Here is a 576,716-nt window from a genome sequence, read left to right as displayed (position 1 = left end):
TTTGTGTAAAGGATGGAACTGGCTGTGGTAAACACGCACCTTAAGAATAGGCAGGAACATAAGGTATCCTATAATCTTATGCAGATGGATTGTAGTCTGTAGAATGACTTTGGACATCATGAAGAGGAAGCAAGTGAAACAGATGCAAGGATTAAATGGTAGAAATGGAAGAAGGAAGACTTTTGCGCAGGGTTCATAGAGGAGGAGATGACACAGACTCCAGGTGGTAGGGAAGTGTTACCTGATGACCACGGGAGTGCAGCTGAAGTTCTGAGGAAAACCAAGAAGGTGTTTGGTGCATCCTCCAGAGGGGGAAAACAGGCCAAGGAGACTTGATGGTGGAATGAGAAAGTGCTGGAAAGTATTCAAAGGAAAAGGTTAGCAAAGAAAATGTGGGACAGCCTGGGAGAACATAGACAAGAAGCTATAGGTGTACGGCTAATAGAGGTGGCAAAGGGAAAGGAAAAGGCCTGTAGGGAGTTGTATGTGAGACTGAATACTAATGGGTGAGAAAAGGAGCGATTGGTTAGGCATATAGAGATCGAGCTGGAAAGGATGTGCAACAGGTTAGAATAATTCAGGACAGAGATGGAAATGTGCTAACAAGTGAGGAGAGTGTGTTGAGAACACTAAAGAGTACTGTGAGGAGCAGATGAATGAAGAAAATGAGGGAGAGAGGAGAATGAATGGAAGACAGTTAGTGAATCAGGAAGTGCTGCGGATTAGTAAGGAGGAAGACAGGGCAGATATGAAGATGATGAAGATTGGCAATGCGGTTGGTTCAGATGACATTACAAACAAGGGTGATGCGCTGGGCTGGAGTAACTACAGAGGGATAAACTTTATAAGCAATATCCATGAAGTTGTGGGAAAGAGTTGGCAAAGCTAGGTTAAGAGAGGTGACAATCAGCGAGAAGCTTCATACAGAGAAAGAACACTTCAGATATGATGTTTAAAAGGTCAGAAGGAACTCCACTGTGTCTTTGTGAATGTAGAGAAAATATATACCAAGAGAGGAATTGCAGTACTGTGTGAGGAAGTCAGGACTGGCAGACAAGTATGTGAGGGTGGTGCAGGACATGTATGAGGACAGTGAGACAGTGGTGAGGTGTGCAGTATGAGTGAAAGATTGGTTCAAGGCGGGGTGAGATTACCTCAGAGATCTCCTCGGAGCCCCTTCTTTCAGTGACAATGGAAAGGCGGGCCCATAAGATCAGACAGGAGTCTCTGTGGACGACACTGTGTTATGTAGTGAGAGTAGGGAGTAGGTGGAGGAGAGTGTTCACTGGAGAGACGACGAATGAAAGTCGGTAGAAGCAAAACAATAAAAATGACAAATCTGACAACAGGCTAAAAGAAAGATAAATCCAATATGAATAAATAAGTAATTTCAAATAAATGTCCTTCATAATGTGAGTAGCTCTGTGGTGTATTGGTTAACACTGGCTCCCTGGTTCAAGACCAGGAGGAGTAACAAATCCAATAACAAGTTAGTGTATGCCAAGTACTGGGATAAATGGGATGGTATAAAATCTATGCCAAATCAAATATGTGGCTCCATCAGCTAAGATAATCTCTCGGGAAGCAAGGGAGCAGCTGGAAGTGACACATTTTATTCTTGGTTAATATCTTTTAACCAAGGACAGAAATGCTTAGCAGGGTGTGTCCCTCTGTCTCTTTCTCACACACACAATAGGAATCAATGTTGAGAAGGACTTCTCCGGCTCTGGTTACTCTGTCCCAATCTTCCAGTTAAGCACTTGAGTTAATTAAGTCTATAATTAAACAGGCTTGTGTTTGTTTACTTGTCCAAATACCAGAATTAGACAAGTCATTTGAGTGGTGCTTTCTAAAATGTCATGTAATGAAAAGGGCAGCAGACATTTGGGTATTAAAGGTTGTTTTGTTTGGCTTGACAATTGCTCGTAGTATCATTTGACCATGAAAATGATTTTTTTTCTTGTTGTTTTTCTTCTTTGGTTTTTCTTATCAGTGCATTTTTGAGTATTTAGAGTTGTACTTTTACAAACATGTATACAGTTTTTAGATTGAAATGGTTAAAAACGTACTTTTCCTAGATATATCACAATCCAGTCGGTGTGTGACATAGCGATCATTTGAAAAGTGAAGGAATGCTGTGGTGAGATGCATCATTAGCCAAAGTTCCATCAAAATCCAATCAACAAAGTCTTGGATTTGTATGTGACACATTTGACAAATAGAAGTGTGAGTCATGGGGGGTGTTTGCTCATTTGTTCCCTTTGATTTTTGTGGTATTTTCCTATGGATTGTATGCCAGTCTTTCATTATTTTGTTCCTCTATCATCGGGGCTTCACTGCGGGGGAGAAAAGATGACAGTTTTTCGCAGAAAGAACGTCAGAACATTAGACTGAAATGTGTGTTTGAAGTGTGAGAAAACACTGCCTGACTCCTGCAATGTGAACTCCATTGTTTAAAAGTCTTCTGTTTAATAAAAGCACTGAGTTTCTCTTTATTTCCATGGGAACAATTTGCACTTGACAGAGAGCAAAGGCGCTGCAGTGGAGGAGGGCAGCGAGGGAGGCAGTGTGCCGGCAGGCAGCAGGTGATGTGTCTGCCTCCTGAATGCCTCCACATGCTCTGTGTCCATGGATTTATGGCTGTGCCGCCATCGGCCCGGATCCCCCACCGGTTGGGGGTCAGAGGCCACCATGGTGCCCTGTACAGCTGGCCAGCTGGTCCTGCTCAGGCTTGCCACCCACCAGCTGAAACGGAGAGCTACACACACACGCATATAGTGAACATACACTCGCACACCATCATATGCACACTCCTGGCAAGCCAGCCAGTTTATATGTCTGTGCAGGACAACCACTTCGGCATTGATGCATCCTTGAGCAAGTGTGAAAAGCACAACAGTAGAAGTAGTAGGAGCAGGCTGGTAGCGCACTTAGCAAACAAAGGGGTTCTTAAAAACATGTCACAATGAAAATTTTAAAAAAAAATTGAATTAATTTCTTAATAAGAATAGAGTCCTGTGTTCAGTGTTTTGCAGTCCTAATTGAAGGTTGCAGTTCATCTTCATTGGAGCAGCTGAAAGATACGACAGACACAACATGTCCTGGTTGCAATATGAGTGATAAAGAAATATCAAATAATGGAGCTTGATGCTATACCTGTGTCATACCTGTGACAATCTTTCAGAAACAACTACTAAGAAACTCTAAGAAGCTTTCACAAGGGTGGTGGTGGGGGGGGGGGTCTACTATATTCGGGACTTGGCGTATAATAAAATAAAGGTGTCGGCAAAGGTAGACAAAAATGAATTCCAGTATAAATGGTATATACAATAACCAGTGAAATAACACTATTGTCCTTGAAAGTTGATTTAATTCTCTTCAGCAGGGGGAAAAACGAGCTAAAGGATGCTAATCAAGTGGCTTTGTTTATGCATACTTTTTTAGTCCTTGCAAACCAGACACTTAATGAACGCAATCCATTCAAACTAACACTGTTAGAAATTGTTTGAAACCCTAATTAAGGAATCCTTCAATATGACTTACATTTCAGTTATTAAGTTAGATTACTATATGCTTTTCTCTCACTTTTTCAGTGTATGCCTCAGCAAGAACTTTTTGTGTAACATTATTTGGAGAAAACTAGACAAAGCCTCATGTTATTGTAGTATAACATCAAGAAACATAAATTACTCCAACTAACCAAATATCACGTAGGCAGTAAACTTACTACCAGCTTAGCTTTGCCAATCGATTTATCATATAACTATCATGTGGATCATTACCAAAGTCTCTCTTTAGTCTCATTGAAATTTCTATCTCTAAGTGGCACATCGCAGCAACAGAGCCTCAGACACACAGAATTTGTAGTGGTTGGAACCATCTTCAAAATTAAAATGGAAAAACATACGAAGAAGCTCCATATTTTTATTCTTGGAATCTGCTATATTAGCTTTAAAGTTTAAAGTAATCCATATTTATCCTGTACTGGGCCTTGGTGCAGTCCCACCAGTTCATCCAGTGTTTTCTACCAGCTGTGCCCAATAGATCCGGCTATGTCTCTTTTTCCAAGTCTTTGTTCTGTATTAAGTGTTGACTTGAATAAAATTCTGCCATAGTTACAAATTTTGGTGACTGTTAATGTCACGGTATGGCATGGCACACCGTGGAAGGAGTGGGGAAGGAGGACCCAGGCGCGGTGCTCTATGTACAAACAGTGTTTATTTACAGAGTGAAAACAACGTAACAATAAATCCCCGTGTTCTCCCAGACTCCCGTGTCGTGTCTCCCGTGAATAGTCCGTGTGCTCTCTGCTCCCGTGTCAGCACCCCCCGGTGCTCGCTGCTCTCCGTGCCTTCCACGCCCTTCCTGCGGGAAACAATAGCGCAGCTGTCAGGACACTCAGAAATGGCAGGCATACACTTTCTGACTAAACTTAGACAGTGTGACTAACGTGGAGTCTCATGCAATGATCCCGCGTCGGTGGGAGCTCCAAGACTCTCTTAAGTAGCTCCCCCGACGAGGCCTGATCAGCAGCAGGTGTGTGGCTTCGGGTGTGGCCAGTCCCCTTGCAGGGCCACACCCTCCAGGCCTGACGCCGCCTATAAACAAGTGCTCAGCCACCCACACACACATATACACAAGCACAGGGAAGGGGGAGCAACACCAAAATACACAACAATAATAATAATAATAATATAATACATGACTGCTCAGGGATCCTGGGTCGCCCAGTCCCAGGGCCCTGACAGTTAATCAGAGATGGGCAGTAACGCATTACTGTAATCTGATTACTTTTTTCAGGTAACGAGTAAAGTAAGGGATTACTATTGCAAAAACGGTAATTAAGATTACCGTTACTTTCCCGTAGGAACGCTGCGTTACTGCGTAATCGGTAATTAGTTACTGATTACTTTTTTCAAGTAACTTGACCAACACTGCTGTTAATGCTCACATACTTTCAGCATGACACATCAAACAGATAATGTAACGTTGGGTTCCCAGGGGGAAATGGACATAATATATACAAAAAACCCAAAGAACTATAATAGAATAATAGAATAGAATAGTGCATAATAATTGATGTGATGAAATCTATGCATTCAGATTGACCCACCTGTTATGGAGGAGACAGGGTACATACAGACATATATTTATATATACATATGGTACAATCATTATAGTACTATAATTATGGGGGAAACATTTTAATATAACATGATTTAGTTCTTTTCATTGCTATGAAAGTGTCATTTTTTTAAATACTGTACATTTGATAAATAAAAGACAATCATAATGTTTTTAGGGTTAGAGCAAATTGCACAATGGATTGAAACACAGTGCCTATTTGTTAGCCTGTATTTGCTTACGTTTTGAAAAATATCCTTAGACATATTGAGTAGTGTCACTAAACCCCTTAGTAATTTTTGAAGAAATTTACATTTGAAGCACTCCTGCCTTGTTAATCTGCAGCTAAGCATTACAATTATAAGATCAGGATCTCATCAGGATTTCCTTTCCCCTCAAGAATCGCTTGCAAAAGAGAGAGACAAATAATAAAATGGCTGTTCAGAAATAAGAGGTGAACATTAGAAATGTGATACTTCAGCGTTGTGGAGGTGCTTCTGACAGCGCAGATCCCTGCCAAGAAGTGAGTCACCGCAGAAAGACACTGAGCTAGCGTTACAAACACACAGCACAGACAAAATGTGTGTGAGCCCAATTCTAGCTCAGGTCAGCTCTGTGTGCGCTGAATAATAAATGAGTCTCAAGTGATCAATCCACTCAGGTGTTGTGTGTTTTTGTATGTGTATGAATTTGTATATATGAACCCCCATCAACACCCACACTCCCACAGGTCAGCTTCTAAAACCTAGCATAATAAACAGTGGCTGTATGTATCCCCTTTATAACATGACACTCTCCATTCACAGCGCTGTCATCATGGAGCCAGTTACCGCCTCCCATAGCGTTTTGCTGACAGACATTTTAAATTAGACTAATAAATTGCCTAACGCTCTGCTTCGTGCTTTCTAAAAGCCTTGTTACCCAGAGACAAATTAGCATGCTGCAGGTATAAAGGCTGGATCCTGCACAAAAGGCCAAGTTGTTTTTACGAGCTGAGGCCCAACTATCCAAATGTAGATGCGCGGGTCATCTGAGGAGGTCGTATGAACAGAAAGGACGAATGATAAGAAACAGGAAAACAGACTTTTAGACATTAAAGAAGCATCACAGTGCAATAACTAGAATGGAAGCTGAGGAAAGGGGGTTTATGGTTCCTGGGAATATTCCTAAGAAAACTGTAACAGTAAGATATAAAACCTAGCCCTGATGCTTTAAGGATGATTACTGATAAATGTCACTGACTTTGCATACAACTGGAAAGGTAATACTTCACTTAAAGCCAGCTTACATGAATAAAATCAACCGAATTTCCCTCTAGTCTAAGGCTACAATTACTGCTATACTGCAAAGCTATAGGCTGGTTAGCATGTAGCACCACTACTTTATGTAGTTTTTTTTTTTTTCTGTAATAGGATCCAAGCTAGCTACTGCATTATTTGTGTCATATAAAATTTAGTTTCTATCTGAAACTTTGAAAACTCTTTTTTTTTAGTACAACAAACTGAAAAGTGTGGAAATTTTTATTCAGAAATATGTAACAAGTTTAAAAACTGATACAAACTGTACACCCATAAACTTTAAGCTCATTCGCAGCTCTACACTTACAGCAGATTTATTATGCAAAAGTGAAGCTGCATAAGAATTTAAACACAACATTGTGACCAGCATTGTTTTGCAAAGTGGAAAAAAAGTATTCAGATTTTTTTAACTACTTTAATTTTTAACTACTAATTTGAACTACTTTAACTACTTACTACTATCAGTAGCTTGAGCTATAATAATGCCATTATTTTGGCAAATAACTAAAGCTTCCAAATAAATAGAGTATCATGGAGTATGAAGTGCAATAATTGCATTCAGAATATAGTGGACTAAAATCAGAAAGCAGCATTGTACAAGGATCAGCAAATGTACTCAGTTACATTCTTACTGGTCCTATCCATGCTCTCATCCAATGGTGTTGGGGACTGTACGATGAATGGTACTCTACTTCAATGATTTTGGTGGGGCGGCACCAGGGATTGTCCAATCACATTTCACGGGGGTCCGGTGCCACTCCATGCCCCCCTTATGAGCACGTCCCTGTGCCGATATAAACATGCATCTCTTTGACAAAACTAGTTATAGCATAAGAAAAGTCTGCTGTTTACATACACTTTGATGCTTGGCTCATCCTCTGACTAAGATTCCCTCTCTGCCATAACAATTTTCTAATATAGTATAGTGAACACTTACAAATTATGACTGTAAAATGGAAAAACAAGATTCTTCTATATAGTAGAAACGTGCTTGTCATACCGATCAAGAAACATTAGGTCCTGTGGAAGATTTGCAAACTCCTAGCATTTTTAACACAGAAGGGCCTGGAACACAGAGGGACTCAGCATAAATGCACTGAGCATAAATATCATAGGAATGGGATGTTAATACACCTAACATAACCTTGTGACCAACAGTTGAGTGAGTTTGGACACTATGTGTTTTTCCTTATGCTCTTTTTATTTCAAGAGGAATAATTCTGTTTTTGTTTTTGTTACTTTCTTTTATTTTACTCTTTTATACACACAACCATATAAACAGTTGAAATTTCTGGTTTGACTGTATTACAACTCTAAGACCCAGTCATATCAAAAATGAAGCCTTTTCTGCTGATAACTGGAGCACAGGTGCTGCACTTTAAATATGATAAAAGGTAGAGTTCTGACAGGGACTTGAAAGAGAGATCACATTTCTCCCATGTTAGCTTCTCTTCATTGAGTCCCTAATAGATCCTTCTCCTTACATATACATTCTAAAATAATCGCACCACATCATATCTTAAAGACCTCATACTATCCTAATGTCCTAGTAGAGTACATTCCTCTCAGACTGTTGGCTTACTTGTGGTTTCTATGTAGAGTTTTTAAAAAGTAGAATAGGTGAGAGAGCCTGACGCTTTCAGGACCTCATATGTGGAACCAGAACCAGACACCCTTTCTGTTTTTAAGATTAGGATTAAAAACTTGCCTTGATAAGTTTGATAAAGCTTATAGTTGGGCCCACCCTGAACCCTCCCCAAGTTATGCTGCTATAGCCTTAGGGTGCTGGGGACGAGTACTTACAGAGCATCTAATACATTCAAAGCTGAGCCTGTTTGTTTCTTCCTGTTAAAAGGGAGGTTTTCCTTCCCACTGTCACCAAGTGCCTGCTCATATGGGGTTGTCTAATTTCTGGGGTTTTCCTTCTGATATTGTAGGGCCTTTATTTTATAATATAAAGCACCTTGAGGCAACCGTTGTTGTGATTTGCTGCTATATAAATAAAGTGCAATTTATTTCATTTGAATTTAGATTAAGAGAAAACATTCTGGACCTCACTGATTTCTAAATCTTGTTTACAATGCTAGTCTTTTAGATCAGTAATTGTTTGGCTGGGTGTACCCGCCAAATGACTCAATTAGCTTTGAAAAAAAAAAAAGATTTAGATTAAAATAAAACCTTTTATGTTCACATGGTTGTTAGAAGTCAACCACCTGCAACAAGTTTCTTAATTTCAGTTTCACCTCTGGTTACCATAGTGATAAGTCTAGTCCCAGGTAATGATAGCGACACCGCTACATTATTATTCACATGAAAAAAAACTAATAATTGGTCATTTTTTGGATGACTTCAAGGAGATTTTTGCATTTGAAATAGCAGCCAATATGTATACAGTATATTTTTCTTATCCCCTTATGTCTGATCTATTTCTTTAAAAAAAAAAACATTTCTATAGCATGATAATGTTTATGTGCTAAGTTAAACACAAAATTGTCAAATTTAGGTAGGAACCCAGTTTTGACACAGAAATCAGTTACAGGCTTTCAGTTCCTAAAAGCGTACTGAGGTGTGTGTCAGTATAATGCATCCTGCTCTGATAGGACGGATGTGACATTTCAAAGAAAGTCAGAGCAAAAGAAAAATGCTTTGGCTTGATATGTGATCTGAAGTGGGGGAACAGGATATGTGTGAGCGTATTGGCTATCACCCAGTCAAAGCAATAAAAAGTGAGAAACAGTTTGAAGTCTCTTTCTATAGAGCAGGTTGCGTTTCTTTGTCTGTACTCATTTAGTAGTATTCTTTCAACTTTCAGAGCAAGCCTTAACATCCTCCTCAGATGAATTGAGCTGCACTTAAGTAGAGAGTGGATGGAAATTAAGCTCCTGCACAATGCGTGGGCAGCGCTGCCAACCACATGACAAAGTGGAAAGTGTTGTATTTCAAACCATATAATGTTTCTCAAAGTCAGGCGATGCAGTCAAAGCGAAAAGAGAAAGTGGGAGAAAGGAGAGGAAGAAGAAAGGAGAAGAGAGGGGGGGAAAGCAGAGTGAGCCATATAGGCAGCATGATAATTGACGCTCTCAGAAAACAAGCCACCACTTCTCCTCTTCCTCTCGTCGTCTGAGTGCCGTGCTGTTGCTGAAGTTATTGTGCCCATTGTAAGTCACAAAGCAGGGAGGAATGTTTGGCCGGCTCTCTGGGAAACGCCACTTCAGGGCCCACAGCTGTCACAGCCTGTGGACTTGAATTCTGCCACAGAGGGTTCAATGGTAAGGAGCTGGCAGAGGGAGATATGCTTTTTACTTAAGGATAGCAAGCTGTGAGGGAACCTGATGTGAAACCAAAACGGGCTGTTCTGATATTCCCTCGCTCACACTCTCTCTTAGCTTCTTCATCACTCACTATCGCTATCGTTCCCCTCTCCATCACTCTTACTCTTAACCTCTCCAAACTTTTCCTCATTCTCACCTTTCTTCCGCCTGCTTTATATCGCTCCCCGCTCTGCTTAAAGTTGAATAAACAATGTCTCTCTGTGGCAAAAGCTTCCCATCCCGCCAAAGGAATGCTGCTTCCCATCCTCTATCTCACCATGGTTACTGGGAATGTGCTAGGATCATATTTTAAGCAGAGGTGCATATAGGCAGAGATGCTCGACGGGCTTATCTGTGTGCCGTTTTTAATCCACTGCTTTCACTCAATTTAATTCTGCCTTTGATTGAATAAGTAAAATAATGCTGTTGTTGTTTTAATGGCAGGAAAAATTCGTAGAAAGGACAAATTGCAGGTGCGGAGTTAATCCGCCATCAATTCAGTGACATAATTGCCACCAGTGAAAGTGAATTAAATTAATCACTTTTATGAGTCTGCCACATTAATAATCATTTTTAAACATCCGCCTTTTAAAAATAAAGCGATTAGAATTCTGCTAGGAAATGTTTAAACCTGTTGGAATAAACATAATAAAAAATGCATTTGTTCAGACTCGGCACTCTTGCTATTATCCCGTGACTATTTATTTTTATGATGAATGAGTCAGAAAGTCAGTTTAAAAGGCTTTCATTCTGCCTGGGTATAATTGTGGGCTAAAAAAAATCTGCACCCTTCAAAATTTCCCAAAAGAATAGCAGTTTTTTTCTCCCCTTTTCACACAGATTTTGGAGTGCCTCAAATTGCCCTTTAGTCGTCATGACTATTCGAGGAGCAGTTTTTGTCCAAAACAAGCGCCTGAGGCTGTAATCGCAGCAATTCAACATCCTGCTTGTTGTTGAAATAAAATAGTCCCTTTCTTCCAACAGCCTTGAAATCAAATCATTTGAAAACGTTTACTCTGCCATTGTGTTCTGGTAATTCCAACACTGAACCCTGCTCTAGACCACACGTGCTTTGGTTGCAGTTCATGTTGCACAGCTCCGTCTCTCCCGCCGTCTTATTATGATAATGACCAAACCCTCGCATTCCGCAGGAGTGATCTCATTTTGTTGCACAATGCAGAAGGAGACCAGTAATATACTGGCAACCAGAAGGCCTTGGAGGACTACAAAGTCTCATCCCGCAGGGAGGTTCTCAAACCTCGGGGAAGATGATGGAATTGTAGGGCACGGAAACAATGCGGCACGTAGTTTTCATCTATCTGTCTCTGAGTAGCCTTGCTCTGTTCTTCTGAAGTGACATTGTCTTTCACAGCTTTAATAGCTTGCTTCCCTGCAGTGCCCTCCACCTACCAACAATTACAGCACGCTGCTGTATGTCAGGCATTGCACAGCGTATCGCATGTGTTAGTGAGTGATAGAACTAATAATTAGGCTTGAGCTACGTGTCAGAGTATGCTGGGGGAAAATGCACATAATCCTTTCTCAATACGTTTTAAAGACTGTTTTATTTTATTGAGGGCTGTACTGTTGGTGGTGGCAGCAGAGGGCAGAGTCAAATCACTATTTTATCTACCCTAAAGTTCCTAATAAAGCAGCAGTGATCCTATTGATCATATAGCCTTTCCCTCAGTTACTGTTTGCTAATTTCCCCCTCACCCACTCATATTCTAAACTGCATTACAATGACCCGTCTTTATTTAAATGGGTTGAATGGTTGCTAGAAAAGATTACAGCTACCTAGATTACGAGCAATAACAATAATCAGTCATTTTATTTTTGAGTTTAGATCAATCACAGCTTATGTGTTACTACAACAACGAACCAACAATGTGCAGACGTACATGAGAGAAAAGCTTTGTTTCAGTATAATTCAGGAAAAGCTGAGAATTTTTTTCCACACAATTTAGAAATTTAAATTATGTACACCCACATATTTTTCAGCACAGCCTGAACTCTCTTAGGCAAAGTTTCATGGAATAGTTCCTCAGGCTTCTTGAAGGACATTCAAAGCTCCACATTTTTGATGCTGGCTGTATCCCACACTGCTTCATTATGCTGAAAAACGAAGCTGTTGCCTACCTAAAAACTCAAAATTGACCATAAACTTATATGTCCATTACTTGGCCTTTTGAAAGGAGACTCTTTTTGATACACCATGTATTGCTCAAGACCGCTTTAAAAAATCACAATAAAATCCAGCTCATCTGAAGCAAAATGAGAAGAGGCTTTAAGACTTTTTTTAAATAGCTAAATGTGGCTTGTAAGCTGCAACACGAAAATGGAGAATGACACGCATTTTTAGAAACGTGAGTATATTTAAGGAAAAAGAAATCAATCTGAAGAATAAAGTCTAGCCAATAGAAGTCGTGGCTGATCTAAAGATAATGCATTTTTGAAATCCTTCTAAATTTCAGTAGTTGTTTAGTGTTATTATAGATTGTTCAGTATATTCATTTTTCTGAAGTCAAGCATTTAGAGTGATGTGAAATACAAAAGCACCAAAGCACGCCCAAAGGAACTACACAGTCATTCGAAATATGAACTCTCCCTTCCTGGCGCACACACGTGCATATTTCTCTAACAAAAATGCTAATCTAATTTTGTCCACTCCAATCTTTCCTCTCTCCTCCTTTACACTCCCACCTCCCCAACCACCCAAACACACACACACACATACACTACAGCACCACTACTTCCCTGCCTTCCCCCAGCTCTACTGTAGCTTTGCCATTAGAGCTATTTGCATCTGACTGAGAGGCCATTAGAATAATAATTAGCCCGACCCACCAGCAAGGAAAGGCCTTCGTCAGCTCCAAACCAGGCTCAGCCTGAAGGCACAGATTCAGTTTCCCAGTCGACACACCGAGAGAGAGAGGCCAATGTATACGTGTAATTCCATTAACCAAATACGTCTCCGTAATCAATCTGTGCAAACAAGTTTTCTGGGTTTTTCCATTTATGCCCAGGCTGGCTTCAGCGTTTTTGCTTGAGTATTGTTTCTTTTTCTTGTGTGTGTGTTGCTAAAACAAAACAAAAAAAGCACATGAAGCGTGAAACACTCTGGCAATGCTGCAGTTTAAAAAGGGTCTGAAGAGAAATATAAGAAAATGTAGCATGACTTGTCAGAAAATCACCCTGAAATTACTCTGAAATTACTGTGCATGATTTTTTTTTCTCTTCTCTCTCTATATTTTTTTTTCTCCATAAAATCGCTGAACTAATAGTACTCCATACTGGCAGAATACACTTCTGGCAAATGGGATGAAAAATGGGTATCACACGCTTTTAGCAGATATGTGCTAATGTGCCCAATTTCCAGGCTCATTATGGCATTAATGTACAAATCTCTGGCCTGGGTGGTGATTTTTCACGATGAAGGCAAACATAATCACCGATAATTAGCTGTGTTTGAGTAGAGAGTAGAACCCTGTTTGTATTGCAAGAACAACAGCAGGCTCAAGCTACACCTTTGTCACAGAGAACCGTTAAGTCTTTACCTTAATCTAAAAAAAACCTTTTGAGCTCCAGCAACCAGTATTCACCTGGTGCTTTCATTCAAGCAACGCAGAAACCTCCACAGAAATGTGTAGTTGCCAGTTTTTAGTATCGTCTCAGGTTGTCTGACTACATGCACATTAATCATGTAGACATACTTGTGCTACATGTAAGAAAGGGAATCACTGGAGAATGTCCAGATTTGAGCCAATACTAGAGTTTATGTGTGCAATAAAGATGAAAGCTTTCCTGTTGTAGTAGTACCACAGTATATATTAATTTTTTTCTACTACAAAAATACTGAGAAAAAGCTAACAATCATATGACCTGCTGAGGGACAACTATCTCCCACAACCAGTTTTGAGGTAAAGGGAGACAGGACAAAAGACACACTGTGTTACACTGCTCAGGTCGAGAAGCATCAATACCCCAAATTCACTCCTGTTTAAGCCTCTTTTTTGCACTAGATCGGTTTTATGGCAGTCACAGCTCACATGAACTTCATTTCAGACAGAGCCCTAAAACATTCATAGCTCCCAGAGAGTACAGTACTGTTAAGGTACCTGAAAAAAAGCCAGATAGTTCCATTCCTGCAGTGGATTTTTTTTTAGTTCACCACTCTCAGTGCTGAAGTATCACTTTATTGGGATAGTTGTTTTAAAAAAAGGGTCTGGCCAAGTGAAGTACAATGACCACACTGGTCAGCATAATTTCTCATGCACTAGCGAAGGCCTCACGAGCTGCCTAGCTGCTTGATGATAGTGCATAAGTTCACTGTCTTCTTATTCAGTTTAAAGAAAAACGTCTCTGCTATTTTTATTGAGTAGTAAATCCAGGAATTTTCGAGGATAGAAGGACTAACCAGTATAACCCAGTACAATGATCAAGCAGCCAATGTGATAAAGCTTCCAGTATAAATAGGCCAACAGTGATCAGCTTAACTTCAACCAGGTGTGTAATCAGGTATGCCTTTCAGGTGTACTATATTATAGAAGAAAAGTGTCTTAAAGCTTATTTTTTCTAGTGGAGTGACTCCTCTGGTTGCAAAAAGAGGTTTAATAAAAAAATCTATGGAAGAACATGGTTTCCATTTCTATGACCACAGTAAACATTTTCATAATGAACATCAGTCATAGTTTTAGGTTTTACTGAATATAGCATGAACTTTATTTTGTAAGTCATGGTCACTGTTACAGTTAAAAACTATATGAAAGCAGGGAATGTGTTTGAATGGGACTGCCATGTGACTCGCAGCTCTGATACGTGATTTTCAGTGTCCCTCAATTTCTCAGTCAGATCTGATTTCAGAACTCCATCATGGTGAGGGTGACAACGTTAAGCTCAAGGGTTCACCACAAAACACTTGACTCACAGTCTTGTAGAAATTCAGATCTTAATAGATATAAAGTTTTTACTGCAGCCTGCTCATGCTTGCTGTGATGACAAATTAGACCAACCTTTTTAACTTAACCTTAAGTTTTTAGTTTAGTTTTAGTCAAACTATAATGGACTACAACTGTAATATGTATTTTATTACAGCAATTGGAGCACACTGTAGGCATTCAAATATGAATCATATCTATCTAATAGACTCTAGTTTGTTTGTGTAAATGGAGAGTCCTCTTCACATACTAAGGTTAATTATGGAGTTCCACAGGGTTCCATGCTAGGACCAATTCTGTTTACATTATACAGGCTTCCCTTAGGTAGTGTCATTAGAAGGTATGACATAGATTTTCACTGCTATGCAGATGACACCCAACTACACAACAATCTATCCATGAAGCCAGATAACACACACCAATTATTCAAACTGCAGGAATGTCTTAAAGACGTAAAGACCTGGATGACCTCTAATAAGATAAAACTGATACAGATAAAACAGCTAAAACTGAGGTTACTTGCCCCTTAGAAATATGGTGTCTAACCAGATACTTATTCTGGATGGCATTACCTTGGCCTCCAGTAAGGAGTTGTTAACCACGATATGTACTTCAAAAAACAAATATGTAGGGCAGGTTTCTTCCATTTACGTAATATCTCTAAAATTAGAAACTTCCTGTCTAAGACTAATGATAGAAAAAGTAGTTCATGCATTTATTACTTCGAGTCTGGACTACTGTAATTCATTATTACTACGATGTCCTAAAAACTCACTGAGTTTTTAGGACTGAGACAAAGCCTTCAGTTGATCCAAAGTACTGACAGGGACTAGACTTCTCTTCATTGGCTTCGTGTTAAATCCAGAATCAAAGTTAAAATCCTGCTCCTCACATACAAGGTCGTAAATACCTTTAAAGACCTTAAAGTCCCGTATCACCCTATTACAGCACTTCACTCTTAGACTGCAGGCTTACTTGTTGTTCCTAGAGTATTTAAAAATAGAGTGGGAGGCAGAATATTTACACTGCATTAGGTCTAGGCTACTGCGGGATTCCCATGATCCATTGAGAGTTTCTTCTTTAGCCACCTTTTTCACTACACTCTGCATTCAGTTATTAGTTATCACTCGCTCTTTTCCACAGCATGACTTTGTCCTGTATTCCTCCCATCACCCAAACCAGTGGGGGCTGATGTTTCTGCTGGAGCTTTCTTCCTGTTAAATGGGAGGTTATCCTTTCCACTGTCACCAAAGCACTTGCTCATAGGGGTCATACGATTGTTGGGGTTTTCTCTGTTTTCTTTGTTTTGTTGTAGACGCTTTATAAATCTCCTTGAAGCAACTGATATTGTGATTTGAGCTATATAAATAAAATTCAAATGAATTACGTGGTTACGGCCATCATTTGTATACACTGTGTGCAGATTACTAATGAACGTAACACGCTTGTCATTGGACTGTGGGAGGAAACCACAACACCAACAGAAACCCCACGCAGGCAACGGAGAACACAGCAACGCCACACAGACACGTTCTTCTTGCTGTGTAGCAACACGGCTAACCACTATACTTCACAGTTATTTGCATTAAAGGAAATTCAAAATTTTCTGCTAAGTTACTGTACACATATTGCAGCTATTGAGGGAAATGTACAACTGAACTGAACTGAACCCCTAAACCTAACCCTCTGTACTGGGAGGTGAGTTTGTGCAGTGGGTTTGCTCCATCCTGGTGTTTTTATTGAAGCTGCAGACAGAAACAGATTTGGGCTTAGGCTTTCATTTCACTGACTAAAAGTGATATTTGGTAGGGCAACCATTTGCATGATTTAAATAACTGGAAAGCAGAACTGACACTCACAAACTATTTGCTTTTACTTTACATATTTCCAGTGGGAGGCGAGTGGTCAGTTACCATTAGTGTCTCTTTGTATGAAAAAACCCCCAGCAAGACAGAGACACCTTTATATCCAAATGGAAAACTTTGGTGTAAAAAGAAAATCCCCAATTATCAACTTCATATCAAAGATATTTCAAATGATGGCTGATGGCCAGCTACCTTTTTTTTTTTTTTTTGCCGATGACTTCATCTTTAAAAAGGACTACAGGACGTAGCTGAAACACAAAGTTTAGCTCCTGCACAGATGCACTGACCTCTGTGGCTGTGTTGGATAGGAGGACTGTGCAAAAAGACCTTCAGAGAAGTCTGTCTAGCATTGCAGGGACCAATCAGAGCATCTCTAATAGGCCCACTCTAGAGACGTGCTTTGTGTGTGTGGATGTGTGTGGGAGTATGTGTGTGTGTGTGTGTGTGTGTGTGTTTGCCATGAGAGTCTCCGTCTGTCTGCTCAGTCGCAACAGTGTATATAGTATGCATGCATGAATCCTCGCATATGTTTTTGAGCGTACAGGTAACTTGGCGCGCCTGCTGGTTGTGTTTTCTCATGCACAAATAGAAGCATGAATTATTGTACACATGTGGGCAAATGTCTGCACCAGCACGTGCGCGTATTTAATATGTACATGTGCAAACATCTAGTTAGTATCACTTCTAGTATATACACACGCTTGCCTCTGTGTAGCAGATTGCCGTGTGTGTGCGTGTGTGTATTTGTTTATTTGTGCGCGTGTGCGGTTGCTGCAGGCAGGTTGAAGATTGTCTCCCCCCTGAGGGCCTCTCTCTCCCTGCAGCATGTGGGAACCATGGCGCGTTGCCAGGATACAAGCCCCTCGTCTGTACTGACAAGAAGACATGAAGAGCAAAGATTAATTATTTACAAGCAGACCCCTGTACACCACGTCTGGCTTGGCACTTCTCCTGCATTAAATGTCACTATCTATGAAGCCATCCGTTTTATTGCTTATTCTATTTAAGTGCCATGGAAAATCTGTTGCATCGCGTGTGCCACCCTTATATCTAAGGCCAGTCATACCCCCCGCCCCATCTTTTTAATAAAGCTCGTTTAATCTTTAAATAACAAGCCACAATGGTGCATTTTTAGACATCTTTGTACAAAAGCACATTTTAAACATCAGCCGTGAAACGGACAAGAATGCTCCCTGCACCCTTGTAGCTATCATTTAAGTGTGCTGGCAAGCTGAGATCACCGGTGTCCTCTGAGCTGCCACTCCCCTTACATCATCATCCAATATTTATGGGGTCTATATACCACTGACTGACTGGCAGATCTGCTTTCTGGGAGCAGCAGATATTTACAAAACATATTGGAATGATTCATTTAGCACCTCATTCGTCTTCTTTGTCCGCTTTGCCTTCCTTCAGCCTCTGTCTTGCTCTAAATGACTAGATACCCAAAAACTGGGCGGGGGTGGCAGTTGATTGAGTGAGTAGTGAGTTCATGGCTCTGTTTTTTTTTTTAATTATTATTATTCTTAATATTATGGACAAAAATGGGAAAACAACACACAGACTTAACATATACTACACTGTATTAAAAGCTCTAATAATGTCGAGCACACTCAGGCTCTTAATGCAGTGATATAAAGGCATTTATTGTGGCAGATTATCCAGACATGAGCTCTGTGGTTCTGGCTGTGACAAAGCTGGAAGTGAAGGCATCCGTGCAGCTTCAACCTGGGCTGCTCCTTTGTTCTCGTTTCCTACAACCTCTTTGTTGTGCTGCTGACTGTCTGTCTGCCAGTCTGTCTGTCCGTTCATCTCTCTGTCTGTCTGTCTGAAGCCAGCCCGGGTTTATTTGCATTTCTCCAGCACATCCATATTCATGATGGAAGCGGGTCACTCCACGTGGAGATGTGTGTGTGTATGTGTGTGCGCGCAGGACTTAATTGGGCTGTGGTCAGAGGGGATCCTCCATACTGAGTCCCAGGTGGAGAGGGAGCAGGGATCCCACTGTTCGGAGTGTTATGCATTTTCTATTGTTTCCCTCCTCCTCCTCCTGTACACGCGGACGCTCCTGTGGCGATGGCACAGGACGCCTTTTCATTAAGCTAAATTCGGTCTGATCCAGCGCTAATTCTGCTCATATCTGACGAATTGATTTCAAGGACCACAGGCTGAGTAAGATACATCTTGCTGTGTTTTTCAAAGAAAAGAAAAAAAAGGTGTGGGGGGAAAAAAAGCAAAATATATTTGATATGGCAAACAAGTGCTTTCTGTTTAGTACCCTGTTGACTTCGGATTTTGCTTTTCTAAAATAGTTCATATGATTGGTACGTACAGGATCACATACAAATATAGGTAAAAAGAGTTGAATCTTAGTTTAGATCTTACGCTTAATTTGCTGGGTTGCAGAAAATAACATATTTTTTAAATGACACTGATTTGAAAGTGAAAAAACAAAGCTACCGTTCCCTACAGCAGACATTTGGCTTCGTGCAGGGGCTTTTATTATCATCAGAAATGTAATTGCACTGTTGTTGTTGAAGGACAGAGGACGGGGAGAAAGAAAGGATCAGGCTCTAGATATAAAGTACGTGCCAGGCATTAATGCAGAGCCCACTTCTCTCCTTTATATTTCCCAGCCAGTCACTGTGACTTCCTTACATGATGGAGCTATTGTATCCCCTTAACCCCCTGTATGTCACATGTCAGGGAACACAATCACCGTTGCAGCCTACTTCACCCTAAAGTGGAAATGAGCATTAACACCAAGCTGCAATTGTATGGCAGAACAAGGCTTGTTAGAGAGGTCAGTGGCTCGGGATAACACAGTTTCAATGTGCATTATCGGTGGTTCGTGGAATGGCGGCAGGACAGGGCCTGCTTTGTTTTTTAGTGAGCTAGTTTCAAATTAAAAATGTGTGAGGCCATTTCTATTCAGTTCTACAGATTTTTGATAATTGAGGAGAGTTTTTAAAACATTCAGCATAATGTGTTTTTGTAACACTGAAAAATAACCAGTGCTTAAATGAGTAGGGGGACAGAAAGGAAGAAGGGCGGTTTTTCTATATGGAATTTTTGAAGACAATATAGGTCTTTTTTTTCATCGCCAAGCAGAGCAAAATACAAATGCAAATACAATTGAATTCCATCCATCCATTCGCTTCCGCTTATCCTTTTCAGGGTCGCGGGGGGTGCTGGAGCCTATCCCAGCTGTCATAGGGCGAGAGGCAGGGTACACCCTGAACAGGTCGCCAGTCTTTCGCAGGGCTAACACACAGGGACAGACAACCACAGACAACAGTCATCCCGAGATGCTTTATATTGTAAGGTAATGACTCTACAACAATACAAAGAAAATCAGATGAGCAGGCACTTGCACTTGTTTTAACACAATCTTGAGTCTGCATTAAAACCCATCCAAGCAGTTTTGGTATCTAAACCTAGTTATGCAGCGAGGTCACATTTTGCACATTTCTGAGATACCAGTGGCTTCTGGCAAAAGAGCAGAGTTTGAAAACCCTGTGAGTTATTACAGAATGGAAAATCACAGTAAAACTTAATGCTTGGGGAGTCTCTAAAATATCAACTGCTGTAATGAGGATGAATAAATAGTTGATCATATTATGCTGTTAATGTAGTTGGACAAATGTCAAGCTGACACTAAATAATTTTGCATTTTTCACCACACAAAGAGATGGCCCCAAGACGGCATGGTTTTAATTTAAATTCCAATATAGCATTTACAAATGCATTACAAAGACTTCAAAGGTATGTGTTTCTAACTCTGAAATTGTTTTTAATTTTGGTTTGCATCTCTCTGGAACAAACGTTTACCTCTTCCTCACCCAAATAATTTTCATCCGGTCCCCAGTAACTCTAATTTTTCCACGTTCAAATTTTCTTTGTGTAAATACAAAAAAACCATAGGAAACACCAAAAATCTGTCTTGTTTCTATCCTGCCAAACCCTCAAGCTGTGCATATTATGACACAGACTCTAGGTAATTTCACATGAAACACTCACAGTCGGTCTTAAAACAATTAGCGTCTTTGTTTGATGGGAGAGAGAAAAGAGTCTATGAGAACTGATTATTGCGATGGGATTTTATATTGCTTTTTAAAAACCAATTAACTCCTGAGAGCTTAGTGGCTTTTCAACAAACGGCGCATCGTTAAAGTATTGTTGAGGAACATTGTTGGGTGTGATAATTGGCATCTATTCAGATCTGCGCTGGCAAGCTCTTAGAAAGGGGTCTTGCTAAACAATCAGATGCTCGGAGACAGAAGCCTGAGTTGGCATTTCTCTGGCCTTCTTTCCTCGTTCCAGATTCTCACTCTCATTCTTTTCGCAATCCTTATCTGTCTAACGCACTGCAACGGTCACATTTAACAGGAAACTGAGAAAATACTTTCACTGTAGGCATTTGAGTGCAGTGGACATTAAGTGCCATCTATTGTCCGTTTCTTCTCGACAATTAATTTATTAAAGCAATTTGAATCAGTCTGCTGTTTCACACGTTCCTTAACAAGATGTGCAGATAATGTCATTGTCTGCCTGGAGGACTACAAATGTCAGCATTCTTTTCCTTTTGATCAAAATTCCTGATATAATCTCATGTCCTGAATTAAACTTTCTAATTTCAAACTGGGATTTAATGAAACAGTTTGTTTGAAAAGAGTTTAAAGCATACTAAAGCCACATATTATATTATATTTAGTAGTATGGTATTACCGCACATGCATCAGGAAGAGCCTGGGGTGGATATGTGGGTCAACAAAACACTGACATATAAGACAGTTTGTTTCCATACTCCACACCTTTTCATTTTTGTGAATGTTATGCCAAACAGAAAAAACAGAGAAAAAATATATATATTTGCAAATATTTAGAACTCTGCTTGAATCGACTCAGTTTTTAGGGTTTCCGTTAGATTGTAGTGCCTCGTACCAGGCACTCGGTTGGTGTTTCAAGTGATCTAAGCTAATCCAAAAATGTGCCATCAGCTGAAGTCAGTCAGTGGCATAACTTGATAAGTCATGAGAGCTACTCCGTCATAAAAATGAAAACTGCCATTTTTGAAATGGGAAATGGTACTGGTGGACAGGACGTTTTTTATACTTCTCCTTTTCAACCATTCTGTTGTAGATTTGCTGCTGTGCTCTGGATTGTTGTCCTCCCACATATCATAGTTTTTAACATACAGATAGCCTTGCATTTGACACTGGAATACTTTGGTGTACAGGGTAGTGAATGGTCAGCTCAAAAACTCCAAGGTGCTAAAGGCATGTGGCTGCTAAACAAGCTCAAATCATCACCCCTCCACCACATGCTTGATAGTTGGTATGAATATTCAGCAATTAATTTTCAAATATTTTCATTTCGAAATATAATAAATGTACCCAATGCACTAAGAAGAATGTCTTCCTGTTGTTTGTTATTTTTGGGGGTGGGGTTTTTTCCACTGGCTGCCTTCAATAATAACAAAACTGAAGGTAAAATCTAACACAACAACATGGACTGACACTAGTTAGTTAGTGTCTTCTTTAACCGTATTGTATCTAGTACCCCTACATAGAGGCACCTTTTTCTTTTGAGTTTTAGCTCTAAACTGGGCTTATTCAAATCTACAGTAAGAGGCATTGTATGCCATTACACCAAATGTTCTAGGATTACTAGACGCCATGACAAAGACAGTTCTGACAAAGCAGTTTGTCAGAACTGTCTAACCCTTTTTGTACAATATCTTGTGGAATGATCACCAGTTGTTGTTCTTTTCTCTCAATGAAGTGCACTTATTTGCATTGTGTTTTAGCCCTTTTGTGTTGTGTTGGAAACCAGAGGGTTTTGCTTTTTGAAGGACAAAAAGATTCACTGACTGACTGGCTCTTCACAGTCATTTGTGGAGAAAAAAGGACAGACCTGTTGTTTCTAACCAATCCAGTCACTATTAGTTTCCCTTCAAGAAGCACTTTTTCCAGTACGAATGTTAAAAAAAAAAAAAAGTTGTGATGACGGAGGCTGTACATCATCTACATCATTAACAGTCAGTTTGTAGACTAAATGTCACAAAGCTAAATTAGAGCACCAAACTGCAGCGACTAAGTCAGGCCACCATTAAACTTCAGACAAAACAGTGAGTCATGCAGAGAGCAAAGTGGGACATTTTAATGGGGCAGCTAGGGTTAGCTCAAACATTTGGAAAGGAGAGAAAAGCAGGAGGCAGCAGCAAGAGCAGACAGCAAGGTGATGATTAAATGAAGATACCACTGATGTCCTTTCCGATCCAATACCAAGTAATATTCAGGGTGGTATCGACGATACTGATCCGATACCGATACTTTGTACAAAAACTTATTTTATTTGTTGTATCTCAAATTATAGTGTCATAATGATTACAGGACATCAGATTACTTGTTCTTATCACTTAATAATGCAGTTCATCATATAGAAATTAAAAAAACTGAAGTTGTGTACTATTTGAACACCTTGCCTGCCTGCAGCACTAAAGGACTCCGTGAGAGACATCTGTCTCGCCCTAGCAGCACCTGTCCCTCTCCTCCTCTTCAATTCGCCTCAACATACGCTCGTCATATTCTGAGATATGATTTACTCTGAGGTGTTTGACAAGGTTAGTGATGTTGCCACAACACCTCACTTTTATGTATCGCACATGTATTGCAAACCATGTCTCAGCTGTTTGTGGAGGTAAAATACGTCCGCACATGACTTCAATTACACTCAGCCATTGTTGCGAGTGCTCACGCCAAGGGGCTGCGAGACATTAGCAGTATTTCGCACATGACTTTGAAAGACGGAAGAGGAAGTAGTTCCTTCGAATGTAACAATCCGAATGTTATAGTTTCTTTCCACTGTGTTCCTGTTAATGATAAACTACAAATTTACCCTAAATTACTAAAATATCGATATTTTAATGTGAGAATCGATTCTAGAACATAAATGATTGGTATCGGAGGAATCGATATTTCAGGATCAATTCAGCAGTGGTTGGATATGTTCGTAATGGGCAAGAGGAGGAGTGGTCTGGGAGAAATCATCTACTTGTGAAAGTGAATAAGACCAGAGAGAGGGTGACGGAGTTCAGATTGAAGAGGACATCTCTATCCGGGGACAAGGTGTTGAAGGAGGAGTACAAGTACCTGGGTATCCACACTGACAACCGTCTCAACTGGAGGACCAAAGCTGAGGCTGTCCACAAGAAGAGGATGAGTAGGTTCTGTTTCCTGAGGAAGCTTAGATCCTTTATAGCCACAAAATAAAGTGAATCTGTAAGCAAGACTTCACGCTGCTAGATTGCTTATGATAATATCTAATGCTTGTTTTGCCCGAAATGATTTTTTCATTATTATGTATCATGTTTAATACTGGTAAATCAGGACATCCCTGTAACATACACAAGACAAACATCCACTCCATGTCAGTTAGCTTTCATCATAGTAGCTATCTACCTACTGAATTGGAACTCACTTGTAAATCCCCCAAAAAACATCAGTACCCAGGTGGAGCATCTTTTAAGGATGTAAAAGATGCTCCACCTACTTTTCTTTGGTAAGTTGGAGTCATTCGTCCAACTTCTCCCTTTGGTGTAGAACAACTGTTCTTTCCAGCTCATCAAAACTGATTAGCCTTGCAAGTGTGTAGAAGGTCTGCAACAGTATTGTCAACAGACTCAGCATTCCACACAGTCCATTAGATACCGATTTCATATGTAGATTCCTACAAGGATTCAAAGGACGAGGATTCAAATGGCAGCTATTTTTGTCAGTGTCTTTCCAGTTTTCAAACAAAAAACTTTGACAATTCAAGGCTTGTCTTATATGAAATTACTCTTTCAGCTGAGTTGGACATCCCAGTTGCTTGATGAAGCTTTGGGTCATTGACATCACCGACATTTGTGCGGGTCCAGTTAGCAGCTAAGAGGAGCTGACGACTATTTGACCTGCCTGTTCTTTTGTTTGTGTGTTTTCAGTTTAGTTTGGCTTTTTTTTCTTTTGTTTGTTTGCTTTAGGTGCACACAGCACACATCCACGGTAAATCTGGCATCAAAGGAAGGGTTTTTTCTCTTTTTGATTCTTTTTTGTGAACCCGGTGAGGTACAGTCGCGTAATATAGCCACAACAAACAAATGCAGAGCAGGGATAACAGTTTAACTGTAATCACTTTATCTGCCTTATAGGTTTCTGAAATTGCGCTTAGCGAATAAAACCATCAGAATCCATCAGACTACCATAAGGGTTAGACCCCAAATGGGGTCTAACATGATCCCATTTGGGGTCATGTTAGATGCAGCACGGTTCACACAGACACTGAGATCTGTAACTAATCAATAGGAGCTGCTTCAGTGGGCTGAAGCTGAATGTCTGGTCAAATCCCTCCCTGCCTCTGACTGGGCGGATGGAAACTATATACCTCCACTTACACACAGACACAAACCTGCTGGGCTCCACCGACAGGCAGTCACATGGGAATTCTAAAACATGCCATTGTAAGAGACATAAAAACCCACTTTTTCTCTGATCTTGTTCCGTGTTTTACTTCACATCCTTCTTAATCAGACCTGACATCTGGGTAAATCATGCCAGTTTTCTCTCATTTTGGATTATAATTTCATTCATTTTTCGATACATACAGCAAGCTGCCATGTGGTGCACAATGAAAAGAGATACTTATATGCTGTTTTACAATATTGCTATGCCTTACTATTTGGTGAGGCTGGACTCTTTTCAATAGTCTCTAATAAATCGTTAAAAACATGACTCTAAAATCTAAACATGCAAAAAAGAGGATTTATGAATATCTTACATGCAATTTTAGATATACAGTGTCTACACAAAGCCACTTTTCACCTGAAGGTCTTTCATCATCTCTTTTTGCATTAGACTGAAATGTAAATGTTTTCTTTTTGCTGTTCTGAAACATGCTTTGTTGGCATTCAGTAAATTAGTCATTTTTCTATCTGTGGTAATAATATGGTAAATGGCCTGTATTTATATAGCGCTTTACTAGTCCCTAAGGACCCCAAAGCGCTTTACATATCCAGTCATCCACCCATTCACACACACATTCACACACTGGTGATGGCAAGCTACATTGTAGCCACAGCCACCCTGGGGCGCACTGACAGAGGCGAGGCTGCCGGACACTGGCGCCACCGGGCCCTCTGACCACCACCAGTAGGCAACGGGTGAAGTGTCTTGCCCAAGGACACAACAACCGACACTGTCCAAGCCAGGGCTCGAACCGGCAACCTTCCGATTACAAGGCGAACTCCTAACTCTTGAGCCACGATCGCCCCCAATATGCGTGCACTTAGTCCGCTGCAGGAGAATTATGGAGGAGATGCATGATAATCACACAGGATTTGAAGTACGATGATGCAAGTTATTTGGGACAAAAATTAGCTATTCAAAAACACCTTTAGATCAAAGCTAATTTTAAATTAAAAAAGGCTTATAATGGATAGTATTTCACAGATTTCATATAACTTCCTCCTCGAGTCTTTAGGAGCAAAGAAAACAGCATTCCTTTGTGCTGCTACCACTGTGTAATGAACCCAAATGTTTTTGCTAGTGGCTGAATCTACTGAGAGAAAAGAGATGAATAAAATATGAAGAAATAATATCACAGCGGAAAGAAAAAAAAAAACTTTGTACACACCAAAAGTTTGCTTTAAAGAGTGCTGCATTAAATAGACATGAAAAATTCTCTTGTTTACTTGAAGAATTGGGCTTCTCTTTTCATCACGGCTTTGATCTGAGTGACACAAACACATCCAGAGAGAGAAAAATAGACAAAAAAGAAAAAGAAATACTGAGATCCTTGATTGACAGCTTTAATTAACAAAAGCAGCACAGCCTTTGTGCATTTCCTCTGACAGCCTCTGGGGGCCCGAGACGTGATAACAGAGAAATGCCAGAAAACAATACTCGACTTTTTAAACAAATGATCTATTCTCTTAGCTGTTGCATTCATGTATGTATGTGCAGGTCTTTCTTTTTTAATGAGCAATTTCAATTTGCTGAGGTAAACCAAGCTGACTGTATGCAGACACTGCTTAAGGAAATTAGCATCATACCATATGTTCTCACAGTAAAGTGTTCACAGTTACCACAGTGTCTATGTTCAACATTTAAGTGATGTGATAGTATTTTTATTCTGATAAATACAATATGTGTAATTAAGATATCAGCAATCCTTACCTGTAAATTATGGAGAATATGATAACAAATCGGTGGAACAATAAAGGGATTACTGAGGACTGCAGTTTTGAACAACTTGAAGAAAATGCTAAATTTCCTGATTTATATAATAAACACAAGCACATTAATGATATTTAGGGCAAATAAAGGCATTAGAGGTAGGATACCTGATTTTACACAGAATGATCAGGTTGTGATATCATCATATAAAATGAGTTACAAAACAGAGGTTTGGAGCTTTAATATAAATACATTAAGCTGAAACTGTATGCATCATCAGATATCTATGTTCCTTTCTTAATGTGGCTTGAATAAGGTGAAATATTAAAGCAAAAGAAAACAATAAATGTAGTAGGGCATTTCTCATCCTGTCAATCATGTGACCCTGTAGATGTTTTCTGCATTTTGTGCAAACAGACTTAAATAAATTACCTCAGTATTCCTAAAATTGTGACTTGACTTCACATACATTGATTTTTTTTCCATTCACAAAATCATAAATCCTTTATCCCAATTAATCTGAGGCACACTAACACTGACTGACCTGGCCCTATTCAATACCCCATATTACATTCTCTTTTTCCTGTGCTTGCAGAGGTCTTTTCATTAGCTTCATTAGAGCAAACAAGTAAGAACCAGTTAATTCCGTAATGTGCACATATGCATTCCTTATACAAGCAATGAAACACTTCTTGTCTAAATGCAAAAGAACTCTGTGAATGTGATGAAATAGCAGGTGAAATCAAAAATACAGTAACAATAAACTCTCCATTACTGCATGTACTTACAGTGCAGCATTCCCTGCATCTGAATCATTATGTGCAGGGAGGGAAAGTCACTGATTACGGTGTAGGGGAGCGGAAATGGCAAGCAGGCATTAGCACACAGCAACATTAGCGTTGTCCCAGACAGCCTGTTAGCTGAAGTGGGTTTTAATTAGCTATTTTCCAGTTAGTAAATGGAAGAATTATCAACGGCCCAAAAACAAGAGTGAAACCGGGCATGCAACTGGCACACGCACAAAACACCCACATACACAACCTGACAAACACTCACATCTACTGTCAAGTACAAAGACAAACACTTCAAGTAAATGCCAGATATATGCATATCATATTAGCATAATGTGTGGTTCCTAAATGGAAAAAGACATTATCTAGGTTTAGGGACATAAAGTTTTCTTTTCTTTTTTTTCCCAAACAAATCAGAATCTCCTCACACAGTGCCATGCTTACGATAAGTGGTTGTCAATGCAAGGTTGCTCTCACTTTCGGTCCATTCATCCTGTGACAGGGCACTCCTGCTGGCTTACTGTTCTTCTGCTACAGACCTACAGCAGAGACTGTCACATTAGGTCGATAACAGAATGCTGAAGTTATTACGCAGCTTTTTAATTAGATTTGCCCCATTCACACATGTCCACTCTTGGTTTTTTGCTTTTTATATTTGTTGATGCACCGGTAAGGCATTATTAATATTTAGATGAGAAACCCATGCTCTTGCCTCAGAGGCTGTTGGTTAAAAAATAGCCTCCCCCTAATGCGGCAGGATGGATAAATGGATGGATGAATTCCCCTGATGGCCCTTCATCTCTGCTGCTGCCACATCCATGCAGCCTCTCTAATAAGGGGAGAGGAGGATTCAGGCTGTTTGGAGTGCAGTTACAACACGTTGTGCTGTGCAGGGTTTCTTAAAGGTCTACATTATTAAAGGCACTTGCGTTTGCAGGTTCACTTTTCAGTGTGTGGGTTTTGTGGTTGTTGCTGGGGGAGGGATTCTTCTGCTTAATTGGCCCAAAGCAGCTGACGTGACACCAGGATGAGATACTTCTAACATAGCAAAGTTTTTGATTGGAGCGAAAAAAAAGAAAAAAAAACATTCATTTTGAGATTTGCATCATCAAAAGCCTGAGGGATATCGTGTGATATATTATTATAATGTATTCCACTACCTAGCCCAGTCTGTGTTAGAGATGGCACGATACCACTTTTTTATGTCCAATACCGATACCGATATCATAAATTTGGATATCTGCCGATACCGATATGAATCCGATATAGTGTTTTTTAATCAACAAAACTGTTTTTTAAAATATCTTGCTGCATTTTGCAAGTCTGCAAGTTCATATTCAAGTTTAAAACAACAACTACACTAAAGCTATTCTGTTATACCTGTATACAAAAAAAATATTTCATAGTTCAGCAATACTGATCAATCTAATAAACTTAGACCTACACCATCCTCCCTATTCTGGTATTTTAAAGAGTACTTAGCGTAAATATTAAGCAACCTAACTAATAGGGTTCCAACTCCCAGCAACAACAAAAATAAATAAATAAAAAATAGGGAACCACCCCTCACGCTCCACCTCATGATGCTTAATCGACGTAATCAACCTTAATTTGATGCAGTGTGAAAAAAAAATGCACAGAAATCAATTCTTTTTCAAGAAATATTAAATAGATTCAACATCTTTCTTCAACAAAATTGCAGACTGCACAGATGGTACCTTCCCAAAGTAAAAAGTACTATAGCTTACTAGGGTATATATATTAGACTTAATAGTCACTATATACAGTAATTGACTTCTATTCATTTTACATCAAATTAAAACTTTGGGTGTCAGATAATTATTTATTAAAAGCTCGACATTTTAAATGAGAATAAGAAAGAAAAGTATGTCTTTGTGCCCCCTTTTCCCAGTTAATGCCCTGTCGGCCCCCCTGGCTAAACTTTGCTAGATCCGCCCCTGCACAGTTACCAGCCGTCAGCTACGTAGAAAAAGACCCTGGAGTAGAAAGTAATATTAAATAAATTGTAACAACAGCTTATCAAGCTTAAACGTGCTGCTGTTGTTCAGCCGCTGGTTTCCGCTTTCTGGTGCAAAGTGGACCAAAAACAAACAAGAGAGACGGACTCGCGACAGAAAAGCCGATCAGCTGATCATTTAAGCAGTTTCACGATTGAAGTAGCAGCCGGAGAGCGAGAGGCAGTCGCTCGTTAAGCTTAACGTGGGAATGCTTTACAAACATTCAGAGATGGACTTACACACGTGCTTTACTTCTCTCGGGGATAACTTTGTCGGAGATGAAATGCCAGGTTGCTAGCGAAGCTCCAAATGCTATCCAGACCACCGACAGGTCCCGCATGCCACAGCCGCTCTATCATGTGACGCATACTGCTCCGACTGCTAACGTTCTGAGGTGAGTTACGGCGTGTTGCAAGTTTTGTGAGGTGCTTTCGTGATATTTAATGGATCGGATTACATTTTTTATTTTTCTCCGATATCCGATCCAGTAATTTAGGTCAGTATCGGACCGATACCGATACGTAATATCGGATCGGTCCATCTCTAGTCTGTGTGTATATTCAAATTATTTACACCTAATAAACAGTAAATAAATACATAAAGACATACAGACAAATTAATACAATAAATGGTTCTTGCTATCCATTTTTATTACCATGACCATTATAAACATCTAGTTGATTAAGGTGGAGCTCTAACTGTTTTGTGTGGATAAAAGTTTAATATTTGATTTTAACGTGGGAGTAGGATGTCATGGCTGCATTAACCTGAGAACTTTCACCCAGTGCCATGAAAAGGCAAATGAATGGTGGCTTCTTTGCTTGACTGTTTGTAGTATAGTATCCAGAGCTCTTGCATATGCTCCGCTCAGAGGAGGAATTTTCAACGTAGAGCACAGAGCTGCAGAAGGAGGCTGTCATTTCACTTTCACCCATTTTTTCTTTCTCCTTCAGATCCTCCTATTGGCATTTTAAGTAATCATTGTTCTGTTTTGACTTTTTATAAAGTAATAATAATAATAATAATAAATTTTTTTTTTTTTTTCAAATCACCCAAGGACACTTTACAATAGGATAAAACACTTAGTAAAACAATGGCAGAATAAGAACAATAAAACAAAAGCACAAGATAAAATTAACAAACAGTGGATTCACAGTGAATATGCAGATTTGAACAGATGAGTTTTGAGTTGGGATTTAAACTGGGGGAGAGAACCAGTGTTTCTTATTTCTGGGGGCAGAGAGCTCTACAGCCTGGGAGCAGAGCAGCTGAAAGCTCTGCTTCCCATGGTGGTGAGGCGGAAGGAAGGTACAGCAAGCTGGATGGAAGAAGAAGAACGAAGTGAACGGGCAGAACAAGTGGTGGTTAACAGGTCAGAAAGGTAAGAAGGAGCGAGGTTATGAATGGCCTTGAAGGTGAGCAGAAGAAGTTTGAAAATTATCGGGAATTTCACAGGGAGCCAGTGAAGTTCCTGAAGAACAGGGGTGATGTGCTGGTAGGAGGGGGTTCTGGTGATAATGCAAGCAGCGGAGTTCTGAACCAGTTGAAGCTTATGGAGGGATTTTTGGGGGAGACCATGCAGAAGAGAATTGCAGTAGTCAATACGGGAGGTAACAAGACTGTGGACAAAAATGGACGTAGACTGGGTGGAAAGAGAAGGAAGCAATCTGTTAATGTTACGTAGATGGAAGTAGGCAGAACGGGTGAGATTACTGATGTGAGATTTATAGGAAAGTGAACTGTCTAGGATGACACCAAGGCTCTTAACCCGAGGAGAAGGGAAAACTGTGGAGTTATCGATGGTGAGTGAGAAATGGTTTGCCTTCAAAAGGTTGGATTTGGTGCCAATAAGGAGGATCTCAGTTTTATCCTCATTGAGCTTTAGAAAATTAGAGGTAAACCAGTACTATGTATCTAGTATCAGATTTACTCGAGTAGATGTGCATTATGTTCAATGGGTGTACTCTGGTGGCACCGATAACACATTTGAATTCTAAAATTGAATATATTTCCTAATGCACCCCCCCCCCCCTCCACACACACACACACACACACACACACACACCTTTGCATAGCATTACCTTAAACTGCTTTATTTCGTGTTTTCAGTTGCAACCAATGTCTATGATTGAATCATGAATGATCACCACAGGAACTTCAGATTTCAACACTCTGGAAATAGCATTAAGGTGATGAATATATAATACATATATATATAATTTTACTTATGACAGTGCAGATTTCTGACTTTTTGTGTAAATGTAGGCATATAACAAACTTTTGAATATATTTCTAATAAACAATGAATGTGAACCTTTGGATTTTTATTTTGAATTGAGCCACCTCCTTTTATACTTATTAGGCTTTATGTTTATTTCTTATATAGGCTTTTTCTGTAACTGAAATGTTTAATAATTGGGCTAATGACATTAAGACTACGTTTATATGAAATGTGTATACTTACTGCATTGTATGTGTTTTAACCATATATGGTAGACATTAGAGAATGTAACACCTGAAAAGTGTCAAGAAATTATTTTTGATTTTGCCACCCTAAGAGAATTTTCCTAGATCCACCATTTGATCCGTATGTAAGTTAATTTCCTCTGAAACTTAGGTTTTGGTAATTAATCAGATGATCAGTGCAGTTAATTGGTGTTTCTCAAAGTTTTTTGCATCACAAAAAATGTATAAGATATGTAAAATAGCAGTTTCAGTTATGCATTTTTTTGTTTTATATTACTTATGTGCATTTCATATTTGAATAACTGAATAGTTAAAACACAATGTATGATTTTCTGGCAACTCATACACAATAGAATTAATTTATTCCATCATCCCTGTGACCCAAGGGCAGGTGTGACTGTCAAACAGAAGTTTACTAATGAAGTCAGTACAGACAGTGGTTTCCCCGTGTGACTTTAATGCTATGTAAATTCAAAGGAGAGAGTTTGCCACAGGCCTTGTCAAACAGTGTTGAGTCGACTTTTTGGAGTGAAGGTGGTTTAAGTGAATTGAAGCTGAGCAAACATCTGAAGCTGTTCTAAAATGAATAACAATTAGGTGATTTAAAACTTAAAAAAAGAAGAAAAAGAAGAAGAAGAAGAAGTGGCTCACTCCAAATGGTTTGTAGGAGAGACATCTGTTCCTGCAGGTGAGCTGAGGTGAATAGAGGCTAGAGACTCTAGTTCTTGAGACAACAGTGTAGCTGTAGACATTATTGTTTCACAACTTCCCCAGGGCCATACACTGTTCTCAATTTCAATTTTAATCCATTTTGAGCATGATGGCTCTTTACAGGCAAAATACAAACTATCAGTCCTGTTTTAATACAAAGTTTGACTGTCTTTGAACATCCATGATTTTTCAGTGATGATGATTCTAGAGTGCAACCAGTTTTTTAAATCTTCTTTAGTTAAAAACACCTCTGTTTGATGACGCAGTCTAGCACATATCACCTATCAACTGTGGAACGCAATAAATTAACAGCTACATACTGCAACATCATGTTTGCAGAACGGTTATTTTCCTGACAACCATGCAGGAGAAATGATAGCCAGAGGCCTTTTGATAGCTCTTGATCTAATGCCACATTAATTAATTTTTGTTTATTTAATTTAAATTTAAAAAAAGAAATGTGGTGGAAATACTTTCCATGTGGTGATTATATAAACAATTCACTGAATTTACGGAAATGCACTATATTGTGATATATTGTTATGGCGATAAGAAATGACTTATATTGGACCTTGGTCATATCACACAGTCCTAGTGGAAAGCATAATGGGTGGAGCACTAAGCTTTAAAAAGCATATTTACAGTCGAGTACACAAAAACGTTTTGGCCTCCATGGATAGCTTCCCCCTTCATAAAAACACAGAGTGGGGTGATTTTTTTTAACTCATCCAGATAACTGAATTATGACTGTGGTGATTTTGACTGACACATGCCCTGACACAGGTAGCTGTAGCCTCACTGACTACTTCGAGTAATTAAACTGGACATCTTCACTGTGGATGTGCTGTTGAAGACATATGCAGAGTTTTAATGGATTTTCTGATGAATATTATAGCTTGATATATGACCGTCTAGAAAGTTTGTACTTCAAATTTGGTGAGCGAAGTTCTTGCATAAGTCTGCTACTTAGCACTAATTACCTGATGTCTGTGTCTGCATGTTCTACCCAGTGACTGTATAAAAGAGGGACCACGTGGCTCAATTTCCTCCCATTGCACAAAAATGAAGCTAAACTTTCCTGCTTGTGGCCTTCATCAGGGTCATGATGAAGGCCACAAGTCGAAACGCATTGGTCAATTATTAAAGTTGTTCATCTTCCCTCAAGTGTTGCTGTGAATTCTTTCATCCTCTCCATGCACCTTGGAAGCAGGTGAAGTTGTACCAGAAAACTTTTGCTGCAATTTATCTTGCATTTTTATTGCCAGAGTCTGCGCAGTAGTGATTTGGGGTGTAAGTTGGCGACAATCTCTCGCCAACACACCTCCAGGACGTGACAGCAAACACACACTCCTAAACTTTTGACATAGTCCAGTTGCTTCATTTTTAATAATCACTGTTGATGGTTTTACTGAAGCTGACAACTTGTTAAATGAAGTCAGTATATTTAAAAAGGAACACATCTATGACTACACTCAGTGGTTCCATCCAGACAGTTTGTGAATGCAGCTTGCAAACCATGCTAGTTAGCTTTAGCTGATAAATTAGAACTTCAGCTTCTCATCCATATAAAGTAACTTCTGACTTTAACAAAAAAAACAAAAAAAAACAGTGCTTCTGTGAATTTTTATTACTGTCTATGCTTACAGATGTAACTCTGTTGGCTAAGTGTCTTAAATAGCATGCTGTATACAGGACAGGTGAGCAGTGGAGGCAGAAAGAGCTAAACATTCTGTTTCTGTTTTTTATATTTTGCTTTGTTTTCAAAGATTAGTTGGCTAAGAAGCTAAGAAATAGTTCCTTTCTTAGCTTGAATGGCTAAGAAAGAAACCATACATACCTTGTCTGCACTGTATGTAGGCCCACATACAGTGTTTGCATGGAGGTCAGCAGATCTGATTGGACTGCGCTTAGCTTCACTTTCTGGCCTTTATGCTCAGTTTTTGTCTAAATGTACTACACAGAGTTTTAGGTCACTTCAAGCTCATGTTCTTTGTACTGTTTGCTGGAACAGCAGTCTGGAGGAAAATGTGCAGTTCCTTGTGAACGATTTAACGTTACATTTCTTGCTGACAATACTTTTGGAGCCAAAAGGAGAGGAAGAAATAAAGAATTTACTACCCAGAATTGGATTCCTGGCAACATGGCTAGATTAAACTTTTTAGGGGCCACCAGGTGAAAATTTACTGTAGATCCCCATTATTCCACAAGTGCTGCCTTCTAGCCACTATAATATTTTGCAGCCAAACCTTCTCTGATGAAACAATACCTAATCTGCTTTAACAACTCTACATAGGAAGGGCTCAGTAATTACCTAACCTTACTTTAGACTGTACTTAAAGGGTGGATATCTCCTATTTAACTAAAAACATTAATAATTAATGAAAAAGCTAAAATGGTGATGGTAGTTGCCTGGTTGAAATATATATATATATATATATATATATATATATATATATATATATATATATATATATATATATATATATTTGTAGCAAAAGCCTTCTTGCATTAGCAAAAAGATTATTTGAAGATGGTCTAATTAATAGTTTTATTAACAGTACCAGCTAAATGAAATGTAAAAGTTGCCTTCATTACTATTCTGTGACTGTTCCATTCTGTTCTAATTCCCTTCCACTTATCTCTGGGAAAACAACACATAAGCAACAAAGTTAGAGACAAGTAGTACCTATGAAACTAACACTTTTTCCCAGGAGATGTTGGAAAGCAAAACAGAAGTAAAAGATGTAACAAGGCTAATATGTACACTACCGTCCGAAGTTTTAGAACACCCCAGTCTTTCCAGGTTTTTTTTTATTGGAAATCATGCAGTTTAATGTCTCATTGCACTCTGTTGCACAACTCTGTTGCTTGTGAAGCTCGCACACAAGAATTTCACTCACATGTGCTGTACCAATGTACCTGCACATGTGATGTGACAATAAAAGTGATTTGATTTGATTTGATTTGATTTGAAATGAAAGCATAGTACAAATAAGCAATTGGAGTTAAAAAAAAAAAAAAAAAAAAGAAATCATGGAATTAAGTTATAGACCAAAACGTATTCTAAACTTCTGAGTTGTCAAAGTAGCCACCTTTGGCAGATATAACAGCTGAAGTCACGCGTGGCATTCTTTCTACAATAAAAATCAAATATTGTTCAGGAGGTTCTTCCCATATCTGTTCCCAGAAGTTCCCATAAATGTGCGGCACTTGTGGGTTGCTTTGCTTTCACTCTTCTGTCCAGTTCATTCCAAACCAGCTCGATGGAGTTTCAGTCTGGAGACTGTGCTGGCCACTCCATGTTTTCAAACTCACCATTTTGTTGTTTTTTCTTGAGGTAGTTCTGGCATAGCTTGGACTTATGTTCTGGGTCATTATTAGGCCTGGGTATCGTCACTGATTTCTATAATTGATTTGATTCGACTCAATTTTGGCTCAGTCAGAAATATTATAATTCTGATCATTTATCAGTACTGACACTTGTAAGACGTCATCAGCGGTGTAAGCATCACAGCAGATGCCTTTGTGTCAAAGGATAAAACAGAACAACATGACGGAGATTTTCCTGGCCTGGCTTTTTATAGCAGATAACCTTAAAAATATTCTGCAGTAGATCAAAAACTGAAGAAAACCATGAATCAACATGTGAACATTACCTGATGCTGCTGAAGTGAAGCAGAGCAAAGTTATAGAGGTTTTATTGGAGACACAGATAAGTGTTTTGCAATTTGGCATAATTTAAACATTTCTTTGGTATTGAACAGCAGAAATGAGGCTTTCTGATCAGAAGTCATTTAAAAAAAAAAAACAACAGAGGCCCACAGTTCTGTAAACAACGGTAGACTGGTGGGTAAGCATGTTTTTTGAGATGGGAAACTGTTCTTACAGAGAGAGAAAGAGTTGTGTAGGAAGTGTAATTTTATCATGGTGGAAGCAAAATAGCAAAAGTAAAAGCAAATTCATACGATGTTTATGTGAATTGAAATGTAAGGCATAGTTTGGATCTTCTTTTCAGAATCAGAAAGACATTATTTATCCCCAAGGGGTAATTAAGATACAACAGAGCAGCATCTGGTTCAGTCGGATAGTGACAAAACCTACAGATTCTGATGCATCGGGTCCACGCTTTGTGTTTACATCTTTGTGTGGAATTCGTTCACTTGCTCTCATTTACTGTTTTAGCTGTTTCGTAAGGTTTAACCTGAGATTCTGTCGTTTCTGGCAAAATACATTTCTATTTAAAAATTGATTGAGGATTTAATGAAGCAGTATTGCTTCATTTAAGCTAAAATTTATTTTAATTGGAAAATCAGTCATTGAAACCCACCCCTAGTCATTATCTTGCTGTAGGATAAACCCCTGACCAACTAGGTGCATACCAGAGGGTATTGCATGGTGCTGCAGAATGCTGTGGTCGTCGTTTTGGTTCAGGGTGCCTCTCATTCTGTACAAGTCACCTGGATCCAGCAAAACAGCCCCAGACCATCACACTTCCTCCTTTATGTATGGCAGTTGACACTGTGGAACCATCCTTTTGCCTACTCAGAGGCATACAAAGATACTGCTTTATTTAGCAGTGGCTTTCTTGCTGCAACTCGTCCTTTCAAACCTGCAGCTCAGTCTTCCCTCCAGAGTTGAAACTGAGACTTGCTTGCGACAACCACTATTCTGTACCTGTAGCTCAGGTGGTATAGCGGGTCATCTACTCACTGGAAGGTTGGTGGTTCAATCCCAGTCTGCTCTAGTCTGCATGCTAAATATCCTTGGGCAAGATACTAACCCCATGTTGCCCTCTGATACATCCATCGGAGAGTGAATGTTAGATAGAAGCACTAAAAAAACCTTAGATAAAGTGCTTGTGTGAATGGGTATGATTGGGTGAATGCATGAGTGGTATAAAGCGCTTTGAGTGCTCAGTGAGAGTAGAAAAGCGCTATATAAGAAGCAGTCCTTTTATTACTATTAAGCTGTGCTTGAAGCAGTTGTTTTGTGTGCCGCCTACCGTACAGGCAGTTAACTCTCAGAAACTTGTCCTCAGATTCAGTTGTGGTTTTGGGTCTGCCAGACCACTTCCTGTCAGAGTTGCTCCAGTGTCTGAAGGTTGGTGGCTCTTTTGATGGTGAAGGAAACTGCACTCACTGACACCTTGACTTTCTTTGCAATTTCTCTGTAGTAAAGACCTACCTCTTTAAGGTCTCTCCTCCATTGTTAATTGCCTTTTTCTCACCATTTTTGTAGCAACACACTACTTTCTGCAATACAATACTGTTCAACTCATGCTCACGAGGGTACGGTACCACAGTGTGTTCCAACACTGCTTTTATGCAGACAGAGGGGGTTGTAAGTAATGCAGAAAAGTTGGAACAGATGTAGGAATTAGTAGCACCAGCTTTTAAAGCTTGATCAACCTCCATTGCTGCAGAACAGCTTTAAGTTGTTAGCACATTTTGTGTTCCCTGAAAAAGGCCTTTATGTATAATTCTGAAATGTACATTATTTTTCAGTTTTGGGTACATTTTCTTTTTTTTTCTTTTTTTTTTACTTCTGGAAGTTCACCACTTACCTTTGTTCCATTTCAAGCTATTCATTGGACTTAAACGACTTAAATTGCAATAAATAACTGGAAAAATTGGGGTGTTCTAAATCCTTTGGTTGGTAGTGTATTTTATATAGAAGATATTTGTAAGTGGCAAGAAATCACATATATGGAATTCAAAGTGTGTTCTGTTACTTACATGAATGTTAACAATTTAAAAATCCAAGTGATCACCAAGTAATGCTCACTCTTATTTTCAATATCAACCATGAATCTGTTGAAATGTTGTTTTTATGGAAAAAAGTGCAAAAGGACCCTCATGGAAGAAACAGCATCAATTTGCAAGTCCTGATCTACAGATTTTAAAAGTTTCAAAGCTCTGCTCCTTAAATTAAACAGAATCCTGCTACATAAATTAGAGCGCTCCCTCATGAGCAGATGCCATGTCAACACTCTCCGTCTTTCCCCAGCATTGAAAAAGTCATGCTTGGAGTCATGGTGAATTCTCATTGCTTGTGACATCTCTGTGATTTAAATGGAAGAGCTGTGTACCTCTGAAGTTTACCAGCATCAAATATAAAACAAAACAAAATCTCCTCATTGCAGCGAGGCCACGTCGCTATTAAATATTTCAAAAACCTTCTCCCCCTTTTCCTCTTGCCGGCAATCAGGAAACAATCTTTCCTTGTCTCTCCCCAGTATCTTCAGGGACTCTGGGTACGGACTGTGAGGGAAGACGTCTGAATGCGAGATGACTGCTCCAGATCCGATGGCGGATGGGTGTGCCGGTGGAGGGCGGTTTAATTGGAGATGTGGCTGGCTTCTCCAGCGGTGGGAGAAGAGGAATATGAGGGGGGGGGGGAGGCTCCCAGTGGCTCAGCGCATCGCATAACCGGTGACCTAGAAAAGGAACACTGATCACTCCCTGGAGCTGATGGCTGAAGAGCCTCACTCTTAATGAACGCACTCGGCCGAGCTCTGCTGTGGATCATAGAAACTATAGCTATTGTGGGTATTATGCATGACAAACAGGAGCAGCGAATATGACCCTGAAAGAACAGAAAAGGAATGGATGCATGAGTCTGTGAGCCAAAGATCAATTCCTAGATGGAAAACTTCATGCCACTGTGGTGTCATCAATTATACTCAACACACAACACTCAAGGGACAAATAAAATGTAGCTTCTGAAAACATAGCTTCAGATCATACCTGGACTCTTTCCTCTCTGTAATGATTATAACAGAACCACAGTTAATGGCTTCAAGTCAGTGAGACACTTGCACTATTAAATCTATAAGCCTATCTTGATGCTATCATTATCACAGTAATTTAAATGACATTAATGGCATGGAAGATATATGAACAGCGCCATTTCTGATTTGAAATAATGCATTTGCCTAATCACAAGGGGGGAATTGCAAAATTAGAAAATTAAGTTTTATATTTTGGAGTTTATAAATGTTGTCTTTGCTTTTATTGTATTGTTTTTTTATTGTTTTCATGGGAAGAATCATAAATTGTTAGAAATACATTAAAAAATATCTGGATCCTTTTAGTACACAGCCATGTAGTACAGTGTAGTGGAACTTTGTTCTGGTGAAACAAGAAAATCCAAACGTCTGTTGCTCCAAACCCGACAGTAGTTTAGCATTAATGGTGCCTGCACAGATGTTTATCTGTGTCATGTGCAATATCATTGTTCATTTTTATTTTTGTCCCTCACATAGATAATTTTCTAAATCTTTTAGTAATCTAATGTACTGTAGATGATTACATCTACAAATTCTTCTTTGATAAATTTCAACTTTTAGCAATTTTATTATCAGATCATTAAATTGTTTACAAAGCTTTACTTTTCAGATGCTCTTTTTATAACGAGCAGTGTCACTGAATATGCTAATTAGTTGTGAGATATTCAACTAGGTGATTTGTTTGTGCATTGTGTGAGCTTCTTAAATGAAATACTTTAATTGAAAAATAGACTTGATATGGGGTTTTTTTTTTTTACTATTTTAATAAAACACGGGCCTTAAATGATTTGCAAATGAGTGCATTCTGTTTTTATTCATAGTTATATTGTGTCCCAACATTAATGGAAACTGGCTTGTATTTCAGCGTCCTGCAGCTCTTACTTTTATTAGTAGTAGTATTACAGTGGCCAGAACTGTTTCTACAATCGTACAATTTAAAAATATTCATTTCTGCTTCAGCAATAGTTTTCTGACTAATTAATTTACACTTGCACTGCTCCCAGCCACAGAATCCATGTGAAGCATTAATACTCTTGGCTGCATCCAGGATTTGCTTAATCCATAGCTTTGCATCTTTTTTCTTCCCTGCATTTTGTGTATATAGGACTCAGAATTCAGCAGGATATTCTCTGTCTCATAACAGGTCAGGTCAAGGTGGGGCTGTATCGCTTTATTCTCCTGCTGCAGACATGATTACAGCCTGATCGGTGTGCGTGTTTGAATGCAAAAACTGCCTGAAACTGTCAGCACAGACCACTGCATCCAGCCGTGTTAGTTTACATTACCAGCCACATGAGGAGGTTTCTCAGTCCTGCCAGTTTCCACCATGCCACTGGGATCCAGTAACAGCATGGGCTAATCCGAACCTGCACAGCGTCTGTCATTTCCATGCAACCTACGAGACACAATTTGCTGTAAAAATGCTACATTTGAAGCACTTGTTCCCCACTGAGAAGCGATACTGAGGCAACAGTAGATCCTGTGCAACACTTCCCCTGACCTTCCCACATTCTGTGCTCTTTAATGAGGCGACTCAGACAGAGAAAGAGTGAACCATCTATTAGTGCTGGGGGCGAGGACTCCTGCGTTTCCTCCATCAATTAGTACAGCAGCCGAACCAGAGGAGCGCTGCTGATTGCTGGAGGAGCTGCAGCCAAACCAGCCAGTTGTTCAGTCAGTCGATACAGCAGCTCGGTAACTGGATGACTTTGGAAATTAAGCAAAAATCAGCTCTCTCACTTCCCTCATCAAGGCACTTAGAGTCATTAAGTATTCAACTGGTCATCGGCAGAACGGCCAATGACCAGCCTGGCTTGGTAACCACTTAGCAGCAAGTCCTCTGATGCAGCGTGCAACAAACACAGTTTTTAACAGCCTTCTCTGCATGCTCTGACTGTTTCCACAGACAGTGTGACAGCTGTGAAGTACAAGCGTGAATCAAACAGGCCCAGGATAATTCAGTCTTTTATATATTGTGTTATATATGTATTTTATCTTACTCACAGTGCTATTCTTCTTTTTACTTTTGTATAATGTGATGCATTCTAAATTAAACTGTTCAACAGTAAATACAGGTAGAAATACAATAATTACTCTATGCACTCATAATATTTTGGAGGTTGAAATATTAGTTTAACAAAACCAGCTGTGATTTGCTCTACCTTAGCAGGTACGGCACTACTGCAGTAAAATCTAGTGTGGACACAGAGAAAAAGTATAGGCTCATTTATATTATTATTAGTAGTAGTATTTTTTTAAATTGTATTTTTCATTTGCAAAATTTAAAATAATGTATATTTTACACATAGCATAGAGTTTTTACTTTAAACGTTGCTCTCATCTTTTGCTTTCACACTGATTAATTACTAGAGATTTTCAGGCTTTCCAAGATTACGGCAATTAGAGCAGAAATAAATCATAAACATATTTGACCATAGGGTCACTACAAACTGTAAACTAAAAACAATCGTCCTTATGGCAAACATGAAAATATACCTAGTGATGCGAGCCTAATATCAGTGATAGCAGAATGTTGTGTATGAATCTAACTGTGCTTAAGAGGCTCAAATGTTACTACACTGCATCGTCTTTTCCCTTTCAAAGAAAAGCTCTCCCCATCCTTTCATTTGTCTCCCCGCTGACGTGCATCACAGCCTTCACATTAATCACCAGTCTGTCGCTCCTTTCTCTCCTCCTCCTGGTCTCAATTTATTCACATTCCTCTCTTTCCCCTTCCTTTACCGTGAATCACGCCTAATTAGGCGCTCTCTAGATCTGATTTTCATAAAAGGCTCGGGGGAAGGAGGAAGGGGGGGGTTTGGTTATGACAATTATTTTTTCATAGGGCTATATGGAACGGGGACAAAGGATAAATGGTTATTAGTATTCCACACCTTAAAGAAAATCACCAAAAAAATTCCACTTTGATTCTGGAATTACAAAGAGACGCTGCTTTTGTTGAATACGCGGACAGTGGCAGAGTGTGGCCGCATTATCGCATGGTTGATTGTGCCACTTGGGAAAATTGAACATCAGATTTGATAAGGAAATTAGTATGAAATACCTTCTGTTATCCTATTCTGGGAAAAATTACGAAAGGCAGTTTTAACAATATAAAACTTGCCAAATCTGCTTAAATACACTACAGAGAGCGATGTATATTTACAGGTTGTTTTTCCATGTAGAACTGATTGAGTCTGCATCTGGCTCGCTTCTGTGCTGGTCTTTTGCAGCAGTAGGCTGCTTTTGTTCCAATTAGTGGCTACCATGGTTGCAAGTGCAGCACTCTTGAGCGAGTCCTTTTTTATATTTTGAAAAAGAGAAAAAAAAAAAGCAAAACAGGCAAACAAACTGACATAGAAAGGAGACATAAACAGAATGTGGCTTGGTTTTAGAAAAAACGAGAACTCGTTAACTGAAAAAAGTTAACTGAATAAACAGCAGATGCTCCAAACACGTAGAGACATGGTCCATCTTTTAAGTACTGAATAAATGAGGTTTTACATTATTCAGAATGTACGGGCCCATCGCCCCATGGATAGTGGCAGCACCTAACAGCCTCAGGGTGGATGCAGGGGGTGAGAAAACACTGGTTTAGGTGGGGAAGATCCCGTCATTTCCCCAGTTCTTTTAACAACACATACGCGCGCATACATTCGTGTACGCTGATGATGTCTTGTGCCATATTGAGTGGCCTCTATTGTTTACGTCTCCCTGGACGGGGTCTCCAGATGGCAGGGTGCCTATTACTGCGGCCCCTACTGTGAGGGCCCCATTGCGTATGTGTGCGTTGTTCTCTGTGAATGTGTACAGATGCAAATACACAGAGGGAGAGAGAGTAAGATGTTCCTCTTTGTATTTGTCTGTATTTCTGCAGGGCAGGCCATGTGTGTGTGCTCGTGTTTGAGGATGGGGTTAGGGCTAACCAGAGGCAACATGAACTGAGGCACCAGTGTGACATTCCTTCAAAGCCATCATCAGAGCTTTCTCCTTACAAATGAGACTGCAGCGCGCGCCCCTCCGGGGGATTTGCTCGGCCTCGGTCATTAGGCCTCAGCCAAATGGCCCTGAGGAGATGCTGGCTGGATCTATAGCATGAAACCCATACAACACTTTCACAGCCGTATGGCAGGCCCAGCTCATGAATATCATTACATAGTAATGACTACCCTGGGATAAGGCCTACCATAACACAATATGTTTTGTTGTGCAGTTGGGTGCTTTCAGCGCTGATTGTTTGGACAGTGGATTAAAGTCTCCATATTTAAAAATTCCTCTCCTCTCCTTTCCAGACAAATCTGCAAAGTTACAGTTATAAAGCAGATTTGGGGGGACCTATTGTGCTTTTATGTTCTGTCATATGTCCGCTGGTGCAGTGGTTGATGCTTACTATTAAACGTGGACAAAGTTTTAAATAATTGAGGTCAGATTAAGCGAGAGTAATTCCTGTGAACTAAAGACTCGTGCATCTTAGACTTAACAGCTCTGGCTATGAGCATCACCCAAAAATTCTCTTCATGAAGGGCAGCCAATCAGGCAAGCATTAACATAACGGAAAGAAAAAGGAGCTACAGTAGTTTTTTTGTTTGTTTTTCAGAAAGCGAACAGAACTCAAAGGCTGCACCAAGGCCAGTTTAAAATAAAAAGAATTTGTTAAAATAAAGGATTTTTCTAAACCTCAAATCGTGCAAATATGGAGCTGGAAGTGAGCACAATAGCACATGTTTGTAATGAAAATAGAGTTTTGTGAGGAACCTTGAAACATGGAGGAAAGAAGAGAAAAGAATAGGAAAAAGGAAAATTATGGAGGAAAAGCAAAGAGAAATATATTTTTTTCATTTCTATCAGCTCTAACTGATGCCTGCGTTCCACCCCTGTCCTTTACCACCAATGGATCCTGTGGATCAACATCACAACACATTGATCAGTAGAGGAAGGGTCACGTCGATACTGCAATCAATCCCCATAGGTCACTGAGGTCAGGTGCAAACAGAGTACATATAACATCGTTAAAATGACTGCAGCAGTGATAACTTATTACTAAAATCAAGCAGTAATGGAACACCAAGTGCTTTAATTATTAGAAAAGACAGGTTTAAAAAAAATACACAAAAATTATGGTTGTATATTTGACCTGGAAGTTTCTTTAAGTCTTTTCTTGTATCATGCACAATGAGGTGGGATTTTTCCTAAATATATATTTTCTTGTATTTGTATGTTATTTAAAACCCTTTTCTTTTTCATTTTAAAAAGATGTCTTCCCCATCAAAAATAAAGAGAAATTTGATGTGTTCAAGCCTAACAGATAGTATTTCTTGCAGCAATACGCGAGCAGTAGGACGTCTAATGTTTCTGCTACAAAAATATTTTTAAATAGGGATCCTAAATCCCTTCCTTGACTTCAAAGTGTAATCTGCTGTCTGCTAAAGACATGTAGGTGCACACAATAATGACAGAAACTAAAAACAAATGCATATATACAGCATTTTCTGCACATCAGTGTGACATATCTGAACTGTTGAGCCAATTCATTACCTGCAGGATAGCTGACAGGGCATGCTGTGATCCTGCCTTTGTACAGCACAGAGGCATGCTGACATTTCAACATAATGGTGCCAATAATACATACATCTGTTCACGGTTTCTGGACCAGCAGTTAGGATTGATATCATGATATGTACCTCAAGCTGCTGCAGCTGATGGGAAGCATCTGACTTTCAACATGTGGATGAACACAAAAATGAAAGTACAAATTGCTGGATTTATGTTTCCGTTGGCCTTTTTACTAATGGATGTAAGTTCATCAGTACAATAATATTGGCATAAGTTATGTTTAGTGAGGTTATTGCAACTTTAATGAAGTTTATTATAACTCGTAGTAATTTGCTTCCTTCCTTCGCCATTGTCATCATCATTCTTTTCACAGCACTGCTCTTCCTCTCGTTCCCCTTTTCAGCCAGTAATAAATTATTTACACAGAGTATAGATCTACAAGCTCTCAGTGCGTTGCAGTTGCTTAGCTGCATCGCCCAGAGGCGGAGGAAGAGGATGGGGGTGAGACGGGTGGCCGGGCATTTTACGAAAGAGCAAGCAAGCGAGGCGAAAACGCAGTGCTCTCCAAAGGTCATCACCACCCACCGGGTCTCCTGTGATATTTTCATTATTGAGGTGAGAGGGAACAAAAACGGAAGAAAAAAAACCCCCGCTCTGCTGCACTCAGCTCTTTGTGTACGTGCACCACCTTCAGGCCTGCTTCAGTAATCCCCCGTGGTAATATTATGTGGTAGTGTCACGCATGATGGAGGGGAAAGGAAGTGGGAAGGTTTTCCATGTGTGCAGACGTGCACTGGTTAAAGAAAACGTGAGGAAAGGAGACAGTAACGAAGGAGAAGTCTGAGAAGAATGAGAATCAGAGTGAGGAAAGCTACCAAATGAAAGCAGAAGAAATGACAGAGAGTAATACAAAATAAAGGAGGATTCAGATGAAGGTAGGGGGATAAAGGAAGATGAAGAGAGATAGAAAAGACAATGAGGAGAAATGAGAGACTTTATTACAGAGATGTGTCTCCTGATAGAGACGGGAATCAGATAGGCGCTGATTGTTTTTCCTTAGATACACTGTAATCTCACTGATCTCCAAACAGTGCTGTAATTGGAATCTTCTGGGATGATCAGAAAAAAAGTCCTATTAACTGCTTTCTTTTTTCTCCAAACACAGGGCCGAGAAAAAGATAACCTAAAAGATAGTGAAAGGTTTGGATTCTTGCAAGGATATATGAGGAAAAAATGTGATTATTTTGGAATGATTAGATAGAGTCCAACATTCTGTTGCTAATAAGCCTTTATTGAGTCATGGTCAGACTTCCTCATGTAGGCCCAACACCCACAAGTGGAGCCGTTGGGGATGCAGCCAGGAGCAGAGATCTGGGACCGATCCCCAGCTACCGAGACTAACGACTGGGACATGGTGGGCAAGAAACCTGAGTTAGACTTTTGGACTGCCTTGAAGAGATTCTGGCAAAATGTCAGGCAACTCAGGAGGGGGAAGAGGTGCTCTACCTGCACTGTGTATAGTGTGGGTGGAGTGCTGATGTCTTCGGACGAGGATATTTTTGGAAGAAATACTTGTGGAAGGAATACTTCAAAGACCTCCTTAATCCCACTGACACTTCTTCCGTAGAGGGGTCTGGGAAAGAGTGGTTATGACTCGTCCATCAGCGGGGTGAGGTCACTGAAGCAGTTAAACAACTCCTTGGTGCAGGGCCACTGGGGTGGATGAGGTTTGCCTTGAGTTAGTGAAGACTCTGGATGTTGTATGTCTTGGCTGACACACCTCTACAATGTTGCTAGAGGTCAGGGGCAGTACCTCTGGATTGGTGGTGGTTCCCATCTTCCAGAAGGGGCACCAGAGGGTCTGCTCCAACTATAGGGGCATCACACTCCTCAGCTTTCCTGCAAAAGTCTGGCTGTGTCCTTCAGGTTTTTCTATGGGAGGTGCTTTCAGGCTGTAAGGCCCGATACCTCATACTCCCAAAGCAGCTGTTAAATATACATATATACAACCGTTGAAAGAGCTTGGTCTGCATAGCCGACAATCAGCCAGACTCATTCCCGGTGGGTGTTGGACTCCACCAAGAACTTATCCAAGAAGTTAACTGCCAAGAAATTATCCATAAGTGGAAAATATTCAAGGTGAGGGTATGGTAGGTAGCACTGTCACCTAATAGCAAGAAGGTCCTTGAGTTGAATGCAGTCTGGGGCCTTTCTGTGTGGCGCTTGCATTGTCTTCCCTTGTCTGCGTGGGTTCTTGCCAAGTACTCCAGCTTCCTCCCATGCAGTTAGTAAGGTGAAGTTAACTGCTAGTTCTAATTCAGCTGTAGTTGAGTCTTGTGTAGTTAGTGCGTAGTGTTGTGGTTGGTTTTGTACAGTGTGTCAGAACAATGAGGTGACTGCTGTCTCCAGGTAGAAACAGGAGTGACACACCTGCTGCTGTCAGGCCTGCAGGTATCATGCTGTGATGTTCTCCTTTATAGTGGACAGAAATATTTGCAGGTGTTTGTGTGGCATCTTACTGAATGCAGAACAGCTTATTGTTATGTAAATAGTTATGAAGTTATGAAATATGATTCACTAAACATGTTTGTGGTTGTTACAGTAAAAAATATAACTTTTTCTACTCGAATTTTATGTTTTTTGTCTGATTTTAGATCAATTGTGTTAATACAGTGTGTCAAAATGAAAACATAACTGTAAACTCAGACGCGTGAGATTGTGCTGAAAAGGATGATACCAAACAAGGCAAAGTAAATAGTTTTTAAAGGTGAAATGTACAGGGAAAATCAAAAGTAGTTAAAATGGCCAATTATACCCTGGACCCTAGAAGGTTAAACATTTTTTTAAAAGTAACGCAATAGTTACTTTTCAAGTAATTAACTACTTTTAGAATCTTGTAACTCAGTTACTTTTTTTTGAGGAAGTAACTAGTAACTATAATTAATTACTTTTTCAAAATAACTTGCCCAAAAATGGCTGTGCCCTACAACTTACTCTGTGACAGCTAGCCTATTCTAGGTGTCACAGGGGGATCCAGACCCCACCATAACCCTGACATGAATGGATGGATGTAAGGAAAACACTAAAGACAGTTATCCATGTTCTCTGGACTTTCCAGTTAATTCATCTCAAGACCAGAAACTGCAAAGCTCAGAGAAACTCCAAAAACCCAATAGCTCTATCTCAGCCTCTACAGGCCTCAGTTAGCATGTTAAAATTCATACAAGGATAATTAGAAAAAGGCGAAACAGCTAGGCACACCAGGGGAAACCCTCTTCTCATTAAAATACAAAAAAAAAAGAAAAAAAGAAGCATGCCAGCATAGCTTGGGTGTGCTTTAGGTTTTGTTGTCTGCTGACTAGGGATGGGTATCGTTTTATCCAATACCAGTATCAAACCGGTACTTTTGAAACTGTGCCGGTGCTTAAACGGTGCTCGAACCGGTGCTTAAAGAATGGAGAACACACACTTTGTCCAAAAACCTCTCATGTTTAGCTGTTTTTGTGTAAAAAGATAACAATGTTAGCCTTTTCTGCAGCTATAGGGGGTTTATGGTATCACTCTTGGCTGGAAGCAGTGCTTAAACAATGGAAAAAACACTAACTTTGTACAAAAACCTCTCATGTTTAGCTGTTTCCCACTTTTTCTTTGGTCATTTGCCTTTTTTGGCCAGGGTGCAGGGAGTATCTGCCATCAAACAAGAAGACAGCCGCATGTAACTACGACCGTGTTTGCTAGTTCACCTTACATGCATTAATTTAATAACGTGGTTAGCCTACTCAACGTGAATTACAGACGAACAACATTAAGCTACTCACACAGAGAAGAACGGCTGCTGCTGCCATCATCATCCGTCATCATTTCTGCTACACTGGCAGGGCTGCGGGCCAGCACTCTAATCTTCGGGTTCTTGGGGGATGTTGCTAACTCTGGGTCCAATAACAGGCAATCCACCCGCAGTAGATGTACCGGTGTGAGGTCTTGCTTCAAGCTATCGAATACGGCGCATTTCTCGGCTTTTAACAAAATGCTATACGTCACCAGGTTCGTTGTCAGATTCGAGGTGTTGCCTCCTTTGCACAGTTTCAGCTTGAAGCACTTGTTGCAGGCTGCTGAGTTTGCATCTTTTGCTGTGAAGTACAGCCAGACTTTTGACCGCTTCGCCTTGGGCATTTTTAATCTGTAGCTCTGCTCTAAAAGAACGTACTACCTGGGCCCGCCTACGACGCTTGCAAAGGTAAAATGATTGGCTAGAATCCAAAGTGTATGACATCTCAGGGGAAAAAAAGCACCGAAATAAAGCACCGAAATGTGCGCTGCTTTTCGGTCTGGTTACTACCCGTTTATGTCAGAACCGGTGCCGGTACCCATCCCTACTGCTGACCTTTTATGTAGAAATGTATGGAAAGTCATAGGTAATTCAATCCTCCCATTCAATCCTCCTGATTCTATTAGGGTGATATTTTGTTTTCATAGATCATGCTAACTTTGTACAATATGCTTCCACTGCATTCACAGAACAAATTATTTTACATTAACAGATTCGATCGGGCCAACTAGAAAAAGCAAACTACAATGTTTTACATACATTTTAAATGTTCGTTTTCAAGTCAGATATAGAATATGAAATATGGATATTGTTATCACCTTGTTTTTCAGAACCTCCTATGATTTTTTTTTATGTTTTCTGGGAATCCAATCTATACGGTTAACCTCTTTGTGAAAAGGTTCCTAGCATGAACGATAAGAACTACAGCTTTTAGCTCGACACATAACATATTTTATGTGTCTAAATTCTGAAGCTAGTGATGGAAATATATTGTGTGTTACTTAACAAATCGTGGACCTCTTTTTATTCTAACTGAAGAGGAGCTCAGACAGCCTGTCTTAACAGATAAATCATATTCATAGTTGAGAGATGGGTGAAAAGCATTAGACCAGTCAAAAACCCTGAAAACGTTCAATTTAGTCACAGCTGAATTTACAACAAGTCATGATCATTCTGTACATTCCATCTTTTCCATAATGTCACATTTATGGTAAGAAAACAATGCTGATATAGTGCAGGTATCACTGATGATACATTCATTAGTTTATTTGAGGAGATACAAGAAATGGGTTTAATTTTTCCTAGTGATCAGTTATCACATGTCAGTTTCCCAAGATATATTTGTATGAACAACACACACACACACACTTATAAAGAAACACAGCAAAACAAACATCTGTCCAAAAGAAATATTTCCATACACACCCAAATAGATTCATTTTTAATTAGGACAAGATACTGCACTTTGAACATTTCTCATATAACCCTAAAGCAATTACTGTCACTGAAGGTGTGTGAAATTGGTGTAAAAACGCTAAAGCTGACTGCTAATTAATTCTTCCTTTGAAATGGCATTAAAACTCCCTTGAAAATATAAATCCCTTATTGCCATAGTAAACTCTTACAGGGACGGTGAAGAGGATATAAACCGGGCCAAGCATAACAACTTTTCTGTAACAGGTTCATTGGAAAGCTTTCATCCGTTAACGTTTTTCCATTTCTCCACTTCTGCCACGGGGCGGGGAAGAGGGCGAGCGGAGGGCTGGCGGATGGTGCCGAGTGCTTTTAAATTCCACTTTCCCCAACAATCCCACTTCTTTCCTCCTCTTTCTCTTAACTCAGCTGCTCCTTTCCATCTATTTCTCCTGTCTCTCTGCCTCCCCGTGTTCCTTTATTCTTCAGCCAATCCTTTTAAGGCTTCCATTAGAGCTTCAAATCAACTGATGTTCCTCTGATGCCAGCGCCTGTTAGAACTTCTTTCAGGATATCTATTGATCCTTTTGGCCTGACCATCTCTCTCTCGCTCTCTTTCTGAGTCCCTCTCTAGCTTAGTAAACAGGACCACAGGGAGTTCTTCTATCCCTGCTGGTTTGTTCCTTTGTTGAGGCTGGCACATCTCTGGCTCAGAACAGGCAGTGTCACCTGCTATCAGCCTAGTGCCATCACACTTTCCATTTTTGTCCACATACATCCATCACCGTGCTTTCTTCATCACGTTAAAGAGTCTCTGAAAATGGATTTGTACTGTCCTGGTTGCCCATTTTATTTGTTGTTTATGGACAAAAATGCAATCAACATTTTGTAAAATTATAGAAGATGTGACAGAGAAAGAAAAGTAGAACAGAAGAGGTGAGTGGGATACTAATAAGCCTCATCAGCTGAATTCAAATTGAGAATGTTACCTTGGACCTAACCGAACAGTGACCGCGGGTAACACAGCCGGGGATGCAATGGGCCAAAATAATCTCTGTTGGTTAAACATATTTTATTCTGAAGTTAAATGTCTTCATTTTCTTTAAATATAAGTACACCTTAAAACATTTTAAACATATTTGTCAGTTACTGTAAACCATGAGTACTTCAAAATAACTACTTCTGGTAGCTGCAGTATTACACCATTTAAAAATATGTTTTTATGAGTTCAGTGTGTGGTTAAAGGTACAACATCCATGAAAACATAATGTGGAAAATTGCCTCATTTTAAAACAGTATGCTGGACTGTATAGTCACAGATTTTATGTTATGTTGTGTTCCTCATCCTCACATTCTCCTATTTAAGTCCAAACTTTAATGTACATAATCTTCCTTATGGCAGAAAGTACATTATAAGTATAATAGCCAGCAAGAAAGAAGGTTGCTGAAACTTGTGTTGAGCTCTGAGACTTGACATTTTGCAGTTAACTGATGTCCATGAACATGAACCCACCATAGGGAAGGAATAAGAACAGAAAAGGCTGCGTGTGGAGGCATGTGAAGAGTGGCAGCTGATTAGTCAGTATATTAGTTTGTGACAGGCTCCATGATATCAGTTTGAAGTAATGCCAGGCTACAGAATCTTAATGCCTCATCAACTTTCATAACACTCGTGCTTTTGACACAAGGCATTTTAATTTTCCTTCTTAATAATAACAATAATAATACATTTTATTTAAGAAAGCGCTTTTCAAAACACTCAAGGACACCGTACACAAGCAATAACAACAACAAATATAAAAATTTACAAAATAATAATTTTTGTAGCAAATAAATGTTAAATGCTATCAGTGTAAGACATTTGCTCCACTATCTTTTTATGATGCATAAACTAGGCTTAATATTTTTAAATAACAAAGTAGAATCTGTGCAAGAAACATGGAGGTTAGTTCGACTGTTAGGACTGTTCATATGATGTTCAATTTTTTAACCAATTCACTCTCATTAACACCTGTTTGAAAATTATAATAGCTAATGGAGAAAACAAGGCCAGAGCAATGCAAATGTTTAAAAATGTGTTGTAGAGTCCACATAAAATGGGCATGAACTGAGTTAAAGGGATCTTGTGAAAAGTTTTTCTGGCTTGAATTGTCAAAAAAAAAAATGAAACAAAACATTTTCAGTTTTTAACAGTTGTGATATTGTCTTTTTCATATTTTCAGTTAAATGTATATTTGAAATGATTTACATCACTGTGGTGTTGGATTGTGGCTAATTTGTGTACTACCTTAAATAAATCTATTGTAAAATATGTCCACAGTGAAGAGATCGCAGTAACCAGTCATTGTTCATTGTTAAAGACCAAGAGTTTTTTGGAGACTGACATTTGAAAACGTGTCCAATCTATCTACCGCAGGTGGATTCTAGCGCCTTACTATTATGCATTTGGTGAACACCTTAAGTTAGCTACAGAGTGAACATGCAGTTAACTTTTAAATTGTGAGGGGACTGATTTGCTTTGGAGAGATAACTAAAAAGTAGATTTCTTGTTTTTATTATTCTTTTTTTCCATTTAGCTTCACATGTAAATACTTTTTTTGTATTCACAGAAAGCCCCTGGAATCCCCATCTATTCTGTTCTCTTAACCTTAATTTGATTTTTATTTCTTTAAAATATTTTAGTCATATCACCTTTTTCTTTGCCTTAACCTTTTCACTCATTTTCTATTTATTTCACCTTCACCTTTTCCCTTTTTTATTACCATCTAACTTTGCTGTACTTTATTTCTCATTCACCATCACATTTGCCCCTCTCTGCTGCTTCACGGCTTTCTCTTCCCTCTGATCTCTTTCCTTTTCTCTTGATTGACCACCATTTCAATAGCAGCAGCCAAGGTTATTTGGCAGACGCCACAGAGCACATTTGTTTGTCCCTCTCTGCAACTGAAGAAGACATTCTGCTATTCTAACAGACTCCAGAAGAGAGTCCTTTGAATTGGTTTATAAAGAAGGCCAGCAGAGTCCCTCTTTCTCTCTTTCCTCTCTCCTTCTCTGCCTTTGTAGACGCTGACAAAGGAGATTCTCTGTGTTTGCCATGGGACCAGATGTACCCAGGCAGTAGACAGGATGCTAACCCCTGGAAGCCCTTATGTTCCTACTGCTATAGGACATTAAAGCTACACTTAGCAGCTTTCCATATTGGCAGCAGAATGCAGAAAGTCTCTGCAAACACTGAAAATGCATCAAAATTTCACTTCAGATTCTTAGCACAATTGTATCACTTTGTACTTTATGGCCCTGCGCTCTGACTAAATTCAGGAATAAATCTTTATCACTGCTGTGTGTAGCAGGAAGACTTGTGAGTTGTATGCAGATAACATGGGTGTAATTTTACAGAAAAAAAAACTGATTTCTGAAAAACTGAAACTGAAAGAAATGATTCCCAGTGAGAGGTGAGCACCCCTGGTGACCCAAAAGTTTTACGTTTGGTAATTAAGTTTGAAATCTCCATAAAATATTAGCCACTTTAAAAAGCATCCATAACCAACACTATCCTGCCATGAGGTTGAAGCTAAGTGTTACTTTTCACATATCTGATGCATTTTTGATCTGAAAGTATCTCATTACTGGGAAAAACAGGGTCAAAACAGACTAGCAAGAATCATGTCGTTAATGGAGAATCAATTTCACTGATGAAATAAATCCATGACAACTCTATGAAGGAAATCTTAGTACTGTTGAACTAACCACTGAAATTTCTGCAGTGGACTGACATCGACCACTGAAGAACTTTCCAGGTACTCATGAAATTTTCAGATATCAATCCATATCTGGAAACATCCAGCCATTCATCATCTATCTGTCCATCCGTCCATCCATTCTTCAGTTCATCCATCCATCTATCCGTCCATTCGTCCATCCATTCATCCATCCATCCATTTGTACGTCCATCTATCCATGCATCCATCCATCCAACCATCCAGCCATCCATCCAGGAGCCTATCCCTCCTGTAGTCCTGTGTTCCTCCAAATCACCAGAGAAACCATAAAAACTGAATGCTCTGAACACTTGCAATTCAAAGTCTAATCTACTGTATTATGTTATGACAAAACTACCGAGTATCTGCCTCCTTAAAAATTACACACCAAAAACACTCACTTTAAATCAAACTACAACAATAGACCATGTTTTGAGGAGTCTCAAAAGTGGCAAGCATAACACATTGTTGTTCATGATGGATCATGCCTCATCTATTCAAAATACATGCTTCAGCCAACCTAGTTGTCCTTCATGTGATGTGGTCACCATTCTGGAAATCCATAAATTCTCATTAGTCTCCTCAATCAGTTCCACTTTTTTATACTCACACAGTGTTTTCAAAGTGTAACAGTATCCATCCCTATTCAAAGCACATAATCAGCTGCAAATGCTGAATGAGTCATGCAAAGATAAAAGACAAAGAATAGCCCCACATTTTTAAGGCATCATCATTGCTCCTATTAGGAATCACTTCCCTCCTCAGTTCTTACATGCAGTGTAATCCTGCTCAGTATTAAAGGCTTGACTCCTGCCACTGGCACACAGTGCAGCCCAGTTTCCCCGCTGCTTGAGACACACAATAGAAAACAATCCAGGAGTTAGATTGAAGTCATGCAGAGGTCAGCGGCTCCCTTGTGAGGAGCAGGAATGTTTTCACTGATGTGCTGCCTCTGCTGGCCAATAGGGAGCAGAAAATGATGATGGTTCTTTGTGAAATGAGATGCTGTAACAATATACACGTGTAATGGTAATACTGTTTCTGCGCAGAGATGGTCCTACAGGCATATATAAGATGAGTAAATCACACCAAGGGGAAATTTCCACTTTGCCTCTATTCAGTCAGGAGCATTTTGCTCCGAGTGGTTCATTATTTATTTCATTCATTAGATCAGAGTCTCTTTTTTGTGGTTTCCCATTAGCTACATGGTTTCAATAAGATAGAATTTAAAGAGTGATGATTTATGTATACATGTAGTTTAACTTTTCTTCTAATGCTAATACTGTTGATGGCAATCATTGGGAATTAAGAAAGAAAATTACTCTTAATTTCTTTCTTTGATAGTATTTCACAGCCACTAATATTGCCTTGTGGCTTTTTGATTATTTCAGTAAGACAAAATCTGAGGGGTTTGAAGGTCTCTGCTTGAAATGACTGAAATATGTCACCCCTGTACTGCAAAGCAAGATCAACAAAATTTTTATTTCCTTTCGTTGTCTATCTTCTTATCATATGGCAACAGCAATCCCAAGCAGTTTAAGAAGGAAACCACCTTTCTGAAAACCCATGTTTAACCTTAAAAGCATAAAAGACTGACCCACAATAGAAATGCACATCAAAAATGAAAATATACTCTCCCCAAGGAAAGACAAAGATTAAAGTATATGGTTGATGTAAAAGGAAGGGGAAAAAATCTATTATCCTTTGATTTACATTTACCTTGGACATGGAGTGCATTTCGGTATTTATAGGCACTGGCCTTTACTAGTAACTGGTGATCAAAAGCTACTGTGGACTTCTACTGCAGAATCTCTGCAGCAGAGACGTGGTGCATGCAACAGTACCCATGTGAAAGCGCAGCCTTGTTCTTCCACCTGCTTTATTTGCCAGATTTACCTCCCTGTGTCTTTTCTCCATTTCCTGAAAATGAAAATCAAGGCTTGCCTTTTTGACACAATAAAAGAAACCACCGCAGACTTCACAAATACAACGGGTCATAACAGAACTGAAATCCCATCTTGAACAGAAGATCTACTACATTTAAATCAGGTAAAGAGTTTGTTTTTACAGTCCAAGAAGATGTTGATATCTGGAATTACTAAATATTTTTTAAGCACAACTCATTTCAGCAGCACAGTTTTACAAGTTAACACTCAACAAGCTCCTCTCATAGCTCGAGGAGGTTGGGGTGGTGGGGGGTTGGGATCTTGCTTCTGCATCTCCTGTTGCTCTTTTCGCTGTGCTTTCTTATCCTGCATCCAACAACAAGCTCATTAAACTGCAAGCAAACTGACATTTCACCCTAACTTCTCCCTCTCTCTCTGGTTTCACATCATTAAGTGGCAGCGTCAGGCTCAAAGGTAGCCGGGCAAACTCTTTGAGAGAAATGGCTCGCCTGGCAAGCGGGCTTTTTTGATGAGCTTGTCACTCCCTCACCCAAAACATGCCTCATTAGTAGTTCACTCGAAACACCTATACGCACCCCCTACGCCTCTTCCCTATTACACGCACACACACACACACACACACACACACACACACACACACACACACACACGCACTTTCTCCCATCTCCCTCTCTGGCCCCCCTCCTGTTTTTCAGCACTAATTAGCTGGCTTCTCCCTCTTCTGTGCTTCCCCAGTCACATCTCAAAGGGAGACGGATATGATTTTTCTTTAACCCAAAGGCTAACTTAATCAGCTGAATTAATGACTTTATTACTCGTTAGGCTCCAGGCCATGCATTGCATTTCTCTCCAATGCCCAGTGCTCCCCTCTCTCTCTCTCTCTCCCCAGTCTCTCTTCTTCTTTTACCCCCTGCAGGAATTTTTACATTTCAAAAATAGAAATAAGACAAGAGAAAGGGAGGCACTGGGTGGCAGGAAGATATAAGAAATGTACTTGAATAGATATAAAGTTACAGGTATACCCTAATGACTATGTTAATAATCAGTTTTGAGTCATTCGTGTATAAGCAGAGTGAGTGTGGGCGTCTCCAAAAAAGGAAACACATAAGTGCACATAATATAAATGTAATTTTTTAATAAGCATATAATCACCATAACTGGAGGTAAAGCATGGAATAGCTGGATATTACAGTTCTTGACACAAAGGTAACATCCTTTCATTCATTTCAATAATTTTTAATTAATCAGCACCAGCGTCTGTCAAAGATGGCATCAGGAAATGCACACGCAGAGACACAGACACCAGAAAATTACTACAGAGCCCAATGTCTAAACACTCCTTTTTAATGGCTACAATACGGTAATTAGTTGATACATCAGTGTCTGTCAGCAGATATATTACCACAATACAAAAACACAACTGATAAGGAGATGCGCCATTAGTCTTCTCATTTACTTGACAAAGTCGAACAGAGCCCAAGGCCTATACATTGAATTAAGTTCATTCAATGACAACAAAATAATGAGGTGGTTGTGCAGCTAGGAGACCAGCAACGGGAACTCACTTCTTATTGCTATGACCGGAGGAAACGGCGGCGCTTAGATACACCTGCGCTTTGTGAGCACAGACGGGCTTTTCTGTGCAGATGAGTAACGGTCGATCCATCCCTCTTTGTTATAATGTTGCGTTTTAGTGTGTGATGGACTTTGGGATCTAGATTACAATTAACAAAGTGAGTTGGCGAGAGTGAAGCAGATCCCCTGGAGCAGGACGGGGAAACATAAGGCCTGCGGGCCAGAATCGGCCCAGCAAAGATTGAAGCAAAGACTGAATGGCTTTGAACAATGTGAAGGAAATTTTGAACTAAACTTTAAATTTATGTTTTACCGCTTTTCCTACCGATAAAGACCTCTCCCATGTCCATCCATACTACACCAGAGTAATTAAATAATAGATAATCAAGAAAAGCTCTTCTTTGCTTTTGCGTAGGGTATTTTTTTGCAATTGTAATAATAATTTTCAATTCAATTTTCAATTTCAATTTTATTTCTATAGCACATTTAAAAGTCACAGGTACAACAAAGTGCTTCACAGACGAGCCATACTTGCAGGTTTACAGCAAAAAGAAAACAATCAACAACAAAAAAATACAGTTATAGGATGGTACTATTGCAACAAGCATGAACCGGGAAGAAATTAAGCTAAGTAGTTTGAAAGGCAAGCTTAAACAAATGGGTTTTTAACCGAGATTTAAAAGATTGAATAGTTTCCGACGCACGGACATCAACCGGCAGGCTGTTCCACAGTTTTGGTGCAGCAAAAGCAAAGGCACGATCCCCCTTCGTCTTTAGTCGAGACATTGGTTGCATTAGGAGCCCCTGATTAGAGGATCTGAGTGCCCTTGTAGGGATATATAAATTAAGAAGGTCAATCAAATAACTGGGTGCCAAGTTATTTAAGATTTTAAAAGTGTATAGAAGAATTTTAAAAACAATACGGTACTTGACAGGAAGCCAATGGAGGTTAGCTAGAATAGGGGTGATATGATCCTGTCTTCTAATATTAATAACTAAAATTATTTTTAAAAATCTGACATTTCCTTTGAATTAGCAAAGATTATGGGACAATCTCTAAAACGGATTATCAAAATCTTTTCTGTAATTTTACATATTTACTTTTCACGATTTAAGCCCAAAGACTTGTGTTGACAAACTGCTCACATTTACAACAGCAGCATTTTTACCATGAAGAAAAACTGAGACATACTGTTGGGTTTTTTGTTCTATTAAGATATAGGAAGGAATAAATGCGGATATATAAATAGTGAAATGTAAAAATGGACTGTATGTGTCCAGAAATGTAAAATGAGTTTGACATCCACGCTCTGATGTTATCATTTGTTGTTGAATTCCCCCAAGACCGTTATCCATTCAGTAATCCTGAAACCAGTTCTCTCTTCAAGTTACGGTCAGAAATCAGTCAGCAAGTTCCAAAGCTTGATGACTGATTCATGACACAAATTTGGAGTTTTTGTCAGTTGGAGTATAAATATTTTCAGGTTTGTGCATATTAGCATAAAGTTTGGTGCTTTTGTGGCCACTGTGCGCGGCTGGCAGTCCTTAACATTTGTATATAACATTTGAGAGAAAAATGAACACATTCTGCCTGTTACAGCAAAAACAGTATTTTAAAGCTTAAAGAACATATAACATCAGCAGCATTAAACAGGCTGACCACACGTACAAGCAACCTGAACAGAAGGATTTTTTTTATTTGTGTTACTTATATTAAGGATTCAAGGATTCAAGGAGCTTTATTTGTCATTCGCATCACATGTTAACATGAGGTGGAACAAAATTATGTACACACGGTCCCAGAGTGAAAGGAAACAAAAATAATTAGGAAACAGAATTTTTTTCAATGACGTTGAATAGAAATGCACAAACAAAAATGAAAATATATTCTTGATGTCTGCTGTAACCTGAAAATTTGTTGGCGCAATGTTGTGTTTTAGCACATTTTCACATTTATACCTGAGAGTGTTTCACTCATAAAGCCAAATAATGGAGCTATTCTAGATAGGCACACATTATTACAGCTCTTTGAGGACACACACACACACACACACACACACACACACACACACACACACACACACACACACACACACACACACACACACACACACACAGGAGATATAACACCAAATTAAAGACAATTTAATTTGGTGTTTAAGAAACGTGTAAGTCAGTGGTTCACTTTTCATGATCCAGCCAACTGATCTGTTTAATTAATTAAAATAGCATTTTTTAAAAAGGCATTAAGTTCAATTCGATTGCAGAAAATAAATGTATAATGTAATTACATATACAACACTGGGGATTCAGAACCAGTGAGGAAGTCTGAGTTATGCCCAATGGGCCCCAGGAATGGAGACTTCCTGAGTTATGCATCTGCACTGGAGATTTCAGTAAAGGGACAAAATATTTACTGACAGCTCTATAGCTGCATACATTTCTTCTTTATTTCTTAAAAAATGTGCGATGTGCTAGCAGTATAATTAAATGTGGTAAACCACTGTGGTACTTGATGTGTTCAAAAACGTTCAAAAATTCCTGTTTGACTGCCAGGCGCACTAAACAGTAATGTGTTAAAGATGTCTCTGGGAGAAATATACCGTAGCTCAATCAACACCATTATAGTGCCTGATGATGTTATTGACAATACTTGTTAAGTCTAGGTGAAATGTCTGAGAAAGGAAAAGCACTCGTTATTGGCTTGTGCCATCTGAGAAGAGGAAGAGGAATTCGTGTGGGTGAAAACCAGTTCGTGCACGACAACGCGAGACTTTTTCACCCATATCAGGTTTCTTCTTTATAACTACAAAACCTCCTGTAAGGCTACTTATGCCATCCTCGTTTCACATAATCAATTTTTCTTATTCATGAGCCAAATTTACATTGTGTTTCCACTTACACGCATGGTTTGGTGCAAAATGCATCTGAACGTCTCACTTGAATGCAAACATTGCTCACCAGATCTAAGGTGAAACCAGTCTCCCACCGCTTCCCTTCCTGTTTTTAATGGAGCAGCTCCTTTCCCACAGGACCTATTAGTCAATTACACCTGAGCGTTCCTGTTTAATATGGGCTGAAAACATACCTGAGTTCCCAGCATCAAACACTTCCTTTGCTGCAGTCTTCCTGTGGTACACAGTAACGCGCGGAGTGGAGGTGTGTGTGTGTGTGTGTGTGTGTGTGTGTGTGTGTGTGTGTGTGTGTGTGTGTGTGTGTGACATTCAGAAAAAAAGCAGGAATTATTCATTAGCTTTCTATTTTGCTCTTCCAGCCTCCCTCCTGATCCTTGTGTTGAACAACTCTGGGGCTAATGCAGAATTGCAAATTAGCTCCCGGAAAAATCGAATTAATTGGCCATCCTCACAGGCTTCTTGTCAAAGTTTGGGCTGATGTGTCAACGATTCCCCTCCACGATTCATCTCCAGAACAGCTCTGCACAGTAGAGGAACACAGCAGGGAGGAGGGGGGCGACCAAAAAAAGAGAAAAACAAATGAGCAAAGCAAAGTACTCCATAACAACAAAACTACCCTCTGCGCATCAATTAATAAAGCACTTCAATTATGGCAAAACTTTCCCGAGTTGACTTCTCCTAACCACACAATAATTCACTCAACCAGGCGCCTGTCACTTCGTCCTCGCTCCAATTTCATAATCAGCTAGTGTCAAACTGAAGGACAGTGTTCGCCTGTGGCTTTTCAACGGCGAACAAGCTGAAATAATGATGTTATTGTGGCTTCTGCTTTTCACAGACGGTATGATTTTGGACATAAATTCAATCAAGTCATTCTTTAAAGTTTTTCTAACAACGTAACCTTTTTTTCTACAGTTATATTTTGTGTCTTTCAACCCCCATATTTTAACTCATAATCTACTCTTATGCATGATCAATGAGACATTTAAACCCGTCTTATTTCTATTCAAAAAACCTACAAAGCATTATGCGTGCAGGGCTGCTGTGGCGGACAGAGAGCTGCAGCTGCTTCCAGTTTGCCAATATTTGTCTTAACGCGCCATCTAGTGCTGATCACAGTTATTACAAGTGCAATACAACAACTTTAATACAAGTTTAAATTTGCCCGTACACTTCTCGCAAAAAGACAAACTGACAGCTTAATTATGTCAGTTTGATTTAATTTAATGACCTTTAACACGAGGTGCTCTCCTTACATACTCGCCTTTAAAACCAGGGCTGTCAAACGTATTTTACTTTGTGGGGCATAAAACCCCAATTTAAACTCAAGTGGACAGGACCAGTAACGCTGCTGCCTAACAACCCATAAAAACAACAACTTTCTTTTATTGTAACAAAGTTTAATTATTAAGCACAGTCAAAATAATAGACCGTCCACTTATAATACTGATGATGAGCAGCCCTGTGATGATTTCAATAAAAATTGCTCAATTTTCCCAGAAAAATGATCATGTACAGCAGTAAATTTTAAGTTTAGCTTTAAGAAATATATTCAGATTACAGATAAAAGTACTGACAGGTATTACCCAGATTTTTAATACATTAATACTTTTTTACAGAAAAAGATCTGCTTATACAGAGAAGATAGAAAATAGTGAAGAAAGGAAATATTATTTTATTTAATGAGGTACTAACAATAAAAAAGCCTCAATTTTTATCATTTAACGCTCTACCTTTTACTGACTTTGGGGTAAAATGCCAGCTCATAGGTAATGTCTGTGTCACTAGGGATACTCTAGGCCACAGTGGACACTCTGGCAGGCTGGTTCTGGCCCCCCAGCCACGTGTTTGGCACCGCTAGACTAGACTAAATCAATAAATTTCTTTCACACCATGGCCATAAATTTCAAACTTTTGACAGTGCTGGATTTTTGTGTTGCTTAAAGATTTTTGGTTTGTTCCAGCAGCGTGGTTTAATCACATACTTTCACATGTAGTCAATATTTTCTATTATCGATATATGACATTGTGTGACAGGTCTATATTAAATGGTGGCAAAACCTTTTTAAACTCAAAGACATGATTTTCTTACATTCATTTGCATCTTTATAATATACTGTACTGTTTCATTTAGTTTAGTTCTTACAATCTTGGAGCAACTGTGGTCATATCATTTCCTCAGTATCTCATTATTTTTGATTAAATGAGATTGGCAGAGCCTTCATTTACAGCAAAGCAGGTAATTCTGTATTATTTAAATCCTTCATGCAACTGCAGTAAAACGAGCCTGTTCGTGTTTGTGACACAGGTTTAAATGTCTTTAATAAAGCATGTAAAAAATGCACAGCAGGATAAACAAAGGTGGGTTTATTTGCAAAAATAAATAATGTAAATGTCTGTACAAATGAGTCCACTACAAAATAAAGGCCCAACCATCAAAGCAGAGCCACAAACATGTCTGTGCAATAGTAGAGCTTAATATCAATTTAGTCTCATTGTGAGTCCCGGTGTGTCCCTGTGGTGTCCTAAAACCCAGTGTGAGGTCAAAGTGCAACACAGGCCGGGGTTTCCTGGGCGCCATCCATCTGCTGGTCAGAGTACAGAACGGTATTTACAGGCAAACATGATCCACACTGCGCACGCGTTCTCGGGATAAACGAACACCCGAACGCGGACAGCCAGCCTCACGTGATCGCCACGACAACACACTATCTCCTCACAGAAGGGGGACCTGCATGAAAAATAAGACATTCAGAGCATGGAACGCAAAATAATGTGTGAGAAAAATATTCAGGGAATAAAACCAGTTTAATATTCTGGATTGTTTGTGACAAAGGGACAAAACTGAAGGCTGAGTGTTTGTGAATGTGCGCAGGTTATCTAGAAACCTGTCTATGACAGAGGCAGGAAGTAACTGCATGACTTTTGAGTCTATTATTTTCGTGATCATATTCGTGTTCTCAGCTCTGGCAGGAGGTATAACATGTGAAACTGTTACAGTATATGTTGTGGAAAAGACAGGGTCTTACAGGGTCACTTTTTATTTCGAGGCTATTTCCCATCATGCTTTAGAGTAGATGGTGTGCGCATCATTTATTACTCAATACTGACACTATTAGAACATAGACATGTGTGCAGCACTTCAGTCTCTTACACCCTCTACAGGAAAGCCACAGGTAAAGATGAGCCTGAAGTACTGTGCAAAAGTTTGGGCTTCGAGGCCACATAATCACTGGCAACCTTTCAAAAGTCATTGAAGTTTTCATACAGCTTTGTTCTCTAGTTGTGATATTTTAACATTTAGTTTAGTTGTATATTACCTGAGGCAGGTGGCAAAGGCCCGACGAGCGTTACAGTGAAGAAAGTGTATAGGGAAGCCTTTGAAAGTGTGCCCGTCTGGCACGGCCCTCCTCACGGCGTCCTGGAACTCCTCGTTGCCGCAGGAGACACCGGTGCAGCGTTCCAGCTCATAGGCTGACAGAGCTGAGGACAGCAGGTAGGACAGGTGGTCGTCCCACACTGTCGCAAGATCCAGGTCCTGGAGGAGAGCACCCCACAGAGTGGATACATTCCTCAGTAACTGTTACATGTTATGCCACTACAGTCAACTACACAGCAAAGGTATGGTTCACTTATATACCAAAGGTGAAATAAGGTTATAATGGTCATCTGGCATTTTTGTTTTCATCTCTTCAACGTAAATATAAGTGATGTTTAAATAACATACATCATGACTTATTCATATTTTGATGTTTCAAAGAATTATCAGTGTTCTCATCTGTCTCAGTGCTCTGATCAGGCCTCTTTCTAGAGTGCAGGTGAGTTTACCACCATCCAACAACTCCATCACTGTGTTTTACCTTCCTATGCTCAGATACCAGGTAGCGCATCTCCAACTCCAGCTGGTTGCTGGCTGCAGCTGGATCCAGAGACGGGGAGCAGAGCGGAGGCAGAGGGGGCAGAGAGGTGGTGGAGCCTGGAGCACAAACAGACTTAAGGGCCTCTTCACTCATTGCTTTCCACCGTGACTGATTCTGAAGAAAATCAGGTAGGGGGAAGAAAAAGAGGCATTTAGCTGATAATCTCATTCACACAGACCCACTACATTGTCCACTGGGTGCTTTGCTTTAGGCCAGCGTGACAGAATGGGAGTTGCTGATGAATGAAACTGTTACAGATTCAATTTCCTTCCCCGCAAACTGGCTCCTGTTCTGTTGATTGAAGATGGCAATCTTCCAGCGAGCTCTGTGCCCACAGGACCCTGCTCCAGGCTACCTTTGCCCTCTGTCTGCCTAAAAATCACCAGTACTTATTTGATTAGGTTTTCTACGTTGGCCAATCTGATATTGCGGCAGGATTTTCATATTGAGGCTCATTTGCCAAATGTGAACCGTTAAGACAACACCTGCCAACGAAACAAATGTGAATAGCGTAATGATATTTCTCTGGCACTCTTTAATCGCTACAGTAATTTTCTTATTAATAAATACAACAATGGAGCATGGAAAGCAATATAATATGGCTATCCTCCAGCCATACCTCCAAAACGGATGTGCATTATATTACCTGGAAGTCAAATACACAGAGCTCCACAGCATCAGAGGGCTGACAGTTGGCAAGGAAGGTCTGGTGGTTGAAGACACATCCCACAGTTTGGTACGGGTAGGAAGGTTTAGGCTGGGGAGCCAGAGGTGGAGCATCTGGATCTATAGGACGGTGGAGGTATCTGATCACACACAAGAAATGCAAAGAAAAGTATTACGAAATGAAACAAAACACTAATATTACTCAGTGAGAAATGTCTATGGTCTGTTCTCTTTTTTTAATTTTAGGCAGCTTCCTTGACCTTCTCATATTTAAGATGTACATGATTCTTAAATAACGTAAAATAAATGTGACAAATTGTTCATATGTCCTTGTCCTTCATATATCCTTTAATTCACATCATATTAAGCTCAGATATTCAAACTAATGAAAAACATGCTCCATTAGGCCAGTGCTTCATGGTGAGGAAGAGCTTAAGAAACACTAAAATGTAATCAATTGTTCCTTGGCTCAAAGGCTGGCCCCCAACTTTCATAGAAATCCACTCATGGGATTCCAAGAGATCCTGCTGACTAACGCACAAAGACCGTTTAATGAAGTAAGTGAGGCAAACACAAAAAGCTCACTGTAACTCAGACTGTGTCTGGTTTTAGTTAAAGGGGATACCGAGAAGAGAAGATAACCTTTTCCTTTTTTATAACAGAGTGGTATCCTCTCCAAAGTAACTAATTTCATTTCCTGATAATTAATTATGCTGTACTTCCTTTGAGAAAAGTCCTGTTTAAATCTGACCCTCAAAGGTCTCGTGAAAGGGGGTGAGTTACTTTACTTATTTGTTAACTATATTAACAAAAAAACAGACCTGTGCGCTGTCAGGCTTTCCCAGAAAGTGATGCTCCCGTCAGTACCACGGGTCAGGACCCAGGCATGTGGCACTCCTTTGGCTTTGGTGCCCACACACACGTATGCATCCATGCCAAAACCCAGCTGGAGGCTGCACAGCAGGGTGGCGTGATCCTCACAGTCCCCCTGTGGAGGACAGAGGGTTATGCTGGGATCTGTTGGGTAGTTTAAAGTGAACTAAATATCTTCATCACATTAGTGCGTTGTTTGTTGTGTTTTAAGAGAAATGTTCATTTTTGTCTTCTGGTTCAGTTAGGTCATATGTTAATCCTGATGTGACTTCTCAAAACAGAGAGCCTCCAGCACGCTCCCCTCTCAGAAGATCATGAGATGTAGTTGAAATCACAGAAAGCTAGTGAGTGGCTGGAGAATGAACTGCCATGTTCAACAGGGCCTCTGTTTCTATCTCTAAGGCTGCACGACACACAAGTTGAATCTGGAAAGATTTAAGCTTTAATCTCGAAGTATTAAGAACAACATTTTACTGCTTCAAATCTGAGATGTTACAACTGTTTTCTCAGAATATCGTAACATTAATTTTATTCCCAAAAATGTACCTTTACTCTTAAAATATTAAAACCTTTCCCTTTAAAACCTTGCAACCTTTCAGCTTTATTCTCAACATGTTTTAACTATTTTGTCAAACAACCTTAAGACTTGATTTTAAAACATTAAAGCTATAAAAATATTGTGGCTTTAAACCCAAACAATACAAATTTAATTCCAAATCATTGAAGCTTTGATTCCAACATATTATAATATCTAATTCTTCTTAAATAATTCTTCTTGAATCTTTTTGTTTTTATAGAAGAAGAAAATAAATATAGCTCATTTTCTTAAGATTTTTCTGTTTTTGTATTTGTTGCCATTTAAATTTCCCACATGATGCGAGCAGCTGCAGGGAATTTATTGCCATGCAATTTCCTGCTTCGATTTAACGACAAATTCAGCGCCTCTTGTAGTTCCTGTTTCAGGTTAACAGCACATCATGAATCCCTAAGTGATGATGTCAGGATCCACTGACAGAATACTTCAGATTTTTGGGAGATAACTTAGAGAAGAAAAAACAAAGAGGTGGAGCATGTTGGGCATATAGGAGTTGGTAAAAAGGATCATGAAATGCATTTTTGTTTATTTTATTAATCTAAAAGACGTTTCAAATAATTATCTTTTTTATTTAATCCAATCCAAGTCCCACAAACTCCCGTTCATTGAAGCTAATCTCACGAGTGTCTCTGGCAGCCATCTTGATTACAGCCTTGTAAAGTCCTTGTTATGCATTTAAATTCAACTCAGTGACAGCTTGGTTTCTTCATTCCCACCAGCATTTACACTCTGCTGGAATCTCCTACAGCAGAACAAGTGTAGGTGTGGCCTAAACTCACATTGGCTGCATGTGGCTAATTTCATGCTGATATTTAAGCAGACAGAATTCTGTTTTCACACCGACCTTGCCTAATTCCTCATGTCAGTACAAGAGTCTCTTTAAACAAAACACAATATCTTGTTCTCGCTACACTGTTAGCCTTTCTCAGAAGTACCCAATTCAAAGAAGAAGCCTCCTGGAGAGGAAATAAGCTCTGGAGTCATTAAATTGTCCATGACAGTAAGCAACTCTTGTTTCATTCGTACAAGTTTTCCTGTAAAGAAGCCTGGGTTGAGCTGGGGACTGTTGCTGCTGCGTGCTGGCTCGGGCTACGGGCAAGTCAGAATGATAGATGTTCCCCAGAAGTGCTAATATGGACGGCAGCATCGGAACAGGCTGAGCAGGACTGATGAGGCTAAATTAATTTTCCCTCAAATGAAACTCATAAATCACAGCTGACAAGGGCCACTTTGTGAGAGTTGTGTTGTGTCTGTCTTGCCAGCCGCTCACACAGAGAAGAGGCAGGGAACATTTATCCCGTGGTGGTCTGGGAAATTCCCCGCTATCTAGTCGAGAAATGAGAATGCAGCAGTCAGTCAACTGTGCACAAATCCTTCTTTCTCAGAAACCACACAGTCAGCCTTACTCGGAAATGCGGCTAGCGTAAACGTGGCCAAATCAAGCTCTGTGATTGTGGAACAAAACTTTACTTTTAGGGGCCAACGCAACGCAAACCTGTGACTTCACTGAAAATGTACAGTGTAGCCAGAGGAAAATGACTGAGATCACGTGAGGCTAGGTTGTTTGTGTGTGTGTGCGTGTATGTGTGCATGCAACTGTGTTAATTCTATTCACTTGAAAGTGCTCAATCCAGCTCCTTATTTTAATACTTGTATTTTACTTAACTAGCTTCAAATGCCACAAGGTGAAAGTGTCAAAAACATTTGGAACAACACAAATGTTTGTTTGGTTTGGTACTTTTGCTGTCCTTTAGCTTAGCCCACAAGTCCATTAATCTTTTTCCACTTATCATGTCGCCAGTCTAACCCAGAGACAACCACCCAAACAATCACCAATTACCCTAACACCACTAACTAGAAGCCCGAGTCCCCACATAGTTGCAGGGAGAAAATGCAAACTGCACACAGAAAGGATCCATTGATCGTGGATTCAAACTCAGAACTGTCTTGCTGTGGGGCAACAGTGCTAACCACCATACCAAACTCCTAATATACCAAGATATTTTGTAGTGAAGTGAAAAAGTGTGAAAAACAGTGCAAAATTATCCAAGACAATGTCTATGTGCCTTTTTTTTTATCACTGATCATCTCCTTTACTAGAATTTATGCTTCAGTGGGAAATCTAAGCAGCAGCTATGTCGTATCGCCATAACCTGACATCAACTTTCCTAGAAACGCAACTACACATCGGGCTGTCGCAGCCTGACAACTATGATTGGCCTGCTCAGTACTGTTAAATTCTCCTGTACATTTCAAGCTACTTTTTCACTGCACCTCTTGGATTTGTCAGTGAGAAAAATAAAGATCATCACTTCAGTATAAGGACTAATAATCATAGCATCAACAAAGGAACCCACAAATGTCAGCAAATTCCTAAAGGGACGCTGTTGAAACTATGGAAGGGGACGTGAGGGAATAACATGAGGGGCAAATAGATTTACACCAACTACACTGACAACAAAAAAGAGTGAGGACTTGAGAGTGAGATTTGTTTCTACTGGCTGGGACTGCATATGAAATACAGCGAGAGGACAACGCATATAAAACACATAATGCACCTGCACAACATCATCCACTTTGTGGGTTACGTAGAGGTTCCTCGCACAAGCCTAAAATCAGGCCAGTGAGCTCCACTGTTGTTCCCCTTCCTTTTCAGCCAATTGCTTTCTACCTAACATCGTCACAGCAGAGCTATACTGTTTGTTTTTTTAGAGGTCTCAATTTAACAGACAAATGCAGGACATTATCAGCTGGTATATTGTGGATAAAAACCTATGTCCTGCCAAAGATATATGAACTCGTGATTTGCTTCACTGTGCTGAAAAAGAAGTCTGACATTTTGATGCAGAGTTTCTTTCTTTTAACGCATCAGTATGTGATTTACATGAAACAATGCATCCCCTTTTGAAGCATTCATTTGTCATTTTTATCAGCTGAAACACAGTCTGTGTTTGCATCAGCAAGCTCTTGAATAGCAGCCGAGTGATACCATCGTTTGCATGGTGGCGCACTGTTTTTAGATCTAGACTTTGCCTTGGACTTGCTTGAAGATAACTTGGAGTAAACATTAACTAAAGCCCAAAACATAATAGTACAGCTAGAACTTTAGGAACTGTCTCGCTTGACTTGTCGCATCGCATCCCAGGATTTATTTAGTGTTTAATGGCTTTTCTGCTTCATGAGATCTGAGTACAGTCCCAGTGAGTGGCAGATAAATGACAAATTTAATTTAGAAGAAAAAAGTAACATATCAGTTTACTAGAACTTTGGTAACAGATGTAATTATCTGCCATTGTTTTGATCTGTGACAATAAGAGATCTAACAGTACAGAGGATGCACTGTCTTGGAAAATGAATCATTCCTACTTTGAGGCTGCCAAGTGGCCGGGAACCTCTCCTTACCTTCCCTCGACACAGGAAAGCCATTAATGTGCACCACTGCTCCTGCTTGCCTCCTCCTCCCACCACCGGAGCCTTCTCGTGGGCTAGAAGGCTGACGAAGCGGGCCGCCTGCCGAGGGCTCTCCAGGAGGCGGCCCGCCCGGAGGACACGTACATAGGAGCAGACTGGCCTGTTGACGCCATTCTCATCCTGCAGAGTGTGCAGACACACACCCAGAGGAAAGGAAAGGCCAAGAAGGTGACATGAAATATTTGGTGAACTGGTTTTGATGTTAATAGAATGAGCACAGATGCTTCCTTTTAAAAACACAAATCAACCAATAAAGTGATGAAATGCGCGGGGTGGGGGTGTCAATACGATAGACAAACCTGTGCAAAAATCTTGACCAGCTTGGTCTGATTTGACGGACGGATCTCCAGGAACTCCCTCCACCACTGTTTGGCATAAACCAAGAAGAGCCTCTCCTTCTCGGCCGCCCTCTGCCTCTCCAGTGATTGCTAAATGAAAAACACAGTGACATCACTCCCTCACAACGAAGGCTGTGATGTTTCTTTTACAGCCTCTTTATCTCCACTCTGAGGACGACTGATTCTTAAAAAGCATTAATGGGATTCTGTTGTAATGAGTCACTGGTAGTTCACGGAGATTGATTTATGAATAATGAAACAGAGGAATAAATAGATGCTGACCTGTGTGCTGATGATGTCAGCACTCAGAATCTCTGGGAGAGGAGGGTAGAGCTCCAGGCTGACTGTCAAAACACCAGCTGGGACTTTGGATTCACTTCCTGGTGACAAACACACTGTTTACTTAAAGATGTTGCCAGAAAAACAAGCAAAAAGCAAAATTGCCAGGTTTGTAATTTGTAAAGTCAAAGTTTTATCATTAAATGTAAGATTAAACGACCCGTACGTTTCTAAGTACTTATAATTATCCCAGTAGGGAGCAAGATTTCTGTAAAAAAAAAAAAATCAATCAAATTAAATGTTTTAAGAAAAGTAAACTTATGGTGAATATGGTTGCATTATTTCTTGACCTATTGTTTAAATTCTGTTAATGAGTAGAGAGTGTCACTCGGGAGGGGGCTTCAATGGATGAAGAAAGGTGAAGAAAACAGATGTACAAAGAGGAGTTGGGTCTGTAAGGTTTTAAGTTGTATGTGAGACTGAATACTCATGGATGACAAAATGACCGATTGGCTAGGCAGAGAGATCGAGCTGGGAAGCATGTGTAGCAGGTTAGAGTGATTCAAGACAGATTTAGAAATATGCTAACAAGTGAAGAAATGGAGTTGAGAAGACTGAAGGAGTACTTTGAGGAGCAGATGAATGAAGAAAATGAGAGAGAAAGGAGGATGGATGGAGGACAGTGAATCAGGAAGAGCCAAGGATTGGTAAGGAGGATGGGAGGGCAGCTATAAGGGGATGCAGAGTGGAAAGGCAGTTGGTCCAGACACCATACCTGTGGAGGTATGGAGATGTCTAGGAGAAAGTGGACTTTTTAACCAGATTGTTTGACACAAGAACACGGGTGGGGAAGAACAAGGGTGATGTGCAGAGCTGTAGTAACTACAGAGGGATAAAGCTGATGGGGCCATTACCATGAAGATATGGGAAAGAGTTGCTGAAGCTAAGTTAATATAGGTGATGATAGAATGATAGAATAGAATAGAATTCAACTTTATTGTCATTGCACATGCACAGGTACAGGGCAACGAAATGCCCTGTACCTGTGATGATCAGGTGATGATCAGCGAGCATCAGTATGGCCTCATGCAGGGAAAGAGCACTACAGATGTGATGTTATGTTTAAGAGTATCAGACATTACCAATCAAATTTTCTTCAAGTTTTCCAAAGATTTTTGTGTTTCCAGACCTTTCTTCCAGCATGAGTGGTAAACAAATTACACTGGCTTACACATTAGGACAGTACTAATTCTGGAGGGCTTGTGTTCCTGCACAGCAGAGACCTAGTCATAAAATCCATCTAAAGACTCAAATCTTGAAGCATGATTAAATAAATGCAGCATTCAGTTAAAAACACTGTCTTAAAAAGTTACTAAGTGGCAATAGTAACATCAGATTATTATTACTGGAAAACACGGATATCATTACATGAATGCACAACAGACCACGCTTATTCTGTGCAACTGTGCCCCATGAGACGCAGGAATAGGGGGCAGTTTCTAAGTCCCTTTTAAATATTGACCCCATGTAAATCGTGTTTCTGTAGGTGTACCACCACCATTATTCAATTTTAAAATGTGTCATTGTATTGATTTAGCTCTCTGCCACTTTTACACTGTATTATTCTTTTTCCACATCATAGCTCCACCACAGCGAGCCATGAAGTAGTGACTCTGAGAAGTCAGACTGGCAGATCAGTAATTGGGGTGTCTGCAGACATTGAATTTTGAGTCCAAGTCTAAGGGTAATGTATCACAGGAGGAACAACAGAATGTTACCATACTGATATTATGTCCCACCCTTACTATATCCCATGTAATTGGAATTATATAACCTACACTCCATTATAAACTACTCATAAAATTACAAGAACGTTTTAATTAGTATAGCATCAAGTGAGTTCAACCTTCAGGATATTGATGTTGTCAGTTAAGTAGCAGAGGTGATTGTTCATCCGTTTCAGCTGCTTTGATGCTACTGAAATTAACAGGTGCACTGGAGGGGCAGCAGTGAGACAACCCCCAAAATAGGAATCATTTTACAGGTATAATCCACTGACATGTTTTCCCTCCTCATCTTTTTTTGACTGTTTTTCACTGGTTTTGCTTTGGTTAGTGTCAGTGTCACTGCTGATAGCATGAGGTGATACCTGGACCCTACAGAGGTCGCAGTTAGTCCAACTCCTCCACATCAATAACCCCTGCCAGGATTTCTGTGTCTCCCAGCATAGTCTCAAGAGCATGGAGGACATTCCAGGACACAGGCAGTTACTCTAAGACAGCTGGACATCCTTAGATCCTTAACCCATCAGCATGACGGTATCTGCTCCTTTATGCAAGGAGGAACAGGATGAGCACTCCAGAACTACAAAATTATCTTTAGCAGGTCACTAATGGCCCCTGTGTTTTTCACAGATGACAGCAGGTTCACCCTGAGTACATGTGACAGATGCAAAGGGGTTTGGAGAATGATACTACCTGTAACATAATTCGGCACGACTGGTTTGGTGGTCAGTGAGTGACGGTCAGGGGAGGCATATCTTCACAGACCTCTACAGGCTAGGCAACGGAACCCTGAATGCCATCAGATATCAGGATGAAATCACTGGACCCAGTGTCAGACCCCACACTGATACAGTGGGTCATGGATTCCGCCTGGTGCAACACAATGCCCAGCCTCATGGGGTGAGAGTATGGAGGCTGGAGGACGAAGGAATTTATACCACTGACTGGCCCCTCTGCTCAACTAAATCCAATAGAGCACCTCACCCCAGAGCACTGCCGCATCATTTTTTCACTTTTACTGTGGGAGTGTCTTTGAATTCAGCACTTTGTAGGTTGATAATTTTCATTTCCAACCAACACATTAACAGGTCTATACAGCTAGATATCCAGCATGATTTTTTGACTTCTGCTTGTGTTTTTCAAAAATAAAATCAAAAGAACCCTTCATAAGAAACTCTTTGTGCAGAGAGTTTGTTGCTCACCAACTCCCATCAGCTCTACAGCAAAGCAGGTCTTGCTACTGGGCGAGCTTAGAACAGTCCTCCAGTCCAGGAAGTAGGATGAGACAAGCATTGTTTCACTGGAGGTGTCTGTTTTTATCAGCACAAAGTGCACTGGGTCACACATTGACAGCATGGAGGTCGCATCTGCCATCTTACCACTTTCCCCTGGAATACAAAAATTGTAAAATGATACTCTGTACATAGATGGTTTATTAAGTAATACAATAAGAACAGTATTTGTGAGTGACACAAACAGTGGGGGTTAACACACACCTATACCGTCTCTGTGGATTTCTAACAGGAAGCCCTCCTTGAGGTCAGGTTCACAGGCACAGGGCACTGGCTTTGATCGAAACCTCTGGTTGCGGAAGTGCAGGTAGAGTGTGAAGGTAGAACACACCTGACCAGGTAAGGGATCCGGCTCCTGGAGATGCTCCAAAAAGGCTTTGCCTCCAAGCACCTGGAGATACAGACATCGCCTTGATGGGTCGATATTGGCTGAGAAGAGAAAAGCAGAAGAGGAATAATATTATACAAAACAGTCTATGCATCACATTATTATTTGCTTGGTTTGCAAATAATGTTTCTTACTTTTTTTCAGATGAGTGATATCTTTATCGACAAAGTGAGCAGCAGGTTTTGTAGGCGATCCTGTTTCTGCTTCTGTGCCGGCTTCCTACCACGCCAAAACGACATGACAGAACAGTCAGAAAAGATGGGACAGAACTGACACACTGTATTACAGATATGTTTAATCCATACTGAAGGCAAACTTTGAAAGTAAAACGTAGCTATCAAGGGGATCAATACATTGTAAATGTTCGATTTTTGAATGGATGGAATGAAAAATACTTCTAAAATAAAAACCAATCTGGAAAATAGGTCTGAAACTGCATCCAAAAAGCTGGGCAACCTGAGTAAAGTGAAGATCTTTCATCATATCATCTATGATGCCTCTGCGCTGCAGAGCACGCAGGAAATCTGCCTCAGACAGAGACCGACGTGCAGGACCTTGATCATCCCTCACAGTCTCAGCCAGCACCTCTCGGATCTTCCCATGGATATCCATCTGACAAACAGAAGAACAAAATTCCTTCACCTACTTAAAAAATGTGTTTGTGCTTTCTCAACATCCTCTAAAAACAGTCCTTTCCATTTAAACTCTGACTTTGGGAAGTGTGAATATGAAGGCAAACCCATCAGGAAATGTTTTATATCAGTAGACCTATAAGTACCGTCTATTCCGTGCATTATTGATGCGAAATCTTTTCTCATTCATTACTTTTTTCCATTTACTTTTTTAAAATCAATTTTTCAATCAAATTAGCAATAAATGTACGATCGAAAATATAGGATCGAAATTGGTCTTGTGTGCTGTGTGAATTTGTACTTTATCTGCTTATAGAGGCTTGACAGGTAGCTCATATTGGCTGGAAAACAGCAGCAGTTCCCTACGGTGCTTCAAATAATGCTGTCTAAAGAGATGGTGCAGCCAATCTTACCAACTAGGTGATAATATGAGATTTCTCTGTGATGTGCAAATGCAAGGAAATAGCCATTTGTGACATTAAAAAAATATATATATTTGCCCACTATAAACAGCTAGCTTCCCCCGTTCATGAAAAATACCCGTGTATTTGTATGCTGCTTAAGGACTTCAGCATTCAACTGTACATTGTGTACAACACGAATTGCCATAAAATCTATATAGTTTTCTCACCTTGAGCAGATGGTTGTGAATGATTTGCTTCAGCTCGGAAGCTTTCTCTGGAGGCAGCGACATTATTGCTATTATTTGTGCTTTTTAGGCTAAGCTAACTAGCCAGGCTTAGACATGGGTAGTGGTAGAAACATTAAATAACGCCGTTTCTTCTTATATGAGCTATAATGGAACCTTGTATGCATTCGCCATTTTTCGCAGAAATTTTCTTTTCTGACAGCAACAACTACCAGTTTAAACAGTGGCGGAAAAGCGAGCGGGAAGGTTTCTCCGCTGATGCCCGACACCATACTCCGGAAAAAATCAATACCTCGACAATTTTGCTCTAAAGTTACAGGATTTGTAAGAATCGACATATAAACCACGATATAAGTATTTTTGGTGGTATATTTATTGTAGTTTTAGTTCATTTTTGCTCACCAATTATTCCCAATTTTATTCAGGGATATTTTTACGTACCCCAATCGCATCACGAATTGCGACGACATGAGAAAGACCCTTGAATTGTAGTTTAAATTATAGCTACTATTTCTTATGTGTAGCTTTTTTGTATGTGGTATCGCTTTCTTACCAAGACAAGACATAAATGGATCAAAGTATGTATATCGTGTATATTCGGTGTGCATAACCTGCTTTGGACAAAGGAATAAACATTTAAATGCAACTTTGTAAGATTAAACGACCCGTACGTTTCTAAGTACTTATAATTATCCCAGTAGGGAGCAAAATCTCTGTAAAAAAAAAAAATCAATCAAATTAAATGTTTTAAGAAAAGTAAACTTATGGTGAATATGGTTGCATTATTTCTTGACCTATTGTTTAAATTCTGTTAATGAGTAGAGAGTGTCACTCGGGAGGGGGCTTCAATGGATGAAGAAAGGTGAAGAAAACAGATGTACAAAGAGGAGTTGGGTCTGTAAGGTTTTAAGTTGTATGTGAGACTGAATACTCATGGATGACAAAACGACTGACTGGCTAGGCAGAGAGATCGAGCTGGGAAGCATGTATAGCAGGTTAGAGTGATTCAAGACAGATTTAGAAATATGCTAACAAGTGAAGAAATGGAGTTGAGAAGACTGAAGGAGTACTTTGAGGAACAGGTGAATGAAGAAAATGAGAGAGAAAGGAGGATGGATGGAGGACAGTGAATCAGGAAGAGCCAAGGATTGGTAAGGAGGATGGGAGGGCAGCTATAAGGGGATGCAGAGTGGAAAGGCAGTTGGTCCAGACACCATACCTGTGGAGGTATGGAGATGTCTAGGAGAAAGTGGACTTTTTAACCAGATTGTTTGACACAAGAACACGGGTGGGGAAGAACAAGGGTGATGTGCAGAGCTGTAGTAACTACAGAGGGATAAAGCTGATGGGGCCATTACCATGAAGATATGGGAAAGAGTTGCTGAAGCTAAGTTAATATAGGTGATGATCAGTGAGCATCAGTATGGCCTCATGCAGGGAAAGAGCACTATAGATGTGATGAATGATTACTCTTAAACGTAATTAAGAGTAATCATTGAGAAGTATAGAGGTCAGGAGCTTCACTGTGCCTTTGTGGATCCAGAGAAACAGCGTCAAGAGAGGAACTGTGGTACTGTATGAGGAAGTCAAGAGGGCCAGAGAAGTGTGTGTGTAGTGCAGGACATGTATGAGGACAATGAGACAGTGGTGATGCATGCAGTAGGAGTTACAAACGATCAAGGATCTGCTCTGTGCCCCTTCTTGTTTGCAGTAGCGATAGGCATATATTGACAGTTGAGGTCAGGCAGGAGTCTACACGGATTATGTTTGCAGATGACACTGATCTGTAGTGTGATTGGGAAGCAGGTGGACCAGAGCCCATAGAGGTAGTGGTATGCACTGTAGAGGATTAAAGTCAGCAAGAGTAACACAAAATACAAGTGTGAATGAGAGGGAAACAGGTGGAAAGATGACCGTACCGTAGTAGAGAGTGAAAATACAGTGCAGAAGAGAGGTGAGGAACAGAGTGCAGGCAGGGTAGAAGATAAATGTCATCAGGGGTGAAAGGACAGCAACAAAACTGAAAGTGAGGTTTACATATCGTCTCTTTGAGATGGTGACACAGACAAAAAGGAAGCTAGAGCGGAAGATCTCCGAGGAGGTTCATGGGTGTACGGAAGGAGGCGATGCAGAGGATTGGTGTGACAGAGCAGGATGCTAGACGGTGTGAGACGGACGCAGATGATTCGCTGTGGCGACCTCTAAAACGCCCAGAATTAGGAGGAGCTGTACGATATAACGACAAAAGAGATCAAGCCAACATCATATAGACAAGCTGAAATAAGTGCAAAGGCACAAAATACATTCAACACAAACCACACACAGTCCCAGACAAGAGAAAATGAAATTACTACAGCAGTCAATGTGAGCATGGCCTCTTCTTGAAATATTGAATCAATTCCTGGAATCCACAGTGAGAGGTCTCCAGTCTGTCTGCATTGATTTAGCTCATGGTCAGAATGAAATTATGAGTAACAGCACAGAAAGTGGGTGGGGTGGGAAGAGCTGTGGGTAAGCTGCTTTACGGATACAGAATTAAAGAACAGGCAAGCAAATTTTTGTTTATAAAAAAAAGAAAAAGAAAAAAAAAAGAATATTTTATTTTTTATGAAGTATTTAATGTTTTTGTTGTGGTTTTGTCATTTTTCTCATCAAAAGTCTTCTGTCATGTTCCACACTGCAGCTCAACAGTGTACAAAACTCCCCTGAAAACTGTACACAGAAAATAAATGAATGGAATGTTACACTATATTATTGTTAAATAAGAAAATAACAATAATAATAAAATAAAAGCCATGTTCTACTGTAGCCAATCAAAAATTTCACTTCAGGAGTCGATACATGCAAATGACACATTCAATGTTCAATCAACTCAGACGCATGTTACTGTACACCACCTCTAATCTGGTCATTGCAGTGCAAACATGTTACTCACATTACGTGCGACACGACAATTTTCTGTACTGATCGCACATACCAAAAAAAAAAAAAAAACATTCTGGGAGCGCACTTTTTTTTCCTCCTTTCCGTATTTAACACATTTCAAGGCACATTAAAAGCTTTTTCAACCACCCCACAAGGACATCGCTCTCTTCTAAATTTAATCCAAGGTGCTCTCCTTCAGCTTCTAAATTGCACTATTGTAGCTTTGGATTGGTCCCAGTCAATTGAAAACCGAATCGGCAATCATGTGGGTTCAAAACACGGACAGAATGTAGAACGGTACTAGCATCATTTTGTAATACAGGTGTCAGTTATGACAGAGAGATTCAACAGAATATACATTTGACATGAGGGGAGTATGCGAGGGTTCATCATCAGGAGCTTGTCTGACTGTTATCTTCCTAAAAACAGGCTTTGGTTTCTTAAAATAAACAACAACAAAAAACAAAAACAGCGTGATCACCTGAACAAACACAGACCAACCCATCCAGTGGGTAAATAACTTGCTAAGGGGCAACGTTTATGATCCATGTGGCAGCTAACAAAGGCAGGCAAAAAAAAAAAAAAAAAAAAAAAAAAGTGTGCACATAACAGAAAATAACCACTCTAGCAGAGTCTGAAACATTGGCAAGGAAGTGTCCACTCACACAAAAATATTCTTCTGGCCGTGTTGAGATGCCCTGCTAAATGTGAATGGAAGAACAAGTGGTGGTCTGGAAAACCGCAGAATGCATGCATTTCATTATATTACATTAAAACTAAAGAAAAGTAAAATCCTACAGCTGAATCTTGGCTCTGGAGTTTTCCTACAAGTCTACAGTAGGATGAACAAGTCAACACAAGTCATTCTGAAATGCAAAATGTAAAACGTGTTGATCGACACATATCTGACTATTACAAATAAAGAATGTAAAAATAAACCTGTCACTATATATTTCTCTTTGTACTGCACCTTTAGTAAGTTTCTGCAAAGCCATTTTTGCTATGATACAGTACATTCATGAGCAGTGACAAGAAGGAAAGGAAATTAAATCATCGTGCTGGCACCGAGATCCTGAGATGTTACTATTTTTTTGTTTCGATCTTACATGAAAAATATACAGACGCTTGTTTGATCTAGCGCTCCCGCATTTTGACCTTGAGAAATAAATACCCTCAATTCTGCACATATTACTGTCTAAGTCTACGTCGAGAAGAAGTACCTAATCTCAGGTACCGGTGCAAAATAAGAGTCCGTTTTAAGTGACCCGCAGTGCTTCACTGGGAATACATCCAGTACAGCAGGCTTATGGCCAAGACAGCCCCGGCGCCGGCGCCGACATTGAACAGGATGGGTCTCCAGTACTGCCACTTCTCCTGTTTCCTCTCAGACTCTGTCAGTCTCTGTTTCATTTGTTGGACCCTCTGTGCTGTGCTGGCAATCCTTTCCTCACGGTGTCGCTTTCGGACCCTGAAATAAGACAGAGAGTACAGCAGTCCAACAATAAACAACAGGGTAATACTCACTTTAATCCCCACAAATTGTGTCACTGCTGTACCAAAGCTTTACTACAAAGATGAACAAATAAAAGGGTGAAACCTGATTTCTTTCTTTTCTATGTGCTCAAAAAGATAAACTGAATCTCAGCGCATGGATGGGAACAAGTCAGCAGATTTCAACGCTTAATTTTTAATCTGCCAAACTTCAGTTCTGTTACTTACTGCCCAGAATTGTCTGCCTTATTGTGATCTTGGGCATCTGGCTCTCCTGCAAGCCTGTCTCCTGAGGGGGCCTGAGACTCTAGGTGGGGTCCGTTGGGTCTGCTGTCGTTAAGGTGAGGTCTAGGTGGAGGTGGTGGAGGGGGTAGATCTGGCTCCAGGTCATCTCTGGACAGCTGTGTCAGCTTGTTCTAACAAAGAGGATGACATGCAGAGACAACCAAGAAGGAAAATTTCAGTGTACTGTCAGCTTATGACAGAGAGGAAGAGAATAGTGATCCTTTTCCAAAATAAAAGCTTAAATTCCTGATTTTTAAATATGTTGGCTCACATTCTCATCATTTAGTTTGCAAGTGGCAAAACTAAAATTCTGGTAAAGAAAGGGCACCTGCAAGACGCAAATGATCAAAGAGCGTCTGTATAGTCATTACATAACAAGTGTGAGGATCTAGTTAGTTTGTCAAGTGAGTCGGCCATTATTTTGACAGTTACCTTATAAATTAAAGAGGCCCTATTCATTGTTATGGGAAAGCACCCACACACACACCACTTTAATTAGACACTTTCTGATGGCTCTGAAGAAAAACTCCAAAAAAATGAAATGGAATTAGGAAGTTTGTAACATTTAAAATTACTGCTGGCAGGGCTTGAAACTCTGGTAATCACTTCATTTTATTGTGAGGTTGTGTTTTATACGGTCTGCGTCAAAGGCAATTTTGTGTTGATGCAGCAAGAGAACATTTAGACAGGATTTTTGCAGGTTTCAGCATGTACAGTTGAAAACTTAAGACTTTAATGCCTTAAAGAATGCAATTCAAGACCCGTTTCCAAGCTAACCAGACCGTGAAAGGATGGTAGAAAACCAAGAGAGCCCACATGTCACCTTAAACTTTACTATTATGTTTATTTTCACTTCTCTGGAGTAAAACAGAATGATTCTAATATACTTGTATACAAGCCAATGTTTCTCAACGTAAGTGCTGCATATCATTTAAAATTTCTCATTTCCCTTTAATGCTTTCAAATGATTAGCTTCACTTTCCCAGAAAATGTCAAAGAAACATTCAAAAATCAGTCATCGCCACCTCTTTTAGCGTCTGATGCCGGCTTTTGAGCGAAACTGAAAGCAAAACTTGAAACCACAACAATGCCTCCGTCTTTTATTGGAGTAACACTGCTCTTCGGGTGGTTACTGAAAGTCAGATAACAAATTACAAAAGCTTATTTAGAACCAGACTTACAAGCTTTCAATCATTCTTGTGACTACCTGTGTTTCTGAGTTGTCTGTCAGGATGAGCTTGGCTCCCTCAATGACAGCCATGTATGAAAAGCGGAGCTGGTCAGGGGTCTGGATCAGGCCCATGCGGTATTCCCTCATGCCAAGTAGCACCTTTTGTATGTCCATTGATGACCGGTTTTTCCTCTTCTCCATCTGCAAAAACAGATTTTCCCATTTATGGAATAACCGCTTAATAGAGAATCACATCAGGTGCACAGGATATCACACCTTTGTTTTCCTTTAGGAAGTCATGAGCTGTAATATTGAGAAGTTTCAAAAGATGTATTACATTTGAGAAAAATCGAGGTAATCTGTGAGAGAGTGGTTTGATTTAAGGTGCATGTCCAAACAACTTACCAACCTGTCTCAGAGTCTAATGCTGCTTAAGATGTGAGTGCTGGGAAGAAATATGTTTTAGCTGTTCCAAATCGTAACTCATAAACTGCGTATTTAACAGGTGAGTTAAATACACAGCAGAGCAAAACTATGTGTACAAAATCTGTTTTTATTTATGGGAGCTTTTACCACGTACATTAACTAGCAGAAATTTCAGGCTCTTTAAACCTGTGCTTTCCAGCTGACTAGGAAGTGAGAACAGAAAGAGTTCCCACTAGAATTCACTTGTTTTTTTTGTGCGTTGTGTCTCCTACATTGTAACAGCTTTACACTTTAGGGTTTCTAATTAATATCTGACATAGAATAAATGTGATAATTTCCTAACATACAATGGGTATATAAAAAGCCTGTATAGAATGGTCAATTTGACCAGTAAAAATATCGCAAGCAGGGACAGATTCACTTTCCTCTGGCATGATTCTATCCGCAGTATGAAGGTGTTGATGGTAACATGGCACTGAGGTGTGCACAGGTCACCCATACTTTCTAAATGTTCAGGAACCTTTGAGGTGGGGCTCGGAGCATTGAAAGCTGATTGATGTTTTCTTACAGCACCATTGTTGTACAACTTTTAAAAGCCACAAGAGCAAAGAGGCTGTTTTTGCTTGTTGCTTTATTAGGAAGGAGCGGGACAAAACATCTGACAGATAGCCTTGTTTGTTTATGCACAGGGTGACATTCAAAGGTTATTTGAGGTGATGGGCCAGAAGACTAATTTTTTTTAAAATTTTCTATTTGGGGTTTAAAAAGCAGTGCAAGGCTCTGAAGGAATTCTTGCTCAAGTTTCCAAAACCTATCCCAAAACCAGCCCCCATAAAACTTTTCTCCAGAAGGCTGAAGGTGTTGAATTTGAAGCAGGAGCTACTTTCATGAGCAGCATCCTCTTAGTCCATGATTCCTTAAACTGACTTCACTGTGGATAGTGATGCTGGTGTTCCAGCAATTTCCAGTTCATGGCAGTTCTTGGAAAAGTTGTGACAAATCCAAGCAACTTGATCTTACATATAACTGTTTGAACCGATAATCTTAAAATTGGCAATTTTTTGGCTCAAAAGGACCTTCCCAATTTGTCTAAATCTACAATTCTCCTTCTTAGAGCTTTACTGAGTTCCCCTAAATTTCCCATTGTTCTGGTCAGTCCAATGAGTGCTGCCAAACAATTAATTTTAATCACCCCAAAGAGAAACTGCCAGTTGTCTGCAATCCTGATCACTAAGAAGAAGTCTATAACCCTTGGCCTTGTAGAGTTTAAACATATTACAGAATCTTTAGGACTAGTAGATTTGTGCGTATGAATACCTTTGACCCTATGCAGATTAGAGAATTCTTCCATGTCTTAATACAATACTGTAATCCTGGTAACTCTATGTGCATTCTAGCCACCTTTCTTTCTCCTTGCTCCTTTTAGGCTAGACTTTATTAATATAGCACTTATCCAGTCTTACTGACCAAAGCACTTAAAAGTGCATATACATTCATGCAGCACTTTTAATATTGCACTACTGCACAGGGCTTTTCCTATCACACTCACACATCACGGATTTGTAGTGGTGTTGCTTTCTGCCTGTGTTAGTTTATCATTCTGGGCTGACTTATGAAGGTGATAATGCCCTGCAGGTGATAACCTGCTTGTCCATCTTTAGGTAATTGAAATCAGATAATGGACAGACATCCTGCATATGCTGAGTTTGATTCATAGAAGACGCTGAAGATCTCCTTCTGATCAACCCACTACTTACTTTTGGTGTAGTGTTGAACAATAATGAAAGACCTACAGCACTTAAGGTCTGGTTAACCTAACAGCTGGCCAAAAAAAAAAAAAATAAATCATTTTAACAAGGCCGACAGACAAGTCAAACAGCCACAGGAAATTTGCAAAACTTTCTAGTGAAATAAGATTCATCTTTTTTTTTGCTTTTAGAGCTTTAAAACTCATCAAGACATGATAAGAATTGGGAATTTAGTTCCATATAGTTGCAGACACATGTGGAATTGTGGTAATTTAGGAGTTATTCCTGAGAAACCTGATTTCCCAAGAAATAATCAGTTAAGGGCCTCTTCTCTGCTCCAGTTAAAATATTCCAGACTTTACACACTCACGCTGAATACCTACACGTCAACACTGCTCTGTAAGCACGTTATCAGCACACAAGTACAATCAGAGCATGAACGCCTCATCTTACCATCATCAGACTGTAGTCATTGTAATGAGAACCTCTTGCGAAAGAATTCTCTTTAACAGTGGCAGACTTTCAGTGACATTTCCCCACTCCCCTTCTCACCAAAACTAGACAGGTATCCACCAAGGCAAAGGTCCCTGAGCGACCAATCCCAGCGCTGCAGTGCACCACTGAGGGCCCATGCTCCGGGTCCAGCGAGCCAGACTCCCGAACCTTGAAGAGGAAGTTGAGGAAGGAGGCAGGGGATTCTGGAACACCGAAGTCAGGCCATGTGGTGTAGTGAAAGTGATAGATCTCTCTCGACTCCTCTGTCTGTGGTAGGCATAATGTTTGGTCAAGACTGGAGCATTGTATAGACACAGTTCTGCATGACTTAGCTGATTTGTCACTAGGAAAACATTACACACTCTGAAATCACAGTCTTTTTTCAGCTACATGCTATTATACTTAAATGGTAAGAGACTGGTTAAGCAGTGCTTAAAACCATGCTGAAACTCAAGAGAGATGCTATTAACCAATAGGCACCCTTGCATACTCACCTTTGTATTTTGTAGTTCCAGCAATCTGATTGTGAAATAGGATTGGTCCTCCTCTGACAGTAGCCTCACAACAAACCCTGTGTCTGTGAAAGACATCTGTAGCTCCTCGGTGGTAGGCCAGTATTGCGCGCACTTTTCCTGTTGAGACAAATACATTCAGTTACTCATGGATAGGCTGTCATGTGCCTCGAGCCATTTGAAGAACTTCTGACTTAAATACTGAGAACAGTTGCACATATGTACACCATTCCTCGGATTCGGAAAATCAACCGTGTGCAAAGAGAACAACTAATTACGTTCTTGTACACCGAAGTACCTGACAGCTTGTTTCCAGTTTCCATTGGTTGTTCTTGGCACCAAGGCCATGATAGTTAGCTACACTAAACTCAACTAAAAACCAAAGTGTGGAGAGAGAGAGAGAGAGAGAAAACAACTCTTTACTGAAACTTTAAAAAAAAAAAAAAAAAAAAAAAAAAAAAAAAAGGACAATGAAACACACAACAATAAAACCTCACTGAAAATGAAACCTTTTTAGAGAGTAAAACCTAAACTGAAATATGAAAACCAAATACAAGTGAAACGAAAAATCAAAAAACACATTCAAAACTAAATGCAAAAAGAAACTAAGTAATCATTAACTTTCCTGGAACTGTGGTTAAAGTTTCAAATAAATGGAAACAACAGAACTGAAACTTTACATACAGTACAACTTAAAACATGACCACAGAGCTTAAGACAATCTTGTGAAACACAGAGTTCTGATGAAGTATAACACCACAAAGGAAGAAAAAGACATTTTAAACTAGACTTTTTTTTTTTTAATGTAAGGAAATTCATTTTTTCCATTGTCAAGTAAAGGAATTTGAGTCATGATAGCTGCCCAAAATATCTCAATTAGGCTTTGATCCATAACGAATTTAAACATGTGCAGCTCTTCAGTATCTCAATTCATTTTTTCAAAATTGTGGCATTCTTTGCATCTCAATCTGTCTGTCAGCATGGTTACACCTACCACGGTGAATTTCATGAAACGTGGTGAAGAGATGGCACATGCATGAAAAACAAGCCAATTAAATTTTATAGTAGATCTGATCATCTTTTTGAAAACTCCAAAACAGGGCTGAAATCCTTTCTAGTCTACCAGATAAAAGTGGGTACACTAGAAAGAAAACACAATAAAACGTATCTTGGATTCTATTTCATCTTGTAAAATGCACAGAATTTTAGCATCAGTGGAAATAGGAATGACAAAGACAATTGATCTCAAACCTTTTGGGATGAGCAAATGTATCTACATCTATTAATAAAGATATGTCTCCTCAAACTTTCAAACCTAAACAGCAGGGGGACTTCAGAACATAATAATTAGAAGGTGTTGCAGTGTACTCACAGATCCTTTTTCAATCACTCTGTTGAGCATTATAACAGCTTTGCAACTCTGTTCCCAAATCATCAGCCAGAAATGGCCGCATGTATTCCTCAAGGGGCCCTGTCAAAGCAAAAGTAGAAAATCCACATAAACAAATAACATCCAGAGATCATGAACAACTACCAAAATGCCAAACTCAAATCCTGTGTATTTTCCTTTGAGTGGCACGCAGATGTGTTCAACAGATATCCGTGCAGACAGTTCAGTGTACACTGCTTGTCCTACAATCTACATACCTGAGAAAGAATGTAAGCTCTTTGGGCTTCTTCCACATCGACTAAACTTGCATTGATGTAGTCATTTTCAGAGTTTTCAAGTTTTACCCGACTGTGATCGTCTGAAACCAAGCAAGAGATCACAGAGCAATTATGACGACGTCATTCTCGGCAGCACATATCGTCACTGAGAGCCTTAACTGTCGTAACACTCACATGGGCTGACATCTCTGTAGCGGTTCAGATTCCGATTCACTGGAAGCTTTGCCACTTTGTAGGAATATTCACTGGCTTGGTTACGGATCTCCTGTTGCAGATGAGAAACCAAACAGGAACTCAGAAGGATCGCTTTGACAGCGACAGGAAACTGTGACACAACCTGTTCAATTCATGTGCATCCAGTTTTACTGGAGTGGTGACCAGCAATGACATTAAAAGAAAAACCATACAGAGATCAAAGGTCCTCAATCCTTTGTACTCAATTAATCACAACTGGTCTGCTTTGTTTTCATTGTCATTTGTCAAACTTAATCTACTGCAATGCCTCAGGCTGTTGTTTTCCTTTTACAACACAGTCTGCATGGGCAAGGCCAAAGGGCGAGCACAGTTCTATTATTATTTCATTCTGGGGAACAGAAGCAGTTTTACTGGAGACAAGAAAAGAATAAAAGAGAATAAAAATTATTTTTGACACTCCCAAGAATACTGTCGTGAGCAGGGGCGTGTCCCCTCACTGCCACTGAGCTACAGCACCATGGATAAGACTAGTGGCAAAAGTAATTTTTAGTGGTACACAAAGTACAGTTTCAGTGCATAGATGTACTAAGACATGATGCTGTATTCTTGGTCTGCATATTTGACTTCCTTAAACCTCCCCATTTATTCAAGCTTGGGACTTGTATTAGAAATGAACTGAGAGATAAACCAATAACATATGGAACTGAAAAGCACCATTATGTACAATGAGCACTATTGGTTTAAATATATTATCATGCTAACGACATTATCCTTAAAATGGGTAAGAAATTAAATTAAGTATTAGTATTCTCATTTCTGTTTAATCCCACTTTAATTCTCAGTAGGACTGGGAGCCTGACGTTAGCATGGAAGAAATTTGATCTTTTATGAAATTACTTATCATGCACTTTTTATATATACCCCCCCCCCCCCCCGCTCCCTGTCAAAAAAAGTTTTAAAAGGGTTTTTTAAAAACATTTTCTAAAAATGTATAAAGTGTGCACGTTCATTTCTTCTTAATTTATTAACACTGATGTGTAAAAACAAAACAAAAACAGTTCTAGTTACATGGTATCTTTGTAGTTCGCAGCTGCACATTACAGGGTCATAGCCAAAGTTTAACCGGAACAGAGATATTATAAACGAAATGCTGTGCTGCGTGGTAAAACACAACACGCTTTTCTGTGGAAGTCCTGATGAGTTCTCAGAAACTGCGGCTGACGTCTGCTAGCGTCAGCCAGCATTAGCTAACCGAAGTGAAGATCGAGCCGATGCACGTTTTCCAGCTACGGAAGTCAGCTAGCGCGAAATGCTAGTTACTCATTCGTCTTTACCAATTGCACTCCAATATGTATAAAGAACCTGGAAGTCATGTCGCGAAGTGTAGAAATTTACACAATTAAAAGCGTGGACGAAAAGTGACCAAAATCTCTAAGTGGTGTCTAACTTGATAGCTATCAAATTAGCTAGCTAAGTTAGTTAGCAACCGATCGTCATAGAAACAAGAGAGGCCCGGTCAGTGTCCCGACTTACATTGTAAAGGTTTTGCCATCTCCCCGACGAATCAATGTCTTGAAATTCTTGCTCCATTGTGTTGTAGTTAGTGAACCCAGACACTTGCCGGAATAATCTCAGAGTGTTTTCAGCACCGTTCACCAACTTACTCCTTTCTGTCAGCCATCTAAACAGCGGTGTGTGTAACCCTAGGAATCCCTGCGGGGAGTCTGCTGCTCCGGCACAATACTGCTTGCTTGCTGCCTGCCTGCACGTTGACTGACCCGGGTTGCCAGATATGCGTTCATCACAGCCTTCCGCAAACACACACACACACACACACACACACACACACACACACACACACACACACACACACACACACACAAACAAATCCTCTGGACACTAAACTACAAAAATCTGATATTAACATTAATATAAAATAAAAAACACAAGAAAGGATACTGACACTTAGCTCAGTGTTCTATTCAGCAAATAAACAAAACAAAAAAACAAGGTATATTGCAGTATTTCAATGAATGCATTAATTTAATTAATTAATGCAATAATCTTATTGAACGCATAAAAGTTCTTTCACAATAAATCTACTGAATGTTTTAAGTACTATTATTTTTTGCCTTTACAAAATTCATTTGCACAAATCTGTTTAAATATTGTTACTTGAAATTAACTTTTAGTAATAAAGTTAGCGAAGAAAAAAAACTGTCAGTTGGATCAAACCTGGCAACCGCGCAAGAGGTAACTTTGACAGTATATTACATACTATATTTATTTTGGCAGTTGTGTATTAATAAACCTATTAATCTGTCTGTTCAAAGTAACTCTGGCTGTAGCACTTTTTCACCGAATAACTTTCGTTATATTTTATCTTCTTATAAAGAACCCCAAAGTCGCATTGAGCTGCTTAAAATTTGTGTGCATGCGCCGCCATGTGGTCAATAGCTTGTACTACACACAATCACATTACCGCCAAATAAACAGCACAAGTAGACACATGACAGGCCTGCCAGCTAATCGTCCCAGCTAGAGCTGCCGGTACATAGTTGTCATCATGTTTGTTGCGCGTAGTATCGCGGCAGATCATAAAGATCTAATTCATGACGTATCGTATGATTTTCACGGCCGGAGGATGGCGACTTGCTCCAGCGACCAAAGTGTCAAGGTGAGCTGTACATCATAGTTTGCTAATGTTAGCATTAGCCGTTATAGCTAGCAGGATAGCCTTGCCCACATTACCGACACTCTCACCTTACATACTGAAATTACTGACTCGTTTTCCTGCAGTCGTTGACAGACGATGAGGTTGTTTGAGAAATCTTCCGCTGGTTCTTACACTCGAAGGAAATTATCTCAGTTTAATATGCTAGTCTGTTAGCTCTGGTGCTTGTAGCACACGAGCTAGGCTGGCCACAGATAAGCTCTATAGCATAGTAGTGTAGTTAAGCACTGCAGTTTTCCGACAGAGCTATCGATGTAGTGTTTATTATGTGACGACATAATAAAGGACGTACATACAAATGTCAGTGCAAAACCGGTGATAATTGTGCACAGACACGTGAGGAGTATTCAAGGTTGTGATTTTATTCCACTCAGGTCTGGGACAAAAGTGAGAACGGAGAGTGGCACTGCACAGCCAGCTGGAAGGTAAACCACCATAATTTCCTTTTCTTTTTTATTTATTACTTTATGTTTGTGTTTTTGAGTATGAACACAGCATGAAATTCAAAGTATCGATGGAGTTAATAGATGAATGCTGTTATGTGCAGACACACAGTGGATCAGTGTGGCGAGTGACCTGGGCGCATCCAGAGTTTGGACAGGTTCTAGCTTCTTGCTCCTTTGACAGAACAGCTGCTGTTTGGGAGGAGATCGTAGGAGAGTCCAATGACAAGCAGAGAGGACTGAGCCACTGGGTTAGTACACTTGCATTACATTTCCCATTTAACATAACTGTTTGTTAGATTTCACCTGAGTGTTTCATGTTGGGCTTTTTTAGATTAAGAGAACCACGCTAGTGGACAGTAGAACGTCAGTGACCGATGTGAAGTTTGCTCCTAAACACATGGGTCTTATGCTGACCACCTGCTCTGCGGATGGGGTGGTGAGGATCTACGAGGCTCCCGATGTGATGAACCTGAGTCAGTGGTCCCTGCAGCATGAGATCTCCTGCAAGCTCAGCTGCAGCTGCATCTCGTGGAACCCCTCCAGGTTAGACTGCCGGTTTACTTTGTGTAAGGAACCAAGATGAGATTCAAATGTAGAGAGCAGCTGTAGTGCTTTTATATTATTTGCTTGCATATGTTAGAACAGCGGTACCCTCGGACCAGTACCAGTCCGTGAGTCGTTTGGTAACGGGCCGTGAGAGTTGAGGCTCAGGTGTTAAATGTATGGTTTTCAGGGTTTTTATCGGTTTTCAGCGTTATTTTGTTATCGTTTTTATCGTTAACTCGGTTTTCCTGGGTCTTTTCGAGTGTGTTATGAATAAATCTTCTTTTTTTCGGTACCGGTACTAGTTTTATTTTGTTGTATTTATCTGCGACACCTTAAAGGCCGGTCCGTGAAAATAATGTTGGGCATAAACCGGTCCGTCGTGCAAAAAAGGTTGGGGACCGCTGTGTTAGAACACATTTTCAGTTATTGTGCTTATGAAATAACACAATTACTACCGCTAATTCTTTCAATAAAACAGCTTACAGCTAAACTTAATGTGACTTATAGACATGCAGGTATGACAACATCATGAATAATGCTATGCAAGTATCACTTGACTTTTTCATGTGTATGTAACACCATGCTGATAACAGTCTGCTGGTGTAACCACGCGTTGTTTCCTACAAACAGCTCACGTGCCCATCCTCCCATGTTTGCTGTGGGGAGTGACGACAGCAACGTAACATACGGTGGGAAGGTTCAGATCTACGAGTACAACGAAAACACACGGTGGGTATTCATTATGAGGTTTCAAGAAGAAAATAAAAGACAGATCTGAATGTTTGAAAATGTTTTGGAAAAATTCTGTAAAGATGAGATGAAAAATACTCAAAGGATAAATTCAAATGGTTTATTATTTAGATAAGTTGAACAAAAAGTTAAGCAAGCAAGTAAATGAAGAAACAAGGTAGAGGAGAGAAAACCCCAACAATCGCCTCTGAGCAAGCACTTGGCGACAGTGGGGAGGAAAAACTGCCTTTAAATGGGCAGAAACCTCCGGCAGAACCAGGCTCAGGAGGGGACAGTCAACTGCCGGGACTGGTTGGGGGGGGTTAACAGAGGTGGAGCAAGACGAGGCTACATCAGGTGAGGAAGCAGTAGCGTCTCTCCTCCGGAACAAGTGGAATCATTTTTTCTTTTTTTTCAGGCACTTTTCCACGAGCGCTTTTTTTCTCCAGGATGAGATTTCTCAACTCATCAATTGTTTCTGTGTTTTGCTTTTCAAGTCTCTCACATCTTTGTTCCACCTCTTCTAATGTTGCTTGTTGTTCTTCAAGCTTGTCTTGGAGTTGTTTGGATGTTGCCTCCTGTATCAGCTTGTCCTTGTGCATGTCTGCATTTCTCTGTTGCACTTCTTTGTGCTTGTCTTCTAACTGCTCGTTTCTTTTCTGGATTTCTTGGAGGGTGAGCTGCAGGTCTTCATGTATTTTGTCTTGTTGTTGTTTTTGTGCCTGCATTTGAGTGTTTTCACGCTTCAAGTTATTATATTCCACCAAAATCACCTTAACGAGCTCTGAGTTGTTTCTCGCATTTTGCTCGATCCTTTGCTGCATCTGTGAGCAGCGTTTCTCCAGTTTGTCCTTTTCTTCTTCCACTTTAGTTGCTTTGTCCTCCAGCTGATTACAAAACTCTTGCAGTTTTAGATTTTTAGACTCAAAGTCTTGGACGATACGCTTTCCTTCTTTCAGTCTTTCTTGTTGTTGCTCTTTCTGTTGTAGAAGGTCTTTATTTTGGCGCAGTGTTTCATCCAGGCTTTCTTTCAGCATTCGGTATTTTTCCTGCATGCTCTTCAGTTTGTGCTGCATGTCTCTTTGCTTTTTGTCATGCTCTTCCTTCTGTTGGAGGAATTCTTTCTTTTCTTCCACAGCTTCATGGAGCTGTCTTTGGAGGAGCTGATTGCTTCGGTCCATGTATTGGAGATCCCATTGGATGATGCAATGATCGGGGACCATTCTTAATTTCGTTGTTCTCATGACAATGACAATAAAGATTCTGATTCTGATTGTATCTTATCAGTCATCGTTTTCTTGTCTTGGAGCTGGTTGGTCATTTCTTTTAGTTCTGCACTCTTTTGCCTGTTTTCTTTAATGAGGTGCACAATCTGCTCTCGGGTTTGAGCAAACTTGATTCCCCAGCCCTCATTAATAATTTTTATGTCCGGCTGGCGCTGTTGTCTGTCTTCCAGCTCTTTACTTTGGGCTTCCATTCGTCTACACTTGTTCTCCAGTTGAAGTTTCTCTTCTTCAATTTGTTGCATTTTTTTCTGGAGAAGGTAGTTTTCATTCCTACTCTCCTCTAACGCCCTTTGGAAGGATGACACGCCATTTGGGGAAATTGGCCGGCCACGCCAGGAAGGAGGGGCGGCGTAATCTTTTTGAATTGGTTGTTCTTTTTCTTGGAAACATGTTGGAGTTTCAATACGATGATTTTGAAAAGCTTTCCAAATGTTTCTGTGGTGAACGTTTGTAGGCTGCAAACACAGATGCTGCTGAAATGAACTAAAACTTGCTGTTTCTCACCCCCTACTTAAGGAAAAAGGGGTGCTTAACTAGTTAAAAAGAACAAAAAAACAAACAAACATTTGGTGCAGTTTTCTTGTTTTCTGGGTTGTTGTTTATTTACAGTGGAGATGAAGATCTCTAACAAGTTGATTTGTTCACATTTGCACATCTTAATTTTTAAGAGGAATGTGTTTTTTGAGTTTGTGCACTATATGCATGTAAGGCAACCGTTTCCTTTTTCACTATTTTTGTGTGCTGCATTTTTCTCTTTTAACAAAAGGGGGACAAAAGACATTTAAGTCGACCTAAGATGATTTGTTTACATTTTTGCAAGGTCTTACTGAGGTGATGCAAAGTGAAACATGCTTTCTTCTATTTTGGTAATGTGCTGGAAAAGCTTGAAAATTGACCTTGAATTTGACCCTGAAAAATGTGTATGAACCCTGTTATTAGTGATGCACTAACCATTGAATTATGAAGACATACCAAAATAAATGACAGATTTTAATATTTATCTGTTTAAAAGGAAATATGCCAAAGCAGAGACACTCATGACGGTCACTGATGCGGTTCATGACATCGCGTTTGCTCCAAACCTGGGAAGATCTTTCCACGTGCTCGCCATTGCAACAAAAGATGTTCGAATATTTAAGCTAGTTCCGATGAGGTGAGTGTTTGCACTCTGTCTTATAGAAGGCCACAATGCACAGAAACTGGTGGAGTCATACAAATACTGCACTGAAGCCCTGCATGCAGTTCCTGAGCAGATGTTCTCTTTTTAAGATAATGCAAAATAAATATTCAATTTCCTGTTTCTTGTGTGCTCCTGACAGGAAGGAGAGCACGTCCACAGGACCCACCAAATTTGAGGTGCAGATTGTGGCTCAGTTTGACAACCATAACTCCCAGGTGTGGCGTGTGAGCTGGAATATCACCAGCACCCTGCTGGCCTCCTCTGGGGATGATGGCTGTGTGCGCCTCTGGAAAGGTGAGGGGGCTCTTAACAACTGCTTGTTTGTCTTCCTTTTACTTCAGTGACAACTTTAATAAAAGCTGTTTAATGTGGCTGTTCAGTGAATAGTACTTTTCACTGGGCATTGAATGACTTTTGTTCACTCATAGTTGGCATTGGTCATTTCCAGAATAAAGGATTTGTTGGTTCAACTGTGTAAAGAAAGCTGACATTTTTGCACAGGTTCTCATCAAACCACAACAACTTTTTTTATTCTCTACTGTCCGAGGTGCAAATACCTACTTGTGAATACATGTTGTAATCAGGTTAACCACTGTGTCTGTTTTCAGAGTATTGATTCCAGTAATCAAGCAGACTGATACTGGCAACCATTATGTCCTCCAGTTAGGAAACCTTTGCCCTCCTACCAAGCTTCAGGCTTTGTAGCTGTGTAGCAGCAGTTGCTGCTATTAATACTAGGAATATTGATTTAGTCATAGGTTAAATTGTGCAGTTATTCAAGTCATTCCACACCAGATCATTTGGAAGTGGTCCATAAGTTTATATGAAGTTGCTTCTTGTTTGAAAAATATTGGATAGATGGGATGCTGTAGTGTCTGTAACTTTGGGCGTTACCTGGATGTTTGATCTACCTTGATCCATAGTTGGGTCTTATTCAGGTGTGTCTATATACTGGTAAATGGACTGATACTTGTATAGCATCTTTCTACTTGGTTTATAATTCAAAGTGCTTCACCAAAACACACATTCATACAGTGCTTCTATCTTTTTTTCCAACATCTGCATACACACTCACACTCCCGAGTATTCAGCCTGGTGGAGTCAGGGAACGATTATTTTATTTTTTATTTGGTTTTAAAAACCAATTTTAAAAGATCTTAACAGTTTGTTTGCGCTCTAGCAGACTTTGTTTCTATACTCATAACCAAGCATCCTGACCGAGCTTACCTCTTTGTTTGTGTGATGCAGTTTGTATCAGCAGCAGGAAAAACCATAGCTTCTCTTTTCCAGGTTAAAAAATTTCATTTTATTTTGTTATGAAATGCATGTCTTAAAAGTTGGGCTAAATAGCAGTGTCAATTTTTACAAACTCCGTGCATATAGTACATCTGTTGATACGCAAGTATAGTCACAGAGTTAGCAGTCTGTCAGCATTAAAGAATTTACCTCTGCTTTGTTCTCCACATCCTGCTCTCCTTTTCTGAGAAATATGTTTTTGAAGCTGTTAAGTGCTACCTCCGAGTCCATGTCTGTTAAATGGTGTTTGTTGCTGAGCCAGCATTACACACTGGTTTTGTGATAGTTTTTACACTGACACAGATATGGGAGGGCTTCAAAAATCTGAAAGGAATGAGAGAAAGGCGTTCAGAAGCGGAGACAGGGACTGCTACAGAGAGGCCAAGTACAGGTTCACTAAAGAAGTGGACATTGCTAAACATCAGCACTCTGAGAAGATGCAGCAGCAGATCTCAGAGAATGACTCGGCCTCTGTGTGGAAAGGTTTTAGGAATATCACAAACTACAAGCCTAAAACCCCCCACTCCACTGATGACTTGCTCTTAGCCAACACCCTTAACGACTTTTACTGCCGTTTTGACGAGCCATCAGGCAGCCTTCACACCTCCAACGGCCCCAACAATAGAGGCACTTTGGACACTAATTCCCCCACCTCTCCCCCCTACATAGAGCCATCACCACCTTCAAACTGTTCACCTACAACACCCCCCTCCTCACCCCACACAAAAGAGGATTTCACACCACCTCCTCCCACCACAACTCTTCATATTCATGAAGCAGATGTGAGGAAGCAGTTTAAGAACCTGAATGCTCGGAAAGCTCCCGGCCCAGACGGTGTGTCTCCTGCCACCCTCAGACACTGTGCAAACGAGCTGGCCCCAGTGTTTTCTGGCATTTTCAACTCCTCACTGCAGGCATGTCATGTGCCTGCCTGCTTCAAGTCCTCCACCATAATCCCTGTCCCCAAGAAACCTAGGATCACTGGACTAAATGACTACAGACCCGTGGCTCTGACATCTGTGGTCATGAAGTCTTTTGAGCGCCTAGTTCTCTCCCATCTCAGGACCCTCACGGCCCCCCTCCTGGACCCCCTGCAGTTTGCATATAGAGCCAACAGGTCTGTAGACGACGCCATCAACATGGCCCTACACTTCATCCTGCAGCATCTGGACTCCCCAGGAACCTACGCCAGGATCCTGTTTGTGGACTTCAGCTCTGCCTTCAACACCATCCTTCCAGACCATCTCCGAGACAAGCTTTCCCAGATGAATGTGCCTGACCCCATCTGCCGGTGGATCACTGACTTCCTGACGGACAGGAAGCAGCATGTGAGGCTGGGAAAGAATGTCTCGGACTCCCGGACCATCAGCACCGGCTCCCCTCAGGGCTGTGTTCTTTCTCCTCTGCTCTTCTCCCTGTACACCAACTGCTGCACCTCCACCCACCAGTCTGTCAAGCTAATCAAGTTTGCAGATGACACCACCGTTATTGGACTCATCTCGGACGGGGATGAGTCTGCCTACAGGAGGGAGGTTGAACGTCTGGTGTCCTGGTGCAGCCACAACAACCTGGTGCTGAATGCCCAGAAGACAGTGGAGATTATTGTGGACTTCAGGAAGCACACAGCCCCACTCCCCCCCATCATCCTGACTGACACCCCCATCACCTCTGTGGACTCATTCCGCTTCCTGGGTACCACCATCACCCAGGACCTGAAGTGGGAGCCCACCATCACCTCCGTCATTAAGAAAGCCCAGCAGAGGATGTACTTCCTGAGGCAGCTGAAGAAATTCAACCTGCCAACACGGACGATGATGCAGTTCTACACTGCAATCATCGAGTCCATCCTCACCACCTCCATCACCGTGTGGTACGCTGGAGCCACTATCAGGGACAAACAGAGACTGCAGCGTGTTGTGCGCTCTGCTGAGAAGGTGATTGGCTGCAGACTCCCATCTTTGCAGGATCTATACACCTCCAGGACATTGCGGCGTGCAGCTCGGATCTCAGCTGACCCTTCTCACCCTGGACACAGTCTGTTTGACCTGCTCCCCTCAGGCAGGAGGCTCCGGTCCATTCGCACCAGAACCTCTCGCCATAAGAACAGTTTCTTCCCCTCTGCTGTTGGACACATGAACAATAACCATATGACTGTTCCCGCTACTAACACATGACCCTACGCTGTGTCACTGCATCATTCTATGTTTGGCACTGATCACCACCTGCACTCATGTATATATCTTTCTACGTAGCACTCTTAATTCTTATTCTCATGTATATATCTCATGTATAGCTCATGCACATATCTTTCTACGTAGCACTTTTAATTCTTATCCCTACTTTTATTTTTTCATGTCTATTTAAGTGCTATTTATGACACTATGTTTGCACTGAAGCACCGCAGCAATTTCCTAATGTTGTAAACCTGCTCAACATTTGGCAATAAACCCCTTTCTGATTCTGATTCTGATTCTCAAAGTGCTAAAGCTGATAAATCCCTTCACAATAAATGGTTGTGCAGTAACTGTGTTCATAGCAACAAGTAGATTATCAAATGATTTGTGTGCTTCAGCAAAATGCACTGGTCTGGAGGAACACCAGATATTCAAGTGGAGAAAAGAGCCCCACTTGAATATCCTATGACGGTGAAAAGTTCAGCTGTCAGATTGTCCCCCTTCTCCTTTGTGTACGAAATAAATGCCGACTTTTCCTTCTGTCTCTGTGCAGCTAACTACATGGACAACTGGAAGTGCACCGGCATCCTGAAGGGAGATGGAAGCCCACTTACAGGTTCATCCGGTCAGCCCTCAGCCATGAGTACTGTGCTGGGTTCCTCTGTTCAGTCTTCCCAGAATGCGCTGAACGGGATGTCTGCAGGAAGGTAGGTGGCGTGGCGCGTCTGACGCCACTCACCCAGCCCTGCCCAAGCCAGTCAGAACTGACAACTTTGGTTTTTTTTAACGCCTCACCCTGACTGGGAGTACAGCTGCTTACTGACAAGCGTGTTGGACTCGCACTGATCCCGTGCTGCACTCATGCAAAGAGCTTGGCTTCTGGTTTTCACCACACAGGTTATCTACATTGTACCTGTGGAGCCAGATGTGTTGTGGTGGTGACTTCCTCTCAATTTATACTGATGCATGTAATAAGAATGGTTCCACTTTGCACCGTGAGTGCAAGGACTAACTGTTTTCTTAATATATAAAAGGAAAATAAATGTGTTTATATGAGTTTGATACGTGGCCGTTCTTTCAATTTCTAGAGCTATTTTGGGATACAGAACAGAAACATTGTGCTATTAGGTTGTATTCTGTAAATGAATTTGATCAGCTTCAGTCAAAAGTCTCAACATTTGACATCATGATTAAACTGAAGTGGAGCAGGAATTTTGTGATCATTAGGTTCTGAGCCGATAGCAAATGTCAGTCTTTTGACTGTTTTTGTTATTTATTCCTCCCATTAGTTCTGCCTGGACTTTTTAACCAACACAAAACGAATATCAGCTGCTGATGTTGATAAGTACCATCTTATATTAACAGACATGCTGATATCACCTGATACAGGCATTTGGCCAATATATGAATGCATCCTGAATATTTTCTCCTTATTTTTCTCTTTTGGATTTGAATGTATCCTTGAACAAGTAGTGCCAAACTCTTTGCTGAGCAGAAAGGACAGCTTGAATGAGCCGTATTAACAGAGTGTAAACACACACACAGAACGAGTGTGAATACAGCCACTGCGAGCCTTGAATGGAGTGATAACACATTCCTCTTTTTATACAAATGAAATGTATCCACACCTGTTATTACTTCCTATTGAAACCATATTTGGTCTGCTGGCTCAGCAGCTGTTCTTGTTTTTAGCCTTCATTGTTCCCCCCTCATTCGCACATGAAGCACCAGGAAAATTTGAACGATAAATAAATTGTGTCTAAGCTCAGAGTGTGGCTGTATTTATGTTCAACTCCACCATAACCTCAGACCTAACAAAAATTTGTACGTACGTGTTTTTGACTCAACTTGTGATTCCCCTCTAACCCGAGTAACACAATATCTGTGTATTGTAAGCCAGTTAACTCAGTTCAGTTGAATATAGGCGTTTGCAGAGCGGCGTGTGGAATTTTTCATGTATCAGAAACAAGTGTGAAGTGAGCTTTGTTTGAAGTAATGTGCTGTTGTACTGCTTATTGCATGCAGGATTGGCAAGAGAGCTCCCTTTGCTCCTCCCCTGCGGCAGCTGACCTCTCCAAAGATATACCAGCCACCCGCATATTACTAATGTGTCTTGTGCATCAGCTCCCACTTGCCCATATTTAAAATGTAAGACTCTGTAACACATTTCACAAATGGATACTTGGGTATTACTGATTGAAACTTTAATTTTTTGCAACAAATCTGGCATGAACCTTGCAAAACATTGATTCCTTTCTTTTTGTGCTTAAACCTTTTTTTTTTCTTTCTTTTTTTTAAAATGTCACTGTCTTCCCTCTTACCTTTTTAGTGTCTGGACCAAACATGCATCCTTCTCCTTTTAATTTCTCTTTTTTTTGCTTCCTTTTATTTGTTCACCCTCTGTGTATTCCCTTTGTTGTCTTTTCTTTCCGTCCACGTATTTGCCGTCTTTGTCTCCTCCTTCTTTTTCTTACTTCAGGTATTTCTTTCCTCCTCTGGACCCCCCTAGAGCGGGTATTGTGTATGGTCACCTGCTGCCTCCTTCTTCCCTAATAGAGCACTGTGATACTGAGCCCATTCAGCCTCAGCAGCAGCCTCTTCCCCACAGGCTGTCCTCCAGGGCACTGCTGCCCTTACCAGAAGCTGAAGGGCAATGATTTTTTTTTCTCTTCCCCTGTGTGTTTTAGTTAAATAAGACAGGGTATCATTTTTGAAATAGTTTTGGATGAAAAAGAAAATTTCCTTTCATTTCTAATAAAGATTTTTTTTCACTTTTCTAAAGGTTTATGTTTTTTTTCCCTCTGCATATTATTAAAGAAAACCTTTGGAAGATCTAATGCGTTGGTACAGAGAGTCATTTAAATAATGTATATGGTATTGTGTGAATAATAAACTCAGCATTTTTAAACTAAGCTGATTTTTTGTTGTTGTTGGGAGGGGGGCGTGCAATCATCGGGTATTGTTGGCTGGTAAATTGGAAAACTTCTGTCAGTTGTGTCTGAAAGGGGGACATGTTTGTCTTTCTGCTTATGGAAGTCTATAATTAGAATGGGTGGAAGTAAGACTCAGAAATAAATGATATAAAGGGGGTGTTATTTTTGACTGCTTCTCCTTTACAATCAAAGAAGAAGAAAGGCATAGTCATTCCACATGATTGACTGGAAATAATATGATGGTCATCTTGGGCCAGGAAGTTTTAAAAAAATCTTTTTAAAAGCTCTTGAATCTATGTTTGTCCTAGCCATTTATAAAACTTGGTGATACCTGGTAGCTCTTGGACACTGATGTGTTTCTTTAGGGCCTAACCATTAGTTGCATATTGCGTTATATAACCTTTTCCTTTTTAGTGTGAACAGCTGTCTTTTGGCTGTGCTATACATTTCCTTGGCGTTATTTGTGAAGGATCACATGTCAGCAAGGGGCTATTCTCCTGCCAATATCGCTCCAAAATTAGGCAAAACTGACAATATATGCCATTAGTATTTTCACAGAGGGTTAACATTGACAGGGAGGACAACATTTCATATCGTGGCACTCCTAATAAACGGAACGCATGGGATGTGGGATGACAACTCTTTCAGCAGTCAGCTGTTTGCGACCCTCGGTACTCTTGCAGCTGTTTGGCAGGACATACGATACAAGAAAATCCTCACTTGGCCATTAACGACTTGTGTGACACGCTTTGCTTAATAACTGGGCGCTAATTCATAATAAATATAACAACCTATCAACTATTGCAGATAATTTAGTGGTATACGTATTATTAGATAAGTTATGGCTGGAGTTCAAAAGAGCACATTCCGTCTTTCATTCATCTGAGGACAAGCGCTTTACTGATAAATGAATAAGCACTTTTCTTAACCGCCCCAAGCATACAGTCATTGGCCCCAAGCTGCCAAATCCATTGGAATGACATAGATAGTAACCAATCATCATTGGCAATTTCCTCCCTCATAGGTTTTCTGTCCAATCCGCGTCGTCTAAAATTGATTAAGTCCCGCCTTTGTGATATGACGCTCACGCGGGCTTCCTGTGACTTCTGGGCGCTGTTTGGTCCTACGAACTATTGTACGGTTTGTTTGATATGTCAGATTTTAAGTAATAATGATGAGTCTAAGTTATTTCGAAGTTACATTTGGCATTTGAACCGTTTATAAGGACAAAGTTCGAGTTGGAGAAAAACTATTTATCCCTGGGCCCGCTTACTTCTGGAGTGTTGAATGTGAGTTGAAGTCCGACAAACGTTTATAATTGAATTCCCTTGCTGGAGTATAACAGTCTAAGAAGAAATAATTAGCGAGCAGGTGAAGCTTGTTCACTTATATGTGCTGTCTGCAAAATGTCTTCTTACACACTCTAACTTAAAGAACCAAAAACAATGGGGTAGCTTAAATCTGCAACGTGCTGGCGAGTTCCACAGACCCTTTTGTTTTTAGCAAGTAGCCTGTTAGCTTAGAAGTTAGCCCACCTAGTGTAGTTGGCTAGTTAAGTTCTCTTAATTTGTTTATTCAATAGACTTGAACCGTATACCTGCGAAACAACATGTATGATGACGTTCCCCAAAGAAAATACTTAAGTCAATAGTTTTCACGATTGAAAGGTGGTATTAAGAAGCTGATGTTTGCTAAATAAGCACACGAGTGGGCACAAGATGTGTTTTACCTGGTCCTTTATTGCTACCGTTCATTTTTCTAGACATTACAGATGGTCATCACCTGAACGGAACCTAAGCCACATTTGGCACTCACCCTGCTCCCTTCAAAAGCAATGGCAGACAGTTTTTACAAACTGGAAGATGAAGCCTTCCCAAGTTTCCTCTGCAAGTCTCTGGACAGCGCCAGTGGCCGCCCCACACTGGGAAATGTGACATTGGGTTCAGGCCCAGGACTGCCGGTGGCTGCCTCTACTGTGGCTAAAATTAGACGCGAATCTGACAACAGGTGGGAGTATGCTGTTGGCTTTGGGCTGATGTGACTTGTTTTAGAAATGCTCTGAGGCTAAAAATAGATCTCAGGTTCTTTGTTTGCAATACAAGGATGGCAGTATTTCAAAAATGCCTGCTAAAAAACAAACAAACAACTGTGTATATTTGTTAATGAAAAAGGAAAAGCAGCTCTTTGTGGTCTCTGACATGTTTAACAAAGTTTATAGGTAATATATTAATTCTGGGTGAGCATATAGGTGCTAAATGTAATTAAGGGTGCTGATAATTATTTACAGTTGATTTTTGTGTTAACAAGCTGCTTTTTGCACTATTTGCTCATTTTATAGAGACGATCCCATTGAGGTTTCATACCTGGATAGCAGAGTGCTGCAGCATTCTGGTCTACAGTCATCTGAAGTAGAACAGCCCAAGTTTGCCCTCAGCTTCAAAGATGACATGTGAGTATAGAAATACATGTAATTCACGCTGCTCATTGTTGCCTGTAAAATCTCTGGTTAAAAAACAAACAAACAAAAAACTGTAGTGTGTAATACTGCAGCCAACTTCCAATTGTTGGATCAATAGTCAGGATAGATGTTTTGTAGTTTGAAGGATGAGAAACCAAATACTGAAATGTAGTAACTCTAATCTTTAGTGTCGATTTTACTTGAGGTGTGTACCGTTGTCATCTCTGTGAAAATAAATGCCCTTTTAAAAAAAAAAATGTTTCAAATGCAGTGAAGTGGATACACAGCGGTTGTTGTTAGTATGAATTTAATGTTTTACACACACACACACACACACACACACACACACACACACACACACAGTATAAACCTGACTAATAGATAAGTAATTACTTTAACTCTCCTTTGGTGTGTTTTACTAATGTGTTCTTCTGAATTATTTACATCCCTGTCATTGTTACAGGGATAATGCAGATGACTTCATTGCAGCCCATCGTCTTTCAGACAAGCTTTTGAAGATTAATCTGGATGAGAGTGCATCCAGAAATCAAGGCTCCATGCTGGGCCTTGGTACTACACAGGCAGGCTCAGTATGTGGCCATCCCACAGAACTTGGAACAGGTAAATTCTTGTGCCCCTGGCTCTATTGACTTTTTCAGGCACACGTTAAGTAATATTTCTGGCTTCATCAGTCTATTCAAGTGACTCCGTTCTCCATTCAGACTTAGCACACAATTTAAAAGTGAGCTATGTACTACTTGAATGTGTACTATGGTTCTTTCTGTTGCTGTTGTGGTAATGCAAAGAACCATGGTACACGTGAGTTACGGCCCTTAAATGTAGTTAATAACTGAGTGTTGCTTGTTCTTATAAATCAACCGCTTCATACTGATCTGTTATGTAAGAGTGTTTGCCTAAAGTTGTTTTGTTTTTTGTTTGCTTGAGGCTTTTGGGGGGCAATGTGTACATGCTCATTTGATCCACCTGTATGAAAGTGTTACTGATGAACTTTGTGTCTCTTCTAACAGATCTGTCAACAGGGCTTCTGACATTTGCTCATTTTGGACATAAAGATGTCACAGACAAAAAGGTACCACCTTTCCATACATGCTGATCAGTTTCCTGTTGATTTATATCTGTATGATGTGTCATGAGACTGCTGTCCAAAGATTTGGACTATTTCTTTCCCTACTCATTTTCTGTGTTCTATATTTTCTGTCGTGATGTGCAAAAATACAGAGTTTGAGTCACTGTTTAAAAGCCACCATTTCACTTCTTCTAAACTTTTGAATGTCTTGATATCTAGCTCTTTCTACAATGCAGTATTTTTGTTACAAGTTTTTTTTTTAAATCAAACTCACCTTTTTTTATTTGCTAACAAAATTTCTGTAAAGTTGCTTTCATTGCATTCCTCTGTTGTTCAGTCCATACAGGTTCAGGCCTTACCATCTAGAGTTGAAAACAACCAGGTACTGAGGGAAGGAGTGGGCAGTGACCATTTTAGTGACAGCAACTCAAGCTTCCTGGCCAATGAGAAGCTCATGTCTGTGGATAGTATGAATAGCGACCTAACAGGTAAGTCAGACCTTTAAGTCCTTAGAGTCACGCTTTGTACATCGTTCCTATTTCAGTTGGATGAATTTAACACCGAGCAGGTGTGATATTTGTGATTCAGTCACACACATACTTGGTGTTTGGTCACCAGATGATGACATTGATGTAAACAACCTGCCTGATGATGAGCTGGAGCTGTACTTCAATAAGCTGGTCCCTCCTGCTATGCAGAGAGGCAGAGTGGAGGGCCAGGAGATTCCTGCAACTGTAAGGCTCTTTCCGCTCTACTTTGCTGACTTTGCTGACTTTACTGACTTATACATTTTACTAGCACCACTTTTAAAAGAATGCAAGCTAAAATCTTTGTTTCAGAGTTCTCGCTAACACAGTATATCTTTCATAGGGAGTGCCAGGTGCTGCTGATGTCCTGTCCAACCCAAGTTCTACAGAGCCTGAACAGTACAGAGATCAATTCCTTGATCAGTCTGATCAGGTGAGCATGTTGATACATTGCTTTGTGACTGTGTACTGATTTCAGCTCAGGCAGAGAATGGTAACTTGTGTTTGAAACTACAGGTCAGTTTAGACAGCTGACCCCAAAAATAAGGGTTTAGCAAGAACCTCGTTTGCTTGACTTTTGGTTTGCTTGTACTTTTCTTAATCATATTTGGGCCAGATATTAAAAGCTGTATGTTTTACTTTCTCTCAATTAAAAAAAATAAATAAATAAATCAGGAGGATTTCCAGATGCCCGATGTGCGCCTGGCTGCCACAGGTATGGACTCCTGTCCAGCCAGTGATGAGGACACAGAGGATGAGCTGGAATCTGCAAGAAGGAGCAGTGATGCTGCCAGGACTCGGCTGCTGCCAAGCACATCCAGACAGCTGGTCAGAAATACAAAAAGAAATATTATCGGATATTTTTACATTTACATGTTTTGGTCACCAGTAGATCCACTGTTTTATTTTCAATCAAAGTGAACTGCATTCTCAATATTGTTTTACTTATTGCATGTGTTTTTCTCTGTGTGAATCGACAGGTTGGACAAAGCAACCGTCCCACTTTCAGGCCAGGTCTAGAAGGAGGCAGTTCTGAGGATGAGGCTTCCAGTGGTCGGGGTGGTGCATCCTCATCTGGGATTGGACACAGGCGATCCGCTGAAGGTCAAGTCATCAACCCTCCTGTCACAGGTATAACACCCATCTTTAATGTTTGCTGTGTGTGTCTGTAGTAGTAGTAGTGACAAAACTGTCATACCACAATCCCGTCATATCGTTAAACCAGCAGTAGATTATGTGAAAATGAGAAACAAATTTCCCGAGCGTCTTGTATAACCCACAGTTTTTTGTTTGGTGCTGTGTAACATCAGGAGATGGAGGAGGTGGGGATGGGAGCAGTGGCAGCGAAGAAAGTGGAAACGATGGAGGAGTGTCGACCATGCCTCTTCCAGCAGCAACTAATGTCCAGACCACCTACGATGCCCTGCGTGGGTTGGGGATTGTGGGTAGCAGTGCTGTTGGTGAAGATGAGGACGATAATCTGAACGGTCTTCCAGTACATGGAAGAATCAGCCTTCCCAGACATACAAAGGTACGAATGGGCTCTGTACTCGGTAGTTGGTGGCAAATAATTATTTCTATGTCATGGTTAACATGACTGTGGTTTTAAGACATGAAATGTTTAAGCCCTTAAAAATTTCTGTCATTCCTAAATGTTTGTGTTTTCTTTTTTTTAGTTGTCCTTGAAGTAAAAGTGAAAGTTAACACTTAAAACATATCTTGATTGCTTGATTTCAAATTCATATAGTGTTAAGAATGATTCCCTTATACAGATCTTTATGAACCTGGCTTTCTGAAAACAACAGGTTAATTGAATTAAGCTTGTGATAGTTATTACTCCTTAGCTATAAAAGGTTGATGGGGTATTAGTGTCACCCCATCAGGGTGACCTCAAGATCAGAGGTCAAGTTTTCTGAAACTCTTGTGAATAAGATGACTCGATAACGAGGCTATGTTGGACTTTCAAATTGATACCATAGGTGTGTCTACTAGAAATCTCACTGAATCCCACTGACCTTGACCTCAAGGTTAGAGGTCAAGTTTTCTGAAAGGCACCTAGGATTTTCAAATTGATACCATAGGTGCATCTATTAGGAAGCATTGGGGTAGTAGTGGTAAACACCAATATTTTTCTTTTTGTTGTAGAAGTTGTGAAATCTATTTATCAATGCCAAATGTAAGTCTTACCTTTTTGATTGACCATAAAAGCCTTTGCAAAAGCTATGACCAAAAAAAAAAAACACATTCATTTGTTCATGAAGTTTACAATTAAGTGTTTCACCGTTTGGACCCCTGATAGATGGAAAATATAACTCGGCCTTGACTGTGTGTGTTTGTTTTTTGTCTTTTTGCTTTAATTTTAAGTAAAAATGTTACTTTTTAATTTTCAGATGGGTGACCGTGTGGGTCCTGTTGGAACAGGAGAGACCAGCTCCTCTCTGGGGATCTCTGGGGCATCTCAGAGGCTTTCTCATGTCAGCTGGAGCAAGGCCCTGGACAGACAGGAGGCACTGGTAAGTACAAGTGCTATATGTAACTGCAGTTGACCAGCTCGTGGTCATTTCAGTCATGCATGGCTATACTTATTATATATTGTGCATACTATGCTGTTGCCACTGTAATAGTGTTTTGCACATTTTATCTTATTGTTGAACTGAATTGTTGGTGCTTTCTCCTTGAGTACTTGACACTATATGTCAAGTACTGACAAAGCAAGGATGTTATTTATTAAAATGTACTTGTTTGGTAATTGGAGTAACAGTATTAATATTGCAATATCATGGGACCAGTTTGTATTTGGCTTCTATTTTAGGAAAAAGTAACAAAAGTAGAACATAAGGAAACCTAACAGTAAATTTTAGGTGATTTAATAATCAAAAGATGGGTAACTCCAACAACTGAAATAACAATATTCAACAGAGCTTTCATTCAGTGTTTGGTTTGAGCTCATGCTCAGGATGCTCGGGTATTCAAAAAGTTATGTGTCATCTGATTCTCAAGAACATTAAATTGCTGTTATGAATCTTGTATTTTTACTTCACTTATGACATTTAAATATTGTTTTTTCCGTACACATAACAGATAGTGCTTCACACTAAATGGAATGATTTAGTAATCAATCAAAACGTTGGAGGTACCAGTAGTTGTAATGAGCTTTAAAGGCTATATTTGCTCATGTTTTTTGTAATTCTGAATGTCAGGATGCCATGGAGAGCACAGACTCTGGGCCTGCAGTTGACAGACTGTTGGACTCTGTCTACCTGAGGAGTGGAGCTGCACTGAGAAGACCTCAAGATTCAACAAACCTTACTGTGTCTCACCTTCAAGGAACCCAAGGGAGCTTCCACCTCTCCCAGGTAAATGGAGGTTAGGGGGTGAAAATCTCTTGTAGACCTGAGTGCCTGTTTAAAGCCAACTGTGCTAGTCCTATTTTTGAGCATTTATATATTTATAACCCTGCAACGTTAACACATTTTGAAATAAAATTACATACAATACATTTTTTTCAATACCTATGCCTCAGGTGCTGGTTCCAGATTGTGATGACAAGAATGACGATGATGATGGAATAGATGAGCTTGATGGTGCCAGGCCCTCCTTGGGCTTAAGAGGAGGACCCTGTGGTGATGTTACTGCTGCTGAAGTTTCAGACAGTACCAGCGAGGATGACAACAATCCCCTCTCCACATCCCTGGAAGCTAAGTATTTCTCCCAGAGCTTCCACCGGGAGCAGGATGATTCAGATGATGGCTGGAACCATTGCCCAGACAACCTAGAGCAGGAATTTCAACGAGGTAGGTGGTTGTTATTCTTGAATAAATACCGAGGCTCAATTATGATGTAAAAAATCTGAGACTGATGTAACATGTTAACAACACTGCTGCTCCCCTCAGGTGCCAGTGCCACTCATAATGTAGTGTATCAGAATGAAGAGGGGCAGTGGGTGACAGACCTGGCATATTACTCGTCCTTTGAAAAAGAGATTGCCGGAAAGGCCTCAGAGAGTGCTGCCCAGTTTGAGACAGAGGATTTTGTTCCTGCAAGTATGGTCCACAACTCTATTATAATATTAGATTTATATACTACACTGTTTCATTTGTATGTAATATACATTGATTGAGTTTTTGGATTATGTTTCCTTTTCTTGCAGGTGACGCTATGGACAAGATAGTGAAGGATCAAGAAGAATTTGAAAAGGAGCACCAGTTCATGCAGGTACATATCACTGCCTCACCAGAGTTTTTGCTGGCATATTATTTAGAGCGGTTTGCTGCCGCCATACAATAAAAGAAGGTATTGGCAGGTAACTTGAAGTTTCTGCTGCACTGTTATGAGGTTTCAAGAAGAAAATAAAAGACAGATCTGAATGTTTGAAAATGTTTTGGAAAAATTCTGTAAAGATTAGATGAAAAATACTCAAAGGATAAATTCAAATGGTTTATTTAGATAAGTTGAAAAAAAAGTTAAACAAGCAAGTAAATGAAGAAACAAGGTAGAGGAGAGAAAACCCCAACAATCCCCTCTGAGCAAGCACTTGGCGACAGTGGGGAGGAAAAACTGCCTTTAAACGGGCAGGAACCAGGAGTGGACAGTCAACTGCTGGGACTGGTTGGGGGGGGTTAACAGAGGTGGAGCAAGACGAGGCTACATCAGGTGAGGAAGCAGTAGCGTCTCTCCTCCGGAACAAGTGGAACCATTTTTTCTTTTTTTTCAGGCACTTTTCCACGAGCGCTTTTTTTCTCCAGGATGAGATTTCTCAACTCATCAATTGTTTCTGTGTTTTGCTTTTCAAGTCTCTCACATCTTTGTTCCACCTCTTCTAATGTTGCTTGTTGTTCTTCAAGCTTGTCTTGGAGTTGTTTGGATGTTGCCTCCTGTATCAGCTTGTCCTTGTGCATGTCTGCATTTCTCTGTTGCACTTCTTTGTGCTTGTCTTCTAACTGCTCGTTTCTTTTCTGGATTTCTTGGAGGGTGAGCTGCAGGTCTTCATGTATTTTGTCTTGTTGTTCTTTTTGTGCCTGCATTTGAGTGTTTTCACGCTTCAAGTTATTATATTCCACCAAAATCACCTTAACGAGCTCTGAGTTGTTTCTCGCATTTTGCTCGATCCTTTGCTGCATCTGTGAGCAGCGTTTCTCCAGTTTGTCCTTTTCTTCTTCCACTTTAGTTGCTTTATCCTCCAGCTGATTACAAAACTCTTGCAGTTTTAGATTTTTAGACTCAAAGTCTTGGACGATACGCTTTCCTTCTTTCAGTCTTTCTTGTTGTTGCTCTTTCTGTTGTAGAAGGTCTTTATTTTGGCGCAGTGTTTCATCCAGGCTTTCTTTCAGCATTCGGTATTTTTCCTGCATGCTCTTCAGTTTGTGCTGCATGTCTCTTTGCTTTTTGTCATGCTCTTCCTTCTGTTGGAGGAATTCTTTCTTTTCTTCCACAGCTTCATGGAGCTGTCTTTGGAGGAGCTGATTGCTTCGGTCCATGTATTGGAGATCCCATTGTATCTTATCAGTCATCGTTTTCTTGTCTTGGAGCTGGTTGGTCATTTCTTTTAGTTCTGCACTCTTTTGCCTGTTTTCTTTAATGAGGTGCACAATCTGCTCTCGGGTTTGAGCAAACTTGATTCCCCAGCCCTCATTAATAATTTTTATGTCCGGCTGGCGCTGTTGTCTGTCTTCCAGCTCTTTACTTTGGGCTTCCATTCGTCTACACTTGTTCTCCAGTTGAAGTTTCTCTACTTCAATTTGTTGCATTTTTTTCTGGAGAAGGTAGTTTTCATTCCTACTCTCCTCTAACGCCCTTTGGAAGGATGACACGCCATTTGGGGAAATTGGCCGGCCACGCCAGGAAGGAGAGGCGGCGTAATCTTTTTGAATTGGTTGTTCTTTTTTTCTTGGAAACATGTTGGAGTTTCAATACGATGACTTTGTTTCTGTGGTGAACATTTGTAGGCTGCAAACACAGATGCTGCTAAAACGAACTAAAACTTGCTGTTTCTCACCCCTACATAAGGAAACTCATCAAAGGACCTAAGATTCTTAAGATCTCCCTGTGACATCATCACTCCCTAAGCCAATGAGATTGTCACAAGACATTTTGGAATGGCTCCAGAGCCGTAGGTTGCCGACCCCTGATCTAAAGGGTATAACAAAAAGGGGGAGCTTCCTGCTCGAAAATGAAATGTCCCCACTGGGCGATCGTGGCTCACGAGTTAGCCTTGTAATCGGAAGGTTGCCGATTCGAGTCCCGGCTTGGACAGTCTCTGTCATTGTGTCCTTGGGCAAGACATTTCACCCGTTGCCTACTGGTGGTGGTCAGAGGGCCCGGTGGCGCCAGTGTCCGGCAGCCTCGCCTCTGTCAGTGCGCCCCAGGGTGGCTGTGGCTACAATGTAGCTTGCCATCACCAGTGTGTGAATGGGTGCGTGAATGGGTGGATGACTGAACGTGTAAAGCACTTTGGGGCTCTTAGGGACTGAGTAAAGCACTATACAAATACAGGCCATTTACCATTTTTCTGGGCGTGGGTGCTTAACTAGTTAAAAAGAACAAAAAAACAAACAAACATCTGTCTCCTATTTTTTTTATGTCACACAGGAAAGAAGCTTCAATATCTGATGAGAAGACATTAATTTGTTGGTGTTTGTGGTGTTTGGTGCAGTTTTCTTGTTTTCTGGGTTGTTGTTTATTTACAGTGAAGATGAAGATCTCTAACAAGTTGATTTGTTCACATTTGCACATCTTAATTTTTAAGAGGAATGTGTTTTTTGAGTTTGTGCACTATATGCATGTAAGGCAACCGTTTCCTTTTTCACTATTTTTGTGTGCTGCATTTTTCTCTTTTAACAAAAGGGGGACAAAAGACATTTTAAGTCGACCTAAGATGATTTGTTAAAATTTTTACAAGGTCTTACTGAGGTGATGCAAAGTGAAACATGCTTTCTTCTTTTTTGGTAATGTGCTGGAAAAGCTTGAAAATTCACCTTGAATGTGCTTAACCCTTAGACGCACACGTGGGGTCAAAAATGACTCCACGGGTTGTTTTTCTTCAAAATCTTTAAAATGAAAAGTTGTAATATATTCATATTCCAGGTATTCCTCATAAAATATGTTTGTAAAATGAGGCCATTTACATTTTTATTTATTTTTTCATTAATTTAAAAAAAAAAAAATGCAGTTTTTGTATCACTACCCCACTCTTCCACAAGTGGGTCAAAAATGACCCCAGGCAGTTCCTATGGAGTCTTCTATGAAACTTTCATTCTTAACAACTCTGACTGTCCCACTTATACTTCTGATGAATCAGGAATTAATTTTTACACAGTAACATACATGATTTGTAGTCAGGGCTGCACATAAGTGGTCTGCAGGTGCGCATTCGCTGTCAAAATAAAAGTATTTCCAGAAATTCCGAGAATATGCACTTCTTTTGCGGTGGAGGAACACCAAAGTAATTGCTTACGGAGCTTGCTTTTCCGACATCTTTCCGAGTTCTGAACAAATGTCTGTCCTCCTCCAGAACATTTTATGTATGCAAACGCGCGTTCCAACTTCTTATCTGGTCTTTTATTTTGACAGCGAATGCGCACCTGCGGACCATTTATGCGCAGCCCTGTTTATAGTTTTCTGTGCATTTCAAACATTGTACTTTCTGATGTTTTTTTTTTTTTTTTTTTTTTTTTAAATATCTAAAGTACCATGGCTGCTATGAGGCCAGCTAGGATCCCTGTGGACCTTGCCCTACAAATGATTCAGGACGGAGGGCATGAAGAGCCCATCAGAGGCATTGACTCAGAATCTGACATCTCAGATATAGAGGACCCAGACTATTGTCCCCCCCCACTGAACAAGGCCAGTCGGACACAGAGGAGTCCTCTTAAGAGTCCTCTGAAGAGGAAATGGATATCTAACTGAATGAGCCCCTCTTACTGCTCTAGCCACAATATTCTGAATTAGACGGCCAGGGCTTGCACCTGGGTTTAGTACTGTCTCCCCAATAGATGCATGGAAGATGTTCATGTCTGATAATATAACAGAAGAAGTGATGACATGCACAAACATGGACACGAAGAGTAGCCACAGAAAGGGGAAAAGAGTGGGGAAAAATGTAATCAAACATAAGCTCCTGGCCTTCATTTGATTGACCATTCTTGCAGGAAGTGAGAAGAACGGGGACGTACCAGTCGGTGTGCTTTTTGGGAGTCCTCTGCATAACCACTACAAGGCCACTATGTCAATTCAAAGATTTGAAGATATTCGCCCGTCTTGCACTTTGATGACAAGAGGACCAGAGCCTACCGACTGAAAACAAACCACATGGCAGCTTTCCGCTACAAAAATGCAAAGGGCCTCATGTCACAAACATGTTTTATGAGGAATACCTCAAATATGAGAATGTTACAACTCTTCGTTTTAAAGATTTTGAAGAATAACAGCCGAGTTTATAGCAAAATGCACTGATTTTATTTGGGGTCATTTTTGACCCCACTCGTGGAAGAGTGTAGGTATTGGTAGGTTGTGCATCCAAGGGTTAAAAAGTGCTTGAATTTGACCCTGAAAAATGTGTATGAACCCTGTGTTTTGGTGTAAAGAATGGTCTCTGGTGGTGTAATGTATCATTCAGGAGGAACAGATCGAACCAGCCAGCAGCAACGGCACCTTTCACAGCGACTCGTCCTGGAAATTGCCCTTCAACAGCCACGTCCTAATGAGGGCCTCCCAGGTCTCATCAGAATTTTTGCAAGGAGATGAAAGCTATCTGCGACTTTCTTTTGGGCAGTTTTTTGGACAGCGTTCTGAAGCTCTCGGCTGTTTGGGAAGCTCCAGTGATTTAGTTAAAAGGGTCAGTAAAAGCTACTTTGAAATTTAAAATTGTTCTTTTCTCCAACTCAACAAAGTTGGGTGACTACTAAGACTGCATAAAGGTGGGCATGGCAGGACAGATGCAGCTGCCAAAGAGTTTTTTGTTTGTTTGAACAAATTCTGATAGGAAGAGAAGAAATTGCAAAAAGTGTGAAATTATTAAAAAGCTGTTTTGTTTTTTTTTTTTTTGGTTTTTTTTTGTTTTTTGTTCCTCTAGCCATCCTTTGGCTACATCATTACCTCTCCAGAAAAAAGGGAGCCATTTGCCTTGATTCACCCTTCAGAGTTGTCAAATAGAGATGGCTCTCCTTCCAGTGACACCATGGATCTCAGTGAAGCAGACAAAACTCTCAACCCAGGTGTGTTTGTAGCATCGCTGTTGCTGGAGCATTATTTTAAAAGCTTATAGAATAGAACAGAATCTTTTGTGTGTTTTGTTCATTTTTGTGCTTCTCTGCTTACACTCATCTTCTTGCAGAGGAACTAGATAAAACTCTTGAAGCTCCAGGTGAAAGGATGTCACCAAAAGGGACCACTGATGTAGACTCTTGTAAAAAGGAGGTATGTAGATTCCCCCCCCCCCCTTTTTTTTTTTTTTTAATGATATTTTGAATATTTTAAAGATTACATGGACAGTTTTATGACATAAAATCACTTTCCTCTTTAGGAAAATGGCATTAGAGCTGCACATCCAGACAGCAGTGATGGCCCCAGTTCTGATTCAAACTTGGCTAATCAGAGCTATGCGCTCCCTGACAATAACAGCAGTCCACTGATGCTTAGTATCAGTACAATTGCTTCAGCCATTGCGGATGCATCCATCAGTAACGACCCATCACAGCTGGCTGCCATGATCATGGAGCTGTCCAAGAAGAGTAGGGCGAGGAATCGTGCAGAGTCTGCAAAAGCGGGACCTGCTGGCAGCAGCACTGAGGAACCTACCTCAGCTCTGCATGTAAGCATTGAGTGTTTATTTAACAATATGTTTAAGGGTCTTAGTTATATCTATGACTTGTAGTTCAGATTAAGGAATGGTTAAGGTTCTAAACATGTTTTTTCAGTGTTTAACTTAAAAAAAGAAAATGGAAACATTGAAACACTGTTTTGGTCTCCATCTAGATCCTCCCTGAGCCCGATCAGAGTGGCATTCTAGACACACTGCAGAGAAGCACGTGTGTAGGAGAGATGAGTGGCTTTGATATGGAGAAATACTTGAAAAGGGTTGATGTTTCTGGCAGCAGTGATTCCTTGGGGGCTCACACCACCCTTGAATTGAGCAGCTGGGCTAACAATCTCAGCAGCTCTCAGAGGAACCCTCAGGCAGGACATCCTGAAAAATGGGGGATGGAGAAAGACATCAGGAGAGAGTCAACGATAGCGCCTGCCAGCTCTATCCCTCAACCGTCACTGAGCTCTGCCAGGAGATCTGTGGGCTCTTCCACACACAAACCTCCTACAGACACAGTGTTATCTCATGCTGCTTCCTCAGCCACTACCTGTGCTTCATTAGGTGGAATGAAGCCAGCAGAAGCGAACATACAAGCATCCAACGGTAGCCCTTCTAAAACCCCACACAAAACTAATAAAAGCTCTGCTGCTTCACCTGGCTTGCCCAGAACCTCCCCTGGCTGGATGAAAGGGCAGTCAGTCCTCCCTTGCCATAAAGGTTCCTCTCCCGTGACGCAGAAGCATGTGGACACATCCAGAAATTGTGAGAGACCACCACCCAGGAATATCGCTGCTGCTTCGGCCTCACTGGAGAAGCATGTTGGAAATGTTCAGTCTTCTGTAGACCCTACATCTGGTGCGTGTAATCCACAAAAACAAACATGACTAATGTACTTGGTACCATAAAAGCATTGGTCTCCACCATAATGTTGATTATTGGTAAGGATTGCTGCAGTTGGAATATTTACAAGATTTTTTTTTTTTCTGCTTCTGGCCGAAAAGGTTTTTCTGAGCAGTGTATGGAGGAGACTCAGTGTAACTTCAGACCATCCACTTCTCCTCTTACCCACTCCTCTCCAAGTCAGACCTCTGTTCCCAGTGCAGATGGGTATTGTGTCACACATTGTTTCTATAAAATGAATGCTTTTAATGTTTGTTGTTGTTTGGTAATGCTGTTAGCATGACCTCATTTTAAATTTAGCTCAAGTCTTCAAATGTCTACCCTGTTCTCTTGTATGTCATTCATCTTTTTATTATTTAGTCAAAACTCATCACTACTGACACTTAATAGATGTCTTTATTACTAGCCATTATTCATTTGTTACTTTATCCATGTTGTCTTGCCTTCCCAGTATGTTGTCACCACCTTCATCTGCCGGACGTCTGGCAAACAGACATCCTGGTTACGACCTTTCTCCTCAGGGTAACTGCTCCAGCCCTAGTCTCAGCAGACTCACCTACATCTCACTGAATGATGGCACTGTTGTACCTACACCCGAGAAACCAAAGGTACACCATGAAAAAGTCAACTGTGCCTGACTTGGGTTGTAACAGCATTGAAAATTTGATCCAGCTTAAATACATGAAATGATTCATTTAGATTTTTGTTCCCGGTTGTGCTTTTGGTGAAAAGAGTGTAGTACTGTATTTATCTTAATTTTTGTGTATTTTTATTTTTATTTTTATTTTTTCCCCCCGTGCTGGGCTGTTTGCGCTCAACAGAATAATTCTAGCATGGCACTGAGCACCACCATCATCAGATTCAGTCCTACCCCACCTGTGGATCCAGATGCACAGTCTTGTATGGAGATTCCAGGCCTTTCCAAAAGCCTCGATCAGGTGCAGACACAGCATTCCAGAAGTCTAGACCCACTCCCACCCCGGCCACATAAAAGCCCAGACCCCTCACGTAGTGGTTCTGCTTTGAGCTGCACCCGCAGCCAGAGTGAATGTAACTACCACTGTCCTGGGAACAGAAGCGGTGACATTTCCACCAGCTGCAGGAACCACAAGCACCTCTCTGAGTCTAATGTAAAGCAGCTCACTAAAGTGGACTCAGGATATTGTAGCAATCTGAACATTCAACAGACTAGCAGCTCCACAGCTCCTCAGAGCTCCCAGCAGTGGGGTACTGCAAGCTCAGTTTCATCGTCAGTGTACACCAGAGGCCTCGGTATGCCTCCAACCTTTTCATCGGACGGACTTCACTATGTGCCCATCCCCAGCTTTAAGCCTCAGTGTCCTGGCACGATTGACCTTCCCCACCAAGGAGATGTGCAGTCTCTCCTCACTGGACGTGCTCTCTTCAACTCTCAGCTGGGTCAGCAGTATCTGGGACCTGAAGCTCCACTACATCCAGCTGCTTATGTGGGAGCAACAGAAAGCGGTCTCTATACCGTTGCCTCAGCAGGTCTGCCATCGTTCACTTCCTAAGTAAACATGCTGAGGTGTTGGTACTTCATGACGGTTAAACCCAGACAATATAAGCTTTAAATAGTCCTTCCTCCTTTTTGACAGGCATACCAAACAGTGATCTACCGGTCAGACACATCCACACAACATCTGGTCCTCTGGGGATTTCTGGTGCTGCTGGATCCCATCTCCTTCCCAGACCACATCAGAGCCAGCAGGACATTGGAATGATGGGGAAACCCTTCAGTCAGTATACTGCAGATCCTCTGGTGACAAGCGGTCTTGAAGAACTGCGAGGTAGCAGTTGTTTGTTTTTTTTGTTTTTTTAGCTTCATTATCAGTGATCAATAATAGTAGAAGAAATATCAGTACACACTCTAGAATTTATAAAAACTTGCATAACTCAATTTTTTAAAATTAATTAATTTGTATATTTTTTTAGATGAGGCTATTAATGCACTTCATAGAGTTCATTGTCTGTACTTGTAATAAGTATATGCCTTTTCCTGCAATGAGGACTGGTGTTTCTCTGTCATGTATTACTGTTCCACTGTCATCTTCAGGCCAAGTGGTGGTGCCAGAGGAGTTGCGGTTCTCTCATGCCTGCTGTGTAGGCATAGCCTCACAGACCTCCCTCAGCCTTTTCAACCCGTCTGAGAGATGGCAACAAGTTTCAATTACCGTTAATAGTCTGGCCATTGATGGGGAAAAGGTGAATATCATATGTCACAGGATGTATGTTTAAAGTACACCATCTCTTTTTTTTTTCTTTTTCTTTTTTAATCTCTTGAGTTGCCATGACTCCGTATTTTATTTTATTTTTTACATGTGCTTCATTCTTTCCCTAAAGGTGGACAGCTTGCCTTACCAGTGGCTGATGGTGAAGAACAAGACAATCATTGGCCCAAAGAGTACTGAGGAGCAGAAGGTGTTGTTCATACCTCCCCATGCTGGTGTCTACCAGTGTGTCCTCAGTGTTAGCTCCTGGCCAGCATCTGCTGAGACAGAGGTGGCTGCCAGGGCTAACATATTTGCTAAAAGGGTGGTGCTTGTTGCCATAGCGGAGAACCCTGCTCTGGAGGTGAGGTTCCCCAGTGTTTTGTTAAAAGAAAATTCATGAAAATGAAAATCAAGGGGAAGAAAAAGGCTAAAAGTATTAGCTGAGCTAATATTCTTAGACACTCTTCTTTTTTTTCTCTTCTTTGGTGACTCGTTATGAAATGCATTTCACAGGATTTAACTAGACTCAAATTCATTTTGGTTCTCAGGTTGAAGTGGGCAAATCTGGCTGTTTGGATTTTGGAGACCTGCCTGGAGGCGGTGCTAAATCTCTTCCTCTGAAATTGCTCAACAGGACACATGCCACAGTACCCGTCCGACTGGTCATCAGTGCAGTAAGTCACTGTACTATAATGACACTATAAAAATGATTATGTATCTTTTTAAATCACTCAAAAACACACGTGCTGATCCATAGTAGTTTTGCAATGACCATGCTTGGTAGCTGTCCAGTTTCAAGATGATGTATTTGTGTAAAGAATCAAACCAGAGGGTCGAGGTTCAAATGATGGGTTAAAACACAAAATAACGTAATCTAAAGTTAATATCACATCAAAGCTAATGATCAAGCAAAAGCCAGAGAATGTTTCTATATTATAAAAAGACAGTGTCTGCACTGGAGCATAGATAACTAATAACAACCAGTTCTTGCATTGCTTTGTTCAGCAGAAACACAGTTGGTATAATGAAACGTATCTGAGTGGTTTACATTCTAAACTTTATTCCAACAGAATGCCACAGCATGGAGATGCTTCACCTTTTCCAAGCACCCTGTTACCATGACATCTGAGGGAACACAGCCGACTGGACACATGACCCCCGTTTCCTCTCCTTCTGTGATGAATCATGTGATGCATGCCAACTATGGAGAGGTTTGAGTTGCCAAAATGATTAGAATCCTTGTCAGAGTCTGCCATTTAAAATATTTCACGGCTGCACGTGTTTGTGTCACAGTTACTCAAAGGCTTGCTTAAACACTTGTGGTATTCAAGCAGAGCATTTCAACATGGTTATTTCAGTTTGAGAGATCCTGTCTGACCTAAAGTCCACCTAATGATGTATCATAATAAATGAAACTTGTTTTCCAGAATCCAGAAAGCTTCATGGTCTGGGTTCATTTCAAGGCCCCTCAGAAGTATACAGCTTCTTCTGGTAACCAGTCTGGACACAATAATTATACTTAAAGCTTTTTTTTTTTTTGAATATATTTAACAAATCACTTAACCCATGATATTCTTAGAGTGAGTAGTAGAAGTAGAAATAATAAAACAGAAGTTGTTTCCTACTAAAGGTAAGTGTGTGTTGTTATCCTTTTTAGGAGAACTAGGTCCAGCTGATGAGTACAGTGCCCGTGTGGACATTGAAGTGGACTCCCCTGGTCCCAGTTGTGTGATCAGGAGCATTCCCCTCAGGGCCAGGTCTGGAACTGCAAGGGTCCATGCTCCTAAAGATCTGCAGGTAACTAAGCTGCTGTGTGGCTGTTCTTAAACTAATGGCAACTGGCTTAACATCATTTAGCATTTCTTCCTGAATATGACAATGAAATATGTACAGCTCTTGTTAATATGGTTTTTGCAACTATCAATTATAGTACGCACTAAGAAATAATATTCCCCCCTTTTTGAGGGTAAAGCAGAACAAACTCAAGTAGATTTAACTGAGAAAACGTATAAATTCACCAGGGAATTGAAAAATGCTTTCCCCCACTGCATGATGGCGGTGTTTGTACGGTCTTATGCCTTTAATCATGTTTGTGGCATCTTCAGAAATAAGGAAACACTTTCAAGTATCGTTTAGTAAGTAGTGTCAGCAATGGGGTATCTGTTGTTAGTGGATGAGTGTATGTGCTGTGCACTTAACCGGTTTAAGAATACATACTTTAAACCAAAGACGCTTTTTTTTCTTTTCTTTTTTTTTTCTTTTTTTTATGGTTTTGTTTTGGGTTTTTTTGTTTTTTTGTTTTTTTATGAAGGTTAATGAAGAGGAGATGAGCACATAATTTCCCTAAGGAGTAATAAAGTATTCTGATTCAGAAATTTGTAAAATAATTTTGTCATTGTGGAAGAATGAAAAGAGGCTAGTCTCGGAGAGGCGAGAGCTGCTCCTTTATTCAGAAAGCTTTTTATTTATGCTGAACAGCATGTAAACAGCACATCTGTAAATAGGAAAAAAGGCTGTTTTCATAAAATGACTCATTCATTTAAGAGTGGACACATTCATTTATTTTATTATAAAAAATCAAAACTTTTTGTTAACGTGTATAAGTTATCACTCTGTCAACGTACACTGGCCTTTTGAGTTGGTAGCGAACTGTTTTTCCTTTCTTGTGCTTCTTTGTCTAGACTGTCAGCTTGTCTGCTCCACTGGGTAAATCTAGTCAACAGACGCTGCCATTAAAGAATGCAGGAAACATTGATGTGCAGCTGAAACTCAAGGTAATTCTGACCTTTACTTTTCTTATTGGATCTGGGGTTTGGGTAAGCCTCTGTGACATTTTGGGCTCAGATTGTGGCAAACACAGCAGGGATCCATTGATATTTTGCCTTTTTTTTTTTTTTTTTTTTCTTTGCTTTCTCAACTTCCACCTTCAATTTTTCCCTTTCTTTCTCACCTTCTTTATTTCTTTGTGCTCCTGTTTTTTTTTTTCTTTTCCCTTCCACTGTACATTTCTTCCTTTTTGTTGCTCATTCAACTGGAATCACTTTTCCTTTGCCGTTTGCCTTCATTCCTGTTTACAGTGCAGTGACAACGAGGACAGTTTTTCTGTCACACCCAATGAACTGACCCTGAGAGTGGGAGAGGAACACGCCATTGTTGTGTCTTTCAAAGCACAGGGCAACCGAAAATGTAGAGACAGGTATATAACTTTTTCATGATTGTAAGAGGTTATTTTTTGTAGCAACCAGATTTAAACACAAAACCACAATTTCATTCTGAAAAGGATTTTAACAACTGTGATAATACAAATGTGACTGCTAGTAAATGACATTTGGCTACGTGTAACATCTGTATGCTTACCCCGGTTTCTAGACTTAAAATGGAAAAAACGACTGTGACAGCAGTCCTGATTGATAGGAGGCGTGCATTGAAATGACTTATAACCCTGTATCTTTTGTATTGATGTAATTTAATCCAGTCTGACTCTGAAATTACCAGCAAATGTATATAATGGTGCCTTTTAGGACTCTAAATATATCTTTGTTTTAATGACTCTTCATTTTTAATGAACTATACTCATACAGCAGTCCTGGATTGTAACTTTGAAACCCCTCCAAAGTGTTGTAATATATTGTAAACTCAATTCTTACAATTAACTTTATATTCCAGCCTTCTCACCATTTTGGTGCTACTGTCCGGCCCTCAGTATGAGGTATCACTGAAAGGAGAAGTAACCCCTGAGGACTCTGGAAAGCATGCACTCCCCTCTGCAGCAGTGTGCGGCCCTGGTCTGACCAATAACGTCCCACCAATCCTCTCTAACAAGCAGTTTGTAGCCTGGGGAGGAGTCACCCTGGGACGTGCCGTGTAAGCAGTTTTCTTTTTTTTCTTCAGTTTTTCATTAATTTCACAGCTACACACTTGCAGAAAAAGAAAACATGTTATAGGTATCAATTATTCATTGGAAAGTAATCAATAAAAATCTCAAGGCCCAGTGGTCCATCTTATTCTATTAAGACTTGTATAATGTTATTCATGAGAAGGGACAGTGGGCATCTACCAGGAGTGTTATTCCTCAGAAGCTATTTCAACATAATGCACAATTTATTTATACTCGCTGAAGGGCAGCATAGAAGAGACAGCAGTAAGCAGGCTAAATCCCCCTCAACAAGTATTCTTTAAAGTTTTAGCTAGATCCAGATTTGACCCAGCTACTCGTACATGAAGTAGGAAAATGATTGTCAGTGTTCAAAGTCTGTCAAAGGTCCAGTTAGACGGAGAGCACTGTGTACACTGACTGTTGTCACGTAACCAAGAGCGCTTGTTTTTTTTAGCCAACAGAAGCTGGTCCTTAGGAACAACTCGACTGACGCCACACAGCAGCTGCGCCTGCTTATTCGAGGCCAAGACCAAGATTGTTTTCAGGTGCACATCATCTCTATTCTTGTTGTGTGTTGTTGTGAGTAGCGCATACTGTTTGTTTGGTTGGGTTTTTCTTTTCTTTTCCTGATGTACTGGTTGGAACTGTGTTTTTCTTTTTTTACTACTTTTCTTGTGTATTGGGAATCTGGCACAGTGGAATCTACACTGATCAGGAATAACATTCTGACCACTGACTGCAGTGAATAACACTGATTATCTTTTCATCATGGCACCTGTTAGTGGGTGCGATATATTAGGGAGGAAGTGAACATTTTGTCCTCAAAGTTGATGTATTAGAAACTGGAAAAATGGGCAAGTGTAACAATTTGAGTGAGTTGGGGTGTCTTGTTGGGTCTGCAGTGGTCAGTATGTATCCGAAGTGGTCCAAGGAAGGAGTGGTGGCGATCCAGCGACAGGGTCGTGCGTAGCTGAGGCTCATTGAGGCACATGGAGAGCAAAGTTTTAGCTTTGAACCAGCTTGAACCTGGCCCATGTGGTCAAGTTCAAGCTGGTTCTGATTGAAAGTTGTCAGGATACAGAGTTCCTCACTGTTTGTTGCGTATAATCAGAATCAGAATACTTTATTAATCCCGAAGGAAATTAGGCTGCATAGCCACAGACCACATACACCTTTTCATGGAAACTGTACGCCCTGATGGTTGTGGTCTCTTTCAACAGGATAGCGCACCCTGCCACAAAGCAAAAATGATTCAGCAATGTTTGGTTTGGTTTGAGGAGTGCAAGAACGAGTTGACTTGGCCTCCAAATTCCCTAGATACTAATCGAGTCGAGCATCTGTGAGATGTGCTGAACAAACAAGTGTGATTCTTGGAGGCCCAAGAATCCTTTAAGATCCTTTAAGTCCACTTTACAGGACTTAAATCTGTTGCTAACATCTTGGTGCAGATACCACAGCACAACTTTAGGGGTCTGTTGGAGTCGATATGGGACCAACACAATATTAGGCAGATGGTTGTAATGTTATGACTGATGGGTGTAGTTAACATGTGTTGAATTTCCTTAATTTGGTCTTCCATTTCTTCTTCAGCTCCAGAGTTTGTTCAGTCCCGAAGAACGTCTAACCCGACATGGAGAGCTGTCCATCCGTCCCAGAGAGGATGTGACCGTCCACCTTCTTTTTGCTCCCACTCGAGTGGCCTGCATGTTGGCCAAGCTGGAGATCAAACAATCTGGAGTTCGACCTTCACAGCCCGGAGTCAAATTCACTGTGAGGATGTGACCGTTAAAACCAAAATCATCAAACGCATTATAGTTTCTCCTATCACAGTTTTACTCCTCTTTTGTCACGCTCTTTTCACTTTCTGCATCTGTGATTAATTTCATTCCCGTGTCTCTGATCCTTAGATTCCACTGTCGGGTTATGGCGGCACCAGCAACATCATTCTAGAAGACCAGAGGAAACGTGCAGATGGCTACGTGGCAACACTGACCGACATCGCTGTTGGCTGCGTGAGCAAAGTGTGTCTGTGTGTGAGGAACACAGGCTCCAGAGCTGCTTTCATCAAAGCTGTGGCCTTCTCTGACGTGCAAACACGATCACTTATGGAGCCCTCAGTCATCAGCCTCGCGCCTTCACAGTTTGTACTAAAGGAAAGAACCCAAGAGGTAAGAGTTTTTGTTTTTGTGTTGATTTTTCTCTGTGTATACTTGAACTTGTTATCAATCTGAATTTTCAGGTGATCACTGTGCTAATGAAGTCCACCCAAAGAGAACAGAACCTCTGTCAGTTAGACAGTGCACTGCTGGCTACAATCTACCTATTCTGTGGAGATGAGGTCTCCAGACAGCAGTACAGGAGGTGAGACCTTCCAGCATTTAGTTTTCTAGTTGGACTGTTGAAGTGTTAATGGTAATAGTTCACAGGATTCAAATTGATAGTGATTTAATTAAATCTAAACGATTATTAGGAGAAGTTAAAGCTCTCTTGTAGTAAAGATGGCTTCAAATAATATGGATCTCTGTGGAAGGAAGGGATTTTTTCTGTGTCGCTTTACATCAGCATTAAAATGGCCTTCTGTTCTGTTCGGTAATGGCCAGAGCAGTACTTAAATAGATTAACTTTATCACTGTATGAGTTTGTATTAGGTTCAGAAAAAAATTATGTGGCCCTGTAAACTGATTTTACAAATGCTGCAATAAGAACAATGAAGAGTAACTGAAATTGTTGCATCAGTAATTCCTTAAAGTTTTTATTTTCTACCGTAAAGTCCAAAGGGGGCCAATTAAAGTTATTTTTTTTTAAGTGTCCATCTTTCTTTCTTCTTGTCTTATATCCTTATAGTAATGATGACGCTTGTGCACAAACAAAGCCGTAAATCGTTTCTGAATCATTAAAATGTTTACAGAGCCTTTTCCAGATGCTTTTGGCAGGACTTTTTCAGTCCTATGCATCTCTTTATTTTTTTCTGTCAGGTTGCTTCAGAGCAAGCCAGAAGTTGCACGGAAGGCCCTGTCTGACAACAGTCTGCTGAAAAACATTGATTTTAATGAGAAGTTCTTGGGAGAAGAATATGTTGCAGAGGGTAAGATACCATGCTGGGAGGGGAATTCCTTTCTGATCTCAAGGTTAAAGCAGTTGAAAACTTTCCATAGATGATGGTAATAACCTGCACATTTCATGTTCCATTTTACTGCGTTGTTAACCTAAAACTTAATTTAACTTAAGTGTCTCACATAGAAATAAACAGCCTTTTCCCTTTTTATTAAAAAAAACTAAAACTACTATTTTGGATGTAGTAGAATATCTACATATTGACATTAGGAAAAATTGCACAAAACGACATCCTTGTTACCAGCTTTTAAAAGACTGCGGGATGTTGGGCAGCTGGCATGGACACCCAAGTTTGTGAATGCGATAACTGGAACGAGCAGATGCAGGAGCTTCAAATCATACCATAAGTGTATCTACTAGGAGGCTGAAGGGTACCACTGGTGTTTTTTCTTTTTTAGCAGTGATGAGAAAGTATTAAAAGGTAACAACTTAATCCCAGATATGCTTTGGAAATGTCAGATTTTGTTCTGAAGCTTTGGGACAAGTTGAGCAAAGACTGTTTAGCAGAAATCACTCAGCCGAGGACAAAGTTGCATGGCTGAATAAAGCCTAAGAGAACATGAACATAAAATTTAAGGCAGCAGAGATTCATATTTTGATTCTGAACATCTTTACATCTGATTCACTGCTTAAAATTTGACGAATGATTTCCCTCCCGTGTAGCCTGTGACCTGCCCCAGCGGCCCAATGAAGCCCACATCTTCTACGGCAACATGAGTAAGGTGGTGGTGTCGTTGCTTGGAAGTACTAAGAATACAGACTTTGAGGAGAGCGAGCATGCTCTGCTGCTACCGTCTGCAAAGTCCAGCTCAGAGACAGACAGGTAACCTGCTGGAATATACACGGGTCTGTTCCATCTTAATAGCAGTGCGATCACCAATATGGGGATCCAAGTACATGTCAGAAAACAAAAGACCGTTGCTCAACGTACAGCATATTCATTTTATTGGGTTTTAGATTAGTAAACACATTCAAAATTATGATGCAACATTATCAATTGTCTTTGTGTATTCCTGCTCTTTGATAACTCTGCATTGATAAGAATGCACAGTTTAATGGTCTTGTGTGATTCCCAGTGGGTCTTCAAATGGCAATGTGTCTCTGGATGTGCTGCCAGTGAAAGGTCCCCAGGGTCCAGCACTGAGAGTGGCAGAGCCTTCCTTAAAGGTACTGTAAGCCCTTCTTAATCAACTTTAATGGTTTCTTTCAATGACTATTGATTACTTTGGGGCTTTTTAAACTGACTGAGATTTAGATCTTTGCTTCACTCTATTTCATGTGAAAAATGTATCATTTTTGAATGTAGATTATCTTCTTTTTACCCTCTTCAGGCTTCAGAGCAATTACACAAACAGTCCGAGTCCTGGACTATTCACCCAGAACAGCTCGTCCTTGCAGCTCCCACCATCAGTGAGTTGAATACAGATTTCAAGAGTACTAAGCAAGCTTGGTTGTTAGTTTGGCTGGAGCAACCAGTGAATTTTTGTTGTTGTTGTTTTTAGATGGTGCATCCACCACCAGTCAAGTTCAGATCCGAAACAATACTTCGAGAGAGCTGAGCTTTGATTTGTCCTGGCCTGCCCACTGCCTCACGATCACCCCACAGCATGGAGTTATCGAGCCACAGTAAGAATACCCTTGAGTCAAGAGTTTTTGGTTACAAATTCTCTGTATTCTCTTTTTTTTTTCTGCATTTCTCACACTTGATGTGATTGCATCACGTTACGCATCAACTGAATATTTGGAACACTTTAGCATGAGGTCCAGTGGATTTTTTTCACAGATGTAATATGAGGTGTAATCAAAATATTCCACGATCTTTTTCTACAAGATCATCTTCCCAACAATGTCTGGCTTCATTCACTCCTGTTCTGAAGCATTTCCCTCTGTGTGACATAAGGTTGGTGTGTAGAGTAAAAAGGCAATATTGACTTCTCTTTGAAACCATCCTGAATGATCATGGGAGCTGCTTCTCAGGATATGACCTTCAGCATTTTCTGTTAGCATGCACCTTGATTTCATCCCTCAGGGCAGATGGTCTCTGCAGAACTGTGGCTTGTGTCATCCTGTTTCACTATAGAGCACATTGAAAATACTGGAGTTTTTTCCTGGGGAAAAAAAAAAACAGAAAACATGCACACCTCCTGCACTATCACTAGATTTTCCTCCTTGCAACCGAAAATCAAGCTGAAGGATTACTGTGTTCATACACTTGAGGAAATTATTTTTTTATTTTTAAAGGGAGATGTGCCAGATTTGAATGCGGTAACCCTTTTACATGTCTGATTCCATAACTTTTGCCATTACAGTGGCTCTAGAAGGACAACAGACAAGCGAATCCTAATTTAATGTGTGCATAAATCTGCTGAATGTTATGTTTGCGTCTAATTTTGTCATTATCATAAACCAAGGTGCCACCTGCAGATCTTGATCAGCCCCAACCCGTCATTGGCAACTAAATCTTCCCTGCTTCCCTGGAGTGGACAGATTTATGTCCAGTGTGATGGTCAACAGAAGGTATGGGATATTAGCAACTTTTCTTTTTCCAAACAACACTGACAGACTGTGAGAAACTGACATGAGCTAAATCTGAGCTGGTTTCAGTTTATTAAGGTTCAGATCCGTCGAGACCTTGCTCTGGATGTGTCTACAGCCCCAGCAGATACAAGTTTGTCAGCCCTGCCTCCTCAGGCTGCTACCCCCTTGTTGCCTGTGGGCAGGCTCACCACAAGGCCATCACTTACCCCACAGATGCCTCAGGCCATGGTAGAGATCAACAACAAGACCATAGTCTTCCCCACCACACCCTCAGGGGAGACATCAGGTAGGAACATGGCTTACCGCTGGAAGTAACTTGCTCTGACCAACATTAAAGCTCTACATTGTGCTCGTGTCTGAACAGTTTTACAACAATTATCTTTCAGTTTAAACATGAAATACTTTCCAGGCTGTCAGTTTTTAGTCGTGGTCTGTAGGTAGCACGTGATGCATCTATTCCTGTGGGAGACTGAACGTCTCTATGTTGCTCCTGTACTTCAGAGGCCCAGCTGGAGGTGCAGAATGGGAACGTGGAAGTGAGGTGGTACCTGTCATCATTTGCTCCTCCATATGTCAAGGTGCTTTTTTTTTCTCCTCCCTCCTTTCTTCTATTAGCTGTTTTCTCCTGCTCCTCTTGAATATCTCTTGGGAGATCTCTGCTTTTATGGCTTTGTAGTTTATTTTGAAGTTACTTTTGTATGTGAGTGTTGTGAGATTCGTTTTGTTTCATGAACTACCTTAGTAATTACTTTGTACTTGTTCGCACCCTCGATTTATGTATTATGTTTCTAATACATAAATGTTATTGGCTGCTTTGATCCAAGCTTATGTTGTTACAAACTGTGGTCCTTTCTCACTCCCTCACTCTCTCTTCAGGGGGTTGACAACAGCGGAGACGTTTACCGGGCCACCTACACGACTTTCAGATGCTCCAGGGTTTCTGGAACCCTGGGAGCCCATGAGAAGATGCAGGTAGGTACTCGCAGTAGACTTGCCAGTAATATTTAAAGTAGGTCATTATAAAGGGACAAAGATTTCCAGCAAATGCTTTTTCACAGGGAAAAGGATCCTTTTTAATTAAAAAAAAAAAAAAATCTAATGGCCAATCATAAAACCTATAAAATCTAGTTTTATTGTTTTTGCATTTTTAAATTGGTGTTCTATTAAAACTTTCATTAATTTTATTGTTCCTTTCACGAAATACGGTTTTCATGTGCAATTAGTTTTACTGTTAACATTGGAATTCTCTTTTTAGTCAAGTGACACATTCAAAATGATGTTTCTATGTTACTCTGTTATGTATCACATCTGTGAGTTTTAAATGTTTGGTTAAATCAAACACTGAGGTGAATTTAAGTTTATACTTTCCATCTAGAAGCATAACTCTGTAGTAAGATGTTTTTATGAGGTTAAATAAAATCCAGTTGCATCTTACAATGTTTTTTTTTGTTTTTTGTTTTTGTTTTTTTGTTATCTTTTTAGGTGCCCATCACTTTTCTGCCCAGGGACAGAGGGGACTATGCCCAATTCTGGGACTTGGAGTGCCACCCTGTGTCTGAGCCCCAGCAGAAAACCCGAATCCGCCTCCAGCTCTGTGGCACTGTGAGGACTTTTTTTCCCCCCCTTCCCCTTAAACCAGGAAGTAGACTCCTCAAAATATAGAATCTATTCTCTGAAAGAGTTTTTCCCAGCTTATTTTTCAGTCATTCAGAAAACCCCCCACAGAAACCACACACAGAAGGGCCTCTCCCAGGACCCTCCCAGGACCCTCTTCCTGTGTAGCAACACTAATCATGCAGGTTTTCAACACCATAATGAGGGAAAATAAAAGTTGTTCTTCTGTAGTACATAAGAGGCACTGGAATCCTGGTACACCTTCAGCTTTCTTAAAAAATGGCATTTAAAAACAAAACTGAGTTCAAGTTTGTTTTCTATAGCACAAACTGTACTTTCAGACAAATTTTAATCTACTTTGCTTTAGATATTTGATATTCAGTCAAAAAAATATGGATATGGCCAGTGCTTTCACTACAGAGGCACATTGTGATGTTAACTTTCAGTTACTTTAAAATAAGCTGCACATACAGTGGGGCAAAAAAGTATTTAGTCAGCCACCGATTGTGCAAGTTCCCCCACCTAAAATGATGACAGAGGTCAGTAATTTGCACCAGAGGTACACTTCAACTGTGAGAGACAGAATGTGAAAAAAAAATCCATGAATTCACATGGTAGGATTTGTAAAGAATTTATTCGTAAATTAGGGTGGAAAATAAGTATTTGGTCACCTCAAACAAGGAAAATCTCTGGCTCTCACAGACCTGTAACGTCTTCTGTAAGAAGCTTTTCTGTCCCCCACTCGTTACCTGTATGAATGGCACCTGTTTGAACTCATCATCTGTATAAAAGACACCTGTCTACAGCCTCAAACAGTCAGACTCCAAACTCCGCCATGGCCAAGACCAAAGAGCTTTCGAAGGACACCAGGAAAAGTATTGTAGACCTGCACCAGACTGGGAAGAGTGAATCTACAATAGGCAAGCAGCTTGGTGTGAAAAAATCAACTGTGGGAGCAATCATCAGAAAATGGAAGACATACAAGACCACTGATAATCTCCCTCGATCTGGGGCTCCACGCAAGATCTCATCCCGTGGGGTCAAAATGATCATGAGAACGGTGAGCAAAGATCCCAGAACCACACGGGGGGACCTGGTGAATGACCTGCAGAGAGCTGGGACCAAAGTAACAAAGGTCACCATCAGTAACACACTACAACGGCAGGGAATCAAATCCCGCAGTGCCAGACGTGTTCCGCTGCTGAAGCCAGTGCATGTCCAGGCCCGTCTGAAGTTTGCCAGAGAGCACATGGATGATACAGCAGAGGATTGGGAGAATGTCATGTGGTCAGATGAAACCAAAGTAGAACTTTTTGGTATAAACTCAACTCGTCGTGTTTGGAGGAAGAAGAATACTGAGTTGCATCCCAAGAACACCATACCTACTGTGAAGCATGGGGGTGGAAACATCATGCTATGGGGCTGTTTTTCTGCCAAGGGGACAGGACGACTGATCCGTGTTAAGGACAGAATGAATGGGGCCATGTATCGTGAGATTTTGAGCCAAAACCTCCTTCCATCAGTGAGAACTTTGAAGATGAAACGAGGCTGGGTCTTCCAACATGACAATGATCCAAAACACACCGCCCGGGCAACAAAGGAGTGGCTCCGTAAGAAGCATTTGAAAGTCCTGGAGTGGCCTAGCCAGTCTCCAGACCTCAACCCCATAGAAAATCTGTGGCGGGAGTTGAAAGTCCGTGTTGCTCGGCGACAGCCCCAAAACATCACTGCTCTTGAGAAGATCTGCATGGAGGAATGGGCCAAAATACCAGCTACTGTGTGTGCAAACCTGGTAAAGACCGATAGTAAACATTTGACCTCTGTTATTGCCAACAAAGGTTATGTTACAAAGTATTGAGTTGTATTTTTGTTATTGACCAAATACTTATTTTCCACCCTGATTTACGAATAAATTCTTTACAAATCCTACCATGTGGATTCATGGATTTTTTTTTTTTTCACATTCTGTCTCTCACAGTTGAAGTGTACCTCTGGTGCAAATTACTGACCTCTGTCATCATTTTAGGTGGGGGAACTTGCACAATCGGTGGCTGACTAAATACTTTTTTGCCCCACTGTATTAGCAGTACCTTGACTGTGGCTTTGTAGTGTAAGTGACAGAATTAACAAATGAGACAAGTGGGTTGTGGGATGGGAAGGAGAGCCACCCTGCTGAGAAGGGCCTGCGGGCTTCTTGTGTGTAACACTTTAAAGTGAAGTGTTATGACAGAATCAGTTAACTTAAGAGCATACATGCACAGCAAGTGGGATGTCAGAGAGATGGCTCCACATGAGTAGGTTAAGTGGCTGTGATGCTAGTGCTTTTCTTGTTGTTGCTTTGTCTTTTAGATGCAGTGTTTAAAGTGGAATGCAGAGTCTTTGAGTAGAGTTAAATACCAATCTGTGACTCTAGTTTGTAAAACTTTGGAAAACCAAAATGCAAAACATAACACTCATATTTAGCTCTACAGCTAACTGTCTAAGTCAAAGTCTCTGCATATAATTTAGTAAGCCAGCACGTAGCTGTATGTCTCCCAGGGATAAATGGTGTTAGATTCAGGTGTTTTTGTATTTTTTTTTTTTTTTTAGTGAGCAGCAGTTTTTAAGTTGCACTGAAAGCTAACAGGCTGAATCTTAAATGTCTGTGTCCAAAGGGAACAAAATCTGGACCAGTGGGAGGACCACAGGAAGGAGACTGCTCTCTAGTGAAGACAGAGGCCACAGTCAAGACCAAGAAGAGACCCGAGTCCTCATCTAGCAAAATCAGGTAACTCCACCTAAATCTAATCATGGAGGGAGATCCCATTCAGAAAAAACACAAGAATATTATGCCCCCCGTTTAAAGTGGCACATTTTGTAATCCTTAGCCAGGAGGAGGTCGTGCGGAGGGGTGTGTATTCACCACAGGACCTGTACACCTTCCCTGCCACACGGGTGGGTGAGTCCAGCTCTCTAAAGGTCAACGTCCGCAACAACTCGTCCGACATGCATGAGGTGGGGCATAATTTATTCTCATGAAGGTGTAAGGTTTTTTTTTTCTTGCCTACTGCAGCAGAAACTGAAGTTCACTTACATGCAAATGCAGTAAGATCATGTCAGAAAAGTGAAGTTGTCACAGGGTTAACACAAGCAAGGAAGTAAGATATGAGAGTGTTTTAAAAGAAGTCATTCTTTAAGTGTGAGTTGCCCCTGGAGATGACATAATGTGTTAAGGAAGCAGAAGTAGAGATACCTTGACTATATTTGTGATTCTCTGTACCACTAAAAGAAATTGCATGCCTGAGTTGATGTAATTATACTGAGTGAAAAATACAGTAACACCCCTAACACTTGTCACTGTGCTTTGCATGGATTTGATATGTGATGTGTGGCTTCTCTAATTGACTTGCAGCTGACATTTGTAAACCCTAGTGAGCCTTTCTACATCAAGCATTCCAGATATTCTCTGAGGTGAGTCTGATGTTTATTACAACAAACACAAACCTTTTGATTGCTGCTTTTAGACTTGGTTTAGGCTTATTTGGAGCTCTTGAAGTTTTCTGGTATTGTTATCATACAACTGAGTAGTTGGTTAGATCACGTTTAATCAAAAAGATGTTCTGTGGTCTAACTTGGAGACTGCATAATGTCATTTTCCCATTGTGAATGCTCACTGTGGGGAGGTCCTGTGAGAAGCTGGGACCAGGAGGATGATCTAACTTTCTAGAGTATATACTTGAGGCCTGAGTACGAGTGATGTTTTTGCCTGACAAAGGCGTTTGGAGGGGCGGCCCGGTCACAGGTACCAGTTGTGTTGTGTTGTGCTGTGCTGGTGAGGAACGGTGTTCAGAATGTGCACATTATTTGTTGTTTTGTAGTGGCTAAAATGATGCCTAGTATGGAAATGAAATACTGAAATGTATTTGCTTCACCAATAAAATGAAAGTACTGTGACACATTCCATAGTGAAGCATGACAGTTATGTGAAACAGTGTCACAACCTGAACCTCCCCCAGCTTTGCGATAGGTGTGCTGTGAGCACTGCTGTGTGTGGATTTGTGATTGTGGTGTTCCCAGCATGTTGTGGATCTCATTACGATGACCACAGGTTTAAAGAAATGCTTCTCCAGTTTCCCTTGTATGGGTCTTAGTATAAGCTAGAGCTGGGCGATAGAACGATAACGATATGTATCGCGATATAACTTTTACTCGATAGAGAAATTAAGCTATCGCGATAGACTTCGCCGCTCTTGTCCTCTTAAAATAAAAAACATTTTTTAAAAAAGGTCAGCCAATCCAAACTAAGTAGCGCAGAGCCGAACCAATCACAGCCGCAGCGTCACGTCGCGTGACTTGTTACATACAGCACAAGTGCCAAGCCGCACGTGTGTTTGTTTGGGAAGCAGGCAGTGGGTAATGGAGCCAGCGCGTAATGGAGGAAATGAGTGTGCCGACTAGAAAAATCAACCGAGCGTGACCGAAGAGAAAACAGATGACGGTTCCAATGCCGGAGAGATTGTCGAATGGAAGAGCCATAGAAGTTCCGTAGTGTGAAGGTATTTCGGCTATTTCAAGTCTGACAAAAAACCGAGTAGCTGCACTGTAAATTGCACGCTACTCGGCACGAAAGCAAGTCTGGAAATACAATAAACTGGTGCATGCGTCACACTGTGCGCCACGTTATTGTTTCGGTGAAATGAATTTCTACAATACTGTTACTGTTAATTCTACTCTGCAGTGTTTAAATGCTTACATATACACACAGTTACTGTCCCTCCACACATACGACTCGGTTCTGCTTCTATGCCCCAGCTTTGTTTACTTTTTCCCACCGAGGCTTCTAGACTTCTGATTGGCCAACATTTCTGCACGGTTAGGAATCTAGCTCCACCTGCTGCTTTGGCATGTTCATAGCAGCGTTTTCCTTCATTTCTGCCTTTGTGTGTGGACGGGATTATTTTTTAAAACGAAAACGGAAAATCTCCGTTTTCAAAAACACCCGTGTACGTGTGGACGTAGCCTCAGTCTCTGACTGGAAGCGCTAATTCGTCATTCGGCTTTTGTCAGACTAAAGTAACTGTTAAAACTGTTTGAAAAGCTAAGCTATACAACAAGGAGAGATTGAGAATTTCCTTTTAGTTCTCAGTTTATTTGATACTGACAAAAGTTAGTTTTGTCTGTTCTTCTGTAAAACAAACTAAGATTTATTTTTAGAATTAATATTTTGTTTCTAAGTGGAATTGACAATTTAGTCTGTTTTGTTTGTTCTATTTTGAAACTTAAACGCTTTAGCGGCTGCCTTTTGTGTAGTTTGCAATATTTGCCTTTATTTATCTGAAAAAGTCTCATGTTCCTTAAGTACATCTACCCTGTTGAACTTATTATGGGAAATAAATATTTAAATCAAAACAAGCTGCTGATTATTTCACATTTTACTTGTGAGCAACGGCACATTTAAATCTTACAAATATAGTTATTTGGCTTATATCGTGATAGATATCGTTATCGCCTGAAATGAAAAAAACATATCGTGATATGAAAAAATCTCATATCGCCCAGCTCTAGTATAAGCATTTGGTTCTGAAATACCTCTGTATCTAAAGCTGACCAAAAGCCAACTTGAATATATAACCAGTATAGTTGAAGTAGTTCTCTAACCTCTAACCATCTAAAATTTAAACTGGACCTTAAATTGCTGTAGTTAATCCCTGCATTCATTTTCTGCTAGTTATGAATGGATTATTAGTGCTAGTCATTGATATGGGGGGCGATCGTGGCTCAAGAGTTGGGTGTTCGCCTTGTAATCGGAAGGTTGCCGGTTCGAGCCCCAACTTGGACAGTCTCGGTCATTGTGTCGTTGGGCAAGACACTTCACCCGTTGCCTACTGGTGGTGGTCAGAGGGCCCGGTGGCGCCAGTGTCCGGCAGCCTCGCCTCTGTCAGTGCGCCCCAGGGTGGCTGTGGCTACAATGTAGCTTGCCATCACCAGTGTGTGAATGTGTGTGTGAATGGGTGGATGACTGGATATGTAAAGCGCTTTGGGGTCCTTAGGGACTAGTAAAAGCGCTATATAAATACAGGCCATTTACCATTTACCATATATGGCTGCATCATGTGATTGTTTTCACCATTGATTCATTATTTGTTCTGTACAACATTAGAAAACAGTAATTAATCCACAAATAAAATACTTTTTAAAGCTTTGTTGTAGAATGGCTAAAAGATGCATTAATAGTAGACGGACTGTTCATTTCAGGTTCAAGTGTTCCATCACTGTGCAAAGTGGTTGTGACTGATATCAATTATACTTGAAACAATATGAAACGGTGACAGTGTAGGATTTTATTTATTTTTAGATGAGTGCAGTGCATATTTGAATGCATTTTGAATCTATATTTGTGCTTCTTCACATTATGTATACACACACATTTCAAATTGTTCCAGCCGTTCAGTAACCGCCTTTGTTCTTCCTCGACCTTTAGATCCCAGCACTATCTGAAGCTACCCGTCCAGTTCAAGCCCAGTACCGCAGGCGGACACAGCGGCTTGCTGCTCATCCAGTCAGAAACAAGCGGAAGTCTTGTTATTCAGCTGACTGGTGAGGCATTGCCTTGAATCCACCGTTTTTAACCATCCCACGCCACCTCGTCGTGCCGCCTGGCTTTGGGTGGTGCTCCTCTCTGTTCTCTTCACCGTGGGAGAGATGTGAGTGACAGAATAAGAGGCATAAGGTCTAAGGATCAAATAATGTCAGCCTCTGGATTTAAATCCTTCCTTGTCGTCATGTTTGGAGATGCACGCTATAGCTGATTGAGGGGGACTGACTGAGACTCCTGCCAACACAGCCCCAGCTGCCTGTGGATAAGGCACAGGTGTCCTCAGCTGGCCGATGAAAAATGATTGCGCCTGTTTGTGCCTGAAGCTGAGTAGTTTGAATCTGTCCAGCTCACAATTAGTCTGCACGGCCCCGGCGTTCCAGAGAGCTAATGCATTTTGTCACTTGACTCTGGATCTGGTGTTTCGCTTTCTCTCTGAGTCATGTCACAAAGTAGCATTGCTGTTGCCATGGTCTGTCGGACAGTAGCGGCACCAGCTGAGATACTTTGGAATTAATTGGAGCTGGGCATGCAGGAATGCCTTTGTTTGCTGTTTGGTAACATCACTTCAGGGATTTTGTTTTTGGAAAAGCCACATTTTTGCCTGTTTGTTGTGTTACACAGTGGATACATACCTTTTTGTCTGAGAACTCTGTGGAGTCATCTCTGCCATTACCTCCTAACTGAAACAAGGACCCGAATAGATTTAAAGCTTCAGTTTTGCTGGAGTACATTTTAAAACTGCTATTCTAGCTCTGTCTGCATCTCACAACATTTTCCTAATCTTCTGTACTCGTGTTTGTTTCTATGGAGATGGCTCTTCATCTTGCAGGGCCCACCTGCGCAGTAGCCTTTGTCAGCACCATGTGTTGACTTCCCCACAACCTCCAAGGCTCATTCCAAACAGCCCAGATGTACTTAATTTAGTCATGTTCAGGGCAGCTCACAGCAACATTAGGATGGTTAATGATTGTTATTACATGCTAAAAGAGTTTCCTCTGGTGGGGTTTTCATTCGGCAGCTTGCCAGGTCTGTTCAGTATGGTTGCCATGGCAAAACTGGTGTTAATCACTGTTCCACTCACAGAAAATTATCTCCTTGTTTCCTCTTTTGGCTCTGGGGCAAATGGCAAAAATTGCTCGGGGGGTTTTGGATTTGCTTCCATAATCAGTTTTGATATTGAAGGGGATGGAAATGGGGAAACTTTATCAAGGGGGTGTTGTTAACCTGCTAGTGCCACACATTGTGACAACACGCTGAAGAACACTATTCTTTTGTACAGTTTTTCCTACTTGTGTAGTGGGTTTTAACATGAAGGCAGTATACTGTTAAACATCCCAACATGTTTTGATTTACAATTTGCACATGCTTTGAATAGCAATTATGTAATATATTGTATGTAATATATGTTTAAATAAAGTTTCGTGACAATTGAAGGTGCAGTGTCTTTTGTTTTTTTCCTTTAGCCCACATTGCTGTCAGAAAGGTATCAAAGTGGACAAATATGATTTATGAAATATATTCTTGAACACTAGCTTTATATTCATGTTCACTTTTTTTGTTTGTTTGTTTGTCCATTCAATCAGACTTTCTGTACAATAAGGCTTTCACTTAATGCTACAACTTGTTAAAGAATCTAACAAAAGTCCAGTTATTTTATAAGAAGGCGATGTGTTTTCAGAAATCCAAGTTCTGTTAAGTGGTTTGGATAAATGACATAACTAGCCTCCACATGATGGAAGCACTACTCTGTATAAATTCAGATTGGCTGCCATGTAATGAGCTTTAGTAAGTGGATTTCTGGACATCGTGTTCGTTAACAATAACAAGTGAACAGTGAAAATGTTTCTTACTCTAAAGTCATGCGTTAGTTGTTCAGTTAGCTTTATTTAAATCCCAGATTTGACTTTTAATCAGATTTATTTTAGCAGATTTCTTCAAGCAAACTTCCTGAAATTAAAGTCTGACTTAGCTGGAATAAAAATGGTAACAATTAAGCCATTAAATCCTTAAAAATTCAAATGAGAATAAAGGAAAGCTGAATAACAGTACATTCCAGTACCAGGAAAGCAGCAGGACCAGACGGCATCCCAGGTCGTATCCTAAGAGACTGCGCATACCAGCTAGCTCCTGTGTTCACTGAGATATTCAACATCTCTTTATCTCAGTCGGTGATCCCCACATGCTTCAAAGAGTCCATCATTGTTCCTGTCCCGAAGAAACCCCACCCTGCTTCTCTCAATGACTATCGCCCTGTAGCCCTCACCTCAGTAGTGATGAAGTGCTTTGAACGCCTGGTCAGAGACTTCATCATTTCTTCACTACCAGACACACTGGACCCACTACAGTTCGCTTACCGTCCAAATCGTTCCACAGACGATGCCATCTCTCATCTCCTCCACACATCACTCACTCACTTGGACACTAGAAGGGGGAATTATGTTAAAATGCTCTTCATAGACTACAGCTCTGCATTTAACACCATAATTCCCTCCACACTCACCACCAAGCTGGAGCATCTGGGACTCAGCTCATCTATGTGTCAGTGGATCTCCAACTTCCTAACTGGCAGACCACAGGCAGTAAGGATGGGCGGACATGTCTCAGCCTCCACCACTCTCAGCACTGGAGCCCCCCAGGGGTGTGTTCTGAGCCCCCTGCTGTACTCTTTGTACACATATGACTGTGTGGCCACTACCAGCTCCACCACCATCATCAAGTTTGCTGACGACACCGTCGTGGTGGGCCTGATCTCTGATAACAACGAGACGGCCTACCTGAAGGAGATTAGGAATCTGGAGAACTGGTGCCAGAGGAACAACCTCCTTCTAAACGTCAGTAAGACAAAGGAGCTGATAGTGGACTTCAGCACTAAGCAGGAGAGGAACTACCAGACCCCCGTCATCAACGAGTGCCCAGTGGAGAGAGTGGACAGCTTCAAATACCTCGGAGTTCACATCACGCAGGACCTGTCATGGTCCTGTCACATCAACACCGTGGTGAAAAAGGCCCGACAGCGTCTCTACCACCTCAGACGCTTGAGAGACTTCCAACTGCCCTCCAAGGTGCTCAGGAACTTTTACTCGTGCACCATAGAGAGCATCCTGGCGGGAAACATCTTAACCTGGTTCGGGAACAGCACCATGCAGGACAGACGAGCTCTACAGAGGGTTGTGCGGTCAGCTGAGCGCACCATCCGCTCCGAGCTCCCTGACCTGCACTCAATCTACAGCAGGCGGTGCTGGACCAAGGCCAGGAAGATCGTGAAGGACCTCAGCCATCCCAACAACAGACTGTTCTCTCTGTTGAGGTCAGGAAAGCGATTCCGCTCCCTGAAGACCAACACAGAGAGACTGAGGAGGAGCTTCTTCCCGCAGGCGATACGGTCTCTCAATCACACCACCACACAGTACTGACCCACACATATGGTTCTTACACACACACTGGACTTTCTGGACTTTGGTTTTGCACAACACTGGTCACTATATTCTTCATTTCCGGTTAATACTTGTACAGCTGCTGTTATTGTGTATATATTTATTTATATTTAGATTCCTTCATACATTCTTATATAGTTCTATATTGTGTATTGTGTATTTTGTTGTACAGTTATTTTATTTTCAACTTTAATTTATATATTTATCTTTATCTTATTCTTCCCAGTTAAATTTACCCTTCATTCTAATTTGTGTTGTACAGTTATTTCATTTTTAACCTTAATTTATATTTTATTCCTTCCTAGTTAAATTTACCCTTTTTAATTTTTCATATTTATTTCCTATCTTATTCATAGCCTTTTCCTTTTTTGTTCTCTTTAGGTCACGAGCAGTTGTCCAAGCATTTCACTACATATCGTACTGTGTATGACTGTGTACGTGACAAATAAAATTTGAATTTGATTTGAATTTCTTGTATTCAGTTTGATCAGTCATGCTGGCATTGTATCAGCTCCTTTTAAAGCACTGCATGGTCTAGCTCTTTTAAATTCTGCAAGATTTCACATCACTGTGAAATGTCCCTGAGTGAAGCGGTGAACTGGGAATGTTGCTGCAAATCTGCTCCTGACCCGTGTGACCTCTGGAACAGCGAGTTATCAAACTTTTACTACTTTGCCTGTTAAATGCCGTGTGCCCGGCAGGTGTCGCCAAAGCGTTGTGTAGAGCCCGGCTGTCAGCAGCATGTACTGTACAGTAGGACAGCTGGGCTTTATTTTGCTTCCCAGACTGGAAACCACTGTAGTGCAGTTGGACTTGACGTCTAGCAACACAACACCAGACTTTAAACAAGCAGACCCGGTGGCTTTGCAAGTTAGCGGCTGCATTCACAGGTAGGAAGCCTGAGACCTTTTCTGAGTAATTTATATGTGGGGTTTTTTTTGTTTTGTTTTTTTGGTAAATGCACAGTGTGTGATCGTAGGCGGCTGCAGGAATGTTCTGGTTATGCTAGCTGATGTGGCTAAAAACGCTAGCGAGGCTGTGCCGGCGTGAGGGGCGGCTGACTTTGAGCCAGACTGTTTAAGTTGCTGGTTAGAGTTGGAGCCGCTTTTCCAAGCTGCGCCAGACAGCACAGCTAGGCTAAATTAGCAGCGAGCAGGCTAGCTCTGGCAGCCGTCCATCCTGCCGGGGCCACAGCAACAGTCCGCTATGCCTCTGTCCCTGCGGGGCATCGCCGCCTCCCCACTGACCGTGACCTCCGCACTTGCTCTTATCATTTATCGCCCTGAATACATACACACACACACACACACACACACACACACACACACACACACACACACTGAGAGGTGTGCTTTCCCCCCTGCCTGCATCCTGTGTCGTTAGCTGTCATGTTCTGTGTGATTTGATGAACAAGCTAGCCGGGAAGCTAGATTAGGAAGGTGATCACCTGAGCTGTCACTCATATCTCAGACCACAGGCTCTCCAACTTTTTCCCTATGCAAATGAAGCGCGCGGTGCACGTAAGCTGGTCCCACTCACGAGAAGCTCCATCAGGCAAGAGTTGCTCCACAGTTGTGCAACAGAGTAGGGTGATAAGGGAGCACAGAAACATCTTCCCCATCATTCCCAGTTTGAGACCGATACCTATTTAAGGAACCCCATGACTCCCTCCCACGCTTCATATAGTGCACCCTGCCTTCCTGGCTGGAGGTTTAAGAAGGTGATGATGAAGCTTAAACTAAAAGCACCCGTCATGCATGTGATCCACAGTGTTCCCGAAGTGACCCATACTCTCTGCATGGTCATGTTTTATCTTAACCCAGGCTCTGCTAAACCTAAACCTCTGCTGCAGAGATTTGCAGAAATGGTCCAGTAGCAAAAAACAAAAAAAACAAAACAGTGTCTGCTACATCTTAGAAAGCCATGGATCCAAATTTCAACAGAATACAGTCTTTAAACATGCTGATCTATATGTGATGCTGTGCAGGAGCAGAGCACTGCTCTGTGCCTTTACTGTATTCCAGCCCACTGATCGGGTTTACATTAATTCTATTACAGAGCTCTGTTCTCGGGTGAGCTGCATTAAGGGCAGGGGTGTGTTTCCCCCCCCCCCCCCCCTGTCTGGTAGAGTCTGCATGTGCTTGAATTCTCTCTACCAATCTTTTTTGTTCCTTGCCTGCATGGCTGATCGTACATAAAGCAGTCAGAGATGATTCAAATCAACCACAGCTCTCCTTGTCCTGAAGGTCTCGGTGCAAGACCTGCAGAAGAGCTTTGAAGCATTATTTAGTGCTGCTAGTGCTGTTTTTGGCTCTGCCCTCTCCCTCTCTGCTTACCTGTCTGTGACCCCACCCTCCCCACTACGCACACTCTCAAGTTCCAGCTCCTTTCTGTTTCCCTCATGTACAAACCTTACAAAGTGCTGACACACACACACACTCAGCCCAGCGCTTACCTTCTTGGGATGCCGTGTCAGAGTCCTGGGCTGTGGCAGCAGTATGCAGCAGTGTGGAGTGGGTGCTCTCGTGTCTTTATCCTTTTGTCGCAGCAGTGATGAAGCGAGGTGTTGATGTAAAGCTTGTTGAGCAGGGGTGCTGAACAATATCCCAGCTCTCATAGGGTGAGAGGCATGCACACAATACTGTTTAAACATTGGTTTTATTGGTTTGCTGTCTAAACTTCTCACAGCTGTGGCTGGATGCATGTTGGTACACTGGTTAGTACTGTCACCAGCACAGGAAGAATGGGGCCTTTCTGTAAAGAGTTTGCTTCTTCTCCATGTGCTTGTGTAGGTTCTCTTTGGGTAGTCCAGCCTATCCAATACTGTATCCCACATCTCGGGCAGTGTTAGTTGGAATAGGGTCTATTCCACTAGTCTCTCGAGGTCCTGTGCATGATGTGGGTGAGTGGTTTAGAAGACTGACAGATGCCTTGGTAAAGAGAGAGCTGAGCATGAAAGCTGTGTTTCACCAGTTGATCTGTGTGCTACTCTTACCTATGACAACAGTCTGTTGGGTAGTGACCAAAACAATAAGATCATGGATACAAGCAGCAGAAACGAGCTTCTCTCATAGTGCCTGTACTCAGTCTTAGAGAGACGGGAAGAAGCCAGAACATTGCAATATACGGTGGGACGACTGGATAAATATATCAGCCATCAGAGGTTTGCTAATTAGATTACCAGATTGTTATTTTTAGGTGACATTTTTTGTAATTTGGTTGTAGTTGTAGTATTTTCCTGGCTTCGTGGTTTGAATGGCCCACTAGTGGCTGGATGGAAGGTTTTACCATTCTGCCCAACTCTCATTGCTGTTCCCTGCATGGTTATGAAGTAACTTAAATCATTTTAAATGTGAAGGATCAAAGTTGTTGGCAACACAATGTCATTCATTATAGTTTCCCAGTTTGTTCTGAGACTTTAGATGTTCAAATTTTCCATCGATGTACGCAACAGCGGCTCCTAAAACTGTGCAGTTTATGTTGCAAGTGACAAAAAGCAACTTGGAAAAATACATTTGTCTATTATTAGTCCCGTTTAATATGACCCATTTTAATGACATGTCTGTATAAATCTCATAAAAACGGTTTCTAAAGAGTTGATTTCATGGGCAGCTGAGGTTTAATTGAGCTTTGTTTGAAAACCAAAGAGCAGAGGACGAGCATTCCCTCTTTTAAGGTCAGCTCTGTGCGCAGGCTCAACTCAAAGAGTCTATTAATATATAAGTGACTAAAAACCATCAAGTCATGCAATAATAACTAAGTGAGAAAGTTGAGGAGAAAGTCAGCAGGCAGACAGCGTGTATTATTAGCTACAGTAATGTGCGCGCGTCTATCAGGTCGAGCTGTGCGCAGCAGACACAAACTGTAGTGTTGCCTCTCAGAGCCAGACTTGTGTGTGTGTGTGTCCATCTGTCTCTTTGTATTTCTGTCTCTTTGTTCGTACTATTCTGTGTACGACTGTAGCTGACCGTCAGTCCGTGTGTGTGTGTGTAGTGTTAAAGCAAGTGTGTGTGTGTGTCTGTGTGTGTGTTTCGCCCTTTGCCAATTAGCGGCTTCTCACCTCCTGAGGCGAGAGGCTGAGTGCGTGTTAGACAGAGGAGGGAGACTTGATGGGGCTTGTCTGCCGCTGACGGCTCAGCCTTAACCTGAACTCTAACACTCTTTCTCACTCTCACGCACACACTTGAGCTCTGATACACACACACACACACGCGCGCACACACATCCCCAGCCAGTTGTTGATAATGCAGCCTTGTCTGTCTCCGAGTCCATGTGACACGCCAAAATGTGACAGTATTGTGTTGGTGGAGCGAAAGGCGCGAGACGGGCAAAGACGAGTGCCAGCCTGCTTTGGAGCGTGTGTTTGTGTGTGTGTGTCTTTGTCTGGGTTGTGCTCATTCAACTGTGCGCCTTTGTACATACAAATGTCTGCAGCGAGTGTTGTGCGTGTGACTTTATCCAGTGGAAATAATGTAAATAGCACAAATCAGACGTTCAACCTTTTCCTTCTTTGTGGAACTGTTCTTTTAAAAGAAAAGAAAAGATTTTTCATGCTGCTGCAGAATTAATCAAGAAGAGTTCATTCTTTTTATGCTACAAGCTCATTTTTTTCCTTCAGTCTGATCGCCTCTACAACAACTTGAGAAGGATTGAAAAACAGCGTGATACCAACGATTTTCTTTTAAAGTTATTTGGCATCTCCTTAAAAAAAAAAAAAGGAATCCGTGCTGGAGATGTAGCATATCCTTTGAAATGGATCACAAACAAGATTTTCATATTCTCGCCAAAGAAAGGAAAACATTTTTAACAGCTCTATCCCAATTTCTGTATTTTTAAAGATATCCTCTTGGCCAGAACTGTACATCTCGCTGAGTTCTGACTGAATACATCCAAAAATGTTGTGCTAGTCAAACGGGAGATCAAAGTGCTGCGTGAAGCCGCCTGAGAAAAGCTGTGGTTTTATTTTTAACCCCAGTTGGCACACAGTGATAAGTTGATCAAAGAACTTATTTGCCAAAACATGGTATATTCTTCCGTGCTAGCCTGCAGAAATCACAGCATTAAGGTGCGTGAGCTGTGTGAAAGTTAATCTCAGCCATTCAGCGAACACAGAGCAGCCTTACAGAGATATTTCTGTTCGGCTTTGACACCACAATCCTCCTCTTCATCTCCTTTGGAGATTTCATGGATTGTGTAAACAGTTTGCTAGATTTAAACATATGTGCATAGCCGGAGAGACGTTTTTTTCTGTTATAGAAACGAGTGAAAACTGGTCATCGAGACGAGGTGCACCACAGCTGCAAAAAACAGGAGCTTTTTTTAAGTTTTGAGTTTAAAAAAATTTAATGTTTTTGAAATTTACTTGGGCAAAACAACACATCTAAAGTGTCACCTGAGTTTATAACTAATTATAAAACAGATTTTTTTTACTTTTTAATCTTTGTTTTATTTATTTAAGAGATCACTTAAATGCCAGTATAAAATCTGTAGGAAAAAAAACCTGAATTAAATTTGTTTTTATCTGAATAAGTAACTATTTTGAAATTCAGATTAGACGATGCTTGTTAAATCCTGAAATAAATGCAAAAAAATAAAATAAAATAGTGAACAACACCCAAACCAAGGATAGAGCTGTCAACGTGGTCCAAAAATAATGTTTGGTTATGCATTAAAAAAAAAAGCTGTGAAAAACATGGGGGGAAAAAGATGTTTTTCTCAAAATGTTTGTCTTGAGCATCGGGGAATTATATATTTAACACGTTCGGCAGCCTGAAAGTAGAAAGAAAGAAGTTCTAACTGTGATGAAGAACCAAGCAAATGTGATTTACCACAGTTTACCTTCAGCGGCTCTGATATCTGTTCCACTAATTACATTAGGCTAAACCATTCACCGCTCTCTCTTCACACCGGCAGCAGGGTGTGTGAAACCTGCAGCCACGCCAGGCAGCTGTTTCACCTTTGCCACACAGTATGCAGCATTGCAGGTGGGTAGCACGCTGTTAACCCCCTCACCGAGGGTTACTGGGTCTAACAAGTCCTCCAGTGGAAATCCAGCTCTGTTCTGTGCAACTCAGGAAACAATACACAATTGAGTTTTCAATAACTGAATGTAGAATATTAGTCCTAAACCGGAATATGTTGAATGCCTGTGTGATACTGTCAGTTTAAGCAGCAGAGTCAGTCACACAGCTGATGAATGACTCCATCCCATCGCACATCTCGAGGGCTGCCAGGTGTCTTCGCGTTTGGCTGATGAGTAGACCTCTGCTCGGGGTGAAAGTGGGGGAAGCTATGTCTGGAATTCTGTCAGGTCACTGGACTTCCCTGTGTGATTAACAGTGAACAAATTACACCTTTAGACGTGTAATTTGTTCCCCCCTAACACGGCCGACGGAGCTAACAAAAGGGCGGCGAAGGTGTCAGTAAAACAGCGCCTGTACACGCCCACACGCAGTCCTCAGAAGTCTAATCAGCCAGAGTAAGTCGAATAAGCTGTGCAGGTGTACCGTGGATGGGAAAGCCTTTAAGAAAACCGTTATCAGGGCGAACATGAATGGAGTAGTTGGTAAAAGCATTTATATGTAATAGCACACTCCCCTGAGTTGAATTTTAGTGAAGTTAAAGTGAGCACAAGAGCTTATTTCAGCTACATAAGTTATATTTTTCAGTTTAAATTTTGTCCGGTGGTCATCATGTTTCTGTAAACTGCGTAGCGAAAAAAGTACTTTCCTCAACTATTTTATTGTATGCAGATAAAATATACGTTAATACACAAAATATTGTGTAACTGATGTTTGAAAACAAATGAAAACAGCCATTGGTGTGCTGTGTTTTTGATAATCAGACATAATTTGAACGTTGTTGTTTTTTCCTACTGGTAAAATTCCAGCTCTGAACGAATCCTTCACTTTTCCAGACTCTGATTTGTTTCTCAGCGACACTTTACATGCAGGTTATATTTGGATTACATCCAGGTGAGACCGATTCATCGTAGCTATGTGTGTTTTTTTTGTTCCGTGATAGATTAACTGGCCTGCGTGTGGCGCTACACCGTTTAATCTGATATGCAGTATCTCAGATTCCAGTAATTGGATTTTGACAAAAGACGGCTATATTATACATTCCATCTCACTGTGGCACTTTTCAAATCACAAAAAGAGAAGGTGGCAGACTTGTTTAATATTTGGAGGCGCGCATAAGTAAGCCGTCACGAAAGCGCGTATTGTGAATAAACATGCTTTCCTCTCCACCTGGAGCCGTTCCCACCTCTCTTCATTTATCTTGCCTTTTGCTTCTTTGGGTGCCCAGATCTCTTCAGCCCCTCAAGCTTTAGAGGAGAGAAACTCCTCAGCATTTGGCTAATGGCTCCACAGTTCCCACACTGATTAGGAGCAGTCCAGAAGCGGCGGTATTAAGTCGATGATTAAGTAGTTAAGGAGCCCCAGAAACAACCAGAAAGTGCTGGAGACAGCGATTTGATATTGTTTTACTCTTTAAGTGTGTTTCACAGACTACGTTGAAACAGTTTTGCCAAACGATGCGTTCACTAACTGCTAGAGTGTTTTTAATACAGTTCGTCCTTGTTTGCATAGCTTCATTTAACCACAAAGCCTAAGTAGTGATTTAATAATTCAGTAAAGTCCCTGCATGCAAGAAAAGACCAGAGAATGACACACACGCATACACGCGTTTCACATCGACGCTGGCACCCTGAAAACCTGCACTTCTGAGCTTCATTCCATTTTACTTGAATTAAAGATTTACAGGCTCTTTTATGCAAAGCGTTCGGCAGCGCTGGCGACTATGAATCTAATTGAAAATGTGAGGAAAAAGAGTCGTTTCAACAATAACATCTCAGTCAGCGGGGAAACGGACCAGCGTTGTCCTCGATTCATGAATAGTTTGAGATGTTTTTAATGTGACAGCTGGAGATGTTTCCCAGCACATTGATGGTGAGATGCAGCGGGGTGTGTATTCTCCATTTAGTGTGTGTATTTGAGTGAGGTGGGCATACCCTTGCTGAGGAACGCTGTACTGAGTCCTGCTCAGTAGACTGACTACACGAACCACACACTCCTGATTATGTCTTGGTGCTAAGAGGGTGTTATACAGCTACAGAGAGAATTCATGTCTTCAGTGTACTTGTGTGTCTGCTCTGTTTGCGTGTGTGTCCTTTAAACAGCATAGGTGCTCCTTCCCTCGTGGCTGAGATAGTCTGAGACGTCTTCAGCCTGCCTTTGTTTGAGCGCCGTGTTGTCGAGCAGACCTCTTGCTTAAGGCTGAGATGTTAGCAGTCTGTGGTCTTTGCATTATTGATGCAGACTGTGACTGGGTTCCTCGGGCCATAGGCTACAACTTAAAAAAATCACAAGGTGGAGTGAACTCCAGATGAACTCGCAGGGAAGTTAGCAGGAGAGCTCAGAGACAGTGAGGAAGCTGAAGGTGGCTCTCTGGCTTCGGTCTAAAACGGAGGTGTCTTAAGAGGGGGGGAGCAGAGAGACGACCTGATTCCGGTGACACGACAAGTTTACCGGTACATTTTAATGAGCCCGGGTCCCAGGGCGAGACTCAGATGATTAAATTTGGCTTATGGGCCGGAAAAGTTTAAGACAGCATGCCTTAGATAGGAGCTGCACTGTGGATACAAGGGCCACATAAAAAGCTTTCAGAACGCTGTGAAAGGAAATTAAACAGGCTACCTTGCTTCCTACTACCAACCTAGTAGGCTCATTTCCTGCTCTATTTTTTAAATTCTTGGATTTCGCTCGAGTAGCTCATAATCATCATAAGATCTGTTGTCTAAAACTAGCTATCTTAGTCTTTTTCCCCTCACCTTTTTTTAGCTATTTGTCTTTGATTGGCTACTCCTTGTAAACAAAACATTTGAATCATGCCTTAAATGACTTTATAAATAATTCAGGAGACAGACACCCTCTTTCTACACCTTGATAAAGCTTATAGTTGGAGCTGAATCAGGTGATCTTACTTTGCAGTAGGCCTAGGCTGCTGGGAGCTTCCCATAATGCACCTCAATGATTTGCACACCTCTCTGCATTTAATCGTTGTTATTATTCTTGTTATTATTAATCTCTGATTCTCTTCCTCAGCATGTCTTTTGTCCAGTCTCCCTCCCCTCGCCCTCCCTGAGCCTGGTTCCTCTTAAAAGTTACGTTTTTCCTTCCCACTTTCACCAAGTACTTGCTCATAGGGGGTTGTATCAGTGTTGGCATTTTCTCTGTATACCAACACATTGTTGTGATATCATGCTGTGGCGGGGCGTGGTCTGCGGTGCTGTGCAGGGAAGATGTATGCACCTGCACGGCACCGCAATCATGCCCCGTCGACTTAAAATCTGTACTGGGAACTGTCTGGGGTGTTGTTGTTGGTATGTTGAGCTTGCAGCGGGAGAGCTGTAGCTGTGTATGTGTGTTCAGCAATTGGGTGTATCAATAAAGTATGCTGCAAAGCATGTTCACATCGGGTCTGCCGTGCTCATTTACACACGCATATCTATAAAAGTGAGAAATGTAACTGAATTGAATAGCTTTGTGTGGAGACATGTGACAGTATTTCCCCGTTTGCATCATGAGGGCTGTTTGTTAAACCAGTGGAGCTTTCCCTTTGAGAGCCATCTCTGGTATTATACAGATAACACTTTACTTGTCATCGTGGTGAGTCGATTGAACTTAATTTATAATTAAGTGTCACTATTCAAGGAACACATTTCACACTGATTGCATTCTATGTAAGGATGATGTGAATCCATTATACACCTGAACTGATCCTATTTACATGCTTTTATGCTTATTCCGCAGCTAACGTAATAGCCATGGTAGAGATACGTTTCAGCAAGAATAAGACAGAACTACCAAGCTGTATTTAATGAGACAGGGGAGCATGGTCAGAGGATGAATGGAGGAAATTTTCACTTTCTTTAAAACTGGGAAACGTTGACATTAGCTGTAGCCTTGGTTCAGGGCCGTGTTGTGTGTGCCGTGATGGAAAGGTCTGATCATATTATTTACTACTGAAAAAGTGGCTAATCTGTACAGTTTGATTGCACCCAACTGAGGTACTCACATTTCTATTATTTCACATAACTGGTGACTGTCCCACCCATATTTACTTTTGTTCTTTTGTTTTTTCATAAGAGACATATGTCGGATTCGACAGTACCTCCTGCAGAGCTGCAGAACCTCGACACCAAACCTCTGCGAGACATCCTCGTGCACATGTGGCTCATGCTGAGCTGCAGGAAACAAACCAATGGCCGACCCACGTTCTCAGATACTGTTTTCCTCACCTGTACCTGGTATTTTTACTCCTTGCTGTGAGCTTGACTGCAGCAGCATGGGGAGGGGGGGAGGCACAGCTGGAAGTGTGTGTGAAATATGTGTTTTCAGGTGAATAGTATAAAAATAATACACAAAGACAAAATAGCATCTCTGTAGCTGCTGCCATGCTACATGTCCAGCTTCATCTGATGCCATTAAACCTGATTATCTGTGATTGTTATATTTAAGCTGATGTATTCTAATGCACTGGACCTCACTATATTTCTTCCAGTGAACTTTGTTTAAAACTTACTACAAATATGTCACAAAATATTAAAGAAGAATTAAACAAATGTGATTTTGTTGGGTGATTGTCAGTCATTGCCATAGCAATCAGCTCCGTCTCACGTTGCGTAGCAGGTTCACTGCACACTCGGGCCACAGGACGCCCTCATGTGAGCTGGCGTGGCTTGTGTGTTCACCGTGACTTAGCTTAGCACAGAACATTACATAATTTATGTATTCAGCCATTATTTATTTATACATGCAAGCTCTTGAGCAGTGTTTAATATAGCCTCTTAGTCCTCAGTTAGAACTCTCAGATATCTTACTTTATGTAATTGGTACACACAGTTTGGGCATCAGAACTCAGGAATCACGCAAACGAGAACTCTGGTAAGGCGTGGCTTTTAGTAATTTGAAGAGAAATGTTGTTTAATTGACTCTAGCTGGCATCAAGAAGCTCTTACCCCAAGAAACCCGCAGACCTTCTCAAACTATTACTGCTGATGCCACAGAAATGCAAATGAGCAGATGACGTCACTGTGCCCTTGGACATTTTTACATTTTAAAGCTGCTAGTTGGCATTCTGAATTGAATCCTACACTTTAATGAGGGATGGAGTTAAGAGGGGGAGCTGGTAAAATGACATGGGGAAACTTACATATGTGAAAAATGGCATCCTCCTACAGGTGTTTCTGCTGGGTTTTTTTAATATATATGCTGGGAGGTTGAAATATTGTGACGTCCAGCTAGATTTAGAAAAAACTAACTTGCCTTTTCCCTGAAAAGGGAATGGTTCTGAGGATAATATGAAACTGAGGCAGGTTGCCAGGTCCCTACTGCTTTGTACCTTGTTGAGATATTTCCTTGCTGGTTTCTGTTATTTTCTCAGGTCCTGTTTAAAGTTTAGTGGTGGTTAGACTTATCTGGGTTCGTTTCCTGTTTCCTGTTTTCTACGTATCGAGTCTGCATTTCTGTGTCCTGAGTTCAGTTACTTCCTGTCTTATTTTGGTAACTCGGTTAATTTTACGCATTTCATGTCGCATAAAAAATTTGCTTCAGCTGTTTCTCCCAGGCATCTCCCCTCTGCTCCCGTCTCCTCTTGTGTATTTAAACCCTCAGTTTGCTTGTGTTCTTTGTTGTTACCTCCATCATACCGCGTGCTCCGTCGGTCTGCGGTTTCCCTGTGACTGATTTTTTGCATTCCTGGCGCCAGCTCTGTCTCGTATTTTGCTTAAAGGACTTCAGCATTAAAGCTGCTTTTTGAGTTTAAAGTCTCCTGAGTCCTGCATTTGGGTCCTAATCCTGCCTGCCGCACACCGCTTCCTGGCACCCACATCAAATTTTGTGTTGTTTATTGAAATTAATTAGTTTAACCATTAAATGATCTCTGCAAGGTGTAGAAACAACTCTGAACGATTGTTTTAAAATGAACATGTTACCCTATTTCCCGGACTACAGAGCGCACCTGAATATTAGCCGCACAAGCTAAAAGCAGGGGAAAATCCTGTTTTGTACATACATTAGCCGCACCTGACTAAAAGCCGCAGGTGTTTCAATGTTGACTTATCATATGTAAGAGAATATGCACAAATCGAATTGTCAGGAAAGAGATGGCTGTTTGGAGACACACCACTTTTATTAATATTTTGAAAAAAAAGTTATGGGTACATATTTGCATAACCTTTTAGGGTATGTGTACAAGTAGTGGTAATTACAAGTACAAAACATGTACTGTGCTTCATAAATGAGTAACAAATGTAGTACATAACAATAACCTACAGCACACCAGAAAAATAGATTCAGACTACCTTTTAGGCTCAGGTGCAGTGACACGGCTTTAACAAGAAGAAAAGTCAGTCATTCACCACCATCTTTCTCTTCTTCCTGCGCACTAAAACCACCAAAGTCCTCTCCTCCAGTGTCGGAAACGAACAGGCTCAGGGTGGCTTCATCATCCACTCTCAGCTCCTTTCTTTCGTTGTCACTTTCAAAACCAAAGAAATCCTCATTGTCAGTGTCAGAGTCGAACACCTTCTGAAGAGCCTCCTCTCCATCAGGCAGCAGTCCAGCCCTTCGAAATCCGTTGGTGATCGTGGATGTTTTCACACTTTCCCACGCTGTCAGAATCCAGTGGTGGAGTTGGGCATAACTTGCTTTTTGCAAGTTTATCGCCGCTCATCATCCACGCCTCCAGCTGAACGCGTAGTGCTACTTTGAAGTTTGTTTTTCGCGCTACTTCGTACGGCACTACGTTGCCTGGCGGATGGACATGTGACTAACATACCACTCTTGAACTCCGATCCTTCCGCCAGGCAACGTAGTGCCGTACAACAGCGGAACAAACAAAACAAATCCGCTCATGGACAATCCATAGAAAAGCCGCACCTGACTAAAAGCCGCAGGGTTCAAAGCTTGTGCAAAAAGTAGCGGCTTATAGCCCGACAATTACGGTAACTTCACAGCACAATATAAAGAGGGAACCTTCAGGAAAGAAATGCATGGGATGCACTTTTTCCAACATGCTAGAGCAGCCAGAACCATTGCAAGAGACTGCAACACATGCTTCAAATATTTAGTGAAATAAAGATGAAGAGACAGGGCCTGTTTGTCTTGTGCCTTGCATGTTGTTAATTTCTTATTAGAAGCTGAGTGGTTGCATAATAAAAGAAATGTCCTTGAGTCTGCTCCCGCAAGGTGCTGCTGCCTTTTCCACTCGAAAACGTTTGAATTGTGTGTGTCTGTGTCGCACACGGTCTTGTGTCGCTTCAATCTCACAATAGAGCACGTAAGAAAATAAAAAACGAAATAAATAAAATCAAGGAGTGTGTATGTATTCTATGGAAGCCCGTTTCCGCCACTAAAAAAAAAAAAAAAAGGATCCATAACTCAAAATTTCGAGTTATTTTCTCGAAATTTCGAGTTATTATCTCGAAATTTCGACATATTAACTCAAAATTTTGAGAAAAGCAACTCGAAATTTCGAGTTAGCGCTGCCAATCAGTAATCTACGTGAATGACGTCATTTCCATGTTACCCGGAAGCTGAAGCCCTCAGCTACAAATGCTACAGCTAAGCTACCGGTATTACATCCAGTCGTGAATGCACAGATTGCTGAGTGTTTTCAGCCTGGCTTCACAAATGATGAAATCCCTGTGTTATTAGCTGAATCACATGGTGTTACTATCAGCAAACATACTTTAATTTGTTGGGATCCGTTTTTGAGTGCGCGGTCCTGCGCCATATGCTTCCGGGTAACAAGAAAGCGACCTGCATGGGATATTCACGTATATTTTTGATTGGCAGAGCTAACTCGAAATTTTGAGAAAAGTAACTCGAAATTTCGAGTTATATTTCTCAAAATTTCGAGATAATAACTCGAAATTTCGAGAAAATAACTCGAAATTTCGAGTTATGGATACTAGCTTTTTTTTTTTTTTTAGTGGCGGAAACGGGCTTCCATAGTATTCTGCTACTTAGCAGATATTATTGATGTCCAGACTAGGCTAAATAAGAAGTTACTATTCCAGATGAAATCTTTAGCAGATCTTTGAAGGGGCAGAAATGCAGAATTCACTGAATGTTCTGCAGGAGAGCCAGAGTCTGCAGACAGCGACTGATGGCACAGATAGAAAAAATGTGCCTTTTTAAATAATAGTGCAGCAGGTAACATTACAGGGAAATGTTAGCATCGCTGTTGGGCAGAGGAGCCTACTATTATAGTAGTATTATGCACCCTTGTAGCATACAAGGAGTTTATTTCACACTCCCAGCATGAAGACTTCTTTGGACACTGGCATATGCTGACTGATTTAGTCAGCTGTAACAAGGGTGGTTGGATATCAGCTAAACAGATTTAACCGTATTAAGTCACAACATAAGTTAGTAAAAACTAAAACAGCCAGTTTGAGTTTGGTCAGTCTAGGTTGTTTTATTTGTGCAAAATAACTTACCAAACAACAAAACAAACAAAAACAAAAAAAAAAACAGACGAGATAAACGAGCGTCTCTGCAGTTCTGAGCACATTAATGCTGTGATTTTAAAAATCAGTTCAACTGTCAGAAATGTGCTCCTGTGTTCTCTCACTTGATGATTGTGATGTCTCAGTGTATCACCTCAACACACACAGACACACACGGTAATTTCAAATTTAAGAGAATTGGGTGCCACACTATGAGACATAGTAAGTAAGTACATATTAAGTTGTTTGGTATCAGAGTTTTAGCAGCCTTGTTAACTGAGGAACATATTTTACCTTTTCAGTAACTTTTATTCTACAATTTGTTAGGTGATGATGAAAAAAGAAAAAGTGATCACAGATAAAGAGGAGCTCTGTTTCATCAGTTAGCCTGCCAGCTACAACAGTTCTTCTGCATGTAATCATTCTCAGCCATAGTCAATGGTCTGTTTAAGTTTGCAGCTTCAATAGACTGTACTTAACATGATGTTAAGAAAGTGAGGCATGTGTATGGCACAGTGCACCTCGAGTTCTCTGAACAAGCTTTCAAGCTTTGCCTCATTTCATAAATAAACTTCTGCTGATGTGATAGCTTCCCTTGCCGATGCTAACACGACAGTGGGTAGTCCACTAGTAGTAATTAACTATGGCAACCATGAAGCACTTGACTTATTCATCACTCACAAAAACTAAGATCTACATAAGTCGATGAGGAAATTGTGAAAGTCATTTTTGTGGCCTGCATGTTGACCTATGATTTTTAAATCTATATCTACTATGTAATCTGATGTGGAGCATTAAAACCTCTAGTTTGTCTTTAACCATCTCTGTATATTCATCTAACACAAGTGGATAAAATAAACACATCTCAGTATCCAGAAGTTCAGCTGTCACAACACTTGGATAGACGCCGATTGTCTCCAAAGAGCTCATCACAATGAAGTTTGTCGATAACAGGGATTGTGGTCCTAATATTACCTAAAATTTAAGTAACTACCATATAGCCAACTATTAAATAAAGCACAGTGCACGTGCTGTACAATACAATATTGCTATTAGTCTCCAAAGAGATTTCGTTGTCAGTTAATATCACCTTAAACATGAAATATCTACATATACTAATGCCATTTTCCTATCTCAAGGTTGAGCCCAGGGATATTCAGTGCCTTATTGTGGACCGTACCAGTAAATAATTGAGAAAATTGAAATAATATGTCACGAATTAAATTGAAAGTGCTTTTTTTTCAAAGCACTTTGACTGTGATATTAAATTAAGACTCCTAAAAAATCCATTTCTCACAGACTTTTCTAAAGGTAAAAATATCCTACCTGTTACTAGGCAGCTGCACTAGATTAAGTGTGTGTGTGTGTGTGTGTGTGTGTGTGTGTGTGTGTGTGTGTGTGTGTGTGTGTGTGTGTGTGTCTCCTAATGCTGTGTATTGAGTCAGTCAGTGTGGGTTGGTGTAGGCTGATGTAGGCTCGGGTAGGATTGTTCTGTGCATGTTAATGTGTGATAAGGTGGGTTGCTGTGGGCCGATGGAGGCTGCTGGAGGTCAGTTCAGGTTACTGATCAGTGTGTGTGTGTGTGTGTGTGTGTGTGTGTGTGTGTGTGTGTGTGTGTGTGTGTGTGTGTGTGTGTGTGTGTGTGTGTGTGTGTGTGTGTGTGTTGGAGTGGAGGAGGAATAGCCTTAGAGCCACTGCCAAGACCTTCAAGGAAGTTTCCCTGGCTCTGAATCCACAGCTTTAATTGCTGGAAGTTTGTGAATACCAAGGGACAGCACTAACTCACTCCCTTTCTTCCATTCTCTCACTCTTTTTCTCCTCCTCTCTTTCTTTTCATGCCCCCTTCTTTTTTCTTACCCTATCAAAGAGTCTGGGTGTGTTTACATCCTTAACTTGGCGGTGGCAGGTGGGTGGTGCGGTTAGCATCGCTCTGAAGTCATTATGACAGCGAACTGGAAGAGATTCACATTTCCAGGGAGGCTTTTGTGTTGTTGGCAGAATTATTCTTTTGCCTCATCAACCAGCAGTTCATTCACTCAAGTCCTCAGAGTGGTATACTTCATGTGTGTGAAAAAGCGACGGGGTCAAATGATTTAGTGCACTGAATGCATAGACCTGTTTTTTGTGCTCGCTGAGGCTAAAGTTGCTGAGCAGCTGCTGAATGCAGAGTGAACCACGGTAGAACAACCTGCCATTGTTACAATGCCATGGCTCACTTTAATATTTCTACCCTGATAAAATGACAGTGTGTGATTCTGTGGCATCTAAGTACCAGAGACTTCCCACGCACCTCTGCAGCTTCTCTCAGGTCAACGTGTTGGTGTCCTTCAGCTCATTGTTGGTACCATGTCATTTTTGTTATTAGCTGCTAAAGAGTTTGGTTCTGCCAAAAGGCCAACCATTACTGGTCTTAAAGTGTCCTCTATGACCTACAAGGCACGCAGAGGGCACCTCGTGGGGCTGAGGGTTTGCCCTTCATGGCCTTTAGGTCTGTTTACTGTCCCTCAGCTCTCGTGGTGCTTTGCATGTCTCTGGCTCACCGCACTAGCACGCTAATATCCACTGCAGCTTAATCTTAATCGTTAGTTTCGGCGACTTGGGGTGCCTGAGCTCAAATGGTTTCTCATCACTGCTTTGCGCCTTTGATCTTTATCCTCTGGTGACTCGGGAGACTTTAAAGGTCACTTTGATCTTCACAATTTGACCTTAAAAGTTAAAATTTTTGCTTGTTTTTTCATCCTTATTTGCATGTTTCGTTGGTGGGGTTCATTGTGGTGTACTGTATTTTGCTAATTTGAGTCATTACTAACCAGCTCACCATTTCAAGCGTCACGCCTACCCACATGCTGGACAGGTCTTCTGTGGGGCCAGTTAAAGTGCCAGTTAAAATATAAAATAATGCAGCATGTTATGTATGGTATTATTTAATTATTATTCTTATAAAAACACAAGTGTGCCATTGACTACATGCATATACTCCCATCAGCCAGTCCCCCAACCAACCATTAACATCACAAATGAACTCTAACTGAGCTTTGTATTTAACACACATGTAAATTTTCTCACCATCAGAAAACAAGTGCATTTCTCAAAATATGGAGCTGTTCCTATTAAGGAACACATTCTGATACATTTGAAGCGCGCTCTATGAAAGTCAAAGATTAACTGACTACTTAAAAGTAGGTTTCAAAATATTAGGCTAACTGAAATACAAGCAACATAGAACTTGAACTAAAACATCCTAGTATAGAGGTAGATCTGTAAGTATATGGACACTGTTACAATGCCCACTGTGCCAGTGGAGAGTGGGCTTTAAGTCAAGTGATTAAAGTGCAGACTTTCAGCTTTGAATCAAAGGGTCTGTGTAAAATTTGCATTATCTGTTTAGCAGTTAAAGCCATTTTTATACAGCCTGCAATGTGTTTTATAGATGACTGTAGCTAAAAATGCCTAATTTGGATTCATCAGTGCATCAGCCTGTTAGCACTGATTTGCCGTCTGGTTCATTTGTAATGTGGCATACTGCGGCCTTTTGTCACAGTTCCCCTTGTCGTCAAGAGTGGCTTCTTGACAGCCACACGAACCCTTCTGATGAGGCTTTGTCTAATAGCATCATGTCATACTGTCTGATCATGCTCGAATGATTTAGAAGTCACTGTTAAGCGGCTTAACAAACAAACCATTCCTCTGAAAATGATGAGAAATGAGTGAAAAAGCAGCCAATGTTCAAAGAAAATAAACCTTGAAAACTATTGAGTTATTAGGACAGCCTGACTTCTTAGAAGCTGAATAGAAAGAAATAAGTGGTTTGAGACTTGCGCACAGTATTACAGCAATAGCTATTCAGTTACATACCTGCAGATTATTATGATAATAATAACAGTAATAGTAAACAGTACTTAAACCTATAAAAACTCTGCTCTCAGCCTTGAGCAGTGACTCAGTGTATTGTAGCTGAAAATAATGGCACATTCTTACTACAGTATGGTGGTAAATCTATTCTTTAGCAAGAATCGCATCACCTCTGCATTGTGTGTGTCACTGGTTTGTGCAGAGCACCGCAGTCTTGTCTTGCCAACTGTTCGGAAGCGGGCACCTGGCCAACTGTGACCGTATTTTCTGGGGCGTCAAGTCGAACAGTACACGCGTACACACACACACACACACACACACACACACACACACACACACACACACACACACATGGACAAACTTTCATTCAGACACATGAGGTGATGGAAATGCCATAAATCTGTCAGTGAGGCTGAAATGAGCTTAGTGCCAGTAGGGGGGAGTGTGCTCTTCAGGGATGCGTGCACGATAAAATCCCATGGACTATAAAAGCCGATCTGTCGCACGCACGTGTGCATGTGTGTGTGCACGCACGCATAGTTTTTCTGCACATGCAACGTGTTCTGGAAATATTCCCCCACCCAAAAACAACACACAGACACACACAGACACACACACTCCATCTGACTGTCTCTCTCTGTCTTTGTTTTACAGCTACTTTTTCCCCCGTCTTGTCTTCCTCAGTCTGTTTCTCTCTGTCTGTGTAGCTCGGCCATCCAAGTATTATTATGTAAATCATGTTATATCAAATTGTAACAGCTGATGGGAAATGGCAAACTTCCTTGGAGGTTTATATGTTTGAGTCATAGAAGGTTTCACTGATGAAGGAGTTAGATTCACTTCTAAAAAGTTTGTCCAGAAATGTCCACCTTACACAGGGGACCTGCCGAGGTGGCACGTCCATTAGGTGGTGCATATTGTTACGGATATTTAGTTGTTTTATTCCAGCAGATGGAAGCTAATTCTTATTAACCTCTCCACAGTGTCAGGATTAGGTTGTGTTTGTCCCTCCATCTGTCTCACATCTCTCTTCGTGCTCTTGACTAAATTTAAGGGAACAATCTAAAGCTGCTGCATCGTGCCAGGTACTGCTGCATTTGTGACTGCATTTTGCACCCAGCTACATCAAAAGCAGACACAAAAAATACATTAAGTACAATACAGTTAATAACCTCACTATGGGATTATAGGATGTTACTGAGTGGAGTGTCATTGTAGGTCACAAACACAGATGTGGAACCGAGCATTTAATCCTTACCTTTCAATATCTGGAGCACAAAATGGCATTTACTCTCTCTCACACACTCTCTCTCTGTTACGGGAAGTTGTAATTGAGCAAGGTGAAAGTAAGCAGATGACATCAGCACAAAGCAGCGCAGTTCGACAGGTGGACGCTAACCCGCAGGAAAAGAAGGCTGCTGGTGCTACTAATGTTAGATCCATCCAACTAACAGGACTTTGCATGTGTGCAGATTATACAAGCAAAATGTCACACATTTTAGTGACACTGAAACCCAACTCAAATTGATTTATTAAGCACATTTAAAAAGATGCTGTACAGCAGACCGAGTGGACACAAATAAATAAAGCAGCAGACCAGAATAAAGTCAAACAGACACAGAGAACGCACAGTCTCGTCTGAGTTTAAATCTGGCACCGGGGACAGTCAGAGGCATCCAGCGATTTGTCTAAGGTGTACCCCACCTCTTGCCCTATGGCTCCACCCCCCTCCCTAACCCTGAATTAAACAAGCAGAGGATGGGTGGATGTTGTTGCGTAGTTTGTCCTGCAGAGCAGTTCTGACTCCAGTGTTTAGCGTCCGGTCAGCACTTTCTTCTACATGATGTTGCAGAATTTGGTGGTTAAGTTGCTAATATTTTTCCTTTATCAGTGTTTTTGTATTTCACTGCATATTAATGGAAGAGGGATCCCTCCTCTAATGCTCTTCCAGGCCCATGTTTTTCCCTGTTTCTTCACCTTCCTAAGGAAAATGTTTGATTACTCTGGGTTACATAACTGTTAGAATACAATAAAAACCATCAGGTTTGTGGTTTCACCTTACCTGGATATCTGTACTTGGACATGCAGTGTAGCTGAGGTTACAGTGAAGCATGCTGGCATTAGGAAGATGAAAAAAAAGAAAGTGGGGAGGGTTGTTATTGATGCTGTTTTCCGTTTCTGAGCTCCAGAGCAGTAAAGCGGCAGTCTTCCCGTCTCATACTGCGTGTGACGTCTGCAGATCATAAGACCTAACAGTCTGGTTACCTGGCACTCACCTCCCTTTATCTGTTTGTTTGTCTATCTGCCTCCAAAACTCTCCCTCTAGTCTAGCTGTCTGTACGTCCATCTGTCCCTCCGTATCTGTTTACCCTGCTTTCTCTCATCCCTCTCTGTTAGCCGTCTGCCCTCCTGTCTGCGTGTCTAACTCTGTCTGCTTTCCTCACCTGCCCACCTGCACGCTCAGTCGGATCTACTTCTTTGCATAAGCACAGGTTCATATGTCAGACAGGCTTTCACTTTTCATCTTAAACATCAGTTTCACTGTTACATTATGCTTAGGAGAGAGCTGAGCTGAGCTGAGTCTGCTGGCCAGCGTCTTTGTTGGTGCCATCGTGCCTAAAGCTAAATGTTGTCCATGCGTGGTTTGGTACATGTTTTCCCTCAAGGATCTCTGTGTCTTTGGCTCTGTTCGAGTGTCCCTCAGCTGCAGCCGGTCTGCCCGTCTCTTCTGCTGAGAAGCATCCCCATACAGTGGCACGATGCTGCCATGCTTCACTGTATGCATATGTGGCATCTAGGTGATGGATCTGGTGGGAACCAGATTTAGTGCAAAAAGTACTGCTTTTGACATCTGCCTCTGATTTATTTTTTAAATCAACAGTCATAAAAAGGAAGAAATCAAATGATGCACTGCTGCCCTTGAGCCTTGAGCATGCTGCATTTCAGCCACACCCCAGTCGATGGTATTGAAAATACTTCTTTTCTCTTTTACAGCCTTTTCTGTTTTTGTTTTCCTCTTTCAGAACCCTCAAAGCTTCAGATGAGTAAAGCTCGGATAGCTTTAGTCCAAGGAGCGCTCTTTTGTTTTCCGTAAATTATGAATTGCTCATTAAACTTTGGAATATATAACACTGTAAGCTTTTCAGTTCTGTTAGCCCTCAAAGGCATGGATCATTTTTCTGGTACTATTACCCATCTCTTACTTACTGTATGAGCTATATTAAAGCTATATTAAATTCATATTCCTCAGACTTTAAAATAATTTACAGATGTCAGAAACTAAAGTGATATTTCATGTTACTGCTGTCTGAGTCAGCACAGCCATCATTAATAGACCCTTTTCATGGCCGACATTAGGACTTGTCACAAGGGAAAGAAAGCACAGCTAGTGATAATGAAAGCTCGGGTCCATTAGGGATGCTGCGATATGACAGTGGACCATACTGCTCAAGAGCAGGACCTCCCTGAAGTCGATTGTATCCATTAATAATACACCTGTCTTTGTGGTTGCGTGTGGATGGACAGTAGTGATATTTCTAGCATTTTTGTGGGAGTTGTTCATCTAAAGTGGTTCTGATTGTGGACGTGCTAGCTCTTCTTCTTTTCCCCAGCAGTTAAAGATTGTGCTCGATTGGTCTGATTGGTCCTTTGATTTTGACGTCAGAGCCATGACTTGATTTTGTTGGATTCACTCTTTGATTTTGCTCAGCCCTCCTCTGGTGCGTTATCACCGAAGGCCTCAAATAATAAAAGCTTCTCTAAACAGAACCTTTAACCATCCACTGGGCCACCGTGTGACTGAGACAGCAACTCAAAGCCACAGTTCACCCTTCAACTGATCTTTAACATAAACTGATCTTGAGTCATTTTAGGAACATTGCTAAGCTGTTTTTCAACTCCCATTGTACAATTAGTATGTACACACATGCTGTGTAGAGAAATGGTAAAACAAATGCTCAGTTAAACTGAATAATTAACTTGGCTCATATACCAGTAGTGTCCTTGCAGTTAGCTGAATCAGTGAGGCACTCTCTTTTCTCTGTTTGGACTGTCACATTAACCTTCTGCTTTGTCTGTTTTTACATTCACCCACTGAGTTGTTGCACTTTTAACCTTTACAAGGTCTCCGGGTCTTGTTGGCTCCATTAAAAGTTCAATAAAAGCTCAGTGGCTCATTCAGAGCTAAAAAACTGAAGCACAGTTCAGGTGAGGTAGGGCTGAGGGTGTGTGCTATTGTAACATTATAGGATACAAATGCAGTAACGTATTTGTTTCTTTACCAGTGTCAGTGTCTCTAGGGTTACACATTGTATCATTGTAAAGCTTTGCCATCACTTTATAACCAGTTGAAATATTCACATTTTATTTTGCATCTGAGCACGTTACAAAGAAAATGATACAAAAAATGACAAAATGCAAATTTGTCCTCTAATGCAGCGGTCCCCAACCCCCGGGCCACGGACCGGTACCCATCCGTGAGGCCGCGAGAGGTGAGGCTGGGGTGTGAAATTTATGGTTTTCAGGGTTTTTAACGTTAACTCGGTTTCCCTGAGTCTTTTCCCGTGTGTTATGAATAAATCTTCTTTTTTTTTTGGCACTGGTACTGCTTTTATTTTGTTGTATTTATCCGCGACCCCTTAAAGGCCGGTCCCTGAAAATATTGTCAGACATAAACTGGTCCGTGGTGCAAAAAAGGTTGGGGACCACTGCTTCAATGTATCCAGGAGTTGAGGCTGTATCACAACTGCTTTCATGCACATTTCAGGATGTCAGCTGGGTAGTTTGAGCTCTTGTTGACAGAGGTGAGCCACACCTGACGAGGCAGGGAACTCATTTAAGAGAGAGAGCTGATTGACCCAGAGCAGTGTGCAGCTCTGTGTCTGAGATAGAATAGTATAATTTTACTATTTTCATAGCATTGTATTTTCAATACCGCTGCACGTTTTGAGTTATGAGCACATCTGTTGCCAAATGTTTTGGTCCAATTGGTGAGATCTGTTTATTCACATGCAAAAAATTGGAAAATTAAACATGTTTTCAACGTGAACAGCGACATAAAGAATAGGTGAGTTTGAAATATTTGAACTACTTTTACGTGTCCGGTGTGTGAAGGTCTTAAGAGTGGACACAGTACACTACCTACTGTTATCACTAGCAAGGTCACCAGAACCAATACTCCTGATACCTTTTTAGTACCAAAACTCAATGCAGCTGTAGTACCATACAAATGATGTATGTACCAAGACTGCAATTCTCTTGGAACTGCAAACAACTAAAAGTGTTCGAGTGTGATGTTACATGAAGAAGAAGGATGCCCACGAGCATGGCAAAACTACACGTGGACGCATGACTTTTCTATGTTTCATGGTAAAAGCCTTGTTAAGAAATTAGGGGCTTTCGTGAAGCAAAGCACCAACACCACAGAGCTTTTAATTTGAAATGGATACAGGAAGCCTTGAGTTGAAGTTAACTGCAGTACAGTAACTGTAGCAGAGGTGGGAGTGGTTTGTATGGTAATTTCATGTGTTTACTAATCAAACAGAAGGAACTGGAAATAAAGAACTGCTTGTAGTTAAAGCCTGCTCAAATAAAGTGCTGCTATCTACTATAATTAGTAAATTAATTATCCTGATGAGTTTTTTGAAGAAACAAAAGAAGAAAACTACATCAACTATCCCCATCGATCAGCCAGTTTCCGTGATGTAATCGGGTCCAGATTTGCAAACAAATGCAAGGGTTAATATTTTTCAGTCAAGGGCCACACATGACTGCAGCAGTCAAGTCAGTGTTAATACAAATCTGCAGCATGTGGATCAAATGAGTGGCATTTTCTGTCATGCAAATCAGACCACAGCAGATAAGGTTATCTCAGATTGGTGCAGGCCAGACCATACCATCCAGTGCCATTCTCAGCCGTGCCAGTTCACGCGTGTACATGCTCCAGCAGCATATGGCGGTAACATGCTGTCAGGGGAGCTTGTCTCCTGGCCTGGCCTCCCCGGCCCCGGGACAGATGGCAACTCACTGGGCCCCGAAGACCAACTGTGGAGCTCAAGATACTCAGCCCGCACCGCTCCTCTTACCTTGGCTCTTTCTGACTGCCTGGTAGCCTCTTTTTCTTACGGCTCCTCCTCACATGCCAGCACTCCTCTGTATGTCGGTGGACTCTGATTTAATTGGGTTTCCATCTGAGCCGAAAGAGAAAAGGTAAAATTCAAGAGAATAACCCCAAAATCACAACATTTACACATGCTCTCATTTTAATCGTTCACCTGAGGCTGCGGCGATGCTGCTAATAATAAAGTGATTCCATATTTTTAAAAAAAAGAAGAAAAAAAAAAGATGGCACATGTTAAAATGTTAAAAGGTAGCCAAATTGTAGAGTACAGAGTGCACAGTGAAACACTGAAACTCAACAAATTTCACTGGCTAAACGTTGGATTTGAAAGCATTTGAAATGTCTGTTATTAGTCTATGAAAATAAACAGTCCTTAGTTAAAACACGATCATTAATTTGAGCCGTGTCTTTCATCCCTGCTGGCAGTTCATTTGGTTTGATATAACACCACAGCAAACACGTTATTTGTGAGCCTGTGTGTTTTTGTTTACAATCCCTGCTTTTCCTGGGAATGGGCCAACCTGAACCTCCTGCTGTGATCACACCCTCGGTATCTTCAGAGCATAGACAAGGCCGCCTGCGTAGCTCATGTATTTAAATCTGCCTTCTCAGACTGTTTGTAATAGCTCTGCTCTAAAGGCTACAAATGCTTTCTGAGAAACACCATCCAACTAACATGGTTGGTTTTGGTTCAACCGTTTTAAAATGATAAATAACCACCTGGCAGCGGGTTCCGCTTCAGCTGGAACAGCAAATCTTTGGCAGATTAGGACACGCCTCGTGAGTTTTGGTAGGTTGGCATCCAAGCTCACAGGAAGGTGCTGTACAGTATAGAAAAGGCTATTTTTAAAGTATTTAATAACTGCTGTTTGAATGTTCCCAAACCTCTATGTTTATCTAGAATTATTACTAACATTTTGATGCTAGCATGGTTAAAAGCCGATTACACAGTCTATAGTTTGTTTGTTTTTGTCTATCACAATTGCCCATCCTTCAGCCAGAACCTGCCACCCTCCAGAAAAAGTGAAACACAAAAGCTGCTGAATGATATCGAGAACACATGAGCAACCTGGTCAGCGACCCATCCAGCAGGCAAGCATGAGACAGAAATGGACAGGGACTCCTGAATATCACTACATCTAGGAAATCTGTCAAGGATGGCATCACTCTCACAGACAAGTGAAAAACAAAAATGCTAAAATGAATGATGAAATAGATTCGGGCGCGTCTTAATATGCTTGGTTGGCCCAACCAAATAAAGGCTTTGTGAGGTAGCAGTGCATTACATCTCTGACGTCATAGTAGTTGCAATCGTGTTCCCATGTCTCTCACTCTTGTATCAGTGGTGTATCGGTCAACCTTTACACTACTGAATATTAATATTATATGAGCATAGTGATATAATTAAAAGTGTAGCTGACTAGCCCAAGTACTCTGGCTCCCACATTTAAAAGCCTGGGGTCCAAATACAGTTTGCTTCTTGACACAGAGCTGAGGACAGCAGCAGCACAAATTCAGTCTTTTCAGCTAGTTTGGATACATGGTGCAGCCTACAGATGAGCTCAAGTTCAAGGACTCCTCTACTGTAAAAAGACCTGAGCGAATCCTCTGCACTGCGTTGTTGGGCTGCAACACAAAGACTTCGTCTCTGCACTTGACGGAGAAACAGAATCGGTCTTAAAGTTTGACACTTTCTAAAGAACACACATTGTACAGATGTGCCGCACACCGTCACGCACACATTTCTTTACAGCTGCTGAACTCTGGCTCGTACAGAGGTGTTTTTTCCCCCACCCTGTAGCAGATCTGAGCCGTTCAATTTATGCGATTCAGCAGTGTAGCCTGTCTCTCCCGCTCCGTCTTGACCTCCTGCCCTCTATAACAAATGTAATGTTTTCTCTGCCTCACTCTTTCCGCTTCCTTTTTGTCCTCGTGCTTTGCTTTTTCTCTCATACAGCTTTATGACTGTTTACTCACTTTTCCTCTTTCTTGCTGGCATGGGGTAAATGAGCATATCGATAGCCGCCCGCTCTGTCTAGTGTTTCAATTCAGTCCGAAGCGAGTGAAATTTCTTTTTCTGTTGAGAATAATTTCTGAATGTATGAGCAGAATCTCAATGCGTTTATGTGGCACAGAGAATTAAAATTCAGATGGACTCCAGTCAGCTCTGCTGCCCGTCATCGAGACTCGCACACATGCACGCTTGGTGTACACACACAGGGCTCCCTGCTCATTACCCTATCTCCATTGCTACCCATCAGTAGCGCCACTCCTAGAAGCATACATACATCACTGGCATACAGCACACTCTGTCATGTGTGAAATGGGCTATGGTTGATCCCTGCCCTGGGAGAGAAGAAACGAGTGTTTCAGCAGGCGAGATGAGAGTGGCTTTCTGAAGAGGAGAGGAGAGAAAAAGGTGGTTTGGTTGTGTAGGGGGAGCAAGGGGGAGGGTGTAATAGGGACATGAGGTGGGGGAAAGGGGGAATGGCAAGACGAGGCGAGTGAAAGGACAGAATAACAGAGTACGAGAGGCAAGCGGGCAAATGGGGAGTTTTTCAGCAGAATAAATGTGGAGAAGAGTGAGAGGGTGGAGGACAGATGAGATGAAAAGTAATGTGGAAAGAAGAGGGAGGAGTTTTGAGTAGAGGGAAGGGGAAGATGATGGGATAAAAGAGTGAGAGAAGGTCGTAGAAGAATGGAGTTCAACAAAAAGAGGAGAGACACAATGACAGGCCAGAGACAAAAGAGGGCAGAAAAGACAGCCTGCTTCTACAAGTCTCAATCACGGAGCACCTCCACAGTGACTCAGAAGGAATATCAATTTGAACAGAATATTAAAGTTAAACAGTTTTGACAGTCGCTTAACGTTTTTTCTTTTGTCCAAATAGTGTCTGGTTTGTATTTCGTCAGTCTGCCTCTTTGTCTGCTTAACCGCGCTGGACCCTGACTGTCTTTGGGTTTTGGACTGTTAAAAACACCCAACATTGGTAATTTAAGGAAGTAACCTTGGACTCTTAGAAACTGTGATGGACATTCTACATTGTACAGTTTTTCTTATAACAGAACTTAAGATTCTTGAGGGGTGTCCCATTGGAGAGAAGGCCGCTCCTCCAAGGCACCGGCAGGGAAAACAATGAGCTCTATTTGATAAGTCTTACAAAGAAAGTGAGGATGTTCAAACAATATATCTGAAGGACATGTGCTTCTTCTACTCATCCACACTGTTGTTGTCTGTGTTTTCAGAAAATATTGCTCTCTTGTTTTAACTGTTGTGTAACAAGAATGATGACTTTTTATGAACACATGGGTCCATAAGGAACCCTATAATGTATCGGAATAATTTATCAATAAAGCAGACCTACTTATTGAGAGAATCCTTTGTTTATTTAAGACTAGAACTGCTGCACCTTCACGAAAAGAAAGAAACCAGGTGACATGGCTCAGCAGACTAGACTAGGATGACTCCTGGAAACCTCTTAGGGATGTTCAGCTGGGAGGCGGTGTCAGAGTACACCCTGACACTGTCCTCTCAAACCTGGCATTGGAATGCTTAGGAAAGAGGGAATTGTGGACATCTCTGCAAACACTGCTCCTCACTGTGACCTGTACACAGATAATGGGGGAGAAGATGGTTGGACGGGTGAACAGATGTATGGATCGAGAACACATGCTTCTTAATTGCCCCTTGGGGATAAATAAAGTCTTTCTGATTCTGATTCTGATGCTGACACATACAGACCACTATATGGCTTGTAAAGTTGTGCTTGGATGACGATATAATTACCAGAAAATAGTCTGGCCCAGTGTTCATGACACAAACCACATTTTGATTTAATCTTAGTCACAATTTAGGCATCTAATTTATTTTAATTTAACCTAGTTTTAGTTGGCTAAATATCATTAAACCATAGTATACTCAATCTAAAGTGGATTCAGTTGACTAAAATATAAAGTTTATGTTTAAGTTTAAAGAAAATGTGTTCATACGCCTGCTCTTCTCTTTCTCCCAAGTGTTTTGTCACATTTTCATGAGATGAAGGAAGCATGAGAGCTAGATGTACCATCTAACCTTACTGCACAAGGAGATTATTTCTGATTGGAACTTAATTAGTTGATATTGGATCTCGTTTTATTAATTGTTGTGGGTTTTAATACATTTGGTCCCAGTTTTTGTCCTTCTATGTTAGTTTTCATTTAGTTATTGTCATGTTTACATCAGAGAAAAGGGCCTTAAAAAACAAACGTGACAAAAATGATTGGTCAGCAAAATTAACATTGTTTTTGCTGAGAGTGGTTTTGCTAAATGAACCTAGGAAACATACTGTCTTCAGAAACAGTCAGAATCACAAAGACAGATGTAGTATTGTCTATTTTTTTCTATCACATTTGCTTATGTTTTATGCTAACAGTCAAGTTAACTTCCAGGAGCAGCTCCACCTCGATTAGCTTCTCCGGTTTGCAACTCGATGCCAACACCAGAAAAATTACGACACAGAAATTGCCACAAGAACAGAGAAGGGGGGGGGGGAAGAAAAAAAAAAGAAATCTTAATTGATTATAAGGTTACATCAAAGAGACGTAGGAGGTGTAGGAAAAGAGTGGAAGTGGAAGCAAGAAGATTCGACGTGAGGAGATGAGGAGTTTTGACGAGGACTGGGAAGAGGACAAGGACAGAATAGCAATGAAGAAAATGAGGAGAAACTGTTTGGTAGGGATGATGAAAGATCTGCAGAGAAAAGGAGGAGTGAAAGTGTGGAAAAAAGGGTGGAGAAGCAGCAGTGGGGATGTTAGGGAGATGGGTGGGAGGGGGAGGTATATGAATATGGGAGGATGGAAATGTAAAAGTACCATGGATGGGAGTTTTAAGATGGTGCGACGGCATGAGAGGAGTTGGGACGGAGGATAGGCGGCCAGAGAGGAGAGACGGACGACGAGGAGAGGAAAGGGAAAGCGAGCATTAAGACAACAGCACAGACAGAGAGAGAGGCAGAGAGAGAGTGTGGCACTGCGCCACTCTGCAGCAGCAACTGACTGACAGCCATAGCCTGACTACTGACTGACTGACTGTCTGTCTGTTTGTGTTGGCTGGCTGGATGATTGGCTGGCTGGATGCAGCAGTGTCCCCACAGCTTTGCCCTTCTCTCCATCTCCCTCTCTGTCTGTCTCCCTCCCTCCGTCCGTCTCACAGCAATGCAGCATTAAGTTGGTCTAGATTAGAGAGAATACTTATGATTTGACTTCTTTAAAAAAAAAAAAAAAAACTGTTAGTGATGCTTTTTTGTCCCAGGCCACGTGGTGGTAAACAGCATCTCCCTGCTGCATATCTCAGCGGTGCATCAGGAGAAAAAGAGCAGTGTTTGTCCAAACTGAGTCTTAGTATGTTTTCTGTCAGCCTCTAGGATGACATGTTGTAACATAAAATCGTCTGTCTGTGTTTCTTCCTTCTGTTTTCTTCTTTACTCGTCTAACCTTGAGTCCGTGTCCTTTGTCGGGTTTCTCTCTCTCTCTCTTTCTCTTCTGGCAGTCTGTAAACTTTGTTTGTCGAAGAGACGCGATACAAATAAAGTTACCATTATCACCTCCAACGCTCAAATCGCCCCTGACGAGATTAAAACACATTTCATCGCCGGCGAAAGCAAACGGGGACGCTCGCAGCGACAGATAGCCCATAAAGCACATAAATGCTACGTCGTATCCCCCCCTCCCCTTTCTGCCCATGCATTATTATCCTCAGGAGTAGAAGGGAAAGATAAATGACACTGAGATACGACGACAGACTTATAGGCTGATAAAGGGGCCATAATGTGTCTGACCAAGTGTCCTTCTTCCTCCACTGGGTCATACATGATTATCTTCAGAGGGAAGGGGACCTTTTTAAAAAAAAAAATTTTTTTTAAGATAACTCTTAGATAAGATCGTCACAGCAAAACAGGGCCCCGGCTTCGCAAACTACTAACATTTGTTGGCTCTGCAACTGCAATGCAGCACTGTGTCGTCCTCTCTGCTCCCTCTCCCTCCCTCTGTCTGTCTCTCACCCTTATCTGCCTCCCATAACACACTACTACAGCTTCATTTTCCTTGCTTGAGGGGAGTTAGATGTAGAAACGACTTTAATGTTAACCACAACCAGAACCTGTTGTGGTGTTTCATGTAAATAGGAGTGTAATGATACGTATGCACGGGGTGGTGGATGTCGGGAGAGATGCAGAGCCCGCAGAGATAAGCTGGGTTAAATTGTGCATACAAGCTATAAGCTGGCTTTAGTTTGGGAGCGAGTGCACTTTCCTCCTCCTCTTTCTCTTTTGGCATATTCTCCCTAGCAGTCTGTCACCTTCAGTCAATGGACTCCCATCAACTGCTCAACTTTCTTTCTTTCTGCGCAAGTTTATTAGCAGCGGCGCAATTGCTCCCAGGCAGCGGCTGCATTGAGACTGAATCACAGAAAAGGCTCACGTAGCCCTACAGATGACTACAAACGCCGTATCTGCTTAATCACTCTGACACCATGGTTACACTGCTCTTCAGTGGGGGTGAAGCTGTCATATCAATGTGTACTAAATGTCAAAATGTTTGTCTGATTGAGCGAATATCTCCCACTCTACATATCTCAGTGTCAGGCGGTCTGTGTTTGGCGGGTTCTCTGTCTGGCTGAGCAGAAGCCAACCTGCAGAAACAGGCGGTAAAGGAAGAGATCGGCTTTGTCACCGTCTCTGTAACAGGAAGACATGATTTTTTTTTCATTTTTATTGAACTTTTTTGTGTTGTCAATTGTGTTTGCCCCTTTGCCTGCACACCTTAAAGAAAACGTTGTGGTGTACGCCCAACACAATGTGTTTATATGTACCTCTTACTCCTTTTGTGCATAACGTGCATGCAACTACTGTGTTTTAGGAAAATGGGCTCTCACTGATAGTCTTCTTTGAACATTTTTCAGTTGTGAGCTCGTCTCGGTGCAATCTACAAAGAGCATGTTTGGGAGTATGAGAGAAAGTACGGCCATGAAAACAACATCATGGACAACAGCGGTCTCACAGCGCTTTATAGAACAACACTGATTACATATATACAGCATAGGGGTGGGCAATATAGCCTCAAAAGTAGGGCTGCTCAATTAATCGAATTTTAATCTCGATTACGATCTGGGCTTTCAACGATCATTAAAAATGACTGAGCCGATTATTAGCCCCTCCCTCGTGCTTTACTCTCACGCTGCTCTGTGTGGCAAATCGAGCGCACCTCTCTGCATTTCGAACACGTGTCACAACAATTAAGAGCAGCGGTCCCCAACCTTTTTTGTGCCACGGACCGGTTTATGCCCGACAATATTTTCATGGACCGGCCTTTAAGGTGTCGCGGATAAATACAACAAAATAAAACTTGTACCGGTACCGAAAATTTTTTTTTTATTCATAACACACATGAAAAGACCAAGGAAAACCGAGTAAACGATAAAAACGATAACAAAAATAACGCTGAAAACCGATAAAAACCCTGAAAACTATACATTTCACACCTGAGCCTCAACTCTCGCGGCCCGGTACCAAACGACTCACGGACCGGTACCGGTCCGAGGCCCGGGGGTTGGGGACCGCTGATTAAGAGGACCCGAGGGAAGCTCGGAAAGCTAAGCAGAAGTTATTTGGAGAGGAGAGTGACTGCCGTTGGTTGAAAAGAGAGGTAAAAAAAACTTCAGTGGTGTGGAAACATTATGGGTTCGCGGAGTCAGACATGGATCAAGTAGACAGTGTGTAAACTTTGCTACAGTGTCGTAGCTGCACCACAGAGCAACACTGCAAAGTTCACTAAACATAGATGTTTACATTTTTCATTTATTTTTTATATTGCAATCAGTATTTGCACACTATTTTATATAATTTTTTGACAATCTTTAAAGTCATTATTCAATACATTGTTATTGTTAAATAAATATCGTCAAATAATCGAGATCTCAATTTCAGTGAAAATAATCGTGATTATCATTTTTGCCATAATCGAGCAGCCCTACTCAAAAGTATAGAATGATAACATTTGTGATGTTATTCTGATGGCATGCAAAAAGCATAGTTTTATCAGTGATTGCAGTTTAAAGGAAGCAGCATTTATCAGCTGAAAAAAAATGAAGGGTATTTACCATCCTTCCTTTCCACTGAGACGACACTACCTAATTTGAAGTGTGAATACATTGAAACCAGGTGGCAGCTGCAGCATTATAATGCAATAGTAGTGACACAGCATAAGTCAAATATAAGCTCATAAGTAGACCAGGCACAGTGTTAGAATTTCAGTAAAAGTACAGCAAAACTGTTTCGTACTGTTTTGTACAAAAAAGTAAGTCAGCCTTGTAACCCCTCAGCAGCCTGCGCAGTACGGTCGTGTAGTAAAATTCCACAAAAACAATCAAATGTAAATCCCGCTCACTGCCTCGCTTCCCACTAGTGCATCTATTGACCTTCATCAGGTGCCTGATTCTAAAGTAGTGAATGTATTAGTCAAAGCCAGCACGGCTGTGAAGTGAGACGGTGAACAACGGGAGTCACATTTCATTGTTCTTGAGGATTTTTTTCTTCCGATGCACCTGTTTTGAATTAGTGGTTTGTCACATAATTAAATAGAAACTGAAAAATATTATCTCCCTGGGATGTTGTAACTTGGGTCAAGCTTTTCAACTAGCTTTCTGTTTTCCACCATGTAACATCGGTCATTTCCTGTCGTTCACATTCTAAGGAGTGCTGCAGTCATGCTCACTGGAGTCGTTCTTTTACTTTTGAGGGTCGCACATTACCAGCTGCTGTCGCACAATGATTCTTGCCATGCTGATTAGCAAAGTTTGGTAGATCTTTGAAATGACTCCCTATTGCAGGGCTCGATAAAGTATTTGTGTTTAATTTCAATTGGTGTGGTGACCAACACAGTTTTAGTCCCTTTATATTAGTGCGTGTTGGAGGATGTCTTTAAAATTCCCGGACTGTGTGTTAGTCTGGATGGTAGGAAATCAGTAATGGTTGGTGATCATATCCATGTTTGTGTAGTGAGTCTAATTAGTAACACAAAAGAAGCCAAACGTTCTAGTAGCTGTGTGATGTGGAACGACAGGTTCTTAAACATGTTTTGTCATCGTCATTGTCTTCTTTTGTGTTTGCCTTGTTTTGCCCCTTTTCCTCTTTGTGAATAATCTCGATTGCTGTGATTCTGTTTGCTGTTCCGGCCAGCTTTTCAACCAATCAACACTGGACGTGCTGGACAAGCAGTCTACTGGTTACAGTAAGTTCAAAGTAAGATGAAAGCGGGAATTTTAAACTCAGCCTTTCAGGAGGTTAAAATTTTCATCATTGCTGCTAAATGTCTTTTTCTGCCACAGACAAGCAAGCGGAAAGACAAATGTTACATCATTAGGCGTAATGGAACAAAGAAAAGTACTCCATATACTCTCCCACTCTCTGCTGACAGCCCCACGCTGCAATGTGTCATTCATTTGATTAGTGCCACGCTAAAGCTGTCGGTAAATCATTGATAACTGTTTGAAAATGTCACTGTAGAGTAAACCAGAGAGCGTCTGTTAACTGTGCAGACATGAATGAGGACTGCTCAAGTGTTTTGTTGCCTCAGTATAGAGTGCTATGCAAAATGTGGATGTTTTCAGAGAAGGAGCATGGAGTAATTCCTATTTATGAGTTAATGTCAGACAGAGTCAGAAAATTGGGGAAACCAGCAGCTAGACAGACACAGTCTAATCATAACTAACATGATCCAGAGTAGGGCTGAACGATATATCGCATTTGCGATAATATCGCGACATGATCAAGTGCAATTTTCTAACCGCAAAGGCTGCGATTATACTGCGATTATATTATACAATTCATGGGCTGCATCCTCCTGAGGCCGCATTTGTAGACCGATTACTTCACAGCGACGCGCCGAAGGCTGTCCAAATTACTACCATATCCCAGAATTCATAGCGCGGCCCAGCCAAACTCCAGTTTCCAGCAATGGCGGCCGCTACTAAGTTTTAAAATTACTCATACTAATCTTTCTGGGTCACAAAATAAACTTTTAACATATTTTCAGGCGAGAAAGTAGTTGTGTAAACATCAAATATCTGCTCGGTTTATCAAGATATCCCATATTTGCAAAAGTGCTTCGACGTTTTCAGAGGCGTCTGCTACCCACCAGCTCGACAGCTAGCCGGGAGCTCGAGGGTTACTGATGCGGCCGAGAACGGCACAACTCCCGGCACATCATTTTCAGATCACCGCGGAGTTTCGCTGCTCGGGTTAAACGTAATATATAAGTCACTTAGACAACCTAAAAATGTTATTGTTGGGCTTTTTTCAGTGTTTTGTTTGTTCGTGAGTAAATCGGTTTGGCTGAGATTAAAGTTATTAGATTAGATAAAATAAAACTTTATTAATCCCCCGGGTGGGTTCCTCCTTGGTTTTCACACAGCTGACTAAACGTCAAACAGAAAACTTATTAAACAGAAGTATGAGACAGTCGAGAATTTACACCAGTGTCTGGTTATATTTTAGATAGCAAGAAGCAGACGGCCGAGTTTATTAAACTCCACCGAGACAGCGGTGACGCTAATCAGAACTAGACCGTCCAATTTCACGCCTTTAAACTTTAAAGGCGTGTTTGTGTGTGTGTTTATACAATTGCTATTATGTTTGCACTTTATGTGTAATGTTACTGACTGCAGAGATCAGTAAGATGTGTGTGTTTTTTATTTATTAGTTTTATTTATTTAATATTATTTTTTAATTGAATGACTGTCTAGTAGTTCACAGATGTCGAAAAACTGAGTGTGGTAAAGCCACTGATTTTTTTTATGTATATTTCTGCAATCTGCACATTGTACTGACTTTCATTTTAATGTTTACACCAGGGTTCCTTGTCAGCACTTTATGCTCAGATGTTTGTAAGCTAAAAATAAACTATTGTGTATGTTCAAATATACTGTTGTGATTGAAGAAGTTAAATAAAAATGTCAGTCATCAATTCATGCATCACCTCATGTCATCATAACAGAGGTCTGTCTTCCAGGAAAGAACAGTTTAAAATTAATGTAATATAGTATTGGCCATACTATATGATGTATTGCTTGTCTTTGTTTAATAATACAGAAGACAAATACCTTAAAAAATAATCGCATATCGCATCGCAATCGCAATATTGGGGCAAAAAATCGCAATTAGATTATTTTCCATAATCGTTCAGCCCTAATCCAGAGGTGCACTAGAAGCTGCTTTGAACCGGAGATCAGCCAAATTAAAACCAGGGAGGACGTCTGATTTTTTTATAGGCCCATTTCCTCAACTCGCATTTAAAATGACATTTATAGGGACAAAAAAAAAAGACTAAAATAAGAGAGAAAAGAAATGCTAGCATGATTTTGAACTTTTAGGGTTATTAATAATTTTATACTTACCAGTTAATCTTTGTGATAAAGTTGTTCTGACGTCCACAGCTCTGCACACACCTGTTCAGTATTTTCCTTACCAACAGCCGCGGGTCAGACAGGCTGTGAGACATCACCTTGCACCCTATCTGTCCATTCCCACCCACCTCTGTCTGCTCACCCCTCCCTCCCTGTTTGACACTGTCTCACTCGTTTTTTTACTCTCATTATCTCTCACTCTGTTCCAGTCCCTCTTTTTCCCACTCTGTCACTTTCCCTCTGCATTCCTCTGTCATTATTCTGCCCACATGTCTAGACTGAAGAGAGAACTTTTGCTGCTTGCGTGTGTGAAACCTGTATGTGGCAGCGTACGTCTGACACTTTGTGTCTGTGTGTCTCCTTTATTGAGTGCTTTAGGTCTGATTTCAGTCTTCACTTTGATAGAGGAATTATAGTCATTCTGTATGGAGCAAAGAGAGATGTGGAGAATGTAAAGAATCCTTCATACAGATCTGCTTCAGCATACACATAATATATTGCAGGGTTGTGTCTGTTTATAGCACTGATTTTTAAAAATGTATTTAAATAAATCCATGTCTCCTAAACACCAGTGTAATAGTAGGGGATTACTTGATGTATGATCTGAAAATCTATTGACCATGGCCAAATTCTGAAGTATTGTATGCCATCGGTACGATACGAAGGTGCTGATTATTGAATTGATGAGTAAAAGCTAGGGTAAACTGCTATAAGCTGCAGTTCCTGGAGTGACCACCTGGGGTTGAATTCAAATTCAAATCAATTCCCATAAGCTGCTTTTCCTTAAATAACAGTTTAAAACAGGTTTTAAAGCAGGATTCAAAAACAGCTTCATGTACTCTAAAGCTAATTTCCCTTCATGCTACAGTCACACTGTGGTTTAAGACTTTTGTTTAAGCCGTGAGACCAGTTTTCCCGTGATTCACTCGCGTACGTCAGTTTGAAGAGGAAAAAGAACTCCACGGGACTCCGATGTGAAAAGATGTAACAAAAAATTTATTCCACAGTTTTTGCATCTTACAGGAGTGGTCAGGTTTAACTTGTCCTCAACAAAATAACCTACTACGGTAGGAAAACCGTGTGGCTCTGTTCTACCCTGCTGCCCCGTATATCTTATGCCGTGTTAACTCTTTTTCTCTCTCTCCCCCCTCCCGCACCGCATGCACTAATTTGCATACATCCGTGATGCCCGGATTTTACCATAAACACGAGTCTTTAAGGCACATGTATACATGGTACTACATAACCTAGTTCCACCATAAACATGCATCTATTTCCTAAAATTATTAATTACACAAACAAGCTTAACAACAGCGAAATATAAATACTAAACATATGAACTATCTTAACTTGGCTCCCACAACTTTGGACTCGGTCTGCTGTTCTCATTTGCTTCCTACATACTCAGAAATTTACATGAACTACTTACATTCAGAACCTCATAGATTTCAAACAGAATTTCAGAAATTGTCAAGTTCAGTATTTCCCTGTTGCTTTCATCAGTGCAGATTGATTTATTGCAACATGTTTGGGAGTCTGCCTGCATTTGTAAATCAGATTCTGATTGTTTGCAAACCTTTGCCAAATTTGGATGAGGATGTTGTACCTCTTGGTGACCAGTTGGGTACCACAACTGTGTGCGGTTTGCCACCATATGGGGAAAAAATTTAAAGTAATGACCAGACCGCTGACCAGACCAGATCTTTTTGTAGTCACAAGGAAATTGCCATTGTATTTTTACTTTAGGAAACACAGAGCCATTGATGATAAAACTACTAATTTTACCCACCAGTTAAAAATTGTATCAACCCTCAAAATTCCGCATGCTAATCCGGTCTGTAAGTCTGACATCATTAGCCGTTTCCGGGTCTAAACTCCCAAAGTCAAACGAACACTATGACATTTACAAACTGTGTAAATTCTTTCATCTGCTCTATGTGGCTGCTCTATCAGGTGTAACAAGTATAACATCCAGGCATCCATGAGAAATAGGATTTATGAAATTTAACAGAGTTCGAAGCAGGAAGTTAGCTCGCTAGTTTCCATCTAAACACAATGCACCATGTTCTGACTGAGGAATTTCTGGAAAAAAATAAAACATACAGCTCTGCTATCACGTAAATGAAGACAGAAAACTAAACAGCAGTGATGTTTGTAGGGTTACTGAAGCTGGGCTAGCTGGTATATAGTGATGTGCTACGTGGTGGCTAGCTACAGAGCTAGGGTTAGCATGATATAAACACATTAGCGCAGTGAAGCTGTAGGATGAACACTTACTTTTTTTCCACTCGATAAAAGTTAACATAAGGGTTCCCGATGGTTAGGGACAAATGTGGCATGGCAGGATGCTCTAAACAGACCAAACTTCAGTAGGAGAACAACTGAAATAATCCACCCACAATGTGAGGTTAGTCATTAATATACTGCTGCATGGGCTGAGCTGTGGTTACATTGTAAGGTTTTAAAAACTGAGCTTAAAAACGTCCATACAGTAATGGTAATAAAAATCAAGAGAGGCCGACAGTGATCACTGCCTTTTTTAAGGGGCTTGTTCAGATTAAGTACGACAAGATACAAAGCATTAAAACATGTTAAAAACACAACAGCCTTAATAAACACAGAGCAGTTTGGACCCAGAAACAGGCATTAAATTATTACTTAAAGACCAGATTAAAACTACATCTGATTGAAGTGACCAGCCTGTGCTGTTTTGTGTTGTTTAGCATTCAGTCGTAGTACAAGAATGCAGTGGAGTCAAAGCTGCTTGGCAGAATTAGCATCCCATTTATTATCTAACTTGACTAGATAATGAAGAACAGCTGCTTAGGAGGTGTCTTGTTTTGTAAAGCTTTTGAGTTATTTAGACATTCATAGGTTCTCCCAAACCTCAGGAAAAGCCTCAGGACATGCATACAGTAGCATGTACAGAGCAGTGCAGAGGGAAAATGTATCTCATGTTAAGCTCATCAATGCCTTGCAGCTCAAATTTCAGGTTGTAGGTTGTCAGGCACATCAGCTGGTCCCACATTAAACAGCATGGCACATATGTTTAGTGCCTGCTGTTTACTTTTCATGTACTGAATCCTTTCATAAATGCCTGAGGGAATCTTGCACATTCACAGCATATTTAGATGCAGTAGCGGACTGGTTTTTTTTAAACAGCATGAGCTGTATATTGACTCCATTGTAAAGAATACAATGGAGCCGCCTGTTGTCGTGTCATGCAGTGCTGTATATGGCTTTGCGTCTATGTGTGTGTGTTCCTGAGATTGTTGCAGGTGTGATAATACAACAGGTGAGTCACCTCTGTTGCTCACAGGAAAAAGCATTTTGAGGTAATGGATTGTTGTTGGTAATAACATATTCCCATCCTCTGGAGGGAGGCCTGTATTTCCTCCAGCATCACACGGTCCAGGCTGCGTGACCAAGCGTAATCTCAGTATAATGTTGAACGCTGGTATTTTTCAAACCTGAATAAAATGAGGGGTATTGCAATAAGCGAACAGGGTACTAATGCACAGGGTCCCAACAACAGAACAAAGGGTTAGCCATTAAACTAATTTAGACTGGCTCAGATTTCACTGCCACCAAATGCAATCTCATATGGTGAGCTGTTGTTATGGGTAAATTACATTGTATCTGCTTGTTAACAGGAAGCGTTTAATCCCTGTCTAACTGAACAGATAAGTGCGTAACAGATGTTGCATAAGTCTGTTTTAGTCATATCATCTACAGAACTGCAGGTAAGTGTGTTGAGCTTTGACTGCTGTCTGAACATGGATGTTTAAACTGCTCAGCTAATAATGTTGCTCATGCTACAGCATATTTGTGAATATGGTGTATCGTGATCACCATATCTCTAGTGTTTGCCTAACAAATATCATGGCTACATTTATAATATTCCCTTAGTGATGACTTCCCTGTCTCAAAATCCTTCTTAATAACTCAAACTGCTACGGATCATCTTGGTGTCTCACCTTTAAAGACATATCTGCAACTCTACCTCCTGGATGCTCTAAACAGACCAAACTGCAGTCCTGGCAGATGAGCTGATTTCACGCTCAGCTGATACCTTTTACACATATATCCTTTATACTACCTTTTACATACAGGCAAACTAATGCCCACACTTGATGTTCATCTGAAAGCTGCTTTGTAAACCACCACCAATCCAATCTCCTACTTTCAAGCTTCATCTGGAATACTAATTTTCATATCTGCTGTCATTGTGTCCTCTTTAGTTCGGAGCTCTGGTCTTGCTGCCCTTCTAAAGCTTCCCATGCGCACGCATGTTAAAGGTGGGAAGGCCCCAGAACAGAGTGAAACCACCGAATATTCTTTACAGCAGATGGAACTATCAGTTTCCCTTTTGATTATAGTAAGATTGTCACAAAAATTGATACTTAGATATGAACTGATACAAAATTATTGAATTAAGATAAATCTTAAAAGTTGCTAAATTTAATGAGAAAGTTGATAAGTTGGCAACACTGCTTGAAACACTAGTCAGAATCAATCACCTCTGATTTTTCTTTAGTTTTTCTCCATAGTGTCGTCTCAGTTTTCTCAGCACAGTTTCATATAAAAATTAAAAACTTCACACACGTCAAAAATGACTCTGACACAACCTGATTATCATCTTAAGCTCAGCTTGGTTTTGAAATTCAAATCGAATCTCATTGTTACTTTGCAAAAAAAAAAAATTGATGTTGGTGTTTTTAAGTGGGGGGTGATAAGTTCAAAGTTCAAAACTCGTACAGTATTAACTGCCACACACAGCTAGCAGAGAGGACAGAAATTGTTCTAAACAACAGAGCACATGATCAGGTCCATTAGAGTGTAATTGGCTGATGTCACAATACAGATGCTGTTAATAAAAAAAAAGTTTGGAAAACAGTAAAGTTAAAAGTTAGTAGTGTTTCTGAAATTTAGATGTGACATTTTTCAGTGCTGTTTTAAGTGTAGTGCCAAGTTCAGCAGGCATTGTGTTGCTGATTATAGGCTTTGAGTGACATTTGCAAGCAGACGCTCATTTGGGGTTTGTTATTTTGCTGACATTTTTTTTGCTTGAAGGAATGCAGTGACATTTTGGATTTTTAGCTTGTTTCTTTCTCTTTTTTTCCTGACACCCCCCACCGCCCCCACCCAAACATGTACACCTGTGTGGAGAAAAAAAAGGAAAGGTTTTACACATGACTTTAGGTCTTTACATCTGCTACCTTGCTGCTAACATCACTCGTCATTGTCAGTGAGAATTCCATGAGAGAAAAATTTAGCATTTCCAGAGGATGCTCAAACAAGCCAGCTGGGGTTTAGAGGTTGTTGTGTTTTTCAAATAGATTCACTGTAAGTTGATCTAAAGGCCATTCAAAGTTAACCTCATAACCATTTAAACAATTGTTCAGCATCTTCTTTGGTTGGACCACACACAATTTAACCTACAAGTCCAAAGATTGCCAGTGATGACTCTTGTGTGTCACAGAGTAAAAAGGCTGGTTTTAACATGTTGGGGTCAATAATTTTAGAACCCATTTGAAGAAGTAAGTACTGTTTATTTACACGGTGAACAAAATTCATAAAATGCTTTACAACACAGAATAAGATACAAAAATTTAAATTAAGCAATTGAAATAGTGTAATTAGATAAAACTAAATAAAAGCAAGCCTGAACAGGTGGGTCTTAAGTTTCTTTTTAAAGGTATAGTGAGTGTCCACAAATTTATAGGTACAGTGGAAGGAAGTTCCACAACTTGGGGGCCACAACCTCAAAAGCACAGTTTTACCTTTGGCTGTACGTAGATCCAGGTCAGTGTAACCAGGTCATAATTTACATATTGTCATAATTACACAAAATGTGTTCTAAACCCCAAACTGTTCCTGGTATACCTGACTGTTAGGACCTCCAAGCCTGTAGTTATCCTCATTATCAGTTAGTGCCCCTCCTCATCCTTTTCTTCTTCTTTGGTGTAACCCTATAAATTTGGGGTACCCCTTTGGTCTCTCCCCTTTTCTACAACTCCCCTGTGGAAGAGGAGCTGTAGTAGACAAGTTATTTACTTGGAGGTCTTTCTTTTTACCTTTCATTGTCAGACACAACGCAGGAACAAACCGGTTACACCAACAAGCTTTAACCAGCAGAGATCTAGTCATTAGCGTAGCCGTGTTTTGGTTACGTATCTCCTAACCAATTTCTATAAGGCTGATATTGGGATCTGATTTATGGTTTTGTTTAAGAAGTAAAAGTAAAAATAGTATTTTTTTGCATCAGATTTTCATACCTATTGGTCTGATTGGTAAAGAAAAGAAATCATCTCATCTTCATTCTGAATTTACTGCTGTGTATGTGATACTGATTGAATCCAGCTGTTTTTTTACAGGTGGAAATTTAAAGCATTATGACTTGAGCAGTTAAATGATTAAAGAAAAGAACAAGTGCTCATTTTAAAAAACAGAAGTTGAGATTATCAAATTTAATGGTGCTCTTATCAAACCATTTATAAATCCGTACTGTCATTTATTAGCAAAAGCCAATGTCCGAAAAACATTAGAGTAGCTTCTCTCATTTTATCCAATACTGCCTGCTGCGTCACATGCATAAAACCTCCTGGCAGCAGATCATATCATGCATAAGTGATTAGCATTAATTATGTTTATTTGTGGCTAAAATGAAGGTTTTGGCTGCTGTTGTCAAAGTGCTCAGCTAACGACCGTCTGTGAAGGAAAGGAGACACAACTCCCTCGACAGCACTGAGCGAAATGTGCGTTTTGGATGACGGGCTGTTGATTGCAGCACACTAGTTTAGCACAATCGAATCAACTGGATTTTAATCTATCAATATCAATATCAATATTTGAATCTTGCCAGATTTGCGCTTGGAACAAGTAGTAAAAATCTAAAAACAAAGTATTATTCTAATGTGTGTATAATTTAAGGATTTTTTTAATACCCGCATTTAATTGTGAATACGATTAGCACAGCTCATACAGTTTGTGGTGCTGGAGAACTGTAATCGATAGGTTGTTCTAAAAAAATACCGTATTTAAAACACCTCTCATTATAATGCTGTTCAACTCCGCTGCAGACTTCGGGTTGATGTAGGCGATCAGCATCCTGTACTATTCTGCGGATCTGTCGGTGCAGTCTACACTAAAATCCAACGCTTCTGCAAATATTTTACATGTGTGTATTTTGTCATTCCGTCAGTATAATGCTGTCACTGCTGGTCCTTCCTTTCCCGCTGACAGCCTGCTTCCCTGCAGTGACATTGGCGAGCTCTGCTGCCCCTCCAGCTGTACAGACAGGACAGCGTGTCCATGCTGTGTGGTTTTCACTGTGGTCTACACACTCAGACAGGACACTGACGAGAAACCTGACCTTCACTAGGTGGTGTGTGTGTGTGTCTGAGTGTGCGTGCAAAGCCTGTGTGCTTATTGCAGGGGTGTCGGCGAAAGGATGGCAGCGCAGTGTGTTATAGTCCTTACTTGTCAGATATAGGGTGAGGGTGGGAATGGACTTATAATAAGTCTGCACACGGGGAGGGGATAAGGTGTGTGTGTGTGTGTGTGTGTGTGTGTGTGTGTGTGTGTGTGTGTGTGTGTGTGTGTGTGTGTGTGTGTGTGGTATAGCAGCAGCTGACAGGACAGTGTTAGACTCCTGCAGTTGCTTTTGCATCTCTTCCTTTTGCTCATCTCAACACCCTGTGGCTGGCTTCCTGTTTGGCGCTGTCTGCATACTGTATGCGTGCACTTGCCTTTACATCTGTTCTCTGTTTTAGGTCTGTCTCCAATACCCTGCACTTTACTCCCCTTTAAAAAAATAGACCATCTAATAATCATTTATTTAAAGCTCTCAAAAACACAAATTTGTTTTGCATCTTTGTGTGTGTGTGTGTGTGTGTGTGTGTGTGTGTGTGTGTGTGTGTGTGTGTGTGTGTGTGTGTGTGTGTGTGTGTGTGTGTGTGTGCTTGTGTAAGCTTGGGGTACACATTTTAAATGATCACTTCAGCTATTAAATTCCTCCACGCACTCATAGTTATGGCTTGTAAAATAATTCTGTACTATCAAAACAGAATGACTGAAAAATTGTTCGGTGGCAAATAACTTCAATATTAATATGACACTGCATCCACCATATATCCAAATAGGCTGCTTAAAAAGTCAGTATGAACTAACCATCTGCTGCACAGATAGTTGTGGGGTTTTTGCTATTGCTATTTCTTCTTGCTTTTTGGAAATCACCTTGTTAGTGCAAACATTCAAACACAATAATAACATATAATAACCTTTTACGCAATAAAACATTATCCTTTTACATTATCCTTTTACGCAATAAAACATTATCATCTTGCGATATCAAGAAACTTCCAACAAAGTCCAGTATTTGGCAAGAAAATTGTTCCCGGGATGACAAACTTTTTTCTGCTTGATGCAAAAAACCCATTACGTCCCTCCAGTGTCACGGCGGGGTACACCAGTGTTTTTGTGAAGCAGACCCAAAAGCAGACACTAGAGAGAGGAACTCCAGTTTTAAGCAAAAAGCAAGCCGTTTATTATAGGCTGGTTGAACATGGATACAGAATAAAGCAAAGGAAACAGGGCGTAAACTAAACTAAAACCTACACTGGGAAAACTAAACAATCAGAACTATGACGAAACTGTGATAACTGACATGAACATGATTCAGACTAGGAACGAGTGCAAAACTACGAAGAAACAAGAAATGAGACATGAACACGACCTGAGCCGAATCATGAAGAACGAGTAACTAGATGTAATATGGTGGGAAGACAGAGGACTTAAATACACGCAGGAGGTGATCAGGGGAAGTGGAAACACATGGGGAAACAGCTGACACAAATGAACATAATGACATCACAGGAGAAGAGTAAAACTAAACACATTGAACAAAGAAACACAAGACTTTCAAAATAAATCAGGAAACATGGAGAGACGTAGACAACACAGGCTTTACAAAATGAAACACGCAGACAACAAATACATGAGGCCAATACAGATGACCTAGCTGAAACATCCTATACTAAACTCAAGGCAATCCTATAACTCAACATTATCTCAAGAATTAACATAAGATCTCAAAACAGACTGAAACGGACCCAAACCCTGACATCCAGGCTATGATACTGGGTGAGAAGGAGATGCCAGCAGCTGGTGACGGATGACCGTCCTTCACCAGCTGCCAGTTAAAGTTATTTCTTTGTTAAAGTGTCAGATACTTAAAATTTACAGGGTAAACACTACCTTAGCTACTTTTGTACTTAAATTTGACTATGCTGGTCCACTATGTCACTACTATTGCTGTTACTATTATAATGCTGCTGCTTCTGACACCTTGTAGCGATACATTCACATTTTGAATCAGGTAGTCTGTCATCATTTCTTTTCTTTTTTTCCTTTTTTTGCTACCATATCCATATACAGCTTTAACAAATATAATTTTGAGGCTGTATCATCCATGCCTGGTACATGGTCTGGAACAATAGGTAGGAGGTACATGTCAGTAACAACTACATGACAGCAGATTTCCCAGTAGAACATTTCCCATCACACTGACTACACCAGTATTCAATTACATGTTACTTAGCTGTGGTAGCACACATCAGTACACTGACTGTGTCGCTGGCGAGGGATCTCATTACGACCAAGGACCAGCCAGGGATTGTCCGCAGATCAGCCACGGATGTGTCACTGACCAGCTGCTTATTTTAAGTGTAGTGCATCCTGCTGCTCACATCACATACAAGCATCCATCCCCATGGTAAAGGAAAACACTATTCAACCAGACACCTGGGCAGGCGTCAGACGAGTAAGTGGCAGGCTGTGCTACTCTGAGCGTTCTGACATCTTTCTGCAATAACTTCTTGCCATAGCGTTTTTCAGGTTTTTCATCTTCTGTGGGATCACACCACACAGCCCAGCTTTTGCTTTCCACACATATCATTGAGCTTTGGTCTGCCGGCCTGTCACCTGTTGTCTTCCCTTAGCTAAGCTACCTTAGTAATTGCTATTGCACCAAGATAGTTGGTGGTATGTCATTAAATGCATACATACTGTACATACCTTGTATATGTTACCCTGTTTCTCATTGGTATGTTCCCATATTTCATGAAAGGCTGTGTATTTCAAACATCAGAGGCCTGTGTTTTAAGAAGGCATACATACTGTCCTCTTCAGGGATTGTATGTATCTATTATTATTAGTCTATGAAGCTGTTATTAAACAAACACAGTCTACAGTGCAGGAGTGTGTCTCAGTGATGTATTTTTAATAACTTTCAACAACAGTTTGCACAGAGGAATAAGATACATCAGGCTCTCAATACCCAGACAATACGTGTTAGTCAAATCACTTCATTGTTGATTTTGGTCTTTACAAGAGATTTGTTGGCAACTAGAAAACTCCTGAAAATCACAAACCATTCCCACGCCCCCTGCAATCCCTTCTCCCTCTGATCAAACTACTAAGTAAATCAGAAATCAGTGAATCAGTACAAATAATCCTGACTTCTTCCTCCTAAAAAATAAAACAAACCAACAAAAAAAACCCCACCTGTTTTTTTTTTTTTTTTTTTTTTTTGTGGGTTTTATTTTTGCTCTATAAATCTCCGCTGGTGGAGACGGGTTGTCTGGCCAGGGTCCTTTCGCTGCTTCATGCTGCTGACAGACAGACAGACAAACAGCTCGTTCTGAGCCAGTGTGGACCGAACAGAACAGACGTTTGAGCAGCGAGTACATGCCGCTCACGTCTCGCTTTTATTGTGAATTCCCAGTGAGCGTATTCTGAAACAACATTTATATGCCTACCTGCACTGCCGCTCCATTATTTTGTTCTCGCACTGAAATATTGTGTCAAGGCCAGAGCTGTACACCTTGCTCCGCTCCTACCAATTCACGGGAACACGTTCCAAGAAAAATCTATATGTGTGCAGTTAAATTACAGGCAGCTACTTTTTTTCACCCACCCAAAATGGTAAAACCCACTGTGATTGCACAAAATTTTTTGTGATTAACGCTTTGCAAAGCAACACTTATCGTACTTTACTGTTGCAGGAAGATTTGTCACAGATACTGTCAATCCTGGAGTGCTAGAATAGACACACACTTCATCACGTCATAAATATTATAATTTCCTGCGAGTCACTTTGATTTATAGTTCTGCCCCGTAGCTACGTCTCCCAGCTTTGTAATGCAGGGCTTGTTAACGCTGAGATTTGAGAAAGTTGTAACACAGACCTGCGAACATATGCCGAGCAACTGTCTGCTGTCTCTTTGTTGTGTGGTAGATGAGAAAAAGAAGAGCAGACACTGACCTGGTTTTGATTCTTCTTTATGATATTTGAAGAAGAGACAGAAGTAACACCGCCCTCTGTTTTTCATGGAAATTGTTTTTGACAGTACAGAAGAACAACATAAATATATTTATGCTGATAACCACAAGTTAAATATCTGCTCTAAACTTCCTTTTACTTCCTTTAACATGTTCATAAACACACTATAGACTGAGCCACTAGTTTCCTCCTGGATTCCCATCCTTTGATGTCAGACCGCCCTTTGCACACATACAAATCCTAAACCCTGATTTTATTTCTTTTTTTGTATTATCTTTTTTTGTATTATACTTAAATAATACCTTTTTTCATCTTACCTTGTATTATTTTTGTGTTATCTTTCCTTCAATCTTTCTGAAGGTCTTTTAATTTTTTTCTTTAGAATGACTTTGGATGACTTTTCACTCGTTTTCAGTCAAGTCAATGTGCTTGGTCATATTCAGAGGAATACTCTATTTGTTAAACCCTGAACATTGACTTATGAATCATTCAAGCTTAAAAAAGGCTCAAGGGATGAACCAGTGTTGCATCTACACATAACAGACAACTTAGCAAAGAACCAATTTTAAATTGTATCTGTAGGCACTTTGCTACTAGCAGTCGGCTGCAAAAACACTTAATGTGGTCAGATATTTTAGTTGAATCAATGAATGTGGCAGTAAAGATGGACTCGACCATGTATTCGCTCTTTACACACTTTATAGTGGCATTGTAAAGCGCCTTGAAAAGCGCTATATAAATCCAATCCATTATTATTATTATTATTATTCCCGGTCGTCATTCTACAGCTCACGGCCACACCTTTTCAGCTGCATCCTACACACCAAAACAACAACAAAACTCCTCAGGTCCTGGCACGTTTAATAGGGGAGGCACGATGAGCTGATCGAACTCAGGTGTGTCCGCCTCTCCTGCAGCCATGCCACGCCCCGCCACAATGAAAAATGCCAAAGATAACACAGTCCGACAGACTTAAAATAATATTTTTCCACCAACAAGGTAATTCCCAAAGAGGTATTATTGAAACTCTCGGGATGATGTGCAGTGTGTCCTTAAAAAAAAGAGAAAGTGGTAGGTATAAGAAAACATCTACATTGGATGAACAGTATCTGGAGGTCATGTCCTTGAGAAATTGGGGAAAAAAACAGCAGTTGCTCCATCTACTGTTATGGAAGCCTAATGGCCAATGTCGCTGTCAAGAAGGTTCCTAAAGCAGGAAAGCAAGGGAAAAAAAGGCTGACGTACGCCAAGTTACACAAGAACTGGCCTGGAAATAGAGGGATGAATCCAAATTTGAATTTTTTGGTTCCAATCATTGTCATTATATATGGAGGAGGTCAGGAGAGAGAGGTACAGTGAGTGTCTACGGCCATCTGTAGACGACCTATTAATTTCCTCCACTCACTCATAGTTATAGCTTGTAAAATAATGTTATACTGTCAACACATGGTGATTGAAAATTGTTTCATTGTTTCAACTTCAATTTAATTTGAAATAAAAAAATAAAAATGAATGATATTGCTGTTTCACTGCACCCACAGCCTATTGGAGTACCATATATCCAGCTCTTAGTAAGGTAGTGTGGATAGCATGGGGGCAGTGTAAGACATACATCGTTAATAGAATTGAAACTGACATCTAACATGTAGTGAATTCATAGTGATGTTCACAAGCCATCTTTAATTTTGAATATTAACCTCCTAAGACCCGAACTCTTTCATGGCATGCATTTTTTATTTCTCTTTGATATTTGGGCACGTTGGGACCTGATGAATGTAAAAACAAAGAATTTCCAGATTTTTTTTTTTTACCTGATTTTTGTTTCTGAGAGAAATGAGATCCACATAGGAGGACATTCGTTTTAAATTTCAGTAGAACAGTGGCAGTATAATGTTCTCGTAACTGGATATCAGGCCCTTGTGGAGCAAAATGTATTATTTTGGTCTAGACATCCCAAAATGTGATGTCCACATATGTGGACGCCAGGTCCTAGGAGGTTAAATAGATTTCTTAAAAAGTCAGTATGAAATAAAGAACGGTATGAATATGCCATGTAAGACGTTTGCTATGACCACCTTTCTTTATTAACACAGTTTGAACACTCTGAGGCAGCGTTCTTTAAGTAGTCCTCGGAAATAGTTCTCCAGACTTCTTGAAGGAAGTTGTTGTCTCCAAACCAATCAACCTGACCTTTTCCCTCTAATATACTCATTTCTGATCTAGTCCATTCCGGTGACTCCCAATAAAAGCTTAGCATCTTCAACTCTGCGCCTCCACCTCTTTTTTTTTTGTTCATGCAACCATCTCAAAACCATCATGTAAATCTTAAAACCCATACTGCTCCCCACTAATCCTCACCTCTTTAACAACTCTTTCTCATATCTTCATGGTATGACTTGTCAGCTTTATCCCTCTGTAGTTACTAAAGCTCAGCACATCACCCTTGTTCTTGAAAATCCATACAAGTACACGTCTCCTTCATTCCTCTGGGATCTTCTCACTTACCAAAAATCACAGTCTGGTCAAAAAGTCCTCTGCTTACTGCTTTCTCTCCTAGACATCTCCATACCTCCACAGGTGTGCCATCTGGACCAATTGCCTTTCCACTCTTCATCCTTTTCATAGCTGCTCTCACTTGTATTGGCTGTCAAACCCACAGAACAACAGAAAGACCTGGAAGAGAACAGACGCCAGGTTGAATTTAGTCATTGTTATCCTTGTTCTTTTCTCTTTTGGCGAAGTTGACAGGAGTTACTATCAGTCGGCAATCAAACCCTCAGTAGTGGTTTACTTGTACATGCACACACTTACATATATTCACCTACTCAAATGCAACCTCAGTATATTGCATATTGGATGTATTATTGTAGTGGGCGTGCCTGGGTTGTCAGGTGTGCGCAGCAAGCAAAACACAACATAGTTCACACATGCATAGAAACACACACAGTCCAAATAATACAAATAATACAGAGCTGATGTCATGATCAGCTTTTCAGATGTCCATGTTTGTCCATGCATGTAAATTAGGAAATGCCGCCATATTCCTCTTTTATTATTATTATTTTTTCTGTCTTCTTTCCCAAATGCAGACCCTCCCTGTTCTCTGGCTCGCTCTGAAAAGACTAAGAGAGAGTGGATGGTAAGAAAATAGACTGAATAGACAAGGGGAAAGTAGAAGGAGGGAAAAGAAAGAAAAAACCACACAGTGAGAAAACAGACCGAGTTATTAGATATAGTGGGAGAGGGCTAGAGATTGGAAGATAAACAGTGTCAGTGAGAGAAAGACACAAAGGAGGAGGTAGGTGGGGAGACAGAGTTCTCTTTGGTGTCCAACAGATGGTTGGTGTTATTAGTGCAGGCAGTTCCTCTCTCTGCTCTCTCCCCGCACACAGACAGCACTGAGAAAACACTTGATGGGCTCACAGCATGCTGCCAAATTTCGTTGTAGATGTACAATGACGATAAAGGGCTATTCTGTTCTATTTGATTCTATTCTATAGTGGTTTCTCGAAAATTAAGAATTGTAAGTATTAGAATGTAATTAATTTAAGAAGCAGGCATTATTAGAATGCTTTATTTACTATTTGAAAATTTAGTGGCATAAAAGAATCAACCAGTAACAACAAAATCAAGTTTCATTCGTAAACAAATGTTCAGATTGCAGATTACCACAAATGAATGACACAAAACCACTCTTGGTTTAGCGATATCTGTTTATTTAAATGAAAACAAGCCAAAAAAATCATCCACAGTTTAGTCCGAGTTGATGAGCTAAGTTTGAAACCAACAAAGTAGTTAAACTCGTGAGTCACAGCTGCACGTGTGCTTTCCAGCTAGTGCTATTTGTATGCCCATAATAGCATGTATGTACTGGAGCTAATCGCTGTTGGAACATCAACTAATTTTATATACTGACGTGTGTCACCTTTTGTATTTTTAGCAGTTGGGCTTTCATCCAAATGGACCAATCTGGAGCAGATGTATTCAAACATACCCATTACATTAATTTCCATCCAATTCTGCTTTTAAAAAAGTAGGGAAAAAAGAAAGAAATGATGGCATTACAATTAGGGTCTTTGTTTTTATTTATTTAACAAATCACAAATGTGCATAAAATAGGTGGTTGGAAACCCACGTATGGGGCCACTCAAGTACATAACAATTTGCTTTGTGTTTTTGGTTTTTAAAAGAATTTGCATATCATCTGGCAGGTCAAAATGAGAAGTGGCTTCTCTGCTGTATATGTGGTATTTGGGACTCTTTGAGCTTTTTTATGCATTTACCTGATTCTTCTACTTACTAATATGAACTTGGACTATTTAACGGATATTTATATATCCAAGCCAGGTATAACAAAGTTTCCTAGCCTTAGCTAATAACTTAGCACTCCACCCTGTAGTACAGATATGGTCACTTCTGGCTCAAAAAAAAAATCATTTGATGGGGGTTATGTCCATCTTTAAATTAAAGTCTATGATAGCAGCACATCTCCTTATTTCTACTACTCACTAATTATACAGTTACACTAGAGGAAACACAGGTTGGAGACCACAGCATGAGCAGCATAATAGTGTAGCAAGTGGTTGTTAAAAACCAGCACAAAACACATCTGTTGATGCCTAAATCAATTGCAGTCCAGCCAGAACCTCATAGATCCGAAACAGAAATTCCTCCAAAAATAGTGACGTACTTGCTGCAAGACCGTCATTTAACTTTGATTTAAATGACATATGTGCATGGTGTTTATATAAGATAAGACCTTTGCCAATCTAAGTGTGATTGGAGTTGGTCTGAGTTGGACGGTGACTGTTTGGAGATTGTGTCACAGTCAGGTGTGTGGAGAATGGAGAAAGGGGACCCAAATGCAGAACTCATGGATTTATTAATAGGTTGGATGAATTGAACATAATCGACTGAATGAACTGTGAACACGCATGATGAGTTGACAGTGACGGGACAAGGAACTGGGAGAAACTGAGGGCTTAAATAGACTGGATAATGAGATGAACAGCTGGGATGAATCGAATTAATGGAACAGAGGAATCAAAAGTAAACATAATGCACATGGGCAAGAGACTAACACAATAAAACGGGAAACAACAACAATGAAAAAAGGTCCAAAACTGAAAACACTGGGTCAATGACACAGGTACCCTGACAGATTGTATCCCACCAGGTGACCTGTGCAGGCGCCTTCTGATTGAAGGCGATTGTGGTCACCCAGAGGTTGGAACCAGTGAACATTTAAATTCTGTCTGGTCCTTAAAGTCAGTCGCTGAATGCGAAAAGATTCAGTGCAATAACTAGGCAACCACCAGTTTTTCCTCGATTTTGGCAACTGCTAACTTACATTTAGAACAATATCTGTCTTCATCTCACAACCACTGTGAGCCCTTCCTAATCCTGAGCACCACAAGCTACATCTTTGTGCATCATCGTGTCTCTCTCTGTGGCTGTTAGTTAGGTGACATGTGCTCTGTTCATTGCTATGTTTTAAAACGATTCTCATTTTAGTATTCTGTCTGGATCAGTGTCTCCGTTAGTTACTAAATGTTCTCATTCACTAAGCTTAAATTAGTTTTGGAAGTTTCCATCTCTCAAGGAGAGAATTGGTATGAACTCTCCAAGGTCATGTGGATAACATCCACGAACTGCGTTCTTTCACATTCTTGTGGTTTCACCTTTTCTCATCAGGGAGGTTTTGTTAAATAGACCATTCATCGCTCTTTCGGATTCTGTTAAACACACAAAGGCTGGAAACAAGAGTTCGGCCCTTGAGATCGCCAGAAGTAAAATAGCTGTTTGGCCCCCGCCCAACAGAACTAATCAGTTTCATTCTTTCTGTTAGAATCTCTCCTTCAGGCTGCGCTCCATGCCTTCCTCATGCACCGCATTGTCGGAGCGCACCTGGGACTGAATGCATGTGGAAAGCCTCCATGTCTGTTTTCCAGGCAACTGGAAGACTTTAATGCAGTGGGACTGAATGCATATGAAGTGTCATAGCTTAAACTGTCTGCGATGCTTTTAATAATGGTATAGCTGCAGGGCATCATACACAACCCACCCCATGTGCTTCTTTTTCCTAATACAGTATATTGTACTTAACTAGATGAAAACAACGTGCTAGACTGAATTTTAGAGACCTAGAAATGCTCAAGAGGTACACACTGTGGCATATAGATGAAAGCAGCTAAGTCTAAAATCTATAGATTAGATATGGACAGTTAATTTATCTAATAAATTAACTAGGAACCATCAAAATTAGGGTCTGTCTGCGAACATCCCTTTGTCTGCACAGCATTTGGGATGGAAAACTAACCTTTTTGTCCAACTCACTCTAGTCTGTACATTTTTTTTGTGGCTCTCTAAGGCAGTCTACAGGGTCGCATCTTTGTTAGAAAAGTGCTGCAAAGTCCTTTGGTGTAATTTTGTATCTTCATTCACTCTTATTTGCAGTATCCAGATATCCACTATGCTTTACTTCCAAAGTTTTCTTCTTCTTGAGTTTGCTTTGGAGGGCAGTGACCCACTAATACCGCTGTTTTCCAAGGTATATGTTTCTTCTCTTTCTGGTCCCAAACGTAATCATTTCAAGTGATTAAGCTGTGTTTACTAAAGCTCAAGTTCAGTACATATGGTCAACCATGAAATGGAAATGCCTTATACCCTTCTTTATATTAATTTGCATGATAATCCGCAACTGCACTCGGTTTTAATCTGCCTTTGAAAACATTCTCTCAGTACTTGTTTCCATCTATGGCTGTTTACACGTGACTGCTTTTTTCTCCCTCTTCGGGTTGTGTTTAAGGATGAGATTCTGAAATCATACTCTTGGCCAAGTATCCATGTTTTTTTGCAAGTCTTTGTTTTCTAGAATGGAGAAGCTGCATTGCCCACAGAGCATCAAAAGCTGCATTCATGAACAATACAGTAGTTTGGAATAAACTTTAACAATACTTCATACAGAGAAACAAAGAAAAGGAAATCTCCCATTAGAACAACTGGTAGCAGGTGGCCGTTTGCAGCTATCTCATGTTGTATAGGAGGAAACAGTATTTGAAGATTTCCTACAAAGTTTACGGTCCCTGCTGTGTGATTCCAGTGAAATTCGGCAGAATGACAGTCCACTAAGAAACTTGTTCCCAGGCATCCTCTGGTGGAACAAACAAATGGTGGAAGTCCTGTTGGGCAGTCTTGATGCGCATTGGAAAGCACTTCCTGTTTCTGTTCAGTCAGGTGGCTCATTGTTTGGTGTGTGCAGATGTGACCTTTTACAGGTGGCATAATCTAAATGTAACTTAAACAGCAGGAAACCTTCAGTGCCTTTCGTAGCACATGGTGCATTTTAACATATCACAATTTAGCTTGTGTGTCTGAAGAGCTGGAGCCAGCTGGGGACACAGGTTTTGAATTAGATGGGTGCACACAACACCTCAACCACCCAAACATGAATATTTAAAAATATGCTTCTTGATATTGCAACACTACCACTTTAAATCTACAGTTGCACAGATAGATTTGCAAAATTTCACTGCATTTATGAAGCCTTGCTGCATAAATAAGTGTTCAGATTAGAGGAAAGATTGTTTCTCTCAGCTATCTTGGGAATGACTCCTCTCTGATGATGTAGTTGGGGGTGGCTGAACTTGCCCATGCAACCTGAACCCAGATAAGTGGTAGACGATGGATGGATGGATGACACTCCCATTAGCTTCAGCTGTACCAGTATTAGTAGAATTGGTGGTTTGAATGTGTTAACCAAGCATTAGCGCATTGCATTTTAGCTTTGCAGTACTTAACTGGCAAACATTGCCTGCTATAGCCCTGGTTATTGTAATGCCATTGATGGTTTGCAAGGGCACAAACAGAACCTGTTTTCAAATGCAATGGCTGAAAAAATGCACAACATCCTTTTAAAGAGTTCTTTATTGTATCTTAACAGAACACACAGACACACACACACACACACACACACACACACACACACACACACACAAACTCACTCTAAAAGTGTGTCTGCTTTCTACCCCAGCCACGTTCTCCTGTGCTGCAGATCTGCCTGCCTGACAACTCTGATAACGCCAGGCTGCAAAACCTAGAGCAGCAAAAATCTTTCCACTACTCACACACACACACACACACACACACACACACACACACACACACACACACACACACACACACACACACACGTACAGGATTACTGTATGTAGGCTGTCTCCGTGTGTGCGTCTGGGTGTATCTGTGTGTGCGTGTCTCATGATGACACTGATTGGTAAAAGCATCTCTGTGCTCCAGCTTCCTGTCTGGGCCTATCAGATCTACACTTGAACCTGCCTGCAGTCGATGTGAATAACTTCTAGAGAATGAAACTGAAAGTGTGATAGCAAACCTTCTCTCCTCTTGTGCTGTATGGTTATCTTTCATAAATGCGATGCATTTCCATGCGGGAAGGAGCAGATCAACTCGCCTGCGGAGATTGCTTCAGAGTATTCCTCTGTCCTAACCATTATCGTTTTTAAAAAGCTGATTTATTCAGTTGCTCAGAAGGCGGCAGCCGTCAAGTTGAGTTGTGGGTAGAAGAGGTTTTCCAGGGCTTGGCTACTGATTTGAGCCAAGTCCTGTTCTCAAGTCCCTTGATGTGAGACCACAGGATTGTTAGGGAGAGGTTGGAAAAGAATGCAAAAAAGAGATTTACAGAACTTGTAGACAGCATCAATAGGCAGATGTTACAAGATCATTTATTTATCAAGAACGACTTTTATTTTAACAACTATGCACGCTAGCATCCAAATGCTCTCTGACAAACCTCACTGAGGATCAAAGCTATTGCTGCGAGCCCAAGGCTATATTAAACATTTTAATATCATAGTTCAGAGAAAAACAGATACTGAGACCAAAGCCTATGATTCATCTGTCCATCATGAATGAGAACTGGGATTTAAGTAGGGACACCAGTGTGTTTGTGTGTCTGTGTCTGTGCGCATTTAGAGGTCATGCAGCTTTCTATCTCTGCATGGCTGCACACACACACACCACAGCACTCACTGGAAAGGTCAGTGGAACCTAGTGCTTTGTTACGCTCCGTTAGTGTTTTGGAGGTTACATACAAACACGCACTCTCACGCAAGGTAGTCTTTAATGAACTCAAAAAATCTGAGTCACTGAGCACCCTTTAAAGGGGCCCTTTGGAAGTTTTTAGATCCATGAAGAGAAAGAGATTTTTATTTTATCTTTTAACGTAAGAGGTGAAAAATGAACAAGGAGGTTGAGGTGAGGTGAAAGGTTCGGCGAGGTCAGTGAGGCTCGTCTGAATCAGAGCAGGATGCGTTAGCTGTTCAGTAGAGAAAATATTTGGCTGGGAGTCCAGAAGAGGAGGAGAGCATCCAGACAGTACTGCAGAGTGAAGCTTTGAAAGGCAAGAGGAAGGTGGGGAGCAGAGAAAGACTGAGAGGCGGTGGTGGAGAAAATGAAGAAAGCAGAGGTGGATGCAAGTATGAAAACATGGCAAGGAATGAGGCGGAATAGGAGGAGAAAGGTTAGAATTCAGGAATAAGGTAAGCCTCATATTTCACTGCTCATTTAGCTTTATTTTGACATTGTTTCTGTTTTTTTTTCTCTTCCTGTCTCATCTGATAATCAGAGATACTTCACCGGTATAATTTCCATCCAACTGCTTATACACAGTTTTAATGTATTGCCAGCAGACATAATGAGGTTCTGGTATTCCTGTCCCCGGCAATCTTTTCAGCTCCTCTGGGGGGAACCCCAAGGCAGCCCCAGGCTGGATGGGATATATTAGTACCAGCTGACCTATGTGGAAAAACTATATATATGCACGCACACACACTTTGGATTTTACACAAAAGGGACGTTTGCTTGCATACACAAGCAAAAGTAAACAAAAACAACCCTTTAATTTCAGAGTTCAAACTAATACAACTTTAAACTAAGGCAAGCTGACTAAACTACAGGCACACGAGGAAGTAAATGGATGCAAAGACAGCCAAGACGGAAACTGAGGGGAAGGGCAGGACTCTATACACATGAGAAGGTAATCAAGGAAGTGGAAACAGGAGGGTAATGAGACATAACTGTGAGCAATCAAGACAGTGAGACAGGAGGAGAGAGGTAAAACTAGACACAGGAGATGATAATCTAAATAAAACAGGGAGTGAGGAAAAAAAAACCAAACATTTAACAGACACATGAATAAAGTTCAAATGAAGAGAACAACAAAAGATGGTCATTACCAACAAAAAAGTATTATGCAGTACTTGTCCGTTAAGAATGTATTTCATCATGTTAGTTAGTCTCTAGAGAAGTTAATTTGTTACACTCCCCTGACTAAACTTTTGTTTTACTTTGTAACATGACCTGAGATACATTGTTACATAATTATTAGCTAACTTATAAAACTTTGTCTACAGTCTGTTACACAAGTGTTAATCAAAGCCTACGTCAAAGCAAAAACCAACCCAATAAACACTTGACAGCAATCACCACAGTAGATTGTATCATAGAAGTGGTGGCTGCAATGCTACAAGCCTGCTAGCTTTTTGTTAGCATGCTGTCTGTGTAGATATTTGGAGATGAATTTTGCAGCCACTAAATGGTTTCTGTCCTGGGTGCGGTTTGTACTTTACCATCATCTTCTTGTTTTTTTGCACAGTAGAAATAAAAGCAGTTTTGCCATTATTTTGTGAAAATACATTCTTAAATACCATTGAGTCCTGATTTGAGCGAGTGAGCTCGACTTATGCTTGCCTTAATTGTTATTGTAACAAATGAAGCTACAGCCATATTGTAGGAAAGTGTTGCAGAACCGCTCAGATAGCCATGAACCAGATGCTCAATGCCAGATCTGAGGAAAATGTTGATGAATGTTTAACTCAATTCTCAGGTTAATTGAATTTATCAGGAAAGGCTGAGAATTTCTCCTCCAGTCATGTTTTTCTAGGTTTAGCTCAAGGATCTTTGATCTGCTGTAAAAATCTAGGGAGCGTTGCTGTCCTTGCAGATCAATAGCAATTAAATAGAACAAAAAAAAGACCCTACTGAAGGTGACTTTTAGTTCACTTAAACACAGATCACACCCTCGTACTCCACCACACTGTTGAATAAACTAGACTCAGTCAAATGTAGACTCATCCTCAGGAGGCAAAGTCATTTTTCATCTCGCCCACCCAGGGATGAAACCATCTCTGATCTAAAGCCGTGCTGCGTGCTGCGTGTTTTTGTGTGTGCGTGTGTGTAGGGGGCTGAATCAGTTGTGTCTCTGGCAGACAACAGTGTGTCAGGTAGCAGGATTCAATATCGGACACCTGTCGGAAGCAGTGACGCACACACAAACACACAAACATATGCACACACTGATGACAGGGTCATTGGCAGGGCAAAACCACAGTGAAGTGTGAAAGAGCTCCCCAGTTGCTCCATTACACCCCCCTCTGCTCTCCTCGTCTACCTTCTGCTCATCTGCTCCTTTCTGCTCCCATTTCCTGCACATCCACTCTCATGGATTGTTTTTTTTTTATTTGCGTCACCCCTCTGCGCTCCCTCTCTTTACCCGCTTGCTGTATCCAGCTTGCTGCAGTCTGTGTTAGGCTGATAAAGCCCGGTTAGGTTATAGGAAGAGTCAGCGGGGCAGAAACAAAATGCCGCTGCTAGGTTTTAAATCTGAGCGCTGTCACCCGAGCACCGCTGGGCAACTGCTGCTCTGGGATACATAGCGTCTGGTTGGCTGGGTGTTGGACAGGATGGCTGTCTGGGTGACTGGCAGGCATGCTGAATGGGAGGCTGGCTGGTTGGGTGAATAGCTTACCTGCAGCATTCTCACAGGAAAATCCTCTGCCCTTAGTAAAAAGAACATGAGCATTATGGTGATATATAAACGGAGGCTAAAACTGAACACTCTGGAGCTGTTTTATACTGTCCGTCTTCTTTTTGTGGAGGAAAGTGTGTTTGTATTGTTGCATGTCCTGTTCAGTTTCCATGGACACAACAGATTTCTGTGTTTTTGACAGTGCAGATCCAAAAGAAGGTTAATAGAAGATCAGTATTTTTAGAGTTGCAATTAATCATTATTAACAGTGTTTTTCTAGTTTTTTTCCGCTTTAATTATGTAATAGAGAAAATTACTTTTATAATGAAAGTGCTTTGGATGCTAAAATAAGACTGGAAACATTAAAGATCAGGACACATACTGATCTTGAACATGCACGTATATGGCTACATGCTGCATGTTTTATAAAGAGAAAGGTCTCGCTCACACTAACAAGCCTTCATCTCTAAGCAACACAACAGTTTTTAGCTATTTGCGGCTGAAATCTTTATTGCTTTTGTTCACTCCCAGTGCTTTTACTGTACTACCTGCGCCCAAAAACGTTTTCATAAACATCTAATATTTAACTGCAAATACAGCAAAGCCAGCCCATACCGTTGAACAGTCTACACCCTGTTCTCTCTTTATGACTTAGTGCAGCGGCCCCCAAATTTTTTTGTGCCACGGACCGATTTAATGTCAGACAATATTTTGGACCAGCCTTTAAGGTGTCGCGGCTAAATACAAGCAAATAAAATGATACGACCAAGACAAAAACTGTGGTATTTTGTAAATATAATAATAATAAACGTTAGTTCACTGTGTAATTGTGTAACTTTATTAGCACCGTCCTCCTGAAATGCACCAACAACATTGAGAGTAACATCCTCCTCTCTACCCCTTAATGCTCTCTGGTCGCTATTTCAAAATAAGACACACAACTACAACGCGGGAAAAGACCCAGGGAAACCGAGTTACCGATAAAAACCCTGAAAATCATAAATTTCACACCTGAGCCTCAACTCTCGCGGCCCGGTACCAAAACGCTGACTTTGTGCATAACTGTGTCATTATCTAGCAAATGTAACTGCCTGAAATTGACAATTTTGTCATTATACTGGAAATATGAAACCATTTGTCTTCCATCAAAGTTTAAATTGATTAAATTTGCATAAACACAAAGTTGCTTATCAGCAGGTTGGTACTGACCTGTCTGAAACTGGCACAGCTCTTTGATACTCGTCCTTATAGAGCACAGTTTAGAACAGGGGTCACCAACACGGTGCCCGCGGGCACCAGGTCGCCCGCAAGGACCACATGAGTCGCCCGCGGGCCTGTTCTAAAAATAGCTCACCATAACAACTTACCAGTAAGCTGCATCTATTTTTATTTTTTCTTGCTATTTTTTTTTAATCACAATTGCATTGGCGTTAATTTGTTAGAGATAATATATAAAAAAAATGTTTATTATTAAATATTAGATCATGATCTAATATTTAGTGCTAGCTGGTCTCCACGGAAACAGTTGCCGTGAAGACCAGCAAAGGCAAAGGTGAGGAGATGAGGAAAACATGGCGGAAAAAAGGAAGAAAACATCTATAACGCGGTGAAGGAGTTTTTCGCGAAGAAAAAGGTACCGTTGGAAAAGCTGGTATCAGTGACTACCGACGGGGCTCCTGCTATGATCGGCCGACATACAGGATTCATCGCTCACTGTAAAGGTGACACAGAGTTCCCAAACTTCATGCATTACCACTGCATCATTCACCAGCAGGCGTTATGTGCAAAGGTGATCGGCTTCGAGCACGTCATGACTCCCGTCGTGAAGATCATAAACAGCATCCGCTCCAGAGCTAAACAGCACAGAACATTCAAGGTGCTATTGGAGGAGCTGTCAGCTGAATATGGTGACCTGCTACTACATACGGAAATCCGATGGCTCAGCAGGGGACGGATTTTGCTTCGTTTTTTGTCACTTTTGGGTGAAATCAAGGAGTTCATGCAATCCAAAGGGGAAGACACATCTCTGCTGGAGGACACCGAGTGGACACTTGACCTTGCGTTTTTAACAGACATTACTGGGAAACTGAACCATTTGAACTGTGAGCTGCAAGGCAAAGGTAAGACTGTTGCTGACATGATTAGTGCTTTAAATGGATTTAAAGCCCAGATGAACATTTTCTCTGTGCATTTACAGAGAAAAAAGGTGCTGCACTTTCCCTCTGTGCAGATGGTGCTGAAAGACAATGCTTCTGCATCTGAGACTTTTGACAAAGTTGCAGAAAAGTACACTCAAGTCATAAACCGACTTGGTCAAGAGTTTGAGAACAGGTTTTGTGACCTTGATCAGCTTGAGCCATGTGTCTCATTTGTTTCCAATCCTTTCATGAATGTGGACACAACATGCATTGCTGAGCAACTAAGTTCAATGTTCAGCTTGGATGCTGGACAGGTGGAAATCGAAATTGTAACATTGCAAAATGACGTCCACCTCAAAGCCTATCTGGGTGCACCAAACTTTTGGTGCCTTGTTGACACAGAAAAGTACAGTGGTGTGTGCACAGCAGCTATGAAGGTTGCCAGCCTGTTTGGTTCAACCTATCTTTGTGAATCAGCCTTTTCTGACATGAACTTCATCAAGAACAAACACAGAACACGCCTCTCCGATGCACATCTGCAAGACTCACTCAGAGTTGCAGTGTCAAGTTATACCCCAGATTACAACACACTGGTGAACAGCATGCAATGCCAGGTTTCCCACTAACAGACAAAGAAAGCCATATTAGATGTTCTCAGTGGCAACATTACAGTGTCATGTCAAAGTTTAATTTAATTATTGAAAAACAAATGTGTTTGTTAAGTGTAACATGTGACAATTTGCTTTAAAATGCTGCCAATTTGGTGAAAAGTTTTGTAAAATTTGAAAGTTGATTTTTTGTATGTTACATACATACAAAAATAATGTATGTAACAGTGCATGATTTGTTAAAATTTGTTAGTGGTAAGTGAAAATGTTGTAGAAGTGATCACTTCAAAATGTAAATACTTGCAGAGATATATAGAAATAAAGCGTTGCATATTGATATTTATGTTTCCTACCTTGTTTCCTAATTGCATTCTTTATAATTATGGTGAAAAATAATTATAATAATAATGTCCGTACATAGATGAATATCATTAATTATTAATGATAACACATAATTAAGTTAAACTGAGGAAATTTGTTATTTGAGAAGTGTGTGTCAAACTGGTAGCCCTTCACATTAATCGGTACCCAAGAAGTAGCTCTCACTTTCAAAAAGGTTAGTGACCCCTGGTTTAGAAGATTTAGAACCATATGTTCTTGTTGTTAAAGATCATTGTTAGTCTAAACTGGCCCGAGTAGTCTAGGAAGATTTCAGTTGTTGATGTAGCAATGCCTGTGTTTACTAGTGATAAGAATTTATTTATACTGATTACAGCTTTTTGTAATCATGGAATGATAAAGAAGGCAGTCGACAGTTTCGGTCTCTTAGAGTAGCAAAAGCATTAGCATGATTTTTTATTTTTTTACCAATGTAAGTCCAGTACTTCCTCTCCTTTGTTTTTGGTCTCCACCAACTCCAGATGAAACATTTAGCTGAGAAATGTTCCATAATGCTCAATGACTGGCCTCCACCTGCTTGTAGAGATTATTTTCAGACATCCATTTTATTCTTTTTTTTTAACACACTTAACATCAAACTAAAACAAATCATTCTCAATGACACATAAGTTCTAATTAAAGACTTTATTAATTGTATAATATAAGAAGACAGATCCCAAACACAAAGCTAGCTCCCTGTTTTGTCCAGTCAACATTTATGTAATGACAATGATATAAATCAGCACACTTGAGAAGCTAGAAACATGATCACCTTTTTGTGTGATTACCTTATTATCCAAAGTGGTGTCAGTTGCTTTTGCTAGGAAGACGAGCCCACGTAGACAGACAAATTTACCATATGGTGGCCTAGACAGGACAAGAATGACAGGAAGCTATGATAGCTGCACAGGATGGCTTCCGCGATGCGATTTCTTTTGTCTGTGAGGAAAATGAGGAGAGAAGAATTTTTAAAAAACAAAGGAAATGGCGGGTAGAAAATACATAAAAATACAGTGCCATAAAGAAAGGGACACCGTGTTGTAACAGGAGGCCATGCAGAAAATTACAGAGAAACTCAGACTACCTTCCCTGTTCCCCTGACCTCTCCCTCCCCATCGTCTCTCCATGTGTCTGCTCCCTCTTTCGTAAATGTTAACTTGCTAAAGAGAACACAGAAACGCTCAACCAGACAGTGTGTGTAAGTGTGTGTGTATATATATGTGTGTGTGTGTGTATATATATATATATATATATATATATATATATATATATATGTATTTCTGTGCATGGCAGGAAGCATCATATTTACACACATACACACAAGCACAGACACAAACAGGAGCCAGACAGTGTGTATGAAGTGCAGCTTCAGTGAGTCCATCAAGTGTAATGATTGCCATAAATTCCCTCCTGGCTGCTTCTCTCAGCATCCTCTCCTTTCCTCCCTCTGCATCCCTTCATCACACTCTCCCCTCTTCCCTACATCAAACACTCCTCTCCCTCCCTTCTGCCCACCCATCCCGCCTCTATCCATCAAGCCCTCCTTCCCTCCATCATCAAACCCTCCCTTCTTCCATCCCGCCTTTTCCCGTCTCTTTGCTTAGGTTTCCTGGGTGACATCTGGTGCGTCTGGCCGGGCGGGCTGCTCCTCTCATCCTTCCTTTCCCCTTTTTTAACTCTTCTCTTATTTCATTTTCTTTCTTAAACTGTCTGCCCTCCTCTTCCTTTCTGTTCCCCCCTCTCGCCCTCCTACTTTAAACACGACTGCTGTTACAAAGACATTAGTAACAGCAGATGTTTGATATGCGGAGCTCTGGTGAAAGTTGGTCGCTTTGACAACGACACATCCTCTTAAAAAGTGAAGAAAACGCAAACAAAGCCTAGCCACAGGTGCCAGGTAGAGAGAAAGCAAAATCAAAATGGTGGAAAATGAGGTCTGATGTGTGTTTCGAACATTCCTCTGGAAACATCGAGTTTTCTTTGATGAATTAAATATTCTTCAGGAGCATTTTTCCTGACAGTCAACAGCCTCTGTTTTCCTCCAGCCGAACGCGTATGATGCCAGCGGGCTGGCTCTGCCTCTCCCCCGGCCTCCCCTTACACCTTCTATCCTCGCTCCTCTCCCTTCATCTTTCACTCATTTTTCTTTAATGCCCCCACCCCGTTCTCCCAACTTCCACACGCACATACGCACACCTCCATCATTCCCTTCCCTGCTTCGTTGTGGGCAGATAAATCATTTGCGGAGTGGCAAAAGCTGCAGTGACTCATCTACCATCTAGACCACCTCGGCGAGCGAGAGAGACACAGAGAGAAACAGTAGGTGAGAGAAAAAGGGGGCGCCCGAAAGGAAATTAATAGAGTGAGAGAGGAGAAGTCAAATGAGCAAGAGAGGCTGTGAATACTAAAGTCAGCCAGCAAGAGACGGGGAGAGAAAGGAGAGGGGAACAACAAGAATGAGGGAGAGAAAGTGAGGAAAAAAGAAATGAGATTCGCGGTCAGCGTGTGACAGATGAGGTGCTGAATGAAAAGGAGGAAAGGTGGAGAAAGGATGGAGAATAGCAAATGCCCACAGAGAAAATATAATGTGTGAGTGTGTGTGTGTAAAGGCGCTGAGGGGGGACAGTAGATGGATAAGGAGGAGGGGGTTACAGGGGTCACCTCAGAGACAGAGAAAGGCAGGGCTGATTGACAGATCTGCTTCTGGCAGACTTTGAGCACACAGCCGTCTCCTGATGCCTCGCCTGAGTGCTGCAGTTTGTGCACGGCTGACATGCAGCACACCTCAGTGGACTTCCAACTTTATGAGGACCAGTTCAGAGGCTGCACTCTGAACCCCTGACTGACAGGTGGTCCTACCCAAGCACCAGTACTCATTGCCAGGTTGTGTCACTTGTTACGTTTGTTTGTCTGTAGGATTATTTTAAAAGTGTAAAAAGATGGATTTTCATGATTTTTCCTGAGGAAAAAGAAAAGTGGCTTTGCACAACTTTGGAATTGTTGAAGTTGATGCAGATCTTTGGCTATGTTCAAATCGCTGCAAATATCAAACTGAAAGTTTCATTTCCATATCAAGCAAAAATGTTGAGGCATAATATTTATATTATTGAGAAAAAAATATCTGGATCAAAGGACTCGATCCATGCAGGCTTTAGATCTCTTAAGTTTGTTTAAAGTCATTTCAAGGTAATTTAGACTGACTGAGAGAAAGTTCAACAAGTTCATACTGGACACATTAAGCTGTTTGGGGGAGAAACAAGTGTAATCAAGTGAATATGTAAAATTATTAACATACCAGACTCCAACAAAGTGAATCTATAGTGTAGAACTTGATGAAACGGCCTCAATAAAGTGGAGATATTGAGGCTTGAATTGGCTGATACACTAACAGAAAGATTTGCTCTCCTTATACATCGCACTTTAATGAATCACACCTTTATTTCACATCAGGAGTCCTCAGCTGCATAGCAGAGTCAAAGATAACATGCGAGGCTGTGCTAGGCTAAAAATACGTTATCAAGGGCAGGGACTGAATGTATTCATTATATTAAATTATATATATATTGTATTGTTACCTCTGCTTTTATAATAAAAAAATTTTTTTAAAACCATGTTGTGAAATCCATAAACTTGAAATTTTAGGTTCTTATTTATATCATTCAGTTCAATTCATATCTATTCATTTCTATAGCCTCATATCACAACAATAGTCACCTAAAGACGCTTTATGTTATAAAGGAAAGATCCTACAATAATGCCGCAAAACCCCAGCAATTGGACGACCTCCTGTGAGCAAGCACTTGGCGAAAGTGGGAGTGAGAAACGCCCTTTCAACAGGAAGAAACCAGACTCAGGGAGGGGCAGCTATCTGCAACACAAGACATAAGAACAACGTAAAACTTCTTATTTACATGAAATTAATCAGTTAACCAAGTCATTTTTATTTAAAAAGGTGATTTCAGCAGATTAGTCACAGGAACAGTTTGGGAACAGTGAAGTTCCCAGATGCTTCAATAAAACCAAATGCCTGGCAGAGTAAGCATTTTTGGTGCTTCTGAGGGTGCTCCTTCTACTCTTTACAGAAACATGGGCAATTGTGTTTCTCTTCATGGCCTGCAAAGGTCATTACTAGTGTTGGACGCCATAAGCACTTCTTTAATAGAGCGTCCTGGATACTGCTTAAACCAGCCAAGACATATTATCTACCCAGCATGTCCTGGGTCTACTCCATAGCCTGCTCCTGGTAGGAGATACCCAGAACAACTCACCAGGGAGTAAACACCTCCTGAGTGATCAGACTTCTCCCCTGTCTCTAAGGGACAGCCCAGCCAACCTTTGGAAGATCCTCTTTGTCACCATTTGTGTCTATGATCTCATGTTCTTGGTCAATACCCAGTGCTTGTGGCCATAGCTGAGGATCGCAATGTCGATCTTTCTTTCTTTCAGGATCCTCAGCAATGCTGACGCTGCACTAATCTGTGCATGAGTCTCCTGCTCCAATCTCTTCTCAGTCATTAACAAGACCCCAAGATACTCCAGCTCCGCTGCTTGGGGGAACAGCTCACTCATAAACAGGACCGGACACTCCTCCCTTTTCCAGCTGTGCGTATTTTTGATCTTTTTTTAGTGTAGAAAGAATGCTAATGTAAGGACAACTAAAAGGTTGCAGGGTGTCCAAATAATGCAACTCACAGCCTGGTGATTGTAAATGAGATGCCAGGTGGATCTCTTCCCTGTCACTACATGATATCATCGCTCCTGAATTCAAGGAATTCACTCGCCTGTCTTGGAAACCCACTGTACATCTAACTGACAATGTTTGTCTCTTGCATTCTGAGGCTATCAGTTAGCAATCCAAAGCCAGACAATAGAATAGACAAACACCTAAGTGTTTGAAAAATTCTGAAACAAACATTAGCCACTCAGTGTCAGTGCATACCAAGATAAAATAATTTCAGCTGTGAGGGTAGAAACTTAGGTTACTAAGACAGTGTTGACTGGCACACTCTTAGTAAAATAACCCCACAGCCCTCATATATGAATGTAACCTAACCAAGCAGTGTGAGCTGCACAGTGATAGGTGATCAGTGAATTATATTATTTACATCTGAGCTACGCTTCATAGTGGAAGTTTGTAGAAACTCACATGGTAAGGGTTCAGTGTGTGTTTAGAGAGATGTGGCATAAATGGGTCGTTGCTAATTACCCTAATAGCTGCTTCTAATGTCGCTGTTTGGTTACCAGCTCACTTATTTGCACATTTAAAAATCAATGTATCAAGAGAACAATGAGGCCTGCTGTGGATGCGTGCGTGCAGCAGAGGAGATTTTTGTGCTACACTCACTAGCAAAAAAAAATGACCCGTCTGTCTAATAAACATCCTCCACTCCAAAGGTATAACACTCAAGGAGGATAAAACTATAACAAGCTCACCCTGAGAATATATGTTTGTGTGCGAGAGAGAGAGCGAAGGAGAGAGAGTGAAAGTGGGGGTGTATCGACTCGTGAAAGTTGTGGAGAAGATGAAAAAGCGACGCAGCCGCCTCGGCTATTGCTCTGGAAGACATTTTTAGTCTGTTTTTCAATTTACAGTTAATGAGATTTTCAGCAGCCTCTCTCTATTCTGTTGTTAGTGTTTATCCTATCCTGTCTCCATAGCCCCATCTTTTATACCGCTGCAGTTCACCCTGTCTGAGCCGGATTGGCTTGTTTGTATAAATAGCTTACCGTGCGCTTGTGTGTGTGCGCGTGTGTGTATGTGCACGCACCTCACTGTGAATACATTTCGTGGAAATGCTTGTCCATACATGTGTGCAAATGCATATGCATTATGTGTACCAAAGGCAATGCGGTCGCACTTTTGAGTGCGTGTTTGTGTCTTGGAGCAGCATGCACTGAGGCGTTTTCCTGTGTCCTCCTGTTCTGCGCTGCTCTTCTGCTGCCTGACATCTAAAATACATTTGTTTTCATTTATCAGCCAACCAGACCCCCATATAGCAGCTTCTGCTCAGTGCCACAGACTGAAGAGGAAAATTCTACATTTAAGCCGCCCCTGTCCTCTGATTTGTCTCTCTTACCACAACTCAATGTTACCCTTTAAGCTCGAACTAGCAGGGAAGACAAAGGGATTGTGTTGTGGTTTCTGTGCGCGACAAATCATAATCAAGTGAAATACGCATCAGAACATCACACTCAGTGTAAAAGCTTCAAGTTAGACTTAAGAAAAAAACCCAATTGCAATTAAAACTGATGAGAAAAAAAATAAAGAAGTTGTGAATATGTGTTAAACATTATAATTAGGTAATCAGGTGCTCAAATTCTTGCCTCTGAGATGGCACTTTAATCATTCACACAGAACTAAGTGCACATTAGAAGTAGCTCATTATTCTGATGTTTACTTGAGGAAGGATTTTAACTTTCCCGAGGGAGGCGTCAGCAGGGAGTAAGGAGTCATATGATTGGATTTTTGTAGTATCCTGTTGATGCGCATGTTAATCTATCCTTATTTGAGAGATACGCGACTGATGGAAGCCGAGTAATGCTGATGAGGAAGTGAAACTGTGTCACGTAATGTGGAGTTTGAATAGCATTTGACACGTTTGTCTTCCATTACTGGTGATGAGGCAGTGACACCGGGCCAGCAGACTGTGTTAAGATGTTTCCAGGCGGCCATAAATCAAAGTGGCTCGTGTGCAAATGTGTATGTTCCTGCGTCTGCACAGAGAGGATGGAGACTAACGGGGGATGCACAGGCAGCAGATAAAGATCAGACACCAGGGGGATGTTGCAATCATGCATATCAGTGAATTTAAAATACATAGATAACCCTATCGAGCAGGCTTAGAGGCCAGTCTGGCAGCCAGTCAGTTTTCACACAAATGGGGTCCTCAGTGGGGGGGCTGCCTTGCAGGAGTCTGATTATGGTGTGATGGTTGTGTAAACCACAAAATCAGTCAGCTCGACACCACAATTTATAATGTGTTATCTATAAAAACGGATCAACTTTTATTGATGCCTGATCAGACTTGTGCCGTCGAAAGAATCTGACAATATAAACCCAACGACAATCATCTTCAGGTGCTTTATATCATAAGGTAAAGACCCTGCAGTAAGAAAGAGGAAGATCCGACAGTCCTCTATAAGCAAGCATTTGATGACAGAGCAAGTCTGATGTAAAACTGAAACTTAGAACATAAGCTAAGACGATCAGATATGCTTTATTTATGCAAAAGCTGGGAAATGTCTTTATTACAGCAGTTCAAAATAAAATTAAACATATAACAAATAGCTTAAGTCAGTAGGATAGTTTCCAGCTCGCTAAATTGTAACACAATAGGATAAAAAAAAATGTTAATGCAGTAAAAAAAAGTAAACAGGCAAACTTTCTTCAAAAACTGACATAAAAGAAAACAAAAATTCAAAAATAAATCTTTAAACTAATGAAAAATACAAAGTTATCAGTGCTGATGTGTGTGCACGTAGTTTCAGTCTCATCAGAATTAGTAGCAGTGAGTCCAACATAATGACTGTAAGAAAGTAAAAGCAAACAAGAATAACAGTTACTTTGTGTTGAAAGAACTCTGCAACTACACATTTACACATAACATCAACCTGTCCAGGCAGATCAAAGAAAACTAGCCAGTATTAGCTTGTTGATGTATTTTCATATATACTTCATATTCCAAAAAACATGTTAAATTGATTTTCTGCATTCATAGTTTGAGAAACATTCAGCAAACCACTTAAGCCCCATTAGGACTGGCTAACATTCCAGGTGGAGATGGGAGGATATAAAGTGTCTCTGCAGTCCCAGGTGATGTAATCTTATTTCTTTCTTTATTTTTTCACTTCAGAGCTTACAAGACAATATGTATTTGTATTTATTCTTTGTCTGAGTAATCCAGTCCTAATTGTCAGTACATCCGTGAGCATGTTACAAACAAACTATTTTTAATGGCATTAAGATACAAGCACGCAGCTCCTGATAAGACTTAAATTACAGGAGTGATTGGCTTGAAAACAGGAGATGCATTTAGCTGTGATTATTACTAGGAAAGGGCTGAAAATCTGCTCACATAAAGTAATTTCTAGACTAGATGAAAGCCAGTGACCTGAGCTCCCACCTCCCCTAGAATTCATCTTTGCTCCTGCAGATGATGTGTTATACAGTATTTTATGGTGTGCCCTTAAAAGCAGACTTCTGGGGTTGCGTCACCTCATACCTATCTATAATTGTATGTCTTCCTGTGTACTTTGCACTCTTCAATCTCATATTCTTCCTTTAGACTGCGTTGTGCGGCGTGTTATCTCACAAAGCAGAAACGGCTCGAAAAATAACCGTATAAACATCTATAGATACACTCAGTGATGCCGTAGCCTGCAGATACAAGATCACTGTGGGAATTTCTCTATGTAGGTACACATTATCACTAATAACACATCTCTGAACCTTTGTTATGGGCAAAGACTGGCTAGAGTTGGTAGGAGTCTAATGACACTCTTTGGATAGACACTGTGAATGTATATGTGTGTCAGAGTGAGTGAGAGAGCAGGGGGAGATGCGCGTTTTAAAGATTATGTTTGCTTGAGGTAAAGAAGCCCTGTTTATGTTTGTAAGATGAGTCGTATGCTTCAGACTGCTGGGAACAACCTGCGAGTTTGTATGCAAGTGTGTAAATGTAGCCTTCCACCGCCAGCATACATATTCACACACGCCGCCTCAGTCCCTGTGAGGTATTTGTTACAGGACAAACATACTGTATCATTACTGGGGTCGTGAGAAGGTAATGGGAAACAGAATGAGTCATCATATAGGATGTGTTAGCTGTGTGATATGGTATGAGTAGAGCCTCAGGGAAAGTGGCATCTGTACCTCATCTCCTTGTGCTTCCTTCCATCTTTCCTTCCCTTTTCATAAAAAGGATTCTTGTTGTGGTTGTGGTACTGGCATATTTGTTACATCAAAATTATCTTTGCGACAAAAAGCATGCTAGTCAGTGTTGTAATTCAAATGACAGGATGTAATAGTGAGGTTCCAAGACACATGGCTATGGGTTTTGACCGATGACTGTAGAAAATACAGTCAAGAAAAATGCTAGAATAATAGTCTTGTGTATATGAGACTTACTGAAAATGTTTACAATTTCAGCTTAAAGTCAAACATTAAAAAAGTCCCATTGTTACAATATTTGTTTCCAGCAATAATTAAAAATAAGCTTTGAAGAAGCTGCTAAATAGCTTAGCAAGCAATGCTCTTTAGCATTCAGTCAGAAAGTGGAAGGTAATGAACCTTGCTTGTTAATGTTAGCTATTGTTACCAATAGATGTTATTTAAATTTATCGTTATTATTAGTTTTTGCTAATACTAGATGCTGGTAATTACTCTATATTATGTTTTGTGACTTATGGTAAGAAGAGCTAGCTAACTCTTAGCTAGTTTGGGAGGAAGCTAATTAGCCTTGCCTAGCTTAAAGATGATTTTGTCAACCCATTTCATTATTTTGGATACATATTGTTATAGTATCCATTCTGCAAACATTCACCAGGCCTCTGACACTTTTTCAGATTCTTCATTCCATATTTAGTAGGGACTTGGAATAAAATTATCACGTAGATACAAATTCGGGTGACCATTAAGTTACATGTACATGAATGTGAGACTTAAAAGGAAACATAATGAACCAAATATAGAATTGGGATTTAAAAGAAATTAATTTTAAAAAGATATAGATATTAATAACTGTTGAATGCAAGATGATGTTTGTACAAACGTTTGATCTGATTGGCCCATGTGTTAAAATGGAGATTGGGTACATACAGACATTTACATACAAGCTACAGTCATTAAAGTAAGAGGAATTTGTGTGTAGCTATAGGCTCAGTGTAGAGACCAGTCAGGTTTCCCGTTTATTAGCATTCGATAATATTCTAAGTTTTGAACCAATAAGCAAACTTCTAAAAGAGCAAAATAAAACTTTGCTATTATTTGTGCCTTTGTTCGAGTTGATAGGAAAAAGCACTTCAGCGTATCACTGCTGCCTATACTCACATTGTTTATGAGTTAAAAGATGCATCACTTTCTAATACCATTGTGCAGTCCTAAAATATGGTCTTCTTGAGTAATAAATCCCACTTGAAATTTTATTCATTTTGCTTCAGTTTGATTTTATTTTCAGGCTCTCTGGAACAGAGTACCACGGAAAACGTTTTCACTCTAAAGAAGTCCACGGTAGGCCCTGAAACCCTCTGTAAAGAAATAAAATACACAGTAGTCGTTATAATGTTCATTAAATTAACTTTTACATGGACTGATTCTCATATAGCGCTTTTCTACTCTCCCAGATCACTCACAGCGCTTTATACAACATGCCTCATTCACCTATTCAACCACCAACCTTCCGATCGGTAGAAAACCCACTCTGCGTCCTGAGCTACAGCCACCACACAGGATCTGTGAGGGAATCTAAAGTTTTAAAGAAAGAGATTATAATAAACTGACTAAAAAATTAAAATAAGTAACAAACTGATATCTATCCTAAAGAACAAACTGAGAGAAGCTGCATGAGGACTGACTGTTACAAAATCAAGCCAAGGCAAGTATGTACAATTAACTAGCGTGATTAGATTGCTGCACAAGCACAAGCACACATAAAGCACTAGAATTACTTTTGAAGCATGTAAAGTAATCCAGACTTAAGTGATTGTGCGGTCATCACCACAGACAGACAGGTTGTCTACATAGCTGTCAGCTGCGTATTGTCTCTGCATGATGACAACAGTGAACTGCGGTCGATCGAGACACTGATGTTCAACAATAATCACCCTCATTAGTCATCCGTGTGTGTTGTTGTCCTAGATTAAACAATGAAATAAACTCAAATCCCTGTTCAGAAAAGTCCCCTCAAATAAAGAAAGCATGAATAGCAAATTCTTCTAAAGCTTAGTTGCTATGTTTCAATTAGCAACTGATTTTTTAAAAAAAAAAAAACAGGCTTGAGAAAGCCAGTGATGATATATGGACCATCATACGTGTTGTCCTACTGTGCAAGCTAGAGTCCACGCTCTGGGTTTTTGACTTGTGATCAGTGGTTTGGAATTAGTGTGAGAAAATGTTAAACCTTGTCCTGTCCCCTGTGATGTGGTGCTCATGTCAACATATGGTCAAAAGTGTTAATGTGCTTAATTAGGCCGGCACTCTGAGCAGCAGAGAACATCCCTGCTCATTAAGTCTGATAAGGAGAAAAAAAGAAAGTTGCTCCTAATGTATAGGAACAGCGACCTTTGCCTGATTAATGCAGAGTGGGACTGGCGCGCAGTGACCGGGAAGCTCCAAAAGGACTCGGAGCTGCAGCACTTTAACTGCATTATTATCACACTCATTTTCCTTAGTCAGCTTCTGGTCTCACTACAGTTTTATGGCTGCTCAGAGACTCAGCTGAGAGATTAAGGACTCATAACAAGTTGTTTCATGTAGAGTGTCACCTCTAATGTCCGCTTACAGCAGAATGAAATGAGCCATTAGGCCTGACCTATCTACCCCGGTTTCTGTTGAGATTCTGAGAGAAATGTCACTGTGGCTCGTGCACTTTGTGGCGTGCAGCAGGGCTCTCCCAGGATAAGATCCAGGAGGAGGGGGGTGCACGGTACAATGAGGAATATTTACAGTAATTTGTGGCGCGTTCTTCCTTCACACATTTAAAATGCATTAGAAGCCACCGATAGCCCATGACCACTGACACTCCCGCCCACGCACAGCCTGTGCCAGGCGTTTAGGTTTGTTTGTGGAAGTAGGTCCATCCACATTAAAATGCAGACATAAGTCAACTCTCCTGCTGGATATAGAGGATAAAAGCTGTAGAAATCCACAGCAAAAGAAACTGTTCCCGTCCACAGTAGCTTTCCTGCCATTTAGAATAATTTGTTTGTAAAAGGAAAAAGGCTAATTTGGATTTATGATTTAGTGAAAAGTTTACATTTTTTTGTAGAAAAAAAGTTTGATTTGAATCAAAGTTTTTCTCTGTTCTAAGCAATTCACTTCTACATACTTTTATAAGTGACCCAGCTGCCTGGAACAGGGATGTGTCAGAATCAGCCAACTCCAATCTGGCCCACTAAACGGCCTTGGAAAATGTGAAGGAGGGGAATCGATTTTGAGCTTTTATCTGTATTTTCACAAGTTTTACAGCTTTTCCTACTATAATAAAGACCTCCCCAATGGCCACTCATGATGTGTCACACCTGGCAGCAGATCACACCTGTCCTGCTTTGTCTTCGCTGCCTCCCTGAACATTTTAGGAGGGATTTCACTGCTAAACTTTTAATGAATGTTTGGATCTGGTCCTGAGCGCCTCGGCAGAAGTGTCGACCCTGTACGACCGAGTTCACAGGCTTGATCCTAAAGTGGGGCCTTTCTGGCTGTTCGGAAATTGAGGTTTAAATCTAAAGGTGACAGCGCTTTTTCCATCAGGGCCACTCAGCTTTGGAACAACCTGCCTGAGGAGATAAGGCTTGAAAATCTGTGACTTCCTTTAAGCGACTTGGAAGAAATACTTTTTTTAATCAACTTACTTATATGTGATGTCACCTTTTCTAACAGTTTTGTTGTTTATGTGTCTGTTTTCTGTTTTTTATGTTGCTTTTGCAGTTAATATGGATTTTATTCTTTTGTCGGAGGTTATTTTTTACACTGTGTTTTGTATTTTTGCTTTCCTTTCTGTTTTTTTTTTTTTAAAGCTCTGTCCTAACTCTGGATCTACTGTTATTGTGGTGGTGGTGGGGGGGGGAGGTTGCTTTGTTTTGGGGGTTTTGGGTTGGGGGGAATATTGGAATAGAGGTAAATGAGCAAAACTTGTGCTATTACAGTAGATTTACTGTAGCAGTTTTACCTTATAAACATTTCTACTTCAGAAGTACAATTTCTAGTTAGAGACATGTTTATCAACTATAAGCCAATTTGCATAGCCATGGGCACACTGGAGCAGAGCTGGTTGACTGTAAATACACAATTTACTAACTCAAAGAGGCATAAAATGTTAAGTAACTCTTAATTAATTGTGGCATTTGTTGACCTTATCCTTCCTTCCTGTCACTCATAAGTGAACATAATCGAATTATGCACTCTTAAGGCTGTATGTAACACAAACACGCCGTTGAAAACAAACGGTGATGTATTTTTGATCTAGTGTGGCAATTGTGTGCTATAATTGAACAGCCATATCACAATATTTTAAAAGGAGACATCAGGTGTTTTTCCAACAACCTGTTTTTGTGCACATTTCAATGGAAATTCTGAACGTTCTTGAGGAGTTTTTACATTGTTTGATGTGCAAATGTTTGTACGAGTACAAACACGGAGACATGCCAGGTGAATAAATGATTGTATAAATGATGCATGTGACCTCCACTTTGCTAGGCTTACATAGGGGCAGATGAAAAACATCAGATCTGTTTGCAATGATGAAACTGAAACCCTAATAATATCAGATCAAAGTAACAGCAGTGCTTTATATCTATTCTTCCTAATTTCATGTATAACTGATCAGAATCAGAATCAGAATCAGAATCAGAATCAGAATACTTTATTGATCCCTGGGGGAAATTATTTTTTGTTACAGTGCTCCATTTTAAACCAACATTAAGACAAGACAGACAATACGCTAACTAAGAATAGTACAATATATACATATATATACATACATACATACATAAGTCACTTATAAATAAATATTTGGAAAAGAAACATGTGTAGTTGTAGCAGCAAACAGTGTGTTAAGTGGATGCGTTGTACAGGGAGATGGCCACAGGCAGGAATGATTTCCTGTGTCGTTCAGTGGTGCTTTTCGGTAATCTCAGTCTCTCACTGAACGTGCTCCTGTGACTGACCAACATGTCATGGAGTGGGTGGGAGGTGTTATCCAACATTGTCTTTATCTTGGACAGCATCCGCCTCTCCGACACCACCTTGAGGGAGTCCAGCTCCATCCCCACAACATTGCTGGCCTTACGGATTAGTTTATTAAGTCTGTTGGCATCTGCGACCCTCAGCCTGCTCCCCCAGCATGCAACAGCATAGAGGATCGCACTGGCCACAACAAACTGCATTCTTTTCTCAATATGGCTTTTGGAAAAAATACTGGAATGCGTTATTACTTAGATGTACTGGTCAAATCATATTAGTACCACATTCAGTCAGTTGTAAGGTTGTTAAATAACCAACACAAACATCATCACAAACCCAAAGAACATAATAAAATGTTATTTATTATAATATTATATAACATTTTGAAAAATGTTGAAAAACTTTAGCTTATAGAAATAAAACTGAATTTAATTAGAATTTCTCAAATTAAAGCCATGTGCCCACATAAGTAGGCAAGAAGTAAGTGTTGAGTATCTCCTCCAGGACACCACAGGTTCACGTCCCATTTAGGAGCTTTGTGTTCTGTGCTTTGTTTCTTTCTTTTTTTTTATGCCCTGATTTGTTTTCATTTTGCTGGCTTTGCACTTTCACTTGCTCCTTGGCTAGGTGACTTAGAAAAGATGCAAGGCTCACTGATCGTGCTGCCCTGTATGTCACACGCTGACGTCAGTAGCCTGCGTGCACGGCACACATACGATTCATCGTTTCAAACTGCACCATACTTCAAACCATAACCCTACTGCTCTTTATTGTTGATGACTGCATGTGTGAACAAACACATGGGCATTGTTTTTTTTTGCAGTGCATCATTTTTGGTAGCATAATTTAACCCACATGCAACACACGAGCCTGCGTGCCTGAGGAATTCATCTCCTCCTCAGACAGTTAGTCAGAGCTCTCTCGGGGGAGGTGGGTCGCTCCGTTTGCCTGGGCTGTGCTGTCTGATTTTCTTGATACTTTGTCTTTTTTTTTTCTTTTTTATCTTCCTCAGTCAGAGGGAATGAGAAGGATTTTTGCTGCATGACTGCAGCCTGTAATGTCTCTGCTGCCTCTAGCTCCTGCATTTGCTCATGCTGTGCCTCTTTGTGTCATCTTTTTTTTTCTGTGTGTCTGAACTTAAATATACCTGCATATTTTCATGTTTACATACTCTTTTGAATGGCCTGTAAAATTGTCTGTATTTATGTCTGCATTGTAGGAGATTTGTTCTTTTCAAAGATGGCTTGGAAGCACTAAGGCTTTACTGGATGTAAATCATTTTATCAAACAAAGCTAAATGTCTTTTTAAAAAAAAATCTTGCTCTCAGCTTCTTCAAAGAACAGTAGTTTCACTCTGTGGGACTCTTTTATTTATTTTCTGCATTGCTAAGTGTTTCATGTCTCTGTTGTCTGGTACTTTCAATACAGTCTTTACTTTCTGTCTTATTTTCAGATTGGATGGAATGGGTAAAATGGCAGTGGTTGAAAAAGCTTGTTTCTACCGTAGACAAGTCAAAAAGTTCAAAAGTTTTGACCCGACATGGGTTTTCTTATACCACTTTGCAGAATCTACCTGTCAAGCATTTGATTCTGTGATAAATATTGCCTGTAGCTGTAGTATTAGTCGCAGAGTGGAGGTTTTCTGTGCCTTTTGGAAGTGATTTTTCAGTTAAAAAAAAGTCCAGGAAATGTTGAGAGAGTATATAAAACGGAAAGAAACAATTAAAAAAAACAACAAAGAAAATGCATTCTTGTGTTGGCACCATGCTGTGTGTAAAAATGTTTGGAATTCAGTGTTCAGTTATCACATAAGAGTACATAAACTGCACTCAACATGTTCAACCCATCTGCTCTGTGTCATTTTATATCAAAGAAATGAAAGTTAACACCCTAACCACTTCGTCTCCAGTCATGCACGACCATCAGATTTGGCTTTAACTCAGAAAAAGATTCAGGTTAACAGGTGACCTGCTGTTTACGTTTAGTATTGTAAGTTAAATAAAAGTTGCGTCTGTGAAGTCAAATAAAAAATACAAATAAATTACACAATCTGGCTGAAATGTCTAATCTGTCAGTATTTGTACATGGTAGTACTGTACTTGTGTTCTGTCACGAATTCCTGGTAATATTGGATTTAAACGCAGCGCTCACTCACTGCTGCTAATAAAGCTTCATATTCACGCCAGGTTGACTTCATTTCTTTCCTCGTTGTTGCAAAGACTTCATTCCACCAATCACAGACAACCCCAGAACTCAAATACAGTCAAATCACAGCAACACGGAAGGCTCCTTTGCGGTCTTATTGTCAGAAGGAAGGCCCTTGCGGCTCATCCGCTTTACATTCGTTCTGTAGCTCAATAAAATCATATGTATGAGCCCAGTGTTTACGCCTACAGTCAATCTCTGTTTTTCTCTGTTCCTTATTTCTCGTCTAATCCGTCCAGTCTGTTCCCATCTTTTTGTCTTAGTTTGATGATTGGGACAGCTAGCTAATCAGCTGCACTACTACTGCACATCAGGAGACATTTTAAGTAAATCCTTTGAGAGCCCTTGAGGGAAAGGCTTTTGATCAGTTGTCTCTTTATGGAAGTGTAGGCTAATTTTGCCCGATGGCTCTTGCCTCTTTATAGTCTTTGTGTGGAGCTCTTGTGTCGGTATGGATTGTCAGATTAGGTCTATATTTGTTCTTTGTTTGTTTGTTGTTGTTGTTTTAAACACATCTGCATGACTTAACTGAACTGCACACACACACACAAAAGCCAACAGTATAAGTATTTCTATACCATCTATCACAGAGTGGCTAGCTTCCGTGTTAATGGCATCCACTTCCTGTCTGTCGTTTGCCAGCATTTCTGTGCCTTATGCGTCCGTCGGTATGCGTCTGTCAGTCCGGCCTCTTGACACTACAGTTGATGCATGGCCAGATTAAGCCTGTCAGATTTATCACACTCGACTGGCAGTCAGCGCGACGCAGAGCCAGATCAGACAAGGATTTGACGAATGACGCCTTCAGCCTACCTTTGTTTGCTTCTTGCTTTGCCAGTCATTTTGTGCACCATTACACACTTTAAGATAATTTATTTATCTGTTTTTTTGGCCTGCGGTGAATGATATATTAGATAATTCCCCTGAAAGGGGGTTTAAAAAAGGAGGTTTAGAGGTTATGTTTTTAGATGTTTCTGCTTTATTGCCCGAGAAAGGTAAAGGATAACGTGCACTTGTTGTGTTATTAGTGTGTGACAGCTCAGTAAGTACGGATTAAAAAGGAATGTTTTTGGACTGAAACCAACTAAAATTACCCACTAAGAGCTGTGTTTAATGCGGTCTTTATTCGCAAGTCCAGGAAGACTGGAGTGACGCCTCTGAAATACTAAAAAGCAAAAGAAAAATATGGGATCTATATTTTTCTTGAGAAATCAAGCATTAACTGTCTATGACACAAGCCTGTGTTTCTCACTGTCCGTCACAATACATTATAGCACAGTGTGATACCATGTTATACAATAGAAGACATACTGTAAGATAAAATAGGATGTGGTGTATGCATGAATGTGGACTAAAGGAGGAAAATAAACCTGCAGGTAAGTTGGATGCTTCTGGGATAGGTAGCTACGTGTTGTTTAGCTCTCTGCTGCTTTTGCTACCTGTACTTAAAAAGTGCTGGATTATCTTCTTCTCAAAATGATTTTTGGAATGATATGAATATACAAACACATGCTCTCCACAGTATATTGTTACAAAGCTTTTGCTTTAATTTGACACATTGTTTCCGTCCAGTAAAAAAATGGCAATTGTTGGGTGTTGGTGTCCTTGTAAGACTAACAGTATGGTTTAAAGCCCTTACTGAGCTGTACGGCACTCTGCACTGTGCTCGACCTTAAGAGCCCATAAGCTCTGGCCGCAAGCCAAGCTCATCAAACTGGAATACAGTATGGATGAGACTAATGAAGCGGACTAAAGTAGATCTTCCATTAATCAGCTGTGAACTTGTGTAATCTTTGTCCATGTGTGTCAGAGTGTCGGTGTCCTTAAACTACTTGTCATTTGCACATTAGGAGAATGTTTTATTAAGACAAAGAGTCGATATTATTAAAGAAATGTGGAAAAGTATATGATTATATTTAATATACTTTAAACAGGGCTAACAAAGCCACACCCCCACCCATCTGTGGCTGGTTGTCTCTGTAGTAAAGACTAAGTTTTGTATGGTTAATGGATCTAACACAGTGCTTTATTATGTGTCTTATCACATATTTACTGTGATGGTCTTGCCTAAGAACACTTTGATGTCTATGTTAGAGGAGCTGGGGATCAATCCACTGGCTTTGAACTAACGTCATCGTAATGTTTTTTTTAAGACAGATACTGATATCAGTATTTGGTCATTTAAAATTCTGGTATTCTGATATATTGGCTGATATAATGTCCCTAACATTTCTTGTTTATTTCTTTTCTTGTTCTGCTCGACTTTTCTCAGTTGGTTGTTGTTTTGTGGCATTCCAGACATTTTTCAGCCATTATAAATGGTGATAAATTATCAAATGGCTTATATTAGCCAATAATATCAGCCCGTCAATAACAATTATATTGACTGTTGCATCTTTCAGAGAGAATAGTAGTTGTCCGTAAATGCATCAAGTAGTTATACCTGCCTGTGCTCTCTATAACAGTGCTATCTATAGGTATGTAGTAGATATGTTTGCGTATGCTTTAAAATCACAGAGGGCCAGTTGAAGTACTTTTCTTAGCCCTAAGTAACGTGTGCATGTTGCATGTAACCTAAGAAATCTGGTGATGGGATGTTAGAGTGGGCTGTAGGTTGTCAGAAAGGCAAATAATTTGAGACAACCCAAATGAACTTTAGGATCAAACAGAATCTCAGGCGCTTATCTGCAGCTGGAGGTGGAAAAAATGTTCAATTATTGTTAAAACATTCAGGGAAAATGGCCTCCAGTTTTCACATACTAGGAGTGTCGAGTTCATCAGTTACTTTGTCTTTTTTCCACACTTAGTTTGAATGTTTGAGTGTGCACACTGTGTCCACTACTCATTGTTTAATCCAAAGAAAGAACAGTGAATATATGAGCTAACCCGTCATAATCTCCAGGAGATCCACATTGTTTTATTGTCCAGCAGCAGAACATTTTGTATTTCCTTCGGCTGCCGCTGTCAGATACACATAAACAGTCCGTGAAAGCTTTTCTTTTTCTTTCTTTCTTTTTTTAATGAGTCGTTTTTTCGCCACGTCTGTTGCGGCAGAACTCTGAATCACCTCGGTAGCCCCAGTTCTTTATTTGTTATGCAATCACATTCTTAGCATGCTTGAATTTTCAGCATAACAGATGCGACCAGCCCCGTGGTTAAATAGTCTGTTCCCCAGTCCATGCTTGTCTGTCTGACTGCTGTCTCACTGATAAGCACATGTCCCTGTGTGACCCAGCGGAGGAGTCAGAGCTGGCTGTTAAAACTGCTAGTTGTCCCCATATGTTACAATGACAGACAGATAGTAGACACAGAAACACGCTCCCGTACTAATAATGCTCTGACGGAAACACTCCTCACTTTACCCACTTCACGGAGGCTAGAGGCCACACGCAGTCTTAACAGTTTAAGAACCCTGGAACAAAGCTTATAATTGTCATTATAAAGGTCTGCATAGGACTCTTTGCTCAAGTACAGTCTCTCAAGGCTACAATGCAGGCTGTCTTATTGGAGTTTATTTTATGACTGACAGATGGCAGCACGAATGCACTGCTGACTAAAAAGCTACTGAACCAGGGATCTTTTTGTGCTTGTTAGGCAAATATGTAAACCACTACATTATGGCGCTGCTAAGTACAGGGGTAGATTTTTGAAAATTTCACCCTTATGTAGGCAGTTTTCTTTAAAATGGCGAGATGGATTCAGCATAGTAATTCAAAAAGAAGAGCATAGCTTTCCTTACTGGAGGTCCACTCGTGAAGAGGCTGGAGACCGTAGACTACTTGCAGACTAAAATCTGTGAGTGATCAAAAGAAGATGGGCTCCAAGTTAAATTAATGTCAGCGTTTAGGTGACACATGCAGAGTGACTGCTGACAGCCATATAACAGTTCAACTGAGATTACATGTTTCCAGAGAGACCTGGCCAAGAGAGCAGCACAGAGTGTAACAGATAGAAACAAATATAGCCGACACACCGAACTCAACATCCAGATTGTACGAAATAATGTATCCAGAAGATGCGTAAAATCTAAGAGTCCAGGGCCTTCGCCATCTGCCTGCAGCCATCTGAGGTTGCAGTTTCTTTTTACATCATCCTCAGGTTCAAAGGTGATTCAGGCTGTTTGTCAGTTTGCTCAAATGTTCCAGGGACAAGCTGGATTGATTAAAATAGGCATATATGTTCTTTCAGAGGCACGTGAGAAAAACACGGTTAATGTCAGGGATCAACTGTGACTTATGCTCTAATGCCCGATGTAAATGATGCAGTAGCTGTTGTTATTATCAGGGATTTGGCACAATCTGACATTTCACTGAAAAAACAAAGAACAGATTGACTACATTGTCAGTGAACACTGATACTGTCAGTCGCTATAAAGTGAAAATGAATCCGCAGCTGAATTATTCATTAGTTTGATCGTTCAAGTTCAAACCCAACACACCTTTCCTGCCTACAGAAAAGTCTGTTATAATGAATGTACAGTAGTATTGGACTGAGCTGAAAGCATACATCCCTGGTGGCTAACATCACTGACTAAACAGTAATACCCTACTTTGTATTGCTAATGATTTTGGCTTTCTGCGTGTACATTTGTACATTTGGTTTGAACTCCCTTTTTTGAACTAAGGCACAGGCATAAAGCATAAGGAGTGAACTAGGGCAATAATTGAACAGACGTTTCCTTTCAGCCATCAGCTCTGAACTTTTCTAGACCCAGTGCAGCGTTACTGGACGGTGAAGGCTTTTTAATCTGCCAGCTCCCCGACGCAGAGCGGATGGTACTAGATCGCCGCAGTGCGAGACCAGCGCAATTAATTGTGCAACGAATTCACAGCGAGCAAGGGGGCGTTATCTGCACCGCCTCTTGCGTACTCTATCGAGGCAGCACCCCCACCTACGCCAAACAGAGGTTCGCTACTTGCGAGAAGTAGTCGAAACCTCGCGTGTGAAAAAACGTGTTTATTAGCAAAGTGTTTGGCAGCGAAGTTCATAAGGTGGACCCAGTTACAGGAGAACGGGCATGAAGGTAACGAGAAAAGTTTAATGACTCCACGCACCGCCACGAAGAAGAGAAAACAACAAAAAACACTAAAACTCAATCTGCAAGAATGAGAAAAACTAAGTGTGCATACCACAGAGACTGGGGTAATGCACTAAAGAACTACAGCTTCCAGTCTCTGGTCCAGAGTTTCGTGATAGTATAAGACAAAGATCGGCGCTGGTACATTAAAGCCGAAACCTGATAGAAGCCTGTACCGGAGACAACAGCTACAAATAAGGTGCTATTTGTGTGTGTGTGTGTGTTTCTTTGGGTATTTTTCAGTAACAAACACTTGGTTTCCTGTGTCCCGTGGTGTTTGCCAGACCTCTGTTCTCTGCTCTGACTTGGAAGTCCTACAGCTGGATAAATCCAAAGATAAGACAGGAGACCAGGAGTTGTCCTTAAATGACCAGAGAACAAACATCCACCTGGAGCCATATTTTCCACTGCCTGCCAGGACAGCCTGTTGTCCTCAGATGACCCAGCAAACAAACAAACAGACAGACAGACAGATAACGATTCTACTCCTGGTTGTAGTAGTACAGACAGACAGACAGTCAGTGGGGTCAGGCTGCACTGACTTTCACATGTTTTCAGGAGCTGTCTGGAAAAAAGAAGAAAACTTTAATAAAAAGAACTTTCTTCAGTCCTGCTGAAAACCCATTAAGGGTTTATACAATACAATTACTTTATATGCCATAAAATACTCTATAGATTCTGCTCCTGGACTTTTGAATAGGCCGCATGCTATTGTAATTCCTCCATCAGAATATGATGGTACAGTCTATCCACAACGCTATACAATAATGCCCCTATTACTACTGGAAGAGGCGCACATTGTGGAAAAACCCACTTTCTAATTTCTGTTTCCTTTCATTGGTTCAGCTCACAGAAGAATAACTTTGGAAACAGTCTGCCTTTAGAAAAAGCAAATAAATTCAGACTTTTTTTCTTGTTGAATATAATAAATAAATCAGTTTTGCTGAACTCATAGGGTAGCTGGGTTACTGTTACACGAGTATGTCAGATGATATTTATCACTTAGGTCATTTTTTAAACATCGAGGTCTTAGGGCCAGGACGGGTCCTCGGTGTTTATTAAGAGAGGTCCGACAGTCAAAAGGGTCTTCTGATTGTTGAAAATACGTCCTTTAAGCCTAAATTTAGTTATTTTTGTTCCTTTTAACTTTAGTCTTGGTGTAGCGGTTTACACTCTCACCTAAAAAGTTAGAAAATGTTTGATCCCAGGACACAAATCCCACTGGGATCCCATCAGAGCTACCAGCTGTGGCGACCCATGGGTCATTTCATTTTCGGTCCTCTCAATCAGAGGAGCTCTTTGATTGGCTGACCACTCTGAAAATAAGGATGGCTAACTTCGACCCTCTGGAATTTTTTCAAACTGTTACTCAGGCAAGAAATCGTCTCCTAGAATCACATGTTTTTCTGCGGGAGCCTGGAGAGACTCGGGACACTGGTGTTGTTTAGTCACCAGGAGGCAAAGTGATGAGTCACCTACAAGGCACATAATGAAGTATTTAAACCCCCCCCCCCCCACCCCCCCTTACGTCACAGTGGCCCCGTTCTCGCCTCCACTTTTCCATTCGCCAGCCTACAAGCTGTTTGTGTACCCTGACCGTGATAAGGCTTGGTAAGAACAGGCGAATGGAGCTGAGATAAGACTGAGATCTGTCATATCTTTCCAAAACCTCAGACAGGGCGTGTGTTTGTTTACCGTCTGTCTGCTTTTTTTTCACCATCAAATTCCTTCCCTCCTTCTCTGGTCCCATGTCATTTCTTCTCTTGAACTTCTTTAAACCTGCGTCTCTTCATCTTATGTTTGATTTCTTCCTCCTTTGTATCTCCCCCTCCCGTCTCATCTTTCCTTTGTCATTTTCACCGCTTTTTCCTAGCTCAACTTCCTGTGGATTGCCTCCCTCCTTTATGTTTTGAGCATAGCTTTTCCTCCTCTGCGATTTCCCCTTTTCCTTCGCCCATCGTGCCCCTTCCCCGTGTGCGCTGCATCACTCCCGCACCCTCATTTTACTGTCTGAACGAGGAGAAAATGGCTCGATCGGTTTTACACTGTTTTTCCCTTTTCTCCAGTCGTCCCTACCCCACCTTCCTCCTCCTCCTCCTCTCTCCCTCTCCTCTTTTCTGGGTTTTTATTCCGTTCCCAGACACAAAAAAGCAGCACTTGGCACTTTTGAAATGTAAATAAAGTTTTGTTGTTCCCTCAGCCGTAGCCTCCTCCAGCCCTGTTTATCAGGCAGACTTCAAAGTGGCACACTGACATGTGGCTCTATCTCTCCCTTGCTCTGTGAAATAGGGTCACAGGCGGCGCTTGGCTTTCACAAAAACTTTTCCCTTTCATGTCAGAACCTAGTGGGTGAGAGGAACTAAAGGGGGCCATGCCAGCCAGCCACCCACCCGCTATCCAAACTGAGACACACATCGCACCTCATCCACTGCGATGTGTGTGTGTGTGAATGTGGATGAGAAGTCTGTGTTCGCTTTTCTCAGCTGGTCATTGCAGCAGTTAGCCCTGCCCATGTTTTGCTTGGGTGTATCCGTTTCGCTCGTTGTTTCTGGTATCTCATGAATTTAGTCACTTAGCTGCTCACTCTCTGTCTCCCTCTTTCTCTCTCGTCTCTTTTAGCCGTGGTGCCAGTGTGAGAGCGCCCGAGTAGCCCCTGCTGAGCTTGGGACTGCAGCAACAGGACAAAACACATAAGAGGAAGAAAAATACAAAGGGGGAGTAAGCCGGCAAAGGAGCAAGGAGAATCAGAGGAGACGGCATGTTAGTTAAAGTTGAGTTTAAAAGGCAAGCCCGACTCTAGAGGAGAGACATATTGATTCAGCCTCTCAGCTCACAGAAGGTAAAGAGGCAGAGTTGCTCATCCGTAGGTTGAAAGATTGACAGACAGCCAAGAATTCAGGGTATTGGTCATGACTGCGGGCCTGCTGCTGGGAGGATAGAGATCAGATTAATAGCATCTACAACGCAGCCTCCATCCTGATCTAACCCCATCTCTAAACAACCCGTCGATCTCTCCCCCTCAGCCATCACTGTAGTCCACAAAGTCCACTGTGACAAGAGAGCTGAACCCTCATACGGGCTAGTTTACCAGGCTGCAGCGTCCTGTGAGAACAAAGAGTGACCTCACGAGCTGTCGCTGGAGCAGGGAAGAGACACTCACCCGCCGCGGGGCTTTAGAGACGGCGGCCTTTTAACCAAGCACATGGGCTGTTGATGAAGAAAGATGGCAGTGAGACTGACAGGCGCCACCCCTTCCTCTCGGCCACCCTCCCTCCCCCCAGCGGCCGTGGCTCGGACGGGTTAAGGTTGGTCTGTTGGCATCCATCGCAGCATCTGCAGCAGCTGGCAGAGCGTGGGAAGGAGCAGTATGCAGGAAACTGATGTACCGGCCACGAATGCCTTCAAAGGTAAACACATACAATGGACAGTGGTCTGTGTGTGTGTGTGTGTGTGTGTGTGTGTGCGTGTGTGTGTGTGCGTGCGTGCGTGCGTGTGTGTGTGTCAGCCTGCATTAAAGAAATTACTGACAGTGCCCTGTCAGGTCAGAAACACTGTCAGTACAGCTGGAATCTTTAACACAAAACGGACTTTGGTTGTGAATCACAATATTTTTCAACAATCAGGTTCAAAGTAAAGTTTTCTATAACAAGCATAATGATTTTCAATCATTTTTAAATCTGCTAGATACTCGATAGTACAGTGGGGCAAAAAAGTATTTAGTCAGCCACCGATTGTGCAAGTTCCCCCACTTAAAATGATGACAGAGGTCAGTAATTTGCACCAGAGGTACACTTCAACTGTGAGAGACAGAATGTGGAAAAAAAATCCATGAATCCACATGGTAGGATTTGTAAAGAATTTATTCGTAAATCAGGGTGGAAAATAAGTATTTGGTCAATAACAAAAATACAACTCAATACTTTGTAACATAACCTTTGTTGGCAATAACAGAGGTCAAACGTTTACTATAGGTCTTTACCAGGTTTGCACACACAGTAGCTGGTATTTTGGCCCATTCCTCCATGCAGATCTTCTCGAGAGCAGTGACGTTTTGGGGCTGTCGCCGAGCAACACGGACTTTCAACTCCCGCCACAGATTTTCTATGGGGTTGAGGTCTGGAGACTGGCTAGGCCACTCCAGGACTTTCAAATGCTTCTTACGGAGCCACTCCTTTGTTGCCCGGGCGGTGTGTTTTGGATCATTGTCATGTTGGAAGACCCAGCCTTGTTTCATCTTCAAAGTTCTCACTGATGGAAGGAGGTTTTGGCTCAAAATCTCACGATACATGGCCCCATTCATTCTGTCCTTAACACGGATCAGTCGTCCTGTCCCCTTGGCAGAAAAACAGCCCCATAGCATGATGTTTCCACCCCCATGCTTCACAGTAGGTATGGTGTTCTTGGGATGCAACTCAGTATTCTTCTTCCTCCAAACACGACGAGTTGAGTTTATACCAAAAAGTTCTACTTTGGTTTCATCTGACCACATGACATTCTCCCAATCCTCTGCTGTATCATCCATGTGCTCTCTGGCAAACTTCAGACGGGCCTGGACATGCACTGGCTTCAGCAGCAGAACACGTCTGGCACTGCGGGATTTGATTCCCTGCCGTTGTAGTGTGTTACTGATGGTGACCTTTGTTACTTTGGTCCCAGCTCTCTGCAGGTCATTCACCAGGTCCCCCCGTGTGGTTCTGGGATCTTTGCTCACCGTTCTCATGATCATTTTGACCCCACGGGATGAGATCTTGCGTGGAGCCCCAGATCGAGGGAGATTATCAGTGGTCTTGTATGTCTTCCATTTTCTGATGATTGCTCCCACAGTTGATTTTTTCACACCAAGCTGCTTGCCTATTGTAGATTCACTCTTCCCAGTCTGGTGCAGGTCTACAATACTTTTCCTGGTGTCCTTCGAAAGCTCTTTGGTCTTGGCCATGGCGGCGTTTGGAGTCTGACTGTTTGAGGCTGTGGACAGGTGTCTTTTGTACAGATGATGAGTTCAAACAGGTGCCATTCATACAGGTAACGAGTGGGGGACAGAAAAGCTTCTTACAGAAGACGTTACAGGTCTGTGAGAGCCAGAGATTTTCCTTGTTCGAGGTGACCAAATACTTATTTTCCACCCTAATTTACGAATAAATTCTTTACAAATCCTACCATGTGAATTCATGGATTTTTTTTTCACATTCTGTCTCTCACAGTTGAAGTGTACCTCTGGTGCAAATTACTGACCTCTGTCATCATTTTAAGTGGGGAACTTGCACAATCGGTGGCTGACTAAATACTTTTTTGCCCCACTGTACATACTACTTGTAAGAGGAGGATGTAGAGGATATGCTGTTTATAGAAAAATTCATTGTGTGACTACATGCAGTGTTCAAATCTTAAGAGCTCCACTTTTAATTAGGGATCAGTCTGGTTTCTTGAAATAGGATTTTTAGTTGGTGGTAGTTAAGTTCTGAGGTGGTGAAAGATCAGCTGTTGTGTCTACACGCATGGCCATCCTGAACCCAAACAGGTTCCAGAGGTAATCCCATGTAATCATGTTACATTAAAAAAAATCAGCTTCCATGTGTTTAAATGTATTAGATACCATCTGCTGTTTCATGTTGCAACTGATTGGTCACAAGCAGCATCTATAAAAGTTCAGCTTCTTCTTATAACACAGTGGAGCAACCAAAATTTTGCATGAGATGTCGATGAGATGGCAAAATTACATAAAAGGATTTTGATCATATTAAACTGCATGTATTAAATCGTATTAAATTTGCCCAATTTTTAGAGATTTTTACTAAGTCCGGTGCTCGGAGATCTTGAGGTTCTGTTCGGGGTTTTAGGCTCACTAACTGTAAGGATAAATGCTCTCCTGCTCTCCAAACAACACGTGGAACTCTGAACTTACATCCTGAATGGCATCATTTCAAACAGTTTTTAAAGAAGGGTCAGTCATGGATGCTTCTCGTGTTACACTGCTTTGCAAATCAGCTTAGGCTATCCATGCTGATATTTATTCCTTTACAAATAAAACATTAACTCTAGTTCTATAATTTGGCAAAACCTCAAAAGAATAAGTCTTGTGTGATTAATGTTTTCTGTGCATAAGTGTTTGTGTTATTTCTTAAGAAGGAAACCCCACTGAATTTGAAATTCTGAATAGAAACCCCACTGATTTGAAACCTTGCACAGACTGAGAGGGGTCTGAGTTATTTTGCTGTTGAAAAGGGCCGGCCAATTGTTGAGGATGATAAGACTGCACCACCAACTGTCAGCACCACACTTTGTAGTCTGATTTTGTGGTATTGCTAAATGCAGTGATAAATCATACTGCATTGATACATGTTTCATGTCCAAAAAGACAACATTGTTTCTGTGCATCCACTTGACTCAATCTCCCAAAGCTGGTAGATCATGTGACAGAAAGAAAGAACAAACTGGCTCTTGGATGGAAGAGGCAAAACAGGATCATGAAGTGAAGATCTGTCATCTTTACAGCTTTACAGTCTATACAATGAAAGTTGAATGAAGAAAATAAGGATACACGACTGAAATGAGGAGTAGTGTCTGGGATGATCAGGATACAAATTCAAATTAAATTCAGTTCAATTCAGTTTTATTTATATATCACCAAATCACAACAACCATGCACTATATTGTATGGCAAACACCCTAAAATAATACAGAACTTGCACTTGGAGACAGTGGGGAGGAAAAACGTCCCTTTAACAGGAAATAAACTCGATTGAACCAGCCTCAGCTGTCAGCTATCTTTTCAGCAAAAGAGGACACGCAGACAGATGTTGCAGTTTATTCCAGCTGATTGGCCATCTGCTGAGGTTGAAGCTGGATGGAGCTATGTTGAAAGTACACATTTTATGAACCACTTCATGAGGTCGTCACCTGAAATGGTTTCCCAACACTCTTGGAGGAGTTCCCAGAGATGCTGAGCACTTGTTGGCCTTTTGCTTCACTCTGAGGTCCATCTCATCCCAAACCATCTTGATTGGTTTTAGGTCAGATGACTGTGGAGGCCAGGTCATCTGGCTCAGCACTCCATCACTCTCCTTCTTGGTTAAATAGCCCTTACACCGCCTGGAGGTGTGTTTGGGGTCATTGTCCTGTTGAAAAATAAATGATGCTCCAACTAAACACAAACTGAATGGGATGGCATGTTGCTGCAAGATGCTGTGGTAGCCACAGTTGTTGTTAACTTGCGATTTCTGAGGCTGGTGACTTGGATGAATTTATCCAGCACAGGATAAATTCATCAAATTCATCAGACTGTCCTGGCAGCAGCAGAGGTGACTCTTGGTCTTCCTTTCCTGGGGTGGTCCTCATGTGAGCCAGTTTGATGGTTTTTGTGACTGCACTTGGGGACGCATTCAAAGTTTTTGCAATTTTCTGGACTGACTGATCATCAGTTCTTAAAGTAATGATGGACTGTCATTTCTCTTTACTTAGCTGATTGGTTCTTGCCATAATATGAATTCCAACAGTTGCCAAATAGGGCTGTCAGCTGTGTACCAACCTGACTTCTGCACAACCCAACTCCACAAATGAACCCTGAAAAGGTACACCTGTGATGTGAAAACCATTTCAGGTGACCACATCATGAAGCTCATTAAGAGAAGGCCAAGGGTTTGCAGCGCTGTCAACAAAGCAAAGGGCGGCTACTTTGAGGAACCTAAAATCTAAAGCATTTTGTTCTTTGCTACATATTTCCATATATCTTGCTTCATACATTTAGTTTGTATCTACAATGTAAAAAGTAGTAAAAATAAAGAAAAACCATGAAATGAGAGCGTCCAAACTGACAAACTGTATATAAATTGTCGCGAGTTCAAATATTGAAGGAGGGCACAAAACAACACTGGTCCAGAAGAGTTAAGTCAAACAATGATTTATTGAGCACACATATGGGAAGATGTATACTGCAACACCAGCATTGATCTTCTCCGAAGAGCTCAATTCAGAATGGTTTCATTCATCAGGGTTACGCCCCCTCATGCGTCACAAATGAACATAATATGCATCAGTTACAGTAAATGGTCAATCTTAAGCCCCTAAAATTAGACAGAGAAGTTCCTCTTTCTATCACACCTTCCATACAAGGCAATAAACTTCAAGCCCTATGGGTCTCTGAGGGCTGGTTGTTGACTCCGGTCATCTGTTACCAAGTAGACTAAAATGCAGTTAGAAGCTAAATGAGTTAAGGCCTCAGGCCTGGCACATTTCTAGATTATATGTGTATTGTAAGCATGTATGCTGTTATCCTTCTATGCTCTAGTCTCTAACACAATAGATTGTGAAGACGTCGCGCTTCACAAAGCTTAAGACCCTCTGTAGACTAAGCAACAACTCTTAATGAGCACAAATACTATGCAATGTGTATGAAATACTTCTGGCCGTACCTGTAATAAAAGTTAACATAGTGGAAGGATCCTTAAATGAACATCTTCAATAAACAACTCTTAATGCAATATCAATACTGTAAGAAATATTATTAATAGAATAATGCTATAAAGAATGTTATTAATGCAATTGTAATAATGCAGGTTATATTGTAGCAATAAAATAATTTCCTCTATTTCCACAAAATATAATATGAAAGAATACATCACTTCTGTACTCTCGCACTCCAAGCGCTTTAAACAGCATCTCAGCCATTTTTTCTACATCTAAGTGCTTTCTGTCTACCACTCACACTCTAGTGAACCCATTGGGAACAACTCGAGGTTAATATCTTGCCCAAGGATACTTTGGCATGCTGAGTGGAGCAGTTGGGGAATCGAACCACCAACCTTTCTCCAACCACAACCACCCCGATTGATCTGAGTGATTTGAGTCTGATTTAATGATGATTCAGTTAACATTTTCTTTCAGCAACCATCCTGTCACATTATGAACAACTAAAGAGAATTATTTGTAGGTGAGGTTATGAATAATATTGAAAATTTCATACATGGTTCAAATCAAGGTCAAGGTCAAGGTAACTTTATTTATACCCATAGGCAAGGTAAATGCCTATGGGTATAAATGCACCTGACCGCAGTGGAGTCACAGCCTGGAGAGATTTCAGACACAACACACTTACACGCATTACCCTCTTTGCAATTAAACAATTGTCTATTGTAGCCCAGATGAAAAATATCATACTTATTCTCTTTATATTAACTGTCCACATCAACAAGCGTCGTATTTCCTATGACCATTGAATGCACCTCTCAGTTCACCCCACGTGAGGGCACCTAGCTCAGCAACCAATCAGAGCCTACCCAGGCCGCATTGACCCTGTCAGCCAGGAAGTGAGGTGGAGGTGCATGGTGTCCCGGGTTTTTCTTATCTCAGCAAGAGGAGTGGAGGCATCTGCTACTCAAACCGAGAAATCCACGGACAAAAGAGAGGAAAACTCAGGATTGAGAGGAAGGAAAACCAGCCTACTTACCTGCTGGAAGTCCGGAGTCGAGTGGCTGGATGAAGGAGAGAGGCAACGTCGGCTAACCACTCACCTTTCATCCGGAGAGCTGCTGCAATTCCAACGCCAGTGTGTGTTGGGCTTTTGTGAAACAGAGCAACGGTCAGGTTTTTTGGAGAGGACGGAAAAGTCCAAGGACCAGGACGATATTCTGGTTGTGATAGATGGCGAGCCAACCACTTTGAGGACGATCTACCCCAAAGAAGATACACACCACACACTCATACATTCCAGTTACATTCACAAGGACCTTTGAAGTTGGCTATCGCCAGCTTAACTCTAAATTCTTAAAGGGCCCCAACGAGTACTTTTATTTTGTTGAGTGTGCACACTATTTATTTTATTTTATACTTTATCTGTACAAATTGGACAAATACCTGTTATACTTTGTAACAATACAAGAGTGGCTACTCAAAAGTTAACATTGTGTCCAGGTCATTATTGCTGCTCAATACTTTGGCTCCATACGAATTTGGTGTCTTCTGATTCTGGCCAGGGTCTTATTACGAGCCCAAGTAATTATTGCGCTGTAATTCACCTTTATACCTTAAAGTTGGTTACAGAAGTGGCGAGCCAGCCAGGAGCCAATTGATTTGAGCATCAATATTGAGGCAATGACCAGCATGGATTTCATACAAAAGTCTGGTGTCAAAATACCTAATGCGGTTGTTGTCGCTGGGATAACACAGGTATCTGAGAAAGATGAACAGGTCATTGACTTTCTGAAACAGTATGGTAAAATCACAAGAGTCCTTTTTGTTGATGATTCACTGTCCAACTTCTACCAAAACCTGATCGTAGAATACTCTAGCAGTTCAGCCTTAGAAGGTTTAGAACCTCGTTTACCATACACATACACAGCACAAGCTGATCCCAGCGTTGTCTATGAAATTAAAACACTCAGTAGCATGTACACTACCACGGTTGGGAGTAATGTTACAAAAACCTACTTGGCGGAACTCAAGGAACTAGCCAAGCTGAGTGGCAAAGACTACGGTGAGGTGCTGAAGGAGATGATGTGTCAGATTGGGGAGGATGTTGAAGCCATGCGACCCACCACTGAAGAACCTTCTCCCACGTATGTCGAGACCACTGTTGTATCTCCGCCCGCTTCTAAAGAGCGACAGTGTCACACCTCACATTCAGATGTTACACCAAGTGATACTGGTGCCACTGATGATGTTCCCCTCACTAATGGAAGGAGAGCAGCGTCCCTCTCAGTAAGTGACTTGAACCCACCTGACATTCAGAAGGTTGTGGTAGAGCATATCGTACGAAGGCAAGATGTTGTCCCACACATCCAGTCCCAGGTGAGACTCCGTTCCTTCTCCGGTAAGGTTCCCAGACCTAACAATGAAACTGATTATGACACATGGCGCACACAAATTGAACTGCTCCAAAATGATCCCAGCATGTCCCCCCTGCAAATATCCAGAAAGATCCATGAGAGCCTGCTCCCACCAGCAGCTGATATAGTTAAGAGTTTGCGGCCTGAGTCACCACCTGTGACTTATTTGCAGCTTCTAGATTCAGCCTTTGGCACTGTAGAAGATGGTGAGGAACTTTTCGCTCAATTCCTGAACACCCTTCAAGATCCAGGTGAGAAGTCATCCACTTACCTTCACCGGCTACAGCTAGCATTAAACAGAGCCACGAAGAGGGGGGGAGTCGCATGTGAAGAAGTGGACAAACATCTACTTAAACAGTTCTGCAGGGGATGTTGGGACAACGACCTACTCAGCGCCCTGCAACTTGAGCAAAAGAAGAGCAGCCCACCCCAATTCTCAGACCTGTTGTTAATGATTCGCTCTGAGGAAGATCGACAGCAAGCAAAAACTAACCGTATGAGAAAACACATTGGCACCACAAAGCAGAGAACTCAGTTACAGTTCCAGGGTGCACATGTTTGTGAACCAGAGGAGAAACATGGGAGTAGCATTGCTGCTATTGAGGATCTGCGAAAGCAGGTGGCGAGTCTGCAAAGTCAACTAACTACATTCATGTCACAGAAAAAAACAAAGTTTGCAAACAGCAAGGACCCTGCAGGGAAGCCGCAGAGTAAGATGTCAAAGCCACATGGTGTAGATGGACGTATGCAAAGACAGACTTCAAAGAGGCAAAGGGGCAGACCCAAGCCCTGGTATTGTTTCAACTGCGGTGAAGATGGACATATCGCTCCATGCTGTGTTGACCCCGCTAACCCCAACCTAGTAGCAGAAAAAAAGAAGCAGTTGGAGGAGAAACAACGCCAGTGGGAAGCGCAAGATTGTACAGATTCACCTTTAAACATCTAACAGTTCCTGTTGTGGGACAAACAGGAGCTGAGGAGAGTCAACAACGTCCCTCAGACGTAAACAATGGTGACAAAATCACAGCTGAGGTTAACAAAGTAAGTACCCCAGCAAAGACTGTCAAAGCACAAACATGTTCTGGCTTAAACCATTCAGAGCAGAACCAATCTTTCCAACTCCCTAAACAGTTGATTGGTACCAGAAGTACAGCTCAAGTGACTGTGAGAGGTGAAGAAGTCAACTGTCTTCTTGACTCAGGCTCCCAAGTTACCACTGTTCCTGAGTCATTTTACCAGCAGCACCTTTCAGAGCAAAAGATCAAGCCACTACATGACCTCTTAGAAGTGGAAGGTGCTAATGGCCAGCTAGTGCCTTACTTTGGCTATATAGAAATGACCATAACTTTTCCAAAGGACTTTATAGGTGTTCCAGTAGATGTAAACACACTTGCTTTAATCGTCCCTGACACTTCACAATCCCTCATGCTCATAGGCACAAACACCCTAGATGTACTGTTCGACATCTACTCAGAGACTGACTTAGCCAATCGTCAACCCCTCCCACATGGCTACAAAGTAGTCTTCAAAATCATTGAGTTGAGACGGAAGCAGACAAGTGACACCCATCAGGGGGTAGTGAAGCTACTTGGCAAGATGCCTCAAGTCATTCCAGCTGGTTCAACTGTAGTGGTGGAGGGAGTCGCCCTTGGCGAGGGCCTTCAGGATGAAAAATCAGTTGTAATTGAGTACCCATCATCGTCCCCCTTGCCCGGTGGCCTGCTACTTAAAGCCGGTCTGGTGGACTTTCCCCAGCGGCGGCCCCACAAGTTGCCAGTTGTTATAAGCAACGAGTCTGACCACGACATTGTCATCCCTGCCAAGTGTACTATTGCAGAGGTTAGTGCTTATCAGACCATCCTATTAAAGGAACACAACAAGACCAAACAGTCAGAACTATCCCAGAGAACTCCAGACACTCCGTCTTTCCAAGAGCCCACCATAACCTTCAATTTTGGTGACTCCCCAGTTCCATTGGAATGGAAACAGCGCATCACTCAGCAGCTCAGCGGCATGCCTGAGGTGTTTGCACAGCACGACCTGGATTTTGGCCGGACGGACCAGGTGCGACATCATATAAAACTTTCGGATGGCACGCCTTTCAAACTACGTGCCCGGCCAATCCACCCACGGGACATTGAGGCTGTCCGGAAGCACATTCAGGAACTCCTTGATGCAGGAGTTATTAGAGAGTCAGAGTCCCCATTTGCGTCACCCATAGTGGTAGTTCGGAAAAAGAACGGCCAAGTCCGGTTGTGCATCGATTATAGGCGTCTAAACCTTCAGACTATAAAAGATGCGTACAGCCTTCCGAAGCTAGAGGACACATTCTCAGCCCTCAATGGTTCACAGTGGTTCTCTGTTCTTGATCTAAAATCAGGGTACTACCAGATCGAGGTCGAAGAAGCAGACAAACCGAAGACGGCCTTTGTGTGCCCTCTCGGCTTCTGGGAGTTCAACAGAATGCCTCAGGGTGTAACGAACGCCCCCAGCACGTTCCAGCGGTTAATGGAGCGGTGCATGGGGGATATGCATTTGAAGGATGCATTGGTCTTTCTTGATGACGTGATAGTATTCTCCCGAACCCTTGAGGAACACGAAGAAAGACTCATGAAAGTGCTCACTCGTCTAAAAGAGTTTGGGTTAAAGCTGTCACCAGAGAAATGTGTCTTCTTCCAGACTTCAGTCCGTTATCTGGGACATGTGGTCTCCAGAAATGGAGTTCGGACTGACCCTGAGAAGATTTCGGCCCTTAAAACATGGCCTGTCCCACAGACCCTGCGAGAGTTAAAGTCGTTCCTTGGTTTTGCTGGGTATTATAGAAGGTTCGTTAAGGGGTATTCCAGCATTGTGAAACCTCTCCACAACTTAACTTCGGGGTACCCACCTAGCCACAAGAAATCAAAAGTAAACGCAAGACAAAGTGCACATCAGTACCATGACCCAAAAGACCCTTTCGGAGGTCGCTGGACGCCAGCTTGCCAGGAAGCCTTCGAGTCAGTCATCCAAAGTCTCACCACTGCCCCTGTACTTGCCTTCGCTGACCCCCAGAAACCCTATATACTGCACACCGACGCCAGTACCACCGGGCTTGGTGCTGTATTGTATCAGGAGCAAGAGGGACAACTTAGAGTCATAGGCTATGCAAGTAGAGGGCTGTCACGGAGCGAAAATCGCTATCCAGCGCACAAGTTGGAGTTTCTGGCGCTCAAGTGGTCAGTTACAGAAAAGTTCAGCGACTATCTCTACGGCAACCACTTCACTGTTGTAACGGATAGTAATCCGCTGACTTACATTCTGACTTCAGCAAAACTTGACGCAACTAGCTATAGGTGGCTAGCAGCACTGTCCACATTCTCTTTCAAACTCCTCTATCGTCCAGGGAAGCAGAATGGAGATGCGGATGGATTATCACGCAGACCACACGGAGGGCTAGCGGACGACCTGAAATCACAAAAAGAGATTGAACGCATACAACAGTTCACTCAAGATCACCTTTGTGATCCAGACAACATCAATGCTGTAAATCAGTCTGTGGTGAAAGCAATCTGTGAGAGGCAGTTCACCTACAGCGTCAGTCCTGACAATGAAAGAGAGGCAGATGCAGATTGTGTTGCCTTGGTGGAGGTGCTTGCTGTGTCTCCTAGTGCTGTACCTGATAGCTATGGGCAAGAGGAACAGTTTGGAGGTCTGCCAACCATTCCCCATCTAACTGAGGCAGAGCTGGCAGACGAGCAAAGAGCCGATCAGTGTATAAAGCATGTTATTTCTCAGATCGAATATGGGGACACACCACCTCCAACCGTGCGCACACAGCTCCCTGAGCTTCCACTGCTCCTCCGAGAGCTTAACCGTCTTGAGCTCCGCAACAATGTCTTGTACCGGCGACGCCAAGAGGGGTCCCAGAAAACCTACCAGCTTGTACTTCCAGCTGAGCTTCGCAACACAGTTCTCACCAGCCTGCATGACCATATGGGTCACATGGGAGTCGACCGTACACTGGACCTTGTAAGGTCAAGATTTTATTGGCCAAGGATGGCTTTGGACGTGGAAAGGAAAGTGAAGACGTGTGGCAGGTGCGTGCGGAGGAAGGCACGGCCTGAAAGAGCGGCCCCCTTGGTCAACATTAATACGACACGACCTCTTGAACTCTTGTGCATGGACTTCTTGTCCCTGGAAGCTGACAGGAGTGGAACCAAAGATATATTGGTGATCACGGACCACTTCACTAAATTTGCAGTTGCTATCCCAACACCTAATCAAAAGGCCCGCACAGTGGCAAGGTGTCTGTGGGAGAACTTTATGGTACACTATGGCATCCCAGAAAAATTGCATAGTGACCAGGGTCCAGATTTCGAGTCCCGCACAATCAAGGAGCTCTGTCAGGTGGCTGGTATCCACAAGGTGAGGACAACCCCATACCATCCTAGGGGCAATCCTGTGGAACGATTTAATCGTACCTTGCTTGATATGTTGGGAACTCTCCGTGATCAAGATAAGTCCTGTTGGCGTGACCATGTAAGACCCCTGGTCCACGCTTATAACTGCACCAGGAATGAGGTGACTGGTTTCTCCCCGTACGAACTGATGTTCGGACGCCAACCTCGGTTGCCAGTTGACCTTGCATTCAACCTGCCAGTGCAAGAGGAACAACACTCATCTCACTCTGAATATGTGCAAAAACTCAAGTCACGTCTCAAAGAAAGCTACAAGTTAGCTATGGACAAGGCTGCAAAGATGGCTCACAAGAACAAAATGAGGTTTGACAGACATGTAACTGCATCAGACTTGGAAGCTGGAGATCGGGTATTGGTCAGGAATGTCCGTATCCGGGGCAAACATAAGATTTCAGACAAGTGGGAACACACTGTGCATGTAGTGGTGAGAAGGGCAGGCAACCTCCCAGTATATACAGTTAAACCTGAAAACAAAGATGGTCCCCTAAGAACACTACACCGGGATCTGTTGCTACCATGTGGCTACCTACCTGTGGAGGAAAGCAGTGAGCATGTACAGAAGCCAGTGTCACGCAGGCCAAGAACCCGTGCAAATCCAGCGCTAGAGGAAGAGAACTCCTCAGACGAAGAAGATGATTTGCTCATTCCTGTTTGGTTGAGTTCCCCTGTCCACACAGTGAGTGAGAGTCCTGTAAATGTTCCTGATATTGACAACCCACCTGTTTTTGACAGCCAATCTGATTTTGGCAACATACCTGATATGCCTAACAGTACTACAGATGATACTGAGTACTTATCTACCAATGGAGTCACACCGACCGAACAAGTGGATGAAATAACCTTAACTGAAACTGACTCACCTGTTGATGACCCAGACGTCCAAGAAAGGCAACTTCCATTTCAGGAGGCTTGCACCAGAGGTGCGAATTCTGAGGAGAGAGTGGAGGAGATAGTCCCAGTGGATACAAGGGAAAACATGGATACAAATGATTCTGTAAGGAGATCTGAGAGAAACCGTCGTCTGCCACGACGGCTTGACTATACGGAGCTAGGCAATCCTCTGATCACTGCAGCAAAATCATTCTTGCAAGGACTGTCTTCAGCTTGGGCCGATGTCATCAGTGATGGTGAAGAGCCTGCTTCGCCCTCTTCCTTGACCCGTCAAATAATCATCATTTAACCGTCTACCATGCACAGGGACGTGCATGAGTTCAGGAGGGGAGGGTGTAGCCCAGATGAAAAATATCATACTTATTCTCTTTATATTAACTGTCCACATCAACAAGCGTCGTATTTCCTATGACCATTGAATGCACCTCTCAGTTCACCCCACGTGAGGGCACCTAGCTCAGCAACCAATCAGAGCCTACCCAGGCCGCATTGACCCTGTCAGCCAGGAAGTGAGGTGGAGGTGCATGGTGTCCCGGGTTTTTCTTATCTCAGCAAGAGGAGTGGAGGCATCTGCTACTCAAACCGAGAAATCCACGGACAAAAGAGAGGAAAACTCAGGATTGAGAGGAAGGAAAACCAGCCTACTTACCTGCTGGAAGTCCGGAGTCGAGTGGCTGGATGAAGGAGAGAGGCAACGTCGGCTAACCACTCACCTTTCATCCGGAGAGCTGCTGCAATTCCAACGCCAGTGTGTGTTGGGCTTTTGTGAAACAGAGCAACGGTCAGGTTTTTTGGAGAGGACGGAAAAGTCCAAGGACCAGGACGATATTCTGGTTGTGATAGATGGCGAGCCAACCACTTTGAGGACGATCTACCCCAAAGAAGATACACACCACACACTCATACATTCCAGTTACATTCACAAGGACCTTTGAAGTTGGCTATCGCCAGCTTAACTCTAAATTCTTAAAGGGCCCCAACGAGTACTTTTATTTTGTTGAGTGTGCACACTATTTATTTTATTTTATACTTTATCTGTACAAATTGGACAAATACCTGTTATACTTTGTAACAATACAAGAGTGGCTACTCAAAAGTTAACATTGTGTCCAGGTCATTATTGCTGCTCAATACTTTGGCTCCATACGAATTTGGTGTCTTCTGATTCTGGCCAGGGTCTTATTACGAGCCCAAGTAATTATTGCGCTGTAATTCACCTTTATACCTTAAAGTTGGTTACACTATTCTTTGCTGACTTATCTCTTCATGCCCGTGTATGCAAGTGTGTTTATGTGAGCATCTATTACTTCTATGACATTTATGAGAGAAATCAGACAGGTCATATTCTTTGAGGTGAAGACTTTAGTGTGCTGCAGAGGGAAAAGCAGTGGTCTGTGGAAATAATAGGCACTGCGCTGCCCACATCATTCACCTCTGTCGACTTGAGCTGAACGCCTTCTCATTAAAACGCAATCACTGGCTCCAGTTATTATTGTTGTAACTGAAGTTGTATGCAGGCCTGCAGGACACGAGCAGTTTTTCCCAAATTCAGGTTCAGGTGATTGAAAACCGACAAACACTGGTGGTGTGAGTGGTTCTGAACACGTGACATCCCGACTCCCTATAGTGAGATCACAAGAGGAGTCTAAAACACAGTAAAATGGTATGATCCAGAACCATATACAATTTAAAAGAATAAGGCTCTATTTCTTTTAATGAAATCTACCAGAGCAACAGTTTTAGCAGAATTATCACAGTCAATGGATGAAAAAAAGAATGAAGAATGGAGAAGTGTAGCACTGAGTCACACACTCGCTTCATTTTCTTTGTTCCTCCCATATGGTGAGTTTTACAGTATCATCATAAGTTTTAATCCTCTCCTTTCTCATTGTTTTTAAGCACTTCATGTTATTGCTGCACACCTGTCCTTTTCTGCTATGAGACAACTCACTGCCATTTGCCAGTCTTTTTGTGCTGCTGCTTCTCACTCATTACTGGAGGCTTCAGCTCTCACAAAGACAAAAACGAAAACAGATGTGAGCCTCAGTCATAGTTTTTCAAAGAATATTAAGCGAGCGATTGAATTGGCTTCTATAGAGGAGTGTAGTGCGTGCTTATGTTACAGGTGTAGTGTTGCCGGGCAGACTGCAGAGCTGAACTTGTGAGGCTCTTTAAAATGCAGTGGCGTATTGATTTCATTTCATTGTTTAATTAGCTGTAGTTGCAGACTTTGGCTTCACTGTGTGGACAGGAACACTGTTAACAAGTGAAAAACTTAATTTCAAATACAATATTTGTTACTTTTTATGCTTTATATTATTAGCAGGGGGGATAATCAAAACACAGCAAATGTTTGCAATAATGAGGTTAGCAAGTAACTCAAAAGCTGACCTAAACACAAAATTTCAAACAGCTACTTCTGATGTTGGTGGATATTATTATTATGGTAATCTCAGCAACATTGCTATGAGGACAGAAGCTCCGCTCAGATGTTGTTCAAACCCTCTATTTGCAAGGGACAGCCAATCAGAAGAAAGTTGTCTTAAAGGGAGCCCTCAGCTGAATGCTTCCATTCTGCTTATGCAGCGAGCTAAACATAAATGGCTTCAGTGACCACTCAGGAGACCGTGTCACAGAACTTTTCCTGATTGTACCATTTGTAATATTTTCATTCTTGTAAAACTGTAATACCAGAAACAGAGTAAGGTGCACTTAGTATCCATACAGATACATAAATGTTACATTCAATATTGTTATCATATGTAAACAACCAATACAATATCACAACATCAACAATAAACGGACATAGAATGCCAAATAGTGTAGCGAATGCCATACACCGCTATGTTTTTTCATGCTAACGGGCAAAACAAAGCATCAACAGCTATCTTACACCAGTAGTGTAACAAACTCTATAAACACAAAGAAAGGTCATCACTTGATTGGACAAGGTACTAATTCATTCCACCAAACTTACAGGTTATGCATTCCCAAACGCATTAGAAACAGGAATTGTCAGAGACACAAAACACCTGGTCAACCCTGCTGAGTGCTAGGAGCAAAAACTCCTACTCACCCCTTACCAGGAGCTTCTGCTGTTGACCCACTAGATGCCAGGCTTTTGCCACGAGCAGGCCAGGAATAAACATATTTGGTGACACATCTATTTAATTACTTACAGCACGGATGACTATGACCCGCCCCATAACAAATTTATAACATACTTGAGAAATAATCTGAGGGGCAGAATAGAGCTCAAATGGCCTGTTTCATTCAATAGTGGTTAATGTAATAACCTTAGTTAATATACCAGCATTGCGTATAAGATGCATAAGAATTTTTTTTTTATTTAGGACTCATTCAAAATTATTTCATTAGAGGCAAAGAATAAATAAGAGCACTTAGAGTGCAGCTTTCTCGGAAGGGTAAAGGCTGCACTAAAACTTTGATGTTTTATGAAGTTTTTATTATAACATGCTGATGTTGGACCTTTGACCTTTTAAAATTATATGTCTAAGCCATATGATTGGAGTAGATTTAGATGAAATCTTCTGTAAGCTTACAAAAACTTGAGATTTTAAGATATATTTATGCAGTTTTTGATTTTGCAAAACTTTAATGTTGAACAGCGCTCTCCCTTTCATATTATATATATTACACTTGTTGTAGTTTTTAAAAAAATTTTCTAGGTCAACTTTGCCCTTGGGCACTAACAATGAAGGTCAAAGTCATATATTAGGTACTCCTGTTCCCAGAGGCCTAGGCTATTGTTGTGAGGTTTGAATATAATCCATAAAATATTGTAGGTAATAGAAAGTTTTTACAGATTTTGCCATTTACTCTGAACTTGACCGTGAGCCAATTTTCACTAAAATTAAATCAGCTCGAGCTGTTATTGGTATCTACCATCGCACAAAATTTGAGCGTGATACCTTGAAAACTGTCGACATTAGACTGCTAACAGACAGATTACATACTCTGTCCCTTTGGAGGGGAGGAAAATGTGGTACTGGAAGTGAATATAACAGGATTAGATCTCAGTTCTGTGCTCTCTGGTTAAATAAGGATGTTCTTTGATAAACAGAACATAGACCAAGTCACATGGCAGCAACTCACCGCATTTAGACATTGAGAAGATGATCTGCTGCTGCAGTTCAAGCTATTTGAGAAAGAAAGGGGATTTAAGGGACTTTGAATGTGGAATAGTTGGTGGTGCCAGATGGGTTGATTTCAGCATTTCAGAAAAACTCCTCAAATCTGCAGCAACTGTGTGATGCTATCATGTCAATTTGGACAAAAAACCTCTGAGGAATGTTTCCAGCCTCCTGTTGAATCTGTGCTATGAAGAATTAGAACAGTTCTGAAGACAAAACGGGTCCAATCTGTATTAGCAAGGTTTGCCTAATAAAGTGGACGGTATGTGGCTTTTGAGATTTTTTTTTTTAACCACTGGTTCATTATGACTCATATCTTTATTATCATGTGTTGTCATATGTTCAAATCCTCTTTTTATGAGGTCAGCCAATCAGAAGGAAGTTGGCTCAAAGGGAGGAGTCAGGGAGCTAAAGTAGTAGGTTTCAGAGAGTGATGAAGTGGGCCGAGGAGATGCAGGGGGGCCAGTGCAAGATTAAAAATAATTATTTTCAACTTTACATTATGTGCAGAAATTCTAGCAGAGGCGCTGACTAAAATAAGGCATTAGGAAGGAGCAGAACAGGTCCCTCTTAAAATAAAATCAATCTGTTGTTAATATTCCCATCAGGATCAAATCTGATTAAGTTTTCACCTACTGGCAAAATCAGGTTCATTAGTCAGTGTCAGCATGTTAGGGTGCGCATGCTGACCATCACAAACTAAGGTGGCTAGCATAATAAACCCTAACATGAGGCAGAAATGATCAGGAGCATCGTTCAAGCTCCTTAGGATTTGGCAGGTCTAAGTGCAGTTGTGTCTAAGTGAAGCAGTCCTCTGCGTAGTTTGTACAGTACATACGAACAAACAGCTTGTTCAGACATACTTATGCAGAGAACACACCTGTGAAGGTGACTGATGACATTTCCAAGAGAACTGTGTCTTTTCTTTTTTGTCTTCTCCTAGTTTTGGGTTTTAAAGCAGCTGCATCGAATTTCACATTCTGCCGCTTTCTCTTTGATTGCTGGGCTTTTTTTTTTTTTTTTTTTTTGGTGGTGTCCCGCTATGTTTCTGTCGGCAATGTTAACCGGAGCACACACGGGACTGTGCCTCCTCCACTCACCACTGATTTGTCAAAGCAATTTGATTTGCAGCTGAAGTCGGCTCGCTGGCTTAAACAACCGAGAACACGGAGCGACTGACAGAACCTTTATTTCCAGGAAGATGGCATCTCCGGGACAGACATCCCACTCTGTGAGCTTATAGAAAACCCCAGTGAAGGACTGACTGAGTCACTGACAGATTGACTTATAACTCAGCTGGCTGTTCTCCGTTCTTCCCCACGAGTTAATTAAACTGAACACAGAGCCTAGCGGGGTTGGCATGCAGTGTGTGTGCTGTGTAGTTAAGATTTTGATTAATGCACTGGCCTCAAATCTACACACACAACCTCACACTAGCTTGTCCACACATATGTGCGCGCTCTTTTTGCTCCTGTTGTTAGAGTAGTCAAGTGCTGCATATACAGAGCGATCGCTCCAGAGCCGAGCCTTCTCTCTGTGCTCAAAGCACATGTATTACATAATTCATCAGCTGTGTGTATGGGTGTGCTTGTCTGGGTTTGTTCTGGTCAGTCTCCGCCAAGGCCCTGAGGGGGTGAAGAGGGGAATGAAGTCATCGAGCGGTAGTAAACAAACGCGCCAACATTCAGATGCAGGCAGACACCGGTGGTCGATAGCTGCAAGGCTAACGTAAGGTTTTGTTTACCACCGAGGGTTCGTGTCAGGTAAAACACACACAAACACACAGGCAGGTTTGTGCTTCTGTCTTTCTGAGGACACTCACTGACATAATGCGTCCCTTGTCTCTTCGCCCTAACCTTAAACATCACAGCTCAGTGTCTGACCTCGGTATTCACTCTAATTACCCTTTAAAGCCGTGTCTCAGTGTCAGAACGTGGCAGGAGATCTAGAAACGTCCTCGCTCCGAGCATCTGGAGCCCACGTCGGTTATAACAGATATTACACGTACAAGTACACACTTAAATCTTCTGCTCGATTTCCACATTGAGTTTCTTACTCTGTGTGTTGCAGTCTGCGTGAAATAAGGAGAGTGCTGCTCGGGCAGATGCAGACCAAGGCCATGTTACCAACACTGGGAAATAATTTTTTAATCGCTTCTCACTATTACCGTTCACCTGGTTTCCCCTTGGTTGTTTCATCTTTGAGCCTATCTGTCAGTGTTTATATTCCTTCTGTCTACAGTACTTTTATTTTTTAAAATCTTCTTGCTGTCTGCTCTCTGCTTCAGCCAAGACAATCCGTTGATAGCTGACTTAAATTTTTTAATTAGGGTGCATGTACATTTACCCATGTCTTCCTCAACTGCTTCTATCTATCCCTATCTGATATCCGATTGGTGGACAGAGAAGGAGTTGACATTAAATGTTTAAAACTTTAGCCATCTATACTTTTATGTTCACATTGTGTGGAAGGAAACTGTCCTCCTATAAAAACAATCTGATTGGTTGTTTAGGTGAGCAGCTTTTTATAAGTAACCTCCAGGGCCATGTGAGACGGTAGTTGGCAGATGTCCCAAAGCAACTTACAGTATACATTTAGTGTGACTGTCTTTTGTCCTGTTAGCAATTAAAATGTAAAAAAGGAAATGAAGCATAATTATTATAGTCACCCGTGGAGGAGGTTGGGGTCGATGGTTAGGTTGACAAAACACTGGATGTGGGAGCCAGAGATGGACTACAAACATTTACGATGAACTGATTCATACATGGAAATTCTACATTATATTCCCATGTACAAATGATAAAAATCTACCTTTACCTTTGTTGCACTGATTCTTCTGCACTCCATACAGTCAGTCACAAACGTGCTCAAGCTGACCGAGGCCTTCCCGTTCTTCTTACACCTTTTGCATCTAGCGAACAGAAAGAAATTCTTTACAGGAAACAAATAAGATGACATCTTTTGTAAACTCAGGTGGTGTCGACTCCGGGATGGACTTGCTTGTAATTCTGCTAGGACGCAATGTGAGTGCAACTTTCATGCTTCTAAAAACCTGGGGGGGCGGGAATGACGTCTCTATTCATCTTCCTCAGAAAAGAGGGAGAAGAGAAGCAATGTCCCCTCAGAGGAACCAAAAGATAACCGTAATGGTGCCTTCCAAAAGTGGGAAAATCCCACTAAAACTAACCTATGTCATTTTTTTTCCCACCTACATTTTCTAACACTCCTTTTGCGTCTGTCAGTATAAAGAGGGGCAATACTGCAGAGTCACTCTGAGTCCCGACCGCCCTCTCTCTAATTCATCCTCGCTGTAATCTGCCTTTCTGCATTTGACACATTTTCTCACTCTCTCTCCCTCAGTGGTCACCTTCTTCTGTCCATCTCCATTTATCTCACTCTGGCTGTCATCTCCACCCTCCTCCCTCCTCTGCTCCGTTTCTTGCTGTGTGGTCTCAAACCACAAGAATCACTGATATGTTATTGACCCTGAAAAACAACGACATCACAGAGCTTGTCCAATCAGTGAGTGTTTCAAGACTTGAAATAAAAACGTTTCTCCCCACTACAAAAATTCAGCAAATCTCCCATTTCAACAACATGAATAAATGTTAGTATACACAGTAATGTTAGCCACTTAACTATTAGCAGCACTATTACCCCAAATACCTTATTAGCGTAGCATTACTAACTGTGTTGTAATTGTGAGCAGAAAAATGCCCTTTTTATTTCTAATAGTTTCAGACTGTTCAAGCTAAAACATGATGTTAACAGCTGAAAGCTAATCAATGAATTGATAGTAAGACAGATCCGCACAGGAAGAGGATAAGAGAGCAGGAAATATAAGCGTTTTAAAGTGTTCTGGTCCTGAGTTGAAGTTCTCTCAGCTTTGATGTGAGGCATTAAACTGCCTACCCAATGAAGCAAAGTGTGTCTTTGACTGACATATGACATGGTAGTAAACACATTAGAGGTTTACTGGAGCCTGGGAAGTCCTGTACGCCACCAGCTCTCAGTTATAAAGCATGTGGGGGAGGTTTTAAGCTCACAAACGTTCTGAATTTCTGTAGTTGTGTTGTTACATTATTATGAGACATTTGTGACATAGTCAAAGAAAATAAAGGCCATAATTAAGTCAGCATACATGATGCATTAAAGCCCTGTTTTTTAACTTTGATGATATGTTCTGGGGTGCTGACTGGAAACACTGGTCTGCTGCTACCAGTTGATACAGTCTTCATATCAGAATTTTTCTGGTTTTCTTGTATGTTGTCTTCTAATGACCAACCAAGGCTTGGATGATAAGGTGAAATGTTCCTTCAGCTTTCTAAGCACTACTTCTGAGGCAACTTAAGTCAAACTGGAGCTGAATACTTATTCAACAGTTTATCTGTTTCTTTGAAAAAGCAAATTTCCCAGAGACAATTATCAACGTCTTTAGGCTTCGTACAGTTTAGCTCGCCAGTTTGAAGGTTTAATTTCATCTCTGTAAAGAGAGCTCGTTACAGAGAAGTAAAGAGGAAAAGAAATGGACCCTGTGGGACCCCACAGGTGACTTGGAGCCGTTAATAAAAACGCCTGTTTAGAGATGAGTATTGTAGCGCTGTGGAGTAAAGGATTTAGCCTGCGTCTCCTCTAACCCTGTGTGCAGTGGTCAGAGAACTCGTTATAATAGATACAACAGTAGAATGTGCCTCAAAGATGTCTTTGAGTACTGCTGAACAAGTGGAGCACCACATATGGGAGACAGTTTGTGGTAAAAGCAACAGGGAAATGAGTTCAGAGTAGCAGAGCAGAGTTTTCTGACATCACAGATGAGTCCCAGTTAGGAGCTTTTGTTTTGGCAGTGAGGAATGGCCAGAAAGAAAAAGAAAACCTTCTTCACGTTGTCAGCATGGCTGTTTTATGCTGTGGTAATATCTACTGGAAACCACAGGCAGCGACAGTATATTCAAACTCGAGTTTGTAACCACCCTGATTGAGGCTACTGACTCACAATTAAGTGATAAGGTGATTAAGTTTTAATTAGTTTCTCGTTTTTCATCCCTAACACTGTGATTAGTTTTTTTCCCCCTTTGCTCAAACGCCTCACTTTGTCCTCCTTGGTAGTTGTGGTTGTCAGTGTCACTTGTTGCGTCCAAATGTACAATGAAATCAGAGAAGAGCTGTTCCATGACAGTCGTAAAGAAGGAATATTTGAACTTGTAAAATATTGACCATGACTATATTATTAGGTAGCAGTCAGGTGTCAAGATGGGCCAGAGGCCTGTACCAGAACTGGGCTCAAAAACCAGGCTGGGATGAAGTGCGGAGGCAGAATAATTGAACTAAAGAAGCATTTATTTAAAATGACACAAGATAGACAAGGAGAGACAAAACCTAGAACCTTAGTGTGGTGAGATACACAATATAATGCTTTGTAGGGGAACTCTACCAAAACCTAGAAAATGTCTTGGTACATAATGTGCTACAAGGGTGAGAATCCTAGCATGGCAGTCCGTGGTACATTACATAAACAGTGACTGGTGTCGTGGTGCTCGCGGAGCGCACTAGAGGGGGAAAAAGGTGTTGTGGGTGCATGGGTTGGGCCAGAGGTTACAGTGGACACTGAAATGGAGCAGCTTCCTTGGGCAGGAGGAGGCTGAAGTTTAGAGGGGGAGGCAGAGGAGTGTTTAGGAGGTCTGACATGAGTTTTCCAGGACCCTGTGTGGGGCGGTGATGGCAGGAGCACAGGCAGGTAGTGCCGTTTGTGATGCTCCCTAGAGTGTGGCTGAAAATCCTGAGAGGGTTTGTGTCCTGAATCCAAAAGGTAAATCTTAAGGGTGGTGTCGTGGCGTAGCGGGCTGGCGGAGCTGGGAGAGAAGACGACAAAGTAAGCATACAAGAACTTGGATCTTAAACTAGAGTTTGAGCCTGTTACTACCTTAGGTGTGTTGATGAACAGGCCACACCCAGCTGCTCATATAGACCATGACAGTCAGATAGGAAAACAGTCACGGAGATCTCACTCTACACGGGCATGCTGTATGGACCACGTGCAAATATCATATCTATTGAACAAAAACAATTTGCAAGGGGCCATTCGGTGAGATGATTTTTTCCCCATTACATTAACAGTATAATAACAAGATGCAGGATACAAGAATGATAACTTTATAATAAAATTATTCATTAACTTAAACTTTTTGGTTTTTGTTTTCATTTTCCAAGTAGCTGACTTCAGTATCTTACAGTATATACAGTCAGCTCCCAGAAGACACAAAGTGCTTTTTCTTTCTGGAGCCCTCTGTGTCGGCACCCGTCTCATTGAAATGAATGTGGGGGCTGTGCTTTTTTTATGCAGTGGTAATGATGCTCTGAACATGACCTAATGTTCTCCGTGAACACATGTGCATCAGACATAGGCTTATAGACTATATGCATAATCTATGCCTACATAATTACCATGCCTCTACCAGCACTTCTCTTTCAGTGCTGTGATGTGTTGAACAGCAGAGACCTGGCTCATTATGAGTGGGCTAAACTCTGCTCTGCTCTTTATGGCACAAGTCAAATAGCTGAAGTTAATGCAGATGCGCTGCTGCTCTGGTGTTTGTGCCCCATCTTTAGCAGGACAGTATAACAGGTGTGTGTGTGTGTGTGTGTGTGTCTGTGTATCTGTGTGTGTGTTGGGGGGGGGGATCTTGTCTCCATATTAGTTTGATATAATTACCAGATGTATGACAAGATAATTGCACGTGTGTCCAAGGCTGTGTATCAGTTCATGTGTATTTATGTGCACATAATTACAAGATTTGTGACATGGTTATTGTGCACATATGTGTCTATGGATGTGTGTGCATATGTGTGTTCATAATTAGAAAGAAGTTGGAAAAAAATACTGTGTGTTTGTGTGTGTGCATGCATATGTGTGTGTGATGGTGTCCATTGCAGACGCAGACTAAATGACACAGACACAGTGAGTCACCATGCTCGCCTAATTTGTTTTTCAGTGTGTGTGTGTGTGTCTAAGTATGCCAATGTTTATCCCATGTTTCAAGTTTATAAGGCAAAAGTGTGTGCATGTGCACGTTGTGCACTCTTGTGTGTGTGTGTGTGTGTGTATGCGTGTCTGTGTGTGTGTGCGTTTACCTAGCCTCACTGTGCATGACTGCCTGCTGTCTGATTTTGTCTGCTTTATTTACTTTCCATCCAGCTTATTTACTAGTCAGTCAGACATCCACCCAGCCCACGTTTACACTGACCTAAATACACACGTCATCTGTGTGTGTGTGTGTGTGCGGTCATCTGTGACCATGTCTGTGTGTTTGAGGTCCGCGGCCGTTTGTATTCGTGTCTACAAGTGTGCGCGGTGCGGGTCAGAGTGCGGGTGGTTACTGCCCATTTTGTTCTGTGTCTGGGATTGTTTGCGTGTGTGTGTGTGTGTGTGTGAGTGTGTAAGTGCTGCGGCTCATTGTGTTCCATAGCTGTATTGAGACTGCCTTCACGTTGGTGCTTCAGTCTCCACTCCCTAAATTCTGCTGATTCCTCAGATAGCAACACGCCTCCATCCAGCTGCACTCAGCCTCCTCACTCACGCTGTCTCCTTTTTGCTTCAGTTTGAATCGTGACAGGAGTTCCAATATATAAAGCCGTGAGTCAGCAAATATGTTGAATTAACTGGATTTTCTTAATGCTAGGCTTTTGCATTATGCGATAAATGGCTAACAAGGAAAACATCAGCACTAGCACTACTATAATGTTAACTGACATCTTTTCTTTGGAGACTCCCCCAAGTGTGAGATTTGCGAGCCAAACAAGCCTGAATAAATGGAAGCAGAGGCTGATGATGAATGAGTGAGGGAGGGTCATTGTGCATTCATTGTGAAATGATGGGCCAGTACCAACACTTGTTTTTTGGTATTGGTAGTGCAGTTTGGCTCATCTGGATATTTTTGGTCCCTCCTTTTTTGCCAATGAAACAAATAATTCTTCAGTAACTAAACTAGTAACTATCAGCTCTTCTTCACACTATCTCTGAACATTTAGCCAGTGCAAAATTGATGAGACGCAACAGATAAGTTTTGACCTCTCTTAGTGGTGAATTTCATCTTATTTGCTGATAGGCTGATTGGAGTCAGCCGATACCGATGTAGAGATATTGGTACATATTACTGAAGTGGTATGAAAATAGTTTAGTGTTCCAAATGCAGATTTACTAATGCATTGTGACAAACTGACTTTTGGTGTAAAAAAAAGGTACTGTTAGTATTTTTTTGGAACTGAAACCGTTATATATGACTTTCTGCAAGTTTCTTTCTCAAATTTGAATTTAAAATCTTTCTCCTCTCATTCAAAGTCTTGAATAATCAGACCAGATCTTATCTTAAAGACCTCGTTGTAGCATAGCACCAACAGAGCAGCACAAGAAGTTCCTTCCTGTTAAAAAGGAGTTTTTCCTTCCCCCTGTCGCCAAGAACTTGGTCATAGGGAGTCGTCTGATTATTGGGGTTTTCTTTGTGTTATTGTATGGTCTTTACCTTTGAGGCAACCGTCGTTCTGATTTGGTGCTAAATAAATAAAAACCAAACTGATTTGAAATCAAGGTGCAAAACACAGCACGGAAAATATTTAAATGAATTGTGTTTACCACATGTGATTTGCTGATAATTGTGCCGATATTTAACACTGAAAGAAAAGCATGTCTTGTTTTTTGCACTTGATATTCAAATTAGTCTTTGTTTAGAAAACTGAGTTTTCACAGAAATGAATTTTGTGGGCAGCGGTTTAGCTCAGTGGGATGAGCAGGCTGAGAGCGGCCCGCCCAGGTTTGAGTCCGACCCGTGGCCCTTTGCTGCATGTCTCCCCCTCTCTCCCTCCGCTTTCCTGTCAGTCTTCACTGTACCTCTCCAATAAAGCCAGAAGAAGAAAGTGTCATGATCCTGGGTCCTTTTGACCCAGCGTTTTGTGTTTTCTCTTCGTGATTTTGGTTCTGTTCTTCCTCTGGTTAGTGTTTACTCTGTTCTGCCCGTGTGTTCCTGTATCTAGTCTGCGTTTCTTAGTTTGTGTCCTTTCATGTGTAAGTTCCTGTTTTATTGTGCAGGTCTGCGTCTTATGTGAGTGTTTTCAGTTTGCCTCCCTAGTCTCGTCATGTTAATCACTCCCAGCTGTGTTCCCACCGGTGTGTAACCTCCCTGTGTTCTCTGAGTGTATTTAAGTTGTGTCTTCTGTCATAGTAGTTGCTGGTTCGTCTGTGTTGTTTCCCCTCGGTCTCCCTGCGTCTCTTCATGTGTATTTTCCCGGATCTCCCTGCACCGTCATTCCTGGTTTGTGTTGTTAGTTTACCCAGTTTAGGTTTTCGGTTTCATGTTCACACACCGTTGCTGTTTGTACCCACTGCTGTAAATAAACACTCACCTGCACCAGAGCTGACGCCTTTTGGGTCCTTTCTCCACCTCCACACGGCTTGCAAACCGTGACAGAAAGCAAGTTTTGTAACTCACCCCTAAACCCAACCACACCTATCAGAGCTGTTTGGGGATCGTCATCACATTTAGTAAATCTGGCCCTAAGTGCTTTGCAAAGTTTGTGAGGACAAAAACAACTGCAAACAGTCAGCCTGGATTGCCACGTTATTCTGCTGCTGTTTTGCATCTGCTCATAGGAGACATAGTACGTGCGATGATAATGTCCCTGGTGGTTGCATTTTTCTGTGGAGTTGGAGAAAGATTATAGATTATAGAATTGTCCTTAAGACTTGTCAAGCATCCAGACAGTGCAGAAACAGAAGCCAAGACTAGTTTTATTAGCCGGTATTATGCCTTCCACAGATGGAACCCACACTATTGGTTTGTTCAGTTATGAAAAGAAAAGGTGGGTGGGAGTGGGGGGTGGCAGTCACATCAGTGACTGCTGAGGACAGGCTTTAAGTAGTAGACTTAAACACTTTTGTATGCGTGTGTGGTTTTCACATCCAAGAGGACATTGTGTATAAAGAAACAAAAAGTAGTCAAATTTGATGCAGGAGCAGTTTTTTTCTTTGTTTTTTACTTGATGTTCAGTTTGTGACTGCATATGAGTTTTGATGGCATCCCGGGTGGAAAAAGGTTCCATTTGTAAGAGCTGTGATGTGACTGGTGCAGTGTAGCTCAGCAAAAGCTGGACCTCCTGCAGTGAAGCTTCAGCAGAGACGTAAAACATCACAGTTTAATCAGGCCATTGTGAACTGGATGGCTGAACTGGATCTGATGGTCTCACAAGTGCAGGGTATCATACTGATTTTCTAACCCATGAGTTCTAGTCGTTACTGCACGATTACATGAATATTCAGCACTCGTGGGCTGGACCATGCCCAGCTTTACACTTGGCTTACGTTTTCGTCCTGTGACTTTTATGATAGTGCCTTATACGCCGGTGACAAAAACCATCCACAGACATATAAACCTGTCACATTAACCCATCAAAATAACCAGACTCACCAGTTACAGTAATTGTCTGTTGGATAACATTTTGCAATCCCGTGTCTTAGAAAACCTCTAACATCTGCACACAAAGACCTATTTTCAATTTGTCTCTGTAATCTGTGAGTGACAGAACAGACACTTTTTAAAATCGATTAAGCATTTTACTGGAATTACATGCTTAAAATCTGCTTTCATACATTTTATGTAACTCAAATAATAGCATAAAATGCATTCTGAGGATTGCCAAACCTGGTGTGACCAACAACTCAATACTTTGTCTGAAAACTTCCTGTGTAGACACAGACCCTCAGGAAAGCTGCTGGGCTTGAGTTCAACACATGACGCACACATTGGCCCAAAAAAGCTTTTATCCTCTTTACAATCACTGGAAAGAGACACACTCTTAATTTTGAATACATTTTGGTATAGAGCTTTAAAAAAAATCAGCAAAAAGGTTTTTTTTCTTTTAAATCATTCATAACATTAAATGTGTCAAGAAACGCTGTATTGTGTATTCCCACCTCGCTCGTGGTTAAATATCAACAAGTCAGTCAAGTCAGCTGTGCAGCAGGCATCTCTGTCATTGTTGCTGTCTACCAGCTCGACTCAGAAGAATGCAAGACAGAAAAAGCTAACCAAACAAAACATTTTTGTCATTTGTACCACTGAGCAGCTTTTATTCGAATGAATGAATAACGTTCCATGTTGTAATGAAATATCCAGTTTTCCTCGAAACATACATGCAGATGATAGATGAGAGCTGCCCACTTGCTGCCTCGGCTGCTCCTCCTGTTTTGACAGCCCGTATGCTTCTTTTTTATGGCCAGCAGAGGGCGACTCCTGTGGGCACATAAAGAGAGTAAATACACTGATCACTCATAACATCATGAGCACTGACAGGTGGAGTAAGTGATACTGATGATCTCTTCATCATTGCACCTGTTAGTGGGCGGGTTTTATTAGGGAGCAAGTGAACATTTTGACCTTAAACCTGATGTGTTAGAAGCAGGAAAAATGGACAAGCGTGAGGATTTGAGCGAGTTGACAGTTTGGGTCAGACCATCTACAAAACTGTAGTTCTTCTGGGGTGTTACTGGTCTGCAGTGGTCAACATCTGTCAAAGTTCTCCTGGGAAGGAACAGTGGCTGGCTCGCGTGGTCTGATCCAACAAACGAGCTACTGTAGCTCAAAATGCTGAAAAACTGAATGCTGGTTCTGATAGAAAGGTGTCAGAATACACAGTTCATTACAGTTTGTTGTGTATGGGGCTGGACAGCTGCAGACCAGTCAGGGTACCCATGCTAACCCTTTTACACCACTGAAAGCACAAAAAATACGCACATGAGCATCAGAGCTGGACCAAGGAGCAATCGAAGAAGGTGGCCTGGTCTGATAAAAATTACAAGCTATTGGAGGCAGTGTTCAACTGGGAATCCTTGGGTCCTTCCATCCATGTGGATGTTACTTTGACACGTACCACCTAACTAAGCATTGTTGCAGACCATGTACACGTTTACTTTACCCAAATTCCCCAGATCTCCCTCAAATCCAGCATCTGTAAGACAAACAAGTCTGATCCATAGAGGCCCCACCTCGCATCTTAGAGGATCTTGGTGTCAGATACCACAGCTCATCTTCAGGGGTCTAGAGGAGTCCAGGCCTGACTGGTCAGAGCTGTTTTTGGCAACTAAACAATATTAGAAAGGTGGTCATGATATTGAGCCTGATTGGTATAAATAGCACTGGGTCCCTGTCTGTGACTTCACTAAACATGTTCCTGATGTGTTTATGGCCTGAATTGCTAGTTTGAAGACCTACTGAATACAAGATAATTTATATCTAGTAAATTACGAGTCTCATTAGAGTGAAAAGTAAACAGAAAACAGGATGCATTTTACTGTGTGACTCACAAGTTGCTGAGACGGACTAAGAAAACTTAGACTTTTCTTACTAATTAATAATGTCATGATGGCCAGTTTCATCTGGTCTATACAGTCTATATGTCTTAATGTGCCCCACATTAAGATTTTGAAGATTGTGAATTACATGACTGCACACGATTGAGTAAAGTTATTAGAAAATAGATAACACGACCTTTAAGTCGTGTTATGTCCCTAGGCACCCTGACGGGCTTTTCTAAGGCAATGCACACTTTCCATGTTCAAAAAGGTGATGATGGAAAAGCATGCGTGCTTCCATGGTCCACACTCACTTGCTGCTTTGCCTGATTTTAACTTCAAGTATTTACCTATTGAAATGAAACACTGGCAATTCATAAACTCTGCTGCTGGGCTCCACCTTATTTTATAGCCTACATGCTGGTTTATGACATTTGTAGTATAGATTACACTGAGATGAACTATCAAGTCAAGCTACTTTGCATAGGAAGCTCAGACATATTTCCCATTGAAACAATCATGATGATAATCACAGATGTACCTCCAAGACTGCACTGCAGGCCCATTATAATGAACAAATGTTGGATTTTACTGGGAGTTATCTGGATCTCTGAATGAACCCTTAAAATGTATCCAGTCACTGCTGGTCATTGGATTTCTGTAAATAGAATTTTGTTCCATGCAGTTCTTCTAGCATTTCTCCTCGTTCTCTTTAAACAAACTGGATGATGCTGGTCAGCGGCGTCAGAACAATTTACAAGCAGTTCTGGACGCTTTCTGCTCGAAACGCAGACTCCTCTGCAGGGCAAGCGTGCGTCTTTTTCATTGCATGTTCATTTAACCAGGCTTGATTTGTTTAGCTGAACAGCCAGCCAGCCAGACTGTCTATCTACTCTTATTCAGTTGTTGATATGATGACTGAGGTTACTGAGTTTAAGACGTTATTTTGGCTCAGCCTGTCGGCGCTGCCCGCCTGCTGAGAACCCGGCTAGGTAGCGCGTGGGCGTGTGTACGAGCATGTGTGCGTGGCCACGTCTTTGTGTGTGACTTTGCACGAGTGCGTGCGTGTCTCACCAGTATTTGTCTGCGTCGCGTGCACGTTCCTTATTCGTGTGTGTGGGCGTATGCGTGGGCAGAGCGTTAAAGCTGACAGGGAGCAGGCAACCTGAGGACATATTTATAAGGTTTCTCTCTGTCGACGCTAACCACTGAATATTAACCTGGTGCTCTCTCAGCACCTTAAGCGGCAAAACACACAGAGCCCACATTTTCAAATTTTCCTTCTCATCTGAGTAATGCACTGATAAGTCTGTTATAAAGGAGGATTGCAGAAAGAAAATGGGAGGAGGGCGAGGTCAGACTGCGCTATTATTGCTGTCAGGTGATTTCATCATGATAAAGATATCATCCATCTTGTATCTAAATGGATGTAGATCCATGTAAGCCCTAATATGCGTTAGCTCAAGGCTTCATAATGTGCTGCACAAGGCTATAAACTCAGCAGTGCTCGGCCTGTCAACTAATTCCCATCTAATTCCATCTGATGTGTGTCAAAACGTACTCGCGCTAAATGATTACACAGTAAAAAGTGACGTTTTTGAACACTGACTGACACAGGTCAGTCATTTGGGAAACTAAAAGGAAAAAACACACGTTTTCAGCCTCCTTAGAGGAAAAGAGCAGATGAGGAATTAGGTATACAAAGGGAAATTTGCGATGCCTGGACGCAGCACGTAGTGTTGAGTGAACACGGGTTATGTTGCTACTTTGTAATTCTCAGCAGAGACGGGGAGGAAAGAAATGACAGATTGCACCTGCATGCTGGTTAGGCATTAGTGAAACGGTTGAAAAAGACAAAATTGAAGGTTTGGCTTGTGTAACATTTTCCCTCCAAAGGGATCCTGTTCTTATGCTCCATTTACTGCCAGCCTGAGAAAACGAATACAAACCAGCTCTAACGCTGCCAGGAAAACGCTTCGACTTCAGTCTCAAGTCTAAGCAATGCATACTATAATTATCAAGGTGCTAACACAACTTTGTGCTGCGATCAGTCTGATTCAACTCTCATATCACAGCTTGCGTTCATCTTTAACAACAAAGGGTTCAGATAAATGGATGTGTGTGTCACATTGTTTGTCTCAGAATGAAAAAGTCTGCTTAACTAGGTAGGCCTTTTCATGGCAAACAGACTGTTTTCTTTCCGTTCGTCAGTTCTAATCCAATCATAAACCAGCACCATGCTTCACTGTCCCTTTGTCCTGAATTTATGGAACCTGTAATTATAACTGGGACTTCACTACCTTTCAGAGGAAATAGCTGTAATATTCATACGAAGGAACAATTTGTAAGACATTCTTTATGAGAAGATATGTCTTCAGCAAATTTCTAAAATATGACTCTGCATGTAAAACAAGAACATGGACATATACAGATGGGGACAGAATTAGTTGTCTTCCCATTTGCTGTTTATCAGAGAAAAGAAGTTTTAACACAGCTTTTATTCTGGATGCTTGCATTATTTTACAAAAAGCAAAAACTACCAGGGTCAAAATTGTTAGTGCCCTGATGCTTACCATCAGTTGTGTGTTGTTTCTGCTGGATGAAAGCCTGCAGTTGTTTGTTGAAGTTTGCAGCAAGTCTCACACACGTCTCCTGAGAAATCTCAGCACATTCTTCTTTGGAGAATCTCTCAAGCTCCTCCATATTTGATGGTCTTCTGGTGTGGTCCATGGTCTTTAGTTCACCCCACGGGTTTTCAATGGAATTCAAGTCGGGGCTTTATCTGACTTTTCACAATTCCTTTCACCTTGACAAGTTGTGCATGGACATCAGCCCACTTTAACAAGAGGGCATTTGGCTCAACTCACTTTGCTTTTTCATTAAAAAAGTACATTTATGTTACCACTTATGTGCAGAGTTACACTTGAAGTCACACATAGTGTGTCCAGAAGACAGGCAATAAACTGAGCTGGACGGTTTACCACAAGGCTAAATGTATATTTAAAACAGCACTGCAAGAGGCAATCTTGTATAATCACACAACAAATTAATGCAGCGCCTGCTTTAAACCACATCATGAACCAATATGCATAATTATTTGAGTGAGATCATGCTTTTAAAACGTGCTGCACAAATTGATGTCTTCCTAATTCTGAAGAGAATATGAGGGTTGCTTCCCAAAATTTCGTACACCTATCTTCTTCTAAATTAGCGTCTTCTATTAGCCGAATAATTCATGTAAGCTTGGTTGTTATGGCAATGACTTATCACCAATTTGGGTGATCTTTCTTTTTCATTACCAAAGTGTTTGATTTAATTTTACTTACAATTATAAAAATGTGTGAGGACAATTCAGCTGAAGGGGCACAGTGACCTTGTCTTACTGGCCTGGACCTGTCACTGAGCTAACAGTCATGGCACCTTGGATGTGAATGTTTCTTTCACCTTAGGAAGACTCCACAGAGCTGGAATTTCTTAAACAATATAAAACACAGTATAACAATTAAAAACGATGATGTTCGCTGAATGTAACATCATTAGACAGACAGTTGCTGTCCTGTGGGGTAGACACCGTTTACACTTAAGCCGAATGCAGTCTTACAGGTTTTTTTGTTGACCTTCAAAGAGCACCTGACGCATCATTTGCTAAGAGTACAATGGAAGGAGCATGACACATGCTTTCTGCACTGTTTACTAAGAGGCAAAGATCTGTTCCAGCACTCCTTTTTTCACGTTTGGACGCTCACGTAAAGTCTCCCCCCAGCCAGGCCAGCAGGAGGCCCCGAGACAAAGTGGTAGAGAGAGTTAAAAACATACTGTAACTTGGATCCCATACAATGTGACTGCATCTCCCCGAGGTGCACACACCTCAAAACACACACACACACACACACACACACACACACACACACACACACACACACACACACACACACACACACACACACACACACACACACACGAGCAGTAGTGATGCACTGTCTGGACTGCAGAAAGGAGACAGCCTGAAGGTCTCTCTCTACATCTCTCCCTCTGTCACCGTTTCTGTCTCTCTCCTTCACTATGACTGTCAATTGTGCCAAGTCAGCACATCTTAGACGTGCTTAATTATCCTGGTAGAGCCAGCGAAGTGAGGAGATGGTGAGAGAGAGATGGGAGGTGGTGGAAACAGTGAGGGAAAAGAAAGAGAGGAGAAGGTGAGACGAGAGGAGCAGGAGTCAAATGGAGGCTATGGGACAAAAGGAGGGATGGGGTGGGGGGTAAAGCAGAGTGATGGCAGGTACGAAAGATGCCCCGATCCTTCACGACTCGCAGATGCATCTGCAACACATTTATTACCTTACTGCCCTGCAAAGCTACTGCTTGGCTCACACCAAGGATGCGGCCTGGAGGGGAGAGAGAGGGCAAAAAAAGACTGAAATACGGAGAGTGATGGAGGTCGAGGGGACATTAAACAGTCTGACACAGACAATTTGCAGTTACCATGGAGAATGCAGAGCCCAGTACCTGACTAATCTGCAGTGTGTAGCAGTATTTTGATGAGCAGTGTCCATTACGCTCAAAGTTATAAAAAAAAAAAAAAAACTTAAACATTAAAGACACGAAAAGCACAATAACATTATCTGCAAATCAGTTTCCACTTACAGTAATGTGCACAAAAATCTTTAGTGGCTCCAGGTATGAGACCAGCATTAGGTTTGGTGTCTGTATGTTTGTGTATGTATGACATAAATGGAAATTTGCAATGTAACTGAAGGTACAGAGTTTTAAGACCGGGGTTCATGAATATCTGTTGGATTATGTTTAGTGTTGGAGCAAAGGGAAGTATGATAACCATGTACTAAAAATGTCTTTGATATGAAGACAGTACACATGTTAATATCATAAATAACTGTGTAATTGTTCTTTTTGTATGCTTTTGTTCTTGTATGCTTGCAGATTTTCTTGACAGGTCAGTGCATTTGTAGTTTCCGATGAATTACCAACAAAGTTCTGTGTTAATATTAGTGATGTGCGATACCACTGATTTCCTTTCCGATCCGATACCAAGTAATATTCAGGGTGGTATCGACGATACTGATCCGATACCGATACTTTGTACAAAAACTTATTTTATTTATTGTATCTCAAATTATAGCGTCATAATGATTACAGGACATCAGAGTACTTGTTTCCAACAATGACGGCAGCTGCTTAGTTTTAATATTACTCTTATTTCTCTTTCTGGGTCGCAAAAACTTTTAACATATTTTCAGGTGAGAATGTAGCCGTGCAAACTTCAAACATCTGAGCCGATCGACCAAGGGCGTAGATTTGGCATGGACGGAGGGGACATGTCCCCACCAATATCCAGCGATTATTGAATTGTCCCCACCAATAATTTGATCTCTTCGAGAAAAGAAAAACAAACCCAATAGTAAGACAAAAAACGATCTGTCAGCGTCTCATTCAGCGAGCGGTGCAGAAAGAGTTAAATTACGTTCTCTACTGGAGTCCTACCTCATGTGACAAATATGGCCAATGTGATTGGCTGAGCCTTTCAGGGAGCTCTGTTTAGTTTCAGCAGCGGCAAACCTGCGCTGCCAGTAGGAGAGGAGGACGGCAGCAAAACGGAAGAACCTGGATATAAGAAATTGTTTTTCAAAGAAACCTGTAAATCACTTAAAGTCAAGTTCACTCATATAATGTGTCCGTCACAATAACGTTACAGGCTATGCTAGGACATACATCCCTTCACTCCCGATTTTTCCGGGGAATCCCGAATTTCAGTGCCCCTCCCGAAAGTCTCCCGGGGCGACCATTCTCCCCAATTTCTCCCGATTTTCCACCTGGACAACAAAACTGAAAACCATATCCCAGACTGGCCCAGCCAATTCCAGTTTCCAACAATGGCCACTATTACTGCAGCTACTTAGTTTTAATACTACTCTTATTACTCTTTCTGGGTCGCAAAATAAACTTTTAACACATTTTCAGGCGAGAATGTAGCTGTGTAAACGTCAAATAACTTAAACATGTTATTGTTTGGCCTTTTTCAGTGCTTTAGTTGTGTTTTATTTGTTGGTGAGTAAATCGGTTTGGCTGAGATTAAAGTTATTAGATTAAATTAGATTAAATAAAACTTTATTAATCCCTCGGGATGATTCCTCCGGGTTCTCACACAGCTGAATAAACTGCTGTGTGAAAACAGCAGTTTATTCGACCATCTACGCCAGCGTCCGGTTATATTTTAGACAGCAAGGAGCAGACGGCAGGTGACGTAATTCTGAAGGCTAGACCGTCCAATTTCACAGTCGCTCATTTCCGGTCTACCCGGCTTTCAAAGGACCCGGCCCACCCGGGTCCTCAGGTGGATGCAGCCTCTGAATTTGGACACCCCCGGCCTGTTTACGGTCGGACAATAATAACGGTGACATTTATCTTATTTTATCCGATAAATGAACACTGTAAAATTCAAGTTTTTTTGTATATACATGTACATGTATACCTCCCCCCAGCCCCTTTGAATGTCTCCCTAATTCTGAGGTCTCAAGGTTGGCAAGTAGGTGCTAGGCTTGGTCCACATCAGTCTAAAATTGTATGTAACCATGAATAATGTGATGCCATGTCCACCAGGAGAGATTGGACAGTATAGATGTAAAACAAATATGCCAGCAGTTCATTTCAGCTAACGAGAGGAGCAGGCATGTGTTTGTTGTGTGGGACATGTAGTCCATGTCTGTTGCTGTAACAGTAGTTCATGTTTAGAATAAAAAAATCTCAGCTCACTGATCTGATGGGGGCAATAGTGCCTAAAATGTTGCATAATGTTGCTGAGAGATCTTTTACTTTGTGGTAATCTTAGACGAGTAGTTTTATGGACAAAACCCACCAGGTCATTCAGTGTTCCCTTAGTGCTAATGTGTCAGAGATGTTGGTGTACTATAACTGAAGTAATGTTGTTAAGTCCTGAAAGTCATATTCTTTTATTGTCATGACTGTATTTGAAGCTGTTTTTATTTTTGTATGATACCTGATGTATATGGAATATGACTGAAGTAAACTAAAGTCTAAAATACTTAGTAGTTTGTTTAATAGTAATTTAACATTATATAATTCACATATAAACCTATGAATTGTAATTTTAAATGGTTTAAAAGCATGTAGAATAGCATATGTAGGCAAGTATATTTCCCCTTTTATCAAGAAGCAAAAACAAAAAGGAAAAAATAAGAAACGGGGCGGGGTTCAGTGGTTGAATCATCCGTCCCCACCAATGCCACAATCAAATCTACACCCTTGCGATCGACACATCGTTTTCAAACCCCCGCGGTCTTTCGCTACTTGGGTTAAACATGATATATAAGTCACTTAGATAAGTTAAAAATGTTATTGTTTGGCTTTTTCAGTGTTTTATTTGTTCGTGAGTAAATCAGTTTGGCTGAGATTAAAGTTATTAGATTAGATTAAATAAAATTTAACTTAATTTATTAATCCCTCAGGAGGGTTCCTCGGGGTTTTCACACAGCTGAATAAACGTCAAACAGAAAACTGATTAAACAGAAGTGTGAGACGGTCGAGAGTTTACGCCAGCGTCCGGTTATATTTTAGATAGCAAAGAGCAGACGGCAGTTTCACTCCATCGAGGGAGCTCGTGCCGTATACCCGTCTTTCTTTAGACCGCGAAGGCCCGGGTCCTCGGGTGGAAGCAGCCTCTGAATTTGGATACCCCCGCTGTATCCGGACATTTAACATATTTTATCCGATAAATAAACACTGTAAAATGTATTTATCCCCACCCCCAACAGCATTTTTGAATGTCTCCCTAGTGTGGCCACAACACCTCACCTTTTTTCCACATGTATGGCAAACCACGTCTCAGTTTTTGTGGAGGTAAAATAGGTTCACACATGACTCCAATTACGCTCAGTCATTGTTGTGAGTGCGCACGCCAAGGGGCTGCGAGACAGACAGCCTATTTCGCAAATGACTATGAAAGGCGGAAGAGGAAGTAGTTCCTTTGAATGTAGACAATCCGAATGTTATAGTTTCTTTCCACTGTGTTCCTGTTAATGATAAACTACAAATTTACCCTAAATTACTAAAATATCGATATTTTAATGTGAGAATCGATTCTAGAACATAAATGATTGGTATCGGAGGAATCGATATTTCAGGATCGATCCGCACATCACTAGTTAATATGACTAATAGCTAGAGCAGGGCAATATGGCCAAAAAGATTTATCACGCTATAGATTTGAAAATTTGCGATAACGATATAACTGACGATATAATTGATGCGAGACCAAATGCAACTCCACAACTTTGCTAGCGCAAAAAAACCCCATCCATTTATTTTCACTTAAACAAGCAGCTGTTTTATGTGCATTAAACCTATATAAAAATTTAACAGTGGAAATGGAAATTCCTTGCTGAAAGTTTAACCAAAAGGCATTTCCAGTAGAAATGGGCTGACATATCCTGAGCATAACCATGTATAATATCCACTGAAGTTAAAAAGAGGTGCTTTGCAACATGAAACCACAGTGTGACAAATAAAAAAGTCAAACACTATTTTTCAGACCATAAGGTGCACGGGATTATAAGACACATTAAGCGAAACAAAGCAGTCAGATAAATCAAACTTTATTCAACTCATTTTTCTTGCTTCTTCCACTTCTGTACCATTGATTCATTAATGCTGTATTCTATCACAGCTGCTCTATTCCCATGTTGTTGCAGTATATTAATGACTAACCTCGTATAGTGGATGGATTATCTCAGTTGTTCTCCTGACTGAAGTTTGGTCCGTTTACAGCATCCTGCCATGCGATTGCATTTGTCTCTAACCATCAGGAACCCTCACGTTAACTTTTATAGAGTGGAAAAGTGTTAGCGTTCATCCTCCAGCTTCACTGTTTATGTTATGCTAACATAGCTGTGTCTAGGGTTGCCAACTCCCTGAAAAATAAATAAGGGACACCTCGTGGCCTGGGCCGGGCAACCCAGTTGTCTTCACCCTTCCCAGTGTGGTAGCTCTTTTTTTGTGTGTGTGAAATTATTTTTTAACCATTTGACTTGAATTTGATTTAAGCAGATGCATATTCTTTGTGATATGACCATATGGGAAACAAATGATCATTTAGCCATTTATTTTTAGCTCAAAATGACAACATTAACACAGTAAAACAGGTCTCTTTCTTAAACAGAAGCCTGTCATGCTTAACTTTTGAGAATATAAGTAAATCTTTCTTTAAAAGAACTCTGTCCTGCTTAACTTAAAATTATATAAATTAATAGAAAGCAATAGAACGAAAAATATTCTTGTAACAGTGCACATATAGTGCATTTAGTACAATTGGCTTCAGTTGAGGTATTATTTCAGCTTTTCTAATGCTAATCAGCTGCTCCTGTTTGTAAACCCGCTTGTTCCCATGATTACGCACCTTAACTCATCATCATTATTCATCTATGTATTACTTTTATGTATTATTCATCTATTTGTTGTAATCATCCATCCTTGCAGTTGTTTATTACACAAAATAAATGATATTATCACACTTCTGGCCACATAGCGCTGATATTCACCGCACATGCCCATATTAACCTTAACCAGAGGGTTTAAACAACAAACCAGTGTTTACATACCATATCTGCTTCTGCCGTGGCCTGGTGGACAAAAAATTGGTTAAGGGTTCCCCGAGCTTTCACGCCCCTCATGTTCTTCTTGTGCCCACCACTAGAAGCATGCCTATGGAAAAAGTGCGCCGGCACACAGTGCAGTGCGCTTTATAGGTGTTATCGTGCACTTTCCCAGCCAGGTGTTTTCCTTTTCCCAGTCCTCCCTGTACTTTTGCAGCCTTTTTTCTTTTCTTTCTCTGAGGGGAACAAACATTGCTGCTCTAACGCTGGGCTTACACTGTGCGATTTTTGGCCCATTTTGAGCCGATTTTTGAGTCGTGCGACCGATTTGGTGATCGGCCCGATTTTGGCCTTCATCGTGCATCGTGTAGTATACGTGGGGTAACGAGAAGCGATTAACACCTCACGACCAGCTCCCGATCATCAATCGCTCGTGAGGGTGTCACCACAGCCGCTCACACTGCTCATGCGCAAACACGTAAACATCGGTGAAAAAGACGGCGCAGCACGGCTGTGCAGCGTGTGATTTATGGGGCAGGGATAGCTCAGTAGGTAAAGTGGTCGCCCCATGATCGGAAGGTCGGCGGTTCGAATCCACTTAATGGCTACCCTGAGGTACCCCTGAGCAAGGTACCGTCCCTACACACTGCTCCCCGGGCACCTGCTTAGTGGGCTGCCCACTGCTTCACTGAGTGAATGGGTCAAATGCAGAGAAAAACAAGTAATTTCCCCATGGGGATCAATAAAGTATCCATTATTATTATTATTATTATTATTATTATTATTATTATTATTATTATTATTATTATCTGGACACAAGTGATGGAGGCACTTGTAGAACTTTGGAAAGCTCATCCGAGCCTTTTCGATGTGGCATCACAAAATTATCACGACCACAACAACCGTGAAAATAGTTGGATTTACACTGCTGCTCAATCACAGCTGCCTGATCATGTTTTTCATTAGCAATTTAGCAAAGTTGATGGTGGTGGTGTGTCTGTGTGAGTGAAAGACAGAGAGAGCGAGCGACAGATTTTCTGTTATAACCTTCATGTTATGTTGGCACAGTGTGAGCACTCAGGTCGCATCAGAGCATCGGGCCGTATAGTGTGAGACCCTGCATCGTGACCTGCAAACTTCTAATCCCTGCGAGTCAATCGTGCAGTTTGAGCAAGAGCTGAATAACGTGACTGAAAAAAATCGCAGTGTCTGCCCAGCTTTAGGTGTACTGTCATCCGAGACGTGCACCGCAGTGTCGGCGTTTGTTTCCCTGTTGGCCATGCTTCTTGTTGTGGTCATCTGTTGTCTTCCGGTATTTTCTCCGCAAGCGACCTTTCCTCGACCAATGAGATAATCTGAATTGTCATACTCGAATTGTCATAAGTGTGCTGTCAGCTCATTGGTCACAAAGCAGGAGAGGGGCTGGGAATTATGTTTTCAAACAAAGTGTTAATTCCATTAACATTTATAGACTACTTTTGATTCTCACTGTATTACGGGACAAAGTGCGTCCCTTATTAGCTCAATACGGGACGTGTACTTTTGTTTCTAAATACGGGACGATTCCGTTTTTTAAGGGACGGTTGGCAACCCTAGCTGTGTCGCTAGCGATCACATAGCACATCATTATAAACCAACTAGCCCAACTTCAGTAACTTTACAAACGTCAGTGCTGTTTAGTTTCCTGTCTTCATTTATGGTGGAAGTGATAGCAGAGCTGTACGTTTGAATTTTTTCAGAAATCTTTCAGTCAGAACAAGTGAAACTAGCGAGCTAACTTCCTCTAGCTTCCTGCTAACTTCTAACTCCATTAATTAAATGTAATAAATTCTGTTTTCATGGATGCCTGGATGTTAAACTTCATAGTTACACCTGGTAAAGCAGCAATGCTGATCGTTTTATTAAAGAGGAAAGAATTTAGACAGTTTTTAACTCTCAGTGACGCTGCGGTGTTCGTTTGACTTTGGGACCTAAACGATCTGACGGACAAACAACAAACCAGTTCCACATCACTGAAGTGGCACCATTTTTACAAACCTATTCTGGTTCATCCGCTTCACTCAACGATCCGCTTTCTCCATTCTCAATCTCCGTTGCCGCCATGCTTTTTCAGCCATGTGCGTATGAAAACAAAGGCACTGCGCATGTGCGTTTTACCCATATTCTATCGCGATATTTCATTTTCTTATCGTTGCCTAACTTTGTACCGGTATTACCGTGAACGGTATAATATGGCCCAGCCCTACTAATAGCAATATCGCTATTATTGTTTTTGTAACCTTTTACAGCTATGGTACTAATGTCCATCCAAGCGAGCCAGTGCGTTGGACTTTTGTGGGCTTTAGGATTTGTCTCAGCTTTTTGCAGATGATGTGGTTCTGTTGGCTAGCTATGCAGATGACACACAAATATATATCACAATGTCACCAGGAGACCGAGGCCCTGTACAGGCTCTTGGTAAATGCATTGAGGAAATTAATGACTGGTTGTGCCACAATTTTCTCCAACTAAACAAAAACAAAACTGAAGTAATAGTCTTTGGCGCCAAAGAAAAACGATTACAGGTCACCAGAGAACTTCAATCTATACATCTAAAAACCACAAACCAGGCGAGAAATTTGGGTGTAGTGATGGATGCAGACCTAAACTTAGAAAAACACATTAAGACAATAACAAAGTCAACTTACTATCACCTCAAGAATATTTCAAGGATAAAAGATCTGATGTCTCAACAGGACCTGGAAAAACTAGTCCATGCATTCATTTTTAGTAGGCTTGATTACTGTAACAGCATCTTTACAGGTCTACCTAAAAAATCAGTCAGACAACTACAGCTCATTCAGAACTCTGCTGCTCGAGTCCTCACTAAGACCAAAAAAGTGGACCACATCAGTCCAGCTCTGAGGTCTTTACACTGGCTGCCTGTCCGTCAGAGGATAGACTTTAAAGTTCTGATGCTGGTCTATAAAGCTCTGAATGGTTTAGGACCAAAATACATCAGTGACCTCCTGACCCAGTATGAACCTTCCAGATCCCTCAGGTCATCTGGATCCAGTCTTTTATCAGTTCCCAGAGTCAGAACCAGACACGGAGAAGCTGCATTCAGCTTTTATGCTCCTTATATCTGGAACAAACTCCCAGAAAGCCTCAGATCAGCTGAAACACTCAGTTTATTTAAATCCAGGTTGAAGACTCACCTATTCTCAGCTGCATTTGAATAAAGCACCAAATCCACACTTTTAAGCTTAAATTTCAAAACTTACACTAACTACTGATCTTATCTATTTCTGATTTTATCTGTTTTGATTTTATATACTGTTTTGTTTGTTTGTTAAGCTTAAATTTCAAAACTTACATTAACTACTGATTTTATCTACTGTTCTGATTTTATCTGTTTTGATTTTATATACTGTTTTGTTTGTTTGTTTGTTTGTTTGTTTGTTTGTTTGTTTGTTAAGTGGGTTTAGAGCTCTGGGTAGCTCCCCAACTGGGTCTAGACTGGGTCTAGAGAGTATTTTAAATTCAGGGAATTTAAAATAGAAAGTAGCTCGTCCACAGAAGGACTGGTAGCTCCCCTTACGATAAGGGTTCAGATCGTGCGAACAGGTGTGGGATTAGAGCTCTGGGTAGCTCCCCAACTGGGTCTAGACTGGGTCTAGAGAGTATTTTAAATTCAGGGAATTTAAAATAGAAAGTAGCTCGTCCACAGAAGGACTGGTAGCTCCCCTTACGATAAGGGTTCAGATCGCGCGAACAGGTGTGAAATGTGTGTGTTTAGTTAGTTTGTTTGTTTGCTTGTTTTAATCAATTTTAAATCATGCTTTTTATTTGTTTTTGTTTCTAATGTCTCTGTAAAGCACTTTGAATCACCTTGTTGTTGAATTGTGCTATACAAATAAATTTGCCTTGCCTTGCCTTGCCTTTATCAGGTGGTGACCTCAAACTTGCGCTGGAGCAGTTTATGGCTGAGTGTGAAGAGGCCAAAATGAAAACTTGGCACCTCCAAGTCCGAGACTGGAAAAGGGTGTTGTTAGGTTTGTAGCTTGAACCCATCCGCTGGAACGTTGAAGACAATATAATTACACTGCTAAGCAAGACACAAGTAGGCAAACTTCTTCATGGTACTCGTGCACGGGAGAGAACCGGACAAACGCCGTTCCTTCGCTTGACCCCAGTAGCTCTCGTCCGTTCTCCCATACACTGTCCTTTTATTGAGGTTACATGAATATGCATAGGTTCATTAACATACGACGTCTACATACAAACAAAGAGTACCTTGCCTGTGTGTGTGTGTGTGTGTGTGTGTGTGTGTGTGTGGGGACTGCTGATCAAAGGGTCAAACATTCTTGGTCAGGAAGAGGGTAGCCTCCCCCTCACCCTAGATGGTTCATCCTAGATAACACGGTGAGGAAGTCCTGCAGTTCATCTAAACAAAGAGCACTTAGACTAGAACAGACGCAACTACGTTAATCCTACCATAAAATAATAAGACACGGTATGACCTCTCATGCTCCCAAAGTGCTGTCTAATACACACAAAGTTTGCAGACTATCAAGGATCAAAACCTCTACCAATCTACAACTAATTACAAAACTCTAAGCATATATAAGTAAATATTTCTAAGCATAAATGACAATCAACAATACAAATCTAACAGGTGTAGTCCCCACACTGAGTCTAAAACAAATTACTGCCCTAAGTTTAGGAGTTTAAGTATCTTGGGGTCTTGTTCACAAGTGAGGGAAGAGCAGACGGTGAGATTAATTCAGTTCAGTTTTGTGTATATGGCGCCAAATCACAACAACGGTTGCCTCAAGGTGCTTTATATCCCAAGTTAAAGTCCCTACAATCATAGAAGCAGATTGGGGCAGAATCTATATTCATCCTTTGTGGTGAAGAGTGAAGCTGTCCATTTATCGGTCATTCTACCTTCCTACCCTCACCTATGTAGAGAGAGTTCAGTCAACCAAGAGAGGATCAAAAAGACGATCCACAGTGAAAGGAGCCAGCTGACGTGGTTCGGGCATCTTACATCCCTTTCGGGCATCTTGCATCCCTCATGAAAACTTCTTAGGCAAGATGTTTCAGGTATTTTCTACCAAGAAGAAGCCTCCAGGACTCACTGAAGGTGTTTATCTCAGCTGGCTTAGGAATGACTCAGTGTCCCACCAGATTAGCTGAGGGAATTGTAGGTTTCTCTGCTTAGACAGCTGCCCCCATGACCCTCACTTAGTGACTTTGGCTACGTTCACACTGCAGGCGAAAGCGCATCAATCCGATTTTTTTGACCCTATGCGACCCATATCCGATCATGGTATGACAGTGTGAACGGCACAAATCTGATATTTTCAAATCCAATCTGGGTCACCTTCGTATGTGGTACTGAATCCGATACATATCTGATGTTTTAGAAAGCGACTGCTGTTTGAACGGTCATGTCGCATTAAATCCGTCTTTTACGTCACTGACACAAGACAGATGCCAATTATCAGCGCCGGAGAAGCGCCCGATAAGACATCGCAAACGCTTCCTGGCCATCCAGTGTAGATGTCAGTGAAACTGTTGGGAAGACAACGTTGGAGAAACGTGAACATTTTATTTGTACTGTATAATCTGCAGATTCTGACAGAAATCTGCAACTATCCTTTGAAGCAAACACAGCGAGTTGTGTGTGACGTCTTCTTTTGCGCATGCGGGCTGCTTTGAGGGTTCACAAAGGAGCGCGTTTGCTGTCACATTTTATTTGTAGTGTGAACAAGCAGACAAAAAAATCGGATTTGATCAAAAAATCGGAATCGAGCATTAAGACCTGCAGTGTGAACATAGCATTTGTTCCCTGGTAATCCTGTAACGCCCTGTCATGATGACTCTGTTACTCTTTGATTATTCTCCAGATGAGGACAGAACTATTAGCCTCCCTAATGCTAATGTGTCCTTTTTGCTGTTTAACAACCTGAAGTCGTTTGTTGTAGTTTTTAACAAGATTTTCAGTTGGATTTAAATCAGGGCTTTGTCCCCTGTCTTCCTGTGCAAGCTGGAAGATCCTGTTGTGTTGATCCTGATAATTTTTTGTTATTTATGAAATAATTCAGTTATTGTGTGCAAATAGAAATAATGTATTCTTTCTAAAGAAAACTAGTATGTTTAGAAATGCTATTGTAAAAATCCCTTGCTTTGTAAATTTTGACAAAAACTTTAAATTTCATAGAGGGCTAATAATTCTGTCCTGATATGTGTGTATATCAGTGTTAAATCTTATACCAGTGTATCCCAACATTTGTCAAGCCAGCAAGTCTAGACTGTAGGTGTGGGCTGAGTGATAGTCCCTCTTTGAGCTCCTTTGAAACCTTTAGGATCACGTTTAATTGACTCCAGGCCGATGTGACATGATAAAAGACACAGAACGAGTCCTGGCGAGAGTGGGGTAATGTAAAAATGTTCTTGTTCCACTTCCACTGAAATATCATTTTACCGTACCAACATTAATGTCAGCACTTCATTGGAATGATAAAATGGCTCTATATAATCAGTTTTCCCCACATAGAAAATCAATAATGGGAGACTTGCAGCCAGTCTGGGGAGATGGTGAAAGACTTGAGCATTAAAAGTGGAGAACATTGAAGGGCCCATGCTTCCTTTAATGGCCCCGCTTACTGCCTTCATACAATCTGTACTGCATTAGTGTAACACAGCGTTTCAGTCTATAAACATGTTTTTTAATGCTTTACAATGTTGCTGATCTGAGTGAAGCGACTGTGGGTACAGCAGCCCACTGACTGTAGTTTACTGCGACACGTAGCAACACGCGCATCCAAACAGACGCCCATGGACACTATAGTCACGCGTAGAAATGCAAAGAGACACACTGACACTGCTAAAAACGGATATCCGGCCCCCAGTCTGTCACCTGCAAGCAGCGACTACAACGCTTTGTTATATCACAGGCACAGACACACACACACACACGCAGACACACTCGTCAAAGTGCAATTCACAGCACACATTTTCAGTCAGAGTTTGCATGAGCAGTTTTCTTCCCCACTGCGGGATTTGGTTTCTGCTTGTTAGAGAACAGTGCGGGAGTTGAAAGTTACAGGAAATAGTCTGACACAAAACAGAAAAGAAAGCTTCTTGCTCTCAGCCATAATTTCTTCCAACAGAAAGATTCCCTTTCAGACCTTTCGATGGGAAACGTTAAAGTTGCGCGGAGACTCAACCAGCTGGAAGTCAATATCACACGTCCTGTAATACTCTGCTGGTGTCATAATAGAGAGGTCGGATTAGTTTGCCATTTGTTGTATTTTTACTCTTCCTCTCATACCACCTGATAATCCTCCTCTTCCTCTTCCTACCTTTCCATCTCCTACTCCTGATGATGCCATTATTATCACCTTCCTCCTCGAGGCTCTCATTGCCCACAATCTTTTCATCATCTTCACCATCCTCCTTTGTATCTTCGTCCTCATCCTCGCTACGCTACTTCCCTTTTTTTCCCCCTTCTTGTGTATCGTTGCTCTTACCATCTGTCCTGTTTTCTTACTTTGGCCTCACTCACTTCCTCCTCTTCGTCACTACGGAAAAAGACCGTTTTCATGTTTGCCCTCTGTCGAGACAGACAGGCAGACAGATCAGCGGACCGACGGACATCACAGGAGTTGATGACGGTTGTGCCTGTACTTCACCGACACAGGTGTTCTCTGTCATCAAGCCTTCCTTATTTAAAGAAAAAAAAAGATTGTTGCTGTAATAGTGTAACGTGCTTATTCTTTTCAACAAAGAGCAGAGGGACATGCATTCACTCCAACCATGAATCTGGTTCAGCCTCAGTAGCGTGTAATATCACAAGCTTCTCTCTCCCTGACATTCCCTTGTTCACCTAATGATTAAGAAGAAAAACGGCTCCATATATTTATTTAATATTTGAGTTGCAAGAGAGACAATGAAATAATTAAATCAGTTATAAAAAAAGTAACAAAGGATTTGTACAGTCGTGAAAAAGAAAGTTTTCACAGAGCTGCCTGTGAAAGTACACCCTTCCATAGAGATAACGAGGGTAACTAGCAGCCAGGTGCTGTTAATCAGATACACTTAATAATTGATCATCAGCAACTGTGTGTTTGCTGCTTTGGAGCTTTCAGGTGTGTGTTAACACAGTGCCTGTGAACGATGTCCTGTGGACAGAGAAGACCAAAGTTGAGGTGTTTAGCTATGATGTACAGCACCATATTTGGCTATAACTAAACAGCATATCAGCACGAAAACCTCATATCAACTGTCAAGCACGGTGGAGGAAGTGTGATGATTTGGGCTTGTTTTGCAGTATAAGGACTAGGGATGGGTATCGTTTAGGTTTTATCCGATATCAGTACCAAACCGGTACTTTTGAAAAGGTGCCGGTGCTTAAAGAATCAAGAACACAAACTTTGTCCAAAAACCTCTCATGTTTAGCTGTTTTTTGTAAAAAGATAACAATGTTAGCCTTTTCTGCAGCTATTGGGGATATATGGTATCACTCTTGGTTGGAAGCAGTGCTTAATCAATGGGGAAAAAACACCAACTTTATCCAAAAACCTCTCATGTTTAGCTATTTCCCACTTTTTCTTTGGTCATTTTAGCCTTTTTGGCCAGGGTGAAGGGAGTATCTGCCATCAAACAAGAAGACAGCTGCATGTAACTACGACGGTGTTTGCTAGTTCACCTTACATGCATTAATTTAATAACGTGGTTAGCCTACTCAACGTAAATTACACATGAACAACATTAAGCTACTCACGCAGAGAAGAACGGCTGCTGCTGCTACACTGGCAGGGCTAGGGGCCAGGACTCTCCTCTTCGGGTTCATGTTGCTAACTCCGGGTCGATAACAGGCACCACACCCGCAGTAGATGTGCTCGGCGTGAGGTCCTGCAGCAAGCAAATACGGTGCGTTTCTCGGCTTTTAAAAAAACGCTATGCATCGACGCATAGCGTTTTTTTAAAAGCCGAGGTGATCACCAGCTGTTTCATCAGATTCGAGGTGTTACCTCCTTTACACAGTATCACAGTATCAGCATAATAGCATAATAGCACTTGTTGCAGGCTGCTGAGTTTGCATCTTTTGCTGTGAACTTTTGACCGTTTCGTCTTGAGCATTTTTAATCTGTAGCTCTGCTCTAAAAGAACGTACGTACCTGGGCCCGCCTACTACGCTTGCAAAGGTAAAATGATTGGCTAGAATCCAAAGCGTATGACATCTCAGTAAAAAAAAAAAAAGCACCGAAATGTGCGCTGCTTTTCGGTCTGGTTACTACCATTTATGTCAGAACCGGATACCGGTACCCATCCCTAATAAGGACCAGAGCACCTGTTAACCAACGTATTCTAGAGGTAAATCTGAGGCTATTTGTCCAACAGTGAAGTCTTGGCTGAAAGTGTGTCTTATCACAGGACAATGATCCAAAAGAACCATGAAGAAAAGAATCGTGCTGATGCAATAGTCCAGACCTCAATCTAACTGAAATCCTATGGAGCTGTACATAAACAAATGCCCACAAACATCGATGAAATGAAGCAACGCTTTAAGGTAGTCCTGTGAAAGCTTCCTTTTTTGCATGACTGTACATTTGACAGCTTATGATTTGCAACAGTGATTTGCTACAGCTCAGAAAGCAAAGCTTCGCTGCTGTCCCGTCTGCTGCGGCAGACGGTGGAGAGTGGGTGTGGACCCCAATGCAGACTGCGAAGACTGAACAGAACTTTGATTAAAGAGATTGAACTCAATACCCAGCCCTACGACTAAATACACAAAGGATAACGAGGGAAACAGGAGGGAAATACAGCTGGAACTAATCTAACACACGAAAATGGGGAAGAAGCAAAACTGAACACTTAACACCGGACAAGGGACTATCAAAATAAAACAGGAAACATGAGACACACGCTATGACGCAGGGACCGGGGAAGAAACCAACATGGGAACATAACTGACTGGGGAGAGAGAAGGGAAACACAGAAAACAGACACAGGAGATAAACGAACATGAAGACAAGGGAGACGTGGAATACAGGGGAGGCCCAGCACCAAAACCTAAAGACTAGAAACTACAAAATATAACAAGAGAATTACTGAAGAAATTAGAAACATAAATGACTACACCATGAGAAACACATAAACACTGGGTCCTCAAGCCATAGTCATTGTCAGGTAAACAGTAAAAATAAAACATTAATATAAATCTAGGAGGTTGGGTAATGCTCCAATGTGTTGTAGCACGAGGTGAGTCAGGTTTCAGCTCCTTTACCACATGAAGCTGAGTTGGTTTGCCTCATATACTTTGCACAAACATGCTGACCCCATTCAAAGCAGGTGCATGTCTGTCTGTCTGACCCTGAACTTTGCTCTCGTTTCGCAGCTCCTCAAATCAAATCAAAATCAAATCAAATCACTTTTATTGTCACATCACATGTGCAGGCACACTGGCACAGCACATGCGAGTGAAATTCTTGTGTGCGAGCCCCACAAGCAACAGATGTGCAAACACAACAACACAAACGAGCAAAATACAAGAATGGCCAACCTGAAACTAATAAATATATGTACAATATATAATAGTGTATGCATTTCTGGATGTGTATACTAAATATTTTCCTACGTGTGTGTGTGTGTGTGATCCCCAATTTCAGATACTTACAAGTAATAATAAAAAAAACAAACATGTATGGGGATCGTTTTTAAAACTAGAATAAAAATATCGTGGAGTTGGTGACTGCCTGAAGTCTAGAACCCATGGGCATCGCCGCATGCTGTGCTTCCTCCCTTTACTGCAGCTACCTCCAGTTGCTCCTTTTTGCACTTCTAGGCTGAGATCAGCTGGACTGACTTGGCCACTAAAGAATATCACATTTCTTGCCTTGAGGAGTGAGATTCAGATTGATTTATTTTATTGCTTTCCTTTATTTCTGGACTAATCTCTGTCAGGCTCAGGAGGGACTCGGAGGCAGACCGTCACTTAAGTTCGTGATTTATTTACACACACAGACACCAGGTGCGAATATATACAGGTGAGGGGGCACAGGAAGAGGGTCTCCGGGAAGCACAGGCACGGGAAGAAGAGGGCTATGTACAAAATCCACTGAAGCTCAGGTAGCTCGGACTCCGGCTTTAGCTCACCAACGGCGGTCCTCAGGCTGGCGAGAATCCTGGCACAGAGAGGAAAGGCAGGTAAGTAGTGGCACGACAGAAACTCGAAAAACGGCTCAGATAGGTGATGACACTGACGAGTGTTACACAATAATCCAGCGAGGAAGCACTCTCAGCAGCCGCCTTAAGAAGTGAGTGAGATGATTGCTTGCAGGTGTCCGAGCCAGGGGCTGGAGCCGTCATGACTCCGCCCCGGTAGAGCGCAGTGCAGGGGAGAGAGAGAGATGCAGCACAACAAAAACACTTGTAGCCATACAGAGTCAGCCGAGAAGGCACAGGGTCATGACAGTACCCCCCCCCCTCAACGGGAGCCCCTCGGCGACCCACCCGGCTTACCCGGATGCCGCCGGTGAAACTCGCGGAGCAGACCAGGAGCCAGAACCGCTGACCGGGGCACCCAGGAACGTTCCTCTGGCCCGTAGCCCTCCCAGTCCACCAGGTACTGGACGCCCCGCCCCCGCCGCCGAGAGTCCATAATGCGGGTGATGTTAAACACTTCCTGCCCATCCACGAGCCGGGCGGGCGGAGGGGGCCCGGAAGGCGGGCACAACGGGCTGGAGAGCACGGGCTTGACCTGGGAGACATGGAAAACATTATGGATACGCATATTGCGAGGCAGCTTCAGACGGACGGATACCGGATTGACCAGGGCCTCAATCTCGAACGGACCGATGAAAGCCGGGGAAAGTTTCTTCGACTCTGCACGAAGGGGAACAAAGCGTGAGGAGAGCCATACCTGTTGCCCAACTGTATAGGCAGGCGCAGGGATCCGGTGGCGGTCAGCGATCTCTTTATTGCGCTCCGCCGTCCGCAGCAGAGCGGCTCGGGTGGACCGCCAGGCCCGGCGGCACCTGCGGAAATGATGTTGTACCGATGGGACGGCATGCTCACCCTCCACGGCCGGGAACAGGGGTGGTTGGTAGCCCAATGAGGCTTCGAACGGCGACAGTCCAGTGGCTGAAGAGGTCAGGCAGTTGTGGGCGTACTCAATCCAGGGGAGCTGCTCACTCCAAGTGGCCTGGTTGAGAGAGACGACACAGCGGAGTGCCGCTTCGAGCTCTTGGTTGGTACGCTCGGCCTGTCCATTGCTCTGAGGGTGGAAGCCCGGGCGGTCTCCAGGGCTGTAGGGAGCTTGGGGAGGGCGATGAAATGAGCAGACTTAGAAAAACGTTCAACAATAGTGAGGATGGTGGTGTTACCGGATGACTGTGGGAGCCCCGTAACGAAGTCCAGCGCTATGTGAGACCATGGCCGTCCTGGCGTGGGGAGTGGTTGAAGAAGCCCGGCGGGTGGTCGGTTGGGACGTTTGTTCCGGGCACACGTGGTGCACGCCATAACGTACTCCCTGGCGTCCTTGTCCAAGGTGGGCCACCAGAAAAACCGCTGGAGGAAGGTGATGGTGCGGCGGGCTCCTGGATGACAGGTGAACCGGGCAGTGTGGCCCCAGTGGAGTACCTGAGGTCGGACAGCAGCAGGGACAAACAACTGACCAGGGGGGCCCGTCCCCGGGTCGGGGTCAGTATCCTGGGCCTCGTGCACGAGAGCTTCGATCTCCCATGTGACAGCTCCAATAACACAGGTAGCTGGAAGAATCGGTTCTGGATCGGAGTCTCCTTCCGTACTGGAAAACTGACGGGAGAGTGCATCGGGCTTCACGTTGCGCGACCCTGGTCTGTAAGTGATGGTGAAATTGAATCTTGTGAAGAAGAGGGCCCACCTGGCTTGTCGTGAATTTAGGCGTTTGGCGGACCGGATGTACTCAAGGTTCTTATGGTCGGTCCACACGATGAATGGGTGTTCCGCGCCCTCAAGCCAGTGCCTCCACTCCTCCAGGGCCAGTTTGACCGCTAGCAGCTCCCGATCACTGATGCCGTAGTTCTGTTCTGCGGGTGAGAGACGACGAGAAAAGAATGCACAGGGATGGAGCGTACCTTCAAATCGTTGAGACAGAACTGCTCCCACTCCAGAGTCCGAAGCATCCACCTCCACCACGAACGGTTGCCTGAGGTTGGGCTGACGGAGGATGGGGGCGGTAGTGAACTTCTCCTTTAGTAGGGAAAAGGCCTCCTGAGCAGAGAGGTCCCACTGAAAAGGAACTTTGGGAGAGGTAAGCGCAGTGAGAGGTGAGGCGATCTTACTGTAGTCCTTTATGAAGCGTCGGTGGAAGTTGGCGAATCCTAGGAACCGTCGGAGTTGCTGGCGGTTCGGCGGTTGAGGCCAGTCCACCACGGCCCGGACCTTCTCGGGGTCAGGTTTGAGATCCCCCTGAGAGATGATATAGCCAAGGAAGGCCACCGTGTCAACGTGAAATTCACATTTCTCCGCTTTCACGAACAACCGGTTCTCCAGGAGGCGCTGCAGGACCTGCCTCACGTGACTCTCGTGCTCCGCCTGGGACTTAGAGAAAATGAGAATATCATCAAGGTACACAAAAGCACATCGATTAATAAAATCCCTCAGAACATCGTTAACAAGGGCCTGGAAGACCGCGGGCGCATTGGTTAAGCCAAAGGGCATGACGAGATACTCATAGTGTCCGATATGAGTGTTGAAAGCGGTCTTCCACTCATCTCCCTCCCGGATCCTCACCAGGTGGTAAGCGTTTCGCAGGTCCAGTTTGCTGAACACCGTGGCCCCCTGGAGTAGTTCGAAAGCAGAATTAAGGAGGGGAAGAGGGTACTTGTTCTTTACTGTGATCTTGTTGAGGCCGCGGTAATCAATACATGGCCGGAGCGTCTTGTCTTTCTTTGCAACAAAGAAGAAACCTGCCCCCACGGGGGAGGATGACGGGCGAATTAACCCAGCAGCCAGAGAGTCGTTGACGTATCTCTCCATGGTTTCCCTTTCGGGCTGTGTGAGGCTGTAGAGGCGGCCAGAGGGGAGAGGCGCCCCAGGGAGAAGATCAATGGCACAGTCATAGGGCCGGTGTGGTGGAAGCGAGCCCGCCTCATCCTTACTAAAAACTGCTGCGAGGTCATGATAGACGGAAGGAACCGAAGACAGCTCTGGTGACTTTGAAGGCTTCCCGGGGGGGGGAGAGGGAGCAGATGGCGTGGCGGCCCGAAGGCAGGTCATGTGGCAGCCCACACCCCACCCCATAACTTGCTCCTTCTTCCAGTCGATGTGTGGGTTGTGTTGTGAAAGCCATGGATAACCTAGTACAAGCGGGGTTACTGGAGCCTTAAACACACAGAAACAAACGTTCTCAACGTGGTTACCGGAGAGAGTGAGTGTGACAGGTAGGGTGACGTGCGTTATGTCAGGCAACCGGTGACCAGACAGGGCGGACACGCGGAGAGGATGAGGCAGTGGTCGTTTGCCAATGCTGAGCTTGGAGACTAGCGACGCATCAATGAAATTCTGTTCTGCACCAGAGTCAATTAACACAGAGAGGGAATGGGACAACGACCGGAGGGTGAGTTTAGCAGGCAGCAAGAGACGGGGAAGAGGCTTGTTGCTGGACAGGTCGCCCACCAGTACCCTCTCAATTACTGGCGGGCGCCTCCTTTTGCCAGCGCCGGGCAGGCAGAGATGTAATGCCCCTTGCGACCGCAATACAGACACTCACCCGCGGAAAACCGGCGTTGTCGCTCCGCAGGGGTGAGTCGAGAACGTCCCAGCTGCATGGGTACCTCCTCCTCAGTTCCAAAAGCTCTAGCCTCCCGTGCGTCGGGTTGGGGCTCCCGAAAAGCCAGGGGCTCGCGAAACTGCTGTCTTCGTGAGCTCTGGCGCGCCCGCAGGCGATCATCCACCTGAATACACAGGGACATCAAAGCATTTAGAGAAGCAGGAAGCTCACGCATCATTATCTCATCCTTGAGCTCTTCGCGGATATTATTTAACAGAGTGGTCTTCAGGGCCTCAGGTCCCCATTTGGTCTGTGCAGCTAGAGTCCAGAAATCAACAGAAAAGTCAGCCATGCTTCGCCTACCTTGCTTCAGATTAATCAAACGATAGCCAGCTGCCTCCGTACTAGAGCCTTTATCAAACACCGACTTGAAGCGCGACAGGAAGTCGTCATAAGACATTCCGGGGCAAGCCTGCAGCTGGGCCTGGGCCCAGGCCAGGGCTCGATCACGTAGTAGCTGGGTGACGTAAGCGATCTTAACCCCGTCAGAAACAAACACATGGGGCAGTAATTGAAAGTGCATAGAACACTGCAACAAAAATCCCGCACATTTTCCCATCTCCCCAGAAAAAGCCTCAGGTGAAGGCAAAAGCTTATCCAGCGAAACCGCGGAGGCTACTGACGCTACCGCGCTAGCAGCCTGGGTAGCTGTGGCTGTTGTAGTGACGGCAGGAGCGTGCGTTACCTGGGGAGGGGCCGCGGGAGGCTGGTCCTCGGCCAGCGGAATCCGTTGGGCGAAGGCCTGCGTTAGAGACGCCACGTCTCCGCTGAGCTTCACCAGCATTTGTTCGTGTCGGTGCAGAAGCTCCTCCAGAGACATAGGGGCTGTCGCTGCCGAGGCTGGGCCTGCTGAGTCCATAGCGGTGGCTGGATTATTCTGTCAGGCTCAGGAGGGACTCGGAGGCAGACCGTCACTTAAGTTCATGATTTATTTACACACACAGACACCAGGTGCGAATATATACAGGTGAGGGGGCACAGGCACGGGAAGAAGAGGGCTATGTACAAAATCCACTGAAGCTCAGGTAGCTCGGACTCCGGCTTTAGCTCACCAACGGCGGTCCTCAGGCTGGCGAGAATCCTGGCACAGAGAGGAAAGGCAGGTAAGTAGTGGCACGACAGAAACTCGAAAAACGGCTCAGATAGGTGATGACACTGACGAGTGTTACACAATAATCCAGCGAGGAAGCACTCTCAGCAGCCGCCTTAAGAAGTGAGTGAGATGATTGCTTGCAGGTGTCCGAGCCAGGGGCTGGAGCCGTCATGACTCCGCCCCGGTAGAGCGCAGTGCAGGGGAGAGAGAGAGATGCAGCACAACAAAAACACTTGTAGCCATACAGAGTCAGCCGAGAAGGCACAGGGTCATGACAGTACCCCCCCCCCTCAACGGGAGCCCCTCGGCGACCCACCCGGCTTACCCGGATGCCGCCGGTGAAACTCGCGGAGCAGACCAGGAGCCAGAACCGCTGACCGGGGCACCCAGGAACGTTCCTCTGGCCCGTAGCCCTCCCAGTCCACCAGGTACTGGACGCCCCGCCCCCGCCGCCGAGAGTCCATAATGCGGGTGATGTTAAACACTTCCTGCCCATCCACGAGCCGGGCGGGCGGAGGGGGCCCGGAAGGCGGGCACAACGGGCTGGAGAGCACGGGCTTGACCTGGGAGACATGGAAAACATTATGGATACGCATATTGCGAGGCAGCTTCAGACGGACGGATACCGGATTGACCAGGGCCTCAATCTCGAACGGACCGATGAAAGCCGGGGAAAGTTTCTTCGACTCTGCACGAAGGGGAACAAAGCGTGAGGAGAGCCATACCTGTTGCCCAACTGTATAGGCAGGCGCAGGGATCCGGTGGCGGTCAGCGATCTCTTTATTGCGCTCCGCCGTCCGCAGCAGAGCGGCTCGGGTGGACCGCCAGGCCCGGCGGCACCTGCGGAAATGATGTTGTACCGATGGGACGGCATGCTCACCCTCCACGGCCGGGAACAGGGGTGGTTGGTAGCCCAATGAGGCTTCGAACGGCGACAGTCCAGTGGCTGAAGAGGTCAGGCAGTTGTGGGCGTACTCAATCCAGGGGAGCTGCTCACTCCAAGTGGCCTGGTTGAGAGAGACGACACAGCGGAGTGCCGCTTCGAGCTCTTGGTTGGTACGCTCGGCCTGTCCATTGCTCTGAGGGTGGAAGCCCGAAGAGAGACTGACCGCGGCGCCGATCTGCATGCAGAACTCCTTCCAAACCCGAGAGGTAAATTGGGGTCCCCGGTCGGAAACGATGTCCATCGGAATGCCATGAAGCCGGAAGACGTGGGTGGTGAGCAGCTGGGCGGTCTCCAGGGCTGTAGGGAGCTTGGGGAGGGCGATGAAATGAGCAGACTTAGAAAAACGTTCAACAATAGTGAGGATGGTGGTGTTACCGGATGACTGTGGGAGCCCCGTAACGAAGTCCAGCGCTATGTGAGACCATGGCCGTCCTGGCGTGGGGAGTGGTTGAAGAAGCCCGGCGGGTGGTCGGTTGGGACGTTTGTTCCGGGCACACGTGGTGCACGCCATAACGTACTCCCTGGCGTCCTTGTCCAAGGTGGGCCACCAGAAAAACCGCTGGAGGAAGGTGATGGTGCGGCGGGCTCCTGGATGACAGGTGAACCGGGCAGTGTGGCCCCAGTGGAGTACCTGAGGTCGGACAGCAGCAGGGACAAACAACTGACCAGGGGGGCCCGTCCCCGGGTCGGGGTCAGTATCCTGGGCCTCGCGCACGAGAGCTTCGATCTCCCATGTGACAGCTCCAATAACACAGGTAGCTGGAAGAATCGGTTCTGGATCGGAGTCTCCTTCCGTACTGGAAAACTGACGGGAGAGTGCATCGGGCTTCACGTTGCGCGACCCTGGTCTGTAAGTGATGGTGAAATTGAATCTTGTGAAGAAGAGGGCCCACCTGGCTTGTCGTGAATTTAGGCGTTTGGCGGACCGGATGTACTCAAGGTTCTTATGGTCGGTCCACACGATGAATGGGTGTTCCGCGCCCTCAAGCCAGTGCCTCCACTCCTCCAGGGCCAGTTTGACCGCTAGCAGCTCCCGATCACTGATGCCGTAGTTCTGTTCTGCGGGTGAGAGACGACGAGAAAAGAATGCACAGCGTGCGTTACCTGGGGAGGGGCCGCGGGAGGCTGGTCCTCGGCCAGCGGAATCCGTTGGGCGAAGGCCTGCGTTAGAGACGCCACGTCTCCGCTGAGCTTCACCAGCATTTGTTCGTGTCGGTGCAGAAGCTCCTCCAGAGACATAGGGGCTGTCGCTGCCGAGGCTGGGCCTGCTGAGTCCATAGCGGTGGCTGGATTATTCTGTCAGGCTCAGGAGGGACTCGGAGGCAGACCGTCACTTAAGTTCATGATTTATTTACACACACAGACACCAGGTGCGAATATATACAGGTGAGGGGGCACAGGCACGGGAAGAAGAGGGCTATGTACAAAATCCACTGAAGCTCAGGTAGCTCGGACTCCGGCTTTAGCTCACCAACGGCGGTCCTCAGGCTGGCGAGAATCCTGGCACAGAGAGGAAAGGCAGGTAAGTAGTGGCACGACAGAAACTCGAAAAACGGCTCAGATAGGTGATGACACTGACGAGTGTTACACAATAATCCAGCGAGGAAGCACTCTCAGCAGCCGCCTTAAGAAGTGAGTGAGATGATTGCTTGCAGGTGTCCGAGCCAGGGGCTGGAGCCGTCATGACTCCGCCCCGGTAGAGCGCAGTGCAGGGGAGAGAGAGAGATGCAGCACAACAAAAACACTTGTAGCCATACAGAGTCAGCCGAGAAGGCACAGGGTCATGACAATCTCAGTGCTGAAGTGTCGAGAAAATTGTAGCTTTCTGTGAGCGAAGCAAGCCCATGACCTTCTGTATTTTTCACTGACGTCCCATCCAGGGACAGAAAAAAACAAACCTCAGTCTGGACCCTTACTTTTGTTGCCTCTGGGCTTAGTTACAGCCAGCCTTGAAATCGTTTCATATAAATCATGGAAAAGTATAAAGGCTGCAAATGTCACAGAAACAGTGATAAATAAGTCTTTATAAATATAAAGACAAACTGATTATTAATGTGCAGATAAATAAATAATAAAATAATATAATTAATTATATAATTAGAAATAAATTATTGACTTTATTTATTTTTATATACCATTTATTATTTATATTTACTACAGACAGTGACCAAATAATAGAATTTTAAAATCTATCTTAAATGCATGATCGAAACCTATATTCTCATTGCCGTTTGTTAGTTTTTATTTTAAAATTTCAGTGTCTTTATGATTGCATTATCTGTTTTCCAACAGATGACTAAAGTTACTAGCTGATTAATTTTCACTATTTATGAACAGAATATTTGATTTGTTTTTATAATTCCTCTGTTTACTTAATGGAGAGGAAATGATAAGCTGTTCATTATCAATGAATGAGATGATTTATGGTTAATACACCTGAATATTGCACTCTGAGTACAGCTTTGAACTGTGAACTGAGCCACATAGAGCTGAAGCACTGAACACAGCAGTCTTGACAGTGCTAACCTCTGAGAGAACAGAGAGCCACGCGGCCAAGAACAAAGGATGCTTTCATGTTAACTGTGTGACATCCAGGCTTGCCAACTTTCAACACCCAGCTGAAGTGAGATTCTGATCTTTTTTCTTCTATTATTTGTAGACTCATTTCAGTGCCGAAAAGTGGAGAAAATTGTAGTGTTCTGTGAGCGGGGAAGGGCTATGACCTTTACTGTATTTTTCCATCGAGGACTGGTATCTTCTTATTTGTCAACCCTCGATGTAGGCCAGCTGAGATTTTTAATAATTGCTGGAACCACAGAAACACCTGCAATGAAAGTGGCATTACAGGTCATCCTCCTTTTTAGCCTGTTTGTTTATTGTGGGTGAACTATTAGCACTAGTAAGCTAACATTTGCTTTTTACCTCTAATCATCCATGTCATTACAGTTCCTCAAGGGGTAACTTGAATGCATATAATTCCTGGAGAATCTACTTCATAGCATAGAATTAATAATCTCCTGTTAAAAGGGAGTTTTTCCTTCCCACTGTCGCCAAAGTGCTTGCTCATAGGGGGCCATATGATTTTGGGGTTTTTCTCTGTATGCATTATTCTAGGGTCTACCTTAAAATATAAACCACCTTGAGGCGACCGTTGTTGTGATTTGGCGCTGTTTAAATAAAATTTTATTTAATTGAATAAAGCAACCTCGAGGAGAGAACAGTCAATTTCATTTTTCAGGGCTGCCAAATCAAATTCAAGACCTCCTGAAAGTGATTTTTAAAAGATACTGACCCAGCATTGACATCCAATGATATGAACTTTATTGTATTTGCTCTAAGAATTGTCACTGAAAACTAAAACGTAACTTTACTTTGTCTGATTTGGATCAACTTTAGACCGAGGTTTAGGTCTGTTTTGGAACACATAACCCTATTACAGCCATGAAAATAGCGTTACAACCCATCCAAAGAAACTCTTTGAAAAGACTTTGAAAATGCAACTTTTAGCAGCATTGAGATTTGGGTGAAAAGTGAAAGGTAAAAATTTGCCGTTCCTTGACATCAAAAGTCATCTAGAGAAAGATGTCTTTTATGTCTGAGAACGGTGAGAAGTTACCTTTTCAGATTGTTGAAAAGGTGACTTTAAAAAGATGTTCCCTTCCCTGCTCAAAGCGCTTTGAGTGGACAGTAATACTAAGAATGGGCTGTTTGAATGCGACTCCTTTACATTTGAATTTGGTTGACAAATGAAATGTGAATAAATGGGGTTTTTTTGTATTATGAAAAGAACTTGAATTCAGCCAAATTTCTGATTACTTACTGAGCAGTTTTTCGTTAATGTGACGTGTGGAAGACACAATGGTGCTTAATTGGTACATAACCATCGAGGCAGCAAAGCTTTAAATTTAGGAGGTGTCTAGGTCAAACCTAGCTTTTTCCCCCGATTTACTCATAAGAAGAAGGTGCAGAGTTGCTCTTGGCTTCTTCCCACAGTCTCTATGTCTTTAAATTATCTATAGTTGGAGTGTGAATGTTTGCGTTGGCCCTGTGATAGACTGGTACTGTAGTACCAGTTAGTGCTCACTAACCCTAGCACAATGACAGCTGGAGTAGATTCCAGACCTTGGGTTATTAAAAGGAGACATTTTTACTCTTTTTAGTTGTGAAGTTTGTTTGTAATGTAGCTGATTTAGCAAATTTTCAAGATGGCGCCGGTGTGTGTGGCTGCTCATCTGTCACTCCCAACTTTGTGTGTGTTTATATTATTTCTGACCCATGTCGTTCACAAAACAAGGCTGAGGTGTGATCACCAGACACTACTGGACCTCCAACCTCTGGTACAAAATATTGTGTCATTTGGCGCTGATAGGCAGCAACCCTTGCTCCCAGTTCTACTGGAAATCCTGGGTTACCTGTACTGGGTTCCCACGCTGCCTTCCAGGTGAAAGCATCATTGTCGCCGGGGCAAACAAAGCGGTCGGCTGGTGAAGCTGAAGGTTTCCCTGAGGAATCTACTGTTTTCCGACCAGCGCATGGGTTGTTCCCAAGATTGTTGGGGAAGCCAAGATGAGCAATACCAGGACACGAAACTGAGGCTCTCTAGGTACTCTACAACCACCAGATGCTTTTATAAATGGAAATATAGAGAGTTTACAACAAGGAGCAAACCACTGGTTTGAACAAGATTAAACAGAAAACATTTAAAAGAACTGCACAGGTTTGAAAAACCACGATTAAATTATACCAGAATAATGAGAAAAGTAAAATATGGGAGAGAAAGAAACGTTTCAGTACCTGAAGCATACCACATCATCTGTCAAACATAGTTGAGGCAGTTCTATGACATGGACATGTTTGGCTGCCAGTGGAATGAGGCCACTGGTGTTTATTGATGACATGACTGCGGATAGTCAGGATCATTTGTAAAGTGTGCAAAGCTGTGGTCTCTGCTCAGAGTCAGGAAAACACTGCAAAACTAATCACACAGTTCTTCACAGTGCAAATGGATAATGACCCAAAGATAATGGTAAAAGCAACAAAGAGCTCCTCAAGGCAAGAAATGTGATATTCTTTAGTGGCCAAGTCAGTCCAGCTGATCTCAGCCTAGAAGTGCAAAAAGGAGCAACTGGAGGTAGCTGCAGTAAAGGGAGGAAGCACAGCATGCGGCGATGCCCATGGGTTCTAGACTTCAGGCAGTCACCAACTCCACGATATTTTTATTCTAGTTTTAAAAACGATCCCCATACATGTTCGTTTTTTTTTATTATTACTTGTAAGTATCTGAAATTGGGGACTGTGTATAAAAAAGCCTAATCAGTTACTGCAAAACTTCAGTCAACTGGGGGTCTATGCATAAAAGGGGTCTTAATGTGCTCTTAAACAGTTTCTGAACCATGCAGACTTTTTATAAAACTCCATGACTTAAAGCTGAAATTCTGCACTTTAATCACGTATTATTTAGGGCTGAACGATATATCGCATTTGCGATAATATCGCGACATGATCAAGTGCAATTTTCTAACCGCAAAGGCTGCGATTATACTCTGGACATGTCCAAATTCATGGGCTGCATCCTCCTGAGGCCGCATTTGTAGACCGATTACGTCACAGCGACGCGCCGAAGGCTGTCCAAATTACTACCATATCCCAGAATTCATAGTGCGGCCCAGCCAAACTCCAGTTTCCAGCAATGGCGGCCGCTACTAAGTTTTAAAATTACTCATACTAATCTTTCTGGGTCACAAAATAAACTTTTAACATATTTTCAGGCGAGAAAGTAGTTGTGTAAACATCAAATATCTGCTCGGTTTATCAAGATATCCCATATTTGCAAAAGTGCTTCGACGTTTTCAGAGGCGTCTGCTACCCACCAGCTCGACAGCTAGCCGGGAGCTCGAGGGTTACTGATGCGGCCGAGAACGGCACAACTCCCGGCACATCATTTTCAGATCACCGCGGAGTTTCGCTGCTCGGGTTAAACGTAATATATAAGTCACTTAGACAACCTAAAAATGTTATTGTTGGGCTTTTTTCAGTGTTTTGTTTGTTCGTGAGTAAATCGGTTTGGCTGAGATTAAAGTTATTAGATTAGATAAAATAAAACTTTATTAATCCCCTGGGTGGGTTCCTCCTTGGTTTTCACACAGCTGACTAAACGTCAAACAGAAAACTTATTAAACAGAAGTATGAGACAGTCGAGAATTTACACCAGTGTCTGGTTATATTTTAGATAGCAAGAAGCAGACGGCCGAGTTTATTAAACTCCACCGAGACAGCGGTGACGCTAATCAGAAGGCTAGACCGTCCAATTTCACGCCTTTAAACTTTAAAGGCGTGTTTGTGTGTGTGTTTATACAATTGCTATTATGTTTGCACTTTATGTGTAATGTTACTGACTGCAGAGATCAGTAAGATGTGTGTATTTTTTATTTATTAGTTTTATTTATTTAATATTATTTTTTAATTGAATGACTGTCTAGTAGTTCACAGATGTCGAAAAACTGAGTGTGGTAAAGCCACAGATTTTTTTTATGTATATTTCTGCAATCTGCACATTGTACTGACTTTCATTTTAATGTTTACACCAGGGTTCCTTGTCAGCACTTTATGCTCAGATGTTTGTAAGCTAAAAATAAACTATTGTGTATGTTCAAATATACTGTTGTGATTGAAGAAGTTAAATAAAAATGTCAGTCATCAATTCATGCATCACCTCATGTCATCATAACAGAGGTCTGTCTTCCAGGAAAGAACAGTTTAAAATTAATGTAATATAGTATTGGCCATACTATATGATGTATTGCTTGTCTTTGTTTAATAATACAGAAGACAAATACCTTAAAAAATAATCGCATATCGCATCGCAATCGCAATATTGGGGCAAAAAATCGCAATTAGATTATTTTCCATAATCGTTCAGCCCTAGTATTATTGTCTAATCTAATCTACTGAGGTGATGTGTTTTCTTGTTTGAACAAAGTCTGGCTGCGTAGCACAGAGGTTTAAGATTATAATGGGGTTCAAGAGGTTAAACAATAGTTTGTCGTAGCAGCAGGTGGCTGTGTGTTCTCATTTCACTTTAAATTCCCTTGACATTTAGCTGAAAACACAGACCGTTAGAGCTGAAGAAAGCACAGGCAGACGACGGTAAGTTAATGAAGTGAACACTGAAAGCATCTTTTTGCTGCACTGTTTTATTACAGAGTTTACAAAATTCACTGTTTTTATTGCTCAAAAGAGTATTTTTTGTAATAAAGTACACCTTGTTGCTTGTTGTGCAGCCTTTTGATCTGTATCGCTGTCTAAAAAGCGCTCTAAAGATGCACAAGTGCTCTTTGAGAGTTATTATGCCAAATATAATGAGCAAAATAAAAAAGCTTAAACAGAAAAGATGCGTTTCAAAAGATTTCCAGAATTGCCTGCGCAGTTTCGAAATTGTCAAGGTTTTATATTGTCATGAAGAAATAGCATCACCTGTAATGTAAGCGTGTTTTTCGAACAAACAGCGCTCCTCTCGACCGTGACCTCTCGTATACTTTCACTTACACTATCATATAGTAGACGGTCTTCTTGTTTAACCGAGCCCTCGCGAGTGCTTTTGTTTGCCTCCTGCTCATTTTTTTCCCTTTATTCTTCAGGTAAACGCATATGCTGATCAGATCTTGACAGAACTTGAACCTCTGTGTCGAACATATTCATATCACGCTAATTAACTTGTGTGTGTGTGTCTGGGGAGGGGTTAATTGTTGTCTCACTTCAGTATTTCAGTAAAGCCTTTTCTTCAAATTCACGTGACACTTTTGAGTGTTGCTTGAGAGCAAGAAAGAGAAGAGCAGTGGAGGAGAAAGATGCTGGCTGGTAGATGGGAGAAGTAAAAGCAAAACCACAAAGTGAGAAGATGGACAAAGTGAGGAAGGAAGACAAGATGAGAGAGTAATAGGGAGTAATAGAGCTGGAGAGCCGAGGATAGACGGAAGAGGAGACGAGACTGAAAAAGAGTGGGGCTAGACGGACGATCAGGGTAATAGTTGAGACAAAATGAAAGACAGAGCGAGGAGAGGAGAGGCTGGGCAAGTCACCGAGGCTTCACTAATTGCCACTCAGAAGGAGGGGACAGGGCTCTTTCCAAAGAACGGTCATGCTGGTCTGTTCTTTGAATCGGATCTGTGTTCCTGCCCCTCCTCCCTCTGCCAGCGTCTAGACAAGAGCAGAACAAGCTGTTCTTGTTATGGGAGGAAGAGGATAAAATGTGCAGTGTCATTAGGTCGCTCACTGCCAGCCGGGCAAATCGGAAGAACTCGCACCAGAAGCGGGCCTGCAAGGTGTTTGCTCGGAACCGTTCTGTACGTGCACGTACAAGCCTGGGCGCCTGCGTTCGCGTGTGTTGATTAACCGCAGCAAAACACAGCAGCTCCCCACCTCCCCAACCACTGTAATGAATTTGATTAAAATGCTTCCTTCTACTTTTCCTCTGAAGGTTTTCTCTTTTTTTTTTCAACCTTCCATCTTCCATTTATTACCACACCAAGGACAAATAGTCTCACAGAAAAAAGGAAGAATCCAAACCAGAAGTGTGGAGAATCTGGCTGAGACTTGATTAGAGCCGTCGATTAGACCTGCGTAATCGCATTAAGTAATGAGTTTGGCACGCAGGAGTCAAAGCTGATTTGTTACTATGGCGAAGGCATCATTTAGCTGAACATTTCAGCAGGAGTCGTGTAAATAAGTCCAATTTTATCCGCCTCACGTACCGTCCACAAATCAAGCAGGACCATTTGCGAGACTGAACATGTGCAACTTTTCTGTTCTTGTTTCCATTTGTGTTTTCAAAGTAAAACGCAGAACTAAGCATGTTGATTCTGATTACCTTAATTAACGTGTTAAGGGAGTCACACAGATGGATCATAACTGTCTCGTTTCTTGTTCAGTCTGGTTCTGATGGGTCCCTGTGACATCTGTGCTATTACTGTGTTGGACACAGTTTTTATGTTTTTATAACAGGACCTGGGGTTTGGCTATGTGCAAATAAGTCATTATCTTCAGTTCATATCAGTTTATGCTCACATGATCACATGCATATGACATGTTGGAGTGTCCTAGCAGTGCATCAAGTAAGACAGGACAACTGAGGAAAACTGTAACTGAGCAAAAACACTGAGAGACAATGCTCCAACCCAACTATCCACACTTGGAGTCATGAACACAAGTGCACATTCACACTCCTTCACGACCAACAACTTATTATTATTCACGTCCAGACTTTACAAAATTACAGCAGGACACCCACACACACACTTATCACACGATACAAGGGTTAGTTTTAGTTAATGACAGACAAAAATATAGTGTTTCTTTCTTGAAGACAGGAATCACCAAAAATTAACCATTATTTCAGGCAGACTAAGGTCCCATCCGCCAGCAACCACTCACCAGCTGGTTAGGCATTTCCCCCTAACAACCAGAGGTCACTGACTGGTCTGTAAGCGTGTAAGATTAAGGCCTAATAAGTCAAACTCACTTGTCCTGCTGATATATCCGCTGATCTCTGTGACAACTTATATCAGCTGAAACCCTTCTTCATATCCAATTAGATGTCCAGTATAGGGCCATAGTTGTTACATTTGCAACCCACCTCAGCGCCCCGTTTTCACAGTATGTCTGACCTAATCAGTGTCATATCTGTATATGAAGATATTTGATAGTTCAAGGTAAAAAGACTGCATGAGAGGGGAAGAGTGAGGAATGATGCACAATAAAGGATAATCATTGTTTGGAAGATACATGAGCTTCATAACATGTATGTGTGAGTTATGAGAGGTCCTTCTTAATCTGGTTTGACTCTGGCCATCATGTCCTGTGTTTAAACGCTACAATATTGGCATAAAAGTAGGCTGACCCATCGGGACAGAAGACAGCCATTTAACCGATGATTGACCCGACACCATATAAACAGACTAACACGACTTGTTCAGCTTTCTTTCCCGTTATGTTACTTTTTCTATAACATGCACATGACACTGACCAGTGGCAGCTTAAGATGTTCTTGTGCGTAGAATATAAAAGTACTATATTGACTACTTTGACCCAAAATCTTTCGAAGGTGTTTGCTTGGGTTGAGATATAGTGACTCCGAATAACCCCTTTGAACAGCCTTTGGATGAATGGTTTCATTGAAAGGCTGTCCAGTTAGACTCCACTTCAATACAGATAGAAAATGTTTCATCATAGAATAAATATGACAACTGCAAACCCTGTTTTTTAATCGTTTGCGATGGGCCTTGAATCTAACCGAACAAACAAATTAAAACCATGTCAGCTAAATGTCCCCCGATATAACAGAGCCACCAGATCCTGTCACTGTAAGGGTCAAGGGTTAAGGTTTGTCTTTTCATTCGTCACAAGTCTGCATCTGTGAACGCTACGTTAACAGTAGGGGTTAAATTCTTCAAGAATTCAGCTAGTTTCATAAGATGGCAGTTCATTCAATACATTAAGATCACGAGAATACCCACAATCCTTTTGGGCAACACCAGGCTGAATGTAAAATTGTGTTTCTTTGTTTTAAAAAAACAAAACAAAAACTCCATCAAGCACCTTTGATTTGGGAATATACAGAATATAAGCACGAAATGTTGCCTTCAGTTATTTAATTTAGTCTCCTACGAGTCCTCCAACATGGAAGTGTAATTATTCCTGTCAGCTGATTGCGCGCTTTAGTGGAGAGTATTCCCAGGCAAAGTTTTAATGAAATAAAAGCAAACCAAACCACTCTAGACCTGCTCACTTTGCCCAGCTCTGTCTGTGGTTCACATTACATGTTAGTGTTCACTAACATGTTCACAGTACGTGTCACAGGTTTTGTGTTTCATAAGTGATGTTTGTTGCAAGCAGGAACATTTTTTGAAATTTCTCTCTAAATTATCCATCTGAGGAAAAACAACTTTTGTCTGTCTGAGTTCAAAAACATATCCATGGAGATGACATGCAGGTGAACACGCCTCCACATCTCAATTACTATTTGCTAAAGTTTGTGTGAGTTTTAATTACAGTAATAATGATGTTGGCTGTGGTGAACCAGAGACCATTTTTACCAGTGAAACTGTGCATCTTTACTTCAAAATGAGCTGTGTTTGTTCACTCGATATTCAGGAGCCCCGGTGAATGATCAAGTATTAGAGTAAATACACGGTACAGCTAATGGGTTGCTGTTCAGGCTACAGTATAATTGGTAATTCAGGCACAGTTCACACACTTAATTATTAAACGGTGCTCAGTCTGACTAGTGTGCACTTGCTCTGTCTAATGTAGAAAAATGAAATGTGAAAAATTCACATAGTGTCTCTCCCTGAAATGATGATGCAGTTACTTTGAATAATCCACAAACTGGGTTCTGGTCTTTATACAGAAGAGGAAACAGTGTCAATTGTTGACTTTCTGGATGATGTTGAATAAGAAAAGGGATAAAAACACTTACAAGTGTTTTTCTGCAGAAAACTAAAAGAAGAATTTCAATAACTTCCAAACGTCTCTGTAGAAGATATTTCAGAATTTCTGCTAGCAGCCTGGTCTTTACTCTTACGTAGGTATTTACTTGTTGCAACTATATCCATCACGGACCATGGACCATGACGGTGATAAGACTGATTGCATGGCTCTATTCTAGGAGCTCTTGGCACTCCCATGTGCATGAAAATCCCAAGGCAGACAAGGCTCTAACGGCATAAAGCAGAACAGGCATCAACAACAATTTAACACTGATTCCAGCTTGAAAGTAACAGCTGGGTTGGAGGTGTGTTGTAAAGCAGCTTGTATATTTACAGCGACTGTAGACAAGTTAAAGCAACTTAGGCCTTAGTTACACAGGCCTAAAGACCAGCCAGCACCCTGCCCCCGGCAATCTACATTCGCTAGGGAAACATTTGTATTCTTCAACCTGTTGGTAAGTGCAGGCTGGCTGTCACTGGGTAAAACCAGTTTCAAAGACTGTACTGGCCCCATTTTGTCGCTATCAGGTTGTCACAGTTGCATGTAGTTTGTGTGGAAGATGCTCTCTTGTCTGCAAATTTTAATTAGCCATTGAAAAAAGTTGATGTAACTAGATGCAAACTAGAAATAGAGAAAGTTACCTTTCAAAGTAAAACTTCTTTATTACTGCTGAAATGAACCCATTTCAAAAGGTGCAGCTTTTATTTTGAATGTTCAGAGTTTATGGCTTGCGTTGCACTCTTCAGTTTTACTACCATAAAGTGATTAATTGTTCAGTATCTACAATTAAGTCTGTGAAGGACATCAGCTGTGCCCTGCTGAGCTTATCCTTGAGTTTCATTTTATAGTTAGCCACATGGCAAGTGATTGACTTGAGTAGTTATGGTTTTATTGTGGTACCTTTTCTTGAAAACGCTTAAAAGAAACTAAATTTTGCCCTTGGTTTTACCTTTTGGGGTGAATTGGTCATCATCATTCAATTTTAGTTTTGTTTTTATCATTAATGTTTTTTTGTGGGGAAAACAAAAAAGAAGAATCTGCTTTTGTAGTTGACCTTGTGAAAAGATGCAAGAATTAAAAACTCTATATCATGTGTAAAAGCACAAGATATTGCCCGAAGCATTTTGCATATCTCTCTTTGTAGTTCAGAGATGTTACATTTTTTAATCCAAAAACTGTTCCAATTTGTCAGAAGCCTAGTGCCTACTAGCACTTGCAATGTAACTTGACCGGTGACACAGAGATTCTGGTGTTTTATTAGTATCAAGTAGAGAGGGGTTTCTTTTATTTAACTTCACACTGCCAGTAGCATACCTTAAGGACATTTATTAGACTTCAAACAGCCAACCTGTACTGGAAACAAATGTCTTCTTTCCTTTATAAGGTACAGTTCCCAAAAGGAGGTCGTGTCTTGAAGAACAAGGCGAGCTCCACAAATTTTACACCACCAAAGTCTGCTTACCAGTACTGGGGAATACAACTGCATATGTGATTTAAGTTTTATGCAGCCTTTGATGCCTGTAGTGTGAAGTCTGATAAATGTGATGTCACTTGAATAAAAAACAGGTGGGTCAGAGAAAATAAAATCTTGAGGTGTGGAGACAGAGAAAGTGATCTCTGCAGCCCCTCGTCTTTGCTGCAGGCTAGCAGCTCCAGGCTGTATCAGCTAATAACAGCATAACCAAGAGGACTGGATAGAGCACTCAGAGAATTGCTTGCCTAGTGCATAAGCCAAAAAGGTTTTCTACTTTCTAACTTTGCTTTCTTGATGATCAGAACAGGTGCTAATTAGTAAGTAAGTAAAACTTTGTGGATTGATGATTCATAACATAGTGAAGACCCGCCTTGTTGGCGTTATATATGTCACACCACGGAAAAAAGTGCCCAGAGAATCCCGCGTGACCAAAATTATAACAACTTACTGATGAGTCTTTTGAAGTGGTTGCTTGGACAAGGCCCTCAAACATTTGGTAGCCTATTCCACTCTTCAAAGTGACTTTGGCGCATCAGAACAATGATAAATCTGCAATAAGATGAGTCAGTCTGCCCCTGGTCTGCTATCAGTTTGTGAGTGAATGGGGTTGATTTGGTGATTACATCCAATCTGTTTGTGATAATAAAAATAAATATTTACTGTGATAAACTGACAAAAATCACAAGTCTGTAGTCTGGTGCAAATCTACTGCTTACATTCAGAGTCCAGCCTGAACCTCAAAGATGTGAAACAGAAATTCCTCAACAAATAGTTACGCAGTAATTAATTACTTTAACCGCATTACATTTTTCTGTCATGCAGTAACTTAAGTAAGTTAATACATAACAGCTGCAATTATGTTGTTATTTGTGTTACAAACACCAGATTTCAGTAAGTGTGCCTGGATGAAGGAAATGGTGGAGCATTCTACAGCGTTTGAGGAGTGAGAGTATGGACATGTGTGTGAGGGCAAAGTGCAAGCTGGGTTTAAGACAGAAACAACTGTATTATATTGATGGTGCACCTTGTGCTGTCGGCAAGCATCTGCACAGATGGCATGTTAACACAAAGCTAGCCAAGAACCCAGCGTAATGCTAAAGCTGAGTGTATGCAGACCCCAGTTCAGCTGCCAGAGCCTGAACTTCAGCAGTTAACAAAAGCAGTGATAAGCAGTCAAGCTTGTAGCCTCTGTTTCTACCTGTTTGTGTTTCTACGGTTGACTCATTATGGCGATTTCAAGTCTCTTTTGGCTAGTTTTCAGGTGTTGTGTTGTCAGTTTTGTGTTCATACATTAAAACTAAAAGAAATATTGTGTGTGTGTGTGTGTGTGTGTGTGTGTGTGTGTGTGTGTGTGTGTGTGTGTGTGTGTGTGTGTGTGTGTGTGTGTGTGTGTGTTGTCATTACGATAGGGATTCTTCATTGTTGTTGGTTAGGCATTTGTAACCTGAGGTTAGCCTGATAGTTATGTGACAAGCTATTTCAGATCATTTTACGGATTGAAGCACATTAACATGTAACTGCATGTAACAAGTAGTGTTAAGTAATGAACTGCATTACTTTTAGGAGAAGAAACGAGTAATCTGTAACACATGACTTTTTTTGTTACCATCCCAAAAACTGGGATCTTCTATTTAAAGCATCACTTTTACAGGTGGTGGTCATGATGGATTGTGGGTAGTCTACGCACCAGATGTTGATAACCCATAGTGCAAGGAACTAAAAAGAAAAGACTGCATCTACACTAAGAGCTGTTGTCACAGTGCTGGCATAGAGTGCATAGAGTTTTTTCTTCCTTAGAGTAAAAACTAGCGACAATTTAAGGAAATTTTTACTATATTTTTTTTCTTGATTTTTTAAAATACTCGTTTCCATTCAGCATAAATGCATTTTTCCTCCACGTATAATCGAAAAACATATCAATCATAATGTGTCACAGGAAAAACCATCACAGTCTGTACGAGTGCACATCAACACTGTCATTCATGTCTCGCTGTTCTTGCAGTCGGTGAAGTTCTGGCGAACTCGGTGTGAGTGCAGCTCTCACGTATCGGCTTCACTAAAAACACACAAATAACACTCTGAGCCACACTAACATGGCCTTGCTTTGTGGTGCATCAAACACTTTGTTGTTATTATTCTTATTTGTTACGATTAAAGCTCTACATGATTACACACACACACACACACACACACATATATATATACTTTCCCATTTACAGTTTGGAGGGTTTTTATGTTTTTTTCAAACCAGATAGCGCTAATCAGGCGTATTAATATTTAGAGGGAGAGAAGCATTTTGGTAATAGCCGTGACGGGACCACATTACGGTTCAGGGCTGCGGCACATCAAAGGGCCGTTTGAAAGAGCTGTTTATTTATTTGTTGTTTTGAACGGGAGACCACTTTTTTGTCTGACCTTGTTTCTGTGTGAACTCAGCACATTAACTCTGCTTTGTATTTGAGCTTACAGGTAAAAAAAAAAACCTCATTCCACGCGACCTTGCACATTCTGAAGCGTAGATAACGGGGAGGATTTCACATAACAGTCCAGCATTTGAACATTTTGTTGTCTGTGCGGTTTATCAATGCTTTTACACATTTTAGAGCTCGCCTGAATGCACTACTACTGCAGTGACACTGGTGTATGTGTGTGGGCGGACTTTTTTTTTTTCAACTTGTGTTTTTCTCTCTCTTTCCCTCTTTTGTAACATGTATTTTTACCAAAAGGCATTTTTATATATATATTTTAATTTTCCACTATGGTTTGATTGTGATTGTTTCTAAATGTTTTTTTTTTTTAATTATAGATCTTTCCAGAGCAGAGAAGAAGCAGACTAATTCTTTAAAAGATGATTATGACTCTGGGATCTTGAATGAATAGAACATTTTGTTCTGATAGGAAACAAAATGTGGTATTAACATCAGGCTTTGCCTCATTTCAATGTACAGCTTCAGACAACTAAATGTTTGTTATTCTTGCTAAGAAATGTAACATGTCTTTTATTCCCTCACCGTACAGAGTGCAAATTCCACTGCACCAATGGGAATTGCTTGCGTCTGGGCTCGCTGATCTGCAACCAGCTGAATAACTGTGGGGACAACAGCGATGAGGAGAACTGCCCTGTGGTCACCCAACACCCTCCGCCGGGCATCTTCAACTGTGAGTGTTGCAGGATGCTGTTACACATCTGTGTCTCTATCTGTCTACCTCAACCCATCAAACCACACCAACGCATCCTCTCTCTGCTTTGCCTCACTTCTGATTTTGCCCCACCGGGGACAAGGGTTTGGGGTTTTGAGCTTTTCTCATGGGTGTTGCAAACTTTCTGACTTCTGACTTCACATTCAAAGTTTTTAAATGGTGCAATAGTTAACTTCACACTTACTTTTATCATTCATCAAAGTACTTTTGGCATGTTGTTGTTTTACATTGATCCATCACTTCAGTGTAATCCTAATGAAGCCGTATAACCTGAAAACCCATGTTTCCTTTGCTACTTATCTGGAGCGGTATATTAGTTTCTTCTGTGGACTAAACTACCTGTCCGGTGCAATAGCATGTGTTCGGTCAATAGCAAACCGAGATGGGTTAAGACTCTGTGACAAATGACGAAATGACCCCTGAGCTCTATGTGTGCAATGCCCAAGCTGACACAAACTGACCTGAGACCTGCTTCCTAGTATACTTAGTCTAATTTCAGAGAAACGTGAGTTTACTCAAATGCAAAACTAATCATCTGGAAATTGTGTTGAGGGCTGAAAGCACATGAAATTAATGGCAGGGTAACTGTCACTGCTTGAGAACTTGATTTCAGTTGCATGTTGTATTGTTTTGTGACGTCATCCTTGCTTATCAGTATAAGGGAACAAAGTGTACAGGCATTATACCAAATCTATATACCGCACCCTCTCATCCCTACCGCCAGCACCAGCCACCTGCTTCTAGCTCCTGCTGAGCACCACTGTCCAGGGAACAAGATGAGAGTGTTCCCTTGACTCGTCACAATCAATGAAAACACAGAAGGGGAGTGAGAGAGAGAGAGATGTTGAGAGGGGGAGATGGAAAGAGAGGTGCAGAGAGAGGGAGAGAGAGACAGACAGAGAGAGAGAGAGAGGGTGAAGGACACCACTGGGCTTCAATGGCTGTCTGCCAGGCCACTTTGATGTGCTGCGGCGCTCTCTTTCAACAACTTTTAGGAGGAGAGGGAAAACTTTTTACAGCAGCACTTTCATCCTTGGCTCCATGTGAGAGAGAGAGAGAGAGAGAGAGAGAGAGAGTGTGTGTGTGTGTGTGTGTGTGTGTGTGTGTGTGTGTGTGTGTGTGTGTGTGTGTGTGTGTGTGTGTGTGTGTGTGTGTGTGTGTGCGCGCGCGCGCGCGTCTGGCAGGTTTCTTACCTTCCTCTCCATCTCTTTCTCTCATCTCACCCACCCTCATTCACTCCCCCGCCCTCTACCTTCCTCCCTCAAATGTGTTTCACCTCTCCAACCCCTCCAACCTTGTTGTTTTTTGAATCTATCTCACTTTTTTTTCTGCTGCTGTCTATCTAAATTTCTGCAGCTCTACAAGGCACAGCAAATGAACATTTTTTATATTTATTTAAATTTTAGGGTGATTTAAATGGGTGGGGGTGGGGGGATAATTTCCAATGGATAGAATCCTCCTGAGCTGGGTGCTTAAAATATTTAGCTATCTAGAGCGGATGTTAATGTAAGAGTCTGCAGCTTGCATTACGGGAAAGCTGCTCAATGAGTGTAATTTTCTGAGCTGGTGCACATTTTCTGTTGATGCCATAGAGACACAAGAAGGGCAGAGAGATGGTTGCAGGGAAAAGAAGGTGAGAGAAAGGAGAAAAACGGAATAGGACGATTACAAAAAAATAAGAAAAAGAGTGCAAGCAGTCTCAGGGGGAGACAAGAGACAAAGAGGGGCTTGAAGTGAGATGGAAGACCAGACAGAGACACAGCCATGGATGGAAAGAGAGGGGGATTAAGAGGAGGAAAGGAGGAAGGGAGAGGGACATAGAAAACGTTTCTGTGTTAATGGAGTTTGCCATCTTGTTGCAGCCGCTGGCTGTTGTCGTGGCGGTGGCAGACAGATGGATCATGAATACTGTCTAGACACACTGCAGCCTGATGCCTGCATCTCACTCCCTGCACCTCCTCTGCTCTCCTCTCCTCTCTAGGTTCCTCACATCTGCTGCCAGCTGCAGTTTAGCACAACAGTGAGAAACAAGAAACCAAGTGTTGTGTTAGACATAGGTAATTTACATTTAAATCAGATCTAATAAAAATGGCATTAAAGAGCATCCAAAGTTTGCTTAGTACCTGTGCTTTTGTGGCAGCCAATTTGATTCATTAAAGTGTGTCTTATAATGCCCCAGAGCTTGCTTCCCTAGATTTAATGCATTTGTTAATAATGTTTTTAATTATGCTCGTGCATCTCCTGTACAGGCTGCTAAAGCTACTGTGAAGAGGAGTAAAGTCAACAGAAGGACAGTTAGCATCGTCTACAATGTTTTTTCATTGAAAAAAGTTCCTTTTAAAGTGAGACAGTGTAGCCTTTAAAAATAATGTCATTCTTTCAAAGGGACCTCAAAGCTCAGTTTAGTGCGTTCAAAATACTAAGGCATTTTGTTGGTACGGGCTCAGTGTGGCCAGTAGCTTATAGTGACTGATGTTAGCTCAGGGGTGGGCAATCTCAGTCCACAAGGGCCGGTGTCCCTGCAGGCTTTAGATCTCTCCTTGGGTCAACACACCTGAATCACATGATTAGTTTGTTACCAGGCCTCTGGAGAACTTCAGGACATGTTGAGGAGCTAATTTAGCCATTTAAATCAGCTGTGTTGGTTCGAGGACACATCTAAAACCTGCAGGGACACCGGCCCTCATGAACTGAGATTGCCCACCCCTGTTTTAGCTAGTGTTAATAAAGTCATAGTCATTGAAGACTTCTGTCTCTATGCTAGTTATACAAGAGAGCAAACTACACTGACAAAATAACAAAGCAACAGTCAGACAGCTCGTGTAAGAAATGATTATTATTATTACAGCAGTAGAGTATACGTAAGGGTTGCTAGGCTCTGAGCTCACTTCTCAAAATAGTGTTCCATACAGAAATTAGAGCGTGATGACTAAAGAGTATGCTGGGATGGTGGAGGGGTTGAAACAGTAGTTTAAAGGAAGTGAGAGCAAGTTATTCAGCTTATCGCCACAACTAAATTTGGAGGGTGTGTTAGGGTATATGATGTGAGGAATGTGAGGCATGTTGGTGTGTATGACACACTGTATCTTGAGTTCCCTGCCTGAATTAGTGTCTAGGCTTTGCTTCATACTGCTACCTCTCTTTACCTCTTAGCTATAATAGTTGAATTATAGTTAAATTCACATTAGACTAATTACTGATTCAAATTTGGCCAATGTAGGTCCGGTTCTCACTGTTTGGATTGATCAGCTTCATGCATGTGAAGGATTATCATTACCGAGTAGTTTTCAGTTCAGTCCACAGTTTCTAAGCCCAAATGCAGTGCGTCAGGTGAGAGACATGCTCGTCATTAGTTCTTGCTGTTCGCTGGGTTGTGTACCGCAACTTCATTCTACAATGTGAGACAATATCGAGTTCTACTCTACCTTTGAAAGAGAAGCTATCTGGACTGTAGTCCATGCAAGAGGTATTTTGGCTACGCAATAACAGGTTTTACTCACCACATGGACCACTTACAACATTTGGCTTCCTGCAACTTAGTCCACCTTAGTGGCCAACTTAGTGGCACCTTGACGCCCTTTTGACACCCTGGAAGAGACCAAGTAGACGGAAACGTAACAATGTTACAATGAACAATCTTGATCATGGGCCAACTTTAAATCAGGCATGGCTTTAGATTTCTACTGCTCCACTATCAGAAATGTTTAATCACACCTCATATATGCATATAGGATTCTTGTTAACATGATAACCGTAGGATTTTGTTATAATGTAACTTCCAAGTGCATTAGAAATATGAATTACTGGAAGATTAAAGGCAAAAACCGAGGTGCCTGATGTGTATGCACATCATGTCAGTCATCTGTCTCAGACTACGTGAGCATTGATGGAGATTGTGGAATACTCTGACAGCACTCCAACATCAATCCAGGCACGAAATGTGGGAATATTTTATGTAAGACTGCTGTTCATGTAACCTGCAGGCATCTGTAAAATGTAAATATCTAAGAAGCACCTTACAGCCAGTATGAACACACTCAAATGCACCTGCATTCACAGCTTTTTTTTTTTTGTTACCACAGAGCCAGGATGTATTCCTAAGTGGGTGCTTTTGTTAATATATTTGCATTGATAGATATGTTTATGCATGTGTCATCATCTTAGTTATCTATAGTTATTAGTCATATGCAGTCTGGAAATGCTCTTGGGGACCCATGTGGATATTGACAGATGATTGATTTTGCTGTGGGCGGAGCCAAGAAGCTGTAGTACACAGAAATTTTGCAGCATTCCAATGAGGATTTCCCTGCAGCTCTGAGCACATCGTAAGAACATTTTCTGTAAATCTGCAAAGTACTCCTCCAGTAATTTCAGGACATTATTAGGAGTTGTTCATATTGTGATAAGCAGTAGGCACTCCCTATTTTATTATAAAACCACTCCTAAAAAGGACAGTGCAACATGTCAGGCTTAAAAAAGCTTATAGCAAATAGGATAAAAATATGAGGAAGGCACACGCAGGTTCTTTGTGTCCAGTGAACTACATTTGATGCAGATGCAGATTATGTCCGCTTGGTGTTAGAGTGCCAGAGTAGTAGCACGTACACTATTAAAGTAGCATTATTACTCTAAATAGCAGGAAAAATCCTTGTGGAGGCCCAAGTGACCTTTGAAAAGTAATGGCTGTGTAAAGCACCATTTAGCCCATGAGGAACCTTAAGAGAGCTTGTGTGTTTTTAAGACTGGGTGAGCGTTGCTTGCTGCCGTTTCACTTCAGCCAGGCTTGTCTTGGCTTTCTCACCTTGTTAGGCCCTGCTGAAGTATGAGGAGGGGACAGGGAAGGAGACCAGATGATGGTTCAGATCGATGGTCAACTCTAGCTTAGCCATTGATCCCATTCCAGTGTGAACGGCACTTCAATAGCATCTAGCAAGCCTTCAGGCTGGCTGATTGATTCCGTTTGTCGAGAATCATAACTGAGGAGGCTCATTATTGACTACTCCTCCATCCCAGACAGTCTGAGTGCCTTACACAGTGCTGTTGTCCACCACTGATAGCTTCAATACCTTTTTTTTCTGATGCTTTTTTTTTTTTTTTGTGATACACCATTTCTGAGAAGGAGTCTCAATAAAAAAATGAAGGTCACTGCTGTGCTAAAGGTAAGTGCTTAAGCTTATAGTGGGCCGTATATGCTTTCTTATTCACTTTATTTGAGACTCTGTTAGGATTTTTTTTCATCTGTGTGTGAATCCAGTCTATTAACACTTACTTATTTATGCAGTAAGCGTGGGAAGGTGTTTGATGTTGTCTGGCTTGTATTTTTATGTCCATTTTTTTAGAAAGATTGAAAAGCGCTTCAACTTCAGCGGTAACAGGAACGATTGTCTTTGTGATAAAGGAAAACATGATCTTCAGAACACATGCTCGCTCAAAGCAGTTTACCGTTCTCTTTTTTCATTAGAGATTTACTCAGGATACCGCTTGGTGAGGAATGAACCGTGGCTAAGGATTTGGTGGCCACTCATTGCTAATGTTGAAATTTTTTCCATACTGCAAATGTCTGACATTTACATTACATTATACATTGTGAAACTGCAATGCTCCAGTAGGCTGTCTTTCATATTTAGTTTTCTAACACCTAAAACCACTACATGAAACAGTTTTGTTATTACTATCATAACTACTACTTCAAAGCTACAAAGATTTCAGTTAACTTTCGCATTACTAAATTCACAGTAAACATAATTATCCAGTTTAGTTGTGTTTTTCTTTCCATTAACTACTGATGGAAACATCTGCTGTAGCTGCTAACAGAACCCACATGTTCACCAGTCAGTCAGTTTGTTTGTTTGTTTGCCAGTTATCGCGGGCTATAAATATAACTATAACGCTAATTGTGAAGCAGAGACAGAACAGCTGAGCTGTGTTGTCTGGGCACACACAGTAGGTGCCAAGACTTTGTTTCTGTACCATTTAGATCAAATCAAGGTTAGGCACCAGTCACAGTGGTATACAGACCTGTCGGCAACCAACTGGCAACTATGTCTCTACAGGAAAATGTGTATTCCATGACTGGTTGCGAGTGGTTGCTTGGGTTCTCTATGAAATTGATTGCCAGAGCCCCATTCACACTAGGCCGAAAGACCAGTCAGTGACCTCTCTGGTAACCACCAGTTGCTAAGCAAAAGTGTCTATTCCGTGAATGGTTGCCAGCGGATGCTGCTGGTTGCTAGTGCGGAATTGGTTGCAAAGTGATATACAGTGTTGCCTTCTACCTTCTAGTGATTGCTTTTATCACTACCTGGTTGTCATGGTTTCCAGTTACATGGAAGACAACAAACAAGACAATCAAGCAACTGAACAAGTGGCAGTGAAACTGTAAAAAATGCGATGTATACCAGAGAGATTTTACTTGATCAGTTATATTTTTAAATATTAACATTTGGGGGTTGGGTTTTTCCCGTTTTTTCCCAATAAGCAGAAGTTAGCAACAAAATAAAAGATTATAGCTTCTCCCCCCCACCCCCCCTAAAATCAATAAGGCAGGGTTGGTCTCGTCTAAGGTGGTGGTAACTCTTGTCCATTGTCATCCAGTAACTATTTTTACAAATTAAAACGTGACACTCAGATTAGTGTGGAGCAATTTCACCAAATCTGAACTATTCAAAATCCTCATCACTGCTGGAGTTTCTCTTCAGGGCTTTTTAATGTGTAGCTTTGTGATATGGCTACCTGATAAGATTAGCTAGTTTTATGTTTTTCAATAGCAGGAATGATATCATCCTTTATACAGATGACATGTCCAGACGTCCATGTTAATTTGATGTTTTAAGCCTTGAGTGGTTTAGGCCATATTCTCTGTGACTGAAGCTGAAAGTGTTTAGCAAACCCCATTATTAGATCTGTCCCAGTGGCCATTCCCATCCCAGTGTTGGTGATCCTAGACGCGTATTATCTTGATTTCTTCTACCGCCCAGCCTGCTCTTACAAGCATCTCTAAAGCATTTTTCATCCGTCTTCTTTGCTTCTTTTTTTTTCTCACCCGAGGCTCTCCAATGGTCTCTGCGTCTATTTCCTCCCTGCTTTTCATCACTTAGCCTAATCTCATGTCTATCTTCTCCCTCCCTGCTATCCTATTCCTTATTACCCCATCCCCTCTGCTTCCTTCGTTTGCAATCGCATGTTCCTTTTTACCCACTTTTGACCCTAAAGCCCATGTTAGGTGACTTGCTGTGTAATTATTGTGTCAACATTGGCAGAGTCTCTCGCTGTGCAGCTGTTTTCAATGCCAGGACTTGCTCTCCACTGCGACTCAGAGGTCAATTAGGCAGCAAGTGAATGTAGCTGCGGGATGCCGCTAATTGAATGGGGCCGTTGGGTTTAAAGCATTGATTGTGGAGGGATGGTTTGTGAGCTGATCATTGCTGTGGTGACCTCCAGACCACAGACATACCTCAGAAACGTGTGTGTGTGTGTATGTGTTTGAGTCTAAATTCAGATTGCTATATAAGTGGTCTTAACCTGTCTCCAGTGTCTCCGTTCTACAGGGATGACTTGTTTTGTATTGCTTCTACTGGCACTGCGTTAGACCAGAGTTATATATAGGACAGTAATTCAGTATGAATTAAGAACACACAGTCAATACAAAACAGTGCAATAATGGACAGTTAAAGACGCATGGGTCACAAGCCTTAGTGTCAGTCCCAAGCATGGACAAATGGGAGGGTTGTGTCTGGAAGGGCAAAATCGAAAACATGCGGATCCATCCACCCTAAGTGAGTAAGTAAAAGTTTATTTGTAGCTTGGCAAGTTATGCTGCAGGGAAAAAGCGTCGTCAAAAATAACACCTAAATTTCTGATGCTACGCTTCTGCGAGAGATCCAGATCACTCAGTTGCTGTTTAATGTGGGACACTGCACTGTCCAGTGCAATAATCAAAGTTTCAGTTTTATCTGGGTTTAATTGTAGGTAGTTGTTATTCAACCATTGGTTAATGTTTGTTCAGCAAACTCTTTTTAAACCAAGCTTAAAAGAGCAGTGTAGCTGAATATCGTTGGCAAAAAGATGATAAAACACATCACTAAACTGCTGTATTATGTGGCCTAAAGAAGGAATATTTATTAAAAACAAAATAAATCCCAACATGGAGCCTTGAGGGACTCCACATAGTTGCTCTGCAGATTCAGACATAATCTGGTTTAAGGACACACTAAAACCGCACATCCCAGCAAGATCCCTCAGCCTGTTTAACATTGTAGTATGATTAACTGTGTCAAAAGCTAAGGAGAGGTATTTTAAGACCAAGACTGTGTATTCTCAAGTGTTTCAGTGGAATGCATTTTGCAAAAACCAGATTGGAAACAGTCAAAGTTGTTGTGTTTTTCCAAGCAGGCGGTAAGGTGGGCAGCAACTGCCTGCTCACTTACACTCAACAAAAATATAAACGCAACACCTTTGTTACTGCTCCCATTCCCCATGGGATGGACGTAGAGACCTAAAATTCATTCCAGATACACAATATAACCATCCCTCCCAAACAGTGGTCACAAATCAGTCCAAATGTGTGGTAGTGGGCACATCTGCTATATTGAGATAATCCATCCCACCTCACAGGTGTGCCACATCAGGATGCTGATCTGACATCATGAGTAGTGCACAGGTGTACCTCAGACTGCCCACAACAAAAGGCCACCCTGGAATGTGCAGTTTTTTGCGCTATTGGGGGTCTGGGGACCCAGAACCCGTCAGTATCTGGTGTGACCACCATTTGCCTCATGCACATCGTCGCATGGAGTCTATCAGATTGTCAATTGTGGCCTGTGGAATGTTGGTCCACTTCACTTCAATGGCTGTGCGAGGTTGTTGGATATTCGTGGGAACTGGTACACGGTGTCGTATACAAGCACATTCCGAACATGCTCAATGGGTGACATGTCCGGTGAGTATGCTGGCCATGCAAGAACTGGGACATTCTCAGCTGCCATCTGCCCTGAACAATGTGAACCATGATTCATCCGTGAAGCGCACACCTCTCCAACGTGCCAGACGCCATCGAATGTGAGCATTTGCCCACACAAGTCTGTTACGGCGACGAGCTGGAGTCAGGTCAAGACCCCGATGAGGACGACGGGCATGCAGTTGAGCATCCCTGAGACGGTTTCTGACAGTTTGTGCAGAAATTGTTTGGTTGTGCAAACCAATTGTTCCAGCAGCTGTCTGGGTGGCTGGTCTCAGACGATCTTGGAGGTGAACCTGCTGGATGTGGAGGTCCTGGGCTGGTGTGGTTACACGAGGTCTGCGGTTGTGAGGCCGGTTGGATGTGCTGCCATATTCTCTGAAACGCCTGTGGAGACGGCTTATGGTTGAGAAATGAACATTCAATGCACGGGCGACAGATCTGGTTGACATTCCTGCTGTCAGCATGCCAATTGCACGCTCCCTCATTGCTTGTGGCATCTGTGGCATTTTGCTGTGAGACAAAACTGCACCTTCCAGGGTGGCCTTTTGTTGTGGGCAGTCTGAGGTACACCTGTGCACTACTCATGATGTCAGATCAGCATCCTGATGTGGCACACCTGTGAGGTGGGATGGATTATCTCAATATAGCAGATGTGCCCACTACCACACATTTGGACTGATTTGTGACCACTGTTTGGGATGGATGGTTATATTGTGTATCTGGAATGAATTTTAGGTCTCTACGTCCATCCCATGGGGAATGGGAGCAGTAACAAAGGTGTTGCGTTTATATTTTTGTTGAGTGTACATCTTGACATAAAAGGGTGTTTGGAAATTGCTCTATAATTTTGATATAATGTCAGGTCCAAGTTGGGGTGTTTTGAGCTTTGGTTCCACAGTGGCTTGTTTAAAAAAGCTGGGGAACATCCCAGTCTGAAGAAAAACATTAAAAGGTTTACAACCTATGGGGCGACAGTCAAAGACTTTGATAAAAACCTTGGTGGGCATGAAGACGGCTTCATTTTATGTTATTTGCCAGGGCCACCATATCATCAAATTTCACAGGTGTAAAGGTAGACCAGGAGTAAGAATTAGATGCCTCATTAGCAGAATAAGCTAGCTTTGGGGAGTTTTTGACATTGATTTCTCTAATCTTATTGACAAAAAGCCCTTTGGAGTGCACATTTATAGGTACTGTAGCTAGAGACAACTGGTGGTTACCAGCACTGATTTTGTCAAAAAAGACCTTGGGATTTCTCTTGATATGTTGATATTCTTTGATATGAATCTAGAAAAATATTCTGATCTGGTATTTTTACTGGTTCATTTAGGTAGAGCATTAGATCTTGAAGTTAGAGCCTGGGTGCTTCAAGTTTTCTTCCATAGTCCTTCAGCTTTGCAACACATTCTCCTTAAGTTTAAAGTAGACTCATACCTTCTGTGTGATAGAACTTGATAGGTGCCACTTGATCCAAAATGGATAAGCATTCTCTGTTACAGCACTGGACAAGAGTGTTTACATGACTTCTATTAGAACGCAGAGAAATGTCAAACATGACAGCGGACCTTTCAGCAGTAGTCTCAGTTATTATGCATCGATGAGTTTTTGATTTCAGGATTGTTTGATTAGAGCTAAAGTTGAGGTCAGAAAAGACACACTTATGGTCACTCAAATGCACATCCTCCACAACCTTGGTTCCTCTCGTGTGATGCTCGATAATGTTGATGGCCACAGAAAAACAAGGTATGTGTCACGGTCCGGGGCAGCGGCCGTGTGGAGAGCGGAAGGAGGACTCAAAACGCAGCACTTATTCAGGTGTGAGGGTGATTTATTGATAATATCCAATATAAAGTGGGGATGGTAAAACAGAACTAAGGATGAACTAACTGGGAGAAACTACACAAAGAAATAGCAAACCTGAGCATGAAGGGAGAACAGCAGGGAGAGCACGCAGGGGATTACACCAGGTATGAACACAGACGACGCGACGAGGAGCAGAGGAAATCACACACTATAAATACACAAAGAGACACTGGGAAATCACACACAGGTGGGGGAAACAGCTGGACCTGATTAACCTGACGAGACAGGGGAACACTAACACCAGGGACCAACAGAGGGAGCACAAACCCAGAACCCAGTGTCTAAAATCCCAAACACAAACCATCCCAAAACAGCCATGAATAATAATGAAAGTAATAACAATAAAGAACATAAACATAAAGTCACTGAGTCATGGTCGCAGGACCATGACAGTATGGTTTTTCAGATGAGTTGGTCCAAAAACATGTACTTTTGAACAAAGTTAAAATAATCAGATATAGATAAGAGTTCAGCTGCTATGTTTGATCAGAAATCATCAATATGAATGTTAAAATCCCCAAGAATTAGAACTTTCTCCAACTTAATAATATAAGATAAAAAGTCGGATAGGAGCAGCTAGCAGAGCACAGTTATGTAGGTGAATAAACTCGCCAACCCTCTGCCATGTTTCCTTGAGAAACAAAAAAAAATCTGTTTTTTCCTGTGAAAAGCTCAACTAAGTAACTAACTAACTCAGCTAAGGAACAAAGACTGGTTGGTGATGGAGTGAATGTTCAGAAGAGCAATCCGACAGTGTAGGTTTCGCATCAGGTGGCCACAGTGGGACTGACAGCAGACCTTGTCCGTTCACGAGATTTCCAACTGTGCCGCGTGACCAACCACTGGTTTGGCAATGCAAGACCCAGGGCCATAGTGGTAAGGCTGCAATCGACAGAATCCAGAGGATTACACGAGAAGAACCAAGGCTACAGTGGCTGTGAGGGTGTATTTCCAACCACAACCTGGAGAGTAACCGGCAGTCAAAACGGTGAAGCCTCCCGTCCAATCGGTGGATTTCCAACCTGGAGGCTCGTCTAATCTGTACCTGGATGCCAGACGCTTTTCCTTGATTTCTTTTTAGGATTTCCTCAGGTACGTTCCGTGACTACTAAAAAATATTCAGGTGAGGAAGTGAAGCACACAAATGGTGGCGGAAAAGTTTTCTTATAACTGTTGCAATCATTGAAAAGGTGTTCCGTAGACCCTTAGATGTATACACAGCAGAAGTGAGTTGCTTGGGCTGATATTATACCAGAAAATGCATAAAATACAAGAATAAATCACAGACAGGTAGCTGCCAACCTTAGCACAAGCCCCATCTTTTGCACTGTCTGTGGCAACAGCAACCAAAAAACCTTTATTCGGAATAGTGTTATAGTGTTACCATTTGCTAGTGCTGATTTTTAATCTTAATTTATATGAAGAAAGTAAAGCAAGTGTGAGTTGTGTTTTGAATTTGAATTTCCTGTTTGTTTTTTTTAAATACAGACAAAATTAGGGTTAAAATACCAGACGGATACCACTAAGAGAAGTACTATTTTAAGGATATCCATTGCTGGTCAAAGCATTTGTGAAATAAATGTAATCTAATTAGCAAAAAGGCTTCAAATGCAATCTGTTATTTTTCCTTCAGATCAGAAGTAGCTAAATATAATATTAATCATGTGATGTTATCAGCTCACACGGAGGGTATGTCACTAGGCCCTGCAGTCCGTTTTGGAATTCTTTTCATTATGCGGTGTGAGCGAGCGGTCCACTCTCAAGGCTCCATAGGAGCGCCCCCTCTCAGTGACCGGCGTTCCTTTGATTGTGTTGCAGGATCCCCGAGGCAGCGGATGGTTTTGCACTGAAACATCTCACATGCGTTACTAATGAAGACAGCAAACGTTTGTCATTCTCTGTGATCAATGCTTTACTGATCAGTCTGACGTGTGTTTAGAGCTTTAGAGTGGTGACAGCTGACAGCTGATGGCTTTCAGTAGCAAATGCATTGTTGTTAATTCGCCACAGATCTCAACATAACATCTGCTAGTGTATATAACAGCGGGGGGCCTGCTGTGCTGCCAGGAGATGTTTCTGTGACACGTTTAAGATTGGCTGACTGACCTGATTTTGACCTACATGCATAAAATATTTTATTTTTTTATATATTTTTTTTGAACTGCTACCACACCAACCATACCACCTCCCTTTATATTTTTGTACTTACAAGCCGGCACATTCTGTTCTATGTTTATTGGCAAATGTTGTGTTGCAGATCATGTTGACTCTTTGAGCCACATAAAGATGTCTTTTTTTTTTTTTTACCTCTCCTGCATCCTTTAATGATGAGTTTAGGTACCTCTGTATGTATCAATAAAAATGTGATTTGATGACCATCAGAACAGTTTCCGGGGTTTTTTGAGGGTAGCTGCAAAGGCAGAGAGCACCCTCACCAACTTCCACCCAGTCATTTGGTTTCATAAGCAGTCCTGAAATATGACAGAAAGCACTCAGTTCAGAAAAGAGCTTCAAGGGTAGGTAAGCTTCCAAGGGGTAAAGAGTTAATGTATTACAGAGGTGTTTTCAGGATTGTTTTAAAAATCCTGTGAGAAGATTTGCCATTGAGGACAATGAGAAATCAATAAATACTGTATTGCAGCCAATGAAGTATACGGGGCGATTGTGGCTCAAGAGTTGGGAGTTCGCCTTGTAATCGGAAGGTTGCTGGTTTGAGCACCGGCTTGGACAGTCTTGGTCGTTGTGTCCTTGGGCAAGACACTTCACCCGTTGCCTACTGGTGGTGGTCAGAGGGCCCGGTGGCGCCAGTGTCCGGCAGCCTCGCCTCTGGTAGCTTGCCATCACCAGTGTGTGAATGTGTGTGTGAATGGGTGGATGACTGGATGTGTAAAGCGCTTTGGAGTCCTTAGGGACTAGTAAAGCGCTATACAAATACAGGCCATTTACCATATACTAGCTGCAGTGGAGGACAAGGTTGAACCGCAAGTAGCTAAAACAAATGCAGTCTTGTCTTTTCAAAGTAAATGTCTTCCCACAATATCTGGGAAGTAAGAAATTTCAGTGCACATTAAAGAACATTATTTGCTTACTTTCTTACATATTTACTGAGGAGAAAAAGTGTTTTCCTGTTGCAGTTTCCTCCTGTAGTTGCATCAATATGACACCACAGTTTTGGGGAAACTTTTGTGAAATGTCAGGATGCGTGCAGCGGCACCCAAGGCCGCCTATTCAGTCACGCACCTGTTGTATTGCAAGTGCGATTACACATGATGGCAGACAATCAGCCGCTGAGGCACAGAGCTGCGATCGCATCCAGATGAACCGATGATTAATTAGGTCTGCATGTCATTAGCACGAATGCGCTGGAGGACCATATGTGTCATCTTCAGTTTTACTATGCCGTTCCTAAAAGGGATCTATTGAATGGACATGTGCGTGTGAGACGCAGAGAGAGGAAAGAACGAGAGATGGGAGGGATTTCCAGCTCATTAAGATTCAGATTAGCGAAGCCATCCACTTGTTGTCCTCGGGCCCTCTGTGGAGCGGCCTGCTCTTCTGTGTGGTTCAAGGATTTACTCAGAGCAGACACAACATGAGAAACACTTGGGAAAGCACTGGATAAACACATTCATCAGGACCTCCCTCTTCCTTTCTTTTATCTTTCTCGCATTTACTTTCTGTAGCTGCTGCTTTCATCTGTGTTTCTGCTGTCTCTCTTTGTCTCTCGCCCTCCTTTCCTAAGCCCAGCGGCAGTCTTTGTAGCTTGTTTAATGTTTTTTTTTCCTACCCCCGGCCGTACTCAGGTTAGACACGAGTGGCGCCTGGCTCTAAGTCCGCCGGCCCAGGCGGCGACGACAGCAGCTGCAGATCCTTAGAACCTCGGCTGCCGCCGCCCCCTCACCACACCATCACTTAACAGCGACAGCTCCGAACTCCTTCCTTCCATATGGTCACCTCCAAAGCTGAACCGCCTTTCGAGTCAGAGAGGGGGCTGAAGTGATTGTTCAGTCCTTTTTGGATATTCATGAGGCTTTAACATAGGAGATGTGCTTGATTTATTTTACTTTGAGAGACCGGTCAGTGTTGGAGGGTGGTGGAGTGCCGAGTAAATTGAGTGCACTTCAAAATATTTCCAAAATGCCAATGAAGGAAAAAAAATAGGCTTATGTTGCATGAATGTCATTCATTGTTGAGGCTGTTGGAAGGTGTTGAAGACCGTTCCATCAGTTTTAAGTTGTTTTCTGAATAAAAAAATTGCATTAAAGGGTAACTTTCTTATCATGGAGAGTGCTGGGAAGCTTATGAAAACAGTTGTGTATTGTCCTCTCAAGGGAGCTTTGTGAAGTCTGATCAAGTGGGGTCAGACTGTGGTAAAAACTTGGAATATGGAGTTCAAATGATGTGGGTGTTTAAATGGCAAAGACAGCCAGTGCTGCTACGCTGCATTGTGGATATTAGAGAATATAGGGATTTTAGAGACAAAAAATAGGGACATCTTAGCCTTTTCTACTTCATTTTTCTTTTTTGATTAATTTTGTTTTAAATCTTTTAATTGCAGGAATCCTCTTTAGAGCTTAGATCTAAACTTTTCATTTTCTAACCAGATTAACTTTCTTTCTTTTTCCATTAATTCATAATTAATGTATTATTAATGCACCGGTCCTCATAATGTCATGCCATTTTTAGGGCTTTGAATGCAAATATGAATAATGACCAGCAAACAATGAGCCGTGTGTCATTTTTCATGTCACGAACTCCAGAAATCATCAAGAGATTGGTGCCGGGTGGTGGCAGGGGGTTGTTTTTATGTTGTTTTTCTTCATCCCCATGACTCACGCAGTGTTGCTTTTTGATCCGATGACATCTCCAGCCGCTGCCGCCACACTGGAGCCTTGCCCTTCCCCTTCCTTTATTTCTTTTATCTACAGCTGTGGATTGTCGTAAAACATCTTTAATCGATTAACGAAAGTATAAAGAGTTCTGAGATTTAAACAGAAAAAAAAAGGTGAAGCTCTAAGTGTTACCCAGAGGTGCAAATGACAGATGAACGTGGCACTCTTAAAACTCTTTCAGAACTTCTCACTCCTCTTTCTCCTGCAGGCTTGTCAGAGTGCAGATTGTCTTCCAAGTTTGGGAATTCAAATATTCTTTTTCAGATATCGGAAGAAAGAGGAGTCTCCAGTGATGGCTGCTGCTGCGGCACTGTGTACCTGTTATGTGGGTCTGCTTCAATGAGAAAACACTCTTCTCCGGTGTTTTCCTTTTGGCATAGTTTACATTCCAGCGCAGATGTAGGATGGAGGTTTTGTCTCCAGCTACCACTGTAAGAAACCCAAACGTGTTGCAATGTTTCTGTTCGGCCCGGCCCCTCCTGAGTCGTTAGTATGCATAACAGGCACACTCCGGTGAACAGGTCGAGGTTGGAGGTCAAGGGTGAGTGGAGCTAATGCTTTCATGCTCTTGATTCAGCTCCTCTCGGGTGTAATACCCGCCTGTCAATTTGTTTGAGCTGCGGATTTACATAATGAATTTATATTAGCCACTGTTCTCCACACACTCCCTCCTTCACTCCCGTCTCTCTCTCTCTCTTCAACTCCTCTCTCAGTGTTGCAATTACTCCCTTTGCTCTCCCCTTCCCTCTCTCTCTCTCTTTACTTCCCCTTGTTCTCCCCCTCCTCCTTCTCTCCACTCCCCTCATCCTCCTCTCATCAAGTTTACCAAGTGCCCAGAGAGCAGAGTGTTTAAATGCAAACGAGCCTCATTTCCAAACTGACGCCACAGCCCAAGTATGCCTCGCACACAACAGCTTCAAGCCCCGCTGAGAGGTTTCGACAAGAGATGGATGGATGGAGATGATGGAAACAGAGTGAGAGAAAGCGTGATGGAAATGGAGAGAGGAGTGGGGATTCTTGGAAGTGCCGCGTGTTTAAAATAGGACGCAGAGCGGGAGTGCGGCGGAGCTCGTAGGTGTCAGGCGCTATTGACAGTCCCGCCAGAGAAGAGGTGATGAACGAGCCACTGTCTTATTAGTCAGAACATTCCATTCACCGCACAATGAGGTATTTTTAATTTCTGCTCCGGCGCTGCTGCCAAGTTCAACACTATCATAGTATTTCGTGTTTATGCACTTTCATCATAATAACCTCAAAAAAGCATTGTCAACGCTCTTATTGGTTTAACCTACAGTGGGGTGAAAAAGTGGTGGTGTGTTTGCCTCCTTCCTGATTTTTGTACGTTTGTCACACTAAAATGTTTCAGATCACACAAATTCAAATATTAGAGAAAGATGACAAAATTAAACACAAAATGCAGTTTTTAAATGAAGGTGTTTATTATTAAGAGGGGAAAAAATCCAAACCTACATGGCCATGTGTGAAAAAGGGATTGCCCCCCCCATTTATAATTAACGGTGGTGCCCTGATTACTGCCACACCTGTTCTCAATCAAGAAATTACTTAAATACGACCTGCCTGACAAAGTGAAGTAGATCAAAAGGTCCTTCCTCCGATCCAAGGAAATTCAGGAACAAATGAGAACACAAGTAATTGAGATCTCTCAGTCTGGAAAAGGTTATGAAGCCATTTCTAAAGCTGTGGGATTCCACAGTCTCCACACTGTTATCCACAAATGGCGAAAACATCGACTAGTGGTGAACCTTAACATAAGTGGCTGGTCAACCAAAATTACCCCAAGAGCACAGCAACGACTCATCCAAGAGGTCATGTTGATGATCCCCAAGGCTTTTGGGAAAATACTCTGATGAGACAAAAGTTTAATTTTTTGGAAGGTGTGTGTCCCATTACATCTGGTGCAAAACTAACACAGCATTTCAGAAAAGGAGCATCATACCAACAGTAAAACAGGGTGGTGGTAGTGTGATGATGTGGGACTTTTTTGCTGCTTCAGGATGTGGTAGACTTGCTGTGCTAAATGGAAACATGAATTCTGCCATCTACCAAAACATCCTGAAGGAGAATGTCCGGCCATCGGCCACTTGGGTTCTGCAGCCTGGACAATGATCCAAAACACACAATCAAGTCCACCTCTGAATGGCTTAAGAAAAACAAAATGAAGACTTTGGAGTGGCCTGGTCAAAGTCCTGACATTAATCCAATTGAGATGCTGTGGCATGACCTTAAAAAGGTGGTTCATGCTCCAAAACCCTCCATTGTGGTTGAATTACAACAATTCTGGAAAGATGAGTGGGCCAGAATTCCTCCACAGCCTTTTAAAAAACTCACCGCCAGTTACCAGAAACACTTTTGATTGCAGTTGTTGCTGCTACGGGTGGCCCAACCAGTTATTCGGTTTAGAAAGCAATTATTTGGGGGGAATTTTCCTCCCTTAATAATAAACACCTTATTATATTTGTCTAATATTTACATTTGTTTGATGATCTGAAAACATTTAAGTCTGACAAGCAATATATCAGGAAGGAAGCAAGCCAAACCACATGTTCCTGAGCAGAGTTCTGTTTTGCATTTTGACTATGTTTTGGATTTTGTACAGAAAATACAGACTGCCCAGGAAGTCTGTTTACTATCTGCAGCAGTGTTTTACATTAAGAGGCAACCTCCAGGTCTGAGAAAAATGAAGCCACCATCAAAGTGCCAAAACAATTGCAGTTCCTCTAATGGCCACATGAGGCTCACTCCAAAAGCGAGTCAGTCCTCATAGACTGGAATGTTAACATATTCAGGTTTATAACATTAAAAAGCATGTTTGGGTGCTTTTGAATGCTCAGTGGCTGAGCAGACCTGAGAGCAGAGGTCCAGGATCAAGTCCACCCAAGGCCTTTCCTGCAAATCTTCCCCCTCTCTCTGTCCAATTTCCTTGTCACAATTTCACTAACCAGGAAAGGCAAAAAATGCCAAAACCAAAAGTCTTCCAAAAGCATGTTCACAGGATGGTTAGAAAAAAGTTCTCCCTTTCATAATGTCTATAGGGGTATGGGGTGGCTTCTTTGATTGATAGTGTGTGCTAAAACAGGAAGTTATAGCTTGTAGGTATCTGCTAGGCTTCACCTTTGATAGTCCCTCTAACTGCACTGAACTACCCTCAAAGCACTTTTTACTGCAGTCACACACACATTCATACAAGCGCTTTTTCTGTGCCTAAGCACCTTGTTTAACATTTGCACACATACAGTGGGGCAAAAAAGTATTTAGTCAGCCACCGATTGTGCAAGTTCCCCACTTAAAATGATGACAGAGGTCAGTAATTTGCACCAGAGATACACTTCAACTGTGAGAGACAGAATGTGAAAAAAAAAATCCATGAATTCACATGGTAGGATTTGTAAAGAATTTATTCGTAAATCAGGGTGGAAAATAAGTATTTGGTCACCTCAAACATGGAAAATCTCTGGCTCTCACAGACCTGTAACGTCTTCTGTAAGACGCTTTTCTGTCCCCCACTCGTTACCTGTATGAATGGCACCTGTTTGAACTCACCATCTGTATAAAAGACACCTGTCCACAGCCTCAAACAGTCAGACTCCAAACTCCGCCATGGCCAAGACCAAAGAGCTTTCGAAGGACACCAGGAAAAGTATTGTAGACCTGCACCAGACTGGGAAGAGTGAATCTACAATAGGCAAGCAGCTTGGTGTGAAAAAATCAACTGTGGGAGCAATCATCAGAAAATGGAAGACATACAAGACCACTGATAATCTCCCTCGATCTGGGGCTCCACGCAAGATCTCATCCCGTGGGGTCAAAATGATCATGAGAACGGTGAGCAAAGATCCCAGAACCACACGGGGGGACCTGGTGAATGACCTGCAGAGAGCTGGGACCAAAGTAACAAAGGTCACCATCAGTAACACACTACAACGGCAGGGAATCAAATCCCGCAGTGCCAGACGTGTTCCGCTGCTGAAGCCAGTGCATGTCCAGGCCCGTCTGAAGTTTGCCAGAGAGCACATGGATGATACAGCAGAGGATTGGGAGAATGTCATGTGGTCAGATGAAACCAAAGTAGAACTTTTTGGTATAAACTCAACTCGTTGTGTTTGGAGGAAGAAGAATACTGAGTTGCATCCCAAGAACACCATACCTACTGTGAAGCATGGGGGTGGAAACATCATGCTATGGGGCTGTTTTTCTGCCAAGGGGACAGGACGACTGATCCGTGTTAAGGACAGAATGAATGGGGCCATGTATCGTGAGATTTTGGGCCAAAACCTCCTTCCATCAGTGAGAACTTTGAAGATGAAACGAGGCTGGGTCTTCCAACATGACAATGATCCAAAACACACCGCCCGGGCAACAAAGGAGTGGCTCCGTAAGAAGCATTTGAAAGTCCTGGAGTGGCCTAGCCAGTCTCCAGACCTCAACCCCATAGAAAATCTGTGGCGGGAGTTGAAAGTCCATGTTGCTCGGCGACAGCCCCAAAACATCACTGCTCTCGAGAAGATCTGCATGGAGGAAAGGGCCAAAATACCAGCTACTGTGTGTGCAAACCTGGTAAAGACCTATAGTAAACGTTTGACCTCTGTTATTGCCAACAAAGGTTATGTTACAAAGTATTGAGTTGTATTTTTGTTATTGACCAAATACTTATTTTCCACCCTGATTTACGAATAAATTCTTTACAAATCCTACCATGTGGATTCATGGATTTTTTTTTTCACATTCTGTCTCTCACAGTTGAAGTGTACCTCTGGTGCAAATTACTGACCTCTGTCATCATTTTAGGTGGGGGAACTTGCACAATCGGTGGCTGACTAAATACTTTTTTGCCCCACTGTACTCACATTCAGGGTTTAGTATCTTACCCAACGATGCTTCGACCTGCAGACTGGAGGAGCGGGGAAGCGAATCACTGACGTTCCAGTTGGTAGATGGCTCGCTTTTTGAAATTTTGAAAACTGCTCATAAATGTTACATCTGAGCTTATTAGCTTTATAGCTGTAAAGAGCAATAGGCACATTTGTTTAATGTTGTCAAATTATTGTGAGTGAATTAAAAGTAGGTGGCAGTGTCATTTACATGTTTAATGAATATTCATCATCTGGTTACATTTTAGAATGGGAAATATAATAATTTGGGCCCAGCTCTGCTCTCTGTTGACAGATTTAACTTTTTTTCTTTCTTAAGTTTCTTAAACTGTTGTTTCCCTTACATTTCTTTTGAAGCAGTAATATTCTATAAACTGTAGAGTTTTCCCCTTTCTTTAAGCTGTAGTGGACGGTACATCAGCAAGCTGTGATGTAAAGAACAACCTGATTGTGGTATCCCTGTTTCTGCCCCTTTTATCCTGGGTAGATGGGCTCCGAAGAAAGTGCTAAAAAGAGCTGAGACGACTGTCTGAGAATCAATTTAGTAGCCATTCTGGTGCTGTCGGCTATTTAATCAGGATTAAATTGTGAAATATAGATGTTCCACATTATCTGTTCACTTATAATAAAATTCATATTTGTTAGCCTATGAGCTTGGGTTCAAAGGTTATTCTTGACCCTGGAAACTGTAATTATGAAAACTGTCTCACTACCACTTTCATTTAGGAGATGGTGTGATATGATGAGAAGCAGCAAAGCAGCTACTTTTAACAGATAATGTGATTTTTAATTAAATGTGTGTTAAGGTTGATTTAACTTATTGAGAATTAGTGAGGATTATTAATGGAGCTTAAGAAATGGGAAAGTTTTGAATCGAATGAGTTGAAAGGTGATTGAATTAGAGTTTTTTATTTGCAGATAGATTTACACAGATTTGAATTAAGATGCACATTATTTATCATAAAAACATTTTGAAACAAAATTGTTTAAATCATGGATATTTTCTGTTTCATTTATTTTTCTTTTTTTGACATTTTTGTTTCAGATAATAATAATATTGTATTTTATTGACAGCTGTAATAGTTGCACAGAACATACAGGGAGTGCAGAATTATTAGGCAAGTTGTATTTTTGAGGAATAATTTTATTATTGAACAACAACCATGTTCTCAATGAACCCAAAAAACTCATTAATATCAAAGCTGAATGTTTTTGGAAGTAGTTTTTAGTTTGTTTTTAGTTTTAGCTATTTTAGGGGGATATCTGTGTGTGCAGGTGACTATTACTGTGCATAATTATTAGGCAACTTAACAAAAAACAAATATATACCCATTTCAATTATTTATTTTTACCAGTGAAACCAATATAACATCTCCACATTCACAAATATACATTTCTGACATTCAAAAACAAAAACAAAACAAATCAGCGACCAATATAGCCACCTTTCTTTGCAAGGACACTCAAAAGCCTGCCATCCATGGATTCTGTCAGTGTTTTGATCTGTTCACCATCAACATTGCGTGCAGCAGCAGCCACAGCCTCCCAGACACTGTTCAGAGAGGTGTACTGTTTTCCCTCCTTGTAAATCTCACATTTGATGATGGACCACAGGTTCTCAATGGGGTTCAGATCAGGTGAACAAGGTGGCCATGTCATTAGTTTTTCTTCTTTTATACCCTTTCTTGCCAGCCACGCTGTGGAGTACTTGGACGCGTGTGATGGAGCATTGTCCTGCATGAAAATCATGTTTTTCTTGTAGGATGCAGACTTCTTCCTGTACCACTGCTTGAAGAAGGTGTCTTCCAGAAACTGGCAGTAGGACTGGGAGTTGAGCTTGACTCCATCCTCAACCCGAAAAGGCCCCACAAGCTCATCTTTGATGATACCAGCCCAAACCAGTACTCCACCTCCACCTTGCTGGCGTCTGAGTCGGACTGGAGCTCTCTGCCCTTTACCAATCCAGCCACGGGCCCATCCATCTGGCCCATCAAGACTCACTCTCATTTCATCAGTCCATAAAACCTTAGAAAAACCAGTCTTGAGATATTTCTTGGCCCAGTCTTGACGTTTCAGCTTGTGTGTCTTGTTCAGTGGTGGTCGTCTTTCAGCCTTTCTTACCTTGGCCATGTCTCTGAGTATTGCACACCTTGTGCTTTTGGGCACTCCAGTGATGTTGCAGCTCTGAAATATGGCCAAACTGGTGGCAAGTGGCATCTTGGCAGCTGCACGCTTGACTTTTCTCAGTTCATGGGCAGTTATTTTGCGCCTTGGTTTTTCCACACGCTTCTTGCGACCCTGTTGACTATTTTGAATGAAACACTTGATTGTTCGATGATCACGCTTCAGAAGCTTTGCAATTTTGAGACTGCTGCATCCCTCTGCAAGATATCTCACTATTTTTGACTTTTCTGAGCCTGTCAAGTCCTTCTTTTGACCCATTTTGCCAAAGGAAAGGACGTTGCCTAATAATTATGCACACCTGATATAGGGTGTTGATGTCATTAGACCACACCCCTTCTCATTACAGAGATGCACATCACCTAATATGCTTAATTGGTAGTAGGCTTTCGAGCCTATACAGCTTGGAGTAAGACAACATGCATGAAGAGGATGATGTGGACAAAATACTCATTTGCCTAATAATTCTGCACTCCCTGTAAAGAAAGAGGAGATGTTTCACTGTGATGGGCTATTATGTCAGGTAATGCTTCTAATGGGAAACAATTGCTCAGGAATTGTTGAGTCTAGACCGAGAGACAAAAAGACAAGTAGTGAGTGAGAAGTGTTTATCTGTGATAATCAATTAATTAGCTTTAAGATGAGACTCAGAAGCAAGGATGATCTATTTTGTTTAATGATCAGTAGCTCGTCTGCTGAGAAGATAGTTTCGAGCCATGCTAGCAGCTCAATGAAGCTTCACTAAGACATAGCAGTGCTGTGATGTTAACATGTACACAGTGACGATACTTTGCTTGCTGTCTACATTTTTGTGGAGCAAGTCACAATTTCAAGGCACACCTGTTTGTTCTAGCTGTGCTCCACAGCCTGTGTGTCATCTGACATTATCACTTCTTCTTTTCAGACTAGCACACTTTTGACAGCCCATTTGCAGTACATGGATCTAGCATAACTTGTGCTCCACTATACTTTGCTTCTATTGACTTGTCAGCCTTTGTTACAGAACCAACACATTCTCCTCTCAGAAGAGATGTTTGTTCAGACTCTGTCGAGGATTCTTTTAGTTGGAAATAAGCATGTCCCAAGCACTGATATGCAATCAGTTATTACTTAATGTATAGCTCTTTGTGTGGTTGTACATTAAAGCAATCCTGGAGCCTACGCTGGCTGCCATAGGGCGAGAAGTAGTGTACACCCTGGTCAGATCGCCAGTCTGTCTCAGGGCAAACAGAGAGAGACAGAAAGCCGTTCGCACTCACATTTACACATGTGGCCAATTTAGAATCACCAGTTAACCTAACCCCACTAACTAATGTCTTTGGACTGTGGGAGTACCCCAAGAAAACCCACACTCAGACATGGGGAGAACATGCAAACTCCACAGAGAAAGGCCAGATGATACATTTTAGACTTGGACTTGATGTGATCACCTAAAGCAGGGGTGGGGAACCCCAGGCCTCAAGGGCCAATGTCCTGCAGGTTTTCGATGTGTCCTTGATCCAACACAGCTGATTTAAAGGCGAAATTACGTCTTCAACATGTCTTGAAGTTCTCCAGGTGTGTTGACCCAGGGTGAAATCTAAAAACTGCAGGACACCGGCCCTTGAGGCCTGGAGTTCCCCGATCCCCGACCTAATGTAATTAGTGTAAACTCTCTTCTTCTTCACACTAACTCTATGCATATCTTCCTTAACTTTGAGGTCTTCCTCTTTTTCTCCTTCCTGGCAGCTCCATCTTCAACATCCTTTGTCCAGTATGTCCACTATCCCTCCCCTGCCGATGTCCAAACCATCTCACCCCTGTCTCTCTGTCTCCAAACAAGTCAACCTGAGCTACCCCTCTGATTTACTCATTTCTAATCGTGTCCATTCTGGTTACTCCCTCTGCAGATCTTACCATCTTCATCTCCACCTCCTGCTTTCTTGTCAGCGCCACTCCAAACCACACATCATATCAGGTCTCACACATTGTAAACCTTCCCTTTCACTCTTGCTGCTATCCTTCTTTCATAATTCACCCCTGACACTCGTCTCTACATACTACACCTTGCCGGCACTCTCTTCTTCACCTCTCTCATGCACTGTCTGTTGTTTTGGGTGGCTTAAACTCATCCACCTTCACTATGTCTGCTCCTAGAGCTTCACTTCTGCACCGGTCTCCGTCTTATTCACACACATGTATTTGATCTGGGTTCTACTGACTTTCATTCTTTTTCTCCTACTCTCCTTCTCTCTAGTTGCACAGTCAATAGTCAAACACAGAACAAATGTCTGTGATCACCAAAGACTCAAGGAACATAAATGTGGGCTTCCAGTTCCACTTTTTGGGCCAGTTTCTCAGACGTTTCAGGTAGAACAATGGTCTTACTAACAGACGCAATCTAAGTCGGGATCAAAGCAAACCGTGGCCCAGTTTCCAGTTTTCTAATGTGACAACGTTCTTTTGAAGGTGGGGGAAGAGGAGGTCTTACATTTTAATTAAAATATAGTCTAACAATTCGATTAAAATTCAAAAGAAAAATAAAACAACACTAGCAAATTCCCGGCATTTTGTCCGACGATGAGTGTGAGGATGTGAGAAGACAGAAGAGCAGTGCCACCTGAAAACAAAGAAGCTGCACAAGCTGAACACAACCTGTATATAAAGTGGCAATGAAATTAATCTATTCATTCATTTTTCTCCAATTAGTCAAACCGCAATAAAAGGCTAACCTGCCAACGTGAGGTGCATGACCGACTGCAAACCAATCAGTGTCAAGTATAGGGAGACGCAGCTCTTGTAGGCGATGATGACAGGAAGAAGAAAGAATGGGGAAAAAGGCCTTTTTTCCTGTATCCCAGCTACTCTTTCAAAATAGATGTTCCATGTGTCACTATGCAGGCCTGATGGCGCTACCCCGCACATTGTCCTGCACTCCTGCTAGGAAGATGTGTAGTCATTCACCTAGTGCTTTGCCCACACACACACACACACACACACACACACACACACACACACACACACACACACACACACACACACACACACACACACACCTGACAGCAACAGGGACCTTACATCATTGTTGAAGACAAGGAGCCGCTGTAAAACTTCCCCGGAGGCCCTGAGTTTGTGTGTGCGTGTCATCGTGAGTGTGTAGTTCACTAACATGCTTTTGTACTGAATTTAGCTGCCTGTCTGACCCCTCCCTACCCCCTGCTTTTTCTTTCAGTTTCTTCAACTCCATAGTGTATACTAGGTAATGATGAGCCCCCACCCGCCTCTCTTCATGCTTAGTTTGATAGACTTGTCTATCCTCCTCCTCCTACTACTCCCTCAGTCTATTTGGGCCCAGTGTGTGTGCTAGGTAATGATGCAGCTGGGCCATTAAGAGCGGGGGGCTATTTGACAGCGCCCCACGCCTTTCATTCCCTGCACCCCCTCCTACATACACACACATAGACATACATGGATGCATACACACACAGGGCCTGAAAGGACCCAAATGAACCCCCACAGGAGTAAATGGAGCCATCGCCCTAACGCTGAGTATTTCTCTCTAGACGAGGATTGTGCATTTGTTTTGAAAAGGGAGAGGGGGGGAGGGAGGTTGAGGCGAGAGAGGGAGAGTGAGAGAGCTGAAGTTAGGTCTCTCTGTCTCTCACTGGTAAAACCCACCGACCGTCTTTCTCCTCTCTCTCAGGCGCCCTCCCACTCTGTCTTTCTGAGGTTGTGTATGTATGTGTTTGAAGTCTACCCATTTGTCTTAGGGGATTGTGCAAGGCTTGTATTGACTATTGAGTGCAGTGGTGTGGAGGGGGATCTGAAGGTATTAAAGGCTTGATGTGAATAGCCTCCATCCGTCAGCCTCGGAGGTCGGCGGGGCGATACTGGAAGTCCTGGGTGGTCCACCGTTTTCATTTAAAACACCCGCCATTCACATATGCATTTGTCTACTGTAAGAGATGGGTGGGCGGTTGGGTGTGTACGCGCACACAATCAGGGAGACTGATGTGTGTTTGTGTGATTTAGGCTTAACTCTCAAGTCCAGAGTTATGCAGGTAGTGTGATACATTTACAGGTCAGGTTAAATTGAGGTTTAGATCAACACTACAACCAACACTTAGACTTTAAGCTAGTCAGCAGACATGTAAAGTCCACAGATTAGTTTCGGAAAGCTTAGTTTTACTATTTCTGCATTAATTAAAACATGGAAGTATGCATCTTTAGGTTTAGTGTCGTATGGACTATATGTGGCACCTGGTTTAAAAGTGTTGAGAACAAATAAAGAGTCAAGCTTTGATTTTAGCAGCTAATTCCCACAGGCATGGACCAGTGTAAACACTGACTGACAATGCAGTAATCATCTTGTTGACATCCATGTATGTATGAATTAATCTATTTTCTTAACCACTAATGTGGACGGTAACCAAACACCCAGCTCTCATACTGTGGGAACTGGCTTTCTACTGGTGATCAAGATCTCCTACAAATAAAATTAAATATGGTGGGTTCTTATGGGCTCAAATTTGGTCATAAATATTTTGTACTTGTAAATCAGGATTTGTATGTCTAAAAAGAATTTGTGTGTGTGTAAAAAAGATTTGTATGTGTAAAAAGAAGTTGTGTGTGTGTAAAAAAGATTTATGTGTATGCAGATACATGTGAAAATGCACTCAAGTTTCAAGTTACAAGTACGAATTCTGACCCTATTTTTCTTCCTGTCATCTTATTGGCCAATGTCATGTCAATCACAAATTTAACTATCCAGTCAGACAATAGATGGGTTTGTTTGTCAGAGGGGAGCTTATTTGAACTGCAGGTAATACAGTTTTAAGCTGGGGGATCTCTATATAAATATCCGATAGAAGCTAGGTCCCCTAACTTTCAGTAGCTGCTGAAAGGATAAAGTTGTGGTATATCAGTGGTTAGAAACACCATTAATACTTTAGGGTTAGTTTAACACAAAGTCAGAGCTGACCCGGGACCATTGTTGTGAGTTACAGTGCACAGAATAAAGGTCCTTTCACATTGGACGCAGCATGTGCTGCTAATGCAAACTAAAACCCAAGGATCCAGAATTTGTTGCGCTGGCTGCAGCTCTACCTGTGCTAGATGCACCTGCTCCTTGTCGTTTTTATCTCTGACTTTATGTCCTCTACAAGAGTTTCTGGGTTTTTTGCTGGTTGTTCAAATGTTCAATAAAAGCATGTATGCTAACTCATAACGAAGAAAGTTTTGTAACTATTTCCACTAATAAAGACTGTCATTTCCACAACACTTTTTACACATACAAATCTTTTTTACACACATACAAATTATTTTTACACATACAAATCCTGATTTACAAGTACAAAACTGATTTACAAGTACAAAATAACCACAATTATGACCACAATTTGAGCCCATAGGTTCTTTGTAGCCACTTACCATCAGAGTTAATCCAAGTTAATCCAACAGTGATGTCTGTATGTCTGTATATCAGTAGTCAAACCCATACTGGTAAGAATGGTAAGCATTTGTTATGAATTTCTTAGTACAATGTCTTCTATTACTTTGGCTGCCTGCTAAGCTAATTTAAAACACCAAGCTGGACTCAGCATCAGAAAAAGTTTTTGTGATGCTGGTGTCTTTTGAAGCATTTGATTATCTTATAATTTACATAGTTTTCTGTGTAGTTACTAACAGACCCTTAAAGAAGTTTATGCTCCAGTTTTGGTAAAGTAAAAATCAAGTATTTAATCAGTTACTGAAAACTAGCAGGTATCTGTTTCGGTTTCTCAACCTTGCTAACCAAGCTAGTTAGCATGGTCAAATTAACATTTAGCATTCTAAATGCTAAATGTTACTTTCATACAAAATACAGTTACTTTTGGACAAATAAACAAATAAATAAGTTGGAGGGGAAAATGCCTTAACATTGAAATCATTCGTTTCAGGACCTCACAAAAAATCTTGCTATACAGTGTATGTTTTTAACAAGTGAAAAGAGTATTTAAATATTAGCCCAGTACAGGAAGTGTGCATTCATGGCACATGCCAAACTATCCGGTTGTTCAGTCTGCCGTCACTAGCCATGTCTGGACCTAAACTCCGCTGCAGGTCCATATATCAAACGATCACTATGGCATTACTGAGAGTTGAAAAACTGTCTAAAGTCTTTCATCTTTAATAAAATGATCAGCGTTCTGCTCTACCCGGTGTAACAATTGAGTTTAACATCCAGGCATCCATGAAAACGGAATTTATGACATTTAACGGAGTTAGAAGTTAGCAGGGAGTTAGCTCGCTAGCTTCTATCTAAATACAATATAGCATGTCCTGACTGCGGGGTTTTGGAAACAAATTAAAACGTACAGCTCTGTTATCACTTCCAACATAAATGAAGACAGAAAACTAAACAGCAGTGACGTTTGTAGGGTTACTGAAGTTGGGCTAACTGGTATATAATGATGTGCTACGTGACCGCTAGCGACACAGCTATGTTAGCATAATATAAACAAGCTAACTTTTTTTCCACTCGATAAAAGTTAACGTGAGTGTTCTCGGTGGTCAGGAACAAATGTAATCGCATGGCAGGATGCTGTAAAAGGACCAAACTTCAGCCAGGAGAACAACTGAGATAATCCATCCACAATACGAGGTTAGTCATTCATATACTGCTGCATGGGCTGGGCTGTAGTTACATCCTAAGGTTTTAAAAACTGAGCTTAAATAAATGATTAGCGGTAATAAAAGCCGAGGGAGGTCAACAGTGATCACTGACTGTTTTAGGAGCTTTTTGAGATCAAATAGAAGAAAATACATAAACATGTTAACAACACAAAAGCCATATTAAACGCAGACTACTTTAGGCCCGGAAGTAGGATTCATCGCATCATCACTGAACAATCGGATAGAATTTCCCAGTGTCTTAACCTGTACTGAGAAAAATAATAAGTGCTGTGCTTGGCTGAGACATAATAGACCATTTTACTGGCTACACCATCACTGTTTATAAACTGCAAAAGGGTCTATAAATTAAAAAAAAAAATCAGTGCATATGTGTGAGTGAGTCAGCAAGTTTTCAGATGTGCTCTTTAGCTGCCATTAGCATGCAATTAGCAAAGTTCATATTGATAATTACCTTAGCAATGCCCGGTCCTTTGCTCTCTTCTAAACACTGTAAATAAGAGTTCTCTCGGGAGGCTATTCTAGTGATTACACGAACCATTATGTTCAAATAAAAAGTGACTCCTCACAGTGAATTACTGCATCCATACAAACAAACATTACTGTTTGTTTGTATGGCCTATAATGTGAAGGGAAAGTGGTATGTGTGCCCACAGTGAGGACTCGTCAGGCTTTCCTACTATTTTTGCCGTTGATTTGCTGGTTGCCTTGGTGTTTGTGTGTGTGTGTGTGTGGGGGGGGGGGGTTTGCATTCTAAGACCATATTGTAGAGGAGCTTTTATAATTTTTTTTATGTCCTCCAACTCAGCACCCCCTAACTTGCATCAGAACATGCTTTTCTGTGTTTTCCCCCCATTTTGCAGAGGTTTTTAGCACACAAAAATGTGTAGCTGAAGGACGCGCTAGTCTTTAGATCCTGAAATGAAAACTTACCATTATTAATAGCAGAAAATGTGTGTTCTTGTTTGTAGGGTGACTGAGGTGATATTAGATTCGAACTGAAGAATTTAAAACTAAGGCTTTTCACTTAGATGCTTAGCACAGTTTAATATTTCATTAAGTTATTGCTCTTGAAAGAATGCTTTTCATATTGAGAGTGCTGAAATTTGAATAAATACTTTACACCTTCAGCAAATTATAGTTAGACAGACTTATTCAATTGTGACTTCATGATGCTATGGGTGGAATGAAAGACCTCTTTCAATGAATACTCACTTTGCGCAGAGAGTAAAAGCCTCATAAAGTACTGGAATATATTGTATAAATTATTTATGGGCAAAAAATGTTATAACAGAAGTTGAAAATGAGGAAAGCTGGAAACCGACATCCTTTTACGCCAACCAGGGAAAACAAGCCTTCCAGGGTGCTTCTCTATTTTTTTTTTTTTTACTTCAGACTGGTGCACAGGCCTAGATTTTAACTGGATGCCATTCAACACTGGAACTGTGTGTGTGTGTTTGTGTGTAAGTAGAGTGATAATTATAACTGTCTGACACCTCTGGGTTCCCAGACTGGGAGGCCTCACAGAACAGCAGTCAGTCAGTCATCCGTGTGTGTGTGTGTGTGTGTGTGTGTGTGTGTGTGTGTGTGTGTGTGTGTGTGTGTGGGGCACGATTCCATCTGCATTCTCCACTGTCACATTGCCATAGAAAGAGAGAGAGAAAGAAAGAGTCCCTATGGACACCACTCAAGCACACAATGTCATTTTTCCCTCTTCTCTCCTCCTTACCACCTAGGACAGCCCAACAAACACTTGTGATGCTAAAAATGTGTGCATGGTATGCAAATCAAAAGCTACTTTCACTGGTCCTCAGGGGGTCTGCAGTGACATTGTCTGAGTGTGTGTGTGAGAGGAGATGCGAGGGAAGACAGAGGGATGCGATACCGCGTAGCCATGTTTTCGTATCAAGCCGTGAACCCCTGGTGTTAAAACTCATTTGTCATACACGCCACAGCCGGCTTCTACAGCCGGCTGTCTTGTAAGTGTGTGCCCCTTTATTCGAGGATCCATGGCCTATCAGATGGAAAGGTGACGGTGTGTGACATTTGATTGGCTTCTGTGTCAGTGAGCTGTCACTTCTATGTAGGAAATGAACACTCGTGTCTCTGTTGACCAGCAGTGTTTGGCCTCAGTCGCATCCAGCTGTGTTACAGCTGCAGGCGCAGATGCTTTGGATGCTGTAAAAACTTTATTGATCGGGGAAACCTTGACTGAGTGCCGTACCCCGATTCCCGTTCACCCGTTTCCCCCAATTCCCTTTTTTTAAATTTCAGCAGCTCACCAGCAGTATCTAAAATTAGTCCAGATAACCAAAACTTTTGTGCTGCTTTCAGAGGCTTGATGCCAATTCGAGATCATATTCCGTATGTATTATTATCTCCAAGTTCTGTCTTCAGTTCAAGAGCCCACTTACATTCACTTGGCATATACAGTTTTGTTTTTGACTTGCTTTGTATGTTTTACTGTAGAACGTGTGCAAAAGCATGTAACTATTACAGTGTTTACAGTGTAATAGATGGAGGAGTTGTATGGGGAGATGGCCACTGTGTCGTTCAGTCATGCTTTTTGGTAATCTCAGTCTCACTAAATAATGAAACAAATATGTAATGCACACACTTCTGCCAATTGAGGGTCAGAATTGCTGAATGTGTTGACTATAAAAGTGCAGATCAACAGTCATCACATGACACAGGATGCTGTGTACATTCTAAATTATGGTAAATGGCCTGTATTTGTATAGTGCTTTACTTAGTCCCTAAGGACCCCAAAGCACTTTACACTACATTCAGTCATCTACCCATTCACACACACATTCACACACTGGTGATGGCAAGTTACATTGTAGCCACAGCTGCCCTGGGGCGCACTGACAGAGGCGAGGCTGCCGGACACTGGCGCCACCGGGCCCTCTGACCACCACCAGTAGGCAACGGGTGAAGTGTCTTGCCCAAGGACACAACGACCGAGACTGTTGGAGCCAGGGCTCAAAACGGCAACCTTCCGATTACAAGACGAACTGCCAACTCTTGAGCCACGATCGCCTCTTGAGCCAGCCATACATTTTATTCTGCTGGAGCCTATCTGCTGGGGGTGTGGCATCTATCCCAGCTGTCATAGGGTGAGAGGCAGAGTACACCCTGGACAGATCGCCAGTCTGTCACAGGGCTAACAAAGAGACACAAGCAACTGTTCACATTCACACCTATGAGCAATTTAGAATCACCAGTTAACCGACCCCACAAACTAATGTCTGCACGTTTTTGGACTGTGGGAGGAAGCCGGAGTACCTTCAGAGAACAGAGGAATGAGGAGGACATACAAACTCCACACAGAAAGGCTCCGTGCAGATGGTGGAGTCAAACCCCGGACCTTCTCACTGTGAGGCAACAGTGTTAATCCTCCAGTGCTGGAGGATTAACACTTTATGTTGTATTATGCTTATCTATTGTCTTTGTTTTGAGATTGTGGGTGGATGGACGGCTCACTTACTGCAGACCAAATTTATCAGAGAATGAATTTGTTATAGCTAGCTAGCTAGTATCATCAATTCTGTTGATTCACTCTCCTTCTGCTGTTTAATTGTTTCTCTCTTTCTTCTTTGAAGATAATAGAAAAGGATTCCACACTCAATGGTTTGCCTGGTATGAGAATACATAGCGTATTTTTCCGATTAAAAATCGACACTGCGCCTTATAATCCGGTGCGCCTTACCGATGTTATGCGGTACACGGCTCTCAAAAATCTGTCAAAACATGTTTTAGTACGACTTTGTTAAGCTACGAAGTCTCACCACTTGAGGGATTGTCGGAGTATTGCGGCTACCGCAATCAGAGCCTCAAAATCAAACGAACACAGCGGCATAACTGAGAGTTAAAAACTGTCTAAATTCTTTCATCTTTAATAAAATGATCAGCGTTGCTGCTTTACCAGGTGTAACAATTAAGTTTAACATCCAGGCATCCTTAAAAATAGAATTTATTAAATTTAACAGAGTTAGAAGTTAGCAGGAAGTTAGCTCGCTAGTTTCCATCTAAAGGTGATATAGCTTGTTCTGACTGAGAGATTTCTGAAAAAATTAAAGTGTACAGCTCTGCTATCACTTCCAACATAAATGAAGACAGAAAACTAAACAGCAGTGACGTTTGTAGGGTTACTGAAGTTGGCCTAGCTGGTATATAATGATGTGCTACGTGATCGCTAGAGACACAGCTATCTAAGCATAACAAACACAGTGAAGCTGGAGGATGAACGCTAACTTTTTTCCACTCATTAACGTGAGGGTTCTCGATTGTTTGGGACAAATGCAATCACATGGCAGGATGCTGTAAACGGACCAAACTTCAGTCAGGCGAACAACTGAGATAATCCATCCACAACACGAGGTCAGGTATTAATATATTGCAACAACATGGGAATAGAGCAGCTGCGAGAGAATTCAACATTAATGAATCAATGATACAGAAGTGGAGGAAGCAAGAAGAATGAGTTGAGTAAAGTTTGATTTATCTGACTGTTTTATTTCGCTTAATGGACCTTATAATACGGTACCTCTAATGCGCTTCATATAGCCATAGTTGATAGGATGAACATTGTTCAGTCAGCAACTTTAAGTATGGAAGTACACGATTTCAAAACACAGCAACCACCTTCAATGCTTTGAAAAAACCCCAGAAAGCTAGCAAGCTGGCAGATTGCCGCTGATTCTACAACTCATTTGAATGATCACCTGAGTCTCTACAACAGAGGTGAAGAGTGCAAAGTTAGTGTGTCATGTTACAAAAGGCAGCTTTAAATGAAGTTTAATGCTTCTTTAAATGTGAGGCATGTCGGTAATACAGGACCCAGATCTGCCAAAGAATAAACTCTTTGTATTCACAGCTTTGTTTTACTTTACAGTTTTGTTCCACTTCGGCATGGTTGTGCTCAAATTTGCTGCACCTGTAACCTGTTTGCTCACGTTCCCAGATTGAACTCTGTTGCTGCATAATAAACTCCAATTTTCATTTGGAACCAAGAGTCCTTAATGAACAAATGCATGATTGGTTGCCCCGGAAAAGTTGGAAAGCTGATTCTGTTCATTTGGATGTTGCGTTTTTACGTTTCGTCTATCATCCAAGTGACTTCCTCAGCCGAGACTGGGATTTTCTTACCTGGATGATTGAGCATGCATCAAGACTGATGGCAGCATTATGGTCATGGGACAGTAGTAAAAACATCTATGCATCTGCAAAAAATAATCTTTTTTTTCCCCTTTTCCAAACTGATAAATGATGGACGGTGAGGAGTTTCATTCTCAGCATTGTAAGCTAGTAGCCGTACAGTCACATGGCAGCTTCTGGGCTTTTGCTCATAAGGAGAGCTGCTGCATTGCAGCACAAAATTAGTGTGTCAGTGTGCAGGTTGCCAGATGATGATTCCTCGTGTTTTCTGGCAGCTGAAAGAGAATAAAATGTTGAATTTCTAAACAGCTTCAGTAGCAGTGGAGCCGGAGTCTAATGTTGTGTGCACAACACAAGAACTAATAGGACTTCTAGAATAATCCGCTGATGAAATAATGATGAATGATATAATAAAATAAATCAATAACTTTGCCTTTTGTGTTCCAGCAGACATTTGCTGCATTGGAAGATGTTTTTCTTCTGTGCCGGAGGCGGTGGAAGATTAAAGTCAGTGCTGAAATGTTGTGACTATTAACAAATGCAGTTCTTAAAACTGTAAAGCTGTAAATTTGTGAGACACTACAAAAGGTTGTAGCAGATTAAACAAGTGTGGGGGGTGGAATCTGAGTTCTTGGCTGCTGCAGTCAGCACAAAATGCAGATTAAAGCATGGTCCTAATCTCACTGCACTCACACTACTTGAAAAAAACGAAATACAGAGGAATGCTGATGACACTGTGTTTCCCTTATGAAAGTTTTCAAAGGTAACAAGAGTGTCTGCCCAGAATTTCACAGATAGAACACAAAATTCATAGAAGAGACGAGATGAAAATAAAGCAGCAGCGTTATTTTCAAATTTGTAATTTTGGAGGTGTAAACTGAAGTAAGAATTTTGTGTAGGCAAATGGGCTTTTATAACAGTTAAACACTGTTATTGCGCACCATGTGATGCACTGAACGTTAATAAAAAATTATGAATGAATTGTTCATTTCCTATATCAGTATTCTGTACGCACTCATGTGTTTTTTGCTGAGGGAAATTCTGTATTCTAATAAAAAATTAAAAAAAACCTCTGTCAAAGGAAACCTGAGTCTGCTCGTACAGTTGCTGGATGGTGGGAATTATTAAAGCGTGGTTGCTAAGTTGGCACTTACAAACTAATTATCCTTTGTAAGCAGAACATAACCTACTTCAAAAAAGCAACCGAAGGCAGAAGGACCGTTTGCTGAATTGTGTGAAAGTGTCAGGTCGGGCAGTGGAGGCTAGTTTGTGCTACGGGAACCAAACAGAAGAAACTTCACACACATTTCCAGGTGTCATGCTAAATGGATTAGCAATACTTCCTTCATCCCACAATGCCAGAAAAAGAGGAACTGACATGTCAGATAACATGCATTCACTGAGCACTTTATTAGGTGCTTTTTTGCCTTCAGAACTGCTTTCATCCTTCAGGTGTGCTGGAACTATGCTTTAGAGATTTCGGTCCATAGTGACATGATAGCATCACATAGTTACTGCAGATTTGTTGGCTCTCTTATTAAACCACATTCCAAAAGTGCTCATTTGGATTGAGATCTGATGAATTTGGAGGCCAATAGAGTATAGTGAACTCATTTTAATGTTCAAGAAAGCAATTTCAGACGATATGAGCTTTGTGACATGGTGCATCATCCTGCTGGACGCACCCAATACACGATGGGTACGCTGTGATCATAAAGAGATGGATATGGCCAGTCAACAATACTCAGGTAGTGGCCTGTGTGGTACCAACAACGATGACACATTCACAGTCACTTAAATCATCTTGAAATTTCAGCTCTGACTTTGGTGTACCTTGGAACAGAAGTGTGAAAAGCAGTGCGCTAGCCTAGCTGACTTTCCATGTTCGGTTTAGTCACATTAGCCTAATAGTTTAGCTAAGCTTGTTATTTACTCATTAATCATTTTAATGGCAATATTTTCTAAAAAAATGCTCCAAAAGGTGCATTAATGAAAATATCCTTTTGCTGAAAAAAAGTTTATTATGAAGGGTCCTGTTGAATAACTAACAGCAAACCCCATGTAGTATCTGCAGCTGGTGCATCTAAGCAGTTTAGCATCTAGCTGCTGAACAGCAGAGTATGTAGGAGTGAACAGAACAAGTATTTTTACTTACTAAGGTTGAGACCAAAACTGAATGTTTAGAAGAGTAAACACTGAATTTTATTCGCAGGTGGGCAGAAGCACAACACAAAATGAAGACGAACACTGGTCCTTATCTTCTTTTAACTGCTAACGGTTTGCTAACTTGTTAGTCTTGTTTTGTTTGTTTTTTTACAGTTGAGCCATTGTCGATTTGTATATAGTAAGTATTGAAATGTTAATGTTGTGGGTTAACCGTGTTTTCTTCACTGGGTATTAGTTTGTCACAAAAGGCCTGGCTTGTATAAAGAGAGAAAAAGGAAGAGGAAGAAAGTAAAGAAAAGAGTGTACAAAGAACCAAGATCATGATAGCAAAGCGAACAATAAATGAAGAAGCAATTCATGCCTTCAATTTCGATTTAGCACAACAAGATTGGAGTTCGGTGTATGAAGAGTCAGATGTGGACAAGGCTTATGATAATTTTCTAGATATTTTTACTATGTGGTACAATAAACATTGTCCTGTAAACGAACACATGACAAAGAAAAAAAAGATAAAAAGTCCTTGGCTCACAAAAGGAATTATTAATGCTTGCAAAAAGAAAAACAATCTGTATAAACAGTTTATCAAAGTAAAAACAAAAGAAGTGGAACAAAGATATAAAGCATATAGAAATAAATTGACTGATATTATAAGAACGAGCAAACAACTTTATTATAGAAGAAGATTATATGAAAATAAAAACAATATAAAAGGAACTTGGGATGTGTTAAACAACTTAATTAAACAAGGATCTTCTGGAACATCATATCCTGAATATTTTACTGATGCAAATGGTGAAAATCACAACATGAGTAATATTGTCGATGGGTTCAATAAATTCTTCATAAATGTTGGCCCTGAACTAGCAGCGGACATCCCGTGTCATAAAAATGAAAATATCAGTAATATAAAATCAAATCCCTTTTCACTGTTCCTCTCAGCTACAAATGAGCAAGAAGTAATAAATATCACATTAAAATGTAAAAGTAAGTCTTCAATGGATTATCATGACATAAATATGTCTGTAGTTAAACAGGTTATTCTGAATATTGCTAGTCCCTTAACATATATCTGTAATTTATCATTTCAGTCTGGTTGTTTTCCAAAAAAAATGAAAATTGCGAAAGTAATACCACTATATAAAAGTAATGACAAACACAGTTTTACCAATTATAGGCCTATTTCTCTACTGCCTCAATTCTCAAAAATTCTAGAAAAACTTTTTAATTCAAGATTAGAAAAATTCCTTGAAAAACATCAAATAATAAATGTTGGTCAGTATGGTTTCAGAACGCAAAGAACCACTTCAATGGCGATAATTGAGGCAGTAGAAGAAATTACTGATACACTGGATAAAAATAAATATGCAGTTGGTATTTTTGTTGACCTCAAAAAGGCCTTCGACACAATCAATCACTCAATTTTACTGGATAAATTGGAAAGATATGGTATTCGAGGGAAAGCTGGTAACTGGTTAAAAAGTTACCTAACAGGTCGGGAACAATATGTTAGCATAGGGCATTACCATTCAGAGAAACTTGGTATTACATGTGGTGTTCCCCAAGGGTCAGTGTTGGGACCAAAACTTTTCAATGTATACATAAATGATATTTTTGATGTTTCTCAAGTACTTAAACTCATACTGTTCGCAGATGACACCAACATATTTTTCAGTAGCGATGATTATACTGATCTTGTAATGACTGTAAACAGGGAGCTAAAATTAATAAAAAAATGGATGGACATAAATAAATTATCATTAAATATAAATAAAACTAAAGCAATGTTTTTTGGTAATTTAAAATATAATATAGAATTACCAATTATCATTGAAGGTGTACCAATTGATAATGTGAGTGAAAACAAATTTTTGGGAGTTATAATTGATAACAAAATTTCATGGAAATGAAGGCTCTAATTGTTGGTTGCGAGCTGCCGCTTAGATGCTTGTATCTGCCCGGGGCTGTTGATGGGTCTGTATGCAATGATGGGCGTAGCTGCGGGAAGTTTATTGTTTTTTTTTGTTGATGAGTGAGTATAGGGGTGGGATTTAATAAGTTTTCTTCGTCCCACTCCTTTTTCAGGCAAGTTTTGTTTTTTGTTTTGTGTATTTTATGTTCAATATAGGTATTTGTTGTGCCTGAAAATGAATAAATAAATGAAATGAATGAATGAATGAAAGGGATAAACAGGCAGAGCGTGCGTGTGTTTGTGTGTCTAGTCTTATCAGCTTGTGGTTAAGGTGCGCAGTGCAGGCATGCTATCCTCAACGGCTGCTTCTGAGCAGGGCTCAACCATTTAAACAAGTCCTCACACAAATGCAGTGATCCCACACACACACCATCAACAACACAAATTCAAAAGCTCAAATAAATAGTCATGGAAATTGCGTCTGACCCACACACGCGCGCACACACACACACAAACACACACACACACACGCCTTACAAATACCATTCATCTTCGTAATTAAAGAAGAACAGGATGTCCGAGTAAGAAATGAGACAAACTCCTCTAATCTCGTTGTTGAGAGAAAGCAGGGAGTTCCACCAGACAAGCACGTAATTCTGTCACTCCCTTTGTCTCTCTCTTTCTCACACACATATACACACAAACACACACACCTACTCCAGTCCTTTTTTCTTCGTCGTTCTCCTTCTCTTCCTCTCCGAGTTGTTCTTTTTGGACAGAGTTGCACTGCCCTTTTCAAAGTTATTTCGAACGCCTCAGGCTCCCATTAGTATTCAGCTTAACGCTGCCTCTCTTTGTTTCAAGGAGAAATTGCCAACTCTTAGCCTAAATTTTGCAACAAGACATTGGCAAATGGTCTGCAGCCCAGACAAAAATGATACGATTCACCTGAGTACCCCTCCTTCCTCTCCTTCTTTCTGTCTTTCTTTCTCGCCTTTCAACCGGCTGCTCACCGTCACACACCTCCCCTCACCCGCACTCCTCGGTGGGTGCTGTTATGAATCGATTTGGTGGAGGTTATTGCCGTCGTGAGCAGGTTTTGAAATTTGTTTTCTTCTGAAATTGGATTTTGGCCTTCCCTTATTTCTCTTATCCAGGCAATATGCTACTCTGCATCTACCTGCAATTAGGCTGTTTCATCATCTGAAATCCTTGCTATATCTCTCTCACACACACACACACACACACACACACACTTGGAAATCTGTATGAATGGGCTTGTGTGTGAGGAAGGGAAAGGGAGACAGACAGACAGGTAACTAGCCAACTCTTGTTCTAGGAGACCTTGTCACCCTCTCTCATGCCCATCTATCATAGAGCACACACACACACACACACACACACACACACACACACACACACACACACACACACACACACACACACACACACACACACTCACTTATTCACATATACTCTCATACAGCCATCCATCACACTCGATCAGTCAGTAAACCTGCTGAATTTTTCATCTCTCTTTCACCTGTTGAGAACCAGCTGCAGTCAAGAAAATATTCAATATTTACTGGCCTGCACGTGTGCACAAATGAGTGTGTGTGTGTGTGTGTGTGTGTGTGTGTGTGTGTGTGTGTGTGTGTGTGTGTGTGTGCATGCGCGTGTACACACATGTAACCTTCTGCGGTCTGTAGCAGACAGTCTGCATCAACCCTTGTGTCTTCAAAGGCAGCCGCTAGTTCGGCGCAAACACACACTTACACACACGCTCCCTTCTCTCCTACATGATTTTGGAGCTTGAGAATCAATGTGAGGGCAGGTCCGGCCTGTGATGCTCTCAGATATCGACTGAGATGTGTGGGAGCCCGAGGTGGTATCTGTATCTGTAAATGTTTTGATGGATTTGCAGCATCCTGTAACCGCTGTTCCACTTCTTCATTTTTTTTAGGCTCTCAGACAGAAAGACAGGCGGACAGAGGCACAGGTGCTTCAGTATTGACGACGAACCTCGGGAAAGCGTCTTTGATGCCATTAACGGGCGTCTTATGTCTCAACGTGCGGTGACTGATTAAAACCGGTAGAAAACTCAAATCCTGGTTGCTTTTATTTCTCCTTAAAATCATTTGATTTCAATTTGGCGCTGAAGATTTACTCGTCGGCACTCGAAAGTCTCCTTGACCTCAGTTTGAATAGTTTTTGAATTTGCTGAACATTGTTTGTTCTCGTTAATGTCTGATAACTATTGCCACCTGCTCGCTGGGAGATTGTACAATGCCAATTTACAGTCACAGCTACAGGCGCCAGGTATGATCAAAAGGTGTTAGCAATGTGGTAGCACCTGTAACCTGTAAACATGTTATCTACTTATTCATTTTAACCCTTAAAGCCTGATTCATTCATGAAATAATTGATAATTAATTTTATTTTTTCTAACATTAAAAAAGAAATTAAGCATCAGTTTGTACATATGAGTGTCAGTTAGTCTATTTTTTTGCTTCATCTGCCATTTTTTCTCAGTTTTAAAAAAAATAGGCATATAAGTTTGTTTTTTTTAATCAGACTAATGATGTAGACTCGGACTAACCTTGGTTACAAGGTTAAAGGGTTTCATGGTTCATTAGTGTTAAAATCAGTTGCACATTGTTTCGTTTCGTTTCCCCGGCAACACTCTCTGCTGCTTTGTGATATTGAAAAGAATTTTGTATGACCGAATAAAATTTTAATGTCACGGTTTTAACTTTGTCACGATCCACCTGACTGGACTCTTACAAGTTTGCTGTGACACAAGCCAGTGCAGGTGTGTAGGGTGTGAAGAACGAGGTCTTTCCTGCCTGACGAAAACAAGACACCAACAGAGCTCAGAGTAGGATGTGTTTCCATCACACATTAACATCAACAGCTTCAGCCTCACAGTGTGAGAACAGCCTCACTGCTTTCACATAACACTCCATCGTTCCACTTCGAATGCACGCTAAGTTGCCAGACGTCAGCTGCGACTGAACTTGGAGACAACTGAAAGTTCAGTCGCAAAAGTAGTTGGACAAACACATCTCGGCGAACGACACAAAGTGATGAGCCTTTAGCGTCACCGCAGAGACAGAGTGCTGCTTGGTGACAAAGCGTAATGAACACAGTTCTGTAGGATTCTTCTTCTGCTCCGACTCGCAGATGCCCTGAAAGCATTTCTGACAAAGTCATGTTGGAAACTTGATATTTGTTTGTTTACCGGCACGCTGTGTTCCTCCCTCTCCCCGAGTATCACACCTTCATGACGGTGGCGTGGGCGGCGACGGTGTGTGGTTTCCATGGTGACAGACTGATCATTATGGGCTGTGGGATGCCATCATCTCCTCTTTATGTTCCAGATGTTCGCCAGAGATGCTGACTGAGATGGGAAAGGCGTGAGGGGGTTTGTGTGTGTGTGTGTCCCTGAGGGATAGTCATCACTTGTTTGACATTGTGAGTGCTTAGGTGTGTGCGCCCTTCTTTTACTCTGTGTGTGTGTGTAGATTGGTGGGTGTGTGTGGCTGCAGCTGCATAGGGACACCAAAAAGAGTGCTGATGAACAGGGAAAGAGTTGCTGACTGAGATGCAGAGCTGAGCTTCATGGTTGGAGGACGAAATGCAGTGGGATACAAACACACACACACACAAACGCACACACAGAGGGATAGTCACTTTATTTGCATATTAAGTAGAAACAAGCTCCCTGAATCAGAGATCCAGGGTTCAGCTCCCCGCTCAAGTGTCCTTGAGCAAGACTGAGTCCCTGCACATCTAGATTTGTTAACCTTTAAGTTCCCACTAGAGATGTAGAATTTCCATTAAAAAAAAGAGTTGTGATTAACACTGGGATTAGAAGGTTTTTGGATTGGACTGTTTAAAATACAACGTCACGGCACTTTTATGTAAAAGACGTGACACCAGTCAGACTCAGTCACGCTTCCAGAAGACTTTCAACACAGCACAAGTTTGAACATCTGCATCCATGACGCGACTGCTTTGGATAATGCCCTATTCCCGTAACTTCAATATCAAAGCAGCTATCAAAATATTGCAGTCTAGTTAAGAAAACTGTGACCTCGAGCATCTTATGTCACTCGATGAACCGAGTGAGGTGGGAGTGCCGCGGTATTATCAGTGTTGTGGAAATGTTTTAAAGACGTGGAAGCGACATCATAGCGATGTCGGAAAAGGTATTTCATCTGTTCAGTGTGTTCTAGGTCTGCCCTCAGGTGTCCTACATGTTAGTTGTGCCTGAAAAACCTTGAGTATTATTTCTCAATAGGTGTTTAGATCCAATAGCCAAACTACCTCGTTTGCCTGTTTTTCAATATTTAAGGTTGTCTGAGCTTTCTCTGAAAGACTGAGCACAGCTGCTCCGTGTAGGAGACTCATTTTGGCCATTTACATTCCCATTCTCATTTTTGTGGTCATTATCCAAAGCTAATGACGAAAGGTGACACCTGGATTATAGACTGACTGGTAAATCGAAAGCTTTTTCCTTCCCCGATCGAACTCTGGCCTGCTGCTGAGCTCTGTGAGAGTGAGCCTAGAAACTCTATAAAGTAAACTAATTTTGGCCGCTTATCTCTCGCTCCATTTTATCCTCCATCTTTGAGAAGCTTTGTGAACTCTGTCACCGTCCACAGTTCTCAGCCGAGTTTCACAGCCTCACATTTTAGGTGCTGACTCTGAAAATGGCTCAAATCCACATTTTATCATTTTTGAAAAGTCTCCAATCTCAACAACCTTTTTCATTACGTTATTTTATTTTGTAGATTGATTTATATAAATGCAGGAAACAGCATTTGCAGGTTTGCTTTTTCTTCTTTTTTTCCATTGTTATTGATTCAGAACCTCTGACACCTCCACAAACACAACAGTTTGTACAGAATATTTCATCTCTGCGTACAGCTGCGCCAAATTCATAGAAGCAGATCAATTGCACTGGCTGTCAAAATGTTACTGTTGTTGTACTTCACATTCACAAAAAGTCAAGTCTACGGTTCACATACATCTACATTAAATACACACTGAATGTCAGATATGATTGGTTACCCCGTCCCTTCCTGGCCATGAATCATTTATATGAACTTCCATTATTATTCCTTTGTGCTCATCGTGAGGGATTCACCACTTCTTATAGAAAATGAATGAATGGCTGTGTCTTGGTGGCTGCCTTTGATCTGTATATGTTCACCACTATGTTTTGTCTTACTGGGTGTTTTTGTACTTGAACGCTAAACTAACATGAAACACAAACTAAGACAGCTCTAAGACTGCCATTGCAGTATTAGACTGTATATAAAACATGGGTATATGTTCTGGTTCTACAAAATGAAGCTAATACAGAAAACTAAACCTGCGGTCTTTCTTTTGGCTAGGATGGGCTAACTCCTTCTTAACTGTCTCTCTCCCTTGACCCCCAACCAGCCACAGCAAACGGCTGCCCCTCATGAGGTTTCTTCCTGTTAAAAGTACGTTTTTCATTTCTACGGTCACCAGGTGCTTGTTCATAGAGCCCTATGTGGTTGTTGGAGTTTCTCTGTATTATTGTAGAAGGTTTAAATTACCAATACAAAGCACCTTGAGGTGACTGCTGTTGTGATTTGGCCTTACATAAATAAAACTGAAAATTACTTAACTTATATAATCACCAATCTTAAAACATGCCCCTGAAGGAAACACACAATCACCACCACAAAATGAACCCAAGAGCTGAAATACTAACAATATGTCAGGGCTCTGTGTGCAGGCAGGCAGAGATGAGGATCCAAATGCAGGACTCGAACACAGAATTGTAACTCAAAAACCTCAGCTTTATTGCTGGCAGGAAAACAAACATGAAGTGAGGATTGAACACTGAGACCAAGGACACACAGGCATAATCTGAGGGTACGACGCGACACCGAGCATGGGAAAACACAGGGCTTATATACACAGGGTAGTAACGGGGGAATCGGCAACAGGAGGGAGACACAGCTGGGAGAGATCAGGGCTAACGAGACAGGGGGAACAAAGCTGCACACACTAACATCAGACAGGAACAAGAACCCTCAAAGTAAAACAGGAAACAAAACACTTTACTAAGACACAGACTAGACAGAGACAGACTTGACACTGACCAAAGGCTACTAAATGATAATCATAATCACAACAGTATCAGATCATAAATCATAATATAGAAAAACACCAAGATAACTGAAACACCAAGTACCAGAGAAACATAAAGGAAAATCCATGATGCAAAAGTACCAAAACATAATGAACTCAAAATACTGGGTCCAACGGACCCAGAACCGTGACAGTACCCCCCCGCTAAGGGCTGACTCCCGACAGCCCCAAACAAAAAAAAGCACAACAAAGCACCAGGCCAGGGCGGGCGGAGGGGGTCCAGGATGGAGGGACAGAGCCCAAACAAAAAAAACAAGGAGCACCAGAGTCCAAAAAACGCAGGAGAGCATATCAAAAACAAAACGAAACCAGAGCTCACCAAGAGTCCACAAAAACTTCAGGGGGCCGACCGTGCACGCGGCAACGGCGGCGACGGGCGAACAGTTCCGGAGGCAGACCACTTGGAAGGCAGTGGCGGCCACTGAGCAGGTTCGGAGGGCGGCTGCGATGCCAGCGGCGGCGACAAACCCTTTCCGGAGGCCGTCCCCGAAGGCCATGATGCCACCTTAGAGGCCCGGAAAACGGCCGGCAGAGGCGAGGCGGAACGGGTCGAGCTGGCTCTGACGGCAGCGTGGCAACCACAGGACCAGACGAGGCAGGACCAGGCGTGGATGAAGACACGGAGGCCAGACCAGGCGTGGATGCGGCTGTGGAACCTGACGGCAGCGGGACGGCTGCGGAACCTGACGGCAGCGGGACGGCTGCAGGTGATGATGTAAAAGTCGCGGGGGACGATTCAGCAGGTGATGGCTGAACCAATTTCCCCGGACCATCAGCAGGTGTGAGGATGGGCTGGCTGAGTCCCCCAGGACCCTCAGCTAACGAGGCGTGGTGCTGGGTGGGCTCCTCAGACCCTCCAGCAGACGTGGCGTGAGGCTGGACGGGCTCCTCGGGCCCTCCAGCAGACGTGGCGTGAGGCTGGACGGGCTCCTCGGGCCCTCCAGCAGACGTGGCTTGAGGCTGGACGGGCTCCTCGGGCCCTCCAGCAGACGTGGCTTGAGGCTGGACGGGCTCCTTGGGCCCTCCAGCTGACGAGGCAGAACGCTGGCTGGGTTCTCCCGAACCCCCCGCAGGCGAAACATGAGGCTGGCTGGGTTCTCCCGAACCCCCAGCAGACGAAACATGAGGCTGGCTGGGTTCACCCGAACCCCCAGCAGACGAAACATGAGGCCGGCTGGGTTCACCCGAACCCCCAGCAGACGAAACATGAGGCCGGCTGGGTTCTCCCGAACCCCCAGCAGACGAAACCTGAGGCTGGCTGGGTTCTCCCGAACCCCCAGCAGACGAAACCTGAGGCTGGCTGGGTTCTCCCGAACCCCCAGCAGACGAAACCTGAGGCTGGCTGGGTTCTCCCGAACCCCCAGCTGACGAAACTTGAGGCTGGACGGGCTCCTCGGGCCCTCCAGCTGGAGTAGATGCAGGGCCAGAGGCAATAGGGACCCCTGACTGAGGGTGGAGATGAGAGGCTGATTTAGCAGAAGACAAAGCTAACGATTCCTGCACTAGCTGCGCTACTGACTGGGCCATGGACCGTAATAAAGTCTGCAAAAAGTCTGATTGAGGTAGCGACTGAGCCATGGATAACTGAACTTGAGGTGATAGTGGTGGTGGTGGAGTTGGTGACTGGGCTACAGCTGACCAGGTGACACTGGAAACTGTGCTACAGACGGCTGCTGACCAGGTGACACTGGAAACTGTGCTACAGACGGCTGCTGACCAGGTGACACTGGAAACTGTGCTACAGACGGCTGCTGAGCAGGTGACACGGAAAACTGAGCTGAAGGTGGCTGCTAATCGGAAAACTGAGCTGAAGGTGGCTGCTGATCGGAAAACTGAGCTGAAGGTGGCTGCTGATCGGAAAACTGAGCTGAAGGTGGCTGCTGATCGGAAAACTGAGCTGAAGGTGTGGAAATGAAAACTGCACCAGTCCGTACTACAGGTGAGAATGGAAGTGTGGTTGGATGATGATGGCGAGGGTTGCATTTCTTCCTCAGGGACGGATCAAATGATTTGGTGATAAACCGTGGCAAAAAATGCTGCTGTCGCTGAGAGTACCAAGTGGCGAGGGCCTCCAGGAGAACAGCTGAATCTTCTTTCCCCGGGCCGCCCATGCCAAACAGTTCAAAGGCTAGCCTCGCTCTTAGAGCTGTTATCATTTGCTTAAGTCCGTTTATGTGCAGAAAACTGACGGTGGAGGCAGTAGACGACAAGAAATTATCAAAAAAACACTACCTCCATATGCCTCGTGTAGGGGCTCGCAGCGTGGATTATCCTCCGACAGTAATCCCATAGGTGCACGAGATTCTCTCCCTTAGAGGTGAAAAGTGAGTCCGCTGGATCCATACTGGTCGCGTCGTTCTGTCAGGGCTCTGTGTGCAGGCAGGCAGAGATGAGGATCCAAATGCAGGACTCAAACACAGAATTGTAACTCAAAAACCTCAGCTTTATTGCTGGCAGGAAAACAAACATGAAGTGAGGATTGAACACTGAGACCAAGGACACACAGGCATAATCTGAGGGTACGACGCGACACCGAGCATGGGAAAACACAGGGCTTATATACACAGGGTAGTAACGGGGGAATCGGCAACAGGAGGGAGACACAGCTGGGAGAGATCAGGGCTAACGAGACAGGGGGAACAAAGCTGCACACACTAACATCAGACAGGAACAAGAACCCTCAAAGTAAAACAGGAAACAAAACACTTTACTAAGACACAGACTAGACAGAGACAGACTTGACACTGACCAAAGGCTACTAAATGATAATCATAATCACAACAGTATCAGATCATAAATCATAATATAGAAAAACACCAAGATAACTGAAACACCAAGTACCAGAGAAACATAAAGGAAAATCCATGATGCAAAAGTACCAAAACATAATGAACTCAAAATACTGGGTCCAACGGACCCAGAACCGTGACACAATATGCCTGCAGATAGCTTTTATCCCCCCACACGTAATAATTCAATGCTAACAAGCTAATGTAACAAGCTAAGTATCACATGTGGAGTTCCCCAAGGTTCCATCTTGGGACCCCTTCTGTTTAACATTTACATGCTCCCACTGGCACAGATTATAAAGAACAACAAAATAAACTACCACAGCTATGCAGATCACACACAAATATATATCACAATGTCACCAGGAGACCAAGTGTCATGGTCCTGGGTCAGTGACCCAGCGCTTTTAGTTTGTATTCACTTTCTAGTTGATGATGATGATGATGATGGTTTGAGTTCTATGTGTTATATTCAGTCTGCCTTTGAGTCTGCGTCTGTGCCTCTGTCTATGATGTCACCCCATCTGTTTGTGAATCTGTCTGTTTAGTTCAATGTCTTGTCTGGTTCCATGTGTCTAGGGTTTCCTGTTTTACTTTGTAGGTCTGCCTCGTTATGCCCATTAGTTCCAGCTGTGTCCCCTCCTGTGTGCCATTTCCTGATTACCTGGTGTGTGTATTTATAGTTGGTGTCTGCCTGTGCTCCTCGTGGCGTCGTCTGCGTTTCTCTGTGAACCTCTCGTGTAGTCTGCTCTGTTCCATGTTTCTTCGTGTCTCTCTGCCCCTCGCCTCGTGTCCTCCATTTTGCATTAGTTTTCCCAGTTTAGGTTTATGTTCGGTTCTGTCCACACCTTGGTTTTCTGCACTGTAAATAAAACCCACTTGCACCTCCGCCATTGTCTGCTATTGGATCCTCCTTTCTCACCCTCCACACGACTGCCGCCCCAGCCGTGACACCAAGGCCCTGTACAGGCTCTTGGTAAATGCATTGAGGAAATTAATGACTGGTTGTGCCACAATTTTCTCCAGCTAAACAAAACTGAAGTAATAGTCTTTGGTGCCAAAGAAAAACGATTACAGGTCACCAGAGAACTTCAATCTATACACCTAAAAACCACAAACCAGGCGAGAAATTTGGGTGTAGTGATGGATGCAGACCTAAACTTAGAAAAACACATTAAGACAATAACAAAGTCAACTTACTATCACCTCAAGAATATTTCAAGGATAAAAGATCTGATGTCTCAACAGGACCTGGAAAAACTAGTCCATGCATTCATCTTTAGTAGGCTTGATTACTGTAACAGCATCTTTACAGGTCTACATAAAATTTCAGTCAGACAACTACAGCTCATTCAGAGCTCTGCTGCTCGAGTCCTCACTAAGACCAAAAAAATGGACCACATCAGTCCAGCTCTGAGGTCTTTACACTGGCTGATAGACTTTAAAGACTTTAAAGTTCTGATGCTGGTCTATAAAGCTCTGAATGGTTTAGGACCAAAATACATCAGCGACCTCCTGACCCAGTATGAACCTTCCAGATCCCTCAGGTCATCTGGATCCAGTCTTTTATCAGTTCCCAGAGTCAGAACCAGACACGGAGAAGCTGCATTCAGCTTTTATGCTCCATATATCTGGAACAAACTCCCAGAAAGCCTCAGATCAGCTGAAACACTCAGTTTATTTAAATCCAGGTTGAAGACTCACCTATTCTTAGCTGAATTTGAATAAAGCACCAAATCCACACTTTTAAGCTTAAATTTCAAAACTTACATTTTAACTACTGATTTTATCTACTCTTCTGGTTTTATCTACTTTTTTTTAAAATCAATTTTAAATCATGCTTTTTATTTGTTTTTGTTCTTTAATGTCTCTGTAAAGCACTTTGAATCACCTTGTTGTTGAATTGTGCTATATAAATAAACTTGCCTAACAACCTAAAGCTTCCAAATGATCCAAATTTTTACTCTTTAGGTTTTGCAGTCACATGCCTGCCATTTTGGGCATGTGATGCTGCAGACCAGAGTGAATAAGGCCCAAGTTATTTTTCGTACCACATATACAAATATAAATATTTTGCTATGATGTTGGATGCATTTAGACTGAGACTTGCCTTTGCTGTATTTGTAATCAATAATATGCAATCACGTATTTTTGGTGTATTACTCTGCAGCGCGAGCAAAGGTCAGATCATTTTCATTCCTGCCTGCGTGGCTATAAACTCTACGTCTTGTTGCCCCACAAATGACTGTCGTAATTCAATAATCATCTTCCAAAATTGTTGATTATTTTTCTATTGACTGTTGATTAATCAACGAATCATTTAACGCTACTTGACTATGAATGAACTCGGTAAATGCTGCATAAACAATGCCTATGATTGCCCTGACTTGGTGTCTCTTTGTGCCCTAAATCAGTTGTGCACGCCAGCCTGTGGCACAGAGAACCACAAGTTCTTCTTTTTCTATTTAGAAATTGCATAATTACCAGATTTCCTTAAAATAAATGTATGATCTTGTGGTTTGAGCTTTTTGAAGTTGTACATTTCACCCAATTCTTTTTGGTCTTTGGCCTTTTGATTGCCAGTAGGAGCTTTCTATAAAAAAGCAATAAGGCAGAACATTTTTATCTATACCTTCCAGCCTGTCTTAGTTATATCCTCTGCACTGATTATTAGAAGGACTCCTCGTGTGACACGGTGCTTGCTGCTTTCCTGCCTCGACTTTGATCAGGATAACAACTCAAACAAGAAAATGTCATTTATCAGAACATGCTTACTCCTTTAATGAGCATAAATGTCACCCTCCAACCATCAGTCATGTTCCAATTGAGTTACAGTACTAACAAATCTGCTGTAATTACAGTGTATTGAATTATCAGAGCTGCACCTCTTTCACAAAAGGAGAGATGTGCTGTATGTTAGTTTGGAAACCAAACAGATAAACCACAACTCAAAAGACAGAAGACGGTATGTTAATGGAAGGAAAAAAAGTTTCTCTTTTTTGGGTGTGTGGAATCAGAGCATTAACCAACTGATTGCTTGTCTTCCACTGTAAGTGCCTATTATTCATCCCAACAAAATGCATATCAGGAAAATTGCAGCCTGGCCAGCTTATTTGCTTCAAGTGCTGCTGCTGAGCTACTCTGAGAGCAAAATGAAAGAAAATGGCTTGTGCTCGTAGTTTGAAATAACACAGAGAAAGGAGGAGGAAAAAGTCTTGTACTCCCTCTCAGTCTAAATGCAGGCCTGTTTTATTGTGAATTAAATTGAAGTGGAACACAAGAGGAGGAAGAGTTTGAAATGCGGAGAGCAGAAGAGGAAGGGCAGGGAGAAGGGAGAGATAAGGGCTGAGAGGCTTAGAGACAGGAAGAGAGCAGAATGAGGAGGAAGCATGGAGGCAGAGAAAGTTGGGGAGGGTGGGGTGGGGGGGATGCTGAATCAGAGTGGGAAGAGAGAGATGCTGCGATAAGTACTGCAGAGAGGAAGTGGGGCTGTCAAGATAAAGACAGACTCAGACAGAGGGAGAAGGAGATTAGAGGCAGACTCCGACATTTCGAAGAACGACAAGGAAAGAAGGGAAGCAAGTAAAAAGACGAAGAAAAAGAGCGACAGAAAAGGGGAAAGACAGGCAGAGGAAAGAGAGAAAGAGAGAGAGGCCAAGGAAGTGTCTTCGGGGTGCCAGGCAGGAGGAAGTGCCAGCCGCCGTAACCACGGCAGTGGCACTGGTCGCTATGGGAACCAGCAGAGCCGGGGGAAAAAAAAGAAGAAGAAGAAACACAGTTCGGTCATCGAGGCCAAACTGACTCTGTCCTTCCTCTTTTTTTTCTCAAGGAAGGAAAAACAAGAGGAAATTATGTGAAGCAGCATTCACTGTTTGTAACCTTTTGGTATTTTACCTCCAGTCAGACGATCTGTTTCTCCACTTGGAATCCTACTTGTGGGAAATTAGTTATGTGAGGAAAAAATAGCATGTGGGACAAACAACCTGCAGCACATGTCCACACTTACGGGATGATTGCTGTGACATTTTAAGGACAGATGGCAGAAGCTGCCACTGTAGCTGTAGGTTATTGAGCAGAGCGGCACAGGGTCAGGTTCATTCAACTACTTACTAAAGCTGTAGCGCTTAGGCTACATTAGAATCCATTGTTAAAATCCTCCCGGCCCACATCCTACAAGACTGTTGCCTGACCTGGAAGTGGAGGAGCTGTGGTGCAGCCATGCACTTTCTATTACAAGGAACTTGTAACAGAAACCTTAGAGGTTACTGGATGTCAGGCTGCATCAGACACAACTGTTACTAGATAGGGCTGGATCTGCGTTTTCATGCATTAATACCTTCCAAACGTCCACCATTATCATATAAGTATGAAGAGAGTGGAGTCGAATGCAGTTTAGTTAAGCCTAGATTAAATGATTGTGATATATCAGCTAGCAAAAAGCATTATCTTTTAGTTTTGGGCATATAGGGATGCCAAAAGTTGTTTATGATTAGTTAAAAAGCAGCATTGCTGACAATATTAAGGATCAATTCAATTAATCATAACAGTCAGTCACCTTTATGTTGTAAGGTAACCCTCCGATAATACGGAGAAAAAATCCCAACAATCAGACGAGCCCCTACGAACAACCACTTGGCAACACTGGGAAGGAAAAACTCCTTTTTAACAGGAAGAACCAGGCTCAGGCATTATCCTTTGTAATTAAAACCGGGTCTACCTTAAATGTGTAGACCCTTTAAGGGTACCGGCAACTTTTAATTTAGTGTTTCAGTCCCAGCTAATCTGGAGCTGTTTTCACGATTTTCAGAAAGGCCTCAAAAGGATAGATTATTAATAAAATATTGACTTTAAAACCCCATTTATGAGGAACAAATTGTATTTTCTATTACAGAAACAGAATCTGCAGCTGAAAATCAACCCTTTAAGGGATATTCCACCATTTCTTGGGCTTTACACCCGCTGGGACAGTGTAATGTGAGCAGGCTGACATGTTCTAAATCAAACTAATCAGCTGCCAGTGCTCGTTTCATATTTGCACCACAGGCATAAGATAAGCATTACAGGTAATAGGCAATTTACAGAACAATAACCAAGCTATCTGTGCTTATAGGGACCCGACTGATAGAAAGGATATCAAAGGTGAAACAGTGCATAGGTCAACTGTAAATTGCCATATGTCCAAAAGTGAACAGCAATTTAACTGAGTGCTTTCAGAAAACAACATAAAGCATCAGTTTTGCACAAAGATACCATACACTGTCCATTAATTACCAATTACCTGTGCCAGTGACATTCACCTAAATCAATCATGCCAGTCCAGTGAATAGACTTGTAAGTGGACAAAATGACAATGGAATCAATTATTATGCAGATTCAATTAGATAAAGAGCATGTAAGGTGTCATATTACACGTCATCGTGTTACATTATGGTCTCGTATCAAACGGCTCACAGGCTGGTCTGAGAACTGTGTGAATGCGTTGCTAAGGCACGTGAACGTCCTCCAGATAAACGGAAAATGAAGCGAGCTCGCAGTGGGGACTCCAGAAACACACCTCCTGTCTGCAAGGCCGACGGATCGGTTAGCTCTATTTAACATATGTGTGTGCGCGAGAGAAGAGGAGACGGAGAGCGCAAAGAGATAGAATGAAGGGCGCTCGCATGCTGTGACTTGTCCTGTTCGGATTCCGACAGCAGTCGGGGACCCTGTGGCCTCCCAGCAGCGCAGCGTGACACAGCTACTAACTTTGTGCAAACACACACACAGACACACACACACATACACATGCAGCATGGTTCCTTCTAGCCGGAAGTAGGACAGCCAAAAGAAGACAGCAAAAAAAGGAGAGGAAAGTAAAAAGCGGAGGCAAAAACAGGACAAATGATGATAAACAGATAAACAGACACACACACACACACTCAGCTAGATTTGATAGAGGCAGTACATTGCGTGATCTGTTCTCCAGTGTGCTCGTGGTGCCGGTGGAGTGTTTTTTGGAAACTAGGTCATTGTTCCTCCCACTCAGCCTGTCTGATCCGGCACGTAGCCTGGCTCTTTTTTTTATTTATTTATTATTTATTTATTTTTTTAACCAACTAAGCACCTCACTTGTCTCTTTTTTTTTTGTTGGGTGCAGGGGGAAGTGGAGAAGTGGGATTGTTAAAAGTCAAGCACTTTTTAAATGCGTGTGCACGCATGTGTGCACAAACACGGAGACGCAAGCAGGAACAAACGCTGTCGACGTTGCTGAAAAGCTCGGGTACGCATACTCGCAGATGGCCGTAGAGCCCGACTACATTAGGTGGAGAGTTCTCCTGTGGTATGTCCAATATGTCCAGCAGTGCTCTCCTCTCCTCCTCCTCTGCTAATGGCTCCGCACTGACAGATGAGCTTAGAGGCTTTTAAATATTCAGCCTCTGCATATTGACCAGGCTCAGATTGAATTATACAGTCATTTATTCATCACTCATTTCACACGAGAAGGTGTGACGCACTGCCCTCGTACCAATCTGTGAGACATGCATATGCGCACACATAGCCCCACTCACACACACACACACACACACACACACACACACACACACACACACACACACACACACACACACACACACACACACTGTGGGTAGAGCAGACAGGAAGGGCACAGAGGCTGAGGCTCTGCTATCCAGGATGAGTAATCATAGCTAACTGTGCCAGCAGAGAAGCAGCATGAGAAGAGGGATGGGAGGAGGGTAAATGGGTAAGAAAGGAGTGGGGAAGAAGGAGAAAGACGGGATGTGAAGAGCGGCAGGAGAGGGGGTAAGAAGCCCAGAGCTGAATGGAGGAAATGAGGGTGGATGGTGAAAGAGTGAAGGAGCTGGACAGGAATGGAGGGAGCATTAAAAAGTCACTCCGGCAGATGGGGGGGGGGGGGGGGGGGGGTTCTGCCCAGCCAAAATGAGCTGCACTGTACTTTGAAAGTTTGAGTCAACTTATGCATGAGATGATGGCTCGGAGGGCTGAATCGCCTCAGCACCTTTTACCTGAATTGGTGACATTCTGGTGTCAGAAGAATAACCAGGTTAGTGTCTGTCCCGATTCGCGATGTTGAGAACCAAAACAAAATACCAGAGGCCCAGAAGGATGCAATCAAACAGATGAGTTTATTGAACACACGCGTGGGAAGATATACACTGCAACACATCAGATGTACATCTCCACACTAAAATACACTTCAGATTGCTTTTATAATGCCAGGGTTAACGCCCCTTCTCGCGTTATAAGAACATTATTTGCATCTCTCACAGTAAATGATCAATTTTAAGAGATAAATGCAGACACCGAAGTTCCTCTTTCTAGCATCTCTTCCAAATATGGCGATGAATTCAGGCCCTGAAGGTCCCCCTGGACTTGTCCTCCTCTTTGGCCCATCTTCTGTCACCTGTTACTAAGCAAACTCAAATGCAACAAGAAGCTGAATACATTCAGGCCTTCACTCAAGCCTGTTTCTAGATTATATGTATTATATGTGTTTTGTAGGCGTGTATGCAGTTTTAACCTTCTATAGCTCCAAGTCACTTACACAATAGATCGTCCGGACATCGCGCCGAACGAGGCTTACAACCGTTAATTAATTGACCGAGCTTCAACTCTTTAATAAGCACAAAATGCAATGTGTATAAAATGGTTATACCTGCATGCAAGTTTTAATGTAATGCCAACAGCTTCAATAAATGTTTTAATAAAATGATGATTAATACAATGATAATAATGATGGTTATGAATAATAGCAGTAAAATATTTTCCTCATCTTCACATCCCCTCTCTTGACCCTCTTCTCAAAGAGGGTCACCACACTTTGGTTGTGTCACTCCTCGGCCCACTCGGCCACCTCCAACTCCATTAATGGCATCATGGCCACCAAACTCACTGGTTCAGAGTTCACGGCCCTTGTTATTACCTTCTCCAGCAGTCCTCTGGCACAAGGAATGAAACAACAACCACAAGTGACCAAAATTCCCAAGAAACAGGCAACAGAAAGCATTACAGACACAACAAACCCCCTCCATTGTCCAAACACAGATGTCATCCAGCTCTCCAGCGGGTTGTCGATTCCTGAGTGTTCATGCATAGTTTTAGACAGAGTTTTCAGCGCTTCCAGAGCTCGAGTTACTGAGCCATCTGGGGCAGTGTTGTTGGGGATAAAGGTACAACACATGTCTCCGAACATGGCACATACGGCCCCTTTCTCCGCCAACAACATGTCAAGGGCCATTCGATTTTGCACTCCCATCAGCGAGGTCGGAACCAACTGTTCCGCAAACCCCTCCATGGCGTCTCCGGTTAGGTTAGAGAGTCTCAGCGTGTTATAGTGGACATCATTTATGCGATCAGCATTCTTGTTTGGAGTTACCCAGATGAATATACTTTCAAATCCTGAAGCTACTTGGTCTGCTAGTTTATACTCATTTGGAACTCCCCTGGGCACTCCTATTGAGTCAATCCAGGTGGGTGAATTCAATCTGGGTCATATGCATGTGCCCCCTGGGTCCCTCTCTTTGCCAAAATGTGTCTCTTACGTCTGGCAGCTAAAGTGCGTGTGAGTGGAGCTCCCAGCCATACCATAGCACATGTCCCTTCACTCCCCACTTCACACAGAAAAAGTCAGTAAAGCCCAGCTCCTCAGTGTTATCCTGACTCACATGTCCTCCTTTTGAGGCTTGATCATAGCAGAACTTGTAACACGCACCCATATCAGCTCATTTTAATAGAGTGGTCATGACCACTGGATCCGCTAAGAGATAATCGTGCATCGTTTTCACGTAGAGTTTTCTACAACCCCGCTTTAGTAACCTGGTCATTGTGCCCATTTTTTCCATGAACGACAATGCACTGTCACCATGACCAGCACAACTTCCAACAGGACGCCTGAATACATTTTGCCATGCCACTTCATGATGGGACTGGATGCTTATTCGCCAGCAGATTCCCACCTCATTGTAATACTGTTTTCCATCAGGGTGTTTAAGGCATATATGTGTTATAAGAATAAGAATACTGGACCCTGTGAGGGCTGTCAAGCCAAGCTCAAACACTAAAATCACTCAGTCCTTTTTAAGTTTGTAGACTTTACATTATAATGCTGTACATATTAAAAAATTGCCTTTCATGACATTTAAAGATGATAACTCAGTTAATAATAAGAAAATCCGCATTGCAGTTGGAGATGTTCTGAAAGGTTTTATATAGATATCTCATTTATGGAGATGGTCTATATGGGAAGGCTTGTTGCACTACCTTGTTTGGACTTTGGGAATTATTGGCAATGTCATATTCATCACCTCTAAACCTGAAAAACCTCAGCGAAAATACTCTGTAGTGTAGTGAGCTGAAGCTGAACGTGCAGGCATAGCGAGATGGCCGAGCCAATCTGCTCTTCAAGTGATGACGTATCAACCCTCTTGCCCACTGGGTTCAAGTCTTTCCGAGGCTCTGGTCATCTGCAGTGTGCTGCAGTAATGTGCTCCTTGATCTCATTTATTTTTTTAAATAGGCATGAGTTCCAAAGAGTGACTTGGTTGTAGCATAATCTTCATGTACAGCACACCTTTAAGTTAAACTTTTACAAAGTCAGAGTGTACACTTCAGCCCTTGGACTCTGGATCAAATTCAAATTCAAATTCAAATTTTATTTGTCACGTACACAGTCATACACAGTACGATATGTAGTGAAATGCTTGGACAACTGCTCGTGACCTAAAGAGAACAAAAAAGGAAAAGGCTATGAATAAGATAGGAAATAAATATGAAAAATTAAAAAGGGTAAATTTAACTAGGAAGGAATAAAATATAAATTAAGGTTAAAAATGAAATAACTGTACAACACAAATTAGAATGAAGGGTAAATTTAACTGGGAAGAATAAGATAAAGATAAATATATAAATTAAAGTTGAAAATAAAATAACTGTACAACAAAATACACAATACACAATATAGAACTATATAAGAATGTATGAAGAAATCTAAATATAAATAAATATATACACAATAACAGCAGCTGTACAAGTATTAACCGGAAATGAAGAATATAGTGACCAGTGTTGTGCAAAACCAAAGTCCAGAAAGTCCAGTGTGTGTGTAAGAACCATATGTGTGGGTCAGTACTGTGTGGTGGTGTGATTGAGAGACCGTATCGCCTGCGGGAAGAAGCTCCTCCTCAGTCTCTCTGTGTTGGTCTTCAGGGAGCGGAATCGCTTTCCTGACCTCAGCAGAGAGAACAGTCTGTTGTTGGGATGGCTGAGGTCCTTCACGATCTTCCTGGCCTTGGTCCAGCACCGCCTGCTGTAGATTGAGTGCAGGTCAGGGAGCTCGGAGCGGATGGTGCGCTCAGCTGACCGCACAACCCTCTGTAGAGCTCGTCTGTCCTGCATGGTGCTGTTCCCGAACCAGGTTAAGATGTTTCCCGCCAGGATGCTCTCTATGGTGCACGAGTAAAAGTTCCTGAGCACCTTGGAGGGCAGTTGGAAGTCTCTCAAGCGTCTGAGGTGGTAGAGACGCTGTCGGGCCTTTTTCACCACGGTGTTGATGTGACAGGACCATGACAGGTCCTGCGTGATGTGAACTCCGAGGTATTTGAAGCTGTCCACTCTCTCCACTGGGCACTCGTTGATGACGGGGGTCTGGTAGTTCCTCTCCTGCTTAGTGCTGAAGTCCACTATCAGCTCCTTTGTCTTACTGACGTTTAGAAGGAGGTTGTTCCTCTGGCACCAGTTCTCCAGATTCCTAATCTCCTTCAGGTAGGCCGTCTCGTTGTTATCAGAGATCAGGCCCACCACGACGGTGTCGTCAGCAAACTTGATGATGGTGGTGGAGCTGGTAGTGGCCACACAGTCATATGTGTACAAAGAGTACAGCAGGGGGCTCAGAACACACCCCTGGGGGGCTCCAGTGCTGAGAGTGGTGGAGGCTGAGACATGTCCGCCCATCCTTACTGCCTGTGGTCTGCCAGTTAGGAAGTTGGAGATCCACTGACACATAGATGAGCTGAGTCCCAGATGCTCCAGCTTGGTGGTGAGTGTGGAGGGAATTATGGTGTTAAATGCAGAGCTGTAGTCTATGAAGAGCATTTTAACATAATTCCCCCTTCTAGTGTCCAAGTGAGTGAGTGATGTGTGGAGGAGATGAGAGATGGCATCGTCTGTGGAACGATTTGGACGGTAAGCGAACTGTAGTGGGTCCAGTGTGTCTGGTAGTGAAGAAATGATGAAGTCTCTGACCAGGCGTTCAAAGCACTTCATCACTACTGAGGTGAGGGCTACAGGGCGATAGTCATTGAGAGAAGCAGGGTGGGGTTTCTTCGGGACAGGAACAATGATGGACTCTTTGAAGCATGTGGGGATCACCGACTGAGATAAAGAGATGTTGAATATCTCAGTGAACACAGGAGCTAGCTGGTATGCGCAGTCTCTTAGGATACGACCTGGGATGCCGTCTGGTCCTGCTGCTTTCCTGGTGTTCACTCTCTTGAAGGCTCTCCTTACTTCATGCTCGGAGATGACGAGCACGTTTCCGGTGCTGGCAGTATCTTCCTGTCTGCAGCCGTTAGCGCCGCTAACACTAGCATTGTTGGAGACCTTAGCTGCAGCCTCGAAGCGAGCATAGAAAGTGTTCAGCTCGTCTGCCAGAGTCACGGCCGCGTTCGTCATACCGGTTGTTGGTGCTTTATAGTCCGTTATTGTCCTTAGTCCCCGCCACAGGCTCCTAGAGTCACTCTGTTGGAGTTGTGACTCTAGTTTCCTCCCGTAGCGCTGCTTCGCCTCTTTCACCGCCCTCCGCACGTTATATGACGCGGCTTTGTACGGGTCCATGTCCCCCGTCATGAGTCCCGTGTTGTAGGCAGCGGTGCGGGATCTCAGAGCGTCGCGGATGGTTTTATCCACCCACGGCTTCTGGTTGGGAAACGTTGTGATAGTCTTTGTCTCCACGGTATCATCCGCTAGTTTCCCGATGAATCCCACAACCGCTTCCGTAAACACGTTGACGTCATCGTCGGAGCTGTTTCTGAACATGCCCCAGTCTGCGTCATCGAGTGCGTCCTGTAACGCGGCCACAGATTGATCCGTCCAGCGCGCGACCTTCCTCTGAACCGGAACTTCCTGTTTCAGCCTTTGTTTGTATTTTGGCATGAGGAAGATGGCGGCGTGATCAGATTTGCCAAACGGGGGGCGGGATTGTGCCTTGTAGCCGTCCTTGACCGTAGTGTAGCAGTGGTCCAGTGTCCTTTCACCCCTGGTGGGGCAGGTGATGTGTTGATAAAAGTTCGGCGCTGCGCGTTTGAGGTTGGCGCTATTAAAGTCCCCCGTCACAATAAGCGCAGCGTCCCGGTGTTGTGTCTGGTGCTGTGTGAGTGCCTCATGCAGCTCGCATAAGGCGGTGACCGTGTCCGCTTGTGGTGGAATATAAACGGCACTTACAATGACCGATGTAAATTCCCGAGGTAGATAAAAAGGACGACACATGATGGACAGTAGTTCCAGATTTGGTGTGCAGGAGCGTGTGAGAGGAACAACGTTCGCACTGTTGCACCAGTTGTTGTTCACCATTAAACACACGCCGCCTCCCCTTGACTTCCCCGAGTCCCGTGTCCTGTCCATGCGGTGAACCGAGAAGAACTCGGCCGGCTGGATGGCGTGGTCCGGCACCGCTGGGTTCAGCCATGTCTCGGTGAAGCAGAGGAGATTGCAGTCCCGAATGTCTCTCTGGAAATTTATCCTGGCCCTGAGGTCGTCAAGCTTGTTCTCCAGTGACTGGACATTGGCGAGCAGGATGCTAGGCAGAGGTGTGCGGTGTGCACGAGCTCTCAGCCTGTTCCTGACGCCGGCTCGCTTCCCTCTAGGCCGCCGCCGCTTCCCTTTGTTCTCCCTCGAGATCTCACTCGGCCAGCTCGGATCCGGAGTTAAAAACTTCGAATTGTGAGTACATTGTATACCAATAGAAACAAGAGTGTCACTGTCATACCTAATGTACCCAATGGTGATGATTTTGCCGATTTAGAAACGCTGAAAACTAACTTAAAAAACAAAGAAAAAGTGGTCGGAGCAGTCGTGACAGCAGCCGACCTCACCGGCGCCATCTTAGTCAATGTCCCAGACATTAATATTTTAACACTTTTATACTTTAACATTTCAGAAATGAATCACTGTCTAGCCAGCTAAGATGTCAGTGTGGTCACTGAGCTAAGAATTATAACTTTTTTGGTTGCAAATAAGTCATATCACGCAACAACATGTTAGTCACCAAGACCGTGTTGTTGATGGTGTCATCTCAGACACTTTGTTGTCAACAGTTTTGTCTATTTTCAGGCTTTCCTTGCTGCCATATCACAGCACTTGTCTCAGCAGGTGCTGTACCTCCAGGCTGACACTCTGTGTACTCTGACTGAGAACAGTGCTCCGTTTATAGTAACCCTATGTGATTTGTAGTTACCTAAGGCTGGCTGATCATTATATGTTCACTAAATCTGGTGTTTAGTTTTTCATCTGCCTTTATGTCCAAACTTATATGGCATGGTGCGTTTTTCCAAGGGCATTTGGACTGGCTAATGGATAGGGATGGGTATCGTTTAGGTTTTATCCGATACCGGTGCCAAAACGGTGCCGGTGCTCAAACGGTGCTCAAACCGGTGCTTAAAGAATGGAGAACACAAAATTGGTCCAAAAACCTCTCATGTTCAGCTGGTTTTTGTAAAAAGATAACAATGTTAGCCTTTTCTGCAGCTATTGGGGATATATGGTATCACTCTTGGCTGGAAGCAGTGCTTAAACAATGGAAAAAAACACAAACTTTGTCCTAAACCTCTCATGTTTAGCCGTTTCCCTCTTTTTCTTTGGTCATTTTAGCCTTTTTGGCCAGGGTGCAGGGAGTATCTGCCATCAAACAAGAAGACAGCCGCATGTAGCTATGATGATGTTTGCTAGTTCACCTTACATGCATTAATGTAATAACGTGGTTAGCCTACTCAACGTAAATTATACATGAACAACATTAAGCGACTTACGCAGAGAAGAACGGCTGCTGCTGCCATCATCATCCTCATCATTTCTGCTACACTGGCAGGGCTAGGGGCCAGGACTCTACTCTTCGTGTTTTTGGGGATGTTGCTAACTCCGGGTCTGATAACAGGCACCACACCACGGTGTGAGGTCTCGCAGCAAGCTATCAAATACGGCGCATTTCTTGGCTTTTAAAAAAAACGCTATGCGTCGCCAGGTGTTTCATCGGATTTGAGGTGTTACCTCCTTTGACAGTATCACAGTATCAGCTTAAAGCACTTGTTGCAGGCTGCTGAGTTTGGATATTTTGCTGTGAAGTACAGCCAGACTTTTGACCGCTTCGCCTTGGGCATTTTTAATCTGTAGCTGTGCTCTAAAAGAACGCACGTACCTGGACCCGCCTACTATCCTCGGAAACGTAAAATGATTGGCTAGAAGTGTATCACAGCTCAGGAAAAAAAAGCACCGAAATAAAGCACTGAAATGTGGGCTGCTTTTCGGTCTGGTTACTGCCGTTTATGTCAGAACCGGTGCCATCATGGCACCGGACACCGGTACCCATCCCTACTAATGGATATGTCAGGCTTAATCGTCACACTTAGACTTTCAGATTTTGAGTATTTTCACCGTTCCATTCATCATTCATGGTGTTTTTCTCTGCTTTACATTTGGTCAGTTGGTTTATGCTAATAGGACAAGTTTGGGTATCCGCAGTCCACTGAATAAACTTGGTTTACCAAAAATAGGAATGGGCGATAATGGTTTTCACCGTAAACAACATAGAGATATGTGAAAACAATACTTGCCTTCTTCTTTCCTCATATTAAAACTTCTGCTTTATGTCTACGAAATTCACCATTAAGTAGTAAATGGACTGGTTCTTATATAGCGCTTTTCTACTCTGTCTGAGCACTCAAAGCGCTTTATACAACTAATTCATTCACCCAATCACACCCATTCACACAAGCACTTCTAAGCTTAAGTGCTAAGTAACATTCATACACATTCACACTCCGATGGATGCATCGGAGAGCAACATGGGGTTAGTATCTTGCCCAAGGATATTTGGCATGCAGACTGGAGCAGGCTGGGATCAAACCACAAACCTTCTGGTTAGTGGCTCTGCCACCTGAGCTACAGCCACCCCATTAGGAACCATTAATCCAAATTCTGGAATTTTCAATCATTCTTACTAACAGGAATATGGCTGTAATCTAATTACAAAAGGACACTGCAAAGTGCTTTGAGAAGATTAGAAAATGCAAAATGCATACCTAAGATTTAATAACATTGTAACACATTTGTAATTTTTTTATTATTTTGCCAATTTTAATGAGCTTCCATGGAAAATTTACCACAACTGTCTGTTTCATTTGTACCAAAGGAAAACCATGATGTGCAATGATGTGCGAATATTTAAAAAATGAAATAAAAACTAAAATCAAACTTCACTGGACATTTCCACGTAATAAACTAACTTATAAAACATTAAATTCAATAAAAATTTTGAATAAGTTTACTAAATGAATGGACGTCACAGTGGTACACTATCAGAGCATTGCAGATTTTGACTGAAAATGTGAACTTGAATTACAAAAGCCAAACATCAAAATGAGCTTTCCTTACCTGAAATAGTTGACTAAGATAAGATAAGATAACCTTTATTAGTCCCACACGTGGGAAATTTGTTTTGTCACAGCAGGAAGTGGACAGTGCAAAAGTTATGAGGCAAAAATTTGAATACAATAAGAATAAATACAGTACACAACTGTACAGAATAGAATAGAATAAAATACTATATACAGTAGAATAAAATAAAATAAATATACAATAAGATAAAAATAGAATACAAATACAAATACTATGAGCTGTCCTTGAGTATTCAACATGGAAGCCAAATTAAAGGGGAAAAAATCACATATAATATACTATAAATTATGCTATACATACCATATACTATAAGTTTTGTGCCACAACAATAGCTTTAGAGTCTCTGGATGTCTGCTACGGGAACAGAACATCCATCAGAAAAAGTGATCACTCGGAACAACTTTATATTGATAGTTGAACATAGTACCCTTCTCACTATGGGAAGAAGTGGATACAAATCAAACCAGCAACAGCATAAAAGAGGTCTACAATGGATGTGTGAAGGTTTCGTGAGATTTTTCAATTGTCTATAGAAAAAAAAAATCTTGTGCCGATATTGAAATCAGAGTATATCAACTTGTCACATTTTATCCAGCCCTTGACATGCCATTAAAGCCAAGGATGTTAAAGTTTACCAGTATGATGAATTTAATATTTGTTGCATAGATTATTTTTAATTCTTTTTTAAAAAAAATTTACATTTTAACTGTATCACTGACTAAAGCTGCTGAATTCAGTTGTTCCTGATAGAAAAGAGCCACAAGTGTACAGTACGTATCAGTGTAGCTCGGCCTCACACTGCAGTGTGCTCTGTGCCATCCCCACAGTACAGGCTGATGAAGTGCCTGCGTGGTGGTCTCTCTCTATTCTAACCTAGACCCACACCAACCAGTCTCCATCCCACTCTGTCCTGCCCCCACTGAGCTGGGTGATAAAAGAGCTCAGTGTCACTAGGCTCCAGAGAGGGGACAGATTCATTACCTGACCTGTGCTGCTGACTGGGACACAATTGACTCTGACGGCTCTGTAATGCTCTGACATGGAGAGAAGCAGATAGATGACTGAGTGCAGAAAGAGGGGGCTGATAAAAGAGGGAAGAAAAGGTTGCAAAAGATGGATAGAAAAGTGAAAGGGGAGGGGGTTGCAGATGAAAAGGGGGCAGATAGATGAGGGGATATAGAAGGAGAATCTGGGGTTCAGATACATAAGAGGGGACAGGAGTGAAACAGGAGGACTAACAGAAAGTAAAAGAGTAACCAAAGATATGTTTTCATCTTGCTGTCAAGCTGATTTTAAACAGAGCTTTGAAATGCCACAAAATGAATGTGAATGAATGTGAATTATCACATTAGCTGGTTTGAAGTGCATCAACAGTGCTCCTTTGAGTGGTCGCTCTGTGTACTATTGAACAACTCGTTGTTGTCTTTTAGCCTCTGCTAATGCTGGCCATATTTCATGCTTTCACCACAAAATGAAAATAAAGACACGCACCTGTCACCAGTCTGCACTGCTAACTAAACCTCAGCAGGAGCCTTGGTTGTAGGAGTCAGGAGGGATTAGACATGCGAAGCTCAAAGGTGCCCATTTCCAGAAATGCCTAGAAAATACCAATGACATTACTGCTGGTAGAGCAATGCTTTATTGGGTGTTTTTCTCTTCTTTTTTATCAGTGTTTGTCAAAGAACTTTCTGCTGCAGAGCTATGTATTGGTGCTACAGACAGTACTTGATATGATGGTGCTTTTTTGTGTTTTGATATGATGGTGCTTGATATCCTAAGTAAGTTAAAATCCCCCACAGCAGTTCATTAGCAGTACATACATTAGAGACTATTTTGGTCGCTATATGTAATTTTAATTTCACCCTATTGATAGCAAATTTATTTGATTTGCTAGCAGATTGTATTAAGGTTTATTAAAACTAAATCTTATAATGATAGGCGATTGTAGCCTTGTAGTCTTCAGCTGTTACATTTTTTTATATTTCATTTTAAGTTGTTTGTCTCTTAAGACAGTCAAGCTATTTCAGTAAATTGAGGAATCTACCCTATAGCTAAAAAGTTATGCTATAACTAGCATTAGATTGTAAGTTCTACCATCTGATCCAAGTATGATCATAATAGTTGTAAAAGATTGTATTGATAGCCAAAATGTTAACCACAAGGCTTCAAGACAACCAGTGGATATATTTCAGTTCTACATAGGCTACGTCCACACTAGCCCGGATTTGAAAACGGCGTTTCCGTCTGAAAACGCTCCGCGTCCACACGATCATTTTCAGAGTTGTGCGTCCACATTGAAACTGCATCATATGACTAACATGCGTCATCGTTTTAGAAAGTCTCAGTTTTTGCTGTCCACACTGCAACACGAAAGCACCGTTTTCAAATGTATGCATTTTTGAGAGCGTTTTGAAAATGCTGCGTTTTCCATGTGCGAAAATGCCATGTCAGTGTGGAAGGGAGGCCAAAACTGAGAGAAAACTATGTATTTTCATTTGAAAACGCATTAGTGTGGACGTAGCCAAGGTCCCTGTTTAAATGGCTCACAGCTGTGCCTTAGAGTTTAGATTTGGGTTTAGTTGGAGTCTAGGCCCGCCCTTTGTCACCAACCTCTAAGAGTAGCCATCTGGTTGAAGAGTTCCGCTGTGGATGCATGTGATGCAGTCATGTGACCAATTAAACTAAGATAGCTGAGGGCATTATACAGCAGTTGTTTTATTTGCGCTCAATTTTGACAGCCCTATTAAAGATTAATATCAGTCTGTACATGCTCCAGATAGCTTTTCTTCAAATTCTTTAACTCTCACTCGCTTTTGCAACTTTGTACTTTTGTGTTACTCACAGCAACAACTCCACCTCATTGTTAGTCCATTTAAAAACTCGGTGCTTTTCCTCGACATTTTGCCGTGACGTTTCAACGAGCCAGAAACTAAATAAGCGGTAGACAGAAATGTTTCACGCATGCACAGGACTGGAACGTAAGCATTTTCGGCCGTTTCAATGTGGACGCACAACTCTGTGAAAATGACTGAAAACGCTAGTGTGGACGCGGAGTGTTTTCAGATGAAAACGCAGTTTTCAAATCTATCCGGGCTAGTGTGGACGTAGCCTCAGACTAGGGCAGATCCCAGCCAAGTGTAAAGTGGTGAGCATGAGAATAAGCACCTCTGTGTCTGAGACCATGGTTCTCAGCTTGAAAAGGGTGGAGTTCCCACTGCACGGCAGCTACAGTATGAGTCGGAAGTTAAAGGATCTCAGGGCCTGAGCCACATGCCCGCTTGTTCATGTGGTACCACGTGAGCAGAGCAAAAGCATCACAGTTTGGGCATCTGACAATGATACCTACTGGACGTCTTCAAAGCATCCAGAAGGTGGGCCTTGGGCAGATCCAAGGCATCTCTCTCATCTGACTTGGAAACATGTTAGTATCCCACCGGATAAGCTGAGGGTGATCACTGGAGAGAGGCAGCACTGGGCTTTTCTACTTACGGCCATTGCCTCACAACCCAGATGTGAATAAGCGACAGAAGATGGATGGATGTAGCATAGCTTTGCTAACTGTAGCTTGAGTTACTTCAAATATATTATTTGAGTAGCAGCATCTTTTTCAAGCCACAGTGTTGTTTTTCTTTTTTCCTAAGCTAACTTGGTTCTTCAGATGAAGAGCGTTTATGTGCTATTCTTGGATTAAGTTCTCTAGAACAACATTTGCTTTTCCTTAATCTACTGTCTTAACCGAATTATAGCATAAAGCTACAGACAACGGGAGTAAATCATTTCAACTGCAGTGGTTCGTTTGACGCTCAGGCACCATGTAAAATCATATTCTAATTGTGCTGTGAACCCTTTAGTAATCAATCTGACTAATAGAATTTACTTGATTTCAGGGAACGGAATCAAATTTGAGGATGATGTTTGGATCCAAATTTGTGAAACATTTAGTTAATATGGAACATTTTATACATTTTAGTGTTTAAATGAAAATCCCCGTGACAATGGCGTCAGTATCTGCTTCCATTAGTCTGATAACAATCAGAGACTTTGTTAAATAGAATCTGAAAAAGGATTTTATGAGTAGGAAATGTGCAGCTTTAGGCTGTTACAGCCTGTCTACATTGTTGTACTATACAACAGCAGAGCACAGAGCTGCAAATTCAGTCCTTTTTCTTTTCTTTAAACACTGTGCTCAGGTGCAATATTAAGTGTAGGTCCTCTACATTTTAGCAGCACTCAGAGAAGCATATACAATCATCATTCTTACACTTGTAAAATTGAAGAAAATAGACTTGAAACATAAAAATAGGCTTTGGGCTACATTGAAGTGGTGCAAGTGAAATGTGAGTCATGCAACTTGTGCAGACTTAGCTGTTAAATATAAGCATTAAATATGACTAAGAAAACTTTATGCTTCCGTCACATCAACTTTGATAGCTCTTGATAACATATAAATAGAAGCATAAAACAAGTGATTCATCAGTGGTGAACCCTCCCTAACATTTAGCGTAGTGTGTAAAAATAATTAAACATAACAATATATATATGTTAAACCCGCAAAAGGAGCAGGACGAGTTGGTGGCAGCAGTCGAGATAACGACAGATAGATGGATAGAAACGAATAAAACCAAAGATGTTTACAGTGCATTTCCACACTGGAGGAGATGAAGAAAAACTGTGCAGTAGATACCACACACACACCTACACAAACACACACACACACGCTCACTAATCTGTCAAGGCAACAAAAAGAGGCAAGCCAGGGCCGCATTTGCATGACAAACTGGCCCCGCTAGTTTGATTGAAGAGAAAACAATTTTAGGAGACAGGCTGACTGTGTGGTATGGTGCCTGCCACCTCTGGGTGGGCCTCAGGACCCATAATCGGAGTGTGTGCACATGTAGGTGGCTGGTTGATTTGTTTGTGAGCGTGACTGTGTGAGACATGAGTTGGTAGTTAGGGGATATGGGATTTAGTTGCATGGCAGGAAAACAGAGTGGTAGAATTCATCAGGTGCTGCAGCTGTGTGTGTGTCTGTGTGTGTGTGTAAAAGAGGATTTGTGTGTGTTCCTTTACAAATGCAGGCAAATGCAGGTGTCTGTGTCGGTCTCTGCCTGTATGTAATATTTGGAAATGTACAGTTGTGTTCAACGTGAATCTGACTGCGTTTGTAATTTTGGGCTTTTACTGATTTCTTTCAACTGTTCTTTTTCCAGGCTGGAATGATGGTACAGCATCCATCTTTAATGACTTTAAAAAACAAGTTTTAGGGTTTTTTGGATTTTCTCTCATCCACACGGGGTCAAAAGTATACATACATACACCCCCACTAATATTTGATCCCGTAGCAAACTGCACCTCAATCAAAAGCAGAACTCCATTAAGTTAATTTAAATTGGTTTGTTTTCAAGTGTATTCCACACATTTTCAGGATTTAGGTCAAAGCTACGGGAAGGCTCACAATATTAGCCTGCGTTATCCAAAACCAGCTGTGATCTATTTTCCTCCTGTTGGAACACCCTGTTGTGTCCAAGATGCAGTTGTGTTTCTGTTGACAGGAGGTGATGCTAAGAAATTTGGAGGTAGTTCTCCCTCATAAGCCTCACCTTTTCTCCTCCAAACATACCTCCTGTCCCTGTGGACAAATAGCTCAGTCTTTGTCTTGTCTGACCTTAAAACTTTCCTCCAGAAGGCAATTGGCTTGTCCTCATGGACAGCGGTATATTTCAGTTGAGTCTGAAGGTGCCGATTTTTGCACAGAGGCTTCATTCTTGGTCGGCACCCTCTCGGTCCATGGCGATATGAAACTGGCTTCACTGTGGATAGTGATGCTGGTGTTTCAGTGGCAGAGCCTTGGTGGTTCCTGGCTATTCCTGAACATCCTATCCAATCTCCTCTCATCTGAGGGTCTTCTTCTACTTCTTGGCAAAGTGGTGACAAATCCGAATAACTTATACTGCACGCGTTTGTTTGAACTGAGATTGTAGTTGTTTAAAAATATCTCCACGGGACCTTCCTAACTTGTTTAAATCAATTCGGCTTCTTAGAGCTTCACTGAGCTCCTTTGACTTCCTCTCAAACGAATCATTTTTATGCTGCCAAAGAGAAACTACCATTTGTGGTCAATCGTGATCACTTATGAGAAGTTAATAGGCTGTGCGCTTGTCAAGTTAAAAGGCATAATAGCACCTTCAGGATCAACTATTAAAAGATTTAAGTGAGTGTATGTATACGTTTGACCCTGTGTGGATTAGAGAAAATCTGAAATAAATTCAAACTTGTGCATCCATTTTTTTTACAGTGATTAAAGATGGATGATTTACAATCAAACTGGAAAAAAAAAGAACAGCTCGAAGAAATTATCAAAACCATAAAATTACCATGACACGATGAGTGCATGTAAACGTCCAACCACAGCTATATAGTCTTTTTTCCACAGTCATTTGGAGAAAAACTGTGTGTGTGTGTGTGTGTGTGTGTGTGTGTGTGTGTGTGTGTGTGTGTGTGTGTGTGTGTGTGTGTGTGTGTGTGAAAAAGAGTCTCTGTTCTACCTTAATCCCCAGATTGCCAGAGCTGAGGGTTCAGACATACGCTGGCCTTGTTGCTACAGTCACTCTAATCTAATCCTATCCTCCCTCTAAAACCTTGTCTGGGTGAAAACACGCTCTCACACACAAACACACACCTAACTTTACTCTCAATCTCTTATGACGTGCTTTTATGTCCACCTATGGTAGGCATACCCACGGACTCACACACCCACTGCTGCATTCTCTTGCTCACACATGGACACACACACACGTGCACAGGTAACCAGTTGCACAGATGCCTGATACGGCTCGCGGTGGCTCGCGGTAGCTCTCTGTACACAAAGGGCTTTGGAGTATGACAGATGTAGGCTGACTGATTTCTTTGGCTTGCTGTACAGACTGTGGGTGCTTTCAGGGTTTTTGTCAGCCTCAGTGCGCGTGTGTGCTGTCAGTTCTTTCGTCGTGTCTACAGAAAGTCTTTCAGATATGCACAGATACTCAGATATGCTGCTATTTAGATCATTCCAACTGTTGGGGTTAACGTTACTTTATTGTTTCCTGCAAGTCCCAGATTAAGGCCGCTGCTGCACCCATCCACACATTATATTTTCGTTTCCGGAAGTGAATGAAGGATGGAATAGTTGAATTTTTCTGCTAGTTAAGCCTATAACAGCAAAAAGGCAAAAAAAAACCCCAAAAAAAACAATACAATGATTTGCAAATCTCTTAAAGCCATATTATATTTAACGCAGACCAGAAAACATGAACAAATGCTTACATGGGAGAGTGGAAAAAATAAATAAATAAAATAAAACATGTCTTAAAAATTTGGAAGAAGCCATGCAGTTGTAACACATGCAGTATGTGATTTAGCATTGTCTTCCAGAAATATAAACGCCCTCCCTAAGAAAGATGTTTTCTCGTGGAAGCATATGTTATTTGGGTGCTCTCAGCATTTCCAAGATATGGATCACCTTTAGGTCACCTATAGACCACAGTCCATCCCTACAGTGCTACTACTGCTCTGCTAACGTCCCATATTTTGAGGACTTAAGGGCTAACTTTTCACAGACCCCACATTTTGGGCCCGGGGAAGGAGTTCTTCCCTCAAGACAGAAAATCTGAACAGAACTGAAAATTTGTGCCAAACCAGACTAAAATGAGAGGAGAAATTTTCAGGTAGCGATGGCTGTGTGGCTTAAGTGTGGCTCATATCTGCAGCTGCACTGTGAGCCTTGACTGACAGTGATGACTCAGGGTGAGTCTGATTCAGCTGTTCAGTCTTATAGTACGGGTCAGGTAGCAGGTATGCTACCTGACAGGTATGACATTTGGGTCACATCTGTCACAGCCAACATAACCCAGCACCTGACATTTTTATCTGCACTTCCCAGATGTGATAAAAATGATTGTACCAGTGTTATTTATCATGTTTTGGTCATCAGCGAGTCCATTCAGATGGGACGGTCTGGCACCACAGTGGTGGTGCAAACACAGAAGGTGCCAGAAAAACAAAGCAGGCCCAACTTTTGCAGCAATGCGGCGTGACATCATATGCAGTTCTCCAATGAATGTAGACCCATATATGCATCACTAGTGGATAATTTAGTTTACCTAAAAACTGTCATTGTGAAAAATAAAACTGTTCTGTCCCATATCTACTAAAATTCTAAAAAACTAAAGTTCTCATCTCATGGACCTTGACCTCAAGGTCAGAGGTCAAGTTTTCAGAATAGGATTATGAAACTGATACCACAGATGCGTAGACTAGAAGGTTGAGGGGTAGCACTGCCTGTCGCCAGCATTTTTCCCTCTTCTCTTTCAGCCCCAACAGGTTGCAATAGCTGCTTGCTCATTCACATGCACTGTTCTGCCACAGACCTCTTCCTGTTAAAAGGGAGTTCTTTCTTTCTGCTGTCAGCATGTGTTTACTGCACCGGCCGATCATCTGACTTTTGGGGTTTACTTCTTAATATAAAGTGCATTGAGGCTGTTGTTGTGAGTTGGTGATTAATAAACTTAACCGAACAGAAATGAAGTTCAGTGTTCGCTTTTTAATCCGTGCTAAGCCATCAAAGTCGGACTGTCGAAGTAGAAAGGAAACTTTCTCAAACCGTTAGACAACTTCATAACCTCCAGTCTGGGTCTAAGTTGTAGTGGGCGCAAGATTCTTGCAATATTGTGGCTACTCAGTCAAGTAACACTGACAAGAAACAGGATGATGTGTTTTTAAAAATTCAAATGGGACAGTTGAAACTTTTGAGTTAAGGTTTGCCCATCATATCGTCTTCATGTGCAAAGGTATCACAATCTCAACCTCCACTTTTTTATTCTCCCCACCAGAGATGGGCAGTAACGCGTTACTGTAATCTGATTACTTTTTTCAGGTAACGAGTAAAGTAAGGGATTACTATTGCAAAAACGGTAATTAGATTACCGTTACTTTCCCGTAGGACCGCTGCGTTACTGTGTTACTAAAACCGTGATTTTTTTGCGAGAACGTCTCACGACAGTGACGTAAGCGAGTGCGCCGTTGGTGACAACAGCTGTGTGCAGATCAACAATGGATCGAGTGCGGGAGAGAGTATGAGCGTGCAGCGTTTAAAGCGTGGAAGTACTGACCTTACTTTGAGTTTGATTCCGTAAAAAGTGACAAAAACATTAGCGTCCATTGTGCGTGGGAAGAAAACTTCTTTTTACAGCGAAAAAAACCCCTAAACTTCCAAGCAAGCACCGAGTGCGCAACGACGTAATGGGAAACTCACAGAGAAACTCGCGGATTCTTCCACTGACCGCTGCGGCACACCTGCACCAGGGTAAACCTCCACCTACGCCACTCCTGCTTTACAGGTGAAAATAGAGCAACAGGACCGCTGAGTCTTTGATGTTATTTATTTTCTGCTGTGTTTTACTTGCATTTATTTGAAAGACTTTGTGTAAACACAAAACCTATTTTATTTTATGTGCCGAAATGTGCAGAAAATACGTTTAAATGTTAAACAAATTTCTTCCAGTCAGAGAATGTTGCATATAATTCAATTTTTGCTTGATGCATAAAGTTAAAAGATTAAAACTGATAAAACAAATTTTAAAAAGGGACCTTTCCATTTGATTACATTTTGTATGATGGATTATGTAGAAAAAGTAGAATTGGGCTGAAAGATCTATCGCTTTATCACCTCTTCAGGTTGTAAATCGTGTTTTTAAAAAGTAACTAAGTAACTAAGTAATTAATTACTTTTGAAAATAAGTAATCAGTAAAGTAACGGGATTACTTTTTGGGGAAGTAATCGGTAATTAGTTACTGATTACTTTTTTCAAGTAACTTGACCAACACTGCTCCCCACACAACTTAGTCTGTTATCAATGAACCAAAGAGTGTCTTTGACGGTAGCCTGGCCAAAAACGTGCTATTGTCAACAAAATGCGACTGTTTCTGCCTTCTAAAAATAGATCCAGTGCCGATGAAGCATAGTTAGTGCCACAACGTCATGTGTGTTGCCACAATGCAGAGACCGGTGACTGGTTGACCCTGCACAATAAATAATGCCTCTGTGAAACAAAATATAATATATTTATATTAGACCCAAAAAACACTAATCTGCTAGTTTGGTAGAATAACTGGTTAACTCTTAATCAGTTCCAGCTCCGATGTAATCTACTCAGTTGTTCATTTTTTTTTAAGTAAGAGGCTCAACACAGCACCAACTAGCACAGGTATCGTGACAGAATGACACAAATATGCAAGTCATACATAAAAACAGCAGTGAATTTTCAGTAGGCTGAAACTTTTGAGTTTTAAGTGGCAGAAGTGGATAAAAAGTTACGAAATAGTGAGTGTTTAATTAGGAACGTGATTTGAATTTTCCATTAAAGTTAGAAAATTTGGAATCAGCACATCAGATATTTATAAAATCTAATTCATCCAAAAAAGTTGCAATTGGTGTGGAATTCCAACTGTCCACTTACCACTATGTGGAAGTGGTTGTAGTGTTTTTTAACGTTACAGTTGTTGTTGTGTTTTTTTAATAAGGAAAACAGACTCAAATGCAAACAAGGGAGGCGGACCATCTAAATAGAAGACGAGCTGTTTATTAGGCTGGCATGTTCAAAATCCTAAAACAGAGTCCAAGAACATAAAGTCCCCCCGAAAAAAGCAAGCAAAGCAAAAATCCAAATAATCACTGAGATACACAGGCAGGAAAGCAATATGATGTGGCTGAGGCTATACATACACAAGGTAATGAGGGAAGTGGAAACAAGAGGGTAATGAGACATGGCTGTAATTAATTATGGTGAAATACAAGCGAAAGCAGCTCAGGAGAGACAAACTGGCAAAATAAAACAGGAAGTAAATAAGCACAGAGACAAAAGACACAAAAATGGTAAGAACTATTTATAAAGAAACCTACCAGGAAACACCTAATACATAAATGAAGATAAAACATGTAAAACAAGCAGGAATTAAAATTTAGTTAGAAATAAACCAAATTGTAACAATAATTAATCTCAGAATACAAATAATAGCCAAAAGTCGGGCCAGAAACCCAGGGGCCGTGACATTTGTAGTATTAAACAGAGACACGTGTATGTGGCGCCAGGGCTCGCTGTGGTTAAATCAACCTGTTAGTTCATAATAAGTGAATCAAAACAAATCTGATTTCTCCCTAATCTGAAATATCCTGCTGTTATCACTGTGCTGCTTGTTATATTTAGCATTTAGTGCACAATGGGACAGCTGAGCTTTCGGCACAAAATGTTTATTTAGTGAGTAAGATTTTTTTTTTTAAAAAACAACCTTGGATTTGCAACAGCATCAAAATGCAAAAGAGAAAAAAAAATGCCCCTGTGAACTTCCTGTGATGACAGAAGCCAGATTTAGGGAGGATTATGGACTACCTGAGAGTGTGGGATCACACCAGCGTCCAGTCCACTGGCAAGTGGCAAAACCTTGTGACCTCACTTCTTTTCCGTGTGTGTGTGTGTGTGTGTGTGTGTGTGTGTGTGTGTGTGTGTGTGTGTGTGTGTGTGTGTGTGTTGCAGTGGTGTGTCTCATTAGCTCTTGGTTAAGGTGGGGAGTCCTAGCAGTGACAGATTTATTAAATATCTCAGGGCCCACAGTGGACATGGCAGGGAGGGAAACCCCCCACTGCTCATGTAATTAATGTGGCCACTCAGTTCTCATGTTTAGAGTCTCTGTGTGAGAGAGTCTGTATGCTACTAAAGTGAAAAGGCTGGTATGCCTTTCACTTTACCAGCATGAGTATTTGTTAATGAGTATATGTGTGTGACTGGATGGTTGTTTTTCCTTGTGGTGTGTAGGGACAAGGGTGGAGGCGGGGTGGGGTGGGGGGGCTTTTCTGGGACTGTGACTGAGGCGAAGTTCCTGCTGAGACAGAGAAAGCAAGAGAGAGATAAATGAAAGATGTAGATGATGATGAAGAGAGGAGGAGGAGGAGGGTGTGAGATAAAAATGTTTGAAGACTCAAAAACAATCCTGTCATGATTAATTACTCAAGTTGTTTTCACACTGACAGGGAAGCCTGCCCTGAAAAACAAGCTGAAGGAGAGAAAGAAAACCTCGATAATTCTACAGGAGAAACTTGTATAGGAGTTGAGCAACTGAATCAAGCTTTAACAGCTCGACTTAGGCTCTGCAATAGTTTGTGTTCCATCAAAAAACGGTGATGGAACAGTTATCATTATTATTATCAACAGTTATATACAGTTATCGAATCCCCTCCAATGAAATGCCACTGAGATGCATTCAGTTTTCATGTATTTTCCTTTATCCAGGTAAAAGTCTCATTGAAATGAAAAATCTCTCTTTCAACAGAGACCTGGTCAGGAGGGCAGCAGAAATGAAAACAAATATAACCTCTAACAATTTAACAAGTAAAGAAACAAATATAACTGATATATAGTACAGGCAGGTGGACCCAAATATCTGAGTCATATGCATTAAGAGAAACATTAAGAGACGCCACACTGACCAAGAAAACTATGTTCTCGATGCTTTACTATGGACTCCACCATCACAACCAGTTCTGACAGTTTCAGGTCATCTGTAGATCATTCCTGGAAACAGCACTCAAAAAGTGTTTTTGTGCCCATACATAAGAAGAAATCATTTTGGAGAAAAATGTAACTGAAATATAAAAATCAGAGCGTTATTTATGAAAATAATTAATCATTAGGGAAACATTGTGAGGAAAATACAGGAAACTGGATGTATACCAATGGAAAAGCAGCAGTGCAGAGAGCAGTGATGTAAACAAGTTTTGGTCAATGCCAATCCAGTAAAGGTAAAAAGTTGCAGAAATCAAGTGTTTTCTAGTGAGAATCCAAGCTAATTTAAATTTTACCTGGGACACAAGATTTTCATTGTGCATTTTAAATGTCACATTCTTACCTGTAGTGATACCTAAATAATTACAAGTTGTGATCCAATTTCAACCCATTATAGAAGACAACGCTTTGTCATTTGAGAACATGAACTTGCTTTTTTCCTGAGTTTAACATCAGCGTAAGTTGTGCTGCATCAAAGGCAGTGTGCAGAAAATTTGAGAGTTTGTACTAATAGGAGGTAAACAACATATGATTGTGTACACTGCACAAAAATAGAATACACCATTTTTATACAAATAGAGAAGATCGGTGGTCCGAATGTGGGGCTGTGGGGAACTCCTCGGGATACAGGGAGAAAAGAAGAAGATCCAGCAAAGTGGACACACTGTTAGTAAGATGACAAGGTCAACTGTGTCACCAGTCTGCAATTAATCAAGAAAAAGAGCAGCACCATATTTTTTCAGGTTTGGATCAATAGTGTTGTTCAACACATTACTAGCAGCCGTTATTGTGCTATGTTGTTTTATGAAACCTGACGTTGGGAAAGAATAAAAGTTTGGTCCAAAAATTGTTCAATAATAAGCTCTTTGAGAGTTTTTTTCTAAAACACACAATTTTATATATCGGCCTGTAATTTTTCACGGGTTAATGGATAAGGCAGATTTCCCATATGACAGGCATCTCACTGATCAAGAGGGTAAGGTTAGAAATATAAGTTTGTCGGTTTGTTATAAAAACTATACAGAGTTTCAGAAAACAAGGACCAAATTGATTCTGCAGATTTTATTTGGATTCAACAGGTTTTTTTTCTCATGCAGCTGAGAAAAAGCAGAAGATTTGAAAAATCTTGAAAAATTATTTGAAAAATCATGTCAGCGTGGACCATAATCTCAAAGAACTGCACAAGAGGAGGAATTGAGGCTGTTTGGTGTGGTGGTTTCTTGTTTAAATTTCTTCATTTTCTCTCATTGCTTCAATTGCAAATCGAGGGGGAAAGGATTGGCAGTTTTGGTTAACATCTCATGTTCAGTGAAACGTGGATTTCTATTGTGTTCCATTCATGGAGCTATTCACTGTTTACATAGCTGATCTTTGCTTTTTACTTTTTTGTATAAGCTGTTTGCATACATCTAAAATCAATTACCACACACATACGTCACTCAAAGGCTCTGCTTGTGTTGGACAATACCTAACCTGAAGAGGTTAGGTGGAGGGGGGGGTGTAGTTGTGCTGTTCCAGTTATGGCTCGTTTTGGTACAACAGACCAGTCCTTATGCACTATTCACACTTTGCAAGCCATCTAGTGGGACCGATTGGACATCTGTTCTATGGCAATAACATGTTGCCTGGTGTTTACTGTGTTGACCAATCAGAGAGACTGTACCTGACTGGAGACTGGACCATTAGCTCATTAAAAACTGCTTAACGAAGACAGCAGTTGGACACACGGTGCTATTAGAACTGCTTAAACTTTGAGGAAACTGTCCAAACAGAATGAACTATCAGACAGCATGGGGCCGCTGAGAGCCAGAGGTCATCACAGCAGTGCCACTGTCTCTCAGTTTAACTCTCCCCCTTGTTATTGCTTAATTAAAAGAGGATTTGTGTGGTTTTTTCTAACTAGCCACATATCCAGAAATCAGATTAAGAGTCCTGGCTGAATATCAGCACTTGTTTCTTTTCTACGAGTTTACCTTTTATTTCTCAAAGCTTAATGATAAATTTGGAGGTTTCGCTTTCTTCTCTTTTTAAAATCTGAAACAAAAAAGGAAAACAGCTTTTAAGAAAAGGAGACGTGGAGATCAGTGAAAGTTAAAGTTAAAATATGGAATATGAAAGATGGAATATTTCAGAGAGCAGAGCTCGATTAGCTTGCTTGGAAAATAGTGAATGGCAGGGTTTGGATGGTAGTGAAAGCAGACCGACACAGGCAGCTCTCCCACCTGCACACTCAGACCGTCTCGCCAACAAACCAATCACTCTCCGAGGAAGCAGCCTCTCACTGGGTGTCACTGGGCAGACAACAAGTACACGCACTCACACTCACAAAAATCAGAGAACGAAAATCGCAGTACAAATCGCTTTCCAGACCACTGCCAAAAAAATCTCCAGCTCTGTGTTACTGACCGTCTGGATTGTGTCGCTCTTTGCGTCCTGCTAGGCTCTCAGATTCATCTGACACGGTGTGTGTCTGCACAAACATGACAGTCACACATGATTTAAGCATTAAAGAAATACGTGCTGCCAACAACAGAGACCAAATTTATGGTGCCTGAAAACCAGATGAAAAAAGACATCGCTATGCCAGCCGCACCCAAGACCCTAAACAATGAGTTCGATACGGGGCCGGCCCAACACATGGTGAGAGTTCTAATGAAAATGAGCTTCAGGTGCAATGTCCCGTGTAGTGAGTCGCAGTGACAGCCAATGCAGCATTTGTGACACTTCGTGAGATCTTGATAACAGAATAGCACATTAGCGGAAGGCTTTTTGCCTTCTATTGCTTAGATGGCAGCTTCTGCAAAGTACAGAGTGCCAACATGAGCACAGTGCACATTTTTCTTTCACAAAACATGATGAAGTGAAAGTCGAATTGTGTCTTATTCCATTCAGGTCTGGAGCACGGTACCAGATGATTCACAAAGTTGTACATTACGAACGGTACTCAGCAAAAGTAAAGCGAGTGTACTATCAAAATTCAATTCAGTTTTATTTATACAGCGCCAAATCACAACAACAGTGACCTCAAGGTGCTTTATATTGTAAGGTAGACCCTACAATAATACATACAGAGAAAAACCCAACAGTCATATGACCCTGTTTGAGCAAGCACTTTGGCGACAGTGGGAAAGAATAAAGTCCCTTTTAACAGGAAGAAACCTCCAGGAAAAACAGGCTCAGGGAGGGGTGGACATCTGCCGCAACCGGTTGGGGAAAGACGACAGGACAAAACACATGCCAGCGCCAGAGATTAATAACAAGTATAATTCAGTGCAGAGGGAAGAAGAAACACTCAATGCAAAACTTTGTCTCGAATGTTGTTCGATTCTTTCTTGATTTTTCTCTTTAGATTTTCACCTGATAATAACTGTTTTTTTTTTAAAGTTGTTGCAAAGTGAAATTAATATAAGATGTAAAAGCTGCTCTCCCAGATGCGTAGGCTGGCTTTAACACCATGAAATCAAAGTAAAATGAGTTCAGTCCCAGTTCTAATGCAACTTCATTATTAATTCTATTTTAAGCAGCCGAAGTAAAAGCCCTCAATAAAAGTAATTGTCTTGACAGTGATATTGTCATATGCTTGATTATATGTTACCGACGCTTTGTTTAAGTTGAAAACTCATCAAGTGCTCTCAGAAATGTTCTGCCTTAAATGTGTGACCAGGGCTTCTTTTACTTTTACTCCGAGTTCACAAGTGATGGGTGAGTGGAGCGTAAGACGTTAATTAGTTAACATAAGTGGACAGACATCAGCTGAACAGCTAAAACTATATTAAGCCACAAGACTTGCTGAGTCTTTATTTATTCACCTTAGACCTGTAGTTTTGCTTTATGGTCCAGTTTTTTTCTGCGTAAAATATCTCACATGTTAAAAAGCTTTACATGTCCACTTCACAGCAGCCACTAGATGCCAACAGAGATGCCCTATGACCTGTCTGCTTCGTTGAGGCTTTGAAAACACACATGTAAGCGGTGTGAGGAAGATCTGGGTGAATGACTCTGAGAGCGTGTTGCCTGATAGCATTTTAAGCATATTTTCACGGACTTTAGTAATTCACATTGACAGCTCACTAGATACTGGGAATCTATCAAATATTATAGCCTGTGAGTCCCAGGGACAATGACACCTACACTCCAGTGTCATCATTTGTCAGATTGTTGCTTTCTTTCACTTTAGTAGCAAAAATACAGTACAGTTTTTGCCCGGCCGGCAGCACTTCAAATTCTTTATTTATTATTTAGTGGTGAGTCGAATGAAATTCCATGGTGACAATTAGCTTACGTGTATGTGTGTGTGTGTGTGTGTGTGTGTGTGTGTGTGTGTGTGTGTGTGTGTGTGTATATATATACACATATATATTTGTATAAATATATATATAATTACCAAAGTGTTAGTACCCGAAAATGTTGCGTATCTTGGTGTGATGTAGAGTATATCCTGAAAAGTTGAAGAAACTTGACAAGCAGAAGGAAAAAATAACTGGCAGCCCTAAAAAAGTTTCTGAAACAATATCTAAGAGTCATGTCCTTAAGAAACAGGAAATAACTTCAGCAAAAACCTGAAACAGGGCCTGAAAAATGCATCTGGCCTTTCAGTTGATCTAACGACTGTTTACTGAAACCTCATCAGAAACGGTTTTAGTGTGGCTGTCAAGAAGGAACTAGACTCAAAACCAGTGGCAACAGGTCTGATGGAGTGATTGAAATGTTCAAATTGTTGTCAATAAATATATAGGAGATCAGGAACCAGTTGAGCTCTGAAACATAGATCTCCTTGGTTGAAAATTTAAAATCTATGTTAAGGTTTTGTGCAACATCCATCCATCCATCCATCCATCTTCTTCCGCTTTATCTGGGGCCGGGTCGCGGGGGCAGCAGCCCCTGCAGAGAAGCCCAGACCTCCCTCTCCCCAGCCACCTCCTCTAGCTTATGCGGAGGAACACCAAGGCGTTCCCAGGCCAGCTGAGAGATATAATCTCTCCAGCGTGTCCTGGGTCTGCCCCGGGGCCTCCTCCCGGTGGGACATGCCCGGAACACCTCACCCAGGAGGCACCCAGGAGGCATCCTTATCAGATGCCCGAACCACCTCAGCTGGCTCCTTTCGATGTGGAGGAGCAGCGGCTCTACTCTGAGCCCCTCCCGGATGGCTGAACCTCTCACCCTAAGGGAGAGGCCAGCCACCCTTCAGAGGAAGCTCATTTCCGCTGCTTGTATCCGCGATCTCGTTCTTTCGGTCACTACCCACAGCTCGTGGCCATAGGTCAGGTTAGGGACGTAGATCGACCAGTAAATTGAGAGCTTCACTTTTACACTCAGCTCTCTCTTCACCATGACGGACCGGTGCAGCGTCCACATCACTGCGGCCGCAGCACCAATCCATCTGTCAATCTCCGGCTCCCTTCTCCCATCACTCGCGAACAAGACCCTGAGATACTTGAACTCCTCCACTTGGGGCAGGAACTCATCCCCGACCCGGAGTGGGCACTCCGCCCTTTTCCGGCTGAGAACCATGGCCTCAGATTTGGAGGCAGATTTGGTTTTGTGCAACAACTCCATAAAGTAGGTAACCATACATTCCCACTAGTGCTACTTTACAATTTCAAATGTCAGTGTCTTGTCATGTTCTGACGAGGCTTCATACACGTTCAGCCTTTATTAGTAAGTCTTTAAAAGCAGGTGTATGGCAATAGCACTAAATCCTTAGGACCAGAGAAAGAGAGAAATACGGGGAATTCTGAAGTTGCTCATCTTTCTTAGAAGGGTTGAGGCCAAAAAATGTACATATTGGATATTCCTAAAATATTCAGAGTCTTTGCATTTGAACATATTTCTGTTTTGAATCAGACGTTACAGACTCTTCAGGTTATGCCCCAGCATCTGTCATTATTCCTCACATATGGAGATTTAGATCAAACGCATCGTTTTTGCTGCTAATACCACCCTGTGAGACATTTCTATCTACCACGAATGAGATACCACTGCTGACTTGATGCAGTGTTAATGTTGTTGTGTAGCCTTGCCTTTGGTTTTAGCACCTCAGCAGTGAACGCAGCGGTTACAAGCTGTTGTGGGGTGATCTGTTGACTCCCCATAGTCCTGTTTGCTACTACTGTAAAGAGAGGTTGGGGGGCGGAGAGGGGGGTTTCGCTAGCAACACAAGCTGTGAGCAGGGACGCTCGCTGGCCTGGTACAAGCTGTTAACTCACTGGTCCTGCTACAGAGCTGTAGGATGGCAGTGAGGCAGACTGTGGTGAACACTGGCTGGGCTGGTACAAGCTGTCACGGTCTGTGCTGTTTACAGGCTGTATGGCGAATGCTGCAGCTAACGAAGCTATATGGTATGATAACATATACATGTGCGGAGCCCAACCAGTGTGAGCAGGAGTCGCCTGGAAACAGCTGTGTTAGTGTAGGCAGTGTTAGCTTGCCGGTTATGCTAACCTGCTTGTCACTATGTTCTGCCAGGGTGGTAGCAGGTCTGGGGTGCTGCAACATGTTCCCACTGCCATCCATCTGTCAGCCCTTGCTCGGAGCACAGGATCTCTCACCTAATGTAATGTTTTCATTATAGTGCTCAATATGGACGCTATAGCATTTTACGTGGTGTAGCCAGACAGGCAGAGAGGAGGAGTGTTTGGAGTGTTTGGATCCCAGCAACTTGTTCATATGAGCGTCCATCTGTTCCAGACCTGCTGCCCTCGCAGTCAGAGCTTATGTTGTGACATTCTCGGATGTATGTAACGGATGATATATGAAACCGATATATGAAGTCTCTGTGGAGATGGATTGGTATTCTAGAGATTTTTCTTGACATGGAAACGAAAAATAGACTGGAGAAAAAAAGATGAAACTAGGTGTTCATTCGGTACTCGACAGTAATGGAAAATCTCACAATGAGTCAGTCAAGCAGAAACAAAAGGAACAGAAAAATGACCTAATTGGGTCTCACATTCAAAAGTTTAATTAGACTTTATAAAACATCCAGATTATTTTGATTAGAGTTTCAATAAAGAAGATTCAGTCAGTAAAGCTAACCGACTACAGCTAATTGTCATGTTTTTTGGGATGCCATTGCAGCATTTGGTGTCTGGAAAACAAAAACTCCAACATAACACCCACGTAGTACGTGCACTCGACAGAGAGAGACTAAGAATAATTATCCTCTTTTTAATTAGGAAAAGGCATCAATACTAAAGTAATAGTCGTGTACTTAATTTGTTTTGGCAAGCGATGAGTGAACAAGGTAGGGTAGATGAGGAAGACGAGCCCAGATGGTGCCAATCAGGATAAACAGAGAATAAGCCTGTACATAAAAGCATGTGTTACTGCTGGTTGTGTGAGAAGGAAAAAAAGTTTCACATTTTTACCCAAACTTCAAACAGTCTGGTTAATAGTCTAAGGAGCTTGGAAAGAAAAGCGTCTGGACTTCTTTAAGTTGCTTGAAGACGTTTCACCTCTCATCCGAGAAGCTTCTTCAGTTCTTGGGTCACATGGTGGAGAGTCCCAGATTTAAACCCAGTGGGAGTTTAAATCTGGGACTCTCCACCTTAGACTATGATGACCTGGATGACTGAGAACCTTCACAGACAGTCTGATTAATACTAGATTATCTGAAATTAATCTCTAAATTCACCCATCATGGTAAACATGGTGGAACCTTTAGCCACAAAATTTGTCTTGGTGCTAAAAGGGGATGATTATTGAATATATGTTAATGTTGTGTAGAAACTCACAGAAGCATAAAATATGGACATAGCTGTAATGAGGTCACCATTTTTTGCCATCTGCATTTTAGTGCTTTGAAACCAGGTGAGATGAGTGTGGGATGGATCTGACTGTGACACTGAATGCTCATCAGCATGTCCATTACATTTTGTTAGCTATATCCTGAATAATCTTCTTTTTGAAACTGAACCCATAAATTCTGTTCTCCTAGGACTGGTCAGTGATCTATTGGAAAACTCAGGTTGCTAGTGAGAAATGTGTATTCCCTGACCAGTTGACAAGTGATTGATAATTGCTTCTGCCGGTTGCTGACTGTCACTAAATGAAATTGTTATAAATAGGGTGCTACACCAAATTGCTCCTTGTAATTGCTTTGGCGAGTAGCAGGTTGCCAAAGTTACCAAAGTTTGCATTGAGTGCAGACACTTGCCACTTACTCTGAAGAAGTACGATGCAAACCAGAAATCGAGAATGTTTGCCTTTAAAGTCAACTTTATTCCTGACTGCTGCAAGCAGCACAGTTTAAAAGCTGTAACTTTCACTTGGAAAACTGACACTCGGTTTCTGGTTTGCCTCACACTTTTCACATTTTCACTGCTACTTTGGTGAGTAGTTCACAAGTGTTTGCAGACAAGTCAGTGTCTCCAGTGCAATCTACAGACAACTGCAGCAACCTGCTAGTGACCAAAGCAATTGCAAAGAGGTTTTTGGTGCATCTTAAACATCTTTCCAGACAGTTTTATGCTAGTGACTGGCAGCAAACACGCGCCAACTCGTCCCAGAATACACATTTAATGACCAGTGGTCACCAGGGCATCACTGACCGGTCTGTGGGCCTAGCAATTTTCACAAAAACTGGAAACAACCTCCAGCAAACATTTGCAAACAGCAATCAATAAATATTTTTCATCACAATCAGGGGTTGTGGGGTATTTGCAGACAGGTATGTAGTCATTTGTGACCAACGGCTAACTTCTGTAGGAAGTCTTTTTTGCAACCGCGGGTATCGCCCCCTGGTGCTCTTTAAAAAGAATGCCGGTTTAAGGCACTTCCTCTTAGCCTTCACTTTTTATACCCAGAAGCGATATTAATGTTTTACATTGTCTGTGTGAATGATATGTAAATGATAATGTTGTGCATATCCTGTTAGTGTCCCCAGAAGGCCTTAAAAATCAGTTATGTCAGTTTTCGTTCAGTCAGGGTTGGGCTTTCAAAGGACTATCAATACAAGACTACTAGGGTACAGTCACGCTAATGTCTCCTAAATCACTTTAGTACAGCAGCGAGCTATGAGCTGAGCTGTGCAGTGACTCTGCCCTCATGCTCATGTGTTATAGATTTAATGATCAGCATATGCTCATTAGAGCTACAAATACACAGTTACAATCACTAGATCTAAAGCTGTTATAGAGGGCCCTATGCACAGACTTACAAAGACTGGAGGAGACATACAGCTTCCTCTGTTTTTCATGCTTTTTTTCTATGCGGATTGAATGGTGATGCCATGGTTTACACAAAGTGTAGAGCTGTCTGTACGGGCAGCAAACCTGGGGATAAAACAGCCACGTAATGTTATAATGGTTGCTGTGAATTGCCTGCAGTGAGAACAGCTGCCACATTGAGTGCAAGAAAACGCTTGCTTTGTATTTTGCGACAATACCAACTCTGAAAAAACCAAAAGGAAAGGGAAAAAGCCAGCGCGCTGAAGCACTGTTGTCCAACACTGACTCTTTTTGAAGTCAGCTGTCTGCACATGTACACAGCGGCTCACTTAAAAGCTGTTTGAAAATCAGATTGCATGTGTGCTTCTGTGTTTCGTAGCCATGCGTGTGCTTTTGCACACACGTGTGCGTCTGTTTGCATGCACTCTCGGCAGCAGGAGGCTGTAACGTGTACCATGCACACTCTGTAATCACCGCTGTTTATGACTGCATAAAATAACACTCGCTCGCTCTTTCTGTCCCCCTTCCCTCACTTTTACAGACACACATTTACAGCTGCTGTCTCACTGGCTGTGTGATTATCACCGTCTGGTTCGGGGCTCTTATCAGTGTTGTGATGGAAGTGCGCACGCACACAACACACCTTCAGCCTGCCTGGCTCTCTCCTTCACTTTTCCTTCTCTTTTTCTTCCTCTTTCTATTCCTCTCGCTCAGCTGTGTCGCGTCCTTTCCCCAGCGGCATCGTGGTGTTGCGTCTGCGCTTGCCTTGCCGAGCTGTGTGCCAGTTGAGGATTGGCATTAAAGCCAGACATGAGCTCATCGGCCCAGCTGGGCAGACAGCCCATTACAATGCTCAGCAGAGCCCTACCGCAGGGGTGAAAAGAGCTCAATACCTGCTGATTATCTACTCTTCCTCTCTGTCTGTGCCTCTATGTCCCTCCCTCACTCACTCACTGGCTTTTGCTTTCACTTTGTTTCTTCTTTTTTTTGTTGGCACCTCTCTGCTTTTTTTTTCTCTGTTATTCCTCGACTTTTTCCTTTTTCTTACCTTTTTCTTCTACTGTCCATTATTTTTTTTATCTTCCCTTTATTCGTTTTTTCTTTTATATTCCCACTTTCTTTTATTTTCTCTTCCCTGTTTTTCCCTCTTCTTTTCTCTCTTCCTGTGTTTTATCTCTTTTTCTCCTCATACATTTTCTTCTTCTATGCTTTCCTTTTATCTTGCCTTGTCTTTTCCTCCTGTCCTCCTTTTGCTCACCTTCTCTTCTTTTTTTTTCTTCTCATCTTCTCTTCATTCATCCCTTTACTCTCAGTATCCTCCACCTCAGGCTCTGTCTCTCTCTTCGTGAACTGTTTTATTCACACACACACACACACACACACACACACACACACACACACACACACACACACACACACACACACACACACACACACACACACACACACACTCTGCATATTTCTGTCTGCTCTGTCATCCCCCTTTCTCTTCTTCTAGCTATCTGTCTCTGACACACACATGCATAACTTTTCACTGAGAGCTGTGGTGTCATTGCAGTGGAGCCTGCGGCAGTAAGAGAGGTAGGGAGGGGTATTCTTTTCAAATGACAGGGGTGTAAGTGAGGTGTGTGCATTTGTGTGTGTGTGTGTGTGTGTGTGTGTGTGTGTGTGTGTGTGTGTGTGTGTGTGTGTGTGTGTGTGTGTGAAAATGACAGGGGTGGGAAGCCAGACAGCTGGTGCACCTGTGTGGACAGGATATGACATGGCACTGCAGCCAGACAAGGGCAGGAAGCTGCAAATATGATGTGGCACGCCAGACGTTTTTATTGAACGCAACTCTCTACTCTGCAATCTGACTGTCTGGAGTGGCCTTTCTGTTACTTAGCGCTCCGCTGAAGATGCCGAGCTACAGTCGATGCCTAAGCAAACACTCTCTCTCTCTCTTTCTCTCCCCCTTTCTCTCCTCCCTCGCTCTCCAGCGTTGTCAGCTGGTGAGATGCATTGCGGTTAATTAATGAATCCCATTCAGCCTTGTTATTAAGGCTGAGTCATATCCATCTTTTGTTCTGACATTTGGAAAGGCATTCAGTAATACCCACTCCACACAGAAGTCACGGGGTGTTTCGAGTTATTAGTCTGACTGAAAATGTTATGTTATAGTCAAAATGGATCCTTCGTCATGCGCAAATACTTTCATCACACGAGTCCCACGATTGAGGCTTTTTTGGGATAAACAGGCATTAGTGATGCAGGCAAGAAACTGCTCTTCTTCTTCCTCTGTGCTGTGTTCATTTGCAGTGTCGCAGGTTATCCCATACGGTTCACAGCCCGTCAGTTTCTGCTCTTTCTCTGATTTTTGGGGGCAGTTCTGTGGCCACATGGATGAATATTTCATTCAGTTATTTGCTTCCACTGTATTAACCATTTTTGCTGTTTTGGGAATGATTTCCGCCTCCTATTTATTTGTTTATTTGGTCAGTATTCCAAAAACGAAAGGTATTTTGTCACTTGTGCAGTCCAGTCACCTTCTCAAAGAAGGAAGACGTATTTCTTTTGTTCTGCATGCAACTCCATCCACCTGTTTGCATGTCAATTTTCAACTGGAAAACTTGTGTGTTAAAAAATGTTTTTAACATCCTAAAAAGATTCATTTTAACCCAAAATCGAGTTTAGCGTTAGTTCCCGAAGGGTATGAGCTCACTGATCAACAGATTCATTGCATATGCAAGCTGCTTTGAAACCCACCTCTACCTCAAAATCTCCTTTTATGCCTTTTCTGACTGTTTTGATTTGATTGGCTGTTTTATTTTGAACATGCAAAAAAAATAATTGTAAACAGAAAAAAGTATTAGAAAATAAAGAAAGTTGCCATGGATAACTCTGTATAGCACACAATTTACTTGCTCGAAAAGGAAACGGATAAAGTTTACACTTGCAACAAATCAGTGTTCACTGAGATATAATGAGACTGTATATATTTATAACTGTATCCAAGGCTACACACACTTAGATAGTACACATTGCAAAACAACAAACTACATTTTTTCACTAACGAATACCTCCTATGATTAACATCCTGCACCTTGTGAAAATGATCTCCTTTTATTTGTTTTTAAACTGAGTTATGATTGGACATTCTTTTAATTCCACCCTTAAACTTTTCCACACACATAAACACATGTGATGTTTTTATGCCCATGAAACCCTTTGAACCTCTACACGCCAACAAACAAACCTCGTATGTATATGATAGTAGTGCATTAGTTGGCATTTTCTACCTAAATGTTAGTATTTATGTTACATTTGGATGGAAACTACTACTACTTTCACACCTGTAATTTTACCCAGTGATTCAGATAACTGACAAGATGATAAAAGATGCATTAGTGCTTTTATGCCCCGGTCCTTTAAAGAATCATGCTGAAAACAAACCAAGAGGTGATCACATATGGACAGACAGGTCAGTTTTGGTGTGCTGGCAGTTTTGGAGATATTTTGGAGATCTTTTAATAAACATGCCTCGCGCCTCTGTCAGTGCGCCCCAGGGCAGCTGTGGCTACAACGTAGCTTGCCATTGCCAGTGTGTGAATGTGTGTGTGAATGGGTGAATGACTGAATGTAGTTTAAAGCGCTTTGGGGTCCTTAGGGACTGAGTAAAGCGCTATACAAATGCAGGCCATTTACCATTTAACATACAAATGTACCTGATGAAAATAGGTAAAAGTACACAAGCGTAATCAGGAACATACAAAAAAAAAATACAAAAAGTAAACCTTTTTCAGCAGAAAAATAGCCTTGTGTGACTGTAATATTATGCATAATACATTATAGATTATCATTACATGAGCATGAATACAGAAGTGAGCTTCCTTGTATATGGCCTTTCCTTTATTGACCTTAAAGGAGCAAAAGATTCCTAATTAGCCCAATTACCTGATTAGTTCACATCTTCAAACGTCTTTCTTTGTCAGTCAGTGATTAAAGTAAATTCAATGAAAATGTAAATCATAACATTTAAGAAGTTGAGTGTTGATTACTTTCGCTTAAAAATCCCTTAATTATGTTAGTCAACAAATCAATAAATGATTTATTTCTGCTCTGTTGGAGTATACTTTAGAGATTTAAAGGGTCCTGAATATCCTGAAGGGATACTTTAAGCCAGGGGTGGGCAACTCCAGGCCTCGAGGGCCGGTGTCCCTGCAGGTTTTAGATGTGTCCTTGAGCCAACACAGCTGATTTAAATGGCTAAATTAGCTCCTCAACATGTCCTGTGAGATCTAAAACCTGCAGGACACCCGCCCTCGAGGCCTGGAATTGCCCACCCCTGCTTTAAGCAGTCATATAGAAGCAACTACCTGTTTGCTGTGTTTTCAGCAGAAAATGATGTCCCACTTGTTGTATGCAGCACACTGTTCTATAAAATATTACGTTTTATATACCTGTTTTTACTGTGATTTTTGATTAGAATTTAACCAGAAATAAAAGAGTTGATTCAAAACACAAAATGAGTGCAAATTCAGAGGTGTCGGCATAGTTTTCTGTATAAAAAGTCCTTCTCATACAGGAAAAAATACTGTATTTAGTGTAAAGTATAACTGTGATTTGCCCTTTAAACAGCTCACTGTGAGAACTTTAATCTGTCTTTAAAAAAATGAGCCGTAGAAACGGACTCTTTTATTTTTCTCTGTGTCCTCCTCTCTGCTCCCTCGTGCCATCTGATGAAGACGAGGCATAATTGATTCAAAGCTTAAACCTTTGCCTGGGAGACAGCTTTGATTTCAGAAGTAATGGAGCGACAGAGAGGAGACACGAGAAGGACTGAAGCAGACACCAGGGAAGGAAAGCAACTTTTTCCACTCCGTGTTTGGGATGCTGGATGGAAACAGGCCTCTTTCTGAGATGAGCCACAAGATGGCGCTATAAAGTAGCTTGCAGCTCAGCACCACACTGGCTGGGATGGAGAAGTTGCCCTTGTTGGGATGGGGCTACCCTCAACTGAGGCCTTTGCTGTGCTGCTTTTTCCCCACTACTGGCCCGACCGCATCACTGATGCACTCATGGTCTCCTCACAAACAGCTCATGTAAACTCTGAGTCATCCGTGGCATCTTTTATACTGCTACTGCTACTGTCTTACTGTCATCTGTCAGCTGTCTTTTTATCTGGAAAGTCACGGGGAAGTGACAGGTGGGAAATGGTCCGTGTATCCAAACATACATATGCACAAGACGGGCATCCCGTGGCTAAAGATGGACCTGTTGCCATCCGAAGTGTGGGTTTTGTGCATGGCCATGCCATGGCCTCTCCTGTCCATGCTGCATTAAAAAGTGTGCATTGTCAGATCTTTAAAGGGCCGTCACGTTAACGCGTGGCACTTCGATTCACAAAACAGCAGCAACAGTAACACTAACACTGCAGTGAACTCCTGAGTAAGCATGTGTGAGCAGGAAAGCCCGCACTCCCAAAGTTCCAAAAATAGATCCACGTGCACGTGCCGAGCATGATAAACCTATCAACCTAAAGTTAGGATTCCTCAAATACACGATGAGACAGACGTTTCCCGAGAGACCCACAGAGAGAGCGCCTGTGTGTGTGTGCAGACTATAGGCGGGTGGTGGTGGAGTGGGGGGCTGGTAGACACGAGTGCATTTGGTATTCAGCCGTGCCTAGTATTTATCTGTCTGCTGGCTGTCTGGTCTGGTCTGGCCTGTTAGTGGTGTCACCCTGCGTGCTCCCCAGGGGACTAAATTGACGCTCCAGACAGACTGTGCATGTGTGCGCTTGCATTTTTGTGGTTGTGGTGGTGGATTGGATGCGGGTTGCAAGAGGGTGAATCGATGTGTGTCTGTCTGTGGATGAGAGCTTGTCTGGGATGTGTGTGCATGGCTGTGACCTCAGATCAAGACATAAAAACAAATTGTAAAAAATGGTCTTTAGTGCATCGATATCGTTGCTTTACCTGACAACACAGCAGTGCCTCAATTTGTTGCCTCAATTTGTTGCTTCAATACAATTATGACAGCTGCCAGGCGTTTGTAAATTGTTTCAGGGTCACGCAGTCTGTTCTCTTCCAAAGGTGTCAGTCCACTCGTAGAGGAGTGTAGAAGCCGCTGTCAAGGAAAATATTTTTGCATGATTGGATATAGAACTTGGCTAGTGATGCGGCACTTAATGCAGAACATCTGTCGGAGGTCTTTGCTTTCCCCATTTACTTATTTTCCTTCACAGAGGTCCATTTCGTTTTATTGCCTTCGGTTACTGATGTCTTCAGAGTGAAAACGGTCAAACCACACCCCCTCTGAGCAGGCATTTCTCATTTTTCACTCCCAGCACACACAATATGTGATGCGATTTTCTGCCATGGCATTTCTATGATTTGCTGCAGAAGTGGTGTGCAAGAGAGCAGGCCTGTGATCAGAAGAGCCATTCCTATATTATTCCCTCTTTGCTCTATTTTCTTGGAATGCCACCTGGAAGAGCTTCATTCGTCCAGTAAAATGGTCCGTGGACCATAATGAGGCCATGCAGTTGGTAAAAGGCTGTAAGCCTGGCCCGCTCATTACTCCAATCATCATCTCTGGTCTTTCATATAATTACTTGTTGCCAGTTCGTGCTTTCCATGTGCACAGACTGATGAGGTTCCATTTATACTAGAGCAGGTCACACGTCCATCTGCTACATTTATTTTTTTCCCCACATAAATGGCAACTTTGAGGACTGAAAATGAAGCTAATGTCCAAGTAGTAAAAATTGCAGTTCCTTTAACATCCACTTGAGGCTGTATCCAAAAGTGAGTCAGTCCCCATAGACTTTTGTGTTAAAATGCCCAAAGTCATCCATCAAAATGACTTTGTACTGGGATGGTGTGGAGACCAGTGTTGCCATTCTGATGGACAGGTATGCCAACAAAAGTATTGGTAGCTGGAAGCTGTTTGCTCGGTTTCAACTACACTAATTCAAGTCACTGAATTAGACCACCTGATTGTTTTTGTGCTGTTGGTACCTTTTGGAATTATCTGACCAATAATAAAAATAAATAGCATGCTCTGCGGTACAAGCCAACCAAAACTCAGTTTTGCTGATTGAAGTTCTCTTATTTTATTGCAGTTACTTGATTGTCAGACATTTACACATGTTCATAATGGGCATGAGGTCATGGTAACTTTAGGTGTTTCTGGAGAGGAATGATTGTAAAGCATACATATTTAATGACTTTAAAGAACAAGTATTGGGTGCACAAGTTTGTGTAAATTGGAGAAAATCCAAAATAAATTCAGATTCAAAACACCACTAATATTTGGTTAAACAGCAACTTGCATCTTGACCAGATGCTTTTGGTTTGCCATCAACAAACTTCTGGCATAATTCTGGCTGGATATTTGACCACTGGATGGTTTCCTGGCACAGACCTGGCACTCGTATAGTCCAAATAAACAAGCCTAATGCCTTCTAGAGAAAAGTATTATGGAAAGACAAAACAAAGAGCTATTTGTTCACATTGAATAGATGTATGTTTTATGTTTGGAGGATTATAGGTGAGGCTTTCAAACTTAAAAACACTGTACCAACTGTCAAGCATGGTAGTGGCACCATCATACTCAGTGGCGTTTTTGCTGTCAGTGATACTGGTAGAAGTAGTAGAAACATTCTTCCACTTCACCTCAAATCAACAGCTACACAGCTGAAATTTAGGCATAATTGGACGTTAAATCAAGAGAAACATACATGAAAACTGGTTTTGGAATGGATAAAGCATCACCTCAACTAAATATGTGTCTGTGCTTTACAGGCACATGATTTATAGATGCAGCTTGCTAACCAAGTTTGCTAATCTTACTGACATGGCACTCTGACATGGCAGTGACCAATGTGGGAAGCCCAGAAATCTTTAATACACAGCTTATGGTTCCAAACAGCAATAGGATGGGGGGGGGGGGGGGGAAGTGACTTCAGGACTACTAGATCAAGAGTTCCTACAACACTTATAGCAAAATATAGCAGAATACACAAATGTGTTTCCTTGTAGAGCAGATCTTTTAATAATAAATAATTTTTAAAAAATCCAATGTGAATTCTCTTGCACAGCCTCAATGATGTGTTCAAAATAAAGTATACTTTATATCCTTTATAGTATATTAGAGTATCCTTTATAGTATTTTTAGATTCACCTGCAAATTCAGGAATCTAATATGACCAGCTAAGAGACTATTAACCTACTACTTGTTTTATCCTCTGCACAAATAAAGTCAAAAACTTGCAAGCTCTATGATGACCTTGCTTGGTCCCTGAACCTTAGCTTGGGAACCTCCTGGACTAGAGTGGCATTCAGAGCCCCTCTCAGATTTGAGCAGCTCGGTTTATTTATAGATCCTGTATGTGTGTGTTTGTGTTTGTGTGTTGGATGAAATGGCTGCACTGTTGGTTAGATTAAGCAGGGATGTGCTGGGGGCGGGGGTTTGCCTCTCTGCTGCACATGTGGCCCTGAACCACAAGACTAGCTTGGGGGGGTCACCTCAAGGTTAGCCCCTTTAAAGAGCCAACTATATTGGCTGTGGCCGGCCATAACAAGGGAGTGAAACTCGAAGCGCTTCCCCCACCCTCCCCAAATAACACACCAGACCTACCAGGTCCAGCCCTCCTCTCTCCCCCCAACTCCTTTCTCTTACAGCCATTGTCAACCACGACCCGTCTGCTAGATTTCTAAGTCAGGTCAGCCACCCCTTTCAGTCTCACCAATGTGCGGCCTGCCCCCTGCAACCCAGACACGCGTGCACACTACCATAAAGTACAGCCGCTGTCCCATCCTCTGCCCATTGCTGCCTTCAAGTGCTCCTCTTACAATTCATTGTCATATTAAAATGTGGGAATGTGAATGCATTTGATGGTCATTAATTAGAAGATTTGTTGGATTTAGTGTCAATTTTACATACAGGGTGTGGGACTACGTTTATTTTGTTGCTTTTTCCCCCTAGCTGGCTAAAGTCAGGGTAGTGATATTTCTTAGCGCTCCTGAAGGCAGCGGCTCCTCCCTCCCCTACCCCCCACCACCCCGTCGCTGTCCCTCCCCTGAAGCTCTCTGATAGGCCGCTGCGGCATTCTGTCAGTTTACGGGCGTGGCTTGAGGACGCCGTGTCTGCCGAGCTGTAGTAGGGTAAAGACAGCTGCTCTCAGCGACGGAGGAAGGAACGGAAAAAGCCGTACAATGCATTAGCCACAGGCAATGGCTCGTCCCCAGCTCTCCCAGTGATTCTCTCACCGAGCCGCTCCGAGAGAATTATGGCGTGAGAAAAGCCGTGGGATAATTAAAGCGAAACTGTCGGGAGTTACTTGTAGCGGCAGACTCTGCTGCTGCTGCTGCCTGGAAGTTTTTCGTTGTTTTCCCGTCGGGGGGCCCCGACGCTGGCGGCGGCGGCGGCGGCGGCGGCTCTCTCCCCGGAGCGGTGTTCCGGTCTGCCCAGCCCCATGCAAAACCTAACGGCTCCTGGCGGCCCCGGCAACTCCAATGTCACCTGCTCCTGCAACTGCACCGCTTCCCAGCCACAGGGAATGGAGATATGTGAGTAACATTAGCTGCTCCTCTTACGAGTTCTCCTGACCTTAAAAACCTACCGACAGACAGACTTTAGTGCCTAATCCGTTTTATGTGCACTCTCCAGTGTGGCAACAGAAGCACAACAAATCAGACTTAGTCTTCATCCAACACGGTTAAACAGTTCTGGTATTAACTCGCTGTGGGCCGCTCTAAATACCTTAGAGGAAACCGATAATTCTTCTGTATGGACTTTCAGCATGTCTGCGCTGTCCAGCAGAAAGTTTATGGTGACCTCATAGCACTTAGTGGTATTTATAACCTCCTTTTATTGTCTGTATTTGACTTAAAGTGTGTCTCTACCACACCGTGTGGACTTTTTAGTGCTTATGTCAGGCGTTGGCGTACGTTTAAGCTCTTAGGTGCCCATTACTATTAATCGGTTACACTGTAATACTCAACAGTTAGCTTATTAAGAAATATCAATATGTGTGTACTTCCAGCTTAGTACTAAAAAAGCTTTTAATAATCTACTGCGTTTTCCAGAAGTAGTATTTTTTTCTCACTTGAAGTTTGTTTTACAGTGGCACTGTATGACCCTATAGGGCTGCCTGGCTGTGCAAATGCTCTCGGAGCTCACCACAGAGGGTTAAATAGTTTGCCTGTCAGCACAGACAGGAAACGCTTGAATGGTATGTTATGTCTGTCTGCCTTCTGAGCGGCCCAAAGAGAAACTATCATTATCAGCTCTGCTCTAATGCTGCTGCCTGCTAGATCCACTGCAGATGTTCCTCTTTATGACTGAGCATTCAGGAAAAAAGCAAAAAAAAAAGCACAGCAGGCAGACATGTAGAGACACCAGAGGACAGCCAGACGCACAGTGAGTGTATCCATGCAGTGTGACAGGTCTACAGACAGACAGAGGAAGACAAATAAACAGGAGACGGGCACATAGCAGACAAGGCGGGTAGATTCACAACCAGGCAGCCAGGCAAGTACCGACAGAGATATAAACAGAGATGCGGGAGAGCCAGACAGGCAGATATATATTGACAGACAGACACGCAGACAAGCTACAGACGTACGGACAGAAGGACAGACAGAGTTACACTGATGTGTAATTTCCACTGGGGTCGAGGCCAGGGCCGGGCAACATGAGGTGAACACAGGATATTAGATTCAGATTTGGCAGCAGAGTGTGGTTGTGCTGACGCCACATTGCAACCAAGAAGTAAGTGTGTGTGTGCGCGCCTGTGCGCTTATCTGGCAGACGGACTGGTGTTCCTCCATTTGTTTTTCTGTGGCATCATGGTACTGCTAGCCAGGAAAAGCACATAGTCAGGCATGAAGTGGTGCACGCACAGATCGACTGGTACAGCACGGAGCCTAATTAGATAATCCAGGAGGACTGTCTCAGACTGAGCAGTGCAGCAAGAGGAGGGAAAAAGTGGAATGGTTGCTCTGATTGACACTTGCAAAGTATTAAACTAGCAAACAAACTGCATTGTGGGTTCACACAACTTTGAATAAATGCTAGCCTGGTATTTTCAGTGCATTTCTTCTCGTCTTAATGTCTCACTAGTCGGAGGGAGCTCCATTCACAAGTTGTTTGAAATAGCTGTGTTCTACTGTAGTGGCCGTCTGGTTTGAAAAGAGCTCTTGTTTGTCGGCTGTGTTGTCATGCAGACTCGGCAAGGCTGAATAATGCAGCTCATGCTTTGATGATTTCTCTGGCTGCAGAAAAGAGCTACAGTCTGCCTCTTTTCTTTTTTTTCCTCTCTCTCCCCTTTTTTATAAAGCGGAGCAGGCGTCTCACTGGTGTGTTTCCTCTTTCATTCAGACGAGGAGGAAAATTGAAAGGGACTTGGAACATAGAGGGATCACAGCGCAGACAGTGTGTCATGGCCAGGAACCGAACCTCAGCCTACACTGGGATTCACATGTAGGATTTGAAAGGCAGAGACCTCTTAACAAGTGTTAGTCTCCTAGCTGTTGCTGTGCTTGGATTCATTGTGTGGTGCATTTATCTCATATAGTAGGCATGGTATTTTAAAGTTCTGTTTTCACACAGCAGCACCAGTCATTGCGCATCCTTTAGCTTTAACCTACAGTTAGCTGCCCGGCTAAAGAGGCTGAGCGATAAAAGCTTTAACTGGATAGTGGCTCACCTTTTCTTTTGAAGGTGTCGTCCCTGCAAACATGTGTTCGGCAAACATATTACACTCTTAAGTCATTTAATCAGATATTGTCTCTTATTGCTATTATCAGGGGAAATACTATATGTCAGCTGCCTTAGATCATTCTACTTGAACCTAGTGCAAACCGTGTTTCTACAAAACCTTGGGAAATGTCTCAATAGTAATGCAGTGGTTGGTTCTGTAATCTGGATTGAAAATGGTTAAATCAGGAAAACTGATTAGAAAAGTAAGATTGTATTTTGGGACAAGGCTGCAGATCAGCTGCTGCATAATGGCATCATTAGGGGTGCAACGATACACAAAATTCACGGTTCGGTTCAATACTTTCGATATTTTTTCGATACAAAAAAATGTTCATGCCTTTTTAATTTGTCATTTATTAAAATTATAAATATACTTTAACTCAAAAGAACAGTTTTTAAATTTAATGTTGCTGAAACAACAAAATAATAAAAATAAATAAATAAATCTGATCGAGAAATCACTCATCTTTGGAAAAGAGAGTTTATTACAGAGAAATGTCTCTTTCCAAAATAAAAGCTATACTATATGCTTCTTCTGGGCTATATTCTCAGCAGCATATTAAACATATCAGGTCCCCATAAGGAGAATCATGTGCTAATGACTCGGGTAAAGTTTGTAGCATGCGTGCTTGTTGTTTTTGTCTGCTTCCACTTGTCTTTGCACTAGGATGATGTCGGAGTAAATGTGCAGTCATATTCATTGTGTTCCCACTAGTGCTGTCAGCGTTAATCTCGTTAAAATGACATTAACGCCATAACGCAGCAAATCTCCGTTAACGAGTTACCGCGGATTGCCCCGTGCGTGGGGCTGGACGGCGTCAACACGTTAACAAGCTCACTGCGCTAACGCACTAGTTCCCACCAATTGAGCATTGCGTGGCACATCCAACATACTGTTTTACTTTTGTCCATGACGCACTTACCATCAGGGTCATACTTCACATGAAACCCAAAATAGTTCCAAACGCCAGATCTGAATGAGGGTGGGGGAGGTTCAATTTCGGGTAGCGTTGAGGCAGTTGCCATGTTGCAACGAGCTTAGCTTCTGTCTTGCTAGCTTGCGCTGCGCTCAGTGGATCTGCACTCGACAGTGCAGCCTAGGCAGATCAGTCGAACGCAGATCCACTGAGCGCTCAACACAGACAGCATCGTCAGAAGAAAAGTTGATAAAATAATTAAAACATTTTGTATCGTTTGATACATATGCGTACCGAACCAAAAGCACTGTATCGAACAGTTCAATATTGATACGAGTATTGTTGCACCCCTAGCATCATTCAATTAGGTAAGAGTCAGACGCAAGCATGATAATGAGTTGACCGAGTAACATGGCAGACGCCACAATACAACCAGTTGTAGCTTCCTTGTTTTTCCAAACCTGAGTGATGTCATTGGTTGAGGAGATGCCGGGGACCAATAGATGATTGTGAGCCTGTACCTAACAGTCTTTCTTATGTTTGGACTGAAAAAGCAATTGCGTCGCAATTATCGATCCTTTAGCCTGGCTTATACAGTACACAGTAACTATATTGCGACCAAATGTGTCGAAAATAAAACTCAAAATACAAAATACAAACCCTTGTGTAGAATATTCCTAGAATCATCCTCCTGGTTCTTAAGAAGCACGCACAAACACACATCTGTCTCTGGGGAATGTCCTGGTCCCTGTATCGGAGACTTAAGTGACCGTCTGCGCTGTGTGTATGTAACAGTTAGCCTGCAGCGGGGGCAAGCCAGCCAGACGGATGTAAATGGCCTGATCTGTAATCCTGTGTGTGAGTGGTGTTAGTGTGTAGGTGGCAGCGGGGTCATCTGTCAACTACCTCAGGCCAAACACGCACACGGCTACTTGTTGACTCTCCCTCAAACGCACACGCAAAAATGTACACATGGGCACACGCACGCACACATTTACAGATGTGTATACACAGACACGCACACAGACAGGCACTCTCAGGCTCAGCCAATATTTACCCTGCAGTCTGCAGCCAGACAGCCAATCCAATCTCTCACTAAGCTCTTTGTTGTGTGTTTGGGGTTAGGGTTTTTTTGTTTTATGGGGGGGTTTGTTTGTAGAGGTGTTTTTGATTTGGAATTAGTTTATTTTTTTTATTTTTTATTTTTTTAGGCATGTTATTAATGAATTCTAACATAGAAAGTCAGGGACCTTGGGGAGGGGAGTGGCGAGGACAACCAAACAACAGCATTTAAAAAAAAAAAAAAAGACCCCCCCCACAAACAGATTTATTTTGCGATCACTGCTCTTGTAATTAATTTCACAGGGAATTTCTGCACTTGGTAAGTGTCTCTCAATGGGGACTTATTTAGTCTGCCACCTCTCCTGAGCTGAGGGGTGTAGCAGTAGAACAGCAGTGCTCAACTTGCAGGCGTTAAGAAAGAGCTCCTTGTCTTTTGGTACAGAGCTGGTGACGAGGGGTCCCCAGACCCAGTTTCTACACCACAGAGCTGATCTCCAGACACACCAGCAGACCTGAGAATAACATTAGCTCACCTTCGGGCAAAGCCGCTGTGAAAATGTAAAGACGTTTGATGTAGGTTTGACCAATTGCTTGAGCATTAGTCAAAATTTATATATTTATATGTCATATAATATAAATCTGCAGGAAGCTATTTTTTTTTTTTTTTGCAGCATCTCACGTAAAAGGATTTGCAGCTCTTTGTCTTTTGTGATAACTGGCTATAATGTGCATCTTTCACTGAATTTGAATTGGACTTGAATTAGACTTAGAATAGTAATCAGGATAATATATTAGCAGAGTATAAACTAATAGAGATGGCTCTAATATTGTTTTTTTTTTTTTCAACACTCTGTTGAAGTCTCTTAACTGCCACCAGGTCACTCACCTAGTGTTGGAGTTAGAACTGGGTTTTGTTTTTTACTCACTTTTAGCTTGTTGTTTTTTAGAAGTAAGTCCCCTTTCAGGTTGTTAGCATTCATTGGTTTCCTAGCACAGCGGTCCCCAACCTTTTTTGCGCCACGGACCGGTTTATGCCCGACAATATTTTCACGGACCGGCCTTTAAGGTGTCGCGGATAAATACAACAAAATAAAACCGGTACCGAAAAAAGAAGATTTATTCATAACACACGTGAAAAGACCCAGGAAAACAGAGTTAACGATAAAAACGATAACAAAATAACGCTGAAAACCGATAAAAACCCTGAAAACCATATATTTCACACCTGAGCCTCAACTCTCACGGACCGGTACCGGTCCGAGGCCCGGGGTTTGGGGACCGCTGTCCTAGCACACTGTTTTACAAACATGGCATGAATATTGCGAACAGCAATTTTTTTTTTTTTTTTTTTTTTTTTTTAAAGCAAGTTTGATTGATTGCAGTGCGCTACAGCGGTAAAGCAGCTTTGTCGCTGACGTGTGACAGCTCTTGTTTGTTTGGGTTGAGCGTCTCGGTCTCCACGTTACAGAGCCTCTTGTTAGAGTCCATGTTATAAAATATTTAATATGTCATGTTAGCGCAGCAGGGGTATGATTTGTTACGCTTTTTTTTTTTTTTTTTTGCTTTGCTTTTTTTGGTTTGTTTTCTGCAGTTTTCGGCCTTAAATCAGCTTGACCACGCTCAACAACATTCTTATCTCCCGACTCTGTAACCCTGTGGTTTTGGAATCAAACTGACAACCCTTGACGCTCCAGACACTGGAAAATGCAGCCCTGGAGCTGCAGCTTGTCTTTCTTCAGCTGAACAGGTCAAGTTCAGGAGGCAACCTCCCCAGCCCAAAGCTGCTGAAAAGGTCAATCCTCGACTTCCTCCTTCCACTCGTCCCAGCAGCACCTTCGCTGCTCCTTTCACAAGTTAGTTGCTGGCTGCTGGGACGCCCTTTGTGTCTAGTTTCTGCACCCCCAACACACGTATACACACACTCCAGACCTCCTCCCCTAGTTCCCAAAATGCCCTTGGGACTAGGGCAGATTAGTAGTCGTAGTGTGTTTGAAGACAGACCATCCATCAAGTGTGTGTGGTGGTGGGGGTGGGGTCGGTTAGTAGTCTGCTGTCTCTGTCAGCATCTATTTACACACAGTTCGACTGTCTGAGATGCTAAAGAGCTCGGTGAATGAATCAGCCCTGCTGTCTGCTGCGTGTCTTATGACTCCAGGTCTACGGGCACAAACGGGGACCTATTACAGTCAAACAAGACGCTGCACTCCAGACACACACTGGCAGACAGTAGCCCCCTTTTCCCCCTCATGCTGCAGGTCTGTTTTTCCCAGCATCGAGACAAACGAGATGGTTGGCATGTCTATTAGCCTTTGTGAAACCATGTCTGACTGCACATCTCGTCTCCTCTCCTTACTTGAAACAAAGTGGCGATTACCGCCTTGAAATTTAAAGAAAAAAAAAAAAGAAAGGAAAAAAAACATCAACTGAAATGCTGTGCCACCCGCTGTTTGTCAGATTTTGGGTAATCCGTTTGTTTATGTGAGCAGGAACACCCAGACAGTGGAGTAATGACATGTCTCTTCAAGTGGTTTGCAGGGTTTTCCTTGGATTCTGAGAGGCTTACATGCTGAAGTTTCCACAGGGGTGGCACCAGTGTGTGTGTGTGTGTGGGGGGGGGGGGGGGAGTCGAGGCCTCTACACTTACTATGGGAACTTTAGTGCTTCAGACAACATTTACAAAGTTCTTCTGCAAGACAGATATGCATGGTCGACCATTTTTATGATCACAAAGAAAACCTAGCTTTTTCATAACTCCCTGATATTCAAATAGTCTGTAACAGAAGGGAAGACCTTGACAGGATATATGCTGTTTCAGCTATTATAAAAATAAAAGGGCTGACAGCTGTACAACGTGGTGTTTTGCATCATGCTCTTTGAAGTTTAGCTAATGTATTTGGAACTTTAATCTGTGATGAAGAAGATGATGCATAAAGCAGCATTTTGTATATTTTCTACGTGTGTCAAGGAGCACTCCTACATACGTAGGGGGAAAAAGTTGTTTAAAGCTTTTGCTGTACAGAAGAAAAATACAGAGTATGGTTTACATCCATGTAGTAATTCAAACTCTCTTTGCTCTGAGGTCAGGGACTAAACCAAACTGAGGCAGCAGTCGAATTGAAATGACTGCTTTCGTCAGTGAAGTCTGGTGGATTATACTGCAATATTGTCAGAAAGAGCTGTCTGAAGGCTGGTTAAATGGTGATAAATATAAATATGGCAAATAATTATACCCACATCGATTCTCTTAGGTGTCCAAAGTTTGTGTGTCAACACGGCTGCTTACATTAGTTTTATGTGCTGGTTGGTGCTCCTGCCTGGTTGAGGGTGTCTCAAGGATGGATCTGAGTCACAAAGTCAGACATCCATTTTTCATAATGATATGTCTAAAACAGAGTTATTAAGCTTCCTAAAAACTTGCTAACGTTGAATCATTCTGTTATTCAAAGAGTTCTTGACGTCTCACCTGTTGCATTTGTTGCCATTTATCCTAAAAAAAAATTGAGCTGTGATTTTTGCACAGTTAACAAGTTAAACTCTGTGCAGTGCTGATGACTTTCGGCCTTTCTAACCTGATGTTAGCAATACATGATAATCAGACAAATACAGGTAAGAATACCAAGCTGTCCACAAACAAACATCAGAAAAGTCCCATGGAAAAACATTTGTCAAAAAATGAGCTCCTTGTTTGTACTTAGACATTCACCTTACTGTCAGTTTTCTTAAAACTGTCGTTTTAATGGCTGAATGGTAGGTAGACACAGCTCAGATGGGAGGCTGCCGACGGTTCCAGAGGGTCTTCTGTCCTTCACTCCTACTTTAAAAAGTCTGACACTTCCTGTCAGGTGTCAGCATTCGCATTGTTTTGGCAGGGAATTTGACATCCATATAGATTTCAGTACAATAGGTATATTTTGGTTTTAGAGGGACATCTAACACGCCTGTGTACTCACACACCCAAAAGTTGACATTTTCTACCGCAGCAAGACACTGATTGTGTGAGTGAAGGGGCTCCTTCTGTGACCATAAGTAGGTCTTTTTTTTTTTTTTGCTTTTAATTGCCTGAATACAACAGTTGTCATATGTAGTAATTGGCGAGTGTTGCAGCATGTTGTTTAGCACCACCGGGGTTTGGCTCAGTGCAACATATACCTCTGTTTAGCCACAATGTGAAGAACGCCAGGAGGTGTCCTGACTGTTTTTCAGTTAATCCATTATTATCTTATTTTAAAAGATTGTATTATTTTTATAAGGTTCTTGGAGGAACAGAGAGGCAGTTAGTGCAGTTAGAGTTCTGTGTGCACCCATGTTGACCATTATCCCTGTGATGGTCGATGTTGTTTTATGATCTCATTTTTAAATGACCCATTATTTCTTTTAATAAGCCTCTAAATCACATGTTGTTGTTTTTTTTTGTGTTTGTGTTGGGGGGGGTGGGTGGTTTTTGGTTTTTGTTGACACTGTTGCTAGTATGTGCCAGTAACTACAGATTCCTGTTATTGAGACATATTCGTGACCAGCGTGTTCAGAGAAGTCTTGGGCGTACTCTCAAACACTCTTGTTCGCCCTCAGCTTCGCTGTCTGTAACGTATCCCACTGATCTGCCTGGGGGTAAATCCACAGCCTGTGCCAGCTGGGCCACTGGCTGTGCCCTAATAAGGCCCATGGATCTGACCTTATCACAGGAAATTCTAAAGATTATGGAAGACTGGGAAACAAAAGATGAAATGGAGAAGAAAGAAAGGGATAGAAAAATCTCTGTAGTTACGTAAATGTGACTGTTCCTTTTTCTGTATGTATGTTAGTAGTTGGTATTAACTTGATGGTCCATGATAGATCCACAGATCACACAGCTGTACTTTCTTACAACTCAAGAATCTCTTTTGCGCAAGTGATGTCTGTGGGGTGTTTCACTTCATTTTTTATTTTTTAACATTTTAACCCAGTTTAACCTCCCAGCCGGGAGTTAAGTGGTACAGGATGTGTGTGGGAGACAAAAAAAAGAAGCCTCTGGTTGCCCAGATCCTTCTCTGCGTCCTCCTCTCCTCCCTCACTGCTTCTGTGCTCCTCTGCTCTTCATTAGCGATTCAGAGGGCTGTCTGATTTTTGGTCCCTTTTCTCTCAGTCCAGACACACAAGTCAGACAGCGGTGTCTGATACCTAGCACCCCCGCCTCCTCCTCCTCTGCTTCTCCCCCTCGGCAGCCACCAGCTGACCCCAATCAGGCACAGGGCCTGTTCTATTGTGTGGCTGGGGAGAGGGCGGGGGGACACTTGCTCACTGGCTAACACAGCCACAGACTCAGACAGGGGGTCAGAGGGAGATGGAGAGTGTCTAGTCTGGCCTGCCATACCTCTCTGACTCCCAACCCCCAGCCATAACACAGCATTTCTCAGTTTCTCTCCCTCTCTCTCTTCATCATTTCCTCCCCTCCCTCCGTGCAGGCTCGCTGGAGGTCCCAGATGTATCTGATGCTTGTCATGCAAAGTGTTTTCGACTGCCATTGTCTTGATAACTAAGTTTTCTTAGCAGCATCATCTGTTTCCATTTGCAGTCTAGCCTGCAAGCTTATGTAGACATATAGGATGTATTTTGGTTTTCCTCGAGGAAAGGGGCGGATCATTTATTCCTGCATACACTCGCACTGCATGAAATGCACGCTGGAACTCCAAATGTAGATGAATTTGCCTTGAAAATAGTCCCCTGCAAATTCCTGTTTGAGCTTTAAGAAAGACTTGTTGTGTTTTTGTTTTTGTTTGTTTGATTTTTTTAATTTTTATTAACGACAGATAGGGAAGAGCAGGAAAAATACAGAGGAACACGCTATGCAGACCAGGTGTTGAATAGACCTCTGTGCTGGAACACACAGCTCCACGAGTGCCCACACCTTACCTATTAATATCAAAGCCCTTCCACTGACAGAACAGGCATTTGTGAGCATTATCTCCAGTGCTGATTTATAAAGATGCTCCTATCAAACTTAAACTGATGTGAAAATAACTAGTTGGTGTTCATGCTGAAACCGGTTGTCATGGAAATAATAGATCAGCCAAGAAGATAAATATATCATGTAGACCAACTGAAAGTATTACACTCGGATTTTAAGGGGCCATTTGTGTTCACGTTTTGAATTTTGCACACTGACCACACAAATCTATTCCTTTGAATTCCCTGTAGGTGGAGGTTATAGGTTTAATTTAGACACGTGGCACACTTTCTCTCTTTTTCATTCTTGGCATATAACTGGAAGCTAACGTGTCTCCTGGCTAGACGTGCTAACGATGATTAGGGATCCTGCTCTGTGCAGCATGGAAATCCTGTGTGTGTGAATTATTAATATAGGTCATAGTCACAGCATCCGGCTTGGCCCAGCCCAGCGCCGTCCCAGCACTATCGCAGTACATGGCCCCTGCTTTCCCTACAGCCCACCCCATCTGTCTGCCAGATTAACCTGGCTGATCACCTACACCAAGGTCTGCACCGGGCAAGGATTCATAAAGGATACCTGGCAAGAATTCTCCCCATTATCACGAGACTCGTTTCTTTTGTCTTTTAAACGAGATCCTTCAAAGCTACACCTTCTAATGTCTTAAACTGGTGGGAAGACTCGGTGCTTTTGTAGCTGTAATAACGATTCTTTCCATAAACCCGTAGTCCCCGACCAGTTTGAGCACCTCAGGCTGCTCATTTACAGCTATTATATTTTCACAAGATAAGAATCCTAATGGGAAGAGTTTATGGTTCTTCATAAGAAACTTGCTTCCCATGATGAATTGCGTCTGTATGTGTGTGTGAGCTGGTGGGTGGGACTGTATCCCCCCCATTAATATGTGAGCATTGGACTGTTGCTAGAGAAAATGTCTGCTAGTGTGGTTGAATGTCTGTGCTGGAGTAAAGAGTGTGTCTATATGCGTGTTAGTCCTTAGGCAGGCATGCCCTCTCAGCAGTTTTCTTTGTCATACATAGTCATACTGCATCTCCATCCGGCGATAGATTATTTTCTCCCAGTTTTTATCTGGAGTATACTGCAGATTCTAAAAAGAAACAAGACTGTACTTGGAAACCTCAAAGCTGTCCAAAGACTTGGGCGATGCAGAACGTCATAGCAATCTCCATCTGACTTTTGCCCCCCACCCAGGGAAAGCCACTACCATAAGCAGTGCTGAAAGGTTACACAAAGATATAAAAGTGTGTCTTGTGAGTGGGAGTTGCTAAGTTGTTGGTATCTTTGGTTACACTCAGTCTTTGTGTCGCCCAAAAGAGTTTTACCTCGACGAGTCAGGAGCTTCTTTTCATTTTCCAATATTCGCCTTGAGCTGAACTCCCCAAGTGGTGCTTCAGCACAGAGAAAGAAGAGAGAGAGAAAAGAGGGTGGTGTGGGTGGGAGGAAAGAAAGGAGAACGCAAGACAGAAGTGAAAAGAGGGAAGAAGACGAAAAAGAGATGGGGTGGGGGCGGGGGGGTTGCCGAGTCTGTATTGCTCTGCTGTGTTCTGTATTGACTCTAGAAAGTGAATTTTATTTCATAAAGCACACGAGAGGAGCACTTTATTCCATTTGGTATGCCTGACCTCAGCTGAATCAATCCATTCTCTCATCAGTAGAGCCACACATGAAAACACACACAAGGAGGCAGTTAGATTCAAACTGTTTTGCTTTAGAAAGAATGCTGTCTTAATATTAAAATGGTAAATGGTCTGCACTTGTATATTCAACTGTGCACTTTACAATGTGTGTCTTATTAAACTGTCCACAAAAACACACTCTGGTGGTGGAGCTGCCAGGCAGGATGCCATTGGGAGCACTTTAGCTCATGGAGGGGCAAATAGTTTACAACCTGCCCCACCAACGTACGCACGTAAGCTGCCGAGTCCAGTATAGAACCTGTGGATTGAATAAAGTTAAAGTTAGTTGTCTAAGTTTTACTAATGTGTGATGAATCACACAATGCACAATGATCTGTTGTACTCTATACCATTACATCTACCAGAGATCGCAGTGATTCTGTACACTTCTTACCTGTATTTGGGTCCATATTTGCTTGTCAAATATGGATAGAGATTTCCAGTTTGTCAGTAAGCTATTGTTCCTTATCACCGCAGACAGAAATGTATAATCACAAACTGCATGAGTCTGGCTGACATCTATTGAACCATGAGGTCTCCACAATGGTTCAAGAGGTTCAGTTAAATTGAATGATCGTCTGCTTTCACTGACAGTGAGTTTGTGGCCATGTTGTTGGTCCTGTTCAACTACAAAGACAAACTTTCCAGTCATGATCACAGGTCCCGCTGTCACAAACGGGATGCATCACGATTGAGACTGATAGTATGACTCTTGTCCGTATGGTGTCCTGCAGGGAATCTTTATTTTAACAACAAAGATGACCGTGTGAGCTAAAAATGTGAATGTGTTCTACACCATATATTTGTTAGCTTATACGGACGTTAAAACCCATATCCAAAATGGAATCGGCTGTCTTCCCCCAACCCAAAATATGTCCAGTTTTGAAAGTGTCCATCTCTGAGACTTTTCGTAAATCATTTTTATTTATATAATACCAAATCACAACAACAAGACCCCACAGTAATGCAGAGAAACCCCAATAATCATACCACCCTCTATAATTCAATTCAGTTTTATTTATATAGCGCCAAATCACAACAACAGTCACCTCAAGGCGCTTTATATTGTACAGTAGATCCTACAATAATGGATACAGAGAAAAACCGAACAATCATATGACCCCCTAGGAGCAAGCACTTTGGCGACTGTGGGAAGGAAAAACTCAGTTTCAACAGGAAGAAACCTCAGACGGAACGAGGCTCGGGTACGGGTGGCCATGTGCCGTGACTGGTTGGGGGTGAGGGGAGGAAGACAGGTCACAGACATGCTGTGAAAGAGAGCCAGAGATTAATAGATGATTAAAAACAGAGTGGTGTATAAACACATGACTGAAGAAGAAACGCTCGGTGTGTGATGAAGTGAGCCTTTAACTTCTTGCCGTTCCTTCTCCGATGTGAGTAAAGTGAAGCTGCGAGCCACTGAGGTATGGCTGCACTATAACGCTGCAGCATCTTGGCTTGGTCTTTTGCCCAGAGGACCGCTGTTTTATTTCCTTTTAGCAAGACACGAGCTGCTCTCCACACATAACTATCTTCCCCTCTGTTTGAATCGCTTCGTTCTCCCCACCTTCCCCATCTCACCCCTACCCCTGTAGCCTTGGGTCTATTTATACCCAAATTCCCCCCACAACAAGACTAAAACATCGTGCCCATCTCCAAACCACCACCACCATTAGCTAGAGAATGGGTCTACGCTGCACTCTCCCTACAATGCGCTACGCCAGCCTCCCTGCCTCTACTTCTTCTGCAGCATCTTTTCTTTTTTTGTAGTTTCCTCTGTTGTCGGCAGCTGTTGCTCAGCACCGCACCGAAGTTCACCCTGCGGTCATGGGCAAGTGTTCCAGTGAGGGTGGAAAAAAAACTTTTTTTTGATACGACTTTTTTTTCCACCCGAAACTTTCATTAATCTTGCTTTTTTTTTTTCCACCTCATATCCCCCTCCCACCCCCTTCACTTCCCTCTGTCTCTCACTTCTCGTTATTCCTGTCTCACTTTCACCGACTTTATCTTTCTTTCTGGTCTCTAACTCTCTCTTCCTTCCTCTTTTCCGTCTATCGCTCCTGCCTAATCCTGCCTGCTAGGCATTGCTTCATGGTTGTTAAGCATCTCAATCCAAGGGGGGGTGAAGAAAAGAAATAGGAGCAAAGGAGGGAGGAGGCGCTAGTCATATGGGGAAGCCTATTGAGCAACTTAAGCGTGGTTGTTTTGCTCTGTTGGCTTGGCACAATGAGACCGCATGTGGAAGACATGTTTACACCCCTTCATCTGTGAGTCGGAGGGAGTGGGAAAGGAGGAAAAAGTGGGAGGGAAGGTAGGACACATAGAGGAGGTGGGATACGAGAGAGGGAGGCAGAAATGATGACAAAAGTGTATATATAGATAGAGAGAGAGAATAGACTGGGAAGAGGTGGGATACAGAGAGGAGGCTGAAAGAGACAGAAGAGGAGGAGAGCGATAAGTGATGAAAAGGAAAGCATAGACGGATTAAAAGAGGACAGGAACACATGGGTAAATACAGGCTTGAGGAGTGTAAGAGGAGGGTGACGGAAAGAAGAGAAGAGACAGACATAATGAGAGAGAGAGGAGAAACAAAAATAGAGAGTGAGAGAGACAGTCCATCTCAGCAGAGAGACAGCCAGTATGACAGTGAGTCATAGCAGAATAAAATGCCACGCAAGCATATGCTGGTGTTGAGAAGCCATCTTTTTCCAAAATGGAAACCAGTTATGATTTGCAGGCGGACGTGTGGGGGGGACGGTGCAGATTAAACTGAGTTATTACAAACAGACGGGGTGTAATTACACATGAGAGGAGGAGGCTGTTTGTCTTTTGAAGATGGTCCTTGTTTTAATTCACATTCTAGCAGGTCTACTCAGGTTTTGTTTCTCTTTCTTTTTAAAGTATGTGGTTCTCTTGGTGAGGTGTGAAATAGGTTCTCACAATGGTTACTTATCAGTGTTTGAAATCATTTTTTTTCTGTTTAGTTTTCCACCTGGTTTCAAGTAGGAAGATTTCTTAATTCATTTCAGTTGAAATTTTGATTGTAGATAAGTAAAGAGTGTGAGAACTGGAAAAAGTTCAAGAAATCCCAGTGATTGTGGACTAAAGTATGTGATAACATACGTTAACAGCAAAAAAGCGGCATTGTCTTCTGTTGTTTGTTTTTTTTCCTCCAACCAAAAATTCACATATTGAATGGACACAGAGGAAAAACAAATCCTGATATTTGCACATTTTTGCATCTTGTGTTCCTCAAAGTTACTTTAGCAATTTCAGGTATTACTTTGACCAAGTAGAACATGTAGGGACCTTCATACTGTAGTGGTTAACACTTTTGCTTGGCAAGTAAGTTTGCTGGTTTGATTCTAGTCTGAGACGCAGTCTGTCACATTAAACATGCAGTGTGGTGATGTTTTGTGACATGGTTGGCAGCTCATCTGCTGTCAGAAACAAGCAGTTTCAACTTTAAGGCAACTTTCTCTTGATCCGCTGCCTCCTGCAACCAAGAGAAATTATGTTCCCTGTGCTCAGAGCTTTTTTTTTCTTCCATGAGATGACCCTGATACGGATAGCCCCACATTATGACATCATACTGATCAAAGAATAGAAAAAAGGAGCATTTGGAGCTGGCTGAATTCTAACATTTTGGTCCAGAGGTTTTGTTCTTTTGCAGACCTCATAAAGCTTAGAGGAGGGTAACACTGTTACACTGTCATTGTAACAGCGTCAATATGATAGGCAATAAGGAAAAGCACATGGGTGAAAATATTCCTTTGATGCAACCATATTTATTTTTTGTCTTTATGGCAAGAACTTCTAGAACATTTGACATGTCGAAAGAGAAAATTGGGACCCTAAGGGAATAGTTTACCTAGTTAACCATGGAGAACTAAACTAGCCTGCACAGAACTGTGACTTTACCAGCTTTCTTTGGTATAAAATGGAGATATGTTCAGAGTCAAATCCTAGAAGCCAATCCTAGAAGTCACGTTCTGCAGTCTGGTGGGGAAGTCTGAAAACAGAAGTGTAGCGTGTTACGGCAGCATGTTGTTTTTGGAACGGCATCTGCATTGATACCTAATGGGTGTGATGATGAGTTGTCCATATAGATCTGACCATGTAGTGTTGAAAGGTTCCTTTTGAGGTACAACCATGTGCATTACACAATCATTCTGCACGTACCATTTGGACCCCGTGTGTTTGTGTAGCCCCAGCAGACAATGCAACTGCAGTCTAGATGTTCCCCATGTCTCCCAGGGCTTCCTGAGTTCCACCCACAGCATCCCCTGCCGTCTCCTTTTGGCTGATCACAGCAGCCACAGAGTTTGGAGCCTGTGTCTGGGAGGTGTCTGCTACCCATACTCAAAAGTTAGACATTATATCTACCTCCCCTGTGTGGTAGCAGGAGGAGATGTCTGTTTTTTCATATGAACACGTGCCAGGACGCACGCACAGACAGACTGATGAAAGCCCACTCGTTTCTTCCTCCTCCACCCCTCTCCCATCTCGTTCTGTTTTTTTCCACCACTCCGCTGTTTTGTTGTTCAGTCTCAGAGACGCCATGCTTTGTTGTTTGTCTCCCTTTAACATCTGCCCATCTTTACCGTATTCTCCCCGCACCTCTGTCACTTCCTCTGGTCTTGTCTGTCCTCTCTGCTCCCTCCGCTCCCTTCTCCTCTCTGTGTCCAATCTCTGTCTTATTTTGTCTTTATCTTTCTCCAATTCTCTCCCTGCCTCTGTTCCACTCTCCCAGCTATTTACTAGTACTTTCTTGTTCTTCTTCTTTTTTCTCTCCCTTGTTCAGTTCACCCAGACCTGAGAATGATTTTTACCTTTTCTCGCCTTTAGCTTCAGCCAACCTGTGATGTTGACCTGCAGAGAAACGAACACTGCAGAATAATTTTCATAACCCCCCTGCTAAGTTGACAAAGATCTATGTGTCTGGATGGCTGGCTGAGCTGCCTTTGGCTAATAAGAGTCAGTGTGTGTGTGTGTGTGTGTGTCAACTCTCCATTTATGTTGAGACTAGCATTTTTATTTTTTGAGCTTTGAGTTGTTTTCAGTTTAGTGCTTCAACAGTTTATATTCTTCTTGTCGACAAATCCAGTGAAAACATTCCAGCTCACAGTATTCCTGGTGATACTTGTAGACTTCCCTGCGTTTTTTTTATTGTTGTTGTTTGTTTTGTTTTTTTCTGGTTCTCACCCCCAAGCTTATTAGTTCCTCCCTACTATATAACTTCATTGGGTTAATACATATTTAGTGAATTGGTGAGTATTTCTGACATCCAGAAGCTTCACGTGGAACTGGATTTGAGATGAGATGATATCAGTTCTTGTGGAATTGTGAAGCATGCCATTTATGTATAGCTTTAAAAGTAAATTCTTTCTAATTGGACCAAATATTATGCAGTTTGTATTTGGACCAAATTATTGGTCCTTACACAGTTATTTGATGATTGCAGCCCCAAATTCAAAACTCTTTCATTCTTTTTAAATTCTGACATATAGTGTTGAGTCATCTGCATACGTAGAAATCTTGGCCTTATTTAAGGCAAGTAACAGTAATGGACGAAGGCAGCTTCCTTTGTACTCCACACTTTTCAGCTCACATTTAAAAAGGATTTAAAAAGTCTATCTGTATGTTTGTGTACTAATTCATGGCTTTAAAGGAAGGTGTCGACTCCCAGTGTAGCTCCTCGGTGTATTTGAATCTGCTTTTTTTGTTTGTTTGTTCTCTGTGCCACAGAGGATATGTCACTCTTCAATGATCCCCCACAGTACGTAGAGTTTAGTAGTTTGCAGCTTTTCATGGTTTATTGGTCCAGCCTGTTATTGTTTCAATAGGATCTGTGAAAGAATGGTACATCATATCAGTACCACAGCTGTCTGTTTGCCAGTTTGTCCTTGGGTCATATGTGTAATTGTCTGTCCTGTTGTCCAATTTTTTTTCTCTAATATTAGTGTCACAACAGCCCACTAGTGTGTTTCCTCTGACTGTGTGACCACAATGGCGTGTATGTTTTATGGCGATGAGGCTAACAGCGGCCTTCATTGCCAGTGACTGTCAAAACTCCGCTTCGAGGTTGAAGGACATTACCACAGCCTTCTTGTATGCTCTAGGTTGTTACGGCCTGTTGGTTAACCCTGCTTGGTGAACCACTATGAGCCTCACTGTAACCATATCCTTCACTGTTATCACAGTGCTTCGATCACTTGTGCCTTTGGCTAGGTGAGGGTGCTTGCAGGGCTTTGTTTCCACCCTGTTGTTGCATGCTCAGCCAAATTGCTTTCACTGTCTGTCTTTTGGTCATTTGTTAACAACATGCCTGCAACAAGCATGCTCAAAAAGAATAGAATGGCCTTCCCACTTCTTCATTTTAAAGAAGGCTGTCTTTCTTTTAAAGCAATTGCTGTAATTACAATAATGATCTCTCAGTGCGAGACAAGCAAAGAGCTGAACTCAAGTGTTTATACCCGAGTCTTCATGGAGGACCACCCAACCATGTGACTGTGTGAACAGAGTTTGGTTCCCCACAGGTCTAGTAACACACACACATACAATTCACGCGAGCATTTCTGTTCTATTTAGAATGTATTTTCATTTGCTCGCCCCACATCTACTCACGCTGATCCCAGCTGACCTCAGTCAATACACACAGACTCACAGTTGCACACACTCACTTAAATCCTGACATTAACCCTGCAGTCTGGTTCAATCACTCTGAGAGTCAAGGCAAGTCTGGCTTTATGACACAGGGGTGGGGGTTGAAGGTGTCTAGACGCTATCCTGTCTGTCTGGTTATGATAATGTACACACATGCAGACACGCACCTGAGAGAATGCAGGCCAGCTCGGACTGCAGGCAAGCTTGTGCAAAGTGACATTTCAGCAAACGGATGAATTCTTTAACACGGGCCTCTTCTCTGCTTTACTGCCATTCATGAATATTACAGCGTTGGAATATTGATAATATTAGACTATGTTGTAATATTCATGATATGTTATCCCAGAGCCCCTCTTCCCCCCCCTCTTCCCCCCCTATCTTTGTTCATGTTATATTCATGCAGATAGAGATGATATGGCTACGCTGGTCCTTTTCTGGAACTAAAGTAGAGATTTATTGCTGCCTCAGCATCAGGTCTCATTGGCCTGCATCAGCAATAATCAGACTTGGGCCGTCTTCAAGGAACATTTAGCTGTGACACAAAATAAGAAAGTTATGTGGGTGCACACAGGATGGAAATGAGTTGATGGTAGGAGGCAAGAGGTGTGTGCGTGTGCGTGTGCGTGCGTGTGTGTGTGTGTGTGTGTGTGTGTGTGTGTGTGTGTGTGACTTTGAAAGTTTTTGAAAAGTTACATTGAAAATGCATTTATCATTATGTCTTTGTGTTTGTCTTTGAATGTTATGATGGCTAATAAGCAAAGCAATTTAAGGAAGGATGTTAACGTATATGCATACGTTAACGCAAAGAGTTCCCCTTCACTTCATGTCACCATGATTTCTGCAGAGATTCAGCTATAAAGATAAAGTTTGACTTACATGGAACTGAGAAAGACGTTTCTCATATTTCTGTTATTTTTGTATTTGGCCATCATTTGTGGAGGTAAGAGTAGTGTCTTACTTTTCGCCTTTAAATAAAGTAGATTTTAGATCAGTCCTGTTTCATAACTCGTACTGTTTCTTTTCCAAGCCAACATGACGGTTCTTCGAGTGTATACTGTAACTGTGGACAGGTTGGACGCTTCCTGCTTTGTAATCCTATTTAGTCTGAGCGCTGCAGCATAGACGAGTTGTCTGAATTCCCCCGCGCTGTACGTTCAAGAGAAGAAGGGTAGGTCAGATAAAGAGGAAAAAAGATAGAGGGAGATGGAGGAAAGATGAAGTGGAGAAAAGAGACAGAGCTGTAATTGTTTGTTCTCTTGTTGCCCTCAGTCCACATAGCAAGTCTGACACCCCTGCCTCTCTTTTTGTATCTCCCTCCTTCTCCAACACACACTTCCTTCTCTCCTTTCCCTTTCCTCACTGTCTCCATCTCTTTTTCTGACTCCTAGATACCCGTCTAATGGGCTAAAGTATCCACAAGCGCGCGCGCACACACACACACACACACACAACAGGCCCCCCTCTCCTCGGGGTTAAGCAGCACTAAACTAGTTCATTTATTTCCATGGAGAGACAGATTGTAGTGGGGGGCTGTAACTAGGCTGATATCTGCTTCATGCTTTATCACACACACACATACACACTCCTACTGTGGTGGACTCTTGCTGCCAGGCGGATGCCAGCCGTCTAGACGTTACCGTGCACATCTCCCAGGGGAGGCAAAGGGGTGCGCGAGCACTTGCTTCCTCTCCCTCCTTGTCTCATTCTATCCGTCTCTGTTGCACAGTGTGTGTGTGTGTGTGTGTGTGTGTGTGTGTGTGCCAGCCAGGTCGCTGCCATGGCGCCCCAGAAGCTCCGGGCCTTGTTGATCACGGCACCGTGCCCAAGGGTTACCATAGCAACGGCAGTGGCAGAAGACTGGCTTGTGTGTGTCGAAGGAGAACTGTGTGTGTGTGTGTGTGTGTGGGCCCAATGTGGTGGGCAGCAGGCTGTGAACTCAGCAGGCCTCTAACTGGGCAGCAGGAGAAAGACTAGAATAGAGAGCGTCCTTTCATTTTTTTTTCTCTCTCTCTCTCTGTCTGTCTGTCTTACTTTTATCTCCTCCTGTTTTCCACTTTCACATGTGTGTTACAGCGCACATTCCGCGTTTACGGATATACACACTTGTCAGCCCAGACATGAGAACCCACAGCTTGCCTACACTGGGATTTGGGACCAGCACAATGACACAGCACTTCTGCAGGCAGTCATTTAGAATGCTGCGCAGCGTTTCACAGTCAAGTGCAGTTTTGATTGCCAGGTGCAACTGTGAGACCGTTCATTTTATTTTTCTTTTCACGACTGAAATCTGGGGTTCAGCAGGAAACAGGAAATGACTGCAGAGGAAATGAGCCAGCTGCAGGGTCTTGATGAGCTTAGCGTGTGTTAAGAACTTGCAGACTTCCTCCACATTTTGCTCAAGTTTGATTTCCTCACAAACCTAGTTTATCGACAGAGGTCCTGATGTCATTTCCCTCTGTTGTCTTCTGTCCCGTCGGCTCCCCAGGCTGCGTTTTCTTGTGCGTTCCATAAAGCGCTTGGCTGCAAGGGTAGGACATATGGCAGCTGAAGCTCTCTGCTATATGAGAAAGAAAAGCAGTTTTCTCTGCTGCTGGGAGTTGCTCTACTACTCTAAATAGCTAGGTTTCATTTGACGTAGACGTGACGTCGACGTAAAGCGCGAAATTTGACTGGCGGTCGGAAGTGAAAAAGATAAGCGCAAAATCACAGACAGACAGTACGCAAAATGCCTATGTCCTGTTGTGTTTATGGATGCTCCAGTAGGTCGACCAGAGAAACTGATAAACGGTATTTTAGGGTACCAAAAATAGCCCAACGAAGAGGAGAAAAATGGAAAATTCTAACCGAAAAACGTAGGAAAAAATGGATTTTAAATTTACGTTTACAGTCGGGAGGAGCAGAGTCTGCCAATGCCCGTGTCTGCAGCGACCACTTCGTCAGAGGTAATGTTATGTTTGCAAACGAACTTATTAGCATTAGGTTGTCGTTAAATTCTCGTTTACTTAGTGCTTTTAAGTTAGTAGTCTAATATTGACTTGATTGGGACTATAGGCTGCCCAAGTGCTTTGGATGACAAAGAGTCGGAGGACTGGGCTCCGACGGTCAATCTCGGCTACGAACGAAAACCCAGATCGGAATCAGTTCTCAAACGAGAGAAAAGAATGAAGCTTAAGGCAGAACAGCATCGATGTGCAGAGGCGATTTTGGATATGCAACAGACGGCTGAGAGCCCGGATTTGAGCCTAGTGACAGTGGAGAACCCCGAACTGCAGCTTCCAGCTGAGAATCCACAACCAGAAGACTTCAGTTTGAATGAGACATTCACTTATCCAGGTAAGATATTGTGCTGAGATGTAAAACAAACAAGAATCATGTCAAAGAGAAAAAGATGCCATTATCTGTAATGATTATGGTCCAAGTTACATATTACATGTTTGTGATTTTTTAATCACAGAGTAAATCCATACCATTTTATTCAGAAAAAAAGAAAAAGTGGCACTTATTACCGTCAGGCACACACCACAGGTTTTTGTACACTGCTATGGTTCTTATATTGCCAGATTCCAGACAGTCTCCTTTCACAGATAAGTAAAGATATCCGTAATGTAAGGTTTCTGTGGTGAGAAACATATAAATATATTTTTTGTTTAGACGCAACATGTTTTTTTGTTGATTAAAAAAAATAATTACATTAAATTAACATAGTGAATTAAACACATTACACCAGATTCTAATAGCCCACTAAAAAACTCCTACAGTGAAAATGAGTAAAAATTGAGGTTGCCTCTATTATGCTGATTATGCTCCCCCACTGTTATATTGCAGGCTGTGCGGATGCTGGATGCCAGACAGAGCTGACGATGGATGACATCGAGAAGATGGAGGATGTTTTGAGACAGAACACAGCAGAGCTGGTTGATCTTCGGAGCAAGGCTCTGGACACACAGTTCAGCCAGGAGGCTTTTGAAAAAAATGAAGACAAGACAAAGTTCTACACAGGGCTCCCCAACTTCTTAGTTTTAATTCAGATTTTTGAACTGTGCGAGCCCTATATCACCTCGGGACCTATGTCTTTGTTGTCCAAATTTGAACAATTCATACTAGTTTTGCTGAGGCTGAGACTAAATCTGCCCCTGAAAGATTTAGCTTTCAGGTTCAATATTTCTCTGTCCACTGCTTCTAGAGTTTGGCATAAAGTAATTGACATACTTCATAAAAGGTTAGAGTTCCTAATTGAGTGGCCAGAGCGACATGTTCTTCAAGCTACGATGCCACTGAGTTTCAGACAGGCATTTGGATGTAAAGTGGCTGTGATTGTTGATTGCTTTGAAGTCTTTATTGAGAGACCATCTAATCTTCTTGCACAAGCTCAAACTTGGTCCAACTACAAGCACCATCACACTGTAAAATTTTTGATTGGTGTTGCCCCCCAAGGCTACGTCACTTACATATCTTCTGCCTGGGGAGGGAGAGTTAGCGATAAGCAGATCACAATAGAGAGTGGCCTCCTAAAGAACTTGTTACCTGGAGATATTGTCCTTGCAGATCGTGGGTTCAATATTGGCGATAATGTGGGGTTTTACTGTGCTTCACTACAGACACCGGCATTCACTAAAGGGAGAAAACAGCTGTCAGCCTATGAAGTGGCAGAGACAAGGAAAATAGCCAATTTGCGTATCCATGTTGAGCGAGTCATAGGTTTAGTCAGGAGGAAATATCAAATTCTGCAGAGCAGGGCTATGCCAATAGAGAACATGTCCACAAAGCCAGGTGAGACACATGCATTGATCGACAAGATTGGGGTAATTTGTTGTGCCTTATCAAATCTCTCCGAGTCTGTTGTCCCACTGGAGTAAGGGGGGTGGGTGGTAATCAATCAGTTAAAAAAAATTAAATGTCTTGTCACTGTCACGGCTCACAGAAGGGGGTGGAGAGGAAGAGTAGTGTCCAGTATCTGCTGCTTGGCTCTGGTGATAAGTAGAACAGGGTAGAGTAATAGTAGTACCTAAGTCCTGACTCCTGATTAGTCTGTAAATGTTTTCAAATGAAATATTTTTCTCCAACTGTCATATTGTGCTGGCAGTTTGTACAGTATTATACTGTGAGATGGATTGCAATCTATTTTGTTTATTTGTTTAAAAGTCTAATCTTGTAAATAAACCACCAATGTATTATTATGCTGCCTCAATAGCATTTAATCATTGTGTAGTGTTACACAACACTTAAATGACACAATTAAATGTACAATAAAATTAAATGACAATTTGTGCTCTAATGCTACGTCAGAGCAAATACAATAGCCAGAACTCATAATGACTACCATCAGGTCATAACAATATTCAAAATGTCATTATGTTGTCGTCCTTTTATCACATTACACATGTATGTTTGTAACTTGCTGTCCCAGTATTTCTGGGAGTATACTGTTTCTAAAAAAACACTCAACTTTAGGAATCGCATCATCCCAAAACTCAAGGTCAGGCAAAATCCTTTCAACAAATATGTCATTGCGGTTCCACACAAAAAAGTCACAGTACTCTGCATTTGCAATGTGAAGCTGTGCCTGAATTTGGTAATAGTAGTCATGAGTTGGGTCCAGTGTGACATTATCCCCGTCACTGATGAGGCAGAAGCCCTTCTCCCCAGCACGCATGCGCAGGTTGACCGCATCTTTCTGAGAGTGTGGGCACTAAAATCACAGTGATGAGAACAACAATCAAGATTTATCTGATGAAACAGTGAAGAAGCAAAGATGATGGGTGTGGTCTGTGTTATCATAATCTCTCATTGCCCAAAACAAATGTCTATTTGACACAGACAATAAAGCCTCATCTTATCTTAATTGAACAATAGATTAGAAATTAGAAAAGGTATTTCCTGCATTTTTACTCAGTTCACTGATTCTTATGGAAAGATGTCACACCTATGGCCTTGACTACAACAGAGTCAATACCTTAATCTCGCAGATGCCAGTTCCATGACAGTCACAAGTGACTATCCCATCAGGGGAGGACCCCATGTATGGCCACTTGGGGTTCAGCCAGAGACCGCTGTCCATACATGAGAAGCCTGCATGCTCCTGGCTCATAAGCTTCTCATATGCTCCTCTGGCTTGTGCTTCATGTTTGCATCCATAACTATAAACAGTACACATGCCAAACATGAAAAGGAAATTATTACTTAGTATTGGATGTGTAAAACAGTAAAGTGATGTATTATACAATATGCCATTACCCTAAACTATACTTAGTTCTTACCCTGTATAACCCTAGCCGTATAAGCCTATAACTAACCTCCATCTTCATAACACTTTTTTAGTTACAGTTATGGACAGTTTCATACCCCAAATCTTAACTCTGCCTTACCCTACATCAAACCCTAAATACCTTGTAGCAGCTGTGGTGAACCTATATGCCTCTGGATAGCATATGGCCTTGATCAAGCTCTTTGATGGTTGCTGGGGGTTGGTCTTAAGAACTTGAGCTGCAGTGTCTCTGGTGTTCTGTACTCAGGCACAGTTTTAGGAAGCATGCTAGACTGGGGGACAAATTCTTTGTGGTAAGGTTCCCTAGACATCAGTGCTGCACTCCTTGGACAGTTTTTGCTTAAACTCTCAAAAAACCTACAGTATGTCTCTGAATCTCTCTGCACTCTTGGGCATGGAAGTGATTTCCCAACCTTTTGTGTACTTGTGCAGCCATCAATGGAACACTCAAGCTTTCGCTTTTTTGACTTTGCTGAAGAGAAGTCAATCAGAGTTACTGGGCAAGCAGGAATCTGGAAAAATTAAGCCAAAGAAGATCATTAAAATTTAAAAAGCTCTTTTCCAAAACGCTATATATTCGTTTCCAAAAATATTCGAAATTGAACAGTGATGGCAGTGGAGTGAGTATGTGTGTTTTAGGCTGGGTATAGTGGTTGGTTGGCAGTGAAGTGTGTGTGTGTATGTTGGGTGGGGATGGAGGTGCCATGTGCTGGGTATAAAAGGAGTGGAAAGTAAGCAGTTCCATGTTGATGAAAATGTGGTGTGAGGAGTTGTGAGTATTGAGGAATGCATGAGAAATGTGAATATATAAAGTGCTGCAGTCAGGTGTGTGTGTGCGCAGAAAACAAGTGCTAGGGTGTTGAGGCATGCATGAGAAGGGTGTGATATACAGTATACGGTTCTGCAGTCATGGTTATGTTAGTCATGAAAAAGGAAATGGCTTTTAAATGCTGTTATAGCGTTTTGGAATAGAACTCTTCATTTATTAAAGTACTGCCTTTTGTCTGACCCCTCACCTGCAACCTGCCCGGCTTGATTAGATCTACCAGGAGCTTGAAGCCCCCGCCGGTATAGCCTACAGGGTCATTGAGGCACTCAAGCTTCCCCACCACGACAAGGTAGCAGTATAGGGGAAGATATTTTATCCTACTGTCACATGAAGTCCCAATATAACATTCTTTATCCTACATTTTGCTTTTTGGCTTACCTTTTTAACATAAGATGGCATCAGCCACTTGCACTGCTCTGATGTGCATGTCGCTCTCATTTTCACCCCAGCTTCAACTGCAAAAAGAACAGCTCCAATGTGCGAGCATGATTCTGATAGTCTGGAAATAGAGCACATAATCTTTTTAACATGAAATGCAATATTTACAGTACATTTTGATGATGCATAGCTTACTAATACTAATGTGCAATGGCACTTTATTTGAAGTAACATGTTTATTCATTAACTCTTTCTCAACAGCCTATAGAGAAATCATTATCTAGGTGATGACATGACTGAATAGTTCTACCCTCTATCTGAAAAATGCATCTGAGTGTCATGAGGGATCTAAGGCAATCACACAAATTCTTAGCTGATGAATTCTTAGCTAAAAGAAAACACTCTCTCCCCACTACTACTGAAGTACACCTGCAAAATGCTAGCAGTGCCCTATGCGTATATGTGTGTGTGTGTGTGTATGTGTGTGTTCTCATTGCAATAACATCCTACTTAATTAGGCTACTAACCCTGCCATACAATTGCAATGAGCTGCAATCACGTCTCCATCCTCCTTTGCAATTACCCAAGTCTTCAGAGGTGTCTCGTTAGACCGCTGAGAATGGTTTACCTTGAAACAAACAACTGTCACTCTAACGAAGTCCTAAGGATGTGGCATGTTTGTTGACGTTAAAGCCGCTACCGCTAACTGTTAGCGTGTTTAAGATAAAGCAATATAAGAACAAACACTCACCCTTGCAAACACCAAACTGTATCCATCACGGAGACGTTTTGTTCCAAGGTTGTGGACCCACCCGCTGACAAAAAAATTGTACGCCTCCAGACTCTTGAAAGCTTTCATTTGCTGCCTAGTGTAGTAAGAAGTCTGGAGGACCAAGTAGTTGGTGATATCCACAGCCTCGATAGTAGGCAAATCCTTTACTTCTGTGGTGTATTCGGACATTTTCAAAGAATACGGATCATGTCCGATATATTTTTTAACTATCTGTTTATATCTCTCCCGAGAAACGGGGTCTAAAGTTGCACAATAGCTGCTCTCCTGACTCTCCACAGTGTCCTCCATGTTTACTTCCGCCCTCCACTCAAAAATCGCGCTGCCTCCGCACGTCATCAGAACCACGTGACCGCAACCCAACTATTAGCAAGCAGCTAGAGAGCCACTCCTGCACACTCGGGCTCTGACGTCAGCATACATCCACCTTCAAATCTTAATACATTCTCATGGTTTTGGACAAAAGACTACTCCTTTGTGCAAACGAAACCAGCCAGGCCCACTTTTCTCACGGAAGCATCTAAGGTCATCTGAGCTCAAATGTTATTTTTATTGAGCAATAACAATGTTAGAGGCCCCATCTGAGTGTGTGCAGTCTCTGTAGATTGCCATTAGCCTGATTTTCATTTCAAGGCTCAACAGGGTAAGCCCGCAAACCCTCATTAGTCGTGCAAGTGATTTTTTTCGCCTCAGTGTTAACTTTTGCTGCCAGCAGGAGTGAATCAGCAGTATATACACGCTGTTGTTGGGCCACATTATATAGACATAGACATGTGCATTGAAACGGTCTAATCCCGTGTACTGTACAGAGACAGACGCACGAAACAGGCTCTGTTCACATCAGCAGCAATGTTTTTACTGTGGTTTAAAACAAACAAACAAACAAAGGGATTTGTGACATGGGCAGCCATTTCTTTGGGGGAATAAAGCGAATTGATCTTGTTAGGGTTTACATAATTCATCGCTATTCTCAAACAGTGTGTCTTAAAGCAGTGTTGGCCACTGATAGTGGCGCAGTTGTCTGCTGTGCATCTGACAGCTTCTTTCACCAACAGGTCAGCTGAACTGTCTGACCTCCTGCTGCCCTCCCCATCCACTATGCATACACACACAGGTTACAGCGCTGTCACTGGGTTAGTGTGTGTGTGCTCTCTCTCTCTCCAAGCTGTTTACCCTCTCTTTTAGTGTTTGGCTTTTTGCCTGTAGCACAGAATCTGCCAAGTACTGAAATCCTCTATGTTTGGGTTCATGTCAAGTCCAACTACATCATTCCTTCTCTCCTTCCTCATGTCCCATCATCCCATTACTGTTCACTGTTAAAATAAAGTTGTTTTTTTTAAGAAAAAAAATCATTTGTTCTTCAACGTAAACGATAAAGCTTTGACCTCTCATAGACGTAATTGTTATTGTAAGCCCTACTTGATTTGTATCTTCTTCTGAGTCACTTCCTGACTCATGAAATTGGCTACAGTTAAAAAAAACAAAAACCTGAAGAAGACTGTTTTAAGCTTTATGTAGTTAACATTTATAGCATTTGACAGAGAGGCCTTTTCAGTAGAATATAGATTAGTTGTGCTATATTTGCTGCCATAAGCATGTTTTTAAAAAAAACTCTACTTGCCTTCTGGTAGTGAGAATTCTTGCTTTAAAATTGGCTTTGAATTACTTTTTTTAACACCCTCAAAGTATACTTGTATGTACAGTATGGTTTTTTTATATTTTTATTTAATGTTTCCCTTTTGTCGACAAAGCTGTGCTGTGTAAAAACAGCCAGTGCCCGAACAGATGTGTTAAGCTCGGTGCTGTGCAGCATGGTCACTTTGACATGATTTGAATAAACTCGATGGCCTCTCTCGTCACCGCAGCAGGAAAAAAAACGACAGGACGGCTGGCTTGTAATGCAAGTGATTCATCCTGCTGAAGGAATAAGGGTTTTTGCAGACGCCGGGCTGATATTGTTTTGACAAGTGGATTACTGTAGTAATAACATCAGGCTGGTGCTGTTAATGCAGACTGCCAGCACACACTGTTCTCTGGCCTGTGAGCGAGCCTGTGCTGTACGCTCTGTTTTGGAGCCTCTGAACTCGGGTGGATACTGGGTTCAGAGAGGACACCCCCCAGTCTTTTCTCCTCCCCGCACTTCCTTCCTCTCTTCTCAACTCCTCCTCTGGCTTCCTTCCTCCCTGGCGTTTAGAGAAGAGGCCATTAACTACAGCCGCTGTACTTTTTTATTTTGCTTGAACTGTAAAAACATGAACTTGAGCTGTGAAAACATCCCCGCCTGTGCACTTCAGAAGAAGTACACCAGCTTTGAGTCAGGCGTCGGCTTTGTGCCGCTTTTACAACAGCAGAAGGCAGAGTATGTGATATTTATCCAGCTGGCTTACAGGAGGGCCTGGTCGACTTGGTTTCCCAGAATGCTTCTCTCTGATTGAAAGCCTCCTCCGTCCCCTCCCTGTGGCTGCTGTGGTGAATGCACAGGCCCAGGCTGGTAACTGGATGAAGCTCCAAAGTAAAGCAGGCAGCTCGACAACTTAACTTTCTGACACCGTGCTTTATTTCACAGAGAGCTGATGCACCCAAACTGGGGAGTGGGAGTGTCTTCTGTTTTTTTTGTTTTTTGTTTTTTTTACTTAACTTTATTAAATCTTGTACATATATTCTTGGTATGAAACCTCGTACCACAATGAAGCTGTACTTTAGAATAAAATACCTTGACAGAAGTTAAATGAATTGATACAGATGTTCATGTTGCCCCATGATTTAAAGCAGGGGTTCACCACACTTCAACAAGGCTCAGTACAACTGAACTGTATTAATATAGCACCAGTTTCAGGCAGCTTTATATTGCAAGGTACAACAAGAATGAGGTATGAGCAAGCACTTAAAGACAGTGAGGAGGAAGAACTCCCTTTTAACAGAGACCTCCAGCAGAACTACCTCAGAGAAGGTTCCCTGAGCGAGGTACACAAGTTGGTTTTATCCAAAAGGAGAATTTGAATACTGGGAGCTGGTTCCATATGAGATCACCTGACAGCTGAAGGCTCTGCCACCCATTTGACTTTTGGAAACTAACAACCACAAGTAGGCCAGGTTTCCTGCTGTACTGGTATAATATGATACAAGGTCTTCGAGCTGAGATGGGCAGTAAGGTTTGAATTGTCGCTCCTTGCCACAGGCTTCCTCCATGATGTTATGTTACTAGGAGATTTTTTTTAAACACCAGTTTCGACCCTTCATCTCGACTCTCAGCACTCCCCTTACTCTTGCCTGTTAAATATTAGGTGACTCGCACTGCGATCAAGAGTTTAATACCTTAGTTTCAAATGTCTGATGTGAGAGGGGTGGGTCATGATTTTCCACTAAGATTGTTATTGTATTTGTCAATTAAATAGTTTGAGAAGGCTGTTTAATGAGGTAAATTTGCTGAATTATACTATTAAATTCATCTGAGCTCACTTCACCACCTCACTTTCATCTCAGAGGGGAAGTTGTGGAGCTTCTCTGTCACCGTTGGTTGCAGTACCCACCTCTTTGCTCTTTGGTGGTTAATGTTCGTTGGTTTTGCTGGTTTAGGTTTCATTCCTTCCCACAGTTTTTCTTACCCCCACCCCCCATTCACTGTGGTTTTTTCTAGTTGGCCTTGTTCCTCTCACTCCTGCCCCGCCCTGTGGCTGCTGTGGTAAAGCAGAGGCAGGTTTGGGTGGGTTTTGCATTTCAGCCCAGCTTTGACTCTAACCCACCATATTGCAGACAAATAAGCCACGAAGGATTATTAGGCAGGCAAGCCTGAGATAGGTTGGCTTTAACTAGCTCTCTTTCATTTCTGGTTGTCTCCTTCTGTGCTCTTAATTTCAAAGAATTCACAAGATATTCTGTTACTGATTACTTTCCATTTCTTCTTGTTTTTGGATTTTAACACTCTGCTTACTTTTTTTTCACTTGGTCTACCCTTGCCATGTCAAAAGCTGTCCAGTTGCATCATGGGTAATGTGCTCCTCAGATTGCACAGAGCTTTTTTGGGGGGGGGGGGGGGGGAGCATTGAGAATTGAGGCATTGTGGCTGAAATAGCAGAGCGTACATTGTGTCATTGTTCATACAGAACACACGCACAGTGTACTGGATGTCCAGCAGTGAGCAAGCGTGTGAGTCAGAGGTCAGACTGGGTGCCAACACCGGACAAGGTCAAGACTCCTACTCAGAACAAACCAACAACACAACAAAAGAGTGTCACACTGCAGACAGGGAGGCTGGCAGGGAGCAGAGACGGGGTGGACGAGAAAGAAGGGAGAGAACCAAAGTAGGAGATGACAAAGAATGAGGGAAATGTAGGGAATGAATGATGGTGGGTGAGGGAAGAATGCAAAGAGATCGGTAAAGACAAGAGTTGAAAGACTGCAAGAAGAGGCGTGTAGGCGAGGGAGAGGAGGATGCATGGATAGGGTTAGAGGAAAGTTGGAGAAAGTGATGGCAGGTGAGCTGAGATGCAGACAGGGTTCAAAGACGAGCAAGAGAGCATGATACAATGAACAAGAGATGGGAGGCAGACGTAAGTGAAAAGCGGCGATCATTGTGTCTCCCGGTGGTGCCCTGATCTGGGAGGTCATACCACATCAGCTCTGATGCTCGTGTGTGTGTGTGTGTGTGTGTGTGTGTGTGTGTGTGTGTGTGTGTGTGTGTGTGTGTGTGTGTGGCTGTGTGTCACAGAACAGAACACCACAGTTATTCAGTGTCTCCACAAAGGAACCACTGTGTTCTGGGACAGATGGCACACACTGTCTCAACACTCATCTTTTTTGTGATTTGAAGCTTTTCTCTGTAGATTCCTCAGACAGACACACACATATTCATATACTGTGTAAATCACACATATACTCAGCCACTTGGAGATTGACCTGTGCTGCTCTCTGCTGGCGAACACACATTAGAGCAGCTCAGTCGTGGTTCAAATCACTGGTCCTCTTACCGGGTGTCCTGGAGGCTTCATTTTGCATGATCTCCATCAGCAGAGATGATCTTAGTTATGAAACTGGCCTGTTATCACTTTGCTTTAAATCTGCCTTTTTAACAGTGCAGATTTGACGAAGAATGATTAATGTGACTCTTAGGATTCTCAAACTGAAGTAGTTCAGTCAAATTTCAACCTGTCTGACTTTAAAAGGCCTGCAAATATCCTAATCCTGGAGGTGTTCACTATCTCTGCTACATAATGTGATTTTCACTTGAAGGCAGTTTTTAAGATGTGTGTGAAACATTCTCAAATCTTATTTCCCCACATGTGATTAAATTTGAATTGCTTTAAAGTGTTTATTGGACAAAATTAAATATTTCTGTCGGTCTGTTTGTGCTCTTAGAAAATGTATTGGGTGTTTTTGAGATGATGCAGATTTGACTGGAAACCACGTGATGTGTTTTTTTTTTCCTTTTTAAATAACTTGATATTAAGAGTAGTCATTAACTGCTAAAGTACCTTTAATCTCTAAAAGTTAGATGCTAATCCTCTTCCTCTCTTTCCATGTGTTTGTGCAGCTGAACTGGAGTTTGTTCAGATCATCATCATCATCGTTGTGATGACTGTGATGGTGGTGGTGATCATCTGCCTGCTCAACCACTACAAGCTCTCCACCTGGTCTTTCATAACGAGGCAGAGCCAGGCCCGCAGGCATGACCATGCCCTACAACAGGTCAGTGTGGGTGGGTGGGTTTGTGGGCGGGTGGGTGTTTGAGAAACAGAGAAAGAAAGGGAGAGCTAAAAAGAGACTGTTTGTTTGTGTTGCTTGTACTGAGTGGCTCAGACGGCACTGTTCTCCCAGCATCCATGCTAGTAACATTTTGATCTAAACTGGTGTCTGTGTGTGCGCGCGCATGTGTGTTCATCTGTTCTCACTGAATGTCCCTGCCTACTCATTGTGACAGTACATTTCTGTATTTCTGCAGCAGGACAAACATAGCTTACCAGTATGTTCCCAGTAAAGCTGTGCTGAGCTAAATGAATCCTTTTATCCCAGTCTGAGTTTCTGTCCCAGTTTCAGCGAGGTAACGTCTTCGCGCGCGTCTGTTAGATGAACTTGCTGAATTGGTTTCTTCAGAGCCAGACTCTGTCAGGTCTTGATGTTTAATTCACTACAGCGCCGTCTAGACGGCAGCCGCTCTGCCCCCGTACTGACATGTACACTCTGGGACAAACACACATGCACGCACACACACACAGTTTATTTATGTGCGTTGAAATAGACTCAGGCTCAAAACATGATGCATTATGGATCCATAAACATATTCAGCCTAATGATTTGTCAGCTTTGGTGTACTGTTACCAACAATTTGAATATTAGTGTTCAGCTAATAAGCTCTGCTTTTTGATTCCTCCTGCCACTCTGTGCTGTGTATTATTCAATCAAAGCGAGGTACAAAGCAACATCAGAAAGCAACAAGCCCACTGAATGATGACCTTTACCCCTAAAAGATGCATGAATAAACAGTATTTATGCATGTTTATGCTTCTCATGTTGCTCCCCCTAAAACAAAACAAAAAAAAACCCCAGCTAAATGTTGTTGACTGTGCTGTCTGAGAAAAGATCCTCCAGTCAAGTGTAGATGAAGGGGAAACTGCAATTATTTGACAGTTGTGTTTATTTGTTGTAGCTTTTATCCTGCCTATTTTTAAAATGGAGTCTTCTGTCTTTTGTTGTGCTCTCAAACAGGGCAGAATTTTGGGTTTGAAGCCATCAGGCATTTCTCAGTGCCGCTGTTTCATCTTTTGTGTCCTCATTAAGTTGTTACTTTTTGGTTTTTTGTTGTTGTTGTTTGTTTTTTTTAATTCATGCTTTCTTCTTTTTCTTCTCCTTTTTTTGTTCTTTAGCTGTGAAGTAAGAAAGTTTGTTAATGGTGTCACATCAAAATCCTTTTCAGACACAGCAAACCGTAATGACTGCAGACTTCTAAAGCATTACACATTTTATCCCTAGAGCCCAGCCCCAGCTCATCCTCAGTATCCAGCACTGGATATCTGGGCATATATTTGGTCAACTCATATTCTTGTTACATTGGGAGCTGCTCACCTGGACAGGCTACCTGATGACACCATTTTTACATTTTCTTTTACATGTATTTTTCTCATCTTAAATTCTGGACCAGTCCTGTTTATGCATCTCTAGTAATATGTTGTTTTTGTTGCTAACCTGAGCATCCCACTGAAGCACAAACACAACAATCTTCAACCCACCCGGGGACTTTTTGAACCTTTGCCTTCCTCTTTGTTTGTGTCTCCATGTGCAGGACGGGTGCCTGTGGCCTTCAGACAGCGGCTCTCGGCAAGGTGCCTCGGAGGTAAGACCACCACACTGACTCCCGATAAACACATTCAGCTAATGCCGCATGTTATAGGAGCTGAGTGCTCAGCTGAATGAAACTTCACTTTTCCACAATGAAACTGAGTATTGCTTTGTCTACACTTGTTATATGTAAACTTACAAATATTGAATTTCAGTAGATTCAGCAAGTTCTTACTAAAATTTCTGCTAGTTTGGCTGTCTGCAGGCTCCTGAGTGTGTAGCCTCTAACCAGTTAAGTTACTGTGATAAGGTTGTTGGTCTTTTCTCTCTGAGCATTGGATCTGGAAACAGTTGTGATCCTTGGACACATTTTCTGTCAGGAATTTCCTTGAATTGCAGGAGCTTTTAGAAATTCTCAAACCTTTAACAAAGTAAGGTATAAAGAACTAAATGGAGACAATGACTCTTGTCAGCATCGCAACTATAAGGAAACAATGAATGCATAAAACAGCACTTTTTAAAAAAAATAAAAGAACACAGTTACACTGATGGTCTCTCCAAACAAACAAAAAACTATGAACGTGCAATGATGATGTCAACAAATATTCAGCCCAGCGCAGTATCCTTCCTCAGTACAGATTTTGTCTGTAGGCAGAGTGCGTAGAAGAGTGTAGAGGTATTGTTAACTGCAACGTATGGCTGAATAAATTTTGATAATCTGACACATTTATTGCAGCTGCATCTCAGTCAGAATCACAGTGTGACCACCTGGACTTGGTTCATTTGGTTAGGACGCTAAATTAGTTTCTCGCCTCGTTTTTAGGGAAGCAATTTAAATATTAATAAAAACCTCGTTGGCAGCTCTGGTTATGGGTTAATTCAGTGTTTGTCCTTGTGGAAAAACCAAGTGATCTTTAAAGGCTTACAATCAGATGCTCTCTGCTGCTGAATATTTTATTTTCAAGTAGCTGCAGCCCTTACAAATAAACACAACAAATACAGAACCCCAAAATTCATACCTTTTTATCAAACTAAAATGCAATGAAAAGAACATAGATGATAAAAGTGCATTTAACAGTTTGGCATTCAGAGTTGGTATAGAGAAGTGCAGTGTGTAAAAATGGTAATTAAAAGGAATAAAACAGAGAAAGGAGACCTGAACACACTCAGGGATGGCTTTTGTCTAATCTCCACGCTCTGCTCGCCCCGTTATAAAAGACATCCATTTCCTCTCAGCTTCTCTTTGTGTCTTTGTTGGCTTATTTATCAGCGCTTGCCCTTGTAGAGTTGTTTGGCGGTTCAGTCAGGGCCCAGAGAGCCTGATATGTGCATTTTTTTGCTTGCTGGTAAATATTTGATCGTGCAGGAATTGGAGCTCACACACTGTGTTGCAATGGGTATGCCTGGCACTGTACTCCAAAACAAGATCAAAATTGGCATGTTCACAAAGACTCGTGAATACAAAAGCACAGACAAATGCCAGTATACTCATTGTGACTGGTGATCTGATCTCTTAATTGCGTTGATGCCAGATGGAGGAGCTTCCGAGTCAGGGTCGGAAGAGACGCGCTGGGTTAAAAGACTGCTGGAAAATCACATGGTAGTATTGATTAGTTGCAGATAATAGTATATTGAGGCTGTGTGAAAGTTTTTGGCTGGCAAGTGTGGATGCACTTTGGCAGTCTGTACTGGCTTGTAGCACCAAGTCGGATTTAAAGTGCCCCAGTATTTATGCGGCAGAGAGAGAGAGTCGTAAAAACGACGTGTGCACCCAGAGAGACCCGGAAACTAAGGAAAAGGCCACGGAGAGACGAACGCAGAGGGAGACGCAGCCACTGAGTGTGGGTGGCTGATGGATGCAGGGATGGGGGCTGACTGAGTGTTTGTGTGGCAGGGCGGGGGGTTGGATGGTTTTTGGTGCGTCATTAATCAGCAACACCTCCCCTGACACTGTCTAGACAGACGTCTGAGAGCTGCCCCGCTCTGCTGCGCTCTGCTCCCTCTATCAGCTCCACACCTTTCTCCCCCTGCCGTCTGTCTATTTGTCTGTCTCTGTCCTTTCTCTCTCTGCCTTCAGCTCTTTTTCCCTTCTCGCGTTTTATCTCCCTGCCTCTTTCTTCTCCTCCTTTCATTTCTGTGCTCTTTCTTTCTCTCTCCTTATCTCAGTAGCCTTTCCTTTTAATCCTTTCAGTTCCACTCTTTCCCTCACTCCGTCTCTCCATTTCAATTGCCCTGATCCTCTAAAAACCCCCCTCCCTCCCCCGTCTGTTGTTCTCTCCACCCAGACTGCCTTGTCAGTGGGGGTTGGCTATTAGAGCCGCAGTCACTAATTGAAATGGGTTCCCTCTGATAATGACTCGACACAGTGGAAATGTGTGGAATTGGATAGAAATGTGAGAAATGAAGAAATGGATCATGCCGTCACAGTCTGAAGAGTTAATTGAGGTGAAGATCTCTGACAAAAGCTGGTGGATGAACCGGTGTGCTGAATGTTTTTCTGTTTGAGTGCAGGCTCCTTTCTTTCTCTTTACTGTAATTACATTGTAATGTCTGTCACAGCTAATTGGTGGCATGCTGGCGTGTGCCGTTGCTGCACCAGGATATCATTCATTTTAAATATGCAGCATGGTAACCATACTTCACTGTACGGAGCCTCGTCTCCCAGCAAAAGCTTGCGTGAAATCAGCGTATACAGAAATGATTGTTATGCAGAAAGCATCATGTGACTTGCTGTGAGGCTATAACTGGTTTACACTGTGACCAAAACAGAATAAACAAATGAAGGCTGTGTACAGGGTAAGGTCAGAACTGCTGAACTGTTAATAGACTCTGGGTATGACTCTAAAAATTACAGGTAATGAATTGGGATGGATGAATAATCACAGAATAAGTCACTTGACAAATAAAATGAGAAACACTTGTTGCTTCCAGCCTCATTGCTCGTTTGATAGATTTGGATTTTGGATTGCAGGCCAGACGTGATAAGTAGTTTTTGCTGCTACAGTGTCATTAACTCACAAGGCTGACTGGTCATGAAAATGATTTTAATGATTAAAAAAAAAAAAGATTTTTAACGATGAGCTGCTGAATTATTCCCAAAAGCTCAAACAGAAGTTTTGTAGATCAAACAGTGACTCTGAGTTCATTGCACTGAACATCAGTTTGAGTGTTTGGTCATTTTCACGTTGTATGTGTATCAGAAAGATACTGGTATTAAGACTGATCGAGTTCCTGTTGATGCCAGCCAGCTCACAGCCAAGCTTTTATCTTTGTCCTCTCCTCGTGCATGTCCCAGCTCATTCACTCCTCTGTCTCGCTCTGTCTCTCAGGTGTTATATGCTCCGCAGGCGAGGGATCGCTTCACCGCTCCCTCCTTCATGCAGCGTGACCGCTTCAGCCGCTTCCAGCCCACCTACCCCTACCTGCAGCATCAGATTGACCTGCCGCCCACCATCTCTCTGTCGGACGGGGAGGAACCACCGCCGTACCAGGGACCCTGCACCCTCCAGCTCCGTGACCCCGAGCAGCAGATGGAGCTGAACCGCGAGTCGGTGAGGGCACCGCCCAACCGGACCATCTACGACAGTGACTTGATCGACATGGGAGGAGGCGGGAGTCTAGGAGGGGTAGGGGGAGGAGGGGCTGGGATGGGGGGCGGTGGCCCGAGGCCGCCCAGCAGTAACTCGGGCATCAGTGCCGCCAACTCCAGCAGCCACGGGCGTATGGAGGGCCCCCCGCCAGCATACAGCGAGGTGATAGGCCACTACCCTGGCTCAGCATTCTTTCTACACCAGCACAGCAATAACCAGAGGGTGGGGAGGCCGGGGGGGCTGGGGAGTAGGACAATCCAGCAGCAGAGCCAATCAGAAAGCACAATTGTACCTGCCAAGGCCAAGGACGGCCAACCAGAGGACTTGGTGTGAAGAAACAGGGAGGGGAGAGGTAGGGCAACCCACCCCAGACTGAGATCTGTGTCTCTCGTTCACCCCAGACCTCCTGTAAGCCGGGGTCTCTCTTATCGCTCTGTCTCTCACGTCCTCTCTCCACACTCCCATGCACAAACACACCAACTTTAGCTACAGAAACGAGCAAAGAGAGGAACCAACAACTGATCTCATTTCATCCATGCGCTAGCACTGCTGGGACAGGATGTACGCACTGTGTCCAGACTTTTTTTTTTCCTCCTTATTTTAAGAAAGAACCACACTGCTAGCACAGATTGAAACAGTTTTCTCTTTCACCCCCCCACTCCCCCTGGCGGCGATGCCGCTGTCCCCAGGAACTGAGGAGGGATCGGTTTTGGGGGGGTTTGTTGTTTTCTTCTTTCTTCATTGTTTTTCTGTTTTTGGACCGGGATCTGTGCACAAAGCGAGAACTGAGAATCAAGGACTTTACAGAGAACACAACGAAACAAGAGACTCACAAACCCAAATCTTAGTGCCAAGGTTCACAAGGAAGCAAAACAAAGGGGGGGATGACTTGTTTTAACATTGAAAACACAAAAGAAACGTTATCTCAAAGTTGCACTATCTTTTTGTTGTAAAAGAGAAGAGGGAAATGATGTTATGTTATAACAGCGATGTTTTTAATTTCCTGTCTTGTTTGTTTGTTTTTTGGCCTTTTTGTGAATGGACTGATTGACTGACTGAACTTTGGCTCCAAAGTTGTTTTAAACAATTGGGAGCAAAAACAAAAAAACAAAACAAAAAAACCCAACAACAACAAAAAAAACAACAACAAAAAAAACAAGTATTATAAGCTTATGTCCTTCCTTTTTTGAAAACCGCAAGAAATCCTTGTACCCAGCCTAAACATCTCTGTCTGCTTACACCACAGGCACAGTGAGACTTAGTAAGAGAATAACCTGTACTGCTTCATGTCTGCGTTCACATCATGGGGAGGGGTGGGGGGGGGGTAATCTGCCTCATGAGCAGCTGCTGGATTGATGGTGTGTTATAACTAACCACCAGAGGAAGTGAGCAAAGATTAGAGTCCTAAACACAGCTTGGCTGGATTCAGTGGGATCCAGGCTCAGGTTTGTGAGATATCAGCCCAGCTGTTTTGATATCAAGTTTAAAAAAGAAAGCCCTCAGCCCCTGTTAAGGAGGGTCTGTCTAGCAGGTGGTCAGAGCAGATTCTTCTCATTTCAAATCTACCCTGACTGCTGAGTACCTGATGTTTCCTCTCGCCCCCCTTCCCTGCATCCAGGTCCACCGCCCTTCCCCAAATGCTCGTCTCAGACATCTTGCACAGTGCATTCTGCCAACAGCCACCACACTGAACTCGAACCCACACAGAAAAACACAAAATATGTGAAGAAGAAGAAGAAGGAGGGGGGGAAAAAAAGAAGGCTCGACTCTCCGTCTTCACGTTTCTAAAGCCACAAAAGAATGACACAAAGTGAAGATTCCTGTCTGCGTCTGTCAGCACAGAGATCAGGTTTTTAAAGGAAAATTGTCTGTGGTCAAAGTCAAAGGGCTATGGGAGGCTCCTTTTTGTAAAAGAAACACAGAAAAAAACCCTTTTTGAAAATCTAGCCTTTTTCTCTGCTCATCGTTGCCTTCTCCTCTGCTCTTGCGCTTTATCTGTCTCTCTTTCCTGTTTGCGCCAGTCCCCCTCCCCCCTTTTCTAACGGCGTCTCCGGTAAACACTGTTCATCATCACTCCATCCATCCATCCGTGTGCAGAAAAAGTGCGATCAAATGATGCAGAGTCCGCCGAGCCCTTTAAAGTGGAGACTGGAGTGGAGTTCTCATTCGGCAGCGTGCTGGTGCAGCCCTCTCCTCACTGTATAAGTGTGTACACGTGTGCGTTTGTTGGTCAGACCTTTTAACAACACAGAAAAGCACTTAATGCTCCTGCAGGAGTTTTTTGTGTGTGTGTGTGTGTGTGTGTGTGTGTGTGTGTGTGTGTGTGTGTGTGTGTGTGTGTGTGTGTGTGTGTGTGTGTGTGTGTGTGTGTGTGTGTGTGAGATTGTAACTGAATGATTTATTAACTGACTCCAGTTTAAACATTCAAGGACATATTACTTCTTTAACACAGCTTCAGTTCAGCTTTCATCGGGATACAGTCGAGTGTCTTTCTTAAAAAGGCAGAAATGCTCCATGTTTGATTGTCACAGTGCAAAGGTGACATCACAGTGAGCCTCAAACAAAGTGGACGCATCCAGCAAACCCCAAAAAGGAAAAGCCCAGCTGGGATGATGATGATGTGAGTCTGTTTCATACTACGTACTGGTTCCAGGCGTGCTAGCAGTACAGCCTCGGCACGTTGGCGTGCACGCGGGACATGCTTGTTTTCTGAGTGAAGTGCAGTCTTTATAGTCCCTCCATGTATTAAATCTTTGAAAAACGAAAGCTCTGCTTTCTTTTCAAGATCAGAGGACAAGGTTGTATGAATTTGATGTTTTTTCCTACTCTCAGCAAATCCCATGAAAGTGTCTAAATACTTTTGTGACCTCCTCACCCCGTCTGTAGCACTCGGCACTAAGCACCAGTTCCATTCATTTCTGCTGAAGAGACACAATATTTAAAAGAAGCATTTGGCTCAAGGTTAAATTAGTGTGTTTCTTGTTAATGCCAAAATTCATCGTCGAAGAGCAATCGCTTTCACAGTCCACTGTTGTCACGATTTTAAAGCTCTGTACGTGGGAGTCATTATGACAGGTCTGTTAGTGGAGCCTTTTTAAAAAAATAATAATATCCAACCAGTGGATTTTTCAGCGTGAGGCTCACAGGGAGGTGGTGGGTGCAGCACCTGGACGCTGCACACGTGGCTCTAGTTAGATTTGGACTGGTTGAGGACTATTTTAAGCTCAAACACATTTGGTGCTCTAGTGGGCACTAGCACCCACAGGAAGGCTGTGTGAGTCCATGTAAACGGCTGCGTGCTGGTAATGAAGGAACATGCTTTCCGGTGCGACTCACTGTTATTCAACCACAGTCGAGCTCATGGGAATAACATGCTAACAATAACACGTTTGCAGATCATTTTTGTTTCAGGAAAATGTGTGAATTTGTTGCCAGGATGTTTCAGAAAAGCTGAAGAAGTTGCAGGATGTTTCACAGCTAACTGGCAACAGGTCCATAGCATCTTTGATTAGAAAGGATCGTCTTTCAGTAAAGACGGTTAGTGATACGATACTCTGAAGACTGCAACGGAAAACGTGTTTGTGCCCACGCTCGTGCCAGATGAAACCCTCAGTAATGCTGGGTGATGGAGCAACATGTGGTCCCACCCTGATGATCTTTCAGTGAAGCCTCTGCTTATTTCAGCAAGACCGTGCTTCTCATACCTATGGGATGAGCTGCTAGGTTCAAATTTAAGCGACACGTGTAAAATGTAGTCTGATCATTTGATATAATCTTGTTTAAACTGCTTATTTAAATTATTTCCATTAGGCTGTGTTGGGTTTGTAACATTTTACACTGAATCCCAGGGTGCACTGGGAACATCCAGTACTTATGAATCTTTTCATGGGATTTGTTGACAAGAAAAAATATAAAGTAACACCAGGCTGAACATCTTTTATCACTACTTGTCAGCGCACAACAAAGAAAAACTTGATGAGGTCTCGTATGACGAATACACAAACCTCTGTAGTATGAAATGAAATGTGTCGGTGTAGAACACCTGCTGCTGCCAGATGAACACGGGTGATTATTGGACGAGTGCAGCAGTGTTCGATGGCATCATGCCAAACAGCTGAGGTGGAAGCAGGAAGTGGTTCTTCATGTATGTTTGTCCCCCTCCTTCCACACTCATGAGTCACTTATAAGAAAGTTTCCGTCAGTCTGAACGGAAGCCCCGTCGGCATCGGTGTGTTTGAATGTCTCAGTGGTTATCAGCTGATTCTAAGGTTTTGTTGTGTGTGTGTGTGTGAGTGAGATCACATCGCTGCTATTGCTGTTGCTGCTGCTACTGTTGTTGCTACTGCTGCTTCTCATGCTCACCCCAACCCGCCCAAAGTCTTTGTATCACCCCCCCTCACATCAACCAGAAGGAGAGAAATCTGGCCCTTTGCAGTCAAACCCACAAGTATTGAGACATCAAGCCTTGTGTTCCAACACTTTGACTTCAGACGAGCAGAGGTGTGTTTACCTAGCAAAGATTGTCCCAACACTTTTGGCCTTTGACCTACTCCAGCCCCACATCTTCTTCCCCTGTTTTTTTTTTTTTTTTTTTTTTTTATGTATTTTTTCCTTCTTCTTTTTTGTTCTCTGCTTGTTCTTTCTGCGCAGTCATAGCTTGTAAATGGAGGATACAAAGATGAATTTTATGTTTTCTACAAGGAGGTTTGCATGTTACTATTATGTGAGTAAATAAGGTGCCTAACGTTCATGTTTGAGCAGACCACACCTCAGTCAGACTGCTGCTGGGAATCCGCGAGGGTGGCTTCATCGCCGCCTGTCTGGCAGAATAGAGAAGCAGAGTGCGAGGACGGCCAAAAAGCGATCCTTTCTGTCTTTTTTTATTTTTTTTTCCTCTCTCTAAAGTCTTGGACGGATGAGTCTGCTCCGACATTTAGGATTCTGGGGCGTTCTCACGCACCCACCCTCCCTCCCAATGAGCAACAGTGTGCCTGTTTCCAAACTTGCTGCTCCACCTTGAACTTTTTTTATTTTTATTTTTATTTTTGAGTGCGGCAGTTGCTCACCGGCCATTGTGCCAGACAGGACCGGTCGCTCCTAGAGAAGCCACTGAAGCCATTCCAAGCAGTAATGTGACCCGTGTGGAGCAGACATAGGAAACCCACTTGCACTCAAAAAGCTCCCACCTTCGTTGTGCCTCACTTCCAACGGTGCTTTTTTCAGTAGTCTGTCTTTCTTTATGTTTGTTTGTAAGGTGCTGTATATAACTTGAATATATTATGCACATATCCTACCCAATGGGTAGAAACCACAAAAAGATGTTGTGAATAATGTAATATAATGTATAGACGATATAAGAATTTTAAGAAGGCAGCATCAAATTTGTAAATGCCTACAGTTAAAAATGTGCTTTGTCTTTTTTTTTCTTTCTTTTTAAAAATAAGAAAACGTGGTTTGCAAAGTACGCTTAGAAAATGGTTGCAACACAAATACAAATTACTACTTAATAATAATATTTTGCTATGAATAGTCTGTTATGAGGACGAGAGAACCTCGGGATTAAGGACCCTTGTTGAGAGACGATATTCACGTGTTTGTCGGATTCTTCTGTCACAGTGCCAGCCATCATTTAGGCACTGGCTGATGATTTTTCTTTTGACCAACTAACAAATGTATAGCTCTATTATACAGATCTTTTAAGAAAACCTATATCTCACACACACACACACACACACACACACACGAGAGCTGTCAGCACTTCTCCGTGATCTTGGAGAATGTGCTCCTCTGTACGTCTGATTTTTAGTTTTTGTAATTCTGCCAAAGTGTAAAAACTCGCTGAGCACACTGGGCTCTGCTTATTGGTCCGGCTGGATGTTTAGGCATTTCAGCTCTAGTTTTTAATTGCATGGTTGTCAAAGAGGAAAACCATCAATGGAGGGGAAGAAGGAAAAAAAATCCATTTAGTTTGGAAAGTTGCACCAGCATGGCACGAGCGAGGGGAAAACTCACTTTTTTTGTTTTTGTTTGTTTCCTCTGTTATTTTTCACGATTATTTTCTACATTATAATGTTATATGTGGCACAGTATATTAAAACAAAAGTCATGTTTAATCTGCAGTCATTTATTTACAGTATGTACTGAAAATAACTCCACTGTACAATAACCGCAGAGCATGTTCATTCTTATCTATAGACGATGTACATAGCAACGCGCCATGTTCTCTTTGAAGCACCAAATAAGTGGCAGTTGTGTAGTTTATATTTGGAAATGGTCTCTATTGTAACTTTGGCTGGCGTGCCGCTCGGCTCTCCTCTTCCTTTAATTTCAATTTAAAAGTTTTTCTTTCTCTTTTTCGTTTCCTGCACTAGCTTGAAGAATTAACGGGCTCAGACTGATCTTTTATTTGATTTCTCTCTTCGCAGTGCTCTCTCTCTCTCTCTCTCTCAGAAATGTGTACTCGACTGCTGACAAGACCACAAGTAGCTCTTTTTACTGTTCCTGATTTTAATGACAACGATATCGTGTCAACAGTTTGGTATTCTCTCAGTCTTGACAGCTAACATAGGACTGCTTCCATCATGGGTTTTGTAACATCGTTTAGCTTTCGTTACAAAAATGATTCTTCTTCTCCCCCCTCTGTGCTCAAATCTAGATATATATGGCTGTATTCAGTAACCATACAATGTGTGTGTGATTTTATATATATATCTATATAAATATATATATATAATATAAAATACACACACATACACACAAACACAGAGGTAAAATTGTTGTGTATTTTTGCCTCTTTTTATTTAAGCAATTGTGATGTAATAGGTTTTAGGCCTAAGGTCTGTTATTGCAATACTTTTACAGAAAAGAAAAAAAAATCAAAAAATGTTGCTCTAAGTGCTGTTGTAGTCAAAGATTTTATGCTTGTACTTATGCTGTAGTCAAACTGCAGCGTAATGAATAAAACTTTAAAAGTGATTACTCTGTTGTTCTGCCTGTTTGTTCCTGTAGTCTTCTATAGATAATGAGGTTTTGTAATGTGATTACTGTGAAGTCGGTGTGGGCAGCCCTGCCACTCGGCTCTTTATCTGTCCTCGCTGAAGCGGCCAAATAACATGCGAGCAGGATTTAAGGCGGGTCAGCAGCTTCACGGCCTTATTAACCTGCTTTTCTGTGTTGCTTGGCAATGCAGGTGGAAGCCCGCCGCACGTACATGCAAAACACTGAGTAGGTTAATTGGTTGCTATGATACAATTAAGACACATGCGGTTCACATCGCATATTGCAGGACCGTGTTTTATATTTGAGTTTATCTGGAGTCTGTAAAGCATGTAGGCTACAGGCACCAGTGAGTCTTGAGAAAGAAGTCGTTTCAAGATTTTGTCAAGCTCTCAATTAAGTTTTAAACCACACATATACACCTTTTGTCAGCATCACTGGTTTGGGCCACTACTATTCACGGAGACTTCAGATCCTTTCACTGCTCATCAAAACAACCTGAAGTTCAACACTACTCATGCTCAGGACCTCAGCTGTGTATCTGTGTATCTCTAAGGCAAACCACATGATTGATTGTCAGTACAGGAACCTTTACCATGAAAACTGACATCTTTAGGCAGTTTTTGTCTGGAAAAATCCGTATGAAGCCCCAAGACTTTCCAACCAGTCTTAGGCTTAACCCTTGTGTTGTCCTCGGGTCATTTTTGACCCGAAAAGAAATCTTTCGCCATCAAAAATGTGTTTTTTATTCATCAAATGGTCTGAAAATAACAGGAGTTATTCAGTACTATGCTATGCATGATTGGTATAAGTTTTAAGTAATTTGATTTATTTATGGTTTTGGTTTTTATTGGATTTGCTAATACCTGTTGTCCTAAGGGGTCAAAAACGACCCCAAAGTACAAAGTGTTGTAAAGGGTCACATTGTCACAACATACTGCTTTCAAACATCTTTGATCTTGGGTCACTGATGTGTGGGGTCAAGCAATGGTCATAACAACAGGCAACACAATGAGGAGGCGGGTGCTCTACATTCAGTTCAATTCAATTTTATTTATACAGCGCCAAATCACAACAGTCGCCTCAAGGTGCTTTATATTGTAAGGTAGACCCTACAATAATATATACACAGAAAGTATGAAAAAGTATATTTTTTTACCATGTTGTGGATAGGAATGACCAGTAGAACAATGCACATATTGAAGGAAGTGAAGTGAAGGAAACCGATGAAGATGAGGAAGAATCTGAACTATGTTCAAGTAGGTTCTCAGGCATCCAGGACATGGTAGTCTAAGGAGCTTGGAAAGAAAGTGACTGGGCTTCTTGAAGTTTATCGAATTTTCAGAATGTGAAACTGAAATAGAAGATGTGTCAGAGGACTACACATCATCCATTTCAATTATGATGAAGACAAAGAATCAAGCAAGAAAGAGGAGTCAGCTGAGACAGAAATATTTGCAGTAATGTGAGGAAACATTGAGCTGGTCTTCTATTCTTGCCAGTGACAGACGATGCATGACTCTCATGCGTCACAGAGAAAGACAATCTACCACGGTCCAAGCACATATGCCAGGTCCCATACTCCTTCGATTGCTTTTCTACTCGAGTACTGAAAGCATTATACGCCATGTATTCTGCTTTTTAACTTTCACATGCCAATGGATGCATCAGAGACCAAGTTGGGGTTCAGTAACTTGCCCAAGGACACCTTGGTAAGAACTCCAGACTAGAGCACACAGAGATTGAACCAACAACCATCCAATTAGCAGATGACCTGCTCTACAGCCAACTCAATGACAAACAAGGAGGGACAACAACAGATGAAGAATAATGGATTGAATGCAGCTGTAGGCATAGGTGGGTATGATTCTTACGGCCGTGCATCTATCCAGTAAAGTCGCTACAGCCAGTTTATGACATCCTGAGTCTGGTAGGGAAGTTTTCATGCTACCGTGCCTAACACAAGATTAATCATAGAATCTCAAAAGTGATATCATTTCATGATAAAGACACAATAGAAGATCATCGTTCGTGACACAAACGTGCTCCCATGAGGTGTATGGAACACGTGGGTGTTTCTCCTGCTGTGATGTAAGATCCAGGTACTGATGTGACTGTATGAGCACCAAGTCCCATCAGAGGACTCTGTCCATTCCAACAGAACATCCCAAGTAAACTGGGGAACTATGAGATAAAAACATGGGCAGTATGTGATGCCAGGTACAGCTGTACATGGAACATAGTGTACGATGCTAAACTATCTGGCCCGCAGTCAGGGCATGCAAGTTGTCCCTAATATTACAGAAGGTTTCCAAAAGGAAACAATCACCTGTAACAACTTGTTTACTTCATATGCCCTTGGCCTGCAACTGCAGAGAAGAAAGCTGTCCATGATGGGACCAGTACAGAGGAATAAACCTGAGCTTCCTCCTGCACTTGTGGCAAATATGGGTGTTAACAGACCTCTCTGCACTGAATCATACTTGTTATTAATCTCTGTCTCTCTTCCACAGCGTGTCTTTTATCCTGTCTTCCTTCTCTCACCCAAACCGGTCGCAGCAGATGGCCCCGCCCCTCCCTGAGCCTGGTTCTCCTGGAGGTTTCTTCCCGTTAAAAGGAAGTTTTTCCTTCCCACTGTCACCAAAGTGCTTGTTCATAGGGGGTCATATGATTGTTGGGTTTTTCACTGTATGTACTATTGTAGGGTCTACCTTACAATATAAAGCGCCTTAAGATGACTATTGTTGTGATTTGTTGCTATATAAATAAAATTGAATTAACACTTGTAAGTGTATATTAAAATCTTTTACCACATTCGACTGCTCTGCTGTGGGCTATAAGGGTTTGGTATTCTTTGCATTTTCATCACGTTGATATCACATTTGTTGCATTTAAAAAGTTGAAGTAAAATAAGACGTTATCCAAAAAAGTATAATGTATACTATGTAGTATATATACTACTTGTACGGGATGCAACTGCTAAAACTGTCTTTTTGATGATAAATAAAACGTATAAATTAATGTCTTTTAAAAAATAGCAGCTTTTTAAATGTATATTTTTTTTTATTGAAAGTTTTGTAATTATGACAGTCATCCACATGAAACAAACAAAAACAGCAAAAACAAAAACAAACGAACAAACAAACAAACAAACATAATATACACACTGACAATAACATAATGGCACAGTGAAACCCTCAGATCTGCCCGGTCTGGGGGAGCTCCCCTCCACCTCTTTACAGGTCCCATGTCGTCAGGTTTTTGCTACTGTCCACGCAGCACTTTACAGTCCATATCATCCCAAGGAAGGGTATTTCCAGTCTCTTTTATGAGCTGCCTTCTAAAAAACAGTGACCACGTCCTTAGCAGGCCTTCCTTCTTCCAGTAGTTGCGTGAAAATACTTAGTTAAGCTCTGGTTATATAACCCACCACCCATCATCCCACATTACCACCTTCAACAAATCTCTCCCACTTCATCCACTTTTTATGAAATTGGTTCATTTTGAGGTTAAAAAAAAATGTAAGTTTTTCCATTCTATATATTTCCTCCATCCCAACAGGATGTTTATCAAATATTTGTCCCTTAAGGAGGCTGCTGATGGGATATTGCCCAAATACGCAGTACAGAAATCCAAATTTAATTTGAGACCAGTCACCAAGTAAATTGATTCGACCACTTCACTCCAGTATGGTTGGATTATTGGGCATTTCCAAAATATATGAAAATGATCTGCCATGTTTCCCCCACAGTTTCTCCAGCAGTATCCATCTGTCAGTTGACCTTTTTGTTTGTATTTTATTTTGGGTGTTATAAAAAACCTAATAAAATTTTTCCACGTGAATTCCCTCCAATAACCCGAGCTAGTAGTTTCCATCTGTGTTCTACATATATTTAACCAACTGTCCTCTGATGTGTTGATTTTAGCCTCCGTCTCCCAATTAATTTTAATATAATTGGTTGATTGATCCTTAAGTGATTGTAGGTTCCGATAAAGTTTAGCAATCAATTTATTTTTAATCTGACCTTTATAAGCTTCTTTTATAACGGGGACTAGGCCTTCACTATGTTCTTCTGTAGTTTTTATATTACTATTGAAAAAGGACCTGACTCGGAGATATCTGAAAAAATCTTGGTTTTCCAAACCATAGGTGTCTCTTAATTTTTCAAAACTTTGTAATCCTTCTTTTCCTAACAATGAGCAAAATGGTCCGATCCCCCTTGTTAACCAAGTTGTATAACGTCTATGTGTTTGTGTAGGGATAAATTCCTTATCATGTGTGACCCATCTGAGTTGTTTGATTCCAGCTCCTGATTTAAGACTTTCGCATTCATCAAACCATATCTTTAAAGGAGTTTTAGTCCATTCGTTTAAATTATTTTTCTGTTCCAAATCTAATTTTTTTAATCTCCTAGTATTGTCTGTAGTGGTAATTTTAATTGTGTCACATCTAAATATTTCCATTTTGCTTCGTACGACGGATCACACCAATAAATTAAGTATCTTAATTGTGCTGCTTTAAAATAGCTTTCTAAGTTTGGGAGGGAAAGTCAACCCCATTCCTTAGGTAGTTGCAATGTTATATATCTAACTCTGGGTTTACAGCCCTTCCATACAAATCCCGAAATCATTCTGTTCCATAACGCAAATTGTTTGGCTGGTACGTGTACCGGTATAGATTGAAAAAGGAAAAGCAGAAGCGGAAGTATATTCATTTTGGTCAGGTCGATCCTATTATACAGATCAAGCGGCAGTAGGCTCCACCTTTGAATGTTTTCTTTCAATTCCCTTGTAATTGGTGAGTAGTTTATTTCATAGATTTCTGTCAGTGTTTTGGGAATCTTAATACCTAAATATTTAATCATTTTATTATTCCAATTGAATTTAGAGATACTTTTGATCTTTGTTGTGGGTACATAATTGTATGTGATCACCTGTGTTTTTTGAATGTTTATTTTATATCCGGAAAGTTCTCCAAACATTTCCATCTTTGACCATAACTTAGGTAAGCTTCTTTCTGGGTCTGTGAGGGTCAGCAAAATATCATCTGCATATAAACCCGTTTTATATTCCGTATCCATATCCCTTTCATTTGTTCATCCTCCCTAATAGCTTGCGCCAGCGGTTCAATAAATAAAGCAAACAAGGCTGGGCTAAGCGGACATCCCTGCTGACATCCTCTCTGCAAGTCCACTACTCCAGTTAAGCTCCCATTTATTTTTATTCTTGCTGAAGGTAAATAATATAAATTTTTAATCAGTTGAATAAAAGGGTCTCCGAAACCAAACCGCTCCATAACCAAAAATAAGTAATCCCACCGGACGGAGTCAAACGCCTTTTCTGCATCAAGGCTTAATGCAATTGATGCCCTTTGGGATTTATTCATATAATCCATTAAATGTAAGGCACGTCTTATACTGTCTTGTATCTGTCTGTTTTTGAGAAATCCTGTCTGATCTTCATCAATAATTTCTGGTATTGTATTTTTAAGCCTTTCTGCTGTTATTGAGGTGAATAATCTATCATGTTGGTGACTCCCCTCCCTCCAACACAGTTAAAACATTTTAATAATAGCGGTGATAATAACTCTCTAAAGGTTTTATAATATTCTGATGTAAATCCGTCCATACCCAGCATCTTGTTTTTGTTTTTGCAATGGCTTTATCCAGTTCTTGTTTAGTAATTTGTTGCATTAGTCTTTTGTTTTGTTCCCGTCCAATATTAGGTAAATCCAGAGAATGCAAAAATTTCTGAATGTTTAGAGGGTCAGCCCCTTGTGTCTCTGAATATAATTAATTTTTTATAATAGTTTTCAAATGAGTTTTGTATTTCTTTAGCAGTGTAACACATTTTTTGAGTCTCTTCATCTTTTATACTGTAAATTCTCTTTCTTCTTGCTGTTTTTTTAATTCCCCAGGCCAATAGTTTCTTTGCCCTGGGCCGTAATCATAATACTTTTGCTTAACAAATCTAGCTTTTAGTTCTTCTTGTCTATCGAATATATCATTTAATTTCCGTTTTGTTAAATTTATCTCTTCCAATGTTTGAGAGTCTTTAACAGTGGCGTGTTTAGTCTCTAAATTCTTTAATGTAAGTAGTAACTCATTAATTTGCATTTGTTTCTCTTTCTTTTTGTACGAGTGTGAAGTAGCATAACTGTTCCGAAGGATTAAAGAAATCTGAGCTGGCAGCAATCACTTCAGAGTGTCGGGTCAGAACACTTGCAAATGTTCAGATGTGAGAGGAACAAACAGGCAGAGTCCAGGAATAAAGTTGTCATTCTTTGTATTTCCAATTGAGAATGTGCCCGCAGCTGGGCGAGAGAGAGAGAGAGAGAGAGAGAGAGAGAGAGAGAGAGAGAGAGAGAGAGTGAGTGTGTGTGTGTGTGTGTGTGTGTGTGGGGTTTCTGCAGACAAAGCATAATAATACAAATCAATTAGGAATCAGATTACATAATAAACAAAGATACAACTGAGGTGTACTCAAGTACAGTATATAACTAAATAAGCTGACATTATACTTCAGCCTGGTTACATAAACTTAAAGTCAGACATTATGCATCAACACCCCGCATAAAACTATGCACTGAAGGCAACTTTACATCGGTTTATCATCTGTTACACAGAGCACAGAATCAACAACACGATAACAACGAATCTCTCTGCTAGAAGCTAATTAGCAAACAAATCTGTTATGCTAGCAAACTGCCACTTGTACATAACGTCACTTAAACAGAAGCAGAAACTGCTGGTAAGTCATCAAATACACTCATGGCTGAACACCAACATAACTGAGTGAAGTAAAACATTGACTTACGGTCTTATGAACGCACACACTGTCCGTTGTTTGGCTGCCGTTTGTCTCTGAACTAAAGTTGCGGACATGCACCCCGATGGTGCATTCAGGGGGCATAGGAAATCCCATACACAAACCTAACCCTTTTGTACAGCCGCCCCCAAATTTGGTGTACAAATTTGACCTTGATGGAATGTCCTCTGCACCTAAGCAGAATCCTGGGGTAGAACAGGCAACCTGATGAGCCGTGCCACCGGGCGAGTGTAAGTTCGGTCCTTTACTTGAACGACTGCAGCTCTGACACGATCATCGGACCCCGGTAAGATAGTTTTCACGGTTCCTACTTGCCAGAGCGCTCGTGGGGTCTGCTGATCAACAATGAGAACCACAGATCCAACTGCAATGTTGTCTGTGTCCTTGTGCCATTTCTGCTGTGGTTGCAAGGTGGGCATAAAATGCAGTATGAAGTGCTTCCAGAATTGGTCAGCCAGGACTTGAGTGTGTCTCCACCTCTTACGACTGAGCAGCTCGGATTCTGGATAGAACACTTGGGGTAGAGAGCAATCTGGCCGCCCCATCAACAAAGAGTAGGGCGTGATGGGATCTGGGTCTGCGATGTCTGAAGAAACATAACCCAAAGGCCTGGAGTTGAGTATACTCTCCACCTCAAGCAGGACAGTCTTCAGCACTTCCTCTGACACTATCTGCGCTCCCAACGTGGTGCGCAGAGCGGTTTTCACGGATCGCACCTCTCTCTCCCAAGACCCTCCAAAGTGTGGAGCACTAGGGGGATTGAAACAGAATCGGATCTGTTCTGCTGCCAGTTGCTGTCTAAGATCTGGCGTTAGGGCAGTGAATGCTTCTTGTAGTTCCTTACTTGCACCTCGAAAGTTGGTACCCTGGTCTGAAAGGAGTTCAAACGGCTTCCCTCTACGGGCTATGAACCATCTGAGTGACATCAAGAAGGAGTCAACATCCATGTTTACCAGCAGATCCAGGTGAACTGCTCGAGTAGTAAGACACTTGAAAAGGATGCCCCACCTCTTTTCTGTGCGCCGACCCACTTTAATGAGCATAGGGCCGAAGCAGTCCATTCCAGTCGACTAGAAAGCAGGTCGGAAGAGCCTCAAACTTGAGGGCGGCAAATCTGCCATTTTCGGGACCTCTGGTTGACCTCTCCACTTCTTGCATTCGGGACAGTAATGCTGATGTCTTCTGACTGCTTCTCTCCCCCTTAAGATCCAGTATTTCCGGCGCAACTCAGCGAAAACACGTTCAGCTCCCGGGTGGTTGAGCTTATTGTCACATCGCTGGATTAGAAGCTTCGTAACTGGGTGAGCAGGCTCTAGAAGTACAGGGTGTAGTACCTCAGGACTCAGGCCTTCGCATCTGCGGAGTCGACCTCCAACTCTAATCAAGTCAGAAGCCTTGTCATACTCAGGAGCGAGGGTAATTAGCCTGCTACTGGATGGAATCAGCTTCTCTGATTTAAGTAATGTGAATTCTCTCGGGAAGCTCTCCATCTGAGAATGTCTAAGCAGGGCCAGCTCTGCCCTTTTAAAGTCATCAGCATCAGGGTGACTGGTGTCATTAGCCGCCCCGTGCATCAATCGAGCAGTGGCTTTCAGGAGTTCCTCATATGTGCTGAACTGTTTGATGTCAGGTATCGCTGGACTAGCGGATCCAGTAAGCAGACCACAGAACACTGGCTTCTTCAGTTCCTCCACTTCCTCCTTAGCTTCTCCCACCGGTGCTTGTGGCCAAAGGCTGGGTGGCAGCTGAAGAAATGGTGGCCCCCGGCTCCAGCGATTCTCACCAGCAAGCTGAGCCACAGTTTTCCCTCTCGTGATATCGTCTGCTGGATTGGTTCCTGAGTCCACGTACCGCCAAGATGCTGCAGCAGAGAGTTCTTGTACCTCTGCAACTCTGGTTCCCACAAAGACTTTATATCTGCATGAATCTGAATGGAGCCAGTTAAGTACTGTAGTCGAGTCTGTCCAGAACACCACATCTTGGATGTCAAGGGTCAGTTCTTTCTTCAGAACAGAAGCCAGCTGTGCTCCTGTAAGGGCTCCACACAACTCTAGCCTTGGAATTGAGAGTTGCTTCTTGGGTGCAACTCTCGACCTCGCAGCCAAGAAAGCCACCTGGACCTTTCCTTCTCCTTGGTCGGTGCGTAGATATGCCACAGACCCATAGGCAAGCTCAGAGGCATCACAGAACACATGAAGGCTTCGATGGCTGTGACTACAATCCGAGCGTGAGTCAGTGTAGCATCTTGGCAGCGTTATCTGTGAGAGCTGGCCGAGTTCACTTTCCCACAAACGCCAGGCGTGGAGCAGATTCTCAGGTAAGTGAGGATTATCCCATCCTCTTTTCTTGTCCCAGAGGTGTTGCACGATGACCTTTGCCCTGGTCGTATATGGAATAAGAAACCCGAGAGGATCATACTGCTGGGCGAGCAGCCGATAAATGTTGCGCATTGTTGGCTCTGAACTGACGCTCTGCTGATGCTTGTACCGGAGTGCATCAGTCTTACAGTGCCATACGAGTCCTAGAGTGCGCTCTTGAGGATTGGCTGACTCCTGGGAGAGCCAGAGAACGCTACCCTCTGACTGGGACTCAACTGGTAGGTGGCTGATGACCGTGTGGACATTGCTAGCCCATTGTCGTAGTTCAAATCCACCCTCCAAGAGGAGAGACTGCAGGCGATCCACCAACTTCTTGGCTTGGCCTTCTGATGGGAGGCTCTGCAAACAGTTGTCAACATAGAAATTACGTTCTATGGACAGACGAGCATCCTCTCCTGGCTCAGTGTGTTTCTGGACATGATCTTGAAGTGCAAAGGTAGCGCAGCACGGACTGCATGTAGTCCCAAAGGGAAGCACCTGCCATTGGTAGATGGTGGGTTTTTCGTCTACCTTCATGTCTCGCCACAGGAAACAGAGAAAGGGTTTGTCCTCATCTAGCAGACGGACCTGATGGAACATCCCCTTTATGTCACTGCTGAAGGCAACTGGGTGTTCCCTGAACCTGAGAAGGACTCCCAACAGGCTAGCTCCCAGTGTAGGCCCTGGAAGAAGGCAGTCGTTCAGGCTCTGACCCTTGTAGGTGAAGGAACAGTTGAACACTATCCTGTCCTTCCCGTTGTGGTGCACCATGTGATGGGGGATAAACCATGAACAGTTACTCACTGCGGCCTCTTCCAGTGCAACAGCTGTGACGAAGCCAGCCTGCAGCAGATTTTGGATTTCCCGAGAGTAGGCAGCTGCCTTCTGTGGTTCTCTGGCAAGTCGTTTCTCTGTACCACGAAGCTGGGCCAAAACTGCCTCTGGTGTAGCACGAAGAGGGGGAAGATTCTTCTTCCACAGTAGTGGGGTGGCGTAGCGATTTACTCCATCAATTGTTACTCGAATTGTCCTTTCCTCAAGTCTCTGAATGGCCTCAGCGTCTTGTCGGGACCTGGTAATGAGCCGCTCACTCCGGTATGGCAAGGTATCCATCTTCCAGAGTCTCTCAACATGGCTGAAGAGCTCAGCTTCTGGTGAGGCCCCAGAGGTGAAGAGACACTGCTGTGGGGTTAGCCGCTGACGTAGGAATCTCGATGGACCCTGTAAAGTCCATCCAAGTCGGGTGTGCACAGCTGCAGGTCCACCTGGAGGGCCTAGACGTACTGGCTCCACAAGAGTGAGAAGATGTGGATTATCTGACCCAATAAGCAGAAGGGGCTGTACTTCCTTTATGTCTGGCAGTGGCAGGTGCTTAAGGTGACGGTACCGCTCCTGTAATGCTCTTATAGGGTAACTATGGCGTGCTAGGCCAAGTTCTTTTGCTGTGAAGGCTTGGTGGATCTGGAAGGACTTGTTAGGCTGTGAGGCAGGAGAAAGGGAGAATGACACAGCAGCACCATGGATGGTACAGCTATCTTGACGGACAGTGCGGAGTGCCAGGTCCTCAGCTTCCCCGTGCAGCCCCAAGCAATCAGCCGCTTCATGCAGAAGTATGGTACGCTCTGATCCATCATCCAGTATAGCATAGGTTTCAACCATCTTGGTACTGCTCCTAATGATGACACGACTTAGCTTGAGTAGCACCTGACTGCTATTGGTTTGCCGGTCTACGTACAGTGTCTCAGAGGTGGAACTTACTAAGCATGTGCTTTCCTCTGGTGCACTGGTTGAACCAGAGGCTGTAGCATCTGGGCTGGTATTGACATCATGAAGAACTTCAAGATGTCGGCGCCCACATGGTTTACACTTGGCTTTGAGGTTACACATAGCTGCTTGATGATCACGGGCGCATCGCCAGCACCTCTTATTCACCTTGATCCACTCTGTCTTCTGCTCCTTCGACAAGAGTTTGAAGTTACTGCACTGATTCAGGTAATGCTGCACTGTATTACAGAATGGGCAGTACTTCTTGGGCCTTTCTTGTGTCGCTGACATGTCACCTTCCATCTTTCTCCTGGGCTCACTACCATGGAGAATGGTGGCAGCCTTCTGAAACTTATGCTCAGGACGTCTCTCCTTTCGTGAAACTTGCCTCTCCCTGTCAGAGTGGCCACAATATTGGTCTCCAATTACCTGGACACGCACCTCATACTCAAGCCATTCAGCCAGATCAAGCAGTGTTGGTATAGGAGTGTTGATGGGATTGACAAATCTCTGGAAATTTGCTCTTAGGTCATAAGGTAGCTTAGCTAAGAGGCGAGATACGTGTGAGCCACACCTCAACTCTGTCCGACCTTGTTCTCCCAACTGGTGTAACATACCCACTAGCGCACGGACTTGTAGTGCGAAAGACTTGAAGGCTCTGATGTCACCACTCCTAATGTTGGGTCCATCCATCAGTTTGGTAATCCTTTTTAAGGCCAGATGTTGAGGTTGCCCATACATTTCTGTAAGTGCTCTCATGGTGTCAGCAAATGGGAATGGACTGTTACTGTATGAGTCAGCTACAAGTAGTGCATCTTCACACTTAAGGTGATCTGTCAAGATCTGGAACTTGAAGTGTTCAGGAGCATCAAGTGGAAGTATGTTATCTAGAGCTAACTTTAATCTTGCAAACTCACGTGGGTCCTCGTGCACAAGGTCGGGGATCGTTGGTTGAGGTCCACGATAAGTCTCTATCTGTTGGGCTCTGCTGAGAGAGAGTGGTGTCTGAGGGCACCCACCTGGTTGCAGGCGATCGGGTGGACACTGTCGGCGGTCATCTGGATAGTTACCACAGTGCCTGTACGGATAACTCGAATCCTGATACCCATATCCATAAGATAAGATAAGATAACCTTTATTAGTCCCACACGTGGGAAATTTGTTTTGTCACAGCAGGAGTGGACAGTGCAAAAGTTATGAGGCAAAAATTAGAATACAATAAGAATAAATACAGTACACAACTGTACAGAATACAATAAAATAAAATACTATATACAGTAGAATAAAATAAAATAAATATACAATAAGATAAAAATAGAATACAAATACAAATACTATATACAACTGAGTAAAAATACAACGATGACAGAAAGGATTATTGCACTTAGTATTATTGCATATGTATGGATGTGTGTGCTTGATCAGTTAAAGTCTTTATTATGGAGTCTGACAGCAGTGGGGAGGAAAGACCTGCGAAATCTCTCCGTCCCACACCGTGGGTGCCGCAGTCTCCCACTGAAGGAGCTGCTCAGTGCTGTCACAGTCTGCTGCATGGGGTGGGAGATGTTGTCCATCAGGGATGACAGCTTAGCCGCCGTTCTCCTGTCACTCACCACCTCCACTGGGTCCAGAGGGCATCCTAGAACAGAGCTGGCCCTTCGGATCACCCTGTTCAGTCTCTTCCTGTCCCCAGTAGAGATGCTGCCGCCCCAGCAGACCACGCCATAAAAGATAGCAGAAGCCACAACAGAGTCATAGAAGGTCTTCAGGAGTGGGCCCTCCACTCCAAACGACCTGAGTCTCCGCAGCAGGTACAGCCTGCTCTGCCCTTTCCTGTAGAGGGCGTCTGAGTTATGAGTCCAGTCCAGTCTATTGTTCAGATGAACACCAAGGTACCTGTAGCTGTCCACAGCCTTAATGTCCATACCTTGGATGTTCAGTGGTTGCAGTGGAGAATGCTTGTGCCTGCGGAAGTCTACCACCAGTTCCTTGGTTTTACTGGCGTTGATCTGGAGGTAGTTCAGCTGGCACCAGTCCACAAAGTCTTGGGTCAGACCTCTGTACTCCTTGTCGTCCCCATCAGTGATGAGGCCAACTATTGCAGAGTCATCAGAGAACTTCTGCAGGAAGCACTGGGTGGAATTGTGGGAGAAGTCTGCAGTGTAGATGGTGAAGAGGAACGGAGCCAGAACCGTTCCCTGTGGGGCCCCCGTACTGCAGACGACCCTGTCCGACACACAGCCCTGAGTCCTCACATACTGTGGTCGGTCGGTGAGGTAGTCCAGGATCCAGGTAGTGAGGTGATGGTCCACTCCAGAGTTCACCAGCTTGTCCTTTAGAACCGAGGGAAGAATAGTGTTGAAGGCACTGGAGAAATCAAAGAACATGATTCTCACAGTGCTTCCAGCGGTCTCCAGGTGAGCGAGGGAACGATGTAGGAGGTGAATGACGGCATCATCCGCTCCAATGCCAGGCTGGTAGGCAAACTGAAGTGGGTCCAGTGATGAGCTTATTAGGCGCCGAAGCTGAGCCAGGACCAACCGCTCCAGGGTCTTCATCAGGTGGGATGTCAGAGCCACCGGCCTGTAGCTGTTGAGGTCCTTGGGGCGTGAAGTCTTTGGCACTGGTACAACACAGGAGGTTTTCCAGAGCTGTGGGACTCTTCCCAACCTCAGGCTCAGGTTGAAGAGGTGCTCCATCACCCCACACAGTTGGTCCGCGCAGGACCTGACGACCCTCGAGCTGATGCCATCTGGACCCGCTGCCTTCTTGCCATTAATCCTCCTCAGTTCCCTCCTAACCGGGGTGGTTGAGAGAGACAGGCTGGAGCCTTGTGTTGAGTGTGTATTGGATGCTGCAGTTGGGGGTGGGGGGGAGTGAGCAGGGTGAATAGAGGAGGTGTGAAGTGTCTGAGTGACTGTCAGGGCAGCTTGGGTGACCAGGGGTAGGATACCTGTCATCTTGTCTGTAGTATGGATCATCTTCATAGCAGGCCCCTAGCTTTGGCAATCTAGGAGGAGTGGCAGGCTGACTGCAGTTCCTGTGGCGACGAGCATACACCTCATCAACCCTTCTTTGTTCTGCATGATATGGTGACCGTCCCCTTGCTGCTGACGCTGGAAGTGGAGGGAGCATCTCACCTGGTGTCATTGGTGAAAGAAAATCTTGAGATTCAGGGCATGAGTCGACTGAAGGTGATGGTGACTGTGCGCTGCGCTCCCTGTCAAGATCTGCGTCATTTAGACTGTGAGTGAGCTCCTCAATCAGGCCATGCTGGCTGTCCTTTGGATGTTGAGACTCATCCCCAAATGGCACCTGTGGAGCACTTTCAGGCTGATGTGGGCTCTTCTGACCTTTGATTGGCACCAGCTTACTAGTGTGGGCAGGTGTGGTTGACGTCCCATCCTCACAAAGTCCAGACCGTGATGTGGCATGCTGTGGAGCTAGTACAGGTGAGCTAGAGATCAATTCTGTCAGGCGTTGCACATCTAGTCGGAGTTGATTGTGTTCCTCTTTCATATGATGAATATATTGGAGAATTTCAGGATGAGTAGAATGCTTGCCCTGATCATCATGTGAGAGTCGGTTCTTAGCGAGGTCATCCACTTCATAGTTCTGGAGGTATGATGGCAGCTTGCTATGTCTGTGCGGACGGTCAGACTCTCTGTATGGGTATCGGTCTTCCATTCTGAACATATAAGGCTGAAGCAGTTGCTCACCTCCGGCTCGAAGGACCAATTTTTCCGAAGGATTAAAGAAATCTGAGCTGGCAGCAATCACTTCAGAGTGTCGGGTCAGAACACTTGCAAATGTTCAGATGTGAGAGGAACAAACAGGCAGAGTCCAGGAATAAAGTTGTCATTCTTTGTATTTCCAATTGAGAATGTGCCCGCAGCTGGGCGAGAGAGTGTGTGTGGGTGTGTGTGTGTGTGTGTGTGTGTGTGGTTTCTGCAGACAAAGCATAATAATACAAATCAATTAGGAATCAGATTACATAATAAACATAAAGATACAACTGAGGTGTACTCAAGTACAGTATATAACTAAATAAGCTGACATTATACTTCAGCCTGGTTAGTCAAAGGAGCTTGCAAAGAAAAGCGTCTGGACTTCTTTAAGTTGCTTGAAGACGTTTCACCTCTCATCCGAGAAGCTTCTTCAGTTCTAAGGTCCAATGGTGGAGAGTCCCAGATATAAACCTAGTGGGAGTAACCCCCCACAGAGGGACAAAAGGACCCCCTGATGATCCTCTAGTCGCCTGAGCCAAGGTGTGAAACTGTGCGTGGGTCCAAATCAGCCAGAGTTTCGGGTGTGTTCATTGTGAAACCTGGCCCCACCTTATCATGCGAATTCCTGAGGTCAGATGGCCCAGGATGTGGCCTGGTTACATAAACTTAAAGTCAGACATTATGCATCAACACACCGCATAAAACTATGCACTGAAGGCAACTTTACATCGGTTTATCATCTGTTACACAGAGCACAGAATCAACAACACTATAACAACGAATCTCTCTGCTAGAAGCTAATTAGCAAACAAATCTGTTATGCTAGCAAACTGCCACTTGTACATAACGTCACTTAAACAGAAGCAGAAACTGCTGGTAAGTCATCAAATACACTCATGGCTGAACACCAACATAACTGAGTGAAGTAAAACATTGACTTACGGTCTTATGAACGCACACACTGTCCGTTGTTTGGCTGCCGTTTGTCTCTGAACTAAAGTTGCGGACATGCACCCCGATGGTGCATTCAGGGGGCATAGGAAATCCCATACACAAACCTAACCCTTTTGTACAATAACATAAGCAGCATGGAAGGCGATAGGAAGACAGCATCTGCAGACTGTTCAAGTTTCTTTTAAGTGTTCTTTATTTTCTGGCGTCGCCTTTCAACAGTTGTTTCACAAAACATAAGAACCCGTGAGTCAAAATCTCACCTGCTTTATATAGAATTCCACTCACACCTGGATCTCATTAACCTCTACCATTGGGAAAACAGGGTAGACTAAATAACACAGTCTAGATAAAGAAACAAGAATAAAATCATCTTTCCACCTAACAAACTCATTCACCCAGCTAAACAGTTTGAAAAGTCAATCTCTTTACCTAATCTGACTCATGGGGTTATTTTAAATGAAATAAACAATTATACACAAAAGAAACATCTCTTCATTTGGTTACACCCAATTGACATGATCAGTGACATCATATCCTATAAAATCAGGAAGTACTGGGGCGGTCCTTCCCACATACCTGTTTTACAAATAGGACCTGCTCAAAGGAACAGACAATGGTAAGTATAACCAAACTACATAAACAAATGAAAGATCCAAATCAATTAATGATGAAGTGACATTTAGCTTTAAGTACATTTGCACAGATGAAATGAATATAACCAATGCTACCACAAACAGACCCGGGATAGTATGTAGAGCCAAGGTTACATGTGCTGTGTTTACATTAAAGCATTATGGATAGACCATAGGATAACAGAACACAAAATAACAATATATGCAAGTGACAAATGGCAAATGAATTCTGTCCTAGCCACTGTGTCACAACGAGGACCACATGATCAATTTTCCTCTCATTACCGCTTTGGATGCATCCCATGTAACACTTGGGGACACCTCTTGATTATCAGTAGTTTTTATACTCATTTCTTACGAATTGTATACACTTGGTATCATTTAACAAGCTCGTATTCAGCTTCCAGCTAGTCTGCTTTATTTCAGTCTCCAAATGTATAGACAAGTAAACACCGGCATGGTCTGATACATCTTTTACTCTTTTTTAAAAAATATAACTATATTCAGTTTAAGTTTGACTAAAGTCGAGCTAAAAATCAATCATAGGTAAACCTTGGTGGTGAAAGCAAAAAAAAAAAAAATCATCTGGTTTTAGTGTTTTTATTTCATTGTTTTCTTTTTTTAAAAGGATTCTCCATGCAGCCGTTGGAGATGGGAAAGATAGCTACATGCAGGTTTAAGATTTCTGTCTTATGCCTTCCTTCCCTTCAATTCAGTTCAAATGATAAAATCTCAAATCGCACCAAACCATAAAAACCGTTATCGCAAGGCACTTTATATTAGAAATAAACCCCAACAATCAGACTGCCTCCTGTCAGCGAGCACTTGGCCATAGTGGGAAGGAAAACTCCCTTTTAACAGGAAGAAACCTCTAGCAGAACCAAGCTCAGGGAGGGGAGGCCATCTGCTGCATCTAGTTGGGGGTGGGAGGAGGGAGATGGGACAAAAACAAACATACTAGTTTAATATGTGCGTTGAAGGACATATCCTGGTTTCAACAAAATAAAAACAAAACAACACTCCAAGGTTTCTCAAAGTGTTATTGGTAACCAAGGCAATACCATCCAGTTTCTGGTTAGACACTGTTTCTAATATTTTTAGGGCTGAGTACAATCACCTCAGTTCTATCTGAATTTTGAAACTTGGCTTGGCCTGCTTCACTTTAGGCAGCATATGCTTAGTAAATATGGATGAACGAATCAAATGCACCCATTTTCAGTATTGAGCTAGCCTAATAAATGAAGTATATATCTAACTGTGGTTTACCACAATAGTAACAGTGATTGGACTAAAATGAAATTGCTGTTGAGAGATAAACTGTACACATGAAGGCGCCTCAACCTCTGCTGATGTCTATCCCAGCACAGCATGTCTAATTGGGTATATAGGAGTCATTACCTAGAAGAGTTCTGACAGGTCTCAGTTTACCTTTGCTCGGTGTTCCAGATATTCCTCTCTGTAGCCATATTTCTTGGGAGTCCCACAGGTTTTTTTCTTGCTAGGTAATCCATCCAGTAGGTTCTGGATCTACCTTAAGGTGCTCTTCCAGTCAGATATGCTTGGTAATTTTCCAAAGTAAGGAAGAGGAGCCATTCTGATTGGATGCCCAATCATCCTCAGCCAGCTCCTACAGATATACCAATATTCTACTTCAAGCTAGGTCAGGGGTAGGCAACTCCAGGTCTCAGGTCCCCTGGGTTTATGCACCTGTTCATTACCAGGCCTCTGGTGAACTTCAAGACATGTTGAGGAGGTAATTTAGCCATGTGAATCAGCTGTGTTGCATCAAGGACACATCTATAACCTGCTGGACAACGGCACTTGAGGCCTGGAGTTGCCCACCCCTGAGCTAGACTGACTAGCAGTTCACAACAAAGGTCTATTACAATACTCTGGTGCTGCATCACCAGCAGTAACTGCATCTGTATCTCATGCTCCACTTTACCATTTCAGGTGAACAAGATTCCACAACACTTAAAGTCCTTAGCTTGGGAAAGCGACTCTCACCAAACCCAAAGGGAGGAACCCTTTCATGGGCTCAGACTAAGAGTGAGCACAATAAAGGTCGTGTTCTGATACAGGTAAATGAGCCACAAACAGCTGTGACAGGATTTTCAAATGTAACACCTTCTTGACTCTGGCTGATGTCTGTGGAGTCCAACACCCACTGAAAAAGCGCTCAGCTTTATGCGACAAATATAGACACAGCGCAAAGAACCAGATGTCCTTTGTGCTGTGTACCTCGCCCTCCAGCAATACCCCATAGAAGGTTCTCCAGGGTACAGGATTGTAAAACTTCGATGATTCCACAGGTCACGTGTGAACCAAATGGCCAAATTTTCTTTCAGTTGTGAGCAATGGAGCAAGCCGCACAGGATGAGACTTGTAATCCCCAGACGTACTAAGATGCTGATGAGCAGCACCTCGTCAGTATAGCTTGCCAGGATGGATTTGTTTGAATTTGCTTCTTAGTACTTAGTACTTCTTAGTGCAGCTGAGAACTTTTACAGATATTCAATCATAGCACAAAGTTTGAATCGAGTGAATAAAGTCAGGTGCATAACACAGAGCCCTTTTCTCTCAGAGGATCAATGTAAAGTCCAGTGGAGATGTTGAGATGTCTCTACAAACTGTTTCTTTCTTTGGTGGGATGGAGAAAGAGCCCCTCTGCTGATCTTCAGGTAAGTTTGAACCCCAGTCATTCAAACCTGCTGATTCTAACCCTACCCAATGCAGCGCAGGTCACATTCAGGTCACATCATAATCCTCTCTCTTCTTCCGTCTGTTTTCTTGTTAGAGAATCGTTGGCAGAGATCTTCCTGAGCCAGGAGCAAATGACTCACTCAGCCCTGTAAAGTAATGAGATGCATAAAACATAAGTTTCTGTTATATTTCAGCAGCGAGAGCGTTTTATTTATAGACGGAGCCCATCTGGCAACTTGTCATAACATTCGCAAGAGTGAAACAAAGCTAATGTTCAAAGCATTTAGCCTCACTTACAAGTGCAGAGAGAGGGTGGGCCCAGGACCCCCGCCTCCCGTCCTCTCCATGAACCTCCTGCTGCTAGGAGCACAACCCATCCCAGTGCTGTTCACATTTCCTCCTGACTCACTCTCTTCAGATGACACACAGACACAAACAGGCATCTTGAGAGCTGGCAGACTGATGCAGGGCAGTCACAGAGGAAATCATGCATACATCAGCTGCTGCTTGTTTCAAAGATGAGCCATGATGCATTCTCAGACTATGAACCTCTCCCAGGCTTTCAGTCTCAGACAGGAAATAGAGGAGAAGGAAACTGCTTTCTAAGTTTTCCTCTTCTCCTCCTTTCCTTATCAGGAAGACGTGCCTAAATGTTACCTCCTGTCTGGAAACTGCTTTGATGAATACTAATGCTTTCAGCTACAACTACAGCAGTCTGTGGCCCATTTAAATACCCAGAACCTTTTGGAGACAGTTAACTCGGGCTGGATTGCTGAGACAGCAAAGCCCACAAAGGCCCACAGAAACCTCAAGTCCACTCGTCTGGCAATTTGCATCACTGAAGCATCAACTATGGTGGATTCTGCATTTAGATACCTCTCTTTGGGATATCAAGATCTGTGGTTTGGTTGTCAAATGAGTACACAGCTAGCTAAAATTACAGCTAAGCAGAGAAAGACATCATTAATGTTACAGTTAGTGGGTAAAACACATTGTTGCATTGTCTCATCTCAGTACAATATATTTGATGAAATATGCATTATTTACATTATCGAAGGCAAACGTATCTACAATCAGTATCTCCAAAGTGGGCAAATCACACCAAAGCAATCTGGATAGATAAAAAGCACCACAGACCAAAGGAAACATACAACTTGATTTTGGGGTGACAGAACTTTAATGGGTGTAACAACTTATGATGTGACAGTTCATTTCAGCTGTGTTTATATTGCACAAATTCACAACAATAGTTGGCTTCAGGCGCTTGACACTCTGAGGTAAAATTCCTGCAATATTATAATATAGTTCAGCTATTAGAATTATTTCTGAGATGCCATATTTTGTTATCATACTTAGAGAAACATATACATACACATTCAGTTCAATTCAATGCAATTTTATTTATACAGCACCAAATCACAACAACAGTCGCCTCAAAGCGCTTTATATATTTGGGGTGAGCGTGGCTCAGGGGGTTGGGAATCGCATCTGTAACTGGAAGGTCACTGGTTCGATCCCCGGGCTCTCTGTCCTGGTTGTTGTGTCCTTGGGCAAGACACTTTACCCTACCGCCTACTGGTGTTGGCCAGAGGGGCCGATGGCGCGATATGGCAGCCTCGCTTCTGTCAGTCTGCCCCAGGGCAGCTGTGGCTACAACCGTAGCTGCCTCCACCAGTGTGTGAATGTGAGAGTGAATGAATAGTGGCATTGTAAAGCGCTTTGGGTGCCTTGAAAAGCGCTATATAAATCCAATCCATTATTATTATTATTATTATTATATTGTAAGGACCCTACAATAATACACACAGAGAAAACCTAACAATCACATCAGCCCCTATGAGCAAACACTTTGGTGACAGTGGGAAGGAAAAACTCCCTTTTAACAGGAAGAAACCTCCAGCAGAACCAGGCTCAGGGAGGGGCGGGGCCATCTGCTGCGACCGGTTGGGGTGAGAGAAGGAAGACGGGACAAAAGACATGCTGTAGAAGAGAGACAGAGGTTAATAACAAGTGTGATTCAGCAGAGAGCTCTATTAACAGATGTTGAGTGAGAAAGGTGACTGAAGAAGAAATACTCAGTGCATCATGGGAATCCCCCAGCAGCTCACACCTATTGCAGCATAACTAAGGGAGGATACAGGGTCACCTGATCCAGCCCTAACTATATGCTTTAGCAAAAAGGAAAGTTTTAAGCCTAATCTTGAAAGTAGAGATAGTGTCTGTCTCCCGAATCCAAACTGGAAGCTGGTTCCACAGAAGAGGGGCCTGAAAACTGAAGGCTCTCCCACCCATTCTACTAAATGGTAAATGGTAAATGGCCTGTATTTGTATAGCGCTTTTCTAGTCCCTAAGGACCCCAAAGCGCTTTACACAACCTGTCATCCACCCATTCACACACACATTCACACACTGGTGATGGCAAGCTACAATGTAGCCACAGCCACCCTGGGGCGCACTGACAGAGGCGAGGCGCCACCGGGCCCTCTAACCACCACCAGTAGGCAACGGGTGAAGTGTCTTGCCCAAGGACACAACGACCGAGACTCAATACTCAAGTAAGCCTGCAGTGCGAGAGCGAAGTGCTCTAATAGGGTGATACGGTACTACAAGGTCATTAAGGTAAGATGGGGCCTGATTATTTAAGACCTTGTATGTGAGGAGCAAGATTTTGAATTCAATTCTGGATTTAACAAGAAGCCAATGAAGGGAAGCCAATATAGGAGAAATATGCTCTCTCTTTCTAGTCCCTGTCAGGACTCTTGCTGCAGCATTTTGAAATAACTGAAGGTTTTTCAGGGAGTTTTTAGGACATCCTGATAATAATTAATTACAGTAGTCCAGCCTGGAAGTAATAAATGCATGAACTAGTTTTCTGCATCACTCTGAGACAGGATATTTCATATATATATTATAGTGCTGACTCTTGAAAGGTCATTCACACAGTCAATGAGCACAGGGTGGAATGCATGAGGTAAAATTCTAGTGACAAACTATTTTATAAGTATTTAAGTATATAAGTATAGGTGGGAGCAGAAATTGCACAACAAATGTTATAAACAGGGCAGCACGGTGGCACGGTGGTTAGCACTGTTGCCGCACAGCAAGAAGGTCCTGAGTTCAATTCCAACATCAGGCCGGGGTCTTTCTGTGTGGAGTTTGCATGTTCTCCCCGTGCTTGCGTGGGTTCTCTCCGGGTACTCCGGCTTCCTCCCACCGTCCAAAGACATGCAGCTTGTGGGGATAGGTTAATTGGATAATCCAAATTGTCACTAGGTGTGAATGTGCGAATGAATGTGAGTGCGAATGGTTGTCTGTCCCTGTGTGTTAGCCCTGCGACAGACTGGCGACCTGTCCAGGGTGTACCCCGCCTCTCGCCCTATGACAGCTGGGATAGGCTCCAGCGCCCCCCGCGACCCTGAAAAAGGACAAGCGGAAGCGAATGGATGGATGGATGTTATAAACAGAAATAAAGAAAATACAAATACAACTGACAGATGAGTGAACACAAACATTCGGATCGTATGCAGTAATCGAGAACAAGAACAACTTCAAAAGCAAACACACTGATCAAGAGAACTATTTTCTCGATTCCTTAAAGTGAATAGAAAAAAAGGAGGAAAACCCAAGATGCAAAAAACATTGCACCTGAAAATTACACCATACATGACCCAAAACAAAAGCTCATACAGGAAGCAATAGAAATGAAACAGCCTGAAACAATAAAAAGTTTTAAAGAGCAAATTGGCCAAACTCCAGTTGGCCTGTGCTTGATACCAACTGTGGGCTTTCCCACTCTGCATCAGTCACAAAGAGGCTGAATGCTTTTGAGTTTATAAGAAGTTTAAATTCACATAAAGGAACTTTCAATTTCATCTCTCGTTATTTTAATCTCAATGGAATGCAAAGCTAAAAATCTGGATCTTACGATAGCAGCATATCCATTTACACATTTTATCACCTCTGCTTGTATCTAAGATCACAGTCTTTGCTCTGAGGACGGAGTCTCCCTAACAATAACACGCAGAAATCCATTTTGCCTTACAGCAGCATTAAGCCTTGTTACAGGTTAATCAGCTGTGGTTGGTTACACTTCACAGAGTTAAAGACGATCACTCAGAGACACAAAGTATTACCCTTGCTCCATTTCACCGACTTTCATGGGATTGAGCTGTTTGTGTTCTCTATGGTCTTGCTGACAGAAAAGTGGACAAAAGAAAATGAGTGCGTACCTGCAAGAATAATTTAGCTTATATCTGACTACAAGCACAGCTTCAAGTCCAAAGAGTTCCAACAAATGTGACCCGAACTGCAACTTTGTACTGCACCCACATTCTGTCAATAACATTAAAACATTCGCTGACCTTTGCTGAGAAAAGATGGAAAGTGGTGAAAAATCATTGACTTTTTGACAGCTTGGACAGCTTTTTCTCTCCTGACCTGTGCTTCACCTCATGCTTCCCAGAGGCATCTTGACACTCGGGTCATGTTTGGCCACTGGCTCACACCTGAGGAACACAGATTGTCTTTGCACTAAAATGATTGGAGGACTCGTTCTGCCCCCCCGCTTCTTAGTCCCTGTGGGAGAACAAACAGGTGTTTATACGAGGGGCCGTGGACTGCATAAGCAGCTGTTCATTAGTCTGGACAGCAGAGGTCACTGCAGCTCACGCACGCAACACGTTTCCATTTCCATGCAGATCTGATTCATAATGAAGGAGGCCGGCTGGTGCATGACATTTGCATCTGCCCACCATTTCTGGATGCTGACAGCAGAGAGAATACTCAGACCTCACTGATTTCTCTGTGTGAGGTGTGAATGTGGACAGTAACCGACTGAGCAGACCGGACGTTTTCCCACCTGTTGTCCTGCCTGGGGATTTTATCTCTGGGGAGCATCTACTGAAATCTTAGCAAGTGCACGCCCCTTCTATGGTTTTAACTTCTGCTGAATTCAGGATGTACTTTAGAGCCTGTATTTTCAGTATAGGCAGGACCTGTTTCCTTTTACTTCTCTACATTTCAGTTTAATGTTTAAAACCAGCAGACTGAGTTAAATGATCCTAAAATCTGTAGAAGTGATGGAAACACCAAGTTGGGTGGTCTGTCACACTGACTGTCTAAACGAGAGAAGAATCGCTCTGAGAACACATCCTCCACCAAGTCAGCTCACTCTCTGAGCAGTAGTTATTTTTAATGGAACAGTATTATATTTTTAATATATACATTTTGTGTGTTTTTTTTAAATTTACTTTAAGAAGTTTGCACTTCAGTAAAAATCAGATAAGAGTAGCATGGGAGAGGTCTACTCTGATCACACAAATATGTATGATTTTCAAATAACTGGATATGAATCATTTGACCTTTTTACATAACAGTCAAAATCCACAGAAAAAACTGTTTGGCAAGTTTGCAGCTCAACACAAAACTGCGTTTTTCTTACAAATGTCACAGTTTAATAAACAAATAAATAGGCTTTCCAGCCCAGTGGTATGACATTTATTGTTACAATAATCGATCAAACACTCATTTCCTTACTTTTTGTTTTTTGCTTATTGCAGATTTTATCATACGGTATTTTTTATAACTATCTAAGAAGCTCATGCTTTTTCTCCTGACACACTTTCTTTAAAAAATAAAACATATTTTGCGGTCAACTTGAAAGAAAGGCAGATGTGAAATAAGGTCAGAGGTCAAATGTGACATGATATTTGGACAAAAACTATCATTTGATATTTAGAATCCACGTATATAATTCCCTATAAGCCCCCTTATCCAGTTCAGGTTGACAGGGGTGCTGGATGTACAGTAGACCCTGGACAGGTCAATACGCTGTCACAGGGCCAATTTAGAATCATCAGTTAACCGCACTAACTGGACGTCTCTGGACAGAGAGAACCCACAGACACAGGGAGAACATACTAACTCCACACAGAGCATTTTGAGCCCATGACCTCTCGCTGTGAGGCAACAGTGCTAACCACTGCACCACCACGCTGCTGTATATGCATGTTTGCTGTCAATACAAAAACAGCTGTAAGAAAAATTATTTTAAATTGCTCTATTAAACATTATTATCACCTTGACCTTGAGCTCAATCTGTTGACCTTGAAGGAGAGGTCAGAGTTCAAATGTGACATCACCATGACGGACCGTGACAGCATCCACATCACTGCAGCTGCAGCACCAATCTGTCTGTCGATCTCCTGCTCCCTTCTCTCCTCACTCTTGAACAAGAGCCAGAGATCCTTAAACTTCTCCGCTCTTTCTGGCTGAGGACCATTGTGTCGTGATATTTTAAATCTCTGTATGGTACTTCCTATTTGCTGACAATACAAACAACACTTGAAGAATCATAGTTTGAGGTTTGTTTTTTGCAAGCTTTTGACCAACAAGTTGCTGACCTTGAAGAGCCTGGATGTATGGCACGGTTTAACGGATTGTTAACACAGTCCCCCCTCTGTAACACTACAAAGTTTTATCAGAATTCATTCAAAACTTTTGAGCTACAGAGATCCCTGGCAGCTGCAATAATGGATGATTTTTTGGTACATTAAGCATTTTTATATTTCCTTCCTATTTTTGATTAAAGTTTGTTAGCACTAATGTTTAATCAAAAACAAGAAGGAAATGTAAAAACGCTTAAAGTGCCAAAAAAAATCATCCGTTATTGGAAGTGCGAGGGAGGTTCTGTTTTTGGTGTGGTTGCATGTTTGTCTGTTAGCACTTATTTATTCCTGCTTACATTATCTGTTACATCCACTCATTCTCTTCTGCAGGGTCCTGGCTATACAACATGCCTCATTCACACAAGCACTTCTACCTATCACGGGACATTTTATGTTTAATCTCTTCTGCAATCTCTGTAAAACCTGAAAAGGCAGATGACACCTCACACGATTATCAAAATGCAGCAAAAGAGAAAAAAAAAAATCTAACACTGATTAACATTTGCTCAGAAGGATAATAGCCGGGAAACCTGAGTGCGAGTAAGACATGGAGTCAGTTTAGGTACAGAGACATCCCATCATCTTACCTCTAATCCATTAATGGAACATGCCAGAACTGGAAATCACTGCAGAAGCAACTATTTATGTCCACATCCACGCTCGGGTTATATACAAAGACTAATTAACACTAATTAACCTGTTTAGACTGTGAGGGAAAGCTGAAGCACAGAGAACACACTGTCACATTACATAAAACACAAACTTCAAGTTTCAAACATCATTTGGTTAGCACTTGACTTTTATTCTGTTGTTGTTTACAGTGGACATCTGTGTGAATTCCTGACAAAACCAATGTGTCGTTGTGCAAAAGTCATGAAGACCCTCTTGCTGTTCATGTGTGACACTGTGTGTGCAGCTCATACATGCTTTATGCACTGCACATTTACTCACTACTGCCCTAACAGTGACACGAACACTGAAACGCTGTCACACATTAGCTTTGGCTATCAAATGAAAATACATTAGAAAACTTTTATTTATCTCTCATTAGAAAAGACAGCAGGTGACACTCTGAGCCTTGAGAAAGGCTTTAATGGACTAGTACACACAGATGAGCTTCAAGTTTTATTCCCTAACAGCTACAATGATTAGCACTGCTCTCTCCAGGTGCTGTTATTACACGGACACATTGTTCATATCTCTGAAGCCCAGACCTCCCCCCACCCCTTTCTGTATTGATGGGTGTGACAAGAGAAACAAGAACAGTGCTCCTCTTTAAACAGCCAACAGAGTGAGTACAGATTACTTGATTGTGTGCAAATCCAGTCTGAGATGACAGTGTCAGAAGGTAGCATTGCCAGCAGTCCACTAAGCTGCTGTCTAGTGCAGGGAGGCAGAGTTCAGACAGAAAGGGACTCGACTGGACACTTAAACAGAAAACATGACTGAGAGGTGTGAGGAGGGTTTCAGGACAGGGATAGTGCAGCATCTCTCTCCTCCTTCCAGTCTCAGAGGTACCATCTGCCATTTGATTCCCACATTACTCAGTACATCATGTTGAGATCACAACATGACCATATTTTCAGAGACACCACCTGTAGACATGATTCTCTAATCGTTTTTCTTTCGAAAGAAGGCTTTTCCCTCAGAGACTCTGTCTTTGGTCTCCTGTAGTTTCTCAGAGAACTTGTCTTTCGTCTCTTCCATTTTCTCATTGAAGCGTTCTTTTGTCTCCTCAATTTTCTCTGAAAATCTCTCCTTTGTCTCCTCCATCTTTTCTGTCAGTTTCTCCTTCGTCTCCTCCATTTTGTCCTGGAAGTACTCTTTAACTGGTGGCGGTGTGGATAAGTAGCCGTGCTTGCGGAGATACTGAATGGACAGTGACGTGCCGCCCAGAGTCACCGTGTATCTAGCAGGGGTTGCGATCTGTAGGAGAGAAAAAAAACCCATCAGTGAGTTTAAATACACCGTATGTGCTTTTCATATGTACAACGAGACAGAACAGCTCCAAACAAAGGATCCAGGTTCAGTGGTTGTGACTGGTGTGGGAGTGGGATAATGACACGCTTGTTTAAAACCTTTGTTCCCAGTACCATTACTGGGCGAATTAGCGCCATGATAACTAGCTCACATAAAGAAAGTAGTCTGACCCTGTAAATAAGTAATGAACACAAGTGGAGCGCTACATGAGTTAAATGCGATCATAACATGCGATTTAAAAGTGGAGCGAGAGTTTGTAGTTCAGAGATCTGGTGGAAGTGCATTCCAAAGTCTTGGGGCAGAACAACTAAAGGCTCTGAGTCGGGTGAGCAGGTGGCACAAACAGAAGGGAAGCTGAAGAAGAGCGGAGTGTACGACAGGGTTAGTACGTATGGAGAAGATCAGATAAATAAGGGGGAGCAAGGTTATAAAGTGCTTTGAAAGTAAGAAGCAGGTATGCCGCAGGGAGTCAATTTAAACGTAGTCTGGAATTAATTTACCTTGTACATGGCATATGCAGTCAGCGCATACCCACTCGATGAGTCTCTTAAAAGGCCAACTAGTGACTCTGGTAGACCAATCATCTCCAGGAATGGCACTACATTCACACCCCTGAGGAAGCAAAAAAAGCCCATATTTTCATATCAATGTTTTTTGTTTGTTACAAAACTTAACGCTGACCTATGAAACATTCGATCATTAAAACAGTGGCTCCACATAACAGAAAACTCAACATTGTACCAGTGTGGAACTTTATCTCTAGGCACTTTGTTACTGCCCAGCCTGTGACAGGTGCAGTCTGAGGCCTGAGCTTTGAGCTCACAGGATTTCTCACAATGCACTGACCTCATTATTTAAAACTCAAAGCACCTCCCACTGCAACAGTAGCTGAGTCAACAACAAAAGCATAATAATCTCTTGATGATATGGCACATCAGAATTAGATTTAACATTTAGTCCTTCATAAACATCAAAATAAAGTATTTTAAGCAGAGCACCACTCACTTCATAGCAGCGTAATAGAAGGTTCCAAACCAAACAGAGGAAGTCACCAGATGCACAGGGATCATCACCTTCCCATACTGTTTAAAGGTCCTTTTGAACCTCTGGAACAGGCCGATGGACTTGTCCTGAAGAGGGTCCACCTCTGCAGGATCAGGTGCTGCTTTCTCTCCCGGGTTGTCCTGTGTCTGAGGCGTCGTGGTGTCAGACTGCGGCTCCCCCTGTGCCGGCTGGTGCTTTGGTTGGTGTGCTGCTGTGCTGACGGCCGAAGTGGAGAGCCAACGCTGGCCAACAGGTGGCGACTGACGGAGGGCGCGCCAACAAAATGCTACTGGGGTCTCGGGGACGGCGATGCCCAGCAGCAGTGGGCGCACCGCCGCCACCCGTCGGAGTGTCCCATGAGTAAGGATGCGCTGCATGATCATCCTCCTCCTCTCTTCGCCCTCCTCCTTTCAGCTGTGATGTTTAACCACAGACTGCAGGATCAGACAGAGAAAGGCACTTTAAATTGTAATCTAATTAACCTAATAATCATTTAATCTATGAAATGCTCATCCACAGTTGCCAATTTAAACTGCTTATTTGGGTCCATCAAGGACTCAAAACCTAAAGATTCAACAACAAGAAGAGAAACAAAAACCCAACACCCTTCTTTCTAAACACATGCCTAAAAATATTCCTTCAGCGAAAGACTGATAAATTATCAAAGTATTTACTTGTAAAGTGACTAATTTCAGCTCCATTTTCAGTCTGAAATGCACTGAAACGTGCTGGGCACTCTGGGTTATCTATGCTGTGTACTAAACAGCCCTGATCTATGTCCCTTCATGCACTAGCTGTAATGTTATCTTCCCCAAGGATGCCACAGATTAAAGGTCCCGAACAAACCCTGCTTAATGACAGCAGAACCATAAACTCAGCACCTAAAGTGAAACTGGTGAGTGAGCGCTGCATGCAGGGAGTTCTTCCTAAAGATATTAATTTATGTTTCTTATGTGGAGCTGCAGAAACTGAGCTAAGTGACTGCTGTATGACAGCACATTTTAGCTGACCTACCTACAGTTAGCCAAACCCAAGCTATGTGAAAGTACTGCAATTAGACGGGAAGTCACAACAACGGTCCTCAAAATAAAAGCACCCAAGTAGACCGTACGACGGCGGACATTCCTCGTGACTTATTTTACAAGCTGCACCCGGAAATGTTGAGTCACAGTAATGGAAGATTTTCACAGGGGTCTATTTTAGGGTGGCTGACATTGGACAGTTGTGTCCTGAGGACAAACAGGGCGCAGCTTTTAGTTCCCATATAACTACGTGGGTCTTTAGCGGGTGGCGAAGCAAAGAGGCTTCACTCATTAAAGCAGACAGCTAGTCTAGCTTAGACACTGACCGACAGCCGTGTGCTAAAGCCAAACTCTGAACAGCTGCCAACTTCGGCTTCTGACGGTTAACGTTAGCCTGTTAGCTAGTTGCTCTGCTAACTCACGCAAGCAATAACTAACCAGTACGTGAATAAACAATACTAAAGGAGTGGACAGAAAGCTGACTGCACTTACTAGAATTTAGGTGTTGCACTCCTCAAACCGGAGGGCCATGCGAGCTATGTGTCGCTCAAGAACCACATTTATCGTTTCAGCCGCTCTGATTGCGTGGTGGAGAGCAGCGTGTAACCCTAAGTGCGCAAAGACCGATGGGAAATGAAGTTCTCCCGACTGCGACGGTCCAAAGATATGCTAAAAATACATTTCCCAGCGTTGATAGCGGTGGATTTTTTTTTCTTGATCATGAAGTTGGCCAGTGGTTTGTTTTTTCCTCACTGTAAACAGAGTGTGGCCTTCAAACACGGACACATTGGGCTTTGTTTATCCATTAATGTCAAACAAAAAGTTCTTGTTTACGTCTGCTTGTTTAATTAAATTATAGGTTTAACCCAGAACAAACAAAGACTTCATGTAGTCTGCAGTTATTAGCCTTATTGCCATATATGAAACACATTAATATTATAAGTTATTTTACTAGTTATTTTGTCAACGTTGCTGTTGTAATTAAATGTGCTATATAAACATATAAACGACAAACATTAATATGACTAATCTCGGTAGATTTTTAACTTATGAAAAACAAAAACAAAAAACAAAATACAAAGACCCCGCCTAAACGCAGACAAGCCTTTCTTGGCGTAAAAATGTTTTATTACATATTAACATAAAGAAACGTGACCTTTAGCGCATCGGCGTTCTGTAATACACGACTGTCACCAACAGAGGGCGGGCGGCTCACATGAAAGGAGCCAGTGTGTTTGTAATGCACAGCCAAAAGTAGCAGTATACAGAGAGTACATGTTAATTAGACATTTTTTGTTATGTTTTGTATATTTTGTTGTTTCTAATAAATGTAATTATGCTTTGGGTCACTTGGCTTGCCTTTAGTTATTTCCCGTTTTGTTATTTCCCGTATTTACTTGTGGTCAATAATTAGCTGACTATATCTGCTTATTAGGATTCAGTCTCCTTATACTCAGCAGAATGCAGATACCCACTGATAAAGGGATGAAGAAGGGTCTCCCTGCAAATCTGCAGGAGGAATCTGTGATTGAGGCATAAGCACACCTGGAACTGAGCTAATCCAGTTTGAGGACAAATCACATTAATCCAGTGTTCCACAGAAGAATTTCATCTGTGGTGTTTGATATGTGACGAACAGCTCACAGAGCAGAGGAATCAGTCATACATACCACGACTGCTGGGATACCATGGTTCCTGAACTCCATGTTCTCTTATGTAAATATATTATTTTAAATATGCTGTAATAAATCCTTTTATGTCAGTCACTGGAAATATTGATACATGTTTGTGAAATAGCAGAAACAGCAGAAGTCAGTTCTCATTCACATAGCTCTAAAAACTGAGATGATTTTTTAGCCTAAAGCTCTAAAGCTTTAGGTCTGCAATTTAAATCAAACACACAGTGACATTTGGCAGTTTCCAACACTTCTAATTGGTTGATAAAAGCACACTAAAACACTTCAAATCCTCACTGATCCACAGTTTTAGTCTTATATATTTACAGTGCAATTCCACAATACCTATTGGTATATGGTCAATGTCACTCATAAGCAATACAAAACTCTTGCTATTATATTCTTTTCCCCAGTGTTCAATGTAATGCATTGAGCCTTTCTTTTCATGAATGGTCTACTACAGCAGCCAGCTAAGAACTCTAAGGTAGTCATCAGCACAGCATTGTCAAAGCTAGACAGCATAAAGACTGTTCTGATGCCTCGCCATTTCTGCAGATGCTGCACCCAGAATCTGGCAACAACAGCATGAATTCATGGTAACATTGTGGTAACATTGCAGGATGCAAGAGCAGGGTGCAGCGTTGTGGGGGAGTGCTTTCTTGGATCTCTTAATGCTGATTTATCATGGTTTAAATTCCACATGTTGTCTGGATGTTGCATATTGTAGATTACATTTTTGCCATCTCCGAATGCATCCAGCGTAATAATCAATCTTATTACACAACAAGACTTCTCTTAAATTAGTTTTATGAATATGACAGTGGGCAGCCTAGCTGGGCAACTTAGCTGGGGGCAAAGCAGTGAAATAAATGAAGCCAAAGCAAAAGGGCCCCAAAAAGTGCAATTCCTCCAAAGGCTTCTTGAGGCTGGTGCCAGTGCCCATGGACTCCTATGATAAAATGATAATTTTTAAAATTTTTAAAAAGCACATACTCAATTCAGTTCAATTCAATTTCATTTTTATACACCAATACACAACAATAGTCACCCCAAGACACCTTATATTGTAAGGTAAAGACCCTTTAATGTTAGAAAAACCCCAGCAATCAGACGATCCCCTCTGAGCAGCCCCTGGCAATGCAGGGAAGGAAAAACTCCCTTCTAACAGGAAGAAACCTCCAGCAGAACCAGGCTCAGGGAGGTAGAGCCATCTGCTGTGACCAGTTAGGGGTGAAGGGAAACATAGGAGAGAGAAAAAGAGAGCGCTGAGAGACAGAATGAAATAATTATGATAATGTGGCTTGCTGTAAAAGACAGTCTGTTCATGAAGTTTGTGCTTCAGTTTTGGTGAGTGGATTTCTTGTTTATTTGTCTTCTGCTTAGCATGAATTAGCAGGTATCTGTGTCTTTGCATTGTACCCTTACGGTCTAGTGTTGTTGCTTGTTGCTTAGCATTCTCTGGTCTAAATATGGTCACTTCTCACTCCAGAAAAAGAAGATGGTGACAGCCAGAAAGATAAAGTCCACAAATGCAACGGCTAATGTCACAGTTGTTAGATCTTTAATGTATATTCTATACTTAGAGTTTGGACAATTACACAGTATTTGCACATTAAACAGTAGTTTATATATATATATATATAATGTGTTTACAAATAGTTAAATATCAGTAAAAAACGGCCCGTGCAACAGTCAGAAAGCATCGGTTTGGTTTGCAGTGCAAAGAGCATAATTTGAATAGGAGTACACAGGTGAGTGACCCAGGTGCAATAAAATGCATGCAAATGTGTCAGCAGCGCATGATATCTCACCTGTTACCAGTACTTTGCATAATGCCAAGCTTTCTGATGCACTCAGTCACCAAGAAGCTAATATATTCAAAACAGTAATAATGAAATAAGACTTTCCCGGAGCAATGAAGCCTCCCAGTCTGAGGATACGTTCTGACAACACGGTGTTTACTGCTGATAACTAATAGGAAAAATAATGTTAATGTTAGTTTTACATCTACTGGTTTCAAGTTTCTCACTATGCCTCCGTCCAGGTTTCCTGCTTTAGATGATCTCTCCTCAGACAGCTCCAGCGTGTCCTGGTTAAATGGAGATAATGGATGCAAACTCTTCTGTGTTCTCATACATGTGACAATGCTTACAATGCTGTGATTACAGCCATTCCCCAACTCTCTGTGAATGGTACTCTTGGCCATTGATCAGTGGGCTTTGATCAGTGGGCTTTAGTCAGTGGTTGTTGATCAATGGTCATGAGAATTTGCATAATTAAGATTAAGGAACTGGGCTGGGAGGAGGCTGCTTTCACTGGCTTCATTTCACTTGCTGTCTTTGATTATATAAGCACTGCAATATGAGCAAGTTGAGGCCATGTAGATGCCATTTACTTATGACTTAGTATAATTTTCAGGGCTGGTCTTCACACTTGCTGGCATGTCTGTGCTGGCTTTGTTGCGTTGCTAATGGTCCTGAAACATTTCACAGTTCTCTGGTGAAAAGCTGATGGCAAGGGAAGCAGTTAGGTTTAATTAATGTGTCATCTAATTTGGAATCTTTTGGCACAGGGCACCATGTTATGTGCATCTGTTCCACTGGAACTTGTTAGGCGACACTCTTAGATGAGGCACGTCTTCTGTGACTTCTGTCGTGTCCTTTTGAGAAACTTTTACTTTCCCAACTTTTCTTCTCTTCATCTGTAAAGCGGCAGGTCAAAGCAGGAAAGGGATCTGTATTTATGGATTCAGACTGTCTGGACAAGCGTGCTCCATGGCCTCTTGATGCCTTGAATCAACCATGCCCTTTGAAGCTTGAAAATGAGAGGACTAATTAATTGTCCAATATAAAATGTTAGGGTGCCCTCTACTTTCATCATGCAAACAGTACGGTGTAAAAAGCGTCCAGCATTTTAAAATATACCTCTAAACCTCTTATCATCCAGCTGTCATTGATGTTTAATTTCTATATTGACTACGACCTGATCCACCACCTGTTGTTTGTTGCGTCTTTCAACTGTATAACTGCAATGTCAACTTCTAGCCGTGTCTTTTGAAGCACTGTTAAATATAATAGGGTGATGTGAGGAACATACAGAATCAAAACCTTCACTAAAGTTTAAACATTTCAGTTCAGCCCACTCTCTGTGCTTCCGGCAAACCAACCACCACACTACACATGTAAAAATCTCAGGTTTGGGTGAATTCTGTCAAAACCCAAGTTTGTCCTTGATCTCTGCAAAGGGAGAACAGAAAATAATGGAAAGGGCCAGACAACACAAATTTCAACCGGTATGACATCGCCTGCTGGCTGTGGTTCAGTGCCTCGAAAAATAGCTGGCAAAATCCTTGCTACAGTCCAGGCATTCACATACACACAGAACCATTAACACCCATGCTAACAAAGGTCTAAATCTGTGAGTGTGCCAGCTGCCTGGAAAGGAATTTTTCATGTTCAATTCGATTTAATTCAATTTTATTTATGTAGCACCAAATCACAACAACAGATTGCCTCGAGGCATTTTATATTGTAAGATATGATCCCTGTGCTGGCAAAGTTCTTCTGAACGGAGACTGAAATAATGTAGCACTTGGTTCGTCAAGTCCTCCTATGTACGCCCTTGCTCATGATGTAACCATCGTTTGTTATCAAGTTGTTTTTGTCCATGGAAACCTCTAATCTAAACGTTCTTACTTAGAACAACTGAGATAATGCATCTACAATACAAGGTTAGTCATTAAGATACTACTTTATGGGCTGGGGTGTAGTTACATTGTAAGGTTTTAAAAACTGAGAGAGGCCGACAGTGATCGTGTTAAGGTTCAATGCAGGGGACTCAAACGCAGGACTCCTGAATCAGCTGAACACAAGGGTTTATTTACAGAGTTCACCAGGTGTATATACAGGAAGTGCAGGGCAGTGCTATATACAACAATGTGAGGGAAGGGGCTCCGGGAGAAATCCAAAGGGGGGATCACTCACCCACATTCACGACGGCAGTTCCTTTCATCACACTTGACACACAGATTCACATGGGAAAGGTAATCCAGGGGGTCTGTAGAAGAGGAAACAGGAATGAGTACGATATTCACAAAGACACTTGACTTATCTTGAGCTGTAGCTTGACTTGCACTGACGCGTGGTGGACAACGATCCAGCGAAGACCACCTCCTGGCTTAAATGCCGTTCACCTTGATGGGCATCAGGTGTGTTCCTTTCCGTGGGCCGAGGGTGTGAACCCGCAATGAGTTCCGCCCCAGCGACAGAGAGGAGGAGAGAGAGAGAGAAAAGGAAGAAAAGGCCGATCAGCGTCTCGCTGATCCCCCAGGCCGTGACAGATCGCTGCCTGTTTAGGGCCTTATTCAGATTAAATAGAACAAGTTACAAAGCATTAAAGCATGTTAAAAACACAATAGCCTTCATAAATGCGGAGTAGTTTGGACCCGGAAGCAGGGCTCATACCTCATCACTTAACCACTTAAAGACCAGATTACCCCACTGTGGCTCATACTTTAACACCCCAAGGTCCTTGGGTCGTGGAGGACTGGCCACCAAAGTACAGGGTGGGCCATTTATATGGATACACCGTAATAACATGGGAATGGTTGGTGATATTAAAGTCCTGTTTGAAGTCGGCCATCTTGGATACATCTTTTTTTTTCTCAATAGGAAGAGGGTCATGTGACACATCAAACTTATTGGTAATGTCACAAGAAAAACAATGGTGTGCTTGGTTTCAACGTAACTTTATTCTTTCATGAGTTATTTACAAGTTTCTGACCACTTATAAAATGTGTTCAATGTGCTGCCCATTGTGTTGGATTGTCAATGCAACCCTCTTCTCCCACTCTTCACACACTGATAGCAACAGCGCAGGAGAAATGCCAGCACAGGCATCCAGTATCCGTAGTTTCAGGTGCTGCACATCTCGTATCTTCACACCATAGACAATTGACTTTTCTGAATTCTGTGGCCCCGATTAAAACCAGGCGATCAAAGCCCAGATCAGACCCTTGGTTAAGGGTCAGGTTAAGTGACCATACTCGTGCCATTAGACGGGAGTGCAGCAGAAACGAGTGAAAGTGGAAGAAGGACAAACTGCAAGTGTCTTTTGAGATACTAAGAGAGCTGGTGTTGTTGTTATCAAAGAGCTGTGAAAACTGCTGGAGCAAAATATTTTTCTCACATCACTGCTGCTAACTCTCACCAGCCCAGTGTCCTTTATAATAAAATTAACACTGCTCTTAATGAACCTGTCCCTCTGGAAGCTTCTAGAGAACTCTGATAAGTTTCTTAATTTCTTCTTGGTCAAGGTTGTTAAGACTAGGGCTTGTATTTCTCTTTCCTGCGTGATCTGTCCATTTTGGTCCCCTGTCCTGCTGTCTTTGATCACTTGGAGCCTATTTCCCTTTCCTCTCTTAAGAAACTGTTTACCAGTGTAAAACAATTTGGCTTCCCATGTGATGTTGTTCACCTTCTGAAGGAGGTTTTTACTACTGTTGGTCCCTCTATCCTTAATGTTATTAATGATAATTTGACCTCCAGCGGTGCCAAGCAATTTTAAACATGCTGTGGTACAACCCTTTTTGAAGAAACCTGGCCTTGACCGTTCTACTTTGTCTAACATTAGTCTCCAGGTTGCCTTTTTTGTCCAGAATTTTGGAAAAAATAGTTTACATCCAGCTGAGGCCTTCCCGGATGAATACAAAATTTTGGAAGCGTTCCAGTCTGGTTTTAAAAGACGCCCCAGCACTCTACTCTTTTAAGGGTTTTTAATTACATATTTTTAGCAATGGATCCTGGGAACCCTAACCCCAAAAGCTACTTTTGATACAGTGGACCATAACATTCTCATCTCCACACTGGAGCAGTGGGTGAGCATCACTGGCTCAGCTCTGCAGTAGTTTAGGTGCTACTCCCTGAAAGGAGTTTCTGCGTCATAATGGATAATTTTAGCTCTGCCCTCCCTGTGGGGCACCTCAGGGTTCCAGTCTTGGTCCTCTCTGTATTTGCTGCCACTTGGGGCTTTTTTTTTTTTTGGAAAGCATTATGTTCTTGTTTCATTTATATGCGATTTTGGCTCCTAAAATGTGGAGTGAGCTGTCTCTGGAGGTCAGGCAGGCTCCATCCCTCACTGTTTCTAAAACTTGCTTAAAAACAAACCTTTTCTCCTCAGCTTTTAACCCAGCGTGAGCTATGATATGTTCTATCATAATCCTAAAGCTGTGCTGAACAAAATAATTTTTAAATCTTTTGTTCTGAAAATTTTCCCGTAGTTTGTTCCTAAACTTAAAAGTTATGACAGCTCAAAAATGCTGGAAAAAATGTAAAAAATGTCTACTTGGAGAACCTATAACTAGGAAGTCATAATATGAGAACCAAATTTTGTACGGTTTCATTAAATATACCAAATTTATTGTCAGCAGATTCTTCATGGATGTGACAAATGACCACTGCCAGGGGACACTTACTGCAGGCAGAGACGGGATTTAATACAAGTTTAGTTTTCTTAATTTATTCATCAAATTAATTTGCGAAGCTTAACATGGCAGCTCCAGTGACTTATACCAGCAGCAAAAACAAACAGCAGTATTTGGGTAATTGGCAGCTCTGTATACTCTGCAGCTGATAAGCCACACTTTGCACCCATCAGGGGTGTTTCCAAACTTTCCAAAGAGGTAATTAAGCTGTCTAACCATTTATGCAACCATTTATAATTAAAATTATCACCATACGCATCCATAAAGCCTATATTTGCATTAAAACCATTTAACCATACAAATCCCTCCAAAGCCCTAAAAAAAACCAAGCAACTCCCCCACGCAACATGGTCTCTACTGGAACCTTCAGCCTTCAGTGTTCAGACCCACAGCGACATGTTTGCCAACACAAGGATGTTCGGTGAGTGGGTGAATGAGCGCTACGTGACGCCTCCACTTGGCCACCAAGACCCTGAATTGAATAAGTGGAAGATGAATGGAGAACCCATTCAATGTACTGTATATCTTAAACTATCATCTTTTTCGTAAACCTAAAAAGTATTCTTGGTAAAAGTGAGACCCAAAGAAACTGATCAGTTACTAAAAATAGAGCAAACCAATGTGTAAAACTCAAATTTCAGAACGTGACATGAACTGAAGTGTCCTGCCTGACAAACTCGAGCCTTACTCTAAATACAGATATTTATCACTCTTTGAAATATGATTGTTTTCTGGATGCCAGCAAAGAAAACTCAACAGTTTTGAAAAAGTAACCCCAGTGAAGAGAAATGTATTTCCAAAGAAAATGTACATGTAACACACATTCATTTTTGCTTTAGTCGTTGTACTGAAGTGTACATTTGAAAAGTCTGATAAGACCTTGGTACACAAAGATTTGTTCTGCTGGAGAAAACATTTTTCATTCCTCAACAAAACAGACAATGCTCCTCATCTGCTGTAAACCCCGGCTCACTGAATAGTCTGAAATTGATGTGACCCTCAGTGCTCTCACATCAACCCAATGAATACCTGGAAGATAGTGTCCACTGTCACTGAAGCAGGAAATACATTAGAGGAATGGGATTTATCTCTCCCGTAGAGCTACAGAGGTCAGGTAACTACAGTGCACTGTTCAGAAAATGCCTGTAATGTCTCATAGTAGAAACATTTCAGTATACCAAGATGTAAACTCATAATCATATTTATTAGCATACTGGTACCTACTGCAGCACATTTACAGATATAAAGCAAGCATCAGAATTTGTTTCAAAGTGGTGTTTTTGGCCACGGCTAACTGTGTTGGTCTGCTTTGGTGATGTATTCTGGTGTTAAAGAGGGAGGATTATGGGAGCTTTTTGGCTGGCTGTGGTTGGAAACACACACAGTGTAGCATCCCTGGCTGAATGATGGTCTCTTATACTGATGCTTCACAGAGGTTTTATTGGAAATGTTTTTATTGAAACATTCAGTGAAGACACCGTAAGAGCTAGGAGCAAAACAAAACCAGCAATATTAATACCATAACATCAAAGGAAACAAATTTCTCCTGCTCACATATAGCATATACATCAAATTTACATCACTCAATTCATTATATCACCTCACTAACTTACAACTACACATAAAGGTCAAGGTCAAGGTTAACAACATAAACTCTATTAAACGACATTTTGATTGCATGTAACTTATTCCGTTAAAGAAAACATTAACAAACCTTGTGCCACTGTCAGCCAGGTACTAATTGGCAAAGTAAACGTACATATTTTTCACTTTAAGGCACACTATTTATCATATCCTAAAAGAAACGTTACTAACAGCCCTTTAACGGTTTTGTGCCAGTTTCCTGTTTCAAAATAAAAGCATGGATTTCAAAATAAAACCGAAGTGCCTTTCAAACAATCGTAAAAAATATTTACCAAATTTAAAGGTCATTTACACTCCCACCAAATCATGAGTGTTTTAACAAAAGGGAGAACCATAACACAAATGATTTTTAAAAACAAATGACCTGAACCACAAGGCCTTTTACATAACGAAAACAAAGAATTATCCATGCATGAGCCTGCAGGTAATGTCCACAAGTCTTCATACAATAAAGGATATAGTCATTGTCTTAGACAGCCTCTTAAAGCAAGATCAGTTTCTGAATGGGCCGTTCAACTATAGATGGCTTGCCAGAACATTGACCCTCCCTTTTCATTTTCTGGTCTCCAAGACGAATCTTAACTTTCCTCACAAGCCCATCTTTATCAGCGACTGTTTCTTCAACTCTGGCTAATCTCCACTCGTTCCGTGGCAGATCATCCATCCTTTCGATGACTATGTCACCAACTTTCAGATTCCTTCTAGAAATATGCCAACGTTGTCTACACAGCAAATCCATCATGTCCAAATTAACACTGTCGGATTTGATTTCAACACTATTAAAGTGTCTATATGGGTCCACACCAGAGAGTGTTAATTTAACTCTTTTTGGAGAGTTGGTACGTTAACTCTGATTTAGTGTTAAACACCAAATCTGTCTGGAGTTGATAATTTAACACTTGGTGTTAAGAGTTTATATATTAACTCTCAAAGAGTATTTTAGTTTAACTACGTAAGAGTTATCTTCTAATTCATTCTAAAAAGCGGGAATTTTACTGTTCTGAACTTCTAGAAATTTCTTTTGGAAATAAACATTTACTAAAAAGATGCAATGGTTTTTGAAAAACATTTATTCTGAACTGTGCACCACAATTTCAAAACATTTTCTGAAAGACGTAACAGTATACATGTTCTCACTTTCATTAGAATTTTGTTTATCAAAAGGTCTGACATGGTAAATGCAAATAACAGCATCTCATCACTTATTTCTTCAATACAATATGCATGTCCTTCATTCATCCCTTTGTGGAACTTCAACGCACTTCTGCTCTCCCCCATATTCCATCTTCACAAGCATATCCTGTGCGGAGATCGAATAAAAATTAGTTGACACTAATTAATGGCACAAATAATCCAGTAAACAATTGCAGCACAGTAAAAAAAAAAAAAAAAAAAAAAAAAAAAGAATCCTCTTTGAGCCATTACTTGTGTAAAGTATTTTCCCAAAAGACAAGGACACAGGCAACAGGTAATACTGAACTAAATGTAAAACCTCAACCTTTTTCATTTTTACCTAAACCGTGTGCACAAAACTCTGGAGGGATCTATGCTAACGTAGAATCCAGTCAGGACGTCTGCTACTGCTGTTTGCTCGTGTTTTTATTTTTATGGGCGATCGTTTTCAGGCTTCAAGTAGCACCATTATACCAACATTTCACATTCTAGACATTGTTTTAGGTGTATTTGACCAAAAGTTTGACTGAAAATTCACATGCAAGCTTTTTTTCAAGGCTGTGGTATTTGCCCGCAAACGATACCTTTCAGCTAGCTAAAACAGAATATTATGCTATCACCGAGCAACATGGCTAATGCCTTCCACACAGCTTTGTCTCAACTCCAAAGAGCCACAGAAGTAAAAGCTCATAATAACAATTGAAACAATCTTTGAAAAAGTGACTTACCAAGCATGGCAAACAACTCAAATATGTAGAGCAAAATGTTCTGAAACGGCTTCACTTCAGCTTCGATTGGAGCCGTGCTGGGGGCGGAGTCTGTGAATTTACTCTGTTGGTGTCATAGCCCCTGTAGGAGTTCGGAGTTAAGAGGTCAAGAGTTAATGTTTCCATTGTAACACCTCCAGATTTGACAGAGAAACACTCATTTTTAACACTCGATTTTAACTACTATCATTTTACACCTCAGAGTTACATTAAAAGAATGTGACTCTGCTTAGAGTAAAATTAACTCTACTTTTGCAAGAAGACTATTAACACCAAAACATTTAACACTTTTGAATTTGCTGTGTAGTGGCAATATTAGAGAGATACTCTCTTCTCCAGCGGTTCCAGAATTGCTCTGCTAGATACTGGATATGGCGCCATCTTTTACGAGCATACATGTCTTCTCTGATGAACGTCCCAGGAGGCGGTAAGGCTCCAGTCGGTTTCACAGTGAGTAGGTGATTAGGAGTCAGCGGTTCTGGACCATTTGGATCATTCAGGTTATCCACAGTGAGTGGACGGCTGTTCACAATAGACATTGCTTCGTAAAACAATGTCCTCAAACAGGCATCATCTAATCTTCCAGGTGAGAGTGAAAGAGTGGACCGAAGTACATTTCTTACTGTTCTGATCTGTCTCTCCCAGACACCTCCAACATGGCTTGAATGGGGAGCATTCATAATGAAGTCGCACTGCCTCTCAGCCAAGAATGCAGTCAGATGATTGACATCCATCTGTTTCAGCGCATTATACATTTCATTCTTAGCTCCAACAAAATTGCTTCCTTGGTCACATCTTATTTGTCGTACTGCTCCTCTTATGGAGACAAAACATCGGAGGCCATTAATGAAAGCATCTGCTGACATATCATTCACCATTTCAATGTGAATTGCTCTACAACAAAGGCATGTGAAAAGCAGACCATAACGCTTATTCACCTTACGCCCTTGCTTTGTAAAAAATGGCCCAAAACAGTCCATTCCGCAATAAGTGAAAGGTGGAGATGGATCCACCCGCTCAGATGGCCAGTCTGCCATTCGTTGCTCTTCCACTGATCCCCTGAGTTTCCTGCATTTGACACACTGATGCACATAAGATGCAACAGCTCTGTTCATTCCTGGGATCCAGTATCCATTTGATCTGATCTCGTTGAGGGTTATACCCCTTCCTTGGTGTTTAACCTGTTCATGATGATGAGCTATTATCATCCTCGTTATGTGGTGGTCCTTTGGAATGATCATTGGATGTTTCTGAGAGGCAGGGAGAGATGCATTTTTCAGTCTTCCTCCCACCTTGAGGATTCCATCTTTGTCAAGAAAGGCATCCAATCGAAACAGTTTACTCTGCCGTGAAAGTTGTAAGCCATTACTAAGTAGCTGGATCTCATCTCGATACACTTGTTTCTGTAAATCTCTTATAATGATGCGCTGTGCATCCTCTCGCTCCTGAACTGTGCTGTGACTTGTTGACTTGTCACTCTTGGTTCGGCGAAGAAGTCGCGCAACAGCTTGTTTGACCTTACACCATGAAGAAAACTTTGACAAGCGGTCTGGAAGAGTCACTTGTTCTGCAGACTCCAAATTTAGTGCTTGAACCCTTTTAACTTCAGGGTCCCCAACTGGGATTTCTGGGATTACCTCTACTTCTGGTGATACCTCTTTCTCCCATAAGAACTTGGGTCCAGTAAACCAGTTCGATGTCAGAAGCTTGCTTGCACTAGAACCTCTCGAAGCAAGGTCTGCAGGATTCTTGTCAGTAGAAACATATCGCCACTGCTGAGGAGTTGTACTGAGATGTATTTTCTGAATCCTATTTGATACAAATGTGTGGAAGCGACGTGACTCGTTGTTAATGTACCCCAGTACAACCTTGGAGTCTGTCCAGAAGTATTCATCAATCCCTGAAATTCCCAGTTCTTCCTTTAGAGTATTGCTTGCTGCAACTGATACAACAGCAGCAGTCAGTTCTAACCTGGGGATGGTCACAGCTTTGATTGGAGCAACTCTGGACTTTGCCATAATCAGAGCACAATGAACAGTTCCATTTCCATTCACATGTCTCAAATATGAGCACTGGCCATAACCATACGTGCTTGCATCAGAGAAGTGATGTAGCTCTCTCTTTGTGACCTTTCCAAAGTCAGCTGGTACATAGCATCGGGGTATGGTGATTTTATCCAAATTTGCCAGATCACTCTTCCAGGATCTCCAGACTGGTTGCAGTTTACTGATGAGTGGGTCATCCCAACCTGTACCATGCCTACACATTTCTTGAAGAACCCTTTTCCCAGTTAGCAGGAAAGGAGCAATAAGCCCAAGTGGGTCATAAAGAGAGGCAACAGTGGATAGTATACCACGCCTGGTTTCTGGTTGGTCCTTCAAACGGGCATGAAACCTGAAACTGTCTGACTCAATGTGCCAGTGGATTCCTAAGGCTCTTTCCAGCGATGAATCACTAAAGGCAAGATCAAGAGCCTTTACTTCAGTGGCACGCTCAGATGGTGCTATACTCTCAAGCACCTTCGCATTGTTACACACAAATTTGTGTAGTCGCAGACCACCCATAGCACAGAGCCTTTGGGCTTCTTTTGCAAGCTGAATAGCCTCATTTACATCTGCTATGCTTGTGACACCATCATCCACATAGAAGTCCCTCATAATGAATTGGGAGCCCAGAGGAAACAGGCTCTCGTTCTCCTTAGCGAGATGTTTCAACCCATAGTTGGCACATCCCGGTGAAGATGCAGCACCGAAAAGGTGAACTTTCATACGGAATTCCTGTGGCTCCACACTGAAGTTCCCATCCTTCCACCACAGGAAACGTAGGTAGTCTCTATCCGCTTCGCGCACATGAAACTGATGAAACATCCTTTCGATGTCGCACATCAGAGCAACATGGTTCTGTCGAAATCTGATAAGAACACCAGTTAGAGTATTTGTCAAATCTGGGCCCGACAGGAGATGATCATTTAGGCAAGTTCCCTTGTACTTAGCCGAGCAATCAAAAACCACTCTGAGCTTCTCTGGTTTTTTGGAATGATAAACTCCGTGGTGTGGAATATACCATGTTTCACCTTCCTTCTCTTCACAGAGAACTTCTTCAGCATCATTGTTTTTAATTACCTCATTCAAAAACATTACGTAGTGAGTCTTGTAGTTCTTGTTGTTCAGCAGCTTTCGTTTGAGATGGTTGAGCCGGATGATAGCCAACTGCTTGTTGTTGGGAAGGTAGGGTCTCTCTTTAAAAGGGAGAGGCATCTCATAGTGACCATGGGCGTTCATGTAAATGCTTTCCTTTAGCATATTGAGGAAGAGGATGTCATCTTGAGACACTGTTCTGCTGTCCTTGCTGATGTCCTTAAAGTCAGACTCAAGTACTTTAATGGCATCGGATGGCGTCACTGGAGGAAGCTCTTTGACAGTTACTCTATGGCATATGTTGGCGACAGGAGGAGATTCAAGGTGAGGTGGTGAGCAGCCTATGATGCTCCATCCTAGGTCTGTGCGGACTGCATAAGGTTCATTATCTCTTCCTAGGATGACCTGTCTTGGTGCTAGTGCCTGTGAGCAGTTATAACCTATTAGAAGACCAACTTCACAGTCTAAATGTGGTGGAATATCATCTGCTATTGCTTTGAGATGATTCCAATGCCTCGCCGTTTCACTGGTAGGAATGTGCCTTCGATTCACTGGTATGCAGTCTTTGGTATAGGCAGGAGGGAGATCAATGTGATTTGTGGAGGTATAGCCACGCACTCTGAGACCTGAGACTCTTTCACTGTGTGTTACTGTGTCCTTTCCGATCATGGTGGTTAGCTTTAGCCTTACAGGATAGGTCTTGGTTGTCAAGCTACGACTAACATCTTCATCAATAAACACAGTGTCACTCTGGGTGTCAAGCAGAGCATAGACAAGCCTTTCTATTCCTGGGTTGTTGGAAGAGGAAACCCAGACTGGCAAAATCATGGATGTAGTTGTAGATGTGTGCTCAGTCTCTGTATTGAGAGACAATGTCGTAACTGCTTCGTCTGTATTCTGATTAGAGGCTAACACAGCATTCATGTTGGAATATCTGTCGTCATGAAGGCAAGTTGGGTGTCGTCCCTTACAGATATCACATAAGTGTCTGTGGCGGCAGTCTTTAACATTATGGCCTGGTTTCAGACAACCATAGCAGAGTTTGTTTTCCCTTACATACTTTCTTTTCTCTTCCAGAGGCGTTCCTTTAAACTCTGGACAACTATGTAGGCGGTGTTTGTTATCATGACAGAATGTACAAGGGGGCTTTAAGCTTGTCTTGGATGGTACATTCTTCTCATTCTCTGTAAGTGTCTGTGTATGGAGAACAGTAGATTTATTTTTCCTTTCTTTCAGATGATGTTTCTCTGCAGGTAAGTCTGATAAACGTAATGCATGGAGGGAAGTTACTGGGTTACAGGCAATCTCTGCTTCTAATGACATGAAGTTGACAAAGTCCTGAAAGGCTGGAAATTCCTGTCTGTCCTTCATAAACTGGGTCACCTTGCGGTTCCACCTTGAAGCTGCCCAATCAGGTAACTTTTGGACCAGCTTTTGATTCTCTTCACAGTCATTCAGAATGTCCAGCCCTTTAATATGAGGCATGGCTTGCTGACATGCATGTAGGAAGTCGGCGAATGCTCTGAGTTGTTCTGCATCCTTTGAGTGGATCTTTGGCCAGCTAGCTAGTTTTTCTCTGAAAGCTCTCTGCAAGACGAATGGTTGACCGTACCTGCTATTAAGGCGATCCCATGCATCCTTATACGCTTCATCATCCTCCCTGTAAAAGATACCATCAAGTGTCTTTCGTGCAGGACCTCCCACATATCTTCTCAAGTAATGCAGTTTGTCAGCTGAACATATGTTCCTTTTATCTATGAGGGATATGAATGAAGATTTCCATTCAATGAACTGGATTGGGTCGCCGGTGAATACAGGTGGCTCTGGCATTGGAAGTCTGTTCATGGCTATGCTGTCTTGTACTGCTTGAGCTAAGTGGGACACATCTGTCTGTGGAGGTGAAGCTGGAAATCTTATGAGATGCTGAACTGGAGCCAGAGACACAGCTTGATGTGGGTGCATATGTTCCTGGTTCCTTAGTTTGCTGTTAGCAGAGCACAAGCTGCCCTCCTGCATTACATCTTGGTTGTAAATTGACAATCTTGCTCGTGCTGCTCTTATATCCTTTTCAGCCCTTAGTCTTTCTAGTTCATGTTTTTGAGCTTCAAGATCCCTTTTCTGTTGCTCTACTAAGAGCTGGATCCTTTCCTTTTGTTTTCCTTCCGCCAATAACAACTCATATTCTGCTTCCTTTGCTGCTAATTCTGCTGCAGCATCTGCTCTTTTTACTGCGACAATGGAGTCTATAGTGTGTTGACTTGGAGGTGAAACTGTGGATCCATATATGGAATGAGCATAGTCTCTGTTAAGGAGCTCACGAAGGCGTTCTTTGACTGCTTCACTATCATAGTCTTCGTCTATGCCTGATATTCTTTCATATGCAATTTTAATAATGTCCTTTGTTACGGCCTCACATGCATCAACACGACGTCTCGTTTCACTGGATGGTGTGAGGTGATCTCTGATTTGTACATAAATGTCCGTAATATCATTCATGCATTTCTCTAAGATATCAATGAGAGCTGCGATTTCACTTTCTGGAATGTCTAGCTTTAGCTGATTTCTTGCCTTACGTGCCTGGATCTTCCATTGATCATAAAGGTGCATGAGCCGCTTCTCCCTTTTGTATGCCTCCTCTCTCTGAAATGTAAGCATCTTCTCCGTGGGATTTCTTGGGCGATCAGATCTGCGAAGTTCCTCATCCTTGCTTGCTTGACAGATGTCTTTTATTTGATCTGAGCCTTCTGCTTCTGCAGTTAATATCTGAGATGCTTCCATTTTGAGCGAGTGTCACATTTAGACCATCACAATGAATCCCTCTTCTTTCATCATAGACTTTGGCAGTCAGGTGAAACTCGTGAGGCTGAAGCTCTTACTGTAGCATCCCTGGCTGAATGATGGTCTCTTATACTGATGCTTCACAGAGGTTTTATTGGAAATGTTTTTATTGAAACATTCAGTGAAGACACCGTAAGAGCTAGGAGCAAAACAAAACCAGCAATATTAATACCATAACATCAAAGGAAACAAATTTCTCCTGCTCACATATAGCATATACATCAAATTTACATCACTCAATTCATTATATCACCTCACTAACTTACAACTACACATAAAGGTCAAGGTCAAGGTTAACAACATAAACTCTATTAAACGACATTTTGATTGCATGTAACTTATTCCGTTAAAGAAAACATTAACAAACCTTGTGCCACTGTCAGCCAGGTACTAATTGGCAAAGTAAACGTACATATTTTTCACTTTAAGGCACACTATTTATCATATCCTAAAAGAAACGTTACTAACAGCCCTTTAACGGTTTTGTGCCAGTTTCCTGTTTCAAAATAAAAGCATGGATTTCAAAATAAAACCGAAGTGCCTTTCAAACAATCGTAAAAAATATTTACCAAATTTAAAGGTCATTTACACACAGTGATGACCAAGATAAGAATAAACCAGAATAAACTGGCTTCAAACCAATACACTGGAAGGATTCTGCAAAAATACAGCAGTAACTTTATATCCATTTGTCACTATGTTCAAGTCTTGTCATGTTTCACACAATCATTCAATCGAAAGTTCATATTAAAGTATTGCTTTGCGAAGTTTTAATGTCAAGCTTGAAGGTTCATTTAGACCTGCAGGCAAAAAAGCACCGAAAGACAAATGTCAGACCTTGTTTTGTACCAAGAACAGTCACATGTAGCAGTTAGTGGAACCATAAATGCACAGTGAGTTGCTTTTTCAGTATACTTATTAGAAAAAAAGACTATTGTGCTCATGAATATACACTGATTAGTGTGTAATTATACCACCAAGCAAAAGAAGAAAAAAGAACAAAAAAATGTAAAGAAGATGATGCAACCAGCATCTGGATAAAATGTCATCCTCGTCCTCCTCACCTCAATCTCATCTCCTGAACTAATGCCAGGGCTCTAACACATGAAAACTTGCATAAACATGCTTATTTAGTTATATTTATATACTGGTGAAATTTTACACACTGTAACTTTAAAATCTGGTTGAATGTAGCTGAAATCAGGATAGCAGGAGATCAAGCGCATGCACCGAGCAAGAGGGAGTTACTGCACATCTGGAAAATAAAGGTAGAGCCATGTTTGGGCTGTCTTGGTCAGGTTTCTTGGATTTAAAAGAAAGGGAGAAAATGCTTTATGTCATCACATTTATTCTGTTCTACTTTGCTCTTTTGATCCTTTTCTACTTTTTTTTTCTTCTAACAAATTTGCAGCAACTGTTTCTAACAAGCACTGGTTAAATGGAAGCCTGTGTATCAAGGGAGTATTTGCTGAGCCACCAGTGGCACGGATGATGGCTGAAGGAAAGTATAGAGCGATATAAAATCTAAAAAGTGAACCCGAGCAATCTCAGAGCAATTCACACTGTGGGAATCTGCTTTTTGTGTGTGTGGATGTGTTTTTTGTTGCCAAGGTTCTTCAGTCTGCAGTACCCAGACAGTGATGCACAATAGATTAAAATTGAGTCTTTGAGGCATCTTCACACCTGCTCAGAAACTGTGCTCTCTTGAGCAGTCGAGGGAGATTGTTTGGAGATATGACCGTTTATAATTCAAGTGTGTTTATGGCATAAAATGTTAAGCTTTCTGTTTTGTTGTGCTAGCGTTATCTCCGTCTGCAGGCTGATAAACCTAAGAAGTCACCACTGCAGCTGCAAGGTTTTCTGCGGTGCACTGAAACACAAGCTGCTCCTGTGGAAATGAAAAACACTTTAAGTAGCTGACTCATACTAATTTTCAGATTTTTCTGATTGCTGATGGATCCATTAATGCAGTTTTTAATATAACTCATGCATTCAAAGCTGTGTTACGTGATGTAACACGGACGTAGTGCTGCTCATTTTAATGTATGAAAAGCAGTCTAATTTTCTGTTTGAGTAATAATTTTTATACTTTAAAACAGACTAGTCACATTTACTTACTTGGAAATGGGACTTCTGTAGATTGGAAATAACATAACAACAAATTGTGCTTTTCATTTGATTTAAAACCTCAGTACAAATAAATTTATGTTCTCAATTGCAAACTTTCTTCTTAGTTTCTTAGTTGAACAGTGTGAACTTTATTTTTGTAAATTGTAGGGCAGTCAAAACGCTTCAGACTGGAAGTCACATTTTTAACCATATACTCATGCTGCACTTTATTCTATGCACTTTAAGCACGTCACAGTCATGTGAGAATCTATGTTTGTCCACCCTCACTACTTTTATAAGAATTAAGAGGGCGAGTAGCAGCCAGGTGCTGATAATCAATGAATATGAGTTTTGACCCCCAATGTCATACTGTGCAAGGCTTAAAGATACTGCAAAAAACCAAAGAGGTGCATCTCTACAGGCCTCACTTAGCATGTGAAATGTTTAAGTTCATGACAGTGTAATTAGAAATAGAGAGAACAAGTATGGCTGGTTTGGAAGGGTTGCCAGGAGAAGGACTCTTACAAGCATTCAAAAACAATGTCCTTTGCACAGATGAGTCTAGAGTGGAAACGTCTGACCGTAATGCATAGCACATTAAGTGAAAACAGCCTATCAGCACAAACACCTAATGATTTGAACTTGCTTTGCAGCCATAGGATCTGGGCACAATGAACTCCTCTGTATACCAAAGTATTCTAGAGTCATCTATCTGATGGGTAAAGCTTGGCCAAAAATGGTCATACAGTATCACACTGCACATCTACAGCAAAATGGCTAAAAAAAGAATAGAATAGAATCAAAGTGTTGCAATCACTCAGTCAAAATCCAAACCTCAAAACAGTTGAAATGCTCTGGTGGGATGTTAAGAGAGCTGTGGACAAATAAAACTCAATGAACTAAAGCAATATTATACAGAAGGGTGAGCTAAAATTCCTCCACATTGATGTGACAGACTCATGAAGTCATACCAAAAGCAACTACTTCAAGTTATTGCTGCAAAAAGGGGGTTCTACAAGCTACTGAATTATTGGATTTATGTTTTTCATAGGACAACAGAGTCCTGTGAAAACTCCTTTTTCCCACAACTGTATCTCCCTCACATTCACAGTTAGAATCACCAATTAAGCTAACAGTCTTTGGACTGTGGGAGGAAGCCAGGGTACCTGAACGAAAACCACACAGCCACGGGGAGAACAGGCTAACTCCACAGGGAAAAGCCCCGGCTAACAGGAGGAACCTTCAGAAATGTTCTTCCTGTGGGATGACAGTGCTCATCACTGCACAGCCGTACCACCCGTAACTTTTAGTCTGATATTTTTCTCCTAGTAAATTAGCCTCACATGCACTTTTACTTTAACTCTTCATCAGTCATCACCAACTGCTGGTCTTTAGGAACATGACCCACTGTGTTCACCATAGGTGCTATTTGTCTCCCACTTAAGGCTGGAAGGGTTCTTTGCTGTAGGTCAACCATCAGTGTTAAACTTGACACCCATACGGTAAAAAAATATATTTTAAAATACATTTTGAAATATATTTCAAAATATACAAAAAATGGCCAAAAAATATATGTGCTAAAATACATTTTAAAATATATTTATATATTTAAAATGTATTTTAGCACATATATTTTTTGGCCATTTTTTGTATATTTTGAAATGTATTTCAAAATGTATTTTAAAATACATTTTGAAATATGTTTATGTATTTTGAAATGTTTTTTAGCACATATATTTTTTGGCCATTTTTTGTATATTTTGAAATATATTAATAAAATATATTTCAAAATACAATTTAAATTTATTTAAAATCATTCAAAAAAATATAAATTTAACCCTTCATATATTTCTAAGAAAACACATTCACATGTAACATCTGAAAGAAATCTTTATTTGATGTTTAAAACATACATATAGCATATCAATCAAGCAAGGAATATTCATTTTATAAGTTTATTCTCATTACATACTCAAACATTCTAAAAGAAACACACACACATATACATATATGTGTGTGTGTGTGTATATATATATATATATATATATATATATATATATATATATATATATATATATATATACACACACACACACACATATGTGTGTGTATGTGTATATGTGTGTGTGATTGTATGAACATAAGTCAGCATACTTAAAATGTAATTTCTTTTCCTTTTCCAGCAGTCTCAGTTCCCCCAGCTTTCACGGCAATCCTCAAAGCCCTTCTGGACACGCTGGGAAACCCCTTCCTTACCGCCACTGTAACAAACAAAAGTCACAGTTCTATTACTTTTATCAGAGTTAAAATAAAAATGTGATTTATGTTAGCTGGCTTCATTTAGCAAACAGATATTTCTGTTTATATAGATACAGATATTAATACAGATATATTTTACGCATAATTTTACCTCTTTTTTTTCCTAGATGGGAAGTCTATCCAGTTCACATTACAGTAATGCTAACACCCCTTTTGGTCGTCTCTCCTTACCTTCCAGCATTCATAAATCTGTTGACCTTCTTTGTCTGAGACCAACCACTACAATGCATCATCACCTATTTGTATTGGTAACTTACTTTACAACCTATTTTAATGGTTGCAAAGTAAGTTACTTGTGCTGTATGCAATTTTAGATACACAGAAAGTCTTCACTTACTATATATGGCTGTCATAGTGTCCTTATCAAGGGCAGTTCTTCACTCTGCGCCGATGTCCGTTTTGCTCTGTCCTCCTATAAAAAGCATGAACATTTGAGTGTTTGACTAGTTTTAGATTTCCAAAAATTTGATATTTGTACAACTAAACATTTGAACTACAATATATGCTATTGAGCGATACTTTTATGGGTAATTTTTGGTAAAGAAACTGGTGACAGAGTTGTAGGCTTTTTAAAGTACTATTAGCTAACCATTTGAACTGACTTTCAAAGCTGATTACCTTTTAAATTGCTGTGGATCAAAACCTCCAGTGGGAAGGCGGCCATTAGAAGAACACGCACCATTGAACCTGAAAATAACAAAAACAAACAAAAAACAGAACAATATATAAGAGTCCGGTAGGGTAATAAATCTCTTCTGAAGCAATATAGTTCATTTTGGGTGAAAAACAAAACATTCCTCTAAAATATATATACTGACATCAGCAATCAACATCATGATTGTAATTATTTCCTTTTTAGTACATCTACTGCTGTTTGCATGTGTCAAGCACTACGACTGTATCTATGCATATAAATTCACCATATATATCCAGCAAAAATGTTTTGTTATAGTCAAAAGGAAAACAAACAAAGGCATTCAATCAGAGGTGAGAAATTAATTGGGAATATGAATTATAGGTGAACTATTCTTTACCTACTAGCAATCAAGCTTCTTTAACCAAGAAGCTTGAAATATTTGAATGTAAAATAAAATAAATAAATAAATAATAATAAAAATAACATGATGTAATTAAAATGCACAACTTACATTAAGGAAATCTGCATTTGTATCCACAGGCTAAAAGTAAAACAGTAAATGTGTTAGTGATAGTACAGGTATTTGTAAAAAAAAAAAAAAAAAAAAAGAGGCAGTAACTGCGACGCTTCTAGTGGGATGCTAAATGCAGAGATTTATATTTACAGTATAATACTGCATGTACGGGTAACTGTGTTGTGAACTGTAACTGAATATTAGAGAATCTCAGAGAAATTAAATGTATTTATTTTTTGAATTTATCAATCATAAAACCGTCTGTTTTGAAGGCCTGTTACGATAGCGACTTTTTGTTGGTCGGTATATTGCCCCATAAACAATTGCGACAAGTTATGTCATTGTCATTTTAAGACCATTTTATGTCTTTGAATGTATAATCATAATATAACACCATAATAATGCAAGATCTACACACTTTCAATTGACAAACCAACATCTAATTCTTAAAGTATTTAGATCATTGAAATTAGGAATCAAAATATTAGATACCTTAAAAACTTGAATAAATAGTAAATTTTCTAACAAATAGAAAACAATGTTATTTAATGTTATTGTTTTGTTATCATTATATTTTATTTTTGTAAATATAATGGCGGATAAATTACATCATCAACAATTATTGAGGTCATGTACATGTATTGTGTGTTAAGTCGATATATCGATTATTGTGATAGGCCTACTGTTTTGGTATCATAACGAGCTTGTCAAACATGCATGACCACTAAACGCGCCTCAGAGACGTCGTTATTTTTCAAAAAAAAAAAAAAAAAAAGAAGAAAGAAAGAAAGAAAGAAACAGTAACAACTACTAAAGAGAGTTTTTGCACGTTCATTGCACATTTGTGGGAATGTTTAAATATTTAATTTTTATTAATTACTTTTCATTATATCTTTATTTTTTAAACCACCGTGGCAATGCGCATGCGCATACACTCCTGCACGCAAAGGGCTTTGGAGTTGACGTAATGTCGCAATGCATTGTGGGAGCGCAGCACCATCTTGGCAGGTCACGAATCAAAACAAGATTGCTACGAACCATTCTGAAACGTAGCTCAAAAGAAAATGACGGTATAGAGACAGATTCTGTCCAGATGCAAAGAGACGGTACTTGATTGTTGAAATGTGGACCCGTATGAAATATAGCCGTGGAGTAGAAACCCTGAAGACCAAACCGCTATTGACTTAGCATAATCTACTCTCATACCTTGTCTGTGGAGTCAGAGCATACACGGCGCACCAATTTCGCAATTATAAATCTCTGGAGGCGCACATCCAATTCACCAAGGACTGGGTACAAGATTTGGCTATTTTTAAGCCTCCACGTTGTGAGTACGCCGTCATTCAAGCAAAGGTAAGTCAGCTTGAGTACTGCGAGTAAAATGCGTTTGATTCCCCCCAGCATTCAAATTAGTGCTAGCAAAAATTCATTCGTGAGGGGGAAATTACAGTGAGAACATGTAGAGGCTCTGTTAGAGGGATAACATAGTGAGTTCAGTGCATTGATGTGACATTGTCCTGAAGGATTTAGTTATTTTTTATGGTTAAAGAAATTGCCCTAATTAATTCATATTTATTATAAATAAATGCTTCCTTGTTTGTGTCCTGTGTCACTAAAAATACATTCTGTTTTAGTTTTATACATTGATTAATGACCTGCAGAATCTGCTTGTCATATTAGGTGTCCATAGTTGTCACTTAAAGTCGAACTTTATGTTTTCTCCCTCTTGAAAGTGATTACATCCTTGCATTACATACTTTAGGTTCATTTTTTGCTGATAGGTTTCTAAAAAGAAACATGCAGATTTAGAATATAACATGCAGCGTTCTATAGATGGATACATAAAAACACTTTATTTGTTACATTTATGATAAATGGATTTGAAAGTAAATAAAACACATTTGTGTCGGACTTGGCTTATTAAAGTTCTTGTCTTTAAATGAACTTTGTCTGTGTGTGTTTTAGGTCCTGCACTCTTAAAGACTGAATTGCAGCATTGCAGCCACAGGTCATTGTGAGCATCACAGGGAAGGTTGAAGCCGCCCACTGCAGCTGTATGGCTAGAGTCGTGGAGACTTGCAGCCATGTCACTGCTCTTCTGTTTAATGTAGAAGCAACAGTGAGGATCTGTGGCACAAGGACTGTTACAGATGAACCTGCATACTGGGTTTTGCTGGGTAATATGACCAAGATACAGCCAGAGGTTGGCCATAAGATAGACTTCTCCTCTTCAGCTGCCCAAAAAAAAGGTTCTTGATCAAAACATAAACAGACCATTCGTTGTGACAGGTAAAAGAAGCCATCCTCAAAAAAGAAAAGTTCCACCTGCTACTGTGGAGGAGTTGGATCAACTGATGGGACAATATTTTTCCAAGCATAGTTCTGTTCTGAATAACCCATAATGTTTTAATTTAGGGGGCCATGTAAATACTTTGCATTTACTGAATATGTACTTACTAAATACCACTGTTCAAAAGTTGAATAAAGAAACAAAGAAATGTTTGCCTATTTTTAATTAAAAGCACTTTGTCGAACATCACATCAGTTACAATGTAGAAAAAATGTTATGTATAGTTTACAAATGACAAAATGTTCACATAAAATCATGACAGCATTTGTATAATATCACCCACTACTAGCATTCTGTAATTTACTGTCTCTTTTGAAAACTTATCACTACATAAACAGCACAAGACTTAAAAGTATTTAACAAGAGCATTTTTCCCTGGTTTTACTACCACACTGGGGCACATGTTCACCAAAACGCAGCAAACCTTTGCCATCTTATCCAGGAAGGTCACCTTTTTACCCTCACATGGAAGAAGTAATCTGATTGGCATGGTGGTATGTAGCATGTAGTTTGAAGCAGGGATTTCGTAGTGCCCCATGTGTAGTGTTGGAACCCAGTCAGGATTTGTTTCATTCATTTCATAGGCTGGTTTGTTGCAATAATGCCAAATAATTAGCAACTCTATAAATAGAAGGTAGTTCTGCATGTTTGTTCTAAGTTTGTGCTATTGAAAATAAAATTAACAGGCTATAAATAATAATATGAACTTATTTAGAACTTACCTGAATGAAAATACTGGAGCACACCAACAGATATCTGTGGCTGGTAGAGAACTGAATATCAGCTCGTCTCGCAGCTGCTATCCAGGCTAGACGCCTTCTTTTGGTAACATCCAACACATAAGCTCCCTCATGATGTTTCCAGGTGAGGAAACAATGAAAAGAGAGCCTGTTTTCAAGCTTATTCCTTTGTCGGTAGTGCAATCTAACATTACAACTGACCACACAGCAAGCATTTGTTTGGCCTGCTAATATGGCGCCTTGACCAAAAATCCTGGCTACGCCCCATCCCGTAAGATCACGCTCCAGAGCCCTATTAACGTACGGATCTAGAAAGAAGACGCTGCATTTTTAACTCTGAGGGAGATGGAGAATGAGCCTATTTCCAAAACAGTGGAGTGTGTTCCTTTAAGTACTAAATTGTATATATTGTCAAAAACTAAAGTGTACATAGCAGTTGTTGTATCTTGTTTACTGTATCACTGACAGATAATTTCAAAGTCAATGAACGCTACATTATAGTGAGATATTGTGTAATGTGAAATACTGTAAGCAAATGAATAAACAACCTAATTCGTGATAGACCTTTGACTCTGTTTTGTTTGAATCCAACTGTTTTTTGCAGATGTGCATAAAACATGTTACTTTTAGTATTGTTATCATTATCATCATTATTGCACTAAATATATTTTAAATAAAGGATACTTTGATATACATTCTACTGTAAGGTTGGAAATGTATTTTCTTCACCCTAAAATATGTTTTGAAATGTATTTTGGTTTGAAAGAAATATATTTTCAATTTCAAAAATATATTTTTTTGGAGCATCACAAATACAAAATATATTTACCATATATTTGAAATATATTTTGGCTAGGAAAAATGTATTTTTTTACCGTATGGGCAGGTCTGCGGTCAAAGTGCTCGTGCTGTAAAAAAAAGACCAAAGAGGCTGAGTCATTCAAGAGTAAAGACGAGGAGTAGCTCACCACTCTGTGAAAGACTGCGTGGGCAAATAGTTCAACATTTTAAGAACTCAATTATCATTTACAGAACATAATGTTGTTAAAAGATTCTGAACACACACGCAAGGACAAAAGCCAGTATTGAATGGACCAGATCACAGATGTCACGTCTGTGATCTGCACTTATTTTTTCACATAAGTAGAGGACTTTTATGGTATGTCAGTCGTTGCAGTCTGTTGCCATTTCATTTTTCAGTGTTTCCAGGGCCGTGTGACATAATAGATGAGTGGTGAGCTGGCCTGAGCTGGCCAGAATCTCACTAGCAGGAGTTCCCCTGAGTACCCTGCATGCTGTGGGTCTATGAAAACGGCTCTAGCTCGAATGTTCCAGCTTAAAGAAAGCGCCCGCAGGGTCAAACCCGCGTGATGTCAGGGTGATCATGCTTGAAAATTAAATGGGCATCATGGGGATGCTTCACTTTTTGGTTTGTTTTTAACGTTACCTCAAGACAGATAAGACATTTCAGTATGCTAAACTGAACTAAGATGGCTCAGTAAATCTATTAAGTCTCACAACAGATGTTAGTTATTTAGTGAACAAACAAGCATTTATCTGCTTCTGCTGCAAGTTACAAAATGAGCTCACTCCTCTTTTATGTTGTAATTTCAAGATGTTATCATTTACTTTGCCTTTGCTGTCGTTCTTGTTGTCTGCCTTTGCCTTGAGTGACTTATGCCAACTCTTCAATCACAGTAGCCTGCACGGTAATTTTGAGCTTCCTGCCATATGTGTTAAATTGGCACCTAGCTGCTTCTAAGATGCATCAGTGGATTTTAAAATACCAGCACCTGCAATCTTTTCTTTACATCAAGCGCTTATTTTGATAATTGCAGACCTTTTCTTTCCACAGCAGCCACCTCACACTGCTGAGAGTTTGTTCTTGCACCTGTCAATCACAAAAGGATCAAAAGAAAGGTCCAAGGTGTGCTGTGGTTGACCATAGGAGAGTGACAGGCTCTTCATCTATTATTACCTTAGCTGCACTTCTTCTCTGGAACAATTCAAATCCACTGAAAAGCTCTTTGCTGTAAAAATATTTCAAAAAATCGTGAAAGCTAGCTAATGCTAAAGCTAGCTAGCTAATAGCTTGGTTAACAAGATGCATCTATTTTGCCACAATCACACAGAGCAGTGGCTGGAGACGGCATCATCACCAAAAGTATTGTGGCTATGTGCAAAGGACTAAAATGGTTGCTTCAAAGATGGGGACTAGGTCTGCAACTACTTGCAATTAGTTGCTATCTTCAAAGCAACTTTAGCGCATATAGGAACCAGTAAATTGGCAATACTGGACTCAATCTGTTATCAGTCTGTGGTTTTGTGGGGTCATGTTGACAATTACATTCAATCTGTTTGGGATAATACAACAATTAAAAGCTACAGTAAGCTGCTCCCTTTTCCACAAGGTGTCACCATCGCTCTGTATATTTTGAGTTTGGTAGATTTTCACACCAAATACCCTTCCTGATTTACCCCCAAGAGATTTGTGGCTACTCCTGGGATCAAACTGGGTATGCTTTGCTAAGTAGTTAGAGGTGTAAACCTCTAGAGCCATAATACAGCCATTAACTGTAGTAAGTTTGGGAAATCTTTCCACACATAACTGATGTATTTGCTGCAGTGATTGACTGCAAAGTGACATAAACATTCAGCAACCTTGGTTTCATATTAGAATATAACCAGAACATAATTAGTTAGTAAGCAGTCAAATCACCTACTGTAAAGAGATGCGTCACAGACCAGTTGCGTTCAGTGGTGCTGACACTGCTCGATTTCAACCTGTTGACAATCTGTCTGCATTTATACATTTGATGGCATTCAGTTGCAAACTTTCAATGGCTTGTCTGAGCGTGATTGAAGTCAGTCCTAGTCACACCATGATTGTTTGGAGACAGGTTGCCTACCACTAGTCAACCAGTGTAACTGCCTTGAGATTAAAAATGGTTGCAAAAATCAACTCAAAATGTTAGAAATATTCCAGTGTTAGAAAATCAGCACTGCTCAGTGTTAGCCATTGTTAATCTTCAAAACTGACTAGGTTACTTTTAAACATATAACACTGTCAAAAGTGTTAATTTAACACTCAACAGTGTTGTATTTAACACTCAGAGGTGTGGACCCATATAGACACTCTCTAGTGTTAATTTAACACTGGAGATTTTGCTGTGTACACAGACTAGAAACAGAATCCGTAAAGCGTCCATGACCAAAAATGTTGTCCTTGGCCTACAAAATCTGCAGAAGTCCTTTTATAGAGATTACTGAGGTCTTGTTACCTTTCCTCCTCTTCTACTGAAAATGTGCTCATATGATAACTTCTACCTCCAGTGGATTGAAACAGGAGGACTTTTTACCTTGCCTGTTGCCATAGGAGCTCTATTGATGACAGCTTTTTATAGCCATCACCCACACACCTATCTCAGAGTTGATTGAACTAAATCAGGCCAGCCGTGCTGGAATCTAAAACCTGAAGTTTCTTTTCTCAAGGTTTGTCAAGTTAGAGCTCAGGATACGCTTGCTAAACCTGCTTTCTGTAGTACATTCTGGAATAGATGGGCATGCCAGAGTAAACTAAAGCTAAACACTTTGAATTGAGCAAGTATCTATTTTAACTTCCTACTTCTTGTAAATATATATTCAGACCTTTAACTGATGTTCACATTGGAAAGGGGTTAGCAAATTGCAATATGACACATAAATTGCAATATATTGTGTCCGTGGACATGATTTTCCATCAGTCCACTCTTGTGTGTATTGATTAAAAGGCAAGAAGAAGTCCAGATTTAAGGTTTGAGGGTTGGTGGATGAGTAAGTTCTCTTGCCCTTAATGCTGAAGATGCTAGAGTTTCAGTTATACACATTCAATTCAATTGCATTTATATAGCGCCAAATGACAACAGCATTTGCATCCCATTGCTTTATATAGTAATGTAAAGACCCTACAATAATACAGAGAACACCCCAACAATCAGATGACCCCCTACGAGGAAGCACTTTGGCAACAACAGGAAGAAAAAACTCCCTTTTAATAGAAGAAAGCTCTGGAAGGCGTCACCTTGTAACATTTAGCCATTAACATCTTCTGTGGTTTAGGTTAAAATGTAATGATTGTCATATCTTTAAAAAAAAACCTGTTTGGCAATGATGACACAAAACATATTTCCCATCGTAATGTATTACTTACACATTTGTGCTCACTAACATGAAATAAACACAGTCATTTGTGCACATGAACAAAAAAAAAACCTGATTCTTGTGAATTGCAAAAAAGCAAGTTTACTGTCTGGTCCAAAAGTTGTTTGGTCAGTGTGGACGGTTCCTCCCTTCAACATAGCTGCACGGTGGGAGATTGTTTTCTTTTTTACTCAACTGTTGGACTATTTCAAAAACATAACAAACAACAAAAAGTCCCTCGTAAATCCGAACTAATATTAATTAGGATCAAGCTGGGCTGGGATCTTCAGTGACAGAATATCTCTGATTTATCTGTTCACACCATTAAAGTGACCAAGCAGCCAGGCCTGTAGAGGAAAACATTGCTTTAATGAGTGCAAAGAGTGCTGTGGTGTGTCGTCACACCTAATTAGTTTTCCATTTCTCTTAGTCTGGCCTCGCTGATCTCACTTTCACCCAAACTTGAGACTGCAGCTTGAAGCCTTTCATATTATGTTGAATTTTTAACTGGAAAGACATGGACACTGTTTCATATATCCAGTGAGATCCAGTCTGAACAGAGTGAAAGTGAAAGGATTTATTACCAATTACTTCAACACAGTGAGAGGGATTCTTTCTTGAAATATAAAAGTACTGTTCCCTTGGCAATCCTCTTGGATATGATAGGTAACCATCAAATTTCTACAGTGCTGCTTCTTTGTCCGTCGTCTTTGCTTTACTTGCAGACAACAAACCCAATGATGAATTTGGGTGATTGCTGTCTGGGTAGGTTTCACGTTGAAACAAAGTGATTGATATAAATTCTCTTAAGCTCATAAAATCCAGATATCCAGATTAAAGACCATCATCATCTGCTGATGTCCTCACTGATTCAGTTCATGTGTTGTACCTACTTTTAGCTTGTGACCATCTCAAGTACGTATCACATGATGTTTTTCATTTGCAAACTTCAATTCAATTCAATAAAACTTTATTGATCCTGAAGGTTGACCCCGAAGGAAATTGGCAAGGAGTGCAGCTGATGCTTTGAAGTTGAGGACATCTCCCTGCTTTCCTTGGTCTTAAAATGTGTAAACTTAACCTGAGGCAAACTCAAACAAGGGAGCATTAATCACACGAACTTGATGGAGCATCCACTCGCTCAACTCTGTCTTAAAGCACTGCTGCGGACAGGCCTCCTGGACCTGTTACACAATTTGGGCGTTTGAAAAATTAATTGGCAGAACTACTTTTTAAATTAGATGAACTCATTAAACAATAACAATAAACAACATAACCCAGATGAATGCTTGGCTCCTCTACATGTTTTTGGAGCAAAATCCAAGATACAACAAACAACACATGGGGTAATGTTTTGTGTTATTGTAAGTCATACTTACAACCAACTCTTATGTAAAGAGTAGAAAGCCAAACTAAAACATTCATTTCTGCCTGCCATATGGGTGTTGGTGCCTGACAAGCAGATAATTTAGAAACTCTTCCGTGGTCCAAAAAAAAGCATCAGTTCTCTAGGGTGAAAATCCCTCGCTGATGTCAGAATGGCTGGAGAGTTTCAAGCTGATAAAACAACAGTAGTAACACAGCCAGATTATCAAAAGTACAGTTAACTGATTTATGAAATTATGTAACGTTTAATGAGTTTTACTTCATTCTAATCACATCTAACATCATCACACGGCATGAACTGTATGGGTGACTTTGTATCTCCAGCAGGGTTCTGAGTGACTGATCCGAGCTAAAAGTCCTGAGGTTATATTTATTGTTTTACTAGTCAGTCTGCTCCCACATGGCAGCTGAGGAGACTTGGAGGTTGCAGACAATATTAAACAAAGACTTTACAGCTTGGCCTACTTTTACAGGCTGAAGAGAATGTTTGAGCAACAATATGCTTGTCTCATTCACATACGGCTGCTGCGGCGAGCCGTGTGGTGTTGGAGGAAAGGACCCAAAATGCAGGCAAGCGACAGATGATACGAGTGAGAGTTTATTTACAGAGTGGCAGAGTGACAAAAACGGGCAATGAAGCATGAGCAGTTACTGAAGAAATCCTAAACTGGGAAAAACTAAAGAGCAAACCTGGAATCACCACGAATCGGAGTGGGCAGATACACAGAGAGACACTGGGAAAATCACACACAGGTTGGAGACACAGCTGGACCTGATTAACCTGATGAGACAGGGGAACACTAACACCAGGGACCAACAGAGGGGGCACAAACCCAGAAACCCAGCATCCAAAATCCCAAAACACAAACCATCCCAAAACAGCCCACACATAATAATGAAAATAATAATAATAACAACAATAAATACACCAAACACAAAATCACTGAGTCACGGACTCAGGACCATGACACGTGTTCTACAAGAGTTCATAGAAATATACCAGGAACATGTATTCTTTTAATTCAAGCACTGAAAATAAATGAGCTTTTCTTTTCCTAATCAATGCTGCAGTCCTCTGGGTATAGCATTCTGAGAACTATGCTCAGTCCTCCACTTCTCCTGATTTTTCTGATAATGACAAAGTAGATTATACCTACAAAGCATCTGAAGTGTCAGAGAGCCTTTAAAGTCAATACTGGTGAGACTGAAGAGCAGAAGGAATTCAGGTTACCTAAAGATGTGTGTGACACATATACTTGTTCAGCATGTTGCTAAACTACAGCCATAAACAACGTAGTTGGCCTCGTAACCCGGTGAATGTTAATAAGTATAAAGAAACTTCTCACGAATTTGTCAAGGTCCAGACACTAACTTTTTGTCCTAGAGGCAGTAAGTGAAGCAAGAGTCATGTTGATTGATCGGTAAAGTGAGCTGGTGAGTCATGTAACAACTGAAATACTAACTAAGTCTAGGAACATTCAGAACAGCTCCAGGATACATACCAAGACTACAGGCAGGTCTTTCTAGCTTCAAGATTTACTATCACGGATTTTGCCCTCAGCTTCCATAAGGCTCATTTCACCAGCCTGAGATATAAGAGACCTGCTTCCTGTGAAGTATGTTTTTATAGAGCATCTAGAACATCTGTGTTCATTCATCATCTGCAGAAGCCTGATTTCAAGCACCACTTATTGGGCCAGATCAATTACCTTCTAGTGAACGCAGAGTTCTCAAGAGAGGGACCGTGCTGAAGAGCACCTGTATTTAACCTGAGAGGGGAAACTATGACACTGGGTACTCAGAATGCCCGGCTGTTCCATTAGCCCTTTGTGTCCTCTCTTTAGACCTCTATCTGGTATCATTACCATTCATAGTGTCTTGCTGGTATCATTATGAGCAAATGGTTTGGTTTCCAGTTGCCATGCCAAACCTTTTGGATGCTGTCTGTCATTGGTCTGTCATTACGTTGATGTCACATAGTAGAATTGTTTGGATCTATGTATTTGTTTTGTATGCTTTTGCAGCACAGTATTTTTAATAATTTTGGTTTTAATCAAAAGACATTGGATTTTTTTGGGAGGATTGCATAATTGCATTTTTTGTTTTTTCGGTTGTTCTGCTAGTGTGCACAAATGATAGCTGTGAAAGTCGTAGGATGCGATACTGAGAAAGTGTAGCTAAGGTTCAAGCAGGTGTTTGTCAGGTCTGCAAAAATACGAGTGATAGAGGAAGCAGGAGGGAAACGCTATTTTCAAAGCTACACCGCCTCTGCTGGACACTGCAGGGCTAAAAGAAGTGCACCAAGACTATATAGCTGACTACTATACATGTCTGACTACTGGACACAGTCAGCCCTGCGAATGACCCTTTTTATTTCTAAAATTCAGTCACACTGTTGTCAGGTTAGCAGACGATTGCTTTCCATGTGAGTTCATGGTGGATTGTCGGACAGCAAGGTATCCACTTCATGTTGCTACAAAATAAGGCCAAATTATGAATAAGGAAATAAAGGAATTGATAAGAATTTAGTGAGCCCGATTCCATTATCCATATCACGTATCGATTTGATTTGATTCCTTTTGATTCTCATTGGCTCTCCTTTGAGAGTCACTACCATCACAGCATATCAAAGACATTACCAAAGACTGCATGTTCATTGGCTGAGCCATTCCAGGAACCACACTCATTTGTCCAGTTTGCTGTTGTTCACTTTATATAACTGTCAGAACAACAGAACAACATTTAGCCATGATGATGCACTGACAGACAGTCACACTCATGAGGTGTAAACAATACCAGCTAGAATGCTGTCATAGAGAGTAATGAATAATGCTTTTGGCAATAGAACAGTGTGTAAATGTTAATATGTTCCCTCTGCTATTCCTGGCCATGCTGCAGCAATCAATACTAAATGGAGATGTTTTTGTTTTGTTAGTCAGCCCTCTGAAACACCTTCAGGAATATTTTGATTTAGATTTGGGCTCTTTAGGCATATATTTCTGCCAGCAACGACCTGCTAATTACCAATTAGAAGGCACACTAACCCTGATATACTTGATACACTTGCAACTGACAGCTGACTGACAGTACCGCTGTCAGTTAACTACCCAAGATATACAGAGGAAAAATAAAGTTCACTATAGTATTTCCAGTGTCAAGTTTTCCAGTTAATCCCTTATGACCACAAAACATTAAACAAACTATGTCTTTTATGTCATCATTTACTTTGTTCTTTCCACACCATTGCTGATTACTCCTTGGTGTTAACCATCAACTCCACAACCACAACCAAATGATAAAAACAATTTACAAATGATAAAATGTTATGAGGTATGGTGCCAAAGTAGCAGTTCTACAAATATTTTTAGTATTTAATCATTTTGCAACACTAGATTACTTGAGAGGGAATGTGTTTGCATCCAAATAACGTTGACATTTTCATTTTGTTGTTTTATGGCATTAGGCTCCTTGCTAGCCACACATAAATACAAGATTTAGTCATGCCATAAAGAACTGTGAAAATGTGAACCAGCAAAATTTGCTATTCCAAAACTTCTTATTATAAGTTTTAAAGAGAGAACAAAAAGCTGCAACTCATCCTACTGCAGAAATCAAGCATGTACTTATTTAGTTGGTTTTTGGTTTTTTTTTTGCTCTTTATCCCCGTCCCTCTTCTCCACTGTTTTTCCCCCCCTCTTCCTTTCTCCCTTTTCTTTTCCTCATTCAAGTCTGTCCCGTATCTAGCAAGTAAAAATTAAATAAAAAAATAAAAAAAGATGAATCAAATAGACCATTATGGCAAGGCTGGGATGGTCAATTTGGTAAAGTAAATCCGTTGGGCATCTTTCCTCGCCTTTAGACAATAATTCTGATGGCAAAAGAACCAAACGGGTCAGGCAGAAAAGAAAAAAAAAAAAATAATCAAGCATGTGAGCACACGGGCCTGGTTAAATAAATGTGTTAATCTAAAAGACAACACATGATTACAACTTATGAAGGAGCAGGATACAATACAGGACAGTATCAAATAATGAAAGAAGAGAATAGTTTAGCAGAAATGACACTAAAATGCAAGAACAGCTTATGGCGTGACTGTAGCTCCAGAGGTAGAGCATGTCATCTATTGTTTGAAAGGTTGGTGGTTCAATCCCTGGCTCCCTCTAGTCTGCGAATCCGATGCATCCATGGGCATATGAATGTGTGTCAATTTTAGGTAGCAAACACTTAAAATCATAGATGCAAAAGAGTGAAAATGACATGTATAAGCATTTTGAGTACTCTGGGAGAGAAGTGCTATATAAGAATCAGTCCATTTACTTAGCACGTAAGAAACACATGTCACGCTAAAAAGAAAGATTCTTTAAAATACAAGGGGGAGCAAGCGAGTCAGATACCACGGGCACAGAGGGGAAGCAGGTCTGATCAGAAACAGTTTATTACTAGGCCAGGGAGCACAAATAAAACACCCTTAAAATGTACGTAATAAAATGTTTGCTCTCTACTAAAAACAATTCTAAAACCCGTAAAACTACCATTTTCTACATTCACTAAACCCCCCCCCCCCCCCCCTTGCTATAATTAGGCCACATGTTCATTATGGGTCCATCAGCAGGCCAGGAATTCCTCCTTTAGAGCAGAGTCCACGCCAGCCCCGTCTTCAGCAGACAAGAAAGAGCCACCCATCTTCTTGTCCTTCCGCTGGCCCATCACTTCCCAGCCCGGCTTGCGTTCTGCACCCGAATCCATGATGCGACCACCGCCACAGCTCCCCTTGCGTCGGTGTCCTGCAACATAACAAATAGGGGCCAGAACAATGGTCCCAGAAGCGGCCCTGGCTCATGGCCATGGTGACCCTCTCCCAATCCAGCTGCACCCAGTAAACAACAGTAGAGACCCTACTCACAAATGCAGGCAGAGGTAAACCTCTGCCCTGCTGCCAATCACACGCGTTGTCTCTTACTGTTGCCGTTCCATGAGGTCAGGACTTGGTCGCCGCATCACACTGGCCATCTCGCATTAACCTTCCAGCCTCTCTCCTTCAGTGCTCAGCTAGCCTGTATTTAAAAGGTCTTTACACAGCTGATAGGCCACCTCTGGACACACCCATGCCTCAGCAGGTGGTCCCTATCAGCTAATTTGTCCCATGTGCAGCCAGTCCACAGTGGATAAAAACCATGTCACATAAAACACTAAAAACCATGCAATAGAAACAGAATAAAACCATGCAAATAAAACACTCATAAATAAACACTAAAAATCAGAATAAAAACAATATACAAGATAAATACAAATTTCCACTGTGTGACACACATACCAAAAGTCTTGCCCCGACTCTTGTTTATTTATATTTTGCTTCAAATTAGTCAGACTTCCAGACTTTTTGTAATTTTTAAAGTGGTTCTCCAGGTTTTCTGAAGGTTTTTCAAAAATATTGTTTTTGAGCTTCTTTTTTTTACTGACTTATGAATAATTCAAGCTAAACTAAAAAAAAAATGAACAAGTGTTTTGATAACATATAACAGACAACTTAGCAAAGAACCAAACACAAAACGCAGTTTTCGAATTTATCCGGGCTAGACAGCCTAAAAGACACGTCCTTAAGGAACAGGGAAAGAAAATCCATCAAAGATGATGAAAAAAAATTATGAACCTCACTGTATCTGTACGCTTTACAGAAAACAACCAGCATGTATCAAAGACCTGAAGACTAGTGATGTGCGGATCAATCCTGAAATATCGATTCCTCCGATACCAATCATTTATGTTCTAGAATCGATTCTCACATTAAAATATCGATATTTTAGTAATTTAGAGTAAATTTGTAGTTTATCATTAACAGGAACACAGTGGAAAGAAACTATAACATTCGGATTGTCTACATTCAAAGGAACTACTTCCTCTTCCGCCTTTCATAGTCATGTGCGAAATACGGCTGTATAAATGTCTCGCAGCCCCTTGGCGTGCGCACTCACAACAATGGCTGAGCGTAATTGAAGTCATGTGCGGACGTATTTTACCTCCACACACAGCTGAGACGTGGTTTGCAATACATGTGGCAAAAAAGTGCTCCTAGAGTGAGGTGTTGTGGCCATACTAGGGAGACATTCAAAAGGGCGTTTGGGGGGGGGGGGGAAATACATTTTACAGGGTTTATTTATCGGATAAAATACGTTAAATGTCACCGTTATTATTGGCCGGCCCGGAAACAGCAGGGGTGTCCAAATTCAGAGGCTGCTTCCACCTGAGGACCCGGCCTTCGCGGTCTAAAGAAAGCCGGGTAGTACGTCACGAGCTCCCTCGGTGGAGTGAAACTGCTGTCTGCTCCTTGCTCTCTAAAATATAACCGGGCACTGACGTAAACTCTCGACCGTCTCACACTTCTGTTTAACCATTTTCTGTTTGACGTTTATTCAGCTGTGTGAAAACCCCGGAGGAACCCTTCCGAAGGATTAATAAAGTCAAATTTAATTTAATCAAATCTAATAACTTTAATCTCAGCCAAACCGATTTACTCACGAACAAATGAAACACTGAAAAAGCCAAACAATAACATTTTTAAGTTATCAAAGTGACTTATATATCATGTTTAACCCGAGTAGCGAAAGACCGGGGGGGTTTGAAGACGATGTGTCGGTCGGCTCAGATATTTGAAGTTTACACAGCTACATTCTCACCTGAAAATATGTTAAAAGTTTTTTTGCGACCCAAAAAGAGAAATAAGAGCAATATTAAAACTAAGTTGCTGCTGCCATTGTTGGAAACTGGAATTGGCTGGGCCACGCTATGAATTCTGCAATATGATTTTTCAATTTTGTTGTCTTAGAAAATCGGGCGAAATTCGGGAGAATGGTGGCTCCGGGAGATTTTCGGGAGGGCACTGAAATTCGGTATTCTCTCGGAAAAATCGGGAGGGTTGGCATGTATGGTTGTGGCAACATCACTAACCTTGTCAAACACCTCAGAGTAAATCATATCACAGAATATGACGAGCGTATGTTGAGGTGAACTGAAGAGGAGGAGAGGGACAGGTGCTGCTAGGGCGAGACAGACGTCTCTCACGGAGTCCTTTAGTGCTGCAGGCAGGCAAGCTGTTCAAATAGCACAACTTCATTTTTTTTATTTCTATATGATGAACCCTGCATTATTAAGTGATAAGAACAAATAATCTGTTGTCCTGGAATCATTATGATGCTATAATTTGAGATACAATAAATAAAATAAGTTTTTGTACAAAGTATTGGTATCGGATCAGTATCGCCGATACCACCCTGAATATTACTTGGTATCGGATCGGAAAGAAAATCAGTGGTATCGCACATCACTACTGAAGACTTTAGTGCCACTGTACTTTAATAGAAGAGCTTGAACTAAGTCATGCATGCACAGAAAGATTACTGCACTCAGGGACTGGCCCACCAAACCACCACCAGCAGCTGTATGACAAGCTGACACCAAGCTCCTGTCTGCAGTCACATTTAACTCGAGATAACGCAGTGTTATGTAAGCGTGGTGTTATGTAAATGGAATGCCTTTTAAAGCTACACGAATGAAGCTAAATGAACTGTAAATATTTCCTGGTAACTGAAGAAATTAGGGAAATCCTTAGAGATGAAAAGGTGTATGGCACGTGCAAAAGGCTGATCTTGGAAGCTTATTACTAGTTATGTATCAAAGCATGTAGAAATATGTTCATGGAATCAGTGGAAATATTAAACAATCCTTGTAGATATGCAGTATATAAAGCCCCTTTTCCATTAGGTACAAATGGGGAAAGGGCCACAGTGTATGGGCACTATAGTGTAATGGTTGGCTCAGATAAAAAACAAAAAGCAAACGCATAAAAACACACTACAAGTGATTTTCAGTGGAATTAAGGGTTATGAGGCAGACAACTGACACCCAGAGTTGCCGGCCCCGCAAGGCTACATGTGTTTTGTATTCTTTCTCTCCCTCTCTCTCCTCTCTGCCTGGGCGGAGCTCACTGCGGGCTCCCGCCATTGGCCCCACACACCTGTTCGCAATGAGCTGTCATTGCCTGTCCACTGTTGGTGCGAGACACGTTAGTGATCCTCTCAGCTCCCGTGAATCTGTGCTTAAGTGTTTTGTGACTTGTGAGTAATTCCCTCTCCTGTGTGATAATTTTCCTCCTCGGACCTGTGACCTTCCTGCTGTGCTTATTTATACATGTTTATATATAAATATATACAGTGTTGGGGAGTAACGGAATACATGTACCGCCGTTACGTATTTAAAATACAAAATATGAGTAACTGTATTCCGTTACAGTTACCGTTTAAAACGGTGGTATTTAGAATACAGTTACTTTGTTGAAATAAATGGATTACACGGTGGTATTTTCCTGCTTCATATTGTTGCGGGTCAGGACTGTTTGGGTTTTGTTTGACAGTTATGTGCCGTTGTTCCAGGCGGGGCAGCAGCGTTACGGTTGCCGTGGTTACAGGGTGACGCTCTCTCTGCGACTGTGTGTTTCCTGGGTGAGAGAGGCCTTTTTGTTGTTGTTGTTGTTGTGCTAAGCTAATAGGCAGAATGCTACAGGCATAGCCCTAAAGAATGTAGCCTCGTGGGCAGTGTAGTCCGTGCTGCAAGGAGAATGGACTGCGACACGTTATGTGTCTGTGAGCGAGGAGGAAGAAGAAGGAGAGTGGAAAAGTACAAGCTGTCATCGAGCAGAAACGGGAGCTGGAAGCATGTAAATATAATAATAAACACTGCAGCCAAGAAGAGTGCCTGACGAGCCCAGTTGTAAGTAAGCTATTAAGGCTCGACTGTACGCTGTGTTCGTGTTTTCCTCCGAAACAATAAGTTCCGTTGGAGCAGTCTTTCAACGCCTCTCTCTGTCTCTGGCTAGAAAAGTTGACCCAGACAACAAAGTAAAGCTAGTTTTCGGCTATGAGCCCAACTCGAACTGAGTATTAGCCAGAGGTCCCTTTACTACGGTTCGGAGCCGCGGACCTTCCGTAATAGTAATAAATCACACAGCAATAGTACATTCATGTAGTTGTAAAAAGCATGATAATATATTAAGTAATCCAAAGTATTCAGAATACATTACTCTCATTGAGTAACGTAATGGAATACGTTACAAAATACATTTTGGGGCATGTAATCTGTAATCTGTAGTGGAATACATTTTAAAAGTAACCTTCCCAACACTGAATATATACGGTGGCCCCTAGAAACAAAGCACATACAAACTCCAAAACACATTTCTAGCGTCAACTGAACTTCCAAAACAGCTACCTGGATCGCTTAAATTATACAACTGAAAGCATATGTGTATTGTTTGTGTATTTATACATAAGCACTCATATATATTCAAATAATAATAATGATAATTTTTAAAAAAAGTTCATTTACCTGTTACTACCACACACCAAATCCGGTCGTTGGTACTTCCTGGCTTGTGTAGCCACTAGGTAACAAAAGCTCATCACTGCCCCTAGCATCCTGGAGCACTTCTGTTGTGTTTTGTACGTGCTTTGGAGTTTTTACATGTTTTGGGGTTTGTACGTGCTTTGTCTCTAGGGGCCACTGTAAATATACTATTATTTATTCACTCCACATAAAATGTAATAAATAAATCATATAATACAAAAACCAACTAGTTACATTTTAAACTTTTAACTATTTAAATTTTTAGCTTTTCCTTTTAAACAAATTTAAAGTGAAACAACACAAAACACTGCAAACCACAACACAATTAAATATAAATTAAAATATGAAAACAAAAAGAAGATGCACATTCTTTGTTATATAGGCCTGCATGAATAAAGTTTCTGAATCCTTTATCATCCGCAACTGAAAATAGTTGTGGATGATTACTATACCTTTCTAATGTGACGTTGTTGTCCCTGGCTCTCTTTGGCTACGTTCACACTGCAGGTCTTAATGCTCAATTCCGATTTTTTGATCAAATCCGATGTTTTTGTCTGCTTGTTCACACTACAAATAAAATGTGACAGCAAACGGTACGGTAGCTACTGATTGGAAGGTTGGTGGTTTGATTCCTGGCTGCATGCCAAATATCCTTGGGCAAGATATTAACCCCAAATTGCCCTCCGATGCGTTCATCAGAGTGTGAATGTGTGTGAATGTTTATTAGTTGCACTTGTGTTTAGAAGTGCTTGTGTGAATGGGTGAATGAGGCATGTTGTATAGAGCGCTTTGAGTACTCCAGGAGAGTAGAAAAGTGCTATATAAGAATCAGTCCATTTACTATTTCTTTCAGTAGTCTGGTTACTTGGTGGTGTAAGAGACTGCTGAACCTGGTTTGAAACAGGGCGGCTGCTGTTCTCTGGCAGGACAGGGATTTGTTGTTCAGTTGGTTCAGTCTTAAGTTTGATGAGATGGCTCCTGTTTCGACGTAGAAGCCCCCTCGGGGTCTCAACAAGGTAAGACCGTGGTGTATCTGCTCTGCCTGATATAGTCCCATTTGTTTTCATGTCTGTGATCCAAACTTGATCTCCTGGGTGTAGTCCAGTGAGGTCTTGTGCTCTGTGTCTGTTGTTAAACCATTTCCACTGTTTTTCTCTCGCCTTCCCTTCTCTCTCTCTCTCAGTTTAGTGATGTTTGTCCAGCCTGGGTTGAGGCAGGATGGAAGTATGGGAACTGTGGTACAAAGTTTCCTCCCCATCAGAAGCTCTGCAGGGCTATGTCCATTGGCAAGTGGTGTGGTGCGATATGCCATGAGAGGGAGATATGGGTCTCCTTCTTTCTGTGGAAAGCTCTTTACTGTTCTCACTGCTCTTTCAGCCTCACCATTGCTCTGAGGGAATCTCGGGCTGGAAGTGGTGTGGGCAAAGGCCCCCTCCAACAGCCCTTTTGAATGTCTCCCTAGTATGGCCACAAACACCTCACTCTTGGAGCACTTTTTTGCCACATGTATCGCAAACCACGTCTCAACTGTTTGTGGAGGTAAAATAAGTCTGCACATGACTCCAACTAAGCTCAGCCATTGTTGTGAGTGCGCGCGCCAGCGGCTGCGAGACATTTATGCAGCCGTATTTCGCACATGACTATGAAAGGCGGAAGAGAAAGTAGTTCCTTTGAATGTAGACAATCCGAATGATATAGTTTCTTTCCACTGTGTTCCTGTTAATGATAAACTACAAATTTACTCTAAATTACTAAAATATCGATATTTTAATGTGAGAATCGATTCTAGAACATAAATGGTTGGTATCGGAGGAATCGATATTTCAGGATCGATCCGCACATCACTAGCGTGTAGCTGCTGGCTTTTAAAACAGTCACGTCCTATAAGTAGCTAGGACTCCTGTTTGACAATAAACAGGACTGAACTCTTAAGACTAACCTTGTCTACAGGAAGGAAACAGCCCAGGCTTTACTTTGAGTAAAGCTGCTACAAATCGTTAGCTTCATAGCATAAGTGCCTAAGTCATTGACTTAGTCAAATGACTTAGGCAATTATGCTATGAAGCTAACGAAATGCTTTATCAGTTGATGGTTTCTACCATGCTTCTCTATTTTGCTGTCTGCTGGGGGAGCAGTATTAACAAGAGGAACATACACCAGCTGAATAAAAAACCCAAAAGACAGGCTGGACCCTGTGGAGGCAGTGCAGACAACACTGTCCAGATTTAGGTCAATTATGGACAATACCACCCATCCTCTGCACTCTGCCTTCATACACACAGAGGAGGAGTACATTCAGTACATTCACTGCTGTCTCAGGGCTTCTCCACAGAAAGGCTTTTGTACATCAGGTGATTAGACTGCACAACAGGAGGGTAGAGGAGTGGGCTGGGAGTTAACCAGAAGAAGGAATAGAAATGTGCAGGAGCACTTTACAAATCTGATGGACCTTAATGACAGATATTAATGAATGTATTATTAATCAATATATACTTTGTTATTTGATTTAATCTCTTCTTTTAGTGAGTGATTTTTTTTAAAAACTGTGGGTAAATGACCAAGACTTCAGTCATAATTAGTAAAAATAAATTAAGTTTTATTATGAAAAAAAAGACAGAGTTTGCACAGTTCTAACAATCTTGAAAGTCAGTAACCCATGATGAAGTCATTCACGTTTAGCCAAAATACTCTCAGTGAACCACCAACATCTTTGGTTAGAAAAATGTCTTGATGGGGCATACTGACACCCCATGCTGCCCCCATTACATGCCCCATTTTCTGATTTATCTTTCGTTTGCATTTCTCTCTATATACAGTATGTGCACAAGTCTTCAATCACCCTTTATCTGTTTATAGTTTGCTAGGAAATTGGGAAAGGATTTTAAAGAGAAAGGAATTTATATAAGCTTCAAAGCAATATTTGCTATGACCACATTTATTCTCCAACACAGAGAGAGACACAAAGAGAACTCTCTTAGGCACCACTCTTGTCATTTCTTCACATACTCTTCAGGAGAAGTTCTCCAGCCTGCTATGCCATTCAATTCAATTTTATTTATACAGTGCTAAATCACAACAACAGTCACCTCAAGGCACTTTATATTGTAAGGTACACCCTACTATAATACATACAGTGAAAAACCCAACAATCATATGATCCCCTATGAGCAAGCACTTTGGTGACAGTGGGAAGGAAAAACTCCCTTTTAACAGGAAGAAACCTCCTGCAGAACCAGGCTCAGGGAGGGGCGGCCGTCTGCTGCGACCGGTTGGGGAGAGAGAAGGAAGAAAGGATAAAAGACATGCTGTGGAAGAGAGCCAGAGATTAATAACAGATATGATTCAGTGCAGAGTCTATTGACACATAGTGAGTGAGAAAGGTGACTGAAGAAGAAATACTCAATGCATCATGGGAATCCCCCAGCAGCTCACACCTATTGCGGTGTATCTAAGGGAGGATTCAGGGTCACCTGATCCAGCCCAACCCAGCAAAACGGAAAGTTTGAAGCCTAATTGTAAAAGTAGAGATAGTGTCTGTCTCCTGAATCCAAACTGGAAGCTGTTTCTTTAGAAGAGGAGCCTGAAAACTGAAGGCTCTGCCTCCCATTCTACTTTTAAATACTCTAGGAAAAACAAGTAAGCCTGCAGTGTGAGAGCGAAGTGCTCTAATGGGGTGATATGGTACTACAAGGTCATTAAGATAAGACGGGCCCTGATTATTCAAGACCTTGTATGTTAGGAGCAAGATTTTGAATTTAATTCTTAAAGGAGATCCAAAGCTCTTCTTTAAATGTTGATATTGTTTAATTCAATATCAAATGATCCCATTGTATCACTAAAGTTGAGGTCCAGGCTCTTAGGAGGCCAATCATTGACTGACAGTAGGTATGCTTTCACTGCTTTCACATGTGTTTGAGATCATTGTCACGGTGAAAAATGAAGCCGTTTACCAATCAAATGCTTTCCAAATGGTATTGAATGGTGGATGAAAATCTGACAGTACTTTCATATGTTTATAATTCCATTCATTTTAACAACATCCCCAACACCGCTGAGTGAAATTCAGTGCCAAACCATGACAAAGCCTCCACCATGTTTTACAGATGGCTCACTGTTGTACTTCTCTCCTGTCCTCCTCTGTGCATGCTGACAATGATTTAACCAATAATTCAGAAATTTTTGCATAACACCTGGTTGCTACTGATCTTTATTCCAGTTCTACTTAAACATATGACATCTTTTGTCCACCACATGTCCAGTTTCCTAAAATATTTTTGAAGACACATCACACGATGCCAAAATATGCCAAGTTTTCAGGTAATTGCTCTTTGGGAATCGACTTATTGTTGAAAATATAATATATAATTAAACAAGTTAAAACAAAGTTAAACAAGCATATAATTTTATGCTTGTTTAACTTTGTTATTCTTGGCATTTTTCCAAGAACAACAAAGAAATTGAAAGAAATGGCACAGAAATGCACAATTAATCAAATTGTAATCTTGATCACGATTCTTGTGTCCTCCAATTAAATGAGCATAATTGAATGATATTTCAAATGAATGCTCCATCACTTAAAACGCAAAGCAAAAACAAATCAAGTGTTCACTAAATCAGCCATGGGCGCGCAAGTGCCAATCACAGCTGAATCACAGCTTGACGTTTCCGGGATTAGTCTGGATGAGAAATACTACATTAAAAGACAGATCACAACTAAATTCAAAATTTTGACACAGAAGGTGCAGATCATCTGTTGTTTGCTTCAGATTTAGTGCAAGTGATGCTAATCAAGAGCAAACTTCAGTATCAATAAAGCACGAGGTATAAGAAAAACTGTGATGTGTGAATCCTCCAACATTAACTCGGACATCCAGAAAAGCGAGCCTGTAAAGTCTGTTTATCCATCTATCTGACCAAACACGATCGCATTCTGTTTGGTCAAAGATGTGTCTCCAGAAAACACAGTGAATGACAAAGGTGTCACCTTCAGCAGTTTGGAGACAAAGTTAAAGAGACATGGCTGAGATGGTTTGGACAAAGGTGGCTGAAGAAGAAGCTGTCAGGCAGGAGGAAAAGAGGAGGAATTCCAAGATAGTTTCTGATGTGGCTCCTGTGACATCACCCATTAGTTAGTTTTAAAGGCTTTAGCTGGGGACGTTTGCCATCACCATCTGGGTGTTTTGAAACTACATGTCATGAGCAAGAGGTAAATAAGACTGAGAAACCGAGGGACACTGCACATTTATATAATGCATACCTGTCAATCACCAGAAAGGCATCTTTTACAAAATCCCCTGCACCTTGCTCTCTCATCCTGCAATGTGGGCCATAATTTATTGAATTCAATATTAAGTTGAATACGGGGAAACTAGGGATGGAAGCCATACATTGATTAAGAATGTGCTTACTGAGATCGCAGATGAAGTTAGACTGTTTTCACATTAGCAGAGAAACACTACAAAATTAAACTGCCTGTTATTGTTGGAATAAATCACCGAAACATCAGCATGAGCCCCCTTCCTAAATTGTAACAGCTTAACCTTTAGCGTAGTCGGGCTGACACTGAAAGAATAACACCTGCAGTACACATTAGCTGTGATACTCATTATGTCTGGCTTCAATTATTTCAGGAGGACTAAACAAGGCTTTTCACACAAACATTATTGTTTTTTTGGGTTTGTTTTTTTTACAGAGGCTTGTTTTGCTCAGTGCCATGTTTCTGTCCTTACAACTAATTATTGAAAACCGCAGCAGAAGTAATTTTGAGCTCCTCACATTCAAACTTAACCACACATATTTCTTCTGCAACCAATCAGATTTTGTATATCAATTTAATACTGAGACAAGTAGTGTAGGAAGGGCAATGTCCATAATAGCTAACTGTCAAATCTCTTCTTTGAGAGGCCACTGATGACGCTTGGATGGAGATCCTATAGGAAGTAACAAGGGAATCATTTATGCAATAATTATAATAATCATTTTTGAGGAGGAAAATTAGCCATTTATAGTTTGAACAAGGTGAAGAAGAACAAATGGACCTTACAAGAGCAACCAGTATAAATGTTTATGTTGAGATAAGCACCGTGGAAGCTGAAGGATTGTAAAATTGTTGTAGTTATAACAATAATATCTAATTCTGAAGGAGGAAAAAAGGACCAATCAGAGTCAGAGCAGTGAGCAGTACTACAAACTCAAGCTCTGTACCAGTATACCACACTGGCTTTACTCCACTAAATCTTTATGAGCAATCAGACTGTATATATTTAACAGACGTGTAGGTGAATAAAAGCTCATTAATAAGCTATTAAACATACTCTTCAAACTCATGATTTTAAGAAGAGACTGAGCTGAAGCTAAAGAAGTGATGCAGTTACTTTTTTAGCTGCCTGCAAATAATATTGATTTTATGACTTTTTAGTGCCAAGAGTTTGTACCATAAACATGTTGAGGATGTTCAAAAATCATTACTGTCATAGCTGTTTCAGTGAGAATGAAAATCCTAAAAAGTTACCCAAAAAATAGCCCATCATCAAGGGCTACACAAAAATAAGGCGTATTACCAGTGTACATATTGGACAGCAGCTTGCAAGTCTCACTTCCCCAATTTTTTTACTTAATTTTTTAAAAATATATCTAATTCAGCAGATGCCATTTCAAGATAAATCCCTGCAAAGGTTCAAAAGAGGTGAAGTGCCTTGCTGTCAGACTTCCCCTGATTCCAAAAATTTGTCCAAACTTGCTTTCATCTGTGACAAGAATGGGGCACCAGTGGTGGAGCTGTTAGTTCTCATGTTTTCTGGAGAATGCCCATCGATTTGCACAGTGTGACCTCAGGTCCCACTGAGGGGTGTTGCGAACTTATGCAACCCTCACGGAGTCTGTTTCTGACAGTTTGGTCAGAAATATGCGCACAAGTTGCCTGCTGGAGGGACTCTTGCAGTGTATGATCCTTTTCTACTCACACAAAAGATACTGATCTTGTGGCTGAATTGATGCCCTTCTACATCCCTGTCCTGCTCCCCTCGTGCAACAGCACTGCTCTTGGTACCTCTACCACATTCTTGTAATTGTGGTGCAACACACAAAAAACCTTCTTGCAGCAGTACATATGAATACGCCATCCTGGAGTACAACCTGTACAACCTGGATTTAGCGGACTGTCTCATGCTACCAGAAAAAGAAAAACTTGACAAATCAGTCACTGAGTTGCAGGGGCGTAGTTTCCAGGGGTTAGGGGGGTTATGACCCCCCCCCCCCCAATAATCAGACCCAACCAATATAACCCCCCATAAAATTATGAATGATCTTGCATAAATAGGCCGTTGATTTTTTTTTTTACTCATTTCAGGTCTTACCAGCAAAATAGTTGCATGTTTAATCATCTGGGAATTTACCCAATTTATTTATTTAGACAGAGAACTTGACCCCACCAGTGTTCAGCACAAAGTTACGCCGATGCTGACTTGTACCTGCTGTACCAGGTCTGAAACTGTTTTTTTTTTCCATTTAGAAAAAGTGCCCAAATATCAAAGAGCACTTTAATTTGCCTTCTTTCATCAAGGATATTGAAACAGGGCCAAATCTTTTCTGTTGTTGTGTGTTGGTTACCAGATTTAAATGATGAAACAGGAAGTGTTATAGAGCTGAGACTGTGAAACAAAATCGTATCATACTTTAATTTGTGTCATTCAACCACAGTGTTGGAGCCACAAAATTTTCTTACATTTATTATATTTAAATTGAAAAAAAGTGTATATGACGTGATGAAATGGTCCTACAGTAGCAGCAGAGTTTTTTTTATTTTAAATGTTTTTAAAGATAAATATTGCAGATGGACATACATTATTGCTGTATTAATAGATGTATAGCACAACTCTTTCATTAAAAACACATGATTTTATGTACAATCATAACTGAACAATCCATTTGTACTTGATATGACATGTACTTTTCAATTCTGATCTGAGACATGGGTAGAGACACCAGCAACCATAGTCAATCGTCTTCTAGGGGCCAGAGCAGGCGACATTGAGGGAAATTTAAAACTGCTGGCTAAGGGTAAACTTAAATTCAGTAAAATTATGATTCATGTAATGACAGCTGGTTAGAGGTCAGAGGTCATTAAAATCAATATTGAATCGGTGTGTAACTTTGGCAAAACAATGGGGGACTTTGTAGTTTTCTCTGGTCCCCTCCCCAATCAGACCAGGAGTAACATGTTTAGTTGCATGCTCTCCTTAAATTGCTGGCTGTCTGAGTGGTGCCTCTCTGCAGCTCCTCTCCTCCAAAACCCCCAAAACCCCATCTCCATAGAGACTGTGTCAGCTCCCAAACAGACAAAGAACAAACTAAAAACCAGCAAAAAGTGACTCAAACATAAAAAATCACAAAGAAAGAACAATACAGGATCCGCACTGAACCAAAGAGTAAAACAGTGAAATGTGGATTATTAAATATTAGGTCTCTCTCCTCCAAGTCTCTGTTAGTACATGACTTAATAATTGATCAACAAATTGATTTACTCTGCCTTACAGAAACCTGGTTGCAGCAGGATGATTATGTTAGTTTAAATGAATCAACACCCCCGAGTCATTCTAACTACCAGAAATCTCGAAGCACAGGCCGAGGGGGCAGTGTGGCAGCAATTTTTCACACCAGCCTATTAATTAATGAAAGACAAAGACAGACTTTTAATTCATCTGAAAGCCTGATGCTTAGCCTTGTCCAACCCAGCTGTGAAACTCAGAAACCAGTCTTACTTGTTATCATCTATCGTCCACCTGGGCCTTACACAGAGTTTCTGTCTGATTTCTCAGACTTTTTATCTGATTTAGTTCTCAGCTCAGATAAAATAATTATTGTGGGTGATTTTAACATCCACGTAAATGGATGTTAAAATGACAGCCTCAGCACTGCATTTAATCTGTTATTAGACTCAATTGGCTTCATTCAAAATGTAAAAGAACCCACCCACCACTTTAATCACACTCTAGATCTTGTTTTAACATATGACATAGAAACTGAACATTTAACAGTGTTTCCTGAAAACCCTCTCCTGTCTGATCATTTCCTGATAACATTTACATTTACAATAATGGATTACACAGCTTTGGGGAGTAGACTTTATCACAGTAGATGTCTTCCTGGAAGTGCTGTAAATAACCTTAAGAATATAATTCACCCACTGTTGTCATCTTCAATGCCTTTAGCAATTTGAAAGAAATTCACTCATAATCATCTCACAGATGTAATATTATCTACAGCTACCTTTAGTACCATTGATATTAATTTAGAGTCTTTTCCGCCAATTGATCTTAGTTAACTTCAATAATTACTTCCTCCAAACCATCAACGTGTCTTTTAGACCCCATTCCTACAAATCTGCTCAAAGAAGTCCTGCCATTAATTAATTCTTCGATCTTAAATATGATCAACCTATCTCTAATAATCGGCTATGTACCACAGGCCTTCAAGCTGGCTGTAGTTAAACCTTTACTCAAAAAACATCTCTAGACCCAGCAGTCTTAGCTAATTATAGGCCAATCTCCAACCTTCCTTTCATTTCCAAAATCCTTGAAAGAGTAGCTGTCAAACAGCTAACAGATCATCTGCAGAGGAATGGTTTATTTGAAGAGTTTCAGTCAGGTTTCAGAGCTCATCACAGCACAGAAACAGCTTTAGTGAAGGTTACAAATGATCTTCTTATGGCCTCTGACAGTGGACTCATCTCTGTGCTTGTCCTGCTAGACCTTAGTGCAGCATTCGATACTGTTGACCATAATATCCTATTAGAGCGATTAGAACATGCTGTAGGTATTACAGGTACTGCACTGCAGTGGTTTGTATCATATCTATCTAATAGACGCCAGTTTGTTCATGTAAATGCCCATATGGAAAAGAAATAGAAAAAACTTATAAAAGACTTGCATCAGATGTGGCCTACTTCATATAGTGACTCATATAAGGCTTATATGATTTACTCATGAAAGTGGCCACTTTCATATATTGTTTTAGTAAGTATCCAAAACATACAAGTTTCATTTATATAATTTTTCTAGGGATCTTATATCTGTTTTCACTCTTGTATGCTTTTCACACAAGTTTCACACAAGACAGATACAAACTTTATAAGATTTATATACATCTTTTCCATATGGGTGGAGAGTCCTCTTCACACACTAAGGTTAATTATGGAGTTCCACAGGGTTCAGTGCTAGGACCAATTCTGTTTACATTATACATGCTTCCCTTAGGCAGCATCATTAGAAGACATAGCATACATTTTCACTGCTATGCAGATGACACCCAGCTCTATCTTGGAAGTAGTTTTTAGTTTGTTTTTAGTTTTAGCTATTTTAGGGGGATATCTGTGTGTGCAGGTGACTATTACTGTGCATAATTATTAGGCAACTTAACAAAAAACAAATATATACCCATTTCAATTATTTATTTTTACCAGTGAAACCAATATAACATCTCCACATTCACAAATATACATTTCTGACATTCAAAAACAAAACAAAAACAAATCAGCGACCAATATAGCCACCTTTCTTTGCAAGGACACTCAAAAGCCTGCCATCCATGGATTCTGTCAGTGTTTTGATCTGTTCACCATCAACATTGCGTGCAGCAGCAACCACAGCCTCCCAGACACTGTTCAGAGAGGTGTACTGTTTTCCCTCCTTGTAAATCTCACATTTGATGATGGACCACAGGTTCTCAATGGGGTTCAGATCAGGTGAACAAGGAGGCCATGTCATTAGTTTTTCTTCTTTTATACCCTTTCTTGCCAGCCACGCTGTGGAGTACTTGGACGCGTGTGATGGAGCATTGTCCTGCATGAAAATTGTGTTTTTCTTAAAGGATGCAGACTTCTTCCTGTACCACTGCTTGAAGAAGGTGTCTTCCAGAAACTGGCAGTAGGACTGGGAGTTGAGCTTGACTCCATCCTCAACCCGAAAAGGCCCCACAAGCTCATCTTTGATGATACCAGCCCAAACCAGTACTCCACCTCCACCTTGCTGGCGTCTGAGTCGGACTGGAGCTCTCTGCCCTTTACCAATCCAGCCACGGGCCCATCCATCTCTCACTCGCTCTCATTTCATCAGTCCATAAAACCTTAGAAAAACCAGTCTTGAGATATTTCTTGGCCCAGTCTTGACGTTTCAGCTTGTGTGTCTTGTTCAGTGGTGGTCGTCTTTCAGCCTTTCTTACCTTGGCCATGTCTCTGAGTATTGCACACCTTGTGCTTTTGGGCACTCCAGTGATGTTGCAGCTCTGAAATATGGCCAAACTGGTGGCAAGTGGCATCTTGGCAGCTGCACGCTTGACTTTTCTCAGTTCATGGGCAGTTATTTTGCGCCTTGGTTTTTCCACACGCTTCTTGCGACCCTGTTGACTGTTTTGAATGAAACGCTTGATTGTTCGATGATCACGCTTCAGAAGCTTTGCAATTTTGAGACTGCTGCATCCCTCTGCAAGATATCTCACTATTTTTGACTTTTCTGAGCCTGTCAAGTCCTTCTTTTGACCCATTTTGCCAAAGGAAAGGACGTTGCCTAATAATTATGCACACCTGATATAGGGTGTTGATGTCATTAGACCACACCCCTTCTCATTACAGAGATGCACATCACCTAATATGCTTAATTGGTAGTAGGCTTTCGAGCCTATACAGCTTGGAGTAAGACAACATGCATGAAGAGGATGATGTGGACAAAATACTCATTTGCCTAATAATTCTGCACTCCCTGTATCTCTACTTTTAAGATTAGGCTTCAAACCTTCCTTTTTGCTAAAGCATATAGTTAGGGCTGGATTAGGGGACCCTGAATCCTCCCTTAGTTACACTGCAATAGGTGTGGGATGCCGGGGGATTCCCATGATGCACTGAGTATTTCTATGTGTTCATAAACCTCTCTGCATTGAATCATTACATGTCTTTTATCCTGTCTTCCTTCCTTCACTCCAACCAGTCGTGGTGCTCACTTTTAAAATGTTCATGGCCACAGGAGCGGCGAGCTGGGAGTGGAGAATGTGATGAGCTGTGGAGTTAATGAAAGCAGCTTTCTTTTTATCACTTTCCACTGTAGTCTGACAAATGAACCTTTAACTCCTAATTGATGCCTTTACAGAGGAAGCTTTCAGGAAACAAGCATTGTGAAGAAAATTAATTATTCATTACTTTAATTTATTCTTCTTCAAGCCTAAGCCTATACATCAATATTCTTTGTACTTCTCTGTTTCCCCTGAATTCTTTGACTTATATGTTTTCTGTGCAAAGTTTCCAAATATTTCTCCTACTGGCACCTGGGATCAGGTTGCAGGCTGTTAATTTATGGGTTGTTGTCATGTTTCCAAACTCAGCTTACCTTGTACACATAACAGTAATGTCAGTCTCTTCAGATCATTGGTACAAAAAAGGAAATGTAAGTAAAATCGATTTGCTAAACATATCGTTTAAACATAGAAAAATCCTCCGTCAACTTACATACAACTTTTGCTCCTCAGAGAGGTTCTGAAGAAAAATGTGGAAAAGAAGGGACATGTCAAATTAGTCTTGAAAAGATAACTCCTAATCTGCTGTTAATTCTGTGCTCAGCATGCTCCAAACAGCCATTGTTTCAACAAATGCAATGCTTTCATCTGAGTACTGGAGCTGAAGAAAGGCAGCGGCGCTACAAAGCCCAGTAAATCAGCTAAAGCACAGTGAGAATGTGGCAGAGGAGTGATTCCAGGCATTTGTCTTTGTTTTCTCCATAGACGCTTTTACCACCAGAATAAAGTGAACTAAAGTGGAACACAGCCCAGAAAAAGGGAAGTAAAGTAAATGGAACATTTCTTATTTTAACGTTCAGTGTCACTCAACACTGCTCAACATAAACTCAGTGTTGCTAAATTAAAAAAAGAAACGAATATGAAGATAAAAACATGGGCAAACATAAAATCAATGCACGTCACAAAATCAATAAACCAATGAGAGGGAGATGTACTCGGGGCCCAAACCATTAAGTGATTTATAGCATACTAAAAATGGGCCTATGAAGTAACCTGAGTAGTGGTGTGAAATGTTAGATTTCTTGGACATAGACAAACTCTGACTCCAGCACCATATTTTGACAGTACAGCTAATAGGACGTTGCTGTAGTCTAAGTTGATAAAGATTTCATTAAGATGAAAGGATTAACTAGTTCCTCAGCTCCGGTTTAATATAGGGATGTTTCAATTTTCAATACGTTTTTAAGTTCCTGCAGTGATGTGATTTTCAAAACCTGGACCCAAATCCAAAACACGATCAAGATTTCAAACTGTCTTAGTGTCACACAGTGGAAATTTGTATTTATCTTGTATATTGTTTTTATTCTGATTTTTAGTGTTTATTTATGAGTGTCGTTTTATTTGCATGGTTTTATTCTGTTTCTATTGCATGGTTTTTAGTGTTTTATGTGACATAGTTTTTAATCCACTGTGGACTGGCTACACATGGGACAAATTAGCTGATAGGGACCACCTGCTGAGGCATGGGTGTGTCCAGAGGTGGCCTATCAGCTGTGTAAGGTGACTGGACGGTGAATGCTAAATGGCCAGTGTGACACGGCGACCCAGTCCTGACCTCATGGAACGGCAACAGTAGGAGACAACGCGTGTGCTTGGCAGCAAGGTAGAGGTTTACCTCTCTACTGTTGTTTACTGGGTGCAGCTGGGTTGGGAGAGGGTCGCCATGGCCATGAGCCAGGGCCGCTTCTGGGACCATTGTTCTGGCCCCTATTTGTTATTTTACAGGACACCGACACAAGGGGAGCTGTGGCGGTGGTCGAATGATGGGTTCGGGTGCAGAACGCAAGCTGGGCAGGGATGTGATGTGCCAGTGGAAGGACAAGAAGATGGGAGCCTCTTCCTTGTCTGCCGAAGACGAGGCTGGCCTGGACTCTGCTCTAAGGAAGGAATTCCTGGCCTGCTGATGGACCCATAATGAACATGTGGCATAATTATAGCAGGGTTTTTTTGTGAATGTAGAAAATGGTAGTTTTACGGGTTTTAGAATTTTTATTTTATTTAGTTTTAGTAGATTTTATTACGTACATTTTAAGGGTGTTTTTATTTGTGCTCCCTGGCCTAGTAATAAACTGTTTATGATCAGACCTGCTTCATCTCTGTGCCCTGGGTATCTGACTCGCTTGCTCCCCCTTGTATTTTAAAGAATCTTTCTGTTTAGCAGGACATTCTGGTGTGACTGCTTTAGCCCCCCTATGTGTTACATTAGCATTTCAGACAAAGCAATAAGAAATCCATACATCTATTCTCTTCCACTCGTGCTTATCGGGGTCGCAGGATGGCTGGAGTCTATCCCAGCTATCATAGGGCTTGCCCTGGACAGGTCGCCAAGGTTACAGGACTAACACAAAGAGACACAATCATTTTCACTCGCATTCACTCCTATGGGCAATTTAGTTACCAATTAACCTAACCCCACTAACTGCATGTCTTCAGATTGGGGAGCTGCAGTACCTGAAGAGAACCCGTGCACGTGGGGAGAACATGCAAACTCCACTCAGAACAACCCCGGGTGGTGGAGTTGAACAGTTTGACCAGTCAGCGTTTCCTGTATCCTTCAAGTAGTATGGAGTCCACTTTGTAAGAAGCAATAAAGTCAGAAAAAATCAAACTTAAAATAATAATTTTACCATTTCAAACGTTGAAGTGCAAGTAGATTAGAAGGATCACACAGGAAAGGCTCGGTGAGATAGTGAGTAAATCTCTGGGGTTCTCTGGCTTGCTTGTGACCTTCTTTTATTTAAATAGTGTAGAATCCACAGTATTTCATAAGGTAAAGGCTTTTGTATCTAAGTATTCATGGATTAAACCCAACATGCTGAATGGTTCGATGAAAGCCGTCATGTTTAAGGAGCTCTGGTTAATTGTGGATGATGAGGAAGTTGTTTACATAAAGGATGCTTCTGACATGCCAGTGTTAAAGACCGTCCACGAGCACGTTTCAAGTATTAACACAGTTTTGATGTTTTTCATGCTGAAAAAGGTAGAAGCGCTGACATTTGCTTTGTTGCTGTGAAACAAAATCCAAAGAGAAGAAAAAGTTTGATGACTCACCACTTGAAAAGACAGAGTGAAAAAATTTACATCTCTCTTCTGCACTGTTAGATAATTAAATTGCCCTATAGTGCTCCTTTGGAGCTTAATAGTTTAAAAAGTAAACAGCTCATTGGTAGGCTTTGCATGCATATCTCCTTAACCAAATTAGTATGGAAATGCTAAAACATGGTTAATGAAGCCACCTTAGAAACCCCCTCGAATACATCTTCAATTTAATGGATTTAGCAGAGTGATACATGTATGCACAAATATACATGTATCAATTATAGAATATCTTATAGAAAATGCCATAATTACTGCAGTCAGGGTGTTTTCTATTAGCCGCTAATCCAAATTGAACAGAATTTGGTTGAAGTGGAGAGGATTCAGTGCCAACACATTGGGGGAAGAAGACGGATCAGTCATCCATTATTGTTATAGGTGCATTGGAGTTGTAACTTGTGGTGTTCGAACAAGCCCACAACCCCCCCACCCTCACCCTCACCTTCACTACAGAGTCCTCTCCCCACTCTCCTGCCTCCCTCGCTTCCCCCCCTTCCTGACACCATGACACCCCCCTCCTCCAATCCCTCTCTCAGCAGCAAGACATCTCCCCCCCTCCCCTCCTCCCAAACATCTCCCAGTGTCACAGTGGATCAGGTCAGGAGGCAACTGAGGAAGCTTCGCCCCAGAAAGGCAGCAGGCCCAGACAAGGTGTGTCCTAGGATGCTTAAGGCGTGTGCTGCTGAACTTGGGGAGCCGCTACAACGAGTCTTCAACCTCAGTCTGCGACTGGGGAGAGTGCCCGCCCTATGGAAGACATCCTGCATCGTCCCGGTCCCCAAAAAGAACCGGCCCAATGAGCTGAATGACTTCCGACCGGTGGCACTGACGTCACATCTTATGAAGACTCTAGAGCGGCTCTTCCTCAACCTCCTCCGACCACAGGTACAACATGCCCAGGACCCACTACAGTTTGCATACAAGGTGGGTGTCGGAGTGGAGGATGCCATCCTGTACCTCCTACACAGAGCCCACTCACACCTGGATGGGGGAAAAGGCATGGTCAGGATCCTGTTTCTTGACTTTTCCAGTGCCTTTAATACCATCCGGCCCTGTATGCTTCAAGAAAAACTGAACAGGATGGAGGTGGACCCCTGCCTGGTGGCTTGGATCTCCGACTACCTCACCGACAGACCACAGTACGTCAGGCTGAAGGACATCACGTCTGACACAGTGGTCAGCAGCACAGGAGCACCACAGGGAACTGTGCTGTCCCCTCTTCTCTTCACCCTGTACACCTCTGACTTCTGCTACAACTCTGAATTATGCCATATTCAGAAGTTTGCAGATGACACGGCCATCATGGGGTGTATCTGGGATGATCAGGAAGAGGAGTACAGAAGTCTGGTGAGGAACTTTGTCGCATGGAGTCACACAAACCACCTGCAACTCAACACCTCAAAGACTAAGGAACTGGTTGTGGACTTCGGGAGGTCCAGAGAAGGTCCACTGCCAGTTCAGATAGAGGGGGAGGAGGTGGAGGTGGTCAACAAGTACAAGTACCTCGGGCTGTGGATGGACAATAAACTGGACTGGTCATGCAACACAGAGCACCTGTATAAAAAAGCCCAAAGCCGACTGTACTTCCTCAGGAGGCTGAGGTCTTTTAACATCTGCAGGAAGCTCCTGAGGATGTTTTACCAGTCGGTGGTTGCTGGAGTACTTTTCTATGCTGTGGTGTGCTGGGGGAGCAGCACAGCAAAGAAGGACTCATCCAGGCTGGAGAAACTGATCAGGAGGGCTAGCTCTGTGGTCGGCATGAAGCTGGACACTCTGGTGACAGTGGCAGAGAAAAGGACATTAAAGAAACTGATGGACATTATGGACAATGCTGGGCATCCTCTGCACACGGCCATAAACAACCAGAAGAGTCTGTTCAGTGACAGGTTGCTTCTCCCCAAGACAAGAACTAACAGACTTAAAAACTCCTTTGTCCCACACGCCATCAGACTGTTTAACTCCTCTCTGGAGGGGAGAGGGAGGGGAAACAGGAGGACAAAGGAGGGGGGAACAACTAAGCTGTAGTGCCTCTTCACTTCACTGTACAATACCTTGTGCAATACTTTTTGTAAATAGTCAACAGTGCAATAGACTCAATACTTGAAATGTGCAATTCACTTGTATTTTTATTTTTTATTCCTATTTATTCTATTTATCCCCTTTGTATATTTTATTTATATTTGTCTCTGTATTTATATATGTGTGTGTGTGTGTGTGTGTGTGTGTATATATATATATATAACAGTTCTGTAACTGTAACTTTGGTCGTTGCTGTGCTTTTTTTGGAAGTCGAATTTCCCAGAGGAACCCACCCGAGGGATTAATAAAGTTCTATCTTATCTTATCTCTTATCTTAAGTTAAGCAAAATTTGACTGGAGTTCAATAACATTAATTACCAGAAAGCACAATTTCTAATCAGTGAGAGCAGCCAATCTGCTGCACTTACTAAAATAGTTTTCAAAGAAAAAGCTCAGTCAGTCAAAGAAATCATGTAGCACATGCTTTTACAACACTAAATGTGTCTCTGCATCATATAATCCTTCAGTGAGACTTTTTCTTGGTATTTTTGGTCACAGTTATACATCTTCAAGGGACTTTTTGTTGAAGGGGGAAAAAAAGCCCCATACTCTGGCAGAAGACCTGAGGCTGTTTGCACTGCTTTGTAAACGTCTGTAATATATTTCTTGATTTACAGAATACAGCGTTCGAAGAAACTGCATTCAGCCACATGATAAAGCATATTTTTAGCTCTGTAATATTTGAGCAGTGTCATGCAGGTCATTCATAAGGAAATGCTAATGTCCCCATCACATGCAGGAGTGGATCTGATAAGGAACAATCGGATAAAAACAACATGCAAAAAAGCAAAATAAAATAAATAGAAATGTAAATACAAGTGAACAAAGTTAAATAATCATATACAGAAAAAAATGTGACCTTCCTGGAATAGACCTCGAATCGATATGCTTGCTTCTTTGTACTCATATTTACCTGCATGCATGCTGGGACATGTGCAAGGAGGGAAAAAATAACCCAAAAAACAAATACAATCAATCATTATTTAAATTGGCAGAATTTTAGATTTAGTCACCAATGCAAGCCGACAAAGGTGATGTCTGTTCTACAAAACCATATACTTTAATTGGGATGTCGAATGACTCAATGGGCTGCTGTTTATTTTTTATGCAGTACACCACCATCAAAGGGACAAAAAAGAACAGAGATTTTATTTATTGCACTGTCATTTCTCCACATTGGTATTGCCAAGGACAGTCTGTTTCCTCTTCCTGATTACCGTGTACAAAAAACTAAACCACGGGATGAGGTTTTGCATTTTGGTGTATTTTCCCAGTAGAAAGCCGCTTCATTGACGTTTCAATTATCCTGTATTCTGTGATATTTTTGTCGCTTTTTGTATCTGATCTACATCAGTTCATGGTGAACTTGTTTTCAAACACAAAAATAAAATAACTAATTAATAAGTGCTGCACTTTAATGCAGCCTTGCTCTCAGGTAATCTGTATTGCTCTTGAGTAGCTACTCTTGCTATTCCCTGCTGTAATCCCTGCTGCACGTATTGGCTTGATTTACTGTTCTGTTTTGCATTTGCCTGAGACCAGGTTTGAAAGGAAATGAGTTGACAGTTCTGTCTAATATCAATCTATTCTGTCTTTTTTGGGGGAAATAACTTCTTTAAATGTGCATGTTTCACCTGTTCTTTCACTTATTTTAATTTATATACACCTTGAACTTACATAAAGAATGTGTTTGTTGATAATGATATTGATTTTTCTCTACAGTAATTTTTAATATTTATTTGAGAACACTGTACAAATAATGGCCAAAAAACAAAATAATTGACTACAAACTAAACAAGACTTCTGCCTGTCTCTGAAACCTTTTGCACATTCAGAACACGACTGTAGAGAATCCTGTACACTTAAACTATGTTATCAAGCCTGACTGAAAACCAGCACATCGGCAACATTTCCTTATGATTGCAAGCAAAAAGCCGCTTTAGGCATGGATAAAAAGGCTGTATGAATGTGTTTGTGATTGGGTGAATGAGTGTGTGTGTGTGTGTGTGTGTGTGTGTGTGTGTGTGTGTGTGTGTGTGTGTGAAGGATGGTTAAGGACGATAAAGTGTACCAGTACAGATTTAGTCATAGTATAAACTCATAGTTTGTTTTCATATTTATTCTGGATTAGAAATGACCAGTGGTTGAAGAGTAAAGCCTTTTTCTGTTGGAGGGATTCCTCACTGTATTAAAAGCTGTGTTCTAAATATTGATCGTCATGACTTAAAGCACAACATTTAATTTCTTGATTGAACTTCAATATCAGTTAAGCTCTAACCATTTCATTGTAATCACTAACAGCATACAGTGGGGCAAAAAAGTATTTAGTCAGCCACCGATTGTGCAAGTTCCCCCACCTAAAATGATGACAGAGGTCAGTAATTTGCACCAGAGGTACACTTCAACTGTGAGAGACAGAATGTGAAAAAAAAATCCATGAATCCACATGGTAGGATTTGTAAAGAATTTATTCGTAAATCAGGGTGGAAAATAAGTATTTGGTCAATAACAAAAATACAACTCAATACTTTGTAACATAACCTTTGTTGGCAATAACAGAGGTCAAATGTTTACTATCGGTCTTTACCAGGTTTGCACACACAGTAGCTGGTATTTTGGCCCATTCCTCCATGCAGATCTTCTCAAGAGCAGTGATGTTTTGGGGCTGTCGCCGAGCAACACGGACTTTCAACTCCCGCCACAGATTTTCTATGGGGTTGAGGTCTGGAGACTGGCTAGGCCACTCCAGGACTTTCAAATGCTTCTTACGGAGCCACTCCTTTGTTGCCCGGGCGGTGTGTTTTGGATCATTGTCATGTTGGAAGACCCAGCCTCGTTTCATCTTCAAAGTTCTCACTGATGGAAGGTGGTTTTGGCTCAAAATCTCACGATACATGGCCCCATTCATTCTGTCCTTAACACGGATCAGTCGTCCTGTCCCCTTGGCAGAAAAACAGCCCCATAGCATGATGTTTCCACCCCCATGCTTCACAGTAGGTATGGTGTTCTTGGGATGCAACTCAGTATTCTTCTTCCTCCAAACACGACGAGTTGAGTTTATACCAAAAAGTTCTACTTTGGTTTCATCTGACCACATGACATTCTCCCAATCCTCTGCTGTATCATCCATGTGCTCTCTGGCAAACTTCAGACGGGCCTGGACATGCACTGGCTTCAGCAGCGGAACACGTCTGGCACTGCGGGATTTGATTCCCTGCCGTTGTAGTGTGTTACTGATGGTGACCTTTGTTACTTTGGTCCCAGCTCTCTGCAGGTCATTCACCAGGTCCCCCCGTGTGGTTCTGGGATCTTTGCTCACCGTTCTCATGATCATTTTGACCCCACGGGATGAGATCTTGCGTGGAGCCCCAGATCGAGGGAGATTATCAGTGGTCTTGTATGTCTTCCATTTTCTGATGATTGCTCCCACAGTTGATTTTTTCACACCAAGCTGCTTGCCTATTGTAGATTCACTCTTCCCAGTCTGGTGCAGGTCTACAATACTTTTCCTGGTGTCCTTCGAAAGCTCTTTGGTCTTGGCCATGGCGGAGTTTGGAGTCTGACTGTTTGAGGCTGTGGACAGGTGTCTTTTATACAGATGATGAGTTCAAACAGGTGCCATTCATACAGGTAACGAGTGGGGGACAGAAAAGCTTCTTACAGAAGATGTTACAGGTCTGTGAGAGCCAGAGATTTTCCATGTTTGAGGTGACCAAATACTTATTTTCCACCCTAATTTACGAATAAATTCTTTACAAATCCTACCATGTGGATTCATGGATTTTTTTTTCACATTCTGTCTCTCACAGTTGAAGTGTACCTCTGGTGCAAATTACTGACCTCTGTCATCATTTTAAGTGGGGAACTTGCACAATCGGTGGCTGACTAAATACTTTTTTGCCCCACTGTATCAATAGAGGAGAAAACACTGCCATTAATTATTGACATTGGATCAGAAGATTTGCAGATGTACAGGGTGGATCAAAGTCTGATGGTACTTTTCTGTGTTCATAATTCCATCGATTTTTAACAGGATCTACAACGCCACCGGATGAAATGCAGTTCCAAGCCTGTCAAGGCCTGATACTCAGAACTATGAACCCTGAATCCTTGCCACATGATCTCTTTCATTTTTTTATCAACAACCCTTCAAATTAAAAACAAGAACAAGATCTGAAAGTCTACTAAACTTTGGATGCTTATCTGTATTTTGTGTCAGGATGGATGACAACCCCCAGTCACTGTGCCTAAAACAGCATGACCGCAGTTTCAAGCAATGTGTGCATGGCATCACATGAGAAGCTTGAATACATTCCACAGACATCCAAATCCTTAACCACTTAATCATATCAGCGTTGTGGTTAGGGCTGCAGGCGAGCTCAGTGGTCCTAAAGGTACCCCACTGGACTGACCATCTCAGGTCCTTTAATGCATATTTTTACTGCAAAAAAATTTTTTTTAAAAAAAATTCCTCCATGTTATTTCTTTTGTTACTTTTCTTAATGTGTACATTCTGTATTGGTTTTTAGTTTTGTACATTGTGTACTGGCTTTTGAAAAAGTTTGTTGATCTTGTTTTTGAAAAGTCCCATATGAATAAATATGGTCTGCTTGCTTCCATCTGTAGGTACTGTTTCAAAAGAAGATCAGTTTCTTTGTTTTCAAACAAGAACGGCTTCTGTAGGAGGTACCAATCAAATCACGTCTCTATATAAACCCATGTAATTATCGCTGCCTTCATGTCTTGAAGCATTTCCATGGGTAGCAACACTTCTCTCAGCTATTTTTGCAATCTAAAGTGGAAAAGCAATAAAATAACAGAAAATGGAAAATCCTAAAGTATAAAACAACTTGTACAATATATGCAGTAGATTAAAAGATTGAACCTCAAGTTAGACAAATCGCAGATCAAACTAAAAGCCCACAGAAACATGCATTTAGTATTTTGTTTGCTTCTTTTGCTTCAGTAACATAGCTGCAGTGCAGGTCTGTTCCTACAGGAGAGAGGAGGTGTATGTGCACTGATTTGGACTCTAAACCCCCTCCCAGAAGGATACAGTATGCACTTGCATTGACTTGAAGTTTAACCCAACAACAGCACTAAAAATCATTCAGAAGTTGCATTGAAATATCAACTTCATTTCATTATCACAGCACTGCTGACCTACATCAAGTCACATCTACAGTAAGCACTGAAAGATGGAGCTTCTCACATACACGATCTTCATCAGCATGTGGGAAGCTCAGTGCTGCTGGCTGCTGCTGCCACCAGCCCGCTGTGAGCGAGAGCAGGCTGGAAATCGCTGAAAGTGGCTGCGTGTCGTGTCAACACTGTCAGAGCTAAAGAGGGAGTTCCTTATCCCTCCTCTCTCTCCCTCGCTCTCTCTTCCTTCCCCTGTCTCTCTCTTCTTCTCCTTCTCTCTTTCTCTCTCGCCCGCTCCCTCTCTCTCACAGCTCAGCATCTCCACTCTCACGTTGCGTAAACCCACCGATCTGATGCTCCACAGAGGCACCATCCAGTCCATCTGAGGTGGAAAAGATTTGAATCACAGATACCGCTAGAGGTGAGTCATTTTTGAATCTCTGTCTTCCCCACTTTTTATGTATTTCCAGCACAGCTCAAAAGGCATCCTGTGTTTTAATTATCTCTTTTATCAAAGCCAACGCAGATACATAATTAGATGATATTACGGGATGACCAGAACCTATGATTTTATCACTGTCACTAATTTATTATTATTATTATTGTTATCCTCTCAGATATCTGTATGATGTTTGTGTGAAATCTGTGTTACAAAGTGAAGTGAATCTACTGAAAATCAGTGTAGATGTTGCAGCAGCATGATAAACGTCATATTTGGACAAGATTTATTTGTTTATTTCTTTATTGTCAGACTTGACCAGCAGCTTCATCCAAATCCATAAATCGCACTGCATTATATTCTAAACTTGTACGTCATCAGCAAGTCTGCAGCCCCCTAGTACACACTTTGCTGATTTTAAACTCTGCAGCTCAGTAAACACACTGTACAGCAAAGTTGTCACATAAGCTTCTGCCTCAAAGCTGTGCAGCGACACCTGCACTCAGTCATGAAAGAAGCTGGCAGGAATTTTATCCTGCATTAACTTTGTCTGTGGGAACTGAAGCTGGGTGGTAATATGCATCGATTTCTTTTGCTTTTGTTATGATTTGTGCAGGAAATGAAATGTGCAGCATTGATTTTACACCAGTGTTAGAGCCTGAGTCAGATAAGGTCTCTCTTTATGCTGCTGGAACTACTTCCTATGGAAACACAAAGCCAGATGCTGCTTAGTCCAATGGCACACTGCCAGATGTTCAGTTGCTGCAACGCTTAAGTTCCTGCATCCATGCATTGATCACAGTGTCACATAACTCGCTGCCAGGAAAAGCTGTAAGGAAGTTTCATTTCAGCATGCTGCTGCCCAGCTGCTGGCAGTTTATGTATGTGTTATGTCAGCCTTGTGTGTCACTTAATTAGAGCAGAAAAAAGCAACACTCAGTAAAAGCTGATTCATTAAAATTAAGAAAACATGACAGATTTCCACCTTCATTTTGAAAGAGATGTCCTGATTTCTTTGGTCTAATTGTCACTGTAATAACTGTCTGGAAGAAATATGATTTTCTCACTGAGCTTAGTCACCACAGGGGTAAAGCAGCGTCTCTCTGTGTGAGACGACGAGCTGCCTTTTCATTGACTGACCCAGCTGCAGATTCTGATAAATACATCTCCTGCTGGGGGAACAAAAACACGCGTCCGTGCACAACTATTATTTGGTTTGCATTATGCCCCGTTCATCTCTTCTACATGGGTTTCTTTGGCATCTGTGAATCTATGACGAGTAACTGCGTTGAAGCTCATGTAACTAGGGACTCAAAAGCCTCCGCTGGCTTTGACAGAACACGCTGGCAAATAGCCGCGTGGTTATTACTTGTACGAAGACACAGATAGCCCTTTCAGGCAGGGCTGAGGGATTCAGTTTGATGATTTACAGAATTTAATTTATTTAAATTACTTATCCATCAAAGATTGTGATGGGCCGTTCACGTCAAGGTTTCGTTAGAAGTCTCAGGTCTGCTGTCTGCCAATAGAGGGGATTCATGCATTAATGTGATAAAGTACGTTAGTTTGTTAGGAATTATTAGCCATAACCAAATAGTCTGTAAAACATTTCCCAGCTGTAAGCAAATATAGTCCAATGGTATAAAAGTCTATATCTCTATATAGTTACTGTGCAGCTTCAGTCACCGGTAGAAATTATTTTTGTAGTCACTGCCAGATTTCTTGTGTTGCTATATTCATTTAAATATATAGCAACAAATATAGCTATTATGTTACTGATAAGTTCCTCTTTCAGTAGAACTGAGGACTGTATTATACAAATGAACAGAATTTATAGACATCTTGTTGGCTGTAAATATGTAAAGGTAAATAGAAATTTTTATTTTCCAGAGTTTCATGTGCTTGAAGGATTTTTCAAAAACATTTCTCTAAAGATCAGAAACATCTGTACTTTATGGAATTAAATAATTATTTTATGCCTTTCATTTAATGCTGTGACTGTCTTTTTCAGCCGTGGCCATTAGTAGTGTTTACACGATGCTGACAGGTTTTTAAGCACTGGGAAAAGAAAATGTAAAATAAGGCAGAAATGAGCCCAGAAAAGGAGGCAGGAGGAAGAGGTAACCCAGCAATTTCCTCAGCAGCCTGTCTCTGTATTTCACCGTGCCGCACCCCTGTCAAAAAGACTGAGCGTGATCCTATCAGTCATGATAAAAAGGTTTCATGTACGTTGAGTCTTTGCTAAAGTCTACTGTGTAGTATCAAGGACACAATGCAAAGTCATAACAGTATTGATATGTGGTATAACAGGTATTCTAGTCAGCTATCTTGACACATAATTTAAATAATCTTTTAAGTGTTTCTTTTGCTGCTCACAAGTAGTTAATTAGCAAAAGATTTGAAGCAGTTACAAGGCAGGCAGGGTTAGGGTATGACTTGAATGGTGATGGTGCTGTTATTTTTGGGGGATTTGTCTGAGAGGGAAAAAAGAAAAAGAAACTAACAGTATGTTTGTGATAATGTAGCCATGGAAACCTTTGAAGAGGCTCCTGACCATAGTGAATTTGCTATCATCCACCCCACTGCGATTGGACACGGTCACATCATGAGATCAGATGCAGATTGAGATTGTCAGTGTTTTGCTCGGTTAGTCGGGGATCAGAGCGAGAGGAGCTCCACCGCCGGCGGCATCTCGGGCTCTGTTTCACCGTGAGCTGTCTGAGCCCCGTGTTCTGCCTGACGGTCCTTTCAGTCAACATAGCAATCAGACAGCCTGAAATTTGACACGTTCATATACATGTTGCATATACCATAAGGGAAAAGACTCTGTACCTTATAATGATTAAGGTACAGAAAATAAAAGCACATATTCTTGATATTTTTACTTAAAGGAAACATGAAGCTTCATTTGTATTACTCACATGCTCATAATTGTGTTTTTGAGCAAGGCCAGACAGGCATTGAGCAAAAGCAGCAATAAAACAGTGTGGAGGAAAAACATGCGCCTCTACTGATTGTTTCTTTAACACTGACAAATACAAAACAAGGCGTGTGTTAAAATTCAGCCCGCACGGCGCATATATGCATATGAAATGAAATCCACATTGTACAGCTTTAAGTGCACCAAACGCTCATTAACTAAATCTATAAAAAACATTATGTGATGTTGTAATTGTGCTTGTGTGGTATGGACAGTGGTTTCCTGCTTCATGGCATATGAGTCATACTTATGATCTTTCTTCAGGCTGCTCCCTTATTCACACGAGGCCACCACAGCAGGTAGCTCCACATATTTGAACAGGCACATTTTTATGCCAGATGCCCTTCCTGACACAACCTCAAAGGAATTTGTGTGTCCTCCCAAGATCAAATCACTGAGCTTTTGCTTGTCCTGTGTCATGTCAGAGCTATCAAGCTAATAAGCCACTTTAAACATTTGCTTTCTTGATCATAAAGTACATTTTTAGAGCATTGACAGCGGGGACAAAAACCAAGCAAACAGGGATGTCTCATGTAAGGCCAAGCACTGAAATATAATAGGAACACTGCTGCTTAGATACTGATGTGCGAAATGAATTTGCTGGCCTGGAGTTTGTTTAGGTGTTTACTTATTATCACAATTAATCAGAATTTTAAAAAAGTAAAACAATGAAAAGCAATTCTCCATTAAGCAGAAGTGTATCGAGTGAGACTCCCAATTAGCCGAACCTGATTGACCATTTACCTTGGACAAGACTAACCTCAAAAATTCTGACACAATATCATCAATCAAAAGCTTTCAAAACACTCCCTCTAAAAGGAAAAACTGGCAAATTGTTGGAAATTGGAAAAGGGAAAAACAAGAACTACGTCGCAGATGCTGAGACGAACACACAGAGCGCCTAACAGAAAAACAGTTACAGGATGAGGAGCTCTGAAAGCTGAATCCTTGTGCTTTTGTTATTAAAATGTGTGTACTAAAGGTATTCACAGCCAAATATACTTGGCCGATAAAAAGAAACGAATAATTATTTTTATTTTAAAGGACTTTTGAAAAAATTGTTAGAAAAACTGGAAATATCAATAAATACACACACACTGACAGCCAAGTGAATGATTTAGGTGCAACCATCTTTCTTATGTCACCTAAATCACACCTACAGGAATGAACCAACAGGCCTTGTTGATTCGTTCCTTTGAGGACACTGATTGGTCCAATGTGACTGAAATATGGAAAAATGGATGTGACGGTAAGCTCACAAGAATCTAGCTGCCTTGAATGCTCAGACACTTAAATTTTTTCTATTCTAAAAGTCAGCATGGGTGGATCTTTAAAGGTTACATGCACAATGCATGCATTTTGACGAATATGCCAAATGATGAAAATGGTGTCCCCATCTTCTTGGTTGCTAAGGTGAATATGGCACTCGTCGATCTCACCGATATTTATGACTTTGTTTGCTGCACAAACTGCTATAATCTTTCTGGTCATTTCTTCATATAAGTCAGGGTAACATTTATTTATTTATTTTGCTTCAACCATATTTTTCACGCCTTTCCTCTCCGTGTGTCTTGGGAGAAGATGAAATGCCAGCAACCTCTGCAAACGGTGGAGAGTCACAGGTGTTTGTGCGTCTGTCATTACCGCATGCATGCGATTAGATTTAATTACATTTGTGCCAGTGCGTATAATTGTTGTTGTCTTGCTCTTTGAAAGGATAACGTTAGGTACCTGAAAGTACATAAGCTGCCACTTGAAGACGGTTGTTTTGTATTTTGATGTTATCTCCCAGATGAATACTGAAATAATTTTCTTACCAAACTATACAACAGGGGTTTAGTAGCTGTTCTTGTATTTCGCTTTTGGCATTCAGTTCACAATAATAATAAATCTGTTAGCTGTAATATTCATTCATTTGCGGTTATTTATGGATTTTTGCTCTGGTTATCAGGTATATTTGGAAATTTGTATGTTTTTCCATGATTATATGATCCTTTTACATTGGAAAAGATGATTAAGCAATTTTTTGCCTAATCAGTTGATTACTGAAAACTCAAAACACTGATGATAGTGTGCATTCTTGGTGAGGCTGTGAAGTCAGACAATCATTAGCTGTCAGCGAAGGCGTTTCATGATGTCTCTCTTGATGCCACAATCAAGGCACCAAGGACTCTTTGTCAATCAATCAATAACCGACCTCCCCCTGGCACTATTACCACAGAGTGTTGGTTTGGGACCAAAATGGGCCAGGAGAGAAATACAGAGCCCGAATGAGGAGAACAAAGAGGCAGAGACAAAGACAGAGAGCCCACGATCGGAGGAGCTGAAGGCGAATGTGGGTATTGTAAGTGTGTGAACACACGCTCACAGAAATGACAGCTACATTTTGAGTCAACACCAGAAATTATGAATGAGAGCCAGTGAGGGATCGACTTGTAGTAGAGCACGGGGTGTTTAGGTACAGAATTGGGCACTGATGATACCTGAAAGTGTGGTTTACACAGCACAATGGCTTACATAGAATAGAATAGAATAGAATAGAATAGAATAGAATAGCCTTTATTGTCATTGTACAGAGTACAACGAAATTGGAGTGCCACTCCCTTGGTGCAAGTTTCAATAATAAATATAAATGTAAAATATAAAAAGTACAAAAAAAACAATCGTAAGTACTCAAACAATAGTATGTACAACATATACAGGATAGCAGCATTAATATGATGACAGTATGAATAGCAGCATAATATAATGACAGTGACGGTATGGAATAGGTTCAATTGTTTTTGTGCTTATTTACTACGGTGATAGCTCTGGGAAAGAAGCTATCCCTGAATCTGTTTGTCCTGGTTTTATGTGACCTGTACCGTCGGCCTGACGGTAATAGTTCAAACAGTTGGTTGCCGGGGTGAGAGTGGTCCTTGATGATATTGCCAGCTCTGCTGAGGTACCGAGAGTTTGCAGTGACCTCCAGGCTGGGCAGAGAGCAGCCAGTGATCTTCTGGGCTGTGTTGATGACCCTCTGCAGTACTTTCCTGTCTGCAGCTGAGCACCCTGCATACCATGTTGTTATGCTGTACGTTAGGATGCTCTCTATGGTGGCTCTGTAAAATGTCACCAGCAGCCTGTCCTCCAGGTTGTTCCTCCTGAGCACTCTCAGAAAGTGGAGACGCTGCTGGGCCTTTTTAACCACCGCTGTAATATTTGCAGTCCAGGAGAGGTCATCAGATATCTGCATGCCCAGAAACCTCATGGAGTGTACCCTCTCCACACAGCTCCCGTGAATGTAAAGTGGGGCCGGGTCTGCTCTACATCTTTACATCTGCACGTTGCTGTCTGCCTCAAACATTGCATCCTCAGACTGCAACACAAGTCACTTCAGATAAGCAGGAAACATAATATCTAAACACTCTAATGCAGGCTGCACAGGTGCCAGCAACCTGCACACATTTTCATAAGATAATTTTTTTGTGGGTGTTAAATGAAAGCTCCTCTGGGCTTTTTGTTTTTCTCTCTTTTTTTCTTCTCTTATTAATGAGTCACTCTCGCCTGTGCCACTGACTCATCAGCAAACCCCAAATTGTTCGCTCTTAGACTTTCAAGTTTGTGGTTTTCATGAAATACTGAGAGGCCTCTCCTGTGCCTCTGCTAATGTGATGCGACTTCTAGGAGAAGACATTCAGGAAACAGAATTATTTGTTTTTGTTTTCTGCTTTTATGAAAGAGAATTTAAAAAAGCAACCTCACTGAAGCCATGTGAAAATGAAGTGATCTAAAAATATCACTGCAGGGGAGTGATGTACTGAGGCCTTGCACGTAGTCATAACACCTGCACCTGCATTTCTGTATGATGGAGGTGATGCCTCATCCTATAGCGAGTCCAAACTAAAATCAGAATGAGAATGCTTTAATAATCCTGAAGGAAATTACACTCTAAGAAATGACACACTGATGTTGGTAGCATTATGTAAATGTTTTATGTTAAAACTAATGCCACCAATTGATTTTTAACTTTAAACACAAGTATGTTGTTTTGAATTTAATTAACAACATAAGATTTCAATACAACAAAATGCAGTAAATTAAATCCAACGTAAAAAGTTCATTTAAAATGAAGAGCACTTTAATTTAAAGAGGATTGTCCTAATAGGCTCTCCATACTTCTAAGTTTGCACATGTGCAGTGTGGAAGTTTGATCATCCGCCATTTTCAACTGAGACTTGCATATGCTTAGTATCCTGGATAGAATCCATCGCCATCTGAGGATTATTTGGTAAGTACAACAATTTAAGGATGACAAATTTGATTAATGTATACTAACTGATAAACATCTGACACTTTCGGGAATACTTTTGCATTTTTTTTAAACAAATGATGCCTGGTAAATTTTTTAACACTCTAGTTTGTATACCTCTCTCACGTGTTAGAAGTATGAAGACATTTAACAAATATTGTTGAACCTGCTTCGGTGTAATTTTCCAAAATCTTTTGCGATTCCTGTTAAGGTGAGACTTGCCTACTAAGACCGACAGTTTTAAAATTACTCCCAACATCTACCGCACCTGCTCCCTGACATCAGTAATGACCACCGGGAGCGCCAGCGATCCTGTAGTTTGAAGAATGAAATGAATGTATAGTGTATTTTAGAAATGTGCCTCAATTAACTTGCTACATTGTTTGAAAGAATTCGACTCCATGTTGATTTCTGGTTTAGTGTCAAACGCAGGGATTTAAGCGATTAACATTTTGATTTGTAAAGTATAAGACATGCGTTCATCTGTTGTCAATGAAGTGCAGAATAATGTGTAATACTGTTATATATAATCCATTTAACTCCTTGTATCAGTTTCCATTGGCTATCATCGCTACCGAAGACAGGAAATCATCAAAGACATGCCATTCATTGCAGAGGTCAAAAACAGATGGCCTGCCCTGTTTTCAGAGACTGAGGTAATTCTTACTAACTTTGTTATTGGAAGTCATTTTCATAAGAACTTGTATTTGAAGAACAAAGTACTGTAAATTGTTAATTTTAAAAGATACAAAATGTTTGACTGAAAGTTGTAACATTCTTGCATGTGGCCTCTAATCAAATTAATAGAGAATACTCTCTAGTTGTAATTTTTAATATGTTTCAGGTTGTTGCGGAGTTCGCCCGCATCACCATGGTCCCTTTGTTGTCGACTTTCATGGCCAAGCTGGACCACTACGCTGACCACCTTAGAGTGTTCAAAAAGAAGGGGGGAACAGCTAAACGCAATATCAACTTAATCATGGCAGCCATGGATAGGGTATGTATTTTAGTTGACCTTGATTGAGCTCTGAAATTATTTGAATGCTTCTTCAACTTCTGTGTCTGTCATTAATCAGAATTTTTTTTCAACTGAATATGTGTAAATTTGAATATTTTGTAGATACATGTGAATCAGTGACATGCAGTCAAGTGAGGCACCTTAATGAGAAGTAAAATACTAACAAAAGAGAAATTCAATTTGTACACTAGATTTTAAATTTGCTTTCTGTGTGATTTCAATCTTTTTATGGTCAAAATTGCTGTCATTACGGATTTTCTGTTCAAATACAAGGTAAAACGCTGAGAGGAGGCAATGATGATGCTGTGTCTCACCACAGACACACACATGCGCAATCCCACTGCTGTTTCTCTAAATTGCCAACGTACATGTTTGATTACACATGTAATACAGATGATGACTTGCAGACTACCTAATGTATTTGACGAATCTGTGTTACATGTTTAATGTTATTGGTCATAAATGTGCTGCAAAAATGCATGGAGTGAGGCTGATGGAGGGCAGTGCTGAACCCTAAAGGCAACATGTATAAGAGGTACACGTATATGGATTCACAGTGTAATCACATTACACTGAGAGTGCCATTGACACAGTGGATAAAGCAGCACTCTTAGGGAGCATCAGTAAATTTCACAAAGGACAAATTGACACCAAATCAGTCCTAAGCAATGAGACGCACCAATTTTATTTTAATGCATCTCCTATTTATAAATTAATAAATTGATGTAAAATGAATGATTTTTCTATAATTGTTTCCAGGTCATTTGACCAATTTATTTACTACACACAAAAAATGAGACACACCAAACCTAAATAAATTTTAATGCATCTTCTGTAGGGCTGGGCACTTATTGCATCGCTTATCAATATTGTGATAAAACACGTCCTATGTGATTAAAATGATAGACTGCTTTCAAACCTCTAAAAAAAATATGATAATTTAGTTGAGACTATTACTTCCATTAATGTCAAACTTATTATCAATTCAACAAGATAAATAACTGCTGGTTTGTCTAAATAGCACATTTGCTAAGTTTAATTTGCAGTATTTGTATTTGTGAGGCTGCATTGATAGATTTATAGGCAAAAATACTATTATGATCTTTTATTGTAACTCTTATTGTTAAGAAGCTTGGAAAGAAAAGCGTCTGGACTTCTTTAAGTTGCTTGAAGACGTTTCATCTCTCATCCGAGAAGCTTCTTCACTGAAGAAGCTTCACTTTTCTTTCCAAGCGCCTTAGACTACGATGACCTGGATGACTGAGAACCTTCACAGACTTATTGTTATCGCAAAAAATACCACAAAATGTCATGATAGGATTTTAAGTCCATATTGCCCAGTTCTAATCTTCTATTTAATTTGAATATTTTTAGGGGCACAATTATTAAATATATTGTTGAACAATCTAGAATTTATTAAAGCAAAAATGAAAGCTTTCACGTAATGTCAAAATTGAAAAGCTTCGATTTTTGAGTTCATATATTTGTTTATCTGACTCAGAGGAGTCAGTGCCTTACCAATCATGAACCTCACTGCACGTCACTGATGTGAGTTATGAAACATTGCTTAATCACTTATCTGGATTATGTGTTAATATTTTTGACTTTGTTTTGTAAAGAGGTTGAAAGGAACCAAAATAGGAAACTTCCCTCATATTGAGTTCTTATCTCCACCAGAATCCCAGCATTGATGTTCGACGGGAATGCATTCTGAAAGCTGTCTGTCTCTACTTAAATGAAAAGCCAGATGACCTGTTCAAGGAATTCTTGGTAAGTTAAAAAAGGAAAATGATCAGCTATTTTCCTTTTTTTAATTTGGGATTGGAAATGGAAGGTGGACTTACTTGTCCATATGTATATGTACGCAATTAACTTATCTTTTTCTTTTATTTTTATTTATGTGGATCTTGGAGCAAGCAGAGAAACAGAGAAGCTGACTTTGGGAGTCTATGTTGTTCAGACATGAAGGAGCAAACTCTGCAGATACACCTGAGGACATTGGTGTCATCGTAGAAGGATGCACTGTGCTGCAAGCTCTTAGTGATGTGGCAAAGGGTTGTGCCCTCCTGCTTGGATTAATCTACAGTCTAAATCTGAGCTACCCAAAGCACCTGAAATACACATTTGAATTTCTTCAGAAGGTGCTGATGGAGTTGGATGGGAACAACCTATCCATGAAGGTGCAGGTTCTGAAAAACAAACTGCTTGAGTGAAACAGCCTGCACTGAACTATAGAGGACACTGAACTTTAAGGTTCTCGAACCCTTCTCCTTGCACTTCATAAACTGTTCAGTTTGAATTGCCACAAGAACTTCTGCAAGGCCTTTCACTTTTCTGCGTTCTTTGTTCTTGAACCTTTACCAACATCCAACTACACTGAAAAAGACTGCTCCTAACTTTGGACTTCAGTTTAAGTTTTGAAGCAAAGGTTATTTTTGTAAATATGGACAAAAATGACACTAAAGTAATTTCTACCAGCTGTTTGCAGGGCTGTATTGTGGGCTTTTCATTGTAGCCCAATCAAGTTTACATTAAGTCATGTTAATGTTAAAAATGTTGGAATCACAACACTTTCCAGTTTTAATCATTTCAGTTTAACATGACATTCTTTATCTTGTCTTCCTGCACTTAAAATGCACTTGAATATATGTAAAGATTGTTTAAGAAAAAAGATCTAGAAGCATTTGAATTGCTCAAAGTGTGCTTCAACAAGTTTTACACAAAGTGTTATTAAAGTTAGGTTAACTGAATAAACTGGTGTTCAATTTTTTTAATTTACAAACTTAAATAGAATAAGTTGCAATTCTGTTAAAGTGATTTAATCCTATAGTTTCAGTAGAGCGTGTTTTGGGTGAGTAGATTTATCAGATTTACTTAAAATTTGTTGTTCAAATTAAATATATCATACATTTTATATTTCACTAACCCAGTTGTGTGGAACCGGTTGACATAACTGGGTGGAGTAAATACAACATGTTATTTCTTAAAGTAAGTAGAGCTTGTTTTGGTTGAGTAGGTTTTATTTAGTCTTCTCAATTTAAATCAACAAGGTTAGTTAGATCAACATTATGATATTCAGCTAATACAACATGATTCTTTTGATTTGCATTTAATTATCCAAATGTTATCAGATGTACTTAAAATTTCTTGTTCAAATTAAATATATCATACATTTTATATTTCACTAACCCAGTTGTGTGGAACCGGTTGACATAACTGGGTGGAGTAAATACAACATTTTATTTCTTAGAGTGTATGTACAATGATCTAAAACTTGCCTCTAACAATAAAAAGAGTACAGGGCGATAGGTTCCAGTCTTATTGATTTCATTCAAAATGACACTTTATAAAACAGGCAGCAGGTTAAATTTGTTGTGTGAATCAGATTTAAAAATAAAAAATACCAGTTCTTGTAAAAGAAAACTATAAACATCTATAAACATGCAACATTCATACAGTGAAGGATTTATTTATTTTTTTATATAAAACATTTTTTTTATTTGATTCCCAGCTGAATTTGTAAGTTTATTCTCTTAGAAAGAAATCAACAGTGTCTCAGTGTTCATGGTAGTCTCATTTTACTCAAAATATTTTTATTGAGCGATTGTGGATGCAGTTTATGAAAAAAAGAAAAGAAAAGGGAAACAAAAAACTTGTTACATTGAATACAAAACAGAACTTCTCATGTTAGAACATATGTAAAGAAAAAAGAAAACAAACAAACAACAAACAACAACCCAGGAGGGGCGACTGATACTAACAAGCCCTTTCCTTACAAACCACACAGAAGTTAGCTTCGACACCACTGAGCTTCACATTCTCATTAACACAGACACACATCGGAGTGCTGTGGAATAAGCACAGTTAGTCATCCTTAAATTAAAAGTTAGAGAAGTTTATCAGAAAAAGACCCCAGATTTGATCAAATGTGCCCTTTTGGTTCTGGATGGAGCAGTGGATCTTTCCAAGACTGGGACACGACATGAGATCAGCAAAGCACTGAACATGGTAGTCTCATTTTAATAGAGAGACGTAATATCAACCAAACATCTGGGAAAAAACACAGTACTCAGCAAAACACGACTTAGTACTTTAGTCAGATGTTTCTCTTCCTCTTCTCTTCCTCTCCTCAAATCATTTAGGTTTCTAGGCTGCTGCTAAGAAGTCGAAGCATGAGGTAGGCCACGTCACGCTATGACCTTAACATGGGGGGCTGTAGAGACTGCTCACTTTTGGAGACCACCAGAAGTGTGTACTAGTGGACATGGAGTTTTTGACATTTTCATATTAGCTTCCTTTTTCAGAAGCTGGGCTGACAACAAAAGAACATAGTATCAAGTCTCACTCATGCTGGCCACTGCTGTTGATGTACTAAAGACTAAAGATATCTGAAATGTTTCACTGGGCTCCTTAATAACACTTTAACAACCATAGCCCATGAGTCTTGTTTCCGACACATACATATTCACTTATGGCCGCATTTATTTTCTTCTTTTAATTCTTTCCCCCATGAAATAGAAAATGTCACATGGCAAAGTCTTGATTTTATGAACATGGCAATGATTCCCGGGAGCTTCGATGTTGAGATCTGAATTCAACATAACAAGCACGGCTGCAACACAAAATACTACTGAAATGATGTGACGCAGATAATCAACAGAATCTCAAACACCTGTCATCGAGAGCTGAGGCAGTTTTCTCAAGTATTTCGTTGAGGTTTTTGTAGTTGTAGAAGTTACAGGTGGGATATTGTACACATGTTTACATTTTATGAAACTCACTTGGGTCATGCCTGAAAGAAGCTTTGTGGTACTGAGGTCAGTTTTATCTTTGTGTTCTGCAGTCAACCAATTGTGGCTGATAGTTTATTGATCATTGTGACATTTTCTAAATAATTCCAACATAAATTATATTTTTCCATCACAGAGATTGCATCTCATCAATAATCAGCTTAAGATAGCTGTCGTTTGAATTACTGCTTGAAAAACTGAACTGCAAGTCCTGACGTTATTCGGTCAGCCCATTCTCCTCGTTTTCCCCTGTCAGGTTGCAGCAGCAGGCGTGACTGCTATCTGGAGCATGTTTATATGTGGATTCTGAAAGTACAGAGTACATGACTTTGTCTCCAGTGTCTTTCTTGTTAAGCTGTTTGGTTAAAGTTCATATATTACTGCTAACTAGTGCTAGTTGCAGACTAATGAAATAACTGAGAGCAAGCCATATCATTAATCAGATAATTCATTAAGATTCTACAAAAGTCATCAGCACTGCACCACAATTACGATGCAGCGCTTCATTTCAGTGATTTGAGTTAGTCTAGGTAAGGCCCAGCAGGTCACATGTTTTCCCAACATGAGTCAAAGCAGCAGCATGCCTAATTTTAAGCCTTGAATGAATGTGTTTTTAAATCAAACCTCGAACACTGTGATCCTTTTTAGACATTTGGATTTAGAGCCCGCCTCCAATGGCCAATCAAGGAACTGCAGATTTTGACACTTCTGTCTTTGCCTTATTTTTCAGGTGGCCATTAAAAGATTCACCAACTATTTGTTAGGTACACGTATTGAACTGTTTGTTAATTCAAACATAAAACCAAAACCACATCGGAGCAACTGTATATATCTTCAAGATGAACTGCTGAAGTTCAAAATGAGCATCAGAATAAAGATTTACTGTGAAATTAAATGTGCCATGGTTGCAGGTACCTGCTGAGATTTTCCTGGACATCCATCTCTAGGGTTCACAGTGAATGGCAATTCTCAAAAGGAATTTACAAACTGAGCTGACAGGAAAGAAACAGTAACTCAAATACGCACTTCTTACAACCATGGTATGAAGAAGAGCATCACATAACGGACAACATGCCAAACCAGGAAGCATATTGGTGCCAGTAGCTGACTGTTAGCACTCCTATTAGCTAAGAACAGGAAACTGAGGGTACAATTCATATGGGCCCAACAAAATTGGAACGGAAGATTGGAAAAATGTTGCCTGGTTTGATGAATCTCGATTTCTACTGTGACATTTAGATGCTAGAGTCAGAATCTGGCATAAACAACTTGAAGAATGGATCCATTCTGTCTCATATCAGTGGTTCAGGCTGCTGCTGGTGGTGATTGTTGGCATACTTTGGGCCCCTCAGTACGCACTAAGCATCGTTTAAATGCCACAGCCCACCTGACTGTTGTACCCATCTTCTGAAGGCTGTTTCCAGCAGGATGATGCACCATGTCACAGAGCTTAAATCACCTCAAACTGTTTTCTTGAAGATGACAGTGAGTTCACATTACTCAAACTCCACAGTCACCAGATGCAACAGAGCACCTTTGGGATGTTGTGAATTGGGAGATTTGCTTCAAGGATGTGCAGCAGCTGCATAACCCTTGTTCAATTTATGCATAATTAACACAGTTCTGATATGCAAAAGGCTTCCAAACCGGTACAAGCAAGGTGTACCTAAAAAAGTGTCTTTTTAAAAATACTCTGTATTTAAGCAGCCCTCTGACTCCTTTGAGGCCTGGCCCTGTGCCCAGGGGCTGTACCTGAGGACTGTTTAGTAATCCAAGCACAAATGTGATTGAATTCTCTGCTGTGCTCTGTGTTCATGTCTAGCTCTGTCTCAAACAGAAAAATATTTGAAATAAAATTTCAGTTTTTCATAAGAGCCAGCAAATAGACAACGGATCTTTCACGAGCTTGCTAATGATTTTTTTATTTATTTTTTTGCAAAGCATCAGTTTCTAGTTTTCAGAAAACACTTTCATCTCCTTTGCGAGCTGAAATAATTAATCTTCATTCTTTGAGCATTAGAAACAGAAATAGTCAAAGCTGGTTAAAGAGTCATCAGTTTCCATATATCTGGTAAATGTTGTGAGAGATATTTAAAAGTATTTATATGTGCCAAATCCTTAAACCAGTGTGAGAAGACACACATCATAGAAAATATTCAAATACATAGCCACCTGCCTCATATTGTTTAGATCCATTTTATGTTGCCAAACAGCTTTGAGCCACAAGGGTACAGGTCACAGGACCTTTGTGGTTTCTGGCAGCACTTGTTGGCAGCATATCCATATGACAGGGAGATTGGAGGTCCATGGATCAGTATTATTCCAGCACATCTTTTGGCAGCCCAATTAGACTGCAGGCCAGGGTCAACAGCTTGATCTTTCTGTGGTCCTCTGTCCCTGAATAGACTTTCTCATAATTCTCGGATTTGAGCAACTGTTCTCCAGGTTTTATGAAGGTCTTTCTTTGAGCATTGGCTTCTTTTTCACTTATTTTTAGTCCAGTCAAGTCCAGAGTAGTTTTGCACCAACAATATGATTCCCAAAAATCGGAAAACAACAGTGTGTACTTAACAAAAACAGAGAAAACTGTAAACGTGGAGGAAAAAGGACAAAGTGACTATCTGCAGTAGATAAACTGTATCTGACACAGGATCTGTTTGTCTAAGACTCATCAGAAAGGGTCTCAGTGGAATTTTGTCTGTAAGGAAGGAGAGGACTTCAAGAGAGAGGCGCGAGTGTCTACAGACATCTTTAAAACATGGTGGAGGCTCTGTGATGGTTTGGGGTTTCAGCCGGTGGTGTTGGGGATCCTAAAAATCCTAGAAACAACATGAAAGCTTGCCTAAGAGTTCACCCTATGTTGGGGAATTGAGGAAGTCATGCCAAATATTGACTTTGATGCTTGTCAAAAGTGTGCAAACTCTGTTTTTGCCTTATATAACGCCACATACGTTTGCATGTGAAATGAGAGGTGGCTCAGGACTTCTGCACTGCACCATATTCCTGCTGGGTAGGTCTGCTGCCTGCTGGGTGAAGGTTGCTCTATTCAATTCAATTCAATTTTATTTATATAGCGCCAAATCACAACAAAAGTCGCCTCAAGGCGCTTCGTAGATACAGAGAAAAACCCAACAATCATATGACCCCCTATGAGCAAGCACTTTGGCGACAGTGGAAAGGAAAAACTCCCTTTTAACAGGAAGAAACCTCCAGCAGAACCAGGCTCAGGGAGGGGCGGCCATCTGCTGCGACCGGTTGGGGTGAGAGAAGGAAGACAGGATAAAAGATGTGCTGTGGAAGAGAGACAGAGGTTAATAACAGATATGATTCAATGCAGAGAGGTCTGTTAATACATTGTGAGTGAGAAAGGTGACTGGAAAGGAAAAACTCAATGCATCATGGGAATCCCCCGGCAGCCTACGTCTATTGCAGCATAACTAAGGGAGGATTCAGGGTCACCTGGTCCAGCCCTAACTATATGCTTTAGCAAAAAGGAAAGTTTTAAGCCTAATCTTGAAAGTAGAGATAGTGTCTGTCTCCTGAATCCAAACTGGAAGCTGGTTCCACAGAAGAGGGGCCTGAAAACTGAAGGCTCTGCCTCCCATTCTACTTTTAAATACTCTAGGAACAACAAGTAAGCCTGCAGAGCGAGAGCGAAGTGCTCTAATAGGGTGATATGGTACTACAAGGTCATTAAGATAAGATGGGGCCTGATTATTTAAGACCTTGTATGTGAGGAGCAGGATTTTGAATTCAATTCTGGATTTAACAGGAAGCCAATGAAGGGAAGCCAAAACAGGAGAAATATGCTCTCTCTTTCTAGTCCCTGTCAGTACTCTTGCTGCAGCATTTTGGATTAGCTGAAGGCTTTTCAGTGAGTTTTTTGGACATCCTGATAATAATGAATTACAGTCGTCCAGCCTGGAAGTAATAAATGCATGAACTAGTTTTTCAGCGTCACTCTGAGACAGGATATTTCTAACTTTAGAGATGTTGCGCAAATGGAAGAAAGCAGTCTTACATATTTGTTTAATATGTGCGTTGAAGGAGATATCCTGGTCAAAAATGACTCCAAGGTTCCTCACAGCGTTACTGGAGGCCAAGGTAATGCCATCCATCCATCCATCTATCTGTAACAATTTTACAGACAGGTGGTCAGTGTGTGTCAATGTGACATCCACATGAGAACCCAGCCAGGAAGTGCATTACAACAAGATGATTGATGGTAATGACTTCACCTGCCAATATATCTAAAGTTGCTCTAGTTGTTGTAAATGTAATGTGTGAGCATAAATTATACTTTTGATTTTAAATGGCTGTGTCTTATATTTGAATTGCTTAAGATAACCGTTGTGTTAATTGGTGCTGGAAAAACTGAATTGTGCTGACATAATTAATTATTTTTTCCCTGCAGATAAAGTACATGGATATAATTAAAATGTCTTAATGATTCTCAGTGTAGCTTTTTCATTTAGCGCTGCAATAGTGGTTAATTGCTGTACCTGCTAAGCTCATTGCGCCACTTTGGAATAGGATTTAGATAATGGCATTCTGCTGAAATGAGACAGAGTGGACGTAATGCTGAATTTAGTTTACCGCTTCACTTCACTTGAACAGTTTTATTTTGATATCGGTGCTTTCCTCAGTTCCTATTCGGTATTTAGACGTACTAACAATGTGTGCAAATTTATAAGTAACCAAAAGCACATCATTTGACATAACCGCAGGGTCCAGTTATGAGGTCATGTGTTAAGAAACAGAGGAATCACTTAGCTGCATGAAGGATTTAACAGTTTGTTTTTTTTCATCTGATTCGTTATATTAGTGACTCTTAACAGTGAAGCTTTCTTATGTGCCCTCTAACTTGAGAGTGTGATGTCAGGTCACTGCACCAGTTTAATTTATTAGGAAAGAGAAACGTTCAAAACAAATGGCAATGAAATTTGTTGTAAATAAATTTTAGCTCACTGATGAAAGTCAGGAACTATTTTCAAAGCCATCCTTTAGTGATTGTGGCTGTTTTACGTCATTGTAATTAAGTGGTTTTCCTTCAAAATGTCAGCAGCCAGCTTATCATATAACACATCCAACTTAATTCAGAGCAGCCAATGACTACGTTCACCTACACTCACATGTATCTGCTGCTTTCAGCGTGGCATTATTGTAAACTGGCTTGAAAAGGATTGCAGTATTTTACACATTGCTTGTCTCTGTGTTAAATGTGTTCAATTTGTCTTGTGAAAATGTTTGTAAATTAAATAAAGTACGACGTTATTAGCAGGGATGGGTTACCTTAGCATAAAGGATAGGAACACAGTGAAACCACTAGCTTGCCCAGTTTTACCCAAAGGCAGGAAAATCTGCAAACCAGTAGCTAGCAAAGTAGCAGATTATTGTGCACTCGCTGTATCTTGTCAGTTTACCAGTTTAACACACAAGACCCGGCCAAGAATCAGTCCACCACATAACCTGTAAAGCTACGACATGTCAGATTACACAAATTAAGTGAGGGTTTCTTTTTTTCTTTTTTTTTTATATATGTGAGGCTGCTTCCTGTTCTCCAAATCAAAACTAAATTCAATTCAATTCAATTCAATTTTATTTATATAGCGCCAAATCACAACAAAAGTCGCCTCAAGGCGCTTCATAGATACAGAGAAAAACCCAACAATCATATGACCCCCTATGAACAAGCACTTTGGCAACAGTGGGAAGGAAAAACTCCCTTTTAACAGGAAGAAACCTCCGGCAGAACCAGGCTCAGGGAGGGGCGGGGCCATCTGCTGCGACCGGTTGGGGTGAGAGAAGGAAGACAGGATAAAAGACATGCAGGATAAATCAAGCCTAAAGCAGTCATCTGGTTTTAGTTTGTGTTTAATGTACTTCTATTTGCAGTGCAATACAAAATGTAAACACTTACTCAGAGTGGTTGCTGTCTTGGTTTCCAATCCAATCCAATCCAATTTTATTTATAAAGCACTTTAAAATACCCAGCACAGGAACAAAGTGCTGTACAGAAAATAAGTTAAAACAATAGAATAACAAAAAACAGCAAATTAAATAAATAAAACACATAAGACATAAAATTAAAACAGCCCTATGTTAAAGCAAAAACAAGATAAAACAGCATCGAATCACCTAAAAACAACTAAAATAAAAATAAAAAACCAACATCTCACGTGGTGTCAAAGGCCAGGGTAAAGCGGTGGGTTTTCAAGAGTGACTTAAAAACAGATAAAGAAGTGGCCTGTCTAATCTCTAAAGGAAGCTCGTTCCACCGTTTGGGAGCTGCTACAGCAAAAGCACGATCTCCTCTAAGTTTACGCCCAGTCCTGGGTATCTTCAGGAGCAGCTGATCAGCTGACCTGAGAGAGCGGGTGGGTGTATAAGGCTGTAGCAGCTCAGAGAGATAAGATGGAGCTAGGCCATGGAGAGCTTTAAAAGTAAATAAAAGAATTTTAAAATGAATCCTAAAAGAAATGGGCAGCCAGTGAAGTGAAGCTAAAACAGGGGAAATGTGCTCAAACTTTCGAGTGCCAGTTAAAAGACGAGCTGCGGCATTTTGCACCCTCTGTAGATGACTAATATATAATGCACTGACCCCTATATAAAGTGCATTACAGTAATCCAGCCGAGTGCTAACAAAGGCGTGGATCACTGTCTCAAAGTGCTGCCGTGAAAGAATTGGCTTTATTTTTGCCAGCTGCCTGAGGTGAAAGAAGCTAGATTTTACCACGGCCTTAATTTGATTATCAAACTTTAGATCACAGTCCACTTTGACCCCCAGGTTTTATGGAACTTTCCTAGCACCATTTTTTTGCTGAAGCAGGCAGTACTAAAACCACTTTTTATTATCTGATCAGCACCAAGCATTTGAAAAGGATGTTAATGGAGGCCAAACTAGGACCACACACAGGAGTTACATTTGCAAGGAACCGAATACTATTTGTATGTTGTTAAATAAACAAGGTGCTTGGGGTGAATCATGTTTGTTTGCAGCATGTGTAATTGAAGCTGGCATAATATTAAGCATGATCTCAATATTACAAAGCTTACGTGAAAGCATGACACAGTCTCACGTTCTTCTTCTTGTTTCTTCTTTCAGCCTGCTTGAAAAATGGCCTCCAGGTAAGAGTTGCGATGATCCAGACCCGACCCACAGCAGAGATGAATGTGTCTGATGAATCCTCCTACCAAGAGGAGGTGCTGCTGGGTAACTCTACCTGGGGCTACTCCTATTATCATCAAAACTACACCCTGATCCCTCCACTATCAGAGAAGGCTAGCACCTCCAAACCTGCAGCATGCGAGCAGGTCCACATCGCTATCGAGGTCTGTAGCACTTTGGATTCATTTATTTATCTCGTGATTTCTTCTTGGCTACCACTACCCCGACTGTCTCTTCACTGGTCTGTATTTTGATCTCCTCTCCTAAGGTCTTTCTGATCCTGGGTATCATCTCACTGCTGGAGAACATTTTAGTCATCACAGCCATAGTGAAGAACAAGAACCTACATTCCCCCATGTACTTCTTTGTCTGCAGGTAAACTCCTCAGTGGTTTAAGACATAAAGGGGAAAATAACATAATAATGTACGAGGACCACCCAAAACCGTTTTAATAAAGTGAGCTTACCATGTGTAAAAGATTTTGTTAAGCAGCAGTTTATTAAAATATGCTTCTATCCTTCAGTGCTTACTCTCTGTCTTGGTGTAATACAGCCTTTCCCAGGGGCAAAATGCAATATAGGTCCCAAGTGAAACCTTGTTCACTCTTGTCAACATATTAGTGTAAATGGATACATTTAGGATTAGAATACACCCTAATGTAACCATTATAATTGGATAACAATGCATGCCTCCCCTCAAGGCCCATATCATTTGAGTTCACATTGTTATTTTCAAGCCCTTCTCAAACGACCATAACAACGCTGCATCCACACAGGAAGCATTTTGGAGGAATGCGGCGACCAGAGACCACAGAAAGACAATAAAATGTAACAACTTCAAAAAAGCAAAGACAAACAAACAAACAAAACAATGAGATAAACATTTCTCAACTTAGATGCAAGTGATTGAAGCAACTATCAGTGAGAATGCAGGATACGTTCCATTAGACCATCCTGACTGACCTATGACCTGATAGCAAATACGTTTGAGGATGACCTAGGAAAGCAATTCAGCAGTTCAGTCAATTCAATTCAGTTCAGTTTTATTTATGTAGTGTAAAATCATAACAAGTTACTTCAACTTCTAAGGTAAAGACCCTACAATAACACCCAGAAAGCCTCAGATGAGAAGGAATACATTATATCTCTGACAGAACCATGCAGGGGCAGCCATCCGTTGCCACCAGTTGGGGTTGAGGAAGATGGGTCTAAAGACATACTGTGGAAAAATAATAACAGTACTATTAATAATAACTAATAATGAAATCACAACAACGATCCTGGAATATTCCCTAGCAAACAACTGTCAGCTTCAATGCAATGTGAATAACCCCCTGTGTGGATGGATTTTAGGTATCTGCCAGACACTGAACCGATAACTTTCGGAGTAGCCTATGTTGATGTAATTAATAGACATGAACCGTTATCAATTATGTTCAGAAAGATCCTGATTTATCTTTTGTGACACAAATGATTAAAGTGGTTCAGTCCTGCTTTGTACAACCGAGACAGCTATCCAGGATTAGATTAATCCTTTCTGTTCTAAAAAGGTCATCAATGCTTTTATCGTCTATAGAATTGAATATTGTAATGCACTTTACTCTGCTCCAGAGGCTACAGCTGATGTTGCCTAGCTTTAAAACCACAGAAAGAGAAGCAACCACAACATACCAATCCCTCCCTGTTGCCCTTCACTGGCTAACAGTAGTTTTTATTGAGAATAGTCTGGCTCCTGAGTTCCTCTGGCAGTGCTCTGTTAAACGTTCATGAATAAAGGTTCTGGAAAGGTCATGAAAGGTTACCGGGCCTTTGCCTACTAGGCCCCTCAGCTGTGGAACTGCCTGGCAGGAGATGCCAAGCGAGCTATCCTACTGGTCTCTTTTAAATTGAAAGCAAGGAGAACACAAGGAAGCATGCCAGCAAGCAAACAAGCAAGTAAGTAAGAAAGGAAAATAATACAAGTAACCATAAAAAGCAATTTACAGTAGATGGCTTACAGGCTCAGGTAGAGCGAACTTTTGTTTTGTAGAAGTGGGACTTCAAGGTGACAGTCTAGAGTATGCTTCTATGTGATTACACAACAGGATTTTTTGCCAGAATTCAAAGAAATAATGAGTTTCAATTTCCAAACCTTCTCCTTTATGTAACTGATTAAAAAGCTCAGTTGTGCAAAAAATATTTTTCTTTTGCCTGAAGTGGAAAAGTTGGTTTATTTATAAAAGCCGAAGAACAGTTGAAAATAATTGGTCATCCTGAGCTTGGCAGAAGCAGATTTCCAATATAATCCAATGTGAAATCTAATCATTCTTTCCACTTAGAAAAATGTCATGCAGCATGTGTTGCCAGAGGAAACATGTGAACTCTTGAAAATGACATAAATCTTTTATCCTGATTATAAATGGTTAAATAAAACCATTTGTAGCAGGGAGTTACAAAAGAGGCTTTTTGATCTTATAATCTTGTGGCCTCCTTAGACTAATCATTAGGTAACGATGATTTAAACAACTTATGATTAACCTTCTTTCTTTAAATTTGTCTCCAACCAATGGAGATCTGTGGACTCAAAAATCATGACATATTTGGGGCAGCTGCCACATCAAAATCAAGTCACACTTTTAATGACCCTACTGTATAAATCAGAAAAATACTTGGATGTCTGTTTTCACATCAGCACCAATTTCTTGTGACTTTGTTTGGGTCTGTCTTCTGATTTGAAAGACTTAATCCTCTTACTAAGACAAAAGCAAACGTGTTTCAGCTGTGCAGAGACACAGCAGACATTCAACTAAGTCTTTGAATTTCTGGCGAGCTGTATAGTGCTTCTGTTCATGTGGTTCTGAATGACTGCCACGGCGTAACACTGAGGTACAGCGAGTTACTGCACGATAACACTTGTTATCTTTTATTTGAAAATCCATTCGATTCATGGGGGGAAAAAGAAATACATTCCTACTTAATGTGTTGTTTTCCTTCTCTCTATAGGTAAGTTGTGAGTATTTGGTGAGTCAGTCCACGATGTTTATTGTGATATAATATGCTGCCTTGGTAACCAAGACAATAGAGGAGAGCCTGTTGCTTCCTGTGGGCTGTAATCTTAACATATTACATGCCACCTCCACTCAACGTGGTGTTAAGAGCTTGTGCTCATTATTATTTCTGTGAGACTTGGCTGTCATTTTCTTTGGCACTTGAACAAATTGCTTTGCCAACAAGGTTCAACTAGATGTCCTGGAGAACATATTATTGTAGTTTCATGAATTCTCATTTGAACACCAAAACACCAAAATGGCACCAAAGCATAGAAATACATCTTAAGCTACATGTTTTAAATATCACCTCTTCTGGCCAAGAAGCTTTTACTCATTATACGAATCATTTGTCAAGTCAAGGCATGGAGTCCAAACGTGGAAAGCTGTGGAAAATCTAGAAAACTAACAACAGCCAGATTGTTAACCTTGCTCTGCGACACCTCTGAAATAATGTGTCAACTAAAACTAGACTTTTCCTGACTCTAAATTTAGTCCAGGGCAAACAATTCAGAGTTAAAATTGGGACTAATCAGGTTCTGAGTGGTGTATCTAGAGAGCTGTAAACATGTTTGTGGTTTTTACAGTGAAAGAACCTTTTCCTTACTTGGCTCATATGTTTGTGTGTGATTTCAGTTCAATTGTGTTAGTACAGTGAAGGAAAAAATAACTGTAAATTCAGACAGATGAGATTGTGCTGAAAAGAACAAGGCAAGGCAAAAATAAATAAATAAATTTAAAGGTGAATCACAAAAATAAAATAAAAAAATAGTCCGAAATGGCCAATTATACCCTGGACCCCAGAGCGTTAACCAAATAAAACATGAAAAATTTGTGAAAAAATGGGTTCATTTGTGGCATTTTGTGTAAATTTAAGCAATTTGATTATTTCTAATTAAAAAAGATTGTGAAACTTTAGTTAGACTTGTGTTTGTTTGTTTTTTTTTTTTTTTTTTTTTTTTTTTTTTCTAAATGACATCAGAAACAGCAGTATGCGACATTACGTGATGGCAGAGCTTCAGTTCATCCTTTGTCATTTTTTTTTTTTTTTTTTTTTTTTTAATAAATAGGACAGGGGGAATGAATGAGAGAGAGAGGGGGAGAGAAAGAAAGAAAACCAAAGGGGAGAAGAGACGGTGAGAAGGGGGGGGAAGAGAGAGAGAGAAAAAAAAAACAAACTCCTGGGTCACCTGTATGGAGAAAAAAAACAAACAAACAAACAAAAACAAACAGAGGAGACAGCAAACAACAAAGAGCAACATAATAATAGAGAAAACAAAGCACCATCACAATAAACTAGCTAGTCATAGATATCAGTATTTACTAAGTAATAAACGATATTGTGCAGCACGCAAGATAGACAGCGCACAGTGTGCTTTGAGGCAGCAGCCAAGAAAGCTTTAGTCCGCGTCTGTGAATACCCATGTGTGCATACCTGTGTGGATCAGCATGCTTGCATTCCAAAGGTTTCTCCATGTAATGATCTGCTAGGGAGTGTGGGGGGGCCACAGCCCCGTCCTCCAGGGTGTGAAGCGGGTATGGAGGAGATCAAAACTCCAGACATCCAGAGGCCCCCAGAACACAAGAGACCATGGAAGACCAACAGAGGGGCAGCCGCGCCACTGTCCCAGTAAGAGCTGAGGAGAGTCCCAGATGAGGGCTCGCCCAGCAGCCGCGGAGCAGAAGTCAGGGGGAGTTGCAGTGACGCGCCCGTGAGCTCCGCCGGCCCCCAGCTGCGCCTGAGTGACCGAGCCCTAGGCCGAGAGGCCGGGGGCACCCCACCTCCAAAGGGGCCCGAGCGAGCCCCAGGCCCCAGGCCCCGACAAGCGGCCGCCAAGGAGTGAGCCGGTGTGTACCCGGACGCCCACCCCCAGACACAAAGAACCACCAACACACCAACACCTGAGGGAGTCCGCCACCGGCAGGGGAAGTGGTGGTGGGTGGAGATAGGCCTCCAAACCTTGGAGGGCCTGAGGTGTCCCCAGAGAGGTGGCGTCTGATACCCAACCTGACATATAGACACAGACATACAGGCACACACAGACACAAACATCCATTCCCACCCTCATGCTCTCATATGCACTCACTCCACACTCAACCAACGTGGAGACAGACATAAAGAGACGCTGTACACACAATCACACTCCCCAAGCGTACTCTACAAACCGGGTCTAGGTACCCTTGCCCCTGGAGGGGGGAATTGCACCCAGACCCAGGTGGTGTTACCCTTTTCCCTGCGGTGGGGAGAGGCAGACCACCCCGACTCCGCAGCAGCAGGGAGGCCCCACACCCCAGACCGCAGTCGGACGGCCAACTCCTCCTACTAGCCCTCCCGCTCCAGCAGGCCGCAGAGAATGGGGGTGGGAGAAGACTCCAAACCTCCCTCCACCCGCTCATTGTAGTGTTGACTTGTGTTTGTAAATGAATCACCTCATGTTGTGTAGCTTTATTGATTTTATGCTTATTGGGCTACAAAGTTATTCATCATACAGGCTAGTACATAAAATCAAAATTCACATGTTTTATGTAACTGAAATGTTTAATTATGTGGGCTAAAGAAAAAGAAAATTATAGAGTACGTGTTTATATGAAACATCTGTATACTTACTGCTTTTGATGTATTTTAACTGTATATAATACATATTACAGAATGTAACACATGCATATGTGTAAAAAATAAATTGCTTTGATTTTGCCACCCCATTTGATTTCCATGCCACCCAAAGAAAATTTGCCTAGATCCGCCCCTGCCTCTGTTCACACTATGCACACTATATATATATACTCTGACCATCAGCCACCAGCAGTTATAGGATCACTGTTTTAACCATTTTTGCTGTGGAAAAACATCAAATTTTACATGTAAATATACATAAATAGCATAGACGTGTTGTTTATTTTTAAGAAGCTCTTAAAATATTAGTATTATTTAGAAACAGTGTTTGGAAACAGCATCAAGCGTCTGTCTGTCTGCCTGCAGTGCAGTTTTTTTTTTGTGACCACTTTTAACTGGGGAGATAGGATCCATTTTTCCACCATCTTTGCTGGCTTTGTTGCTTGTGCAAAGGCTGTGAGTGCATGTGACTGTCAAAGCATTGCCTCAACTGCACCTCCGGAGAACGTGAAAGACTGTACTCAGGCATTAAATCAATTAATTGGTTTTCCCAGTATGACTGTGAGAAGAAAGTGTTTACGCAACAGGAGAGCGAATGCAGCTATTCTGTCAGCTCCTGAATACACAGAAGGAAGTGCACATAGAAACATTTATTTGAACATCTGTTTGCAGAATAAAGGTTGTATAAAGTATTTTGGTTTTTTGCAGTTTGGCAGTAGCAGACATGCTGGTGAGTGTGTCCAACGCCTGGGAGACCATCATCATTTATCTTCTCAACAACAGACAGCTGGTGGTGGAGGATCACTTTATCAGGCAGATGGACAACATGGTGGACTCCATGATCTGCATCTCTGTCGTTGCATCCATGTGTAGCCTGCTGGCCATTGCTGTGGACAGGTAATGATGGAAGGGAGTATAAGCACAAATATATCTTTTTTTCTTTTCTTTTTGCTATTGTTTCTTAATAGTTTCCTTTTGAAATGTTTTAAGGGAACTGAAGTTTTAATTGAAGGCTCTAGTCACAATGAATCCTCATCCATCAGCCCAACACCACAGCCCCCAGTTTCCTAATAATGTTCTTGAACATAACTGACGTGTTACAATTTATAACAACAAAAAAGGACCCTGTAATTTTATGATTAATTTTAAGGAAAATTGAGGCAGTGCTTATTTGGCACTCCTTCAGTTAATTCCTGTCATGTGTTCCCTCTGACATTTCCTTTTTTTCTCTCTCTCTTTAAACAGTTTTTATTCATTATCAAGAAAAGCATGAAACATCACAAAGCAAACAAAAAAGAAAGAAAGAAAAAAAAAAGAAAAGAAAAAAACCCAAAGGGAATATATTAAAGTCATTATATACCTGTACAAATACACATATGGGGTAAAGAGGAGAGAAAAATACTGCTTGCACTAAATCTTAGTTGTCAGTGCTGAACAGATCAAAGTGTTTTTGTTGTCTCACTGTGTGAATGGATTTAATTTTAAGCAGATGAGTAAACCAGCCTTGATGCAGTTTAATTTTTTGTTTTAAATTGACATTTTATTTCTTAATTTCCACCTTCTTTCTCTGATACACACAACAAATTTGGTTCATTCATCATGGGGATCGCTGCTTACTCTAATGCATCTGTGCAAATGTTAAGACAGGCAGAAAATTTTAGTTTTTTTTACTTTTTACTTTGCAATAAATTATCTGGCAAGACAGAAAACTCAGAAAATGTCCATCTTTCTCTGATTTCCCTTCTCATTCTTTTCCTTTTTTGTATGCTTGTGAAGTAGATTTTAAACCCTTGAAATGTGCAGGTTTTTTTCATCTTCACCATTCGTGTCTTTTTATGGGCTTTTCACATTGAAAAAAATGGATCTTTTAATTTCATCTGAGCTTGAGCTCAACTTGGAGCCTGAATATTTAACAGCAAAGCTGTATTATTAAGAGATGAATATTTCATAAGCACCGATGGCACACTTTCTTGATCTTGTGCTTTCATTTTGACCATTCTATTTCAAAAAGGTCTGCCTCAAATCTCCTAATTCAGTGGGTTAACCTACCATGCAAGTCTTTGGACTGTGGGTGGAAGCCAAAGAACCCACGCAGGTTTACGGAGCACCAGTATGCCGCTCTAAACAGTAATTTTATAACTTCTTAGTTCTAGAACCTAACAAATGACAATAATTGGAAGAATTGCAATAAGGCCTTCAAACTATTCAGTGCCTGTTCTTTATTAGTTCGTCCTGATTGCACACAACCATTCACAGCTACATTTAGCATGTGATCACTATTTTAAAAGTGTGTCTTTGTTACCATTGATTACCATTTAATCAATTGTCTGCTTAATAATGAATGTAGAATAACTGGAAAAACTGTTCTTTTTTAAATGTTTGTCAGACATGTTGATATTTGATCCATATACATTTAACTGAGTTAAATCTTACTCTTTCTAACATATTGGCATTCCTTTTGTTCCCTTTTCCATGCTTGCTATTCCTTCATGTACTGGAGCATGTATAAAACTGCAAACATTGCATAGATCATCATACTGGATGATACTGTACCATCCCCAGAGGCTGTTTGAAAGAGGTGGACTCGGGTCCATATTAGGCTGACTCTGATTCAGTATATGAATCAGGTATAAATACATGGTGTGCAAGAATCAGGAAACTTGACAATATGATATTCATTTGGTTTCTCAGTGACATTTAATATTTACGAGATTGTCTCAAAGACATATAAATTACATTCATACCAGAGGTTACAACAGAGCCACCAAATAACAAAATTGCACCTTTTATGTATAAATGTACGTTATGCGTGATCAACAACCCAAGGTTGCCTAACGTTATCCTCATTGAATATTGAATGTCTCAAGAATAAATGTCTCACTTCATGTGACCTGTAGTCTGGTTCCCTCTCTGTGAGTTATTGTATTCAGCACACACACAGTCCCCGTTATGTTTAAATGTCAAGTTTTCTGACTTGAAACGATTTTGTAATTCATCAGTGAGCAATAAATGTTGATATAAAATTAGAGGTTACTGAGGTGGATACTATGTTATTATCCACAGGTACGTCACCATCTTCTATGCACTGAGGTACCACAACATCATGACGGTGAGGAGAGCTGGCTGTATCATCGGGGGAATCTGGACCTTCTGCACTGGCTGCGGAATTGTCTTCATTATCTACTCAGACTCCACTCCTGTGATCATCTGCCTGATCTCTATGTTTTTTGCCATGCTGCTCATCATGGCCTCCCTCTATAGTCACATGTTCATGCTCGCTCGCTCGCACGTGAAGCGCATTGCTGCCCTGCCCGGCTACAACTCCATCCATCAGCGCACCAGCATGAAGGGGGCTATCACACTGACCATCCTTCTGGGGATCTTTATCGTCTGCTGGGCTCCTTTCTTTCTCCACCTCATCCTGATGATCTCTTGCCCACGGAATCTCTACTGCGTGTGCTTCATGTCCCACTTCAACATGTACCTCATCCTCATCATGTGCAACTCAGTGATTGACCCACTGATCTATGCCTTCAGGAGTCAGGAGATGAGGAAGACGTTTAAGGAGATCATCTGCTGTTACAGTCTGAGAAACGTCTGCACGAACATCTGTGCTTTGACTGGTAAGTACTGAGAAATAGAAAAGACCAGTGAAAGGATGGGTAAAGTGAACTGACCGAATATGACGCTGGAATAGAAATACTACTACCCAAGGACTGGTTCACTGCACTTTTCAGACAGTACAGTGTACCGTCACACAAGCAACTATTGAAAAGTATAAGCTGGAAAGGAGACTGGAACATTGAGTTATCTCCTAATGCGTCCACCATGTACACAAAAAGTTTACTAGATGCATTATTTTAAGGCTTAGTTAGGATCATCTAAAGTCCAAGCCCATGATTCATATTAACGTGCGTCACACAAAACTGTTAGTGGCCTGCTTTTCATTCTCCCTGACATTTCTTTTATCTTTTTTCCTTTGGCCTTTCTTTTTTAATTGGCAAGATTTTTATTCTCTGTTCCCAGAATATGTCTGATGCAGTAGCCAAATGGATAGACAGGATATTTTTCTTTCAGTGCTGCAAGAGTGCTCATATACTGGCTTTAAATTACAGAACTGCTGCCAAATGTACCCGAATGTACCCTTTGTTAATTTAGACGGCTGGATGTACTTCCTTGAACATTAACCTCACATGCATAAATTAACAAAGGCAATGAAGTCAGCAAAAGTTGGGGAAGGTGTGGTAAGAATTATCCACATCCATATGTTAGTGAGTTTTGTTTAGTTTTTTTTTTTCTCGCTTTTCTTTCAAGCTGTGACTACAAATTAAAACAGCAATTTTACACATCAAAGTCTGTTTCCCAGTTATGGAGAGTAGTGCTTCGGTTAGTAAGTAGTATCTAGTTTTTTTTAAAGACCCTTAAGCTTTAAATTGTGAAAATGTAACAGTCTACCTAGAACAGCATGAGCATATCAGGGCAGTGAATTATGTTTTAGTTCACTGTCAGTTATGAACTGAATATTTTCCAATATTGAATGCAGAGTCACACACAAAACAAGCGCAAGTGAAACAACACTTATATTTATTCAGATTTTGAATATAATAATCAAAAATCTTTTCCACATCTTTCACAGAGTCCTCTACCAAATCTGTTTGAGATGCTAAATAATTATTTTGAATTTCAGGAGGGTCAGAGAAAAAGAGTAGCACGTCCTCTGCATAGAAGACTCTGTCATTCACTGGGTGTTCCATCAGGGCCAGCAATGGTTGTCCAGTTAAATCTAAAACCAGACATCAATTAAAACATTACTAAAGTGAAAGTGATTTCTCAGACATCATTCATGTAATAAAGGATTTCATGTTGGCTGAACTAACCCTGTAAAATGCTCTTTGTAGCTGCAGTTGCCTATACTCTGTTTGTCTATTAGGTACTGGAATCCACAGTTTCACTTATTTTCTTTGGTGTGTACATGTCCTGTTAACAAAGGCAAACTTAGAACAAAAACAAAGACAATTTTAAGATGGCAAAAACGGCAGTTCCCCTTGGTGCCACCTGGATAGTCTGGATGGTTTCACCACTTGCAAGAAATCAATGTTGAGTATTTAATGGAGATTAATGATCCTCACAGGCAGCCACACTACAAAGTTCCTATGATGCACAGAGCGCTTCTTGTGCACCACTACTGAATTTAATCATTAACCATTATTAAACTCTGGCTGTCTCTGCTATAGTTTTGCTTTTGTCCTGTCTCGCTCTGTTCTCTTCTCATTCTCCTAACCCCCAATCAATCATTGTAGATGAGCCTGGTTCTGCTGGAGGGTTCTTCCTGTCAAATGGGAGTTTTTTCTTCCATTGTCATTAATTGCTTGCTCATAGAGGGCCGTGTGATCGTTGGCGTGTCTTTCAAACATTGTAGGATCTTTAGCTTACAATATTGAGTGCCTTGAGATGGCCTTTGTTATGAATTGGTGCTCTATAAATAAAATTGAATTGTAATGCCAGAGTACATTAAAGAATAGGAAGATGCACAAGGCTGTCAGCATATGTAAAAACATAAAAGAAATAATTTAGGTGTATTAAACAGAGGAAAGTGGAGGTTTCCAGAAAATTGGTCAAAGGTTATGAAATGAAGCGGAAAACTGGCAGCTTATTTTATATTTCAAGAAAGTCAAATCCTCTCATTTCCCACCAGTTTCAGCATAATTTATAAATGTAAGATCTCTTATGGTTAAAATCAGACCCTCTTATGGTCTTTTTATGGATCTGCACAGCCTGGATGGCTGCTTAGGTGATCAAGGGCTTTTCCATCAACATCACATGGTTTTAAGGATTATAGGCTTGAAAAATGGTGATGCAGCCATATATTTACATTGAAAATAACAAGAAGAAAACAAGCCTTAACGTGAACATATTGAATACGTTGCACTGTAGGTAAGTAATGACAAGGTCAAACAAATACGTCATAGATCACATAGATTACTTTTTACCACAGAAAGAAAATTTCTATTTTTCAAAGCTTAACAGTTCTTTTTTACTTTGTGACTTTATGAACAAAAACTAAATGTTTTTTCATTAGATCCTGTAGGACCATGCAGCCATCAAAGTAGCCCTATGTATTGATTTCACAGAAACAACTGACTTTAGCATGGAAGATCCAGTTTATTGGTTTTCTTACTAGCATGTCTGTAATTCTTCTTTTACTCCTGGATTTTTCTGCCTGAATGAAGCTGTTACTGGAGAGGATAATGGTCAAATGAGCCAGCTGCCATTATATGGAACGGCTTTAATGTCAAATAGCGTCATTTTGTCGATTAGAAATTTTGTCTTGAGAAATCTTTAGTCTGCTTCTGACGCCAAGCTGGAAAAACTGAAGGAAGAAAGGGAAGCATTTGCTTTTAAGATTCAAGAGATAGCATAGGCCCTTAACTACAAAGCGGGATGTGGTTTGAGAGGAAAACTTTCTAACTTTTTTTCCTGGTGACTGCAAAGCAATTTAATTTATCTATAGCCTTTTGTGTCGTGGCAAAATCTTCAAAAGAAGCTGATTAAAGCAGTAAATCCTTTCAATTGTTGACTTTGTTCTTTACTTGCTCACAAATCATTTACTAGTAAGAATACAAGTAATTTACTTTATTAATGTATTAATCATTTGTTCCTTTTAGCCTGTATTGTGTTTTTAATTTCTTCATTCTTAAGAAAACAGGTTGTAATAGAAGACAAACAGGCAGCACTAGAATGATCCATGTCACCGCTCCTTTTATATGGAATTCTTACATCTAGAATTGGGGGATTCTGGGTTGACTTACTGAGCTGATGACAACTGGCATAGCCACTTAACATGACTGCTGACGGGAGGCTTTGTGAAACCAGATAACAATAAGATATCTTGAGTATGCCTAACTCATTTCATAGTAAAGACCCTGATCAGTGGTAGTACAGGTCTAACATTTGGGTTGACTTAAAAAGTGCCAGCGAATGAATGTAAATCAGTGCCATTAGAAAACAACTGTTTTCATATTTAGAATAAATAAAAGCTAAATAAATATAGTCGATTTATAAAGACATTTTTAAAACAAAGGTCTAGTGATGCAGAAGGCACATACGGCTAAACAGAAGCACCACCTGCAGCTGTAAAAGTGATTTCATAATACTAGTGTGCAATGATGGCAGTGTGATGGAGGTAAAATGTTGCCTAACACACCATGAAAGCCCCAAAAAGGCCAGTGCACTGCTCTAATGCAAGAATACTGACAGATTTGAGAGGTTATCTACCTCCAAAATTCAGGTGGTTACAGAGCGGTGACTATCTGACCAATTCTGATTCTTATAGGTTTTAGCACATCTTCAGGTTTTTTATAATAGTTTGTCATTTTAGGAGGAAAACATATTTTGAACTAATGCCGCTCAGATTGCATGCACATGTTCTAAAGGAGGTATATGAGCACTCTTCGACAAACAGGAATTGCATATTGAGCTGATTCTTTTTTTCCTCATACACCTAATGGACTCAGTGTTCCTTTGGAGGATTATGTGTTTACACCCAATGCAACCAAACCCACCAGTTGCACATTATTTGTAAATGGCCTCACTGCAAACACCTTGCTTGTTATCTGTACACTGGAGAAGTTGTCTGCCCTGCTAAGCTGAACTTTTGAATGACATCACTTGTCATCAGCCAGTTTTCTGCCTGCTGCTGTTCGCCCTGTGCTGCATTAGTGCTACACTTAACAAGCAAACGTCTCAAATCCGCCCGGTAGCACAGCAATTTCTGCTATGATCTGAATGTAAAGTCACTGCTCTGTTGAGTCACTGTGACCCCCAGTGACCACTTCTCAATGCCACTCTACTGGGCATGTATAAAGCTATGTAAAGCTGCTTGAAATGTAAAAATGAATGTACAAATAGCTTCACTATACCTTCTGTAAGTGTGTGTTGGTGGTGTCTACCTCCAAACTGAGAAGCTTGACAGATTTTTACCGGAAATGCAGCCATCTGCTGAAACTGCTCTTTCATACAAAATGTTGCTGTGCGGTAGATACTAAAAGAAACGAGTTATTTGCTGTTACGTATCAGTATTTATTGCAAAAACAGAAAGTTGTTTATATTGTTCATGTTTTCAGGCTGATGCATTTTGGTTTGTGGATGGAAAGTAATATAAGAGTTGTTTTAAGAGAAAACAACAGCGCTAAGAGGATGTTTTTCTTCGTTCAGTCTTGTAATTGCCTTACTGTTATTTCCTTTAATGTTTATTGCAAGTACTTTGAAAATGTAAGATCAAAAAAGTATAACACAATGAAAAGTGCTTTGAATATTGATGTAAAACTGTACATTGTTTTGTCTCCATTGTAAGTTTAATTAGTAAAGAAAACAAATATTTTGCTAAGTGTACATCCACTTCCAGTGCAGCATTTGTGCAGTTTTGCAGAATGATTCATTGTTGCTGATTATTGTGAAGTGCTCTGTTTTCGTTCCCACAAAAGGCAGCAGCAAGAACACTGAACATTATATGTTCCTGGATCAAGGTTTAGCTTGTGTTTTGATTGCTCGTTGTATGCTTAGTTCTGTGTATATGTGCAGTGACACAATGCAAACAGCTGTGGGATCATGTTTCATGTTCGGTGATGGCATGAAGAAATGTAAACGTGAGCTTCAGTTCAAATAAGTGATGTTTTGTTGGCTTAAGATGACTTATTTTTATTGTGTCTGAATAAAAGCAGATAGTGAAATGAGAGCGTTGTCAATTTATTTTTCACATTTGTAAATGTGGACATCGTGTCACTCAGGTTTGAGAAAAAAAATGCATGTTCATTGGTAACAGGCTCTCTAAAATGGATGCGTTGGGATGTTAGCACAGGAGGTTCATTTCAAACATGAATGCATTGACACTTCTGAAAGTAGGTAACATCCAAGTGTTGGGAGAAAGGAGGAGACAGTGGATTCAAGCAAAACAGAGAGGAGATTGACGGACAGTAGTCAGTGCCACAGTGCCTACTCAAATACACGGGATGTTAGAATGTCTCTAAAGAATTCCCTTTGGAGAAACAGCTGCTTAGCGGCAACCAAGTTCACAGTTCACGCTAAAATTTGAATATTCAACTGAGCGAAGGACACTTTGATGAAAAGCTAACATTTGACTGGATAAACAGACTAAAATAAAATAAGCAAGCAGGTGTCTCTACGAGCAGAGCTTCCAGTCAGAACAAAGCAGCATCTTCCTCAAGGTGTGCCTGAGCTCGGCGATGCGGAAGGCATATATGGCCGGATCGAAGAGGGCGTGGCTCGTCAGCAGCGCCACATGCAGCTGGAACAGCGATCGGTAACACTCGCAGTAGGGGTTCATGGGGCACACCATGATGATGACAAGGTGGAAAAAAAATGGCGACCAGCAAACCACCAGCGTCCCAAACAGGATGGTGACGGTCTGGGCCCCTCTCATGTTGCTCCCCCACCGCTGCTGGTGATGATTGTTCCTGCCACCAACCGGTAACGCTGCAATCTTTCTGGCATGGATGCGCGCCAGCATGAACATGAAGACATACAGGGAGCAGATAATCACCAAGGAGATGAAAAACAATATGACGAAGCAGATCATGATGAGCTTGAAGTCAAAGAACAATATCATCAGCACGCCCAAGCCCCCGCATACAGTCCAGATGATGCCCAAGATGGCCCCAGTGCGCTGCATTGTCATGATGTTGTGGTATCGGAGTGCATGGAAGATGGTGATGTAACTGGAAGAGAAACAAATCATTTCATTATCTCATAACTTATCACAGGCTGTCAAGGATTGAGTAACTACGTTTAACTTCACTGCAGCTTCCTCACTCAGCTCGGTCGCCTAAATTTAAGACATTAACTGAGCCTTAACATGATACTGCTGTGCATTACCATTAGCAGGAAGCTTTGTGCCACAAAATAATCCTAAATGTATTTAATCCACACTGGATGACATGTTTTGTAAAGAGTCAAATGTTTTTTTGTTTTTGTCTCAGGAGATGGTGAAACCCAAAACAGAGTTAAGAGTTGAATGCATATTAGCCGCATAAGCATTAATTGGGTGACCAATTGTGCGAAAAATGTGGGACATGGTCATGAACATTATCATTAGCTTGTTGTTCAGCCCAGAAGTGGACAAAATTATTTTATTTTGCTCATTATACTCTCCCAATTCCACTGCTAGTTAAGCTTTTTGTGACTGGCTGCCTCTTATAAATAAAATGTTTTAATGGGGGCGGGCAAGTGACGCTTCTATTCTCACAAGCAGAGGTGAAATCCTGAGATGAATTTATGAAGGATATCAGCTCTCTTTTAGAGAGCTTTTCTTTTGGCTCACAGGATTACTTGGAAAACTACTGAAGACGGCCGTGTTCCATATGAGCATTTAGTATTTCAACTGTAGATATAACTGAAAAATAAGTGAAAGTAAGCAGAGTTCCCTTTTAAAAAAAACAAACCTATAAATAAATGTGCATATGTTGCATTCTCTTTTTCTTTGACTGATTTTAAAATTTGGATAGCTGCCTAAAACGTGGAGAAACAGTATCATTGCAGTAATAAAGTATTCATGATTTTTGGGTAGACATGATGGAAGCCACTGCAGTAAGCCTTTAACTGTACATCAAAGAGTCAGAGCCCAGTGGAAAGCTTTTTAAATTCTCCTTATATAAATATCAGCAGAGGATAAATCATTACGGGGCCACAGATCCATAGAGAAACCATTTAGAACATCTAGATTAGCAGCAAATAGAATAAATCATTCGTTGTGTGGCAAATATAACATGGTTGTGGGTTCTTGTAAGTAACAGTCAGTTCTTTCTTTAAAAGGGTTTTCAAATAGCCCTAAGCATTGTTATGCCTTAGAAAATGAGATTTTCTAAGGCATAACAACAACAAAAAATGAGATTTTGGGGGATGAGTAGCCTAGAGTGGAATATTTTCATCTCGCCATGAAAACCATTCTCCACACTATAAAATAAACCATTTTAAGATAAAATATTTATGTTTCCATATCCAAGAGCTCCATACATACCGGTCCACGGCAATGGCCAGGATACTGAAAAAGGACCCCAAGAAAGACATGCACAGCAGGGAGTCGATTGCATCGTCCAGCGTGGTCTCAGAAGAGCCTTTCTTATTCAAGTGTCCCACATCAGCAAACACAATCATGAGGTTTTCCAAGGTTTTGGTCAGGCTGGCGATGGCGTGGAAGGCTGCCAGGCTGCAGATGAAGCAGTACATTGGCGAGTGGAGGTTTCTGTTCCGTATGACAGCTACCACAACAAGGAAGTTCTCTGCAAAGCTCACCGCTCCGATGGTGAAGAAGACGGGGTTGGGAACCACCACCTCAGGACAGTGCGATTGGTTCAATATAGAGCTGTTCATTGTTGGTCAAGACAGTGGTCGTCCAGGATTAAATGCTGATTAAAGGCAGATGTTTACTTTGGGGCTATTTTGCATTGAAAGTTTATTAAGTTTAATAATATTGTTTCACGAATTGGTTTAAATATGACATTTTAAACTGCCTTCATTCTTACATTTACAAAAACATTTTACCTGCTGACCTGTTTTTAACATAGAGATCAAGTTTAAACTGATACCTGTGACTTAATGAGTCCTATAAAGGTCTCAAAATTTAGATTTACACACTTTGCAATATCCTTCAACTTTCTTGTCATCAATAATTTCATGAAATCACGACAAAAATATTTGCTGAAAACCTAAAAAAAGTCAACAAAAAGTAACAATTGTTTTTATAGATACAAATTTGAATTTAAAACACAAATTAATGGTAAGAGACTTACTGACTAAATTTATGGACAGCTGCCAAACAAAACAATGGAGCTAAACTACAAAAATACAGGCAGCAGGTTTACATATATAAAAAATAAAATAATAATGTCACATGCTACATAATGACATAATATTAATGTTGTTTTTAACAGGCTTTCTTTTGTGTTGCTATTACAAAGAATGAACATTAGTTTATGGTTAACTAGATCAGGACTGTCACAAGCTTTGACCTATAACCTATTTATCCAAGAGGTGAAAGACTTTGTAACTGGGTTTGTAGAAGTGCTATAAAGATTAAAAATACATTTTAAAAATTGGAATAATAACTAGTTGCAGTAGTTTTCACAAAAGAAATATAACCATGTTAGGTCAGATTTGAGGTTTTCCTTTTAAGCTAAGCTTAGACAATATATCATGTTTTAGTGAGAAAGTAAAATAGTAGTATGCAGCTTGTTTGCAGTAAAGAAACATTAATGCTAGATGAGAAACGATAGAAGCAAAGTGGTTCTGAGTTTCAAAATAATTACAAAAGTTCATCTATTGTTACCTTAAAACATAATTGATTTTTGTTGAGTGAAACAAAAAAATAAAAATATAAAAGACCAAGAAACAAAAATTACTCCACGTGTTACAGCAAGAGTCTGACCTCAGGTGGAGGCCGTGGGTTGTTTTCAGCTGTCCTCCACTGGGTAATCGCAAGAGCGAAGGTCACGTTTAAGAAAACACGCACAGGGCCGCTGAAAACAGGCAGCTCGCTGCAGCTCCCGTGGAACAAAGTGTCTTTCTCATATATGTCCAGGTTTAAATCGAGGAGTGCTGGCTCCGGTACACCTCAGTCAGCTGTGGCCACATCAGCCTCTCTGCTGTTCACATGAGGGGCAGCCAATCGATTTTTTCATTCTGTTTGTTCAGAGCTCACAGATGTTATTTCCAAACTGGTTTACGTGTGATTGCAGTGCTGTGTTTGGTGGTCTTCTTGTCTTTGAGTCTGGTGCAGTTGTTTACGTGATGCTTTCACCTGTAAAAAACAAGCATGTTATTAAAATTCTTCTTCTGTTAGAGATTCTACGTGCATTGTTTGACTGTTCAATTCTGTGTGAATCATATAGCGTACAACATTTATCTTGTGCTTTGTCTGTGACGAGTTGTGTGACCTTTAATTTAAAGCTCGCCCGATGTCTGTGTATTCTGCCATTCCATTCGAATGCATTTAGTCCCACCTTTGTAATTGAACACTGTCCTTTTATATAAAGAAAGCACTCTGTGATCTTGGCTGTGACTCAGAATTCCTGTCAGGCTGCAGTCTGAAGATTATTATAATAATTATATCCAAAAGCCTCTGATCCCTTTTTATTATGACATTCTCAGAGCAGCTTCAGTCCTCGAAAAGATGCCACATTAAATCCAGTTAAAGCAACTTTGATTGTTTATGTTTTCTAGTTTATTTTACCATATAAGCATAATAGTTTTTAAATAGCCTTTCAATGAGACTATTGGCATTTCCACGGCAAACTCATGTCATGTTTCCAAATTGCCACATTTGCCACTATTCGCTTTCTTTTAATTTTTATCTTTCAGTTATCATTTTATTAAGCTTAGGTAACAAACACTTGCTTAACTTTGAAAAACAAATTATATGGTATATATTCTGATAATATAAGGACAAGCCTGCCTTATATGTCAATGTCTGACATGGTAAACTGTGCTGTGTATACCAGTGAAGCAAGTGTTTTTGATAGTGCACACATTTGAAGATGACTATATTTTTCTAAATACATGCCAGCTGCTTCCAGCAGTATCATAATCAGCTGACTGTTTGAGCTACATGTCAACATGCTAACTAGGCATGCTGCCAAGCCAAGAAAAGAAATTATATCTACTCTTAAATTACAGCCCGTTCTCAAATTAACAACTGATTGGTCTCGAGGAAGCACGGTGGCACGGTGGTTAGCACTGTTGCCGCACAGCAAGAAGGTCCTGGGAGTTCAATTCCAACATCAGGCCGGGGTCTTTCTGTGTGGAGTTTGCATGTTCTCCCCGTGTTTGTGTGGGTTCCCTCCGGGTACTCCGGCTTCCTCCCACTGTCCAAAGACATGCAGCTTGTGGGGATAGGTTAATTGATTAATCCAAATTGCCACTAGGTGTGAATGGTTGTCTGTCCCTGTGTGTTGGCCCTGTGACAGACTGGTGACCTGTCCAGGGTGTACCCCACCTCTCGCCCTATGACAGCTGGGATAGGCTCCAGCGCCCCCCGCGACCCTGAAAAGGATAAATAAGCGGAAGCGAATGGATGGATGGTCTTGAGGAAAAGCCTAACATTTGCTGCAGGTCAATGTGTCCTAATGTAATAATAAATAAAATGTCACTTTTATCTCATTTTAAGCTATGTATTTTATTCTGAAATGAAAGATTTTCTATAATAGAAAGAATTCAAGTTGTAATGCAGCGCATCGGAGCTACTGAGGAATGGTGTCAGAATTCTCATTGTGACATCATTTTGAACTTTGACTTTAACACCTAGCTTGTTCTGGGTCTAGCTGCTTCCTACTGAGCAATCGGGGCCAAACTGGTCAAGTGTTAATCCCACTACAAACAAACAATTTGTATCAATAAAGATAGGATGAATGTACTTTCATGAGTACTTTACAACTGCCCCCAGGCTGTCTGGTAGCAAACAAAATAAAATAAATGTCCATGAACACAAATCAGTGCTGTCTTAAAGCTAATATGAAGCTAATATGATTTATAGTCAGTCACAAATTATTATTATAATATCAGCTACATCAGCTAAAGCTATCTATCTGAGACCAACCAAGGGTCCATGGCACTGGAATATCCACTGTGGCTTTGCACGATTCTTCAATGCCTGAACCTGTCATTTGTTACTGCTGCAGCAACACATGATCAGCTGGGTAAAGCAGACCTGTCTTACAAGTCATTTCCAATTTTTTAGGAAGTGCAAGCTAACAAATGTCACTACAAACATTTGGACGCCACAAGGCAGGTATCCCTGTAGGACGTGTTATGAAAAGTATTGTAAAGTCATGCTTTCATGGTCTGTATTCATACTGAGCAGTGAATGTTCAGCGGGAGCTGTTTGTCCTCCCCAAACTTGCCTTAGGTGTACTTCCCAGTTAAATCCTGCTCCAGGGAAACCCAGTTTCTCGGTGAGTCAGTCCTGCCAGCAGTTGATGCCAGAAGCGAGAAGTCACTTGGAAAACTTCCCCAAGTAAATGAAAAAATAACAAACGTTCACTGCTTGCTTCAGCCATTATACTACTGAAATTCTAAATGTAAGTTCTCATATGTTTCCATGCAAAACTATTTCATCTTGGCTGTTGACCTGTATGCAAACTTCTGCTTTAGGTTAACACTTTTTACAACATCCAGCCAACTAAGCTTTGAAATGGTGTCAAGAGTTGGCTTGGAGCATTTTAGTAAATGTTAATGAGCATTTGCTGACATTCATTTGGGTGAATTCTAGTGGTGCAACGGATCACGGTTGATCGGTAATCCGAACCGATCCCACTCCACGGTTCGGTACGCACGTGATACAAAAATTCGAAAAAGAAGAAAAAAAAGTATGTGTATGGTGCGCGTGGTCAGTCTGTCAAGCGATAGTTATGGCCAGTGCTAGCGGCCCAAGTGGAGGAGCAGAGGAGTTTGCGGTATTTAAGCAGCCCTTTGCTGCCCAATCCGACCGGGCTAAAGCTATTACAGAAGCTACTGGGGAGTTTAGCTGCAGACGGGAGGCCGTATTCCGTTGTGCAAAACAAGGGGTTTAAACTATGATGAACGTGCTTGAGCCACGCTATGATATCCCGTCGCACGTCCACTTTAGAGGCAAGATCGTTCCAAGCATGTATGAGCAGGAAAAGATTTAAGTTATGGCTGAACTGTCCCAGGCATCTTCTGTTGCCCTAACTACTACAAATGGGTGGAGCTCCAGGGCAACGGAAAGCTACGTGACTGTGACAGCTCATTATATCACAGAGGAGTGCGATATAATGAGCGGTGTGTATTATTGTAGGGTCTACCTTACAATATAAAGCGCCTTGAGGCGACTGTTGTTGTGATTTGGCGCTTTATAAATAAAATTGAATTGAGTGGTAGATACAAAGCCCTACACTGCCCTATATTGTATCATAACTTTTTTTTTAATAATTGCGTGGAATGAGTCTTGAGTTGAATGTTTTTAACAGGCAAAAAATACTTCAATAAGTAAATAAGTAAATGTTCAATTTTTGTCTTTTGATTGATCCGATCCGTGACTTAAAACCGTGAGATTTTTGATCCGTTGCACCACTAGTGAATTCCATCTATTCATGCATTTTTCTGCCACTTGTTTGGCTCTAGCTTGTGGTGGCACCAGGGTAAAGAGAGAAGCCCAGACCACCCTCTTCCTAAACACTTCCTCCAGCTCATCTGTGTGGACACCAAGGCATGCCTCAATCTTTCGGTCACAATCCCGTAATATAGATGGTTTGGTAAATTGAGAGGTTTGCTTTTACAGACAGCTCTCCGTTCACCACAACAGACCAGTACAGCATCTACACACCAATTCATCTATCAATCCCATTCTATGCTCCACTCTTGAGCAAACTTCAAAACTAACCCTTGCATTGCTTAAAAAGTCTACTTAGAGACTGCATCAGAGCTAAAAACACAATGGCAACACTGATAATTGTCATGCTCATAGTCTTTGTTTCGTGCATAAGGATTCTAATAATTGCAAATTAGCACTTTGTCATTACTTTATATTTATTCAGTGTCATAAGCTTCATTTTTACACTTAATTTATTTGATGGACATGCTAAAAGCCCACAAAACCTACTAGAGGCAATCCTGCTGTCTGTAGCAGTCTTTGAGTAAAGTTTCATAACAGTCCACATGTTATTAAGTAGGGCTGCACAATTCATTAAATTCAGCCTCAGTCATGATTTTGGCTTCCAGTGAACGTGATCACAATACATAAAATGTGTGCTTTGCCAGTGCTCCCTAAATCAGTGCCTGATCACAGGCCTGCATGCCCCAGTCACAACTGTATTTAAAGACAGATATACAACAAAATTCTAACATCTTGGCACAGCAGAAGATGAAGCTCTTGTCCCTTGCAGATCATCAGATTTGCCACATGTGATGTTAACCGAGAAGAAATGTAACAAGCGAGTTGAGTCTGTAACATCAACAAAAGTGAGTCTGAACAGTCTCCACAGCCAACCAGCTCACACTGAACACAAGCAAATTCCATTTGGTCAACGAAATCTGTTCACTGGACTCAGTGAGTAACAAAGGCTCCAGGAAAATGATCGTCCTACTGGGTGAAAGATTATTTCATATTTTGCTACAATGATACTATCCATGCTGTGTACAAAATCCCACAGAGGGAAAACAAAGTTATCTTACCGCTGTCCAGTACTTTGCTACACGTTTTATTCAAATGCAGGCACAATAATTGCAGTGAAAAGAAGAATCTGTAGCGATTATTGAATCTTGTGTTAAACTTTGATGCATTTTTTAAATATTCTCTTGTTTTCCTTCTAAGAGAGATGCTGAATTTAGGTGAATAAGGAAGCTAGGTGAATATTTTGAAGCTAAGATTTCTACAGATGTAAGGATGTGAAAGCCGTGTTCTGTTTACATGACAGTGCAACAAAACCTTTTTGTCACTTAAATGATTCATGGCAGGTAATCACGGTCTCCTGGTTGATCAAAGTAATCACGGTTATATACAGTCCTAGTATTACGCTTCATCAGTGTATGAGCTTTCTCACTCTCATGAGAAAACACTTTAGTATTATTACTGTGGGCTCCACATATTGGCTGAGTCACTGGTTTGAGCTTTAGCTGGCTGATGCACAGAGATATTTGTCCAAGCTGTTTCAGCCTTGACCAAAGTGGTGACTCACCCATTCCCGATTAGTTCTCGCCATTTAAAAAAGGCACTCCGTTTTTCTCCTGTTATTATTAGAATTTCACAGTTTATGTTAGGTGGCTAAAATAAGTTTAAAATGTTTTTGGAGACGCGCTGTTGGCATAGCTCCATGCTTGTTATGTCAACTGCCAGCAGATGTGGCCAACTGCCATGTTGCCAAATTGTCATCGATGGATTATTTGTTAAGCGTTCTTAAGTGGATATTAATTTTAAAAAACAACAACAACGGAAATAAAATAAAAAAAACAATGTTTAACTGCCAACTTGTCAGAGTGTGTCCTGTATGCTTCAGACAGGATGTTACCTCAGTTTTATTTTGCATTTGTTTAAAGTAGTTAAAGTTACTTTAGCTGCTGCTCTAAATAGTTTAAGGAATGATATCATAGTATTTTATATTTGTATGTGTGTCTGAGTGTGATGTCCAGTTATTACTAACTTTTAATAACAATTGGAACTATGAATTAGTGTTACAGGAATCAATGGTTACAGAGTTAGAGAGTCATGTGGGACAAAAGGTTAATTATTAAATTTAAAGGTGAAGATCTGTTTGAAGGTTATCCTAATGTTATTGCAAGTAACGGTTATGGTTAAGGTTAAAGTGAGTCTCACTGAAATAAATCTAAATCAATGTAATGTGCTCAGAAGACACAGATGCACAACTATGTGTATCTTTGGCACATGGTCAATATTCAGATGCCATTAAACTTAAGGTCAGACAAGCCTTGGAGGGCAATGTGCAGGGGGCAGTTATTGATTAAATAGCAACATGAAATTGATTTAACACTATGGAGAGATCTCCCTGCTGATTTCCTGTGTCACTTATGCCATGCCTGGAGTTAACCCTCTCAGACTCAAATTATGTTTTTGTTGCTAATGCACAAAAGAATACCTGCAGTGGTACTTCTGAGTAAAAAAAACCTCATAAAATATGTATGTGGGGTAATCAGGTTGTTAGCTTTTACTTGTTGCAAATCTGCAACGCCTGCCTTGAGAGGGTTAAGCATTAATAAAGGGTGCTCATGATTCCTCTGGTATAAGGCACTTGACATTGGCAAATTACTTTGTACAGAAGTATGGCCTTGATGTAAAAATATTATCTCTGTATTCTGACCTGAAAAATCAAGAGTTACTTGTTCAGTGGGGTTAATTGGTAATTCTGAATTGCGTATAGGTGTGAATGTGAGTGTAAATGGTTGTCTGTTTCCATGTGTAAGCCCTGCTACAGACTGGTGACCTGTCCAGGGTTTACCCTGCCCCTTGCCCAAAGTCAGGTCACTGCTATACATGGTGGATTAATTCAAAGGACTTGTTGTTTTTAATGGGTGTAAAGTTTGAGCTATAGGTGTCTTCTGTGCAAAACTAGAAAATACTTTCTTTAATGATTTTGTGTACTGAGACATATTCAAAATGGCAAGGGAAAATATACATGGTTGATTCAGCAACATTAGTGTTATTTGAGATATGCATTGGGGTAAACTAAGTACAATTTTGTTTGTATAATCTCTTGTTTGACCACAGTTGAAGACAATTTCAGTAGTGCCACCCAACGTACCAACAAAGGTACCATCTAATGGTGTAGTCTAGTTCAGCAATCGCAGTCACAGTCACTGGTAACTTTGACAGTTTACCTGCCACAAAGAGTGTAAGCCACAGAAGGTCACTGCTGAAAAAGCTGGCTCTTCACAGAGTACTGTATCCAAGTCCATTAATGGAAAGTTAATTAGAAGGGAAAAGTGTGATAGGAAAAGATGGACAAGGAGCGAGGGTGACCACAATCCTGAGACCACTGGCAGCAAAAGTTAACTCAAGAGCTGGTGTGAATGCATTAGAGGCACCATGCACAGATATCTTCAGGAATTGGGAATACAATTTGGTATTTCTTATAGCAAACAACTCCTAAACCAAACTTGTCGTCAGTTTCCTAAATGGACTAAATAATTGTATCTCAGAGATTTAAAGTCCTCTTTTCAGATGAAAGTAAACTTTGCATTTCATCTGGAAAGTAAAGACCTGGAGTTTTGAGGAAAAGAGGAGAGGCGCACAACCCAATGTGTTTTACGTCCACTGTGAAGTTTCTACAGTCTGTGATGATTTGGGGTGCTGTATCTATCCTTTTATTAAGTCCAAAATCAAGACCAAATTAGACCACTTCATGTTTCCGTCTGCTCACTTTTCCAGCAGAACTTAGCACCCGCCCACAGCACCAACCACTATCAGATGGTTTGCTAACTATGTTATTTTTGTGCTTGATTGGTCAGACAATTCTCCTGTCCTGATTATGAGGAGGAGGAGGATGGATGGAAGACATCCAACCCCAAAATACAGACAAGTATTCTAAAAACAATTGAGATAATGGATTTTATATTTTTATGACCTACAATATAAATCATTAGATTTTATGAATATAGAAACTGTGTTTGGTTAAATATGAAAAGAAATTGGGTAAAATATTGCTTATTAATTTGTTTAAACAAAAAGCAGTTACCACATTGTGACAGGTTTCCTTCAGGATATGTCTTGTACACCAGCAGCACAGTGCAGGGTTAATTTCAGTGACCGATACTTCATCAATAACCTTCTTTTTTCTGACAAAAACAAAACTAATGCACAAGGACAAAAACGACGATGAAATGCATTGTCACTTTTGTCAACGGATAAAAACAAGATGATTGTGTAGAAAAGTGGGACAAGTTTAGAAGTGATCTCTTTTTGCATTAAGGTTAGAAATGCACATTTGATCTGCCCCCAGGAAACGGTACAGCTCGCTCCCATGTTCCATGTTTCATGAAAATGCCTGGGACGAAGAGAAGAGCAGACATATGGACACTTTTCACATTTGACGTCAAGGAAAATAAGATGCTTTATATACCGTGTGGAGCAACTCTTGCCGAAGAAACACAATAAACTTTCACACTTTATATTTTAGTCAATTGAATCAACTCAAGTCTACTATGATCCTACCAGGCTGGGCTTCAAGACTGGTATCTGTGTTTTCGTGCTTTATAATGCATTAAGCTGCTGTTTAGGCACAAGCATGACATAAAACTCTCAATCAAAACAAAGCCACTCATTATCTTTTGTCTCCATCCCTTCCTAATGTCCCAGACCTCTTATCTGCACAAGCATTCTTCTGTCTCACACATTTGTGGATTTATTCCAATGCACTACATCACTAGTTTCTGCACAGGATCTTTTTTCCTGTGCCAAAGATCAAACAGCTAGCTTTACAGGGCCTGACTATATGATTTATCCTCCCACTCTGCATATCAAGCCACACAAAACCCCCACAGCTAAAGCAGCAAGACTTTAATGACATCTTTAGGGTACTGCAGCTGGTTTGATTGGATCATTTAGCGTCATTAGCTGGAAAAGGCGTGCGCATAGTTTGCATGGCACAAAGACCAGTGACGCCACAGACAGGATAGCGATGTTCGGTTTTTTTGCAGATTTTGTAAAGTTTTCGTAAGTGAGCTGAAGTATAAAAGGGGTTTGTTGAATTTTCTGCTTTTTCCTCTAAAAATGATCGCAATTCCTATTAGAACAGTTGCTCAAGTGTGTTGTGATGATGGAAAATTCGACCGTCAAAAGAGGCTTTCCATTGAAAGATGATCAAAGCCCTATGAATCAGCCAGAAGGGCACAAAGTGGGAGCAACAATGGTAATGGGTAGAGCTTTAGTTATATCTCCACATAATGCCAGCCCTATCCACCTCTGCCTGCTGTGCTTTCATTTCACAGTTGTCCAGATATTAGCTGGAGTTTTTGCTTATACTTTAGGCTAAAATGTCTTTCACCAAAATATATTTGTGATAGGC

At 41.5% G+C, this 576,716-nt stretch overlaps 9 protein-coding genes and 2 long non-coding RNA genes across 16 annotated transcripts; 5 read left to right on the top strand and 6 right to left on the bottom strand.

Moving 5' to 3' along the window:
* Window positions 1–62,695: 62,695 nt before the first annotated feature.
* cep76 (centrosomal protein 76) lies at window positions 62,696–75,637 on the bottom strand. Its single transcript, XM_085422105.1, has 13 exons — window positions 75,342–75,637; window positions 74,535–74,690; window positions 74,213–74,297; window positions 73,895–74,119; window positions 73,601–73,786; window positions 70,618–70,715; window positions 70,297–70,425; window positions 69,929–70,117; window positions 65,880–66,046; window positions 65,039–65,198; window positions 64,333–64,506; window positions 63,793–64,010; window positions 62,696–63,203 (listed from the first exon to the last, which is right to left on the bottom strand). The coding sequence occupies exons 1-13, from the start codon at window positions 75,402–75,404 to the stop codon at window positions 63,065–63,067; spliced, it is 1,989 nt and encodes a 662-aa protein (XP_085278231.1). The 5' UTR covers window positions 75,405–75,637; the 3' UTR covers window positions 62,696–63,064.
* Window positions 75,638–77,955: 2,318 nt separating this feature from the next.
* On the bottom strand, window positions 77,956–88,051 carry ptpn2a (protein tyrosine phosphatase non-receptor type 2a). The gene is made up of 9 exons (XM_085422104.1): window positions 87,809–88,051; window positions 86,255–86,345; window positions 86,060–86,160; window positions 85,785–85,883; window positions 84,395–84,532; window positions 83,958–84,167; window positions 81,268–81,432; window positions 80,004–80,191; window positions 77,956–79,752 (listed from the first exon to the last, which is right to left on the bottom strand). Exons 1-9 carry the CDS (start codon window positions 87,863–87,865, stop codon window positions 79,560–79,562), a joined length of 1,242 nt encoding a protein of 413 aa, XP_085278230.1. The 5' UTR covers window positions 87,866–88,051; the 3' UTR covers window positions 77,956–79,559.
* Window positions 88,052–88,740: 689 nt separating this feature from the next.
* On the top strand, window positions 88,741–99,574 carry seh1l (SEH1-like (S. cerevisiae)). 2 transcript variants are annotated; one of them, XM_085422101.1, is made up of 9 exons: window positions 88,741–88,952; window positions 89,384–89,434; window positions 89,557–89,703; window positions 89,787–89,998; window positions 90,632–90,730; window positions 93,029–93,169; window positions 93,336–93,490; window positions 97,220–97,373; window positions 99,146–99,574. In XM_085422101.1, the coding sequence occupies exons 1-9, from the start codon at window positions 88,842–88,844 to the stop codon at window positions 99,321–99,323; spliced, it is 1,248 nt and encodes a 415-aa protein (XP_085278227.1). In that variant the 5' UTR covers window positions 88,741–88,841; the 3' UTR covers window positions 99,324–99,574. The 2 variants fall into 2 exon arrangements, with proteins under 2 accessions (XP_085278227.1, XP_085278228.1); XM_085422102.1 differs by having other exon boundaries at window positions 98,692–99,288.
* Window positions 99,575–100,673: 1,099 nt separating this feature from the next.
* On the top strand, window positions 100,674–135,757 carry cep192 (centrosomal protein 192). 2 transcript variants are annotated; one of them, XM_085422100.1, is made up of 52 exons: window positions 100,674–100,734; window positions 101,362–101,606; window positions 101,938–102,048; window positions 102,521–102,678; window positions 103,086–103,147; window positions 103,482–103,632; window positions 103,763–103,878; window positions 104,015–104,104; window positions 104,347–104,499; window positions 104,652–104,802; window positions 104,982–105,202; window positions 106,062–106,184; window positions 106,872–107,027; window positions 107,195–107,465; window positions 107,565–107,714; window positions 107,822–107,886; window positions 112,286–112,504; window positions 112,742–112,883; window positions 113,003–113,085; window positions 113,192–113,479; window positions 113,644–114,328; window positions 114,475–114,580; window positions 114,825–114,981; window positions 115,195–115,882; window positions 115,990–116,181; window positions 116,448–116,596; window positions 116,735–116,965; window positions 117,153–117,278; window positions 117,675–117,815; window positions 118,032–118,095; window positions 118,262–118,401; window positions 119,286–119,378; window positions 119,682–119,800; window positions 120,271–120,468; window positions 120,936–121,026; window positions 122,072–122,251; window positions 122,389–122,649; window positions 122,721–122,842; window positions 123,457–123,566; window positions 124,259–124,418; window positions 124,672–124,762; window positions 124,927–125,005; window positions 125,098–125,221; window positions 126,007–126,112; window positions 126,200–126,419; window positions 126,635–126,711; window positions 127,010–127,105; window positions 127,616–127,735; window positions 130,402–130,514; window positions 130,615–130,741; window positions 131,139–131,197; window positions 134,208–135,757. In XM_085422100.1, the coding sequence occupies exons 2-52, from the start codon at window positions 101,434–101,436 to the stop codon at window positions 134,338–134,340; spliced, it is 8,241 nt and encodes a 2,746-aa protein (XP_085278226.1). In that variant the 5' UTR covers window positions 100,674–100,734; window positions 101,362–101,433; the 3' UTR covers window positions 134,341–135,757. The 2 variants fall into 2 exon arrangements, with proteins under 2 accessions (XP_085278226.1, XP_085278225.1); XM_085422099.1 differs by having other exon boundaries at window positions 100,691–100,888.
* A 2,750-nt stretch (window positions 135,758–138,507) lies between these two features.
* LOC146658477 (low-density lipoprotein receptor class A domain-containing protein 4-like) lies at window positions 138,508–433,647 on the top strand. Of its 4 annotated transcripts, XM_085422095.1 has the most exons (6): window positions 138,508–138,648; window positions 223,774–224,561; window positions 296,258–296,398; window positions 423,341–423,495; window positions 425,087–425,137; window positions 428,412–433,647. In XM_085422095.1, the coding sequence occupies exons 2-6, from the start codon at window positions 224,522–224,524 to the stop codon at window positions 429,003–429,005; spliced, it is 981 nt and encodes a 326-aa protein (XP_085278221.1). In that variant the 5' UTR covers window positions 138,508–138,648; window positions 223,774–224,521; the 3' UTR covers window positions 429,006–433,647. The 4 variants fall into 4 exon arrangements, with proteins under 4 accessions (XP_085278221.1, XP_085278222.1, XP_085278220.1 ...); XM_085422096.1 differs by lacking the exons at window positions 138,508–138,648; window positions 223,774–224,561; window positions 296,258–296,398 and adding an exon at window positions 390,651–391,089; XM_085422094.1 differs by lacking the exons at window positions 138,508–138,648; window positions 223,774–224,561; window positions 296,258–296,398; ... (1 more) ...; window positions 425,087–425,137; window positions 428,412–433,647 and adding exons at window positions 390,668–391,089; window positions 412,600–412,881; window positions 413,374–414,854.
* On the bottom strand, window positions 414,718–416,380 carry LOC146658478 (uncharacterized). Its single transcript, XM_085422098.1, has 3 exons — window positions 416,227–416,380; window positions 415,502–415,685; window positions 414,718–415,237 (listed from the first exon to the last, which is right to left on the bottom strand). The coding sequence occupies exons 1-3, from the start codon at window positions 416,247–416,249 to the stop codon at window positions 414,923–414,925; spliced, it is 522 nt and encodes a 173-aa protein (XP_085278224.1). The 5' UTR covers window positions 416,250–416,380; the 3' UTR covers window positions 414,718–414,922.
* A 28,214-nt stretch (window positions 433,648–461,861) lies between the features above and the next one.
* mims1b (mitochondrial inner membrane scaffold 1b) lies at window positions 461,862–465,742 on the bottom strand. The gene is made up of 4 exons (XM_085422091.1): window positions 465,619–465,742; window positions 464,066–464,538; window positions 463,561–463,672; window positions 461,862–463,006 (listed from the first exon to the last, which is right to left on the bottom strand). The coding sequence occupies exons 2-4, from the start codon at window positions 464,485–464,487 to the stop codon at window positions 462,692–462,694; spliced, it is 849 nt and encodes a 282-aa protein (XP_085278217.1). The 5' UTR covers window positions 464,488–464,538; window positions 465,619–465,742; the 3' UTR covers window positions 461,862–462,691.
* A 20,929-nt stretch (window positions 465,743–486,671) lies between these two features.
* LOC146658475 (uncharacterized) lies at window positions 486,672–488,482 on the bottom strand. Its single transcript, XR_014913638.1, has 4 exons — window positions 488,419–488,482; window positions 487,889–487,957; window positions 487,608–487,682; window positions 486,672–487,212 (listed from the first exon to the last, which is right to left on the bottom strand). It is a non-coding gene; the product is annotated as an uncharacterized LOC146658475 (long non-coding RNA).
* A 755-nt stretch (window positions 488,483–489,237) lies between these two features.
* On the top strand, window positions 489,238–490,919 carry LOC146658474 (uncharacterized). The gene is made up of 2 exons (XR_014913718.1): window positions 489,238–489,774; window positions 490,387–490,919. It is a non-coding gene; the product is annotated as an uncharacterized LOC146658474 (long non-coding RNA).
* Window positions 490,920–549,507: 58,588 nt separating this feature from the next.
* LOC146658473 (melanocortin receptor 5-like) lies at window positions 549,508–558,831 on the top strand. The gene is made up of 4 exons (XM_085421693.1): window positions 549,508–549,699; window positions 549,804–549,910; window positions 555,883–556,071; window positions 558,238–558,831. Exons 1-4 carry the CDS (start codon window positions 549,508–549,510, stop codon window positions 558,806–558,808), a joined length of 1,059 nt encoding a protein of 352 aa, XP_085277819.1. The 3' UTR covers window positions 558,809–558,831.
* A 5,517-nt stretch (window positions 558,832–564,348) lies between these two features.
* On the bottom strand, window positions 564,349–566,823 carry mc2r (melanocortin 2 receptor). Its single transcript, XM_085421692.1, has 2 exons — window positions 566,207–566,823; window positions 564,349–564,908 (listed from the first exon to the last, which is right to left on the bottom strand). Exons 1-2 carry the CDS (start codon window positions 566,557–566,559, stop codon window positions 564,353–564,355), a joined length of 909 nt encoding a protein of 302 aa, XP_085277818.1. The 5' UTR covers window positions 566,560–566,823; the 3' UTR covers window positions 564,349–564,352.
* Window positions 566,824–576,716: the final 9,893 nt, after the last annotated feature.

The sequence above is a fragment of the Rhamphochromis longiceps genome, linkage group LG11 (genome assembly GCF_057381845.1).
Source record: "Rhamphochromis longiceps isolate RC_006_pf linkage group LG11, R_longiceps_female_GT1.1, whole genome shotgun sequence".
NCBI classification, from domain to species: Eukaryota; Metazoa; Chordata; class Actinopteri; order Cichliformes; family Cichlidae; genus Rhamphochromis; species Rhamphochromis longiceps.
Note: the sequence above shows the minus strand (reverse complement) of the source record. Positions and strands in the feature narration are given on the sequence as shown.

Bases quoted from the DNA above. Each gene is read 5' to 3' on its own strand.
- cep76 (XM_085422105.1), bottom strand. From the start codon at position 75,404: ATGTCGCTGCCTCCAGAGAAAGCTTCCGAGCTGAAGCAAATCATTCAC. The intron at 73,787-73,894 runs GTGTGTGTTAAC...TTTGTATTCCAG, and splicing joins AATCCACAGAGACGGTATAG to GGGAAAGTGGTAAGATGGCA. The intron at 63,204-63,792 runs GTAATATACAAC...TTTTTCATGCAG, and splicing joins GCCTTTGCCACCTGCCTCAG to GTCCCCCTTCTGTGAGGAGA.
- ptpn2a (XM_085422104.1), bottom strand. From the start codon at position 87,865: ATGGAGCAAGAATTTCAAGACATTGATTCGTCGGGGAGATGGCAAAAC. The intron at 86,161-86,254 runs GTGAGTGTTACG...GCTTGGTTTCAG, and splicing joins CTACAGAGATGTCAGCCCAT to ACGATCACAGTCGGGTAAAA. The intron at 81,433-83,957 runs GTGAGAAGGGGA...CTGTTTTTGCAG, and splicing joins TGGATACCTGTCTAGTTTTG to ATGGAGAAGAGGAAAAACCG.
- seh1l (XM_085422101.1), top strand. From the start codon at position 88,842: ATGTTTGTTGCGCGTAGTATCGCGGCAGATCATAAAGATCTAATTCAT. The intron at 89,704-89,786 runs GTTAGTACACTT...GGGCTTTTTTAG, and splicing joins AGAGAGGACTGAGCCACTGG to ATTAAGAGAACCACGCTAGT. The intron at 89,999-90,631 runs GTTAGACTGCCG...TCCTACAAACAG, and splicing joins ATCTCGTGGAACCCCTCCAG to CTCACGTGCCCATCCTCCCA.
- cep192 (XM_085422100.1), top strand. From the start codon at position 101,434: ATGGCAGACAGTTTTTACAAACTGGAAGATGAAGCCTTCCCAAGTTTC. The intron at 105,203-106,061 runs GTACGAATGGGC...TTTAATTTTCAG, and splicing joins GCCTTCCCAGACATACAAAG to ATGGGTGACCGTGTGGGTCC. The intron at 124,763-124,926 runs GTACTGTAAGCC...TACCCTCTTCAG, and splicing joins TGGCAGAGCCTTCCTTAAAG to GCTTCAGAGCAATTACACAA.
- LOC146658477 (XM_085422097.1), top strand. From the start codon at position 412,274: ATGCCTATGTCCTGTTGTGTTTATGGATGCTCCAGTAGGTCGACCAGA. The intron at 412,491-412,599 runs GTAATGTTATGT...TTGGGACTATAG, and splicing joins CAGCGACCACTTCGTCAGAG to GCTGCCCAAGTGCTTTGGAT. The intron at 412,882-413,373 runs GTAAGATATTGT...GTTATATTGCAG, and splicing joins TGAGACATTCACTTATCCAG to GCTGTGCGGATGCTGGATGC.
- LOC146658478 (XM_085422098.1), bottom strand. From the start codon at position 416,249: ATGGCTGCACAAGTACACAAAAG. The intron at 415,686-416,226 runs GTTGGGAAATCA...TACTGTTTATAG, and splicing joins GCTGCACAAGTACACAAAAG to TTATGGATGCAAACATGAAG. The intron at 415,238-415,501 runs GTATTGACTCTG...CTGTGATTTTAG, and splicing joins CTGGCATCTGCGAGATTAAG to TGCCCACACTCTCAGAAAGA.
- mims1b (XM_085422091.1), bottom strand. From the start codon at position 464,487: ATGATCATGCAGCGCATCCTTACTCATGGGACACTCCGACGGGTGGCG. The intron at 463,673-464,065 runs GTGAGTGGTGCT...TTGCTTCCTCAG, and splicing joins TTCTATTACGCTGCTATGAA to GGGTGTGAATGTAGTGCCAT. The intron at 463,007-463,560 runs GTAAATTAATTC...TCTCTCCTACAG, and splicing joins CTGCATATGCCATGTACAAG to ATCGCAACCCCTGCTAGATA.
- LOC146658473 (XM_085421693.1), top strand. From the start codon at position 549,508: ATGATCCAGACCCGACCCACAGCAGAGATGAATGTGTCTGATGAATCC. The intron at 549,700-549,803 runs GTCTGTAGCACT...TCCTCTCCTAAG, and splicing joins AGGTCCACATCGCTATCGAG to GTCTTTCTGATCCTGGGTAT. The intron at 556,072-558,237 runs GTAATGATGGAA...TATTATCCACAG, and splicing joins CTGGCCATTGCTGTGGACAG to GTACGTCACCATCTTCTATG.
- mc2r (XM_085421692.1), bottom strand. From the start codon at position 566,559: ATGAACAGCTCTATATTGAACCAATCGCACTGTCCTGAGGTGGTGGTT. The intron at 564,909-566,206 runs GTATGTATGGAG...TTTCTCTTCCAG, and splicing joins CTGGCCATTGCCGTGGACCG to TTACATCACCATCTTCCATG.